The sequence below is a fragment of the Mercenaria mercenaria genome, chromosome 9, assembly GCF_021730395.1.
Source record: "Mercenaria mercenaria strain notata chromosome 9, MADL_Memer_1, whole genome shotgun sequence".
Classification (NCBI taxonomy): domain Eukaryota; kingdom Metazoa; phylum Mollusca; class Bivalvia; order Venerida; family Veneridae; genus Mercenaria; species Mercenaria mercenaria.
The window spans coordinates 82,788,387-83,365,102 of record NC_069369.1 but is presented as its reverse complement, the minus strand read 5'-3'; the positions used below and the strand labels follow the sequence as shown (position 1 = coordinate 83,365,102).

The 576,716-nt window shown below is 34.9% G+C and overlaps 11 protein-coding genes and 1 long non-coding RNA gene across 24 annotated transcripts in view; 4 read left to right on the top strand and 8 right to left on the bottom strand.

The window, feature by feature from the left end:
- Window positions 1-616, bottom strand: part of LOC123548156 (uncharacterized) — a 6,240-nt gene extending 5,624 nt beyond the window's left edge. Inside the window, exon 1 of the long non-coding RNA XR_008372503.1 lies at window positions 465-616. This is a non-coding gene — a long non-coding RNA (uncharacterized LOC123548156). The remainder of the gene's footprint in view (window positions 1-464) is intronic.
- Window positions 617-24,095: 23,479 nt separating this feature from the next.
- LOC123547613 (uncharacterized) lies at window positions 24,096-32,315 on the bottom strand. Its single transcript, XM_045334863.2, has 8 exons — window positions 31,415-32,315; window positions 28,696-28,761; window positions 27,673-28,086; window positions 26,926-27,091; window positions 26,250-26,411; window positions 25,689-25,832; window positions 24,977-25,238; window positions 24,096-24,613 (listed from the first exon to the last, which is right to left on the bottom strand). Exons 1-8 carry the CDS (start codon window positions 31,600-31,602, stop codon window positions 24,342-24,344), a joined length of 1,674 nt encoding a protein of 557 aa, XP_045190798.2. The 5' UTR covers window positions 31,603-32,315; the 3' UTR covers window positions 24,096-24,341.
- A 14,334-nt stretch (window positions 32,316-46,649) lies between these two features.
- On the bottom strand, window positions 46,650-153,997 carry LOC123547611 (uncharacterized). 4 transcript variants are annotated; one of them, XM_053551901.1, is made up of 11 exons: window positions 153,905-153,997; window positions 111,125-111,274; window positions 71,264-72,391; window positions 56,145-56,355; window positions 51,419-51,484; window positions 50,452-50,865; window positions 49,970-50,138; window positions 49,193-49,354; window positions 48,499-48,642; window positions 47,613-47,874; window positions 46,650-47,346 (listed from the first exon to the last, which is right to left on the bottom strand). In XM_053551901.1, the coding sequence occupies exons 3-11, from the start codon at window positions 71,325-71,327 to the stop codon at window positions 47,081-47,083; spliced, it is 1,758 nt and encodes a 585-aa protein (XP_053407876.1). In that variant the 5' UTR covers window positions 71,328-72,391; window positions 111,125-111,274; window positions 153,905-153,997; the 3' UTR covers window positions 46,650-47,080. The 4 variants fall into 4 exon arrangements, with proteins under 4 accessions (XP_053407876.1, XP_053407875.1, XP_045190796.2 ...); XM_053551900.1 differs by lacking the exon at window positions 153,905-153,997 and adding an exon at window positions 119,894-120,008; XM_045334861.2 differs by lacking the exon at window positions 153,905-153,997 and adding an exon at window positions 119,728-119,994.
- LOC123547608 (uncharacterized) lies at window positions 74,053-80,499 on the top strand. Its single transcript, XM_045334858.2, has 8 exons — window positions 74,053-75,064; window positions 75,814-75,879; window positions 76,800-77,213; window positions 77,563-77,731; window positions 78,300-78,461; window positions 78,974-79,117; window positions 79,312-79,573; window positions 80,099-80,499. Exons 1-8 carry the CDS (start codon window positions 74,877-74,879, stop codon window positions 80,368-80,370), a joined length of 1,677 nt encoding a protein of 558 aa, XP_045190793.2. The 5' UTR covers window positions 74,053-74,876; the 3' UTR covers window positions 80,371-80,499.
- LOC123547609 (solute carrier family 46 member 3-like) lies at window positions 84,451-96,994 on the top strand. Of its 2 annotated transcripts, none has more exons than XM_045334860.2 (3): window positions 84,451-84,867; window positions 88,066-93,337; window positions 93,663-96,994. In XM_045334860.2, the coding sequence occupies exon 2, from the start codon at window positions 88,090-88,092 to the stop codon at window positions 89,626-89,628; it is 1,539 nt and encodes a 512-aa protein (XP_045190795.2). In that variant the 5' UTR covers window positions 84,451-84,867; window positions 88,066-88,089; the 3' UTR covers window positions 89,629-93,337; window positions 93,663-96,994. The 2 variants fall into 2 exon arrangements, with proteins under 2 accessions (XP_045190795.2, XP_045190794.2); XM_045334859.2 differs by having other exon boundaries at window positions 84,452-84,867; window positions 88,063-93,337.
- On the top strand, window positions 102,388-107,728 carry LOC123547612 (solute carrier family 46 member 3-like). Its single transcript, XM_045334862.2, has 2 exons — window positions 102,388-102,755; window positions 105,881-107,728. The coding sequence occupies exon 2, from the start codon at window positions 105,966-105,968 to the stop codon at window positions 107,409-107,411; it is 1,446 nt and encodes a 481-aa protein (XP_045190797.2). The 5' UTR covers window positions 102,388-102,755; window positions 105,881-105,965; the 3' UTR covers window positions 107,412-107,728.
- LOC123546335 (solute carrier family 46 member 3-like) lies at window positions 131,673-137,309 on the bottom strand. The gene is made up of 2 exons (XM_053551904.1): window positions 136,993-137,309; window positions 131,673-133,718 (listed from the first exon to the last, which is right to left on the bottom strand). The coding sequence occupies exon 2, from the start codon at window positions 132,826-132,828 to the stop codon at window positions 132,187-132,189; it is 642 nt and encodes a 213-aa protein (XP_053407879.1). The 5' UTR covers window positions 132,829-133,718; window positions 136,993-137,309; the 3' UTR covers window positions 131,673-132,186.
- LOC123547607 (cytochrome P450 2U1-like) lies at window positions 147,032-149,174 on the top strand. The gene has a single exon (XM_045334857.2). The coding sequence runs from the start codon at window positions 147,460-147,462 to the stop codon at window positions 148,954-148,956; it is 1,497 nt and encodes a 498-aa protein (XP_045190792.1). The 5' UTR covers window positions 147,032-147,459; the 3' UTR covers window positions 148,957-149,174.
- A 6,144-nt stretch (window positions 153,998-160,141) lies between the features above and the next one.
- On the bottom strand, window positions 160,142-224,449 carry LOC123547606 (protein FAM193A-like). Of its 4 annotated transcripts, none has more exons than XM_045334853.2 (23): window positions 224,171-224,449; window positions 193,023-193,185; window positions 190,324-190,367; window positions 188,959-189,039; window positions 188,001-188,113; window positions 182,508-182,675; window positions 181,313-181,523; window positions 180,558-180,679; window positions 179,876-180,023; window positions 179,255-179,370; window positions 178,600-178,695; window positions 177,125-177,379; window positions 175,882-176,056; window positions 174,965-175,090; window positions 173,884-174,676; window positions 173,010-173,458; window positions 170,329-170,406; window positions 169,523-169,765; window positions 167,286-167,546; window positions 165,773-166,837; window positions 165,472-165,544; window positions 164,953-165,037; window positions 160,142-164,166 (listed from the first exon to the last, which is right to left on the bottom strand). In XM_045334853.2, the coding sequence occupies exons 1-23, from the start codon at window positions 224,303-224,305 to the stop codon at window positions 164,064-164,066; spliced, it is 5,103 nt and encodes a 1,700-aa protein (XP_045190788.2). In that variant the 5' UTR covers window positions 224,306-224,449; the 3' UTR covers window positions 160,142-164,063. The 4 variants fall into 4 exon arrangements, with proteins under 4 accessions (XP_045190788.2, XP_045190790.2, XP_045190789.2 ...); XM_045334855.2 differs by having other exon boundaries at window positions 170,335-170,406; XM_045334854.2 differs by having other exon boundaries at window positions 188,007-188,113.
- An 11,993-nt stretch (window positions 224,450-236,442) lies between these two features.
- LOC123548155 (uncharacterized) lies at window positions 236,443-259,562 on the bottom strand. Its single transcript, XM_053550678.1, has 5 exons — window positions 259,343-259,562; window positions 258,089-258,359; window positions 243,118-243,311; window positions 241,850-242,031; window positions 236,443-237,953 (listed from the first exon to the last, which is right to left on the bottom strand). The coding sequence occupies exons 1-5, from the start codon at window positions 259,560-259,562 to the stop codon at window positions 237,654-237,656; spliced, it is 1,167 nt and encodes a 388-aa protein (XP_053406653.1). The 3' UTR covers window positions 236,443-237,653.
- LOC128559352 (isatin hydrolase-like) lies at window positions 258,778-264,471 on the bottom strand. The gene is made up of 4 exons (XM_053550677.1): window positions 264,284-264,471; window positions 262,587-262,780; window positions 261,049-261,230; window positions 258,778-259,628 (listed from the first exon to the last, which is right to left on the bottom strand). The coding sequence occupies exons 1-4, from the start codon at window positions 264,469-264,471 to the stop codon at window positions 259,566-259,568; spliced, it is 627 nt and encodes a 208-aa protein (XP_053406652.1). The 3' UTR covers window positions 258,778-259,565.
- An 11,170-nt stretch (window positions 264,472-275,641) lies between these two features.
- LOC123546334 (1-phosphatidylinositol 4,5-bisphosphate phosphodiesterase epsilon-1-like) lies at window positions 275,642-525,992 on the bottom strand. Of its 6 annotated transcripts, none has more exons than XM_053551894.1 (45): window positions 525,943-525,992; window positions 488,750-488,811; window positions 455,493-457,188; window positions 454,033-454,139; window positions 376,371-376,545; window positions 354,429-354,619; window positions 350,588-351,289; window positions 347,967-348,213; window positions 345,929-346,086; window positions 339,936-341,519; window positions 333,552-333,617; window positions 306,527-306,657; window positions 305,873-306,131; window positions 304,945-305,094; window positions 303,567-303,852; window positions 302,837-303,093; window positions 302,066-302,211; window positions 301,430-301,682; window positions 300,503-300,687; window positions 297,492-298,236; window positions 296,947-297,096; window positions 295,745-296,204; window positions 294,428-294,654; window positions 294,060-294,182; window positions 293,240-293,344; window positions 292,631-292,738; window positions 292,009-292,125; window positions 291,288-291,443; window positions 290,722-290,830; window positions 290,031-290,157; window positions 289,056-289,231; window positions 288,499-288,603; window positions 287,935-288,076; window positions 287,292-287,416; window positions 286,537-286,700; window positions 285,721-285,876; window positions 285,061-285,163; window positions 284,488-284,693; window positions 283,411-283,542; window positions 281,949-282,143; window positions 281,351-281,401; window positions 280,310-280,459; window positions 279,640-279,879; window positions 278,953-279,214; window positions 275,642-278,019 (listed from the first exon to the last, which is right to left on the bottom strand). In XM_053551894.1, the coding sequence occupies exons 3-45, from the start codon at window positions 456,880-456,882 to the stop codon at window positions 277,862-277,864; spliced, it is 11,079 nt and encodes a 3,692-aa protein (XP_053407869.1). In that variant the 5' UTR covers window positions 456,883-457,188; window positions 488,750-488,811; window positions 525,943-525,992; the 3' UTR covers window positions 275,642-277,861. The 6 variants fall into 6 exon arrangements, with proteins under 6 accessions (XP_053407869.1, XP_053407870.1, XP_053407873.1 ...); XM_053551895.1 differs by having other exon boundaries at window positions 275,642-278,016; XM_053551898.1 differs by having other exon boundaries at window positions 275,642-278,016; window positions 279,046-279,214.
- Window positions 525,993-576,716: the final 50,724 nt, after the last annotated feature.

Here is a 576,716-nt window from a genome sequence, read left to right as displayed (position 1 = left end):
TTGCTATCCTATTATCCTATCATCAATTTCCTCTTTTTCTTCCGGTGTTATATTTGGTGGCCATTGTCCTAATACATACAGTAAGCTTGGGAGCATATTGAACAACCCTCAAGACACTCTTGTCAGGAAACACTTATTGTACATTGACTGAAAAATGATTTTACTTTCTTTCAAATGTCACTAAGTATTATAAAAGCAGGAAGGAAAAGATGAAAAGCAATGATAGGGAGATAGGAGGTGGAATGGTTGGAAGCTGGGAAAATAGAGTAGTAGGTAGGAGAGTACAATAGCAATGGTAGGGCATTTGTGTATCAGCCTACCATCACCATCCTACTATCCTACCATCATTGCCACCCTACCATCTCGCTCCGATATTTAGGCGATGGTTATTGGTAGGGTATGAACAAAACAGTATTCTGTATAATGTTGTAATGTTTAAATAGTCCCATTCAGCAATTTCTTACCTGTGTTGGTCTACGTTACTACGGCAACTTTCTCACTAAGATCAGCAGAGCTGGTACACCTTCTTTTAATGATTTCAGTATACTTTCAGGATCACTATTGCAGTCACTATCACAACAAACAATGCTATCAATGTCTGCCATACCGAGTCCAAGGTGAAGCTAAAAAGGCAAAATATATTTATAAGAAAAGTTTTTCGGAAGCACAGAATGCAACCACACAAAATAATAGCAGTCTCAATTTGACTGTGTCTGGATCTGCAAAAACTGGTCATGACTTCTTCCCTGAATTCTAAAAATAATTTTTCATACAGGTGTACCGGTACTTTACAACAGCGGTCGTTTAGAAAAGGAAGAATATCTGACAAGATATGTGTCACAGGTGCCCCCACTTCCATCATTGTACAGTCATATGTTTCTTGTTGACAATGTAAAACTAATTCAGCTTTAAATTTACCATCACAAGAGCTGTCTTAACGTCAGCGTGCTCTACTACTGTATTTCAAACTCATTTATATATTAATAGCTTACGTTTACCAAATTTTTTAAGTTGAAAAAGGGGCATAATTTTACATACGAACTATATGTCGAAGATATGGAACCTCACTTACAGTGGTCATTTTAATTATTAAAAACTGCCATCTATTTATGAAGATCTCAAACTGCTCAAGTTTGCTAGAGATGACAAGCGAATTCGATGAATTGGTATCCCCTTACGGAAGGGTTTGTGGTGAGGAATGGCAAAAAAATATATCCGGCAAAAAGTTATGTTAATAAGAAGCAAATAATTTCATAAGTCAAAATCAATTTAACAGAAAACAAATGTTTAATTAAAGAGTACATAATAAATGTATGATACTTTGATCCTGACTAAAGAATTTATTTTGAATGGGATATGCTTACTGTAATAAGCTTAGCTTTTAAAAATAAATGCAGTTAATTGAAATGTGAGCTTGAAGTTTAACTGGAACGAAATATTGTCTTTGAGTGGTTTGGCACCAAGTGTTGCTCTTTAACATGTACATTTGAACTTAAAAGAACAGATGTCCTTAAGAGAACACAGGTAAGATATCTTGAACATGGCTGAGGGCAAGGTTTGTGCAGTCACAACTTAACATTTTGAAGGTTTGAACATTTTAAAACAAGAGCTGTCTGATGACAGCGCGCTCGACTATTCGAAGAATTGATTGAAGAATGGGGTCAAAATATTTCCACGGATATTCAGACAAAAGAAATAAATAGATTAGACAAACAATGTTCCTGTATTACATTGATTTCGATAAGTCTTGCACTAAATGGCAATATATGAGCCAATTTCAAAGTCCAACAAGAGCACCGCCTTGCGGGTGCTGACGCTCATCTGATTTTTTTTGTATAATAGAAATATTGTCCTACCCATGATTTTCTAAGTCTAAAAAGGGCCATCATTCTTGCAAAAAGCAGGATAGAGTTATGTTTCTTGATGTACAGTGTCCACTTATGATGGTGAAAAACTGTTGCAAGTTTTAAAGCAATAGCTTTGATAGTTTATGAGAAAAGTTGACTTAAACATAATATTCAACCAAGAAAATGATTTTTCTAAGTCCAAAAGGGGCAATAATTATTGCAAAAAGCAGGATGGAGTTATGTTGCTTGCTGTACAGGGTCAGCTTATGATGGTGAACAAGTGTTACAAGTTTCAAAGCAATAGCTTTGATAGTTTAAGAGAAAAAGTTTACCTAAACATAAAACTTAACCAAGAAATCTGATATTTTCTAAGTCCAAAAGGGGCCATAAATCTTGCAAAAAGCAGGATGGAGTTATGTTTCTTGCTGTACAGGGTCAGCCTATGATGGTGACCAAGTGTTGCAAGTTTTAAAGCAATAGCTTTGATAGTTTAGGATTAAAGCTGACCTAAACATAAAACTTAACCAAGAAAACTGATTTTCTAAGTCCAAAAGGGGCAATAATTCTTGCAAAAAGCAAGATGGAGTTATGTTTCTTGATGTACAGGGTCTGCTTATGATGGTGAACAAGTATTCCAAGTTTCAAAGCAATAGCTTTGATAGTTTAGGAGAAAAATTGACCTAAACATAAAACTTAACCAAGAAAACTGATATTTTCTAAGTACAAAAGGGGCCATAAATCTTGCAAAAAGCAAGATGGAGTTATGTTTCTTGCTATACAGGGTCAGCTTATGATGGTGAACAAGTATTCCAAGTTTCAAAGCAATAGCTTTGATAGTTTAGGAGAAAAGCTGACCTAAACATAAAACTTAACCAGGCAACGCCGACGCCGACGCCGACGCCGACAACCGCTCAAGTGATGACAATAACTCATCATTTTTTTTCAAAAAATCAGATGAGCTAAAAAGGGCCATAATTCAGTCAAAATAGTTATGTACTCTTGCCTACAGATGTAAATCATAATGATAAGCAAGTGTTCAAAGTTTAAAAGCCATATGTCAAATAGTTTTGACAAAACATGGACTTGTATGAAAACAGAACCAATTTCAAAGTCCAAAAAGGGCCATAATTCAGCCAAAATAGATGACAGAGTTAATATTTTCTCTTTCCTACAGACAGAGACTATTATACTAAACAAGTGATAAAAGTTTCAAAGCCATATGTCAAACACTTTACAAAAAATATGAACTGGTACGAAAAACTTAACCAAGATTTCTAAGTCAAAAGGGGCCATAATTATGCCAAAATCCTTGATGGAGTTATGTACTCTTGCCTATAACTGGACATGGTGATGGTAAACAGGTGCTGAAAGTTTCAAAGCTTTATCTCAAAAGACTTTGTCAAAATATGAACTGGTACGAAATATTAACCCAGATTTCTAAGTCAAAAAGGGCAATAATTCAGCCAAAATCCTTGATGGAGTTATGTGCTCTTGCCTATAACTGGACATGGTGATGGTAAACAAGTGCTGAAAGTTTCAAAGCTTTATCTCAAAAGACTTTGTCTAAATATGAACTGGTACAAAAAACTTAACCAAGATTTCAAAGTCGAAAGGGGCCATAATTCAGCCAAAATCCTTGATGGAGTTATGTACTCTTGCCTATAACTGGCCATGGTGATGGTAAACAAGTGTTGAAAGTTTCAAAGCTTCATCTTAAAAGACTTTGTCAAAATATGAACTGGTACGAAAAACTTAACCATGATTTCTAAGTCAAAAGGGGCCATAATTCAGCCAAAATCCTTGATGGAGTTATGTGCTCTTGCCTATAACTGGCCATGATGATGGTAAACAAGTGTTGAAAGTTTCAAAGCTTTATCTCAAAAGACTTTGTCAAAATGTGGACTGGTACGAAAAACTTAACCAAGGTGTGACGCCGACGCCGTGGTGAGTAGGATAGCCGTACTTATTCTTCGAATAGTCGAGCTAAAAAGGAATGGAAATATATGTATGTATATATATATTTTTAGGGGGCAGAGGATGCAAGATCAGCGGTGGGCATGACTGGGTGGAGGAGAGAGGTTGTGGAATGGTACAACTTGCATGTTGATAAATAATCTAAAAAATCTAAAATAAGAAATGAAAAAAAAATTATTTTTTCTTTTTTAGGTGGGGGAGGGGGAGGGGGTGTAACCAAGGCAAGTGGGTGACCAGGTGTGGGTGCACAACTTCACATGTTTATAATAAATGTTCACAGAAAAGAATGAAAGAAATTTAATGAAATTCTGCCAAATGGTAAGTTTGTTATGTACAAATGTGCGGATTTTTAGAAAATTAAAGGGCAATAACTCTGAAGTTACAAAAGAAATCCGTAATTAAAATTGTGTGTGCACAACCACATTATAGTGCTCTAAATTCTGTTAAAGTTTCATAGTTCAAGGTCAAATATATCAAAAGTTATGATGCAGAAATTGCCATATCTATAGTACCCTATATAGTTAACTTAACACTAGAAACTTCAAAGGGCCAAAACTCTGGTGTTACTTGGGCAATCTATCTGAAACTTGATGGGCCCCATAACCTCATAGTGGTGAACATGTATATGAAGTTTGTTTGAAAAAAATCTAAAATAAGGAATTATTTTTTTTTTTTGGGGGGGGGGGGGGGGGGGGGGGGGGGGGGGGGGGGGGGTGTGATCAAGGTAAGGGGGTGACCAGGTGAGGGTACACAACTTCACATGTTTACAATAAATGTTCATGGAAAAGAATGAAAGAAATTTAATGAAATTCTACCAAATGGTAAGTTTGCTATGTACAAATATGTGGATTTTTATACAATTAAAGGGCAATAACTCTTAATTTACGAACAAATCCAAACAAAATTGTGTGTACACAACCACATTATGGTGATCTAAATTCTGTTAAGTTTCATAGTTCTAGGTCAAATATATCAAAAGTTATGATGCAGAAATTGTCATATTTATAGTACCCTATACAGTTGACACTAGAAACTTCTTAGGGCCATAACTCTGTTGTTACTTGGGCAGTCTGACTTGACAGGCCGCAAGAACTCATAGTGGTGAATATGTATATGAAGTTTTAAATAAATATTCCCAACCATTTCTTAGATATGGCTTCGGACGGACGGACAGAAGTTCCTACATCTGGATACTTATGTGGCTACTCTTCTGTTCTTTTAGCCACGTTAAGAGAAAAATAGCCACATAAAAGCTTACGGAATGAATGACATCAAAGAAAAAGTACAGTTACCTATTGTTCCTATTGCCATCTAAGTATGCAAATGTGAGCTCGGACAGACGGAAGGATGGACGGACAACGCCAAAACTATATCCCCGTGACGAAAAACATTATATTGTTGGTGAGTTATTAAGCCATGCCAGCCAAGGGACCTAACCTTTTGATCTATTTTAAAGTCCTGGAACCTGTGTGGATAGCTTCATAATGTTACATTCTATCAATATATATTCTGTTCTTTAGAGCATTTCAACGATACGAAAACCATATAATTATGATCATTTGGTATGACATGTCTTCTTATCAAGAATAGAAAAATACAGGTTATGTTACATATAAGAACAAGAGAGCTAGAATGTCACAATATACGCCCGTCACAGCAAATTTCTTACTCTAGCACCTGTATTTGCAAATGGAATTTTAATTTTGTGGTTGTTTAGTAATCATTGTAAGTCTTTTGTTTTTCTAAGTCCAAAAAAAAACTCCTTACCAGGTAGAGATACCTTAAAATACACCTAAAATTGGAAAATAACATCTGTGTTGTACCACAGAAAAGTGGTCTTGTTTATATATATATATATATATATATAATATAAGTTATTTATAGTAACAACTAAGAGAAGTTAATCTTAAAAAAAAAAACAAGAGGGCCATGATGGCCCTATATCGCTCACCTGTTATCATTGCACTTGAGGACAAGAAGGTCCTCAGAAAAAATATTTAAGTCCAAAGGACAGGAACAACAAAGGAAAGAAATTTAACCAAAAAGAAAAAAAAAATTCTTACAAGGTACAGATATGTCAAAATACACCTAAAAATTGGAGGTACCATCCATGTTGTACCACAGAAAAGTGGTCTCAGTTTTTCCCTAAGGCCAATAATAAAAAAGTTACTAAAAATAAGCTATTCATATTAACATAAAAGGGAAGTAATTAAAAATAAAATTATTGTAAGTGAACAAAAGAAGGATCTGCCAAATAAATCTGTTGACATAAATGAAATTTCAGATCAGTATCTTCATTAGCTACGGAGATATACCCATTTTAATTTGAAATAAAGGGAGGTAATTTGACATAAAATCAGTCCATAGTTATCTACCCTGATTGGCTCAGTCCAACTAATGATAATAATGAAATTTCAAATAAGTCCTATAAGTACTTACTGATATAAATCCATTTTGACTACAATCAGGGGAGGTAATCAGATATAAAATAACTCTGGAACCTACGATTGGATCTGATTTGTCATGGAATCCAAGATTTATTGTTGTTGAAGATATTTTGGAAGTTTGTATCAAATAAAAGCATAAATGAAGTCTCTATATGGCTGCAAAAGCCAAAATAGCCAATTTTGGACCTTTAAGGGGCCATAACTCTGGAACCCATGATGGAATCTGGCCAGTTGAAGAAAGGAACCAAGATCTTATGGTGATACAAGTTGTGTGCAAGTTTGGTTAAAATCAAATCATAAATGAAGCTGCTATTGTGCAGACAAGGTCAAAATAGCTAATTTTAGCCCTTTCAGGGGCCATAACTCTGGAACCCATTATGGGATCTGGCCGGTTCAACAAAGGAACTGAGATCTTATGGCAACACAAGTTTTGTGCAAGTTTGATTAAATTCAAATCATAAATGAAGCTGCTATTGTGCAGGCAAGGTCAAAATAGCTAATTCTGGCCCTTTCAGGGGCCATAACTCTGGAACCCATAATGGAATCTAGCCAGTTCAAAAAAGGAACCAAGATCTTATAGTGATACAAGTTGTGTGCAAGTTTGGTTAAAATCAAATCATAAATGAAGCTGCTATTGTGCAGACAAGGTCAAAAAAGCTAATTCTGGCCCTTTCAGGGGCCATAACTCTGGAACCCATAATGGGATCCGGCCAGTTCAAGAAAGGAACCAAGATCTTATGGTGATACAAGTTGTGTGCCAGTTTGGTAAAAATCAAATCATAAATAAAACTGCTATTGTGCAGACAAGGTCAAAATAGCTGATTTTGGCCCTTTCAGGGGCCATAACTCTGGAACCCATACTGGGATCTGGCCAGTTCAAGAAAGGAACCGAGATCTTATGATGATAAAAGTTGTGTGCAAGTTTGGTTAAAATAAAATCATAAATGAAACCATTATCGTGCAGACAAGAAATTGTTGACGGACGGACGGACGGACGCACGGACGGACTGACGACGGACGACGGACGAAGGGTGATCACAAAAGCTCACCTTGTCACTATGTGACAGGTGAGCTAAAAAAAAAATTGTAAGTCCACATAAAAATCTTTACCAGGGAGAGATTGGTCAAAATACACCTCAAAATTGGATGTAGCATGCATGTTGTACTATAGAAAAGTGGTCTCGATTTTTCCCTACGACTAGTAAGGAAAAAGTTACAATATAACCTATTTATAGTAACAACCAAGGGAAGTAATTCTAAAGAAGGGAACTGCGTATGAGACTTCGTCTCATGATGGTGTATAATTGTGCCAAGTAACATCAAAATCCCTCCATGCATGAAGAAGAAATGCTCCGGACAAAGTCATTCTTGTATCTGACCTTTGGCCTCTAAGTGTGACCTTGACCTTAGACCTAGGGACCTGGTTCTTGCGCACGACACTCCGTCTCGTGGTGGTGAACATTTGTGCCAAGTTATATCAAAATCCCTCTATGCATGAAGAAGAAATGCTCCAGACAAGGTTTTCATTCTTGAATCCTTTGGCCCCTAAGTGTGACCTTGACCTTAACCCTAGGGACCTGGTTCTTGCGCATGACACTCCGCCTCGTGGTGGTGAACATTTGTGCTGAGTTATATCAAAATCCCTCTATGCATGAAGAAGATATGCTCCGGACAATTTTCTTTCTTGTATCCTTTGACCTCTAAGTGTGACCTTGACCTTAGACCTAGGGACCTGGTTCTTGCGCACGACACTCCGTCTCGTGGTGGTGAACATTTGTGCCAAGTTATATCAAAATCCCTCCACGCATGAAGAAGATATGCTCCGGACAAAGTTTTATTTCTTGTATCCTTTGACCTCTAAGTGTGACCTTGACCTTAGACATAGAGACCTGATTCTTGCGCATGACACTCCGTCTCATGATGATGAACAATTGTGCCAACTTTCATCAAAATCCCTCCATGCATGAGAAGATATGCTCCGGACAAAGTCATTCTTGAATTTGACCTTTGACCTCCAAGTGTGACCTTGACCTTAGACCTAGGGACCTGGTTCTTGCGCACGACACTCCGTCTCATGATGGTGAACAACTGTGCCAAGTTTCATCAAAATCTCTCCATGCATGTAGAAGATATGCTCCGGACAAAGTCTTTGGACGCCGCCCGCCCGGGGCGTTCCCATAGTACGTCCCGTTTTTCAAACGGGCGTATAAAAATTATCTGTTCTGAGGAACATCACCCTCCAAAAATGCTCCCATGAAATTAGCCCTTAAGCAATTATGCGTAATTATGTAGACATTTTCTTAAAGAATAAAACACTCACAGTGAAAACTGTCTAGATCCTTTCTCTAAACAATAAGCCATAAAACTAAGCCAAAACTGTAACTGTACTCATATACAAGATTTCATCAACTGCTGGAGTACTTCAAATGAGTAGTCACTTCCTGTTTGGTGTAATCAGTACCAGAGTTCTGCCGTGGATTTCAGCATGATGGGCCCATGGGCCATCTACCTTGAAAACACGGGGCCATTCTGAAACTTTTTGGGTCATTCAAAAAGAATCAAATTTTACATTTAAAAAGCTTTACCTTTCTTATAGTGGGCTTATAGAAGAAATGCTACGGACAAAGTCATTCTTAAATTTAACCTTTGACCTCTAGTATGACCTTGACCTTAGACCTAGGGACCTTGTGCATGACAATCCATCTCATGGTGGTGAACATTTGTGCCAAGTTACATCAAAATCCCTCCAGGTATGAAGAAGAAATGCTCCAGACAGTCATTTTTGTATCTGACATTTGGCCTCCATGTATGAAGAAGAAATGCTCCAGACAGTCATTTCTGTATCTGACCTTTGGCCTCTAAGTGTGACCTTGACCTTAGACCTAGGGCCCGGGTTTTGCGCATGACATGTTGTCTCATCCAGGAAAATATTTGTGCCAACTGATATTTAAATTCTGTCTTGCATGACAAAGTTATAGACCGGACAGGAAAAAAATCCTATTGAACATTGATCTCAGTGTGACCTTGACCTTTAAGCCATGGTTCCGGGTGTTGCGCATGACACGTCAACTCATCATGGGAAACATTTATGCCAATTAATATTGTAATCTCTTGATGGATGACAGAGTTCTGGACCGGACAGGAAAAAAAACAAAACCTATTGACGTTTGACCTCCAATTGTTACCTTGACCTTTGAGCTAGGGGTCTGGGTTTTGTGCATGACATATTGTCTCATCATGGGGAACATTTGTGCCAAGTAATATTAAAATCCCTTCATGGATGGCAGAGTTATAGACTGGACAGGAAAAAAGCCCTGTTGATCTTTGACCCCTAATTGTGACCTTGACCTTTGAGCCAGGGATCCGGGTTTTGCACATGACATGTCATCTCATCATGGGGAACATTTGTGTCAAGTGATATTAAAATCCCTTCATGAATGACAGAGTTGTGGACCGGACACGAAACAGACCATGTTCATGCCATGTTAACATTTGACTGCTAAGTGTGACCTTGACCTTTGAGCTAGGGGTCTGAAAGTTGTGCATGACACATCGTCTTATTATGAGGTACATTTGTGCCAAATAATATTTAAATCCCTACATGGATGGCAGAGTTATGGACCGGACAGGAAAAAAGCCCTGTTGACCTTTGACCTCCAATTGTGACCTTGACCTTTGAGCTAGGGGTCCTGGTTTTGTGCATGACATGTCATCTGATCATGGGGAACATTTGTGCCAAGTAATATTAAAATCCCTTCATGGATGACAGAGTTATGGCCCGGACATGAAATTGCGGACGGACAGATGGACGGAAGGACGGATGGAATGACAGAATGACGGAAAAGCGCATTTTGGACTACTTCACATGTAAAACTGAGTCGTCAGGGCCTCCTCTGGGTTTTTCATACTTGTTGCCACCCTTTTTGCCAAATGAAAAAAGTTGGAGCCAATTTAGAGCCACTTTTGAGCCAAAGTTCTGAGCCACTTATTTCTCTCAGTTGGCTGTCATAGTGTGCATAGGGAAATTAATAATTGTTAATAATTACATTTAATAGGAATTATAACAATGTGTATTGAATAATTGTAGATCTAAAAGTAAATACAAAATGAAAAGTTCAGTTTCTAAATTTAAAATTTAAAGTAGAATATAACTTAAACTGTCATGAGATTTCTATAATCCATACTGTCTTTTATTTACATTATTTTCCAAAGTTTATGAACATTTTAAAGAAATTAACCAGGATACCAACTGAGTCCATTGACAATTTGTGGTTTTGTTTTCACACCCATTGATAAAATCTTGACAATTTTTAACTTATTCAATTAATCTTGATTTAACTAACGAATTAGAAAATTATCTAAAATATCAGCAAAAAGTAACAAACTTAATTGTCATTAATGTTGATGAATCCTCAGCATACTTCAAATATACAAGTTGGCAGATGTTTTTAAAACTGATTGATTATTAATTCACACATATTTACGCGATTATCTTCTCAAAGTGTCACCCAACATAGCCGAAAACATCAATAGCCGAATCGACTAATACACGGACTAGACTGTTTATCGATTTTATTTACAACCAGCGCCTAGGTAAACACGTGTATCGAGAACCAATTCTTGATCGCTTATATCATTACGGAAAAAAACATGAACGACCCCAAAAAATAATGTGCGCCACTCATTTTCGCCAATTTGCAAAATTTAGCGCCAAATGCTTAGAATTATCGAAAATGGCGACTGACAGCGGAGGCCCTGGTAGTCACTTCCTGTTTGGTGTAATCACTCAATCAAGGAACCTGTCTTGTTGACACATCCTAAGTTTCTTAGAGTTTTTGGGAAAGAGTGGCAATTTACAAAGTATGAATATAAGAAAAGTATAAATCAATATTTTCATGTGATCTAATTCTACAAAACAAGATATAATCTGTTACGGTCATATGTCAGTCTGCCCTTTAATACCTGCTCATTGGTAACTGGGATCTCTAACTTTTCAGACTTTCTTTTATATAAACAAAGAAGGATTTTACTGTGTATTGCCTTGTCAGTTTTGCAAAACCTACTTTTGGCTATTCTGGTTTACTCCTTCGTATTTAAAACCACATTTTACAATCAGTTTTCATAACTTATATGAATTCAATGAAAGTGCAATTCACTTTATGTTTGGTTGAGCACCCTTAAAGTATTTAAGATTCACTATTTTGCAAAGACGCTGAATACAAGAAAACACTTGCAAGCAGTAGAATTTAGTCAGTGTCTACCAGTAATCTAACAAGAGCTGTCTCCATAGGATGACACATGCCCCCGATGGCACTTTGAATGAATAGTTATGGCCGATGTTAGAGTTATGGACCTTTGACCTACGGAGCTGGGTCTTGCGCACGACACGTCGTCTTACTGTGTCACACATTCATGCATAGTTATTTTAAAATCCATGCATGAATGACAAAGATATGGACCGGACATGCGCATCAATGCACTATCATGAAAAATGACCTTTAACGTCTAAGTGTGACCTTGACCTTTGAGCTACCGACCTGGGTCTTGCATGAGACACGTCGTCTTACTGTGGTACACATTCATGCCAAGTTATTTGAAAATCCATCCATCGATGACAAAGATATTGACCGGACACGCCCATCAATGCACTATCCTTTAACGTCTAAGTGTTAACTTGACCTTTGAGCTACGAACCTGGGTCTTGCGCAAGACACGTCGGCTTACTGTGGTACACATTCATGCCAAGTTATTTGAAATTCCATCCATCGATGACAAAGACATGGGCCTGACACGCCCATCAATTCACTATCCTTTAACGTCTGTGTGACCTTGACCTTTGAGCTACGGACCTGGGTCTTGCGTGTGACACGTCGTCTTACTGTGGTTCACATTCATGCCAAGTTATTTGAAAATCTATCGATCAATGACAAAGACATGGACCGGACACGCCCATTAAAGCACTATCCTTTAATGTCTAAATGTGACCTTGACCTTTGAGCTATGGATCTGGGTCTTGCGCGCGACACTTCGTCTTACTGTGGTACACATTCATGCCAAGTTATTTGAAAATCCATCAATCAATGACAAAGATATGGACCGGACACGCCTATCAATGCACTATCCTTTAATGTGTAAGTGTGACCTTGACCTTTGAGCTACGGACCTGGGTCTTGCGCGCGGCACGTCGTCTTACTGTGGTACACATTCATGCCAAGTTATTTGAAAATCCATCCATCGATGACAAAGATATGGACCGGACACGAAAATTGCGGACAGACCGACAGACAGACAGACGGTTCAAAAACTATATGCCTCCCTTTGGGGGCATAATAACAAGAGGACCATAATGGTCCTGAATTGCTCACCTATCTCCACATGACCCAGTGTTCAACTGAGTATGACATCGTTATTTCTATTATTTGACATAGTGACCTAGTTTTTGAGCACATGTGACCTAGATATCATCAAGATAAAAAATTCTGACCAATTTTCATGAAGATCCATTGAAAAATATGGCCTCTAGAGAGGTCACAAGGTTTTTCTATTATTTGACCTAATGACCTAGTTTTTGAAGGCACGTGACCCACTTTTAAACTTGACCTAGATATCATCAAGGTGAACATTCTCACCAATTTTCATGAAGATCTCGTGAAAAATATGGCCTCTAGAGAGGTCACAAGGTTTTTCTATTTTCGACCTACTGACCTAGTTTTTGACCGCACATGACCCAGTTATGAACCTGACCTAGATATCATCAAGCTGAACATTCTCACCAATTTTCATGAAGATCCATTGAGAAATATGGCCTCTAGAGAGGTCATAAGGTTTTTTTCTATTTTTAGACCTACTGACCTAGTTTTTGACCCCATGTGACCAAGTTTCGAATCTGATTTAGATATCATCAAGATGAACATTCTGACCAATATTCATGAAGATCTCATGAAAAATATGGCCTCTAGAGAGGTTACAAGGTTTTTCTATTTTTAGATCTACTGACCTAGTTTTTAACCCCACGTGACCCAGTTTCGAACTTGACCTAGATATCTTCAAGGTAAATATTCTGACCAATTTTCATGAAGATCCATTGAAAAATATCGCCTCTAGAGAGGTCACAAGGTTTTTCTATTTTTAGACCTACTGACCTAGTTTTTGACAGCACAGGACCCAGTTTCGAACTTGACCTAGATATCATCAAGGTGAACATTCTGACCAATTTTCATGAAGATCCATTGAGAAATATGGCCACTAGAGAGGTCACAAGGTTTTTCTATTTTTAGATCTACTGACCTAGTTTTTGACCCCACATAACCCAGTTTCGAACTTGACCTAGATATCATCAAGGTGAACATTCTGACCAATATTCATGAAGATCTCATGAAAAATATGGCCTCTAGAGAGGTCACAAGGTTTTTCTATTTTTAGATCTACTGACCTAGTTTTTAACCCCACGTGACCCAGTTTCGAACTTGACCTAGATATCATCAAGATGAACATTCTGACCAATTTTCATGAAGATGCATTGAGAAATATGGCCTCTAGAGAGGTCACAAGGTTTTTCTATTTTTAGACCTAATGACCTAGTTTTTGACCCTACGTGACCCAGTTTCGAACTTGACCTAGATATCATCAAGATAAACATTCTGACCAATATTCATGAAGATCTCATGAAAAATATGGCCTCTAGAGAGGTCACAAGGTTTTTCTATTTTTAGACCTACTGACCTAGTTTTTGACCCCATGTGACCCAGTTTCGAACTTGACCTAGATATCATCAAGGTGAACATTCTGACCAATTTTCATGAAGATCTTGTGAAATATATGGCCTCTAGAGAGGTCACAAGGTTTTTCTATTTTTAGACCTACTGACCTAGTTTTTGATGGCACGTGACCCAGTTTCGAACTTGACCTAGATATCATCAAGATGAACATTCTGACCAACTTTCATAAAGATCCCATGAAAAATGTGACCTCTAGAGTGGTCACAAGCAAAAGTTTACGGACGCACGGACGGACGACGGACACCGCGCGATCACAAAAGCTCACCTTGTCACTTTGTGACAGGTGAGCTAAAAATGCAGAGAACGCAAGTGCTGTGATGTCACTTATTCATGCCTAAATATACGAAAGCCAGTATTTAGGACGTTCGTTTCGGATTTGTGAAATTCTTTTTGTAATTATTGTGTAGGGATATAATTTCGGAAAAATGCACTTGTCCATTCGGGCAACTGCCTGGAAACTTTGGCTTGCCCAAAATGGGATTTACATGTCCTGGGTTTCGGGCAACCCAGTTACGACGAAGACTGGATACATGTAAGTAATCAGCATTTAAACCTGTAGCATGTAAAGCATTGGCAGTGATGAAAATTTCATCAGAAATTTCCTCCATTATTTTGGTCTTTTGAGTGTTTCACGCGAGTGGAGTTATTGCCCATAAGAACAAGAGATGTCTGTTGACAGCGCGCTCGACTATTCGAAGCACTGATAAAAGTAAAGGGTCAAAATAAAAGAAAAGAACTAACAGGCACACAGCCATTACAGGAGACAGGAGACATGCAAAGTTCCTGCTTCAAGCAGAGAAGTTCAAGTCTTTTCAAGACCATCCCATGAAAGCCAAGTTGGATGGCTACACCAAAAATCGGCTCAAACGTAACAGCTTCGTTCACAAGGCAAAGAAACTCAATCGAGAGTTCAAAACTGAGCTGAACATACCAACGACTCCCCTAAGTAGTGAAGACATTATAAACCAACTAGCGAATGATCTGTCCTCCGTGACTTTGAGACTTGGCTGTTCCTCGTCTCGACCGTGGGAAGCAAGAGGATGAAGGTATTCGGAAGAGCCTCACACCTGCTATGATCAACGAAGACTATCCTCGGGAAAACCCGGGACTCATGTCTAACAGATGGATCAACCACATGCGCCATCAAAGATTGGAGCAGGAGTTTTCATTCAATACCATCTGGCAAGAAAAAACACTACATGCACCACGGAAAACACGCAGCAATTACAAGGCAGAGCTGAAGCACTCATGAAGGCCGTTTAAAGTTTCAAAGCCATATGCCTACAGATAGAGACTGTTATGATAAACAAGTGATAAAAGTTTCAAAGCATCAACAGAAATTATATGCTCACTGTAAACAAAACAGAAATTTACTGTTCTGGTTCAATGTGCCATGACCTTCGACCCATTACCCCAAAACATCTGCTGGTCAGATCAACCTCCCTATTAAGTTTGTGAACTAGCCCAAGTGTTCTCAAGGGATCGTCAGAAAGGGTTAAACTTTCCGGTCTATGTGACATTGACCTTTCTACTGACCTTAAATCTATAGGGTTATCTACTGGACATGACCAACCTCCTTATTAAGTTTCATGATCCTAAGCCCAAGCGCCTCAAGTAATTGTCTGGAAACGTTTAATGTTCCGGTCAATTTACCTTGACTTTGACCTCTGACTCACAAAATCGATAGGGTCATCTGCTGTCATGATGAACCTCTCTACCACTTTTCATGACCCTTGGCCCAAGCATTCTCAAGTTATTGTCCAGAAACCGTTTAACTGTTCCTGGCCAATGCGACCTTGAATTTTGACCTAATGACCTCAAAATCAATAGGGGTCATCTGCTGGGCATGACCAATCTTCCTATCAATTTTCATGATCCTACACCCAAGCATTCTTGAGTTATCGCCCGGAAACCGTTTTACTGTTCCTGGTCACTGTGACCTTGACCTTTGACCTACTGATCTCAAATTCAATAGGGGTCATCTGGTGGTGATGACCAACCTCCCTATCAACTTTCACGATCCTAGGCCCAAGCAATCTTGAGTTATCATCTGAAAACCATTTAATAGTTCTGGGTCACTGTGACCTTGATCTTTGACATACTGACCTCCAGATCAATAGGGGTCATCTGCTGGTCATGACCAACCTCCCTATCAACTTTCATGATCCTAGGCAAAAGCGTTCTTGAGTTATCATCCGGAAACCGTTTAACTGTTCAGGGTCACTGTGACCTTGACCTTTGACATACTGACCTCAAAATAAATAGGGGTCATCTGCTGGTGGTGACCAACCTCCCTATCAACTTTCATGATCCTAAGCCCAAGTGTTCTTGATTTATCATAAGAAACCGTTTAACTGTTCAGGGTCACTGTGACCTTGACCTTTGACATACAGATCTCAAAATCAATAGGGGTCATCTGCTAGTGATGACCAACCTCCCTATCAACTTTCATGATCCTAGGCCCAAGCGTCCTTGATTTATCATCCAGAAATGAATTGGTCTTCTTACCGACCGACAGACATCTGCAAAACAATATACCACTCCTTCTACGAAGGGGGGCATAATAAAAATATTCAAGATGAACGGTATTATTTTATTTACAACTATGTTAAAACAGCAAATATCCAAACAGTCATAACACATGGTTTTATACTGACGAGAAGGCTCTAATTTTTCAAATGTTATAATTCAAGCTGTAAAAAGTCAAACAAAAACACAAAATGCCTTGAATGCTTTTCTTCAAAGTCATCATGAATTCTTATTGCATGTCAAAACTTAATGATTGGTTCCAGGTATATACATGTGCACGCTGATTAATTGTACAGGACTGGTGCTTTTAAATGTGCAACTCAATGACGTAATTAGCGACATCAGCTCAGCATTATACTTTTTATACAACTGTCGAATTTACCCGAAGTTACTCTATCTACTTTTTTGAAATTTTGCTCATTCTTAAACTGTTAAAATGTAGCGAGTGTTTACGTCTAATTTTATTGATTTTCATTTAAGAATGATTAAAAATTTAAGAAAAAATTAAAATATCTGCTCAGGGCCCTCAATCGACTGTTTTTACCGCCGAATTTCGGCTGCTTCCCCCACTGAAATAGTATTACTTTTTCCCCCTTACAAGGTTAAAAATTCCCCCCTGAATGTCCTGGCCATGCTGAAAAAAAACTGATCAAAATCGGACAAGAAATAGCCAATTTATAGATAATTATCTGTATGTATATCACCAAATATTGCTTTAAAACTGTTTTTACTATAAGCTTAATATAAATATTAATGAAAATTTCTTAAGATATAGGTTGTCTGATAATTCCTCCGTTGGCAAGATCAAAGCGAAATTCCCCCGCCTGAGGGCTGCAGACCCCTTCCCCCAAAGTTGAGTGAGGGCCCTGCTGCTGGGGGCCAGGGCAAAGCCCTGCCTAGGGGTCCAAGCTCCCACAAACATGTGAATTACCAGGCCTGAAAAATGCATTTCCCAGACACAACAACTACATTTTAAGATAACAGAAATATCCATCTGTTGTGGTCCATAACTGACTATCAATGATGAGTTTTCGGTAGACAAAAGCAGTGCAGATGAAAAGTTAGCCTGGCTCCCTGGCTGCATGGTTATTTTCTATATAAATACAGGAAACATTTTATTAGAAAATTTTAAGCCTCTAAAATAGCACAATTTTATCTGATGGCTGAACCATACATGTAAATAAGAACAAACATAGGGACGGGAGCCAGTCTAATGAAAAGTATACAATTAACATTTTAATAATTTATCTCTTGTTTTCTTTTTTCCAAAAATAACACTTCGTGTCAAAAGAAAACAACTGGTAAAATAATAAATTTATAATTGTTTTTCAGGTGATTCGAATCATTTGCATGTTGTTTTTTTAAACGTCTCTTTCCACTCACTTGATCCGCAAAATTCACAAAATATTGGTTTTCTTTAGCCAGTTTCCCCATTTGTCACCTTTTTCATTGCATTCATTTAGCCATTCCCATCTCCATTCGTTTTTCTCGGTCTCTTCTAGATCTTTTGTGTTGTACCCTACCGGTAAAAACTTCATTTTCAGCAACATCTTTATCTTCAATTTTTTGTCAGAGCATCCATCTTGGGGAGCAAGCCAAATTTAGTTTGAAACACGCTATTTCATTGGACAGTAATATTTAGCGGACCAATCAAAATTCTCATTCTATCTTTCACCAACCAAATGGGGATTCCAGGGAAATATCAAGGTTTAATTACCTTATTTAGTTAATTTCACCAAAAGCCGATCTGGGTCATCCCAACTTAGACAGATTCTGGTCAACCGCGTAAAAAGCTGATCCATCACAGTCTGATGCAAAAGTAAAACGTGTATTATCGGCTATCTCCAACAATGCTAAAATTAGACTATGGAATCCCAAAGCGGTATTATTAGTATGGAGGTCTGTCTACCCAACCTCACTCCCCCCCTCAAAAATCTGAACGGATTTACACAGCTGAAAAAACGAACCCTGAGGACTCCATAAAACCAGAATTTCCGTCATATGCCAGAAAACTCGCCCAAATTCTAATGCTTATCCGAGTCATTGTTCTCTTCCGAACAACACACCATGTTTAAATCGAGAGAAGGTCTTACAATTCAAGTGTACATGTGAAATTCCGACCCGATATGTTACTCATAATTTACTGACGCTGGAGGTGAAATTTTAAGGTGGAGAATTAGGCCTTGAGAAACAAAACTCAAACACCACCAAATCATAGAAAGAAAGAGTTGTTTGACATGAAAATTGAACAGTATGTAAAACATGTATATAACTTTATGAAACAAGTGTCAGTATACTGATATAAACATTGAATTCCAGAAAAGGACTGCCTAAAGGGGCTCCACTTCCGTACAGTTAAACGCCTTTAAAAACTCACCAGTTTTAAAGAACAGTTACACATGTTCGCTTTGATGCATTTGCAATAGTGTGCGAGTGGTGAAATTTCGCATAACAAGGTTGAACACAGTTTTTAGCAATTGTTTATCTTTATTTCTTTACAAATGGTATTCTTTTGAATGGGAGACAACTTTTTTCAGAATAATTTAAGTACAAATCGCATTCATTTTGAAAGGGAGACAACTTTTTCCGATTATTTTAAGTACAAATGGCATTCATTTTCAAAGGGAAACAAGTTTTTCAGATTATTTTAAGTAATCGTCGCGAAAAAGTTGTTTCCCTTTGAAAATGAATGCCATTTGTAAAGAAATAAAGATAAACAATTGCTGAAAACTGTGTTCCACCTTGTTATGTGAAATTTCACCACACGCACGCTATTGCAAATGCATCGAAACGAACATGTGTAACAGTTCTTTGAAAATGGTGAATTTTTAAAGGCGTTGACTGTCCGGAAGTGGGGCCCCTATAGGCAGTTCAATTTTCATGTCAAACAAATCTTTCTTTCTATGATTTGGCGTTGTTTGATTTTTGTTTCTCAAGGCCTACTTCGTAACCTTAATAGGATGTCGCACCACGTAATTTTACACACACCTATTTCGAGGTCATTTTTGTTTTGACCTCGTTCTCGATAACTTGGGGTTTCCGATGACGTAGTTACTCGATGTAATGACAGAAAACATCATGGTTAATTTTACCGATAAAAAAGATGGAAAGTTCGGGATTTGAAGATATTTATCAACTTACATTTACCCTATACATGATTTTTAATGATTCTATTAATGCAAATTTTTATCCATTCTAAAAACGTCCCTGTGGAAGCTTAGATTAAAAAAGTTACTGGAAATTTTGTTGTACGTCTGCAGCTAACTTTGGTGCTATCAAGGTCACATCACTGCCAGGTGACATATGTAGTCGCACTTTTTATGCACTGTTTTGGAAGGTGTACGCATTATATATCAATGCAATCATTACTACACACTTCATTTTTTTCTCTCTTGTCAAGTAGGCTGCGAACTCTGGGTTCATCTAAAGTTTTGTATAAAACAAAATGTGCCAAATTCCTCTGTAAACACTGCTGTCCAGAAAAATGGAAGAAAAAACATCAGACAGTGTGTATTAAAAAAGCAGAATGATTATTTATGTTCTTAGCCACTTATGTTCATGAATGTTTAAATGTTTTCAGATTTATTTATATCATTTGGCCTTAATATTGATTATCTACTTGCATCTGCTTTTGTGTCAAGTTTTATTGCAGCATCCCTGACTGTTATGGTGTAGCACATTACTTACAGTGATAGCACAAATATTTAAGCCAATCAAAAGCTTCGTAACAAGTATCATGTAAGATGCGTCGAAATAGGTGTGTAAGAAAAAAGTACGGCCGACCACACTAGTTGTTGTTTACCTTTTGATTTCTGGCAGTTAGTTGTTAAGAATAAGATGTTATTGGTATGATTCAATGCATAAAAGGTTAGTGCACATGCAACATCTAATAGAGTCACGTATGTTCCTGAATGAAAAAGCGCGGCCATGTTGCTTGTTATGTGCGTCGAAACTGGTGAGTCGGGGATATAATAATTGCTACTGTATGCACAGACTATAAATTTGCAACATGTAACACATGTCAGCGTTTGAAACATGCTTTTAAACAAAAAAAAAGATGAATAAAAGTTACTAGAACCAATAAAGTGTTACTAGAACCAATAAAGTTATGAACTAAGGTGTTTACCATGGTTCATCTGGAGAAAAAATAAATTAAAGAGAGAAGCACATCTGCCCTCGCTTTCCGCGTTGCAAATGGCGTTAGAAGAAGGAAGGGAAATAACTAAGCCTAAACGGAAGCTGGCCACAAGGTGTGATACATTAAATCATTATCTATATTATTCTATAAATTGAAAAATGTTCACAGAGCTGTCATTTATGGCTAGTCTTATTTCAGGTTACAAATCCTTGTATCGTTATAAAGATAATTTAATCTTCCTTTACCCTGCAAAATTTCTTTGGATGGACTGGTCCATCATTCAATTTGGGCTGTACCATTTATTATTCAAAGGGGTGTTCGCTGGCTGAATAGCGGACAGTGCAGACCATGATCAGCTTGCATGCACAGGGGTTTGGCTCATGCCTAGGTCCAGGCCCTACCCTATAAGAAAAAACGTGTGTTTTTCTTATAGGGTAGGGCCTGGACCTAGGCATGAGCCAAACCCCTGTGGTCAAAATTAGCTATTTATGCTTTGGTGAAACTGATTAGTCAGTACCCAGTAAGGTTTTTTGAGCTTAGACATTCTTTCTGATTATCAGGAAGTTAGTTTGTCAGAAAAAACAAGGCATTTAGGTTAATTGATACTTGTGTTTGAGGGTTTTTTTTTATCTATGACCTAAGGTTCATAACTATTGATATAATTTTGATCCAATTATCTCCCTTTTTATAGTATACTAAAATATTTTCTTAGACAAATCAGATTCCAAGCTCCTGTTTCTTTTGTCTGTCTTGAATATATTTTGTTATTCCCTGCTGTGAAGCATATAGGAAAAATATAGAAGTGCTGTTCATACCACTGTGTCTGTATATCTACCCAACTAGGTAAGAGCGTTGGTCTACGGATAGCGGGACCGTGAGTTCGATCCTCGGGCAGGGCGTATGTTCTCCGTGAGTATTTGATAAATGACATCGTGTCTGAAATCATTAGTCCTCCACCTCTGATTCATGTGGGGAAGTTGGCAGTTACTTGCGGAGAACAGGTTTGTACTGGTACAGAATCCAGGAACACTGGTTAGGTTAACTGCCCGCCGTTACATGACTGAAATACTGTTGAAAAACGGCCAAACAAATAAACATATCTACCCAACACTACTATCACACCCCAACCCATTAAAATGCATTCTTTTTCATTTTATTACATGTTGATCTTGTGTCATGGTAGCCTGGGCTCTGTTCAGATTCCTTAAATGTTTTTTTTAAAATTGTGACAGTATTTTCAGTTGCACAATGCCAATCTCTGTGTAGCAAAGAGACATCTGCCACCAACATTGTTTCATCAGAAATTTAATATTTCAAACTTCCGCACTAGACTTTAAATGTCACAAGATTTACATTTAGTAGCTGCTAGGGTGTGTAATTCTTGTGGGAGTTTGAAACGACACTAATGAAGTATGTTCTAAGTTCCAAAAATAAATTTTCAAGCTGTTATGATAAAAATGCTACCAAGTTATCAAGCATATACTTCAACATGGTTGCAGAAAGTAATGGTAATGAAATAAAAGGAAAAGGCTCTACAGTAGAAAACTATAAAGATCTGTTTGAACCCTGCAAACGTACATTTGACCCAGAGTTGTGACCTTGAGTTGACATGGCTGACCCATGGGTTCTGCACATCGTCTTGAGGAGGTGATCATTTGTCCCAAGTTTACTGATTATCCGTCAACGGGTTTAGGAGATACAGAGCTGGCATAAAATGAAAGGCTCAAACCTTTGACCTTGAGTTGTGACTTTGACCTTAATTAGACATTGCCAACTCTGCACATTGTCTTGATGAGGTGATCATTTGACCTAAGTTTCATGAAAATCATTCAAGGGGTTTATGAGATATAGAGCTGACACAAAATTTAAGGCTCAAACCTTTGACCTTGTGACCTTGACCTTGAGCCAACATGGCTGACTCATGGCTTCTGCACATCATCTTGATGAGGTGATCATTTGGCCCTTGTTTCAGGAAAATCCTTCGAGAGGTTTAGGAGAGCAGACTTGAAATGTTACGGATGGACAGACAGAGATCATTCCTATAACCCCCGCCAAGAGTGGCGAGGGAATAAAAAATATGTGTGGGTGTGGCAATATTTGATGCAAGGAAAATATATTCAGTCACACATTTTAAAATAACCTCAAAATGCTACTGCAGAATTTTAGTGGTGTTGTTGAACCAAAGTTTCCATGATGAATTCTGACATCAATGCACATATTGCATGATGGAAATGCTGCAAAAATGTCAAGCATAGACTTGCTATGTGACTATAGCATGATTATTCTAAGGATATAATGGAAAATAACTCTTCAGGACGTAACAACTGAGAACCATTTTCAAGAATCTGTTGGTTTGGGACTACAATTTTGGCTTGATTAGGCTATAATTTATGTCCTGTATAACATACTAGAATAGCACCAGCACTGTTGAACTTGTTACTATATGTGCCTCTGACATGAAGTGGGCACTGCTGTGACCTGTGTGGAGAATATCATTTGGAATTTTCTTACTGAAAAAGACCTTGCAGTGTCCTTTCTGGAGATCATACTTATTACAAACAAATCTAGTCCATATTAATCAGATAAAATGTGCAATATTGAAAATGAAAATAGGAAACCTTTCTGGCCCACAAAAAAGCTAAACCAGTGTTTTCTTTCACATTTTATTCATTGAAGAAGTACAAACATACAGTATTTACAAAACACAACAGAAGTATTACAGAAGGAAAGAATAAAAAAAAGTAAGAAAGGAGATACAACAGCAGTAGGCAAAACACATAATACAGAAATACATGAAAATAATGAGAAGAGAACTGAAAAGGAGTCATCCATTTCTTGAGGTTACTTGTTTCCACTGATTTTTTTTGAAAATCTTTGATAAAAAATGAAACCATTATGATACCGAAAACTTAACAAAAGTGAAAGTCATTATTAGATTTAAAATAAAAAATGTTGAAAAAGAATAAGAAGAGAACAGAAAAAGAATCATACATTTCTTGAGGTTACTTGTTAAAATTTGTACTGAAATTTATTTTTGAAAATCTTATGATACAAGAAATTTAACAAAAGTGAAAATCACTATTAGATTTTTTAAATAGAAATCTTTAATAATGTTTAAAACAAAAATTAACATTTTTTTTTCAAATTATCAAAATGCATATGCCAGTAAGGTCACCAATGCACAAATGCTAACATTTTCACAAAAAAGGACATTTTTTTTTTTTTTTTCAATTTAACATGCACATAGTGTGGACGTTTTATTTTTGGACCGGTTTTGCATTTAAGTTAACAAATTTAGATAAAAATAAGAATTTTTAGACTTAGAAAGCAGGACAGAAATATAACAATGATGATTTTTTACATATATATTAATATTTATAGCACTTGTTATGCAATTAATATGTACAGTCAATTCTAACAATTAACATTTAATATAATCTAACAATAATAACAAAAACATTAACAAAACACTTTAGTAATAACACAGTCCAAATCTCTAGTACAATTCATCTAGCAGTGACATTTGACATTCAAACACTTATTTACACAAGTGTGTTCATTTCATTACAGCACTGATATTTACACAAGTGTGTTCATTTCATCAAAGCACTGATATTCCAACACTATTTCACACAAGTGTACTAAGTAACATAGTATGATCACAGAACACGCTCTCTGTCTCGGACGTACATGAAGGAATGTCAGACTGCTGGGAAGATCCACTTCCAAACCCACTGGATGACGACCTCTCAGAAGATGAACGTTGCAGGACCAAGGATCCCATCAGTGGTACACGACGCTGAGAGGGGAAGGAGGGCTGACAGACTTCTAAAGCTCTGACTGGAAAAGTACTTGTAACAGTGGCCGTTCGTGAAATCTGATCAACAACTGAGTGAAGACCTGCAATGATAAAATTCAAATTCGGAACTTGTAAAAAATATGAATAAACAGCACATAAATAGTTCAAGTTCGATTTTAGAAAACTGCTGTTAACTTGACTTAAACTTCTACTAATTCTTACAAAATCCCGAATCCTAGATGTATAATTTGTGATAAATTTAATATGGATAAAAGTCTGGCTGATTCTGCTTTGATTTGCTGACATTTAGTTCCCCTTTTTTTTCTTCTTTATATTAGCTTGGGCACGGAATCAAGTATGTCACGGCTTTAGAATTGACACAGCAACAACATTAGCTTATTAAATGCAGACATGAATTTCTTTGCATCACATCAATGACTGACTTTCAGACTAACTAAACTCACCTAAGAGAATATCGGAGAACATGGCCCGTTCCTCGGAGTGAGGCATGGTAGTGTCGCAGACAATCTGGAGTAGACCACACAGATCCTGCATGTGAGCCAGTGGACGGTTGATGAAGTCACACAGATTGAGTTCCTTCCCTTCTCTCGACACGTTGAGCAGGAAACCACAGAACTGGTCATTCTTCTCCAGGGAACCAAGCAGGGAAGCGGTACGAGACAGACCCTGGGTGTACGTCATGTAGGCACCACAGATCACTGGCAGCTGAAAAGACATTTAATACTTCATTTAACATCACCAATTGAAATGTATCTTATCTTATGTTAAAAATCATCATGGGTTATCAACAGAAGCAATTAAATTAAAACAAACATCTCATTGGACAGATTAGCCAGATTTCCCAGTTGGTAATGTATAATGCAGCCACATTCAAGATCTGACCATGAAAGCAAGCAATAAGGTGCTGGATAAGAAAATTGTAAATGGAACGAAAACTTAGGCAGCAATAGGAGTGTATAGGACCGTCAAGGACAATGTCTCTGCATGTAACCTGTTGACAGTTATTATGTTTATTACATTTAAAACAAAATTAACAAATTATGTTCTCTGCGTGACTATCATACACAGCTACATTTTCTGGTGGTTGACATCTTCTGTCACTTTAGACTTTTTATTTCCATCTTACACCGAAAAATTCAATATTTTTCCTCTTACCTTAGAGAGGTAGATCATGGCAACAGCAGACGTAAGGTCACTCTCACCAACATAGGAGGTGTCTGTATCGTCGTCGTCAGAGGGAGTGTAGGATGGGAGGTTCTCGAGAATCTGGCGTACCTGGTACTGGCTCATACACACAATCTGTACACAACAAAACATATAAAATTAGCAAAACAGAATTCACAGTTATTTTCAAATATATCATGATCATAATTATAACAGTCCTTAATAACTCTTACTATACATCAGCATATTTCACACACCTGCCATCAGTAAATGCACTAAACTGTCAATATTCATGGGCGGATTACTTTCAGGAATAAAGTAATCAAAAGTCATTATCTATCTGATGCGGTCAATGTTCTTTTTTGCACAGCCTGTTTCTATTGAAATTTTATTCATGATTACCCATGTTATTGAAACATTGAGATGACACTTTTTAGGCTTCATTCATTGCTAGCTATGTGCAGTTACCATGTCAATCCAAGTTCAAATCCTGGCTTCAGCTTTAATAATCTCTACAGTATAGAATAAGATGTAAAATAATTTATAACTTACCTTTTCGATGTTCTGGAAGAGTGTTGCATGCTGGGTACTGGTGAGGACGCAGTGACGAAGTGGGCGAGAAAACTTCTGGATTCCAGTGTTCATAAGGTCAACAAAGTTCTCTTCAAGGCACAACAAACGGTGAAGAGCGGCCTGCCTGCGTGTGTCTACACTCTGCAATTATAAATAGTTTTTACTTATTAAAGTCAATAGAAAAACTGAATGATTTGCAGACAGACACATGCAGACAGACCTTGAACTTTGCTGACCTTTTGTGAGTCCAAAGGCAACAAGATTTTTTTTAAATAATTTATTATAAATAAATTTTGCACATAACTTTAACAATTTCTGAAGGAACATGTATAACAAAATACAAACATATCCTTTTCAAGCCTGTCTGCATAAGTCTGTTACAAACATATTTTTCAGAATCAAATATCACAAACCTTACACTTTACACCTGCTGGTATTTTACATACTTTCACAACTTTCAATGTTTGATAAACCTTTCAAGTACATTTAAGTCCAACAATTTTGGGATAGTTTATACATTTTACACATTTTAGAAAAAACACTATTAAGCACATTTTTTCCAACTTAATTAAATTCTCACAGGTCTTGTTGTAGAAAGACTGAAGCAAGATTTCGATCTAAGTTTGTGAAGCATACGGAATGGTTTAAAGCTTACAATGGCAGAGTTCAGAAGTGCTGTTCTGTCATCACAAATCGTGAATTCCTGTACGGAGGTGTTACCAGACTCGTCACTTCTCGTCTTCACTGAGGTTTGGAGAGGTGTGGGAGTGGCGTAGTGACCCGGGCGCTGAACCTCAAGTTGAACCATACCACCTGATTTCCTATAAAAGTAGAAAAGACATTTAATTGCAGCATTTTCCAAATATCAAAGTGAGAAATCAACTTTTAGTTGAAAAACATGTGACATTGAAAGATAACAAAAAGTTCAGTATCATCATCATCAGCCATCAGTGTCATTATCTTCATCATCATCAAAAAAACTGAGTGAAGATTATTACCTGAAAATCAATGCTCGACAGCCTTATCAATTGAATGAATATAGACATAAATTTGTTAAAAGCAAAATAGAGTTATGGGACCTGAGCAATGTAAATCAGTTTATCACAGTGAATAAGTGTGTGAAGTCTCAATCCAATCCCACAAGCTGTTACTGAGATACAAGCTAACATAAAAAGAACTTTACCAAATTGGGACGCCAACATGTATCATCATCATCACAGTAGCATTAGCAACAATGTCCTTAACAACTGGTAAAACACATATATATATATATTTTCTGTTTAAACAAATTTTTATTATGGGTTCAAATTTATGGACCCTGGCTTTTTCAAACACTTGCAAAATCTTTATAACTGTTGAATTCTGCAATTATTTTTGAAAAAAAAATTCTCTTATCACTTACTTAATGCATCTCGCCACACTGACCGACGTTGATCTGGACACATTCTGACCATTGACACGGATAACAAGATCACCCTTCTGAAGACCAGCTTCCTGAGCGTTAGATGACCCATCAACTCGACCAATCTTCACTGGACAGGAGTCAACAACTGTGAAACCAAAACCACCATACTGGGACCGGTAGATAGTAAGCTCAAGACGGTCAAGATCTGGTACATCTCGGTTGACGGCTGGTATCTGGCGTGGTTCTCGGCTCTGCATCACTGGAACTGAAGGCCTGTCCTTGACGGTGACACGGAGATGCTTCTTGCGACCAACACTGTCTGTGAGAAGGTGGTACCAACCACTGACCTCACGGTTCCCCTGCTGAAGGTGACGGATACCAAACGACGTACAGCCAAGTGACTCATGGTTCCTGTAACATAAACAAAATTGTTTTACTCATTTTTAACATCTTGAATCCCTGAATGTTAAAGTTCATATACACTGTGTCACAGGGTGAGAAAAAAATGCAGCCAGACCTGGGCTTGAACCTGGGGCCTTGGAATACTGTTCTCTATTAGCTCAGCAACTCCACCATCTACATTTCTCCCCATTTTAATATCCAAGTTTTGTACATACTCCCCTGCTACATGAAATTTGTCCTTTTTTGTTTATAGTCCGATTTTGATACCTTTCCCATCAGTGTTCACACAGTTCTTTCTAGTAAGTTATGTTACATATTCCCCTTGTGCTATCAGTCTCAAAATATCTTAACAGAAAAAGTTCTACAGCTATTAGTGTAGTGTACAATACACCATACACTAAGTAGGGGTAAGAAATTACATGTTCTAAATTATGATATCATTATATTATGCTTGCCATGTTAATACACTTCCTTTTTTATAGCTATTGTGGCCAGTGTGAAAAATATGCTTAGTGTGTAAATTAATAAGGTGCTCCTTTATTTAAGCAGAGACGGACAGACAACTGAAGCAAGATGTATCTTCTCAAGCCTGTAAGTATAAATAAAGTTGTTTCTTACCCAGAACAGTCTCTGTGGTAGACTGTCAACAAGAGGCGTCTGTGAACATCATCATCACCCACCTCACTGTAAGAAAAGAAAATCACCACTGTAATTTTCATTACAACCAGATGATTTATGACACTGTGCATTACAGGTGTATTACAGATGATTTATGACATCATGCATTACAGATGATTTATGACATTGTGTCATCTTTTCTTATCTTCAGTTAATCACTATATACAGAATAGCATAGTATTTCTTGCGGAAGTGGTGTTAAAATGTGTAACTACAAATCTAGAATAATTACACATTTTTCAGGGACATTTTGCTAAAAAGAATCTTAATATGTATTGTACAAAAATAAGAATTCCTGGAAATACAACAATCTATGGCGGACAAATACATGCAAAGATAGTTATGGTCCTCAAGTGATACATAAAAGCCTGATACATTTGGAGCATGTTTTGTACAAAAAAAAAAGATATTGAGCTCATATTTTCAAAATAATATCAAATTAATTTTCCAATAACTGAAAATAAAAATAATCATGGTAGAGACTTGCCCCAAAACTGTCATTTTAGATTACCGTATAACAATGAAATCCTCGAGTTACTCAAGAAAGCCTTCAGGTGATACTTTATGATTCTTGCTAAAATTCAAACAATTGTACCTCAGTCTTTATTTTAATCAAAAAGTAAATATACAAATCACAGAATCTTCCTCTGAGTAAGAGTAACTCCTGACAACTATTTTAAATCTGAAAGAGGTACAGTGTTATGCATACTAAATTTTGTTAAAATAGCCAGTGTGAGGGACAGAAGGATAGAATTTATACTTTTATCATGCCTGAAACATGGCGAAATTGTACTTGATTTATTGGTATATTTTACTCGACTTCTTACAGACTTACAAATTCCTTGCTTATAATCTTTTTAATATCTAAGTATTACATGACATATTAATTATCTGGAACTTAGAAATTTGAACTTTGCAGCATTTTCTAGGACAAAACATGTGATTAAAAAAAAATAATTTGATTTCTTAGTTTAATATGATATTAACTTCATTCATCAAGTACTTCGTATAACAGTAGTTGAAAGGAAATGAACGGTACTCTACATGCAGCTCTGTGATTGTTAAGTTACATATTATTATGAATTATATTTGAATAAATTAACCGTTATCCTTCTATAATGAACTTGTCCGTCTTTCAATTTGAACAGAACCTACTGACTGAATGGTGCACAGATGTGCAGGCTGATCATGATCTACACTGGTCGCAAAGGCAGAATCATTCATGGCCAGCATGATAAGGGTTTAACAACTAAAGTTATTTTTATAATTTGACACAATGTAATGCAGAAAAGGAAGGTAAGTAAAATAACATGTTTTGTTGGGTTTTTTTAAATTTTGTATATAGCTCCCATTTCAGATTTGAATAAAATCCAAAATTCTGAACTTGAAATGTATATTTTTTCGTAACTTCAGGAAATGATGACATATGTTCAGTTTGACAGAATGCTAGAAGTCAATATACAAGTTGTTTAAGATGCAAAATTTTACTTTTACATGATATCAATATATCACATGTATATCAAGTAGCTACTGTGTGACAATACACAAGGTCAGAAAAAATCAGTGGCATTTTAGCAATATATCACATAGTAGCTTCTGTGTGACAGTGACAATACACAGGTATCTTGTACAGTATATCACAAGCTCTGTAAATATCAGTGGCAATACATCACATAGTAGCTTCTGTGTGACAGAAATATCAGTGGCATTTTAGCACCTTCCTAAATATACAAAAGGAAATGTCAGCTTTAACAGAAAATGCTTTACAATTAAATTGAATATTAAACCTTAGCCTGCTGGCGGCAAGTGATCATTCTGCCTTTGCGACCAGTGCAGACCAAGATCAGCCTGCACATCCGTGCAGTCTGATCATGGTCTGCACTGTTCACCATTCAGTCAGTATCTTTTTGGTAAACACCCCTTTTAACAGTTAATAGTATTGTCCAAAATGAAAGATGGACCAGTCCATTATAGAAATTCAGGAGGCTAAGGGTTAAAGCATTGATTAAGTAAAGAAATAATTAAAAGTACTGCACAATTCATAATTTCTGTAACAGGGATTTAAAAAAAAATCTTCTTAATATAAGGTTATAAATTTCTTAGTGCAATCTTCGTGTTTTGTTAGATGTAAAAAATCAGCATCTTTAGAAAGTATTTAAAAAGAAATTGACAAAAAACTGATCAGTGCAGTTCCCGTTTCCTAGCCAAACACTAATCGTATTTCATTAAATATAATATAGTACATTTTTTAGTCAAGAAACTGTTGGATAGTAACTGCAGAAACTGAAGTCACACTTCTTGCTCAAACACAACTTCCTTATATGAATCCCAGAGGCAGACGACATACAAGAGTTATCACAGAATCCAAAATTTATGCTTTGCTAAGAACCTATAACCAGACGTTTTAGATGAAATATGCTAACATAAGTATTTGCTAAATTAACCCTTACCATGCTGGACACCAATTCTACCTTTGCGACCAGTGCAGGTCATGATCAGCCTGCACATCCATTCGGTCAGTATATTTTTGGTAAGCACCCTTAATGGTACTGTCCAATTTGAAAGATAGACAAGTTCATTATAGAAATTTAGCAGGTTCAGGGTTAATGGTGAAAACACCTCCCGTATGCAAAATATTTTAGATATCAATACAACTTACAAAGAGAACTTCTCGTTGTATGACGGACGTGTGCTGTCGGTGACGATAGCAGTCCTACAGCGTGTGGGGGTCACGTCGGTGTCTTCAGGGATCAGAGAGATCATGACAAACGTGTTCGGCTGTTGTTTCCATGGCGAGCTGAGGTGACGAGCCTGGATCACGTGAACAGTAAGGAGACCATAGTTCATGTACGCTGACAACTTCACCTGACCTGAAATAAAGAATAATAAGAATTAAGTAAATTATTAAGGTCAAAGTGGTGTGGTACCCCAAAGCAGTTTGCTATGGAAGGCTGGAATGCCATATGCTAATTGCCAAATAGTTTGAGCTAAATGCTAATTACTTAATGCTAAATGTAAAATACTAAATGCTAAATGATATACACCAAATGCAATATTCTATGGAAGGCCAATGCTCCATATTAATTGCCAAATGCTAAATGCCAAATAGTGAATGCAAAATGATACTTGCCAAATGTTTACTGACAAATGGTAATTGTCAAATATAAATGCTAAATGTTAATTGAAAAATATTAAACAATAACTGCCTGTAAAGTGTTTGATCAAATAAAGAAACTAAAAGAGCTGACAGAATATCAGTGGGTGAATGCAGTATCTCTTAAAAAGTCATTGGCCTTTATTACATGATTCTGTTAAAAACGTTTTTTCAACATTTTAGAGTAATCAGTGTTGGTCCTATGACCGGCAGAACATGTTATGGCTGGAAAAACTTCATGTTTCTAAATAAGTAAAACTTACATTAGTAAGTAAGATACTGATCATTAAAGCAGCATGCCTCCAGATTTGGCTAAAAAGTAATATTTCTTTCAAATTGAAGTTTGGTCATATTATGAACATTAGAACATGATTTTTTGTTTCTAAAATATTTTAAAAATTCAAAATCAAGATGACCGCGTTGGGAATCGAACCACGGACCGTCGCGGCAATAAAGACATTTTCCCGTCGTCGTAACCAATAACGCTATAGCTGAAGTAGTGAATAATGACTTCAAAATAAAGATATTTATAATTGAGACAGTTTACCTCGAATAAAAGCGTGACAAACGCTTTTTGATTTTCATCGTAAAAAGGAGTAAAAACAGCAAATTCTCGTGTGTTTCCGTAACATAAAGTTTGTCAGTAATTAAGTTTTAAAGCCTTTCTAGGAAATATAGTATTTATTTCAAGATATCTAAAAAAAGAATTATTTTTGTCATCGAACGATCTGGAGGCATGCCGCTTTAATAATAAATAAATTAAAAATGATTAGAAGCATTTATCAATTGGCAATAAGCATTTAGCTATTTAACATGTAGCATAAGATACATGTATATGGCATTTAGCATTAGGTATATGTCATAGAGCCTTCGATAGCATTTAGCATTAGGCATTTGGAATTGAGCATTAAGTAACTGGAATACGGCATTAAATATTTGAAAGTTAACTTAGCAGACTAGCCTTCCATAATATGCCATATGAACAATTCTCATTTAACTATTACGTTTAACTTTTGGAATTTAAAATTTTACAATTAGCATGGCATACCAGTGTTCCATGCATTAGCATAAGGTTTACACACATCCGCTTCACAGTACCATTTATTTTTCATCAATATCTCTGTATGAATTTACTTTATTATACATATTATGCTTGTTTTATCAGGAATAATGTATACATATATATCTATGTCCCTGGTTTTACTTAAGAAATAATATATAACAGTGATTTGTCCTGCTCAGATGAAGTCACATTAAATGCATTCAGTCCATGAGTTACTGACAGGCTTAGATAAATAAATCTCACATTATAAAATAGGGTCATACTACTGAGATTTAGTTAGGGCACATACACATTACCATTTATCAATACTCATAGATTTTTTAAATTTTCATCAAAACTATTGCAAACATTAGAAAAATTATACTTCAAAAGGGAGGTAATCCAAAAAATATTCTTGTTCTTGCTTTTTTCCAATCAGAATGACTTTGGTTATAATATGACTGCCATATTCTTTGGTTATGAACACAAAATACCAATTTCTTGTTATTTCCTATTCCAGTAATTGTAAACTTATTATATTTTAGTAGGTTAAATTGAACATTTGATTAACATAGTAGAAAGTATTACAACATGTAGCTAGTAAAGTATTATTCTGATACAGAGGCTTTATGTATAGTAAGGACAACATTTAGCATTTTGATTTCATGTAAAGTCATAAATATATTATACTGACATGATAAATATATATTATATTGATTTCATGTAGCAAGTAAAGCCTTTATGTTAACAATATTTAGCAAGTAATGGCATATATTATATACTGATTTCATGTAGCTTAAAGTAAAGGTTTTATAAATGTTAACAACATTTAGCTAGTAAAGACGTTTCATATTGCAAGTAAAGGTAAAAAAGGGTAAAAACATTTAGAAAGTAAAAATTGTTTTCATGAAGTAAAGGCTTTATGTTAAAAACATTTAACAAGTAAAGGCATACATTTATTATATTGATTTCATGTAGCAAGTAAAGCCTTTATGTTAACAACATTTAGCAAGTAAAGGCGTATATTATATTGATTTCATGTAGCAAGTAAAGGTTTTATGTTAACAACATTAATATGCAAGTACAGACATACAGCAAGTGCTGGTTTAATGTGCATAAATGTATTGATTTCATGTAGTAAGTAAAGGCTTTACAGGTAAGCAATGTTTGACAAGTAAAGACTTACATATGCTCAGTACATCTAGAAACGCAATGTTTTTACCCTCGATTTTTTCATACATTCCTTGTACATGTATATTTGAATTTTGTGTAGTAGTATTGTAAAATCATGCAGAAACCTTGCGATCATCCAAAACCAAAACTAAAAAAAAAATTAAAGTAACTGTAGTTTTTGTGTCAATTATCAGATTAAAAAATATTGAATGTAGACCAAGTGTTGCGTTTCTAGATGTATAATGATTTCATGAAGAAAGTAAAGGCTTTTTCTGACAGCAAATTCAAATAGGTTCTTGAGAATGGGAAAGAAAAGATTATAATATCTATTGAGTATTTCTACAAATTGAGATAAAACAAAATGGTTCAAAACTGTTCAACTTAGAGAGCGGACAAGGCTAAATTCAGTTTTTTGAGTAATTCAAGGGCCATAATACAGGAGTGCCTGGGGAGATTTGGCTGGTTATCGAACTTGGCCAAGATATTATGCCCATAAACATTGTCAGCAAGTTCGGTGAAGATCGGATAAAAACTGTAGATTTAGAGAGCGGACATGCTTTTGTGGACGCTGACCGCCCACCACCACAGGTGTTCACATAATATGCCCGGGCGCTATTTATACAGCATCATTCCAGCCTCTTTAACACTAATGTCCTAGTGGATGCTACAAAACTTAATAGTTTCATTTAAATTTCATATGGATGTAATATTTCGGTATCAATTTAAAGTTTGAGATTTGAAACTGGGAGTCTATGATAAAGTCCGAGTAGAATTAACAATTTCCCAAGAGAAATTAGAACCATTTGACAATGCTTTTGAGCATGTTACAGATAAGAATTCTGATGCAACAAAATTGTTTAACTTACCTTTCATGAAGGTGCCCTTCTTCCGTGAATGCCTAGACACTGCTGCCATTTTTCACAGTATATCACTTATTAATGTTAGACACACTATTTCACTCTATTAACTAATCACTTAATTGGTACAAGTTAAAGAACACTAAATCGAGAAGAAATAATAAAATCCAGCAGTGAAGTGAAACTGAAACAGACTGTAACAATAGCACAAGATTATGACTTTGTGATTGAATGATTGACTACTTTAATTTTTTCATTATTTATAGGTGTTAAAAATTAAGTATTTGTATGTAAAGTAATTAAAATTGTACATAATAATTGAGTATTATTTATTGATTGGTCAATACATTTTAAGTGGCAGTATGCAAATTAGGAGATTATATCTGATTGGTTATAATCCACTGTGGGCTGTATTATGTAAATTCAGACAAAGAATATGCTTTCATGGTTGGCTGAAGAAACAGTGAGTATGTGAAATATGAATATACCTGCTAATTAATATTCATAATACACAGTAGTTGGAGGGAGCTGTCAACAGGTGTGATAGGTGTTGACAATATACAAATGACTTCTGTGCAATTTGCAATATTTTAAAGGTGTCCAGATAATAAAATTATTAACCACTTATTATTTAATGAAATGTATAACCATATTAGCAAAAATTCGAAAACAAAATTACCAACACTTTCTTTGTCAACCAATGATATTAACAATGTCTTAGTTGAACCTTACTTGACTTCTAGACTGTTATTTTTTTCACCAGTCCTATATGATGCATTTTCTTATTGTTTTATACATCATTTTCCAAAGAAAATAAGACCTGCACACACACATTTGACCTGCTCACTTCAACAGGCAAGCAGGCAAAGTTTTCATTTACTTCAAGTACAACATTGCCAGAAATTACAAGTGAGCTATACTGTATCAGATTAAAGAGAGTTTTACCTGAAATGCATTCTACTGCCCAAAAATTGCTGAAAACAGTATTGTGAAAATTTAAGCATTGAGATATTACTGCAAATGCATAAAAAATGCAGCCATGCAGCAATTCTTTGAAAATGGTGAGATTTTAAAGGCATTAAACTGTCCGTAAGCAGTCCTTTTGTAGAATTGTATGCATATATCAGTAAATTGATAATTATTTTTGTATGAAAATATACATATTTCATATGCTGTTTAATTCCATTTTATCTATGATCTGGTATGTTTGAAGTGTTTGTTTTTTTAATATGGACCTAATAATTAAAAGGCACTGACCTCCAGAATTTTGTCCTTTAAAACTGAACTTTGGTCATATTATGAACGTTAGAATATGAGTTTTCCTTTCTACACTATCTTAAAAATGTAAAATCAAGAAAAAAAAGATGCCCACATAAGGAATCGAACACAGGCTGCCACGGAAATAAAAGCTCTTCCACTGTCTTTACAAATACCGCCATGGAAAATATGTATTTATCAAGCATTAAATATAGATATTTATAATTAAGGCAGTTTACCTCGAATAAAGCATTGCAAATGCTTTCAATTTTCAGTGTAAAAACAACTAATTCTCATATGTTTCCATAACATAAATTATAGTCTGTCAAAGGTCCCTTACCCTGCTTTTCTATAATGAATTTGCTCATCTTTTTGGAAAGTACCATTAACTGTTAAAAGGGCTGCTTACCAAAAGATACTGACTGAATGGGGAACAGTGCAGATCATGATCAGACTGCATGGATGTGCAGGCTGATCATGATCTGCACTGGTCGCAAAGGCTGAATCAATTGTGTTCAGCGTGATAAGGGTTAAGAAATATAGCATTAATTTCCTGATACATAACTTTTTTTACCTTTGCTGCATCAAAGGAGAAATAAACTGATAGCATTATATTATTTTATAATACCACATTTTAAATAGCACCTTTTTCATGTAAAACACATTCAAAGGCACATTTACATAATACGTACAATATATATTCTAGTTGTACAGGCATATGTGATCTTTATTGATTTTGCTATATGAACTTTGTTTTATTTTTTTTTATTTCAATCTAACTTTGATATTTTCTTCTTTAAATCTTTTCTTCAGAACCTCAGTTTAAAAAATTAACATCAAAAGCCTTTTGATTCTTTCATTAAATTCACACTTTCTTAATTAAAGGTACAAATTTGAAAAGATTTTTCAAACAAATCTCAATGTATGATGTCTTTATTTGTTAATGGGATTAAAATTTTTAATTAATATGCAAACAAGTAATTCATCACTGATTAACAACTTCTACTGACTAGTTAATTATGATTAACTAATTAGGGTAATTAATAACTATCAAAATATAAAACTGTTAATATTTAGGTGAAAACTTCTTTCAAGTATTTTAAATGTGCTGATGTTTTTTCTTTTTAAAATACAAATAAAGGATGGTATTAAATAACAATAAAAGTGTGTCAAACAATTAGCACCAATTAACACTAAATTGTTTAACTGAATAAAGCCACAGGACAAACAAAAAATTATTTTCATTTTTTTAAGAAAATCTGCTTGAAAAAACATTCACACTATCTTTCCAAAAGATCAAACTTTGTTAAATTCAATTCATTTTCAGTAAGATGTGTACTTTTTTAGGTACACAAAAACATTTAAAAAAAATACAATTTCAGACAACTAGAACTAATGAAATTGAATATTTAAAACAACTTCTCAAAGAACAGTTTACTTCAGTGACAGAATGCTCCATTTTTGTGACCATTTCTATACTTGTAAAGTTTATGATTCCATTTTCCTGTATCAGACCAGGGTAACCACTAGAGAGCCAATAATAAAACCTTAGAGGCCACAAAGCCACATCACCCAGCACCCCTGGAGTCCGAAACCAGAGGCAATCATAAAACCCCAGTAGCCACAATACCACATCATCCAGCACCCTAGGGTCCCCTACCAGCTGCCTAGTGTGAGACAATTAAGCTGTAAAACATAATAGAGCACATTGCTATTGTTTAACAAATAAGGTGATGGTGAAGTGGGACAGGGGAGTGGGGTGAGGGTTTTCTAAAACAAGATGCCCAGTCTAAGGCTTTTAGATATGGTTAATCAGATTTTGGTCAGACCATGGATTTCTTTACCAATTGATCAGCTTACCAACTTATTTGTGTTCACCGAGTTCTTAATATACACTGGAGGTATTTTTAGAATTTAATTTTCTAATCTTGCCAGGTTGCCCAGCAAGATAACAGTATTTTAAAATAAGACCAATTTTTGCTTAAGCAATGATATGGATATTAGAAATATCATATTTATGAACGATTTGCATTTCCAAGTATATGGATTCTGCTGAAATTCACTAGAAATGCAAGTTTGTAAAATTATCATTACCTCCCTTTCTTGGTTGGTTGTGCAACCAAGACAGATTTAAAACAGATAAGTCCCAAAGCTACATTGATTTTATAGCTTATGATTGTTAAAAAATCCTAATATCTATCAAATGCAAAATGTAAAACTAGAAATTATACTGAAATCAAAAGAAATAAGTCTGCTTTTTAATTACTTTTACATCAAGGGAGATTATTTATAAAATTTCATTAAAAATAATAAAACGTAAATTTATAAGAAGGACCAAACTCTATGTAATGAGTCCATTTTAATTCCAAAAAATCAATCTGTAACTGAAATAAGATAACTGAAAATATTTTGATGAAAAAGCACATAACAGTTGGTGATATTTCAACATATTTTTTGAAAGCATGCTCCTTTAAAGGTGGTCTTTCAGATGTAAGCAATTTTAATAACAATTTATGACATTTTTGGGACATTTACATACACAATATATATTCTAGTTGGACAGGCATATGTGATCTTTATTGTTTTTGCTTTCTGAACTTTGTTTCATTTTCTTCATTTCAATTTAAATTTGATATTTCTTTAAAATCTTTTCTTCAAAACTTCAGTTTAAAAAGTTAACACCAAAAGCCTTTTGATTCTTTCATTAAATCCACACTTTCTTAATTAAAGGTACAAATTTGAAAAGAGTTACCAAACAAATCTCAATGTGTGATGTCTTTATTTGTTAATGGGATAAAAATCTTCAATTAATATGCAAACAAGTAATTTATCACTGATTAGCAACTTTTATTGATTGATTAATTATGATTAACTAATTAGAGTAATTAATAACTATCAAAATATAAAACTGTTAATATTTAGGTAAAAAGTTCTTTGAAGTATTTTAAATGTACTGATGATTAAATGTTTTAATTTAATTACAAATTAAGGATGGTATTAAATAACAATTAAAGTGTGCCAAACAACACTAAATTGTTTATCTGAATAAAGTCACAGGACAAAAAATAATCTTTTGTTTATTTTCTTTTTGTTGAAAAGAAAATCTGAATGAAAAAACATTCACCTCATTTTTCCATAAGATCAAATAATTTTGTTAAATTCAGTTTATTTTCAGTTAGATGTGTACTATTTTAAGGTACACACAAAAAATATGAAAAATGCAATTTCAGACAACTAGAACTAATGAAATTGAATATTTAAAACAACTTCTCAAAGAACAATATTATTTATTCAGTGACAGATGCTTGGTTTTCTTGACCATTTCTACACTTTTGTAAAGTTTATGATTCCATTTTCCTGTACCAGACCTGGGTATCCACTAGAGAGGTAATAATAAAACCCTAGAAGTCACAATACCACATCACCCAGCACCCCTGGAGTCCATAACCAGAGGTAATCATAAAACCCCAGCAGCCACATTACCATACATTATCCAGCACCCCAGGCTCCCCTACCCAGCTGCCCAGTGTGAGACAACTAAGCTGTAAAATTAATAAAGCACATTGCTATTGTTTATGCAGCACCCCATCAATAAATATAAACAGTAATAGGGTAATGGTGATTATGGGTTGGAGAGGGCCGTGGGGTGGGGTGGGGTGGGGTGGGGGTGCTCTCAAGCAAGCTGCCCAGTCAAAGTTTTTTAAAAAGTGGTTTATCAGATTTTGATCAGCTAATGGATTTCTTTTTATCACCTGGTCAGTTACACTTATTTGTGTTCACTAAATTCTTAATACATCTTTGATTTTCACTGGAGGTATTTTTGAAATTTCATTTTCTGCTCCTGGTAGCAATACTTTAGCATAAGCATAAATTTAATGAAGATATTTTACCCGCAATGATATGGATATCAAAAGTATTAAATTTATATAAGACTTGCATTGACAAGTACATATTTTGCTGAAATTCACTAGAAATGCAAGATTGTAAAATTATCATTACCTCCCTTCTCTAACAAAGATGGATTTTAAAACAAACGAGTTCCAAACCTATATGCTGTTTCAGAACTTGTCTTATTTTCATATAGCTAAAATTTTCCAATATCTATCAAATACAAAATATAAAACTAGAAATCATATTAAAATCAAAAGAAAGTCTTCAATTCATTCACTTTTATATTAAAGGAGGTTAACTACAAATTCCTTGAAAAATAATGAAAATATATATTTCTAATAAAGAGCTAACTCTAATGCAATGGGTCTTTTTATTTTTTAAATAAACATAATAATATCAAAACTGAACATTGTCAGAAAATATTGCTTAAGTATGAAAGACCACCTTTAAAGGAGCATGCCTTTAACTGTATGTTGAAATATCATCAACTATTTCATGCTTTTTGATCAAAATATAAACTGTGCCATGATTTGACTTGTTCATACAAAAAAACTGTAGACAGTCCAAAGAAATGATAAAGGGCATTTAGAAGGACCAATGGTCTTGAACAAGCAAATGAAACATTTTATGTTAAACTTTTTATGTACAAACCAAAAAGATTTGTGTCTGTTTCTACAGATATACATTGAGAGAGAATGATTTAAGTTTTGATCACACAATATCATGCATTCATACAGATGTTCAATGGTATAAAAATTTTACTGTGCTTATGACAAAAAATCATTACAACTTTGATTTTCAGGGGAATCTTCTAAAAAACTGTCCATGTTTCTACATTAAATATGGTGTGCCAATCTTAATATATTAACACAATTTGGATTAAACTCTAATATATATGATACAGTTACCATGAGTAACAGATAACATCATCTTTAGAATATCATAAATAAACATTATTTGGGACATAAGAAGAAGACAGGTCGAATAAAACGCACGATAGTTTTTAGTTTTCGATAACAATGGTAGTAGTAATCCAACTTTAACACCTTTTTTTATCAGGTATTTTAGGTTACTAGATCTGTATCGAGAAATATGCACGAGTTCTGCAGCGCAATATCATTCCACAAAAGAACGAGTCATATTTCTTAATACAAATCTAATAATATTTTTATTATATATGCATACTACACTTATAATTATTATATAAATGATATAATTTGTTCTTCAGCCTGACTAAAACTGAAAATATTGTTGTCCAAGAACTTTTAAACGCAACAGAATGCATGAAACTGATGTCACAAATGACGTCACACACACAATATAAAATCTGAACGCCAATATTCTGTTAAGTTTCAATGGAACATGAAACATCAATATTTTTCCATATTGACGTTCAAATTTCATATCGGGTGTGTGATGTCAGTTTCATACATGTCGTCACATTTAAAAGTTCTTTAACGACGATATTTTCAATTTCACCCAGGCTTGATAACAAATTTGTATCATTTATATAATAATTTTAGGTGTAGATGCATATGTAACAAGAGCACCGCCTTGCGGGTGCTGACGCTCATCTGATTTTTTTTGTATAATAGAAATATTGTCCTACCCATGATTTACTAAGTCTAAAAAGGGCCATCATTCTTGCAAAAAGCAGGATAGAGTTATGTTTCTTGATGTACAGTGTCCACTTATGATGGTGAGAAACTGTTGCAAGTTTTAAAGCAATAGCTTTGATAGTTTAGGAGAAAAGTTGACTTAAACATAAAACTTAACCAAGAAATCTGATATTTTCTAAGTACAAAAGGGGCCATAAATCTTGCAAAATGCAAGATGGAGTTATGTTTCTTGCTATACAGGGTCAGCTTATGATGGTGAACAAGTATTCCAAGTTTCAAAGCAATAGCTTTGATAGTTTAGGAGAAAAGCTGACCTAAACATAAAACTTAACCAAGCAATGCCAACGCCGACGCCGACAACCGCTCAAGTGATGACAATAACTCATCATTTTTTTTCAAAAAATCAGATGAGCTAATAAAAAGATTATTAGATTTGCATCAAGAAATATGCACTCGTTCTTTCGCGGAATAATACTGCGCACCTAAAGTCGCGCAACATTTCCGCTGCAGAACTCATGCATATTTCTCGATACAAATCTAATCACCTATAAATATTGATGCTTCTGGTTCCACTGTAACTTAACGGAGTTTACAAATGAGTATGTAATAAATGTCATATATTACTGCATGCTGTATAAAGAAGGCATCCAAGGAGTTTTGCCTAAAGAACAAGCAACTGAAATTTATAACTAATTTCACTGAAGTATAGTGAAATGTCAGTGAAATGGCCAAATGTCAATGGGATTTTGGTGAAACATCAAACTTCATTGATGTTCCACTGAACCGATGAACGACAATTCATCGAAAGACATTTGGTCGAATACAACAGTTTGCCGATTATGTCATTAGGTCTACTGCGACAGTTCGTCGAAGCCTTTAACGAGACAAATGGTCGAAACGAATATTTATCACTGCGACACTTGACCGAAAGGTGATAATAGCAGAAATTCGCAGATACAATTAACCACTTACATTCAGTTCTTTGTGTACATGTGTATTTTGGGGTCTAATTGATTGTTTGATCCGATTCTCGTCAAATACGCCTTCGGCTTACGGTAAACATGAACACTTTTTACAGAACATTTTACTTAGCTGGTGTTAGAATGTTGAATGTGATCGTACCCTTGCCAATGAACCTAGAAGGAACAACCATTTAGAAGGCTGGCATCATCGCTTCAAAACGATCCTGGACAAACACCACCCTTATATCTTTGAGATTGTTGACAAGCTTAGAGGTGAACAGGTTAGGACAGAAACTAGTGTGGAGCAACTTGCTGCATGTGCCAATCCAGAAGATAAGCGCCTATATCGATTTCACCAGAAAATCTTATTTTCAGCTCACCTGGCATGCGTTGTCCGTTCTTGTTTTTGTACAGGTTTACTTTTTTGTTGTTTTAATAATTTTCTGCCAATTTTCGACCAATCTGGTCGAAAAATACAGTAGACGAACTGTTGTATTTGGCAAAATATCAAGTTCGAATGTATATCATATTCGGCTAAGTGTCTTTCGAAGAATTGTCGTGAAAGCCCACTGAACTTGATTGAAATTTCATCTGATTATGTATCTCTACAATATTTCATTGGCTGATTAATCTAAAGGAGATTTCTGTAAACCATTTTTCTTTTGCACTGATGTCATCATGAATGATGTTACAGCAATTTTCTTCTAATTTCAGAGACAAAATTATAAAAATTAGAAGGTACTATATGTCTCCACTACTATTTTCTATGTAAAAGCAACAAAGTACAATGTATAACATGTTTTTATCAGCATTTCCAGCCTTTGTCTTGAAGATCTGTCTTTTGAGATAATGAAAAAGTATAAAAAGTCATGATGACCCTGGATCGCTCACCTGAGTAATATGAGCTACATAGACAAGCGTAAGAGATCAGGTAAGAAAGTCAAATTTAAGTAAGCATTGAAATCTTTTCTACAGTTGTGTGAACATGTTTAAAATGTGAAACTGATGCTAAAATATTAAGAAAGTAGGCCAGTAGGTCACATTCATGGTCAATGAGTCAGTTTTACGATAGGTGTGCAAAACTGTATATGTCATCCCAAATTTCAAGGCTGTATCTTAAAAAAGAAGAAAGTAGGTCAGTAAGTCAAGGTCACAGTCAAGTGAATCCTAACTTGGGTCATCAGGTTATTATAATTAAACAGTCTAGGAAATATGATCAGATAATTTTTGAAGTATTTTTTCCTAAATAACTCATATAAAAATAAGTGACCCTGGGGTGGGGCTTTAACTTGACCTTGGGTCATGATTTGAACAATCTTAGTAAAGGACCACTAGACAATGCCACATGTAAAATATCTAAGCCCTGTGCCTCTCTGTTTCAGTGTAGAACACTTTTTTATGTTTTTCCTATAGAACTCTATGTAAATTCAAGGGACCACAGGGCGGGACCAATATTGGCCCTGGGATCATAACTTGAACAATCTTGGTAAAAGTCCACTAGACAATGCCACATACCAAATTTCTAAGCTCTAGGTCTTCAGGTTTCAGAAGAAGATTTTTGAAATTTAGAGTCAGGGAAAAATATCCCGCCCCCTGGCGGCCATGTTTTTTAATGAAATAGAATGGCTTGAGCAATTTTGGTAGAAAGTCACCTAGAGATCAAATCCTTTACATATTTTTGAAATCCGGCTAACAGTTTCTGAGAAGATTTTTAAAGATTTTTCCTTCCGGTTGCCATGGCAACCACAGTTCTGAATGGATTTAAATTCTTTGGGCTATTTTGAAAGGGGGCCACCAAAGGATCATTTCTGTGAAGTTTGATGTAAATCTGCCCAGTGGTTTAGAAGATTTTTGAAATTTACAATATAGCCATTGAGGGAAAATAAAGGACTGCCCCCTGGCGGTCATATTTTTTAACGAAACAGAACAGCTTAAGCAATTTTGGTAGAGGGTCACCTAGAGATCATTTCTACAAAATATTTTTGAAATCTGGCTAACAGTTTCTGAGAAGATTTTTAATGATTTTCCTTTCGGTTGCCATGGCAACCACAGTTCTGCATGGATTTTAATTCTTTGGGCAATTTTGAAAGGGGGGCCACCGAAGGATCATTTCTGTGAAGTTTGGTGTAAATCTGCCCAGTGGTTAGGAAGATTTTTTTTAATAAATTGTTGACGGACAGACAACGGACATCAAGCAGTCACAAAAGCTCACTTTTGAAAACGCTAATGTTGCATAGGTAGACATCAGGAAATTACCTATTTTCACTTTTATTTTAAATTCTTTGGGCTATTTTGAAAGGGGGCCACCAAAGGATCATTTCTGTGAAGTTTGATGTAAATCTGCCCAGTGGTTTAGAAGAAGATTTTTGAAATTTACAATATAGCCATTGAGGGAAAATAAAGGCCTGCCCCCTGGCAGCCATATTTTTTTACGAAATAGAACAGCTTAAGCAATTTTGGTAGAGGGTCACCTAGAGATCATTTCTACAAATATTTTTGAAATCTGGCTAACAGTTTCTGAGAAGATTTTTAATGATTTTCCTTTTGGTTGCCATGGCAACCACAGTTCTGCATGAATTTTAATTCTTTGGGCAATTTTGAAAGGGGGCCACCGAAGGATCATTCCTGTGAAGTTTGGTGTAAATCTGTCCAGTGGTTAGGAAGATTTTTTTTATAAATTGTTGACGGACAGACAACGGACATCAAGCAGTCTCAAAAGCTCACCTTTGAAAACACTAATGTTGCATAGGTAGACATCAGGAAATTACCTATTTTCACTTTTATTTTATCCAGCAGCTTCAACACAAACTTGGAAGCATATTACATTAACATCATCTGCAAACATTCCTCTTTACAATCAATAAAGCTTGTATCTGGCATGAAAATGGCTTTTAATGGGTGGCAAAATGACACAACATACTGATATGGGCATCATTTGGGTGGACCACAGAGGCACATCTGGACAATTACTACCTACGTACCTAAAGAATAACCTTTTTGTCAAACTACAGCTGAGAAAAGTTTAAAGAGTATAGTACAAATGGGATTAAGTTGTTAATTAACGTAGTTGCAGTTATTGCAGAATCTGGAACTTTCTGCACAAAATGTAACATACTTTCATTGGCCTCAGTTTTTTAACAATGAAATACCAGTGAAATAATCATGTCAAAGTTTTATGCGATTTTTTGTTCACATTGCTGACATCATAAAATTATACACTTCAGCTTTTTTTCAGTTTTGGAAACAAAATCTTAGTCATCAAACTACAACAGAGAAAATTTTGAAACGGTATACAGTCAAACTACATTTGACTAAACGAGACCAGCAAAATTTCTAATTTGAGCCATTGCAAAGTATGCATTATATAGATATTTTGCCGAGACCCGATGCTGGTTGCGAGTGAAGGGTGGGTGGTGTACGAATTATCCAAGTTCAAAAATACAAAGTTTAACTATAATACATAGGGATTATATTATCAATTATCATTAGATTTATCATATCCATGTCATTATTCGATGGTAAAAAATCTGACTTAAATATATCCAATGGCTATCTTTAATTACAATAGTTTATATTTAGATATTTACTTCCAATGTTGAAATCCCTCACTGAATATATTTAACTCTACTAAATATATAAACTGTATATGAAGAGCTACAGTCATTGTAATTTATATTCTGTGTGCAACCCCAGGTGCACAGCTTCACATGATGGATAATATTCCTGTCTGGTTTATTGACTCTACTTTTTGAGATACATGCGGCACAACCTTTCAGGCCCTTTATGCATATTTTTGACAGTCAAGGGCCATAACTTGTCTTACTGAGTTAAATCAAAAAATAAAACCCCAGGTGCAGAAGCTGCGGAGGGGAGAGAGAGAACATAACAATTCGGTCTAAAAAGTAAATAAGAGGTCATTAATATTTTAAATATATTTTATTCAGGAATGGCAAAGTCAGAATATAAACATACAGTATTTACAAAACACACAGATAGGTAGGTAATGAAAGAAAAAAGACAACGATATGTTGAAAGAAACACACATATACAGAAAGAAAAAACATGGAATAACATTTTCAGAGATAGCATTACAGATTTGTAGTGAAACAAAAGTTTTATAGAATACAGCCCAGAAAAAGAAATAGAAAAGATACAACAAATAATTTACATATTTATAGCACTTGATTTGCAGTTATTTACAATAAATTAAAACAATTAACAATATCAACAAAAGGCATAACAAATCACATAAAGTACATATAACACTATTAAAACATCTTCATTGTAACAGATCTCCAAGAACTAGCATCTTCAGAATTCACTGTCATACAGCACTACACATAGAACAATCTTATATTCCAGACACTAATTCACACAAGTCTACTTAATAACATAGTATGATCACAGAACACACTCTCGGACATACACGAAGGAATGTCAGACTGCTGGGAAGATCCACTTCCAAACCCGCTGGATGACGACCTCTCGGAAGACGAACGTTGCAAGACTAAGGATCCCATAAGTGGTACACGCCGCTGAGAGTGGATGGTAGGCTGAAATACGTCTAGGGCCCTGGCACGAAAACAGCTGGCAACAGTGGCTGTGCATGAAATCTGGTCAACAACAGACTGCAGGCCTGAAATTACATAACAGAAAGACATGAATTTGCGGACTAACGAAAGTATGAAATGTTAAAATTCAATGCATTCACGAGACTTCAATTCTGTTTTTTGATAACTATTTAATTGGCAATACAATTATACACCAATGCATATCATAATATATTATGCAGGAAGAGTTAATAATTTTTTTCTGTCATTCAACAATTGCAGGTTACATGATTAAAACTAGATTAATTTTCTCATGATTTTAATCTTGATATAAAATTATTTTCAAACTCACCTAAGAGAATATCGGAGAACATGGCCCGTTCCTCGGAGTGAGGCATGGTAGTGTCACAGACAATCTGGAGTAGACCACACAGATCCTGCATGTGAGCCAGTGGACGGTTGATGAAGTCACACAAACTGAGTTCCTTCCCTTCTCTCGAGACGTTGAGCAGGAAACCACAGAATTGGTCATTCTTCTCCAGGGAACCAAGCAGGGAAGTGGTATTAGACAGACCCTGGGTGTACGTCATGTAGGCACCACAGATCACTGGCAGCTGGAAAGACAAATAAAAGACACATAAATTTTTAATTTCACAAGTTGAATAGATTCTACTGCTATCTCAATTTTCCTTATAGATACTGAGTCAAACTGTTCTCTAACCACGAAACTTTCAGCAGAAAAAGCTGTAATTAGTATGAATGTATAAGATAAGGTAAATTTATTATTTCCAGTTTTAAATTTTTTAGGTAACCAAGTTGGCCTTACTTTCTCAAGCAAAATCTTTTTAAAACGATACATTACAGTCACAGTACAGATTCCTCAAATTGCAATAAACTGAAGTTGTTTGTTTTGGGTTTAACACAAATTTCAGCAGTATTTCAGTTTTGTAATGGCGGCAGTTAACCTAATCAGTGCCCTGGATTCTGTACCAGTACAAACCTATTCTCTGCAAGTAACTGTCAACTTCCCTACATGAATATCGATTCCTGACACAATTTATCTAATTGTCACAGAGAACATACCCCTCGCCCGGGGATCGAACTCACAGATCCGTGATCTATCTTGAGAATCTATTGTAAAGCAGCATGTTCAAGTCTCTTCAAGCCACTTTTCCCACAATTCAACTTGCATTTGCAACTTAATGTAAGCAGTACAATAACGAAAATAATTTTCTTACCTTAGAGAGGTAGATCATGGCGACAGCAGATGTAAGGTCACTCTCACCAACAAAGGAGTTGTCTGTATCATCATCGTCAGAGGGAGTGTAGGACGGGAGGTTGTCGAGAATCTGACGTACTTGGTACTGGCTCATACACACAATCTGTAGACAAAAATAAATTAAATTATTACTTTTATACAGCAAAAAAAGTTATTTTTACATATTCAGAACAATTTCAGAAATGGTTGACAGTGTGTCAAGAGGATCAATATGATTTACTATTTTGTAATAAAGGAGAGGAACTACAGTGTAATGATTATGTCTGACTTAACTGCAAAGTGCCGAGTCTGGACTGTTGGGTTTAACATCACCCAGTGACTGACAGGCTACTCTTCAAATATTAGCAGTTACCTGGGTAGAACAACTGATCTTCCATTAGTAAGCTGCATGACTTTCTCATGAATTTGAATTGCATCAAGAATGAACTTTGTCATAGTCATGGATATTTATCAAGAGTCATTGGAAGTTTCTTTTATATTTCAACACTAAATTCTACACTGCCTGTTTCTAAAGACGACAATTTCAATGTTCAGTTTAAACCTTTTATTTCTTGTTGCTAGCTACAGCCACCATGTTGATACAAGTTCAAATCCTGGCTTCAGATTAATTCTAAGTACAGTAATATAAACCTAGGTAAAAATTTAAAACTTACCTTTTCAATGTTCTGGAAGAGTGTTGCATGCTGGGTACTGGTGATAACACAGTGACGAAGTGGGCGAGAAAACTTCTGGATTCCAGTGTTCATTAGGTCAACAAAGTTCTCTTCAAGGCACAACAAACGGTGAAGAGCGGCCTGCCTGCGTGTGTCTACACTCTGCAATTATATATAAATTTCCACTATTATTAACAGAATAAATGAATAGTTTGCAGACAGACACTTGCAGACAGGCCTTGACCTTTTGTTGACCTTTTGAGTTTAATGACAACAAGGAATAGTATTTCAAATAATTTATTTAAAATAAACTTTACACAGTAATTTAACAATTTCTGTAGAAACAACAACTTTTTAAAGCACCAAATAATCCTTTTTCAGGCCTGTCTGCATAAATCTGTTACAAACATGGAATGAAATAAGCACATTTTTCAATATTTGACATCACAATGCAAATCAAATGTTCCACAGCTCTCTGTTGGTATGAAGTCACAGCACGTCAAATACCTAGATGGTAATTTTTCCTAATAATCTGATTTCTCACATTTAATTAAAATCTTCCCTAATCATATTTCTTATTCTAAATGTTCAAATTACACTATCTGGAATACACATTTTACTCGATGTAGTTCTCACATTTTATATATACACTATAATTACACTATTATCACATTTTTCTATATTAAAGTTCTAAATTCTCACAGGTCTAGTTGTAGAGAGGCTGAAACAAGATTTCGATCTAAGTTTGTGAAGCATACGGAATGGTTTAAAGCTTACAATGGCAGAGTTCAGTAGCGCTGTTCTATCGTCGCAAAGCGTGAATTCCTGGACTGAGTTGTTACCAGACTCGTCGCTACATGACTTCACTGGGGAGGTTTGGAGATGTGTGGGAGTGGCGTAGTGACCTGGGCGCTGAACCTCTAGCTGTACACGACTACCTGACTTCCTGCAGCAGAAAATGCATAAAAGAAAATAGCACAAAAAAGACTGATTCAACATAAAAAAGATATGTAGAAAAGGATAATGTAATTCATTATCGACATGGTAACAAGGTCCTTGTCAACTGGTAACGAACTACCCGTATAATCAAAATCATTTCTGGTTCAAATTATTGACAAAGAGTTTTTCAAACACATCTTGAAATTTAGGCTTATAATGCCTTAGTTTATAGTGTGGCTACCACAGTTTATAGCCTTAGGGATCAGTTCTGCAAATTTTACAATTTTTGAATATTATACTGAAATAACATTATCACTTACTTTATGCACCTTGCCACACTGACCGACGTTGACCTTGACACATTCTGACCATTGACACGGATAACAAGATCACCCTTCTGAAGACCCGCTTCCTGAGCGTAAGACGACCCATCAACTCGACCAATCTTCACTGGACAGGAGTCAACGACTGTGAAACCAAAACCACCATACTGGGACCGGTAGATAGTAAGCTCAAGACGGTCAAGATCTGGTACATCTCGGTTGACGGCTGGTATTTGGCGTGGTTCTCGGCTCTGCATCACAGGAACTGAAGGCCTGTCCTTGACGGTGACACGTAGATGCTTCTTGTGACCAACACTGTCTGTGAGAAGGTGGTACCAACCATTGACTTCACGGTTCCCCTGCTGAAGGTGACGGATACCAAAAGATGTACAACCAAGAGACTCGTGGTTCCTGTAATATAAACAAAATAATCTAAACTGCTATAATTGATATGTATATTTTCATAATAATGAAAAATCCTACCTATTTTTAGCATTCTTGTGAGCTTGTACTACTCCTCCGCAATCATGATGTTTTTTATCAAGTCACTGTTGGCATAATAACTATAAATTGTGTAAGCCCTAGACTAGCCACTAGACTAATAATAAAAAATTGTCACAAAATTTCAACTTTTATTTTTCTCTTATTTCATGTGATAGTGACAAATGCAAGTCTATTTTAGAGATTTTCACAGAAGTGATTGAAATATTATCATATGATATTGGACATAGGATAAAGACTACATTCACAATTTTAAGAATGAAAATAAAAAAATATCATAGTCTAGGAGCTTGTCTATGTAGGCCCTGATCAGGCAACAAATCTGAGACAAGTTAACTTTTTTCTCAGTTCACCGGCAACAGTGTTCTACGAATGTCATTTAAAACAAAGTTTGTTATGACAGCTCAACACTGAAAAGCAGTGACATGGTCCAATATAAATCTGAAATCACAGTGTTTCTTACCCAGAATAGTCTCTGTGATAGACAGTCAACAAGAGGCGTCTGTGAACATCGTCATCACCTACCTCACTGTAAGAAAAGAAAATAATCACTGTAATTTAATTATAATTATCATCTAGAAAAAAGCAATTTACACGTTTTAAAGCTACATTCACAATTAAATGTTGTGTTGAACAGTTATTTGTTTAAAAAACGTTTTTTTGTGAAGTACACATTTATTACTATGCAGCATCTAAAGTAAAAGATATGCAATAGATATTTAAAACATATAGTCACAACATCCTTTTGTCAAAGCTTGCGAGAAAAGCTTGCAACTGCATAACTCAAATTGAACTGAATTTTTTGTGCATATTTTTGGAAAAGTAAGTATATACGTCTGTCCATGTAATAAAGGTCTACTCATTTAAAAGTACTTGCATTGCATACACTATTACAAAAATCTTCATACATTAAAATGTCCGGAAATTAACAAAAGTGAAATCTGGTAATAAATACTTTTTCATATAAATGTTCATTTTATTCATCCTTTCAAAACTATCCTGAGATGAATTACCCCGCTTTTGAAAATATTTTGACTGTAACATGGTCGATTTGCATACTCTAAAAATGTAGTTTGGAACAAGTGTTTTAGATAACTGCTGTCAAGTGTGAGTGACATATCCACTGCCCATCTTTCACTAAAAATATTTTTTTACTTCAAATGTGAAAAATCCTTATTACATGTATTTTACTAAGTAATTGCTTATATAGAGGTATATTCACCAGTAACAGATGATTATTAAAGACTTCCAGTTTATAGTGGTAGTATTTATACTGTGTTTAGATATGCATGTATTAAGTGAGTACAATTTTGAATTCATAATACTGTTGATGCACATATAGTCTGTGTTCAGACCGTATGTTTTGTTCAAAGGAGATAACTCCTGAGGCTATTCAAAATTCGTATATTTATGTCCCTTTTCTTCTCAAAACATAGATCAGAGCCAAAACTGATGAAGTCAGAATTTTTTACGGAATTATTTTTTTCTAAAATAAAAAAGATTATCTAGTCGGTAGCCAGACTAATGCACATATAAAGATGTTAATTTTATGCACACTTTATGTAGTAATTGTTCGTGTTTTCAAATATGAAATTTGGTCTAGTATACCTTTTAAATAAATGCATTTTATTTATTTATTAGTATCTGGCAACTTGGTTTGATGTATAAAAACATAATTATGAAATTTAATGCAACTGCATAACACAACTTGACTGAATAATTGATAAGTCATTAACAACAGATTTGGTGCATTTTTTACTTTTTAAGGTACTATATATTCATAGAACTGCACACAAGTTTTCAGCTCTTATTCTTGTTAAGTAAGGTCTTTTTATTTTTGTTTAAAAATTTACTAGCAATATCTGGAGACTAAAGTAAACAGCTCCTTTGATAAATACAGCAAGGCTACCAAAATATCAGTTAAGTTACTACTGTGACAGGACAATACACCAATTTCTTGTGCTAACATAATATACAAGGAAATTCATTGATGCAAGCATCAAAGACGCCGCCAAGTGTTGTGTCTGAAGTACATCTTTTGCAATATGAGAAATCACCTAATCATTACTTTATTAGTCTGACTGGCTACAAGTTATCAACATTAGCACATAAAACAATATATGTTATAAACTGTTTAAAACATGAAGAATAAACATGATAGAAAAGTTTTACCATGCAATACAAATCCTCTACCTGCAATGACATTAACATTGCGAGTGGGTGGTCCCTTTACATACAAAATTAAAGTAATTATTTCACTAACTAAGGTCACCTCCTGTGAAAAGTTCTTATATGCAGGAGCCTGTGTATGAAGTTTCACAGAAATGCAGTTTGTTGGGAAATGAGGAAATGTTGAAATTATTTCAAAGATGTGGTTCACAGAAACCATTATTTTTATTATCATGTAATGTAATGAGTGTTTTCTATTTACTGATGAAGTTTAATGGACCTTAGTCACCTACATTATAGATTTCAGAATGCAGATTATACACAGCAATTTACTGTTTCCCTTGCCAAAAACAACCAAAAATTTTGTCCAAGAAAAGAATGATATAACATAAATAATCTCTATATTGCCCCTATTCACAAAACATGAATCTTTCTTATATACTTTTGAATATCATAGAATTCATTTTTTTCGGACGAACGATAAACTTGAAGTCCTCGTTTAACTGTAAGGTTACTAGGAGTATGTCAGTGTCTAGATTCAAATCTAATATTACAAGAAATTTAGCAAGCATAATAACCCGCTGCCAAAGTGTAGAAAATATTTCAATGAAAATGTTTTTATTTTTCTATTTTTTATTTTGTTGTTGTTGTCAGGAATGGACAAATATAAAAACTATCTATTAAATTAAAAAAAAAAGAAAAAAGAAGCAGGTAACAAGATATAATAAAACCAGAGCAACTGACTAGTCATGTAAGATCAATGAACATATAAATGCAACAAGGAATTCTATTTTAAAGTCACTGATGCTTTGATAAGTTATGGTCCCATGGCTTTTGATATTTCGATCTAACCACAATTAATGAAGTATTAACTTGTCACTAACAAATTCCGCCAAATGCTCTTTAGCCTATTGCACACCTTAGTTGACAGTGTATATCTGTAAACAATGAGTAGATCTATATGACACATAAGCAAAAAAAAACAAAAAAAAAGAAAGAAACAAGAAAAAAACAAACAAATAGAAATAGGAATTTGCTAAAGTGTGCGCATTCTGAACCTATCAACAAAGAAAATAAGACAAAAGGTTAAAAACAAGTTAACAGCGGCACTTCCCTCGTTCATTTCAACATATCTATGCTTATTGATTCCTTTATTTACTTTGTAAATACGTTTTTTTCCAAGGAATTTAGGCAAATTGTAATTTTTTTTTAATATTCTCTTCGAAGTTTACTGCAAGATTATTGTAAAATACACGCTCCCTTGTCCAGGCGATTCATGCGTTGCAGTATATGGTATATCAGCTCTGTGGTGTGTTCTATTTATAGAAAATGAGATAGGTAAGTAGGTCATGCTAAGAATAGAAATAGAAAACTTGACTTACAGAGTAACCTCCCTTATCAATAAATCGTTTTTGACGAAATTGTAAATAAAAAAATATGTTCTGCTCTACAAATAAGGAGAGGAAAGACAGATAGCATTGTTTTAAATCACATAATAAGTTGCATTACATACATTTTTTATGTTTTCTTTTTGCCATTTTTTTGTTTATTCACTAAAATGTATTGTGCAATATCGTTGATCCTTTTACAAACTATTCACTGTGTTCAGTTTATCACTCCGAAACTATTCATTACCATCTTTACAGGGTCCAAAATAAAAGTGTATCCCATATACTCGACACCGCCTTCAGGGCGGCGTCGAATCACAGTCAATGTCAGGTATTATCAGTATATCACAGTGGCACTTTTCTATATACTGTATGTAAATTATGGAATACAACATACAGAGAAAGGACCAGTGTCATACATGACAATACACTATAGTTTCTTGTATTAATATATACAGCATTCAACATCAGGTAATACCAGTATGTCACAGTGGCACTTTTCTATATACTGTATAAGTAATTTACAACATACAAGTGACAGATTAGGAACCAGTGACATACATTACAATACACACGTTTCCAATATATCACTTCCAGTCAATGCCAATGCCCTTCTATAACAAACAATTTATGATCCAGCTACAAATGTCAGTTTCACAAAGGACAATTTCCAAAATAAAATGCTAAATTTATCAATATACCAAAAAATAAAGTTGTTTATTTCTTCAAAATGAGTAACTTTTCTTTCATTCTTGCAATGATAGTGCCAAAAAAAAATCAGGTAGCCAGAACTTCCTGTATTACCTATAGTTAAGGATAACATGGTGTAATAGCCATATTTCATATCTTGTAACTGGATGGTAATATTTAAATGAAATTTGGTCACTTTAAAGACATTCAAATTTAAAACTTTTTACCAAGAGATTTTTCAATTTTTATCATTTTTTGGGTTAACATTGATGCCTATTGGAAATATATAATTTCTTTGATTATGAGAATCTGAACTTCAGTTTCGAGAAAATTTTGTGGTAGAAAGCTGCATTATATGATTCTGATACAAATATAAATAGAAATCTAAAATTCCCTGTAGGGAAAAGAGGAAAATCATTTTTTTCTAGTTTTCAGGGGAGATAACTCATGAAAAACCAAAATTATCAGGGGAGGTAATTTTTGAGAACTTCTGCACCTTATTTCTATCGTTTGACATTTTTAAAGCTTACATTATCAAGTTGTATGTATGCTTTTGGTGAAATTGAGGCCTATTACACCATGTTATCCTTAAGATGTTCTAATTTATGTTAAAGAGGAATATGCAACATATGGAAAGAAAGCCTTGACAGCTGCCATCGAATTACCTGGATAGTAATTAAATGCTACATTTTGTTTGTAGTACATTTTTTAAACTTTTACTCCAGTTTTAATACTTACAGGCACTTTTTAAAAAGAAAATTTGATGTTTTCAAATGTTGCATATTCCCCTTTAAAGACATCAATGCCTTTATGACATTCTTTGCACTTTCAGCACTCAAAGAAATTCATTTCATTGCTTTATAAGGGATTGCTTTAAAAACTGACAGTGATATTGCAAACATCAAAAATTTCAACTTCTAAAAACTAATAATCACAACTTACAAAGAGAACTTCTCGTTGTACGACGGATGTGTGCTGTTAGTGACAATGGCAGTCCTACAGCGTGTGGGGGTCACTTCTGTGTCCTCAGGGATCAGAGAGATCATGACGAACGTGTTTGGTTGTTGTTTCCATGCCGAGCTGAGATGACGAGCCTGGATCACGTGAACAGTGAGGAGACCATGGTTCATGTATGCTGACAACTTCACCTGACCTGAAATGTAGATAATGAAAAATTTACTAGTAGCTCACTGTTGCTAGAACAACAATAACAAATTAGTATGTATAGTCCGATTTCGAGGTCAGCGATGTTTTTGTACTTTTAATGATGTACAAAAACAGTTATTTAGGTAGTGTTATTCAGTGCGATAGTGGTTCTTACCTAAATAAAGGCAAGATAAATCATGCTGATTTCCCTAATCGGCAGACAAGTCTTTAAGTTGAGCTCTCTAAGGTGTACATAAATTTGTAGAATTTAGTAACTATTACACTTTATAAAAACTTCCAGCAAATAGCAATGAATGTTCAAATAACATATGGCATGATGTATGCAAATGTTCCTGTATGCTTATTATATATGTATGTACCATAGAAACAAAAAACACAGGATGGGTTACCCAAAAGAGGCCTTAAAATCGCATTTCAAAGTTGTACTTTTTTCAAAATTTTTCTCTGTGAAATTTCCAGGATTATTTCACTATATTTTAATTCATGCAAACGATTAGGATAAACAATATGAAATGAAATATTGAGAAATAGATTAAATTGTAATTACAGAATTTCTAGAATATCATTTTTACACTCATTTCTTATAAGCACTAAAAACAAGAGCTGTCCGTAAGACAGTGCGCTCCACTATTCGAGGATTTTGACAGTAAAATGAATATATGTCTGAATAAGAGACCTCTACTTTAAAAGGAAGATACACCAAGGGGCATAATTCCATCAAATACACAAATTTGATTTTTGAGTTATTAGGATTGTTAAATCACATGCAGATGATGATGATAAAGACTGATATATTTTGAGTTTCAAGTCATTATCTTATATAGTACCAAAGTTATGTCCAGAAAACGAAGTTTGTAAAAAAATTAAGTAAAAAAGAGGCATAATTCGGTCAAAAATACAAGTTGTGTCGATTTTTACCACACATGCAGATAATGATGATAAAGATACAAGTCTTTACCTTGCATTAAAGTAGTATCCAGAAAGCAACGATTGCAAAAAAGTTTAAGTACTAAAGGGGCATAATTCTGTCAAAAACACAATTAGAGTTATGGGGTATGTAGCCACACATGCAGATGATAATAAACAAATACTTTTCATTTCAAGTCATTATCTTTTAAAGTACCAAAGATATGTCTATAAACAAAGCTTTCGATAAAATTCAACATGAAGATAATTCAAATTAGAACTCCTTGGTGACCTTGACCTTGGGTATAATGGGCCCAGCCCCTATACATACTTTGTTTGTATGCTGGACAATGTTTATGTCAAGTTACAGTAAGATATCAGCAGTAGTAACAAAGATATGACAGAAAAACAAAGGTTGCCGAAAAACTTTAACCTTAAAAATAACCTAAGTATAACAGCTCGGTGACCTTGACCTTGGGTATAATGGGCTCAGCCCAAACAAATAAATTGTTTGTATACTGGACAATGTTTATGTGAAGTTACAGTAAGATATAAGCAATAGTAACAAAGATATGACAGAAAAACAAAGGTTGCCGAAAAACTTTAACCAAGAAGGGTCACGCCGACGCCAGCGCGAGTAGTATAGCCCCCCTATTCTCCGAATAGTGGAGCTAAAAATAGATTGTTGTCATATTAAATTGAAGCTCCTACATTTGTACTTACAAATTTCCTTTCAAATATAAATATAATTATACATATTATAGCTACTTTTAAGAGGCAATATATAGCTACATTGTAATTTGTTTGTTTGTTGGAAAACAGATCATGTACTTATATTTATAATATGAATTTCTTATGCTAAGACCATTTTAAATACTGATAGGTCATTTAATTCAACAAAAATGTCAATATTACATGTGTAAAAAATAATAATTCCTTACTTGGCATATTCACAAAATCTTAACTTAAAAGTTTAGGACAAATTTATTATTCAGTGTAAATTGTGAATGGAATAATTTACATTGACAGTGTTTGTCACTAACATTTTGATATACGAATACCATTATTAATTATACATATCGGCAGTAATATGTATAGAAAAAATTCCAGTCCTCTAGCCTATAGGTGTATATAGGCTGGAGGACCGATTCCGGTCGAATAAGTTCTTTGTCTAGGGAAACCGGTTCTGGTTCTCTAGCCACTGCCTAATAAATAAAGCACAAAAATCAATACCAGAAAAGATCAGTCTCCTATTTCAAAGATGGTCAAACACATTTGAGCTGCGCCATGAGAAAACCAACATAGTGGGTATGCGACCAGCAAGGATCCAGACCAGCCTGCGCAGGCTGGTCTGGATCCTTGCTGGTCGCATACCCACTATGTTGGTTTTCTCATGGCACGGCTCATTTAAGCAACATTTTGTGATATTTTTCATTTTTAGTGCTTTCTGTAAGAGATTTGTTTAATGAAAACAAAATTGATTCATTACATAGGGTAAGATCCCTATTAGAAATATATGTTTTATTTTTTTTATGGAATTTTGTAATTACTCCCCTTTAATATATGAGTATTGAAAATGTTGACTATTTCATTTTATTTCAATATATATTAATGTTTCCATTTGATAAATTTTGAGATATCTGAATAATCTTAATCAAAAGGAAACTTGTAAAATAGTGTGTAGCTTCCTAATTCATTGAATTCAAATCTATCCTTAGGTAAAGGGAGGTAATATTAAATTTGCAAACTTGCATTTCTTATGAATTTGGCTAAATATATATATATGTTAATGTTAATCTTTGACAATTTTAATACAATGGTTCCCATTTTCATATCATTTCTTAGGCAAAGTAATTTAAACATATGCTAAAAAATAACTCTTTGTTGTGCAACCAGGATAGGGAATTCTTTCCAGATATTTCCAGCAAAAATGTATAAAATTCAGGGAACACAAATAAGCATAAATGATCATATATCAAACTTTCAATCATATCCATTACTTGATCAAAATCTGATTAACCACCTGTAACCCCCACAGGAAAAGTCAGACCACTTTCAAGCAAACAGAAATACTAGTCTATTAATTATGATATTAAATAATTTTAAGTTGTTTTTTTTTTCATTTTGAAAATAATAAATCTTATTTGTATAATTATTTCAAGTACCTTGCCAAGACAACCCTATAGGAGAGATCGTGTTTGTATACAAATCCGTTGTATTTTCTATTCCTAGAACTGATAAGACAAAGGTCGGGTGGGCAGATGCCGAGCGTCCATGTTTTTTGTAAACAGTGATATTTTTCTAACGGCTTAAACTTTCTTAAAACACAAATGATATCAATAACTTTTTGATCAATGGAAAGAATATAAAACAAGCAATTTATTGATTACTTTTAATTATTATTTCGATATACTATGGATTAATTATGAATGCTTAACTTACAGTGTTTTTTCTAAAAGTTTGGAGCATCGTTACGCCGTTATTAAAATCATATGTCATTTAAAATGGTTCGGTTACTCCTTTTAAAAATATATTTAAATAAGAAAATATGAAAATCGTAAGCATTTCAAAACATTTTGAATTATTGAAATCCATAAATTAACGAAAAAGTTATTAATAATTAAAAATTCCGATCCCATACACAAAAGATGTAAAAACATTTGTTTTGCCCACCACCAGATAAACAGGTGTTAATGCGCAACGTCACGGCGATCTCTCCTATAGGATGGGTGTCGGTCTGATTACCAAGACAACCCGTACAGGGTCCAATTAACGGACTGTTAGAATATGCCAACAAAAACGCATTATCATTTTTATTTTCATTTTGATAAAAAAAACCTGATGAATTACATACCTTTCATGAAGGTGCCCTTCTTCCGAGACTGCCTAGACACTGTTGCCATTCTTAGATACAACACTTATCAATGTTAATATACACTATACCACTAATATAACACAGCTCAATTAATTATTATAGTTCAAGAACTTTAAAATCCAACAGTGAAATGTCAATGCCAAGCAGAATATAGAATGTAACAATGCCCAAGATAACTCGACTGATTGATTACCAACTTTAATTTTTTCTTTTATTTATAGGTGTTGAAAATTGAGTGTTTGCATGCAAAACAATTAAAACTGTACAATAAAACTGAGCAATTTTTACTGATTGGTTAATTCATGCTAAATGACAATATGCTAATTAAAATATTATCACTGACTGGTTCTAATCCAAAGTGGGTTGTGTTATGCAAATTGAGAAAAAGCCTCTACTTATCTGATTGGCTGAGGACAATGATATCTTGGGAAATACTTTAATTCATGCTAATTAATATGCAAAAACTTGCTGATCCAAATCTACAGTAGCAAGGGAAGGTTGTCAACAGGTGTAAAATTAAGGTGTTGACAATAAACAAATGGCTTCTGTGTAATTTGCAATTATTTAAAGGTGTTCAATATATATATTATTAAAACAAGTATTAATAAATATAATAATAAAAAAAAACAAAAAAACACTTCAAGTACAAGAAATATTCATGTCCCTATTTTGATTATAGCTATTGTGTTATATGGTGATGTTCAGTCTACAAATATTTTTTTTTTTAATGTACATATATAACGTAAGGCAAAATACGTTTTTGGAAACCTTGGGTACTATAAGAAGCCTAATGGAAGTAACAGTTTACTGCTTATCTATAACAATGGCTGTTATCATTAAATCTCCACTAAATCCGTGCCGTTTCTTTATTATTCCTGCTAAGAGTGGGTGTTAACGTTTATTTAAGACAAATACCATTCATTAAAAATAACCTGCTGCATGAACTTGAAATATTCCTTTCTGAGACATAAATTTCTTACGCCACCATTTTTACCTAGCATGCTGATTTCAAAAGAATGCTACACGTACATACTGGAATGCAATAGAGTAAAAGAAAACACGATGCTATTGAGTTGCACAAGGAAAAGGAAGAAAGATTAGCATTATTTATATTTTGGACTACTTGTAACTAGACCTGCAGAGGCTTACATCTGATTTGGTAGTGATCAGCCTATAGTATCACAATGGGTAAAAATCTGTCTAAGAAACCTACCTGTTCAACATATTGTCTTGTGTGTAAAATGCTAAAGAAAATAGCATGACAAGTGAGTGTGGATGAGTGTTAGGCTATAAACATTGTAATGAATGTTTTATGCTTGAATAAATTATTCATATTTGTATTCGTTATCACAAAAATATATTTTAGTATACTGTGAATTGTATTGTGATATACATGTATCATGATGTAGCTAAAACAAGAGCTGTCACTAGTGGTGACAAATGCCCCCGCAGCACCTTGACCTTTGACCTGGTCACCTTGAGGCTTGACCTTTGACCTGGTGACAAAGTTAGTCGGGGTCGTGTACTCAATAAGTACTATCATGTGAAGACTAAAGGTCCTGGGTGCAGTGGTTCGCAAGTAAAGTGCCTTCATGCAAACAGTTAACGTTGTGACAAACGAACGGATGGACAGTTGAAAACTAATATGCCTCCCTTCGGGGGCATAAAAATCTTGCAGACAACACAATGATTATTACATACATGGCCATAAATACATCAAGGTCTTTAAAAGTACTGCTACTAATTCACAGTTACAGTGGCAGTATTGGTAATCTATATTTTCACAACTGCTCATGGGTTCATGCAAATTGTTCAAAGTAGCCATTGCGTAAAGCAGATTTTATGAAGTTCATTTTACATCTGTTGTGTATGTGAATGAAAATACTGTCGTACCACTGCATATTGGTTTGAAAATTTTGGACCACAATAAATATCTTTTTACAGTTAAATCATAATATACTTGCTCGTGTCTACTAGTAGAGGATGCAATATTCCTGTGTGTATTAAAGAAGCACAACGGAAATGATAGAAAAGGCTTTATTGGAAATAATAAATAAAGGGTCCTCCCACATCAACTGCCTATCACTTTGTAGTATATGAGCGTGTATCCTTGCGTGTATCAGTTCTATACACTGGGCACGTTAAAGAACCAGGCTGTCTATTCGCAACGAGCTAGGCTAAGTTAGCCGGACAAGCCTGTATCTGATTTCTGATCTCTCTGTCGTGGGGGCTTTGTCTCACTCTGTCCCTCTGGTCAGATTGCTCTGTGTCTGTACTAGCAGAGGATGAATTATGTGCCCTGTGTGGCTGCATTTGAACTATGTAAAGTGCCTTTGAACGTGAAATTGATCATGAAAAGGGCACTATATAAATCTGGTATAATAATAATAATAATAATATATGAGTCAACTATGCACCAAGACATCAACTGCCTTATCAGACTTTGTGTGCTTTGATTATCAAAAACAAATTTCAAGGGCCATAATTCCGAAGTGCCTGGGCCAATTTGGCTACTTATCGAACAGGAGTAAATCGTTATATCTCCCGCAACATTGTATGGTGGGAGACCTAATAAACGACTGAGTTAAGTCTGCAAACTAATCCTTGTCTATAATAGTTTTTGTGTAAAATATAAGACAATATAATATCCAAATGGAAGCACCAAAATAAAATTGTCATTAAGTGCTGAAATCCACTATAACATCATTGAAGTATTTGCTATTAATTCATTATTGAAATTTTAAATGTGTTTGGGGTTGATTCAATTTTCTACATATTAAAATTATTATCTTTGACATACAAATGTGCTTCTTATAATCTGACTGTTTTGGACAAACCATTTGACAAAATTCCAGGTAATATTAACCAGACTATTTTGGACAATTTTTGTTGTATTTGACAAAATGTCATATTTGACTGAATGTTGATTATCAACAATTTGTCATATTCCAGAATGCTGGCCAATTTGGACTATGAAGAGTATCTTATCTTCGAACATTGATAGACCTTAGAACGACATTTCCATATTCTTTCTTAATAGATTTTGGTGTCAAGTAAAGCATATTATCAAATGGTAGCACCAATCAAGTCATTGTCGAATCACTAAATCATTGAAAATTTGCTAGTATTCAGCTCCCCTTTACAAGCAATTTTACGATGGTCTTGGCGGCTATCATTGTCATACATATAAAATTTATATCTTGACAACAATGTGCTCATTGATGTTTTGGCAACCATTTGTAATTAGGTTATTACTAACCAGACTATTGGCAATTATTGTCGTTTCAATGTCTATTGTACGTAATGGTTGATCACTTTGTCATATTGGAAATGCTGTATCTGCAAAATGATACAAATTTAAGTTTTCCCAGTGTGTCATACAATATGTATCAGATAGTAATGTCCCAACAATATATAAAACTGACATTTTTCAATCATTACAAGAACATTTTCAGCTAATTTCCGACATAATTCCTAAAGATCATCTATCTAATCATTCAATTCCTTTCTTGTCTTCTTCCTTTTTATTTTTTGATATTCGTTGGGGGGGGGGGGGGGGGGGGGAGGCATTCATTCTCTTTTTCCTTTTAAAAGATGAAGCTGGATTAATTCAATTACTGTACAGACCAAATATCAAATATTAGTATAAAACGTTGAATTATAAATAACAGCATTCGAGTCTTCAATACCTATGTTTAATTATGCAATATTAAATTTTTTAAAAACTTAACTGAAAATATGTGATTATGTTTTCAATTTAGTGTTCATGTTTTTTTGTTCTTCAAGAGTCTCTAAAGAAAGCCAAACTTGTCAATTAACCTTTAGCCTGCTAAATTTCTACAATGGACTGTCATTAAATTTGGGCAATACCATTTATTATTTGAGGGGTGTTCACTGAAAATTTACTGACTCAAAAGCGAGCAGTGCAGACCATGATCATACTGCACGGATGTGCAGGCTGATCTTGGTCTGCGCAGATCACAAAGACAGAATCACTTGCCGCCAGCAGGCTATTAGGGTTAAGGTACAAATGCATTACATTACAGTACAGACCATTGAAATATTATTTCGATTTGATACCTTTATTTTAGTTAAAACTTCGAGATTTTATACAGGGAGTCTATGATAAAGTCCGAGTAAAATGTAATCAATACCCAAGTGAAATAAGTATCATTCCACAATGTTTTGGACATGTTAAAGTTATGAATATCAAATATTAGTATAAAATGTTGAATTATAAATAACAGCATTCTAGTCTTCAATACCTATGTTTAATCATGCAATATTAAATTTTTTAAAAAAACTTAGCTGAAAATATGTGATTATATTTTCAATTTAGTGTTCATGTTTTTTCAATTATGTTACAAGGATATAAATTTCAATAAGAACTACAAACAACCAATCCTATTACTAGATTGGTACTGATTAAATTGTAAATAAATAATTATCTCATCCTTTATGTAAATTAAAACTGTAATATATGTAGCTGATCCATTCTTTCATCTATTCACTAATTATATGCAATTAAAAGACATTTATGAATTACCGGATTGGATAACAATTAAAGTGTGTCCAACAAATTCCATCAATTAATGCTTAATTGCTTAACTGGATAAAAGGCACACAGTAGTAAATTATCATTTTTCTGTTTAAATTTCAATTCAGTTCAAGATATTTTTATTTTCAATTGAATGTTGGTTGCTAATTAAAATACAAAAAAAACTCAAAGAATTAGATCCAAATCTAAATACAGAATACAAAAGACCCAAGCCCCTCTTCACTTTGATATAGACTGACAAAACTGAAAATTCAAGTTATGGAATAAGGAACAGTAGAGCTATGAATCTTCATATTCTAGTTTTCAAGACAAAAGAAGTCCTGTTTTCAACTGACAAATAATACTTTTGGAGTAAAATAATTAAATAGTTCCATCTTATTATTATATTCTGTACCAATATTTGCTTTATGATTCCTTTCCTGCCCCAACCAGGGTGCCAACATAAGAGGTTACCTGGTAATCATAAAACCCCAGTAGCCACAATACCAACATCATCCAGCACCACAGGTCCCACTACCAGCTGCCCAGTGTGGGGCAATCAAGTCCAAAATTAATAAAGCACATTGCTTTTGTTTTCTAAAATCATCAAAAGTAATTCAGAGGATAGTACTTTATACTCAAACCAGCTGCCCTTTGCAAGGTAATTAAGCTGTAAAATTAATAAAGCACATTGCTGTTGTTTCATCTATTTGTAATCCACTGAAACAATCAAACTGGATCATGATAAGTTTTATTACTCTTAATTCACTTTGCTTTAATCTTTACTTCTATCTTCTTTTCCAAAAAGTACCTTATATTTAGACTAAGTACAGTGTTAAAAATATTGCATTTCTGAAAAACATGGCCAAATTTTAATTTTATTAGAACCCAAGTTGTCAGCATAAACATTTATATATTTGTTCATTTAAATTTAGTTTTCATTTCATTTTCAGTAATATATTAAGTAACAAGAGAATCTGATGCTCAAAGTAAATGAATATCCCCTTTGTGGCCAGTCGGTAATGGCAGTGACAGTTACGAAGTTTTAATACCCGCCAATACAAAAAGTGATTAATACAAAAGTTTGTGTGTTTGTCTTTGAAATTTCATTATTTCGCCTTCAATGTTTCGTTATTTCGTGTATTCGCCTCGAAAGTCAAAAGGCGAACACACCCAAATTAAGCATTATTTCGACCTTTCCTGTTTTCGTTACTTCGACATTTCGCCTTGCCGACACTAACACACGAAATGGCAGAAATCGCCTTGCATACACTAACACACGAAATGTCAGAAATCAGCTACCATAAATATCAAATGTGATATGTAACTTATATTTAGAGGAGTTACTTCCCTTACACTCTCAGTAACTTTTACAGAAACACATAAGTACCCCTTCGAAATGCAGTTCTTGTAATCATGAACACTTCAAACCATTAAAGAACTGTTCATGAACTAACATTCAACAGTTCTTGATTTGTGTTCATGAATTTTTGGACATGAACTGTCCTTAAAAAGTGTTCATGAACAGTTCATGTACTACTAAAGAATCACACAGAGTTCTTGAATTGCCCATGATAAAAGGTTAAAGGAACAATCATGATGTTATTTTCTTGAATCTTTCATGCACTACTCATGACAGGTAGTTCATGAACTAATGAAGAATCATGTTCATGAACGATTCACTGCTAGTTCGTGAAGATAAAATGGCACAATAAAAACATATAGCAAGGAGTTCAGGAACTATTCATGTTCAACAAAATATCAAGAACTATTCATGAAGTGAATAGTTCATGAACTGTTCATGTACATTAGTTCTTGAAGTCATCTTTCACTTTTCATGCACTGTTCGTGAACAAAGTATTTAAGAATGTTTCAAGAATTTGTGCCATTTTATCTTCACGAACAATTCATGAAGTGTTCATGAACTCTGTTCATGAAATATGCATGAACTATTCATTTCGCAGGGTATGTATGTCGATATTCTTTTGATGTTTTTTTCTATCTTTGGTTGTGTCGTTGTTCTGTTGTGTCACTTAAGTGTCAGGCTGATGTTCCATTGTGTTGATGTTTTGTCATAAACCCAGTCATAAGCCCTAACATGCTACCAAGTTTGTATGTTCTTGATAAATTTACTGAAAGGAAACTGTTCAACAAACAGACTGGGACAGACAAACGTGACTTGCACGTGCCTCGAATTGTGGTGGTGGTGTGGTGTGTGGGCGGTGGGGTGGGGGAAGCGGAGGGAGGGGCCTGAATTGTTCCTGCAAGAAACAGAGCGCATTTATGGCTCTGCATACAGAAAGATGTAAAACTACTTCTGTCATTCTTATATGACTATATATTATGTATAATTATGTTGTTTACTATTGTTTGGCACTGAAATATTCCATACAAAATTCTAAATCATGGAAGAATCTCTAGGCAACTGTAACAGCAAAAGGGGTTAAAATGTAACAGCCTAGAATATATTTTTTAGAAGTTATACCAAATATTGTACAGAAGTTCGATATTTTATGTTACATTCGTTATATATTTTGATGTTTATAATAATGTTAAAAGTACTTGGAAAAGTCTCTGATCTTTAAAATAATGTGAAAGTTTTTGGGTTTTTTATAACCAAAGTAAAGCAATTAGGAATTTATTTACAATCAAGTATTAATTACTGCTAATTTATCAGCACACTGTAATTGTAATTTAGTCTTATCAATTTCAGTTGTATTGTTATGTGAATTATAATAAACATAAAGAAACTAACCTAGTGATTAAACTTTTATAATTTTAATAATCTTTAATTGCACTAATTATTCAATCATAATTAATCAAATGATATAAATTGCAAATCATTGATTACTTGTTTGCATTTTAACTTCTTCTTTAATCCCTTTAACACATAAGAAAATCACACATTGAGATTTGTTTGACAAATCTTTTCAAATTTGTACCTTAAAATAAAAAAAAGTGTGGATTTAATCAAAGAATCAAAAGGCTTTTGATGTTTACCCTTTGATCTAAGGTTCTAGACAAGACTTTAATGTATACATTAAAAATATTAAAAGCTAGTAATACAGGAGAACATTAAAAATTAATAGAAGTTTATCCAACATGAATGCCAATAAAGTTTTTTTGTTGTTTTTTTCATTCATCATTCAAAAATATTTGTAACTGAAATTGCAGTCCTTCTAAGTATTCTGACTTTCAGCTGGAGGAGAAGTAATGTAGGGGTCAGTGTAGTACTTCACCTAAGTACAAATAATTGTTCTGTAGGGGTCAGTGTAGTACTTCACCTAAGTACAAATAATTGTTCTGTAAGGGTCAGTGTAGTACTTCACCTAAGTACAAATAATTGTTCTGTAGGGGTCAGTGTAGTACTTCACCTAAGTACAAATAATTGTTACGTAGGAGTCAGTGTAGTACTTTACCTAAGTACAAATACCCATAATGTAAAGTATCAATACCCATTTGCAAATACATATACAACACGGAAAGCAAAGTTAAAAATATTGACTTTCCTACAAACATGAGTATTATGTAATTCCAATATACTTCCTAAAGATCATTTTTACCTTAGATTTTTTCAGCTTATGATGATAATATTGAGGAGGGATTCAGGATTTTGTGCTACATTGAGTTTTAGCTATAAAAAAATTCTATATAACCTTTTTTATTTAGTTAAATTTCATATGTCACATTAATAATGTAAATAGTGGGCACCTTTAGTTGCAAATTACACAGAAGTTGTTTATTGTCAACACCTTTCACACCTGCTGACAGCATTCTTTACCTAGTGTAAAGTTTGAGGAGCATGTTTTGCATACCAGTTAGTATGCATATTCATACTTTACAAGGCATTATGGTTCTCAGCCAATCAGATAAGCACTTTCCTTTTCTCAATTTACATAATACACCCCACAACAGATTATAACCAATCAAGGATAATCTCCTAATTTGCATATTGCCACATGAATACATTGGCCAATCAATAAAAATTACTCAATTTTAATTGTTTTTAATACAAGCACTCAATTTCCAACACCTATAAATAAAAGAAAAATGGAAGTATAAATCAATTAATCAAGTGCGTTTGAACTATTGTCACATTCTGTGTTCTGTATTATTACTACTGCCGGATTTTATAATATTCTTGGACTCTGTTCTTGAACTTGTAACACTTTAGTGAACAGTTTATTAAATGAAATAGTGTACCTAACATTTATAAGTGATATATATTATATACTATGAGAATGGCAGCAGTGTCTAGGCAGTCTCGGAAGAAGGGCACCTTCATGAAAGGTATGTTAAATAGTTAGTTAACAACTCCATTTTTCTGACAAAAAAATCTAACATTACCAAATCATAAAAAGAAAGGGTTGTTTTACATGAAAATTGATCGATCAGCTTATAAAACATGTATATAACAATTTACTGTCAATTTATTTATTATCAATTTACTGATATACCCACTGAATTCCAGAAATGGACTGCATAATGGAGTCGCACTTTTGGACACCTTTGAAAAAGTGGTTGAACATTTTTCTGCATTTTAATGCAGTTGCAATAATCGGTTTCCTAGACAGCGAACTTAGTTCTCTATAACCAAAATACCATGCACAGGCTAGGGAACTGGAATTTTATTTCTGTGCATAATGCTGCCGAAATCCACTTTGTTTCTTGGTAAGTGTCATGCATAATATTATCTTAATTAATTTTACCATGCCCTAGCTTGCATTTATCTGCTTTTACTGTCTCCAAAAGTGTACTTGCCGCATACTGTGTCTGCCATATTGGAATGATATAAACTAGTACGAATGAATGCGTGAAAACTATACTTTGCCGATTTTAAATGTTATTTGATTTAAACATGTATGTTTAAATATAAAATAATATCGATTTGTATTTGCGTCATTACATGTTTATAGATGTACAAACTGATTTAAATGCCATTAAAACATCAAGCAGGTTCTTTGATCAAACAGCGTTACGTGCGAACATGTGACCCTTTACTTCCGTTTTTTCAAAAGTTATCAGATCTATATATTTCTTCGGCGGATCCACACCGCTTAATTGTTATCAATTATCCCGAGCTCGCTTCATCTATCACAACTCTCTGATCTAAATCATTTTCAATGATAGGGATATCATGAACATTTGTTATCATATTTGTTAAAATCTGCATTGACAGCCAAAATTACAGTTACCTCCCTTTGTCCATCTTGTTTTGAAATAAATGAATTTTTTAAGTTACAGGCACTTTAATTGATTTAGTAATGAATAGGATAATAGGAAAATTTGAAACTGAATTTAAACAGTATTTTTCCAATAACTGTTTCTGTCAGCTGTAGTGTACGTGATTCTAGTGAGAATTGAAATCTGTGATAACCACTCATTATCATGCTTTTTATTAAGGTAGGCCCTGCGATCCCACAAAATCTGCTGACTCTTTAAAAACTATTGCTGTTAAACCCAGCTCTGATACAACAAAGGAATTAGAACTGGACATGTCATGTTTGTGTTTGGTGTCATACTCTTAACAAATTTAAACGTTTTACACTGATAATGAAGACGGTCCTGAACATGTCTTGCAGTTTTTGGGTGCCTTCAGACTATGGTTTGGTGCTTATTTGTTAACAACATTGGAAACTGACTTCTGACCTACTCTTGCAATGGCTGCTCTTATGATATTTGGGTCTGTTTGCGTTTACTCTTCACCTGGCAATGAATTACCACGAGCAGGTTTCCTATTATTTCGTACACTACCTAGATATTCTATAACAAATTTTCAGTTCTAGACAACCTTCCACTTCCATGATAATGCAAACCAGACACTGGTAACTGGATACATGTAACATTCTTATTTACATTTGAAATTGCCCGTGCACCTATAATCTGACTTAATTACCAGGTAAAGTTCTAATTGGTTCAATTAAAGACAATCCTTCAAAACCTTGACCCTTTATCTTTACCTTGGCAACACTCACCGATTGTGGTGGTATGCTTGCTCTGTTTACAAGTCTGGTCAAACTGGATTTTTGTGGGGAAGAAAACATTTTTGCAACAACTAAGCCACCCTGAATTTCTAAAACATCATTCCCAAAGTCAACCCATGCCTTTTGATCTTTTAAGAAATCGAGTCCCAATATAACTGACTGGTTTAATTTCTTTAATACATAAAATGTCTGAGTCAATGTAAGCCTGCAAACTGTCATGGAAATTGCAATTTTACCAATTATAGGCATAGGTGTCCCATCTACCGATTCAGGATTTTTAATATCAGAGCTTCTCTCACTTTTTTGATACATATCATATGTCAAACAAGAAATTGAAGCTCCACTATCAACCATAGCTGCTACCGAAAATTTTCCGAATCTTCCATCAATAAGAGTTTTTTCATCCCTGATTTTGTAAGTTTTAACAATTTTGACATTTTTGTGTTCTTGCTATGCCCATCTCCCAATTTTTGTGAGACAGGTGCGAATCCCTATTTATTCTTACATTTTCTAGCAACATGACCCTGCCAATCACAATTAAAACACTTGGCATTCTTAAATCTACATTTAAAAGGCATATGAAAGAACCTACCACTGTTCACATGGGGGTCTTCTTTCGGTAATTTCCAGTCTTGAATTGGCCATCTTGTGTGCATTTGCCTTGCCACGATTTTTTCAAAGGTCTTCTTTTTTGGTGATCGGGTGGTTTTGTCGATACAGAAGCTATGGATTCCTTCTCCATGATGTCGTCCACCATTTTAGCATATTTTTAATACCAATGTAAATTCCAATTTTTTGTTCACAATTTTCTTCATGCATATGACATTGTTTTTCTTGAACACATCTTTTCATATTATTGTCACAGTGAAGTACTGATTCAATGTTGTGCCTTGTTCTGTCACTAAATTGTATATGGTCTTTCTAGATGGGTAAAACCGTCGATTTGCTTGACTTATTTCACTGGCACTAGCTATAGAAAAAGATATACTTTTTAATTCTCTTATCAATTTCATTAACATTCTTTTACCCTGATTCTTCACCATCATCTTGTTTACAGCAAACACTGTTTTAGTATTTATCTTGAGCTTTGGGTACACACATTTCATACTGGAAATATTCCTGAGGTTGAATTTTCTTTTTTCTGGGTATACTTACTTGTGTTGCTGTCATCCCTTTCTTGAGATGTGAGATCATCAAGAACTGATTCATCATGTGGCTCGTCAACCTCTTGGTTAGTACATTTGGTTGACTCATTATGTAGCCTGTCAACATCTTTGTCATGTGGACAGTCAGACGAAGGTCTAAAATAAACATTAGCATTTGGATGCCTATAAAACCAAGTTAAACATAACATCTTTAATTTAAATTGATCATCTTTGATGTACCTTAATAAGTTTATAGTGTTGTAAACTATGTTGTATATGGTCTTTCTGGATGGGTAAAACCGTCAATTTGTTTGACTTATTTCACTGGCACTGGCTATAGAAGTGACATACTCCTTAATACACTTATTAATTTCATCAATATTCAAATCACCCACTTTTTAGAGTAATCACTTGTTCGTTTGACAAAAAAATTTTCTGTTACTTTTACCAGAAGTGACAAATTTGAAGAAAGTCTCCTTCTCTTTGGAATGCTCCATGATGGTGATGCTTCTAGTGTTACATGAGGTGTTGAGGTTGGTTTCTGGTGTTTTCTTAGATGCCAAGTTGGATGATTTCTGCAATAAAGTATGCAGTTGTCATTATCATCGAATAAGAAACGAAAGAAGGAAATGTGCATCAGAAAAATAAATGCAAGAAATAAATACAAAAAATATAATGGATAACATACCATGATAACAGTGATAAAATCAAATCTATATACAAAATAAAAAATCATCTTCAAATTTATTGTTCACAATTTTCTTAATGCACATGACACATTTTTTCTTGAACATATTTTTCATGTTACCATTGTCATTCGCAAGTACTGATTCACTGTTGTGTCGTGTTCCCAAACTCCACAGTCATCGCTAAATTCCACACACAAACTTGTACTTGCACTGTAATGTGCAATCACATAGACTTTTACTCGCATGGAATTGTATAACAAGATATTTCTATTTCACAAATAGTGGCTATCACCTACGTTTGACAAAAATCACCATTTTTTTCTTATGAATGTCAATTGATTCCTTAGCACTGTTTACAGTGTGAGACTTCTCACTTTCATAATTATTGCTGGTATCAGTTTCTAAAGCTAGAACATGATCATCATCAATATCTTTTTCAAATTCTTTGACACAGTCTGTTTCATTCAAACATTTAAAATGGTTTGACATTTGCATTTCTGTTTCTTCTGCCACAAGTGACAAATTGAAAGAAAGTCTTCTCTATGGTACACTCCCATGATGGTGATGCAATAAACTCTTCATGAAAACAGCATTCACTTGAGAATAGCTATGATATAATTAATATAATATAATTATGTAAACTATAGTTTAATTATACAAGTGATAATAATTCATTTTCAACGTTTATAGGTGATTTATTCATTTCTGTCCTAAACTGTTTTCAAGGAGGGTTATTACTTTTTCCTTTAGTTTAGTAATCACTTTCAGCGATTTCAGTTTTCTTTTAATTTCTCCATCAGTCATTTTATTCTGCAATTATTCTGTTTCCTATTCATATTTTTTGTTTGTCTCAGTAATTTCAGTGACTGTTTTCCTAAATAGTTTGGTTCCAATACAAATTGTTCTTTTAAACATAATCATTCTTTGTTCTTTCGTATCGATTGTCTATTGACAATTCTATTCTATAGATGGTTCTCAATTCATCAAAAATCTGGTCTTTGTTGTTGATTCGTTTTTGGTGAATCTGCTCGCCTTTCAATTTTTCAACTCCCTGACCTGTGAACTTATGATTACCACCATATTTTTGTACTAACTCAGAAATCTGGTATGGTGAACAGTGCATAAATGGTGTTATCCTTCCATATCTAAGTTGTCTTGTTTCAAGACTTTGAAAACGTACCATCCATAACTGATGTTTTTTTTTAACAATTCCTGTTTTGTTAAAATGTCTGCCCTTTCTGCTATATTTCTGAATTTCTTCAATTTCTTTTATCAGATTTACAGTATCATCATGTGTATCAATATTAACAATAAACATTAACTTAACTAAAGTATTGTCGGTAGTGTTTTGAATAGCTTTTTGTAGTCACCTCAATGTAAAGTGCTGAGAGTCATTTTTGTCTGTCCACATTTGTCTGTTAACACCAAAGTCTGATTAATAAGCCTCAACAGGTAGTCTACAGCCAAAGCCTTGCTGTCCAATAGATTACAATCAATTTTTTGCACATCATTTTATAACAAGTGCAATTTGTCAGGTATTATTTCTTATGGTTCGATTTAAACCAAAGACATTTCCTTGCTGCCAGTATCAGTTTTCATTTTAAAGTGTCATTGATAAAAAATGGCTGACAACAGATATGTCTTTCCTGTTTCTACAAAACACCACAGGCATGCATAATCAGATGTTGAACCAGTGAGTCTCATACAGATTAGAATAAATTTCATGTCTCCATTGAAAAATATATAATGTATGTTTATAAGTCTTTCAACTGCAATCGATTATTTATTGAATTCTAAGACTGAGGTATGCTTATAGCTACATAACTTTCATTAAATTTAACAACTCAGTCGTCCTCATATTTGCTGTAGACGTACAGCCCACTTGGCCTGGAAATAACTTAGTAAAACTATGAACAACAACTCTCTTAGTTTCTGCTTTTTGTAATTATTTAAGGATGCATATGCTATGGTATTATCTACAGGTAATGTACAGTTTTTCCTGTGTCTAATGAATACTTGACAGAGTTAGTCCGAATGAATCTGAAAACCAAACAGCCTTTTCAGCATGTAGTTGCTGTGCTTTATTCTTAACTGAAACACTGTCATCGTTTCCTGGCTGGCGGCATTCTTTTTTTTCCGTAGTGTTTTGAAGTTTTTTCATATATTGTGGCAACTGCTCGTTTACTGTCTATTATTCAGTATGATCAGCCATTTTGTATCCTGGATTGATTCTGTGCGAAATAAATGATATGGGTGTGTTTGGTCTATGTTGGGTATGTGTTGGCTGTGTGTTGGGTTTGTGTTTGGTGTGTATTGAGTGTGTGTTGACTTATTATCTTTTATTTCAGGTCAGGTGAAGTTGTCAGCATACATGAACTATGGTCTCCTCACAGTTCACATGATCCAGGCTCGTCATCTCAGCTCGGCACGGAACCAACAACTAAACACTTTCGTCATGATCTCTCTGATCCCTGAAGACACCGACGTGACCCCCACACGTTGTAGAACAGCTACTTTCACTGACAGCACATGTCCATCATACAACGAGAAGTTTTCTTTGTAAGTTGTCTTCATTTTCAGTTTGCAGCAAGCTTTAAGACATTGCTATTTTGACTTCATTTGTTGACAGAGCCTTCAAGAACTTCTATTTCTGTACGAAATTTGACAAGTATTTTCCTTTGTATAATACATCCTGGAAATTCTGTTGCACCTTTTTATTATTCATCTCTTTAAAACCTTTAGAATGATGTATAACTAAATGGTTCTTGAAAAAAAAGAAAGTATTTTTTGACAAACTGTAGAGTAATATAAATAATTTCTACATTATTATATTCATTTGAATTCTACTGTCCAAGCATTTTTGCTTCAGGATGGTGCTAACCCTCCATTGTGTATAACTGATTAGGGTATATGGGATATTGTCAAATCTAAGTAGAGGAAGATCCATAACTCTACCTTGAATACTTACAATAACTTTTGAATGGTACTTAAAGAAACTTTAAATATGATGATGGCTGGCTGGCAGTAGCAATAAATTGAAGTGCAGAATACAAGAACCATAGTGTTTAGTACAGAATTTATCTCCACACTGCACTGTCTTAGTAAGCATTATTATGGCTTGTCATTGGTAAATAGTATTTCATTGCATAATTCCATAGAAGGAAGCCAAAAATGAGCATATTTGTAAATACCTAGCTATATGATTTGACAAACAGATGCAACCAAAGATGGAGAATTGTAAAACTTGCTTACATGGTAAAACCTTCAGTGCCATAAATCATCTGTGATGAAAATTTTCTTTATTACAGTGAGGTGGGTGATGATGATGCTCACAGGCGTCTCTTGTTGACTGTCTACCACAGAGACTGTTTTGGGTAAGTAGTGATGTGGTTTTGGATTATGTATACCTCAAAAAGCCTGGTAGGAATTAGCCGAGGCTTTGGAATACTGGTCTGATTCTATATTGACTAAGCTAACATGCAGGCCATCTACAAATCTTCCTCTAAAAGTCTGAAACCATGATTTACTTACTCCAGACTTGGAAAAATGTTCTCTTAACATGTTGAAATGCTCAGTTGCATCAGTGTTCCTTGGCTGGTTACAGCATACTGTTTATAGTATCATGAAGTTGCTACTGTTTACAGTATCATGAAGTTGCTACTGTTTACAGTATCACGAAGTTGCTACTGTTTACAGTAACACGAAGTTGCTACTGTTTACAGTAACACGAAGTTGCTACTGTTTACAGTATCACGAAGTTGCTACTGTTTACAGTATCACGAAGTTGCTACTGTTTACAGTATCACGAAGTTGCTACAGTTCAAAGTATCATGAAGTTGCTACTGTTTATAGTAACACGAAGTTGCTACTGTTTACAGTATCACGAAGTTGCTACTGTTTACAGTAACACGAAGTTGCTACTGTTTACAGTAACACGAAGTTGCTACTGTTTACAGTATCACGAAGTTGCTACTGTTTACAGTATCACGAAGTTGCTACTGTTTACAGTATCAAGAAGTTGCTACTGTTTACAGTATCAAGAAGTTGCTATAATACAACATGGGATTGTTTCTGACTAAAAAACAAAATAAGCTTTATAAACTCTTAGAATCTGTGTTATTCAAGGAATTCCTTGAACAGGTATTGAAAACGACAAAAATCCGTCAGTGGCTTCATGTCATGTTTATTGGAAAGTTGTTTATCAAATATCAAGATATCAAAATTTAATATGCAGCAGTGATTTGATTGTTCTAACATATTATTTGGGTCTTTATTTAATTTATTTGCATTGCAGTATCCATGTGTCCCTTGGCTGTACGTCATTTGGTATTCGTAACCTCCAGGAGGGGAACCGTGAGGTCAGTGGTTGGTATCACCTTCTTACAGACAGTGTTGGTCGCAATAAGCATCTACGTGTCACCATCAAGGACAGGCCTTCAGTTCCTGTGATGCAGAGCCGAGAACCACGCCAGATACCAGCCGTCAACGGAGATGTACCAGATCTTCAGCATCTTGAGTTAACTATCTACCGGTCCCAGTACGGTGGTTTTGGTTTCACAGTCGTTGACTCCTGTCCAGTGAAGATTGGTCGAGTTGATGGGTCGTCTAACGCTCAGGAAGCTGGTCTTCAGAAGGGTGATCTTGTTATCCGTGTCAATGGTCAGAATGTGTCCAGGTCAACGTCAGTCAGTGTGGCAAGGTGCATAAAGTAAGTGAAAAGAGAAATTGTTTTTTCTTCCACTAAAATCTCTAAAGCAAAAAATAATTGCAGACTTCAACAATAATTATTGTAAAGATTTTGCCAGGTGTTTGAAAAACCGCGGGGTCCATAAATTTGAACCCATAATAAAAATCAGATTATGCAGAAACATATATGTTTTACCAACTGTTAAGGACCTTGTTGCTAATGCTGATGATGTTGATGATGAATGTGACTGTCCCTTTCCACAACTTTTTTTCGTTTATTTGAATCTGTCACTTTTAATACATTTTGTGCTATTTGCTTTTATGCATTTTTTCTCTATTTTTACTATTCACTCATGCATTTTCTGCTGCAGGAAGTCCAATAGTAGAGTGCAGCTAGAAGTTCAGCGCCCGGGTCACTACACCACTCCCACACCACTCCGAACCTCCGCAGTCAAGTCAAGTAGCGAAGAGTCTGGTAACACCTCAGTCCAGGAGTTCACGATTTGCGACGACAGAACAGCTCTACTGAACTCTGCCACTGTAAGCTTTAAACCATTCCGTATGCTTCACAAGCTTAGATCGAAATCTTGTTTCAGCCTCTCTACAAGACCAGTGAGAATTTAGAACTAAAGCTAAAATGTGTAAAATGATACAATATAAATGATAAAATATGTTACATGTGATAACTTTGTTGGACTGAAATGTGCAGGTCTAAAGTGTGAACATAACTAAAAGAACAGAAATAGTAAATGAGAATATTTTTGAAAAGACTAAATACTTTTGTCAGTCATAGTTCTTAAAACATTTGAAATATTATATGGACTATAATTAATTGTGCAATGTGATATTAAATATTTTAATATGATTATTCTATATAATGTTGCTTGTAACAGACTTATGCAGACAGGCCTTAAAAATATTATTTTGCTTTGAAAAATGATGGTATGTTGATTCTGCAAAGTTTATTTATAATAAACAACTTGAAATAGTATTCTTTGTTGTCTTTAAACTCAAAAGGTCAACAAAGGCAAGGCCTGTCTTCAAATGTCTGTCTGCAAACTATTCATTTATTCTGTCAATCATAATGGAAATTTATTTATAATTGCAGAGTGTAGACACACGCAGGCAGGCCGCTCTTCACCGTTTGTTGTGCCTTGAAGAGAACTTTGTTGACTTTATGAACACTGGAATCCAGAAGTTTTCTCGCCCACTTCGTCACTGTGTCCTCACCAGTACCCAGCATGCAACACTCTTCCAGAACATCGAAAAGGTAAGCTATAAATTACTTCACACACTTTTATTTAAAAGCATTCAGGAAAAAGACAACTTGCATTAACATAGAGACTGTACCAAGCAACAAGAAATCATTTAAAAGTATTAACTGAAAATAATTATCATTAGAAATAGTAAGAAGAGTTGAAAACTTAATGCTTCATACATTTTCGCTTTTAAGATGCAATATTAGGAGTCCAGTTCAAGGAGTTGGGAGCATCTTATAAGCATGTACTACTATACAAGGAAATTAAATGAAAAAGAAACCCCAGACTGCATGTCCGATGTTGGGGTGTGTCTTATAAGCGAGTGCGTCTTATAAGCGAAAATGTACAAAATGCATCTGAAGACTGCTAAACATCTACAACTGCTCCTTTCTCATGTAACTAACTAGACAGTATAGTTTCTGTTGACACAACATTAGTCTTTGGTGAAATTATTCAGTAAGCAAAATGATAAACTTATGGCCTTTTTTGCTGTACATAAACGTTATATTTCTGTTGTCTACAGATTGTGTGTATGAGCCAGTACCAGGTACATCAGATTCTCGACAACCTCCCATCCTACACTCCCTCTGACAACGATGATACAGACAACTCCTTTGTTGGTGAGAGTGACCTTACGTCTGCTGTTGCCATGATCTACCTCTCTAAGGTAAGAAGAATTATATTTTTACTGATTTCATCAAGGCACTTTATTCATAAATATAATTTATTTGCTGAACAATAAACTGTTATCTGTTGTAAAATTTTTTCCATTTATACAGCAGTTCTTTAATAAGCATTCAATTAAGCTTAGTAACTTGAAAGAAAACTTAGGAAATGATCAAACTGCTTTTCTTCCTTCAGCTGCCAGTGATCTGTGGTGCCTACATGACGTACAGCCAGGGTTTATCTCGTACCGCTTCTTTGCTTGGTTCCCTGGAGAAGAACGACCAGTTCTGTGGTTTCCTGCTCAACGTGTCGAGAGAAGGGAAGGAACTCAGTCTGTGTGATTTCATCAACCGTCCGTTGGCTCACATGCAGGATCTGTGTGGTCTACTCCAGATTGTCTGTGACACTACCATGCCTCACTCCGAGGAACGGGCCATGCTCTCTGATATTCTCTTAGGTAAGTCCATAAACATTAAACATCAGAATCATAGCAGATATATAACATAGTTGCATTCATGTGCAATGTCTAAATTACAATTATTACAGAAGGTTCACAATTGGAAATGATATACTCTGAATTCTCCATAATATTATATAACATTCTATTAACCATGATATATTTGACTCATTAAAGTGTATATTCAAAATCGTAATAAATTGTGTTCATAAAACATTTTCAATCTCAGCTGAGTTTGATTTTGGAACTTTATATTTGTCATTTATATCTAAAAAGTATGTTTTAATTTCTAAACTTTAAAAATTTCTAAAGTTAATAACTATTTTCAAGTGGCTATTCAATACTGATGGTCAGTCTCAGTTGGAATTCAACCTTGTAAATTGATATCAAAATTTCAAACTCAGCTGAGACATAATTAAATAATAAGTTTAAGGCAGTGTAAATTTTCTGAACACTGACTAGTAACATTTTGTTAAGCATTCTCCTTTCTTAACAAATTTTCATGTTTTTGCTTTATAATTTCAGGCCTACAGTCAGTGGTTGACCAGATATCACACACAGCCACTGTTACCAGCAGTTTTCAAACCAGAATCCAGAACGTATGCCATCTCAGCATCCCCTCTCAGCGCCGTGTACCACTGATGGGATCCTTGGTCCTGAAACGTTCGTCTTCTGAGAGGTCGTCATCCAGCGGGTTTGGAAGTGGATCTTCCCAGCAGTCCGACATTCCCTTATGTACGTCAGAGACAGAGATCGTGTTCTGTGATCATAATATCTTTCTTAGCACACTTGTATGAACTTATGTTTGGATAGTGTGTTGACGATACTATCTAATTATAGACAGTCCTAGACATTTGCTTTTAAAAATATGGATTTATAGTGCTATAGATACTAAAGTGATTTGTTATTGATTTTTGTTGATGTTGTTACAGAAACTGTTATTTGTTTTAATTTATTGAACATATCTGTATATGAAGTGCTATGAATATAAATATGTAAATTATTTCTTGTTATTTCTCCTGTCTAAGCTACATTCAAAAACTTTTCGTGCCTATGTTTTCCTTTTTATCTAACTATTTCACTTTCAAAAGATATTTTACTTTGCTACCCTGTTTCTGTCATTGTCTATCTATCTGTGCTTTGTAAATATTGTATGTTTGTTCTCTCTGACAGTGATGAATAAATTATTTCATGAATACTGATTGCCTTCTTCCATTTATTTAGCATTTTTATAGTTTTAGACAGATAACAAGAATCTGTATGACACTATAGATTTTATGTCTAAAAGGGCCATAACTCTGTTAAAAATCACTCCATCAAAAAGTCCATAATATATGCACAACAAGGCTTCAAAAAAATCAATCCTACGAATTTTCACTCCAATCCCAACAACAGAATAGGAAAAGTAGTTTGTTTTAAAACTTTATTTCTAAATATCAAAGGGCCATAAGTCTGTATCATCAAGTGTAACTTTTAATATAATATTATGAACAAGGCTTCGTACACATCAAGTTTTATTCAAATCCCACCAATGTTATAACAACAGCTGTCAAAGGAGTCAGCCAATTCTGATGCTGGATAGTGAAGGAAGCTGGAGCTATCACTGGAGTATGTAATGACTCCAATGCAAACAACAGTTTAAGTCATAGTCAAATGTATGTAGTATAACATCAGTCAACAGTCTGTAACTAAGAATAAAAATAAATATTCATTGAATATTTCTGCAAGAGTAATGGACCATTGTGTGAGTGTCATACCATGTTCCTAATATTGTGTATCAACTGTTTCAAGTTTGAATTAAATCCATTTAGTTAAGAAACAATTTATAGCAAAAGAGTGTTTAAAACTATTTATGCACGGTGGGCAGTTGTACGTTGGGCGTAATAATTTCACGAGGGCTGTGCCCTTGTGAAATTATTTGTATAAATAGTGTTAAAACACAGTTTTGGTATAAATTATTTTGATTCTAATATGCCCTTAATCTAAAACAGTAGAAAAAATATAGTAGCACTCTTTCTTGGACGCAACAAAAGCATTGACGTCACCGCACGTTAACGTGACATCATTCTAGCGTAAGAGTGTTTTAACAGAGAAAAGCATATTAGAATAATAAATAAGATACAGCATAAATTCATCACAGCTTTAGCCTGAAAGTAAACCTGACCAAAAAAGGGGGCATAAATCATAAAATATTAGTGCCTATATATATTGGTGAATTATGGACCATGTGTTATACATATGCTGTAGGTGATGATATTGAACAATTTACTTTCAAGCTGAATCAAATTCATTTCCTAAAAACAGAGTTGAAAGTGCATCAAAACTTTAACCTGATAGTTGTAAGTAAAAGGGTGTATAATTCATGAAATACTGGTGTGAGAGGTATTGAGTTTCAAGGAAATCCATCAAGTCATACCAAAGATAAAGTGAGAGTGCGTCAAAACTTAGTGTAGAAGTGGACACCGACTTGTACACAGACACATACTTGAGGGTGAGTAGGACATTTCACCATATAATCTGTACAGTTGAGCTGAAACAAATTTTATTTGAAAATTAGTACTGAAGGGCCATATGAAATTTTTATGAATATAAATATTGAAACAACAATGTTGTAACAGATGAAATGACAGATGGATGAAAAAGCAGTCATACACTTCCTTGATTTTTTTTTCAGCAGAACAATTTATGTAAAATATTTCATACAAAAAATGTCAACTAAGATGCAGTTACAATACTATTGCTCAGCAATAAAAGACCCCTACCAGATAGGGCACTTACGGTATCATAATTTTCTGTCATACAAACCACATTTTTCTATACTGAAAGTAAACTAAAGGACCTGAATGCTCCAGTCTATAAACCAAGTTCCATTGAAAAAATTAAATGTGCCCCAACTTCCTGTCACTGCACAGCTATATGTTACTTGCTGACAATGCAATATCCCAAAGAAAACCACAGGTGCACAACTTCACATGCTTAATAATATTCCTATATGCACGGCTACTAAACGCTAGCGCCACCACCAAATTGTGGTGATAAGGAAAAGAGCTGTTGACATTTCCGTGGTGCAGCTATCGCCCGTTTCTACTTGTAAACACGTGAGTAAAAGTTATATTTTATCTTATATTTTCATTGATAATTTTTTTTTCGAAAATCGGAGAATGTAGTTCCGTGTAACAACACTTTTACAACAGGTTGGCTGTGATTTCATTAAAATATTATGCAAATTGTGGTGCCAGGAGCTTTTCTCCCGAATTTGACAGTGGCATATTTTCATATCGGCCAGTATTCGAACACCATTCCGATGATAAGACACACTGTAAGAACATACCTGAGCATGCAAATGGTGTAGAATTGAATTACACGTATTCACATACACCAAAGAATCACGAAAAACACAGTAAAAAGTTAAAATACGACTGTTTTTGAAAGTGGTGGCGCTATCACTCAAGTGGTGGCGCTATACAGTAGTGGTGGCACTGTTGTATATGATTATTGGCTGATATATTCAATTTTAATATATGAAAATGTCTGACTGCAAGCCACGGAAATTTCTACAATAATCGATGTTATCAACCTATCCCATACTACACCTAAATTACGTTACTCAACAAAATACATGTAGTAACCCCTACATGATCGCGAAATAATCTACATATATATGGATTCAGACTGTACATCTAGGCTCTATTGATCAATCATATTTAATCGATTGGAATTGAAAATGTACTGTACTCACTTTTCAGAAACAATTGTGAAAGTAAGGTCTTTTGTTTACAATGACATGCAAACGACGTATAAAAACAAAGGGAAGTAACTTTCAGAATCTTAATAAAACAAATAAATTCTACACTATCTTCAGATTATTTCCTGGACACAAATCTTTGTTTGAAATAAAAGTATTGCTACTATTTTTCATGACCTGAATTTAAAGTACACTTACGTTTGTATTTAGGTAGAATATTTAAAGGTTAGAAATAATTCTACATTAACATTTTAAACAAAGGAAAATATTTACTTTGACTACAAGAATCCCAAGGGTCTGTGAGCATTTTGTTCTTTTTTTTTTTCTTGGATTGAGAATGTTCATAAAGGTAAATAAACTATGATCGTGTTTTTCTTTCTTTAATAACATAATTCCGTGCAGAAAAATTATCTGTTAGAGAATGTTGGTGTTTGTTTTGTTCCGGATGCGTCAGCAGTTCGTATTACTGAATGCCGTAACAGCGCCACCACTACTGTATAGCGCCATCACTAGAGTTATAGCGCCACCACTTTTAAAAATCCTGGTATATTTCTTCTAACCCGAGATTCTGTTATTCATGGTGTATGCATATATAGTTATTTATCATTTCTACACCATTTGCATGCGCATGTATGTTCTTACAGTGAATCCATTCATCGGAATGGAGTTCGAATACTGGCCAATATGAAAATGTGCCACTGTCAGATTCGGGAGAAAAGCTCCTGACACCAAAATTTGCATATTATTCTAATGAAATCACAGCCAACCTCTAGTAAAGTGTTGTTACACGGAACTACATTCTCTGATTTTTGAAAAAAGTTCTATCAATAAAAATATAAGATAAAATATAAATTTTACTCACGTGTTAACAAGTAGAAACGGGCGATAGCTGCACCACGGAAATGTCGATAGCTCTTTTCCTTATCACCACAATTTGGTGGTGGCGCTGGCGTTTAGTAGCCGTGTATATGGTTTAATGACACATTTTGAGGTAATGCAACATAAAGTTTTAAACAAGTTCAGAAATATTAAAAGAAATGTCAATTTGAGGAAATTTGTGGAAATAATTTTGTCAACACAAAATCAGAGCTATGGGACCTGGCATGTGAAGTGTCTTATGATCCTGAAAACATATTCAACAAGTTTCATAAAGAGTATCAGTATGGGTTCCATAAATTGAACAGGTTGGACTGGACAGGAAGGGATAGGACAAAATGATTCACAATCCTCCAGGAACATAATGATCAAACCATGACTGTTCCTTGGGTGACTAATCAAGTTCATTTGTATAAAACAAGGAAATAAAATTATAAAATAAATTTTATCTATAACATAGACATGGATTTACACATTTTGATACATGTGACACTTTAATAACAATACTGTATGGAGTAAGATAACTCACTTTCAATAAATTTACCCGATGTCTCTACAGTAAACTCTTGTTAAAGCAATCTCCTCAAAACCAGCAGAATATGTTAGTTAATACATCAGGAGCTTGTTATAAACATATAGCAAACAACAGGTTTTGAATAGGGGACTGCTTTATGTAAGTACACTGATTTTCAATTTCCTTTGTATTTTTTTGAAATTGTAATAATAGATTATTAAGACATGAAAATGTTTTCCTTGTATGCAATAATTTGCTATAACCATTATTTTTACAAAGAGCAAAGTGACATTTGAAATTGTTCCTTATACTTTGCAATACAGCAGCATTTTTACTGAGGTGTCACAACTTCTGCAAACAATCCACCGTTTTTCTCTCTTGCGATTTATGTTACGATTAAAAGCATATTACAGTACTGTAGTACCGTATTTTGGTGTGTACAGGTCGCGGTAATGTATAGTCCGCATCTAATTTTTGCTCTGGAAATGGTCAGAAAATTTAAGTTCTAGCGTATTAGTCGCAGTTAAATTTCGGATTTTTTCCCCAGCAATATTTAATATTTACTGGCAAAAAAGTTATGGCGGCAGCCATATTGATGCCGCGGACTGAATTATTATCAGAACCTGATTGGTGGAAATCGGACAGTGTTATTTTCAATCCCAACCGTTTCGTACCAACAGTAGTATCGGTAACAGACTACATCAAAGAAAAGCGGCTTTCTGACACTAATTGGCAGCAGACGGTTTGCGTTTACATTCTGTAATTATGCAACTTTAAATGTGAATTGTTTGCACAGCAATTATAACACCTTTCTGTGTCATGTAATTAACCGCGTTCTTTTGATTCTGAGTAAAAAGATTAACAAAATATCTCTTTTTGGATTTTTTTCTTTTATTTAAAAATCAAAAGTAGAAAATTATCTTTCAAGTTTTTTAATACGCTAGAATTAGTATAAACAATGTTTCGAATGGAGGACGGATCTGTCCGGATTTTATCCATCCCGGAGTACATGTCAATGGCGTCCAGTAAAACGAAAGTAGAAACAAACGTAATTCAAACTGCAAAAACATCTTTGAATTAAAGTCATTCGTAATTTAATAGTCTGCATGGGTTATTTACGATATATTTTATTGAAAGTAACCGCTACTGGTTGAAAAGCCGCCGATATTGAAATTTTTCATCCATTTTGTTCGTTCGTAACAGTTGCACGTAATTTTGCGAGAGCTACGGTCAGAAAATTGGCCCGAAAAAAACTCTGCTGGCAATGTTCTGTCGTATAGGTCGCAGGAACTTTTTCAGGCAGCAAAATGGGTAGAAAAAGTGCGACCTATACGCACCAAAATACGGTATTTTGTACATGTATCCTGCAGCATTTGTTTGGCCAGATGATAAGATGTTCAGATTGTGATCACCAATATCTGAATCCATGGATACCCTTTAAAAATTGTAGCCTGTTCAATATAAGCGAAGTTTACTGTACTATAAAATAACATATGTCTATATATGAATACATTATCAACTATCCAATAATTATGTATTATTATTACAAGTTATCGATAGGCAAGCGCTTTTATTATGAAACAAAAATTTCAGTAAATCTGTTGTTGAAATTAATATCTATGGTAGATGATATTCAAGTAAATTGGAACTCTACCAAAAGTGACTAAAAGTGAGAACTGCATGTTTATTATTGTTGCTGTATGAGGTGATAAAGAATACACAGAAAACAATTTTTTTAAAAGCACCTTGTACTAGTATAGTTAATTGGTAAGGTGCATAATTGTACTATAAAGGCATTGGCCTCCAGATCATACAACAAAATTAGGCATCAGGAAATTAATGCTATATTTCTTAAGAATGCTTTGAAACTTAATTACTGACAGACTACACATGAGAATTAGTTGTTTTTACTATTTTTTCCAATGAAAATTGAAAAGCATTTGCAATGTTTTACTCGAGGTAAGCCACATTCATTATAACTATCTATATTTATTGCTTTAAAACACAATATCCTCCGTGGCGGTATTGGTAAATACAGCAGAAAAATTTTGATTGTCGCAGTGGTCCGGGTTCGATTCCCAATGCAGGCATCTTTGTTTTTCTAGATTTGGTATTTTCAAGATTCTAAAAATTCTAATGTTCAAACTTCAGTTTTAAAGAAAGATCATTTTTAACCAAAATCTGAAGGTCAGTGCCTTTAAATGAGATGACTTGATAATATTAGAAATCAAAGCCTTGAAAGGACTGGTGGCATTATTTCATCACGAGCGGGCACCTGTGTAGAACCACTGACCTTCCGTAAACCAGCTGAATAGCTTCCTCACATGAAGAATTCAACACCCTGATTGAGGCTCAAACCCACATCGGTGAGGGGCAAGTGAATTGAAGTAGATATTTTTGATAATAGATAATTTATAACAGTAGAAGGGTCTATCTCTATGGATGTTACAGACAAAAGGTTTAAAGGTGTTTTTTTTTTAACTTCTGCTCTGGCCGCCATTTATTGCAGTCAAGCAGAACCATTTGGTAAAACTTGAGAAAAGATCCATTGGAGGATGCTTCAGGCAAAGGTTTAACATTTACCAAGTGGTTCAAGAGGAGTCATTAAAAATATTTCTATTTTTAAATCTGGGAGCGTTTAAATGTAGTCCTGCAGAAGCATTTGAACAAATTTCAGAAAGGTCTTTTAAAGGATGCTACAGACCTATGCTGGTGAAGATCCACCAAGCCTTCATACAAAGTTGTATAATGGCATTTCTGATAGCTCTATATGTGCAGTAAATCAAAATCAGCTGAAAAAAAACTTAACTGAATTTGGAAGCATAGAATGCTTCTAAGCAAAATAATAGGTTTTGATCGGACTAAGTCTGTTTATGAGAGGTAATGACATGTGGCACCAACTTCAGGAGAATTGTTCTTAAAGACAGTTTATTCAAGAATGCTACAGGCCAAGTTTGGTTAACATCCATCAATGTGCTTAATTTTCTTTTAGTTTTAGCAGCCTCTAAATGCAGTCATGTGGAACAATTTGAACAAACTGGTGAAAGATCCATTTAAAGATGATATATACAGTCATGTAATTCTGAGCTAAATGTTGAGATGAGGGGCAACAGATGCCCACTGCCAGACCATCCACCTATACTTATTGCTCACTCTACACTCTGCATTATTATTATAATACAGTGCTCTAAAACATTAAGGGAGATTTTTCTCTACCTTGAGCAAATTGGCCAGATAGGATGTTGTCTACATTCATCATTTTTCTTTATAATAAAAAAAATTGTAAACTGCACATTTATCTGACAAACAGTTGTCTTTCTCTGTGTTTTCTTCAGCTGTTCTTATTTGTTTCAGTAGGCTTCACATAAGAGTTCTACAAAGATGCACAAAATAAAATCATCACTGGTCTCCTATCAGAAGCACAAAATGCCAACTGAGACTGACCCCCTAATCCAGACAGAAGAGGGCACAGATGAAAAGAGAAGATCAATAAAATGGAAACATATTACTATTCTACCTGCAATGTTTTTCACCTTTGTTGGAGGTGGAATTTTCGGTTTTATCATTAATGAGTGGACTCAGAACAAAATTCAAAATGAAAGATTCCCAAATATGACAACAAAGAATAATTTTGAAGCTTGCAATAATACCAACCATTCTGATCCAGTGTACATTAATTATAAAGCTGTACAGCAAGATAGCTCTATATGGCTGCTGTATTATTCAATTGCACAACATATTCCTATGTTCTTAGTTAATATAGTACTGACAGGATATACGGACACATATGGGCGCAAGTTTTTATTTGTGCTTGCTACATTTGGAGCATGCGCTAAATACTGTGTAATAACTGTGGTCATACATTTCAATGCATCTTTATGGTATGCAACGGCTATGCAAGCGTTTGATGGTTTTCTGGGGAGTTCTTTCGCACTATTTGCTGTTTCTTTCTCATTTGTAGCTGACATTACCCACAAAGACAATCATCGTGTGCTTGGTGTTGTTATTATTGATGCATTACTAATATCAACAGGAATATTTTCAAGTCTACTGTCAGGATATTTCATTGAAACTTTAAAATATGGCTTTTTTAACACAGCTGTCATAAGTTCCTCAATATGCTTATTAGGATTTTTCCTTATAATCCTATTTTTACCAGAAACTTTAGACAAGAGTAAACGGCAGCCACCAAAAAGTTTATTTGGTACAATGAAGAACATGATTCAGTTTTATGTTAGTGAAGATTTTAAAGGTAAACGACTAATCTATCTGCTGCTCCTTGCCTCTTTATTTTTCGCAGTAAGCAGAACTCACATTGAGATATTGTACTTCCTTGGTCAGCCATTCTGTTGGGGACCATCCAAGATCGGAGTTTTTACGATGACCAGGTTAGCTCTACTTGGAGTAATTGGACTTGGATCATTAAGGCTGCTTCAAATATTTCTGTCAAATGAAGCTATAGCAGTGTTGAGCACAGTATCATTAGCTGCTTCATTTATGATCGAAGCGTTTGCAAAAACAAATCTGCTGATCTATATGGTTCCTGTAGCAGGGATTTTTTCCTTTCTTATGACACCTATGATAAGGGGCATGATGTCAACAATGACTGAACCAGACAAACAAGGGGCAATGTTTTCAGGCATCGCAACCATTGAAGTTCTCAGTAGCATATCTGCTTCACTCTCATTTAACAAAATTTATGCAGATACTTATTCATTCATGAATGGATTTGTATTTCTTGTAATGGCTGGATTTTATGTGATAGATTTTGCTCTTTTAATGGCTGTATATCTCTTGAAAAAGTGCAAGAAAAATAACTACACAAAATCAGAACTACAAAACTGTGAAAACTGTACAATGAATAATTGCCAATGTAGAGCTAATCTACATAGAGAATCTATAAAACTTTCTGTACTGTAGTAATAACAGGTATTCATCAGAATTATACAGGTATTCACCACAATTATACAGATATTCACCAGAATTATACAGATACTCACCAGAATTATACAGGTATTCACCAGAATTATACAGATATTATATTCATTAGAAATATACCGATATTAACCAGAATTATACAGATATTTATACAAATATTCAGCAGAATTATACAGATATTATAATCACCAAAATTATACAGATATTCACCAGCATTATACAGGTATTCACCAACATTATACAGATATTCACCAGAATTATACAGGTATTCACCAAAATTTTACAGATATTCACCAGAATTATACAGATAATCAACAGAATTATACAAGTATTCACCAGAATTATACAGATATTGTATTCATTAGAAATATACCGATATTAACCAGAATTATACAGATATTTATACAAATATTCAGCAGATTTATACAGATATTTATACAAATATTCAGCAGAATTATACAGATATTATAATCACTAAAATTATACATATATTCACCAGAATTATACAGGTATTCACCAGAATTATACAGATAATCACCAGAATTATACAGATATTCACCAGAATTATACAGATATTATATCAGTGTTCGAAATTCACGGTAGTCCGACAGCCCGTGGCTACCGAATTTCAGCTCAGGCTACTGATTTTCCACAGATACAAGCCCAACCGGGCTACCGCTTTTTTCCTAATGTGTTAAAAAGAAAATGTTAAATAAACGCGTATGGCATCGTTATTTCATAACTCTTCATTAATAAACACTTACTCATCACGCATCGTCCAGGCTGATGAACGCTTATTGAATTAATGACGCATCATCGAGATTGAGGAACGCTTATTTAATAATTGAAACTGTATGAGCGTACTCGATTGGGTGGTCAGAATCGTGAGGGTACCGAATTCAAACTATTCCTTAAGTTCTTCCAAACAGGTGATTTAGATTAGTTAGAACAAAATCATGCATAAAAAACTTTCACAAATGCAAACCAATGCCGCTCACATTACCTGTTGGAATTAAGACAGTCGGAAGACTGTTCCAATTCATTTGATTCCTGTTTTTATTCTAGGAATCCCCAATCGAGCATGCCCTAAGAAACAATGAACAATATGGCAAACTTCTTTCAACTTAAAGTATTTTGACGGTGCAAAACTGGGTATAAAACGGAAGTCAGTCAAAGACATAGATTTGTGGAGTGACAATTGTCCGATGATGGGGACTCCCATGATGATGACATAGAGTATTCTGAGTCTGCCATTGACAGACTTCTTTCTTTGTATAGCCGTCAATAAATTGTTTGAAAACATGGCAAACATGTCTTTTTTATTCCTTCAAGCATACACAGATGTTGGTAAAACAAAATATTTTATGGTGTTAAAGTCTGGGCTAGTGAAATTGGTTTCGGGCCAGTAAAAGTTCCTATCTAGTAGCCCGAATGGGCTAGTGTATTCAAATCCGAATTTCGTACACTGTTATATTCATTAGAAATATACCGATATTAACCAGAATTATACAGATATTTATACAATTATTCAGCAGAATTATACAGATATTATAATCACCAGAAATATACAGATATTCACCAGAATTATACAGGTATTCAACAGAATTATACAGATATTCACCAGAATTATACAGATATTCACTAGTCGAAAATTATACAGGTATTCACCAGAATTATACAGGTATTCAACAGAACTATACAGATATTCACCAGAACTATACAGATATCATATACACCAGATATAAAGATGTTCACCAGAAATATACAGATATTCACCAGAATATACAGATATTATGTTCACCAGATATACAGATATTCACCAGAAATATACAGATATTCACCAGAATTATACAGATATTATATTCACCAGATATATAGATATTCACCAGAACTATACAGATATTCACCAGAACTATACAGATATTATATTCGCATATATATACATATATTCACCAGAAATATACAGATATTCACCAGAATTATACAGATACTCACCAGAATTATACAGGTATTCACCAGAATTATACAGATATTATATTCATTAGAAATATACCGATATTAACCAGAATTATACATATATTTATACAAATATTAACCAGAATTACACAGATATTTATACAAATATTCAGCAGAATTATACAGTTATTATAATCACCAAAATTATACAGATATTCACCAGAATTATACAGGTATTCACCAGAATTAAACAGATAATCACCAGAATTATACAGGTATTCACCAGAATTATACAGATATTGTATTCATTAGAAATATACCGATATTAACCAGAATTTAGGGGTGTAACGATACATCGAACTATCGATGCATTGCGATACTAAGTGTCACCATTGCATGCATCGATAGAAAAGTCACGATCCAATAACAATCGCCGATAGTTCCTTCAACAATCGATAGTTTCGATAGTTTTGAAATTTTAGTAAATACAGAAGTAATTTATAATTTATAAACCAAGAAACAGAGCCAGCTTTCATTTGCGCCTCGGAAAATGTTTACGTCTCCATTACAATAATTACCCTCACGGAATTTAACTACCATAAAGGACTGAGAAGTCTGGGAGATAATTAATAAATTTAGTTTCTTAGAAACTTTGATTAAATATATTTAAATAACCTGTTAATCTTAGATGAGAAAATGTACTATGGACATGGAGAAAGAAGGATACTTTTATTATACAGCAAACTGTTCGGCAGGGCCCTTCATTTAGTGCTGGTACACCTTAAACCGATCCGTTAATTTTCGTCTTTTTCAATGCTTTGGGTTATTAAACATGTTGACACTCGCAACAAAATGGCCGATTCGTTTGAGTATACCTTGCATAGGTTTATTGTTTTACTTATTGTTCAAAAGCCAAGGAAGGCAAGAAATATTTAATGTTAGAATTATTTCTGTCCATTTCATTTATACAAACATCTCAATGTGTGTTAACAGCAATTATAAACAGTGCCGTCTCTTACACTGTGTAACAATGCCAGTTGGTAGCTTTACTGTATAAAATATGATGGCCGATAACTATTGCAATAGTATCGCAATAGTAACCTGCAATAGAATAGTATCACAATAGTTTTTAAGCAATATCAATAGTATTGCAATAGTCAAAATTGGCCTCAATAGTCATCCCTACCAGAATTATACAGATATTTATACAAATATTCAGCAGAATTATACAGATATTATAATCACCAGAAATAAACAGATATTCACCAGAATTATACAGGTATTCAACAGAATTATACAGATATTCACCAGAACTATACAGATATTATATTCATCAGAAATATACAGATATTCACCAGAATTATACAGATATTCACTAGTCGAGAATTATACAGATATTATATTCACCAGAACTATACAGATATTATATTCACCAGAAATATACAGATATTCACCAGAATTATACAGATATTATATTCATTAGAAATATACCGATATTAACCAGAATTATACAGATATTTATACAATTATTTAGCAGAATTATACAGATATTTAAATCACCAGAAATATACAGATATTCACCAGAATTATACAGGTATTCAACAGAATTATACAGATATTCACCAGAACTATACAGATATTATATTCACCAGAAATATCCAGATATTCACCAGTCGAGAATTATACAGATATTCACTAGTCGAGAATTATACAGGTATTCAACAGAATTATACAGGTATTCAACAGAATTATACAGATATTCACCAGCCCGCCCGCTTAGCTCAGTAGGTAAGAGCGTTGGTCTACGGATCTCGGGGTCGCGAGTTCGATCCTCGGGCGGGGCGTATGTTCTCCGTGACTATTTGATAAACGACATTGTGTCTGAAATCATTAGTCCTCCACCGCTGATTCATGTGGGGAAGTTGGCAGTTACTTGCGGAGAACAGGTTTGTACTGGTACAGAATCCAGGAATACTGGTTAGGTTAACTGCCCGCCGTTACATAACTGAAATACTGTTGAAAAACGGCGTTAAACCCAAAACAAACAAACAAACAAACAGATATTCACCAGAACTATACAGATATTCACCAGAATTATACAGATATTCACAAGTCGAGAATTATACAGGTATATACCAGAATTATACAGGTATTCAACAGAACTATACAGATATTCACCAGAACTATACAGATATCATATTCACCAGATATACAGATATTCAACAAAAATATACAGATATTCACCAGAATATACAGATATTATGTTCTTCAGATATACAGATATTCACCAGAATTATGCAGATATTATATTCACCAGATATATAGATATTCACCAGAACTATACAGATATTCACCAGAACTATACAGATATTATATTCACAGATATATACAGATATTCACCAGAAATATACAGGTATTCACCAGAACTATACAGATATTATATTCACCAGAATTATACAGATATTCAACAAAACTATACAGATATTCACTAGTCGAGAATTATACAGGTATTCACCAGAATTATACAGCTATTCAACAGAATTATATAGATATTCACCAGAACTATACAGATATTATATTCACCAGAATTATACAGGTATTCACCAGAAATATGGGTATTCACCAGAATTATAGGGAATCTATAAGAAATTATTCTACAATATGCATTCAGTAAAGTTCAATAATATTAACTGATAATTTTAACAGAAAGACTATCACTGTTTTAATTAACAAATGTCACATATTGTTTTACTAAAGGCTTACTGGTGGGCCATTGCAAAATAGGGCAGTGTCAGGTAGTTTCTGAGACACATTATTAAAACTTTTTTAATTTGATATTAAAGATATTTAGACACAATTTTGTATTCAAATTAAAAAATGTTAACAATATCATTGTTATGCTTTCAACAGTTACTGTAAAAATAACGATAATTAAATGTTTCAGATGTTAAAATTCCTTTCTGTGTTTTTGGAACTGCATTTATTAATGTACCAAATTCTGCAATCCAATGACTTTTAAAAAGTTTTATGTAATAATTTCTCTCAGTTTCTTTAACTTCTTCTTTAACATTAATAACATGATTCTGATCTAATCTGGAAATATTAAGCATCCTTTTTATCATGTTTAATAAATCTATTACCTATAGTATTTCTTTTCTTATTTCTAAAAATGAGTTACATCGATACTGCACTTCGTTTTTCAAATTTATCCGCAATTTATAGTATCAGTTATGTTTACAACACTATAACATTGATGATAAAACTCCTAACCTTTGTGTATCTATGAAAGTTCTATTTTTGTAAAACCGTTTTTTAAATAAAGTAGACATATGTACTTTACAGGCATATATATTCAACTGGCTATTTATGATGTTTATAGAACTAACGATTCCTGCGTACAAGTGATTATTGTGTAAAATAAATGTGTGCAAGAATCGATTTTCCTAGCTCCATGTAGACAGCCGGGTCTAAAACTTTACCTGAGGTAACGGAAGTCAGACGAATTGGAAACCGTCACCTATCCATCCAGCTTCAGGTCAAATTTGTGGAAAAAGTAAACGGTTGAGACACTTTTCTTCCCACCATTATTTTCGTCTGGCCACATGCTTTAAAAATATGCATGTGTTTTAGCTCAGTCATGAAAAAAAAAAAAAAATTGCAGATAATACGGTACAGGTCGCGCAAGGTGTGCATTTTGTCTAAAAATTTAGTGTCCTGAAACCTGCGTTATACTCGTTTTTATCACAGAAGCAACAGAATCGGCAGACTGAAAATGTCACATAATGAAGTGCTATGTCTATGCAAGACATTCGCTCAACAATTGCCTTGAATTTGTCGAAATTGGATTTTTTATGATTTTTTTCGCACTGGTATCAGCGCAGAGTTGTGGAGTTTTCAAATTTACTGTCCCTTGCCCCCTTAGTGACATTAAACTGTTTATAAATTTTACAAGCAAGGATATTGAAACTATGGCTTTTATTTACTTTCATATCTTTCACTGTTTGTCTGCATTAAATTCTTTGCAAGTCATAAGATCTTCACACAAATTAGCATCAAATTCATCTAATTTATATTCTAAAAATTCTATCAGCAAATAATATATATACATGTAATTCAAAATACTTGCTATATTTGTTCCTTCAGATTTATAAAGCATTTTATAAAGTCTCTTTCAGTAATTGTTTGACATACCTAACTTAATACTGTTTAAAAGTTTTCATGTTTGTTTAGAATTTTAAAGATTCAGAATATGTTTTGTATAATATGTATTCTACTCTTCGACCTAATTTGTGCTCCTTTGCTGTAATTTCATGTAGTTTTTGGATCTCTTTTTCTGGACTAGCAATTTCACATTCTGGCATTGATTTTTTTTTTCATCTACTCTTTACAATATCTATTTTCACAGTTCTTTGTTGCATGAATTATGATTTTATCTTATTTTCAAATTTACAAAGTCCCTATGATATTTGTCAGGCACGTTACTGACATCTATTTATATTTTGTCTATATATATAGTTTCATACATTCTTCATCACTTAAATTTGTGTTTTTAAATTTCTATCTATTGCCTTTTTTCAGGTTGTATAATCATTATCTATATTGCTAAGGTGTCTGTAAATTTTTATGTACCTGGTGCAATATATTTATCTTACAATAGCATGGAGTTAATTTTTTTACAACTTACCAAAAATCTATTGCAAATTTTTCATCTACCATATTGACATTGTATATTAGCATTTTTCTATCTAATTTACGCCATTCTCCACTCAACTTACTTGTTTTTATATGTGATAAAAGACTTTAAAACTGCTGTTTTATTTGATAAATTACTTATACATTAAAGAAAATCAAAAATAACGTTTTTCAAGGCAAATACTTCCGTTTTGTAACTTGTATGCAGATTTCTTGATATACTTTGATCATTAATAATTAAATATGATCTAAAATAGCGGATTCATTTGTGATATTGGAAGTATAACCATTGTCACATGAGCAAGAGCAGATTGTGCCGCAATTCATGTTGTTCAATATCAATCAAATGTTAATAAATTTTAAAGACTTGACCCATAATTTTTGAAAGTCCCGTAATAATATGTGAGACCACATACAAACTATATCATCATGATATAGACACGTGTGTGTACTGTAACTTGTTCATGTGCTTTGGAACTCATTAGACATTATATGGATGATTAAAAAATATCCGTTTAAATGGACTAAACAAGCAGCTTAAGTGCCATTTGTACATGAACACACAGATATAGTTATTCGTACGTTAAAAATGAAGCTGAATTCTTCATGACAGAAAATGTTATGGCACAGAAAAGAATAAAATACGCACAATTTTTTGACATAATAATGGTTCATGCATGCAATTAAACCTTGACAAGAAGCCTGGTTTTGTCCTTTGAGAGAAATATTCAACAAAGACTTCATCATTATATTTTATATTGGTATACATAGAAATTAACTAAGAATCTGTCCTACCTCAAAGAGGAGCCAGTAAGCATGAACCCCAAAAATGTTATGTATAAAAATTTGTACAGTTTCTGTGATGCAAAATTCTTCAACTGTCACTGGCAGGAAACCCCTACAGAGTCTAGTTTTTGTTGTACTTCAATATGCTGACAGGTGACAACCAAATATTCTGAGAACTAAATACAGAGAATGTGTTGTGTCTTGAGTGAAATGTCTACGCTATTGATATCAGACAAAAACTCTCCATCTTAAATTTGACCTAGTGACCTATTTTAGACCAAAAGTTTGGAACTTAACCAGATTTTATACAGACAGTCTGACCAGATTTCACACTGGTCATGTAAAAAATATCGCCTCTTTAAGTGGTGAAAAGATTTTTCTGTGATTATTACTAGTAACTTAGTTTGGTAACCTGGACAACCAACTTTGAACTTAGCCTTGTTTTTTAAAAGATGAACATTCTGATAAGGTTTCATACAGAAAAGGTAGAAAATATGGCTTCAAAAGTGTTTACAAGGCTTTCTTTGACCTAGTTTATGTTGCCAGATGACCCAGTTACAAACATGGCATAGACTACATAATAATAAACACTCTTGACTCCCTTTCATGTCAATCAAATATAAACTATGCCTGCCTCCGGAATGTTAACAAGATTTTTCTATTATTTAGCCAAAAGACCTAGTTTTTGACCCCAGACCACCCAGATTTAAATCTGGCCTAGCCTTCATCAAGACAATCATTCAAATCAAGACAATGATCAGGGAGAAAACAATTATGGCCTCTGGAGTGACAACAAGGTTTTTCTCTGATCTGACCATGTGACCTAGTTTTTGACCCAAGACCACCGAGTTTGAAAGTTTTTGACCCAAGACCACCGAGTTTGAAACCAGACCTAGCATTTATCAATACAAACATTCAAATCAAGTTTCACATTCAATCTGACTAAAGTACATCTCCTATTACGCTACGCATAGGATCTGAGAACGGCCTATTCATAGCCTCGTTCTGACGACCCTTTCGCTAGCCAATCAGAGCTTAACTTACAACATTTTGCAAATCTACCTGTAGCCTTGACTTTTGATATCTACAATTCTTATGTCGAACTGAGTCAGACAGCTGGTTAGCTCAGTTGGTAGGCCACTTGCTTTGTAAGCGAGGGGTCCCGGGTTCGAGCCCTGGAATGATTGAACATTTTTCTTACTCTTTGACATTCGAACAAGTCGTCTGATTGGTTAAGATAAAAATAGCAATACTGGAAATCCAAAATATGTGAATGGGTCGTTCTCAGATCTTCGTTTAGAAGATCAAGTACTTAAGTCATATTGGTTTCACATTCAGATCAAGTTTCATGGATGACACAGCCAAATTTTTTACTTCTAGACTGCAAGCAGTGACTGTGGTCAGAGGGCTACAACAACAGCTAACCTTGAGCACTTCCTGTGTTTCTTTGTTCAACCATGCATTTAAATGCACTCGACGGCTTTTCTTTTGCAGTGATATTTGAAAACAACAAAATATTGGCAAACTGGTGGATGCTCCTTGAAGTACGATTGTTAAAAGAATAAAAGTGGAATTCATCGACTGGGCACATACCTCATTTTAGTGGTGAAGCTTCTTACAGCTCCAGCAAGTAGTTGTTGAGAGCATGCACAAGAAATATACAACACTTTCCCACAAAATCAGTCAGGGGCTGCTGAGAAATACTCCAGACTGAGATGGTACCATAGTTTACTATAATAGATAATTAAAGGGCATTAACACAGTGGAAATAATCAGACCAGAACTAAAGATAATGTGCGCATCTCCTTTTGAAATCGAAGCTTCAAGTTCCTATGAATTTTTGTTGAATTCCAGCCAGAAGTTACTAAGAAATCTCAGGATATGGCGCTATAGTTTACTAATGTTGAATTGACAATAAATCAGTGAAAAATCATCCGACTAGAGCATGCACATCTCCTATTTGCCATGAAGCTTCCTATAAAGTTTTGCTGAATTCCAGCAAATGGCTGCTAATGAATACTCCGGAGAAGAAATGGTGTTATGGAATACCGATGTTAAAAAAATACAAGAGGACCATGATGGTCCTGAATCGCTCACCTGTTCCAACATGACCCAGTTTTGAGTATGACGTCGTTTTTTTCTATTATTTGACATAGTGACTTTTGAGCTCATGTGACCCAGTTTTGAACTTGACCTAGATATCATCAAGATAAAAATTCTGACAAATTTTCATGAAGATCCATTGAAAAAATATGGCCTCTAGAGAGGTCACAAGGTTTTTCTATTATCTGACCCATTGACCTAGTTTTCGAAGGTACATGACCCTGTTTTGAACTTGATCTAGATATCATCAAGGTGAACATTCTCACTAATTTTCATGAAGATCTCATAAAAAATATGGCCTCTAGAAGGTCACAAGGTTTTTCTATTTTTATAACTACTGGCCTAGTTTTTGACCACATGTGACCCAGTTTCGAAACTGACCTAGATATCATCAAGGTGAATGTTCTGACCAATTTTCATGAAGATCCATTGAAAAATATGGCCTCTAGAGAGGTCAAAAGATTTTTCTAATTTTAGACCTACTGACCTAGTTTTTGACCACAGATGACCTAGTTTCGAACTCGACCTAGATATCATCAAGATGAACATCCAGACCAGCTTTCATACAGATCCCATGAAAAGTATGGCCTCTAGAGAGGTCACAAGGTTTTTTTATTATTTGACCTACTGACCTAGTTTTTGAAGGCACGTGACCCAGTTTCAAACTTGATCTAGATATCATCAAGGTGAACATTCTGACCAATATTCATGAAGATCCATTCAAGGGTATGGCCTCTAGAGAGGTCACAAGGTTTTTCTATTTTAAGACCTACTGACCTAGTTTTTGATGGCAGTTGACCCAGTTTCAAACTTGACCTATATATCATCAAGATAAACATTCAGATCAACTTTCATACAGATCCCATGAAAAATATGGCCTCTAGAGAGGTCACAAGGTTTTTTCATTATTTGACCTACTGACCTACTTTTTGAAGGCATGTGACCCACTTTCGAATTTGATCTAGATATCATCAAGGTGAACATTCTGACCACTTTTTATGAAGATCCGTTCATAAGTATGACCTCTAGAGAGGTCACAAGGTTTTTCTATATTTAGACCTACTGACCTAGTTTTTGACCACACGTGACCCAGTTTTGAAGATGACCTAGATATCACCAAGATGAATATTCAGATTAAATTTCATATAGATCCAATGAAAAATATGGCCTTTAGAGAGGTCACAAGGTTTTTCTATTATTTGACCTACTGACCTTAGGCTAGTTTTTGGTGGCACGTGACCTAGTTTCAAACTTGACCTAGATATTATCAAGGTGAACATTCTGACCAATTTTCATGAAGATCTTGTGAAATATATGGTCTCTAGAGAGGTCACAAGGTTTTTCTATTTTTAGACCTACTGACCAAGTTTTTGACCGCACATGACCCAGTTTCGAACTTGACCTAGCTATCATCAAAGTGAACATTCTGACCAATTTTCATAAAGATCCAATGAAAAATGTGACCTCTAGAGTGGTCACAAGCAAAAGTTTACGCACGCACGCATGGACGAGGGACACTGCGCGATCACAAAAGCTCACCTTGTCACTTTGTGACAGGTGAGCTAATAATCTGTGAAAAATCATCGGATCAGAACATGAAGGCATAATGCCCATCTCCTCTTGAAAATGAATCTTTCTATGAACTTTCACTGAATTCCAGCCAATGGTTGCTGAGAAGTACTCTGAACAAGAATTGTGGGATGAACAGACACACAGGCGGACATTCTGACAGACTGACAAAGCGGCCACTACATGCTTCCCCTTCAGGAAGTATACACATAAGAACAGCATGCTAACCCTTGTCAATGTTTCATACTAGATCCATCATAACTTGGAACCACAACAGAACCATTTTCATACAAAGATAGGTCATGATTCTGGAAATTATGGTACCTGGCATGGCTTTGATAAAGCAAAATGAGGAAAATACAACTGAGGCTTGTGTTATGAAAACCTTTCCAGTGGTTTAACCCTTACCCTGCTAAATTTCTATTATGAAATTGTCCATCTTTCAATTTGGACAGTACCATTCACTGTTAAAAGGGGTGCTTACCAAATAGATACTGACTGAATGGCGAACAGTGCAGATCTTGATCAGAGTGTGCGGATGTGCACTGGTCGCAAAGGCAGAATCAATCGTGTCCAGCGTGATAATGATTAAAACATATTGAGAACCACAAGATAAAACAAGCTGACTTCAAAATGTGATCTGACCTTGGACCTGGTGGAATGGATTATGAATGTACATGTATCTTGTAATAATATTATGAAAAACATTTATACATAGCTATTTGACAGCATCTGTGACTCAAACAAAGATTTTTTGGGGGTTATTAAACCAATCTGATGTTCCAAATTTCAAAATCTTTTAAACAAATCTGAAAATTACATTAAGCTTTAAACCCCACATATATGTACTGCAGTTTATTATATAAAACATACTTCAAAGCTTAATCAATTATGATAGTTTGGTTGGATGATCAATTTCGCTGTGCAGTATTTACACCTGATAAAACAAGGAAATACCATGTTTATCTACAATATGAAGGTCACAATCTTAAAACATGTGAGCAGTTTGATAACTTACTTTCAAAAAGATACAGTCAAACATCAGTTATAGCAACCCCATTATCAATCTGAATTTTTTAATTTAGTATTGTATCATAATGTTAATGAGTGTTTCAACAAAGACTGGATTTTATTTGCTTTATTTACTACAAACATGCCGCAATAGGATAACTTATCATTTTAACCCTTAGCCTGCTGGCGGCGATTAGTTTTGCCTTTGCGACCAGTGCAGACCAAGATTAACCTGCACATCCGTGCAGTCTGATCATGGTCTGCACTGTTCGCTATTCAGTCAGTAAATTTTCAGTAAACACCCCTTCGAATAATAAATGGTATTGCCCAAATTGAATGATGGACCAGTCCATTTTAGAAATTTAGCATGGTAAGGGTTAAATACAATTATATACAGTTTGGTGCAGCATATCACTGATATCAATTTCGTGCAATTACAAACATATCACTGACATCTAAAATTAACATAATTATGCAAGACAAAATGCACCTTCAGTATTACATATCTCAGCAAACTTTCCAATCTAAAGCTTCAAGGTGTGAAGCATAAATAACATGAACACATTCTACTGGTCCCAAAGAGTTCACTATAACCGAAGTTTTACTGTATATACAGGTGTGTATGTATATACAAATATCTAATTGTTAGTAAATTATGTTAGGTTACTGTACAAGGGACTTTATAACTTTGTAAGTAATCAAAAATTTCAGTGAATCTGTTGTCAAATATTTCACACATTATGAAAATGATGCATGATTAAAGGGCCTGGAAGTGAAACCAAACTTGACCAGTGGTGACATAATAGAGTGACTGAAGTATTATTAACAGTACAACAGTGTGAGTTTAATAGTTTGACCAGAGCAACTGGGTATCAATGGCTGCTGCAAGAGATGATGAAGATTATCCTGACAAGTGGATCAAAGCTGAAACTGCTGGATTTATAGTCACTTTTTCTGGGGTTAAGCCATTCCTTTTCAAACATACAGAGCAGGTAAAGATTTTCATTTAGAATTAATGGCAGGGGGATTCTTAAAGGGAAGTGTCTTCTTTTTTATTTGTTTGTTTGTTTGTTTCAGGTTCAACGCCGTTTTTTAACAGTATTTCAGTCTCTTCTTTTTTAAGAAATATACAAAATTACAACAAAAGCACATCCTTCAATTCCTACTTCAACAGTATAACTTACCAAACACTAAAGGTGCATATAATGTACTTTAAATGTTATAGAATGTCATATAATATTATTTTTGATGACTTTAAAGTGCATGCAAAAATAAAACAGGACATTACATTATACCTAAAAGTACATATTTCACTTAAATGTAGCACAATTTCAAAGTCGATTAAAGATTGATAGGGTATCATTAAAGGCAATATAGAGAAAATTCAAAATTGGAACTACATTATCATCAAGTATCATATGTCAACATCAAGAAGTTTGTTGTTTTTTTTTTTTTGAAAGATCTGTAAGGTACATATAAGTTAATACTGACTATTACTTACATGCAGAACTTTGTTTTTACATTTTGAATTACTGATAGTAACAAATGATATTACTTTACTAATTTCCAAAAACTTTGTAACTACCTGGAGGCACAGCGCTTTAAACAAAACTAGGCACTTCTGTCACGCAAATATGTGTCAAATTATGAGATGCAATTCAGACTCAAGCACTAAACTAGAAATGTGTCCATGGGATACAGATGCCCCCACTACATGACAGAGGACACCTGCACATGCTGACCAACATTCCTGTAAACTTTGGTGACTCTAGGTCAAATACTTTTGGAGCTACGCGTGACACAACATTAAAATGACCATTTTTTACTAAGTCAGGGGCCATAACTCCTACAAGACTGAATGAATCTCGAAGCGAAAGCCCAGGTGCACAACTACACATGCTGACCAACATTCCTGTAAAGTTTTGTGACTCTACGTCAAATACTTTTGGAGCTAGGCGCGACACAACACTTAAATGACCAATTTTTACAAAGTCAGGGGCCATAACTCCTACATGACTGAATGAATACGGACGCGAAACCCCAGGTGCACAACTACACATGCTGATCAACATTCCTGTAAAGTTTTGTGACTCTACGTCAAATACTTTTGGAGCTAGGCGCGACACAACATTCTCAGAAGGACAGACAGACAGACGGACGTAAGGGTGGACGGACAAGGGCAAATCTATCTGCCACCCCCCTCAAAGTGGGGGCATTAAAAAACAAGGAAGCAGATTCATGAATCAGATAAATTTATATATACACAAAATTATGCCCCATTTTTAGGTAGACTTTGAAAGACAGTAAACATCAAATGCAGAACAAACTTCCACTGCTCAACAAGGAAGACAAAGTCTCAAATTTAATTTTGTTTTATTAAAATTAATATTAGAATTACAAAGTTATCACCATCAATGGAAACAAGAGGGGCACTCTGGCCCTGTATAGCTCATCTTACCCAGACAACTTAGTATCCAATTTGACCTAGATTACATTCAAATGAATATTCTGACCATGTTTTATGTAAATCAGATAGAATGTATTAACCAAATGTTTCTAAGAATTTGACTAAGTGACCTAGATATTTAACACATAGGACCAAGCTTTGTCCTTGGCCTAATATGTATTTTATAAAGGAAAACATTTTGACAAGATTTCATAAGATCTTTTAATATACAAACAAGGTAGTTTTATTATCTGATTTTGTGGCTTAGTTTTTAACCACATGTCCAAGTTTTGTACTTAACCTGGAATTTATAATAACAAATACTAGGACAGAGTTTTACAATACAGTACAAATTTTATTTAAAGTCGGTGCATATATGTAAACAGGAAAACATTAGCTATGTATAGCTATTTACCGACATAAGAAGATGAAGGAGAAAATGTGGCTTCTGGAGTGTTAACAAGGCTTTTCTATCATCTGACCTAGTGACTTAGTTTTTGAAACTAGAGTGCCAAGTTTCAAACTTAACCTAGATTTCATTAAGACAAAAGTTCTTTCCAGGTTTCATTAATATAAGTTAGAAAATGAAACTGCTGGAGTGTTAACAAGGTTGGTCTATGGTTTGATCTGCTGACCTTGTTTCTGACCTGACAGATAATCCAATATTTTATCTAGATTTCATTGAAAAAACATTCCCACAAAGTTATATGAAGATCAGGTAGAAAATGTGGCTAATAAAAGGTTAACAGGGATTTGGTATAATTTGAATGAGTGACCTAGTTTTTACCCAAGATATTATAGTTTTAAACTTGACCTAGATTTTTTGGTCTTGATAGACTTCATCTTCAAAAAATAAAACAGAAAGATTTTTTTTCTTCTTTTTGGAACAACATTGTTGACTTATACCAATGAGTCTAAATGTTAAAAATAAGCCTAAAATTAAGAAAATGGCAATTAATAAGCAATGTGATAAGTACACCATGCTCAGTTTTACCTTTCTGAAAAAAAATCTTCAAGGTGATATCAATCAACAAGTTATCTGTAACAGAATTTGTTTTTTAAACAAAACCAAAACAAAAATTATCAGTTTTCCTATCATTTCACCTTGTGGCCTAGTTTTTGAAACCAAATGACCTACTTTCAAACAAAGCCTAGATTACATAAAAACAAATGTTCCACCCAAGTATCAATAAGATTTTGCCAAAACTGATATCTCTAATAGTCAAGTTGTGGGCGACAGATGATGGATACATCAACCTCACCCTGAACCTTTGCTTTCGGTCAGCTACAAAAAAAGGAAGGGGTAGGCTTTATATGCCTTGGTCAAACTGACGAGAGGATTCTTTATTCAGTCTACATCAGCATCCTTCTTTTTTTATTATGAAACAGCTTCTGTACTGGGTATTAACCTTAAGCTTGCTGGTGCTGAGAGATTTTGTCATTGCAACCAGTGCAGGCATGTCCATGCTGATCATGGTCTGCACTGTTTGCTATTCTTTCAATAAATTTTCATTGAACACCCCTTTGAATAATGTAAGGTACTGCCCAAATTGAATGATGGACCAGTCCATATTAGAAATTTAATAGGGTGAATGTAAATTTCATGACAGTTGTCTTTGTCTTTGAATTACCTGTCCTTGTGTATTGTTGAGCTCTCTTTATTTGTTTCAGTGAGCTTCACCCCAGCAAGGACACAAAGTGACATCTTTTTCAACTTAAGAAACATACATGGTCAGTCTCCAACCAGAGACACAAAATGTCAGCTGAGGCAGATCCCTTAATACAGACAGAGCAGGGAAAAGAAGACAGGAGTATTTCAATAAAATGGAAATATATAACTATTCTACCTGCTATGTTCTTCACCTTTGTTGGAGGTGGAATTTTCAATTTTATCATTAATGAGTGGACTCAGAACAAAATTCAAAATGAGAAATTCCCAAATACGACAATAAAGAATAATTTTGAAGCTTGCAATAATACCAACCATTCTGATCCAGTGTACATCAATTATAAAGCTGTGCAGCAGGATACCTCTATATGGCTGCTGTATTATTCAATTGCACAACATATTCCTATGTTCTGTGTTAACACACAACTAACAGGATATACTGACACATATGGGCGCAAGTTTCTATTTGTGCTTGCTACATTTGGAGCATGCGCTAAATACTGTGTAATAACTGCGGTCATACATTTCAATGCATCTTTATTGTATGTTGTGGCTATGTATGCATTTGACGGTCTACTGGGTAGTTCATATGCACTTTATGCTGTGTCGTTCTCATATGTAGCTGACATTACACACAAAGATAATCATCGTGTTCTTGGTGTGGTAATTATCGAAGCAACTCTCCTGGCTTCAGCAATAGTTTCCAGTCTGCTGTCAGGATATTTCATTGAAACTTTAGGATACGGGTTTTTTAACACAGCTGTTATAAGTTCCTCCATATGTTTGATAGGATTTTTCATTACAATTTTACTTTTACCAGAAAGTTTGGACAAGATCAAACGGCGGCCACCAAACAGTTTATTAGGTACCCTGAAGAACATGGTTCAGTTCTATGTCAGTAAAGACGTCAAAGGGAAACGACTCATCTATCTACTACTTCTCAGTTCTTTTTTCTTTGCTGAAATCGCAGGCCTTAACAGAAGTAGCATTGAGACGTTGTACTTCCTTGGTCAGCCATTTTGTTGGGGACCATCCAAGATCGGAGTTTTTACAACCACAAGGTATGCTTTACTAGGAGTAGTCGGACTTGGATCCTTAAGACTGCTTCAAATATTCCTGTCAAATGAAGCTATAGCAGTGCTTAGCACAGTGTCGTATGCAGCATCATTTATGATAGAAGCTTTTGCAAAAACAAATCTGCTGATCTATATGGTTCCTGTAGTGGGCATGTTCTGCTTTCTTATGGTACCTATGATCAGGGGTATGATGTCAACGATGACTGACCCAGACAAACAAGGGGCAATGTTTTCAGGCATCGCAACCATTGAGGTTCTCAGTAGCATATCTGCTTCACTCTCATTAAATGAAATTTATGCCGTTACTTATTCATTCATGAATGGATTTGTATTTCTTGTGATGGCTGGATTTTGTGTGATAGATTTTGCTCTTTTATTGAATGTGTACATCCTGAGAAAGTGCAAGAATAATAATAATGAAAAGCAAAACTATGAAACTGTGAAAATTGTACAGTGATTGTCTATTAGGAGTTTGTCCTGTTTATAGACAAGAGGGCTGTCATAGCCAGAAAACGCTCACCTGACATTGATCTCGATATATGTCATAACACACTGTCTTTAAATCCGACAATTCTGTTTAGTATAGGAAACATTCATCCTGATTAGAACGCTAACAAGAAAGAGGAAGTCAAGCAGAATCATTTAAGCACTTCTGATCAAGTTTGGCTAAAATTCATAAAGCAGTTCATGAAAAAAAGCTGTTTTGAAACTCCAACAGCCACAAAGTGTAGTGAAACAAAACCACTTGAAAAAACTTGAGGGTTGGTACAAACCAAGTCATCTGATGTTTATACCAGGTCAGATCCAGATGTTGGATCAACACTAACAAATGTTTTTCTGACTAGTTTCCACAACATATCATTTCAATTTTCATTAATAATTTTAATATAACAATAAAATTATTCCTACTCATCTTTTGTCATATTATACAGGCTTTAGATTCATAGTAGGCAGTCGAGAACAGAAGAAATTCATCACCAGATTATGTTTTTCTGCTCTGTTGTATCTCTTAAGTTCTTCACACAGATTTTTCTGAATATGTGCTAATTAAGTTCCAATGAACTTAGGAACTCTGACTGTCCGGTCTGACAATTAAACAGCCATTATATAAAACATTAAATAAAGCATTCATTTCTGTGATTACTCAATTATTAAATATATTTATGTTGTTCATGTTATTTATCCTGGTATTAGTAATTATATAAAAAAAAAAAATTTTTTTAAAAGATCGAAAATATTTTACCTTCCTGTTCATGTGCAATAATCAGGAAAGTACTACAGTCATACTTTCCACAATTGTGTTGACAAATAATCTAAACAGTTACATGTACTCTCTATTTGTATCTCATTAATGTATTAGATAAAATACTATGAGAAAGCACAAGCACACAGCTTATCTCTGCAGATTCTAACAAGAAAAAGTTTCCACTATAACTCAATCAGGCAAACTGTTGTAGAGTGAAAAATTTTCTAACATTTTCTTTTACCCATTATAGAAAAACTAACCCCAAACATTAGAGGACATTTTTTAGACTTTAGCCTGCTGGTGGCAAGTGATTCTGCCTTTGCGACCAGTGCAGACCAAGATCAGCCTGCACATCCGTTCAGTCTGATCATGGTCTACACTGTTCGCTATTCAGTCAGTAAATTTTCAGTGAACTCCCCTTCAAATAATAAATGGTATTGCCCAAATTGAATGATGGACCAGTCCATTTTAAACATTTAGCGGGCTAAAGGTTAAACAAATAACAAGAGCTGTCAGTTGACAGCGCGCTCGACTATTCTCAGTGCTTGATAGTATAATATAAGCTATGAGTAAAACTTTAACATTAAGTCGGAAAGGGGCCATAATTCAGTCAAAATGCTTGATAGAGTTGCCTCTTCCTTTTTACAGACTGGGGTCATGATGGTAAACAAGTATGCAAAATATGAAAGCAATATCTCAATGGACTTTGAAAATATTTGGGGTGGTACGCAAACTTTAACATTACAATAAGCATATTCTAAGTCGAAAAGGGGCCATAATTCAGTCAAAATGCTTGATAGAGTTGCCTCCTCCTTTTTACAGACTGGGGTCATGATGGTAAACAAGTATGCAAAATATGAAAGCAATATCTCAATGGACTTTGAAAATATTTGGGGTGGTACGCAAACTTTAACATTTGTGTGATGCTAACACTCACGCCGACGCTGGGACGAGTAGGATAGCTCCCCTATTCTTCAAATAGTCGAGCTAAAAAGGCCAGAAAGAATTTTGTAGAGGGTCACCCAAGGAACACTTGTGTGAAATTATTTTAAAAATTAGGCCAGCAATTTCAAAGAAGATTTTTAAAGCCATATAGAGCAAACTAGCCCTGACCCTGGCGGTCCTGGCAGCCATTTTTCTAAAAATTAACATGGGTCGAAGCAACTTTATTGAGGGCCATCCAAGGAACATTACTGTGAAATTATTTTGAAATCCCCAATGAAGCCCAATGTGGACAACTTCACATACATACTTAAAATATTCCAACAAAGTTCATGCAAATGTTTGACTAATTTTTGACTAACTCAAAGGCCATAACTCTGGTCTTGCTCAGTGAAACCCCAAACAAAACCACATGCCCAAAACTTCAAATGCTGAATAACGCTCCTACAAATGTCCATAACTCTAGGTCAAATACTTTTTGAGATATTTGTGACACAAACATTTTGGCTATTTATACACATTTGTTTACTCAGGGCCACAACTCTAGTCTTAATGTGTGAAATCACAAACAAAATCCCTAGTGCACAAATTCACAGACTGAATAATAATCCTATAATGTTTGAGACCTCTAGGTCTAACACTTTTTGAGATATGCTTGACACTAATGTATAAGGATATCTGGACAGACAACAGATCTAAGTACACCTCCTACCCCCAATGCACAATATTTTGGGGCATTTGAGCCAGGTCCATATAAGAATGCTACACATAAAGTTTGGTAACAGTATATATATCAAGCAGTTCATGGGAAGTGGTTTAAAAATGTTTTTTTTCTATTTCAAGCTCTTGCTGCACCTAAAATAAGTCAAGTTTGAAGAAACTCAAGACAGGTCAATACAAAGATGCTACAGACCAAGTCTGGTGAATATTCATCAAGCAGTTCATTAGAAAAAGTTGACTTGTTTACATGTTGTTTTTTTTTTATTTTAAGCTCAAGTAGCCCATAAATAGATCAATAATACTGAACAAGCCTGGCTGGTGAAGATCCACCATTTAGTTCTAAGTTTTGTGTATGTATTATTGCTGTTATATATGAATGTAAATTATATGTTATTAATAATTTATCTTGTTCATCTTTTCTTCATTTGTCATAATTTTAAGTTTTCAGAGGAACAGTATTTATACATTTCTTGCTGTTGCTGTTGTTGGGTATATTACATATCTACACAATTATAAGTCGTATTGTAACTTTCCAGCTTTTTATGGTGGAGGATGACCCCACATGCCCCTTCATTCATTATTTCCTCAAGGGCAGGCACCTGGGTAGAACCAACAACCTTCTGTAAGCCAGTTGGATTGCTTCCTCATATTAAAAGTTCACAGTACCAAGTAAAGTCTGAACCAATATCTGTCAGATGCAAGTGGCTCAAAGTCGGCAACCTTAACCACTCAACTACAGAGGCCCCTTCATACATTTCTGTAATGTGTAATGAGCAAAATTTTCAAATACTCACTGCTGTCATAAGAAATAAAATATGATTAAACAAAAACAAGTGGCTGAATCACTTCATATTCCAACTTGTGCAAAAGCTATATTTCTAAAATAATTAGAAAAGATCTCCAAACTAATACTACATAAATGAGCCACACCATGAGAAAACCACCATAGTGAATTTACGACCAGCATGGATCCAGACCAGCCTGGTCATGATCCATGCTTTTCGCTTTCAAAGCCTATTGCAATTAGAGAAACTGTTAGCGAACAGCATGGATCCTGATTCGCGCAGGCTGGTCTGGATTCATGCTGGTCGCAAATGCACTATGTTGGTTTTCTCATGGTGCGGCTCAATTATCTTTCATCAACATTTAAACCAACAAGAAGACAATATTTAAAGCAATTATTTCCAGACTGGCCCTTAGCTGAAAGTCTCCCAATATTCTCTCTCAAGATTCTGTTTCATACTCATGAAGAGATCACTTACCTTATATATCCAGGAATAAACGTCACATAGAACTCGTGTAACTTTCTCTAATCAATAAGATGGAACATGGCTGAATGTTATGCAGTACAAAGCTTTCTGGCGGTCCATATATACATATAGATGTCTGTTGGATGTCTGCCCAGTCAGAACCTGAATTGTAAACAACAAGCAAAATAAAGGAATGTATGAAAGACTGAATTTATAACCATATCTAATTAAACAAGCAAATTCAATTAATTGGTATCCCCCGCCAAATGGGTCTGTGTTGAGGAATGGCAAAGAAATATATCTGGCAAAAAGTTAAGAAGCAAATAATTTCATTACATTTGGACTTAAAAGAACTAAGTCCTTAAGAGAGCACAATCAAGTAAGAAATCTGGAACGTGGGTAGTGATGGTGGAGGGGCAGGGGGTTCAACTTCACATGTTGATAAATATTCATGGAAGGTTTGAAAAATTAAGACAAGAGGGCCAAGATGGCCCTAGGTTGCTCACCTGAGAAACACACTATAACACACCATAACAGTGTAAACATGTTTGACCAAATGATTTCATGGAAAAAAATATTCTGACCAATTATTAAAACTGGAGCAAAAAATCTTGAGTATAAATAAGTATTTTCTTTGATTTGACCTAGTGACCTAGTTTTTGACCCCAGACTACCCATATTCGAACTTGACCTATATTTCATCAAGCCAACCATTCTGACCAAATTTTATGAAATCCAGTGTAAAATGCACTCCCTACTGCATACACACGGTTTTTCCTTGATTTGACTTAGTGACCTAGTTTGTAAACCCAGATGACCCATATTCGAACTTGACCTAGATTTCATCAAGGCTATCATTCTGACAAAATTTCATGAAGATCAGTTGAAAAATACAGCCTCTATCGCATACACAAGATTTTTCTTTGATTTAACCTAGTGACCTACTTTTTGACCCAGATGATCCTTAATTAAACTTGACCTAGATTACATCAAGGCAATCATTCTGACCAAATTTCATGAAGATTAATTGAAAAATACAGCCTCTATCGCATACAGAAGGGTTTTCTTTGATTTGACCTAGTGACCTACTTTTTGAGTCCAATGACCCATAATCAAATTCAACGTAGATTTTATCAAGGCAATCATTCTGAGGAAATTTCATGATATCAATTGAAAAATACAGCCTCTATCGCATACATAAGATTTTTCTTTAATTTGACCTAGTGACCTTGTTTATGACCTCAGATGACCCATATTCAAACTAGACCTAGATTTCATCAAGGCAATCATTCTGACTTAATTTCTGGAAGATCAATTGAAAAATATAGCCTCTATCGCATACACAAGGTTTTTCTTGGATTTGACCTAGTGACCTACTTTTTGACCCTAGATGACCCATATTCAAACTTGATCTATATTTCATCAATGCAATCGTTCTGACCAAATGTCATGAAGATCAATTGAAAAAAACAGCCTCTATAGCATACACAAGGTTTTTCTTTGATTTGACCTAGTGACCTAGTTTTTGACCCGAGATGACCCATTTTCAAACTCGGCCTAGATTTCATCAAGGCAATCATTCTGACCAATATTCATGAAGATCAATTGAAAAATACAGCCTCTATCGAATACACAAGGTTTTTCTTTGATTTGATCTAGTGACCTAGTTTTTGACCCGAGATGACCCATTTTTGAACTCAACCTAGATTTCATCAAGGCAATCATTCTGACCAATATTCATGAAGATTAATTGAAAAATACAGCCTCTATTGCATACACAAGGTTTTTCTTGGATTTGACCTAGTGACCTAGTTTTTGACCAGAGATGACCCATTTTCGAACTCGGCCTACATTTTATCAAGGTTATCATTCTGACCAATATTCATGAAGATCAATTGAAAAATACAGCCTCTATCGCATACACAAGGTTTTTCTTTGATCTGACCTAGTGACCTAGTTTTTGACCCCAGATGACCAATTTTCGAACTCGGCCTAGATTTTATCAAGGTAATCATTCTGACTAAATTTCAAGAAGATCAGTTGAAAAATACAGCCTCTATCGCATACACAAGCTAAATGTTGACAGACGACAGACAGACAGACAGACAACAGACGCCGGACATCGAGCGATCAGAAAAACTCACCTGAGCATTTCTCAGGTGAGCTAACAAGAGCTGTTGGAGGACAGCAACGCTCGATTATTCAACAGCCTTGGCGATTGAATGAATACGAAAGTCAAAAAAGGGGCATAATTTAGTAAACAAGAGGGCCAAGATGGCCCTAGGTCGCTCACCTAAGAAACACACCATAACAGTGTAAAACATGTTTGACCTAGTGATTTCATGGAATCAAATATTCTGACCAATTTTCATTAAGATTGGACCAAAAAATTGGTCTCTTGCAATAAAACAAGCATTTTCTTAGATATGACCTAGTTTTTGATCCTAGATGACCCATGTTCAAACTCGACCTAGATTTTATCAAGGCAATCATTCTGACCAAAATTCATGAAGATCAATAGAAAAATACAGCCTCTATCACATACACAAGGTTTTTCTTTGATTTGACCTAGTGACCTAGTTTTTGACCCGAGATGACCAATTTTCGAACTTGGCCTAGATTTTATCAAGGTTATCATTCTGACCAATATTCATGAAGAATAATTGAAAAATACAGCCTCTATCGCATACACAAGGTTTTTCTTTGATTTGACCTAGTGACCTAGTTTTTGACCCGAGATGACCCATTTTCGAACTAGACCTAGATTTCATCAAGGCAATCATTCTGACCAATATTCATGAAGATCAATTGAAAAATGCAGCCTTTATCGCATAGACAAGGTTTTTCTTTGATTTGACCTAGTGACCTAGTTTTTGACCCGAGATGACCCATTTTCGAACTCGGCCTAGATTTCATCAAGGTTATCATTCTGACCAACATTCATGAAGATTAATTGAAAAATACAGCCTCTATCACATACACAAGGTTTTTCTTTGATTTGACCTAGTGACCTAGTTTTTGACCCGAGATGACCCATTTTCGAACTCAGCCTAGATTTCATCAAGGTTATCATTCTGAACAAAATTCATGAAGATTAATTGAAAAATACCGCCTCCATCGCATACACAAGCTAAATGTTGACAGACGACAGACGCCGGACATTGAGCGATCAGAAAAACTCACCTGAGCATTGCTCAGGTGAGCTAAAAAGCAAAACAGGGTTATGGAACCTACACAGTGCTTATCAGCTCATGACAGTGGACAAGTGTGTGAAGTTTCAATCCATTCCCATTAGTGGGTACTGAGATACCAGCTTACATATAAGAATTTAACCCAAAACTCCTAAGCTGAAAAAGGGGCATAATTTTGTAAAATGCGATGTTGAGTTATTGACCCTTTGCACTGCATGTCATATGTGAAGTTGAGTTATTGACACTTTGCACTGCATGTCATATCATGACAGTGAACAAGTGTGTGAAGTTTCAATCCTTTCCCATTAGTGGATACTGAGATACCAGCTTACATACAAAAACTTAACCAAAAATTTCTATGTTGGAAAAGGGGCATAATTTTGTAAAAAAGCAAAATAAACGAATGGGACCTGCTTTGTGCACGTCAGATCATGACAGTGAACAAGTGTGTGAAGTTTCAATCCATTCCAATTAGTGAGTACTGAGATACCAGCTAACATACAAAAACCTTAACCAAAAAATTCTAAGTCGAAAAAGGGGCATAATTTTGTAAAAAAGCAAAATAGAATTATGGAACCTGTGCAATGTAAGTCAGTTTATCACAGTGAATAAGTGTGTGACGTTTCAATCCATTCCCACAACTGGTTGCTGAGATACCAGCTTACATACAAAAACTTAACCAAATCAGGACGCGGACGCGGATGCGGACGCCGACACATGGGCGAGTCCAATAGCTCTACTATTCTATGAATAGTCGAACTAATGAAGAAAAGAAATTGTTGTGGGGAGGTAGGGGTGTGTGATCAGGGTGACTGGGTGGAGAAGCGAGGTGGGGGGGAGGGTACAACTTTGCATGTTGCTATATATTCATGAAAGGTTTAAGATTTAAAAGAAGAAAAAAATTGTTTTTAAATTGTTTGGATGGTGGGGGAGGGGGAGGGTGTGCGACCAGGGCGGTGGGGTGACCGGGTGTGGGAACACAATTTCACATGTCGATAATAAAATGTCCATGGAAAAAAATGAAGAAGTTTATGGTGATCTAAATTCAATTTAATTTTCACAGTTCTAGGTCAAATATGTCACAAGTTATGAAGCAGAAATTGCCATATTTAAAGTACCCTATATACATGTAGTAAACACCAGAAACTTCTAAGGGCCATAACTCTGGTGTTACTTGGGCAATCTGACTGAAACTTGACGGGCCCTTTTCCCTATACTGGTGAACATGTATATGACAGACAAACAGAAATTATTATGATGACGACAAAACTATAGCCCTCCGCTTCTGGCGGGGTATAATAACCACAGTGCACTCCAGTCCTCAGGTACGTGGACATTGTGATAAGGTACATATACTCAAAAACTTTCTAACTCCACACCTGGTTTTTAGCTCATCTGATTTTTGGAAAAAGAAAAACGATGAGTTATTGTCATCACTTGACCGGCGTCGGAGTCTTCATCGGCGTCGGCCTTGCCTGGTTAAGTTTTATGTTTAGGTCAGCTTTTCTCATAAACTATCAAAGCTACTGCTTTAAAACTTGCAACACTTGTTCACCATCATAAGCTGACTCTGTACAGCAAAAAACATAACTCCATTCTGCTTTTTGCAAGAATTATGGCCCCTTTTGGACTTAGAAAATATCAGATTTCTTGGTTAAGTTTTACGTTTAGGTCTGCTTTTCTCCTAAACTATTAAAGCTATTGCTTTGAAACTTGCAACACTTGTTCATCATCATTAGCTGACTCTGTAAAGCAAGAACCATAACTCCATCCTGCTTTTTGCAAGAATTATGGCCCCTTTTGGACTTAGAAAATATCAGATTTCTTGGTTAAGTTTTACATTTAGGTCAGCTTTTCTCCTAAACTATTAAAGCTATTGCTTTGAAACTTGCAACACTTGTTCATCATCATTAGCTGACTCTGTAAAGCAAGAACCATAACTCCATCCTGCTTTTTGCAAGAATTATGGCCCCATTTGGAGTTAGAATATATCAGATTTCTTGGTTACGTTTTGTGTTTAGGTCAGCTTTTCTCATAAACTATCAAAGCTATTGCTTTAAACTTGCAACACTTGTTCACCATCAATACCTGACTCTGTACCCATACTGCTTTTTGCATGGATTATGGCCCCTTTTGGACTTAGAAAATATCAGATTTCTTAGTTAAGTGTTATGTTTAGGTCAATTTTTCTCCTAAACTATTAAAGCTATTGCTTTGAAACTTGCAAACACTTGTTCACCATCATTAGCTGACTCTGTACTGCAATAAACATAACTCCATCCTGCTTTTTGCAAGAATTATGGCCCCTTTTGGACTTAGAAAATATCAAAATATCAGATTTCTTGGTTAAGTTTTGAGTTTAGGTCAACTTTTCTCTTTTATGGTCTAAGCTATTGCTTTAAAACTTGAAGCAGTTATTTGCCCTTAAAAGCTGATTCTGCGCAGCAAGTACCGTAACTCTACATTGCTTTTTGCAAGAATTATGGCCCCTTTTGGACTTAGATAATCATGGGTTACAGGGTAGGACAATATTTCCATTATACAGAAACAAAAAAATCAGATGAGCGTCTGCACCCGCAAGGCGGTGCTCTTGTTTGTTTTTATCTCTGCCAAAAATGAAAACTGGACACATTGTTTAATGACCAGTTCAGTTGTAAGTACCAGTAAAACATAAAAGTGATATCATCTGTATATATGACAGTTGCAATAAGGTAACCCAAAACTAACAAGAGTGCAAGAATGTCACAATATACGCCCGTCACAGCAAATTTCTTTACTCTAGCACCTGTATTTGCAAATGGAATTTTAATTTTGTGGTTGTTTAGTAATAACTAAGTGTTTTGTTTTCGAAGTCCACAAAAAAACTCCTTACCAGGTAGAGATACCTTAAAATACACCTAAAATTGGAAAGTAACATCTATGTTGTACCACAGAAAAGTGGTCTTGGTTTTTCCCTACGGTCAATTATAAAAAAGTTACAATATAAGTTATTTATAGTAACAACTAAGGGAAGTTAATCTTAAAAAAAAAAAAAAAAAAAAAAAAAAAAAAATTGTAAGTCCTCACAAAAATCTTTACCAGGTAGAGACTGGTCAAAATACACCTCAAAATTGGATGTAGCATGCATGTTGTACTACAGAAAAGTGGTCTCGATTTGTCCCTACGACTAGTAATGAAAAAGTTACAATATAAGCTATTTATAGTAACAACAAAGGGAAATAATTCTAAAGAAGGGAACTGCGCATGACACTTCGTCTCATGATGGTGTATAATTGTATCAAGTTACATCAAAATCCCTCCATGCATGAAGAAGAAATGCTTCGGACAAAGTCATTCTTGTATCTGACCTTTGGCCTCTAAGTGTGGCTTGACCTTAGACCTAGGGACCTGGTTCTTGCGCATGACACTACGTCTCGTGGTGGTATACATTTGTGCCAAGTTATATCAAAATCCCTCTATGCATGAAGAAGAAATGCTCCGGACAAGGTTTTCATTCTTGTATCCTTTGACCTCTAAGTGTGACCTTGACCTTAGACCTAGAGACCTGGTTCTTGCGCATGACACTCCGCCTCATGGTGGTGAACATTTGTGCCAAGTTATATCAAAATCCCTCTATGCATGAAGAAGAAATGCTCCGGACAAAGTTTTCATTCTTGTATCCTTTGACCTCTAAGTGTGACCTTGACCTTAGACCTAGGGACCTGGTTCTTGCGCATGACACTCCTTCTCATGATGATGAACAATTGTGCCAACTTTCATCAAAATCCCTCTATGCATGAAGAAGATATGCTCCGGACAAAGTCATTCTTGAATTTGACCTTTGACCTCTAAGTGTGACCTTGACCTTAGACCTAGGGACCTGGTTCTTGCGCATGACACTCCGTCTCATGATGGTGAACAACTGTGCCAAGTTTCATCAAAATCCCTTCATGCATGTAGAAGATATGCTCCGGACAAGGTCTGTGGACGCCGCCCGCCCGCCCGCCCGCCAGGGGCGTTCCCATAATACGTCCCGTTTTTCAAACGGGCGTATAAAAAGTCACAAAATGAATGCTTTGATATATGAATGGATGTTTTAATGTCTTGTTTTAAATATTGTCATGTATCCCAATTTTGGCCAAAATGACGTAGAAATTCCCTATTCCATGGTTACCAGTGTGCGTCAAATTCCCAAAATGATGAAAAAACCTGGTATGTTCTTTTTTAGCTAAAAAATTTCAGCCTCAGAGATGTTTATATGCTGTTACGGATCGAAACCTAACCAGAAATCGTGCCAGAAGTCTGTCACGCTATAATTTTATCAAATGAAATGCAATGGACTCGCATTTTACTTTAAACTATTTCTAACGCCATGACATTTATTAACTCCTTATAGTTAGCGCAGGGTTTTCCCTCGGGTTTTTTATTTGGGAGTCCATGGACTCCCATGGTTGCTAATTTAAGGGTCCCTAATAATTTTTGGGGGTGCACAAATTATTGATCTTGAAAATGGACATTATTACCAAAAAAAATTTATCCTAAAACCGAATGAACTTGTATCTTTTTAATTTAGATAGCAGCTGATTCAGTATTTCGGAATGGTATCTTTCAAAATGGCATGAGCTTCTCAATTCAGACTGATAACAAAAGGTGTGACAGTCCTTTTGTTATGATCAAATAGCCAGTAATTACTGGCAATTAAGTGTCAACTCGTGTCAGTTATGTTGTTCACAGTTTGATCTTAGTTAAAGATAATACTCGATCCTTAATTAGTATCATAATTTTTGTGATTTAGTAATATTTTTTCATCAAAATACTTTAAATTTATATGAAATTAATTTTGTTTAATAGAAAAATAAACCATTCGATCTTTTACGGAACGTAACGGCAATCTTAGATTTTAGCGGTGTCAGTTAGCGCGGAGAGTAGTTTCCCTTTACCAAACTGGCGAACATCGGTAACAAAACTTGTTTTGAAGTTGGAAAATCGTCTATACCTGTGTATAATGAGCACCCACGATTCGGGGATGGTCCCGGTGGTAAAAAACTGCGCATTTTACATGGGTATCTGCGCAAAGGAAGCTTCAGTGCAAAGGAGTTTCGTGACCGATTTTGCGGGTCCAGTGGACGCAGAGGCACAACAAAATGCGAGTCCAAAGCAGTCAAAGCGCGTCAGCGACGCAGAAAACCTGCGTCCGGGAAAACCCTGTTAGCGGAAGTTATGGCAATGAATTTATGACATCCGAGTGGGCAGCAAAATACGGCAGATAAAGTTTATTATATCTCGAACAGAAATCGTGATGAGAATACGGTACTGGTTTAAATCGATAGATAAATATGTACTCTTTCGACTGCAATAGGTGTCAAGTTGCATATTACGTGCACCGTAATAAGAAGTCGCCGAGAACACCGCACATTAAAATTTCGTACAAGCAGACTTTCGTACCTTTAGTTGATCTGGAGGCTACGGGGGTGTAATATTGCATTGTATGCGTTTTGTTGACCGATACAAGTGCCTGTGGGGGGCAGGTGTTCCACATCCAGAGTGTCCGTGAACACAATAACTACCGATACTTTAAGACTGATTGGGGAATTGGGTTTTATACACATACGGCAACATCTGACTTTTGGTAATCTTCGGGTGACATGAAAAATGGCAACTGTCAGGCAAAAAAGAAATTGCAGACAGCCTTTCGTCCACCAAACGCTTTAAAAATGCGCCTCCTGTATCCTACAATATATTCCGTCAACCCGTACATCAAAATACGTCCGGTATTTTTAGGTTTAGCGCCACTAACTCTAACTGTTCCTTATTTCCAAAGAAGTATAAAATACATTTATCTTTATAGCTCTTTGTTATTTCATATGAATGTTATTTCAACATTTTTTTTCTAGAATATCACATTTTCAGAGACTTATATTCCCATAAGGAAATACATTGCCACTAGAGAAAAAGAACAAGAAAAAGGGTTGATAACTTTTATATAAGAACGTTACTGGCTTCATTAAACACAACCCTGTTCGCTTCTTTCAACGGCTCTATTCAATACATAAATTCTTACACCACCATTTGTATCTAGCATGCGATAGGGGTATGCAGATTTTGACAGAATGCTACAAATATATACTGAACCGCAGTAGAATAAAAGAAGGAAGTGTCTAGCCGTCCGGTAACCGGACGCCTAGCCTGCAGTCTAGTCCTCCGGTTACCGGACGGCTAGCAAATCCTCGGGGGATTTTCTAGTCGTCCGGTAATTGATTTCTTAATGAATAATAATGATTTTATATAGTTTTCTTCTTTTATTCTACTGCGGTTCAGTATATATTTGTAGCATTCTGTCAAAATCTGCATACTCCTATCGCATGCTAGATACAAATGGTGGTGTAAGAATTTATGTCTTGAATAGAGCCGTTGAAAGAAGCGAACAGAGTTGTGTTTAATGAAGCCAGTAACTTTCTTATATAAAAGTTATCAACCCTTTTTCTTGTTCTTTTTCTCTAGTGGCAATGTATTTCCTTATGAGAATATAAGTCTCTGAAAATGTGATATTCTAGAAAATGTTGAAATAACATTCATATGAAATAACAAAGAGCTATAAAAATAAATGTATTTTATACTTCTTTGGAAATAAGGAACAGTTAGAGTTAGTGGCACTAAACCTAAAAATACCGGACGTATTTTGATGTACGGGTTGACGGAATATTGTGTAGGATACAGGAGGCGCATTTTTAAAGCGTATGGTGGACGAAAGGCTGTCTGCAATTTCTTTTTTGCCTGACAGTTGCCATTTTTTATGTCACCCGAAGATTACCAAAAGTCAGATGTTGCCGTATGTGTATAAAACCCAATTCCCCAATAAGTCTTAAAGTATCGGTAGTTATTGTGTTCACAGACACTCTGGATGTGGAACACCTGCCCCCCACAGGCACTTGTTTCGGTCAACAAAACGCATACAATGCAATATTACACCCCGTAGCCTCCAAATCAACTAAAGGTACGAAAGTCTGCTTGTACGAAATTTTAATGTGCGGTGTTCTCGGCGACTTCTTATTACGGTGCACGTAATATGCAACTTGACACCTATTGCAGTCGAAAGAGTATGCTGCTTTCTCCTTGATTCCAGGGTTTTTTCTAGCTAATTTGGGAACATAGCCTGTACCCCCAAAATTGGGAGTTTTGACGCGTAAATGTTCCAAATTAGGAAATATTTAGTCCCGTAGGATATAGTAAGGATGTGTTTAAGCACTTTCTTATACACTTGTTTCACATTGTACAACCTCTTTAACATACTTCCATTACATAATTGTCCATGATTTGTTCAATATTTGTGCAATTTTGATGATTTTTTTTCCAGAATTTAGTTTGGGAATTTTTGCACCCTTTTGGGAAAAATACATACTTTTTGGCAATGGGAATATAGCAGAATAACGGCTATAGAAACAGCCGAAAAAAAACCCTGGATTCGAGCCTCTTAAATCTTTTAGGGGTGTGCATATTTTTGTAAACCTGTTCAGTTAAACAATTTTTGTTTGTTGTTACAAAAATATTTTCATTTAACAATGGACACTAAGAATTACAATGTTATCATCTTTTATATGTACTTTTTTGCACGAGACTGAAGGAGGTCAAACTCCACATCATTTAAACACTTTCTCATAGACTCGAGCCCTTTGTTTTGTAGGTCAATAAGTGTTAATGTTTGCACAGTCTTTTCCATGAAGCAAATTTCTATCAAGATTGAATTCTTGTTCACTTGTTACAACAGTAGAATTATGCTCAGGATGCTTTTCATTTGAAATTCAGGCTCACAATATTACCCACTGTGTAATTTCCTTTTGAAATAAGCAACTTTTGATGCAAAATATTAAAACAGATATTTACTCAATTTTTCATGGCGTTAGAAATAGTTTAAAGTAAAATGCGAGTCCATTGCATTTCATTTGATAAAATTATAGCGTGACAGACTTCTGGCACGATTTCTGGTTAGGTTTCGATCCGTAACAGCATATAAACATCTCTGAGGCTGAAATTTTTTAGCTAAAAAAGAACATACCAGGTTTTTTCATCATTTTGGGAATTTGACGCACACTGGTAACCATGGAATAGGGAATTTCTACGTCATTTTGGCCAAAATTGGGATACATGACAATATTTAAAACAAGACATTAAAACATCCATTCATATATCAAAGCATTCATTTTGTGACTTTTTAGTTTTGGGTTACCTTATTGCAACTGTCATATATACAGATGATATCACTTTTATGTTTTACTGGTACTTACAACTGAACTGGTCATTAAACAATGTGTCCAGTTTTCATTTTTGGCAGAGATAAAAACAAACAAGAGCACCGCCTTGCGGGTGCAGACGCTCATCTGATTTTTTTGTTTCTGTATAATGGAAATATTATTATGATTATCTAAGTCCAAAAGGGGCCATAATTCTTGCAAAAAGCAATGTAGAGTTACGGTACTTGCTGCGCAGAATCAGCTTTTAAGGGCAAATAACTGCTTCAAGTTTTAAAGCAATAGCTTAGACCATAAAAGAGAAAAGTTGACCTAAACTCAAAACTTAACCAAGAAATCTGATATTTTGATATTTTCTAAGTCCAAAAGGGGCCATAATTCTTGCAAAAAGCAGGATGGAGTTATGGTTCTTGCTTTACAGAGTCAGCTAATGATGATGAACAAGTGTTGCAAGTTTCAAAGCAATAACTTTAATAGTTTAGGAGAAAAGCACACCTAAACGTAAAATTTAACCAAGAAATCTGATATTTTCTAAGTCCAAAAGGGGCCATAATTCTTGCAAAAAGCAGAATGGAGTTATGTTTTTTGCTGTACAGAGTCAGCTTATGATGGTGAACAAGTGTTGCAAGTTTTAAAGCAATAGCTTTGATAGTTTAGGAGAAAAGCTGACCTAAACATAAAACTTAACCAGGCAAGGCCGACGCCGATGAAGACTCCGACGCCGATCAAGTGATAACAATAACTCATTGTTTTTTCTTTTTCAAAAAATCAGATGAGCTAAAAACCAGGTGTGGAGTTAGAAAGTTTTTGAGTATATGTACCTTATCACAATGTCCACGTACCTGAGGACTGGAGTGCACTGTGGTTATTATACCCCGCCAGAGGCGGAGGGCTATAGTTTTGTCGTCATCATAATAATTTCTGTTTGTCTGTCATATACATGTTCACCAGTATAGGGAAAAGGGCCCGTCAAGTTTCAGTCAGATTGCCCAAGTAACACCAGAGTTATGGCCCTTAGAAGTTTCTGGTGTTTACTATATAGGGTACTTTAAATATGGCAATTTCTGCTTCATAACTTGTGACATATTTGACCTAGAACTATGAAAATTAAATTGAATTTAGATCACCATAAACTTCTTCATCTTTTTCCATGGACATTTTATTATCAACATGTGAAATTGTGTTCCCACACCCGGTCACCCCACCGCCCTGGTCGCACACCCTCCCCCTCCATCCAAACAATTTAAAAGCAATTTTTTTCTTCGTTTAAATCTTAAACCTTTCATGAATATATAGCAACATGCAAAGTTGTACCCTCCCCCCTTCACCTCGCTTCTCCACCCAGTCACCCTGATCACACACCCCTACCTCCCCACAACAATTTCTTTTCTTCATTAGCTCGACTATTTATAGAATAGTAGAGCTATTTGACTCGCCCATGTGTCGGCGTCCGCATCCGCGTCCGCGTCCTGATTTGGTTAAGTTTTTGTATGTAAGCTGGTATCTCAGCAACCACTTGTGGGAATGGATTGAAACGTCACACACTTATTCACTGTGATAAACTGACTTACATTGCACAGGTTCCATAACTCTATTTTGCTTTTTTACAAAATTATGCCCCTTTTTCGACTTAGAATTTTTTGGTTAAGGTTTTTGTATGTAAGCTGGTATCTCAGTAACCAGTTGTGGGAATGGATTGAAACGTCACACACTTATTCACTGTGATAAACTGACTTACATTGCACAGGTTCCATAACTCTATTTTGCTTTTTTACAAAATTATGCCCCTTTTTCGACTTAGAATTTTTTGGTTAAAGTTTTTGTATGTAAGCTGGTATCTCAGTACTCACTAACTGGAATGGATTGAAACTTCACACACTTGTTCACTGTCAGGATCTGACGTGCACAAAGCAGGTCCCATTCGTTTATTTTGCTTTTTTTACAAAATTATGCCCCTTTTTCAGCTTAGGAGTTTTGGGTTAAATTCTTATATGTAAGCTGGTATCTCAGTACCCACTAATGGGAATGGATTGAAACTTCACACACTTGTCCACTGTCATGAGCTGATAAGCACTGTGTAGGTTCCATAACCCTGTTTTGCTTTTTAGCTCACGTGAGTTTTTCTGATCGCTCAATGTCCGGCGTCTGTCGTCTGTCAACATTTAGCTTGTGTATGCGATGGAGGCTGTATTTTTCAATTAATCTTCATGAATTTTGGTCAGAATGATAACCTTGATGAAATCTAGGATGAGTTCGAAAATGGGTCATCTCGGGTCAAAAACTAGGTCACTAGGTCAAATCAAAGAAAAACCTTGTGTATGCGATAGAGGCTGTATTTTTCAATTTATCTTCATGAATTTTGGTCAGAATGATTACCTTGATAAAATCTAGGCCGAGTTTGAAAATGGGTCATCTCGGGTCAAAAACTAGGTCACTAGGACAAATAAAATAAAAGCGTTGTGTTTGCGATAGAGGCGGTATTTTTCAATTGATCTTCATGAATTTTAGTCAGAATGATTACCTTGGTAAAATCTAGGACGAGTTTGAAAATGGGTCATCTCGGGTCAAAAACTAGGTCACTAGGTCAAATCAAAGAAAAACCTTGTGTATGCAATAGAGGCTGTATTATTCAATTGATCTTCATGAATATTGGTCAGAATGATTACCTTGATGAAATTTAGACAAAGTTTGAAAATAGATCATCTGGGATCAAAAACTAGGTCACTAGGTCAAATCAAAGAAAAACCTTGTGTATGCAATAGAGGCTGTATTTTTCAACTGATCTTCATGAAATTTAGCCAGAATGATTACCTTGATAAAATCTAGGCCGACTTTGAAAATGGGTCATCTGGGATCAAAAACTAGGTCACATCGAAGAAAAAACTTGTGTATGCAATAGAGGATGTATTTTTCAATTGATCTTCATGACATTTGGTCAGAGTGATTGCCTTGATGAAATCTAGGTCGAGTTTGAATATGGGTTATCTGAGGTCAAAAACTAGGTCACTAGGTCCAATTAAAGAAAAATCAGGTGTATGCAATAGAGACTGTTTTTTTTCAATTGATTTTTATGAAATTTGGTCAGGATGATAGCCTTAATGAAATCTAGGTCGAATTTGAATATGGGTCGTCTGAGGTCAAAAACTAGGTCACTTGGTCAAATCAAACAAAAAACTTGTGTATGTGATAGAGGCTGTATTTTTCAATTGATCTTCATGAATTTTGGTCAGAATGATTGCCTTGATAAAATCTAGGTCGAGTTTGAACATGGGTCATCTAGGATCAAAAACTAGGTCATATCTAAGAAAATACTTGTTTTATTGCAAGAGACCAATTTTTTGGTCCAATCTTAATGACAATTGGTCAGAATATTTGATTCCATGAAATCACTAGGTCAAACATGTTTTACACTGTTATGGTGTGTTTCTTAGGTGAGCGACCTAGGGCCATCTTGGCCCTCTTGTTTACTAAATTATGCCCCTTTTCGACTTTCGTATTCATTCAATCGCCAAGGCTGTTGAATAGTCCAGCGTTGCTGTCCTCCAACAGCTCTTGTTAGCTCACCTGAGAAATGCTCAGGTGAGTTTTTCTGATCGCTCGATGTCCGGCGTCTGTTGTCTGTCTGTCTGTCTGTCGTCTGTCAACATTTAGCTTGTGTATGCGATAGAGGCTGTATTTTTCAACTGATCTTCATGAAATTTAGTCAGAATGATTACCTTGATAAAATCTAGGCCGAGTTCGAAAATGGATGATCTCAGGTCAAAAACTAGGTCACTAGGTCAGATCAAAGGAAAACCTTGTGTATGCGATAGAGGCTGTATTTTTCAATTGATCTTCATGAATATTGGTCAGAATGATAACCTTGATAAAATGTAGGCCGAGTTCGAAAATGGGTCATCTCTAGTCAAAAACGAGGTCACTAGGTCAAATCGAAGAAAAACCTTGTGTATGCAATAGAGGCTGTATTTTTCAATTAATCTTCATGAATGTTGGTCAGAATGATAACCTTGATGAAATCTAGGCCGAGTTCGAAAATGGGTCATCTCGGGTCAAAAACTAGGTCACTAGATCAAATCAAAGAAAAACCTTGTGTATGCGATAGAGGCTGTATTTTTCAATTGATCTTCATGAATATTGGTCAGAATGATTGCCTTGATGAAATCTAGGCCGAGTTCGAAAATGGGTCATCTCGGGACAAAAACTAGGTCACTAGGTCAAATCAAAGAAAAACCTTGTGTATGCTATAGAGGCTGTATTTTTCAATTGATCTTCATGACATTTGGTCAGAACGATTGCATTGATGAAATATAGGTCAAGTTTGAATATGGGTCATCTAGGGTCAAAAAGTAGGTCACTAGGTCAAATCCAAGAAAAACCTTGTGTATGCGATAGAGGCTATATTTTTCAATTGATCTTCCAGAAATTAAGTCAGAATGATTACCTTGATGAAGTCAAATCAAAGAAAACCCTTCTGTATGCGATAGAGGCTGTATTTTTCAATTAATCTTCATGAAATTTGGTCAGAATGATTGCCTTGATGTAATCTAGGTCAAGTTCAATTATGGATCATCTGGGTCAAAAAGTAGGTCACTAGGTTAAATCAAAGAAAAATCTTGTGTATGCGATAGAGGCTGTATTTTTCAACTGATCTTCGTGAAATTTTGTCAGAATGATAGCCTTGATGAAATCTAGGTCAAGTTCGAATATGGGTCATCTGGGTTTACAAACTAGGTCACTAAGTCAAATCAAGGAAAAACCGTGTGTATGCAGTAGGGAGTGCATTTTACACTGGATTTCATAAAATTTGGTCAGAATGGTTGGCTTGATGAAATCTAGGTCAAGTTCGAATATGGGTAGTCTGGGGTCAAAAACTAGGTCACTAGGTCAGATCAAAGAAAAACCTTGTGTATGCGATAGAGGCTGTATTTTTCAATTGATCTTCATGAATATTGGTCAGAATGATAACCTTGATAAAATGTAGGCCGAGTTCGAAAATGGGTCATCTCTGGTCAAAAACTAGGTCACTAGGTCAAATCGAAGAAAAACCTTGTGTATGCAACAGAGGCTGTATTTTTCAATTAATCTTCATGAATGTTGGTCAGAATGATAACCTTGATGAAATCTAGGCCGAGTTCGAAAATGGGTCATCTCGGGTCAAAAACTAGGTCACTAGATCAAATCAAAGAAAAACCTTGTGTATGCGATAGAGGCTGTATTTTTCAATTGATCTTCATGAATATTGGTCAGAATGATTGCCTTGATGAAATCTAGGCCGAGTTCGAAAATGGGTCATCTCGGGACAAAAACTAGGTCACTAGGTCAAATCAAAGAAAAACCTTGTGTATGCTATAGAGGCTGTATTTTTCAATTGATCTTCATGACATTTGGTCAGAACGATTGCATTGATGAAATATAGGTCAAGTTTGAATATGGGTCATCTAGGGTCAAAAAGTAGGTCACTAGGTCAAATCCAAGAAAAACCTTGTGTATGCGATAGAGGCTATATTTTTCAATTGATCTTCCAGAAATTAAGTCAGAATGATTACCTTGATGAAGTCAAATCAAAGAAAACCCTTCTGTATGCGATAGAGGCTGTATTTTTCAATTAATCTTCATGAAATTTGGTCAGAATGATTGCCTTGATGTAATCTAGGTCAAGTTCAATTATGGATCATCTGGGTCAAAAAGTAGGTCACTAGGTTAAATCAAAGAAAAATCTTGTGTATGCGATAGAGGCTGTATTTTTCAACTGATCTTCGTGAAATTTTGTCAGAATGATAGCCTTGATGAAATCTAGGTCAAGTTCGAATATGGGTCATCTGGGTTTACAAACTAGGTCACTAAGTCAAATCAAGGAAAAACCGTGTGTATGCAGTAGGGACTGCATTTTACACTGGATTTCATAAAATTTGGTCAGAATGGTTGGCTTGATGAAATCTAGGTCAAGTTCGAATATGGGTAGTCTGGGGTCAAAAACTAGGTCACTAGGTCAAATAAAAAAAAATACTCATTTATACTCAAGATTTTTTGCTCCAATTTTAATAATTGGTCAGAATATTTTTTTCCATGAAATCATTTGGTCAAACATGTTTACACTGTTATGTGTGGTGTGTTATAGTGTGTTTCTCAGGTGAGCAACCTAGGGTCATCTTGGCCCTCTTGTCTTAATTTTTCAAACCTTCCATGAATATTTATCAACATGTGAAGTTGAACCCCCTGCCCCTCCACCATCACTACCCACGTTCCAGATTTCTTACTTGATTGTGCTCTCTTAAGGACTTAGTTCTTTTAAGTTCAAATGTAATGAAATTATTTGCTTCTTAACTTTTTGCCAGATATATTTCTTTGCCATTCCTCAACACAAACCCATTTGGCGGGGGATACCAATTAATTGAATTTGCTTGTTTAATTAGATATGGTTTTAAATTCAGTCTTTCATACATTCCTTTATTTTGCTTGTTGTTTACAATTCAGGTTCTGACTGGGCAGACATCCAACAGACATCTATATGTATATATGGACCGCCAGAAAGCTTTGTACTGCATAACATTCAGCCATGTTCCATCTTATTGATTAGAGAAAGTTACACGAGTTCTATGTGACGTTTATACCTGGATATATAAGGTAAGTGATCTCTTCATGAGTATGAAACAGAATCTTGAGAGAGAATATTGGGAGACTTTCAGCTAAGGGCCAGTCTGGAAACAATTGCTTTAAATATTGTCTTCTTGTTGGTTTAAATGTTGATGAAAGATAATTGAGCCGCACCATGAGAAAACCAACATAGTGCATTTGCGACCAGCATGAATCCAGACCAGCCTGCGCTAATCAGGATCCATGCTGTTCGCTAACGGTTTCTCTAATTGCAATAGGCTTTGAAAGCGAACAGCATGGATCCTGACCAGGCTGGTCTGGATCCATGCTGGTCGTAAATTCACTATGGTGGTTTTCTCATGGTGTGGCTCATTTATGTAGTATTAGTTTGGAGATCTTTTCTAATTATTTTAGAAATATAGCTTTTGCACAAGTTGGAATATGAAGTGATTCAGCCACTTGTTTTTGTTTAATCATATTTTATTTCTTATGACAGCAGTGAGTATTTGAAAATTTTGCTCATTACACATTACAGAAATGTATGAAGGGGCCTCTGTAGTTGAGTGGTTAAGGTTGCCGACTTTGAGCCACTTGCATCTGACAGATATTGGTTCAGCCTTTACTTGGTACTATGAACTTTTAATATGAGGAAGCAATCCAACTGGCTTACAGAAGGTTGTTGGTTCTACCCAGGTGCCTGCCCTTGAGGAAATAATGAACGAAGGGGCATGTGGGGTCATCCTCCGCCATAAAAAGCTGGAAAGTCACAATACGACTTATAATTGTGTAGATATGTCATATACCCAACAACAGCAACAGCAAAAAATGTATAAATACTGTTCCTCTGAAAACTTAAAATTATGACAAATGAAGAAAAGATGAACAAGAGAATCAAATTATTAATAACATAATTTACATTCATATATAACAGCAATAATACATACACAAAACTTAGAATTAATAGTGGATCTTCACCAGCCAGGCTTGTTCAGTATAATTGATCTATTTATGGGCTACTTGAGCTTAAAATAGAAAAAAGAACACGTAAACAAGTCAACTTTTTATAATGAACTGCTTGATGAATATTCACCAGGCTTGGTCTGTAGCATCTTTGTATTGACCTGTCTTGAGTTTCTTCAAACTTGACTTATTTTAGGTGCAGCAAGAGCTTGAAATAGATTTTTTTTAAACCACTTCCCATGAACTGCTTGATATACTGTTACCAAACTTTATATGTAGCATTCTTATATGGACCTGGCTCAAATTTTATGCCCCAAAATATTGTGCATTGGGGGTAGGAGGTGTACTTAGATCTGTTGTCTGTCCAGATATCCTTATACATTAGTGTCAAGCATATCTCAAAAAGTGTTAGACCTAGAGACCTCAAACATTATAGGATTATTATTCAGTCTGTGAATTTGTGCACTAGGGATTTTGTTTGTGATTTCACACATTAAGACTAGAGTTGTGGCCCTGAGTAAACAAATGTGTATAAATAGCCAAAATGTTTGTGTCACAAATATCTCAAAAAGTATTTGACCTAGAGTTATGGACATTTGTAGGAGCGTTATTCAGCATTTGAAGTTTTGGGCCTGTGGTTTTGTTTGGGGTTTCACTGAGCAAGACCAGAGTTATGGCCTTTGACTTGGTCAAAAATTAGTCAAAAATTTGCATAAAGGGTTTTAAGGTTTTACTTTGAATCATGAACTTTGTAGGAATATTTTAAGTATGTGAAGTTGTCCACATGGGGCTTCGTTGGGGATTTCAAAATAATTTCACAGTAATGTTCCTTGGATGGCCCTCAACAAAGATGCTTCGAACCATGTTAAATTTTAGAAAAATGGCTGCCAGGACTGCCAGGGTCAGGGCTAATTTGCTCTATATGTCTTTAAAAATCTTCTCTGAAATTGCTGGCCTAATTTTTAAAATAATTTCTCACAAGTGTTCCTTGGGTGACCCTCTACAAAATTCTTTCTGGCCTTTTTATTTGTTTAAAAAAGTCATCTAATGTATGGGGCTAGTTTTCTATATATGGGTAAAAGAAAATGTTAGAAAATCTTTCACTCTACAACAGTTTGCCTGATTGAGTTATAGTGGAAACTTTTTCTTGTTAGAATCTGCAGAGATAAGCTGTGTGCTTATGCTTTCTCATAGTAAATTTTGATCTAATACATTAATGAGATACAAATAGAGGGTAACTGTTTTGATTATTTGTCAACACAATTTGTGGAAAGTATGACTGTTGTACTTTCCTGATTATTGCACATGAACAGGAAGGTAAAATATTTTCGATCTTTTAAAAATTATTTTTTTTATACAGTTACTAATACCAGGATAAATAACTTGAATAACATAAATATACTTAATAATTGAGTAATCGCAGAAATGAATGCTTTATTTAATATTTTATATAATGGCTGTTTGATTGTCAGACAGGACAGTCAGATTTCCTAAGTTCATGTGAGCTTAGCACAGCACATTCAAAAAAAAATTATATGAAGAACTTAGGAGATACAACAGAGCAGAAAAACATAATCTGGTGATGAATTTCTTCTGTTCTCGACTGTCTACTATGAATCTAAAACCTGTATAATATGACAAAAGATGAGTTTAAATAATTTTATTGTTATATTAAAATTATTAATGAAAATTGAAATGATATGTTGTGGAAACTAAAGTCAGAAAAACATTTGTTAGTGTTGATCCAACATCAGGATCTGACGTGGTATAGACATCAGATGTTTGTTGGGTTGATTGGCCTTCACCAGACTTGGTCTGTACCAAACCTCAAGTTTTTTCAAGTGGTTTTGTTTCACTACACTTTATGGCTGTTGGAGTTTCAAAACGGCTTTTTTTCATGATCTGCTTTATGAATTTTAGCCAAACTTGATCAGAAGTGCTTAAATGATTCTGCTTGATTTCCTCTTTCTTTTTAGCGTTCTAATCAGGATGAATGTTTCCTATACTAAACAGAATTGCCAGATTTAAAGACAGTGTCAGGTGAGCATCTTTTGGGCCATAACCTCCCTCTTGTCTATAAACAGGACAAGCTCCTAATTGACAATCACTGTACAATTTTCACAGTTTCATAGTTTGGCTTTTCATTATTATTATTCTTGCACTTTCTCAAGATGTACACATTCAATAAAAGAGCAAAATCTATCACACAAAATCCGGCCATCACAAGAAATACAAATCCATTCATGAATGAATAAGTATCGGCATAAATTTCATTTAATGAGAGTGAAGCAGATATACTACTGAGAACCTCAATTGTTGCAATGCCTGAAAACATTGCCCCTTGTTTGTCTGGTCCAGTCATTGTTGACATCATGCCCCTTATCATGGGTGTCATTAGAAAGCAGAACATCCCTACTACAGGAACCATATAGATCAGAAGATTTGTTTTTGCAAAAGCTTCTATCATAAATGATGCTGCATACGACACTGTGCTAAGCACTGCTATAGCTTCATTTGACAGGAATATTTGAAGCAGTCTTAAGGATCCAAGTCCGACTACTCCTAGTAAAGCATACCTTGTGGTTGTAAAAACTCCAATCTTGGATGGTCCCCAACAAAATGGCTGACCAAGGAAGTACAACGTCTCAATGCTACTTCTGTTAAGGCCTGCGATTTCAGCAAAGAAAAAAAGAACTGAGAAGTAGTAGATAGATGAGTCGTTTCCCTTTGACATCTTCACTGACATAGAACTGAACCATGTTCTTCAAGGTACCTAATAATCCCACTGGCGGTCGCCGTCTGCTCTTTTCCAAACTTTCTGGTAAAAGTAAAATTGTTATGAAAAATCCTAACGAACATATTGAAGAACTTATAACAGCTGTGTTAAAAAACCCGTATCCTAAAGTTTCAATGAAATATCCTGACAGCAGACTGGAAAATATTGCTGAAGCCATGAGAGTTGCTTCGATAATTACCACACCAAGAACACGATGATTGTCTTGGTGTGTTATGTCAGCTACATATGAGAACGACACAGCAAAAAGTGCATATGAACTACCCAGTAGACCGTCAAATGCATACATAGCCACAACGTACAATAAAGATGCATTGAAATGTATGACCACTGTTATTACACAGTATTTAGCACATGCTCCAAATGTAGAAAGTATGAATAGAAACTTGCGCCCATATGTGTCAGTATATCCTGTCAATTGTGTGTTTACACAGAACATAGGAATATGTTGTGCAATTGAATAATACAGCAGCCATATAGAAGTATCCTGTTGTACAGCTTTATAGTTGATGTACACTGGATCAGAATGGTTGGTATTATTGCAAGCTTCAAAATTATTCTTAATTGTCGTATTTGGGAATTTCTCATTTTGAATTTTATTCTGAGTCCACTCATTAATGATAAAATTGAAAATTCCTCCTCCAATAAAGGTGCAGAACATTGCAGGAAGAATAGTTATATATTTCCATTTTATTGAAACACTCCTGTCTTCTTTTGTCTGCTCTGTCTGTATTAAGGGATCTGTCTCAGCTGACATTTTGTGTCTCTGGTTGAAGACTGACCATGTATGTTTCTCTGGTTGAAAAAGATGTCACTTTGTGTCCTTGCTGAGATGAAGCCCACTGAAACAAATAAAGAGAGCTCAACAATACACAAGGACAGGTAATTCAAAAAAACAAAGAAAAATATCAAACAGGGAATGCCACGCACCAAAAACGTAGCCTCCTCAAAACGAAACCCCCAGCACGCAGACGCGTGCACCAAACACACACACACACACACACACACACACACACACACACACACAAAGCCAACACATAAGGACAAAACGAACAACACACACGCACACAAAGCCAACACATAAGACGATACGAACAAACAAAGGAACACAGTGGGGCACCGCCTTGGAACGGTCAGTGACCCTCAAAGACAACTGTCATGAAATATACATTTACCCTATTAAATTTCCAAACTGGACTGGTCCATCATCCATTTTGGGAAGTACCGTATATTATTCAAAGGGGTGTTCAATGAAAATTTTATTGAATGAATAGCAAACAGTGTAGACCATGATCAGCATGGACATGCCTGCACTGGTTGCAATGACAGAATCTCTCGGTGTCAGCAAGCTTAAGGTTAATACCCAGTACAAAAGCTGTTTCATAATAAAAAAAATTGGGTACTGATGTAGACTGAATATAGATTCCTCTCGTCAGTTTGACCAAGGCATATAAAGCCTACCCCTTCCTTTTTTTGTAGCTGACCGGAAGCAAAGGTTCAGGGTGAGGTTGATGTATCCATCCTCTGTCCCCCACAACTTGACTATTAGAGATATCAGTTTTTGGCAAAATCCTATTGATACTTGGGTGGAACATTTGTCTTTATGTAATCTAGGCCTTGATTAAAAGTAGGTCATTTGGTGTCAAAAACTAGGCCAAAAGGTGAAATGATAGGAAAACTGATAAATTTTGTTTTGGTTTTGTTTAAAAAACAAATTCTGTTACAGATAACTTGTTGATTGATATCACCTTGAAGATTTTTTTTCAGAAAGGTAAAACTGAGCATGGTGTACTTATCACATTGCTTATTAATTGCCATTTTCTTAATTTTAATAGGCTTATTTTTAACATTTAGACTCATTGGTATAAGTCAAAAATGTTGTTCCAAAAAGAAGAAAAAAAATCTTTCTGTTTTATTTTTTGAAGATGAAGTCTATCAAGACCAAAAAAGTTTAAAACTATAATATCTTGGGTAAAAACTAGGTCACTCATTCAAATTATAGCAAATCTCTGTTAACCTTTTCTACCTGATCTTCATATAACTTTGTGGGAATGTTGTTTTTTTTCAGTGAAATCTAGATAAAATACTGGATTATCTGAGGTCAGAAACAAGGTAAGACCATAGACCAACCTTGTTAACACTCCAGCAGTTTCATTTTCTTCCTAACAAATGAAACCTGGAAAGAACTTTTGTCTTAATGAAATTTGAAACTTGGTACTCTAGTTTCAAAAACTAGGTTACTAGGTCAGATTATAGAAAAGCCTGGTTAACTGTTTACCAGAAGCCACATTTTCCCCTTGATTTTCATTAAACTCTGTCCTAGTATTTGTTGCTATAAATTCCAGGTTAAATACAAAACTAGGACATGAGGTTAAAAACTAAGCCACTAGATCAGTTAATTGAACAGCCTTGTTTGTATATTAAAAGATCTTCATGAAATCATGTCAAAATGTTTGTCGTTATGAAATATAGGCCAAGGACAAAGCTTGGTCATATGTGATAAATATCTAGGTCACTTGGTCAAGTTCTTAGAAACATTTTGTTAATATGTTCTATCTGATTTACATAAAACATGGTCAGAATATTCTTTTGAATGTAATCTGGGTCAAATTGGATACTAAGTTGTGGGGGTAAAAGGAGCAATACAGGGCCTGAGTGCCTCTCTTGTTTCCATTGATGTTGATAACTTTGTGATCTTAATATTAAACCCTTAGGCTGCTAGCGGCAAGTGATTCTGCCTTGGTGACCAGTGCAGACCAAGATCAGCCTGCACATCGATGCAGTCTGATCATGGTCTGCACTGTTCGCCATTTTGGCAAACTACCCTTTTAACAGTTAATGGTACTGTCCAAATTGAAAGATGGACAAGTTCATTATAGAAATTTAGCAGGGTAAGGGTTAATGAAACAGAATTAAATCTGAGACTTTGTCTGCCATGTTGAGCAATGGAATAAAAAAGTGGAAAACCACAGGTCGCCCAACACGACATAATAGAAAATGTTGCAGGCTCGGTTTGATTGAGCCTGTTGGTGGACGGTAGTGGAAATGCAAGCTACTGTCCACGCCCTCTAGCCCTGGGTTGAGCAGAACTCAACATTTACACATGTTATAAGTACCAGAATATAATTTAGAAACATCCGCAGATGTGTTCATACAGCGGTGCACATGGAACCTTCAATGATGCACAATGTGCAATTCCATGAAAAGCGGCGTATGGTACCCAGACAAACAAATGGGTTTGCCCTAAACGAGAAAACAATGGGCAGAACTAAACAGACTGGAATTTAGAGAGGGGATCTGTGGTTATGGAAGTTTGTTCTGCATTTGATGTTGACTACTGTGTTTAAAGTCTACCTAAAAAAGGGTATAATTTTGTGTATATATTTATCTGATTCATGAATCTGTTTCCTTGTTTTTTTAGTGCTTGAGTCTGAATTGCATCTCATAATTTGACACATATTTGCGTGGAAGAAGTGCTTAGTTTTGTTTAAAGCGCTGTGCCTCCAGATATTTGCAAAGTTTTTGGAAATTAGTAAAATAATATCTTTTGTTACTATCAGTAATTCAAATGTAAAAACAAAGTTCTGTAAGTTATAGTCAGTATTAACTTATATGTACCTTACAGATCTTTCAAAAAAAAAAAAAAAAAAAAAAAAAAAAAAAACCTTTTGATGTTGACATAATTTATGATCCTTGATGATAATGTAGTACCAATTTTGAATTTTCTCTGTATCTTTATATTGCCTTTAATGATATCATTCTTTAATCGACTTTGAAATTGTGCTACATTTAAGTGAAATATGTACTTTTAGGAATAGTGTAATGTCCTGTTTTATTTTTGCATGTACTTTAAAAGTCAACAAAAATAATATTATATGACATTCTATAATATTTAAAGTACATTATATGCACCTTTAGTGTTTGGTAAGTTATACTGTTGAAGGATGAAGGATGTTCTTTTGTTGTAAGAATTTTTTATTTCATGATATTAGATTTTAAAAAAGAAGAGACTGAAATACTATTGAAAAAGGCGTTAAACCCAAAACAAACAAACAAATAAAAAAGAAGAAACTTCCCTTTAAGAATCCCCCTGCCATTCTAAATGAAAATCTTTACCTGCTCTGTATGTTTGAAAAGGAATGGCTTAACACTATAAATCCAGCAGTTGCAGCGTTGATCCTCTTATCAGGATAATCTTCATCATCTCTTGCAGCAACCATTGATACCCAGTTGCTCTGGTTAATTTGACTATTAAACTCACACAGTGTTGTACTGTAAATAATACTTCAATCACTGTATTATGTCACCACTGGTCAAGTTTGGTTTCACTAACAGGCTCTTCAATCATCATTTTCATAATGTGTGAAATATTTGACAACAGATTCACTGAAATTTTTGATTACTTACAAAGTTATAAAGTCCCTTGTATGTAACCTAACATAATTTACTAACAATTAGATATTTGTATATACATACACACCTATATATACAGTAAAACTTAGGTTATAGTGAACTCTTTGGGACCAGTAGAATGTGTTCATGTTATTTATACTTCACACCTTGCAGCTGGAAAGTTTGCTGAGATATGTAATACTGAAGGTGCATTTAGACTTGCATAATTATTTTAATTTTAGACGTCAGTGATATGTTTTGTAATTGCGCGCAATTGATATCAGTGATAAGCTGCACCAAACTGTATATACTTGTATTTAAAATGATATGTTATCCTATTGCCGCATGTTTGTAGTAAATATAGCAAATAAAATCCAATCTTTGTTGAAACACTCATTAACATTATGATACGATACTAAATTAAAAAATTCAGACAGATAATGGGGTTGCTATAACTGATGTTTGCCTGTATCTTTTTGAAAGTAAGTTATCAAACTGCTCACATGTTTTAAGATTGTGACCTTCATATTGTAGATAAACATGGTATTTCCTTGTTTTATCAGGTGTAAATACTGCACAGCGAAATTGATCATCCAACCAAACTATCATAATTGATTAAGCTTTGAAGTATGTTTTATATAATAAACTGCAGTACATATATGTAGGGTTTAAATCTTAATGTAATTTTCAGATTTATTTCAAAGATTTTGAAATTTAGAACATCAGATTGGTTTAATAACCCCCCCACCCCCAAATCTTTGTTTGAGTCACAGATGCTGTCAAATAGCTATGTATAAATGTTAATCATAATATTATTAAAAGATACATGTACATTCATATTCCAGGTCACCAGGTCCAAGGTCAGATCACATTTTGAAGTCAGCTTGTTTTATCTTGTTCTCAATATGTTTTAACCATTATCATGCTCGACACGATTGATTCTGCCTTTGCGACCAGTGTAGATCATGATCAACCTGCACATCCATGCAGTCGGATCAAGATCTGCACTGTTCGCTATTCAATCAGTATCTTTTTGGTAAGCACGCCTTTTAACAGTGGTACCGTCCAAATTGAAAGATGGACAATTTCATAATAGAAATTTAGCAGGGTAAGGGTTAAATCACTGGAAAGGTTTTCATAACACAAGCCTCAGTTGCATTTTCCTCATTTTTGCTTTATCAAAGCCATGCCAGGTAATTTCCAGAATCATGAGCTATCTATGTATGAAAATGGTACTGTTGTGGTTCCAAGTTGAAACATTGACACGGGTTAGCAGATCTTATGTGTATACTTTCTTAAGGGGAAGCTTGTAGTTGCCGCTTTGTCAGTCTGTCAGAATACCCGCCTGTGTGTCTGTTCATCCCACAATTTTTGTTCAGAGTACTTCTCAGCAACCATTGGCTGGAATTCAGTGAAAGTTCATAGGAAGATTCATTTTCAAGAGGAGATGGGCATTATGCCTTCATGTTCTGATCCGATGATTTTTCACAGATTATATTTTTATGCCCCCAGCATCTACTGATTCGGGAGGCATGTAGTGATTGTCCTGTCCGTCCGTTCGTTCGTTCGTTCGTCCGTCCGTCCGTACGAGGTTAACCAAATGGGACCGTTTCGTCTAGCATCAATACCCCTTACTAGAATGACTTGATACTAATGCAGATGTAACCTGTGACCATTCCTTATCTTCAGACATCACCTGACCTCAGTTTGACCTTGACCTTGACCTCATTTTGGACTTAGGGTGCTTTATATGGGCCATCTCTTGTTTAACCAAATGGGACCGTTTCGTCTAGCATCAGTACCCCTTACTAGAATGACTTAATACTAATGCAGATGTAACATGTGACCATTCCTCATCTTCAAACATCACCTGACCTCAGTTTGACCTTGACCTCGTTTTGGACTTAGGTGCAAAATCTATCGACAAGGCTGCCACTGAGGGCATCAAGCGTTTATTGAACGCAGCTTCTTGTTTTAACATGGGTATTCTATAGCACCATTTCTTCTCCCTAGTGTTCATTAGCAGCCATTTGCTGGAATTCAGCAAAACTTTATAGGAAGCTTCATGGCAAATAGGAGATGTGCAAATTGTCTTCATGCTCCAGTCGGATGAATTGTCACTGATTTATTGTCCTTTGAGTATTCAACATTAGTAAACTATAACGCCATATCCTGAGATTTCTATGTAACTTCTGGCTGGAATTCAACAAAACTTCATAGGAAGCTTCGATTTCAAAAGGAGATGCGCACATTATCTTTAGTTCTGGTCTGATTATTTCCACTGTGTTAATGCCCTTTGATTATCTATTATAGTAAACTATGGTACCATCTCAGGAGTATTCCTCAGCAGCCCCTGACTGATTTTGTGGGAAAGAGTTGTAAATTTCTTGTGCATGCATTTTCTCAACAACTACTTGCTGGAGCTGTAAGAAGCTTCACTACTAAAATGAGGTATGTGCCCAGTCGATGAATTCCGCTTTTATTCTTAATATAATTCTTTTAACAATCATACTTCAGGGAGCATCCACCAGTTTGCCAATATTTTGTTGTTTTCAAATATCACTGCAAATGAAAAGCCATAGAGTGCATTTAAATGCATGGTTGAACAAAGTGCTCAAGGCTAGCTGTTGTTGTAGCCCTCTGTCCACAGTCACTGCTAGCAGTCTAGAAGTAAAAAGTTTGACTCTGTCATCCATGAAACTTGATCTGAATGTGAAACTTGATTTGAATGTCTGTATTGATAAATGCTAGGTCTGGTTTCAAACTCGGTGGTCTTGGGTCAAAAACTAGTTCACTTGGTCAAATCAGAGAAAAACCTTGTTAACACTCTAGAGGCCATGTTTTCTCCCTGATCATTGTCTTGATTTGAATGTTTGTCTTGATGAAGGCTAGGCCAGATTTAAAGCCCTGCGCCCGTCCCACCTTTTAACCTTGAATTGTCACTGAAAAAGCATGACAATCCTGAATATGAACAGTGGCGCCTGTCAAAATACAGTCTATTTTATATAAAATTCTATATGAAATATCTGTGGTTTTGCGTGCTAAAGTGTGGCACGTGGCCGTTAACTGTTACCTATTGTAATAATGGGTTGCATACACACAAAAGAATTTGAATAGCTGCGGAGCAGGGCTTTAAATCTGGGTGGTCTGGGGTCAAAAAATAGGTCTTTTGGCCAAATAATAGAAAAACCTTGTTAACATTCTGGAGGCAGGCATAGTTTATATTTGGTTGACATGAAAGGGAGTCAAGAGTGTTTATTTTATGTAGTCTGTGAGTACGCCATGTTTGTAACTATGTCATCTGGCGTCCTAAACTAGGTCAAAGAAAGCCTTGTAAACACTTTTGAAGCCATATTTTCTACCTTTTCTATATGAAACCTTATCAGAATGTTCATGTTATAAAACAAGGCCAAGTTCAAAGTTGGTTGTCCAGGTTACCAAACTAAGTTACTAGTAATAATCATAGAAAAATCTTTTTACAACTTAAAGAGGCAACATTTTTTACTTGATCAATGTGAAATCTGGTCAGACTGTCTGTATAAAATCTAAGTGAAGTTCCAAACTGTATCATTTTTGGTCTAAAATAGGTCACTAGGTCAAATTTAAGATGGAGAGTTTTTGTCTGATGTCAGTAGCATAGACAATTTTCTTCTTAAGACATTTCACTCAAGACACAACACATTCTCTGTATTTAGTTCTCAGAATATTTGGTTGTGGTATTCATGTTGAAAGTACAATAAAAACTTGACTCTGTCGGCGTTTCCTGGCAGTGACAGTTGAAGAATTTTGCATCACAGAAACTGTACAAACTTTTATCCTTAACATTTTTGGGGGTCATGCTTACTGGCTCCTCTTTGAGGTAGGACAGATTCTGAGTTACTTTCTATGTATACCAATATAAAATATAATGATGAAGTTTTTGTTGAATATTTCTCTCAAAGGACAAAATGGCCTCTTGTCAAGGTTTAATTGCATGCATGAACCATTATTATGTCAGAAATTTGTGTGTATTTGATTCTTTTCTGTGCTATAACAGTTTCTGTCATGAAGAATTCAGCTTCATTTTGAACAAATGAATAACTATATCTGTGTGTTCATGTACAAATGGCACTTGAGCTGCTTGTTTAGTCCTTGCTGAATCTTCCATTTAAATGGATATTTTTAATCTGAATGCTAAAACATCCATATAATGTCTAATGAGTTCTAAAGCACATGATCAATTTACAGTACACACACTTCTATATCATGATGATATAGTTTGTATGTGGCCTCATATTTTGTTACAGAACTGGCTTTTAAAAATCATATGGGTCAGAAGAAATGGTGGTTCACAAATCTTTGAAATTTACTAACATTTGATTGATTTTGAACAACATGAATTGCAGCACAAGCTGCTCTTGCACAATGTGACAGTGGTTATACTTCAAATATCACAAACGAATCCACTATTTTAGATCATATTTAATTATTAATGATCAAAGTACATCAAGAAATCTGCATACAATATTACAAGTAACATAGGATAAGATAATATTTTTTTTTTAGTCCGGACAATATATATAACATGGCTTGTATACTTTAGAAAAGACAATCAAGTGTCAGTAGTGAATATTTATAGTAGATTCATACTGCTGGCCGTCTTGGAATATAATGGCCATAATAGTTTATGTCTTGATTACATAAGGGTATATATTTTATATAACTGTTCCAAATAACATCCTTTATCGTGATGTAATCAATTATTTCGCCATTTCCAAATAAAAGAGTTTTGGCGGCCATCATTGATTTTGGCAGCCATATTGATTTTTCGATATAAATCGCAAATTTATTCGAAGCGTAGTATATATTCTACTATTATTCCAAAGCTTTTTTACAGGATACACACTCTTGTTTTGCCATTTTCTTAGTATACTGAATTATGGTGACCATCTTGGATTTTGGTGGCCATCTTGGATTTCCACAAACCGCTTCCCTGTCTTGAATGAAGCGTATAATATTTATCTACTACTATGCCAAGTTTCATGCTTTTCAAAGAAGGTGCACAATTTGCCCCTTTTTATGCACGGATTTCTTGGACTACAAGTTACAAAACTGAAATATTTGCCTTGAAAAACGTTATTTTTGTTTTTCTTGAGTGTAGTAACATATCAAATAAAACAACAGTTTAAAGTTTTTTATCACATATAAAAACAAATAAGTTAAGTGGAGAATGGCCTAAATTAGATAGAAAAATGCCAATATACAATGTCAATATGGTAGATGAAAAATTTGCAATAGATTTTTGGTAAATTGTAAAAAAAAATAACTCCATGCTTATATTACACCAGTTACATCAAATTTACAGACACCTTAGCAATATAGATAATGATTATCCAACCTGAAAAAAAGGTAATAGATAGAAATTTAAAAACACATATTTAAATGATGAAGAATGTATTAATTTAAAACTATACATATAGACAAAATATTTAATAGATCTATGTCAGTAAAATATGCCTGATAAATATCATAGGGACTTTGTAAATTTGAAAATAAGATAAAACCATAATTCATGCAACAAAGAAATGTGAAAATAGATATTCTAAAGAGTAGATGAAAAAAAATTCAATGCCAGAATGTAAAATTGCTAGTCCAGAAAAAGAGATCCAAAAATTATATGAAATTAAAGCAAAGGAGCACAAATTAGGTCGAAGAGTAGAATACATATAATACAAAACATATTCTAAATCTTAAAAAATTCTAAATAATTAAACATGAAAACTTTTAAACTGTATTAAGTTAGATAACAAAAATATTGCAGGTATGTCAAACAATTACTGAAAGAGACTTTATAAAACGCCTTATAAATCTGAAGGAGCAAATATAGCAAGTATTTTGAATTATATATATTATTTGCTGATACAATTTTTAGAATATAAATTAAATGAAGTTGATGCTAATTTGTGTGAAGATCTTATGACTTGCAAAGAATGCAGACAAACAGTGAAAGATATGAAAGTAAACAAGAGATCACAGAGTGATCTTGGCACCCACCATTGAGCCATTTATGAATGTTCCAAATTTCAAGACTAGCTCAAGGTCAAAACCAAGATCAAAGTTCATTTTGGTACACAAAACTATGCATGTGGTCCAAATTTGAAGGCTGTAGCTTGAGAAATGTGAAAGTAGGTCCCTAGGTCAAAATCAAGGTCAAATTTCATTTCGGAACACAAAACTATGGTGCCGTCTGATAGGAATATGTATTTAAGAGTTAAGTCTATGTTTCGGAGAAAAAAGTTTGAACATCACCAAATCGTAGAAAGAAAGCATTGTTTTAAATGAAAATTTAACAGCATATAAAACATTTATATTATTCTACAAAACCATTGTCAATTTACTCATATATGTATTAAATTCCGGAAAGGGACTACATGAATTAGCTACACTTCTGGACAGTTCAGCGTCCTTAAACCATTACATGTCTTCGTTTTGATGCATTTGCAACAATGTAACCGGTGTTTAAACTTAACAAAAGGTAAAACATCGTTTTTGACAATTGTTTACATTTATTTCTTTACAAATGGCAATCCTGCAGATTATTTTAAGTATCCAGTTCATGGGGACAGAAGAGTAAAACGTGTAATGGACAGATAAATTGTTTGTCAAAATGTTGATTTCTATTGTTTTGTGATATACTGCTAAACCTTAAGCTAGTATTATTACAGAAATTCTAATACCATAAAGTTTTCACAATTGGTGAACAGTGATATAAATACTTTGTTAAAGCTAGCAATATGCTGCAAAAAAAATCATGTCACTTTGTACTTAAACAGAAAATCTTTTTTACTTCTGAGTCTCCATCATATGAGAATTTTGCTCATTTGTTAATACATTTGCCATATTTTACTGCCGAGCGCTTTGCGTTTGCTAGGGTTCTGTTTGCTCTGGTGGTCGTGTGCCTCTCTGGATGGTTGTACGAAGGAATTTAGCTTGTGTCATAAGGGGCACATGGGTATCTGTGGGAACGGGACCCTCGCGGATGCTCAGGATTTTAATTGCAGTATGCTTGCACATCATTTTGTACTTTGTTTTCTTATAATGCATTGTCTTATTTGTAACTGTAAATGTCTTATGCCCTTAAAGGACCATGACTTGAAATAAAAACTTGAAAACTTGTAAAAACTTGTCTTATTTTGAGTGCAAGTGTTATGTGTAGGTACGTCAATGCAAGAACGCATAAAAGAAAAAAGTGTACAAAGGTTTAACGGAATCAATTTATTTGCACAAGTGTGGAAATTAGTGACGAAAGTGTTAGATAAACAAGGGAGTATACAGTTTAGATAGTTAAGGAATCATTTTGACGTTAGACACACAGAGAGATCCATAAAAAAGTAGGGTCCTGCATGTAATAAAGCGGTGCAGATGTCTAGTGAAATTTGAAGGGAATTCGATAAGAGGACTTGCTAATGCAACCAGTCCATGTACTGTATAATACATAAGAAGTCCGGCATTAGATCTACTGTTTTCAAGAGAATGTGACTTTACCAGTTAGTGCCACTGCTTTAGAATATTCACGGTGACCCATATGGACTATTTCAATATGAAGGAAGTCGTGTGCCCATTAGGCTTGGGGGATAACCAGTCCAGATACTGGAAATTTTTGAGATGCTCTTGAGTGTCTCCCACCTAACTAAGAGGCCTGTACTGGTTCTTCCCAGGAAAGACGGCTTCGCGTGTTATACACCGGGCACGTTAAAAAACCAGACTATTCGCAAAGAGCTATGCTAAGTTAGCCGGACAGGCTTGTATCTAAAAAGGATTTCTCTCTATCTGTTCTGGGGGCTTTATCTCACTCTGTTTCTGTGTCTGTACTAGTAGAGGATGAATTTCGCGCCCTGTGTGGCTGCGTTTGCTATATGTAAAGCGCCTTTGAGAACGTGTTTATCATGAAAAGGGCGCTATATAAATCTGGTATAATAATAAATACCAATAATAACCTGATTAACCTGATTAACCTGATTAACAGGGTTACTCGAGTTAAGGGCTGACGAAAATTTTACTTTGCATCACTATCTGTTTTCATGTTAATGCAATTTTCGACTTTGTGTGATTTTGTGGGCTTAGATGCAACCTGCTCAGATCTTTTCTTGAGAAGAATTATTGACCATGGTTGTCGTACAGGACAGGCGGAACTAATGCAGAGTTTTAATAAGTATATGAAAAGTAAATTGTCTATAGTAAAGTACACGCGTTCTAATTTAAATCAAGGTTGTATTTTTTTTCTTTTATAGTACACACGTGTAGTTTACTTGCTAAAGTAACTATATACCTCAGGTGTACTTTTATTAAACTTCATGAACTGCTATGACTGGCATTCTATATAGTACCCGTGAACTTCTAAGACACGTCAGATCTTAGTTTACTTTAAAATCTTTTGTTCAAATAACCTTCGACCTGTATTCGACACACTAAAAAAATATCAAAGGAAATATTTCGGTGCTTACGCTAACTTCGCATGTTTGTGCAGAGAGTACAAAATTTTGAAATAAAGTTTTTGTTTACAATATCTTCCTTTTTTGTAATGATATGTACTCCAGTGCATTATGATGTGCTTCAGAACACAGCGTGGAATTTTAGTTGTAATTAATTTAGGCATTTAAACCTACTTCCTCCATACCACAATCGGCCCAGTGGCCGTTACTAAAATTATATGTAAGGTCAGCTTTATTATGCGAAGAATAGGTAAAGCTATTACTGTATACACCATTTCGCCGGCGTCGGCATCCCGATTTGTTAAGCGTATTTTTTGTAACTATAGGGTAGTTCTGTGGATAAAGACTTGGAAGCCAAATGACACGGGTCCGATTCCCAGCCTGGGCACTGGAATTTCTGAAATGCTTTTAATAGTATTTCCCACTTATACAACACTGGTTACAATCCTTCGGGATATTCTCACGCACATCCCCACCCACCCCCAACATATACCCATCCGCTCCTACAACCTTAACAGGTTCAATAACTTTATTACCCGTTTTAAAAATACATTATGCCAACTTTATACACTAGGACTTTTATTTTATACACTAGGACTTTTATAGACTCCACACACCACTTCAGTGTAAAATTGTGACATGGGTTACATAAGTTCCATAACTCTGTTTTACTTTTTCAAAAAGTTTTGCCCCTTTTTGGGCTAAGCATTTTTTGTTAAGTGTTTGCATGTAAGCTGCTTTCTCAATAACCACTAAAACAACGCAGTATTGTTCACTTTACTAGCAATGATCAGGTTCTATGACTAAGGTGTCTCTTTTCCAACTTCAATTTTTGTACGTCAGCTGGTGCCTCGAAGGGGAAAGTCCAATGATTCTTACTTACATTTAAGCAAGATTGATTTTTGTATTTGTTTTTGTTATTTGTTCACCCATTTTATTTAAATGTGTGTCAGAGATTTTGTGTAGTCGAGCGTTGCTATCCTCCGACATTGTTACTTGAAGAGCTGTGCAAATTTGTATAACAGTTCGCTCATTTATTTATTGCTATTGCTGCTTTGCAATACAAAAAAAAAAAAACAATGCGTAAAGAAATTGTTCTAATATTTCTAGGCGTCAAGGCCTCGTCAGTTGAACAAGGTGTTTTCGGTCCTACCAGTGCCTCTCGCTGTAAGCCTGTGATACGCTAATGCAAATATTAGTTTTTGCACAAGGGCGGATCGATTCCGCCTTCTATTGCCTAATACGCGTATCTTTTGTAATAATGCACTATATTTATCTATATAATATCTACTGTGTTCATATAGCTAGTTTGTCTCAAACTAGTCCGCCACGCGAGCAAATAAATGACAGAAAGAAAATATAAGCGCACAATATCAGTTGAACTATATATGAGACAAAAAGTACTATGTACAAATAATAGTCAGTAGACATTTACAGTAACTTGTGAAATATTTGTTAAGAAAAGAGCAAATTAAATAGATATCGGACATTTTGTATGGATTTTATTTATCTGAATAAATATTTTTGTTAACAAAGTAAATAAACGAGGTGATTCACACCAAAGGAGAGGAAACCGCAACCCAAAAATATCACCACGCACTTTTATATTGTTTCACTATCATTCATTACCGCTAAAGGATTATCAGTTTTCTATTTAACTGATCGTGTAGCTTGAAAATCATTCATTTTCATATAAAAAATTTGGAATAATTTCGCGGGAATGATAGAAGAAATTTTTCAGAGTTATAACTTTGCTACAACTTTTGTGATATTATTGTTACTTTTACTCTGGAGTTTCGCCGCTAAACGACCGGAAGACGCACCCCCGGGACCGCACGTGTTCCCAATTTTAGGGAATATTCCTTCATTGATTAGCAAGGACCCTATTCGTAGATTTACCGAGCTACGGAACACATACGGGGACATCTACGGACTCTATATAGGTAAAGACTTTACCGTGATCCTTAATGGCTACGATGTCATTCACGATGCCCTTGTCAAAAAGGGAGATGTGTTTTCTAAAAGACCTCGGTCAGAATTTCATCAGCTGATGTTTAAAGAGCCTGGTATCGTTTTCGCAAACGGGAAAGAGTGGAAAGAAAACAGAAAATTCGCACAACTGGCGCTAAACGAGTTCGGTTATGGATGGACCGAAAAATCTATGGAAGAAAGAATTAACGAAGAGATAGGACACTTCGTGGACAGGATTGAAACGTTTAAACAACCATTTGATATCAGTGAAACTGTAAATCTTAGCGTAGCAAACGTTATCGCCGGGATATTGTTTGGGCAACGTTGTGAATACGACGATTCTAAGTTTATTTCATGTCTTCACAGTGTCGGTGAAGCCGCAAAACTGTTCGCAAGGACTGGTTTGATGATGAGTTGTTTCCCCTTCTTGAAGAGTTTACCGGGTGATCTGCTGAGTCTGGAGAAAATAGAACAAGTAAGGCAGAAACCAAAAATATTTTTGAACAGTATTTGTAAGCGTCATTCTGAGACTTATGACCAAGACAAGAAAAGAAATGTCTTAGATCTGTATATGAAACAGATTGGGCGTGAGCAGAAAAATGGCAGTTGTACGTTGTTTACAGATGTGAACATGCGGGTACTAATGGGTGAACTTTTGAGCGCTGGATCTGAAACAACTGCCACCTGCATCGTCTGGATAATTTTATATCTTATAAAGAACCCTGACATACAGAGAAGATTACAGGAGGAACTTGATGTCGTCGTTGGAAGTGAAAGACAGCCGAAACTCGAAGATAAATTCAAACTTCCATTCTTGGAAGCCACAATTCTTGAAGGGTTACGAATTGCCCCTGTAGCTCCACTATCTGTCCCTCATGCTGTCCATGACGATGTGACCTTTAGGGGTTATACCATACCCAAGGAAACAACGATATTAGTGAATCTTCACTCTGTGCTGAAGGACCCGACTATATGGAAGGATCCAAACTGTTTTCGACCGGATAGATTTTTGAATGAAAACGGCAAAGTAACGGTGCCTGCAGAGTTTATACCGTTCAGTATTGGAAGGCGCGCTTGTTTGGGAGAATCTCTAGCGAGAATGGAATTGTTTCTATACACGGCCACGTTGCTTCAGCGATTCAAGCTTTGTTCAGCCGAGGACGGACGATTGCCAAGTGATCATGGTCATTTGGGAATGACGTACAGCCCATATCCGTTCAAAATCCGCTTAATAAGGAGAAACTAATACTCGAAAATAATCTGTAAGGTAACTAATCTCATGGCGACTAACTAAGCAAAGCCAGCTCCAGAGGTGTTTCACAGGACTGATTTTTAATATTTTTATTTGAATTGGACAATGTGTGTGAAGAAATTTTTTCTTTTTTTCTTTATATTTATAATATATATGTTCATGTTCAATTTATGAAATTTGTAAATGCAGTATAAAATTTATGTTGAAAATGATGTCATTCTCTTTTTAAATGATTAGACTCAAGTATTCATCACCGAGCGTGTAGGCGTATACTTATAAAGGTACAAAATAGTATCTCCTCCGTCATCGTTGCTTTACAAAAAAAAAAAGAAAGAAGAAAAACGTGATATCAGACACGTTGACATAAGATTTCCTAGAATGTACTAATCATTTAGGATGACCTTAAGTTAAACATATCAATATTAACGTGTTTATTTGATGAATCCTTTAGCTTGAATTATATCACCGTTTTATTACTGTTTTTTTACATCTATTTTATTACTGTTCAGGTTTACATACCATGTAGGTATTATAACGCCAGAAAATTGGATCATCCATATCAAGTAAATACATTTTTTATTGATCTGCTCAACTGATGACTAGTATATATACATTTATCATCAAACTCTAAAAAGGGAAAAGGTTAAGATTAAATATTACATGTGTGTTGTGAAGAGATCAATTTTAAGAAAAAACTCAGTCATTTTTTGAAGCCACCTTTCAGTTATGAATTAACGGCGCTTCAAGTTGCAAGTCATCTAAAAGACTTTAAAACATTTCAATCCGTCATATGTCCGACATAGTTGCCAAAAGACGAGGCGACCAAGGTCGACTTCTGGCATGCGGAATGGCTTCCTTTGTGCATTTTCTTAAATGTCGCTTGCAAATTATATTTTCTGGTCAATCTATATAATCTGTGACAGGATTTCTTTATTGTGCAAAATCTAAATATTCTGTATAAATCATTTTAAATGTGTCCGAGGATGGTAGTATTATTTTTTTCAAAGTATCTTTAATAATATCAATTTAATGGCCAAAATATGTATTTCCCCATTGTAAAGATCTGACAAAATTACAATTTCGAAAAGCATTTGTTTAGAAATTTAAAAGTTTTAGCATGGAAATGTTGCATTCATAATAATAGATATATACTGCAAGTTTTAAAACAATCTGTTCGAATAAAGTAAAAACTGATTATTTACAAAAAATGGTATCAAACTGCAATGGAAACTTACAATGGAAAATATCCCATCAAAATCTCTTTTTTACGATAAATTCAGAATCAATTTTTTAGATTTTAGAAATTTAAAGTTTCCTGTAACCAGTCTCGAAGATCTTTAAAAAGATATACCAATGGTATTGTTTAATATTTAAAGAAAATCAAGAAAAACAATGTTACGTAAAAATGGCTCCTCCACTCTGAATATGATGGACAGTTTTCAGTTATTGAAATAACTCTTGGATTTCACTCTACCATCATGTTTACCTGTTTTAGCTGTGAATCGCAAGTGAGCGATCCAGGGCCATCATGACTCTCTTGTCTGTCAGATTTATTTGTTCCTTCCTTCAGTATTATATTGAAAAGTAACGTAGTGACATTTATTGCATATACATTATTTAAGAAGGCATTGTATTGTCTAGAACCCGCTGATCCAATACCTACAACAGACTAAATAATATATCGTAAACTAGACGTTTCACACTCACAAGCTGTTGGCGTTCCGAATATAAACGCTAATCCTTGGCCTAAAATGCACTCATCTTATTTTATGAATGAATGCAGACGTATTTCCGGAGAGAAGTAAATAAGTACGTACTTGATCGTTGAGCATTTATGTAACATCGTATGGGAGGGAGTCGACCAATCCTAATTAGTAATTAACAAGTATATAGTCATTGTTTTGCCCTTTCTAAGTATTGTATCTTATTTGATTCTTTTCCGAATACACACGTTGTTCAAGTCACGAAACGTGTGTTTACTCCCTAAATTGTAAGGCAAATACGTGCGCTTGACAGGAAGTAAAACAACTCGAAACTTGTCTTTTTCCCCCATGGGTTCAGTGTTGTTTTATGTTCTGGTCCTTTGGGATCATAGTCCATTCAATTATGTCTAATAGAGTTCTGCTTCCAAAGGGTATTTTTACAGATTTTATTAGTCTTTTATTAAGATCTTTACATACAGCATCCGTCGGCATATAAGACTGGCTTCTTGGCCATAGTGGTCACAGATCGAATGCAAAAAATATATTAATATATCTAGCAGGACAGAAAACAGCGATTTAGCTTCTCTGAAAGACAAGTCTATCACTTAAACTGACCCTTCTGATAATGCAGATGTTCTGAACAAGCAATTTGAAACCTCAACTGCTCTTTGATCAAAACAATAATGTAAGAATATTGCTTGTCCCACACCAACCCCTAAGATAGTTATATCAATCGATTGTGTTGACTAAATAATCGTAGTGCTATTAATCAGCATTTCATTGGTCCTGATGAAATTTCATCAAAACTACTTAAAGAGCAACTGCTTGTGGTATCGTGTATTTCGCTTCTAGGGGTATAATAACTTCACTTTCATCACAGTTATTTATTTTTTTGAAGATACAACTGAAACAAAATGTTATGAAGATGGAAACTGGACTAAAATTTCATTTAGATTTTAATACAAGGAAATCCGCAGTTTTAATGACATGTACACTACAAGTATATAGAAGAAGTATAGCAAACTATACCATTTAAGATAGCAGTTGAAAAAGTATAGACAGATAAAATGCATTTAATGAGTCCGCTTACATACGAATACGAGAAGAATCATGGTGGATTGAAAACAGATGGTAAGTATTAAGCGATGATTGAGAATGTAAGAAATACAATATGCATGAACAACATTCATACAGTGACTCTTTAAACATGAACTTACACAAGTACATTGAGAAATTAAAGTAATAAAATGTAATATTTACAGATGCGAACAGTTACAAATAAAATGACATGATAGCTTATTAAAGAGTATGAACTGGACAAGTTACTTGACAACGTATGTGCTTTTAATTTGAGATTTTAGACAAAGTCTTAAATGTAGATTTTTTAATCTACAATACTTGCCATGAGAAACTGATATCTTTCATGTGTGATTAAATACTTAAATATGAAAAAGGACAATGTTTTGTTGTATTATGAAAAGAAAAGCCATTCAGTCATTAATTAGAAATGTAAGCATAGTGTTGATATATGTCGTGCACTGACGAACACCAGGATAGAACCGATGACCTTCCCCAAGCCGGATGAATGGTTTAAGTAAAAGATCATTCAACACTGACATGGTGCTCAAACAGACATAATGACGGTTACTCGTATTACTAAATATTCCATCTGCATAAAAGACTAAATTTTAAGTATCAAACTTGAACATTCTTCTTTTTCGTCTATTTTCTCTTCATATGAGCCCTAGAATGCATTATTGGTTCGTTGTCTAGGAACTCGTCCATAAATGATGCTTCAAAGCGTTGAAATTCTCCATCAGTAAATAGTTAGCTATCGACATACAACCAAGACATGAAAATCATAATCGTCTACTTAACTTAAACAATATAACAAAATTCACAGAGACCGATATTTGCTATAGGATATATATAGACTTTTTGTTCATGTGCACAGATGCAATGATTAAAGTACCTAATTATGTCATGTATCATCATATAGAAACGTATAAAGGAAGACAATTAGTTTGAGTTATGTACAGACGTGAATTTCTTGCATACCAGACGGGGATTTCCGGTATTTTTACCGGTGCTGGAAAACTCCATCTTACACCCCGGGGTGTAAGATGACTCTCGTGCTGTAAATGACGTATTACGAACTACATATATGTAGAAGATTTATGTAGTAATTTATATTTTATTTAAAAAACGGAATAAAAATTCAATACCTTGACTGTTCCTATTAGTTCCTGATAGTATATTTCTCGATTCAAATCACGTTATTTTATCAAAAATACATAACGTTACGCTGCAGCTGATAAAACAAAACCGGAACTAAACATTGTTATTTGTTTTGAAACGTCATGACGTCTTTCCTGTTTACGGACGTTGGTTTCCCGCGCTTTGTTTAAATACACTGCTATAAGAAATAGTTCTAAAAGGAAAGCCGTTCGATTGATTTTATTTTTATTATTATTTCTTGAAATCGGTATGCAAGAAAAAGAATCAATCACTGGTCGCGGGTAAAGATGGGAATATCCGGCACTCGGGTAACTGTTTAGGCGGTAACTCGGCTGGAAGCCTCGTTACCGCCTAAGCAGTTACCCTCGTGCCGGATATTCCCATCTTTACCCGCGACCAGTGAAAGATTCTTATAATCTGAAATCAGACGGCTGTATGTTGTAATGTTGAGATCTAGCTGAAGCACCTCTTTTTTGCCTTCCACACAATATGTAGGACAAACTGCCGGACCAATTTCTGTCGTCGCAACTGTTACAAAACTTGATTGCGACTGGCTTTGATAGTAATGACCGGCTAAGTCGGTATCAGGATACTTCGATCTAATACGAGTGGCCAGATGGTCTAGGGTTGACATGCTTGACTAACAATACAGAGGTCCAGGGTTCGAATCGCGGTCCACGGCACTGGAAATTTCTGATACGCTCCTGAGTGTATCCTATCCGAGACCAGTACAGTTATTCCCACGAGAGGCTGCGTGTATCGGTGTTCTACACAGGGAAGTCTATTCACAAAGTTATTAGGTCGTACTTTTTTTCTTGCAAACCAGATGGGGATTTCCGGTATATTTACCAGTGCTGGAAAAATCCATCTTACACCCCGGGGTGTAAGATGACTCTCGTGCTTTCATGACGTATAACGAACTACATATATGAAGAAGATTTAGATCTACGTAGTTATTTATATTTTATTTAAAAAAGAAAAAAGAAATAAAAATCCAATACCTTGACAGTTTCTCTTTGTTCCTGATAGTATATTTCTCGATTCAAAACACAACGTTACGCTGCAACTGATAAAACAAAACCGGAACTAAACACTGTTATTTGTCTTTGAAACGTCATGACGTCTTTCCTGTTTACAGACGTTGCTTTCCCGCGCTTTGTTTAAATACGCTGCTATAAGAAATAGTTCCAAAAAGAAAGCCGTTCGATTAATTTTATTTTTATTTCTTGATATCGGTATGCAAGAAAAAGATTCTGTCACTGGTTATAGGTGCAGATGGGAATATCCGGTGTAATGAAGTATTTCGACCCCCATAGAATAATGACCCCCCGGTCATTATTCTATAGAAAAAGTGACCCCCGGTCATAGTATTATGACCTCCAGATCATAGTACTATGACTCCCCCACGTGAAGTAAACTGAACCTCACGAAGAATATTGACTCCCATAAAAAAACGACCCCCGGTCATTTGGTCAAATTTAGTGAGAACTCATGTATCTAAGGCCTAATTGCTGCATTTTATGCCCCCACTCGGGGGAGGTGGGGCATATAGATTTGCCCTTGTCCGTCCGTCCTTCCGTTTGACCATTAGCCCCAGATACCATCACTTGACACAGAAATCAGAGCATTCCACAACGTGAAAAGGGATTCTATTGCTAGACGCTGTATCATGGTGTATACATTTTTTTCAGGAAAATAACAATTCACAATACATTCTCAAAACACACCAGTGTCAATAATCCCTGCAAACTTCGGTATGAAGTAATTCTTCAGAAAAAAACTGCACAAGAAACTGCTAGCATAGAACTTAGTATTAATAGAAGTTGCAATACTTAGCAGTGGCAGTAAAGTACGGTAGCGGCAACAATAGGAAGTAGTAGTAGTAGTAGTAGTAGTAGTAGTAGTAGTAGTAGTGGCAGTGGTAGTGGCAGTTGCAGTTGCAGTAGCAGCAGCAGCAGCAGCAGCAGCAGCAGAGGAATAAGTGACAGCAACTAGCAGCAGGAGAAGAAGAGGTAGATGTACAAGACGTATTAGTGGAAGCAGGTATAGTAGTATCAGTAGTAGCAGTTGTAGTAGTAGTAGTAGAAGTAGTAGTAGTAGAAGAAGAAGTACTTGTAGTAATAGCAATAGAAGTAGCGGCACCAGTAGTAGTAGTACAATCAAAATGTTAACTATTGGCAATGGAGGGTATTAGAGTTGTAGATCTAGTAAAATTGTCCGTCAGGTTTGTTGGGGATCACTTTTTAATAGATATTATCGTCGAAAGTATTTTTAGGAGCCGGTGTTTTACACGGAAAGAGTAACTTTTTTAAATAGAATAATGTCCGGGAATCGATATTGTATGAGAATTTGAATGTAGTAATTTCGGCAGTGAGTATTTTACACGGAAGGCGTCACTTTTTCTATAGAAAAATAACCAGGGTCGTTAGTCATCTTTAGGCAGTCAGTATTTTACTTGGAGGGGTCAGTTTTTCTATAGAATAATGACCGGGGGGTCGTTATTCTATAGAGCTTTCAAAGGGAGTCAGTTTTTTATAAGGGGAGTCAATATTTTACAGGAAGGAGTCACATTTTCTATAGAATAATGACCGGGGGTCGTTATTCTATGGGGGTCGAAATACTTCATTACACCGGCTCTCGGGTAACTGTTTACACAAATTTTCACCTACAAAATGATTTCCGCGATTCCCATTTACTTTCATGGTACTGGACGGGAAACAGATATCCCTATGTATCTTGGGATTTAACTAAAAGATTTTAAAGTGGTCACCCCATATAATTACTAATTATCACACTACATACACAAATATAGCTTAGGTCCAAAAATAATTCAACATCTATTCACCGAACATAAATTGCTAATGTAAGCTCTATATATTACAAGATCGCAGTTGCCGTCGTCAACAGTTTAGTTTTAAAAATCTAAAGAACAAATAGGAATGTTTGTCTCAATAAATCTCGGACGAGTTCGGTACTGGGTCGTCAGGGGTAAAGACTAAGGTCATAACGTCTGATCATAGGAAAAGCTTGTTAAGACACTAGAGGCCAAATTTTCTGTGACAAGACTTGTTCTACATGTGACAAGACTTGATCAGAATATTTTCCCTATAAAATCATTTTCAATATTGGTTTTTATGGAATCATAAAGCCAAGTTTGAAACTGGGTCTCTCTAAAGTAAAAATAAATTTATCACTGAACCAAATCACAGAAAAAGACCCTTTTAACACTAATAGGCCACAATTATCATTTACGTTCGAGACTGCTTCATCTACCTGGCAGTAAAAACTATTTCAAATCATGCGGGAAAAAACAACTTCCTTAACACTACCTGATACATACACGACAGATCTGCTCATGTTTTCTCGAAGTTTGAAAGCCAGAAACCTTTTTATATCTCAGAAAACTGTTTAGACAAGTGGCCTAATATTCTATATGGTCTATGTTTGTCTTTACTAGATGAAGGTAAAAACTGAGTCATCTAGATGGTAAAGAATGGATCGCTGGGTAAATCATAGAAAGAACTTACAAACGAGTCCTATATTCATGAACCCTGGCCTAAATATTTTCTTTTATGAAATCTAAGCGAAGTTTGAAGGTGGGTCATTGGAATTAAACATTATGTTAAATCATAGAAAATCTTATAAACACTAGATTACATATTTTACCGGATCTACATGAAACCTGGTAATAACGTGTATCTTTGGAAATCTAAGTAAAGTTCGAATCTTGGTCATACAGATTAGTACGTGTCCAGAATATTTCCTATATAGATTCTATCTTAAATTTGACCTGAATTGGTTAGTAGGTCGATTCGTATAAAATCTTGTTCAGAGTTCGTATTTTCCATCTGACGTTCATGAAAACTGGTCAGGTCTTTTTTCTTTCGATCTATCAACTTAGAAACCTGGTGTAGGTAAAGCTTCTAACCGAAGTACATGAAACTTTAATGTGATTTTCTGGTGTCAAAAGCTGGGTCAGGCGAGCGTTCATATGAATGCCTTCTTGTCAGTTAACGGACTTTACTTAGCAAGTAAAGTTCTCAGAACAATGGTCTTGACCAAAGCAACCTAAAACAAGAGCTGTCGGATGACAGCGCGCTCGACTATTCGAAGAATTGATTGAAGAATGGGGTCAAAATATTTCCATAGATTTTCAGACTAAACAAAAAATGTTCCTGTATTTGTGGATTTCGATTAGTCTTGCACTAAATGGCAATGTGTGACCATGATGGCAAATATGTTAAGTTATATGTTAGGCAAAACATGGACTTATATGAAAAATTTAACTAATTTCTAAGTCCAAAAAGGGCCATAATTCAGTCAAAATAGTTGACAGAGTTATGTACTCTTGCCTACAGATGGAAATCATGTTGATAAACTAGTGTTAAAAGTTTCAAAGCCACAGTTCAAACAGTTTTGACAAAACGCTGACTTGTAAGAAAAACTGAACAAATTTCAAAGTCCAAAAAGGGCCATAATTCAGTCAAAGTAATTGTCAGAGTTATGTACTCTTGCCTACAGATGGAAATCATAATGATAAACAAGTGTTTAAAGTTTAAAAGCCATATGTCAAATAGTCTTGACAAAACATGGACATTTACAAAACAGAACCAATTTCCAAATTCAAAAAGGGCCATAATTCAGCCAAAAAAGAAGAAAGAGTTACGTACTCTTGCCTATTGATAGAGACTATTATACTGAACAAGATATAAAAGTTTCAAAGCCATATGTCAAACACTTTACACAAAATATAAACTGGTACGAAAAACTTAACCATGATTTCTAAGTCAAAAGGGGCCATAATTCAGTCAAAATGCTTGATGGAGTTATGTACTCTTGCCTACAACTGGACATTGTGATGGTAAACAAGTGTTGAAAGTTTCAAAGCTTTATCTCAAAAGACTTTGTCAAAATGTGGACTGGTACGAAAAACTTAACCATGATTTCTAAGTCAAAAGGGGCCATAATTCAGTCAAAATGCTTGATGGAGTTATGTACTCTTGCCTACAACTGAACATGGTGATGGTAAACAAGTGTTGAAAGTTTCAAAGCTTTATCTCAAAAGACTTTGTCAAAATAAGAACTGGTACGAAAAACTTAACCAAGATTTCTAAGTCAAAAGGGGCCATAATTCAGTCAAAATGCTTGACAGAGCTATGTACTCTTGCCTATAACTAGACATGGTGATGGTAAACAAGTGTTGAAAGTTTCAAAGCTTTATCTCAAAAGACTTTGTCAAAATGTGGACTGGTACGAAAAACTTAACCAGGGTGTGACGCCGACGCCGACGCCGTGGTGAGTAGGATAGCTCTACTTATTCTTCGAATAGTCGAGCTAATAAAACGTATTCTTCGTGTCTATGCGTGCCATCAAATGTAACAAGAGATCACAGAGTGATCTTGGCGCCCACCAATGTGCCATTTTTGAGTGTTCCAAATTTCAAGACTTACTGACTAGCTCAAGGTCAAATTTTCACTTCCGTACACAACACTGTGCATGTGGTCCAAAGTCGAAAGCTGTAGCTTGAGAAATGTGAAAGTAGGTCACTAGATCAATTTCAAGGACAAAGTTCTTTGTACACAAAACTATGCATGTGCATGAAGTTTGAAGGCTGTAGTTGAGAAATTTGAAAGTAGGTCACTAGGTCAATCTTAAGGTCAACGTTTATTTCGGTACACAAAACTAGGCAAGTGTTCCAAATTTGAAGGCTGTAGCTTGAGAAATGTGAAAGTAGGTCACTAGGTCAAAATCAAGGTCAAATTTCACTTCAAAACACAAATCTATGCATGTGGTCCAAATTTGAAGCCTGCACCTTCAAAAATGTGAAAGTAGGTCACTAGGTCAAAGTTTGTTTCGGTACACAATCCTATGCATGTGGTCTAAATTTGAAGCCTGTAGCTACAGAAATGTGGAAGTCGGTCAATAGGTCAAAGTTCATTTCGATATACAAAACTATGCATGTGGTCCAAATTTGAAGGCTGTAGCTTGAGAAATGTGAAAGTAGGTCACTAGGTCAAATTTCATTTTGGAACACGAAACTATGCATGTGGTCCAAATTTGAAGCCTGTACCTTCAAAAATGTGGAAGTAGGTCACTAGGTCAATGTCAAGGTCAAAGTTTTTATCAGTGCACAAAACTATGCATGCAGTCCAAATTTGTAAGCTGTAGCTACAGAAATGTGAAAGTAGGTCACTAGGTCAAAATCAAGGTCAACTCATGTCAAGGTTCGTCTTGCCACTCAAAACCATACATGTGGTCCAAATTTGAATGTTGTAGATTGTTGACGAGAAGATTGTAAAAGCTTTTCCCTATATAAGTCTATATGAACCGTGTGACCCCCAGGTCGGGGCCATATTTGACCCCAGGGGGATAATTTGAACAATTTTAGTAGAAGACCTCTAGATGATGTCACATGCAAAATATCAAAGACCTAGGCCCTGTGGTTTTGGACAAGAGGTTTTCCCTATATGTCTATATAAACCATGTGACCCCGGGGCGGGGCCATATTTGACCCCAGGGCTATAATTTGAATCATCTTGGTAGAGGACCACTAGATGATGCTTCATACCAAATATCAAAGCCCTAGGCCCTGTGGTTTTGGACAAGAAGATTTTCAAAGTTTTTCCCTATATAAATCTATGTACATGTAAATTATAAAAATAAACAAAGGGCCATAACTCACTCAAAAATTGTTGAACCAGTCTAATTTTCAGAGGGACACAACTAGGGTACTAATACATCATTCTGACAAAGTTTGGTCAAAATCCCCCAGTAGTTTCTGAGGAGATGCGATAACGAGTAATTGTTAACGGACGGACGGAATGACGGACCACGGACGCAGTGTGATTTGAATAGCCCACCATCTGATGATGGTGGGCTAAAAATGCCAATCCCCAAACTCAAGTTAAAGGGCGAACACTTTTTTGGCGATATAAACCTTGATCCAAGCAACACCAAAACTGTTGCGGTAACCTGTTCTTTTTGCCAACTACCCATATACCAAGTTCGGTAACGAGAAATTCTTGACGCCGCGCATCCGACACTGCCAATCTAATAACCTGGTTTTTAACTTTGAAAAAGCTGGATTACATTACGGGCCATAACTAGTGTTCCTCCTGCAAACTGAAACACTTGAAGGGCCACATTCTCAATACTAGTACTCCAAAACGTATCATGCTTTAGACAGACGGACTGAAGGACAAAAACAGTCCTGTGGAAAACAATAAACAATGTACACATAAAATTTTGGTAGTGTTTTAATTTCGTATCAATTGTCAACAATTTCTTCTCTGAATTTGTACCTCTTCAGAGATACAAATAAAAATATAAAGGCTACACACAGAAAATCGTCGACCACAATATCTTTAGACAGGAGCACACGTCTTCCCCATGTGACGCATGTCCTTCACATTAAAAACAGTACACATCCGTGGTAATAAGACATACAGAAATATTATCAGTGACGAAAATTCTTCTCTCAAAATAATAAAAACAGAGCGAATGAGAAACTTCTCTGTAGCCCAGCGTTATTGCTTGCATATCGTGCAATATAAGGGCATTAAATCAAACCAAACCACGTCTACAGATCAGACATAAACATCAGGCATTATCAAATGCAGGAGCGCCACCTAGCTTCATGCTATTAAAAATCATTACATACTGTAACATAATCAAGAAAATTTCTATAAATTACGCCTTCTTCACCTTAATTGAAAACAACATAGTACACGCAGTCTAGTCCTTTATCCTATCATAGATCTTCACATGATCTCCACCCTTTAGCAGAACTTCATCAGTCATTAATAATAAAGTGCATGAAAGGCATTTCAATTGTTTACTTACAATTAACAACTAATCGCATGTTGATATTACGACCATTAAACTAACATGCTTTAAATGACAATAAAATATTCATGCTCTTGCTGCAAGTATTTGCCCAATCACTTCTCATATTAAGTTACTTTGCTCATAACTATGGTAATTAACTGTAGTTTTTACAGATATCTCCATGTCCCTGTGAATTCATTATTTAACATTTCTTCAAAGAATATAATGCCAATCACAAAAACACATGCAATACAGAGCAAGTCAGCAAAACTTTAAAAAAATTGCAATATTTTCTACAAGAAGAGCACTGATCAAGTACACTGTTGTAAAACATTCTTTACAAAGTGTTCTTGTTTACAACAATGGTATATCACTTTCTTAATAATTGGTCACAAACATGCAGCAAATCTCATTTCAGTGAGGTCACTACTGGACTAAAGAAAACGGAGTTTTCGAGTAACAAATGTCAAATTTTTCTTACAAATAAAATCAAGAAACTTGCATAAATTTCTTCCAGCATCTCTTCCTAGAAATACAAAGGTATACTGCAACACAATATCATCAAACAGCAAAACATTTCTTGTCATACAGTACTCCTCGACTTCTGCAACATCAATATTTGTTTTGAAGCATCTCCATAGCTACATTAGCATACAGCAAAAATGTAATCATATTTTCACACAAACCATCAATACTGTGAAAATAATTGATCAACATGGATGATTACTATCAGCATGATTTCAACAGCAAGTGAAAAACACATGATGTTTCAATGGATGGTGAACTACTGGTGCCAATCATAATTTGTCACCTTTATGTCAAATATTAATCATTTTGCCAACATACCTTCATTTTATAATGAAGTATATGTATGACAAATTAACTGACTACAAAACAAATTTTCCAATGACTACCTGTATTTCACAACATGAAAAGGACAAGAAGTACAATTCGGTACAGTATTACCAGGGAAAATAATTAACTGGACTAACGTTTTCCAGATTTAGTGATGAAAGTCACAACAAGAACTGTCTGAGGACAGCAACGCTCGACTATCCAAGAGCCTTGTCTTTAAAAAAAGTTAAAAGAAGGAAAACATAGTCATAAACAAGTATAATAGGGGCAACAATTTTAAGTCCTTAACTTTCCTATATCATGATGCTCAATAAGATATTAGGTCACACTAAAAACATTGCCAAATTGAAAAGCGGACACAACCGTGAATGCAAAACTGCATGTCGTATCATCACAGTGAATTTGAGTGTTAAGTTTCATTCCTACAACTGGTTGCAGCAATACCAGGTTACATACAAAAAACAATTGTAGTTGAAAATTGGGCATAAAACAGAGTTATGAAACCTATGCATTGCATGTCAGTTCATCACATGAACAAGTGTAAAATTCGTTCCATTCAAATTAATAGATACTGATATACCAGCTTACACACAATACTTGACCAAATAGGGATGCTAATGCTGATGCATGAGTGAGTGCAATAGCTCCATCTCTTTTTTAATTAGTCACACTAAGAAAGTCACTATTAATTTTGCTATCTGCATTTCTCTATAACGGTTCTGCAAGACACGAGGTTAAAACAAATTTTGATTAACTTTGATTCAGGTTTTACGGTGCACAAAATTACATGGCACCAAGCATGTCAAAATTTTTGTTTCATTGAAATAATAATATGGCATATTAAATAAAAAATACTACAAATTTTGTAGAAACCTGTCAAGAGATATGCTAAGAAAATAAACACCTTTAATTCAAAATGTCGCAACAGACTTAATGTGCGTGTTCTGCTATAGTGAAGTATCGTGAGAATCAAAATCTTCACTTCAGTACAAATTTTCCTGTTTGTCCTTTAAAGTATCATTGAAAACAACAATTTATCCTGGCAACCTTTTTTTCACAACACCCTATTCAGATTAATTCAGCTAATCTTGACAGTTCTGACAATGGAGCTGGCAAGAGCAACACAGTAATTTGCAAATGTCAAATAAAGTGTTTACAATAACACTGTCTCTCTCAGAAATGTGACAAAGCAAACGATTCTATTTTTTTTAAGTATTAAGAGATAAATGCCCATATGTTATATGAATTTACAAGACATTTTTCTTCTTATCAATTAAATAACAGGTGGCACATAAACCCGTTATCCGACTATGGCCATAGAATTTCCCAGAATACAACCTTTACAAAGCACAGAATAAATCAGAACTGAATTAACATGAACAGGCTGTTTTGAAAGACATATGCTTAAAACGACAGCTATGACAAAATGAGCAAAAAGGAGAAACATATCTAATACTGAAACCTCAAAACTGTAAACATAATTAAATCTTTGAATATGGTTTTTGCCAGACCTTGATAAAGATTATACTTAAACGTCATATAATTAAATCCTTGAATATAGTTTTTGTTGAGACCTTATAAGATTATATTAAAACGTCCTTGATGGTCAGATTCACAAATGCCAGACGAAAAACTACAACTGGAGTGCCTGTGAACATGTTTTATTTCAACTGTGAAACACTAACTGGTATACATGAATTTGTAATTACCAGTTAGATGGTGAAGGAACATTCTGGACCCTGTTGTTGAAAGTATAAATGCTGGTTAAACTTTGATTAAAAAAGGTGGGAAACAATAGAATCATGTTTTGATTAAACTGTAAAGACTTTTTAGTGTTCATAATCCGTCAGTCATACGCTTCTTTTATCAAGTCTTCTAAAATATCCAAACATAACCCTAAAAGTTAGACCATTAGCTTTATCTCTTGTTAAAATTTCGAACAATTGGGCCCAGAACTAATCATTCATGACCAATTGTCTCGATTCCTCCAACTGAAATTCTTAATAGTGAATAAAGGATAAATGAATGAGAGAAAATTTTGTTTTTTTTTATCTATTTTGCTTAAGGAGAACCAACGTTTTTCTGAACTATAAATACAGCGATTTACATAAGTTTACAGTATGGGCTTCAGCATGATCTCTTCTACTAAAAGTCAGATTTTCAATTTGTATGTTGTGTGCTGTTACATTTCCTGTTATATATTTTTTTTCAACACTAGAAAAACAAACATTTTAGAACTGATTATGTTGATTTTTTGCTCAGAATTCCTTGCTCAAACAATAATTTTGGACTTAGTGAAAAAATTATCCTGAACTTGTTAATATTTCTATAACCTAACTCAGTCATTATTAGCAAAGTCTGAAACTGTACAAAATATTTTCTGAGTTAAGTGAAGTCAGTAAGATGGAAAGGGAAGTACTATGGAAAGCATAAATACAAGCAGATGAACTATGGGATGTAAATGATGAAATTAGACAATTAGTTGCAGAGTCCCGTCTTCTTCTTGGCAAATATGTCCTTGATGTTTACATTCACTTGCAGTTTCTCACGTTTAGCTGGTGTCGATGAATCCGCACAAAACCTGGAAAAAAACAGTAAAAGTAAAGTAATCATGAACGAACAAATGGTTTACTAATACATCTATATTATGGAATGCGGGTAGGGACATTACAGTTATTAGTTGCTACTTGACAGTTGCTAGTTGCCACTTGGTACATGCCAGTTCACAGGACCTTTGTATTACGATTCCGCAATTGAAGCAGAACTTATCCGAGGCCGCAATAAGAGTCCCGCAATTTTTACACGGTCGCCTCATCCTTGACAGTGATTTAAAATAACCACGTGTTGTGACAAATGCAAACAGATGGTGTACATATAAACTTTACCCAATTCGCAAGTAGCAACTAGCATGTCCCTACCCACATTCCATACTATATATATCTATTCAAAATATTTTTTTTTTTTTTTTTTACTAGTGATCATTTCTGAAGCTGAACTTCTTTGCAAAGGTTTCATAGTCTGGAAGAAAAGCCTCTTCTCTATTCAGTGTGAACTAGTTTGACATTGACACTATAACTATGGTAACTTCCTTCAATATGGACAACTTATTTTTGAATACAGGCAATGTTATTTTTGGATATAGACAATCTTTTGGGGGTATTTTATCCTGTACATAAAACTAAAAACTATTATATAAATCATCTTTATCCTCATCTAAGTCTCCAGTAATGTTCCAATACTCTAAGATATGAGCATGTTCAGTACTCTGCAATTAACTAAAAGCTTCAAACATCTGAGAGTTGTCTCCCTTTACATAAATAGTACAAACAGTACAATTGGTGGACAACTGTTTATAATAAAGCCTTACCTTTTAAATTCTTCAATTTCTCTCTCAAATTCATCCATATCTCCACCTTCAATATCACTTTCAGATTTTGGCATAAATACCTCATCTGTAAAATATACAATATAAGTTTTGGTAAATATATGTCACAAAGACAAACCACCGTTTCCAATTGTAATTTCAATAAATGAAATTACACAGAAATGCCATATCCTCACAAAGTACCTCTTGAGAAGATAAACAACCAAATATCGCTATAGCAACTAAACATATCTATAATGCCTAATCAATGTACAAGATGAGAATGACACATGACGTCAAAATGCTGTTATGACGTCAACAAGACTACAGTACAGTCTGTTTTGTCTATTGACTACTATTCACAGAATAACAATGTTTAATAATTGTTATCTGTGTACTGAGCAACTGTTACGAGATGTGAAAAAAAATTCATAGACATGAAATAGATCATTCTACAGTTAGTAAGTTTAAATAAGCAAGCCTGGTCAAGAGTTAACGTTAGATTATACCAGTAAGTCTTACCTATGAAGTTTATATCACCAGCACCTTTGTTTTTTCTTTTCACTTTCTTAGTCTTCCCACCAGGGCTTTTACCCTAGAAAATAAAATATACAAACTTTGTTTTTATACTATACAGATTTCTACTGTGTCACTGGCAAGTATCGTTTAGAACAATTTTTAACAAGGTCATTTTACTTCTTTGCTATGTAATTAAAATATATGTTATTAAAATAAATGTAACTCCAGATATCTAAAAATTTTCTTCTTTTTTTTGTTGTACAATCTGGAGGTCAGTGCCTTTAAGATAAAAGCTATGGATTACCTGATCAGAGGGTGGAGAATCCTCTTGCTTCTTCCCTTGTTCTTGTCTTCTTTCTACGTTTGGAGTTCTGGTGTCACCATTTTGTGCTTGACCAGCTGGTGGCTGTCTAACTTGACCCTTGGCTGGATTACTGTTTGTACCATTGTGTTGCAGTGTATGATTGGCCGTTCCGGTAACCTGGCGAGCGGAGACCAGACCTTGCACATGATACTGATGTTGAAGTTGTTGCTGACATTTCTGATCTTGTTCCGGTTGAACCGAATCTGCAAGTTTCTTATTTCTGCGGTTCTGTGCCGACTGTTGTTGATTTAAATTACTAGTCACATTTTCTTCATTTATCTGCTGTACTGTTTTACCATTGCTAGTCGTGCGTCTTTGAACATTGTTATTCTGTTCGATCAATCTGGGTGAATTTGTAGGTGTGGAGTTGGTAGAAGTTTTCACAGTAATTTTAACATTGTTCTGGACTGGCTGGGCTTGTGTTTTATCAGTAGCGCTCTTGTTTACTGTTGGTGGAGTTACTTGACCCTGGGATTGTTTCTCATTCTGCATGATCTTTATATTCACTTTCTTGCTTTTGTCACCTGAAACAGACTGCTGCTGCTGTTGTTGTTGAGTCTGCTGCTGCTGCTGGGCAGCTAGTTGTAATTGCTTCTTAGCTTCTTGCTGCAGCTTCAGTTGTATAAGCTGCTGAGTTTGCTTCTTGAGTAACTCTTGCTGCTGGCGAGTGATCTGTGCGATATGCTCTGAATTGATTGTAACGCTATTAGAAGAATCGCCGTTGGCCAAGTGAGGTGCTTTAATTGGCTCTTTATTCTTGTTCTGTTTTGAGATTAGGAAGTTTCGATTGTCAATTGAGGGCGGAGTACTTATCACATGACCTCCCTGTGTGCTCGGGCGGCTAGATGTGGCAGTGATCTTTGGTGGATTCTGACTGACTATGTTGTTACTTAATGACTTCTGACTTGATGAAGAAACTGACTGGGAACCATGTTCTATCTCACACGTTATGTTCACTTGTAATGTTGGTAAATCTTCTTTGTGTTTGCCTTTCTTTTTTGAGTTCTGTAATACAAGTGAGAATAAAATTGTTATTACTGTGCAAGTCGATATAATCGCCTGTCGAAAAGTTTGTAAACTGCCAATTCCAGACAATTGGCTAGCGGAAATATTTGCGAATCACCGAAAGCTGAAGTACAAAGGCTAAATCTGTTTGACTCCATACCTTAGACATAGCAAATGAAAAACAGCTTAAAAGCTCATAATGTCTTTGTTTATAATGTGACTACTACATTTCTTTTTATGAACATAAAATATATTAGTATCTTGTTAAGTCCTTCAGTTTTATTGATGATCTCCCTTTACTGTTCTAACTGTAGTATTCAAAGTAGTGCTTTTCTAACCATGTTATTATGCATAACATCTCTAATCTGTTTTTACAAGAAAATTAAAAGCTTCATGGAACTTTAATGAGGCCTAGATTATTTCTGACATGAAGTAATAACCGTCGTACCTTACTGAGCTGATCAGCATTATTGTTAGTGCTTTTATCAGCTGGGTTTCCCTTACTGTTGGCAGGTGGTGGTGTCGGACTATTACTGGAAGACTTTGCCCGTTTTGCCGCCTGTTTCCGTTGTTTCTTTGTCATCGCCTCATTCTTCCGCCTCTCAGCTTCCTCTGCTTGTCTACGCTGCTCCTCCTCTATCTTTAACTTTCTCTCTCGCTCCTGTTCCTTTCTAAGTTGCTCCGCCTCCTGTCTTGCCTTCTCCTCGGCCTGAAATAATGTTTTGACTAGAATATCAATGACTAAAGTTTAGGCTTTGGAAGGTTTATAAGTGAACCCTAGACTTTACAATGTACATAAATTTACGCTCAGACTTCAGAAAGATCCTAAATAAAGCTTACTTGTTTCGACTTCAAGATGTTCATAGATAAAGTTTAGACGTTATCATTCAATCAGTAATAGGTATATATCTGCAACTGCTCATCAGTGCAAGTGCTCCTAGCCACAATCAAGCCTTTCTGTGTCTAAATAAGCTTCTAAAATGAGGCCATCAAGATAAACCTGTTATTTAGCAATATTATATAACAGTTTTATTAAATTTAGTACATTTCAATTATTCTGCTAAAAAGATCTACAGCGTTTTTTTTCACCAAAATATTCGGCGAAATTCGGCCCCATTCCCCCCTCGAAATAGTATGTTTTTTTCCCCTTTCCGATGCCTAAAATTCCCCTCCGAAAATAAAAAATAAAATGCCAATTAATTAAATCATAATTCACTAGTTTATTTTATTTATTTTCATATAGAAAACAGTTCACCGCGGTATCTCGCGTTTTGTTTACATCGACACCGTTTGGAGTAACTTCCCTTGATAAATCAGTATCATCGAAGCGCTTTATTATTCTGCACAACAACGCTGTTGAATGATAGTCTGTAAATGATTTGCATGCTATTTGTTTGGCCGGGTAGTGTTGAGTTTTCCATCTTCTAGTCAGTCAGGATTTGATTTTATGCTTTGGGAAGGGACTAGTCCAACGCAATTTTTTTTACAGTTTGTTTTTTATTGTGACAGGTCAAATGTAACAGTGACTGCAAATGTCAGAATTTGACAGAAATAAAAAAAAAAAAACGGCCACTCACCGACTTGTTTAGGAAGGGACCAGATGTCTGCTGTAAATTTTGGTAGTCTAATGGATGTCTTATCCTCTACATTTGAAAAATTTATTCAGATATTTGGTATTGATATGCTACATTGTGTTATATGCATGATATGTCATGTCACAATGTTCTTATGGGCCCTGAATTTATCAATAAACTTGAAACTATAGTTTATTTACATACAAATGAAAATTCCCCTTTTCTTAGTTTTACGTCGTATTTTTCCCCCTCCAAAGGGCACCGACCCCCTTCCCCCAAAACTGAAAAAAATCACTGATCTAGTATAACTTTTTCGTTCCACACAAAAAATATTTGACTAGTAACTTTAGGGGCTGAATACATCCACTCTCCAAATTTACTTCTTTTTCTTGGATTTAGAGTCACACCGACACAATGCAGGTAATATAGAAACTTGGTGCAAGAAGTCCCCAGGTGCCATGCCTGGCACTGTTACATACCAGAGCTGGCACCCTGGTAAAACCACAGGCCTTTCATAAGCCACCTGGACTTCTTCCCCATATGAAGAATTTTGCATTCAAAGCGTGTAAGCAAGAGACCATAACTACTTGGCCACAAATCCTCCCCCAAATATAGAATCAACTTTTGATTTGTTTGTTTGTTTGTTTGTTTTGGGTTTAACGCCGTTTTTTAACAGTATTTCAGTCATGTAACAGCGGGCAGTTAACCTAACCAGTGTTCCTGGATTCTGTACCAGTACAAACCTGTTCTCCGCAAGTAACTACCAACTTCCCCACATGAATTATCAGAGGTGGAGGACTAATGATTTCAGACACAATGTCGTTAACTTTTGAAGCTGAATATCTGGTACATCACCTCCCAAACCACAGAATCAACCTTTAGGGACTAAATGTCTGTTACACACCCTCCCAAAAACAATCAACTTTAGGGGCTGAACATGTGGTACATCACCTCCCTGAAATATATAATTAACCTTAGCGGATGAATGCCTGTTACATGACCTCCCAACATTTTTTTTTTTACTTGTTAATCCACTCCCTAAAACACAGAATCAACTTTCAGGGCAGAATATCTGCTACATCCACTCCCTAACACAGAACAATTAGTTTACCTTTCTCTGTTTCTGTCTAGCACGTTTTGCTGCCTTAGCACTCAAAGGCTTTTTATCCTCTTCCTCAGTACCATTGATAAACTTGATCAACTCATCCAGACCCTTAGTTTCTAGTGGATCCTCAGACTGACTAGGAGGTGGGGTGGAGGTGGGAGGCAAGAGAACAGGTGCCGGCTTCCCTTGCGAGAAATGTCCAGTGCACTTTAAACTGACAGGAGGCTGCTCATCCGTCTTTGTTTCAGTCTGTTGAAATATGAATGTGCAGTACAACAAATCCACGACACTTCATACTCATGCTCTTCACATATATAACAATTAAGTATTTCAGTAAAGACCAGACTTAAACTTGCATAAATTTTCTATTTCTATTACTGAAGTCACTTTGGTTGAGATCTACGAACTAAGTGTAAGAAATTGAAATAAAACTACAGTTGAAACATGGTATCTCGAACTCATCTCAAAAGATATTTTCAAGTCCCGCCCTGTAATCACGTTCACAAAATACCATTTTTAAGTTGAATTTTGGTTATCTCAAAGTAAAACTCTCCATCCCATGGAGTTTGAGATACCGAGTTTCAACTGTATTTCATTTAATAAACTGTTGTACACCAAATCCATGAACATAAACTATCATCTCTGTCATTTACTTGTTTCCAAGATGTCCAATGGTAGAACCACATCGAATAAATGTCCTGCTAGTAGCCGACTTGTCAAACTTGTACAAGTATCAAACATCTTAACCTATCACCTTCACATTAAGAAATCTTTGAATGTGCCTTTCAAAGTAAATATAGAAATGAACGTACTTCTACCTTTTTCTTGAGCCGTAATCGTAGCTTGTCCCTCATTTCTGCATAGTTCTTACTTGTTGGGGCCATTGGAGGCTAAATAAACACAATATTTATAACATTTATTACATCTATAAACCATTGTTTATATGGTCCTACTGGTCACCCTTCACATTTCAAACAGTACTACTTGGAAATCAAAACTTAACACCTGACTCTCCTACAGGTTTGTTAATTTGTTTTTACAATTTTAAAGGAATGTTAATACCTATATATAGCTCAGATTTAAATCTTTTCCTATTCTTATATCTTTCACAGACTTAATTAAGTTCCTTTTACAAGTTCTATGAAAGTGAAAGCCGCCTTCTCCAAATAACTCTCCAATTACCACATCAAGAACATTGTGACAAAAGGTAGGTAAATCATCAAATGGGTGGTTTTCAAAATAATGAAGCTTTTTCTTCTCTCTCACCTTACTTTAATTCAGTTCAGTTTTATAATGTGTTTTTGGGCAAATTATATCCAAATCAGTGTAGTCAATAAATGTGTGCAATTTCAGCTTAATGGCTCAAGCAGTTTTAAAGTTATATTAAATTATATAGCTAATTTTGTCCCCTGTGCACCCAAAAAAGTGTGACATTTTACATGAAGGATAGTTTTCAACTGTGTTTTACTTTTTCAAACCAAGCTTTATTGTTACAGCTTTGGCTTTTTTATGTAACTTAAACTCTGCACATTTAAAGCAAAATACTTTTTTTCATTAACTACATCTTATTCTTACCAATATTTCACATCTTGTGATGGAACCCCCTTCACAAAAAATAGTGAAAAAACACTTAATTTAAATGTTGAACACTACAATTTCATAACCCCATTACTTTTCTTAAGTCCTAATGTTTTTCTAAGATCTTTATCCTTTCAGCTGTGAAGACACCATATGAATTTTTTGTTTAATAAATCAATTTTCTCAGAATCTTGATGAATGTCTATACACCCAAAAATGTCCCCTGTGCACCTTTTCAGTTGTTAAGTGTCAGATTTCTTTTATTCTTTAAATAAAATGGGTTTTCACTTTATTATCCTTGAAAGGGAGTTACAATGGATACAAAAGCAGCTTTCAACTTCACATATTAAGGACTGTTAAACATTCACAAAGCCAAAAGTGATGTCCCCTGTGCACCCTTTTTTGACATTCATCAATTATCATAGCATTACTGTAATATGTGGTGGCAGTTCTATATTCTTAGCAGTGTGTACACAAAATTTAGGCATTACTTGATAATTTAGCATTTATATAAGAAATCCTGGACAAATTAAAATTCATTGTTTGCATTTTTTCTGAAGTTGCCAGTTTTCAAGTTAAAAAGTGGAAAAATCAATTTTATTGCTTCTTAAGCTCTTAAGTTTACCTACATATGTAAATGTTCACTAGTGAATATTGTGTAGTTCAAAGAATTTTACTTACTATGAACAATATCTATAAAAATATATTTTGCTGCAATTTGTCCCCTGTGCACCTTCTTAGTAACATTATAAAGTATGTATGAATTTTTCTATTCCATTTTACCATGCATGGCATTTTGTAATTTTTCTACTCTGAATAAGCAGTCCATGTAAACTAAATGATTTCAATGTGTTAGTTATGTTTAAAGTCACTTATTTTTCATTTAAAGCATTACATGCTGTTGAATTTTCATGTTTTTGTAGTGAAAATTTTCAGTTTTGTAGTTATTTTGTGGAATAAACTTAATTGTTTGATAGGATTTGTCTTAAGTTGATCACCATTAGTCTTTTTATGAACAGAAAACTAATAATGAATGAATATTACACTTATTTTCAGTATGTGTCCCCTGTGCATCTGTAAAACAACTCAATTTTGAGTTGACAATTTTAGAAATTAAAATTACTGGACATTCTTGAAATTTGGCATGTGATTTATAAACATGCAAAATGCGAGAAAAAAATAGGTTTTATAATAATATATTAATTATTTTTCATTCAGCAACAACAATCTAGGTAAAATTTTATTTTCATGTCAGATTTGTGCAGAAAGGGTGATTTTAAAAACCAATGTCCACAAACATTTGATTAAATAAGTTTCAAACCATGCACATACACCTATTACTTATTGTATATGTTGAAAAAATTACTGTTATACATATTTCCTTGTCATAAAACACTGCAGCATTTATCACCCATCTTACTGGAAATTCGCTGAACTTTCGAATTAAAGGCTGAAATATTTTCTTATTGGTATTTCTCAACACTTTCCCAAAGTTATTTTCTTGAAATTTGAAGTATTTGCTATCATAAAAAATAGGTGACCACCATAAGAAATAGGTTTGAATTTTCAACCCCTATGTCACACTTTTGCTTCATTATTTTGAAAACCACCCAAATCTATATTTTATTGGTTTTATATTTCTTCAACCAAGGGTCTGAACATTTCATAAATACTTTCTCCGCACAAACTGAAAGCTTCCCTGCAATACTACTTATTGTTCAATGAAATTTCTTCACAGATTTTAAATGGGGAAAAATTGTCCCCCATATTGTTTCAAACACTCTACCCCACTAGGCTCAATAATGCATCTTATAATTTGTTATAATACTGGTTAATTCAAGAAGCTGACTGAAAAAAGACCTACACTTAAATCACCTTTAATCTTTCTTTATTATGATCGGCTGTTTAAACTTACATTTCCATGACCGAAGAATTCACAGTAGCAACAATCACAGTATTTGCCCTCTTTCTGACTTGTTGAATTGGAAGTTGATGAACTCTTCTCTGAACAATTATCATCGAAGCTGTCATTGTCATGGTTACCATCACAGTCTGGTTCCGTACATACAGTTGACGTGCCAACGCTTACGTTGTTCACCGAGGTCGGCAGCTGCATGGAATTAGGACAAGGGCCTGTACTGCTGTTACCCTGGTGAGGTTCACGCAAGGTGCCAAGGTGGTTAGCAACTTTACTAGTGTTGTTGTTGTTGTTATTATTAGCATGGGTACATGGATGGTTGTTCTGGTTTGACTGTTGTTTGAGAGAGTTGGCATACTGCTGAAACATCTGACGTCCCTCCTTCGTCTGTAACATCTCTGGCATCTTCATCTGATTATTGTTATGGTTGTGGGAAGGTGCTGAACCTAAAATATGTAGAGTATTTTTGTAAATACACTGAAATTATTTGGTTTTTTTTTTCAAGCAATTTCTTGATTCCTTCCAAAATGGCAATTTTTTAACATAATGGATTTCAAAATACTGCCAAATCCACAAAACAGATGATAGTTTTTATGTTATGGATTAGAAACAACATTGGCCGGTACGTCGTACAAACTTATACATTCACTTGAAAGATTGAAACAGAAATGGCAACACGTGTTTAGAAAACACAGTAATTTCTGCTAGGCATAAAGTGACACAGACCTGGTCATATTTTAATGTACCTTCTTTGTAGATATTACGAAGTTTTATATCAATTTTTCCCTTTGGGAATAGAAAAATATAGGATTTAACTAAAAATACCAATGCTAAAACTATATTCTGTAATAGAAATTAATAATTTGCTTACCAGATTTTGCATTCCCCCGAGTGTTGTTGTGCTTCTTACAATGCTGACTATGCCCCTTCTCTGGAACCTTGGGTGCATTATTGCCCCCTAAAGTTGCAGGTCTGGAGCAGGGAGGATTGTGGTTGGGGGCAGGAGTGGTCTGGTTTGAGCACTGGTTATGTTTGTTTGCCAACTGCTCTCCAAGCGACTCCTTAGTGGTCAGTACAGAGAGGTTATCAGTTATTTTAGTTGCCGCCTGAGTGGCAGCCGCTGACGAGGTATGGTTGGCAAACGTCGACACAAAAGCACTTGATGTTGCTGACGTTGGCAGTGATGACGATGTACTAAACATCCCAGGCAGGTTGAGAGGTTCCGTCAGCAAGGTGGACGTGTACGGACTGGAGAACGGAGGAGGCGGTAATAGTTCGCTGTCAAACTTCCCCGAACCTAGGAGCAAACGTGGATCGTATGTAGTGTTGTCCCAGTCACCGTAGGCATGGTAAATATGGTCGTTTATACCCTCAGGAGAATCAAAGTCCAATTTAATAGGCACCTTCGTCTGTTGTATAATTGACTTGTGGCGCTGATTTGGAAGGTGAAGATCGTACAAGTTGGGTTGTAAGATAGGTCTGACGTGTCCTCCTCCCCTACCCAGAGTGTGCAGCCCCGTGGAGCCATGAATATGGGGATAAAGATGTAGCTCCCCGGGGCGGGGCACAATGGGCGGGATATGCTGGGGTAGAGTTGTTGAGATTGCCTTTCCCTGTTGTTGAAGACAAACATGACACTGGCACTGGTTGTCCTCCGGCTTCATCTGAAATGAAAAACAAACATTCACCTTAAGATTTTAGGAAGATTTTGTGCAATGAAAAAAATGTCAGCTGCTAGAACAGGTGGTCACAAGTTTATCAGTGGTTACAGTCTTGCTATTTACATTGAACAGATCATCAGTAACTGTGTTTTCTTCTCAACCTCAACATATCACGGACAATTTCTTTGCATGAAAGAGAAGTGCTGTCAATCTATAATTTCCATTACTGGCCTTATCTTCAAACATTTTTTAAATTTATTTCACAGCAGAATGTGCAATAAAAGTTCTCACCACTTGTTCGAGTTTGGCCTGAGAGACACAATGATCACAGTTACAGCTTTCAACCTTGCCGAAGTCCTGTCTCCTCATTTCTTCCTCGAGAGATAGTTGTGGTATACCAGTAATCTCTACCATACCCTGAAACATATACATTTTACATCATGTTACATTTCTCCCCAAAGGTATACTTAGTCTAATAATTTCTATCATACCCTGAAACACAAGTGTACCAGCAACCTCTATCACACCATGAAAAACATGCATTTTATTATGTTACTTGTCTCTCCAAAGGCATACAAGTAATTTCTAACAAAGCTTCCTTTTTAAAATACATTCTTTCCACTGGACAAGTTTATTACAGATTGTTTTCAAGATATTTTGGGTAAAATTCAAGCAGAATTTTTCAAAATTCAAGTCCTTTTTTATTCTTTTAGTGTTTAAGTCCTTTTCAAGGACTATCATCTAGTTCAAGGACTTCAAGGTATGTGCATTTTAGCTGGGTTTTACATTGTTTCACATTTACTATAGATTAATAATATTCATGATGGTTTTATTTTCATTAATATAATATATGTAACTGCAAAATAAACCAGATACAACAATGATCCTATCTTCAGTACATTCAGAGGTCAATTGACATAACCAGTGTTGTTGGTTTCCCTGCTAGTACTTAGATCTTCTCTGCAACTATCTCACAACTTTCCCACATAAATCTGAGACTGACGCCACCAGAATTATTCACAAAGGCTATGCCCTCGTGAAATTATTTGGGGGACGTAAAACCTCTTTTTTGTGTATTAATAAAATTTAAACACAATTTTTCCATATATTATCCTAAATTATATATTCTGAACTACAAGACAGCTGAAAAATGTTTGGTGAGGGCCCAGAGGAAATTCTTTTAAAATTTCTTTCATAAACAAACATACCGTCAGAGGCAGATCATTGATGTTTGACTCGTCCTTGTCTGTTGCATCTGCCTCTTCCTCATTGTCAGCATCATCAGCATCATCATCATCGTCATCATCATCAACCCCCTCATCATCTTCATCATCATTATCCGATGACTGATTGTCTATCTCTTCTTGGATCTCATCCTCATTTCTATAAACAGAAGAGAACAAAATTGTTAACAAAACATTTACAAGATGATGATAAAATAGCAAAATGAAAATCAAGTCAAATACAGCCAGTACAATTTACATGTACAGGTAAGACATGCAGTCAAGTTACCTGCACTGTAGTAGAGTTTATTTGTTCAAAGTCTGCATTTCTTAACTGTCATAATTCAGTATTGACACAGTCTGTTAAAAGTTCCAAAAAAAAAAACGAGTTTTCAAACTACAGGTCACAAGTATTCTACTACTGACCCTACAGTCATTCTTTCATGAATGGTTAGGCCTCACATCAAGACAATTATTAGAGTACTTCACTCTAACAGGTTTATCATATCAGAAAGTTTACAATGTCAAAGATTAATCACATTATGGGTTTATCACACCCCAGGTTTCTCTTTCTGGATTTAATGCTTTGGCTGCCCCTCGATTTTATACTAGTATTTACCTGTAAGTGACAACTTCCCTACATGAAACAGATTAGAAGGACTAACAAGAGAATTTATTTCTTGCCTCCTTAGTGGGAAAAGTAAACAATACTAAATATCATTCACTTCAGTGACATCAGTAGTATAAATCGTATCATGCAACCAAAAACTATATACATATATATATAATATATTTGCCAGGAAATACTTGAGTTTACTGACGTCATAATTTAAAACACCTTGTACCATGACAGGCAAATAAAACGATCTTGTATGTCTGCCTGCCGATGCTGTCAATTTTCCCAATCCTCCCAACAGCATAGACTGGCACTAGCACTTGGTTCCACATTCCCTGCAGTCCCTCTGGCAGGTGAAATGTCCGGCAGTCATATCAGATCCTTATAGTCTAGCCCGGTGTAACAGTAAATATCCCCCTCCCTGAAAATCTCCCTACCCTGGAAATTTACACTCGAGCATCCCTTCTGGTAAATATGGGAATATTTCCTACGAAATCTGCCCCCAGGGGAGATAACTCCTAGCCAATTTAGATACTGGGAGGACTTACTGCATTTCACCTACTGAGAAAACAGGGTGAAATAAACTTAAGATATAATTCTCCATCTACAAACCTATTACTATCATCTTGGAAAGGCAGATTGAGACGCTCTGGATCCACCATGATGGGACTAGATGAACCACTGCTTGACGTCGTGCTTGACATGGATGGAGGACTGACGTCAATCCGATAACGATTTGGATCGTGCATAAAGTTTGCATTGTGGTGCGATGTAAGAGGATTTGGAGCTGTTGAACTGTCAAGCACGTCAGGGTTGATTATTCCACAGGTGATCATGTGTGTTATAGTACATTCATCACAAGGGCACCTGAAAAACATCATACCAGTAGATAAAACTATTGAGAAATTGACATGTCGAAACATACCTTCATAAACAGACATTACTCAAGAAGGAAAATCTGATGTAAATAATAGACAAGCTTTTTTTTACATATATTACCTTGTCAGAACTGTTAAAATTCAATGTTTGTATCTAGAAATAATATTTATCATGTCTGATCTTGTGGGAGTGTAATAAAGCCATTACTTAACAGGAGCTGTCAGTGGATAGCGCGCTCGACTATTCTCAGTGATTGATGGTATAATATAAGCAATGAGTAAAACTTTAACATTACAATAATCATATTCTAAGTTGAAAAGGGGCCTTAATTCAGTCAAAATGCTTGATAGAGTTGCCTCCTCCTTTTTACAGACTGGGTTCATGATTTAAAGGAGGAGCTACGATGAAATTTACATCACACGTTCCACATAGGAAGCTGTCATTGGTTTATCAGTTATCTTAACTGACATCGCTTTACCTAAACTATCGGGTAAGCATGTGGAAGCTTTTCGAATACACTATCGGATTAATCGGGGTGTTTATTGGGATGATTTTATGACATGTCGCTTCGGTAATTAAGGGATGACGGGGGAAATAAGGGATGTCGAATATACAACTCAAAGTCTGAGGACATGTCGCACGCGACAAGCGATAATAGCCTGGCGAGAACCCTGGGGTCATGATGGTAAACAAGTATGCAAAATATGAAAGCAGTATCTCAATGGACTTTGAAAATATTTGGGGTGGTACGCAAACTTTAACATTTGTGTGATGCTCAAGCCGATGCCGGGGCGAATAGGATAGCTCCCCTATTCTTTGAATAGTCGAGCTAAAAATGATAATACACTAGTGTAATAAAGCTTTGACGTCGACATCGTTTATAGTTGGTCAAATTGACTTGTTTATATAGTAAAAGAAAGAATTTTTGATGTTTACACAGGAAAAGCTAGCATGTGATAAAAAGAATATTACATTTATCACTTTCCACATTGAATTTATTAAATTTGTTGAATAAAATGATAAAATGCTCAGCATTTTATCATTTTATTCAATTCGTTTAATAAATTCAATATGAAAAGACACTCATGTAATATCCTCTATATAAAATCATTTAAACAGATTTCGATAGACCTGAAGCATTATTCTACAATATCGGTTTTTCTCTCATGATCAGTCAACAGATTACAATAGTCTGGTTTAACACATACCTTTTTCTATTGCACCTTGGACAAGTGAGTTCATCTTGTGATGGTTTGTTACCTTGAAGCATCAACCTCATTGTCTCTGTAAACTGAGCTTCAAGGCTGAAAATACAATATATACTGTAAAATCACAACATTTCACTAGGGATTTATTTCCTATTATTCTCTAACTGCCCATCTTTGTGAAATAACTGCTAATGGAAGTATTCTGATTGCTATAAATAGTCCTACATGTTTCCCAAGCTAGCCATATATTGTGGATATTCTATGACACACAACTATTTCAATTACATAATACGTATATTGAAATATTAGTTTGTTACATAAACGATTTATGTTGGTAACCCATTAGTTTTATGAATATCTTCCCAGTGGTTAAGAAGATATGGAGCCGACATAGAGGACAGACGAGCCAAACCATCAGACTGACATCCAATACTCCAGTATAGCCCTCTTTTTATCTTGGGGTATAATGGTTATGATTTCACAGTATGCGCTGTGCAACTTTTGTTCAAAACATGTCATACAACTTCCAAACATTCAGAAATTAACCTCTTCAAATTCAGGTACCACAGTAACTTTTCACAGGTACTGAATCATCTTTTTTATATTTAAACCTGCAACAATAATCACTACTTAAAGTAAATAATAATGTTCATACTTATGAGAAAGTGAGGCTTTTGGGTTCTTGGACACTTGTTGTTCGAGCAGCTTACGTTGAGTTTTGAAAAATTCCCAGTCCTCTCGTAACATCTTCTGCTTTAACTTTAATGCAGACTGAAAGTAAGAGTACATCACACTTACTTTATACAGTCATACTCATTCTAAATTAATGTCTACATGATGCCACAAAAAATTTATTTTACAAGAAGACTTTCCTGTTTCATTTCTTTTTGATATGTCTTTTTCTTTTCAAAAATGTTCTGGACACAGTATTTCATTATCATCTTTCACTAGCCTTTGAATTTTCTAACCATTATAAGTCAGTACTAACAGATAAATGTTAAAGCACAAGAACTGACACAAACCTCATTCATATCAAGAAATATATACACTGTTTAAAAACATATTTTTACACCAAAGGCTGATCATAGTGCTTGGTACTCAAAATCATTAACCTGTAAAATTTTCAATGAAATCTGCACTTTCTTTCAGGGATAACTTCAAGGTCGGGTAATAAAAGAAATCTGAAACAGCCAAAGACTTCTTAAATAAACGTTTTGTTTTTTATTAACATAAAGACGTGTTGTATCAGCACAAAGTAAGTTTTTAGGATTAGTACCTGTTCTTCATTATAAGATTCTATAAGTTGATGACAGTCTCGCCACACAACGTTGATTACCGACATCTCGTCCTCGAACTTGAGATATCGATGCAGCAGGTTAGGATATGTATCTTCAGTATACGACTCCTTTGATGCAGCACCGAGTCTGTAACCATAGAGATATCAATGGGATGCATGATTACACAATTAACTTCAAGAAATTTACTGCATACTGAACTTTTTTTTTGTTATTGACATTCACAAACAGTTAAATACAAAATTTCGATCTATTATAGTTGGAATCTGAAAATGGCGTTTTGGCCAAAACTGTCTGATTTTAAACCTAAGAAAAGTAAAATATTCCACGGTATCTCTATTCTCAACTGAAGTTTTAAACTTACACCTATAAAACAGTATTTCAGTTATGAAACTGCGGGCAGTTAACCTAACCAGTGTTCCAGGATTCTGTACCAGTATAAACCTGTTCTCCGCAAGTAACTGCCACCTGCCCCACATGAATCAGAGGTGGAGGACGAATGATTTCAGACACAACGTCTTCTGTCAAATTGTCACAGAGAACATATGTGTCGCCCGGGGATCTAACTCACGACCCCGCAATCCCTAGATCTGGGCTCTCCCTACAGAGCTAAGCTGGCAGCCTTCTGTCTAGAAAGTAAACATATAGGCAAGTTAACCGTACCTCAGTTGTGAGATGAGCAGGTTTAGGCTGTTTTTGATGGAAGGTTCTGAGAAGACAATGGACTGAAATAAATGCTTGTTATGAAGGTCCCACGTAACCTTGAATCGTTTCAAGTGATTTTGCTGAAAAAAAAACAACAACAAGAAATTAAGATAATACAAAAAGATTTACACATAACTTTAACTATTAATGTAGGAATAATAACTCAGGGAAAAGGAAATTTTAAACTAGAATTTCTACAATTCCAGATGATAAAGCTTTAAAACAGCTCTCACACATCGTTACTGAACGACCCCACTCACCCCAACGCCTTATACCAGAAGTGGTTCTGCGTCGTATACCCTACAGATACAGATAAATTTTTTTTTGCTATGGTGACTGGCTGACAGTTTATGTCTAGTTTAACTAAATGCCTTTCTCTTTTTTACAATTACTGTAAAATTATTAATATTCATTGGAATGAAATTTCATGGTATTTGGGGGAGCAAGAATTTGTCAATTCAACACATAATGATTTTGTAGGAATTAAATTTTGTAGACCAATTCAGCCACAATGTACACAAAAATTAGTCCCCCAAAGTATTCATGATTTCATAATATACACTGCCAATCTTTTAACCTGCAGATTTTCTGATTATACCTTTAACAGATATGCACTGTGTTAGATTGAAACTATGTTTTGAAATTCATCACAAGTAAAAATCATTCTAAATCATCTCTTTTTCTACAGCCTTCATCCTCTTCTTTATACTTACCAATTCTTTCAAAAGACCAGCCATTTTGCGAGCAACTTTGCATAAATGAGCATATTCCTCTAACATAAGAGATATAAACTTCTTGGCTTGTGGAGGAGTCTTGAAGCCTGTACTTAATTGTTTCAGCAGTTTCACTTTCATTTCTATCACAAATTCCCGAACCTGCGACTCGAGGCGAAGAAATAATTGATGAGGATCCCGACTGCACAATCTGTCAAAAATTAAAGCATTAATGTTTTTTGTTCAGTTTAGCATCACACTGACAAAACTACAGGCCACTTCCCAGCTTGTGGTGGAGGTGGAAGACCACAGTCACCACTTTGGGTATCATTTCAGGCATGGGTAGATACCTAGGTAAAACCATCGACCATCCTTAAGTCAAATGTGGATGGCTTTCTCACATGAAAGACTTTGAATGTTTCGGACCAAATGAGACGCAACTTTTTCATTGTCATGAACCGTAACGACTTAATCATGGAGGCTACTATAATATCGTCACAGGCTGAACAAAACAAAATCTTCCGATGCATGCAATTAAACTTCCTGATTACTCCTAGAAAGAGCCATTCTTTGACTGTACTAACCATACTGAACCTCTTAACTGCAGTAAAAATATGTGTACATGTATACATGCTACTGCTTTAAAGGATTTTCTGATGACAAAACTGGCCAAACAAGAGCATCGACTTGTGGGTGCAGATGCTCATCTGATTTTTTTGTTTTTGTATAATAGACATATTGTCCTACTCTTGATTTTCTAAGTCCAAAAGGGGCCATAATTCTTGCAAAAAGCAATGCAGAGTTATGGTACTCGCTGTGCAGAGTCAGTTTTCAATGGCGAATAACTGCTCCAAGTTTTAAAGCAATAGCTTTGACCGTTCAGGAGAAAAGTTTACCTAAACGCAAAACTTAACCAAGAAATCTGATATTTTCCAAGTCCAAAAGGGGCCATTATTCTTGCAAAAGCAGGTTGAAGTTATGTTTCTTGCTGTACAGAGTCAGCCTTTGATGGTGAACAAGTGTTGCTAGTTTTAAAGCAATAGCTTTAACAGTTTAAGAGAAAAGCTGACCTAAACATAAAACTTAACCAGGCAACGTCAACGCCGATCAAGTGATGACAATAACTCATCATTTTTCTCTCTCAAAAAATCAGATGTGCTAAAAATGTAGGTTAAGTTACATGTTCATAACATACTTGTGTACAAGGTCTGTGACATGATCATCAGCTGGCAATCTGTTAGTGTTGAGCTCTTCTGTGTTGTTCTCATCACGATTTCCATATAGACAGCGTACAACCTTCCGCAACTCCGTCCAATATTGTTGTAAAGCGGCAGTCTCCAGCTCGTGCTCCGATTCAATCATTCTGTAAAACAAACAGAAGTATTTACATTTACACTAAAACAAACATCAGTTTTTCTATTTACATTAAAACAAACAGAACACTGAAACAAATATTACATTTATACTAATACAGACAGAAGTTTTGTACATTTACACTAAAACCTTCCATGTTGTCGCAACTTGCATTAAAGCCCCAATAATGGTGTCTTGTTAGCATTTACACCATAAAATGGTGTTTTATATGCATGAACACCTTATTTGCACTTACATCTTCAGTATCATCTGTGCTGGGGATACGTTATGAAACTGAATTTTGGGCTACCACCACTAGACTTTGGATATGGCTGCCACCGCTCTCGACTTTGGATATGATATAGGTGTGAAAGTTTGCATGTATGTAGTTTAAATTGGCCAAGAATCAAGCCTATATCCCTAACAACAATCACATTTGAATTTACACCAATGAATGGTGTGGCAGTTGTTTTTATATCTTAAATTGGGGTCACACTTAAATGCACCAATTTGAAAGATTACACTAGTCATCTTTTATGTAATCTGGCACAGTGCAACTCACTTTCTTCAGTTCAAACCATAAATGATGTCACTGACCAAGCATCAAGTGATCTGATATTGATTAGATTATAAATTTATAACATAAACTGTTAACCTTTTACAGTGTCTCTCAAAGCAATTTACTCTGGACATCAGTCCAAGATACACTGTATGTTTCCTCTAAATGTCCAGCAAAACAACGAAAACAAGTGAATGAAGTATTGCCATGCAATACAAAGTCCCCTACTGGAAGGCACCTAATTTTCTCTACTGCAGTATAACATAATGAACTGATATCTGTCAATGATGCATAAACAATATTGTACTATATATACAATATGTTATAACAAAACACTTGGATTAAAATCTATATATATAAAAACCTATAGTTGTTTTCATATTGAATTTTTTTGGCTGATTATAAAAATGTTATCATGTAAGTTATTTATAGTAACAACAAAGGGAAATTAATCTTTAAAAAAAAAAAAAAAAAAAAAAAAAAAAAAAAAAAAAAAAAAAAAATCTATATAAGTCCACAAGAAACTCTTTACCAGGTAGAGATAGGTCAAAATACACCTAAAAATTAGATGTAACATGCATGCTGTACCACAGAAAAGTGGTCTCGATTTTTCTCTACCACCAGTAATAAAAAAGTTACAATAAAATCTATTTATAGTAACAACAAAGGGACGTAATTCTAAAAACAAGGGTGCCTCATGGTGGTGAACATTTGGTCCAAGTTACATCAAAATCCCTCCATGCATGAAGAAGAAATGTTCCGTACAAAGTCATTCTTGAATTTGACCTTTGACCTCTAAATATGACCTTGACCTTAGACCTAGGGACCTGGTTCTTGCGCATGACATGTTGTCTCATCCAGGGGAATATTTGTGCCAACTGATATCTAAATCCTGCTTTGCATGACAAAGTTATAGACCGGACAGGAAAAAAATCCTCTTGACTTTGATCTCAAAGTGTGACCTTGACCTTTAAGCTAAGGTACTGGGTGTTGCGCATGACACGTCGTCTCATCATGGGAAACATTTATGCCAAGTAATATTGTAATCCCTTGATGGATGACAGAGTTCTGGATCGGACAGGGAAAAAACCTTATTGACCTTTGACCCCCAATTGTGACCTTGACCTTTGAGCTAGGGGTCTGGGATTTGCGCACGACACGTCGTCTCATCATGGGGAACACTTGTGCTAAGTGATATTAAAATTCCTTAATGAATGTCAGAGTTATGGACCGGACACGAAACAGACCCTGTTCATGCTATGTTAACATTTGACTGCTAAGTGTGACCTTGACCTTTGAGCTAGGGGTTTGAAAGTTGTGCATGACACATCGTCTTATTATGAGGTACATTTGTGCAAGTAATATTAAAATCCTTCATAGATGGGAGAGTTATGGACCGGACAGGAAAAAAGCCTTGTTGACCTTTGACCCAATTGTGACCTTGACCTTTAAGCTAGGTGTCTAGGTTTGCGCATGACACGTCGTCTTCTCATGGGAACATTTGTGCCAAGTAATATTAAAATCTCTTCATGGATGGGAGAGTTATGGACCGGACAGGAAAAAAGCCCTGTTGACCTTTGACCTCCAACTGTGACCTTGACCTTTGAGCTAGGGTCCGGGTTTTGCGCATGACACGTCGTCTCATCATGGGGAACATTTATGCCAAGTAATATTAAAATCCCTTCATGGATGGGAGAGTTATGGACCGGACAGGAAAAAAGCCCTGTTGACCTTTGACCTCCAATTGTGACCTTGACCTTTGAGCTAGGGGTCCGGGTTTTGCGCATGACACGTCGTCTCATCATGGGGAACATTTGTGCCAAGTAATATTAAAATCCCTTCATGGATGACAGAGTTATGGACCGGACACGAAATTGCGGACGGACGGACGGACAGACGGACGGACGGACGGAATGACGGAAAAGCGCATTCCTATAGTCCCCAAAACTGGTTTTCAACCAGTAGGGGACTAACAAGGAGATTTCTATTATAGCCGAGCTGATTTCTGTACATATACAATCCTATGGTGGTGGTGTTGATGTTTCTATTTTTAGCACTGTGGACTCCTACCATTTGTACAAATTTGTTATGAGATCCATGTCAACATACTACAGACCAAGTTTGGTGTAATTCTGACCATTAGTTTCAGAGTAAAAATGTTGACATAGGATGTTGGACAACTGACCATCCACCTATATTAACAGCTCACTTTGAGCAATGTTCAGTAATTTGTTTTGGGTTTAACATAGTTTTTCAACAGCTGCTTAGAACTACTCATCAGTTTTAAAATCTGACATTATAATAATAATTACAATATCTCAACTGACAGTTGTGTTCTTTCAAAATATATTCTAAGAAACTCCCCACCACCTCCACCCTCCCTGCCAAAAAAAACTAGGGCTATCACTAAAGGTGATGAATGTACCCCTCGCATGCACTGACACAGTATATTGCAATTTGACGCACACAAGATTGCATAATTATGTGGACTTTATGTATATTGACTGTATGTATACAGTAGAGTAACAAAAAACGAAGTGCCATAACTATGCAGAATATTTATCTAAAAGAACGTAACATGCACCATGCACAACTAGGATTGGCACTGATCACTTGTGTGAAGTTTCATTAAGTTATGTGCAAGGGTTTGAAAGATTAGGCGCGCACAAGATTGCATATGCATATGTATGTACATAGTATGTTAACAAGAAACAAAGTCCCAAAACTCTGCAATTTTTGTTGTTGAAAGAACGTGACATGCCCTATGCACAACTAATGTTGTTACTAATCACTTGTGTGAAGTTTCATTAAATTGTGTCAAGGGGATCAGGAGAGATGGTGCGCACAAAATTGTGTCTATGTATATAGTACAGTAACAAAAAAACAAAGTCCCATAACTCTGCAAAAAAAAATTCTGAAAGAACCAAACATGTCCCATGCACAACTACTGTTGTTACTGATCACTTGTGTGAAGTTTCATTAAACTGTGTCAAGGGGATCAGGAGAGATGGTGCGCACAAGATTGTGTCTATGTATATAGTATAGTAACAAAAAACAAAGTCCCGTAACTCTGCAATAAAAAATTCTGAAAGAAACTAACATGCCCCATGCACAACTACTATTGTTACTAATCACTTGTGTGAAGTTTCATTAAACTGTGTCAAGGGGATCAGGAGAGATGGTGCGCACAAAATTGTGTCTATGTATATAGTATAGTAAAACAAAAAAAGTCCCGTAACTCTGCAATAAAAAATTCTGAAAGAACCAAACATGCCCCATGCACAACTACTATTGTTACTGATCACTTGTGTGAAGTTTCATTAAATTATGTCAAGGGGATCAGGAGAGATGGTGTGCACAACATTGTGTCTATGTATATAGTATAGTAACAAAAAACAAAGTCCCATAACTCTGCAATTATTTTTTCGGAAAGAACCTAACATGCCCCATGCACAACTACTGTTGTTACTGATCACTTGTGTGAAGTTTTATTAAATTGTGTTAAGGGGATGAGGAGAGATGGTGCGCACAAAAATGTGTCTACGGACAGACAGACAGACAACCTGAAACCAGTATACCCACCCTTACAACTTTGTTGTCGGGGGGTACAACTACAAGAGGGTCCCCTACTTGACCCTAGATTGCTCACCTGAGTAATATAGCCAACATGTCATTGTGGCCTCTAGAGTGTTAACATACTTTTCCTTTGATTTGATCAGGTGACCTAGTTTTTGACCTAACATGATCAAGATATGAACTTGACCTAAAGGTCATCAAGACAAACATTCTGACCAAGTCTCATGAAGATAGGGTCATTAATGTGGCCTCTAGAGTGTTAACAAGCTTTACCTTTGATTTGATCGAATGACCTAGTGTTTGATCCCACATGACCCAGATTCTATCATCAAGACAAACCTTCCGACCAATTCTCATGAGTTTCAAACTTAAAATGTGGTCTCTTAGTGTTAACAAGATTTTCCTCGATCTGGCCTACTGACCTAGTTTTTGATCCCACATGACCCAGTTTCAAACTTGACCTAGAGATCATCAAGACAAACATTCTGACCAAGTTTCATAAAAATTGGGTCATAACTGTGGCCTCTATAGTGTGTTAACAAGGCAAATGTTGACGGATGCCGGACGACAACCGACAATGATTGGTCACAATAGCTCACCTTCGTGCTCAGGCAAGCTAAAAACCCTTGGTGTAGATTGTTAGTCTGTCATGTTACAAAATACACAGTGAGGATATGGTCTAGAACATTTATTACAGACTCGGGTACAACCATTTCACACCAACTCCTCAATATTTTGGTTAAGCCAGTTGGCAGACACAACCACACATAATTTATAATGCTCACACACCCAGAAAATATCAAGTTAGTACAAGGATTATTGCCCCTTCAAAGTTCCTAACACATATAAACATATCACAGATGTTCTTCATTAACTGTAGGTTGATTAAATTTTGCCTTATAATGAGATGACAAATCTGACACAAAATCTTTTTCAAGTTTACTTAACCTTTAGCCTGCTGGCAGCAAGTGACCCTGCCTTTGCGACCAGTGCAGACCAGGATCAGCCAGCACATCCATGCAGGCTGATCATGGTCTAAAAAGTTGGCTATTCAGTCAGTAAATTTTCAGTGAAAACCCCTACGAATAATAAATGGTACTGCCCAAATTGAGTAACAGACCAGTCCATTTTAGAAATTTAGCAGGGTAAAGGTTAATATGGTCAGATGGATTAGGACTGTGAAGGAAAAGAAGTTATTACATATACCGTCTCTCCGTGCACGCATCACAGGTACATATACTGCCATTGGGAGTTGTCGGCTCGGAGCCTGATTTTATACTGATGTCTGGGAGAAATGACTCTCCATCTGTGTCCTGTACATAAAGTGAAATATGTAAGTACTGTTAAAGTATAACATAGTTCAAATGAGTCACAAAACGAGAGACTGAAATACTGGTGGAATTCTATTCAAGTAAGGGCGGAATTTTTGTCATGTATTTCCTGTAACAGCCTGTAGTGTTACAACTTCTGAGCAAGAATTTATAAATGAACTAGATGCCGACTGGCAACATGTCGAGCCTGCCAATGTCAAAAGGACTAACATTTATAATACTATTTGCCGTATTTGGCGGCGACAGAACTGATTGCGGCAAACAGTTTTGCCAAGTTATTTAAGAACATCTCCATCCACGGCTAAGTTACAACCCAGACAAGAGAAACTGCATCAACTTTTGACCTTTGACCTCTAAGTGTGACCTTGACCTTTCAACTACTTACGCCTGACAGACGGTCTCACTGAGGCAAACAATTGGGCCAAGTTATAAGAAACCCTCAATCGATGGCCGAGTACAGCCTGGACAAGTGTTGACCTTTGACCTCTTAGTATGACCTTGACCATTAAGCTACCAATCTGGTTGTTGCATATGACACATCATCTTACTGAGGCAACGTTTGTGCCAAAGTATTGAAGAATCTCTCAATCTATGGCTGAGTTACAGCCCGGACAAGCAAAACAGGTCTTTTGACCTTTGACCTCAAAGTATGACCTTGACCTTTAAGCTACGAATCTGCTTCTTGCACGTGACATATAGTGTCATTGAGGCAGACATGTGACAAGTTATTTAAGAACCCTTGATCCATGGGTTGTAATCAAAGCTGTGAAATGCAAACAACTAGAATATATTGCTATAAATGCCTATCTTCTCATAAGTAACATTACCAAGAACTGTTCCAGGGAAGGTTTCTTCTCCATCTCTTGGTCAGCTGCTTTCCTACATGACGGACACACCCACAGGGGTAACTGAAAAATATAATAACTTTTGTGTAACCACAGTGGTAAAAGAAACAACAGCTGTCCGTAAGCTCCACTATTCGGCGATTTGACAGTAAAATGAATATATGTCTCAATAAGAGACCTCTACTTTAAAAGGAAGATACACCAAGGGGTATAATTCTGTCAAGAACACAAACTAGAGTTATTGGGACTGTTACCACATATGCAGATGATGATGGTAAAAATATATTTTGAGTTCAAGTCAAGTCGTCCAGAAAACGAAGTTTGTCAAAAATTTAAGTATGAAAGGGGCATAATTTGGTCAAAAATACAAATCAGAGTTATGGGGATTGTTACCACACATGCAGATGATGATGATAAAGATACATTTTAAGTTTCAAGTCTTTATCTTATACTGTACTACAGTTACATCCAGAAAGTGAAGACTGCCAAAAAACTTTAAGTATGAAAGGGGCATAATTCTGTCAAAAATACAGTTAGAGTTATGGGGATTGTAACCACACATGCAGATGATGATTATAAAGAAATATTTTTAATTTCAAGTCATCATCTTTTAATGTACCAAAGATATGTCTATAAACAAAGCTTTCGAAAAAATTTAACATGAAAATAATTCCAAGTATAACAACTTTGTGACCTTGACCTTGGGTATAATGGGCCCAGCCACTGCACATACTTTGTTTGTATGCTGGAAAATGTTTATGTGAACTTACAGTAAGATATAAGCAATAGTAACAAAGATATGACAGAAAAACAAAGGTTGCCAAAAAACTTTAATAAGTATAACACCTTGGTGACCTTGACCTTGGGTATAATGGGCCCAGCCACTGCATATACTTTGTTTGTATGCTGGACAATGTTTATGTGAAGTTACAGTAAGATATAAGCAATAGTAACAAAGATATGACAGAAAAACAAAGGTTGCCAAAAAACTTTAACCAAGAAAGCTCACGCAGACGCTGGGGCAAGTAGAATAGCCTCCTATTCTCCAAATAGTGGAGCTAAAAAGAGATATTTGTACAACACATATGCCCTTTCGTGATGACCTGTCCAATTTTCAGTCCCCAAAATCGTTATGACCTTGACCTTTGACCTACTGACTTCCAAATAAAAATGAGCAATGCAATGTATATATGCATAATATAAGACAAGACATAATTGTTAATTTCAGGTTTTGTAATGAAATAAGCTGTATTTATTACCAAAATACACAGCACCACTTCATTGTAATATTGGCACCTGCAACTACTGTACAGCTACACACCTAAGAAAACAATGCAGAATGTTTACCTGTGCTAGAGGATTGTTCTCCAATGACTGGTTATCTTGAGACTCTGAAAATACATACAAATACTTGTTATTATATATTTCTGTGCATATCTCCTCTTTCATAATTAAATGTTTTAATTTTGAGTTAAGTATGCTTGCATAAGGGTAGGCAAAGCAAAGATGTCGACTTTCTGGTGACATGGCCAAGTGGAAAAAATGGTCACAAGGAAGGTACTTTTTTATCTTTAAATCGAAACACTCTTGGGTAGAAACCCCTTTTAGAGAGTACCTTCTACGCATTTACTGTAACCTCCCTAATGACCAATCTCAAACAAAAGTCCGAAAAATCAAAACTGTGTTTTCTCTCTGCTCCTAATGGCCGTTAAGCATCCAGACACTTTAAACTGTTGAATGACATTACTTCTCACACCATTTTGCTTGAATAATATTAAAATTGTGTCAGTAAGACAACCAAACTGACTTGTATCTGGAAAACCTGACAGTTTTTGCAACAGACATGTTTCAAGTGAATACTTTTTGCATGGTAAGAATGCATGTAAATACTGTTGGCAGACATTTCTGATATACACAAGACTGCAATTGATTTTCCATATCTAAAAGTGAAAATTCTGTACAATCGTATTATTTGTAGTACTTTACTTCTCACGCATTTACCCAAATCCATTAAGTTTAGGCCTACAAATATATTATTTTCTCTACTTATTCCCTCTACATGACTGTGTACTTCAAAAGCACTGATTTCTGTAATGATTTCTCTGTGTTTTTCTTGCAACAAATTGCCACAAATGCATTTACATTCAACTCCTACAAATATTATGTTTGTGTCTGAAATGAAACTGGGGAGTATTTCTGACAAGCCAGACTTTCTGTTTGCCAATATATTTTTGCACACTAACCCAAGAGCACCGCAATGCGGAGCAATATAAGCCCGAAAGTATGACCTTTGACCCCTAAGTGTGACCTTGACCTTGTAGCTAGCCATCCGGAATATGCGCTCTGCATGTCGTCTCGATGTGGCGAACATTAATTTTTGTATCGTTTCTTTGAAATCCTTCAAGGGATTCAGAGTTACAGAGAGGACATGAAATTGCTAACGGACGTACACCAGGGGTATAACATAATACAGGGGCGGCGAAATCTGATTTTGACTTGCTTGTCCGTTTTAGTCAATTGCAATTTTGTACTTGTTCGTAGGATAGTTATATAGTAAATTCTGGTAATATTACAAGCTTTGGGACAACCTGGGCAATACGTACAATTGAATTTGCCGCCCCTGCATAATATGTCCCTTCAGGCGTATAACAATGAAGCATGTAAGAAGGGAAATCAGTATTTTTTTTTCAGTTCTAAGGGAATGGTGGCAGGGCCCGTCAGGAAGGGAAAATTATTCTGTAAAAATTAAAATAAAAAAAATTAAAGAAATAAAAAGCCCCACAAAAAACATTGAACTTTAATGACAATACTGAATGTTGTTATGTACAATATACTTATATCTTGACTTAGACATAGAGAAATCTTAAAAACTTTTTACTATGAAATAAATTGCTCACATGACCTATTCTAGTTCACAACCAGCCCACCTATATATACCTGAATTTTAATGTTATAATGGAAAGGAACAGGCAGAAGACTTGGGTGTGCATTGACCCAAAATGCGGATCTTCAGAATTTAAATGGCACTATGGGTAAAATTTTAGAGAAGATTTTTTCATCTTAAAAGATCAATCAAGCATAAATAAATACAATCTATTAATTAGTATCACCAGGAAATGAGTGAACAAGGATTCTGCTTCATAACTGCATGATGCACTAACTAATGCCTGTGCTGGGCACAATGTGAGAAAGTAAATACAAACTCTTCACTTGGCCCCAACAGCATTCTTCCAGATTAAACAAGCGATAATCTTTACAGTGCATCTGAACTTTGCCATCTGTATATGTAGGTAATCTGGCAATGTATATTACTGTTTACCAATCACTGTTCCAGCAGCGCCTCTATCACTGGTCAATGTGTAAATACCATTGGGAAGGCTGAGATCTTATCAACTACAGAAATGTCTATGACTGTCACAACATGATAGCAATGTACTATCATAATATATGCATACAGTATGCAGAGCTAGATTTTCTATTTTGGACAAAACACTAAGACTTGTTTTCCCATCCTGAATTTCACTGATCAATGATGTTTACTACTGCTTTCAATTGTATTTTTTCTATATTATGGTGGATGGTTAATCTATAAGGCATTCCTGGATTCTGCAATAGTGTGACTTGCTCTCTATAACCAACAACTTTCCCACATGAATCTAAGCTGGAGAACATATGACTTCAGACATACCGTCTTCTCTATAAGGAAACAAACATGCAACTTCTCTATCCATAGTCTATCGCTGTCAAAACTAGGGCGACCTTTTTTTGGCTTGGGACTTCACAGCAATGTAAGCCATTTCTCAAACTTTCTGAACTTGGCTCTTACATCAGGTTATCATTAAAAAGCATTTGTTTGCGGTAACATGACCTACTTGTGAAAATCGCTATGACCCAACTTTTTTCTAGCCAGTGAGGTGAAATTTTTTTTGCCCTTTATGATATATGCAAACAAAAAATCCCTACGTACCTACCTACACAAAGAGCTTTGGGTCACGTTAATGCGAACAAGCAATTTTTTAGTTAAGGCATTAATGATAATTATTTACCAGCTTTGAGTGACTCGGCTTCTGGTGGATCCTGCCTTTCACAGTTACAGAGCAGACATCGCTCCCGGTCCAGGAACGGATTTGTTCCCCGTGGAAATGACAACATCTTCAGAGCGCTCTCGTCATCATGGGCATCCATCAGCTTTTCAAGGTTCTTAAAAGCCTGGAAAACGTCAAATACATAATTTTTAGAAACTTTTGCCATATGGAAACTTTTCAATTCTAGAGGAAGGAAACATAAAATGCATACAATATCAAGCCTTCACAATTCAACAAGAAGCGCTATTCTCCTAACATTAAAATAATAACAGTGTTAAGAAAACAATATGTATACCACCCCTGCAAAAAATCAAAGGCACTAATTTATAGTTCTAAAGAGAAAATAAAACAGCTGTACAACAAACCTACACAAGGCTGTTCAGTTCTACAAAACAGATGGTTTACTCCACAAATTCTATTCACAGATGGCTTTAATCCGAGTAATATTATATATACTTTTCTTTTTTTCATTCATTTCAAACTGTGAGGCTGCTGTGAGTTTAAGAGGATAGAAATGATGTAGTTGATCTGACTAATAACAATTGTTACTGTTTTACTAGGCCCTTATGCAATAATGCAATGGAGAAACAGGTTGCAAAATTTCTACACAAATCACAAAGAACTATGAAAATGCAATGAATATCAACAAGGACTGGTAGTAAAACTGGTAAATGACATATCTAAGATGAAACAGGTGATTACAACACAAACTGCAGTGTTTGTTTACTCTTATAACCTACAGCACATGCCAAGCACAATGTAGTGGCATCATGTTGCACAAGACCTAGACTGGTTGATAATTATGCTTTATTTGCAATGTTGTAAGAACATGAACCAGTATAAATCAACCCCAGATATATCTTTAATTTCCACTGTACATTAAACAATTACTATCAACAAATTTTAACAGGATCTTTTAAAATCAAACATAGATTTTGGAGCCATCCAATGGCCATCTTTCAGTAAATATTTTATCTGTAGATATTTACTTCAAATGTAGAAAATCCTAATCAAATGCATTTTTTAACTTTACTAAATATACAAAGTAATTGTTTATGTAGGGTACATTCATAATTAAGTCATGAAGTTACTATAATTATGAAGTAATCGTTCATGTTTTCAAATATGAAATTTGGATCTTATATACATGTACCTTTAACATTTCGGTATTATGTATTATTCATGTTCGAATACTGTGCACCAGCATCAATTAGACACAGTATGGCAGGCAGAAACTTTTATCTAGGTTTTATATATATGCCAAGGCTTTTTCCACAGGTTGTTGGTTTTCCCACTTTATGACTTTCCTGTTTAAATGAACACATTCTGACAATAACATTTTTAACTACATACATGTAACACTGGAGTACATGATGTATTAATTGAACATGTAAACAGTGATACAAACATTACATGTAAATCAACATTAGTGACCCCAGTCCAAAGTTGTTGTATTGTGGTAATCACAAAGTGCACTATACATATTTCACTCTCAAGTATCAAATCCTGTTCATGTGCTATACACCCCCACACTGACACAATTAATGCTTTCCTCTCTTGTTTTTTATCATTTTTGTTGGGTGCTGAGTCTCACTAACATAGATTAAGTAATACGGCAACTTTCCAGCTGTAATGGTGGAGAAAGACCCCATGTACCCCTCTGGACATTATTTCAGGCCTCTATGGGCCCTGTAATAGAACCATTGACGTTCCTTAAACCAGCTGGACAACTTCTCACAACCTGAGCGGCGCTAAAAAGCTGCGGGGGCAAGTGATTCAAGGCCAGTCACCTTAACCACTTGACTAGTAAATGTAGAAGTTTTCCCTTAGTTCAAAGCTCTTTGTAGTTTTACAAACACATCAAAAATTTATGAACAGAAACACAATACTCCATGGATAAAAGGTTTTTTTTGTCAGATGAAGCAGATGAGAGAGGTTGTTGGAATCATAACTATGTGCCCAAGTAGGTTAAATATCTGTCTATAGATAGGGAAGACACCAAACATGAATGAATTTAAAAATCAAACAAGTAAAGCTACTGATTCAATGCAAAACTAGTTCATGCACCAAATCATATTAATAATCATTACACTTCATAACCTGGCATTTATTTGCTGGCTGTATGTAAACACAATGTTCTTTTGCTTCAACTTCAAATGTTTATGTTTATCAACTAAAGGTCACTTACCACGTAAAGTGACGTGTAACAATTTCGGTACCTCTGCACAAATCTAATTTTATCAAATTATGCTCAAAACAAAGGAAAGAATGTATCTATCAATTTTTCACAAATCAGTACTTTGAAAATCTAAGAAAAGTTTAGTACCTCTAGATGCATACAAAAGAGTTCCATCATTATTTATCCTCTCAGTAATCCAGCAGAAAATCATTTAACAAGGCACAAACACAAGGGTAAAATACAGACAAGAATGTACCTCCAGTAATTGGCAACAGATATACTGCACCGCAAAAACAATCAGTCATCAAAATATCTAGGCAATCTGACTCTGGTACAAGCCCATAAGAGCTTGTAATGCTTGGCTAACAAAAACATGCCTATAGTATCTTTATACTTTATATATATCTTTAAAGTTTATGGTTCAGTACACGAAACAGCATGGATGAACTAAGTTAAACGAACAAGAGACAAATTCTGAAATTTTTCCAATTTGTATCAGTTTCCTGATATCTTATGTGGAAATTTCAGTTTTCAGCTTGAAAGAATTGTACATTAAAGAATATGTTCAATCTAAGCTAAGTCAACTGTGAAATATATTTCAGGTCAGAGCATTTTCTTAATACATGTACAAGGCCAAAATATAATGCAAAAGCTCCGATGATAATAATAAAAAATTATGTCCATAACACACAAATTTGCTTAATCCTTATCATGCTGGACACAACTGATTCTGCCTTTGCGACCAGTGTAAATCTTGATCAGCCTGCACATCAGTGCAGTCTGATCATGATCTGCACTATTTGCCAGTCAGTCAAACACCCCTTTTAAACAGTTAATGGTACTGTCCAAATTGAAAGATGGACAAGTTCATTATAGAAATTTAGCAGGGTAAGGGTTATTCATTTGTGTATCACATTCCACAGATTTTCTGTGGAAAAGGCAGAAAGAGCCTTCTACTAATACCAAATGGAATTTGAATGAGAATTTTGAATACAGGGAAAGGTATTAACAATAATCTGTAGAATTTTGTGCTACTTTTGTAGAGAAGTATACCAGAAAGCAATCTGCTACTGTACAGCAATACTTGATCTATTATTTGTGTTATACAGTCTACATGAGTTACAACATATGTATATATGCATACTTATCTCACTGGCTCCCGGCCAATATATTACAGAGAAAGTGGAACTATTAATATTTTACATATCATGGGGATTATAGGTGAGAGAGAGGACTAATAAAAATTATCAACCACTTCTGTTTTACTATAATCCGTATGTTTAAGCTGGTATTCTGTAATACATTAAGTAACTTAAAGTATTTTTTTAGGTCACACAGACTGCAAATTCAAAAAGATTTTATTTGGCTAAAGATTATTTATTAGTAGTTCTTTGAAGAACTTTAACAATAATCCAAAACATCCTAGAAGTTGTAAAAGTTTTGCTTATTACAGGAATTTAAAACAAGAAACGCGGCAATGCCACGAAACCAGGTTTTCAACACTTTTCATAAGAATAAACAAGAGTGCCAGAATGTCACAATATACGCCCGTCACAGCAAATTTCTTTACTCTAGCACCTGTATTTGCAGATGTAATTTTAATTTTGTGGTTGTTTAGTAATCATTGTAATTCTTTTGTTTTTCTAAGTCCTCAAAAAAACTCCTTACCAGGTAGAGATACCTTAAAAAACACCTAAAATTAGAAAGTAACAACTATGTTGTACCACAGAAAAGTGGTCCTGGTTTTTCCCTACGGTCAATTATAACAAGAGGACCATGATGGTCCTGAATCGCTCACCTGTTTCCACATGACCCAGTGTTGAGTATGACGTCGTTTTTTCTATTATTTGACATAGTCACCTAGTTTTTGAGCTCATGTGACCCAGTTTTGAATTTGATCTAGATATCATCAAGATAAAAATTCTGACCAATTTTCATGAAGATCCATTGAAAAATATGGCCTCTAGAGAGGTCACAAGGTTTTTCTATTATTCGACCTATTGACCTAGTTTTCAAAGGTACGTGACCCTGTTTTGAACCTGACCTAGATATCATCAAGATGAACATTCTCACTAATTTTCATGAAGATCTCATGAAAAATATGGCCTCTAGAGAGGTCACAAGGTTTTTCTATTTTTATACCTACTGGCCAAGTTTTTGACCACACATCATATGACGTGACCCAGTTTCGAAACTAACCTAGATACCATCAAGATGAATATTCAGACCAATTTTCATGAAGATCTATTGAAAAATATGGCCTCTAGAGAGGTCAAAAGATTTTTCTAATTTTAGACCTACTGACCTAGTTTTTGATCGCAGTTGACCCAGTTTCAAACTTGACCTATATATCATCAAGATGAACAGTCAGACCAACTTTCATACACATCCCATGAAAAATATGGCCTCTAGAGAGGTCACAAGGTTTTTTCATTATTTGACCTACTGACCTACTTTTTGACGGCACATGACCCAGTTTCGAAATTGACCTAGATATCATCATGATGAACATTCTGACCAATTTTTATGAAGATCCATTCAAAAGTATGGCCTCTAAAAAGGTCACAAGGTTTTTCTATTTTTAGACCTACTGCCTTGCTTTTGACCGCACGTCACCCAGTTTCGAACTTGACCTAGATATCATCAAGATGAACATTCAGACCAACTTTCATACAGATCCCATGAAAAATATGGCCTTTAGAGAGGTCACAATGTTTTTCTATTATTTGACCTACTGACCTAGTTTTTGACCGCACATGACCCAGTTTCGAACTTGACCTAGATATCATCAAGGTAAACATTCTGACCAATTTTCATAAAGACCCCATGAAAAATATGACCTCTAAAGTGGTCACAAGGTTTTTCTATTATTTGACCTACTGACCTAGCTTTTGATGGCACGTAAACCAGTTTCGAACTTGACCTAGATATCATCAAAGTGAACATTCTGACCAATTTTCATGAAGATCTTGTGAAATATATGGCCTCTAGAGAGGTCACAAGGTTTTTCTATTTTTAGACATACTGACCTAGTTTTTGACCGCACATGATGCAGTTTCGAACTTGACCTAGACATCATCAAGGTGAACATTCTGACCAATTTTCATAACGACTCCATGAAAAATGTGACTTCTAGAGTGGTCACAAGGTTTTTCTATTATTTGACCTACTGACCTAGTTTTTGAAGGCACGTAACCGAGTTTCGAACTTGACCTAGATATCATCAAGGTGAACATTCTGACAAATTTGCATGAAGATCTTGTGAAATATATGGCCTCTAGATAGGTCACAAGGTTTTTCTATTTTTAGACCTACTGACCTAGTTTTTGACCGCATGTAACCCAGTTTCGAACTTGACCTAGGTATCATCAAGATGAACAGTCTGACCAATTTTCATAAAGACCCCATGAAAAATGTGACCTCTAGAGTGGTCACAAGGTTTTTCTATTAATTGACCTACTGACCTAGTTTTTGAAGGCACGTAACCGAGTTTCGAACTTGACCTAGATATCATCAAGGTGAACATTCTGACCAATTTTCATGAAGATCTTGTGAAATATATGGCCTCTAGAGAGGTCACAAGGTTTTTCTATTTTTAGACCTACTGACCTAGTTTTTCACCGAACATGACCTAGTTTCGAACTTGACCTAGATATCCTCAAGGTGAACATTCTGACCAATTTTCATAAACACTCCATGAAAAATGTGACCTCTAGAGTGGTCACAAGCAAAAGTTTACGCACGGACGGACGGACGACGGACGCTGCGCGATCACAAAAGCTCACCTTGTCACTTTGTGACAGGTGAGCTAAAAAAGTTACAATATAAGTTATTTATAGTAACAACTAAGGGAAGTTAATCTTTACAAAAAAATTTTTTAAGTCCACACAGAAATCCTTACCAGGTAGAGATTGGTCAAAATACACCTCAAAATTGGATGTAACATGCATGTTGTACTACAGAAAAGTGGTCTCGATTTTTCCCTACGTCTAGTAATGAAAAAGTTACAATATAAGCTATATATAGTAACAACAAAGGGGAGTAATTCTAAAGAAGGGAACTGCGCAAGACACTTTGTCTCATGACGGTGTATAATTGTGCCAAGTTACATAAAAATCCCTCTATGCATGAAGAAGATATGCTCCATACATGGTTCTTGCGCATGACACTCCGTCCCATGATGGTGAACAATTGTGCCAACTTTCATCAAAATCCCTCCATGCATGTAGAAGATATGCTAACCCTAACCCTAACCTAACCCTATTTTTAGTAACAATGACCTTGACCTTGATCCCAGAAACCCCAAAATCAATCCCAAGCTACAACTTTATGTAAGTTTTCTATACACCAAGTTTCATCATGATAGCTCATTCCTAAGTTAAGTTATTGACCGGAAACCCTTTTTCTATTTTAAGTAACAGTGACCTTGACCTTGACCCCAGAAACCCCAAAATCAATCCCAGCCTTTGTCTTGATATAACCTACATACATACCAAGTTTTATTCAAATATCTTTACCGAAACAAAAGTTATTGACCGGAAACACCAGTTTGACGCCGCCATCCGCCCGCCCGACCAACGACATACCCCAATCTAATAACTCTGTAAATAAACAGACATGACAAACATGGCTTGGAAAAAAATCAAAAGGAAGCTTTGTTTAAAATCCTGCAAATTGCACTTTGACGATATTCATTCAAAACAGAGTGTTTTCAAAGCCAATGCTTACAGCACTGGAAGTTTTTTTGTTGCTATTTTGTTTAGACACACCCACACAATTTAGGTCACTGTGGCATATACCGATGACTGAAGAAAGTCTGATGTGCCGCCAGGCATTGGCAAGGACCTACCACAAACCTTCCGTAAGTGAGCTGGATTGCTTCCTGACCTGAACAATTCTATTCTACACTGAAGGGCAAGTGATTCAAGGTCAGTGACCTCAACCACTTACTGAGGCTCTAGGAAACTAAGTTAGAAATAAAACAAGTGATCCAAATGGGCCCAAGTTGCTCACTAGAGTACCTTGACCCGTTGACACTGCTTCTGACCAAGTTTGGTATACACCCATTCAGCAATGTCATTAACAGTTATTTAAAGCTTTTTCTTGTTTTCCTCTGCAATGGCCCCAGAATCTGTAATCATCTGAGCAAACTTGAGAGAGGTTCAATTTTCTGGCATGTTATCCTGCAACTATTTCTAAAATTGACATTTCTTCATTTAACAAATAAGTGATTAGTCTTTTTCTTGTCCAAATAAAATATCAATATTCAGCTTATGTAATAGGAGTCTCTTTTCTCTGTGCGGTCGGACATACATGACATTTAAGAGTGCATTTTTAAACCTAAAAAAATTCTAATAGTTACAAAATATGGCAGACCATTTACTGCAGAAAGTATTTCCCATAATAGCGAACCGAACACTCCTGAACTGGATGAAACCTTTCAAAACCCCTTTATTTTGACATCAAAGAAAGAGAAAACAACCTTACATGTAATGATTAATTCACTCAATATCATGTTGAAAGGATTCTAAAATAACTAGTTATTTAACTGTGTTGGAGTTAATTATCTTCCTAATCAATGGAAACTAATCATACCTTGCATAACTACAGAGCACCCAGTACAAGAAAGAAAGTCAGAGAATATCAATATTCACACTCACTGCTATTCATTTCTGAGCACATGGGGTTTTTCTATTGCATTTTGCAACTTGAGTAAAACTATGCATCCAGTAATCTGCCAAGGATAACAATTGGTGGGGACATATGTCCCACTGGTAAGAAAATAGTGAGGACATTTTAAAAATCTTCAGGACAACAACTTTTGGTGCATATATCATTGAAATAAATCACTTATATAACAATAATTGATGTCTTTTCTGTAATCCAACCATTGATAATCCTTCAACCAACAGTGCTGAAATTTGCAACCACTTTCCTTTTTTGCTTTATCCGAGTTTTCTGAACTATCTATGCTTTGTCAAATTCACACTGATAGGGAAAGTTTCTGACTAAGACTTACAATGAAAAGTTGACGGTTCGGGTCAAAGACTGACAGAGACAGCTTCCAGTATTCAAGATCAAAGTTGAAGGACTAGCTCCTGAGAATTAGCGACTTGATAAAGTGCAAGAGTTTCCTGTACTTGTTTCAGTGTCTAGACCGACAGTGCAGTTACAGTGCCATGAATTAGTTTCTCTGGTCATACATGTATGTTTTCCCTAAAGACATCAAGTTACCTTGTGTACCCTTTATGAACTGTGAAACATATTGTTTATTGTAGTGAGTAACTTCCCTTTATAAAGAGCTAACGGCAGTAAACAAATGTTCGGAATGAGCTCCTGAACACGCTAAAATCCAGCGCCCATAATACCCGGTACTTGTCAACTGCCTTTTTCGTGACAGCGATTACAGCTCTTGACTCAGAATATTTCTTAAAATTGGGGAAAATAACTATATGTTGTGCTGGGAAAGGGTATGAATGTCAAACCTGTAAGATAGGCAGAAAATACTCTATGTATTGACAGACAGAAGACACATTGGATCAAGAACAATGTCTCTCTCAAAGAATATGGGGAGACATGATTCTCAAGGTCTTTACAGTTTCGACTGACTGACACCCCAACATATATACAAGTTATCTAATGAAGTTAAATGACTGACTAACTCGAGTACACTGAACCCTTAACCATAAATTTACTGACCCAAAAACAACAGAAGTCATTTATAAGCAATAATCCCCAACACTTACAATCCCAAGCATCATAAACGAAGAGGGGAATTATCTAAGTGTGTTTATACAAAGTTTAAATTGGTCTCAAAACTTTTTAGGAACTTCCAATTAGGACTATAATTTATGCAAGGAAAAATTCCTAAATAAAAAGCAACATGATACAAGAGTGACAAACTGCCACAAGTTACATGTATATCAGTCATAATAAATTACTTTCGACTTTTGACATACTCTATTCAGCTGTCATTTCCAATTCAAACTATTTCAAAGGCCCACAATTCCACAGCAACAAAGGTTATGCAGCTAGTTATATGAAACTTCGCCAAGTTAAAATGCCCATAAACATTTTAAATCATATATGGACATTACATAATAAGTTCTTTATTTGTTAAAAGGATACTGCCATTTTTGTAAGAGAAAAGTGAGATAACTCTGGTCTGGCTGAGTGAAATCCCAAACAGAACACCAGGTGCATAACTTCATATGCTATGTAATACTCCCCTAATGTTCTATGGCTCTAAGTCAAATATTTTTTGAGATACATGCAACACAAACTTGCATAACCTCTATGAATATTTGACTTAATCAAGGGCCGTGAAACTGGTCTGACCAAAAAAATCCCAAACAAATCACCAGGTGCACAACTTCACATACTGAAAAATATTGCTATTATGTTTAATGACCCTAGGTTAAATCTGTTTTAAGATACACGTGACACAAACTTTAATACTCTTTTATGCATATTTTTACCAAGTCAAGGGCCACAATTCTGGTCTGGTTGTGTGACATCCCAATTAGAACACCTGTGCACAACATGCATGCTGGATTACAATCCTATGTGGTTTGATGACTCTGGGTAAAACACTTTCTGAGAAATGCACAACACAAATTTGGATGACAAGCAACTCTTAATTGCTCTCACGTTTATACTTGTCTGTGTTGTGTTTGACTGGTAAGTGTTCACAAAATTTCTACCCGGTTAACGTAATGATCACCCTCCAACCTTCAAAGACTTTCTCTGCTCATAAAACTGAACGAAACAAGTGTTTTCTGCCTGTTAACGATATCAAATGTCTCTTCAGTAAACAGTTAGCCGCTACTTTTGTGCACTTGTTAATAGTAGTGTTTAATTCCATCTTGGGATGGAACTATTCCATGTAAGAATGCTGTATACAGTGCAAGGTTTGATTTGATTTCAGTTATGTAACTGCAGGCAGTTAACCTAACTAGTGTTCCTGGATTATGCCAACTTCCAATGTAGGACGGTGATTTCAAACACAATGTTATTTATCAAAGATTCAAATCATCATGGTGAATAGGGGTGTAACGATACATCGAAATATCGATGCATTGCGATACTGGGTGTCCCGGTAGTATGCATCGATAGAAAAGTCACGTTCCAATAACAATCGCCGATAGTTCCTTCTACAATCCATAGTTTCGATAGTTTTGAAATTTTAGTAAATACAGAAATAATTTATAATTTATAAACCAAGAAACAGAGCCAGCTTTCATTTGCGCCTCGGAAAATGTTAACATCTCCATTACAATAATTAAACTACCATAAAGGACTGGGAAGTCTGGGAGAAAATTAATAAATTTAGTTTCTTAGAAACTTTGATTAAATGTATTTAAACAAGCAAATTAGATGAATTGGAATCCCCCGCCGAAAGGGTCAGAGTTGAGGAACGGCAAAAAAATATATCCTGCAACAAGAGTGCCAGAATGTCACAATATACGCCCGTCACAGAAAATTTCTTTACTCTAGCACCTGTATTTGCAAATGGAATTTTAATTTTGTGGTTGTTTAGTAATCATTTTAAGTCATTTGTTTTTCTAAGTCCAAAAAAAACTCCTTACCAGGTAGAGATACCTTAAAATACACCTAAAATTTGAAAGTAACATCTATGTTGTACCACAGAAAAGTGTCTTGGTTTTTCCCTACGGTCAATTATAAAAAAGTTACAATATAAGTTATTTATAGTAACAACTAAGGGAAGTTAATCTTTAAAAAAAAAAAAAAAAAAAAAAAAAAAAAAAAAAAAAAAAAATTGTAAGTCCACACAAAAATCCTTACCAGGTAGAGATTGGTCAAAATTGGATGTAACATGCATGTTGTACTACAGAAAAGTGGTCTCGATTTTTCTCTACGTCTAGTAATGAAAAAATTACAATATAAGCTATTTATAGTAACAACAAAGGGAAGTAATTCTAAAGAAGGGAACTGCGCATGACACTTCGTCTCATGATGGTGTATAATTGTGCCAAGTTACATCAAAATCCCTCTATGCATAAAGAAGAAATGCTTCGGACAGTCATTCTTGTATCTGACCTTTGGCCTCTAAGTGTGACCTTGACCTTAGACCTAGGGACCTGGTTCTTGCGCATGACACTCCGTCTTGTGGTGGTGAACATTTGTGCCAAGTTATATCAAAATCCCTCCATGCATGAAGAAGAAATGCTCCGGACAAAGTTTTCATTCTTGTATCCTTTGACCTCTAAGTGTGACCTTGACCTTAGACCTAGGGACCTGGTTCTTGCGCATGACACTCCTTCTCATGATGATGAACAATTGTGCCAACTTTCATCAAAATCCCTCTATGCATGAAGAAGATATGCTCCGGACAAAGTTTTCATTCTTGTACCCTTTGACCTCTAAGTGTGACCTTGACCTTAGACCTAGGGACCTGGTTCTTGCGCATGACACTCCGTCTCATGATGATAAACAATTGTGCCAACTTTCATCAAAATCCCTCTATGCATGAAGAAGATATGCTCCGGACAAAGTCATACTTGAATTTGACCTTTGACCTCCAAGTGTGACCTTGACCTTAGACCTAGGGACCTGGTTCTTGCGCATGACACTCCGTCTCATGATGGTGAACAACTGTGCCAAGTTTCATCAAAATCCCTCCATGCATGTAGAAGATATGCTCCGGACAAGGTCTGTGGACGCCGCCCGCCCGCCCATCCGCCCGCCAGGGGCGTTCCCATAATACGTCCCGTTTTTCAAACGGGCGTATAAAAAGTTAAGAATGTTACCAAGAAGCAGTGCTCCAGCTAGCTATTTACAGCAGGGCGCATCGCCCGTTCCGAAATTCGTTCCGCCCTGTTGCCCTGCCAGGCACCCTGCCCGTTTTACAACCATTTATTTCTTATTTTAGCCAAACTTCCCTTTTTTGCCTCAGTGATTATAATACACTGCTTTTTTGCCCCCTTTTTATCGAGTGATACACGCCGGGGGGCGCATTGACATAATTAGCAAACAATTAAACAATTACCTGCTGCAATCGTGCCCGAGGCAGACCATGATATTTTAGACTGCTCCACTAGCATTAAAATCACTGAACCTTAGTGTTAAAACAGTTTGCAAACCAGTCTGAAATCATTATCATTTTCGCGCCACCTGTCAAAGTGTACTTTCGTTTTCGGTAATATAGTCGTAAATATCCCTTTATACACAACTGAAACTTAAGTCCAGACAGCAGACATTTAAATCTAATTAATAAAAATCGATCACAATCAAATTTAAATCGGAAAATATTTTGATTTTATCGTTTTACAAGTTTTTGAAATCGAAAGTAGGTTGTCGTCTGCTTTATGAAATTACCAATTTTTCATGAAGATTTCTTTGAAATTAGTTTACTAAGATGTAATGACAGGGTACACTTTAATGTCAGATACTGTAAAATGCTGTTAAACTGTCCTTGCATCATAATAATTTTTCAAAAATATTGTTTAAACTGGACAATAGACGACTTTTAGAAACAAGAGCTGTCGGAGGACAGCAACGCTCGACTATTCAACAGCCTTGTCAATTGAATGAATACAAAAGTTGAAAAAGGGGCATAATTTTGTAAAATGCAAAGTAGAGGTATTGAACCTCTGTACTGCATGTCATATCATGACAGTGAACAAGTGTGTGAAGTTTCAATCCTTTCCAATTTGTGGATACTGAGATACCAGCTTACATACAAAAACTTCACAAAAAACTGCTAAGTCAAAGGGGCATAATTTTGTAAAAATGCCAAGTAGAGTTATGGGACCTTCACAGTGCATGTTAGATCATGACAGTGAACAAGTGTGTGAAGTTTCAATCCATTCTAATTAGTGGATACTGAGATATCAGATTACATACAAAAATTTAACCAAAAACTGCTAAGTCGAAAAAGGGGCATAATTTTGAAAAAAAAGAGTGTAGAGTTATGGGACTTGCTTAGTGCATGTCAGATCATGATAGTGAACAAGTATGTGAAGTTTCAATCCATTCCCATTAGTAAGTACTGAGATACCAGCTTACATACAAAACCTTAACCAAAAATTTCTAAGTCGAAAAAGGGGCATAATTTTGTAAAAAAGCAAAATAGAGTTATGGAACCAGTGCAATGTAGATCAGTTCATCACAGTGAATAAGTGTGTGAAGTTTCAATCCATTCCCACAAGTGGTTACTGAGTTACCAGCTTACATACAAAACCTTAACCAAAAATTTCTAAGTCGAAAAAGGGGCATAATTTTGTAAAAAAGCAAAATAGAGTTATGGAACCTGTGCAATGTAAGTCAGTTTGTCACAGTGAATAAGTGTGTGAAGTTTCAATCCATTCCCACAAGTGGTTACTGAGATACCAGCTTACATACAAAACCTTAACCAAAATCGGGACGCGGACGCGGACGCGGACGCGGACGCCGACGCATGGGCGAGTGCAATAGCTCACTATTCTATGAATAGTCGAGCTAAAAAGCGTAACCATACCCGGATATAAAATTTTGGATACCCGGAATACGTTCTATTACAAGTGCTAAACTTGCTTTTAAACTGTTGTAAGTTAAAAACATTGCCTGATTTCATTTATTTAAGTGGCAGTTTAAACTTTATTTTCTGTATATATGTTGCACATATAAATTTATAAATATCAAGTACATGGAGAAGATGTGTACTGAAATTGTAACAAGTAAAATAGGCCTAAACACATAGATATTGTTATTCAGTATGCAATTACAAAGAAATGTTACAAGTTGATAGATATGCCAAGTAAAATACAAACAGCAGAATTTTTAGTTAATAAATAGGTGTATTAATTAGAGATGACAGACATAGCCTATTAAAAGACAAAGTATGCCTTATACCATGCCTAAAGTGTGCCAAAAAACATGTCTAAATTATGCCAAATTCCATGCCTAAAGTATGTTAAAATGCACTGAATGCATGGATCAGTTATATTTTTTTCCCGGGGGAGCACGGTCCCTGACCAAACACCACCCCAGAAGTGCCCTTTTCAGTGCCAGCACCCTGCCCTTTTTTAATCCTAGCTGGAGCACTGAAGAAGCAAATAATTTCATTAGTCAAATCAAATTAAAAGAAAATGAATGGTTTGTTTGGGTGGGGGAGGAGGGGTGAGGATACAACAGTTTACATGTTGATTATAAATATTGGTAGAAAACGAAAAATGAAAAAAAAAATGAAAAAAAAAAAAAAAAAAAAAAGGGGGGGGGGGGGGGGGGGGGGTGACCAGGTGTAGGTACACAACATCACATGTTTGTAATAAATGTGCATGGAAAAGAATGGAAGAAGTTTAATGAAATTCTTCCAATTGGTTGGTTTGTTATGTACAGATCTGTTTTTAAACAATTAAAGGGCAATAACTAAATGGAAAATTGACCAATCCAAAAAAAAACTTGAAGGGCATCGTCGCAGTATCTTGGTTCATGTCTATTTCAAGTCTGATGAAATTCTACCTGCTAGTTACTGAGAAATGGCTGCAGACGGACATTTTTCATTAAATCAAGGGCAATAACTCTGAGGGAAGTTGACCTATCAACAAAAAAAAAACTTGACGGGCAGCAGCGCAGTAACTTGGTTCATGTCTATTTCAAATTTGATGAAATTCTACCTGTTAGTTACTGAGAAATGGCTGCAGACAGACATTTTTTATTAAATCAAGGGCAATAACTCTGAGGGAAATTGACCAATCAAAAAAAAAAACTTGACGGGCATCATCGCAGTATGTTGGTTCATGTTTATTTCAAGTTTCATGAAATTCTACCAAGTAGTTACTGAGAAATGGCAGCGGACGGACGGACTGACTGACGGACAACGCCATTTCAATACCCCCCTCCCGATTTCATCGGCGGGGGATAATAACCTGTTAATCTTAAATGAGAAAATGTACTATGGACATGGAGAAAGTAGGCTACTTGTATTATACAGCAAACTGTTAGGTAGGGCCCTTCATTTAGTGCTGGTACACCTTAGTCCCATCCGTCAGTTTTCGTCTTTTTCGATGCTTTGGTTATTAAACATGCTGACATTCGCAACAAAATGGCCGATTCGTATAAGTATACCTTGCATAGGTTTATTGTTTTACTTATTGTTTCAAAGCCAAGGAAGGCAAGAAATATTTAATGTTAGAACTATTTCTGTCCATTTCAGTTATACAAACATCTCTAACAGCAATTATAAAGAGTGCCGTGTCTTACACTGTGTAACAATGCCAGTTGGTAGCTTTACTGTATAAAATATGGTGGCCGATAACTATTGCAATAGTATCGCAATAGTAACCTGCAACAGAATAGTATTGCAATAGTTTTTCAGCAATATCAATAGTATTGCAATAGTCAAAATTGGCCTCAATAGTCACCCCTAATGGAGAACATATGCCTTGCCAGGGGATCAAACTCACGACACCAAGATCTGTATTGCTGCACTCAGCCTATTGTGCTAAGTGGGCATTCTGACAGTGAGCAAGAATGTTGAAGCCCACAAGACTTAATTAAAGCCTTTGCATCTGTATTCATTTCACAAAACTGAACATGTTTCCCCACAACTTTCCAAACAAGAGGACCATGATGGTCCTGAATCGCTCACCTATCCCCACATGACCCAGTGTTGAACTGAGTATGACGTCATTATTTCTATTATTTGACATAGTGACCTAGTTTTTGAGCACATGTGACCTAGATATCATCAAGATAAAAAATTCTGACCAATTTTCATGAAGATCCATTGAAAAATATGGCCTCTAGAGAGGTAACAAGGTTTTTCTATTATTTGACCTAATGGCCAGGTTTTTGAAGGCACGTAACCCACTTTTAAACTTGACCTAGATATCATCAAGGTGAACACTCTGTCCAATTTTCATGAAGATCCATTGAAAAATATGGCCTCTAGAGAGGTAACAAGGTTTTTCTATTTTTAGATCTACTGACCTAGTTTTTAACCCCAAGTGACCCAGTTTCGAACTTGACCTAGATATTTTCAAGGTAAACACTCTGTCCAATTTTCATGAAGATCCATTGAAAAATATGGCTTCTAGAGAGGTCACAAGGTTTTCCTATTTTTAGACCTACTGACCTAGTTTTTGACTGCACGTGACCCAGTTTCGAACTTGACCTAGATATTATCAAGATGAACATTCTGACCAATTTTCATGAAGATCCATTGAGAAATATGGCCTCTAGAGAGGTCACAAGGTTTTTCTATTTTTAGATCTACTGACCTAGTTTTTCACCCCACATGACCCAGTTTCGAACTTGACCTAGATATCATCAAGGTGAACATTCTGACCAATTTTCATGAAGATCTCATGAAAAATATGGCCTATAGAGAGGTCACAAGGTTTTTCTATTTTTAGATCTACTGACCTAGCTTTTAACCCCACGTGACCCAGTTTCGAACTTGACCTAGATATCATCAAGGTGAACATTCTGACCAATTTTCATGAAGATCCATTGAGAAATATGGCCTCTAGAGAGGTCACAAGGTTTTTCTATTTTTAGAACTAATGACCTAGTTTTTGACCCTACATGACCCAGTTTCGCACTTGACCTAGATATCATCAAGGTAAACTTTCTGACCAATATTCATGAAGATCTCATGAAAAATATGGCCTCTAGAGAGGTCACAAGGTTTTTCTATTTTTAGACCTACTGACCTAGTTTTTGAACCCACGTGACCCAGTTTCGAACTTGACCTAGATATCATCAAGGTGAACATTCTGACCAGTTTTCATGAAGATCTTATGAAATATATGGCCTCTAGAGAGGTCACAAGGTTTTTCTATTTTTAGACCTACTGACCTAGTTTTTGATGGCACGTGACCCAGTTTCGAACTTGACCTAGATATCATCAAGATGAACATTCTGACCAACTTTCATAAAGATCCCATGAAAAATGTGACCTCTAGAGTGGTCACAAGCAAAAGTTTACGGACGCACGATGGACGACGGACACTGCGCGATCACAAAAGCTCACCTTGTCACTTTGTGACAGGTGAGCTAAAAACACTATTTTTTCGTTCAGACCCTTTTGCAATTTTGGAAGAAAAAGATCTGGGTTTAGAGATCATCACATGCCTCGAAGTGGCATTTTAATCTATGTGTAGGAGACGTTATACAAACAATGCAGTCACATGTGCTGGCTAGTCTCTGGTTAACCAATTGATAACACCTGTTCTTTGTTAGTGCCAGTTCTTAGCTGGATAGTAGTCCAAATAATTCAGGGATTTTTTTACCGTTTCAAACCTGAGGCCAGGGGCCCATTCAATTGGGAAAAATTGTGGGTAAAACCTGAAAATTTCAAAATAAGTTTTATAATCATACGAAATTTATTTCAAAATTGTTATTGTTGTATGTCACATTACCAATACCAGTACAAGACTTTAACGCTAGACAACAGACTGGCTGTACGTTACGTCAGAACAGGTTGCTATTCATCGGAAAAATCACAGGACCATTCAGGCTTTTCGGTATTATTTGGACGCTTTGTAAACAATTAATACACCGAAAAATGGCCTTTTCTAGTACTAGAAGGGGTCTCAGAAAAAACATTGTTGCAGCACAAACAAACAAAATAGAAGGATATTTTGCTGTTCAACAAAGACCGTTATCTGATTGTCATGATATTGTGGCAGTGGCTGACATCTTGCGGGAGAGCATATATTGCGGAGAACACATCGTTGGGGATATTGCCATGATTGCAGATGAATTATCTCCGACTGCATTAAAAGTGCAAAAAACACGATGGAACGAAAGTATCCCAGAAAATGTTAAATGACTGGAGAAAAAAAATATCCTTGGTGAGATTGGTGAAATACCCAAATGGTTTTAGCAAATACCCAATTACATTTTTGAAAAGGCTGGGTACTAATATTATTTTTACCCAATTCAGATTTCCAATACCCAATTCAGACAAAAAGTGATGGGTAAATACCCAATTGCACCAAAAGCTTAACTGGACCTCGGAGGTCCAAAGTCACAGAAGAAAATAATTCTAGTAACCAAAGGTATATAGTGGGTTACAAATGCTCACACTTGTGCAAGGGTGCACAATTTGGGCCATATATGTTTTATCAAAGGCTTGATCTGAGGATGTGTTTAATTCGGGTGTTCGCTGATCTTACTGTTTCTCTGCACTTGTTTTATTGACAAAGCCAAAGCTAGACAGCTTTTTGTTGTCAGCAGCATACTTTTTTGCGACTTTCTTTGTATAATATATACTATTTATTGCTCGGCATATTTTCATTTCCGGTAAAAATTGGTGAGCTTGATTAAATGCAATCGCGGTCATGTATATGGAACATAGAACAGTTCCCAAGATTTAACTGAATCGGTACTGGAGCATTTCAATTAACACAGGAACAGCGCTAACTCAATTAAATATAAGCAGCAAGAGCCAAAACGAAAACTAATCAAGCTAGTATCAGAAACCTGAAAATTGTTTTTTTGTTTGTTTTGGGCTTAATGCAGTTTTTCAACAGTATTTCAGTCATGTAACGGCGGGCAGTTAACCTAACCAGTGTTCCTGGATTCTGTACCAGTACAAATCCTGTTCTCCGCAAGTAACTGCCAACTTCCCCACATGAATTATCAGAGGTGGAGGACGAATGATTTCAGACACAATGTCTTTTATCAAATCGTCACGGAGAACATACGCCCTGCCCGGGGATCGAACTCGCGACCCCGCGATCTGTAGACAAACGCTCTCCCTACTGAGCTAAGCGGGCGGTTCTGAAAATTGAGATTACCGCAAAATTGGTATTTTTTGGCAGATTTTTGGGAAATTTAAACCTCAGAAAATAAGCAAATTTCTGCAATTGGGAGGGGGCCGAAATTCGGCCCTAAAAAATCACTGTAATTTGACGTCAGAACTGATTAAGATATTTTTGTGATAGCCTGATAGGGCAGAATCCCCCTCTTTACGTCAAAACCAGTAAAGACCTTTTCTGTAGTGAAAATAACTTTAGGTAAAAGCACGATCAGGCAATATACTTAAACATATATCGTAACACAAAATAAAACTGAATAATTTTATGGTTTAAGCATAACAGCAATCCTGTTAATAAAGAGTAAACACTATATGTTTCATTTGGCTACTCGCTGTATTTACCTGTCCGCCATTACACTCAGTACAGCTGACAGTGCTGTGGTCGTTATCAATCACCTGACATAAAGCAGAGCCATGTAAAATGTGTGTGAACATGTATAGGAACAAGAGCTGTCAGTGGACAGCGCGCTTGACTATTCTCAGTGCTTGGTAGTATAATATAAGCAATGAGTAAAACTTTAACATTACAATAAGCATATTCTAAGTCAAAAAGGGGCCATAATTCAGTCAAAATGCTTGATAGAGTTGCCTCCTCCTTTTTACAGACTGGGGTTATTATGGTAAACAAGTATGCAAAATATGAAAGCAATATCTCAATGGACTTTAAAAATATTTGGGGTGGTACGCAAACTTTAACATTTATTCTAAGTCAAAAAGGGGCCATAATTCAGTCAAAATGCTTGATAGAGTTGCTTCCTCTTCTTTACACACTGGGGTCATGATGGGAAACAAGTATGCAAAATATTAAAGCAATATCTCAATGGACTTTGAAAATATTTGGGGTGGTACACAAACTTTAACATTTATTCTAAGCCGAAAAGGGGCCATAATTCAGTCAAAATGCTTGATAGAGTTGTCTCCTCCTTTTTACAGACTTGGGTCATGATGGTAAACAAGTATGCAAAATATGAAAGCAATATCTCAATGGACTTTGAAAATATTTTGGGTGGTACGCAAACTTTAACATTTATTCTAAGTCGAAAAGGGGCCGTAATTCAGTCAAAATGCTTGATAGAGTTGCCTCCTCCTTTTAACAGACTGGGTTCATAATGGTAAACAAGTATGCAAAATATGAAAGCAATATCTCAATGGACTTTGAAAATATTTGGGGTGGTATGCAAAACTCTAACATTTGTGTGACGCTCATGCTAACGCCGGGACGAGTAGGATAGTTCCCCTAAAAATGTATAGCCTTTTCAGGAATGTACAGGGATCGAATTTAACGGTCGCTAACTCGCGAAATTCGAGTAAGAATCAAAAAATGCGAGCAGGAAATAATGGCACTCGAATATTTTTGCGACCGCGTCCGAAAATCAACGCATTCGCTCAAACTGTCCTTTGTGCTTTTTAAAACTACTTTAGGGTAATTTTACCGATAACCATGTGACCGATTGTAGACGCTTGTCGTTTTATACAAATGTAATTATCGCATATTTAAGTAAGCGTCCATACGATATTTGTTTACGATTTGCTGCCGTGGTTCGCAACATGGATGGAAAATGAATAAAATAACTAGTTTCTTCAGGAGAAAAAGGCCCGAGGAGGCTGACAATGACAGTGAAAGCAAGGGGAGTGACCCCAAAGAACCTAAAGCAACATCGGCCGTTTCGACAACGAGTACTTTGGTTCGTACCGCTCAAACCACAAAGTCCCGGTCTAACCCCACGGCATCTGTCAAAACTGTAAAACAAGAGGACCATGATGGTCCTGAATCGCTCACCTCTTCCCACATGACCCAGTTTTGAGTATGACGTCGTTTTTTCTATTATTTGACATAGTGACCTAGTTTTTGAGCTCATGTGACCCAGTTTTGAACTTGACCTAGATATTATCAAGATAAAAATTCTGACCAATTTTCATGAAGATCCATTGAAAAATATGGTCTCTAGAGAGGTCACAAGGTTTTTCTATTATTTGACCTATTGACCTAGTTTTCGAAGGTACGTGACCCTGTTTTGAACTCTACATAGATATCATCAAGGTGAACATTCTCACTAATTTTCATGAAGATCTCATGAAAAATATGGCCTCTAGAGAGGTCACAAGGTTTTTCTACTTTTATACCTACTGGCCTAGTTTTTTTGACCGCACGTGACCCAGTTTCGAAACTGACCTAGATATCATCAAGGTGAATATTCAGATCAATTTTCATGAAGATCCATTGAAAAATATGGCCTCTAGAGAGGTCAAAAGATTTTAATAATTTTAGACCTACTGACCTAGTTTTTGACAGCAGTTGACCCAGTTTCAAACTTGACCTAGATATCATCAAGATGAACATTCAGACCAACTTTCATACAGATCCCATGAAAAGTATGGCCTCTAGAGAGGTCACAAGGTTTTTTTTATTATTTGACCTACTGACCTAGTTTTTTAAGGCACATGACCCAGTTTCAAACTTGACCTAGATATCATCAAGGTGAACATTCTGACCAATTTTTATGGAGATCCATTCACAAGTATGGCCTCTAGAGAGGTCACAAGGTTTTTCTATTTTTAGACCTACTGACCTAGTTTTTCACCCCACATGACCCAGTTTCGAACTTGACCTAGATATCATCAAGATGAACATTCAGACCAATTTTCATACAGATCCCATGAAAAATATGGCCTTTAGAGAGGTCACAAGGTTTTTCTATTATTTGACCTACTGACCTAGTTTTTGATGGCACGTGACCCACTTTCAAACTTGACCTAGATATCATCAAGATGAACATTCTGACCAACTTTCATACAGATCCCATGAAAAATATGGCCTCTAGAGAGATCACAAGGTTTTTCTATTATTTGACCTACTGACCTAGTTTTTGATGGCACGTGACCCACTTTCGAACTTGACCTAGATATCATCAAGATGAACATTCTGACCAATTTTCATGAAGATCTCATGAAATATATGGCCTCTAGAGAGGTCACAAGGTTTTTCTATTTTTAGCCCTACTGACCTAGTTTTTGACCGCACGTGACCCAGTTTCGAACTTGACCTAGATATCATCAAGATGAACATTCAGACCAACTTTCATACAGATCCCATGAAAAATATGGCCTTTAGAGAGGTCACAAGGCTTTTCTATTATTTGACCTACAGACCTAGTTTTTGATGGCACGTGACCCAGTTTCGAACTTGACCTAGATATTATCTAGGTGAACATTCTGACCAATTTTCATGAAGATCTTGTGAAATATATGGCCTCTAGAGAGGTCACAAGGTTTTTCTATTTTTAGACCTACTGACCTAGTTTTTGATGGAACGTGACCCAGTTTCGAACTTGACCTAGATATCATCAAGGTGAACATTCTGACCAATTTTCATGAAGATCTTGTGAAATATATGGCCTCTAGAGAGGTCACAAGGTTTTTCTATTTTTAGACCTACTGACCTAGTTTTTGACGGCACGTGACCCAGTTTCGAACTTGACCTAGATATCATCAAGATGAACATTCTGACCAACTTTCATAAAGATCCCATGAAAAATGTGACCTCTAGAGTGGTCACAAGCAAAAGTTTACGGACGGACGGACGAGGGACACCGCACGATCACAAAAGCTCACCTTGTCACTTTGTGACAGGTGAGCTAAAAAAATGGGAATCCGAGCTAAATATAAAACTTTTGTATGATACAAAAGAAAATGATGATAATATAAGTAAAAACGTTACACTGGTACCTTGTGGCTTTATTGTTAGAAATTTTCATGTAATAGTCAGACAGTGGATAAGTTTTTATGAATAAATAACAAAAACATTAGAGGTTTTTATCGTTTACTTTCAAGTCAGTCAGTAAACACAACAGCAGAGCTGTACATAAAACAACAAATCAAAGGCCTGAATGGCCTGAGTCGGCTAATGATTGATGTACTGACAGTATAGTCTACCAGTTTCAGTTTGTTTTTAGTTTTTTTTCTTAAAATTTCATAACACAGCTCGATATTTACCCAAAATATTATATCCGGATACGATTACACTTTTCTCCAGTTTGAACAATATATTTTACAAATTGTGATGATACGAAGACATTTAGCAGCAATTGGCAGTATCTGACATTGAAGTTTACGGTTAAATTACCTCTTATTTAAATCTTTTCATAAAAAAGTTATTTCGTTTCGTGAAAGCAGCCAAACATAGACGATCTACTTTCGATTTCAAAAACTACAAGAAAATACAATTTAATGTTTCGCCGATTTGTTTATTTCTCGAAAAATAAGAATTAAAATCATTTTTAATATCAGTAGTAACTAAACAAACCAGTAAGAGCTTCTTCTTCCGATAATTTATCCGTTTACTGACTGCAAAATTCAACCCACGCAAAGTTTATAGAAATCATACGATGCGTGTTTACGTTCAATGTGGGAGAATTAAGGCTGATCGGCTATGTTACCTAACGCATCCAGACGATTCAGATTTTGTTTTTAAAACAAGAGCTGTCCATAAGACAGCCAAGCTCGACTATTCGAAATATTGTCACAGAAGCTGGAAATTATTACCCAAAATGTTAAATATCAAAAGAGTTTTAAGTTCAAAAGGGGACATATCAGAGTTATGGGACTTGATGCTATCAACTAGTTTTATAACCCCGAAGAAACATGTTAAGTTTCAATTCAATATCTGCATAGTTTTGGGGATAGTAACTTGCATGTAAAACTTTAACCAGAATTTTCTAAGTCCAAAAGGGGGCATAATTTGCTCAAAATACATGTTAAGAGTTATGGAACTTGACCCAGTGAGGTAGGTAATTGATCTAGAAAAAGAATAAATAAGTTCCAAATCTATATGCCTTTTAGTAATAGCTGTATGTACTTGCACGCAAAACTTTAACCAGAATTTTCTAAGTCCAAAAGGGGGCATAATTTGGCCAAAATACATGCCAGAGTTATGGGACTTGACCCAGTGAGATAGGTAATTGATCTAGAAAAAGAAAAAATAAGTTTCAAATCTATATGCCTTTTAGTAATAGCTGTATGTACTTGCACGCAAAACTTTAACCAGAATTTTCTAAGTCCAAAAGGGGGCATAATTTGGCCAAAATACATGCCAGAGTTATGGACTTGACCCAGTGAGGTAGGTAATTGATCTAGAAAAAGAAAAAATAAGTTTCAAATCTATATGCCTTTTAGTAATAGCTGTATGTACTTGCACGCAAAACTTTAACCAGAATTTTCTAAGTCCAAAAGGGGGCATAATTTGGCCAAAATGAAGGTCAGAGTTATGGGACTTGGTGCTATCAACTAGTTTTATAACCCCGAAGACACATGTGAAGTTTCAATTCAATATCTGCATTAGTTTTGGAGATAGTAACTTGCATGTAAAACTTTAACCAGAATTTTCTAAGTCCAAAAGGGGGCATAATTTGCTCAAAATACATGTTAGAGTTATGGAACTTGACCCAGTGAGGTTGGTAATTGACCTAGAAAAAGAATAAATAAGTTTCAAAGCTATATGCCTTTAAATGATAGCTGTATGTACTTGCATGCAAAAACTTAACCAAGGTGTGACGCCGACGCCGACGCCAGGGTGAGTAGAATAGCTAGACTATTCTTCGAATAGTCGAGCTAAAAAGCATTGTGTGCGTTTCTGTAATTTTATATACGTTTTTATACGCTTAGAAATTATTAGACATGCGTATTTGCATTATTTCTATCCGTAATTTACGCTAATACGCATCTTATCTGCAGCCCTGTCCAGGAACTATTTTTTGTCTTTCGCTGGATGTTACCCAAGCTTTGTAAGCTTGCGCAATTCTTAAAATGCACATTTTTGCTTAATGAGTTACATTCGAGAATTGCACAATTACAAGTCATAAATATGACAGATTACATCGTATATTGGTCATAGCAAAGGGAATTGACACAACTTAACTTCATTCATGCAGTGAACTGTTTTAAGTTTGAGAAATCTAATGGAACTACATCCCTTCACTGTGTTACTTGGTCCATTTAGAGAATCGTTGGATAGCAAGGACTCGTCAAAAGGCTTTCAGCCTTTAGCCGACTCAAAAATATCACTTTAGCTTATACAATTTAGTGAGCGAACAACCTTTAATAATTGCTAGTGGAACTAACCATTTTGCTAGTGGAAAAAAATGGCACTAGCAAAAATTTGCTAGTGGAAAAAAAAGTTAAATTCGATCCCTGATGTATCAACTGGGCAATCTTTTACTTTTATTTCCTTGCTTTTACTATATTACACTTCGATGGGTCAGTGCAACACGGTCGTAACTCATTTTTTGAAAACTTTACAGGAGAAGCAAAAAACATTTTTGTATTCAAATGATGTAATGAAAAACAATACAATCTATATTATTTTTATCAAATAACAATAATAACTACAATACTATGGGAAAAAATGTCAAAAAAATGTTCACTGAGGAGTTATTTGAAAGTTTTTCAGTTACGACCATGTTGCGCTGAAATGTGTGGAAATTTTGTCAAAAACTTAGTGCAACAAGGTCGTAACTAAATGATAACAAATAATTTATTGGAGATAATTCATAACAGAGATGTTTATTCAAAAGTCTATTAATTCAATATTTTTAAGCATATCCATTTATCTTTTTCTGTACTTTCATTGACTTGTTTTACTCGCAAAAATGTCAAAAAAAATCATATAATATGTAGAAATAAAAATTTACTACTACAAAAACACATTTTAAATTATTAAAAGTATTTTACAGTAAAAAGACAATAAGAGCTTGACTTGGTCCAAGATATTTGCATATTTTACTGAATGTAGGCTCTGAGAGTTTTAATATTCAAAGTTATTTCAGTATTTTACAGTAAATGGACATAATATAAGAGCTTGACTGATCAAAGGTACTTGAATATTTTACTGAATATAGGCACTGGGAGCCTTTATGGTCAAACTTATTTCATTATTTTACAGTAAATGGACAATAGAAGCTTGACTGGTCCAAAATATTTACATATTTTAATGAATATAGGCTCTGAGAGCTTTTATGGTCAAAGTTATGTCAGTATTTTACAGTAAATGGACAAAAAGTGCTTGACTGGTCCAAGGTACTTGAATATTTTACAGTATGTAGACACTGAGTGTCTTTAAAGTACAAGATATTTGCATATTTTACAGAATATAGGCATTATGAGCCTTTAAGGTCTAAGGTATTTGAATATGTCTGTGTTTAGTTATTAGATTTTCAACAAGAAATATGCACCGGTTCTGCAGCATGAATAACGCATGCCCCAGGAGCAAAATACTATTCTGCAAATAAACATGTGCATGCTTCTTGATACAAGTCTAAATGTCTTTTTATTACATAAAAATCTACACTTAAACAATTATCAATGGTATAAATTTGTTCTTTAGCTTGAGTAAAACTGAAAATGTTATAATTAAAGAACATGATAAACACAACAACACAGTCACATGAAACTAACATCAAAATGATGCCATACACCTGATGTAAAATTTGAAAGTCAGTATGGTCTGTTCCTGGAAAATTTTGTAATATATGTATGAAGTGGCAGCCTCTGATGCATATTTTTTGTCTAAATTTTCAGGTATTAAGAGGGTCCCCTCTTCCTATTAGGTTGGTCAGCGGGGTCTCCCTCTGGAATATAGGTATAAAATAGAAGCCTCTAGTGCCTTTTTGGGTCACAACTTTGAGGTACATGATGGGATACCTCCCTCCTGTTAAGGGGGTCAGGTGGTTCTCTCCCTGGATTTTCTTTTTTAACATAGGTATGAAATGGTGGCCTCAGGTGCAATTGGGTTTAAATGTAAAGGTATAGAAGGGGTTCAGAGGGTTTCCCCCCTAGAAATATTTTAAACATAGTTATGAAATACTGGCTTCTTGTGCATTTTTGGGTCTGAATTTTGAGGTACAAGAGGTTAGCCCTCCCTACTGTTAGTAAGACTAAAGTGAGGAGAGAGGGGAAGGGCTCTCCCCTGGAAATTTCTGTAATTTAGGTATGAAATGGTTGCCTCTTGTGCATTTCTGGGCCTAAATTTCGAAGTACAGGAGGGGATAACGCCTTCCTGTTTGGTATAATACCTCCTTCCTATTTGGGGAGGGGGAATGTGTCTCCTCTGGAAGTTTTTGAAAATTAGGTATGAAACTAGAGCTGCTTTTGAGAAAAGCACATGTCTCCCACAGCTGCCAAGTCATCAGAATAGTAGTATGAGATCGGACGAGAAATGTTCAAGCGTAAACCTTTCTCCCTATATATTCTTAATTCCCAATCAGACTTCCAGTTCTTTGATTATCAAAAACAACCCAATCAGACTTTCAGAGCTTTGATACAACCTAATCAGACTTCCAGAACTTTGATTATCAAATACAATGCAGTCAGACTTTCAGTGCTTTGTTTATCAAAAACCAATGTTTCAAGGGCCATACTTCCAAAGTGCCTGGGTTGATTTGGCTAGTTATCAAACTTGGATGAGGACTTATTGGCAAACACATTTTTTCAAGTTTGGGGAAAATTGGATGAGAACTGTTCGACTTAAAGAGTGTGGACAAGATCTGTGATAGACGGATGGATGGACAGACAGGAGTTAATCAATATGTCTCCCACCACACAGTGGTGTGGGAGACATAATAATGGCCTCTAGTGCATTTGCATCGGTCTATATGTTTAGGTATAGAGGGGATACTTCCCTCCTGTTATGGGCTCGGGAGCATCTCCCCTCCTGGAAATTTTGAAATGCAGGCATGAAATGGTGGCCTCTGGTGCAGTTTTGGGTCTATATATTGAAAAAATATTATTTTGTTTGCATGCAACTTCGATGAGTTTAAGTCAGTGTGGGGTGGGGGATATAGGGGAGCATGGGCTCTCTTGGCCATGGCCCTTGATCAGCCAGGCCTTTATGTTGGTGTTTTGCAACATAAAAATCAAGTAAATCATTCATTAAATTTAAATGTAAAATTATTAATGCTGATCATTTATGTTTTAGTGGTTTAACAACTTATACAAATATTCGATATACCTAACAAAATCTTCTGTATATCCAAATAAAACTTATCGGAATACGAGCTTTACAAGCAGAAGTCATGCTTCACTTATAGCACAGAAAAATTTCCACCTTTAATAATACCATTTTGTATTTTGCACAATTCATGGAAATATGCATACAAAAGGAAAAATGTTCATTGTTATCCTTTCACAGTTTTACATGAAACTTGCATAAAGGAAAGTTTATTTAAAAATTACAAGTATAAAAAGCATAGCTGTCAAGGCTCCACAAAGGCCACGAGTGTGATCGGGGTTCAAAGGGAAGGTTTTCCCTCATGGGGGTCTAGAGGGCGATAATCCCTAAAAGCCGGAAACGCCCTCACACGGAAAATATAGATTTTTAACAAAAAATATATCTAGTTTTGAATAGTCTCCCTCCGTGTTTACTTTTTGTGACGTTTATTCGTGAGGTAGAAATAACACGTTGCACTGGTGAATGTAAAAGCTGTATTATACGGTATGGAAACAACGTGTCAATGTCTCCTCGCATGTTTGATTCAGTATTATTATAAATTTTCTACAAAAAAAAAAAAAACAATTGATTTCTTTATTTCTTTAAAATGCGTGTGACCTTGAATAGAAGGCATGTGAGCGTGATCTAGGGCCGAAATGCGTGTGTCTTGACAGGTTTGAAAAAGGTGCATTTTTTCCTCTTAAAATTAAGTCAAGACATTATGAATAGGGCTTCTGATGCTAAAAACTACTGAATTTGGAAGAGGTTTTGCTGAGAAATAGTTAACAGAGTATTTTTTTAACAGAGCAAGACTTTTTAATGTTTTGGTAAAATCCTAAACATGTTGGTCAATAAATTCTTAACACCACTTTGCATTGATAAAATATGAAATATGGTAATAATATTAATTTTGTAGTATAAATACCATTTCTAAGTTGTTTAAAAACTAAAATCATCCTTATTTATCATTTAACTATTGTAATATGTTACTCTTCGTGAGTTACAACCATGTTGCACAGAAATTTCGAAGTGAAATAGCATACTAACTCTGTGCAACAAAGACGTATGTTGAGTTACGACCATGTTGCACTGACTGAAAGTGTCTTCCTGAGATACAACCTTTTGACAATTTTACTTTTTTCACTTTAATTTTAAAGATGTGATTTAGATATTTTAACAAGTGATGTATTTCTGTTAAATAAGGCAAATTATGTAAAAAAGTGTATTTGGTAAAAAAATCAAGTTACGACCATGTTGCACTGACCCATCGACTTGTCCGAGTCTCTTCCATATTTTACTTTCCATTTCTCTTTGATCTTTTATTCTTGTGCACCGTGATATAATGGTCAAGTTTGACAGCATCACGTACAGATGTAGATGAACTTTAGGGTGTGTTGTTTAAAATAGTGAAAAACTCGTGCTTTGCGATTTATTCACATAAACATCAATCGAATGGAAGGAAAAATGGATATTCTTTCCAAGCATCTTAAAATTTCACTAATATTTTTGTTTTTTAAGTCTGTAGTTAAAATGTGATTTAAAAATTGTCGCGTAGAATCGTCGTGGAAAATTGGTTCACCACAGAAAAGGTCCTTCCTATGTTGTAAGTGGAGGAGAGATATTGACCTGTGCAAAAATTATCACAATTATTGTGACTCACTTACAATTACAATTGTAGCTGGACAAAGCTTGATAGGGGCAGAAAATTTGTCATCAGTACTCAACATGCTTAAAGATGTACTGTCTTTCAGCTCAATTTGTAACAATTATGATAGATTTTATATAATGTAAAATGTGTAATTTAACATTTTGATTTCTAATAATGAATATGTCGGTCAAAAGCTATACATAGCTTATGTTTATAGTGTTACCCTCGAGTAACCAGTTTCTGTTATGGTAAGGAAACAACGCACAATTTCATGAAAAATAATTGTATAAACTCAATCTATTTTACGTTTATATAAAGTGAAAATCTTTCCTTGTTTTATCCCCCCAGTTTCAAAACGTATTTTATGTTGTTAACTGATGGATGCTGCCATTCTTAAACATCAACCGGAACTGACTTCCATTTAGACTGGTAGAACAGTTTTCATTACCTTTGTGCAATGATTGAATTAAACGGAATGAAAGTTACTACAATAACAGAGACCCTGTAACATTCGAAATTTTATTCGTTTTCTATCACTTTTGACACAAATATACTGTTATGATTTAATTTGCATTCACAAATTACCTTTCTCGTTGGCTTTGCCAAAGATAGTTTGGAGAATACTGCCTGTATTATCGTTTTGCTAGAGGTAGGCTTCTATAAACGAACAGCAATTTTACAAGGAAGTTTACAATGAACAATCTATCTATTAATGAATATCACCGTTACCCGTGTATTGATAAAATGCTATGATTGAGACAAATCAGCATGACCTTCTTAGTAACCAACAACAATACTTCAGAATTTTTTACACTGTACAAAAGTCTTTTTGAGTCTTTAATTATATAAGGTAGTACCTTTTTCTCTCCATTTCGTTAAATCAATTAAAGCGTTTGAAACCAGTCTTCGAGGCTGTGACCTACTTGTACAAAATGTAAACAATCAGCTGCAACAGGCTATCTTAAGGAAACATCAATGTATTATATATAATTTAATGGAAGCAGTAAGGTGCATAATTGCATTAATCTGTTTATACTATTTCACGTTAGTACGGGAAGTAAAACTGTTTTCTTCCACTTTCACATACTACATGGAGCTTTTTTTGGGTGCAGAAGACGACTTAACGTTTCTGAAGTTGACTTCCAGGTTATAACATCACAAAACAAAAAAGTGTGCGAGCTACATGTAAATTGTCCGGTATCACGAAATTAAGGGTATCATGATTTGAGGTTACTTGAGGGTATTTTATATACCAACAACAAATAAATATTGACTCGACTTGAATAAAATGTGTAGGCTGCCAACAGTCATAAAGGAAGCTGAACTGTGCTGCATAAATCATAGCTGCACCATGCCGTAGTAATCTACATCAATCATACACTGGCAGCCCAGAATTTGCACATCCACCATTCTCCAGTCAACCAGCGTCTGCTCTGGCCAATCCTGCATACGACTTTCAGTATTTTTCAAATTAACAAATAATTCATTACACATACATAGAGCAATACTATATACATACAAAACAGATTATTACCTCGCCGTTTAACTCAGCTCTAGTCAATGGGACCTCTGAATTTGTGAGAGATTTAGTCGGGGTTGCGGCCTTGGTGACAGCTCCCTTTTTCACCTTTCTTCGCTTTGCTTTTTTATTATCAATGCCACTCATCATTCTAGGTTAAGGGTGAACTATTTATAATTAAGTTTCTTGTTGCATTTATTAATCTAGGGACTTTACAATTCTCCCTATTTTGACATTCAAATGTTCTGTCGGAAGATCAACAAATCCAAGATGGCTGTCAATGCAGCAACGTACCCACAATCCTCCTGGCGGGTGAACGGTAACTCTAGCAGGTGCTCGTTCACTTCAAACCGGGTTTTTTCCCTTGTCACTCCGTTACAAGAGGAAATGGGTTGGACCACAAGTTTTTCCAACATTAATGAAAAAAAGTAATGCCATTGATTGTAGTATGTAAGTTCAAAAGGAAACATTGGTAATTTCAAATGTATAAACAACAATAATGATAATAATAATAATAATAATACATTTCAACAATTATGCAAATAAATCAAAGACCATGTCAATTGTTCCCGGCCAGCCCTGAAGCCACACTAACTTTCAGACAGGAGACCGCATTCAAAGTGCATGATTAGCCGATTAGCATGACTCTGGCAAGGATTTTACCTGCAATGGATAGCAGGGAAATACCTCTGTGGTTGTCGCATCACCGTCTATTCCCCTTGCGTTATGGATGCGTCCTTGAAGTCTTGAGGGAGGGTACCATTCATTGTTCTTCCAGCATGAATTAAACAATTCAGTGAACCTCTTACTTCCTGACTGGAAGATCTCAGCTGGAATGGCATCAGTTCCAGTGTCTTTACCACAGGAGAGTTGTTTGATGTCCTTGCACACCTCAGTATTGGCTGGGGGATGTTCGACCTCTGTGTTGATTGGTACCTGAGGAGGACGGGTTATGGCTGCTTCGTTAATGGATATAGCCCGGGATGGTTGAGAACGCTATCAAAGTGTTCTGCCCATCTCTCTCTAAGATATCATTTCTGCCAGTTAAGAGAGTTGTTTCATATGATGACGAAAGTGGTGCTGTACCAGAAAATGGAGGATTATAAATCGCCCAGAGGGAGTTGTAAAACGCTTGCTATCGTTCTAGTCAGCATATGATTGAATTTCAATAGCTTTATCGCTGAGTACTTGTTCTGTACGGTACTTAGTGATTCCTGTACTTTCCTGCGGCTGTCAACAAAAGCTGCTCCCTATGAAGAGGAATAGGGATTTTTTTAAAAAGGCAAGACAATGTCGGTGTTTCCTATCTAGAAACTCCTTAATTGCCTCATCATTCTCATCAAGCCTGCCCTGTTGTGTTCTTGTCATAGGCCCTAGACGTTCAAAGGACACAGCATACACTTGGTCCCGTAGAGATGCCCAATCTGCTGTCAGAGATGAGATGGAATTCATGTAGTTAGCTGCTGATCTTGCGGGTGGCTAGGTCTTCTGCTGTATTTCCCACCTTCATCTTAGCAGTGTTCATTCTCTTGGGCGGTGTCCTTCTTTGTGGTTTGCGGTTTGGTCAGCTTCGACTGATGACTAGACGATGATAAGTCTTGGGTGCATCCAAGTTGTCATCTGGCGGTTGGTGAGACGACACAAGGTGTCTGTGATTATGAGTCCATAGTAACTGCGCGAGAGGAGAAGGCCATTGCTGTTGCATTTTCCAATACCATTTCTGCCGATGACTCCCTCCCATGCCTGGTGATCCGAGTCTACTCTAGCATTGAAGTCTCCTAGGATAATGAGTTTGTCTGCTTTGGGCTTTTCTGTTACTGCCAAGATGAAGACGCATGGTCATAAGCCGGTCATGTATTCTTTTTTATTGCAAAGATAGGGAGAAGTTGAATGGCATAGATATTCAAACAAATACAAAACCTCGTCTTCTATACAAAGTATGTACATATATTTACATTGCTTATTCGCCACTTTAGTATCCATTATACCTAAACAAGTGTAAGAGATACGAACGAACACCTTCGCAGCTATTACATAAAAGCATCGCTATGTACATAACAAGCTCTTCGTGATTTAATGCTTTTATCAACTAGTTTACTGAACTAGCCTTTTATAAATCATAATCACAAATCTGTTATGCAATAATTTTAATGTATTTGCCCTATTACTTTCATTGGGTCAATCATCATTTAGCCTCGTCAGTTGGAATAACAGTGTTCTAATTTCATCTAATCCAATTTCGATAAAACTGGACACCATGCGTCTGCAGGAGAAAATTCCATAGTTTATACCTATCACCATTTTTCTCTGGACATCAACATACAACAAATTGTCATTAACGTTTGTATTACATTCAGCACATACCGAAAAGAACATCTCCATTGTTCTTATAACTGATATACAGCATTGGGCTAATGATTGGGTATTTTTGCCAAAGTTTTCATACGGCCCAAAACCGCCCATTAAAACATTAATGTCGGCACATTTCTCTCTTAGACACTACTCTATTTGACGTGTTGGCATTTCCGTAACAGCCGGCTTTTCATCTATACTTACTTGGGAACCTGCCACACATGCAACATGTAATAGCAGCTGTAACATCAGACTTTTGCATGACTCGCTATAAATTCTTGCATCTGCTTGTCGTAATTGATCTTGATCTTGATTGATTACGGTGAAACATAAGAAACATTTACTCACCGCGCCTGCGTCAAGTTGCTAAGATTTTAGAATTCACACCCCCGCCCCCCTCGACTGCTGATATAAATGTGGAGACTGGATTGGTTGCTGTCATGTATTTACTGATTAAATCCGGAGGTAGAGAGTCCCAGTCACTGACTGTATTTGGAATGAAGCTATATATTTTAATGTATTAGTTCTTGCATAAATTCTGTTGAAATGATCACCATGCATATTCTTTGTAAAACGAGATGGTCGTTGCAGGTTATCAAGTGGAAGATTTGCCAAAGAATTGAGTCCTTTGCAAAATAGGATTAGTCTGTTTTGCTTTCTTCTTTCTATCAACGGAGTAAGTTCCAATTCACTTAAAATTTTCGACATAGAACCAGGTTCGTAACTGTAGTTGGAAGAAATAAATCTAGCTGACCTTTTTTTGGACGTTTTCTAACTTGTCTTGTAAATACATCTGATGTGGATCCCATGCTAAACTAGCATATTCCAAAACTGGACGAATTAATCCTTTGTAGGCTTGAAGTTCAACTTCACGAGGACACATAGATAAATTCCTTTTTAGTAATCCTAAGGTTCTATATGCTTTGTTGCAGATTTCGTTGGTATGTTTATTCCAATTCAAATCATTTGTGATGTGTACTCCTAGATATTTAATTGATGTCAGAAATTCAAGACTTATCCCACCTAGAGTATAGTTATATTTAATTTCTTTCTAGTAAGAGTCATCATATTACATTTGGCGGGTTGGAATCTCATACCCCAAGATTTGGCCCAATTACCAAGTTTGTTAATATCTGATTGTAGGTCCAAACAGTCCTGCTGGTTTTTAATTTCCCTATAACAAACACAGTCGTCGGCGAACAGCCTTATATTTGAAGATATGTCATTTGATATATCGTTAATATGGACTAAAAATAAAATTGGTCCTAACACCGTTCCTTGAGGTACTCCTGAGTGTACGGTTGAAGATTCTGAGCTGGGACCGTTGACTATAACTTGTTGGTTTCTGTTAACTAAGAATGCATCTATCCAATGTAAAATGTTCGTTGGGATTCCCTATTTATATAATTTTAATTTTAACAGTTCGTGGGGTACAGTCGAAAGCTTTTTCGAAATTAAGTATAAATATATCGACTTGTTTAGATTTGTCTATTGAAGTAGCCCAGTCATTTATCACCGTGGCAAGTTGGGTTTCACAACAGTGGTGTTTACGAAAAGCATATTGATGTTTATTTAAAACAGAATGTTTATCAAAATGATCATTAGGTTCGAGCAAATTATATATGTTCCAGAATCTTGCAACATATACACGTAAGAGATACCAGTCTATAATTACTTGGTAGAGACCTATTTTTTTTCTTATAAAGAGGACATTTATTAGCATATACATATATTAAATATATATGCAGATTTCCAGTCACTTGGGATTGTACCACTGTCAATTGATTTTTGAAATAAATGTGCTAGAATGCCTGCAATACTAGGTGAAAATTCCTTTAATACTCTTGGAGGAAGGCTGTCTGGACCCATGGCTTTGGAAACATTAAGACCTGCCAGTATTTTTTCAACACCTTTATTTGTAATAATGATATGATTCATTTTGTCTACTGAAGGTTTCTCGTAAGGCAAAGAAGAATATTCTGTTCTAGTAAAAACACTAGTAAACTGATTGTTCAAGGTTTCTGCCTTAGCTTGGTCAGATTCTGCAGTTTCACCGTTTTTAGTTTTCAAAGGGGGTATGCCTTGTTGGTCACTTTTTTGGCTGTTTATGCATTTCCAAAATGGTTTAGTGTCCTGTTTAATTTCACCTATTAAGTTATTTACATAGCTATCGTGAGCAGATTTAACTGATTCCCTTTTTTGGCGCCTTAATAGTTGCCACTTATTTTTTAATCTAATGTTACCAGTTTTTTTTTTAATTTGCATGGGTTTATTTCTACGTTTCACCATACATCTTATTTCATGAGTAATCCACGGAAGCGATTTAGATATTTAGAAACTTTACTGGGTACGTGGGATTTCACTATTTTCAATATAAAGTTTTTAATTAATTGCCAATTTTCTTCACCAGTTCTGTTGTTATGATATCCGTTAAAATAGACGAAACACATTTTCTTGTTGTCTGCCCTTTCTATTGTAGAATTAGAGAAGAATGTTTTAACGATAGCTACTCTGATCAATATAATGCGATGTCTTCAGAATGTAAACTAAGGCATTTAATGAGTAATAGCCCAAGAAAAGTGGCAAAGTACCTTGTAAAAGCATATTTAAAAAGGAAAACATTATTGTACAGGTAGTTATTTTGCATCTAATGGAGTGAACAACTTTCACTATCTCCAATTTTCTGTATCATTTGGTATCTAATCACCAATGCACTTCGAATGCGTAAAGTTGTTGATTATTTTGGTATTATTTTGTCTTTGGATATATATGTGCTCAAGTTTCAGATGTACCTCAGGCTACATCTTATGGGGTATATATTTCTCAGTTAATTCGGTTTACCAAAGCGTGTAGTCATGTCAAGCATTTCAATGAACGTAATCAATATATTACAAGTAAACTTCTTCAGCAAGGCTACCGTTATTACAAATTGCGTAAATAATTTACTAAATTTTATTATCGTAATTCTGATTTAGTTTTAAAATTCAATAGTAATTTAAAGACACTTCTGCGAGAAGGTATTTCTAAACCCGTTTTTTATAGGGATGTGGTTTACAAACTTCGTAAGATCTTGGGTCATGGTAATTTTCCAAATTTATTTGAAAAGATTATCAAACGTTTTATTAAAAGAGGTTACGACCCAACTCTTTTGAGACATACCGCATGTTTAGTGTTCAACCCGTTTACAGTTGGACACTACGCTTCCCTCTTTGATTGCGTTTGACGGAAGAGGGGGAGGACTCTATGATGAGCAGTTTTTAAATCCTACCAGGACTGAACTGTTTTGATATTTGTCTTCTGGCCTGTTTCGTCGGGCCCTTAAGGGTGTTTCTCTTGTTGCTCTGTCTTCTGAAAAGGCATTGAGTACATACGTTTTTTGTTCTTAAGGTTTGCTTTTTATATATTTATACACGAGCATTTTTTGTGTTTTACATGCCATGCCTTTTTGTTTCTATTACGTGTGTTAGAGATTCACCTGGAGGGGATTACTTTTATTTACACTGTCCCATGTCTTTGGAACATGGTGGGGGTAAGAGTGAGGTTGGGTGCGCACCATAAACCGGTTTAAGCTCCCCAGTGGTGTTTTTGCCACTGACCGTTCCAAGGCGGTGCCCCACTGTGTTCCTTTGTTTGTTCGTTTTGTCCTTGTGTGTTGACTTTGTGTGCGCGCGTGTGTGTATGCTTATTGTTCGTCTTGTCCTTATGTGTTGGCTTTGAGTGTGTGTGTGTGTGTGTTGTTCGTTTTGTCCTGATGTGTAAGCTTTGAGTGTGTGTGTGTGTGGTGCACGCGTTTGCGTGCTGGGGGGTTCGTTTTGAGGAGGCTGCGCTTTTGGTGCGTGGCACTCCCTGTTTGAATTTTTTCTTTGTTTTTTTTTGTCAGATATATAATGATGTCTTTATTCTATACTTTTATCATGTGAAATTATGATAATATTTATGTTTGAAAGTGACTTATAGGCCCATGGGGCCGGGTGTAATTATTGTATAGTATAGTTTTGTATTGTCATGTAACATTATGCACAGGTCACTATAATAAAAGAATTACTTACTTACTTACTTACTTACTTACTTACTGTTCCTGAGCAAACTTTCGGGTTTCCTCCCTCATGGATTCGTAATCACCTTTAGAGTATTGGAAATAAGTCCATTTTGGTTGTTTTTTTTTCTGTAAAATATTACATTTCAACGTTCCCGTAATAATATCATGATCACTTAGTTTGTTAAGAGATTTGACATTTTCAAATTGACCAGGTAAAGTAGTAATTAATAAATCCAAAGTGTTGCTTTCTCTAGTAGGAAATTCAATAAGTTGTTCTGCACTATGATCGTGTAGTATATCAGCTAATGTTTGACCATCACTATCGGCAAGACAAGAAGTGGTTAATCTATTGAGTTTACATTTCCAGTAAATTTTTCTAAAGTTAAAATCACCAAGCACATTTATGCCGGGAGTAACATTTGATTTGACCAATGTCTTAATTTTGTCCATTTGTTGTTTAAAAAGGTCCATATGATCTACTGGCGCGTCAGGCTCTCTATACCAACTACCAAAAAATTGGTATTAACCGTTTAGGGTTAATTTAGCCAACACGGATTCTAAACCGTTTTCGACCAACTTCAATGGCGCTGAACTAAGGTGTGACTTAACGAGGAGCATAGTGCCGCCCCCATTTAAGGTCCTATCGTTTCTGTAGATGTCGTATCCCAAACTATCTGGTATTACCTCATTTGAATTAATACTACTATCTATTTTTGTCTCTTGTATTGCTACGATATCTGGGTTCTCAGTGTCTAAGAAAGTTTGAAATTCAAGCTTTTTCCCCCTTGATCCGTTAATATTTACTGATACTAATACAAGTTTATCTCTATTTATTCACGGTTTCTGTTTCAAAACAGGTTTCCATGACTCAGATAATACTTCAAAAGAATTTCGAGATTCAAAATTTGACAATGTACTAGATAAAGAAGTTGACAGATTATTTGTTTCACAGTCTGCACACGCCCAAGCACAATTAGTGGCTTGTATAATCATGTAATCCTCAAGGCTAGCGCATGCATATTTACAATGAATCCACTTTTTACATGAATCACATTCAATGGCGGGGTCATCCCCAGAGACATGTCTGTTGCAGATACCACAAGGCGATACACATTTAGGGCAAAACCATTTTTCATCTGAATTCTGCAGTAATAAGTAAGATGCATTATCTATGTCTGTACAACGAGTATGAATCCATTTGTTACAGCCATCGCACTGTACTGCTTTGTCGGACCCTTTTACAAGTTTATTTCAGATGCCACAACCCGCTCTGGGTCTAGGATTGAACTCAGTGTCACCAGCTATTAATGATAAGAGACTTACATTATAGTTTCTGCATTTACGCACACGTAGAGATAGGTTAACATAAAAGTTCCAGTTTTAATCCAGTGCTCGTACACTGACGCAAATACCGACCTCTGACCGAGTTCCCCACTTAAAAATCCACTAAAAAGACTCCTGTCTACATCCTCCTTTTTAAAACACTTTCCTATACCTTCACTTTTTACTAAAAACAACAGTAAAACGCTAAGATAAGTCCTCCTATACATTTCGGAATAGAAAAATCCAATATGGCGTCGTGCCTAAAATCAATGGCGGGAAACTGTCACCGGTAAAAAAACACTAAAAACACTTAAAATAACGAGTTTTTACAAAATTCACTTTAGTAAAAATGTTAAGACAACGTTTATACAGCTTTCAAATCCAGTTTCACTAAAAATTATACTTTAAAACTAATTTAAAACATAAAAATCTAGAAATCACATCCCTACGTAAAAATTTTCATGTGCTCCTTGACGCATGCGCACTTCGTGAAGGGCATAAAACTTAGAGAGGACCTTAAAATGATGCTACAGAGCAAGTTTGATGAAGATCCATCAAGCGGTTTAAGAGAAAAAGGAGTTTAAATGTAATTCTATTTTTAGCTCTAGCGGCCCCTAAAATGGGGCAAGTGCCACCATTTGAATTACTTTAGCAGAAGACCTTATAATGATGCTTCAAACCAAGTTTGATGAAGATCCATCAGGGTGATTTTTGATAAGCAGTCGTTTAAAAGTTATCTGTTTTTAGCTCAGTCGGTATGTACAAGGGGCCGAGCTCCAAAATTTGTACAAATTTCAAAAACAATATTATAATGTTGCTACAGAACAGATTTGATGAAGATCAATGAAGAGGTTCATGTGAAGAAGTTTTATAAAGGTTTTCCTATTTTTAGCTGTAACTGACCCCAAAAGTGATAAATATCAAAAGTCAAAAATCAAAATATCAAAAGTGATAAATACTCTTGAAAAAGGAACTTGCAAGAATGCTCAGTAGACCAAGTTTAGTGTTATTCTGACCTAGTTTCAAAGAAGATGTTTATGAAACTTCTGAACGATAGACTACAGGCGCGATGATCCACCTATACTAATAACTCCACCTGACCCTTCGGTTCGGATGAGCTGAGAAATGATTTTAAAGGCTCTGACCCCCAAATCATACGACAACAACAATAACAAAAAGAGTTTTTTTTAGATATCAGGAAATTATTGCTATTTCTGTCTTAAGAAGGCCTTGAAACTTAATTATTGACAGATCATAAATTCTGGAAACACATAAAGAATTAGTTGCTTTTGCTGAGTTTTCCATTCAAAATTGAAAAGTTTGAAATGGGATATCGGAGATAAACTGCCTTAATTATAAAACTTTATATTTAACGACCGTTAAGTATTTATTCCAGTCCATGATGTTTTGGTTAAGGCTGCAAGAAAATGTTTATTGCCCGGGTTCGACTCCCCACTCGGGCTTGTCTTTTTTTCTTTTCTTGATTTGGCATTTTTAAGTTAGTGTAGAAACAAAAAACGCACGTTCTAATGTTCATAATATCACCAATCTTTAATTTTAAAGATTAATCATTTTTAGCTAAAATCTAAAGGTCAATGCCTTTAATACTTTTTTAAATAAATCATTAGATTGGCTTTCTCAAAGGGACTTTACTCCAGATTTTGGCTAAAATGTTTTTCTTTTAAAACTGAAGGTTTTGTAACATGAATGTTTATTTCTGTTCTAAAAAATTCCACATGATGCTCTGCATTTGATCTTGGTCATGCAGTTAAATTAGAAAATAGAATATGGAAATTCATGTAAATAGTTAGATACATAATCATTTTACTTGAAGTTTTCATTTGCCACAGTTTTGAACCATGAATGACCAATTCTTTTTGTAATAAATTTGCACAATGTTGAAATATTTATAAACATTTTTTTTTGTAATAGATTCAAGCTGTAACAATACATGTACAGACCAAAATGATCCAGATACAAATACAAATGTACATCACAATATATCACCATCTTCAGGGGCCAGGAATTTTACTGCTATGGTGATGAGGTTAATTGCTTCACTAGTAAGCAGGAGCCAGGAGCCAGGTAGCAGTTTCTACTAGGAATACGGGGCAAAAAGAATATACTGAAAAGCCCTTTACCAAGATGGTTCAAATAATGCCAATTGGGTTAAAACTGGCTCCGCCCTCGTGTTCACTTCTTTTTCATAGCATCACCTCAATTCCACAATGTTCTTACTATCATCTTGCCAAAAAAATGGGAGTTATACATATAATATATAACCATAATATCAATTACAATTTATCAATGTTCCAATAGTTAAAGAGATACAACAAAAGTACTTTGAAGTCGATTCTCTCGAAATGAATTTTCGACCTGTTAGGGCATTTTGGAATTGAAGTGACGATAGACTTATATACGAAACACTTAAAAAATCTTTTTGTCTAAAACCATAATGCATTGAACGTAGATATTAGGTATGTATCATTGTGTAGTTGTCCTCTACCAAGTTTGTTCAAATCATGCCCCTGGGGTCAAAATTGACTCCAACCTGGGGTTCACTTGCTTTACTTAGACTTCTATGTTGATCTGCTACTAGACACTTCATATTTTTAGGCATTCTTGTAGAATTGCCGTTACGAGCTATTGCCATCAGGTCACCAACATCAATAAACGATTCAAGGGAAGCAACCCTAGCTGTTTCTACTAGGAATATTGGGCAAAAAGAACGTACTGAAAAGTCCTTTACCAAGATGGTTCAAATAATGCCAACTGGGTTAAAATTTGCTCCGCCCCCGTGTTCACTTCTTTTTCATAGCATCACCTCAATTCCACAACCATCTTGCCAAAAAGAAAATCTTAGGAGTCACTGGAACTGTAGACATGGGCGTTGCAGCTGCTAATCATATCCTTCAGTGAAGTGTAATCATCGCTGTACAGAATTCAATGTATATATGTCGTCACCTGCCAATGTCGTATTAGACTCTAGTACAAATGAAGGAAACATTTCTCTGTTCACTCACTATGAACGTTATACAGTTTTTTTTTGCTGCTGAATGTTTCATTAAATAACATAAAGGGTTCCTAAGTCCTTTATGCCATTTCTTTCTTGATAAAAACAATGTACGGAGGGGCACCTGGGGTCTTCCTCCACCCTCAAAATGGAAAGCTTCCATATGACCAAGCTGCTGATTTCAAAGTTGGATGCTGTCTTGGAAGAAAGAGGAACGGTAAACATCAGTTCTACAGATAGAAACTATATAGCGGAAAGTGTGGTAGAGAGGACAGAAGGATGCAGATAAGTTGCAGCTGGAATTTGAATGATGCCGTTCATCATAATTGTTCGGGTATCGGACCTCCTCTGTTGGAAGGATTGCTATCCAAGCTCTGCAATCACTTTGCTAGCGCTGCTAGTGGTCTTGTAGTGCCCCATGACAAACCGTGTTGCCCGGCGTTGAACTGCTTTATACTGCTGAGTATTTCTACTTGTATAGAGATCCCCTGCTGCTGATCCATACTCTAGGACGAGTCACACTAGGCTAGTGTAACACTCAGCTTTGATGGACTTTCGGCATCTTACCCGGTTACGTCCTAGAAAGAGAGATGGCTCAATCGGACTAGAGCAGTATGAGATATTCCAAGACTTAAGTTTTAGTCACAATCTCAGTCTTCTGACTGTGCAACATTTTCACTTTTTACATGCACTCATTCTGATGTCTTAGGCTTAATGTGTATTGCTGCTTTGGTTTACATATGTAATGTTTATAACAATGTTATGGTTTATTGTATTTATTTGGTCTGTCTTGTCTGCTTATCTTGAAGTCAGTAACAATTACTGTTTTTCTTTCATTCTTTCATTCTTTCTTTTGCAGATTTCTTCGTCCGAGCAAGGGGTTCGATTCACTGTTTGCCACTGTTTCAAAAAATAGAATAAGAATAGAAGAAATTCTGCACAGACTGGCCAGTGCAAGAAAGACACCAGAAGATGGAAAAGACACAGAAATCTTTTATGCCCAGTGCCTATATATTTTTTAATAACACTGACGATAGCTTCATTTATCAGAGCAAGGGTTTCAAAGTTGTTCCAGCAGCAAAAATAGTTGATTAACATGGATAAAACATCAAATGTTAGGTTTTGTTATTATAATTTAAAGAAATTTCTACCATTTATATTTCCAATTAAGTGAAAACGATAGGTGGAATTGAAGAGAAAATGTGTCTGTTAGTTAGCCCACGTGTTAATGTAGCCCAGAGTTTTGCTATTTGTGCAAACAGTTTTGTGCAGTCTGATGGGAAGGATATTTTTGTCAGCTCATTTTTTAATTATTTGAATACTCCAGTGTCCGTCGTAATATCAGCAACAGTTTTGCTGTTAACACTCGTGGGGACACATTCTTTTCCAATCTTCGTGCAACTTGGTCAGAATATTTACCTAGAAGAAAACTCGGACGACGTAGAAATCGGATCATCTGGAGTCAAAAACAAGGCCAGAAAGTCTTACCGGAGAAGAATGTTGTTAACAGTTTCTAACTGATCTATATGAAACCTGGTCAGACTACTTGTCTTTATTAAATCCAGGTAATGTTCGGAACTAGGTTATTTTGGTCAAAAACAAGTTCACCAGGTCAAATCACAGTTCAGCCTTGTTGACATTATGAAGGTCACATTTTCTACTTTATCTTTATGAAACTTGGTCAAAGTGTTTGTCTTCATGAAGTCTAATATATTGCATCATTTCTTCCTGGTGTGTATGTAAACTAAAGTCGGAGATTTTGTTTGTATGAGGTCAAGGTCAAGCTCGAAATAAGGTCATTTGTTTTCAAAAATTAGGTCACTAGGTCACATTGTCTACCTGATCTTCATGAATCTTTGTCAAACAGGTTGTCTTTACGAAACCTAGGTCATCTTTGAAACTGAGTCATCTTAGGTCAAAAACTAGGTCACTAGATTAAACTAAATTAAAACCTTGTCAATACTCTGTTGGCCATATTTTCTACTGATCCTTATGAAACTTGGTCATAATGTTTTTCTTCATGAAATTGGGTCATCTTGGGTGAGAAACTAGGTCAATAGGACAAATAATAGAAAAACGGAAAAACGTTAGGTATATTTTCCACTTGATCTAAACAAATACTGATCAGAATGTTTGTCTCTGAAAACTTTGAAAAGTTTGAAACTGAGTCATGTTGGGTAAAAATCTAGGTCATTAAGTTTGATCAAAGAAATACCTTGTCAACAATGTATCACATGTATATGTTCATATTTTTATACAAAATTATATAGGTGACCAAAAGAAAAACAACAACAACAACAACAACAACATTTTCCAAGGGTTCACAGTATCTGCTAAAACAATCAAATGCTTCTGATATTTATTACACAGAAAGATAGATGACTAATAGATGAAGATAAAAGTAATAAGTACTGCAAACAAATACTACTAACCATAGTATAATTTAGCTATAAATACATTGTTACAGAAGAAAATCATTAAATAACAATAACTTTACCAATAACACGATTTTAAAATTAGACGTAACTAAATAATTACATATTTTGTTACGGATAAATTGTAAAATCATCTTTGAATATGTGAATTATTTCGTATCTCGTGAAATAAAATATAGCAAGAATAAGAAATAATCAGAAATATAGACGTGATTTGCCAAACAATTATATGGTAACTTTACTACAGTTTGAAAGATATCTTCTTAAAAACGTATTTATTAATTAAAAGATCTGATATACAAAATAATTTGTATACATACGCTCTTACTGTTTCAACTATATTAAGTGACGAATGAAAAGCAAAGCTAGAATAAAAGCAACAGTTGGTGAAAGTCTCCCTGCAGAATCAGTTACATCGTCTTCGTCAATCATAGCAAAGATCCTGGTCGGGACGCCGGTACCATCTCGAACTTTCATCGCACCCAGCACGATGGTTGTGTTACGTACCGGTATGCTGTCCAGATTAGCTACATATTCCAGTAGCGGAACATTGTTGGGTTGAAGGTACATATGGCACGGGTATACAGGAGGCTGTGCAGGGTCAGTTGAAGGTGTGTCAACTCCGACAACGTTTACCTAAGTAAAGAAATTTGAACATTTAATCTACAAGGTTTGCTTTTCGTCAAAGCTAGTCAGCGACCCGTTTATTATGAAAACGTTCAACATAACTCAAACTGGAAGATTTGTAATATATGTTTGGTTTTAGAGTCACACCGACACAGTTTAAGTCATATGGTGACTTTTCCAACTTTTGATGGTGGCGGCGGAAAACACCACGTGCCCCTCCGGGCATTATTTCATAGCGCATGAGCGGCCGGGTAGAACCACAGACCTTCCGTAAGCCAGCTTGATGGCCTCCTTTCAAGAAGACTTCAACAACCTAAGCGAGGTTTCGAACCTACATTGGTGAGAGGCAAGTGATCGAAGTCGACGTTCTTAACCACTCGGCAACAGAGGCCCCCAAATTTGAAAGTAAATATACTGCTATACCACGGACCAGTTACGCAAAAAGGAAACAACTTTTATTTAGAAATAGTCACTTTGGAATTATATATGTTACTGCAGCTCGTTCTCAGCTTGACAATGAATTTGCAGTTACTCGCACTGAAAACAAAGTAAAAAGCTTCCATAGACATTGAAACCTAGTTGAGTAGTGACATCAGCTCATCAGAATTTTTCAATCCCTCATTGGAGTACAACGTAAACAGGAATGACCGGAAATCAGTTGTATACGGTGGCGTACTGATAGCTGTGAAGAACAACCTAGAGTTCACGACCGTTACCTCTAGTAGTAACATCGAATTTATCTCCGGCTCCCTTCAGCTACCTAAGAAGAAGCAGATGGCAATCGGAGCATATTACAGGCCTCCACATAGGTTTGACAACCAGTATCTTCTCAACAAATATGAGGAGATATCTGCACTGAGGTCTACACACAAGAACGCTGTGTTCATTGTATCTGGTGATTTCAACGTCCCAGACATCCAGTGGGCAGACAACATCATCACTGGCAGCAATTACATACACAGTCAGTCAGTGCTTCCTGGATTTGTCATATGACCTTTCCATCGAACAGATGGTAGACTTCCCCACGCGGAATGAGAATACCCTTGATCTGGTCTTAACTTTCCATCCAGCTTTCATGACACACTGTAAACCCTTACCTCCAATCGGCGTTAAAAGTGATGACGACATAGTTCATTTCGATACAACGCATGAACTTACCCGTTCAAGATCTCCTAGACGAACGATACCCCTCTGGAAAAAGACAGACCAAGACAATATCAAACGAGCCTGTTCGGAACTATGTAAATCATTCTTGGACCGCCATTTTACAAATTTGAATGACATGTGGTCCACCTTCAAGACTGGATTGCTCAGCATCATTGAGACGCATGTCCCAACAAAGACTAGTTCTTCACGATTTACGCTTCCTTGGGCATCCACACAGACTCGCCACCTAAGTCGACGCAAGGCAAGAGCCTATAAGAAGGCCAAATCAACCAGTAGCAAGAAAGATTGGGATAAATACAAGTCCTTGAAAGCTGAGACCCAGAGGGAGATGCGCAGAGCCCACAGTTACTACATCAAAACCACAGTCGATCAGGATTTGACCAATAACTCTCAGCGGTTCTATTCATATATAAAGAATAGAAAGCAAGAAGCAACCGACATCTCACCTCTTCTTAACCAAGACGTTAGTAACAACAAAGCCGAGATCCTCAATCGTCAATTTCATTCCGTTTACACCAGAGAGGACCTCTCCAGTATTCCTGATCTTGGCTCTAGTAACATACAAACCATGAAACCTATTAGTATAACAACTCCTAGCGTCAAGAAACTACTGAAAAACCTCAAGCCTAACAAAGCCTCAGGACCCGACGGCATCCCAAACAGGCTACTCATTCTTGCAGCTGACGAATTGGCACCAATACTGACATGTATATCCCAAATATCTTTAGACACTGGATCGGTACCTGCTGATTGGAAAGAAGCCCTGATTACTCCCGTCTACATGAGCCTCGCCTCTAACTATAGACCAGTTTCCCTCACTACTGTTGTCAGCAAACTTCTAGAACACTTCTAGAATCATCTTTAGCTCCACCATTAAACATCTAACCTCCAATAACATACTTACTCCTAGCCAACACGGATTCCACACAAAACGGTCTTGGGAGACTCAGCTTATCTCTACCATCCAGGGTATAGCCAAGAACCTCAAACCCGGAAAAGATCAGGTGGACGTCATACTTTTGGACTTTGCTAAAGCTTTTGACAAGGTCCCATTTCAACGTCTCTTAATTACACTAAAGTTCTACGGCATCCGTAATACCACGCTTCAGTGGATATCGTCTTTCCTAAACAACAGAACACAACAAGTCCTTGTAGAGGGGAGTTCACCAGAGAGATTTGAAGTTCTTTCAGGGGTACCTCAGGGAAAAGTGTTGGGACCTCCCTTATTCCTGGTATACACCAACGATCTTCCCGCTGTTTGTCAGTCGTCTCAAGCCAACCTTTTTGCTGATGAAGATGCCACCAAGCTTCAAGAAGATCTCTCAGCTCTGGAGGCCTGGGAGACCAAGTGGCAGATGAGCTTCCATCCTGATAAATGGACCGTGCTGAGGATTACAACAAACAAACGTCACTGTCGGGAGACCACTTACTATCTCCATGGTCAGCATCTCCAAGTTACCGGCAGGGCCAAGTACCTTGGCGTAACCCTCTGCGACGACCTTCAATGGGAGAAGCACACTCGAGCAACAGCAGCCAAGGCATCACGTACACTTGAGAGACTGCAGCAAAGCGGTCCGCGACACCACCTACAAATCAATGGTGCGACCCACAATGAAATATGCTGCAGCTTCCTGGGACCCTTACAAAACTGATGTCAACCGTCTTGACAAAGTCCAGCGTCGCGCGCCTAGATACACGTGTAACAGCTAGACTGACAGGACTCCGGGATGGTTAATGGACCCGGCTGGGAATCTCTTCAAGAGCGCCGAAGAATCTTGCGATTGACCATGCTCTTCAAGATCTCCCACAACTTAGTGGACATCCCAGAGGCAGCACAGATTGCCGAGGCAGCGACAGCAGAACCAGGGGTTCCAGGAGGCTATTTCTGTACACGAACATCACTGTGTATAAGCAGTCCTTCTTTCCCAGAACGATACAGGACTGGAACCGCTTGCACACCACGGTCACGCACATCGATGCCTTTGAGGCTGCTCTCCATGCCTCGGTAGCAGCCCCGCCTCTGTACTCAGTGTAAACAGCTCACGTGTGTACCATAGTTTTAATTGTATATAGTCAACTTTTAACTGTACAGCCTTTAGAGATGTGACTGTCTTGCCCCAACCCAACCGTAGACAAAGTACAATCCAGTTCTTGGAGTTCTGTCCTGTACACGGAAGAAGGTTTTGAAAACGTCGGTCTTTTTCGTTGTTATTAACAAAAAACCCATCGTAATACTAATTCGCCGAGACGAGCCGGAATGATAATAGAATAATACTACGTCTGCCCTTCTGGTATAGCTTGAAATAGGCGCCATTATGTTAGGCAGTTTGGCAGTTTTAAAGCGTTGAAGAATAACTGATTTTATTTTTATTTAAAAGACCAGCTTTTTCTTGTGTTCCGTGAATTGCACGTGACCTGTACGTAGGTTATATGTCAAACTTATCTAGGAACTTGGCTATACTGACCAGATACCAATGTATTCAGTGAATCTATGCATGTCTGTTTTTTTCAATATCGCTGCTTTAATTTCATAAAATTTAAAATTAAAACATCCACGTGAATTCATATTTAAGATAGGAACTCTTGAAAGCTAAGCTGAAAAGATCTTGACCTTTAATTACAAATATACCAAACGATGTTGACAAGTGCTATATTTGTATAAAATCATACGCACCAATGAAAAAAGTACAAAAATTTGTATATGAATACCAATGAATTAGATAAAATATGATACATACCTGGCGGTCCTGTAACAGCATCTCACACGCCTCGGGACTCCATCCAGGAAAGTGAAATGTACTAGGATCTGTGATATTATCGGTACCAAACACCAATCGAGCATCCGGGTATTTGTTTGCCCAACCAGAATTCATATTCACGATGGCTCTTGGCGGGATTTTGCCGTGCTCCCTTTCGTGCTCTGTTTAAAATGAAAGACTTATATATATGCAGTCGTTTATTACTAGAAGCTATGGTAACGTGTAAGACTGAAATATCTTTCACGAGTGCATATCAGATGCAATATTTTCACGAGTGGCATAGTCATGAGTGGAAATGTAAGATATGGTGTTCATGAGTGAAAGATATTATGAGCTTACATGCAAAACAAACAAATTTTCTCTTTATTTCATGTTTTGACTATTTATTTTTCATTTTGTAGTTTCTTACCTGTGAAAAATATATTTGATATTTTTTACTGTGAAAATACCAGGTATATTGTGTATATTTCACTCTAATATTTCGATAATCCCCTGAAAAATAAAACATGTCATAAAAATCTTTCTCTTTCTATTCTACTCTGATCAATCTTCTCTTTCCAAAATATTAGTCTTTAAGTTATCTTATCTTATCGTATCTTGGAAGTCGTCGAATGCTACAATTATTTTTACCTGTAATATTTCAAAACTGGTTAAAAAGTACATGCGCACGTATGAAGTAATCTACTAAGTAAACAGAAACTATCCTATTATATCCTAACCAGATCTTTATAGTTATCGAGTTTATTAAAGCATGCGCGCCATATGACACGAGGATTAAATAATGTAAAATTTGTTTTAAAGTTGCAATGGTATTTTCCTTACGAAATGAGGGGTAAACATACAAAAATTATGCAAACAGTCAAATCTGCATAAAGTTAAAAGACAAAAGCATAGCATAATACTGTTGCAGGTGACGCATATAAAGTTGAAAGCACCACATGAAACGACCAGATATAAAGTTAAATATACTGCACAATCCAACGAAAGCATCGCATATATATTCTGAAAGGACCGCATACAAAGTTAAACTAAACACCACATATTTTGGTGAAAGCACCCCATATACAGTGTTAAGAACATCGAATGCATGTATGGGCACGGCACATATAAGTAGACGCACTTATTATAACGATATAAGAACAGCATATCGTGCTATATCAACATCAGAAGACAGCTATGGTTTTCCATAGTAAAGAAGCGAGCTGTTAAGTTTGACATGTGAGCTGTACCGTCGAATCAACACTTACGTAAAATGTCATCAACTGTAACAGCATAATCAGGATTGCCCTTGACCTTGTCTCTGACGTCAATCACTACACCAGGACCAATTAACCTCTCCGGCGGGATCTGTTCCAAAGATTGGCGGCCGTTACCGAAATGCGATGGAGCATCGATATGGGTACCTTGGTGTTCGTAAAACTCTATCTTTCGGAGTTCTAACCTGTTAGTTATATGCAGGAGGCAATATTTTCAAGTGGTTGAAGCTAAAATGCACTCTTTTTTAAAAAAGATCAGGATCTAAGTACTTGAATCTAAGATACAAAGACTTAAGGTAAACTGAGCCTAATTTGAATCTATAGGGTTCAAGTCCTTATTTAATTTTAAATAAATTTTGATATTTCTATAACTTTTGTCACTGCAAGCCGTCAACACGCCTATTGATGTCCTACATTTTTTATGAGCCGTGGTTTCACGTCCATTAGGCTGTTTTCGTAAACCGTTCTTTTCAGTTAACGTAAATATGACGAGTAGGCTGGTTCCTTATTTCTTATTCCTTTTTCAAATAAGGACTTATTCCCTTTTCGTAGAAAAATGCTAAAAGCAGTGAGAAAATTATCCTTACTCGTGATTGAAAACGTTCCACAGCAATAAAATGAACACGTTAAATCATAGCACGTACGAGTAAGTAAGATCGAAAAACTGAGTAAGGAATAAGGAACTGGTTCTCTATTCCTTTTTCAAAAGTCAAATAAGGAATAAAACACAGAAAATGAAAATACTTAAATCGCAATAAAATCTTTTCAAAAAGTATATATACATTGTCGTCATAAAATGTTTTTAGGATATAAATGGTATTTTCCACAGTTGATCAAAAATGGACGTCTATAGGCGTGTTTGAAGGCTTGTAGAGAAAAAAAATGTTATAGAAATATAGAAAATAAAGTACGCATTAAAAGAGGAATATGCTGAATTTCTTATTAAACAAAATGTCGAAAAAGAACCCTATATTTTCAACTTAGGTTCATCCCACCTTAAATTCTGTCCTGTTTGCACATTTTAAACTTTTCATTTGCGTGTTCGTTGAGTATTTGTCTCTTTATTTCTTCTACATTTTAGATAAAACTTCCATCAAAATTTCGAGTATCTAAGGTTCTCTTTATTGATGTAAAAACGCATTTTTTCACAAAATATGTAGCAGAACAAAGAAAAAAGCTTACCACATGTCGTCAAAATATTGTTTAATCAATGGCGTCGAGTTGAAATATACAAAATTAGTTGCTCCTGTGCCCAAGAAGCCGAGAGGGTATTTCGGTGCATCATGGTCGAACGTGTGTGTTAAGTCCACTATTCTACGTGCATCTGCTAAACCGAAAAAAACACAGACACCAAATATAATGGAAGACATCATCAGTAAACTCCGCTCTTATACTGTCAACTGACCGAATGTAGGTATTTAAGTAGAATGTTGTCAGTAGGTTTTTATTTGCACAGTTTTTTTTTTGAATATATATATATTGACTGCTTGAATACACATCAAACTAGTTTAGAAACAAAAAACTTATATTCTAATGTTCATAACTTGATCAAACTTCAATCTTAAAGAAATATCATTTTAGCCAAACCCTGGAGGTCAGTGACAGTGCCTTTAAAAAGCTAACATTCTATATCACCGAGTCTCAACGTAAGCGTTGACCGGTGGTATAATTACGTGCGAGCAGGGCGCTTTTTGCGGTAGTTTTCACCAGTCAAGGTAATGTTTTCCTTCGCAGTTTTTTCATTATTAAAGCTTTGTTATTGGGAACTGGCCGAGGATGACCTACAATGAACACGCTTTCATGGGGATGTTTCGAAATTTTCTTATCATTTGTAGTTTTTTCTAACATTCAGGAAATATTCACTGAAAACACGTATTTGCCAACCGCCCCTTAATTTTCTCGTTGTAAATGGATAAATTAGTGTTAAAATGTCTCGTATTTTCGTCATACAGGTAGGATATACTCACTTTAACAGATCGGTCACCATTGTATGCAGATTCAAAGATATTAGCCCGGCAAAACCCGGCTGTCGGCGAAGGTTTTGTCTTACGTCCGAGTCGGTGGTTCACAAAAATAAAAATGCGTAAGTACGAGCAGGTGGAATTTATGAAAAACGGTATTTTCACGACTTTTAATGATCCGACAGTGGACTAAAGTCATTTTTTATCAATATGTAGACCAACATTTCATGTATCTTCATTGTGCACAGTCATTTTAAAATATTTAGGTTTCATAATTGAAGCCTATTCTATGAATTACAATAGGGGCGCAGTAGCTGTACTATGAATTAATTGTATGCTTTTATGTACACATTATGGTATATATTTACCTTGAATCTGCATACAATGGTGACCGATCTGTTAAAGTGAGTATATCCTACCTGTATAACGAAAATACGAGACATTTTAACACTAATTTATCCATTTACAACGAGAAAAGTAAGGGGCGGTAGGCAAATACGTGTTTTTTTAGTGAATATTTCCTGAATGTTAGAAAAAACTACAAATGATAAGAAAATTTCGATACATCCCCATAAAAGCGTGTTCATTGTAGGTCATCCCGGCTCGGCCAACTCCCAATAACAAAGCTTTAATAATGAAAAAACTGCGAAGGAAAACATTACCTTGACTGGTGAAAACTACCGCAAAAAGCGCCCAGCTCGCACGTAATTATACCACCGGTCAACGCTTACGTTGAGACTCGGTGTATATACACTTATTGCAATTGAGGTCACGCAATTTCTTTATGCAAAGTCTTAGCCTCCGGTATTCGATTTACATATATTTACTCTACAATTAAAAACAAACAGACTGGAAATTTTATACGAAATCTTCAGGGTTTATACAGTTAAATGTGACATTTTTGTACTAAAGTATTTTGTATAACATTCGCTTACCACATCAGTGACCTTTTGACAATGACAGTATTGCCCGGGGAAATAGAAATAAACCACCCATGTCTTAAATACTTATACAATTTCAGAAACATAAATGAAATGAGCATATAGATACTGAATAGAAATGTGTTAACAGGTACAGCGAGAGCTATGATGATCATACAGCGACATGGCGGAAGAAGGCCCAAATTTTCCCAGGTATCTTTCTATACATTTTTCTCACGAGCGTGCGTGCACAGGGGTAGAATATGTACAATGCATACTAAACGATGAAGTGTAGTAGGGAATATTGTCAGAATATGAATTAACTTGCTCTCTGAAATTTTATTTTTATTGCGCAGTATTAATATAAGCCATGTCAGGATAATTTCTCTGACATTTTTCTGGACATCTTGCCAAAGCCCACAGAAAATATCACTTTACAAAATGCTGCATTTTGCTACACACAACTCAATCGACATAACCCTAACAAATAGACGTGTATAAATATGAAGTATTGTCAGGATATACATGTGCCATGTGAAGTTAATAAGTTACTGCATTGCCCTTCAATTTATTATCACACCTAAATGAATTGCTCGGTCAAAGCGTATACATTTTACGATTAGGGTGCCTCCGTGGCCAAATGATTAAGGTAGCTGACTTCAAATCACTTGACCCTTACACGGGGCGTTGAATTCTTCATGTGAGTAATTGCGTTGGTATGCCGTTAAACCCAACAAAAATAAAACATTATACAGTTGGATGAGTGAATCCTAGAATATATTGCATACTAAGCCTAAAAGAACGGCGAGTTTCTTTTGAATCGTTATTGATATATATACCCTTTGTGTATTAATGTTTACATTTTTCTTAAACACGTTTCTTTGCAACTACAGAATTGAATTTCAAGGTTGCGGGAATCTGTACCAATCTTACAACTTGATAACCACTGAATAGAATTTTATTAATCTGAATATACAAGTATTCAATAGTTTTCAATTTATCTCCCCCTTTTGCACTGCTGTTTTCATAACTGTGGTCACATACAGTGTGATGCTGGCCACTGAATAAAGTTTGATATAATGATCGATGTTAAAATATCTTGTCTGCACTATTTACAAAATGACTACTTTTTGATGTTTTTTGTTTATTCATTCATGTCCCATATGCAAATATGTGCCTGGGCTATTCTAGGAGCGTAAAACCAATCAGTTTACTGATAGCGCTTGCTATTTCTTGCATAGTCCATAAACCATTTTGTATAATAGGTAGCGCGTTGACGGTAGACAGAAAGCAGAAACGTTACGTTCTATTTATAGAATGGTCGATACTCGATATTTCAGTTCGCATGCAAGCAAAAATGTTCATTTAAAACTTTGCAAAAGAAATGGGCCAGTAAGCCAAATGAATCGAAGAGACAGAGTTAGATTTATTTTATTTTTTCATTTTTCATAGGTCTATGTCATGAATATAACATACACCAAAAATAACACAACAACAGTGAGACTTGTAACAACAGAAACAACAAAATCTTAATAATTATTTTACATAAAACATGAGCGAATTTCTATTCCATCACGATCTTGAAATGAACTATTGTCTGGAAATGAAAAATGAACAAATGTATTATAAAATTAAAAACATTCTTTATCTGTATCCAGTATAAAAATTTTTTTGAGATCAGTGTTCTCAAATATTACACAATTAAACAAGAATATACACAAAAACAGCACTTAGTGTTGTGCACTTACAGAACATGTGAAGCTGCAATTTCTTAAGTCATAGTCCCACTCCGACTTACTTAACAGTTGTTTGAGAACCTTTTCCTAAAGCGTAAAAATCAAAGCACTAATGACTTGGCGTATCATGTCAGAGTCCAGAAAAAAAGCTCCAAAATTATGGAATTGTCATGTTTTTGATCTGAAGAATAACATGTACAATGTACATGTACATGTTTATCTCAAACTTAGTATGAGCACATAGTAAAACATAACTACTGACTCAAATGATTTATCTTTCAAACAAAGGTTCTAAACTTAAAACAATACCTGGACAAACAAGCCAGATATGTAATCTATCTCTCTTTGTTTAATAAAAATACAAAAAAATGCATTGCACTTAAGAATCTTTGAAAACACAACGATAACGTTTTAACAAAGCGGTCTAGCATTCAGATGTTTAAGTGACAACAAACTAAGTGACAACAAACATGTCAGTGTTGTCATTTCATCATTCATTCCATATTAAAACTACTGTCCGTTCTTTTCGTTGTGTTTTGCATGTATATCTGTTCCGGTAACCAGATGTTCAGAGCCTAATGTAAGCTAGGTTATTGCAATAATATGTCAGGTAACCAGCTGTCTAGAACCTATCATAAAATAAATTATTGCAACATTACGCCAAGTAACCAGTCGTTCAGATCCCTAATTTAAACTCCAGTATAGATTATTATAATATTATATCAAATAATCAGTAGTCTAGGACCTAATTAAAATTAAATTATTGCAAAATTACGTTCAAATAAACATTTCTGTGATTTTTTGTAAACAAGAACAGTGCAACAAAATTGTCTGTTTAAATAAGAAAACGCTATTTGCCAACAATCACTCGTCATTACACAGATGTATGCATTATGTGTATTGCACTCACTTTGTATTATACAAATATCAAGTATTTGAACATAAAAGAAAAATCCTCCGGTTCCCTTGCTGTACTCGCCGACTTTATTTCACAAAAAAGGTAACTTCAATAGTTGGGTATCACTAATCTTCCGTATATTCTACACTCCAATGAATGACGAGGGGATTTCGTTTTATGCGGTTGTTAAAAGCACAACATAAATTACAAATTTACGTCATTAGCACTATTTTGAACAGACATTTTGGCAGCTCGTGAATAATTTCCATTCAAGTATAAAATTACTGATTATATTCTACTTTAAAATCTCAATTAGACAGTCATATAATTTACTAAAAAAGAAACAATACAATTTGTGTTCATCCATTTATGAATAAAATATAGGCCAAATTTCTTGTTTTCTTGTCTCTGTGGAAACAAGAGTGAGAATGGACTACTATGATCAAAGACATAGCTTTATAATCAGTAGAACAAATCCTTCAATCTGTTACGAGTCAGTATTTTCTGTACATTTTGAAGAAACTGAATTGTAGTAACCCACTTTGCTTATCTTCACTTCTTATTGACATTCGCCATAAACGATATAGTCAAAAATAATAAACAAATAATATGTAAAAAGGATCTGAACATTTATGTCACGCATATAACTTCTTCTTTTTCTTCTTAATAATTTGCAAGGCCCACTTGAGGTCAACGTCGCAAATAAGTTTATTTACAAAGACGTTGTGAGGTGCACGAAACAGAGCAGTGCAAAAGGCCAAAACCCTCATCATATGCATTAAGTTTAGGTTCACCAGACCTGATATGAAAGGGTGCAGTGTGTGAGCAGTGGCTACACTACAGAAGGGTAAAGTGGAGGGAAAGTATGGTCTCGAGTAGAGAGGAAGGTGCAGATATGTTGCTGCCAGTGAATTTCTGAGGTTGTTGATGCAGTACATCATTACTGCTCAGATATCGGACCTCCTCTGTTGGAGGAAGTGTCATCCAAGGTCTGCAATCATTAAGCTAGGAATGCTGGTAGTCTTGTAGTGCCCCATGACAAACCGCGTTGCCCGGCGTTGAACTGCTTCATTCTGCTGAGTATTCTACTTGTATTGACCCTGCTGCTGATCCATTCACTAGGAAGAGTCATACTAGGCTAGAATAACACTAAGCTATGATGGACCTTGTGTGTATCAGTTATAATTTATGTTTTTGACCTGTGCTATAATAATTTGATGCTATATACTAACTCTATAGCAGTTATGTGACATTCAGATTGTTTTGGCCACAATAATGTTGATCTCCTAGTATGTGAACATTTTGAGATGATGTATACTTTACACTAAAACAAATGTAGAGTAAAATGTGTTTTATAAATCGCAAGTTCATTAGTTTTGAGTAATACGTTGATCTTGTGTTTCGACAAGATCAATGTATGATTACAATGCATGATTACGTTGCTAATAAAGACAATAATATATGGTAATCATTTTATTACACACATTACCATGTTATATTTTGCCATATATGTTTATGAAAATATAGACTTCATACAAAACTCGTCTGAAAAATTATCATAACATTGTGTGGTTTGTGTCAGAATAATTTGTATATTTAATATATTGATAACGTAACACATAAGCACAGTTGAATTGCTGTAATTAATAGAATTTGGGTCATTTGTGGCTGATTTGGGTTCATTATGTGAATGGCTGGGTCCCAGCTTCGCACATTATGTCATATACAAAAGTTAAAGGGAACCAGATATTTGATAGAGCAAGTACTCGTTGTAAAACGTTATGTTTAAATTTGGACCAATCAGAAACAAGTTCTAAAAATAGCACGTCTGCTGGGGTATAAATTGGTAGATGGATGACAGAGAGCTCATTCGGTATCCAGCGGTTGAAGAAGACACATCGACGATTCAACTAATAATTTATTCCAGTACCTTAAGAAGGAGACTATTGCAGTTACCCTGTCAGGGCGGATAAATTATTACAAAGAAGACTTTGGAAGTTCTTAGACTAAAGAAGAGTAGCAGAATTTCGATAAGGTTTCGAGCTATAGGGCCAGCGCATAGGAGTTTAACCTTAAAGGTAACTGAATGCTATAGACGATAGCATATATAGGCTGAGCATCGGAAAGCTGAGACAGAGACCCAGAGCTTGGTAATCTACTAAGATAGTAGGAGAGTTCCAGCTTATAGACGGTTCAGCATTATTGGCGAAGTACAGCCAAGGCATCGGGGATAACACCTACATGGTAGTTGAATGCTACATGTGATAGCATATAGGCGCTGAGCATCCAGGAGTCAGGGCAATCATATAGAGTTTAAGAGGACAGAGGCCGAGCATCTATGCGATAGGACTCGTATGTTGTTGATTCAAAGACATTGTCTGACGGGAACTACAACAAAAAAGCCAGTCAATTATAGAGTCTCCAGCCTATAGGAGTTTGAGTTGATTGAAAATTGTTAGTTTGAAACATTTAGTGATTTGCCTGATCCCTGAAATTGTCGAGCTTATAATTAAAATCATTTACGAATCATTGGTACACGAATCATTTAGGCAAGGTAGCCAGAGGAAAATTCTATATACAAGATATTTGGTTTCACCAGCTCTACGTTTTAACAAAGGACATTCTACATCGTTTGTCAGCTAGTCTAAGACATAGTCACCTTAGCGATTGGACCCAAACCATTGTTCAAGATATTAAAGGCGTAGGCACTTCCCTGGGTCATATAACCAGTATCCTGACAGTTTGTAAAACGCATGGTTTTGTAATTTCCGATAATATTTATTTCATTAGTCATTGATATTATCACGCATTAAGGATATTATTAAGCGAGGTATACTATAAACCTTCTCCGCACATCAACTTCAATTGGATGTAGATCTATATGTTGTGCACTGTCTTGCCATATATCATGTTCTGTATGTCCTCATGGGCCATTCGGCCCAATGGAATATTGAAAATAAACTATCAAACATCTTACTTGGTTACGTCGTGGAAAGAGAGATAGCTCAATCGGACTAGAGCAGTATGAATGATATTCCAAGACCTAAGTTTGAGTCACAATCTCAGTCTTCTGTCTGTGCAACATTTACACTTTTTTACATGCACTCATTCTGATATCTTAGTCTTAATATGTATTGCTGCTTCGGTTTACATGTGTAATGTTTATAACAATGTTATGGTTTATTGTATTTATTTGGTCTGTCTTGTCTTGAAGTCAGTAACAATTACTGTTTTTCTTTCATTCTTCTTTTTGCAGAAATCTTTATCTGAGCACGAGGTCCGATTCACTGTTTGCCACTGTTTCAAAGAAAAGGATAAGAATTGAAGAAATTCTGCACTGACTGACCAGTGCAAGAAAGACACCAGTGGCGCAGAAATCTTTTATGTCCAGTATCTATATAATTTTTAAAAAACACTGACCATAACTTAATTTATCAGAGCAAGGGTTTCAAAGTTGTTCCAGCAAAAGAGTTGATTAACACGGATAAAACATAATTTTAAGTTTTGTTAGTATGATTTAAATAAATTTCTAACATTTATATTTCGAATTAAATGAAAACGATAGGTGGAATTGGAGAGCAAAGGTGTCTGTTAGTTAGCACATGTAATAATTTAGCCCAGAGTTTGGCTATATGTGCAAATCACTTTTGTGCAGTCCGATGGGAAACAGATTTTTGTCAGCTGTTGAGTATAATTCACGAAATACAGTGCTAATCTGTAAAATGTTATTGAAACACTACATAAACGGCTAATTCTTTTAAAGACAAATCTTCAATGTTTTCGTAAAATTATTCGAGCTTCCTTTTAGCTTACCTGTTAGAGCATAAAGTGCTCAGTTTTTAGTTATTATAATGCTCCAGTGTATGTCGTAATATCGGCAACAGTTTGCCTGTTAACACTCGTGGGAACACATTCTTTACCAATTTTCATGCAACTTGGTCAGAATGTTTACCTCAAAACAACCTCGGACGACATAGAAACCGGATCATCTGGAGTCAAAAACTAGGCCAGAAAGTCATATCGTAGAAGAATGTTGTTAACAGTTTCTTCCTGATCTATATGAAACCTGGTCAGAATGTTTGTCTTTATAAAATCTTGGTAATGTTTGGATCTAGGTCATTTTGGTCAAAAACAAGTTCACCAGGGTAAAACACAGATATGCCTTGTTGACACTATAAAGGTCACATTTTCTACCTTATCTATATGAAACTTAGTCAAAGTGTTTGTCTTCATGACATCTAGGTCTGTCCAGTTCTGCACTGGTTCATCTTGGGTAAAAAAAAACTTTCTCACTAGGTCAAATCGCAGAAAAAAAATCGTTTCATGTCGTGGCCATATTTTCACATTAATCTGTATGAAAAAAACTGAAACTGAAACTGGTTTATTTGCTTAAACGCCTATTTCTACATTTAAAACATATTCAATGGCGTTTTACAATACAAGTTGAAATAAAATATTAAATATAAAATATTTTAAATAAGATTAATTAAAACGAATCAAAATAGCAATTATTAATTTAAAGTCAATGATAATACTATATTTTAAAATATTACTAACATACAATTATCACAGACAAACATTAAATTTCTATCACTGTCACCAGCATCATTGTTTAAAACTCAGTCAAAACTTAGAATAATGCAAAGTAGTCTCTGAAGAAATGCGTTTTCAACCTTTTCCTAAAGCAGTCAATTGAAGAACTTTGTCTGATGTTCAACGGCAAATTGTTCCACAACTTTGGCCCTATAGTACTAAAGCTTCTATCACTAAAAGTTTTTCGCTTGTTGAAAGGGACGATGTAACAGTCAACTGATGACTCCGAGGATCTGAGGGAGCGCTGGGGGATTTTCGGTGTTAAGAGTTCAATCAAATATGCAGGCGCATTTCCAACATGGCAATTGAACATGTACGTCAAGATCTTAAAGTTTATTCTGGCTTTGATCGGCAGCCAGTGCAAATCGTAGAGTGCCTGCTTAGAACTGTCTCTTCTTCTACGATTCAGAACTAACTTCGCACACATATTTTGAATGCGTTGCAGTTTTGCGATGTCACAATCAGAAATACCGTATAAAATAACATTACAGTAGTCTAAATGCGAAATAACCAGCGATAGCACTAAGGTTTCAGTTGCATCCTGAGTCAAATATTTGCGAATGTTTTTGATTCGGAAAAAATTCAACATTGCCGTTCTACACTTTATTTTTATATGCTCTTTGAAAGTTAAAGTTTCGTCCAAATAGGCCCCCAAATATCTGATGTTACTCTGTCTCTTGATTTTATCACCACAAATATCTATCTCGTGAATGTTTAACTTATTCAACTGAGGGGCACTTCCAAAGGCAATATGTTTAGTTTTTGAGGAATTCATTTTTAGTTTGTTACTGTTCATCCACTCATTTGAATCTGTAGCAAACTCCTCTAGTTCACCAATGGATTTAGCCTCGATGGATGATTCGGGCTTAAAACGTGTGCTTGCGGTGTGGTCGTCGGCAAAGCCAAAGACGGAAATGGACGGGGGAACAATGTCAAAAATCGTTCCTGCGTACGTGAGATAGAGCCACGGCCCTAAACAGCTTCCCTGGGGGACACTACACGTAAGCTCACGTGCTGATGACACTGTTTGATTCACACTCACGCGGCAGCTCCGTGGCCTCAGATATGAGTTCAACCAGTCCAGTGCAACACCAGAGACACCATACTGACATTTCAAAACGTCCAAAAGAATATCGTGATCTACCGTATCAAAAGCTGCACTAAGGTCTAATGCTATCAATGCAGTCACTTCTTGATGTTCCATAGCGTCCAAGATGTCATTGATAAGTCTCAATAAAGACGATTCGCACGAATGATGTTGCCTGTATGCGGACTGATTTTTTGGAAGGAGATTATGTTCATTTACATGTTTATTAAGTAAATACAGTGCTGCTTTCTCTATCAATTTGGACAAGAATGATAAGTTGCTCACTGGCCTATAGTTTGAGAATATAAGTTCGAGACCAGCTTTCTTTAACAGAGTCTAACTATTGCCTGTTTCCACTGCACTGGGAAGACTCCTTGAGTCAATGAAAGATTCACTAGTCTAGTTATAATTGGGAGGAGCTCGTTTAAATATGACTTCAACACTTTTGTTGGAATAACATCAATTTCACACGACTTTGTTTGTAACTGGTTAATGAGTTTTCTAACTTCATCCTCACTAAGTTCATCAAATTTTCCAAATTCCGGCACATTTCTCATTGATGGTTTATAGTTTTCAAAATCTTTTAAGCTGTCCCGTATTTTCTGAATCTTTTCCATGAAAAAGTCAGCAAATTTGTCAGCTAGCGTATTTTCATTTTCAACAACAGGCATTGGATTCTCCGACTTGCCGCCGGTGAGATCTGTCACAAATTTGTAAAGTTTTTTGGAATCACCTTTGTATTCGAGCACTTTTTGGCTAAGAGTTCTCTGTTTTTCTAGTGTCAGTTCATGGTGATATTTATTAAGAGCAGTCTTGAAAATTTCATAGTCCTGTGGATTTTGGTACCTCCTCCACAAACGTTCGGATTTGCGCAGAATTTGTTTTAAGTGGCGGATATCCTCATTAAACCACGGTTTCGGATTTCGACAAATAATAGTTTTCTCTTTTAAAGGAGCGTGCTTGTCAATGATATTTTTCATTTCATCTTGGAAAATGTCAACATATGTCTCAATTGAATCACTTTCAATTTTCAAATCAGCAAGGTCACTAGCAAAATCTGAGTCATTTATGTCATTAAAGTTCCGGTAAGTAATAGACTTGCTGATGATGTTTTCTTTTTTCACTTTTGTAATGACTTTTACTACACGATGGTCGGATAAGAAAGGACCGGGTTCACATGAGATAAGTTCAACACCATTTGCGACCTCTGTGATCACAAGATCAAGACTCTGACCGAACACTTGTGTTGGGAAATGTACATGTTGTTGCAACCCCATAGCACATAAACAACTGTTGAATTCAGAAATAGTGTTGGTGTCGTCATGTATATGTAGATTGAAATCTCCCATGATCATGAGATTGGGGTACTTGGAAATAACGTCTTCAAGAAATTCGAAAAAGTCTTTCACAAATTATGAATCCTGGTCAGAATGTTTAACTCTATGAAATAAAGGCTAAGTTGGAAATTAGGTCATTTTTTATAACAAAATAGGTCACTAGGTTTAATAAAAGAAAACCCTGTTAATACTCTATATTGCATCTTTTCTTCCTGGTGTATATATATAAACTAAAGTCAGAGGTTTTGTCTGTATGAGGTCAAGCTCAAGCTCGAAATAAGGTCATCTGGTTTTAAAAATTAGGTCACTAGGTCACATTGTCTACCTGATCTTCGTGAATCTTTGTCAAACAGGTTGTCTTTAGGAAATCTAGGTCAACTTTAAAACTGAGTCATCTAGGTCACCAGATTAAACCAAATTAAAACCTTGTCAATACTCTGTTGGCCATATTTTCTACCTGATCTTGAAACTTGGTCAGAATGTTTTTCTCCATGAAACTGGGTATTCTTGGGTGAGAAACTAGGTCAATAGGACAAATAATAGAAAAACGGATAAGCGTTAGGTATATTTTCCACTTGATCTAAAAGAATACTGATCAAAATGTTTATCTCTTTCAAAACTTGGCCAAGATTGAAACTGAGTCATATTAGGTAAAAATCTAGGTCATTAAGCTTGATCAAAGAAAAACCTTGTCAACAAATATATACAAATTATATAGATGACCCCCCCCCCCCCCCCCCCCCCAACCATTTTCCAAGGGTTAATGAAGATAAAAGATATAAAGCAAAGTAATTATTGAAAAAACGTATCTATCTATTTCTAGACATAAGAGTTATTTTTGGGAGTGTTACATAATGATATTACATGGTACATGGGAAACGTTTTTTTTAAAAATATTCTGAAACACTCCCTATGAATAACACTCTAAAAGTTCACGAAAATACTAAAGTAATTGCTTAGCTATGTGTGTTTTTTCAAATGCTTGTTTTTGCCCTTTAATGTCTTCAATGTTGACTTTTTTTATCTATATCAGAACCGTATATGAGTATTTCATATATCAAAACACAACACTTCTGAATTTAAAAGAAAACGAAGTATCGAAATAAGAAATATACTTAAGCATATATTTAAGTTTGTTATATCGTGCTTAAATAGAAAATCATGTTTGAATGATTGAAATAAGTACTGCAAACAAATACTACTAACCATCGTATAATTTAGCTATAAAAACATTGCTATAGCAAGAAAAAAATCAACATTAAATAATATTAACTTATTCTAAAATAACAGACTTAACTAAGTAATACTTATTTTTTCCCGTAAAATTGGGGCCTGATATCAACTTTTAGAGTGTTTTTATAGGGAGTGCATCATGATGTTCATGGATACCACTAAGAAATTTTCACCGCTGAGGTATTTTATCTAAAGAAATGCAAGTGCGGTTTGTCGTTGAACTTGACCTCAATTTCGCATGGTCAAGAGTTTAATTTTACGCGCGAACAGTAACTCAAACCTATGCCTGTTCTTTTCTAAATATAGATTACTTCGCTTTTTCTAGCTTTGTAGTATATTTAGAAAATAAATCCCAATCTAAAAGATTTAAAAAAAAAGATAATAAAAGGGACAGAGAATGTAAGATCCATTAGTCTTTTCAGTTCTTTTGGAAACTCGGTACACTCTTCAGGACATTGAAGTTAAATCATGTTGCTGATTTTCAATAGTTGTGTAAATGTAGAAATTAAGACAGAAAAAATCCATAGTTTTCCTTACTCTTTGTTCAATAAAGATGGCAGTGATTAATGAAGGAAATGTTAAGACTTTTAGTTATATTACACATACATGTATAATAAAACACTAATTGTTCAAGGTCGCAAAAGGGGTTAGCAAATTGCTCGAATAAATCAGGGCTTAGAGTCACACAAACACAACAACTATAAGGACAATGGTCGGGGTCCGCAAGATTTACTCGAGCAAGACTAGGTGCTCGAGTCATTAATGTTCAAGTGTGTGGTGAGCCGACGCTAGTAATCCAGACGAGCCGGTACTTGAAATCCAGGCGAGCCGGTAACTGCAACACAGGCGAGCCGGTGCTTGTAATCCAGGCGAGCCAGCGCTTGCAATTCAAGCGAGCCAGTACATGTAATCCAGGCAACACAGCGCTTGTGATCTAGGCGAACAGACACATGCAATCCAGGCACTTTCTACCCAGGCCAGTCGGCACTTGTAATCCAGGAGAACCGGCACTTATAATCCAGGCGAGTTGGCACACGCAATCCAGGCGAGCCGGCACTTGTAACTCCGGCAAGACGGGGCTTGCAATCTAGGCGAGCCAGCACTTGTAACCGGGGCGAACTAGTACTGCAAATCAGGCGAGCTGGTGCTGCAATCAAGGTGAACCAGCGCTTGCAATCCAGGCGAGCCGGCACTTACAATCCAGGCAAACCGGCATCTGTAATCCAGGCGAACCGGCACTTGCAATCTAGCCGAGCAAGCGCTTCAAATCCAGGCGAGCCCGTACTTGCAATACAAGTGACCCTGTGCTTTGAATCCAGACAAGCGAGCGCTTGCAATCCAGGTGAGTCGGAACTTGCAATTCCGCCGAGCCGGTGCTTGTAATCCAGGCGAGCCAGCGCTTGTAATCCAGACGATCCAGCACTTGTAATACAAGTGAGCTGGTGCTTGCTATCCAGGCGAGCCAGCACTTGTAATCATGGCAAACCAGCACTTGCAAATCAGGCGAGCTGGCGCTTATAATCAAAACGAGTCAGCGCTTGCAATGCAGGCGAACCTGGACTTCCAACCTAGGCGAGCTGGCGCTTATAATCAAGGGGATTCGGCGCTTGTAATCCAGGCGAGCTGGCGTTTGTAATCTAGGCAAACAAGCACTTGTAATTCAGACTAGCCGGTGCTTGTAATCAAGGCAAGCCACCGCTTGTAATCCAGGCGATCAAGTGCTTGTAATCCAGGCGAGCCGGTGCTTGTAATTAAGGCGCGCCGGTGCTTGTACTCCAGAAAACACTAGTTTATTATGCAAGTGACTGAAATGCTGTAGAAATGAAGTGAATCTAAACAAAATATAAGATAAGTCTTTACGTACATTTATTTTAATGGTTTAAAAACATTATCTAAACAGGAAAATTGTTAAATGACGTCAGGATTATTATATGGCATTATGGTCCCAATTAATAATATATACATTCTTTTCGGAAAACTTGTAAAAACATCATTCATACTCCAAATTTGAATATGTGAATTATTTAGTAGCTCGTGAAACAAGGCATAGCAAGAATAAGTAATAATTAGAAAGATAGACGTGATTTGCCAAACAACTACGTATATAGTGACTTTACTATAGTTTGAAAGATATCTTCTTAAAACATGCATACTGTGAAATCATTTAAATTCGCTGGTATGAAATTTCGCGCAAACGTGAAATAGGACTGTTTCGTACGGGCTTTAATTCGCGCATTTTCAATTTTAGAAATGAAAAATTAAAATTAAGAAATATTATTAGCGCGGTCTTAAACTCGCGCATCGGTCCTAGCGCGAAATACGCGAAAATTCGTCCTACGCGAATAAAAATGATTTCACAGTATTTATTAAAGCATAATTATACATAAAAAGATGTGACTATATAATTTGTACATATAAAACTATGCTCCTATTCTTTCATTTATAAGTAACAAATGAACAGCAAAGGTAGAATAAAAGCAACAATTGGTGAAAGTCTCCCTGCAGAATCAGTTACATCGTCTTCGTTAATCATAGCAAAGATCCTGGTCGGGCCGCCGGTACCATCTCGAACTTTCATCGACCCCAGCACGATGGTCGTGTTACGTACCGGTATGCTGTCTAGGTTAGCCACATATTCCAGCAGCGGAACATTGTTGGGTTGAAGGTACATATGTCACGGGTATACAGGAGGCTGTGCAGGGTCAGTTGAAGGTGTGTCAACTCCGACAACGTTTACCTAAGTAAAGAAATTTGAATTCATAATCTACAAGCATTGCTTTTTGTCAAAGCTAGTCAGCGACCCGTTTATTATGCAATGTTCAAAATAACTGAAACATAAAGATTTGTAGGTTTAAGAGTCACAACGACATAATTTAAGTCATATTGTGAATTTTTAAGCTTTTGGTTGTGGAGGAAAACCCCACGTGCCCCTCCAGCCATTATTTCATCACGCGCGAGCACTTGGGTAGAAGCACCGACCGATCGTAATCCAGCTGGATGGTTTCCTCACAAGAAGACTTCTTCAACCTAAGCGTGGTTTCAAACCCATATCAGTAAGAGGCAAGTGATTCGAAGTCGACGATCTTAACCACTCGGCCACGGAGGCCCCCACCCGATTTGGAAAGTAAATATACTGATGTACCACGGACCAGTTACGCAAAAAGGAAACCACTTTCATTTAGAAAGTGTCTGTTTGGAATTATACATAGCTTGACAATGAATTTACTCGCACTGAAAGCAAAATATTTATACTTTTATTCAATACTGATACAGATATATGAAACAAACTGAAAGGTAGTTTGTGCTGCATAGATGGGCTTTTCATTCTGTCTAAAAAAGGGAGACCAGCTTTTTTGTGTTTCGTTACTTGCACGTGACCTGCAAGTAGGTTAAATGGCAAGCTCAATAAGGAACTTGACTATACTGGCCAGATACCAATGTATTTAGCAAATCTAATTATATTATATACAAAATCACGAGTCTAAATGCATTACGCATGTCTGTATATTCAATATCGCTTAATCAAATACAGAAATTAAAACATCCACATGAATTCATATAAAAGATAAAAGTATTTTTACTCTGTAGGACTCTCATGCAAAATGTAGGCAAAAATAATTTCAAAGTCAATGTAAATTTTTTCTAAAATCATGTACATCTCTATACACCGCGTTACTGTCAATTTGTTTCACTGAAATAGTAACGTTTATAAAAGATATATTATTATGAATAAATGTATACAGCGCGGAACTCTTGAAAGTTAAGTTGAAAAGACCTTGACTAAAAATATTAGAAGGACCTTTAATTATAAATATACCAAAATGATGTTGACCTGTGCGATATCTGTATAAAAATCATTCACACCAATGAAATAATATACTTAAGTGCAAAAACTTGAATATAAATACTCATAATTTAGACAAAATATACGGTAAAAGCACATATATTCGTTAGGTCAAAATTTCGCGAATTTGAAATTTTGAATATGTTCGCGATATTTAATATTCGCGAAATCAAAAAATGGTATCCTACTTGAATTTGAGTTATACTAATGGTGAATATTTACGCGAGGATTAATTTTCGCGAGATGTAGGGCCTCGCAAATATAGCGAAAATTAAACCCTCACGAAAATTTCTGCTTTTACAGTAACATATACCTGGCGGTCCTGTAGCAGCATTTCACACGCCTCGGGACTCCATCCAGGAAAGTGAAATGTACTAGGATCTGTGATATTATCGGTACCAAACACCAGTCGAGCACCCGGGTATTTGTTTGCCCAACCAGAATTCATATTCACGATGGTATTTGGCGGGATTTTCCCGTGCTCCCTTTCGTGCTCTGTTTAAAATGAAAGACTTGAATATATGCAGTCGTATCTTACTACAAACTATGGTAACTTTACAGTTATTAGTAGAGGATATTTGTTTGTTTCAGTGTAAGACTGAAATATCTTTCACGAGTGAACACCAGACGCAATATTTTTACGAGTGGCGTAGCCATGAGTGAAAACGTAGGATATGGTGTTCATACTCATGAAAGATATTTTGATCGTACATGTAAAACAAACAAATTTTCTTTTTATTTCATGTTTTGACTAATTCCATTTTATAATTTCTACCTGTGAAAAATGTATTTGATATTTTTCACTCTGAAAATACAAGATACATTGTGTATATTTCACTCTAATATTTCGATAATTCACTGAAAAAAAAAACAACATGTAATAAAAATCCTTCTCTTGTATTCTATTCTGATCAAACTTCTCTTTTCAAAATATTAGACTGAAAACTGTCTCTTATCATATCTTGGATGTCGTTGAATGCTACATTTATTTTTACCAGTATGTAATATTTCAAAACTGGTTAAAAAGCACATGTGCACATATGAAGTAACCTATCTGTTAATCTGCTAAGTAAACAGAAACGATCCTATTGTATCCTAACCAAGTTTATTAAATAATGTAAATTTTGTCTTACAGTTGCAATATTATTTAAAAAAGAAACAATTTTCCTCACAAAATGAGGAAAAAATTATGCGTACAGTTAGATCCGCATAAAGTTACATGCACAGTATGCAATGTTGCAAACACAGCATATACTGTTAAAGGCGGTGCATATAAAGTTGAAAGCACCACATTAACAGTTGAAACGACCGAATATAAAGTTTATTTACTGCACAATCATCGCATATACTTCTGAAAGGACCGCATATAAAGTTAAAAACACCCCACATACTGATTATACAGTGCTAAGAGTATCAAACAATGTATGAGCACTGCACATATAAAACACACTTCATATAATTATATAGGAAAAGCATATCGTGCTGTATCAACATCAGAGAACCGCTATGGCTTTCCATAGTAAAGAAGCGACAGTTTCTTCGCAGATGTAAAGTTTGACATGCGAGCTGTACGGTCAAATCAGCACTTACCTAATATGTCACCAACAATCAGCACTTACCTAAAATGTCATCAACAATCAGCACTTACCTAAAACGTCACCAACAACCAGCACTTACCTAATATGTCATCAACAATCAGCACTTACCTAAAATGTCATCAATTATCAGCACTTATCTATAATGTCACCAACAATCAGCACTTACCTAATATGTCATCAACAATCAGCACTTATCTAATATGTCATCAACAATCAGCACTTACCTAAAATGTCATCAACAATCAGCACTTACCTAAAATGTCATTAACTGTAACAGCATAATCAGGATTGTCCTTGACCTTGTCTCTGACATCAATCACTACGCCAGGACCAATTAACCTCTCCGGCGGAATCTGTTCCAAAGACTGGCGGCCGTTACCGACGTGCGACGGAGCATCGATATGAGTTCCGTGGTGTTCGTAAAACTCTATCTTTCGGACTTCTACCCTGTTAAATAAATATAAGTCGCAACATTTTCAAGTGTTTGAAGCTACAATGCGCTCTTTTAAAAAAAGACCAGAATTTAAACATTTTTGATATTTCTATAACTTTTGTCACTGCAAGCCGTCAACACGCCTATTGGCGTACATTTTTGATGAACCGTGGTTTCACGTCCATTAGTTTTCGTAGATTGTTCTTTCCAGCTAAAAAAATTAAGTAAACCGATACTTGTTGAGTGAAAAGAATGAAATTTTCGCGCGTTTCGGCAGTATAGCGCGAAAATATTGTCTTTACGTTGCGTTTATTTTTGTGAGAAGTATAGTTTCAGTGTGTAATTTTTCTTTCGGGTTGTTTATTGAAATGTGAATCGGTCTACCGGACACACTCAAGTAGTAGGTCATATAAAATTAAATTTTCTTTTTAGTTTTCTGTTTTAAAGACATCTTAATATTGGGCTTGACAGTAAATAAAAAAAAATTGATTAAAAAACGATCTAATGTTAGTTTAAAGATTATATTTTTATAGTAGCATACGTCCAAGCTGAATAAAATGAGGTACGTCATTAAACGATCTTTCATGGCAACGGACACAGGTTTTCAGAGCCAAAGAGATCTCTGTTTTTTCCTGGCCGGCTTGTTCGCGCGCAGCACGACTTAGTTTTCAATTCTAGTCAATGAAATTTATATATGTATTTTTCAAAATGCTAATTAGTCAAAGTACGTATGGTATTATAATATTGAATTTAACAAAAGACCACATTAGTTTCCGATTTCTTAACACTCGTTCTTAAGTGTAAATCGGTATGAATAGTGATTACGAATAGTGAAAAACATTTGTGTGTATTTGAATGTTGATTGTGCAACGTCATTCTATTATTACCTACCTCGGTCATGTTACGTTATCATTGCTACGTGGTCAAACAATTCATGCTTGTCCAGGAGTTTATTGTTATTTTTTCAGTTTTTTAAGATGGTAGCCTGATTTTTTTTGGGTTGTTTTGGTTATACACAGTATAGTTAAGACCGATTTACGAAAACAGTCTGATGGACGTGAAATCATGGCTCATCAAAATGGACGTCAATAGGGGTGGTTAACGGCTTGCAGAGAAAAAAAAGTTATAGCATATAAAAAAGTAAAGTACGCATTAAATGAAGGCTATGCAAAATTTCATATTAAACAAAATGTCGAAACAGAACCCAATAACTTCAACTTTAGTTCAATCCACTTTAAATTCTACCCTATTTGCACATTTTAAACTTTTCATTTGTTTTTATTCTGTTGAGTGTTTGTCTATTTATTTCTGATATTTTTTTGATGGACGGAACACCAACCTGAAAGGAAGATACAAGTCATTTTTACTTTATATCAGACTTTCTGTCCCGATTCGATCCAATATAAACATTTTTCCGTCAATTAAAACGACCAAAATTTCGTGTCTGTTTCTGCTTTAGCAAATGTAAAATCGCATTTTTTTTCATAACTTATGTAGCAGAACAAAGAAAAACTTACCACATGTCGTCAAAATATTGTTTAATCAATGGCATCGAGTTGAAATATACAAAGTTAGTTGCTCCTGTCCCCGAGAAGCCAAGAGGGTATTTCGGTGCATCATGGTCGAACGTGTGTGTTAAGTCCACTATTCTACGTGCATCTGCTATGCCGAAAACAACACAGACACCAAATATAATGGAAAACATCATCAGTAAACTGACCGAATGTAAGTATTTACATAGAATGTTTTCAGTAGGCTTTTATTTGCGCAGTTTTTAGGTTGAAACCACGAAGTGGTTGAGACCTATAATTACCATATTCCAGAGCTTGCAAAAATATCAGACTAACCATTTTCACTGAATGACAGATGAATCCGCTGTAAGGTTTTTACCCGTTTTTTCGGGCTAATCGACAGATATTCTTATTGATATAAACTGTTTTCTGAACATTGTTCTACAGTCGGTTGATATTTTCATACATATGTAAATACAATAAGGTTAAAGAATGCGTCATTTCGTATCAAAATTATGTTTTTAAGTCTGTTGATCCGTCGAGCATGGCTAAGTTGAAAAGCGAAGGTGTATTCCTTTAAAACACTTCAGAAAAAACCCAGACATGACCGAAGCGCACGAAAATATGCCGTGAAAAAATAGTTCAAAACGTATAATAAAGATTTCTCTAGTTTAGCCTTAATACATAATGCACTCGTCAGTAATAAAACAGCATATGATCTGAATCAATTTTTTTAGTTGTATAGGACATAGATCTGCATGCGATTCTTTCTACCTGTCCTGATTCGAATGACAAGGGAGATCACTGTGAAAGAATAAGCTAAATGATAAACTGCTTTATTTCATTTAAAGATAGATTTGCTTTCTGAATTACTTCCCTTTATTCTTATTTATCCTTATTTTTGTACAGCTTTCATAATGACCGAATCATATTATTTAACATTTTATTTTATCGTTTTAATATCTTTGTAAGAATTATTTTATCGTTTTAATATCTTTATAAGAATTATGTAAAACTGAGTCAAAATATTTGTTTAAGATTTCCTTTTTATAAATAATTATAACTGTAGTATATAAATTGCTATAATAGTCCACTGTAGCACGGCTTCTCCTTCCCTCCGGAGCGTGCACGCCGCGGAGAAGGCACAGGGCATCGACAGAAGTGGAGCCAAGACAGCTGTCGGTGTCCTGACTAATCCGGAGGGAGTGGCCCTGCAAAGGTTGGGACGACGAGGATGGGCCATGCAGACTTCCAACGACTCTACCCGGGGGAGCCAACCTACTCAACTTCGGTTGTTTTAATAACAAAAGGCTTCGGCCACCCGGCTCCATTCAACTCGGGTGGTAATGATGGAACTCCTGCATGGCGATAGATGGCAAGACAACATCAGAACGCTGCGACAGATCTTCGCGGGACACTTCTGAGTGGCACAGATGTGTGGACCAGAGAGAAGACCTGCCAGTACTTAGACGGAATGCAGAAAAGACCCCGAGCCACTCAAACTTCACGCTCAACGTGAGGGGCGAGTGGGGAGGGGCACCAACACCACGGGAGACACCTTGCACCAGCGGCCCCAACCGCCCTTTTAAGGGCGTTGCTTGCCATACCGTCTCATATTGTCTACTGGCTACCATAGGGGAGCTGTCATTTAGGTCTCATTGGCCGCGACAGTGACCCACTTTTGGCTTCAAAATTATTTGGATTTTTGGCTTATACTCTACGGAAATTGCGTAGAGGTAAATTTACTTCACCATTTGGCTTCAAAAAAACTTCTTTAACAGCATGCCTGGTGACATGCTTTGGGTCCGTACTCTTAATTAGCGAAAGCTATGTTGTGCCTTTACGGGCGGATGGACCCTTATTAAACTTAAATAACTGAACTGAACTGAACTGAACTGACCACTGTAGCACGGAAAGCTACACGTTAAAAGTTAAGTAAATGGTCGTGCTGCATGTGCACGTCAGGTTAACTTACATATTTGTCTCAATATTTAATGTAACAACAAATGTCAGTACTTACAAGATAAATATTTGACATTCATTGCAAATCCTGAATATATTTAGATATTAGCGGTACTTTACTATGTCTTTTAACAACATTACATCAGTTCCGGATTTTGTATTTTAATTGTTGAATTGAAAAATTCACATGAAAGTTGTCATTTTGATAAACGTTAATAAAACAGAATGTCACAAATTGACATACGGGCCTTATTTTATCTGTAGTGTAAATGCAGGTATTGCATCATCTTTTTGTAAATTTTTGAGTTATTGAGGTAAATGTCAGATTTCATGCATAAAATACCTCTAATGTTTTTCTGTATTTCATAACTTAAATTTCCATGTAAATTTCATTAAATTCTGTTCAGTAATAAGAAAGTTGATATTTTATAAACTTCAGTAATTTATGTTTTTATCCCCAAAACCACTATAATGGGCCTCAAATTGTCAATTTAAATCCGCGCCAAAGTAGTTAGATTTCCCGGCTATATCGTGAATCCCGTGAAAATGACAATAGTCGGAGCTCACGGCTTAACCGTGAATCCCATGAAATTTAGTATTTGGCGGGACATTACCCTTTAAATAGATTGGACTAGATATGCCTTGCACACCACCTTCCGACATTATAGACGAATCTATGTCTGAATTATTTTCTTGCTAGAAATTTATGCTCGATCGAGGTAAGAAATTTATTTGTTAGATTTTTTTATGATTTTGCATTTCGATTTTTATTTGGTAAATTTTTGTTCATTCTACAGAATTCTGTAACATTTACTTTTCGGCACATGATTTTGGCTAGTTTCGGTATGTCAGGATAATTTATTAAATTTTTCAGACTTTTGTAAATTATTTAGAAAGAGGAGTCTAAACGTTTCGTTTATATAAGATGTTAGATTTATACTGAAATTTGTAACATGATAATTGTAAAGCACTGTTTCAAAAACTTATGTCAAACATTTTGTTAATTATGGAACGCCATTACTGCATTGTATGGTTATGTATAAATCTATATGGCAAGTCTAGTGCCATGTTTGTAATATATTATTGTAATATGAAAGTGTGTGCCAGTCTATTGCATGCACATACAAGTCCGTTTTAGTGTATGGCATTAGATATTATATGGATGCCAACTATCATATAACGTTTGATTTACATTGAATTTTATTAATTTGTAGTTGTAAATAATAGCTGCAGTTTATCATTTCCGTATCTATAATGTTTCATCATAAACTTTTCATATCTTTTTCATACTTCAATGTCAGACTTTTTTAAGTAATTAATTTTGGTAATAATGGAAGTAATTAGTGACGTATTTTAATCACGTGACGTATGAACTTAGTAGCACATATGTTTTGTATCAGTAGCACGTATTATTTATGGGAGCCTACGGAGGTATGGTGTACCCAAAGGAGCAGTTTTATGCCCTGACTTATTTGTTTTGCTATGGTGCTTACCATATGTTATATATTTTAGCTTCTTCCGCCAGACGATTTTCCTGGTGATGTCATAACCCGGAAGTACAATGCCCGAGGTTCACTTGTCTTCACTCGCCTGGATATGATATTCCCAGCGCAGTTCTTCGTCCCATGGTTGTGCCGTAAACCGCAAAGACGATGATTTTTGTTATCCTCTGAAGTAAGCTCAGGGATGCAATCACCTACCACCATAGGGAGCCAATACGAATCAACGTATTCACGGTTTAAAGGGACTGGATTAGAAGATATGTTGTCATATATTGTTTGTGCTACTTAAGGTTCACAATTAAATTAAAGAACTGTGTCACGTCAGATTAGAATGGAACTATAAGAACTTTTGTATCTAGAGATACTGAACTTTCTTTTTTTTTCTTTCTTATAATCAGTTTTTTTTCTTTTCATATCTATTCATTGTTAGTAATCATCTTTTGTAAATAAATTTGTAAATATTGTAAAGGGTGTTGATTTGTTCTGATGGTTACTGTCGCCGGTACGGCCTTTCCTGTCACACAGAGTAAAAGCTACAGAGATTTTAAAACAGATTATTAAGCAAAATACAACAATGTAGGATCAAAGCAGTACATAACGAGAATTTATAGTCGGTTAGAATCTCATCAGATCTTATGTTACTTGTAATTGTCTTTCCGACTCAATAAATAAATCTTATCTTAGAATATCAAATGTGGGTGTTTACCTGATGTGAAGTTTCTCGATGTTGGCCTACATATGTGTCCCCGAAAAATGAAACTGATTTCTTTTAAGCAAAACTGAATCAAAGCATAGCAAGGGGGCATTTGCGTCTTCTCCCGACGATTTGCATGTGTATAGTTCTTTTTCTTATCTCAAAACTGCATGGAAGTCGAAACAGCAGGATCTTGGGGTAAATGCACCCATGAAATAAAGAAGTAGGGTTGCAACATTTTTAATGTTTTGGTGTCACGATTACCTAAGTCGTGACATCAGTACATTTTATTTCTAGAGTCTGCTAAACAAGAAGTTGATTTCGCAGAAATGTGTAGAATTATACAACCCTTGCTCCAAGGATTGTGAAAGTTGGTGTATTATGTGATATCGTGTTAAATTTTGAAAAATAATTAGATTTTTCTATTCTACTCGAAATACTTTTTTAAAGTATGTCTTCTAGCTTATAGACTAAGTTAAGAATAAGATTCTTATTTGTCAAAGCATTATTCTATATATCTGAAAATTGAGTTTTTGATTTGTGTAAGTCGACAAAATGGCTCTTCTTAATAAGTAGCCTTATTTTTAATACATAACGATTTGTCAAGAAAACATTCACTCAAACATTATATGTACAATAGACTGGTAAACATACAAAGTAATATTGATTAGGTAAAGAATGTGTATTATTTGTTGTTGCCTGCTGCCAACTGTAGATTTGTTCTTTAGTTTTCGAAACGCTATAACATACTGTAATTCAAAGACCGACACGCAGTGGTACATCCAAGATGGTATACATGTGTAGCTTTTGAATTCTGAACCTTTCTAGAACAATTCTCACTTATATGCCAATCCTGCTAGAACAAATTATAATTCTCGTTTAATTTATCTGTTAAGCCTCACAATTTGGCAACTGTAAAAAAAAAAATACTTGAAACCTAGCAAACAGTCATGGGAGGTGAGCAAATTTAAAATCTTGGCGATCTGATTACTTGGAGAATGATCGTGGAGTTTAACTTCTGAGGTGTTGAATGTTTGGAGTTGAACTTTTCTGTGTGTTGTGCCTGCAGTAAGTGCATTCCGATACTGTACGATGTGCATTGCCTGTAGTCTTCTGATTTTACAATATTATTTTCACATCCTTCTAATTTACACTTGATAATTATGATTTACTAATTTATCACCGCAATTTAGCAATTCTTGGAAATATGCTTCAACTTACAATTATAGAAAAAAAACTTGACACATAGCAATATTGGAGTTGAACTATTATAGGTCTGATTACTTAGAGAATAGCGTTTGATACCATGGTGAGCAGTAGGACAACAATGGCACTTTTGTTTGTTTTATCTTTCTTGAATGATAAGCGCAGTTTGGAAACAAGGGAAGCGCATTTATGTACACAATGAGTTTGTAGTTTCTGTTGAATAAATATTATTTGGAAACGCAAATATGGTATAGGTAGACAGCAGGAAATACAAACTTTACTTTAACTTTACCAAACAGCTTCTACTAACTTTTTGAAGCATATAACGTAGCTTAAAACATCAGCAGACATTCTTCTTACAAACAAGCATAAATAAAGCTGATATTTGACATGAAAATAGGTTTTAGTCGGGAAAAATCTATTTATATGGACGAAATGCGAGTATAGACCATGGTGGCATATCCGGCGAATAACTACCTGCATGCCTTAGATACCAGCCCCTGTGAAAGTGAAGGTTACATACACACTTCTTACTAGTTCGATAAGTAAACGTCGAACTTCAATATTTTACGATTTTGACATTTCATATAGTCCGACGTTTTATCGAAGTTTTTATAAATTTCCGCAAAATATCTTGCGGAAGGTTTTACAAATTCACGGTGGAAGTGACTAAAATGTGATAGGTAAATACCAACAACGGACAAAGAAACCCTATTTTACACATCCATTGAACGTCTTACTGAAAACAGCGAAGACCTGTCCTCACTTTGAAAGTGAAATTTACATGCATTCGCTTTTGCATCACAACACGAAACTGTCCAATTTTCTTTATTATAAAAAATGATTTAGACCCAAAGTATTCTCATGGTCGGATTTTATAAAAAATATGCAGCCCATTACTAAGGTATTGTCTGCGTAGCGTGCAAATGATTATAATTGATGGGTGTAACCAGCATTTATTGGTTGTGTTAAATTAAAATTTATTTCATTAAGTTATGAGTTCATATAAAAGCGGTTTAAAAATCTAGTCTACATGCATTCGGCGGTTCAAGTGCGTTAAATAATGGCCGCGGGTTTTTTTTTTTACTTGTGCGTTGTATTGTTCATGATATTTAATTAAATTACGCTTGAATAGTCTGTGCGATGTGTAGGGGAAGTAATTTCTGGCGCAGTTTAAATCACGGTAAACCAATATATCACGTGTTTGAGAGTTGTCCTACATTACACTTCAATAAAATAAGGTTGAAATTTTTGCTATGTAAATGGCTGTCATTCAATTAAACTTGACAAAGGGACATGTTGAACGTCCAAATATTAAAAGGCGCCCTGTGCAAATTAAATTAATAATGTTATTGAACTTACTTACCAGAACCACATGTTTTTCGAAAGGTACCTTTCTGTGCTTTCAGCGCTTTGATTCGAAGATGTAGTATATTGACTGCTCGAGTGCACAGCAAACTATTTAAAATACTGTTAGAACTAATACGTATGACAGTAAATAAAAAGGGGTTTTCGAGAATTTCGGCAAACACTGTTTTTCTAAGGTAAAATTCTGATCATAAACTTTTAAAAATTGCTAGTCTTTTGGGTTTAAAACAAGCTTTGTGCAGTCATGTAAATGATTGTAATTTTCCCATACCAAGCGTCTATTATAGCAGTATTTTTGACTGAAAGTTGGACACAATCATTCTTCCTTTCAGAAAGAACCAAAATTTGACAATAATGACATTTAAAAGAATTACAGTAGTCATTTCCAGGATTACGTAAATTCTAATTTCTATTAACTTTGGAACTGCAACATTAACTTTTTACATTAAGTCCTCATTGCCAAACATTCACATACAATGAGACAGAATCCCTTTGGCTATTAGCCTAATGAGATTCTGGTAGGTTTGAAATTTTCAAGGTTCAAGCTTTTCAATTTGAAGGAGTTATCATTTGTGACTGGTTTCCAGTATGATAATAATTTATGTTGATGCAGTACGTTTTAATAAGAATAACAGAAATTATTCAAATACGTTTTTTTTCTTTATCTTGGTGCAGATGTTAATCTATATCGAACTTTCTTTTGATTATATACAGAATATCTTTCGAGTTTTCACATGTCAAGGATTCAAATTTATTATGGAAGAAACAAGACGAAGATACCAGATGTCAATTTGCGCAGTAATACATATACGTCCCTGGGAAAGCATTTCAAAAATAAAACTCATGTATTAACAGCACGTGAATTGCCTTTTTCTCCCATTAATACATGGGCGGATCCAGTGAAAAAAGTAGTTTTTATGCAAGGAGTTGCTCTATTTCTTCCCCCACCTGACAGGTCCAGTACTGGCTAGGGGGAAAGAACTGACCGGTCAATTTCTTCCCCTACCTGAAAGTTCAAATAATGGCTAGGGGGGAAAAGAACTGACCGGTCAATTTCTTCTCCCACTTAACAGGTCAGAAAAAAAGGTCAAGCACATGCTAGTGGGGAAAGTACAGACCGGTAAATTTCTTCCTGCACCTGACAGATATAATATTATTAAATAGTAATGGCAATCAATTTAAAAAATAATAACAGAAGTTAAAGAATTTGATTTGATTAAAAAACATTGATTAAATGTACAAAAAAGAAACATATAGGTTTATTTAAATGAAAATCAATACTATTCATCTGAAATTTAAATGGAAAATGAATAGACACTTGTATCCTTAATAAGAACACCGAAAGAAACCAGTACTTGAAGGGAAAACTTGACTAGGGGGAAAGAACTGACTAGTCAGTTTTTCCCCTATCAGAAAAACTAATTCCAAGGGGGGAAAACTGACTGGGGCGGGGGAAGAAACTGACTAGTCAGTTTTTCCCCGGGAAAGAACTGACTGGGGAAAACGGGGCTGTTACACCGGAATCCAAACTTCCAGCCGTGCACTTGGTATTATCGACCCCTTTTCCCCAACCCAACTCCCTGAAACGAAAACGCAGCGGATTTACATCGATCTCAAAGCTTTAAATCCGGATATCCAGATTAATCCGGAATTTTGTCGTCACTGCATGTTGCTAATGCTACCTAAATGTCCAGCAAAGACTTGTAATGTGATTTCAGTAAGGGGAAAGCAAAAACTCATGGGAACTATTTGAACCTGCCATTATGCGAGTTTCCTTTTTTTCCGCGTCATGTCCACATTTAGTGTTTTTATACCTTTATTGCAAATGCCAACATATTAAATTGCAGATTTTCTGCTATTGTGCGTTTTAATCGACCTGGTGGGGAGGGGTTTCTCGACGGACCACTGCATCATTGTGCAGGATATGTAGTATATTCGGAAACCTGATTTTGTAACCAATGTAGCGTTGAATTTTAGTCTTTGAATATGGAATTAAACACAATTATATTGCTCTACCTACTTTGCTCGTGTTTTGAAATTACCATTGATTGCAGAAGTCAGAGATTTACTCCGCCCTGCCAGGTCGAATAAAACGCACAATAATAATAAACAAATACATATGTACACTCATTAAGTCTTGGTGAGACGCTTTAATGAAAAAAATGTGTATGAAACTAAGAGCTTCCCTATGGTGGCATATTTCTGCATACGATAACCAGATAAGTTTCGCGAAAATTTATCGAGTTTTCACGAAAAACATAAAAGCTTTTCGCGAAAACATAAAAACCTTGCACGAAAAGAATTGCAAATATTATGTGGAAAAAATGTTATTTTCGCGAAAACATTTTATTTTCAAGAAAACTTTACCATTTTTCATGAAAGTTTGGTCCATTTTCGCGAAATTTATCTGGTTTTCTTATGCAGAAGTAGGCACTAACGCAATTTTTTCCGCTTAATATTTGCAGTTCTTTTCGTGAAAAGCTTTTATGTTTTCGCGAAAACTTTTCTGTTTTTCATGAAAACTCGATACGTTTTTGCGAAACTTATCTGGTTATCGTATGCAGAAATATGCCACCATACCTCCCCTCCCACAACTCTGACAGTAATCTATCGATTATTACGAGATTAATAGTATAATATTGTTTTGTAATTGTCTTTCTGTTGTTTCTACAAATATGAGTTTTTATATATAGATCTCAAACTATCTAGGGGACGTTTTAAAAGGTTACGATACTTGAAAATATAGCTGAGTTTTAATGAGACATTGCAATACATTTTGGCAAAATTTTGCATTTTTATTGAAAATACTGGACGTCATTTCCGTCATCTTTAAATTTCATTAACAAATGTATATAAATGCCCTGATAACTTTTTCGTCGATTACAATGGTATGGTAATGATTGCTTCAGTGGTATGGTAATGACTGCAGCCGATTAACAATTGCATATCGTAATTTACCCAACAACTTTAAGCGGCTCAATTAGCATATTATGATTAATAATTATCATTAATTTCGTTACGTTATTACTTGCTTAGCTATTGAAACTGGGAGGTATAGTGGTATAGCTAGGGATCAAAGAATATGTCAAAATTGTAATTTAAATGTTATAGAATCTGAGTATCATGTGTTATTGACTTGTCCTAAATATAAAAACTTACGTTCAAAATATTTGCCAAAAACATCGTGGCCAAATCTGAAAATGTTTGACAATTTGTTGTCATCTGCTAAGATAAAAGTCCAATGGAATATCTGTAAATATTTGAAGGCAATTTATTTGTTAAGGGTTTGAAATCTTGATTACAAATTTTTTATACGCATGTTTTGAAAGAATTGTATACTGTTCATTAGCCAAAGGCATATATATGCGGCGGTCCTGTCCTTTGTGTAAATAAAATAGTCACATGGTATAATAATACCTCCGCCCTGTTCTTTAACATCTGGCCATGGGTAAAAATAACATAATTAATATTTTGGACGCATTGAATCGACATTTTTTCTGCAATCTTTAAACAACGTGCAGCAAAACAGAACTGAAAATGTTATTCGGAATGCGCACAATGTATGCCATCTATATTTCCTCTTTAGACATCTTTACGGTCAGGTTGTTTTGAATGTGGGATACATGACTGGAAAGAGCGTAAAATTTCCTTCTTTTTAATCTCCCTTTCACTTTATTTCGTTAAAAAGCTGGAACGCAAGCGCCTCTTTAATTTGACTTCTTTGTTTACATTAGTCAGATTTCCGCATACGAAAAAATATGGCATTTGTACATGTTGCAAATATGGATTAAGTAAGAATAACTTGAACATTTACCAGCAGTGAGTTATTAGTTTAATGCATTAGATATAAAACTAAAATTCTTTTTGACGTATGCGCGACGGCTGTTTAAAAGCTTGGAAATGACCCCGATTTATAGACTGGTTCGGAATAGGCGAGTTCACTGTATTTTATCCGAGTCAAAACCACCCTGTTTGTTTTGTACACGAATGCCCTGTAGCACCGATGATTTATAATACACGAAACTTCCGAAGGCAAAGCATGAGGTATGAAATAATGTTTAATTGTAAGGAATCGTGTGTAACTGGATCAAGCAGACAAGGGCGTAGGAATTTACAAGTGAGTGAAAATCTGGATTATTTTTGTATAAAAAACATTTTAAAGGGAAATACATGTTATACACAGATTTTATTGACTGCAGGATAAATAGAATATTAGGTTACTGTCTTTCTTAACTTAAGTTTATCCACCTTGTCTCCGAAAGATTTATCCCCCTCGGCAAACCTCGGATGGATAAACCTTTCTCCAACTTGGTGGATAAACTTAAGAAAGACAGTAACCTAATATTTTCTGTGTCTGCACTATTTACCAATGGCATAATTTTTCAATGTTTTTGTTTATGCACTCATGTCCCATACCCGTGATATTCTGGGGGTCATAAAATCAATTAGCTCTTGGTGTTCCATACACCATTGTCTACAATAGATAGCGCGTTCATACTGACGCACTGACGTTAGACGGAAAGCAGTGAACGTTACGCTCTATTTATAGAATGGTACACAACCGAGATCTCAGTTCGCATGCAAGGAAAACTTTGCAAAAGAAATGGACCAGTAAGGCAAATGAATCAAAGGAACAGAGTTAGATTTATTTTATTTTTTCATTTTTCATAGGTCTATGTCATGAATATAACATACACCAAAAATAACACAACAACAGTGAGACTTGTAACAACAAAAACAACAACAATCTTAATAATTATTTTACATAAAACATGAGCGAACTTCTGTTTCATCACGATCATGAAATGAACTTTTGTCTGGAAATGAAAAAATGAACAAATGTTTTATAAAATTAAAAACATTCTTTATCTGTATCCAGTATAAAATGTTTTTGTTTTCGAGATCAGTGTTCTCAAATATTACACAATTAAACAGGAATATACACAAAAACAGCACAGAATATGTGAAGTTGCAATTTATCAAGTCGAAGTCCCACTCCGACTTACTTAACAGTTGTTAAAGAACCTTTTCATAAAATTTAAAAATCAAAGCACTAATGACCTGGTGGTAGGCTATAATGTATCATATCAGAGTCCAGAAAAAAGGCTATAATATGGAATATAGTCAATTCTTTTGATTTGAAGAACATATACAATGTACATGGTTATCTTAAACTCAGTATGAGTACATAGTAAACCATTAACTACTGACCCGGTGTTTCGTTTCAAATGATTTATCTTTTAAACAAAGGTTCTAAACTTAACAAGATACCTGGACAAACAAGCCAGATGTGTAATCTATCTCTCTTAGCTTAATAAAAGTACAAAAGTACATTGCACATAAGAATATTTTAAAACACAATTAGAATGTTTAAACAACCCGTTCTAGCATACAGGTGTTTAACAGAAAACAAAACATGTCAATGTTACCATATTTCATCATTCAATCCATATTACAACTACTGTCATATTATCTTTCTTTTCGTTGATTTCTGTATGAATGTCGTATATATCTGTTTCGGTAAACCAGATGTTCAGAGCCTAGTGTAAGCTAGGTTATTGCAATAATATGTCAGGTAACCAGCTGTCTAAAACCTAACATAAGATTAATTATTGCAACATTACGCCAAGTAACCAGTCGTTCAGACCCTAATTTAAACTCCAGTATAGAGATAATCATAATATTACATCAGGTAATCAGTAGTCTAGGACCTAACTGAAATTAAATTATTGCAAAATTACGTTCATATAAACATTTCTGTGATTTTTGTAAACAAGAACAGTACAACAAAATTTGTCTGTTTAAATAAGAAAGCGCTATTTGCCAACAATCACTCGTCATTACACAGATGTCTGCATTATGTGTATTGCACTTACTTTGTATTATACAAATAACAAATATTTGAACATCAAAGAAAAATCCTCAGGTTCCGCTAGAAATATGTCGACCTCATTTCTTTCTTGCAGTACTCACGACTTTATTTTTCAATGAAAAGGTAACCTGAATAGGGCGTATCACTAATCTTCCGTACATTCTACACTCCAATCTATAACGAACGGATTTCGTTTTATGTGGTACTTAAAAAGCACAACATAAGTTACAAAATTACGTCATTAGCACTATTTCTGAACAGACATTTTGGCAGCTCGTGAATAATTTCCATTCTAGTATAAAATTACTGATTATATTTTACATAAAAATCGCAATAAGACAGTCGTATAGTTTACTAAAAAAGAAACACTACAATTGTCCATCCATTTATGAATGAAATATAGGCCAGATTTCTTATTTTCTTGTCTCTTTGGAAACAAGAGTGAGAAAATGGACTACTATGATCAAAAGACATAGTTTTATAATCAGTCGAACAAATTCCGTCAATCTGTTACGAGTCAATATTTTCTGTACATTTTGAAGAAATAAAAACTAAATGGAAGTAACCCACTTTGCTAATCTTCTCTTCTTATTGACATTCGTTATAAACGATGTTTTTGTTGAAATTCGTCAAAAACGATGTTTTTGTTGACATTCGTCATAAACGATGCTTTTTGACATTCGTCATAAACTATGTTTTTGTTGAAATTCGTCATAAACGATGTTTTGTTGAAATTCGTCATAAACGATGTTTTTGCTGAAATTTTCGTCATAAGCGATGTTTTTGTTAGATACTATCTTCAAGAACACATACTTGCACTTTATTTTCATTCATTTTAATTGTATTTTGTATCAGATTTAGTATTCTTCCGCAGCACAAAAAGTTCACTAATCTCAATATTTAAGATTTCATCTTGCTTTATAATCCATCTGTATATGTAAACGTTCTGGACGCACAAGTTTCACAAATTTATTAACATTTCAGTTTTTCCCAAGTTTTAAGATACGTTTCCATTTAGATGTTCCGGAATGACTGCTGCTTGAACTGGGACTGGCTGGTTGATGGCCGTTACTGTACGGGGAATAGCTTGGCAGTAATGAAAGGTTTATAGGGGCTGGCGGACTTTCGGGTGCAGCTGCTGAAAAAGTAGTTAAACAGAAAATTAGACGGCGAATGAGATAAATAAGTAATATTCTGCATGAATATGTTATCTAACTCAATAGACATGAACAATGATCAGTATTTTTTTAAGCTCGACTTTTCGAAAAAAAAAAGTAGAGCTATTTCACTCGCCCCAGCGTCGGTGTCGCCGTTGGTTAACGTTTTTGATAAAGTCAATATCTCTGTTATTGTCGGAGCTTTTGACTTAATACTTAAAATAGGTATTTACTGTCAAAGTCTACACCAGGAGAAATAATCCCCATAACTCTGGTTTGAATTTTGACAGAGATATGGCCGTTTTTAATTAGAAGTTTTTGGTTAAAGTTTTTGATAAAGTCAAATATCTCTGTTACTATCAAGGCTTTTGACTTGAAACTTAAAATAGTTATTTACTATCACAGTCTACATCTGGAGAAACAATCCCCATAACTCTGATTTGAATGTTGACAGCGTTATGCCCCTTTTTAACTTCGAATTTTTTGGTTAAAGTTTTATAAAGTTTATAAATTTAAAGTTTACTACAAATTGTCAAAGATGAGGTGACTCCGTAACAACAAACTGAGTGTGGAATCCTTTATTTAAAGCTTGCTTAATCGTTTTACAAACATATGAATAAAACGGAACAAATAGCACGTGTAACCATTAATCGGAAATGTGATACTGTTACAATCAATGGTTGCATAACATGGCAGGGCACTGAATCAGGCGCCCGGTTCATTAATTCCATTGGCTTGAGAAAAACTTCCTTTTGGTAAGAAATGAGATAACTCCACCTGCCATGAACTTTTATTTTAGGTAGAAATTTACATAGAACATTGTCAATATTATGCATTCATTATAAAAGCGCTCAATCTTGAGAAGTTTGTAAAGGCAAAACCAGAATATAAGAAGAAATAATAATCGGGCGCACCTGACCCATAATGCCTTTCGTCAAGATGGCGCCATTTATTTGGTCGTCTGTTTGAATATACGCATGGTATCAGTCTAAAACAAAGAGCCAAACCTGTTGGTGACCTTGCTAAGAGCGGCGATTCTTCGGGGGCTGGGGAACTATCAGTTTGGTCAGATTTACTTGACAATTTTGAGCAAAATTTTCTTGCAAGCGTTGAGGACACGTTACCCTGTTGATAAACAGGTCCCTTCACCCGGACGCTTTTTCTCTTCTTGTCACTCTGTAACATGCAAGAAAACGTTACCAGAGGTTTCGACCAATTGTACGTAACATGTTAAAAGTAGCGGAAGTTCAAATGAATAGAAACAAAAATACATTGCCACGTAAATCACGTTTTTAAGTGGTAACAACAACAACATACAATGATAATAACAGTAATGATAACAATACAGTACACATGTTTAACTTTTGAAAAGCAAACTAGATTTCCTAATATTCATTGTAATTAATAACAAGATATTTACGTACATGTAACACTTTTCCACAGACTATATCTACAATATACTGCCTGTAAAGGTAACTTTTGTACTACGTAATGTTGATTTTACAAAAGAAATTAATAAAAAAAATAATTAACACAAGTCTTCAACGTTTGCACAATTATGTTCTAAACTATAATTCTTTGAGTCCATTAAATTGACATACTGGTAAATCCTGGTCGAATTCCACCATATCACGGTCCACAAGTACGAATCTCCCATTCGTCTTCCATTCATTCTGAGCTTGGTAAACGCTCTCATCCGCTGACAAAATCCGCCGGAATACCCTCTCGCCGCTTTCTCTTTTCTTGCCGGAACTGACAGAGTCCGTCTGGACATCTAACTCTTCTAGAAGGAAGAAGTTCCTCGGGTCCTCCTCGCCCGAGCGATGTGCTTTACGCATGGCCTACAAAATTATTATACGAAGATCAATCCTGAGCTGAGGATCACCTCTGAATAAAGGTCACTACTATAATAAAATCTGTGAAAAGATCCTTTGGAAGCATAAAACGCAACCAAGCGACATAAAAGCAAACTCGATTTGACTGATTTTGATCAAGGGCGGTTATGAAATACGCTACACCCCATGCTATAACATGTACAGGTTGCTTTTTCTTTCTGGTCTGGTGCCAGTGTGTCGGAAAAATCGCGTTACAATGACTTCAAAACAATAAAGTTTTTAAGTTTGTTTGTTTTGGGTTTAACACCGTTTTTCAACAGTATTTGAGTTATGTAACGGCGGGGAGTTAACCTAACCAGTGTTCTTGGATTCTGTACCAGTACAAACTTGTTCTCCGCAAGTAACTGCCAACTTCCCCACATGAATGGATACATACCTGAGTAATTATATCTTGAGATGTACTCGATATTGGCGCCTTGAATATGGTGTAAGGTTGGTCAGGTGACACATTGTAAACACACACGAGAAACATGTGCTCGTCTTTGTCCCAATCCCCAGACGGGCTGTTACCGCTGTCACACTTCCTCTACAATACGAAGGAGAAAATTTAATAAATACTGGCGTAGGAGCAAACTCAAAGTTGAGGGTGGGGGCAATGGGGGAGGGGTCCTCCAGTTAACCTATTTTAAATTTTCCGACAATTTTCCGACAACCAGAAAAAGGGAAAACATTCTTCCCCTTATTGACAATACACATCACATCAGATCCTTATAAGTACATCTAAATGCTCTCTAAAATTTTCGTTTTTTATTTATTTACTGTTAATTCAGGGGGTGGGGGCAAACCATATGCTGCCCCCACGCTCAAAATTGGGGAGGGCTCCTCCTGTCCACCCCGGCTCCTACGCCTATGATAAAGCTTCCCGTTTTAAAAATAAAAGTTATCTTCATGTAGGCCGAGTCTGATATAGAAAATAATTATATCTGACATCAACAATGAAATCAAGTATTTAGCTGACATCAATGGCTACCTTCACAAAAAAGAACATGAGCAGATTTAAAGAGAATGTCAAGTTTGAAACTCATTTTAATGATTAACGAATAATGTTTTCCAGTCACAAATGAACATGACTAACTTTAATCATGTCACAAGCTTGTCTAAGTCAACACACTGAATCAAAATTATATCATATACATATTTAGAAAAAATGAGGTGATGCCACACAAAAAAGAACTACTTTCACTTTTGTGATTTTGTGTATTCACTATGGCATGTTAATATGGTGCATATGAAGCTCTGTTGATTTAGTAAGATTTTAAAGTCATAATATACCAACTTACAAAACCTACATAGATCAGTAACACACAGCGGTTGCTAAAGAATCATTCAACGTAGTTGCTAAACGAAAATACTAGGACAGAAGGGAATTTCTTAATTGTTAGATATATAATAAATAGACAAGAGAATTCTACCATACCCGCTGTTCTTTGGCAAGCATTGATGTAACCCATGCCCTGCTGCTAGGATCCTGTAAAATACATGTTATATTGTTTGAATTTCATTTTTTACTGAGTATAGAAAAGAGCACGTCAATCACTTCGATCATAATGTACATGTAACAGACAACTACATGTATATAAAAGACCAAAGTGTAATGTAGCCACACGACCAAAACAGGTTTAGTTTGACAATTTTTATTAAAGAACAACGTTTCCGCTTCTACAGAGCCTTCTTCAGCAAAATACTATATACAATCTTTATAAAGCAAATAAAATCTGGTGTTTTAGTCACGTGACCGTGACCTAAAATAGAATCCGGTAACAAAGTAAATAATTTGTTTCAATTTTCAAACACGTATCAAAACGTGCGCTTATTAATGTTGAATGTAAATGAAAAGTAAACGTTTTAAATTACAGTTCAGAGGTGTCTAGCAACAATTATATAAAGCTACCGGTCCGAAATTCGCGTTTATATGGTCATAAACAGTATGCAAGAATACTCGATTGTCATCGCTTTTTCATAGTTTCAATATGGTGCTAATACTGTCATTTATATCACCAAAGTCACAGACGTACAGTGCTGACTTTTCGCAGTACGAATTTTCCAGCTCCTTTCCATTTATTCTGAGCCTGAAGAAGTTTCTCGGACATGCTCAGTATACGTTGACAGCTTGACCGTTCTTGTTCTTTCTTCTCCCAGCTGTTCTGGACATCTTCAACGAGCACGTGATCTGCTACCTTCTCATCAGTTCTACCTGCTTTAGCCAGGGCCTGCAATATTTCAAAACCTTTCAATCACACGTTCAAATAAACACGCGTATGAACAATAAAATTCTCCTTCCTTATACATGTAATTATGTCTTTCAAGGCGCATTTTGTAACTGAAAAAAAAAAAATGCTGGAAAACTGAACCGTTGCTGAAAACTTTTGAATTTGTTCAGTTTAAATCTATGTCACTGAAAGAACCACGGGAACAGTATATCAATTTTGCGTTCGTGAGGGGGTGATATGAAAAATGTTCACCTCGAGATAAATGAATATCGAAAGAGGTGTTGCAGCCTTTTGATCAATCAGAATGTATCCTGTCCCCAAAACATATTACATGCGCAGAAAATCAAAAACGCGCTGTTGCGTATGTGATATATCTATTAAATCACGGTATTTATCGCATGCGCAGAAAAGAAAGTAATGATTTTGCGCACGAGATATCAATTCACTGGGGAATATGATATATTATTCAAGTTAAGCTAATTTACATGAGAAATGATAATAAATGATTATCACAATTCAAAACAAAGAATATAGATCTAAACGTATTAAGAACAGACTAAGCCGAGCAATTATTAACCGAGTTATAGTTATGCGTATGTCAGAATTGACCGACGCTAGTGCGCAATAGTTACATATTATAACATAATCATTTATAACACTATTTAATAACAATGGATTCTAAAACGATTTTCATATTAGGTGTACGGTGCCTTCTTTGACGTCATCCATAAAGCGACTAACCCGCACATTATAGGCGAAAAATAATATCTCTTAAAAATCAATAAAAAGTGACCAGTGGCACAAAACTTATTAACAGGTTTTTGCAAGATATTCTAATAAATAACCAAAAAAATAGTGTGCAGAAGGTAGAAAACTGTTGCAATACTTTTGAAAGAATGCAGAAAATTTACATTCTTCTTACATTTTTACCAATTTTTAATATTTATTTTCACCTACTTTATCATTTTCAGTGTCATATATACATTCTATGCCAAACTTGGTAGAAATGAATTTCACCCAAACTGTTGGCGAGTAGCTTTAATTTGTGTCTCTACGCTTTATAAAATTCATAAACACTGATATTCTCATGCTTAATAACAAAAATAATACACATTATATAAGAAAAAGCAATATTAAATTCGAATCAAGAAATACGCACTCTTTTTTCGAGGTATATGACCACCAAAATACATACGTAAATTGATCTATTATTATTTTATCTTACGGATTAGCATAATAAGGTATTCAACATTCAGGAGTCTAGTACCTGAGCGATTGCGTCATAGACTGATGTGTCTTGCGTGACTTTAAGGATCACATATTCATCTGGCGCTGTCACACCAAATACACTGATAAAGAACATACGCCGTTTGAGCTTGGTACCAATGGGATTTGCCAACTGAAAACGATAAGTATAAATATATTATTTTTCATCTCAAATTGCAAAACAATACAGACAAACTCATTTTCAAACTGCTACAGACAGACTGTACAATCCCAGACTACTATCAATGTCTCATAAGAAATGAATCAAAGATGTAAAACAAATATGACATGTCTACAAATCTGACATATTATATCAAAGTTATTTATACTATGCCGTCATATTTATGAATAATAAAGATATTTGAAACGAGGAAAAATATATGGAATTTCAATAAAAACAATTCAAGATTAACTGCTTTGTATCATATCAAATTGTAAATGAAACCACAGAAAGCCAATTATTCTATACCAGCGTCTGACTCACCGTAAAAACATGTTACCATCGTTACAAATTATTCAATGAAATACAACTGTCACAGTAAACAAATATATGGCAGGCAAACTGCCCTGCTCTATCTTACCATGGCGGACAAAGTCCCTACCTCCTCTTTATATTTGTTTTCACTATTATTTATATTGCGTTTATTTACAACTCAACGGTGCACTGAATCGTGCCTCATAGACATTATAGAATTATATTTATAGGTTATTAGCTTTGTATCGGGAAATATGCACGAGTTCCCAGCGGAAATATTGCGCGACTTTAGGAGCGCAATATTCTTCTGCTGAAGAACGAGTGCATATTTCCCGATGCAAAGATAATAACCCTTTTATTACATACACATCTACAGGTATAAATATAATGTAAATATCATAAATCTGTTCAATAGCCTGAATCGGATTGACACTACTGAACTAAATAGAAAAAAACTGTGCAAGAACAAACACTGAATTACGTCACGCACCCGATATGAAAATCAGGCGTCAGTGTATGGAAAATATTGACGTTTCCGGTACCAGCGTAATTTAACGGGAAATAGAAACGTGTATGTAATAAAAGTCATTATTGGTATCTTACGTGAAGATCTTTTCCATCCTTCCCAGTTTCTGACATGTCCTTGACCCGCGTGAATACAGACTTTAGAATAGCAGACGTGGAGTCCTGCGAGTACTCTAGCCGGCTGCACGGCTCTATGAGCTCCTCCTCATGTTTGGAATAGATGAAAATTGTAGCTAGTTCTAACGGCTGATTGGTTGCTGTCCGTAACCGAACATGCCTGTAGCCTGGAATAAGATCAAACATTTCCAAGTTTATAGTCGGAAACACAAGATTACAGGTCTTAAGTATTTTAAATGAATGGCTGCCCAAAAGGAAACGTGAACTGTGAAAGCTTGCATGACGAAAATTATAAAGATTGCATTCAACTACTATTTGAATATATAAAGAAAAATATTGACATTTCTGGTTCCATGGTAACCTAATGTAAATTAAAAACGAGCATGTAATACACGGATATATCTAACTATAATACTATATTGCTTCCAGATGATACCTTCTTAACACAAGCGTAAATATACGAAAAATAAAGCTAGATGAGTTTCCATAGAAAGATGTTGTTAAATTCAGCAAAATATGTATTTGAACATTTACCAGGTCTCAAACATTTGAGGGGGATAACACGCTGAGATACTATATGGCTGGTGATTGTGTCGGTCACAACAAAGCGGATAAATGCAAGCTCTGAGTACATCACCTGTAATATACAGTGTAATGTTACCAAATAAAGAATACATTTATTAGTTCTATCAACATATTACTCTCAGGCTTGGCTATTGTAAGCTGAATATTTACATAAAGCGAATTACGGACCATTTTAGCCCTTACTGTAATGTCTACACCTTGGAATCCCTACAGCCTTGAACATATACGGTAATAGCTGTCAGGTAATTCATCAAAACTATTCTCTGAAATATTTGATCATCTAAATTGCAAAACAATTAAATGTAACAATAGAAGCAAAAGATACGGTAAAAGGATTTGCACAATAGACAACACTTTTATCCTGAAATAACATTTCTGTCCCTTTTTATTATATGAAAAGCACCATCAATATCTCTTATATCTATTTTAAACCTGATATCACGTACTCGCTTATCCCAAAATTCTGGCCATCTCGAATACATTTTAAAGTCCCGTCCAGAAAAACACACGAATTTCGGTTATCTCGAACTAAACCGCTGGATTTGATGGAATTCGAGATATCGACTGTCAACCGTATTTTGAACAAATAAAAGCAAGAACTGCATTCACCTGAAAGGTAAAGACATCGTTCCATATTGGATTGAGAGCGTTTCTTGGAATGACTTTAGTTTTATGTTTTGCACAATCAACTGGAATGCCAATTATTTCTACCTCTACCTGTGTGCTCGCTGTATAGTTTGAACACACATACTGCCCGGATATCACCTGAAAATAATTAATACAAACGGTACAGCAAAATCCTTTTAACTTTAATTCATCACAACAGAAACATACCCATCACTGAAATTTTAGTCTCAAAAAAAAAATAGGTAAAGAATTAAATAGGTACTGCGGATTGGCTTGACTGTCTGAGTGAACTCTTTAGTTTAAGATTTGTAGGAAACCTAGAAAGTTGATCATTAATCTCACATTTCGGTGTTAAATCTTCACCATAGGCTGCGGGTGTCTGGGTCTGTGTGTGTGAAGGGGGAGGGGTGGGATACAGTGGGGGTCAAAGTTCAAATAGCAAGCGTAGCATCCTATCAATTGCCGAGTGTGTAAGTCATCTCCATAATCCTTCCCAATGCACAGGTACTACTTATAGAGCGATTAATATACGGCTGATGTGTTCCTTCTGACCATAATGAGTGTGAAATTATGCCATTGTGACCACGACGCACACCGCAGTCATTTAATGACCAGTTTATTACATATATTGCAATATGAATTCAAAGTCAGAACTGCGGTCTTTCAGGACAGGAAGTGCGCAATTAAACATCAGCTCTTCAACTGCTATTTGCGAATTGTTCATAATTTACAGTAAAGTGTGTGTAAAACAGAAGTTAATCGCAGCAAAACTAAAGTTGTATATCACCACTAACATACATGTAATGTCAAAACTGTTGTATGAAGACCATCGAACTCCTTGTCTAGGGGGTTGAAGTGATTGTACATGACATGGCTCTTGTCCCAAGTCACTGCCGGCTTCAACACATACCCACTCTGTCCATTTTGTTCAAACATAGCTGTATTTATTGCAATCGCAGTATCTGCAAGAGATGAAACAGAATTATTTACACTAATTTCGTAAAAAATGTTTTTAATATAACATTGTGTTCTGAGATCGCATATTCTAAGTAATATTACACTGACCTTAACAACGATAAGCCTCCAATCAATCTTGGAATGCCAAACAGAATTTATACAGTTTTGGGTTTGAGTTTCTTTATGCTGTCAGCTAATTCGCGGGTATCAATAGTGATAGATGATACTGATGTTGTTGCTATACAGAAGACATGTCTTTGAAGTAACTGCTTTTTCAAACAATGAATGCAACTGAAAGTACATTTGTACTCTTTTATGTAGTTCTTATGCTAAACTATCATCTTTATCTGAGTAAAATACATTTTGAACTCGCTATCTCGAACTCGCTTATCACAACATTTCGGCTACGTCGAAGACATTTTCAAGTCCCGCTCTAAAAACACGTATACAAAATAGTATTTAAGGTCAAATTTCGGTTATCTCGAAGTAAAACGCTTGGTCCTTTGGAATTTGAGATACCGAGTTTTAACTGACCTATACAGAAACCATTTAACATAATCCTACATCACATCTAAGGAAACAAAAAATGATTTTACCTTCAGTTTGGTAATTGAGAGCAATCATCTGTATCCCGAACGCCCAGAACAAGACTGGATTAAAGTTGGAGGAGTCAATCCTCATTGCAGCGGGATAACTCCGCATCAGTTGCTTCTCGGTATGGGTATGAAAGTTAAGGAATATTTTGTCTGTTTGGATACATATATCCATGATCAAAAAACAATTATTTTTAAGGAATAAAACATTACAATTTCGTATGTAAGACCAACAGAAAGGTCGAAGACACGACAACAATGTTATATAATCACTTGTAATCAATAACACTTTGTAGTTTATACAAACTTTGAACAACAATAGATTCAATTTCTTTCAGTCTCGCAAGAAAAAGGGTCACAGTGGTGAAGCACCGGCAATTATTTGTTTGCAAAATATGACACACACTATTTTTCAAAATGGCATCAGATTTATATCAAATAAATACTGTATTTATTAATCAAATAACACATTCTCGACCAATAAAAAATCAAAGATAAAGTCCAACAGGAAAAACTACAATCAGTGAACGCAGCCAATACAGATCACTCCGCATAGAAAAGAAGTACGTCTAAATGTTCAAAAGTTCACATCGACTGCATACAAGGCAATATATACATAAAACAAATAAATGTAATGAAAGGATATTTAATAACCAGGTTTGGATTTCGTCGGCACAGTTGTTTCGCTTTGTTTTCATTCAGTGAGGAGACGAGGTAGCAAGATGGTGTACTGTCTGGACGTTTCTGGCGTAGTGATATACCCATGTTCATATTGTGATCTGCCCGATCTGCAATAAGAATATGACCATTAGCATAAAAATATATAACATGTATCACGAGAACCTCACAAGCATGTTTGCTATGTTGTTCTAGTGTCATGTCGACTCAAAATAGATCTTAAGACTGATTTAAGCTAATATTCGCTCACTGTAACCATAATCCGTAATACTGTAAAAATGATTTAAAGATACAGAAGTGGAAGTTAAAGCCGTAAATTCTTTTTCAATATATGTAATAAGCGATATATGCACCAAGTGCTTTATGCACAAAGAGATATATGCCCTAACTGATATATGCACAAAATGATATATACACCAAGTGATAAATAAAGAAAGTGAAATACTAGTATGCACAAAATGCATATAAAATATGGCATATAAACTCTTTTGTCAAGAATGCCTATCAATGGCTATCAAGTCTGTGTACAGACCTAGAGATGCTGGTGGCGTCCCTGACACTCCACTGTGCAATTTCTTGGCCGCTCCTGGCTTGGAATACCGCTGTTTCATCGAGGAGTTAGGGCTGACATTTAAACCTAATTAAAAAAAGATGGAGCGAAGTGAAGAAAGAATACGGGGAATTAACAATTTGTACATTTAATATGTAGATCAGACACCATTTTTTGTGTCGGCACATGCATTTAGATACTTTCTTCAAAGACTCTTCTTGTTTCGCTCCAACAACAATTGTGTCCGTCTGTTCTCAGTTGTCAAGGAAAGAAGTTTTACAAAAATGAACAACTAACAGGCGGCACATATATTGCAACAATCGGCTGGGCGTTTAAGACATTTAACATAGTCAGGAAAGTAATCATGTTTTTGATTTGTATCCAACATCTTGTACTAAAATATTTAATATAAGCATCTCCATTGCTTTGCTCTGACACTCGGAGTTCAGACATAAACATATCTCCAAAGGTAACAACAAGATGCACAACACATCTTGGAGGTAGGTCCAGGTGGTTATAAAACATTCTGATAAATATACCTCTAAATTTTACAGCCTGGAGGTAAACAACCAAATCTGACAGTTCCTTCGCAATCTGACTGGCTTTCTTCGGCTTTTTCTGTATTTTCGGGTCCTGAATATCATCATCAAACTGCCAATCTAGTTCCGGATGACTTTTGGGTCGACTCCTTTCACTGAACAAAGATGACGCTCGCCTTCATTAGTTAAAATTAGTGGAAAAAGAAGAACAGACGAGTGAAAGCGGGGCATCAAACGTGAGACATTGACAACATTATAAATTTCACAACAATTACAGAAGTGGCTTATATACAACATAATTCAGTCTGAAAGCATTCCACACACTGCTCTGTGTATTTTCATATAAAAAAGTGACAATATCCAAGCAAAATGTAACATTACGCTGAAAGTGAAAACATGGAAATTTTCAGAAATGTGTTCATTTAAAGTAAGTAGTTTTATTAAAATTTTGATAGATCAACCAGATACTATACAAGAGATACATGCCATACCCGTACATGCACACAACATAATACTGGTGACGATGCGAAGGCCAGAGGGTCGAGAATATATTGACGCAAGGTTCAGCATATAAAACATATACAGATTTTAAGGAAAAAAAAGGTATTTAAGGTATTTGTATTTACAGGATGAGCTCAGAGTATGTATAAAATATCTATGGATAAAAAGTTTATAAAAATATATATGCTTCAATGAAACTGACTTTGTCACACATCTTCCTACATTAACATCAGTGTGTTTCTGAATTTTGTTTTCTCAGAACTGCACTGTTCTCGCAGTAATACTCATAAGGAACAAGAACTAATGTCTTTGTTTAAATCATCCATGACGAATATGTTTCTATCAGGTTCCTCGGCACACTGCTTTCCATACTTTGTCAGCAACTCGTGACAATGCGTTATGTGGCAATATATAATCGTGTAATTACTCATTTCAGTAGTTACGGGCAACAACCTAGACCTATACAGAACTCACCTTGCAAGGTCACCGCAAGAACCGGAAGGATGCATGGAACTGTCTTTATCATCGCCATCGGGGCTCGCTCGGCTCTCCTGGCTGTCCATAGATCGGCGGGATTCTTTCACATTAGTGACCGACGTTACTGCAAAAATCGTTACACTCCGAAATCACCTGTTCTTTGGTAAGTGTTACATCAATAAATTCGAAATTGAAAATCAAAGTGAATATTCTACACTTAAGAACTAGTTAAAATCGTGTATAATACAACATGTTTAATACATGTAGCAATAAACCATACACCAATGTCTGGGACATAAAAATATTAATGCTTAGTTATTTGAAACATTATTCTTTTTAACTTTGTTGATACATTCATTAATTCATAATAAACATTTGAACAAAATTGAAATACTTGTACCTAAATGGTTTGTTGCCCCATTTCATCTTACATGCATTTGACAAATCCATATTTTATAATAAATGTTTTAAATATCAGAGAGGTCACAATTTAATAGGTGTAAAACAGCTTCTGCTAAAGTTGTCCACGTTTAAAAGATGCAAGTCTGCCTTTACAGGTATAGGTGCCTTTTCAGGTACATTTGAACACGTAATACTAGCTTTCAAGGTTCATAATTTTGACACCTCAGACGCCGCTTACCCTTGCACAACCTTTCTATTTACATGAAATAAGAGATATTTTTAAAACCTATAGTAACATCATCTTCCTCATCGTCGTCATCGTCTTCAAAATCAAAATCCTGAGATGTACCACTTTCTGTGAGCACCATGCTGTAATTCCGACTGAATGCCGACGCCTAAAGTGGTCGGAATAAAACAAAACAGTTCATACTGCTGCTTTCATTGTTGTGACAGTGATAAGAAATATTATATGATGACATTTAAGAGGAAAAAGAGAAGAAAAATAAGAAGAAAAAAACTTGAAGAAAATAACAGAAGTAGAAAACGGAACAGGGAAACAGTTTAAGAAAAAGGAGCTTTTATGTAAGACTGTTAATGTTTGAAAATTTACTTGTAATAACATGCGTTCATTTCAGTTGTATTTATGATCCATTAATGGGTTTTGAAAAAGTCATCAAATAGTACTAAACTTTGTCTCCATGTAATAATCGAAGGACCAAGAAGGTCCTGAAAGTAGCCATCATAGTTCTGACACAACTTGAGACCTACTGGAGGAATATGCATTGCAACAGAAACAAAGAATTGACAGGAATGGGGCTAATTTCAGTTATGAAAGAAATTTAGTTGATTTACCCGTTTTGCTGTGGCGTGCTGGTCGCCCTCCTCCCATATCTTCTTGTTCTTAATCAAAATTTTATATCTGAGTTGGTTCGGAGATGGTAGGACGGGATCATCGGTGAAATCAGAGTCGAAAAGAAACTGGGTCACCAACTTGTCTCCAAATACCGTCTGTGAATGATAACAAACTTTGCAATGTATCTCAATAACGAAAAAAGTCATACAGTATGTCATGTCAAGGAATATGGCAATGAACGAAGGTACTACTTTAAATGTATGAAACTTATTTCATTATCATTTCATTTTTCTAATTAATTGATATATATAGTTGGAACTCGATGTCTCGAACTCGCTTATCTAAAAAAAATACGGATATCTCGAAGATGTTTTCAAGTCCCGTCCCGAAAACACGTGCACAAAATATCATTTTAGGACGAATTTTTGGTATCTCGAAGTAAAACGTTCGATCCCTAAGAGTTCGAGATAACGAGTTTTTTTTTTTCAGATTATATATGTATGTAAACAAATGCTCTTTCTCTATCAAGTAACTTGCTCAAATTTAGTCTGTTGAATAGAATATTATAAGATCTTTTTCTATGGGAAGGGCTGTATGCTGATGTTGAAATAACTCGTAGCCCAACCCTTTTGTTTTTTGTTGTATGTTAAAAAAATGTATGTAATATTGTGTGTAATATTGAAACAGAGAGCAATAAAATATGATTAAACTAATGCTTACCCGAAAGATATGAGCCATCTTTTGCTGTTGTGCAATAGAACAATGGTTTTCTAAAGACAGGATCACGGGATACGGTGACGTCACAAATGCGCTTCTGTTTATGGCTTCCACAACCAACTAAAAATAAATATGTCAGGTTTAAAAGCAACTCTCCAATCAGACAGAACTATGAAGACTTTGAATATGCTTATTGTAACGTTAAAGTTTTACTCAAAGCTTATATTATACTACCAAGCCCTGAGAATAGTCGAGCGCGCTGTCAACTGACAGCTCTTGTTTCATGTGCGACTTAAGTGTGACCACTGGATATGACTGGCTGTCGCGTTTTAAGGTAAATGTGAGCAAGTAAATTCCTTCTTTGTTTCATATAAGAGGTCCACTTCAGGTCTGATTCATATATTTTAGGAAGCATCAATATTTCGTACACCTCTTTCCCAAGAAGTGTCGAAAAGACTTACTGGTGGAATGCCAGTCAATGGTAAAGAATAATTTTGTGTGAATTTCTTATAAAAATGTTTGGCACTAAGACCGACAACTTGAATCATAATCATTTCTATTAATAAGGCTTATTTATAAAATGCATATACATATATACGTGAAATATAAAAGGAAAACGACATACCTTAAATGATATCTTTGTGGTGAGTGTATGTCCATGATATATAATAGGCAAACCATCGTCACCGTCCCAGCAGTCGAGTTCTACACACCGGCATCCTGACAGCAATATCTGTAAAGGATAGTTACAAGATATTTATATATAATACAATTTTTATACAGAAGGCTAAACAGTAACTTTAATATGCAAAATAATTAATCATACCAATGCAAAAAAGTGGTTAACTGCTACTCTTTGCCAATGTTGCCAGTGTTGCATATTTCTGATTCATTACCTCGTGAAAAGACCCAATCAAACCGACTCTGCAATTATTCTGATTGGTTGAAATCTGTACTTCGAATTTATATATGCGCGGTTAATGGCAAAACGTAAGCGTATAACGGCTCTATAACGCATACCAAAAACAAATGTGAAAAGAAACTAAAGGCTTATCGTCATAAAATTAATTGCGTTTAGCTTTTAGAAGTTTTACGCTAGAATAGCTACTTAATGTGTACATTCTGCATATGTAATAACACGAAAAATATGCAACAAGTGTTACCACTACAGTGAAATGTATCGCGACTGACCACTTATCACATGCCGGTCTCAAGAGACAAAAGTACTGCTTACCTGACTATATAACTCTACTGAGGAGTCTCCTTTCAGCTGATGGGATGTAAGGTAGGTATTATGACTAGATGCTATGTAGTAATGAGCCAGAGGGTGGTCCATGTCCTAAAATACATACAAAAATTTCAAGCATAATCTTAATTGTCTTTTACTGTTTGAAATATTGTTTTTCTGAAACAAAATTGAGCAGGTTCTTGAAAATATTTAAATTTAGACTGTTTACATTTTGATCCCTATAGATATTCATTTTTCTTCATTTTTTCCCGTTTAGATAAATGATTTTTTTTTTCAAAAGTGCATGTAATATTTTTTGTAACTTCTGGCTTGTGTATCGATTTCAAACTTGCAAGTGACCTTATATCGGCATTCACTTGCAGTTAGTTTCTGTAGCGCATGCGTGCATGCGACTTTTTTCTAACAGCCGGGGAATGCCAAAATTGCAAATATGGCCACGGAAACAGCCGATTGTCATTACGTAATCGATCTTCATTACTTTTTCACTACCTGACATCTCCTTGTTATCGTTGCTTGCAAAAACGAAGGAAAGTAGTGTTTTGTATTTACATTTTTTGATCCTGCGCAATTAAAACACGGACACCAGTGTTGCAAAGATGCCGCAACTGGCACAAAGATGTCGTAACTAGCACAAAGATGTCGCAAGGCACAAAGTGCTGCAACTAGCACAAAGATGTCGCAAGACACAAAGTGCTGCAACTAGCACAAAGATGTTGCAACTGACACAAAGTGCCGCAACCGGCACAAAGTCCATCATGTAACTACTATCATATGTACATGCTTCATAGTAATAAAAAGTAAGTACCTCGTCATTGTGTTTTGTTTTCTCGAACAAGTAAGCGTAGTTTTCCTTGTCCATCAAGTATTTAGCGAACCCCTCGAATGATAGATACCCATTATCTCTGAGGACTGTGTCCGGCTCATGTTTCTGAGAAATGAAATACAAGCACAATTATCAACCGGTACTTGAACTTGGAAAATGGTAATTTAGACAAAATTCATTAAAACAAACGTTAAGACATGTTTAGACAATGTTTCACCTGTAATATTCGGGGCAAAGTGTTGTAAAATCACTATTTTGCCATGTAACACGCTACAGTCTTAAATGAAATATAAATGGAAATTATGAAAACTAGAAACTGTGCACCTTTACAGTAGACAAATGACATATACCCTGATAAGAGCAAGAATGTCTGCATCGTCCAAATGTTCTTCCTGATAGTCTTCGAGGAACTCACGGAATTCCTTGAGGCTCAAACATCGATTCTGTGACGTATCCACGCCAGCACAGTTCTCAAATATACTTGCTACGGCAATGGCGTCACATATCTTACGTCGCTGGACGTAGGAGGGGTCCGTGGAATGGCTGAGATCATATGTTGTATTTCTGGTGAGAATGTCTGGAAAATGAATCGTAATGACGATAAAATAATACAACCTATAAAACCACTCTTGGAAGTATAGAACGAAACCAAGCATACAACCTATAAAACCACTCTTGGAAGTATAGAACGAAACCAAGCGAAATAAAAGCCGACTTGGTTTGTTCGAGTCTGCTCTTGCGAAGTAATGAGATGTGCAGAACCCTTCGCACCATCTAGCATTTTGCGTTGCCCAACAATACAATGATAACCAATCAAATTATATCAGAAAAATTGCTACATAAATTGATTTAATTAAAGCATCAGCGTATAACAAGTACCCACGTGGCACCAGGGAATCTCTAAACAAAAGCAAAAGAAATATGGTTCATGCCTGAATTTGTACTGCACTGGCATAATGACACAGCTTTTGAACGTGCCTGTAACTAGCCTCAGTATATCTTAGGTTTCTCAAAGTTCTTACCCAAACATTCTCATCTCTGACGGTATGTACGCATGGACTCTTCTTAAACTTATGGAAAATAAAGTACTTTTCAGTGTTTAGGCGATCATATCAAAACACAAACCCCAGAAGAGCGTCTGTATATAAAGTTATCTTGGAACAAAAAGATCTGATTAGTTTTTCTTTAATGAAATAATCACCGCTGGGGATTCGTTATCAGACAAGTCGTCTGCGGCAAAAACGTCACATTTTATCAGTACTTTATTGTGGAAGATCAGACGACAATCTTTGTGAAGATTCATTAACAAATTTAGCATAAAGCTTGAATGCACAATGAAAGAATACTTTAACACTAGAAGAAACACTGTGCATAGGACAATATAACTTTTGGGAAACCAACTTTATTCAAATGTATACCACAACGTTTAGCACATACATGGATCTAAGAATACCAGTAGCTTCAAGGTTAACGTTAAGCACATGGGCTAATTCTACTGAATTCAAGTTAACTATATTCTATGTACAACTGATTTGTTTGTCTAACTGTTGATAAACTGACTGAGACCTGTGCAAATGAATATAATTGTAACAACACGTCAAATAACTTGCTTAACACAACAAACAACAAGGAATTCCGACAAACAATAAATAAAAGATAACACTTACTAGCGTCGCTTGTAACGGAATGTGTGTATTGTCTACCCTGTTTCAGACCACTTGGTTTCGCTATTGCAAACTGTTCAAACAAATCTCGCAAATCCTTTCTACTTCGAAGCGCAAAGGATCTAAATAGATCCAGAAAGTCAAAGAAAGACAACCTTGTTGAATGTGTAATGGAATTGTTCTTGTTCTCCCCTACAAGATGTTTGCCTAGAACACTGGTGCGTCGTCGTGTCCTGTATCGTGTTATATAACTTGACGTACAGGGATGGCTCTGTGAGCGAGCAGCGCCATCTTTCGGAGAAGAAACGTTTACGTTTGTATCACTTCCGGTGTCACAGGTTAACACGTTACTTCCGATACTGGCGCGAGTGCTTCGGGACTGTGGACTCGGAGATCTTTTACTTCTCCTACTAAGACTTGTACTAGAGTTATCTCTTGTTTGAGAAGGCCTGGGGCTTGTTTCCTGAAAGACATCAATTTGTTTTAGAATGCTGTAAGAATAAACTAAAATAAAGATGCTTGAGTAAAACAAGGGTATGTATAATAACTGACAGAGAATATTTGTTTGTTCAGTGTAAGATCAAAATATCTGTCACTTGGTGGACACCAGATCTATTAGACGAAAGCACCAATGAAAATATAAGATCTGGTTTTTGCCACTGAAAGACATTTACATTCTTTTACTTCATTTTTTTCCAATGCTTCCACCAACTTTTGTATTTTTTTTTGTAATTTTGACATTTTTCACTCAAAATATATTTGATATATTTCAATACGAACGTAGCAGATAAATTTCATTCTAATATTTCAATAACTTAATAAAAACACGCAAACAATGAAGTAATACAGTTCAGTTACTAATTAAAACAATTGTTAGGCAGTCGTTCTACCATCCCAAGAGGGTAAAATTACAGTGACTTATGTCTGCCTGATATAGTTACGAAAACTGTCTTAAAGAGGTTCAGATACCCTGTTTAAATCACGTGGCGTAATACTATACATTTAACATAGCAGTCAATCTTTAACATGTGGATTAGAGTACAAGTATTAATTTAGAATTTTAGATTACTGATGGAGTTTGTTTAAAAATAAAGTTTACCTAAGGTGAGGTAAAAGTACCTTTAAGTCTTTTTTTTGTTGTTTTTTTTTTTATTTATACAAGTCTTACTTCTGGTGACTGAAATATATTGTTTAATCACACTTACTTTGGGTGTTTGGAATGAACTGGAAGGTTTTTTCTTAAAAATGTTTGAGCCCATTACAAAGCTGGATGTACGCTTAAACGATGAGGTATTTTCTGTGAGGGTATTGCTGACCTGAGGCCCGCCAGGAGTCCATCGTCGCCCACCAAATACCTAAAATGTATATAAAACCCTGCAAAATATGATGTGTGTATAACCTGTATTTAGCTGCACATTTAAACGGCCATTTTAAATAAAAATCTTGTTTTATGAGAATTCTTCAAACATTTATAAGCAGCTCGTAACTGCAGTACATTAGTACAACAATAGTCAATTTATCACGCTATTTCTCGACGAAATTTTGTTTTGCAGAACATTTCAACGCAATGTCTGGCAAACGCGCTGATGTGCAAGGAAACTTCAGTACAATTTGACATGATTTCGGCGAAATACCAGCAGTTTTAGTACGATAGTTATTTTTTCGCACAATTTCTACTGAACCTACATGAGAATCAAATGATCTATCACCCTATAATATACTATCACCCTATAATATACAAATCTGTTACCCGTATAGCCTCTGCGGGCGTCGGTCCCTGACATTTTTCACTATCATAGAACAGTTGCAAATACTGCATCTTTAGCCACTGTATCCGTTTGTCCGTCTGTTTGTGTAACTTTTTAACTGCCTGACAAATTGTCTGCAGTCCCTGATACCACGTTTTAACAACGTTTGTTGGTCCCACGAAATGTAGATGTTTGTTCTCCGCTAATGAACCACCGTACGTTAAACAAACACAGTTCTTTTCTGGAGCTATGTCTTCAAGCCCATAGCGTTTTGATGTTGTTGAAAGGTCTATATCGTCCTCATGGGCCCAACTAACATCCTTCAGCACTGTTAAATCTAGATATCCTTCTTCCATTGAATCAAACACATTTTCACCACTACAGTATCGTGTATACATGGCCTGTATAGAGCTGTAATCGAAATCACCGCGAAGAACATAGTCCGGAAGGCTTGAGATGTTGCCACGTAACGCACTCCAGTTTGGTTTCTTCCACGTTAACGTGGCATTGTCGGCCTCGAGCCTTAAGAAACACATGCACGTGCGACCGCTTTCCTCCTCCAAGTGAACAAGAGTGCTCCCTTGGTTAATGAACTGCAAACACTGATGACTTAGTCGTGCAAAAGTGGGCGTGATTATCATGACGTCATGGCCACTACAAAGCTGTTTGATTGGCTGGTAAGATTCAAAATCAAGCTCAGTGTCACTTTCGTGTGAGTCTCCAGCTTCGTAGAACACTTCATCCACCCTGTAAAACAATTTATTTGTGAATAACTATATATTTTGCTGTATAGTTTTGTTTCCTTCACAAAAGCTGACGGGGCTTTCATAAAAAACTTTAAAGTTTTACAACCCTATCGAAAGGTACCGTCAGAAAACGAGATGCCGTGTGTTTTAACGGCATATGCCGTTGGTCAAAATTAACTATACAGACTGAAAAGCCCATTAACACATTTCAGCGATTATAATAGACCAGGAAATCTTGGAAAAATGTTCCGACATGCTGATTTATGGTAAAGAAACATTTTGAAGTATTTTAGCAGCCAAGACATTCAAAGGGATCTAAAACGCAAGATATATGACTTAATCTTTAAAATGATTTAAGAGTTAAAGCAGGAGGTTTTAAAAACAACCATCTGTCTTATATAAAGCTTATTCAAATATGTATTTTTGTTGGCACTTGGTTTGGCGCACTACAACCCGGACACTAGACATCAGCGTTAAAAAAAATTAGTGCTTACTTATACGCCACTTGTTATAAAGGCTATAGTTTCCAAGTTCGTGTTTGATAATTTTTTTGTATGATTTATAAGTTTAGCACTTCCTGCTTCTCTGCAAAAATAAAGGTCAGATTCTAGATCAAAGATAAAAGTAATATAACCGAGTTTGTTATAAGGACCATAGTTCGCGAATTATATCGAAACCAAAATTAAATTCCTATGAATGTTTTGATTATGTGTCTATGATACAAAAACAGCAGTACTCGTACCACCATGATCTGGACGTTCGATATAGTATTTCAGGAATGCTGCTGTAGCGTGCATGCGTTGAAAATATGTTTCTCAAGTGTATGATAACAGCTCGCAAAGAAACAAAATCACCCCATGTGTTTACTTGGCCAAGTTCTAGTTATATTCAAACTAACTATAATGTAATAAATTTACTTATTAAGTCCGAAATCTGTTTAAGTTTTTAGTGAGTTACTCTTTTAGTTTAGGACCCTTTCTTAGTCATTTTTTCAACTCTGTTGCGCATTTTGTACGCAACTGAGTATTTTGTATCTAACTTCATTCTGGAATGACCCAATTTCAGACTTTCCGAAACTATTTACTGAAACTTAGATAAAGGAACTCATATGAACGTCATTCAGTAGCTAATTTCATCCTTACTTCTCTCCTAAATTTAATTTTTGTACCATAACATGGTTATAACATTTATTGTTTCCAAAAGAAAGACAGAACTATTACATTTTGTCTTACAAAGGATTGCCAACCTCTGAAAAGATGAAGTATATCTATTTTAACATATATTCATCTTTCACTTATTACACTCTTCGAAACTTCTAACGTCCCGCTCAATGTTTTCAATAATGCTAAAAGCAGACATTTCACAGACATTTAGACAAATATATTGTTAAGAACATAATTGAGCCGTGCCATGGGAAAACCAACATAGTGGGTTTGCGACCAGCATGGATCCAGACCAGCCTGCGCATCCGCGCAGTCTGGTCAGGCTCCATGCTGTTCGCTTTTAAAGCCTATTGGAATTGGTGAAACTGTTAGCGAACAGCATGGATCCTGACCAGACTGCGCGGATGCGCAGGCTGGTCTGGATCCATGCTGGTCGCATACCCACTATGTTGGTTTTCTCATGGCACGGCTCATATGAAAACTACAGCAAAATCAAATTGTGCAAGACATCACTTTATTTATTTAACGACTTCTACTTATTTTTAGAAACTCTTAAAAATACAGATGAATATTTTGTTTTAATTCTGGCAGCAAATATCATTTATAAAGTTACAGAAGTCTAGATATTGAGTTTTTTCTGATAAATGATCAAATATTGATTCAGATTTTAAATTTGTTTCCAAAATATAGCAAGGCAAAGAAGTTAGATTTTTATCACGATTTGTCTGTCTTATAACGACATTCTGCTCGTTTGTGATCAATTCTAGACAGGCGTACTTTAGTAACTTTCTAAAACTGTGGCTGAGGTCGCAAGATACATAAAGTAATATCCTGACATTCATTTTGCTGAATTATTATTTGTTATGTCTTAAACAAGATATTTTTTTTCCAAAGATTCAAGAAATACATGTCCTTTTGATATTATGAAAGATATTGAAAAAATATCGAGGGGCGGATAGGCTGTCGGGGCGGCGTTAAAAGTTTCGATTAGTTTGCTACGGTCGATATTCATCAAGACTTCAAGTTTCAATTTTCAGTTCGCTCTATTTTTCATTAAATGACACATTTACATAAACGTTGGAGAAATACAATAAAACATCTTACAATTCTGAAGATAATGCTCGCAGATATGAATGCTCGTCTTGTTCCATGACCAGGTTGTTATGGTACTGGAACAGTTGTATATCACTCAATATTGCATGGGCCTTTTTTAGCTTCTCTATGTTGATTAACCCTCCTACCCCTATCCGCGTCATAAATCGATCCTCTCCGTGATAATCTGATATAAACTGAAAAAAATAGTGAGTGAGTGAGTTGGGTTTTACGGCGAATTGGCACAAAATGGTAATCCATAACATGGAATGAAACAATATACCTAGACTCTATGTCTCTAAAAACTAATATAGGCCAACACTTCAATATTTTTGAAAATATGTTACAGTACACAATTATTGTTATATGGCTTAAAGAATTATCTTGGAGGAGAAATAGCGCCACAATGACAATCGGGAAGTTCCGTCCGATTACGAATTCTCTGCATGCCAGTTCGGCTCATTCCGGAATAAATCGTACGAGCTACATTATCGTGCGAAAATTGCCGAATTTATCCAATACAAGAACGTGGCTGAACGGAAACTTTCACCATCGGCCCGATACCTTAATTTTTACAAGCCTTTGCATCTTATATAAATGACTTAAACTGTTTGACCCGGCTGTGTCTTTTGAATAATGGACCTATTTTGTTTCACTTTAATCACATTGTTTAATTAAGTCTGTATAATATTATTTCCTATTTAATAAAAATAGTTTGCATTATGTATTCTTAAAATGTCTCGAGATAACATTTTAGACTGAAACGCCGAGGCGAAATGCAGTTTAATCAAATCAATATAACATCATTTGGTAAACTTCCAATCCTTCAATAATTAATGAATTGCAGTCGGAAAATATCTGATCCTAACTGGTCATCAATACTGTAAATAAACCTTCATTTTAGCTATAAATAAAGCAGTATTACAATGTATAACTCACCTCTAACGAGTGGTCTTCGTCCGTCGGTGGTAGAACAACTATGCTTGGTGACGACATTACGACTGACCGGATATCGCGTAGGAATCCGCCAAAGTATGGAACTACATTGCACTCGCGGATGTCTAACGCTGCACTGACAGCGTCCTTGTATTCCACTGAAGGCTCACGGGAAAACATGACGGCAGACAGTGTATGAAGGGTAGATAAATCTTCCTCTGACAACAGTAACCAAAATGGCTTCAGCTTGTCCGACCTATTTGAAACAAATTTCAGGTACAACTCCAACAAAAACACAGAAAGTAAACAAAAAAAAACTTAATTGTACAATTGCAAAACATACATTTTTGCAGCCAAACACAGAATTTCCGTACTTTGGACAGCATTCAGTGGCGTAGCAGGAAGGTACAGTATGCAAAACAAATTTATTAAAATATAGAAACCGTTTCAATCAAATTTCATTTCATGATATTACATGACAAAAAGGTTGACAACACATGCAATGTAATAAACAATATTACTTTTTCATTCAACTTTTTCAATAACTGCTTTTTGATTGGCACAAAAATATGAACATTTCATCTCTCCAATAATATATTTTAAATGAAAGATCAATTTGCGTCCATATGAAGTACTTACTTGAGACCAGAGAGGATTTCCATTGCGGAATTGAAATTTCCTAAGCACCAGCAATAATGTAGCAGACGAAGTATACAAGACAAGACAGCCTTTCTGTTGTCGTGTGTAGGCTGGGTTATAATTAGTTGAGTTATCCACGTGCTCACCTAAATACACAAAATTCATACTTTGTCTTGGTGTGTACAAATGTGACAAGTCTTTTCATGCTTTTAATTCTTACATTATGCTTAATCTAAGCCGCCCTTAAAAACTGGTCCGGACATACGGACGGCAATACATACGCCATTTGTTCCTTTAATCAGTAGAACTATGGACATTGAGTGAAAGGAGAGAATTTTTAAAAAGCTTATAGCTTTCTTCTCAAGCCTGTGACGTGTAAGTATGAAATAAAAAAAACAGTGTTTAAACTAACTGCTGGTAAAAAAAGTTAGTATTTATATTATGAGAATATATTGCAGCCTTTTAGTCACTCAGGGTAACATTGAAAGAAGAACGCTCTGTAAAGTATAAAGTGTATAAATCAAGTAAGGTAAACTTTGTAAAAAGATATTTAAAGAACGAAATGTTTGAGTTGATGGTAGACCGGTTTATATTACATAACACACATTAATTATTTGAAAGAAAACTCTAAAGAAGTGTTTTGTCATGTAACAATGTCCGACAATGGCATATCTGTAATATTATCTTGAAAGGTAAAGGGCATGGAGACAGGACACGAAAAAAGTAGTGCCAAACCGTATTCGAACATAGGATTATTAAGCATAGAACTACCTCATTGAACCTATGTATGAGATCTTCGACCTTTGACACTTTCACGGTAGTACTTGACCCCCGACTGAGGTCAAGGGTCACCTGACGTATGTAGTCTGCTGGGGGTACACTAAGAAACAGACGAGATTCAACTTCCGTCAGTAAAACAGCGACCTCTTCCGGAAAATGCAGTATTTTCTGAAGACCCTCTAGCTCCTTTGTATACTTTGAGCACCCTTCGTCATCCGGTGCGAGAGTCAATTGCTTTCGCTGGAAATCTACAAACGTACAGGTGAGTCATGAATATTGTTCTAAATTTTGACTGGTTTACGCATGTAAATGATACGTATTTGAACAATGTAATGAGAGTATATGATAGTATGATCAGAGAGGACGCAGTGGTCCAGTAGTATCAATGTCTACTGGTGTCAGTTCTGGACACTCTTTGGTCTATTATTTGTATAAAGAGATTTCTCTTCCTGGAAAAAATTCGCAAACCAGACAATTTTCTCGATATTTGTCTAGTTAACGCGAATCTTTCGTGAACCTTTACATGTTAATTTACGGCTTAAAATATGCCGCCATAAATAAACGTTTCAACTGTCTCATTATCAAAATAAATCAGAATCTGAACTAAAGTTCACTCTCTGACATTTTCTTTGAAAAAAATAACACCTTCAACCGGTATAAAGTACATCCCAAGAGGCAGACCATAATCCTTATTTTGGGAAATAAGTAAAATAACACTAACCGAATTCAAAGCTTTCTCTTCGTAGCGTTGTGCTATTTAAGAACCGCCCATGCATGTCTAAGGCATCCCATAATACAGCTGTCACAGATTTCAGACTGTCTGGAGATAGCATTGATAACGTCCATATTTTTGTACCACGGAACTCGAGAACCAATCCGTCATGTGCCTTTCCGCTTCCGGTCCGCCATTCGTCTAAGTCGGATATGTTTTGTGATTTTGCTAGAATTTTGGTTTTGTTGTCTAGCAATATGACTCTTTCACTAGATATCCCAAGAAGTCTGCTGACCTGAAATTAAACATCAATACAGGCTTCGGTATACATTTGCACTTTTCTGTGTAAATCCTTGGTACCAGAAATCGTTGCTAACAATAAAAGGTAAGTGATTAGACGAAAAGACCAGAAAGAGTAAAACAATTCACTTTTCAAGCCATTTTAAGTACAGTTTTCCAAGACAATTATTAAAATGATATGAAATAAAAGTTAACCTGTGGATTAAAAGGGCTCGAAATTAGGACACGAAATTAAGAAATAATGCAGAACATTCAGAACAGTCTACTCCTTTGTTTTAAAATTTTAAATCGGTCATGACATATAAAAAGTTTTGTTTCACTTAATTTTAAAATATGAACCCCCACGCTTCTTGTTTGCTCATATCAGAGCTAATGTTTTAAGATATACTTTTTTGACAAGTCTGTTGTAGTAAGTTTTATGTAGATCTGCGAAATAATAGTACAGTGATAATAGTACGAAACAATCTAGTTAACACGAAAACGGATATTGTTAGGCGTACAACTGTCAAAAAACCACAGTGAATAATCAGAAATACCCTTTGATTATAACATGATAATTGAACTCTATGAAACAGGATATTGGTATCCTGCCTGTCAGTGAAACTACTTAAAACTTACTTCTGGTTTCGCCCAGTTTTTCAACTGTGCCTCTGTTTAATAACCTCGAGCAATTAATCTAATACTTATTTTTAACTAGTACTAACTGGTTCTCCGCAAGTAAATGCCAATTTCTTCATATGGTGGAGGACGAATGATCTCAAAAACTATGCTCTTGATCAAATCGTCACGGAGAACACATGGCTCGCCCCGTGTATCGAACTCACGACTAAGTGCTCCGTAGTTCTGCGCTCTCCCTTCGTCTTCGGGCAGACTACAAGTCTGCTACATATTTGTATATAAAACTAATTTACCTAAGCATAACTGAAGTATGCTTTCTATATGAACCAGCACGGGTGCTTGAGGAGGAGATCAGGTCGAGGCCCCTAGCGGGCTTCGAAACTGCGGCCTCTTGGTTTATTGGCCGACGCCCTTAATACTTGGGCACTGTACCCTTTTAGGCCAATGATAAAATAATTTGTTTACTGACCTTTTTCTGGGTATTTCCCTTCAGTATTTCTTTGACGTGGTACAGTTTACATGTATAACCCGGTAAATTTTTACAGATCTTGATGTATAACCTCTTCAACTGAACTTCGCTGTCATAAAATGGGGTATGCCAAAGTTTCTTCTGCTTTTCCTGTGTATAGAACAAAGTTATTAACAGTCCAGGTTTACATTAGATATCGTAAGACATAATGTTATAAATACAATGCTTACATTTGAAAGTATTTTGACAGTACAGTACGTTTTTAATTATGCGAAGACAATTACAAGTTTTCTGCTATGATATTCCAACTAAGAAAAAGTTCACTTTATGGTTTAGCTCAAATGTTCTCCAAGCTTAATTATAAAACATTAAACATTTAGCCTGCTAAATTTCAAATATGGACTGGTACATCATTCAATTTGGGCAATTCATGACCATTTATTACTCGAAGGGGTGTTCACTGAAATTTACTGACTGAAATGCGAACAGTGCAGACCATGATCTTGGTATACACAAGTCGCAAAGGCAGAATCACTTGTCGCCAGCAGGCTAAAGGTTAAAGGGCATTTTATAAACGAAAAGTCTAATTGTTATATCAAATATTCTCACAAGTATTTATCATTCAGGATAAGATGTCGGTTTAGCAAATCGATGTACACACGTTCTGTATTTGATGGCTATCGTCCTCACCATGGAATATTTGTTAATAAAATGGGGTTTTTTCCTGAGAAGTTATTAATCCACTCAAATCAATAATAATCGTAATAATAACGACCTGCTCAACTGATATGCTATCCTAGATAATCAGTAAAAGTGTATGTATTTAAGAAAAAACACCGAGTTAGTGTTCAGAAAGGAAACTGTACGCTTTTGTTGGTTGCAACTGAGAGAGGATAAACGTTGAAAGGAATTTAAAAAGATTTCTTACTTCAATCATGTGTTTCACTTTTTTCGAGGTGGTGTAGTGCGGTGGCAAATACTTGGTAAGATCAATCTCCACCTGACTCTCGGGCTCATTATCGCTCATACATGACAACTGACGGACTAATCTCCCTTTACGTCTGCTTAGAGTGATCCCCCTTGCTTTGTTGTTTCGGATCAACTCTTTCTTTTTCCGCAAATTTTCTTGTTTTTCTTCATTACTAGAAGCTTTTCTTGATTGGTCTGTCATCTTTTTGTCGACGATTCTGTTAAAAATAATCAAAGACTGTCTTTAAAATTAAATTCAACTTAAATTACTCCGCTTGATCAGTCATACATGCATACATGAACGAAACCGCTAGATATCGATCCTAGATAAATTTATACGTCTATCATATTAATTAGAATAGAATGTCATTTAACAAACAAGCGTGAGAGTTTATGAGATGTTGTATGATGATTGATTGTGATTTTGTGTAAAAATTTCATGCGCTAATACACGACTATGCAGAGAAGTATAGTGTTGAGTATAAATTTAAAGAAAACAACACGACAACAGATCAAACTGCATGAATCTTAGTCACTAAGCATGTCTTATTTTGCAAAGTCTGTCACAACGATTTCTTGGGGGAAAATATATGAATTATTTTCAAAAAAATACCTATATGGTCCATTATGATTGGTCATTTCATTTTCCGGCCACGCCTCCTCTAGGTGAAGCTGGATGCCCGCCAGTGTTGCGGCTTCTTCTTTTGAACATGGCAATTCGCCAGACAAAATTAATTCTTGAAGCTGAAATTTTAATCAAATTAAAATCTTACCTTAATATGTTTTACACGAAATATGAACTTATGAATTAACACAAGCGGTTCTCAGATATATAAAGTTGTTCCTTACTCGGTCTTGTACATCAAATAGAGCACTCCAGTTATTATACTTTAAGTAAAATTATTATTGTTAAAAGTAATTTCATGTAAAGCTTATCAGTCATATTTTATCGTATCCGTGTAAGATTCAAATCTAATATAAAAACACAAATAATTCATATACAAAGAGCCTTCAAAACGTCTTGATAAAGTTTTGCCTATCGACGAAATAGCTAATGAAATATTTCAAGGGCTAACATTCACTGATAATGTAACCAGGAACTCTTTAATTTAGATGTACTTTATCATCTTTTATCTTATTAACTGTATTTTTCCGCGATCGGACCAATTGCAGGAAGTTCCGAGTCTAATGAAAAAGTTCAATCCAATCCAATATTATCATCCGGACACATACAAATTCCAACACTCATCAACAGCGGTAAACACAGTGTGTAAATAAACACACAACTGTTGTCAAATATTCAGATTTTCGAACACGCATCAATATTTTATGGTGTACACAGTGCATTCGTCACTGTGTAACTACACCATAAAACAGGGCACTCGATACTAATATCATTTAAAGCAATAAAAATACACAAAAGACTTAATTGGAAAAATATGATTTTAAAAGCGTTTTAAAATAAGTGAAGCATTAAGTGATTCATATCGCTAGCAAACGTTCACAATTAACCACATTTAGTAAATATTTTTTAACAATTCTCACTATTTTAATAATTGCACTATATATGAGCAAGAAGACTTTTTTCATTCTTTAATCAATCTGTGATTTCTAAGGCAAATCAAGTGCTACCATTGCCTATCTAGGAAGAGTACAAAACTGGAACTCGTATGCAAGTGTCGACAAATTAAACTAAGCCTGGAGAATGAGTAATAAAATCTGTGAAAAAGAAACTGAAATTTAACTATGATGGAAGATCATTTTCGTATAAAGATGGAAAATGCTAATTCAATTGTCACTGTATTTATTCCCGCGATCAAGGTTCTTTTATATGCATATAAGGGGTACGTCAACAACGAGCGTTAATTTTGCAGTATATAACAATCCAATATTTATGTTACTGATCATTTTTGAATTTTAATAAGCTTCATATATCAACGTTGTGTATCTATGTTTATTTTTAGTTACCCCTGGTTAACCGTATTATTGGGACACAAGGTGTTAAAGCATAGCTCTAGATAAGAAGCAGAGAATCCAGGAGCTCAGCAACAATATAATGCTTATTCAATTCTATGTGACACATAGCCTCCCTCCGACCCCCCTCCCCCACCCCCAGTACAAGAGGGTCATGATGACCCTGGATCGCTCACCAGAGTAATATGAGCTACATGTTTCAAATGTCAAACTGATGATTTTTAGAATTTTTTTGGAAGATTTTCTGATGTACAATCAAGTAACCCCTGGGGCGGGGCCAAGTTTACCCCGGGGGTCATGAATGGAACAAAGTTTGTAGAAGTCTACTAGGCAATGTAACATATCAAATATCTAAGATCTAGGCCTTCTGGTTTATTTTTAGCAAATTTATGAAGATTTCCCTATATACAAGTAACCCCTGGGGCTGGGTAAATTTGACCCTGGGGGTCCAGATTTGACTTTTTCTGTAGAAGTCTACTAGGCAATGCTACACCTCAAATATCCAAGATCTAGGCCTTCTGGTTTATTTTTAGAAAATTTTTGAAGACTTTCCTATGTAAAATCAAGTGACCCCATGGGGCGGGGTCAATTTGACCCCGGGGGTCATGATTTGAATTTTTTTTGTAGAAGTCTACTAGGCAATGCTACACGTCAAATATCTAAGATCTAGGCCTTTTGGTTTATTTTTAGAAAAATTTTGAAGATTTTCCTATGTAAAATCAAGTGACCCCTGGGACGGGGTCAATTTTGACCCCGGGGGTAATGATTTGAACAAAGTTTGTAGAGGTCCATTAGGCAATGCTACTTGTCAAATATCTAAGCTGTAGGCCTTCTTGTTTATTTTTAGAAAAATTTTGAAGATTTTCCTATGTAAAATCAAGTGACCCCTGGGCCGGGGTCAATTTTGACCCCGGGGGTCATGATTTGAACAAATTTTGTAGAGGTCCATTAGGCAATGCTACACGTGAAATTTGTAAGCTGTAGGCCTTCTGGTTTATTTTTAGAATTTTTTTGAAGATTTTCCTATGTAAAATCAAGTGACCCCTGGGCCGGGGTCAATTTTGACCCCGGGGGTAATGATCTGAACAAATTTTGTAGACGTCCATTAGGCAATGCTACATGTCAAAGATTTTTCTATGTACAATCAAGTAACCCCATTGGGCGGGGTCAATTTGATCCCGGAGGTCATGATTTGAACAAATTTTGTAGAAGTCTACTAGGCAATGCTACACGTTAAATATCTAAGATCTAGGCCTTCTGGTTTATTTTTAGAAAATTTTTGAAGATTTTCCTATGTAAAATCAAGTGACCCCGGGGTCATGATTTAAACAACTTTAGTAGAGGTCCTCTAGGCAATGCTACATGTCAAATATCTAAGCTCTAGGGCTTCTGGTTTTTGAAAAGAAGATTTTTTAAGATTTTCCTATGTAAAATCAAGTGACCCCTAGGGCGGGGTCAATTTTGACCCCGGGGTCATGATTTGAACAAATTTGGTAGAGGTCCACTAGGCAATGCTTCACACCAAATATCTAAGCTCTAGGGCTTCTGGTTTTTGAGAAGAAGATTTTTAAAGTTTTTCCTTTCTGTTGCCATGGCAACCAGAGTTCTGCATGGAATTCAATTCTTTGAACAATTTTTAAAGAAGACCATCCAAGGAACATCCCTGTGAAGTTTCATCAAAATTGGCTTGTTGGTTTAGGAGGAGATGTTGTTTAAAGGAAAGTGTGGACGGACGGACGGACGGACGATGGACGGACGGACGCCGGACGGTGAGCGATCACAATAGAAAAAAAGACTTCAAGAATTGTCAACTAATGATTTAGAAAAAGAGGGTAATGCATAAATGATAGAGCAATCAAACACTACAGCCGACCGAAAGACAAAACACACTATTCCCTCCGATTCAGTTACAACACCACCGTCACCAACATAAAACATTAACAATATTATTGAACATTTTAGTGACTACTATTTAATTATCCAAAAAGTCCCCAACAATCTCTTTGGTTGTTTCTACATCACAAAAGATCAAAACATTGAACATAATTATTATGATAACGTATACGGCGGATGGCTCTCTAATCCCTATTCTAATCCCTTTTATACCAGTCATGGGGATTAAAAAAGGGGTTACCCAATGGGTTTAAAATCAATCAAAATCCCCATATCTCGAACACTGAAATAGTTTTAGGACAAGCGTTAGGGGACATGTCAGGGTTATAACAGTTGATATCCCCATGGTTGGACAGAGATCCTTAAATAAATTGAATGAATGAATGATACTGTAATTTAGTTGTAAAGCACCAACGCGTTTGTCTCACCTCGGAGGAATGTAGGTAATCTTAGTTCAGTTAGGTACGAGAAGACTCGAACTCAAAACCTCAGAAATAGTAGCTTCATGTTTTCATGCCTATCTAGATCACTTCAGCTGGTAACTGGTATTATGTTATACTCTTGTTTAGACTATTTTCAAACAGTTTTATAAAACCAACACAAACACAGGATGTGAGTATGGCAATCTATAATTTTATAGTTATTATTATTATTATTATTATTATTATTATTTGCCAGATTTTTATAGCGCTCTTTTCATCTATAAAAGAAACGTTCAAAAGCGCTGTACAAACTACATATCACAGAATGATATGGACATACAATACAACACAAAACATATATCAACAATAAAAGGTATTTAGCCTGAATTAGGTTTTACTCTACATTTTAATTGTACTAGATATTTTAAAGAACAATAAACAATAGGAAATAATAAATCTATTGCAAAGTGAGTTTCAATAGATGTTGAAGAAAAAGTGTGTTATGTACATCAAACGAGACTAGTTTAATCAATTCAACAATTCTTTCTATTTGGTCTTTATATTACCCAATATTGTAACATAGTTATTATACTCAATACAGTAACACACATTGTTTTATTCCTCATAAAGTTGCTACTGCTGTGGTCAAATTATCATTGTATACCTATACCATTTTGTTTGAGTCACGCGACTTATATTTGTTAAACACTTCCACGTTTATTTGATGAACATAAAATATGATGTTAATAACATTGATTTCGCCTTAAATTTTCTCTTTAATCAGCCAGTGTAAATGCTAACATGAGTTTACAATTCATACTACAAGATGTGTTTATCAGTGCACTAAAGGCGAATATATGTTATCGCAACATTTAGTCCTTTAATCGCAGTAATTAATTTATTGCTTGGTTTGAAGTCCGCATTTTCCAAATTCATAAGATTTTTCCGCAATTTAGTCAGAATGTTAAAAATATAATGCTTATGATAACGTTTAAACAGCGGGATATAGAAAAGTTTTGTTGTCTCTAACACGTGATGCTCTAGCCTGCTATAGTCTATATTCGAGCCAAGAAGACAGTTGTAAGACTCATAGAATTTAATTAAGAGCGTCAACCTCTCCTCCTAGAGGTCCCATTTTTTGCTTTAGAGGTTCAAGAAAGGGTCGACAAAATTTCCTCGTTATCGATGTAAAATTGATACAAAAAATGAAATCACAATTTATTTTCTATATGTTACGTTTAAAGAAGTCTCACAAGCCACTCTCAGGAATGTCGTGACTTAATTTTCTATACGAATTATAGAGAATTCTAGAGAATCGTGGCAATAACCAGCGGTCTCAGGACTGAAACGACAATCGCACAGCCATACCATTCCAAAATCAAAAATAAATGATTGTTCTTAAATATGTCACATTATTGAGAATGTGTGTACCACACATGTACAATTGCCTCTATTTTGGTACTTTTGGCATCCTGACACTTCCATATTTGCCTTAAGAAAAAATACAACATTTGTAATCCGAAGACACACTTGACTTTATAATCCGCATGTTTCATTCATTCAAGTAGCGCGCGTGGTACCTCTTATATGTATCATTTTTGCAGAATCACACACGACTGGATAAATACAGATATTTGTTTGATTCAGTGCGAGACACTCACACCATTTGCACAGAAATGGGGCTTAATCAGCGAATAGGGTTGGATATCATTAAGGACGAAGCGGTCCGATACCGATACCGATACCAACGAAACGATACGGTATTTTTAACGATACCGATACCGATACAAAGCTTTGAAGTACATCACATAAGCAATGATTTGGTTAGTATTAAATACACCGTTTTAAGTAGTTATACAGGAAAATTTGCTTTGATATATAAACATTTTAAGTCTGTTAATTTGATGTTGTACTAAATTATGAAAGAGTAGATAAAATAAACATATTTTACAAACTAGAGTTTTCCAAAATAAAAAAAAAAGAGTAGATACGTCGCTCACTGTGCAATTTAAATCTAGGACTCACTGACTGTGTTAATGCTTGCTCTGCACTGACGAGAACTGTGAAATTCAACACTTACTAGCTTTCAAATTAACCCATTTAACAAGTCAGACTCGTTGTCACTCATGATAAATCTTCAACCAGGTTAACTAGTAATGTATTTAAATTGCAACATTTTTTCCAACACAATTTTCATTGAAAAATAACCCTCAAAACGCTTGAAACAACCAGCAATAACGTATTTCTATTAGTTCGCGAAAACCGATGACTTGTTTACGTAGGTTACAGCTTAGTTTCGTAACTTTTTATTAAAATATTTTTTTTTCATTTGTTTTGATAGAATATGACAAAGAGCAAAAAAATGTCGTATATTTTGCAATTAAGTATGATTCACGTAGTTTAAAACGAGGGGAAAAGAAGTTTTTTATAATAATATTTAGCATACGAAATTATTCGCAAGGCCAGCTCTCCATGTTACTCGGAGCGGTGTCACAGTAAACAATGTCGATCGCATTATAACTGTGTTTCAAATACTATTTGCTTATTTTCTGCTTTCTTTTGCCGCGGATTTGGTAATTATTTTGTTTATTTACTTTTATGGAAATACCGGAATCGGAACCGGTTCTTTACGAAACGGTATATACCGGTACTTTACGAAGTGATTATTCGGTACGGTACCGATACCGGGAATCGGTATCCAACCCTATCAGCGAATGTATTTTCATCTTACAAGTAGAGCAAACATAACCGCCTTTACAGTGTTAAATAACTGGTCCACGCAACAAATGAAAACCTTTTTTTCACAGTGAAATTACAAAATGTATTTCGCATTAGCAATTCAGAAACTCACAGAAAACATGATGTAATACAAAAGCGATGAACCAGTGTTGTTAAACATAATGCAAATTCATATTTTTCTATTTTAGAAATCATTAGTAAATGAAATTTCGTAGTTGTAAATTCGTAAAAATATTTCTGTTTGTATTAGTGATTTTTTTCTCACACACTTCTTATATTTCAGCCGCACCATGAGAAAACCAACATAGTGCATTTGCGACCAGCATCCATACTGTTCGCTTTCAAACCCTATTGCAATTAGAGAAACCGTTAGCGAACATTATGGATCCTGACCAGACTGCGCGGATGCGCTGACTGATCTGGATACATGCTGGTCGCAAATGCACTACGTTGGTTTTCTCATGGTGCGGCATTATTGTTTTAAGCGAGACAACTGTATGTCAAATGAAAAACACGCATCTTGCTACATCTTATCAATAATAAAACAGATTATTTTATTACTTTCATTAGATAAATACCATTAACGCTAAATAAAAAAAGAAACTACAAACATGTAAAGTATGTACATTGATCATACATATAAAACACCGACTTTGCATTCATGACACGAAACATGTTTTTTCTATGGTATTCTACTTTACAGAAGCGTGCCTTTTAAGAAATATGAAAATCGTTTACTTACAAATTCATAAATTTCCTCCACGGAAATGAACGTACCAATCCTAACTGAACACTCTCCACTGATAAAAAGGTATTACAAACACAGATTTTGCTGGACATATGGTTTTCTATTTAATGGTAAACACTTAAAAGCTTGTAAATTACTTCCAAAACAAACATACTCCACGGCTTGTTATTCGACCTGATAGCATACTCAACTGCGGTAATACGACCCTAGATTATGTAAAATATGCACACTTGACCCCCTCATTGCATGAACTTAAAGTAACAATTAATGCATAAATCATATAGATAAAGTTTGGAAGTACTCTATTCTATACGTTTGATAGCATCTTTTGTATTATTCCAATAAAATACCCGCTTTTCATGTTGTTGTTGTTTCTTTAGGTACGTTAAAGCCAATAACGGTTTAAGGATAATCCGTGGACCAATCAAGTCTAATTCCTCAAAATACCTCATTAAGACATTTATAAGTGTATTAACCTCATAGAACTTAGCAAGCACCTTTAACCAATTCCTGTCGGATATCAATTTTAATTCCTTGTTACCGAGCTAGCTTTTTACGTGGAAAATATACACGATAATTAAAAAAAAATATATATCAAGCTAATTTAAGTTTTATCCATATATGCCGAAATATTGTTGTTCCGTTAGAAACTAGTTGCTTGGGACAAACGAACAAGAGAGAGGAAACCATCAATCAAATTACACGTATAAAATACGTAACAGCTACAAACCTCAGCGGCATGGTGTATTGAGAGATTTAACAATCTCTCACCTTCATCTAATTATATTCGTAATATTTAAATCTAAAATGATTAAGTGAAAAACTAAAATCAACTTAACTTATAATCTATCATATACACCGCCTAAGAGCAAAAATAATGAAGGTATTAATCTGAGATACCAAGGTCAGTTACAAGTGACAGTTATTGTAGTACATCACAAATAGGATTCGTCGTTTATGTACGATTACATAACAGATATAACGACTAAATTACAAAGTACTGACATGCATTTTTTCTTCTTGATTCAACTTAGTCTAAATATTCCGTTCTGGAATGTCTGAAGTTTTCTTGACCCACTGCAATTAGGGTCTAAGGATTAGGGATCTAGAATTCGGTGTTATATAGCCAAGACTTAACTTTTCGTACAGTTTAGTATGCAGCTATCACTAAAGCTGTCAATAAAGGCAATTAATACCTCCGGACGCTTTGATACTTAGAAAGTAAACTGTTGTGATAATTGCCTTTGACCTTCAAGTTTGACTTTGACCTTAGGTCTTGTGGCCAGTATAATCGTGCGCTGGTATGATGAGACAAAGTTGTGCTTTGTTCATTTGTAATACAGTTATATAAAGTTATTCTCGTATTGGAATATGTTTGTGAAATAGGTTGCAAATCAAGGCTCTGTGCATGCTACAAAAGTATCTGCAGGAAACGGAAAAGATATGATACATTTGCAAACTGGCAAAGTTGGTAAGGACGTTCCTTAAAAGCAAAATTACAGTACAAAATCATCGAAAATCGCAACCCATAAAATACATATTTGATGATATGTCGATATTGCGAAACGGTATCATTAACCGCACAAAAATTTAATATAAATGAAAATGAAATAATAATAGGAACATGTTCACAACTAAATGAACCGTTCCCTCATTTAACAGAAAATTCACAATATAACGATTGGAAACATTGCTTTCGATATAAAAATCAGACATTGATCTCTCTGTTTGTAATTATTCTAGTCAAAACTATCTGATAACTGAAGGCATTCCAGATTGAAAAGGAAACATTAAAGGATATTACATCAAACTTTTGCATGCAAATTTATCATGTCGACGTTTGCAAAACAGACTTGGATCAAACTTACAGGCAATGTACGAGCATTAAACAAAATAAATCGCTAAGGCTTGTATAAGAAATAAGATTAATACAATCTTTATTCTAAGAAGCATTTATCTACTTAGTTCAGGAATAACATATGCTACACACAGAACAGGAATCTTATTTCGTTATAAGACCGTCATATTTCTGTCATCACTTATCCATCTTCCACATGTACTGTAAGTTCGGAAAGATACATGAACCAGCTTCATCATCGATCATGCCTCTCACACTGTCAGTGAGTTATTTCATATAATGATTTTCATACGAAGCAGTAATTACTTGGGGAGCTCTTTGGAAACATTCAATGATCAATTGCATTTACAAGTATTAGTAAAACGTTTCTCTTACATACAATAATATTAATTATGTTCATTCTACTTTAGGGAATGAAAATGTCTATGTATGATATATAAATCAATTGGCAAATCATCGGAGACGTATTCTGTGTCTGAGTTATAACAAAATGCATTGCCATACATTTTTAGCAGTTTTCGTTGAAACCAATTCCAATTTACTAACTTTTTTATTGTTCTCGTATGTACTTTCGACACATCTAGCATTCGTATTCTGTTAATTGTCCATTTTTTTCGGCGCAGTCGTATTTACATGGTTTTATTGTTTATTGTCCGCGTTTTGCAAAACTGAACAATGTATGTAAACGGGATCCTAATTGTTTAAATGTGTTTTTAAGCCATATTTCTATGATTAAACTGGCTGGAGGAAATACTTCAAGTCCTTAAAGAATAAACCTATTGTTCTTCCTATGTTTGTTTTGGTGTAGGCAATACTCTTCAGACAAGCACTTTTAATCTATAGCTGCCATCATTCAATGTGTTTTGTTGACATCGAACGTGCTTTTGACATAATTGTATATATATAGATTAGAGGTCAGTTTACGTACCAATATATAAGTTTTTCAACTCATGCGATTTACACTGTGTTTCATCTATACTTTTTGTAAGAATGTTTAAACGAATATATTTATGCATACTACACCAAGCCCGACAATCTAAGATATACATGGTAAGTAGTTTTGTAAAAGCTGAAGATAGAATCCCTTGGAATTGGCTGTTTCCAAGTATATGAAGTATCCGAAAATATGAAAGTATAATCTAATTGAATGTACTGCGACTTTAACAAAACATCTGAACTGAAATGAATTTTAGATTCTCTTTTATTTTGTAAGAAAACACATGCTTTTTCGGGTTGAAACATCTGCAGAATGCATCAGGATATGTCGGTACGCTTACCCAACAGGATTCGGACACAAACCAATCCTGTGGGATTTTGCAGCTGTTATAACGCGAAAAAGCATGCATTTTTCCTACAGAATAACTTTTAACAGGTGTAAACGAAATCTAAATTCTCGTCAATGAAAAATTCAAAAGCCTTTTACCAGGGAAAATGTTATATTTCTCGCTTGAAGTTTCGATAAAGCTTTTTTACTAGCTGCATTATTAAACCTTATACAATGTGGACTTGTGACGAAGTTATTAAAGCTCTTTCCCCTTTACGTCAGGTTTGGGACAAGTAATTGGTATTACTATGGGAACAAATTGTGCACCCCTTGTCGCAGATTTGTTTTAATATTGTTATGAAAGAGACTTTATGTTGAGCCTTTCTCTGGATACTTGTTTTGTATTTCTAAACAATATATGCACATGAAGCGTATTTAAACTGTGTATTGAAAAATTAAAGAAACAAACAAAAGCAATTTAATAAAGTCTCAGTAAGAATGTTATTCCGTACATTACTTTTTGTTTTTGTCAACTGAAAATATATATTCTGTATTTTCAGATCACAATGTTGGCGTTTTCTTTTAGGATGGAACACAAATTCAGAAACTACTAGGTGCGTTACTGGCTTGTAGCTTTCTACTCGTGTTCGCGTGTGTGATGTTTATATATATACGTGTTTATAAACTGAGTATCTTTGTCATTTATCCGAGAAGGCCGAGCAGAGTGATATTGTTTGAATAACCCTATTAATAAACTCGTTTTATATCTCACATTTCAAAAACAATTTTATAATTATTCTCCTAATAACTGAAATGATTCGACCAGTGTTTGTTTCAAATGTCATTTCCCTTATGGTGTAACAATTCTTGTTAATTTCTGAAGAAAAAAGAAAATCAGTTTACTTTGTAATTTGGGTTTTCTATGAACATCAGCTGTATATTTGGTTTAGTTTTTTCCAGAATGGTGGGACTTAAATAAATACATGTATATTGAATATTTTTATACCTCCATTAATATGGTCTAAGCGTTTTTACGAAACAAAAATGCCGTAAACACCGTCTACGTGTAGAATCGCCTTAAAGGTCCATAATGCTTTAATTTTTCATCTTAAAAACAGATGAAACAGCTTTCCAAATAGATGTTATGCGTAACTACATTGTTAGAAAAGCACTACTTTTAATATTGCACACGTACTGTTAGAGCCATTAAGGGAGGTAATAAAACAATGGAATCAATGAAACATTCTAGTATATTCAGCAATTTTCAAACTTTTGACAAATGTTAAAGAAAGCATTTATCGGAAACAGGATTTAATAAGACATTAATGTATTTTATGTTCATAATGTAAAATGTGGCAGCCACATTTTATACAAAGGCATTATGTGCTTTTAACGTTTTGGAAAATGAGAACATTTATATGAAACTGACCTAATAGTTATTTGTCTAGACTTTCTATCCAAAGTGCCTCTATCCTTTTAACATGTAAATATTTATATCTTGATTCATTCTGTTATTAGTGTGTTACATATTTTATCTCTTAGACAATAGGCATGCAAACTTACATCCTCAGATAAGTGTCGACATTTCTGGCAATAATTCATACAGGAATGACTGTTGTTTTCTAGTTGACACGCAGAATTCTCCACAAAAACGTCATCGTTGTTTTCTTCGTCACTATGTTGTGAATGTTTAGACAACTTTCTTATCAGCTTGTATTTACAGGCCTTCGCGTCTTGATATATTTCTTCTTTGGAATTTGGTGATAAATGCCTCTTACAATAAAACGACTTTTGTACTGCATCTTGTGTAGAACATGACGATGTGTTTAGCTTATTACAAACAGCTTTAGGTGTCTTTTCTATGGAAACTGTCCTTTGTATGCGAGCAGGCTCACTGGAATGTCGGTGTGTATCTTGATGTCTACACGCTGTAGCCCCTTGAGAACTGTTTTCTGTAGTAGACTTATCTCCTTGAAAATTATGCTGATTAAATTCCTTTAAAGTATCACTATTAGAATTATAAGTAGAATCGCTAACACACTCCCTTTGTCGTCGATGATTAGGTTCACTATTTATCTTTGTTTGTCTGTAATTGACAGGCTGAATGTTGGAACTATCGTGTTTATTTCCCACATTCTCCTCTTGTGTAGGAATCTCAAATTTCCTAAGATTGATAGGGTGGTGGACATTTAATCGAAACATCATTATTGCGGACAAACAACCCACGTGACTTGTCACACTATCACGTGGTGCACCGCTGGAAATAATGGCGTCCACCAATGCCACCGGCCTCTCAAAATGACCAACGTACAGATAGGAATTGTATGAAAATGCGGAACCGCCGAAAGAATCCGCCATTATTGCATCACGTTTTGAAGCATAAAATCCAGTTATTATATTCCATTTTAAACGTTGTATTTATTCTAAAGCACATTTGATTTTTCATCGTTTCTGATTCTGTATCTGCTAGCTTCACAATAGAAATAATACGAAAAAAATACAACGAAATATATTTCTTTTCGTTGGTCGAGTACTTCTTGTGAATACTCTCGAAAGAATGAAGCCAAAATTAATCAGTGTAAAGTATTATGTTAACGATAACTACCTCGATCTGAGGAAATATAATAGATGTACAACCTTAAACCTTACGAGCTTAATTTAATAACTTTTCAGAAGTCCGAGCCAATGAGTCGAAAATTTCTTTGAAATTTTAATGCGGTAATATAACTAAAGCATCAAAGCAAACAATTCTTTTAACGAAAACCGACGAGATTCTTTACGTTGTGGTAAACCACCTTGCACGAGCTAAGAACATTATCTTTCTGCTAAATTACTATTATTTCTTGCAGGTAGTAGTTTGTAACTAGTACCGTAGAATACGTTAACGCCGTCTGATAAACCAATTAGAAACAGCGCCGCAGAACTTTTTATCCTTAAATCCAATTTCCAGACCACAAGAATTAACATATACTTTCCTTTATGTTCCATTAACCCATTGATGAAAATCAAAAAAAAAAAAAAAAAAAAATAAAAAAGAATTCCTGTGGTTACAGCAGTTGCAAAACTTCAAAATGTAAGAAAAACTGAAGATGAAACAATACAAAAAAAATCCACTAGAATGACCTGTGCAGTAAGTATTCAAAGATTCCAATTTTTAAATAAAACCAAGTAAGCACGGGGTATGTTACATCTGCTAATTTTCGCATCCTATCGCCTGATAATCAAAGCGTGAAAAAAGATAAAATCGCTTGGAAGTATCCAATGTATATGATATAAACCAACTAATTATCTTGGAATCTGATTTCTTACATGTATATAATTTTTCTCTAACACCAGCACACTATATTACATCATTTTCATAAACAAAACAATCATATCTAGAAAACGTTTTAATAGTGTTCGCATACCGGTGCATATAGCGCCATCGATTCTAACAAATGAAGCAGATCAAATGCAATTATTTGGGAACAATAGTCGAACTCTGCAAATGCTGTTTAGATGTATATAATTTATAAAATGTTCTAATTTGTGCTTACTTTTAATCTCATCTCATTTACATCTCAAATTTTGAGAGAGAAAAATTCTTTAATCCTTAACAGCTTATTCAGATGATGGCAAGAATTTTAATTAATAAACCAACGTAAACCATTCTAAGAGCCTTGAATATAAAGCACCGGTAAACCATCACTGTTTATATTAGAGGTCTGCAAATTACTTGGGATTTTATAACATATATACCGATTTTTTTATTAAATGTTTACAAATTCCTATAAAAAGCGCTTTATTTCAAAATATGACACGTTTTTTTTTTCAGGCTAAAGCCGACCGAGACGTATTTGTCATTTTTTGTATCAAAGGCATTTTGCCGTACCTTTCTCTAGTTAGCATTTGAGAAATTGTACATGATAATATCTCCAAATAAAAACAAACATAGATGAAATTAATCCAAACTTAACCTTTGTACGCTTTATTAAAATCATTGTTTTCATTTGTTTTCCAAGTACCTGTATTTGAGGAGCAAACAAACAGGTTATAGCTATAAAATGCACCTGCTTTTCCTGGAAAACAAGACAGCCGGCTTGAAGGTTTTTATAGCGAAGATGATATCTACGTATTTATTTAACAGAACACTGATAAACAGCTAATTGGATATCCAAAGTGTACATATGTTGTTTTGATTTATTATTTATTCCCTCATATTGATGACCAGTCTTATCTTTTTTGGCTGGCATCATATTCTTTAGGTGATGTATTGCATTTTTATATAAGGGGAATACGTGCAATACCTCTTTTTCAAGTTTAAACAACAATTACTTCGAAGACGGTAATTATTCAAGATCAATATGTAGCCAATCAATTTTAATAGGCAACACAATATGACAGTTATACACACGTCTAAGGATGTCAGTCACACGAAGAAATGTTTTTTGACGAGCCTGGGAAACGAATTCACTGATTTCAGGATAAATAGTCATCGAAAACGAAAACAGCCTGTCATTTTAAAGAGCTGATATATTTGTTCAATATTTAACCTATTTTCATCATATGGGATAGTTTTGCTTCAAACTGGTGATTTTCTTGAACGGATTATGTAAAACAGCAAAGAAAAAAAATACGCCATTTTGTTTCTGAAATGCCACAGATTTAATGACGAGTCATTTTTCTATGTCACAGATTTCTGTCTACAGTATGACAGCTTTATGACTTAGGAATATGGATAATTTGGATACTTCCTTTATTGAAAATTCTTCTGTGAGTTCATGAGACAGACATTTCATGTATCGTTAAATGAGAGCATTTCGGTTACTGTCAGGTGGTTCATACCCAATTCTCTCCCTGATATTTTATTCCCCGTGTACTACTGTTTTTGGCACTGGAATATATTGTATCTAATGGAACAGAACCGAACAGAGACAGAGTTCCTTACGTAAAAATCTTAGGGGTCAAATGTAGCACCAAAATACATTTTATCCTATAAGCATACATAACTTGCTGTAAGGTTTTAAATCAATTCCTGCAAATCGTGAATTTCTTTCAAACGTAAAACTAACGCTTAATAATATGCGTTTGCCGTTTTTTCCAAAGGTACATTAACCGTCTGAAAGTCTAGAAATTATATTCTCTTGATTCTATTAGTAACATCAAGTAAGCAAAAACTTGAAACAATGTTTAACTTTATAAAATATATTATGGAAAAAGGTAAACTCCCTTCTTTCATCTGGTAACATTAGAAAACATTTTCATCGTAATTTAGATTCTCGCCTTTAACATGACTTTTAACTACCAATTTGCTATAAACTTACATAATTACAACACTGATTACCGCATGTTTGTGTTATGCAGAAACTCTGCAAGGCATATTATATAATATTTATGCCAAAAACATTCTTATCGGAAAGTAACCTGCAATTTCCGTTACCCAGTGGAACCCGAATACACTGGAAACTCCCTTCAAGTTGGGACAACTGGCGCGGTCAAGAATAATTATTCTTGACCGCGCCAGTTGTCCCAACTTGAAAACAGTTAATTGTTAAAACCACTTTTCTTTTAGTGCAAAATAGATTACATCGGCATATGTTCTAAATGACCATTTTGTTACAGTTTTAATCTACCTGATCTTACAATCTACGAACAGCAGTTGGGTGTTATTTTTTCTCTCTGGTTAATTTAGTTGTTTATTGATTGATACATAGCTTACTGACTGGCAAACTGGCCTCGTTCTTGTCTCGTAGCAAAATGTAATGTTCAAGCAGAAGCACAATTTCAGTTATTTTATCAACTATTAATAACGCACCAAGATTATTTTCCATAAAATATCCTGCATTGCATCGTATGAAATGTATGTTTAGATTTAATTGCAAATAATAAATCTTTCGACCATGCAACTTTGCACCTTACAATTTTATGAAACGAATACACGGTCTATCAATTTACAATATATAAAAAGAAAAATGCTTAGACAAAAGAAACCACCCTTCGGACCGGTGCAAAGTGGTCTCTGAACTGGTCTAGTTTGCGAGGCCATTTTACTAATATTAGTAAATTAATCTATTTATTAATTAGCTTTAATATCGAGGCAGTCTTAACATTGGGACAAATAAAGATTCTAAATTATACTAAATGCCGAAATAAAGGTAGGTAACGATTATAAGCGGCTGCTTCAACGATGTTAAGAAGTCTATTTTGTCAAAAAACATTGTCATTCAGACCAAAAAATGATTATGCTAACTGAATAGTCCAATGTTAGTTTTAAAAATTATAGTAGGGCTATAACCCCAGTTTTTGTGGCAATCATACAGTGCAATAATATAAATTCTGGCGGTGAAAAGGCTTCTCCATCTAAACAGATTCCAGTCACGTAAATAGTAAGTTTGGATAAACTCGCAATGTGAACAAAAATCTGACGGTATGATGAAAATCAAAGGAGCTGAGAAATTCTGGCACGGTAAGTGAATAAAGACACTTCGTGATGACAGTTTCATCGTTGGAAGTGATGGATGAATAAATAACGATCGTAGATCTATGTTTACAAGTTGTAATCTTTACCAGGTCATATAGTTGGCAAGAAAACAGAGAAAGAACTCGTTTAATTACAGTATCATATTTTTTTCTCTTTGAGAAGAAAAGAATGCCTGATAAAATAATTTAGGATGTATCGCAACTATTGAATTATTACATCGAGATGATATGGACAATAGATTACTTCTTGGTCCAAATACATTTATATTCATTTGGTGGATCTTATACCCATGTTCATAAGAGATGATGTCCAGATATCTTTATGTATGCAAAATGAAACTGCAGCAAAGGTGCCTGCAAAATGAAACTGCAGCAAACGTGCCTGCAAAATGAAACTGCAGCAAAGGTGCCTGAAGAAAAAGGCATAGACTTTTAGCAAAAAATGCAGCCTGTGTCCTAGAACGATCAAAGGTTTTTAGCATCACATATTGGGCAAATAGCGATGAAAAAAGACATCTACAAGATAAAACGGTACACAAAATCCGTGAAATTTGAAATAGTTTGATGGATATAAGGTGAAAGAACCAGTTACCGTACAGTATAGGATAGTGTAATGGATCTAAGATGAATGGAACAGTATTCGTATGGTTTAGGCTGATTTTGATGGGTCTAAGGAAGCTATCGGATAACATGTAAACAGAAGAAAAGATTAAAATCCAAGCCAATATGAATACACTTTTAAATCTATAACATTTTTAACTTCAAGGAAAGTTCATTTTTTTTCAAATTCGTGAATTTTTAAAAAATAGTGCGAAAATGCTTTAATGAAAGCAAAGAGAAAACAGAAATGGATGCAATGTTCCTCTAGATATTTATGTTTGACATGACAGTCAATGACTTACTCACACTTTCTCGACACCTTTTGTGGAAAATTACATATTACTTAGCCAACGTATGGTAATAAAACGCTGTTATTGCTGGTACTGACATGAATGTATTGATCGTAATCATCTCTAAGTGTAACAATCAGTAAGTTTATGCGCCACACGAGAATCTTCCTGCCAATGCAATAAATGACCTTCCAGCCAGACTGTGAACAAAGCAATTTCCAACTCATTCCATACACTGATCTCTCACTAAGTATCAACGAGAAATGTGACCAATTATATGTTAATGATAGCATTCTGGCTTTTGTCGGGTTCAATATATACAAGAGAAGGAATGACACTTGTAGTGGAACCCGTGAATTGCATGTTTAGCTTTACAAAACAGAAAAAAGTAAACGTGTGAATTGCTGGCAGTGTGGAGAACTGATGAATAGAACCAGATTTATGGATTTAAAAATAATTTATCTTTAAATATATACTACTTCAAATGTAGAAAATCTGCATCAAATATATTTAATATAATTGAATACATAAATTAATTGTGTATGTAGAGCCACGTCGTTTGTTAAAAAATGCAGGTTTTTAGTGGTGGTAGACATTTATACTGTGTTTAGCTACACTTGTATTAAGTGTACCCTTTTCAAACCAATGTTTGTTACTGTAAATACACAAAAACATGTTAATTTTATGTCTATATAAACTTTTGATCTTATTTGTTAATATTTTCGAATATATATTTTGTGTTAAGTATACCTTTAACTTAGGGAGATACACGTATAGGAAATATATTTCATGAGACACCAGGTCACATTTGTGTTTCTTTTCAGACTGATTTCTTTGTAAATGTTTCTTCTGAGTTACTATCTAGACAAAGAAGGAATACATGTTATTTCACTTGTTATGACTATTGACAATATAAATGTACCTTAGTCTCAGAAATACATCATTCCTTGTGCTGTAAAAATACGAACTTTAAAAAAAGATATAGAACATTTTAACTGAACGATTTTACGTTTTACGGAAAAAGCAAAGCCTTCTTCTCTGACTTTTTCCAAAATATTCAAATATAAGAACACAATTTCTTTTTAAATTTTCATGAACATATTTAAGACAGTTTTAAAAACCATGCCTTCTGTCCCATTACGCGTGTAAGGGATTCTTTTATTTATACTGTCCTGTATTTCTCGAAATTGTTGGCATTCTTGCCGCTGACCGATGCTAGGTGGTGAACCACTGTTTTCACTTATATGTTTGTATTGTCTTTGTTGTCTATATGTTTCATCTTTTCAGTCCTTCCGTGCTTATTTTCAAGATGAACACATGAACACACACGCGGCTATAGATTGTTAGTATATGGGTGCAGTGTTCTTTGAATTAGGCTTCTTCTATTGAATATCAAGGTGACGTAAAGTATGTTGCCAAGATTACGTAAAATGTGTTGCATTTTTACGAATAGATTTAAACAAACAAACTGCGCCTGCAATTTTCACTTGTTTGCGTTCTTATTGATTCAACATGTTATTCAAAGGGCGCATAAAGCAGAATTTTAGCAAAACTGCAGGCCATATTTTACGTTTAAAGTAAGACATAATGAATTATTTAAAACTAATTTCTTTATTCTTGAAATATTAGAAACATTTTCATCTCTTATTGGGTTATATATTTTGTAAGATCCTATCAGTTAGTATGTCTTAATCAAGTTACAATTCTACAATGTAACTTTTACACTTTTATGCCAGAAGAAATCCGGTATATCCAACATAAATGGGAAAACTGGAATCCTTTGAAAGTGAAACCCCTTCAAACGGAATACATTTTATAGTATTTTATTGAAAACAACCTCACTGAACGGGAAATTATATGTATATATTTAAAATTCAGCTGACAACCTTGATGCATGTTTGAATAATTTATGAAATGTTGTTTAACCAGTATGCCAAGTTCGCGCTGATACCAACTAGAAAATACGTTATTCAGGTTCTTAAGATTGAAAATTTTCTTTTCCAAACAACATTTTCATTGTTATTCGAGGTATGTTGTTAAGAGCTACAAACAGCAGGGTTTAATGTTTTTCCTCTCTAGTTTATTTATTTGTTTATTGATTGACCTGTAGCATACAGACCATGTTCCTGCATCGTAGCTAAACCTACTGTTGGAGCAACAGCATCTACATTAGTTATCAAATATTTTAACTAGCAGTTATTCTGCCTCAAACATCAAGCTAAAAACTGCCCTGAAAAAAATCATTTTATTTCGACACCATTCAAGAAAATCATACCATTTGCTATATGTATCCGTTTAAACTAACCAAAATGTTCTATATAGCATTGTGTCTGTAACCATTTATATTATCCTGCGTCTGTTTTTATTATATAGAAAGAAAAAAACCCGTCTTTTTAGTACATAGTACAAACAACATTGTAGCAATAATACCAGGGGTGTCTCTTTTCACGAGATTATGCGTTTGATCGTCATTCACAAAGATAGGGTCGTTCAAAAAATGTTTCACAACTGGACACCAACATTTTAAAAAGAATATTAATGATTTTTCTCTGGATAAAAAAAAACAAAAACAATTTCAATAAAACTAGGGCACAATTTCATCGTATTTAACGTGGGTTGGTTTCTCTGACTGTTCTATTAAAATGCTCAAAAGATCGATTCCATGGCATTTATTTTGATTTTCTGATACTCATGGAAGGTTAACCACTTATTTTTGTAGCAAACTACTGTAAAAGTGGAATATAACGCTGGTTGCTTTTTTGTGCGTTTAGCCGGGAATCAATCACATTTAATTTTCTTGCAAATCATCCTAGAAGCGCTAGCGCGATTCGTGGATTTTCAAGAAGATCCAATATGGTTTATAGTGGTCTTAACGCACAAAAATAAATCTTAATTCTTAAATATGAATAAGGAGAGCTGGTAACCTGGTGAATCCTTACCTATCATATACATACAGAAAAAATCGCTTATATTATAAGTTGACATCTTCTTTACAAGATTACCAACAATAAATTCTGAAGTAAAAACATTTCATGATTAAAAAATACTGTCCTAGTATAAGTGGTATAGGGGCAACTTCACAACGCTTTTTGCATAGAAACATCATCAACAGATGTAAAGAAGTTTGAAAAAAAAAATACCTTAATGAATTTTCAACAATGTTGTACAGCTTTAACCTTATTTTAGTGGCGATTAGTTTCTTCATTTGAGCCGTGCCATGGGAAAACCAACATAGTGGGTATGCGACCAGCATGGATCCAGACCAGCCTGCGCATCCGCGCAGTCTGGTCAGGCTCCATGCTGTTCGCTTTTAAAGCCTATTGGAATTGGAGAAACTGTTAGCGAACAGCATGGATCCTGACCAGACTGCGCGGATGCGCAGGCTGGTCTGGATCCATGCTGGTCGCATACCCACTATGTTGGTTTTCCCATGGCACGGCTCATTTAATTTTTAATTTTTAGCACACATGTATTTCCATCTAAACAGACCTTTATTACGTTAATGTAATAAAAAATAAGTTCGGATAATGTGGCAATATGGCTAGATACAAACTTCTGCTTATATTCAAAACTACAATAAATACTGAAAGGCTTCAAGAATTCTGGCATGGTAAGTGAATAAAGACACGTCATGATGACAGTTTCATCATTGGGAGTGACGGATGAACATATAACGACCGCAGATTTATGTTTACAAGTTGAAACTTCTACCTGGTAATACTGTTGGCAGTAGAACAGAGAAAGAAACAGACTTTGATTGCTATATCACAATTGTTTTCACTGAGAAGAAAAGAACTGCTGATAAACTCATTTAGGATGTTTTACACTATCTATTATGATTGACTTATTATGAAATAATGATATCATAAACACTTCTTAGCTCACAATGAAAAGAAAAAAAAAGCTGTCAACCGATAAGATACCGAGAGCCTCTCATTTTAGCAGTGTGTACTTTAAACCTTATTAACTATTGTTAATAATACACATTAACAAGTTAATTTTATGTTTACATAAGCTATGTGTAGAAATCATCTATATTTTAGAAACTGATTTTTTTGGGATTTAAGATAATGCTAAATCATTAATCACACCCAATATACTTAAAAAATGAAGTTCAGATCTACCTTATCCTCTCTCCAGAAATATAAGTAAGCTGCGAGAAAATATGAGAAATGGAACTTCTGTAACGTATCTGCAAAAACCATATATATAGGCAAATTGTAGCAAAATGAAAAACACTAAATTTGGGACTTGAATATCTTGATTACTACAGAATACAGTAATGGCACTGTGTCCCAGAATGGTGTTCCAAAATATTCCCTGATCCTTGAATTGGTGAAAATGGAAATTAGCAAGAAAAATACCCGATGCAAAGCAAATGTTCCTTATGTGAAAACACTGAAACTTCTAAATGAGCCGTGCCATGAGAAAACCAACATAGTGGGTTTGCGACCAGCATGGATCCAGACCAGTTTGCGCATCCGCGCAGTCTGGTCAGGATCCATGCTGTTCGCTAACAGTTTCTCCGATTCCAATAGGCTTTAAAAGCGAACAGCATGGATCCTGACCAGACTGCGCGGATGCGGATGCGCAGGCTGGTCTGGATCCATGCTGGTCGCAAACCCACTATGTTGGTTTTCACATGGCACGGCTCAAATGATTACAGCACAGAGACATATGTTTCGGAATTATCTGCTCTGCATCTTATGTTTACAAGAAAAAAAAAAGAAACTGAATCGTGTCGCAAATTTAGGCAGGGACGGTGCTGATACTACCCACAGACATCATTATAACACAAGTACACTTTTTGTTGATAGCATAAAATGAAGAAAGGTTACACTCAAAGCATATGAGTGGCATTTTGATAATTGTATCTTTCCCCTAAATCTAAAACATTTTAGACTGCAATTTAAGTTGATTAGGGATTATGCATATTTTAGATTGTGAGAACCCTTATGAGTAATGTAAGCCTGAAGAAGAAAAAAAAATGGCTGCATAGTTCGTCTGTTAAATATAACGATAGTTCTTTCACAAAGATAGCTATGGACGTTCTTGTACATTCTAGACATTTTCGTACGAGAGGATAAACTCCATAGAGGTTAATAAAATATCATTATTGCTGGTACTGACATGAACTTGTTAGTGTAACAGTAAGTAAATTCATGCGCTGCACGAGAATCTTCCCGCCAAGAACCTTCCTAAATGATGCTACAGCTTCCCTGTAGACTGACCATAAACGCTTCTAGTCTATAAATACGAACGGGAAATATTACCATTTTTATTTGGAGTTTTCTAACATATTCGGAGTAAATGTTGACACTAAGGAAGAGTAATAAAATAAATACTCCAAATTGGTTGTCAGCGTGTGGAACAGCTTCATAAATATGATTTGAGCCGTGCCATGAGAAAACCAACATAGTGGGTTTGCGACCAGCAAGGATCCAGACCAGCCTGCGCATCCGCGCAGTCTGGTCAGGCTCCATGCTGTTCGCTAACAGTTTCTCCAATTCCAGTAGGCTTTAAAAGCGAACAGCATGGAGCCTGACCAGACTGCGAGGATGCGCAGGCTGGTCTGGATCCATGCTGGTCGCAAACCCACTATGTTGGTTTTCCCATGGCACGGCTCATTTATTGATTTTAAAACATATATACTTTTTTCCTGGGTTTAACGTTGCACCGACACAATTATAGGTTACATGGCGACTTTACAGCTTTTGATTGTGGAGAAAGACCCCAGGTACCCCTCTATGCATAATTTCATCGCATAGCAAGATAGAGTAATACACGCAGCGATGAAAAATCTACTAGTTGCCATACCACTTTAAGTGACAGCTTACTGAGATTTGACTTTTTCATCTCAATGTCAAGTTTTGAGCAAAACTGTTATCTTTTTTGATCACTTGAAGGTGTCAATTTAAATCTATTAAATGTATGTACATTATCACATTATCATGAATTAGAGCATTGTGGTTGATTTTGTGTTAAAGATAAAAGTAAAAGAATTTTTTTTTTAAAAGATCGACAAAAAAATCACAATTTTATACGACTAATTAATATTTGTAATTTGTGTAAACTTTGTAAATTTATGTATTGGATTGTATGTATAAAACTACAAAACAAAACTATCCAGTTTCTGTATTTTCATTCTGACCAAAAGATTAAGTGGGCTCTTACCAGGTTTTTACAAATGATACAATATAGGAATAAAATTTTATTTTGTGCAATAACAAATTGCCCAGATCAGCCACTAGACTGATAATAAAGAATCTGTCACTAAATCATTTTTTCTCTTTTATTACATGTAACACGACGAATGCCAGTCTATTTTAGAGTTTTTCTCAGAGAAACTGATTGCAATATTATCTATATTGTAAACGTGATACACACTGGCTATATTTACATGTTTAGAAATAAAAAATAAAAAATTGATATATCATAGTCAAGGAGCTGGTCTATAAATCTGTTTATTGAAAGAGTAACATATGTCGCCGGAATCTCACTAAATCAAACGGTGAACAAGAATATTTTCTGGGCTACATGCTCACACTTGTGCTTCTTCTCGGTTTGATTACCTTATAAATGTTTCGCTTAATGACTTATTACCTAGATAATTACAGAACATATGTTATTTCACCTGTTATGACCGTTTATAATGCACATGTACCTATGCTCAGTAATAGCCTATATCGTTCATTAATATAATTAACTTGAAACACGATGAATAACATGATTATTTTTATGTATTTACAATTTCATCTTTCTTACGGTTTAGATAAAAAAACTTAATTTTTGCATGTACATAAAGCACCTGCTGAAGATCCCTGCATCAATAAAAATTTACAGCGATTATGAATTTCAAGAGATTTTAAACATTTCCGAAACCGCGCAAGAGTGGATGTACTCAGATACAAGTCTATTTCTACTGATACTGTTACATCATTTTTAAAGCATGCCCTACTTTCATATTTCCACTGATGTAAAACTTAGTTTGTTTAAAACATTTTAGACTATACTAGTTAGAGAAGGCGGGAAATAAGTGTTTTAACTTAGGCTTGCTTCGAACGGAATAATTAGCTATTCACTAGACGAACGCATAAAACATATTATTATATACTCATTTAATAACTCCGTTAAGTTTCAATGGAACCTGAAACGTCAATATTTTTCCATATTGACGTTCAAATTTCATATCGGGTGTGTGAATTAATTTGTGACGTCAGTTTCATGTATGTCGTCGCGTTTAAAAGTTCTTTAACGACGATATTTTCAATTTTACTCAGGCTAAGTAACAAATCTTTATCACTTATATAATAACTTCAAGCGTAGATGCATATGTAATAAAAAGATTATTAGATTTGTATCAAGAAATATGCACTCGTTCTTTCGCGGAATAATATTGCGCTCCTAAAGTCACGCAATATTTTCATTGCAGAACTCGTGCATAATTCTCGATACAAATCAAATAACCTATAAATGAAAGCAAAAAACTCCAAACAATGTTCAATATTGTAAAGAAATTATGGAAAACGGGAAACCTGATAATATCAGAAACATTTTCATAAATTTCTATAATGAACTTGTCCATCTTATGAACTTGTCCATCTTCCAATTAGGAAAGTACCATTAACTGTTAAAAGGGGTGCTTACCAAAAAGATACTGGCTGAATGGCGAACAGTGCAGTTCATGATAAGACTGCACGGACGTGCAGAATAAGACTGCACGGATGTGCAGGCTGATCATGATCTACACTGGTCGCAAAGGCAGAATCAGATAATTAAAGTGGATAAAGACACGTGGGGAGGACAGTTTCGTCGTGGGATAATGACTGCGTGAATAACGATTTCTCAGTCTCTACTAGTGTCGTTTTTGCCAGCATTCAATATATTACAAACTGTTGCAATTTGTCTACAAAAAAAACCATACAATTGGAGCTATGGTTAAATTTGCGTCTTGTTATTAACAGGGTACACGGTGATCGAAATGCACCATAACTAGAATGATGTTGGATCCTAGACATGGCACTTTGGAAAAGAAAACTAGATTATAACGGCATACTGTATTTGTGAAATGATCATGGAATAGTAAAATTGAACTTTAAAATGAATTTACAGAACAGAAAACAAACTATTTTCAGACTGATTGCCTTATAAATGTTTCATCTAGTGAGTGGTAATGAGGAAACACATGTTACGTTATTTCACCTGTTTACGTCATAGATAATATACATGTACCTATCCTTAGTAATATACAGTTCACTAATACAGTGAAGAATATTAACTTGAAACGCTGTAGAACATAAAAACTTGAGGGTTTTTAGATTTTTATCTAATTTTTAAAGCCTGTCCTCTCACAAAACACATGTTAAGTTATATATTAATTAGTTATTGACTGTGTTGTTTAAGGATATACTGCACCATTTTATTAAATTCGAGAACCAGTTTTGTGTAGGGAATTTACGGTAAAGTCGATCATGGTGAAATGTAAAATGCAAGCCCCTGCATAAATAAATACATAAAATCCAGATATGGTCCTAGAAAAATTTAAATATTTTTTTTCAAGAAAGTACGACTGGCTCCCTGCTATTTTAGGGTGGGCTTCTTCGAATGGAAATTACGGGATGAAAGTAATGGTTTTTATCACGAAAAAAGTTTTTTTTTTGTGCATTTAAGTTAGAAGATGAAGCGAACAATTTGCACAAAGAACATTCTGATGAGCTGGACACATTTATTTTATAACGTAGGTCTGGAGCTGTATTTTGAAATTGAACAGAACTTTCTGACGTCATTTTTCCTCGATCTTCCATTGATAAAGCATTTTTTTTAGTTTGAAAGCAGTGTACAGTACATTTTTAAGACCACGAAAAGTACAGGTATTTCATTTCGTAAAATAACAAAACTTAGTAATATTCATTTACGGTAGGTAAACTCAAAATTAAATAAAACTGTGACGACAATGAATACAAAATGGGGTTTTTGTATCACAATGTACGTCTTGTTACACAAGTGATGCAGTTTTAGATCGACTTTTACAAAAAAAACGTGTCTCTTTTCTATCTGCACACATCACTTTCACTCTTAAAATAAATAGTGCATTGATGTACTAAAAAGGGCAATTACTCCACAGAGTACACGCCCCTGTTTATAGTTGCTAGATTAGTTATTAATCATCAGAAATATGCGAGATGCAATTGTTATCCTACTGAAAGCTATAGTCGTATTTTTTTTTCTGCAGAGAGAAAAAAAAAACAAAACGGTAAAACATCCGCCGAGATTATTATTCCGTACATCAGACGGAATTTATTGCTGCAAGCGTTTATTCTCATTAACGTCATGATGTTATAATGCAAAGTTGTCTTTGTGAAGTTTTTTTTGTCAGAATTAATTTACTAACCTGTTTGTATTGCGCATGTAAACCATCATCCGGTGATTCGCTGTTTTCATCCGCTGCTAATTTCTCCTGCAAATAAACAATAGCATTCCCACAAATAAGCTGTAAGTATATGTACAAGAATTTTAATGAAAAAGCAAAGCTGTTGATACTGCTGTCAGACTTTTAAAACAAACTCTTATATTCTGTTTATTTACTTTAGCACCTCTCCAGCTCTTGTTCTCTTTGAGCAGAAAAATATATGTAGAAGAAAAATTGGTTGTATATAATCATTATGTGTTTCTCTCTCTCTCTCTCTTAAACTATGGACAACAGATAACAAGTCTACACATTTAAAATTAATATATCTCGAAGTATCTGTTTGATTATCCTACAAAAACATGCATGCGGAATTCTCAATAATTTTGTCAAAATTGCACCTGTCGCTAAAAAAGAACGATTTTCATTAAAGGGATAAAATGTTTATATTCAACTGAAAAAATGCAATGTGATATTATCAACCAACTTGGCTAAAAGACAAACCATTATTTCTATTTGTATTCTTTTTCATAAAATATTTCAAATGAAATTTAGAACGTTTAGTTGCACATGTTTGTATAAAAGCTCAAATTAGTACAGTTGCTGTTTGTTATAGCTGGGTTGAATCAATGGCACCAGACCAAAAAGAAAATATCTCTGTACATGTTATACCCTACCCCTAGGTATTCTAGAAGAACCATGGTCATGAACGGAAAGTGCACTAACCCATTTCAATCGTACATTTCTCACCTAAAATGCGCAGTTCGGTGAATGGCATTCTCATCCATCAGAGGTTCGTCAAAATCCCGAGACGAACCCCATGGTAGTCATCTGGTATGCGAGAATGGGTGAATGGGTACCTAGCATATTGAACAAGCGGTAATTTATCTTCCATCGTGCACCAGTCACATTGTCTCAATATTTCATATCGCAGAGATACTCCATTTATTTTATGCTTTCGTCAACGTTACATAGTCTAACAGAAAAAACTTGCGTGAACTTCCCTAATGAACATCCCGTCTAGAGGTCACAGCAGTGTGCTCATGTTTGGCGAAATGTAAACAAACAATAACAGAATGCAAAATATTCATAGTTTTACAATAAAACTCGAAATGATGAATGAAATTTATCTTAGTTATGATTTTGAATAAGAAGTCATTCTTCGATATACATCTGTACTGTTTATTTAATTCACATTGCACATCTATGCTCTGTAGTACCACATTCGTAACAGATCGCATTTGTAACAGGTGTTACAAATGAGATCGCATATGTAACAGGTGTTACAAATGAGATCGCATATGTAACAGAAATCAAGCACATTTGTAACAATTTGTGAGACAAATGTGATCGATGCCAATTTTTGATGTGACATCTGATCACATTTGTCACATGTCATTTTCAATCGAAAAAAATGAACAAAAAAGTGCATTTTTACATCAGAAACACATTTGTAACATGTTTTAGCTCACTTATACGAAGTGACAAAGTAAGCTTTTGTGATCATTCTTTGTACGTCGTTCGTCGTCCGGCCGTCCGTCCGTTCACATTTTTCTTGTGAATACGATAGAGCCAACATTCATAATTTGATTTTGACAAAACTTGCACAGAAAGTGAATATATCTATGATATCTCGGTTCCTTTCCAATACCAGCCATATCACCTTATTCGTCTTGGAGTTATGGCCCCAGAGATGGCAATAATTACTGATTTTAGCCTTGTGAACGCGATAGAAACCACACTTTTTGTTTATTTTGACTAAACTTGCACACAACTTAAATACCTATAAGATTTCGGTTCCTTTCAAAAACAACCGTATTGCACCAATTGACTTGGAGTTACGGCCCCTGAATTGGCAAAAACTGCTGACTTTAGCATTGTGAACATGACATAGATCACATTTATTATTTGACTTTGACCAAACTTGCATTGAAATTATATATCATGAAGATTTTGTTTTTTTTCCTCGAAGAGTAGCCACATCATGCTATTTGTCTTACAGTTATAGCCTCTTAAATGGCAAAAATCGCATATTTAATAACATGTATAGTGTAGTATTATTCATGGGAGCGATAGCGGGCCATGACGACCCTCTTGTTGACTACAGGGATATTACAGGTCAGGTAAACATGGTAATCTTGATATAAATTGCAATGGTCAAACTATTGAATCCAAATCTTCAGTTAAATATCTTGGTGCAACCATTGATCAAAGTTTGTCATTTGAGTCAGTGGCTAGGTCTGTTATTAAGAAATCCAATGCTCGGTTAAAATTCCTCTACCGTAAAAGTGAATTCCTCACTTTGCACACAAAAAAGCTCTTAGTTACATCACTTGTACAATGTCATTTCGACTATGCCTCTTCTACTTGGTTTAATAGTTTAACACAGGAATTAAAACACAAGTTACAGGTCACACAAAATAAACTTATACGTTTTGTGTTGAATTTAAATCCCATGTCACACATTGGAATTGAGCATTTTTCACGTCTTAACTGGTTACCAGTTTCAAGTAGAGTTAATCAAATAACTCTCTGTCATGTTTATAAAATAAATTCTAATATTGCTCCTTCATATTTAAGTGAACACTTTACCCCTATCAATACTGTTCATGATTACCCCACAAGGTTCAGAGCAAAGGCAAATGCCTCCCTTGATGGTACAGGTTTTTCAATGTCAGATAGTAAGAGATATGCTCTCCCAGTGGTCAAAGGTTTTGGGAAAAAAACATTTGCTTATAATGGTTGTTGTTTATGGAACAGTCTGCCACAAAATGTTAGGGATGCCACAACCATGTATTCATTTAAACGTAAGGTTAAGGAACATTTTTTAAGCTTAATATGACTTTTAGTTAGATTGCATTATAGATAGATTTTTGCATTGTGTTTTTTTACTAGTCAATCATTTTTTATACTAGTCAATCATTTTTAAGTATAGGATTTTTATACAAACTTATCTTCGGGTATTTTTCTGTGATTATTTTTTTACTGTGATAAATTATTCTTCCTATGTCATACAATACTATATCTTAAGGACCACAATGGAAATAAGAGTTTATTTTAACTCTTTTTTGTGTAATCCTTAACATATAATGTTGATTGGCATGGCTATATTAATTCATACATGTTTGTTTATTGTTTGATTGTATGTTTTAATTATAAGTCGCCATGTAAATTGTACATTTTATGTTGAAATAAATCTATCTATCTATCTAGGTTAATATCTTGGTACTGGTTTGTTATCTGGCAATTAAACTTGGCAAGAAAACCGTTTTCATGACATGTCTATTCATAGTAGCATGGTACTACATGTACATGTCATTTATAAATTTCCCATATCGGTTTGTAAGATTTCATTTTACTAAATGCATGAATATATGAATATGTATGATTAAAGGGGAAGATGCACACCACATGCAATTCCTGTTCAACTTTTATATTCGGCAATTCTCTGGTTGCATCGCTTCAACAACAAATAAAATGCACTGAATCAATATCAAGGTAGTCTCAGCTAACATAGAAAGTCTTGTAAAAGCTTGTTTCCGCAGAATACCGGTTATATATATATCTATGTATACTTTGTATACTTTTAAATAGTGACTAGCTTGACTATTCGAAGACTGCTCATGGCTATTGTTCCTATCCTGATGTCGTCGGGGTACGCGAGTTCGCTGCAAGGTTTTTCGTTTTCCTTTTGTTTATCTTTGTCCATTCGCATTGCTTTAAACATAAAAAAACTTACTGACGACAATGGATACATCAAATGAAAAATGTCCCATTTAAAACCCTGACGTGAACTTTATTGGATTATATTTGGTAAGAGAGTTTTCTTATGGGGCCTGGTGTCTGCATTCGTATGGAAACACTCTTATTTTGTATCTCTACAGGAGTGGCACGAGTAACTCCATCGGTGAAGGTGGTGCGGTGGATAGTTTTGCAGATTACGAAACCGGCGGAGCGGGTTGAATTCCCAGTCAGGGCCGGAATTTCCAGATAAATTCACGCAGTTAAGACTTTACGCGTATCGGTGCGTTTTACCAGACCCGTAAACGAACGTATGAGTGTAAACTCGTATATCAGCCAGGGTATAATTTCAGTTGAAATTAATGGGAAGAACTAACCATCGACTAGAGTGTCGAGGGACACACGTTCGGGACCGAGTGAAAACTACTCGCATCTGTTGCCATTTTCGCCTATCGGTGCGGTTTCAAGCTGGGAAGTTGTCTGTTACTAACATAAAGATACTGTCAAACTGATTTTAATATTATTGACATTTTTATCATCGTTATCATCATCATCATCATATTCATCATTATCATCTTGGACTGGTCCGTTGTAGGATCAATGGTACGATTAACTGCTTTAAACTGAATTACCTAAATCCTGTTGAAAACAGGCGCTCTGAATCCAACAAATAAACATAATTTCATCAAAACCATTCCACAGGGTGCCAAAATTTTAGACATTTGCAGTAACAGGTGCAATATGACCACTACAGATTGTCAATAAATGGTGGTTATTGGTACCAAAGTATTTGGAAATCTGACTAAAGCGAGTTATGATCCGAACACAAACGTATTCATTACAACAAAATAACAAAACAAATCTAAGTTCAAAGCTGTGACTTTGATCATAGATACAGCAACATGGATCATGATCGCAACAAACCTTCTATCCATGCAGATCATTTGTACCAAATAATTTGAAAATCTGACTAAGCATGGGCAAGTTATACCAAAGACAAGAGCCTATATATAACTGCACGAACGCAAAAACACCGCTATTTCACGGCGGGATTATAATAAAAGAAGGCCAATTACCTTACAAGCGGGCTCAGTGGGGTGAGGTTAATTAAAAACTAAGGTGTATTTTCTTAAAATCTCATAGACATTAGTTTGCAGCATGCGCAAGGTTGGGCCCTCTTAAGGCTAACGACTCCGTCCGTGACATATTGTATATAATTTTCCCCAGGACATAGAAACTTCCTGTTTGTCACCCATCTTGAAACAGCACTGGATAACGAAATATAGCTACAAATGTATGTCGCCACCGGGTTCGAACCAGTGACCTGAGTATGTGGGTCTCCATTTCAGCTAGTCGAGGTAACAGTAGAAGTAGCTGAAGTTGTAATCATATTATAGTGGTAGTGGCAGTGGATGCAGAAAGGCCCATTTTCTCATGATGCGGCTCAAATAATTTTATGACATTATTGACGTCTACGACGACGATGATGGTGCTTATGGCAGTCATTTAATAATGTTGCGATGACAACCAACTTATTGAACATTTGCAGTATAAAACATAACATGATACATATGTGCTTCTCATGTCAACCTCCCTGTTGGACAAACACATTCGTAACACATTTTACCTGTTACGAATGCGATCGCATACGTACGAAATCTGTTACAAATGCGATCTGTTACGAATGTGGTCCTACAATGCTCTCTATAAAGCATACTGACCCTACATATTTCCATAGAGGGTCAGTAACAAACCCAATAATTGATTTGTTTTATCAACCACTTAATTACTTCTCCCGGGCAAGAAGGAGAGCTCCCTCATTCATTGAATAGTCAACCTAAAAAATGAAACGTTAAATCATACTTAAAGAAGAAATATTTTCCTTTAATTCAACAAATTTCCGCCATTTTGAATTGCAATTCTCATGTAGGGTCACCCACTGACCCTCTATAGAAATACAGAGGGCAACCATGTGACACTACTCAACCAATGAAAGGGCTAGAATCTGGTGGGAGGTAAAACAATGGAAGATAAATTACCACTTGTTCAATATCCATAGTACACATTTACCGACCTGGGCGTTTTAGGTATGAAATGCGCGACTGAAATAGGTTAGTACATTTTCCCTTTCATGACCATGGTTCTTATAGAATACCTAGGGGTAGGGTATAACATGTACAGAGATATTTTCTTCCTGGTCTGGTGCCAGTGGGTTGAATAAAAGGCATGATTGCATTTAGATTATTTATACTTTGAAGAGTTAAATTTATGAATGAAATTACGACTGCTCAAATTACATAAATCAACGTAAAACGCGTTCTCATCCACCTGAGGTTCGTCAAAATCCGTAATTAGGGAATTACACTACCGACCTAAACTTCTGTGTTAGGGCAGGAGTAAAGTTACAAATGAAACATAAAATAAAGTATTATTTAATTATAAAATCGTGTTCATCACATTAAGTCAGCTTCGTTTTTTTATATTATGTAGCAAAATATTTTGTAACATGTTTTATCAGTTTTTTAAATCAGAACACGATGGATGATACTCTAATCAAACAGTTTAATAGTATTGTGCAATAGGGTCCATTTTAACGCGAGAACGTACACCATTTTTCACAAGACTTACCTCAAGATGAAGAGCTCCTAGGATCTTTTGACACCACACTTTATACTCCGGCCCAAGAACTGATAACTTTTTCAAAAAATCTCTCATTTCATGCACCACGAGTTGTGTCCCTTCGAGATCAGATTTACACACACTAATCCAAGTTTCAATCACTCTAAGCACACCCTGATGAGCTATGGGCATCTCATTTATTGGGCTTGTTATAGGGCTTATTCGTAATATATCAGGCCTGATTAGAGAGTTTTTAGAATCCGATACGTCGGCGTTCCTTTCGGCTAGTGTCGCCAAAACGTTATGGTGATCTTCGCTCATACTAGCAGGCGCCTTTGTAGTTATATTGTTGTTCAAGATGGAAGAATTGTTCGTATTATTGAGCGGTTGTAATAAATTGTTCCCGAAAGCCGGTGGCGGAAAGTCAAATGTATGCGGGCTTCCGCTAGCGCTAGAAAGCATGGGTGACTGAGGTGGGTCAAAATGAACTATAATGTTAGCTACACTGTCGTCGGGAGTGTCCGTCGTAGATTCCTCCGACGGCAAATAGAACACAGAATCGTGATGATTGACGTCAGTCATTGTGATAGCAACAGCTGACCCGGAATGTACAAGAGAGGATACTGCCTGCTCGGACCCACAACCCGATTTACTTAGTCTTTTACGTGAGCTATGCGCTGACAGCTGGCATAAGGAGCCGGTTGTGGCGTTCAGCCGGCCAGCGAGGTTTTCAGGTACTGAGCTTGAGCGCGAGAACACGGGGGAAATATCTAATGGCGTGTCCATCACAAACGTTGGCAAGTTGATCAGTTCTCTTTGGAATGCTATAATATCAACGTCATGCGTTGACGCTTGCTCTGTGTCTTTCTTTAGTAACAACGAGTCGTCTTGTGAACGTATGCTGGTTTGAGATTTTGACAGCAGCTTCTTGCTCTGCCATCGGAACAGTCTTGGCTTTGAATCTTTGAAAGACTCTGACTGAGTAGCACAAACTTGCCTATGTTCTGTAACGGGGCTTGGTCCCGGATGAATATTCATTTCTAACGGAGTCACTAGACTCTCTCCTATTGCACGTAAAGCTAAATTGGTCCCGTTCGCGTCATTACTACACGCATTTACGTGTTTCGTATACACGACAATAGTTTTACTCCTGTCCCTTTGTTCACTTGCGGCAGATGCTGACAATTTTTGTTGTTGCTTTGCATTTAGTCTTTGTTCAAAACACTTGGCACCTTCTGAATTACTCCGCGGTGGGCATTTCACCTCCGCGTTTATGTTTTCCTCCGTCGGTGGTTTCAATTTAGCGTCTTGTGAGCGCACATTTTTTCTCCGAATCATGTTTCCAAACATTTTATGAGCTAACAATCTCAGAGTTATTACTGGATGGACAATCAGAGGCAAGGTCATCAACAAAAACTCCCGAAACGACTTGTATCCAACATTATTTAAAGTCTGTACAGAACATGTTGGCGACACTGCCGGGGTTGTAAAATCGTGATGACCTTTAAATGTCCAACAAAAACTCTGAACTGAGCTGGATACGGACATTCTAGGTGAGACATTTCTGTCCTCAAGATCTTCACAAATGACCTCCTGAAAAAAGTAAAAGAGAGATATTAAAGGGAACAATCAAGGTTAAAGTCATCGGTCTATATTTCCTGTACTGACGTAGGTGATTAGGTTACCATAATCTCATTGCAGTTTTATTAAATGTAACGGAACTTGAAGAGAAAGGAATTACAGCTGAAACCTGCTATCTGGAATTTCAAGGGATCAAACGTTTTACTTCGAGATAACCAAAATTCGACTTAAAATGATATTTTATGCACGTGTTTTCGGGACGGGACTTGAAAATGTTTTGAGATAACCGGAATTTGAGAAAAGCGAGTTCGAGTTCAAGAAAACGTAAGACACACCACCATGTAATCAGGGTACTGCTGTGAAACGGATCGACCTATTTATCAAATGAAGTTTTCTGCTGTCACCAATACGGCTCTGCCGCTTATCAGAAAAAGAAACATATCTGTTAATGAGATTTCATGCACTTTCATTTTAAAGGTTAATGTAATGGTATCTTAAATTAACCAAGATATCTGGAATAAACAAGACATAAAAGTATGTTTAACCCTTATCATGCTGGAAACGACTGATTCTACCTTTGCGACCAGCGTAGCTCATGATCAGCCTGTACACCCGTGCAGTCTGATCATAATCTACACTGTTCGCCATTCAGTCAGTATTTTGGAATGCACACCAAATTGTCCAAATTGAAAGATGGACAAGTTCATCACAGAAATTTAGCAGGGCAGTGGTTAAGTGTAGGAAGAGTACAGCTGCCTCTTGGAACATCTGATACTACAAATCACCATTAATCCAGCCTGAAAACTGCTTTTTGTATCTTTCTACAGAAATTAAAATGAAACGGTTTTACTACCTGTAGAGTACCGCCAATATTTCCTGTTTGAGCGATAAACAATGATACCTAAACGTTAATTAAACAAGCAAAATGCCTTTTACAGCAGCATGGAGCACGTGCATTTGTGATGGCATAACACAGAATTACACGTGACGCCCAGTTTAAACCAATTATCAATTACCAAATGAATTTAATAACTTATCTGAGAGCTCGGGAATCATTGCGTTAAACATAACATATTTTACACAGAACCTAATCATGAAAAGATTATAGTGCAAAACAACGGAGGCTAAACTAAACTCCAAACGAACATGCTACGTGTCGGTTTAAGCTTGTTTGAAACTGCCTCAGACACTGTTTTCTTGTAACAATAAAAGGAAGGTTTATATTGTAACACAATTAGGAATACCCCTTCTGGAATACTCTTCAATCGTCTTGTTACTCGCTTGTCTGGAAGATTCCGGAGACAGTATTATCACGACTTTCCCATGATTGTAAGCTCGAAATATGTAATTTATTTACTGGCAATACACTGGGGAATTTCCATACAGACAAATCACCACACAATGTTGCCATTTTATCTCCGTAACTCAATAATACAAGACGTGTATCACATTTTCTGACCATTTTTTCCCCCAGAACTTCAATAATTCATTTGTTCGAATTCATCATTGTATGTATTTATGTATATATGTGCCCACCCTGTGCATACTAGTATAAAGAACGTGTATATATTTACACGTTACCCTATTTCTATGTGGAGTGCGTTCTTCGAATGTGGCTTTTCCTATTAAGACTTTTTCCCGCTTTTTTCCCACATCATCACTACCGGAAGTTGTGACAAAACCTCTTCCTTAGCGAGTTCGCAGAAAATGAGACAACATTATTTTTGAGCAATTACTCATGAAAAAAATTAGGGTAAGGTAATATACGCTAATGTAATTACTCCTTCCTATAAAGCTAACTGACCAATCACTGAAGTGACCCTGGTAATAAGTGTAGCTGGTTTTTCCCTTCGCATTTTGCTAGGCTATCACAACCCAGGGACCAGTCAACCCCTGATTGCAGAGTGCAGCTCTTCTACAAGGGTGAGATTAGTAGTCACGATAGTAGCCTTTATCGCTCATTAATGTTTTTTTTTATTGTGTAGCCGTCTATTATACAGAGATATTTTTGTATTTTTCGTTTAATTGGTGAAATGTGTTATTTTGTCCGCATCGATTTATTACATGGTGAAATATTAGAGAGAAAGAATTCTCACATGTCGTGTATCACCCTGGCTAGATCACAAACTAAGCTCATTAAACGTTCTCAGCAGTATGTCAAACAATACAGGAATAGATTATAGTTGAACCTTAAAGTTGGGCTTGAAATGTTTATGTCACGTGTCTGTCTCTGCGTGAAAAGAAAGCGCATATCAATGAATCACATATAACATACTAATAACCTCAGCATTAAAGTCTCCTTTCAGTAAAGAAATATTTATAACCATAGCATGGAAGCCACCTCATTTCAGTACAGACCTTTATTAACCTCGACATGAATGGCTCCTTTCTGTTCATAACCTCAAGAAGGAAGCCTCCTTTCAGTGTAATAACCTCAGCATGAAAGCCACCTGTCAGTATAGACTCATTTATAACCTCAACATGAAAGAATCCTTTCAGTACAGACTTACTTAAAACCTCATCATGTATGCCTCCTTTCAGCACAGACTTATTCAAAACATTCATAACTAGAACATGCTATATATTTATTCATAACCTCAACCTGAAAGCTTCATCCAAGTATAGATTTATTCATAACCTCAACATGAAAGCCTCCTTCCAGTATAGATTTATTCACAACCTCAACATGAAAGCCTCCTTCCAGTATAGATTTATTCATAACCTCAACATTAAAGCCTTCTCACAGTATGGATTTATTCATAACCTCAACATGAAAGCCTCCTTCCAGTACGGATTTATTCCGTCATAACCTCAATATGAAAGCCTCTTCCCAGTATAGATTTATTCATAACCTCAACACAAAAGCCTCCTCCCAGTATGGATTTATTTATAACCACAACACGAAAGCCTCCTCCCAGTATTGATTTATTCATAACCTCAACACGAAAGCCTCCTCCCAGTATAGATTTATTCATAATCTCAACACGAAAGTCTCCTCCCAGTATAGATTTATTCATAACCTCAACACGATAGTCTCCGACCAGTATGGATTTATTCATAACCTCAACACGAAAGCCTCCTTCCAGTATAGATTTATTAATAACCTCAACATGAAAGCCTCCTTTTAGTACGGAGACAAATGCACCGAGCCAACTCTATCCTGTCATATCACGAGTCCATCTCCATTATGCACATGTATATTATCGATCTTGAATGAAGATCGATTAAATTCATAGATAAAGTTTATTTCAAGGTAATGCACGGGAATGACAATCGGCAATTTCCGTTTGATTACGTAAACTCAGTGTATGATTTCGGGATTTTTCGGTCATAACAGAAAATTATCTTTCATAACAACCGGAGAATGCCGAGATCCTTTACGGAGAATACGTAAACGAACGGAAACTGGCGATTGTCACTACATGTCTAATACCTTAAACTGACCCGCTTCAAGGGAATACAGGATAGAGGCTGTAGTTCCGAGAACTTAATTTCCGACTTATGTTATATAGAGCTGTTTACGATCATATTGAGTGGTTGTACATGCTCGTTTAAAAGTTTGACTGGCAAAAAAAAAAATTCCCACTAAATACTATGAGTATTTGTATTCAGACGACGTTACCATTACTGCCTATATAGTAAGTAAGACCGGCCAGTCCGATAATCAAATTTCGTGCACAAAATCATGTTGTTCTATTTCTTTGGACGTAAATAGAATGTTGCCAGACATGAATGAGAAGTTGACAGATATGTATCGTACATCTGTTACTTGCTTTATAAAGCATTAAAAGGGAAAATATACAGTATTATCATTTGGTAATTAATGGCAATGTCACTTGTGTAGAACGTCTGAAACATGGTTAATTAGGTTACTTAACAACAGGACAATATGCTGTCTGGCCAGCTATTACTGGCTATTACTGGCTTATACCTAGGCCGATCCAATCGGTTATGCCTTTCCCTATGTATTTACCTCTTTAACACGAGTTACAAGTCCCTTAAACATAAAGCAGTTTCAATATGCTGATTCCGGTTCCACTTTTATATCAATCAGCTTTATAAATAACTTACGTCTATAACAGGAGTTATAAATCCCTGAGGCAGCTTCAGTACGCTGTTAATTCCACATTGCATATTATTATACGACCCATTGCCAGCAACTATGACGTACTCCCGTCTATAACATGTTATAAAATCCTGTAATGATGCAGCTTTATTGCGATGTTAATCATTCAACATTACACGAGTTCTATGTGCTATTTCTCGCTCCACATGAATACACGACCCAGTGCCGGCGACTTTATAATGAGCTTACCTCTATAACATATGTTATAAGTCCCTCAAGTGAGGCGGCTACTATGTGCAATACTCGTTCCCCATGACTATACGACCTAGTGCCAGCAACTTTATAACGAACTTACCTCTATAACATGTGTTATAAGTCCCTCAAGTGAGGCGGCTTCTATGTGCTGGTTCTCGTTCCACATGACTATACGGCCCAATGCCATGAGCTCAATAAAACTGTCTTCTGGACTGTTCACTTGCAGTATAGGGTTGTTTGACACGGCGTCTTGAAAAACTGGAAAAGATTAAAACATAACTGTTCTATCAATTTATTTTTAATAATGCTACCTTCTCCTCTTGCGTTTGAACACCGCTTCGCTTTTTATAAAGGCGACCAACGTTTTGCTGCAATTAGCGCCTAAGCAACTATTAAGTTAAGAAAAGCAGCACGTGTCACAATGGTCATTCGCGTTAAACTGGTTCCCGGCAAATTCTGGTAAAAACAAATAATAAAACCTTGTTTTTTTCATCATGCAATATTTTCAAACTTTGTTCTTGACAAATGAAACAAAAATACCGGTACATGAAATGTAATGAGGGGAAAGGCTATAGCTCCGTGTCATCAATATTCTATTTTAAGTCTTACAGTGTACTTTTGTAGTATAAGCATTCATTTTTTCCCCGATATATATGAGGAGAAACAAAAGGGTTAATAACTGAGACCAGTCCTGGTTTAGAAATGATGCTAAAATAGAAAAAATGGAAAATCACAGGTCGATCAACAGGACTAAAATGAAAGTGTTGCAGGCTGGGTTTGATTGAACCTGTTCCTGACAATAACATTGCAAGTACAGAGTAACTTCTCCTCACATTACCTGCATCATATTTTTAGAAAAACAGTTATCTAGTAACAACAAACAGTCAGGAATCTTTGCAGTGGGAACGCTTTAGAGACACTGGTTAAAACAACTTTTATATATAAAACTTATTATTAAATATAACTGTGTTTTAACGCTGGATCTTCAGTAAATGATTATCACATTAAACTATACTACTAATAACAAACAGCCATAAGAATAAACAATTTCAAAAAGTCAATTTCAAAAGACAGTCGGTATAAAATCACATTAGAATTAAAGCTTTCAACAATAGATATTTCTGAAGCTAGCTGTATGCTCGCTGTCTTCTTTTTTCACGTCATATTCAGTAGATTTTCACATCTCCATTAAAGATTGACGGAAGTCATGTGGAGCGTTCTGACGTTCAAGGAAAACTTTTTAACCATAATTCACTTTGAACCATTTGTACCATTAGTTTTTAACGCAAATATTTTTATATCTCGGCGGAAATAACGGACTCTTTGTCCGCTCGCAGTAAGAAACATTTTACAAAGTACAATAACAACCCAGCATTACAAAAGCAATCTACTGAGAGATGAAAATAGTCCAATAAGTCTTAAAACATATTTGCGCGAGAATTACTTCTAATCTAAAGGAAACCAGAGCAATTAATTGATCAACAATACATCAAAAACTCTCTGCAGAGCTGTCGTCTGGCACGATATACGTACTGGTAACTGCGTAGCAGCGCAAAGTAAATATGGTACGCTAAGAACTAATATTTGCTTTCAATGTGATCAATACCATTGACCAGTAATTGGATTTTCTATGCATTCGTCTGCTAAATGGTTAACGTTCAGCAAATTTTCTTTTTGCTATTAACAAGAGGTAGACAACAGGCGCCGCATTATTCGCTGTATTGGTAAAAATTAGTCAAAATTATATTAATGTAACGATTTCTGGCTCATCTTTTAAAATGTATTTTCTGCTGAAATAAGCAGTAAAATGAGCAGAAGAATTATTAGCAATATAAAAGTAATGCATAAAATTTACGCTTTAATAGGCAAAATCCCTCGTGGTTTGCTCAGGAAGAAATGCATAAACATACCAATATGGAGATCATAGGTTCGATCTCCCTTCAAGGAGAAAACTTGACGCAAGACAACGCGTATGGAATTATTCGTTCATATGGAGAACAAATTTATTGAAATTAGAAACACGTGTATAGCAAGTGTTGAAATAAGAAATGATAAACAAGTGTTTACATTTCCATGTCGGATCAGGCAAAAGAAATTTACAACACAGTTTGTTCTGATCAATGCAGATTTAGTAATACCTTTTGTATCAAAGAGATCGACCCGCCCGCCTAGCCTGTGGAGTTGTCCGAGGTACACCAATATCCTAGCTGCGTGATACTTCACGTACTTTGCGTATTTGGTACTATGATTCGTGTAGTACCACTCATCTGACGGAAGTAGAAGCTGCATCAGCATGTCGGCAATGTCGGCGTCGGTTAATACTTGATGATAGGATGGGTTGAGAGCAATAGATGATAGGCTTTGTAGAAGAAGGCACAATAGATGCTGCAAAATCAAATAATATACAAATAGTAGTTGCCTATTATATAAAGAGAAAACCTAAAAGCAAAGACAATGGTCTCACGCAAAGAAAAGCCATAACTTATTCACAAAACGGTGTACGTAACTCATGTTAGTCAATATTTTGCATCATTCAATACATCTACTTGGGTGTCCACATAGAAGAGGCCGTTTCAGATAGTATGTGCTTGTGCTCAGGATTTGCCATTTTACCATAGGAGAGCGGAAGTTGAAAACGTTTTCAAGGTTGACGGAGCACAAAGTCAGCCTAATATAGCATAGTTACGATTGCGATGTAACTATATTTACCATAATTTAAAGGTATACTAGACCCAAATTTCATATCTGAAAACATGAACAAATAGTGCATATAGTGTATGTAGACATAAAGTTAACAAGTTTATGTGTATTAACAGTTTGAAATAGTACAGCTGTATACATGAATACATGAAGACAGTATAAATGTGTATTGCCACTAAAAAACTGGAAGTTTTTTTTAAACAATCGTCTGTTACTGCAAGGCATTTAAGTTATGAATGTAGCTCTATATATTCAAACAATTAATTAATATATTTAGTAAAGTTAAATATATTTGAAGAGGACTTTCTGCATTTGAAGTAAATACCTAAATATAAAATATTTTAGTTAAAGACAGCCATGGAATATCTTTAATGAAAAAGTCAAAAGGATCTTGAAGGTGTTTAAATAACCCCTGAAATATACATGTCGCAGTCGTCAAAGCAGAAGAACTACTTGTATGAATGGAAACTCTGCAAAAGTGAATATAAACAATTTACTTGTTAAATATAAATGTCAGATCTAAACATTATATAAATACTGCTTGTAACCACGACAGAAAAAAAAATATATTGCTTAATCATCGGAACTATTCTGTTCGATCTTTGGAAACTGCTGACAACATTTGGCAAACTTTCAGTATACTGAATATTTGAATACAGAATTAACTTCTTTACATTTTCATTAATCATAACCAAATATTGCTTTCCTTAAATGATAGAAAGAACTGAATTCAGACCCTAGAGAATATATTCCACATTTTCATCCTGATTAAATCAGAAGTAATCAATCATGACATGATATTCAGGCATTTGTCATTATGCAAGATAAGTGCTATATAATAAGTTATTACTATAAATAGTAACAAACAGTACATAACAGAATTACACGGGCAAAATAACTGCAAGCGGACACAACAACCAGAACAAGCAAAAACCGGTTATTTGATCGCCTATGATGTGTGACGTCATTTTTGACGTCATTTTACAACACGAAAATAGTTTGTATGAAGGAACTAAAACACAATTAATAAGAAAATTGTACGTAGGACACGAATGGGCCAACCTGTGTGAGGTTGGGGAACAGAAATGTGTGTTCTGTGGGTAAAGGCTCTTTGATTATGAAACAAGTATACTGAAGTTATGGACTGGAAAAGACATATGACCTATATATTGAGCTTTAAATCATTACAATTACATAGTCTCATTATGGTGAAAGCTTGTACTAAGTTATTAGAATGTCCTATGAATATAAAAGTAATAGACCAGGCAAGAAAACTGACATAAAGTCTTTGTCCTTTAACTGAGATCTTGACCTTTTACATCTTCATATTTTGAGAATCCATCCACGTGTACAAAACATAAAATTTATAGACGAAGTAAACATTTTTACCTCTAAGTGTGACATTCACTTTTGTGTAGAGGTCTAGATATTACACTCCACATATCGTCTAGTAATAGTAATTTAAATGTTTGTGCAAATTCTTTGACTTCTAGTGTAAAATTTACCTTTCAGCGAGCGGTATTGGTCTTAAACGTATCATATCTTCATGTTTTGGAAGACATTTGAATATCCTTGTTTTCGGACAAGCGGACAAGAAAAATGACTAAACGCCTTTGACCTTAAAGTTTGACATTAACCTAGTCTATAAGATACGGTTGTCTTAAGTAAACGTGGCACCTCGTCTTGTTACGGTGAAATGTTTTTTCAAGTTATCTGAATATCCATGTATTCATAAAAAGGTAGTACAGTGGACGAAAAAATAACCTTAAGTCTGCGAACTTGACTTCTGAGCTAGATGTCTAAATGTCACGCCCTGCACGTCATCATGGACAGTAATTTGTTATTTTAGAATCCTACGATGCGTAACAGAGTTGGACATGATTTTTTGCACACAAATCTTACACACGCACAAACGGACATGGGTAACACTTATGCTCGACCGGGCATTAAGTTTTATCATATTATACAAAGAATACAGCATCCTTTTTCCAAATACAGCTTAAACTTGTATAAGTATCCTGGCATTTGAATATACTTAACCAGGAAGTAAATTACTTACCGGGTCGTGATTCGGGTCCAGTGCTTCAACTAATGTCTTGGCATGGCCGTCGTTCACTAACTTATGTTGGACATTTTGTCCGTGACACATAACTGTTAATATCCGGGCACTAAATATTTGTAAACAATGATGAGTACACTGCCGCCATCTTGTACTGGGTGTGCACTTTTGACGAGTTCCAATAATTCGTTTATGCATGGTGATATTATTATGTAAAATACTGAGAATCTGACTGGGGTCACAGGAAGTGAGAATTTCAAGAGGTGTTCTATGCACCTGCGTGCAGTTTGATGTATTGCTCGATTTTGAATCTTCCCTGTCGTCTGTATGCCGTTCATGTAAGTCCCCCTTTGAGTGCACATCGTGACTCATCCGCCGTTCACGTTTAGTTAATGAAAAATGGCGATTGAGCGCAGTATTTTCATCTGTAGTATTATGGCTTCCCTTCCGCTTTGGACTGGATCCTCGATACAAATCGCTCGTAGAAACTTGTTCTGCGCTTTTAGTCAATGCACTAACCTCGTAATTTTTATAAACAACACAAATATCGATGATTCTATTTATAGTACATAGCGCTGTGAAATGGAGGCTCTGCTTGCCTTTCAGCAGCTCGAAGCCGATGATCAAAAGTTTGGAGAGGTCGTAAAAGCTGTTTAATCTGTCTTCCGGTTGTTTTGTTTCTTTGAGCAGTTCATATATAGTCTGTAAATAGATATATTTTCTTTATAGTTTATATCAACAGAACGTTTTTCTTACTTACATTGGTAACATTATATGGCGTGGCATAAATTTCGGTGCAAACTGTAGGTCAAAGTCGTTTTTATTTATATTTATCAGGTAATTCAGGTTATTTAAGCCTGTTATTTCGATTTCTTGGGTAAAGCATAATGAAGTCGTAAAAATTTGTCTGCTTTACAATACTTTACTGTCTGTTACAGAAATTTGACAAAATCTTAGTAGTAACGTTAAACTGATCCTCATGTTTGAATCATTCGAATTATATAAATAATTTTTTGTCTGCTAAAGTAAATATACACATTTTAATGTATTTTTGTTATGTTCTACTTGTATAAAAATGTATGAAATTAACGTATGACATGCTTTTTGTGTTAATCTATGTATGGTACTAAAGTAAACGCATTTAAACGCAGTTTTCTTCAACTAAATGTATGACTGTCTTTTTTATCCAGGTTAACAGAAAGGAAAGGACAGATGTAAACAAAATATACTAAAATATGCTTTTAACTCAACTCGTATCGCGGCTACAACAAGGCGGCCACTGAATGTAAACAAATGAAATGCATATTACACATATCTGACATGTTTCCTTTACTACTGGGTGTAATATTTTGAACTGCAAATGCAAAAAAAAACAACAAAAATACATGCTTCCTCCAAGAGATCGAATTAAAGACCGCTTTACTTGTCATACGGAGGTTTCTGATTTCTCTGTTTGGCTTGCGCGATGTGACAGAACCCCGAAATTGTATCAATTATTTTGCAATATATTTTAAGCATGAAGACTATTGATTTAAACTTTCTACAATAACAATGCGTAATTAGGTCTTTCGTGGTACAAAACCAGACAAATCTGACAGATATTGAGTTGCACTTGAATCCAAAACAGATATTTCAGTATTTCGTTCAACAGCCTGCCTGTATGACTTTTCACAGTAAATGATATACGAGGAAGAAAAACGACTTTGACTTACGGTTTGCACTAAAATCAAATCGCATAAAATAAATCAATTTCGTATCATATTCCTCTGGAATAGATATTAAATATTTATAGTTTATAAATGAGATCAATTCTGCCTGTTTGTATGTTGTCCCAGGAGAACGGAGAAGTTGAATTTTGCACGATTTTCAAAGGCATTAAATTCTGCGCAGTTATCAACCTGTGGCATATGAGATTCGTATCATGTTAGCAATTACATAACTTAAAATGAGTTTAGAGAGAAGATGAGGTTGAATTGGGTTTTACGGTGCGACAACAGAGTACTCGCGCCAAACAGGAATAAACTATTTGGTGTTTTTTTCACATTTACATCAAAATATGGCATGGAATAAAAACGTTTAAACCTGCTGAAATCACAGAAATACAGCAAAAAAACAACAACAACAAAAAAACAACAACAAACAACAAACAAACAAAAAACAAAAACAAGTATTCAGACCCAACAAGTAGCCACTTACGACATGCGAAGGTATGTCAGAAGTTCATATTCATTTTACACACTGGTTGTCCCCGAATCACACGAAACGTTTAAAATTAAGGTAATGTAACAACCCATAACCTACTTAACCCTTTATACTGATAGTAAACTGAACTGTATGTTATAAGCTTCAAAAACGTCCACAGGTAGGCAAATACTATGATCTTGTACTACATCTAATACTTTCGAGAACAAGTGACCGAGTATTGCAGTGGCAATACAGAATTCCCCTACCAGTGAAAAAACAATTTTACTTGACCTTCAATAGTGACCTTGACCTTTGACCGACAATCATGAGTCATGTGCGCGACATATAGTCTAATCATGGGAAACATTTCTGTATAGTACTAAAATCCTTCCACGCAATTAAAAGTAACGAAGCAGAAACAAATTTTTACTTGACCTTGACCTTTAACCGACAATCATAGATCATGTGTCGGCACATTGTCTCATCATGGGGAACGTTTGTGTGTAGCACTAAGATAATCCATCAATGCATATAAAAGTTATGGAGCAGAAACAATTTTACTTGACCTTTAAAAGTGCCCTTGACCTTTGACATACAAGCGTCAGTCATACACAAGCATAATCTACATATTGCCCTCTATACACATACCAAGTTTTATTAACCTAGCTTGAATACATTTTGTGTTATTGCAGGATCCAGATTTCCGGATGGGCAAACGGACGGACGTTCCTACATATGGATATTTATGTGGCTACTCTTTTGTTCTCTCTTTTGTTCTTTTAGCCACGTAAAAGAAAAAAAAAACACATAAAAGCTTACGGAATGACTGACATGATCAAAGAAAAAGTACAGTTACCTATTGTTCCTATAACCATCTATGTATGCAAATATAAGCTCGGACAGACGGAGGGCATTCCTATAGTCCCCTCAGGCATTTCACCGGCAGGAGACTAAAAAGCAGGTTGTTTTGACAGCGTTACCAGCTGCATTCAGTAAAATTATTTTTAACCGAAGAGCTATATAAACATTATTACTGAAAATGAAACATAAGTATACAGAACATCTGTTTACAGGACTACATGTGGTGAAACATATTTCCAGTTTGAATAGAAAAAAACCTTTGTTTTACATAATATGTTTAATACATAGAAATGGAAATGAAACATATACCTGAATGATGGTATTAAACAACTGGCCGATGGTATTTTACCTGAATTACAGTATTAAACGACTGACTGATGGCATTTTACCTGAATGATGGTATTAAACAACTGGTTGATATCATTATTACATACCTGAATGGTGGTATTAAACATCTGGCCGGTGGTATTTTACCCGAATAATGGTATTAAACAACTTGCCGAAGGCATTTTACCTGAATGATGGTATTAAACAACTGGCTGATGGCATTTTACCTGAATGATGGTATGAAAGAACTGGCTGATCGTATTTTATCCGAATAATAGTATTGAACAACTGGCTTTGAAAGTTGTAACATATCTGAGATGGTATTAAACAACTGGCTGATGGCATTTTTCTGAATGATGGTATTAAACAACTAGCTGATGACAATTTACCTGAATGATAGTATTAAACAACTAGCTGATGACAATGTAGATGAATAATGGTATTAAACAACTAGCTGATGATATTTTACCTGAATAATGGTATTAAACAACTGGCTGATGGCATTTTCTACAGCTGTTGACTCTGCGTGCTCCGTGAGTGCCAACACCGATTTCATGAAGTTACCAAGACCTTCAACCAGGGACGACACACATTCCGGGTTCCCTGCTAGCTTGATCAAAGCCTTCAGGGACTTCTCGGTGTCGTCAATTGAGGACCGGTCTGTATAAAATAAAATAAAAGAAATACGATGTTGACATAAACAGTTACAATCACCCTTACACTAATGGCCGAAGTTAACGTTTCGTAAAAGTGATGAAACGTATATTTCTGACGAATATATGCTCAAAGAACGGTTCAGATTGCATTATCAACAAAATTTGATGAATTCATTAAAATACTAAAGTACTGGTCTTTGAAGCTTAAGCCCAAAAAGTAAATTTCAGAAAGAAATATAAAAATGAGAGTTAAAAGGAAATATTTAGCAGAATGTCTTAGCAGTGACCCCTTACCCCGATATGTAACCCTGAGCTGCACATTGCAAATGAAGCCAGTTGAGTTATGCAACAGACAGGACTTTAAGTGACCCCAACAGCGCTACAGACAAAGTTTGATGAAGATCAGTCCAGCAGTTCATGGGAAGTAGTCGTGTAAACACTGTTCCATTTTTACCTCTAGCAGATCTTAAAAGGCACTGAGTGCCTTAATTTGAATAAATTTGAGAGAAAACCTTAAAATGATGCAAAGGTCCGTCAAGCGGTTCATAAGAAGGACATAGGGAGAGGACCTTATAATGATGATATTGACCAAATATGATGAAGATCCATCTCATGGTTCATGAGAAAAAATCGTTTTAATTTTTTTTCTTTCTAGTTTTAGGTAGCGGTCTTTAAAAGGAGCCAAGCGGAACATCTGAATAAACTAAAGGAAGGACATTGCCACATTGCCAGGAAGCTACAGACTGAGATCAGTTAATTCTGACCAGAGTTTCAGAGGATTGTGGACGACGGACGATGGACGCCAGAGTATCCATCTGCACCGATAGCTATCGTAAATCTTCCAGGTGAGCATGCGAGGGTATAAACACGTTGGTTTCCTGTATCCACTCGCGTACACGCAAGCATGTCGCTATAAGTCTTATGCATATGTTGGTCTACAGGATGTATAGATATAAATCACTTTGAATGCTGTAATTATTTGCACTACTATATGCTGTCATATGTTATAATACGATGCGTTTTATATAACATATATACTGCTTTATCATAGGGAAAATACTTATAGCTTCACATTGTCTGTACTTAATGATTAAATACTCCCAAATGGGATTTTAGCCATATAGTTACCGTTTATTTTTGTGCATTATACTCATACCTATAATATCATGTGATGTGCATTACTGTCTAATATAATGGAGTATAATAGGGCTTGCTATCCTTTTTGTATTCTTCGTTTCGTTTCGGAAGGATGCATGTCGGGATATCTCACCTCTTGTATTTTAATAGTTAAACTGCAAATATACCTTAATCAATGATTGAGTGAATTTGTGTATATATGCTGATTATTTCACAGTATCGTTAACGTACTGATGCTTTGTGCTGTCTGTACATAAGATTGTATGTTATAAATGTTGTTCTATTTTGATGTGATTATGTTTGTATGTATATCTGTAATTATTGATAGCTCTCCTTGTTGGAGGTAATAAAAATCTATCTATATATCTACAGACCGAGATCAGTTAATTCTGACCAGAGTTTCAGAGGATTGTGGACGACGGACGATGGACGCCAGAGTATCCATCTGCACCGATAGCTATCGTAAATCTTCCAGGTGAGCATGCGAGGGTATAAACACGTTGGTTACTAGCCACCCCACGCTTACATTGAACTTGAAGAGGGCGATAATGATCCCTGTTCATTGCTATATTCCTAATACATTTGTTGCACCAGACAAATGTTCAAGGTTAAGAATGCAGTTCAGAATGTTCGCAGTCATATGCAATGACTGGTGAACAACATATGTAGATTCTCTCAGTAAAATGCTTAGACGAGTTTTTCTTTGAGACATAAAAGATCATCAACACACCATCTGATGATATAAAAACCATCTAAACTACTTTAGACGATTGACCTTACTGTCAGTAAACATAAGGCGCAAGATAATATTACTATGGCATTCATAGGTATGATATCAAATGAGCCGTGCCATGGGAAAACCAACATAATGGGTGTGCGACCAGCATGGATCCAGACCAGCCTGCGCATCCGCGCAGTCTGGCCAGGATCCATGCTGTTCGCTAACAGTTTCTCCAATTCCAATAGGCTTTAAAAGCGAACAGCATGGAGCCTGACCAGACTGCGCGGATGCGCAGGCTGGTCTGGATCCATGCTGGTCGCACACCCACTATGTTGGTTTTCCGATGGCACGGCTCAAATATATCTTTTAATGTCACTAACCGACGGGAGACTTTCTCAAACATAAAATGCTGCCGCCATATGTACTTCTCCGTCTATTTTTCTATCTATGGAAAGAAACTTGATCAGTTCATGTAGGCTTGTAATTCTTTGCCATAATATATTGGAAAAAAAGAATGACTTTCATGAAACAATGTTTGCTCTAAGTCGGCTGATTTGTTTATACTTATTAAGTTCACTGTCAGTTGAAGGTTACCGTCTTTATGTCAGAAAGTCACATTATGTGGTAATCCCACTTTTCGTAACTGTTTCTTGCTGAAATAATGAGAACTACTGCTCTTGTTTGACATGAAGAAAATGATATCCAAGAAAAATAGTAAGGTACAAGTATCTTCATATTCTGTAGAAAAAGGAAGCACTGAAATATTATTGCTAATGCAAAAAGACCCCAAAGATATGTAATATTTCTTTTGAAAATCGCTACTCTGTCCAGAACTGTGGCTCCTCCATGCTGTTTCTTTCTCGACATTCAAGGCATATTTCAATAAATTGACAATCGTTTTACAGAAAAAAAAAATATGTTTTATAAGCATCTTGGAATGCTGTTGCAGTAGGAGTGACGATAAATAAAAGTTGACGAACGAATTTAAGGTTCAGGTGACATTGATCCGTCACAAATAAACCTAGATATAGTTATTGTGGCTGAATAAACAGAAAAAAAATCAGAAAAAAACCTTTACAGTTAGATAATGTTAAGACGTTATTGTGCGTTACAATTACAAAACTGAGACATCAGAAGTCGAATAAAAATTAACATAACTTTGACTAGAGAGAATCTACATTTCAAAGAAAAACAACGTCTTAACAACATTAGGTGATTGACATTACTGTCAAACAGAAGATGAAAATAACCATCCCATTCATAAACAAGATATCAAATATCTAAAGTGCGACTGACCGACCGGTGATTTCTTTATACAGGAAAAGCTATCGCCATTATGAACTTTTTCGTGCAATTTTTTTCTGATAATGGACATGTGAACATGAACGTAAACGCTTGTTTTTATCTTGCTTCTGTCTAAAAACCATATTTGTTGAAATGCAATTTTGCAATTGTTACATGCCATGGAAAGTAGCAATTGTTACATGCCATGGAAAGTATGTATGCTTATGTAACATCAAACACCAATTGTGTATTTTGTATTCCAATACGCCAATCAATCTAAAAACGGAACTGTTGTTATGAAATGCATAAAGACAATGATGATTGTTTCTCTTTTTAAGTTATAGAAAACTATCAAAAATAGCACATTGCTATATTTGTCCAATGTTCTAGTTATAAGATCAAAGATAATTATTTATTCCATTTGTAGACAAAACCAACAACAACAACAACGTTTTAAGTCAAACGATGTAGAGGACACTTCGTGCTTATAAGAAATTCTAAATATATTTTACCAACAGGAGTGACATAACATGCAGTTAACCTTTAGCCTGCTGGCGGCAAGTGATTCTGCCTTTGCGACCAGTGCAGACCAAAATCAGACAGCACATCCGTGCAGGCTGATCATGGTCTGCACTGTTCGCTATTCAGTCAGTAAATTTTCAATGAACTCCCCTTTGAATGAGAAGTGGTACTGCCCAAATTGAATGATGGACTAGTCCATTAAAGAAATTTAGCAAGCTAAGGGTTTAATGTAGTTCACCGCATGCATGACTTCCGGTAAAAGCCGGCTCAAGTAAGATTAACAACACATCCCGCAAACCATGTTTGAAGCATTTAGTTTAAACAGTATTTATTTACTGCAAACCATGTTTGAAGCATTTAGTTTAAACAGTATTTATTTACTGCAAACCATGTTTGAACCATTTAGTTTAAACAGTATTTATTTACTGCAAACCATGTTTGAAGCATTTAGTTTAAACAGTATTTATTTACTGCAAACCATGTTTGAAGCATTTAGTTTAGTATCTATCTACTTCAAACCATGTTTGAAGCATTTAGTTTAAACAGTATCTATCTACTTCAAACCATGTTTGAAGCATTTAGTTTAAACAGTATCTATTTACTGCAAACCATGTTTGAAGCATTTAGTTTAAACAGTATCTATCTACTTCAAACCATGTTTGAAGCATTTAGTTTAAACAGTTTTTATTTACTGCAAACCATGTTTGAACCATTTAGTTTAAACAGTATTTATTTCATATTCATTTTATGTGCATTACATACTCAATACAGGAGACAAGCATTATGACGGATCTGAAAACAGGCAATTTATTCCCTGGCAGTACTTTGAGTGCCTTTGCAAAAGACTTGTAAATGCGTTAGAGATGACGTATTCGGTTAATCCTTTGGACTAGAGTGAATGGACTAGAGTGAACTTTGTGTGAGATATTACCAGCATCGTCCTGCGTAAATGATGCTTATAATATGCCGTGGATGATAAACACGCTAACCATTGAATTACTGATAAACAACAATGTGCCTGAAGTCAGATGTTAACAATATGTCATTTTGGTGTTTCAGTGTAAAGATATTATTTGTACAGAATGTGTTCACGTCATTTGATTTTCAAATTTGTAAAGATATGTCACACTGTAGTCCACTGCGTCATGAAACAAACTACGTCAAATAAGCATGTCCAACAGAAGCTGAAGTCAACTGGATACTGGTTATATCCGGACTAACTTCAACTAACGTAGGCAGTGTTGCATTTTCCATTACTGCTCATGAACAGACTCAATCAAACCGAGTCTGCAATTTTCACTGTTTGCCTTGTTCTCGATGCTTCCGAGGGATCTACTTTCCAGATTTTATTTACTTCACAACAGCGGGTGTTAAGTGCTGTGTGGCGGCCGTAAAAAGTCGCCCCGACCTCATCTCAGTGTTGTTATATTTTCTGGTCCTTCAGGATCATTGATTTCAACTCATTTAGATTTGAAGATTGAATACTGCTTAAGCCGGTGCTAGGGGGCGTGGGCAGTGTTGCATTTTTCATTACTGCTCATGAACAGACTCAATCAAACCGAGTCTGCAATTTTCAGTGTTTGCCTTGTTCTCGATGCTTCCGAGGGATCTACTTTCCAGATTTTATTCAAAGTGACCGTTCGCACCGGGTAGTATAAAAGGTTCAAGATTAAAGGTAAAGGTAATTTTATTTACCGTCGCTTAATGAAACAATGAACATAAGCTGTGCAGAGCTTTTGAGCGACCCTATGCAGATGCGGACTGAAATATCCTGTATGTTTGGATATGTAACTTAATGAAAATTACCGTAAAGGAAAACGCATACTAATAAAGGAACACAGCAGGGCACCGCCTCGACCGGCCAGTAGCAGAGTTTAAACCGGCTAATGGTGCGCACGTTTTACCTCTACAATTCAGAATGCTCGCTGTGATATCAAGTAGAATAGATTGTAATGGAACTTAGCACGAATGTTCAATCTGCTTGTCAAAATTCATCTAGATTTATACAAACTTGCAAATTACAAAGTATATAAATGGCAAACTGAGGGCGTGGACGGTAGCTTGCATTTCCACTACCGTCCAAGAACAGGCCCAGTCAAACCAAGCCTGCAACATTTCGTTTATGTCGAGTTGGGCGACCTGTCGTTTTCCACTTTCGACTTTAAACCTTGATTAATAAGGGCCAAGACCTTTCATTCGAGTTAAGCATGTAACTTCTAAAGACACGATTGATTCTGTGTTTGCGACCAGTGTAGATCATGATCAACCTTCACATCCGTGCAGTCTGATCATGATCTGCACTGTTCGCTATTCAGTCAGTATCTTTTTGGTAAGCATCCCTTCTAACAATTATTGGTACTGTCCAAACTGAAAGATGGACAAGTTCATTATAGAAATTTAGCAGGGTAAGTTTTAAAGCAGAAACAAAAAATACTAGGCTTTACTGAGCTATAAAAAACAAGGAAAAATATCAAACAGGGAAAGCCATGTTCCAAAATTGCAGCCTCCCCAAACAAAACTCACAGCACGCAGATCTAACAAACGCGCACTCGCATACAAAGCAAATACACGAGGACAAAACGAACAAATAAAGGAATACTGTGGGGTGCCGCCTTGGAACCGTCAGTGGCGAAAACACCACTGGGAGCTTAAACCGGTATATGGTGCGCACCCAACCTCACTCTTACCCCCACCATGTTCCAAAGATACGGGACAGTATAAATAAAAGTAATTCCCGCCAGGTGAACAAATGTAACAGATTTATGGTTAATGTTGCAATCGAGGTTGTAAGAAGTCATAATACAGTTATCACAACACTGATTATAACATTTGCTATAAGGCTCTGTCAGTTGTCAGTCGATAATACTATTACAACCAAACTGTGTATCATAAACTGCTGTTGTAAAATAATAGTGGCAATGTTGCGGGTGATATTCTCTGTGCCCCAAACGGCTTTGATTGACTAAACATCCGTCCTTTTGGCAGCATGTCCTTTATCACGTTATAGGTTCGAAGTAAGTAATTCGCCGGATATTCCTCAGTGACCCGCTCGGATGTAGTCGATGTCATTTTCCAGCCTAGTGAAAGCCATTTTTATGTATAGAAGTTTTATTGATGCTTGACTTTGTGCAGAGGAATGGCTGCGGATGGTTTATGTTGAAGCTGACGGTATAAAACGAAAGTGAAAGTAGGTTTTCCCAGATGTCTACCTACGCAACATCAGTTTTCATCACGTGTCTTGGTCACGTGACTGTGGTTTCAATGTATTATAGTCAATTACATGTTTGGTGATTTCATTCTCTAAAGACAGACCTTCACAAAGATAGCCACACAAGAGGCGAAAGGCTGGAAAATGCTGATAAAAATCAAGGATGAATACTAGTATCCAACAGGGAAAGCGCAGCCTCCCCAAACGTAAACCCAGCACGCGGATTCGCACACGACCAACACACACACTCACTCACACAAAGCAAACACAAAAGGACAAAACGAACAAATAAAGAAACACAGTGGGGCACCGCCTAGGAACGGCCAATGGCAAAACCACCATTTGGGAGCTTAAACTGGTTTATGGTGCACCTAACCTGACACTTAGTAACCCCCACCATGTTCCAAAGTCACAGGACAGTGTAAATAAAAGTTATCCCCGCCAGATTAAACCCTAACATACGTAAAGACACAGAATGCATGTAATGTAAAACACAAAAATGCTCTTGTATATTTATATAAATGCAATCCTTAAGAACCTAAAACAAATGTACTCAACACCTTTGCAGAAGACAGAGCAACAAGGGAAACACCCTTAAGGGCCCAACGAAACAGGCCAGAAGACATGTATTACATTGTTATTTTTACATAGAAAATAGTAGAGAAGGCATTTAGTACCTTCAAACCAAAACGACTGACAGAAGTCAGTACACTCGATCCTACTTTGACCTATTTGTTTGATCGGTCAAATGTCTCAAAATTCATCCTTGCATTATCACCTTAACGTCAGCCGTTCCTTGTCTGGCGCTTGTAAAGCTTCAGAGCGAGAACTCAATAAACTTGAGTCTTGTGGGGTTTTGATAGTGTATGCATGTCAATATTTTATATCTCGATGCCGCTCATCTCCAAATCAAATGTATGCCTACGCAGGTCTAGTCACAAGTAGTCCAGAGACCTAACCAATTTCCCTTTCTTCGTGCCCGTCCTCATCAAATGGTGTTTCCTTTTCTTTTACTAAATGCTATTGCGTTTTTATCTGTAACTGTAGCATTCTGTTGAAATCTGTTTGATCCTATCAAATGTCACATTTGTAAATAAAATAACTAATAAATGTAGAATTTTAAGTCCCGGAAAGTGTCACTGGAAGAAGCAAAAATTGCGCAGATTTAGGACATTGCAATTTTCTCACATAAATTATTTTTTTAAAGTAGAAATATAATTCGTTTTTTCGGAATCTAAATATTTGATATTCTAGACCACGTCGACATTGTCCTATTTCAGTTTAGTAGTGAATGTCTTAACGTTATTGAAATTTCCTTGTTTTTGATTAAAAAGAACATACTTCTATTTAAATTGCAAGAATAATGTAATTAATTGTAAGGAAATGCTTGCACAGGGTTATAATTCGCATATTTGTTTTTCAAATGGTGTCTGACCTGTATTAAATGTTCACCTTTCCAGATTTTCTCACTATTTTGTAACGAAACAATGTAAATCATAAGGAAATACAGCAGACATTTTTGAGAATCGATACAAAATCCGAACAGAATTCAGTCCAGAATATTTCTTATAAAACAAGATAGAACTGTAGCATGCAGTTTTGTCAGGGTTTAACTGTATTTCTCTACAAGCAAATACAAGGGTCACCCGGATTTCACGATTGTGTCTTTTTCACATTCCCATACTGAGTACTGGTTTTTGTCCAGAAGTCAAACCTTACACACGGGTGGTAAGCGCGTAATCCAATGCCCGCTGGGAATACGCTTAAAATGGGTTGCGCGACGTTCGGTGCTGGTGTTGCACGTAAAAACAGACAAAACTGAGGTGTGTGAAGTTAGGATTTTGCTCAGTATGAGACAATAATAAATTTTCGCGAAAAAAAGCAAACTGCTATTCATCATTTATGTAAAATATCGGGTTTGTAATTTATGATTCTGCTCGATTATCACAGAAACTCTGGCGACACGAAGCGTGCAATCAACAAAAATGGCAGTTTCTGGCCTCATATGCCTAATCTGAGGACATCTGACGCTTCTAATGATAAACTTACTGTAATAAAGTAGCGAATATCACATTTATTTGCTTCGAATCCTGCTTACGGGGACATAAATGACAAAAAATCATCGGGAATAGGGTTGCGCCACGGGAATGGAGTTGCTCGTATACACCATAATGTCAAACTTTACTGTCACCAATTTGACTGCACAACAAGTTTGCGCCGTACATATGTCTTATAACTGTATCGTTTCAATGGAAATAACTGCCTGAATTATTTTAAGAAAAATGGGACCATGATTTGGATTCCATCGGAGATAAAGAAACACACGCATTGTATCATTGTACATACCGATGGTACAGTGGACCTTAGAAATTTTAGTGTAATTATAATGGAAATATAGTCATAAGAAAAACATGCATAAGTACTATATTCAAACCGCGCTATTATCATTGCCTATATCATTTGCATAATTACATGGCAATTAGCAGACAAACAAATATGCAACGTTTGCAATTCTGGACTAACATTGACCAAATGCCGTTGACTGCATTTACACAAATCTAATAGTCCATGGTTAAGGAATGCTGCTAGTGAAGCTAGTGAAGTTTCTCTGCATTCTGGCAAGAATTAAGATATCTTCCTGCTGGAGTGTTGCTGAAATGTTGCTGAAATGTTGCTACACACAGGTCATGCGTATACAAAACAGCAATAATCAGGGACAGAGCAGATCTACGTATCAAAGGGTTATGAGTTCGATCCTCGGGTGAGGCGTGTGGTCTCCGCTATGATAAAAGACTTTGAGTTAATTTGTCCTCCAACTGTGATTCATGAAGAGAAGTTGGCACATACGGAAACAAGGTTACTACGGGTATCGAATCTCTGGCTAGGTTAACTGCCCACCAAACTCAACTGAAACACATTTAAAAACGGCAATAAACCCAAAAAGCCAACATCAGGTTTTCTGCTCCAATGTCGATTAAGACCATTTAAAGTCAAATTCCTTGAAGCAAATGTTACATTTGTTTTCACCTCAATATGAACAGCACATTCGAATGGATGATCTTTATGTGTACTTTCAGCCTAGCGTTGACCGTAAACTTCTATTATAAGTATTCTGATTACAAAAGAGTTTTTATGCCAAAAACTAAATCAACAAAAATAATATAAGAAGGAAACAATGACATTCTAAAAACAATTAGGATGTAAAAATGATTATTTGATTATATAATGTATACGAGCAACTCCATTCCCGGGGCGCAACCCCATTCCCGATTATTTTTTTTGCCAGTATGTTCCCCAAAAATAACATTTTATTAATGTACATGTAATATTCATGACTATTTTACACCTGTTTGACCATTAGTAGTGTCACATTTCTAGAAAGAAGGCACAGGAGTTTAAAAATCTGCCTTTTTCATGATTCCATACTTTTTTGACAGTTCGAGCCAGCAGAGTTTTCATTATAACAGGGCTGATTCTTAAATTAATAATCTGGTAATTCACACATATGATCTTTATACATTTTTGTATCGAATAGCATTTTGCATTTTGTGAAAACACTCTTAAATGTGTCATTATTTACAAAACCAAAAAAAACCAACTACCTCGATATTGTATATTTTGATGCGCAACACCAGCACCGGACATCGCGCAACCCATTTTAAGCGTATTCCAAGCAGGAAATGGATTGCGCGTTTTCCATCCGTGTTACAGTGACTTAAGATACTACATTTTTAAGATTTTGAGTATGCGCATACATACGTATATTAAAACATGGTCCATTATTTGAAAAGTTAACATGATCCTCTTGCGAATTTTAGTATGCATATTTACGATAATGTATATTGTGTTTGTGTTTTGTTACCTAGTTCTCATGTCTATTCATATTTTGTACTGTGTTTCAGTATATTGCACCTATTTGGGCGGAAATAAAGATATTGAATAGAATCAGGTTGAACTACTATTTAAAATAACTTGCACACGCACGTGTTGAAGCTAATAACATTTTAGTATTTAATATAGTATTCTGTTTAGGGTTTTAATTAATTCGGGTAATATACATCGTATTTGCCATTTTTATACGATCGAAGGGGGCGTATTGTGTTATGACGTCGGTGTCCGTCTGTCTGTCCGTCCGTTATCAATTTCGTGTCCGCTCTGTTACTCTTGAACCCCTTAAAGAATTTCAATGAAACTTGACACAAATGTTCACCATATCGAGACGACATAATAGCATATAGGTTGCAGGCTTCTAATTCAGTTCCTTCTTTATGTTATGTGAACGATTACATACAAAGACATCATTTTCAATATCTCCATAAACTCATTATTTGATTTTAAAGCATCAACAGTCATGTCTATTCATTGTCTGTCATTTTATGCAGCGTTCCCTTTGGAAATAATGTAACAAATTAATCCAGGTTTTACATTTAATCAAGTAAAAGAGTTTAATGTTTTCCTGTAGCTGTAAGCCATTTCACTTAATCTTTGCAGTGCGTTTCCTTAAACAAATTACATCACTTTCAGGTCTTTATCGATTAATCAAAAGTAAACGCATCTCTAGCAATTTTAGTGTCATTCGAGATGAGCTTTATTTTGTTTTCAATTTTCATGAATTGGTTTCACCATACACGGCTTGGCATAATGTTATCTAAAAATATAATTATTTCTAATTTTTTATATTATGGAATTCTGGTTACGACATGTCACTTGCTCATTGTTGTTTGTTTATTGCTTTTTGTCAATTGTTGTTAGCCAATTACTAACTCTTAAATTATTATTTGCTAATTCTTATATGCAAACTCTGACTTGTTTTTTTTTCCAGTTACTCATTTTCTATTAGCCAGTTTCTAAGTTTGAATTCACGTTTTCATATACAACAATGGATCTTGACTTTCTAACAAATTTTTGAAAAAAAAATCCAGAGTTCTAAGTTCTAACTTTGTGATGTTTGGGCACAGTTAACTGATTTAAACATCCCAAACAATTCTAAGGCGGTGCTAAGGAAGCGACCTGGTGCCAAAACATAATTTTCTAAATATATCTACTTATCTAACTAGCACGCATCCGTAAATACGCTTGAATGGGATATTGTTTCCAGGGGTCTGATTTCATGGAACATGGCCGACTTTCACTATCTGAAACCTGTGTACATGAACGGTTTAAACCAGAGAACACTGGTCGCCACTACCAAAAGTAGCGATTGGCATTATTAGCAAATAACAATTAGCAAACAGCAACTTACAAATAATTAATTGACTCTGTAAATGTTGATTTGCGCTTGTCCACTGTGAAACCACTGCACGCTAAATGGCTTGTTAAAACCATGCAGAAAAATGAGAATCACACTGATATGGTACAGCGTGGCTGGATTCAGGCTGGAGTTCACGTCACAGCTTAATTTAGAATTACTGGTACTTAGTACATGTACTATAGTATTGTAACGGAAGATAACTTTGTTTGAGCGGTCATGTACAGTAACACCGTTAGTTTCTTCCCTTGTGCTGATCGATACGTCATGAATTGAATAAATGGTTACTATTAAATGATAAAGATTATACTTTGCTGTATACGTGTATATTTTGTGTATAATATAATCATTTAACCGTTCTTGTTGAACCATGGTGGAATCACGCAAAATCACAATAACTGAATTTCGTAAGTGCAAACATTTATCGTTCAAACACTATTTCGGACATCAGCGAATTTCGGATAAACACGAACAGGTAAAGCTATTTTTCGCGGTCAATTTGAATTCGCGAGTACCTAACCTCGCGAATATTAGCGAAAATTAAATTCTCGCGAATAAAAGGAGTTTTACAGTAGTTACTGGCAATTAGCAAATGAAAGTAAACAAATAGCAATACGAAAATACTTTAATAGTCCTAAAGTTACTTTTAAGTAGCTTTTGGAACTAGCGATAGAAATAAGCAAATTAAAGTAAACAAATAGCAATACGAAAATATTTCAATAGTCTTAGTTACTTTTAAGTAGCAATTGGAACTAGCGATAGAAATTAGCAAATGAAAGTAAACAAATAGCAATACGAAAATATTTTAATAGTCTTAAAGTTACTTTTAAGTAGCTATTGGAACTAGCGATAGGCAAATGCTAATAAGCAAACACCAATTATCAAATGGCATGTCATAACCAATGTTCCTCATTCTTTCTATTCAGACTGGCACATTGGGATTGACAGAATAATATTACAGAATTCTGAATGAAAATATCTTCACAACACCTTAAACACGCACACAGCTGTATAAATTGGTTTACTTTAAAATTGTTATGCCTGACCACTGGCACCAGACCAGAAAGAAAATGCCTCTGTACATGTTATACCCTACCCCTAATTATACTATAAGAACCATGGTCATGGACGGGAAAATATACTAACTAATTTCAATCGCGCATTTGATACCTACAACGCACAGTTCGGTAAATGTGTACTATGGATATTGAACAAGTGGTAATTTATCTTCCATTGTGTTCCGGTCATGTTTCTTCAATATTTCTTATCTTAGAGAAACAACGCACGTTGTATAGATTTTTTCAAGGTTGCAGAAAAATCTTGGTTGAACTTCCCTGGTCAAGTTCCGGTCTAGATTACAAAACTATTCTGATTGGCTGATGTGAAAATGTATGTCAGTCGTCGTTTACATACACGTGTATGCTAAAATGTGTATATGCAGCATAAATGTGCAACAAGAATTAAATAACCAGTAGAGATGTATACCACTGTATGACCTCAAATTCAAAATCAGTTCTAAAATGAATTTCATTCATCATTTCGAATTTTATTGTTAAATTGTTAATATTTTGCATTCTGTTTTTGTTTGTTTACATTTCGCCTAACATGTGCATGCTGCTGTGACCTCTAGACCGGATGTTCATTAGGGAAGTTCACGCAAGTGTTTTTCTGTAACGTTGACGAAAGCATAAAATACGTGGAGTATCTCAGCAAAATGAAATATTGAGACAATGTGATTGAAGATAAATTACCGCTTGTTCAATATGCTTAGTACCCATTCACCGAACTGCGCGTTTCAGGTGAGAAATGTACGATTGAAATGGGTTAGTGTACTTTCCCGTTCATGACCATGGTTCTTATAGTATACCTAGGGGTAGGACCGTAGGGTATAACATACAGAGGCATTTTCTTTCTGGTCTGGTGCCAGTGTGCCTGACAATATTTATGTGGTCTATTTCACACGACTTCGAGTTGCTATGGATAGTCGAAAGGAGGAAGGTGAAGAAGTGTTTGATCGGTGAAATGCCTCAAAATTTATCCTTGCATTGTAACCTTCACGTCAGCCGTTCCTTGTCTGGCGCTTGTAAAGCTTCAGAGAGAGAATTCAATAAACTTGCAATGACAAGTCTTGTAGGCTTCTGATAGTGCATGCATGTCATTTTTTATATATCGATGCCGATCATTTCCAAATCAAATGTACGCCTACGCAGGTCTAGTCACAAGTAGTCCAAATAAAAGGAATCCCAAACTATCTCCCTTTCTTAGTGTCCGTCCTCATTAAATGGTATTTCCTTTTATTTTACAAAATGCTACTGCGTTTTTGTCTGTATTTGCAGCAGAGTATGTATGCGATTGTGGCTTCATCAAGAAATTAACAAATTCTCCATAATATCACATAGGTTGCAGGCTACTAATTCAGTTCCTTCTTTATTTCATATAAACGAATACATACAAAGACACCATTTTCAATATCTCCATAAACTCATTATATGGCTGTGTTATGGATGCTCTCTGCTTCCGGGAAATCTACCCTTACCTTTTATCTTTTAAAGTATCAACAGTCATGTCTATTCATTGTCTGTCATTTTATGCAGCATTCCCATTTGAAACAATGTAAACTAGAGCTATCACTAAAGGTGATGAATGTTCCCCCTGCATGCACGTTCACAGTACATTGCAATTTGACGCACACAAGACTGCATAATTATGTGTACTGTATGTATTTAGACTGTATGTATACAGTAGAGTAACAAAAAATAAAGTCCCATAACTATGCAGAATATTTATCTAAAAGAACGTAACATGCACCATGCACAACTAGGGTTGGTACTGATCACTTGTGTGAAGTTTCATTAAATTGTGTGCAAGGGTTCGGAAGATTAGGCGCGCACAAGATTGCATATGCAGATTGTATGAACATACTATGTGAACAAGAAACAAAGTCCTATAACTCTGCAATTTTTGTTTTTGAAAGAGCCTAATGTGCCCCATGCACAACTACTGTTATTACTAATCACTTGTGTGAAGTTTCATTAAATTGTGTCAAGAGGCTGGGGAGAGATGGTGCGCACAAGATCGTGTCTATGTATATAGTATAGTAACAAAAAACAAAGTCCCTTAACTCTGCAATTTTTTTTTCTGAAAGAACCTCACATGTCCCATGCACAACTACTGTTGTTACTGATCACTTGTGTGAAGTTACATTAAATTGTGTCAAGGGGATGAGGAGAGATGGTGCGCACAAGATTGTGTCTGTGTATATAGTATAGTAACAAAAAAAAAGTCCCGTAACTCTGCAAATTTTTTTTTCTGAAAGGACCTAACATGCCCCATGCACAACTACTGTTGTTACTGATCACTTGTGTGAAGTTTCATTAAATTGTGTCAAGGGGATGAGGAGAGATGGTGCGCACAAGATTGTGTCTACGGATAGACGGACAGACAGACAGACGGACGGACGGACGGACAGACAGACAACCTGAAACCAGTATACCCGCCCCCCTTACAACTTTGTTGTCGGGGGGGGGGGGGTACAAAAACTAATCCAGGTTCAATAATTAATCAAGTAAATAACTTTAATGTTTGCCTGTAGCTATGTTGCACGACACATTTAGTGATCAAGTAAGCCATTTCACTTGATCTTTGCAGCGCGTTTCCTTAGACAAATTACATCACTTTCAGGTCTTTATCGATTTACCAAAAGTAAACGCATCTCTAGCAATTTTAGTTTAATTCGAGAAGAGCTTTATTTTGTTTTCAGTTTTCATGAACTGGTTTCACCATACACAGGTTGGCATAATGTTTTCTAAATATATAATTATCTCTAATTTTTTATATTATGGAATTCCGGTTACGACATGTCACTTGCTTATGTTGTTTGTTTATTGCTTTTTGTCAATTGTTGTTAGCCATTTACTATCTCTTTATTATTATTTGCTAATTTCTATATGCAAACTCTGACTTGTTTTTTGCCAAATGCTCATTTTCTGTTAGCCACTTCTTAGGTATAAATTCAAGTTGTCACATACAAGAATGGGACTTGACCTTCTAACTAATTTTTGAAAAAAAATCTCGAGTTCTAAATTCTAACTTTGTGATGTTTTGTGCACAGTTTCCTGATTTAAACATCCCAAACAGATCTGAGGCTGTCTGGTGCCAAAACATAATTTTCTAAATATATCTACTGATCAGGAAGTATTAGGTCCTAATTAGGAAAGAAAAGCCTAATAAGGACTTTAGTAAGTCCTAATTAGGACATATCATCTCCTAATCAGGACTTAGTAACTCCTAATTAGGACATATCATCTCCCAATTTGGACTTAGTTATTTCTAATAAGCACCCATGGTATCCATTTCTCAACGGCAAAATGATGTTCTCTTGAAATGGAAAGCAACTCAAACATCCAAAACATTACGACTTCAAACTGGTAATTTGGACTAGAACTTGAAAGCTAGTAATTACAAGTTACTAAGTACTAATAAGACTTTTCAAACTTATAATTACGACTTTCTAGTCCCTAATAGGAACTTGATAACTTCGTTTATTTTATTGAACATTATGATTTGGCACCTGTCCTTTAACAAACGGTGCCCCAACACGTCCCTTTATTTCCCTGCGTTGTCTTCATGTTTTATTTTGTGTCTCTAAGCAAATATCTAACTATCACACATCCGTACATACGCTAGTATGGGAACACGTTTCCAGGGGTCTAATTTCATGGAACATGACCGACTTTCAACACTTGAAACCTGTGTACATGAACAGGTTTAGTTTCAAAACTGAAAACCTGAGAATACTGGTGACCACTACCAAAAGTAGCGGTTGGCAATTAGCAAATAACAGTTGGCAAACAGCAACTGACAAATAATTAATAGTTACTGGCAATTAGCAAATGAAAGTAAGTAAATAGAAATACGAAAATATTCTAATAGTCTTAAAGTTACTTTTAAGTAGCTATTGGAGCTAGCGATAGACAAATGCTTATAAGCAAACAGCAATTATTAAACAATGTTCCCTGTTTAAATATCTACTTCAACTGATAATTTTGTTGTCAAGTTTAAAAGCTGTCTTCAAATATTTTGCGATCTAATTCAGCGGGTACTTAAAAGAAATGGCATGCCTTTCCTTAATTTGATTTTGTCTGTTAATTGTAACTCTGGTCATATTACCTTACTGAACTATATTGTAATGTATTAAGTAAAGCTGTTTTTTTTTTAAATCGCCAATGACTTTATGCTGATAATAGACAAACATCTGATATAGATGAAAAGACTTTATTTGCTCGTTAAGCTCCAAACAGAAATTAAGAGGTTGGTCACACAGGTGGTAGGAGAAGGGTTTGTTTAACCTTGAGCCTGCTGATCATGATCATTCGCTATTCATCTAGTAAATTTTCAGTGAACACCCCTTTGAATAATAAATGGTATTGACCAAAGTGAATGATAGACCAATCTATTTTAGAAACTGGGCAGGATAAAGGATAATACAGAGACAGAGCAAACTGTAATTACATTAGGTATTACAAGGAAATTCATTGATGCAAGCATCAAAGACGCCGCCAAGTGTTGTGTCTGAAGTACATTTATTGCAATATGAGAAATCACCTAATCATTACTTTATTAGTCTGACTGGCTACAAGTTATCAACATTAGCACATAAAACAATATATGTTATAAACTGTTTAAAACATGAAGAATAAACATGATAGAAAAGTTTTACCATGCAATACAAATCCTCTACCAGCAATGACATTAACATTGCGAGTAGGTGGTCCCTTTACATACAAAATTAAAGTAATTATTTCACTAACTAAGGTCATCTCCTGTGAAAAGTTCTTATATGCAGGAGCGTGTGTATGAAGTTTCACAGAAATGCAGTTTGTTGGGAAATGAGGAAATGTTGAAATTATTTCAAAGTTGTGGTTCACAGAAACCATTATTTTTATTATCATGTAATGTAATGAGTGTTTTCTATTTACTGGTGAAATTTTATAGACCTTAGTCACCTACATTATAGATTTCAGAATGCAGATTATACACAGCAATTTACTGTTTCCCTTGACAAAAACAATCAAAAATTTTGTCCAAGAAAAGAATGATATAACATAAATAATCTCTATATTGCCCCTACTCACAAAGCATGAATCTTTCTTATATACTTTTGAATATCATAGAATTCATTTATTTTTCGGACGAACGATAAACTTGAATTCATCGTTGAACTGTAAGGTTACTAGGAGTATGTCAGTGTCTAGTTCAAATCTAATATTACAAGAAATTTAGAAAGCATAATAACCCACTGCCAAAGTGTAGAAAATATTTCAATGAAATTTTTATTTTTTTTTATTATTTTTTTTTGTCAGGAATGGACAAATACAAAAACTATCTATTAAATTAAAAAAAAAAAAAAAAAAAAAAAAGAAGCAAGTAACAAGATATAATAAAACCAGAGCAACTGACTAGTAATATAAGATCAATGAACATATAAATTCAACAAGGAATTCTATTTTAAAGTCACTGATGCTTTGATAAGTTATAGTCCCATGGCTTTTGATATTTCGATCTAACCACATTTAAAGAAGTATTAACTTGTCACTGACAAATTCAGCCAAGTGCTCTTTAGCCTATTGCACACCTTAGTTGACAGTGTATATCTGTAAACAATGAGTAGATCTATATGACACATAAGCAAAAAGAAAAGAAAGAAAAAAAAACAAAGAAACAAAAAAAAAACCAAATAGAAATAGGAATTTGCAAAAGTGTGCGCATTCTGAAATTACATCACTGTACCTATCAACAAAGAAAGTAAGACAAAAAGGTTAAAAATAAGTTAACAGCGGCACTTCCTTCGTTTTTTTTCAACATATCTATGCTTATTGATTCCTTTATTTACTTTGTAAATACGTTTTTTTTCCAAGGAATTTTTATGCAGGCAAATTGTAATTTTCCATATTTTTTTTAATATTCTCTTCGAAGTTGTAAAATACACGAACGCTCCCTTGTCCATCTGCGGTGTGTTCTATTTATAGAAAATGAGATAGGTAAGTAGGTCATGCTAAGAATAGAAATAGAAGGCTGATCACTACCAAATAGAATGTAAGCCTCCGCAGGTCTATCACAAGTAGTCCAAATATAAATAGTACTAATCTTTTTTCCTTTTCTAGTGCATTTTCTCGGCAGCAACGTGCTTACTTTTACCCTACCGCGTTTCAGTATGTATCACTTTGCATTCTATTGAAATCGGCATGTTCCTATCGCATGCTAGACAAAAATGGCGGCGTAAGAATTTAATGTCACGAAAAGAGAAATTGAAAGAAGCGATAAGTAGTAAATTCAGCGGGTTGTGTTTAACGAACTGTAGTTTTCTTATATAAAAGCTAACACCCCATTTTCTTTTTGTTTTTCTAAAGTAGCGATCTAGTTCTTTATGGGAATATAAGTCTCTGAAAATCTGATATGCTAGAAAATGTCGAAAAACCGTTATGAAGTGAATGAATTTTATATGAAATAAAGAACAGCTGGATTTAGTGGTGTTCAGCCTAGAAAACTTGACTTACAGAGTAACCTCCCTTATCAATAAATCGGATCAACATTTTTGACGAAATTGTAAATAAAAAAAATATGTTCTGCTCTACAAATAAGGAGAGGAAAGACAGATAGCATTGTTTTATATCACATAATAAGTTGCAATACATACATTTTTTATGTTTTCTTTTTGCCATTTTTTGTTTATTCACTAAAATGTATTGTGCAATATCGTTGATCCTTTTACAAACTATTCACTGTGTTCAGTTTATCACTCCGAAACTATTCATTACCATCTTTACAGGGTCCGAAATAAAAGTGTATCCCATATACTCGACACCGCCTTCAGGGCGGCGTCGAATAAGGTTGTAGTTCAAGAAGTTAAACCAAAGCTGTACTGGATTCAACATGAAAGTCATCGTAACTGACAGAAGGAACATTTGTCAAATATTCAAATGTCAATATAGAATTTGGGTAGCGGCAAATTTAGTGGGCATCACAAAGAACCATTTTTAAAGACAATATTATATGTAACGTGCGCACAATTAAGGCAATACACACTGTTGCTCAATGAAAACATCATTAACATGATTGTAACAAATCATTGACAACTGATGGAATTAAACTGTAATGAACAACAATTTCGGTGCCTTTATCTTGTTTATGACCTCGTCACAAATTGTTTAACGTTATTATAAGATATTTTCGTGCGATGTTTCCATGGCAACACTTCTCAACAAACAAGACTACGTCTTAAAAGTCATTGGAATTGTGCTTTGTGGCTGATCCGCTGGGCACAATTTAATTTTCCCCATTCTTTCGATTCAGTCTGACACATGGGGATAGACAGAATAACATTACAGAATTCTGAATGAAAATATCTCAACAACATCTTAAACACGCACACAGCTGTATAAATTGGTTTACTTTAAAATTTTTATGCCTGACAATATTTATGTCGTCTATTTGACACGGCTTTGAGTTGCTATGGAAAGTCGGAATGAAGATGGTGAAGAATATATCACCAATGTAGAAAGTACGTTGGGACTTTTTTTATCTAATATATCGCGGAAAAAAACACGAAAACCTGGGTACATATTTCAAGCTACTGGTGTGCCATTAGGTATACGTAGTATACAAAAGGAATGATAACAACAAAAAACAACAATAATAATTGCAATACGATAATAATACTATTAACAATTATTAATCAATGGTAATAATAGTGTTAGTAAAAATAATAATCATAATAATAAATTGATAATAATAATAATAACAATAATAATAACAAGAGCTGTCTGTTGACAGCGCGCTCGACTACTCGAAGAGTTGATGGAAGTATGGGGTCAAGTTATTACCAGAGATTTTCAGACAAAAAAGAAAAATGGATCAGATAAACAAAGTACCTGTATTTGTGGATTTGGATAAGTCTTGCAGTATGTAGCGATGTGTAACCATGATGGTAAGAAAGTGTTCAAAGTTTCAAAGCCATATATCAAACAGTTTAGACAAAATATGAAACGCTTAAAGATGGAGATCATGATGATAAACAAGTGTTTAAAATTTCAAAGTCACATGTCAAATAGTTTTGACAAAACATGGACTTGTACGAAAACTGAACCAATTTCCAAGTCCAAGTCCAAAAAGGGCCATAATTCAGCCAAAATATTTCACGGAGTTATGTACTCTTGCCTACAGATAGATACTGTTATAATACACAAGTGATAAATGTTTCAAAGCCATATGTCAAATAGTTTACACAAAATATGAACTGGTACGAAAAATTTAACCAAGATTTTAAGTTAAAAGGGGCCATAATTCAGCTAAACTCCTTGATAGAGTTATGTACTCTTGCCTAAAACTGGACATGTTGAAAGTTTCAAAGCTTTATCTCAAAAGACTTTGTCAAAATGTGGACTGTTAAGAAAAATTAACCAAGGTGTGACGCCGACGCCAACGCCGACGCCGTGATGAGTAGGTTAGCTCTAATTATTCTTCGAATAGTCCAGCTAAAATGATATAAATGATAATAAAATGAATTTTATAATAAAGGCTACACAAAAAATAGAGTATATCAAAATAATGCGGGAGTTAAGGATAAAAACACTCACCCGCACCGTCGGGGGCGCAGCTATTCCGGTGCTTGGTTTTCTCCCCACGTCGAAGAGACATGCCGCTTCCAGCGCTCTTGCCGCTGCTTATACTTTTGTCATAGCTGCCAACCACACTCCTGCCGATACTAACTTCACTGCAGCTACTTCGTTCATTATATAAGACAGGAACTTGCTGAAAAAATATGTGAGGGTCATTCATAAGATAGTCACGAAAATGACATCTAGGCAAGCTGTATTAGATAAAATGTTTAAACTCCCGGCATTTAAAAATTAATGTGTGTAAAAGTTTCTTTGTCTGATGCACCATATCTACTACTTGTTTATTAGTGTAATGTACATTATGTCTGTATAAACTATTTGTTTCTTAGTGTAATGTACCAAAGGTCTGTATAAACTACTGCTTTCTTAGTCTAATATATCTAATGTCTGTATAAAGTACTTGTTTCGTAGTGTAATGTACCAAAGATCTGTATAAACTACTTGTTTCTTAGTGTAATGTACCAAAGGTCTGTATAAACTACTGATTTCTAAGTCTAATATATCTAATGTCTATATAAACTGCTATTTTTTGTCCAATGTACCATATTTCTGTCTAAACTAATTGTTTCTAGTCTTATGCATCATATGTTTGTACAAACTATTGGTTTCTTAATCTGATGCACCTTATGTCTAAAATAAGTACTGGTTTCAAATTCTAATGCACCATGTGTCTGTATAAACTACTGGTTTCTTATAAGTCTGTAATATAAGTCTGAAGTAAGTAATGGTTTCTAAGACATTTATGCATTTGAACTCTGTAAAACACGTTTATCCACAAAGACACGAGCCCTTTCGGACCATAGCACGACTGTACATATACATTGTACAACAAGAAATATTTGATAAATATGACTGTCATATCACAACTGTGTGTAGCAAAGTATAGTCTCTATGGAACTATACACTTTGATGGTATTTATTTCAGTTCCTATGGTTACCTTGAATTTTAAACAAGTTATTTAGTCGAGGCATTCGCTTGTTGTTCTAAAACATTTATATGTTTTCTTTTTAGAAGTGTACATAAAACACATACAACTTATTTCAAATATTGCCTTCTTTATAGGATTGATCTTCTAAAGAAATTTTAAAAGTTCTTCAGGCAAGGAGTGCAAGGACGTCATTCATAAGCAGGTCAAGACGTATTCTATTAGCTATTTACAGTTTTACAGGTAAAATTGTAGGAAACCATTAGCAACTGCCGTACTTGCCCATTAAAAGATCTAATTATGGATTCACTTAAAAGGTATACCTGGTATAATAAGCATCTACTACTAATTAAGTCAAAAGGTTTGTGTACCACGATTTGTACTCGTTTCAGTCGGGCTAGTTCCGCGCCCATCAATTCTGTACACCGCGGAACATGCTGAATAGCCCAATTGAAATAACATGGTGCATTTCGGTGTACCGATAGCGTGATCGGGACAACCCGCTGTTGTATGAATCGAGCCCATCCAAAAAAATTGAAAATCTCTGGTTGCTGATTGGATGTTAAAGCTAGTTTAACTACAAATAATCGGTTCGGTTTAGAAAGGTTTTCAGATAAGAGAGGTTTGGATTAGCGAGGTTCCACTGCATAATACTTTATGAGTGATGGTTAACGGACGTATTTCTAGTATGCAAAAGCCACAAAGAGAATCGTGATTTAAGCGCTACCAATGTCACACGCTTCAATATGGCAGACATTTAATTTACATAAAATTATTTTTACAAATGACATTTTTCCTGCTAGACAAGCAAATTTTTGAATTTTGGTAAAGATATTTTCCACGAAAAACAAAACCCAACACACTAAATAGTCATCTTATATCTCTTTAACGAAGATATAAATTTATATATATATATATATATATATATATATATACACACAATTGTAAGATCTGCCAAAAGGTAAAATTTATCAGAAATCAGTGTAGTTTATGCAATATATATATCGACCTCATTTATAATCTAATATCGACTTTTTTCACCGATTTTTAGAGATGTTTATAAATGTAATGTGCCTTGACGAACGTTCATTTCAACCCAGGTTTCTACAACGAAGTTATAATATATATATTTTTATCAAACATTGACTACTTGCATTTTCCAAAGATATAAGTAAAGTAATCCAGAAAAAAAAACACCGATGTTTCATGTAAGTGTACTTTATAGATCACATAATTATGTGAAAGGTCATTCTTGGTTAACAAATACTGAAAAGTTAGACATTTACTCTAGAAATTTCCATATTTAACTGGCAGCAGAAACAAAGCACGTGCGCACATATATAAAACAGAATCGGTAGAATAACTGAAATATTCATAAACGATTTGGAACGATGAACTTGGCATACTGCCAGCACGTACTGATATTTATAGAAGAGTTACATCATTTTGGATAAATTTTAATAAACTTTAATAAAAATACTGAAAACGTTTCTGGTGAAGTTTGATGACATATCTTTAAATGACAAAATTGGTAATAAATGAACTATTATAGTATATTTGTTGGGAACTTTCCACGCTAACATATTTGTCATTGGAAAATTGGTAGAATACACCTTACAATAGATCTACATTATTATACCTTTTTTCACATATATATTGTTGTATTACAGGTATATACATGCTCCAGAACTACTTTATATATTGTTTCGTTAGTCATTCTCAATTTACACGCTACTTGTTAAAGACATGCCGCTATTATTCACTGTATTATGATAACAGCTTTATTGTAACAAACAGTCATGACCGCTCCCCTCCCCTTGAGGTCATTTTACCCCTACTGCGAATACCAGTGCTTAAAACATCACATGGTACGCCCAGACGAGCTGCATATAGAGGTTCAAACCCCCCCGGTTAATGGTGCCATCATATATTATTTAAGAAAGAAATACTACACACTTCCCTACCCATAGAGCCTTACCAACAAGTGCGTTTAATTAAACAAACCTTGGAAATATAAATGTTGAAAAACAGATTGTATCTCAAGGTTATATCGGGGAAATTAAACTACGTCATTTCAAAAAAGCTCTATTCATTGTTTTATGTTGCGTAGAAAAGAAAAAACATCGTTTCCTTCAATCAGTCCAAGAACAGATTTGTATGTCAAGGTTAGTCTCGGAAAATTAAATAATGCGCTATTCACTGAGAATATTACATGAGTGTCATTTTATATTGAATTTATTAAACGACTTTAATAAATTCAATGTGGAAAGACAAAAATGCAATATTCTTTTTATCACATGTAAGCTTTTCCAGCTGAAACATAAAAAAATTCTTCTTTCTTTACCTATTACAGACCAGGTCAATTCGACCAATGTCTCCTATACTAATAACGACCTCAATCTGTACAAGAATAGTTTATATGTCAAGGTTAGAGGAGGGAAATTAAACTTCGTCAATTCAAAGTGCACTAATTATTATTTCATGTTCTTATAGAACAACAAGAAATATCTTTAAAAATGATGGTCGGCGAATTGTAATAAGGAAAGAAGTTTATGAACTTTTCATCTAACATTCATCTTTCATCTAACATTTTTCAAATTGCATAACTAAACACCGCACTTTAACAATTTAAATGGTTCTCTTTTCATTTTTCGCAAAGGTTTCTAAGGTTGCAATTTTGTTTCGTTTATCCTTAGACGAATAATTACAGCAGTAGTTTGATGAAGATTCATGAAGCGGTTCATGAGCAGAGGTCATTAAACAAGTTTATATTTTTAGCTAAATTGGTCCCTATCCCCATTTGTAACAAAATAGCAGGAGACCTTACTATATTGTTACACATCGAGTTTGATAAAAATCTATTATATTTTAGTAGTTAATGCGAAGAAAGGCATATCTACTTTTAGCTATAGTGGTCCCTAATAGGGCCCAAGTTCCTATATAAATAAATTTGGAAGAGGACCTTATAATGATGCTCCAGACCAAGTATGACAAAGATCCACCAAGCTGTTCATGAGACGCTGTATAAAGGCATTTCTAGTTTTAGCTCTAGCAGCCCCTAAAAGGGGTCAAATGTCCCAGCTGAACAAAGTTGGCTGCGGGCCTAATAAAGATGCTACAAATCAAGTTTGATTAGAATACATGAGAAAAAAATCAATTAAAGGATTTTTTTTATTTATTGTTTTTTTTTTTTTTATTTCTAAAATAGGCCAACTGATCCCGCTTTAACAAATGCATATTCGCTATTCATGAATCTTTGGACAATGACGTCACACCTATAAAAAAGTGAAGGTCAAGCAAAACATACAATTGTAATTATTTCAATATTTCTGTTTCATAAGCAAAGTTTGACCGTAGCCGTATCACATAGATAAACTGTATGCAGCGTACTTTCATTTCGGTGTAATGAGATTCAGTCATTATATAGCATATATATAATGAAACAGATTTCAACTGAGTTCAATATTTGCATACCATACTAAAGAAAAATATTCATATATAATAAATCAGTTAAATAATTTATATCAAAGCAAACAAGTACCCATTTTAATACGCAATCTGAATAAGTCACAAAAGCAAGAAACCTTTTCATATACAGAGGACAATTGTAACAAGGAAAATCTTTTAAAATGCACTTCTCTACATAAAAGACTCTTATCACAACCTTATTCATGTGATACGCAGACCGTATTCAGTTATTTCTTTAATTTGATATATGTTGGTATTTGAACAGGTTTTTATCTTAATTATTAAACTTACTTATCATTTTGAGATATATCAATATTCTTGCTAAATATACTGAGCCAAAGTTAGCTTTAAAACTGTGAACAGCGTCGTTTAGGATAAACGCTTTGTCTACATATCAATCAGCGTAGCACAATCAACAGAGTGAAAGAAATTGAAACAACTCTCGTCCAATCAGACAGAGTGTTGCACAAATCTTCCATTTTGATAAATTATCTATAATGCGTTATCAAGTAGTTTGATTTGCAAACTGAAGTCACGTGGCATAAGTAACGAAAACGAATTTAGACGGCGTCGCCGAAAAACGTTGTTTTCTCGAATCATACTTTTTATACAGTACGAGAACAATTTGTACATCAAGATTAGTTTGTCAATTAAATCAGTAGGTCGCGTTTTCAAACCATCATCAGGGTACGGCCATGTTTCTCCGGCGGGTTTTCATTTCTTAATAATTTTCCTCTGCGAAGCGCCACCATGAAGATTTAGCACAAAACTGAATAAACTTTTGTTCACAAGTTTAATTACTTCGAATACTTGGTGATGTTACCTAACTACCCGAGAAATACAATATTTGCAATTGCTATCACATATAAAAGATATTCGTATACGTTCTGCAACAAACGATTCAAGAATAATTAAATCATACAATACAGCACATCTCGCAAACCTGCAAAAATCATCACCCCCCCCCCTCCCCCCACCCCCCCCACACACACAAATCTACGCAATATCCGTAAAAAGGACTGATAATTCCACATATATTTAAAGTGAAGTGATATAACACAAAATAATTAACAACGCGTCATCTAAAATATGGTTTGCACGACATTATTATAAAAAGATATTTGATTTATGAAAATGCCGAACGTCTTTTTATAGGTTTTTTATGGTTGATGTTGTTTTTTAGTAATCAGAATATTGGCTTCACTACAGCTGACGGAAATACTGACAATATCTTAGAACATATATATCTGCTACACATATCTACTTTTATTTTATGATGTTTTAAGGTGATATATACACTGGTTGAACACTAAAACATTGCAGGATGTTCACCACAATTTATGCGCACCTTATTGCACATTGCCAAAATATAAATGTCGAGACAGTATTTCCTAACAAATCGTAAGAGTAAGCACAGAAAATATGCACACATGATATAAAAGACATCAAAACAATGCTTTCTACATTGGAAATGATTGGTTTTATAATCACAAAGGCAAAGATTTTGCGCATTACTGTTTGACATGACATAGCATTTTCTTTGGAAACTGATTACAGTTTCCTTACATCAACGCGATGTAAATTCCTGTTAAACAACTTATGGTGATTCACACGTGTGATAAGACACTGAGCATGTCCCGATACATCAATTAAATAATTCATGGCTCCACAATCACAAAATCATATGATATCTTTTCGAAGTGTATAAACTCCGACGTATTTTTATTCGAAAAAGTCTAAACTTTATTTAGTATTTTATTCAAGTAAATTCACTGGTATAATATCACCATTTTAGTAAGAATGTATCCTTATACACAAGTGACTGCCTAGTTGGACACTATATCAGTAAAGAAGAAGCATATTTAAAAAAGGTACATGGCCGCATTTTAGTCAATGCACACTTTAAGCTACGAAACGTGCATGCACTCTGCACTTTTACATACGATCGGGTATTTATAAAGCAAAAAAAAAAATAAATAAAATTGTCATGTTTTTTTGTAGAACATATTTTACAGAACATATATTTCATATCATAATTATATCAATCATAATCTTGGATACTTTGACAAAAAATAAGACCTTTTATAAAGGGGTGGAGGGGGGCAGAAAAGTGTGTGTGTGGTGGTGGGGGGGGGGGGGGCTTTGGCGAAATGACCATGTTTGAAATAGGCAAGGGATACGAAATGACCAAAATGGGGACGAGTTGACTGGCGGACGAGTTGACTAGAGGACGAGTTGACCATAAATCGTTTAGGATCGAGACATTATATATAATGATATCTAAGACGTTTACGGAAGATCAATCCGTATATCAGAGTGGCAGAGCAGGGGATTCAGCTTTAGCTATTTCCACAGGAGCCTTGCGACGGATTATACTGTCTAACAATACAGCTCAGAGCACATGCACTACCCTTAAGAAAATATTATCTATTCCATTCGGAAACCTGTGGGATTTTTCATCCACAAATCAAAATGTACAGTTTTAATCAGCTATTAAATGACCTTCACCCGAGATATAAACAGGAAGTAAGGATGAAATCAATACCGGCCTTCGGCCGGAATTAAAATAATTTAGTGAAGAAATTTGACATCTAAGACAAATTAAATGCCATTCTAAATTGACATCGACTAAATGATGGCCGGTTGCTAGGAAACGGTAGACAATTTTTGAAAATTACATAGTTACAGGACAAGGTCACAGTGAACATGACACATTTTAAAACCAATACACTGCTATATGTATGAACAAACAATATAGGTATATTTTCAAACTATAAGCTCTAGTGTAACAGGGTTATAAAGTTTCAAACAAACGCAACATCCGCACTCAGTCTTGATTCTTGGTTAAAAGAAAAAACTTTACGCCTAAATCTAAATCTGTTACGGAGAAAATCAGTAAAACTAGCAGTTTTAGGACCCTGAGAATAAATTAGGTGGTGTGCGCAAGTGGTTTTCGTATTTTGAGGCTTAAACTAACAAGAGGCCCAAATGGGCCCAAGTCGCTCACTTGAAGAGGCTCTGTCCATGTTTCTGACAAAGATACGTGAACATCCTTTAACAAGTTCATTCAAATAAAAGTTTAAAATTATTTTGCTGTGATGGCCGAAAATGCGTTACTATTAGACCAAACTTCAAGTACTTTTTCTTATTCTTAGCTCTGGTGTCCCCTAAAGGGACCAATCAAATCTATTTGAACAAATTTTGAAGCGGACCTTGCAATGATGCTACAGATCAAGTTGATGAATATCCATCAAGCGGTCCATAAGAGGTGTTTCTATCTTTAGCTCTGGTGGCACCTTAACGGGGGCATGTGCTCACATTTGAACATGTTTGGGAGAGGACCTTGCAATCATGCTACGGAAACAAGTTTGATGAACATCTATCAAGCGGTTCATGAGAAGAAGTCGTTTAAAGACATGCCTATGTTCAGTAATAGTGGTCCCTACACTGGACCTAGCCTTCCCATTGATCAAAATTGGCAGAAGTACTATGCTACACACCAAGTTTGACGCAGATCCAGCCAGTGGTTCATGAGAAGAAGTGGATTATGGGTATTTCTAATTTTAGCTCTAATGGCCCATTTAAGCTGCATATTGCCCCATTTTCACAAATTACCGAGAGGAACTTATAATACTGACACAGCCTAAGTTTGATGAAGATCCATCATGAGAAAAAATCGTTTGATATTAACAAATGTATTTTAAGCCCTAGTGGCGTCTTAAAGAGGCCAACTGCACTCATTTGGACAAATTATGGAGAGGATATTACAATGATGTGGTAGGCAAGATTGAGGAAGATGCACTCAGCGCTTCATGACAAGAAGTCGTTTAAAACATTTCTATATTTCGCTCTAACGGCCCCTTCAAAGGGCCAAGTGCCTCAACTGAAAGTGATGTATGTGATATTTTTTCAGCATACATGGTCCACTTCTTAAAATTGCGGTACACCAGAGGAAATATGTATTAAAGTGGAAAAATTTTACATGGATGACGTGCAAAAAAAACCCATTAAAATATTGCAGAGCAAAGCGCTGTCCTGGTCAAGCAATAAATTCTTGTTTCTGTTGCTTGCCAGCGCCCATTCCCATACGTCAGCCGCTGTTATTGCTTTTCTAAAGGTGGAAATGACCGTGTTGTTCCACGTGAACCTTATTCACCAGATTTGGTGCCAATTTCTTTCCCCCAGACTAAACTATCACACGTCTTGCAGACAGTTTGGCTACCGACAAGACGCAGGTCTTTACCAGTGTATGTTCGGTATGACTAACTGTGACTGTATAAATGCATTCAAAATATAAAGGGGAATACTTCAAAGGCAAGGAATGAAAATTGATATTACGTATTCATTCTTGGGATCCGAAAACATTACATATGTAAATCCTCTCGTACTCGCATACGGGTTAGGACTTAAATTGCAAATATTAGCGGGTAGTTAACAAAACACAGTTAATCAATCTAATTTATTGAAATCTACCTTTGCCTTTTATCTTTTAAAATCCAGAATACTTTAACTACTGAAAATAAAAAATCATTCAATGCTCTTATGTGGTGCTTTTGGGTTTGTTGCCAAATTAACGCAGTTTTATGCCATATATGGAGACTTCCCACGTTTTATGATTACGGAAGGTTATAACTACGTCAGTCAGGAAGGGTCACGTTAGCAGATCAATCCTTCATTAATACCACTGGGTAGCGTCCAATGATTAAACATTTCTATACTTCAAGCGGTATTTCGAGCCCACGTGCGAAAGGTAAACTGGATGAAGTCAACGGTCGTATACAATTAGACACCGCGTGTACCTTATACTTAATAGTACATATAGTACATATAATACATAAAAAACAAGGATATATATCCAACAGGAAAGCCACGGATCAAAGTCTGACATTTTCTATAACTGGAAGTGATATACATATTGTACCAAGCTACTGGACTATGAAAGAGACGCCCGGAATTAAGTTCGTGAGTGATACACACAGAGAATATATATCACAATTTCAAGATGAAAGACAGGAATCATTTCCATTCCCTTAAGGTACAGAACGTGTAAAAGAGATAATGAGTTTTTTCTTTCCTATCACTTATCATTGTGAATGTTGTCAGCTAGATATATAGTCAGTGGTATCAATACGTGAACTTCAGCACTCGTCGTTAAAAAAAGAATATAATAATAAATAAGTCTTTCTTTTGCAATAATACCCGACTTTGCAGTTAAAAGGTATTCGAACACAGCCCCACACAGCTTTTTCACAATAGAATAAAATTATTGATACGTGCGCATGCGCAAAGTTGTGTTACTGGACTGGCTGAGTGTCTGTCATTCAGTAATCACCAAATATTTAAAATTTGTATGTGAATTATATGTGAAGATAGCACAATATCATTAATTGTTTTATTAGGCCTTTACGGCCAATTGTAAAGATATAATGTGACACTGGGATAGTTTTATTAAATGAAACGTTTTATTTGGAAAAGTAGAATGTCTGGTGGTCTAGCAGTTTCGTTCTCTCATCCGTATGAATGAAACAGACTGCTCATTATCTGGATAACATATACATATACACATATTAAACGGCAATAGCGGGCCTCAGTAAGCGGTTATAACTACCACGACTGAACCTATATTGCACGAGGGCGTAGTGCTAATAACAACGTAAGGAGAGTCATTGCAGTTTAAGATTTGCTTATTATATACCTAAAAACAATAACGATTTCTCAAGTGCCGACGCAATACCATAATGGACGCCGGTAAAATACGTCAAAGGCATTAAAATCGGTCGGAAAATTCGAAATGCATTCTGAGTTTCTTAGTCTATTTTTATATATAATGTCTCAATACTTTATTTGGATTTCAGGCAAATCGTCGCACCATTCAGGCTATAAAATTAAGCTCCATCCACCCTACTGATGTGACTTTTTGGGACTCATTCAGTAAAGTATGCACAGTTTTCTCATACTCGCCTTTTTCTGTATACATTTTGCATATAATTAATGTACTTGTTGTTAGATTTTTGAAGAAACCCGTCTACAATATTTTTCTGTTTACAGCTTCTTTTTGTTGCGGGCCTACTTCACGACGCATGACTCTGTGGCTGTGTTTGGGGTGCTCTGTGCTTCCGGGAAATCTACCCTTAACTTTTATTATATATATTATGTTATAGTAAAAGAAGTAAAGTGTTTGTTTATTATTATTACTATTGTTTATTATTATTGTGTCCCCCTACTGAAAGAGCCAAGTTGGCTTAGGAGACACGTACATACATTGAACAGCATTACTTCCCGATTCCTATTTTTAATGCCAGTCACCAGGCAGGTAGGCAATCGGTAACCATTATTTAACTAGCTGGCGGCTCACCAACCGGTCTCTCTTCAGTAACAAGTACCGCCTCTGACAGGGCTCGAACCTTCGACCTCCCGATTGCGGGGCGGATGCCTTATCTATTAGGCCATCGCAGCTCGGTTATTATATATGATAAAAGTTTTATTGAGGCACGCTTACATCAGTGAACATTTCAAGGCTAATTTAGAATGTTCACAAAATGGATAGAAATTAGTCGTATCAATTCTATCGCGTCATTGCTGAACTTTCAATATAATTTTTTATTGACAAAATACTATACATGGACAAATTACATATTATCCTGACTTTCGCGCTGAAAGTTAATACTGAAATATTTTAGTGAAAGTTGAGGATATTACGTCTTTAAAGGATGCCTGTTACCTCTATTTTAGTGAAAGTTGAGGATATTACATCTTTAAAGGATGCTTGTTACCTCCATTGTAGTGAAAGTTGAGGATATTACATCTTTGAATGATGCGTGTTACCTCCATTGTAGTGAAAGTTGAGGATATTACATCTTTGAAGGATGCTTGTTACCTCCATTGTAGTGAAAGTTGAGGATATTACATCTTTGAAGGATGCTTGTTACCTCTATTTTAGTGAAAGTTGAGGATATTACATCTTTGAAGGATGCTTGTTACCTCTATTTTAGTGGAAGTTGAGGATATTACATCTTTAAAGGATGCTTATTACCTCATCAGCTCAGAAAACAATATGTTTTGTAAGACACCGAAATATGCTTAAGAAATCACAAGACACTATTAATTTCCAGACAGACTACTGACGTAAAATGTTCATCGTATCGTAGATGTTTTTTATATACCATACTTACTTGCATGACAACTTGCATGACAACTAAAACAACTAACAGTTTATAACCATTGTAATATTCTCTGTGTCTCGCTCATCAAACAGCGGAGAAACATGAAAAACGACAGTACGTTCCATCACTTCATGATCAAAGAATATTACAGTTTTGTATCATATTTCTCCTACAATGAGTTCAATGTCGGCGCCTTTCTCTCTGTAGTCATATATTCTCTATATACTCCATCAATATAACGCGTGTGTCCATATTCAATTAATTATATTCAATTGTTTATTGAACTGAATGATCAATTACTGTGTTAGATTGTTTTGGAAAGCTACGCAAAAACAAATTCTAGAAATCAATGCAAAGTTTTGGGGAAAAATGGGAACTCTTGCTCCACAGTTGCTGCACAGTTAACAAATCATACCTTACTTATAAACAACAAGTCGTTCATTTTATATAAGATTCAGTGGTTCTCAGTCACTGACCATTCCGAGGCGGGCGCCAATGTTTTGTTTTCCCTTGCTTTGTCCTATTTTACATAATCGTATTTTTGTATAGAAAGCTATCGTTTTAAAACATTGAAAATGAATCATATTTTATTCATTGAACTTTAAATAATGTCAAAACTATTTTTCAGTAATACAATTCTTAATTCTATAAAAAGAACAGAGAAGCCGAATTCAAACAAGGCAGTCTGAAAGACAGCTAAATCCCCTGCCACTGCTATGGATAGTGAAAGGGTAAACCTTTGATTTTAGCTGTGACCTTGACCTTGAACTGACATGGCTGACTCATGATTTCTGCACAACGTCTTGATGAGGTGATCAATTGACCAAAGTCTCATGAAAATCCTTCAAGGGGTTTAGGAGATACAGAGCTGAAACCTTTGACCTTCAGTTGTGACCTTGACCTTGAGTTGACATGGCTGACTCATGCGTTCTTGATGAGGTGATCATTTTACCCAAGTTTGATGAAAATCCTTCAAGGGGTTAAGGAGATACAGAGTGGACATCAAATGGAAGGCTCAAACTTTCGACCCTTAGTTGTGACCTTGACCTTGAGCTGGCATGGTTGACTCATAATTTCTGCACATCGTTCTGATGAGGTAATCATTTGACCCAAGGTTTTATAAAATTCCTTCAAGGGGTTTAGGAGATATAGAGCGGACCGAAATGGAAGGCTCAAACCTTTGACCTTCAGTTGTGACCTTGACCTTGAGCTGACATGGCTGATTCTAAGTTCTGCACATCCCTTGATGAGGTGATCGTTTGACCCAAGTTTGATGAAAATCCTTCAAGGGTTTTAAGGAGATATAGAGCGGACACAAAATGGAAGGCTCAAACCTTTGACCCTAAGTTGTGACCTTGACCTTAAGCCGGCATGACTGACTCATGGGTTCTGCACATCGTCTTGATGAGGTGATCATTTTACCCAAGTTTTATAAAATTCCTTCAAGGGGTTTAAGAGATATAGAGCGGACACAAAATGGAAGGCTCAAACCTTTGACCCTAAGTTGTGACCTTGACCTTAACCGCAATGACTGACTCATGGGTTCTGCACATCGTCTTGATGAGGGATCATTTACCCAAGTTTTCATAAAATTCCTTCAAGGGGTTTAGGAGATATAGAGGCGGACACAAAGGAAGGCTCAAACTTTGACCGTTGAGGTTGTGACCTTGACCTTGAGCCGGCATGGCTGACTCATGGGCTCTGCACATTGTCTTGATGAGGTGATCATTTGACCCACGTTTTATAAAATTCCTTCAAGGGGTTTAAGAGATATAGAGCGGACACAAAATGGAAGGCTCAAACCTTTGACCTTGAGTTGCGACCTTGACCTTGAACCGACAAGGCTGACTCATGGGTTCTGCACATCGTCTTGATGAGGCGATCATTTGACCCAAGTTTCATGAAAATCCTTCAAGGGGTTTAGGAGATATGGACCGGACACGATTTTGTTACGGACGGAAGAACGGACGGACGGACGGACGGAAGGACGGACGTAGACCATTCCTATAATCCCTCCGCCACGGCGGGGGATTAAAAACGCTTTTCAGGAACATGCAACTTTTAGTTGGCCTCTTATAATCTGAGTCTGAGAATCGTTCTTTTAATTAGCTATTAGCAACAATTATAGTTACTAATATATCGGAAGTGCTAAAATCGACGTTTAGACATTATTGGTAAATATGTATGTATTGTCTAAAGTAAACGTACAATTTTAACGATTTGTGCTGTATGGATGGGGTTTTCGTCTATTTTAAAGGATTTGGATCTCAGACATTTAATATAAAAGGCAATAAAGCAAACAACTGGGAAAGAACTTAAAGAGAAGAAACTGACTTTCTTTAATTATTTAAGTAGTTTTGAACGTGTGTCGATACACCGGAAATCATGGTTAAATGTCTTTTGATAGCCGAGTATAAAACCGGAGTACGGTATACGGAAACATAAAATTTGCACTAGCAGCGTAACTGACCTTTTTAAAGATGAAATATAAAAGACTGAACGTCAAGTCAATAAAGAAAAAAAATGTTTTCATGCTGGAGAGTCTTTCAAAGGAAAAAAAATGTATTATACTTTACTCAAAGTCTTTGCACTGTTCCATTATTACAGGGCACGCTAATTGTTGTCACTCTGTTATCGATTTTTCACTTCCGGTGTTATCCACAGTCTTTTAATGAATATTATTCCGAGTCACTTTGACAGACATAAAAGAAGTAGCTTGGAAAGGCTTTGAAGGAATTTGACTTACTACTTAAAGAAATAACTGGCAGGCATTTACCTTAAATGCTAGCGAGTATTACGCTATCAGATTACGTTTGTATTCTTTATTATAGTCTCTTCACTGTACATCAATATACAACCATTAATACAGTGTACAATGTCATTCATATATGAATTATAAGAGACTGCAACAGATAAAATTTCTGCTACTAATACGGGTAATAGCTGTTTTCAATAAAAGGTATCATTCCAAAAAAAAAAAAAAAAAAAAATATCTACACACTTCTTCTCTTAGAAAAACCCCCATAGAACCAGTGAAGTTTTGGTGCAAGTCCATGTACTAATAGCAACATTCCCATGACGATGTCACCCTTAAAAGGTTTTCGATCAGTAAAATAGTAAAATATGGTCCCCCGCCGATGTTCCATGTAAGACCATATATTTGTAACCCTTACCATGCTTGACACGACTGATTCTGCCTTTGCGACCAGTGCAGACCAAGATCAGCCTGCACATCCGTGCAGTCTGATCATGGTCTGCACTGTTCACTATTCAGTCAGTAAGTTTTCAGTAAACATTCCTCCGAATGATAAATGGTATTGCCCAAATTGAATGATGGACCAGTCCATTTTAGAAATTTAGCAGGGTGAAGGTTAAATATAAACCTGTGTCATCATACTAAATATCAGGTCTTAGAATTTGTACATGTTTAAAACTGATCTTATATTTCTGTATAGAAAGGTATACGTATTTTATAATGCCTTAATAATATAGTGTGCGTATGAAAAGACATAATTATTTGACTTGACTTGAGTTGACTTGACTTGTGTCAGACAGGGAACGTGTTACCGTGACTGTATATTTATTTGTTAAACCTACTATCCACTTTTCCATTAATAGAAACTCATTTCTGGAGATTCCCAAGGTATTGAACGCAGTCAATATTTTGACATGAGTAGAAAATGTAATTAGATGTTTTTCTAAGGCCTCTAATGCTGCTGTTAATCAAACAATGTATAAAATTATGATCTTGGCACAGTGGTCCTCTATTCCGTTTTTAGTTTTCATGATTTACCGGCTTTAACCGAATTCGTTATCTATTCATACTTCTGTTATTAATAACAACTGAATTATCTGATTTAGGGTTTTGTTGCTAAGCTTTTCACTGTCTCATAGGAGAAAGCCGTCTTCTGATCTTGTAATATCTTGTGTTACGATCTCGATGTTGTTTATAATTATTGTTTAATATGTGTATTTGTATACAACAGAGAAGTAACAAAAAATATAATGAACAGAACAGAACATTTTATTGACTTAAACTGTACACAGTTTCTCGTCATGATGCAAAGGTACATAATTTGGCCTACCACGCGTCTTGATTTGTTTTCAATTTCGATTTTCGGCTGACATATGAGCGATGCAATAGGATGTGCCTCAGTGATCAAGACCTTAGAAGCATCGAATCCGTAATAAAGAACGTCACACCAACAATTCACTACTTAAATTATCTATAATGCGTTATCAAGTAGTTTGATTTGCAAACTGAAGTCACGTGGCATAGGTAACGAAAACGAATTTAGATGGCGTCGCCGAAAAAAAGCTGTGTTCTATATTTTAATAACTGGGGGTCAAAAATATACCGTCTAGATAATATACAACGTATGTCAAATTCATTATTTTGTTTTATTTAGATACAAACATTTCCTGATATGCTTTGCTTACTCTTGAAATAAAATTACAAACTTTGTTCTTCAAAATCAAATCATTCATCATTTTCAGCTACATACTATACTACAAGGTGAAATTCACCAGTTTTTATTTCGTTATATAGTAATAAAATTGTATTAAATCTATGATGGGTGACTAAATTCTACAAGACGAACATGTAACGCTTGGCGGAAAGTCTTTATCTGATTTCCCCAGACGCTTGCAAATCAGGCTGAGTGTTTATACTGTGATCAATAAAACATAGGACTCGCAATTTGAAAAGATGAGCTCCAAATATTGAAAAACGCTAGCAAACTATGAAGAGAAACCAGGATCAAGGGTAGTTAAATCAAAGAAATTAATACGGACAACACATATTGTACAATAATATGATTTGATTCTGTCGTTACGGACAACACGTCCTTGAACTTCATGATTTAATCATATCGTTACGGAAAATTTTTCCTAGTACAACAACACTTCCTCGTACTATAATATGATTTTATTCTTAGAAGGACCTCGAATAAGTTATAATAACACTTAAACAGAATATTTCTAATTAGTACATTATCAAATATAAAGATTTGAAACGACCTTAATAAGCTGACAGTGTACCTGATGAACTTCATTTATAGAAATTCAGGTCTTGTAATACATTTCTGGAACATTTAACACTTCTCAACACTGTTTGTAAGTCAAAAAATACATAGCTGCATTTCTAAGAAAGGAATTATTTCTGCATTTCAAGAGCTCAAATAATCTACATTTTAAAACAAAAACTGTTGACCAATTTTGATTCATATTTTATTACTCATAATATAAATATTAATCCTAGGTTCAATGTTAGACTGTAAACATTCAATTTAAGTTCCACACTTAACTGAAATTAACATAATATTGCATGGAAACGCTTACACTTTGTTTATAAGGAAAGAACGATAACGTCACACACCAAAATGACAGCCGTTTCATTACATTTTTTTCTTATTTCTGTGGCTCGATTTTCATTTTTTCACAAGCACTGTCTAAATATTCATTAAATCAAATGTCGCAAAATCTAAATAACAGATTAACCTGTGGAAATTTGGCTGTCATCTGATGATAAGCCCGGCACTGATAAACACAATATTTATCAAAATGCAAATTACAGTGTCTATTAAATGCTTTAGAGAAACTAGCTACAGCTTCCCTTATCTCCACGGAAAAATTCCATCTACCTTGACAACAAGATGCCTTTGCCTTAAAAGCCCCCCCCCCCCCCCCCCCCCCCCTCTACTATTTAAGTAATATGTGCTAATTAAAAGTTGAGCAAATACGAACATAAACTGGAATGTTTCATTTTACGAACAAGTAAGAGTACTTAGAGTGCAGCTAACAGTAGATACAATGTATAATGTAGCAATATTTGTAACCGTGAATGTATTAGCAATGTTGTAAAAGTTACAACTCTCTTTCTGTACTTTTTGTACTTGCGGTGTCACATTAAACTAAAACCGCCCACCCAGAATAAGAATATAACAACAATCGTTGTTAATACTGACAATACGTTTTCATCAGTAAACTGTTTCATCAGTAACACGGTTGGAGTGCAACATTGCAATCAAAAGTTCGAAGTCAGGACAACACATTACACTGACCTTACAAGGCATTGACTCATTACGTAATATTGGTAACGGTTGCCAAGTTTCAATATCAGCATAATTTAAGTGAAAACATATGAAAATAAAAACATGTTGGAATCGCCTAGGACTAAGAATTTCACGTGTTTGCATACCTGAGTACTCCAAGTGAAACATACATTTTTCCGTCGTCGACGATAGAAGGCCCGACCGGAAGCATTAATGTTGTTTCTATTGTTATTGTAGCGGGAAAAACGGGACGATATGTTTATCCTAAATGGAATTAACACGTGTATCAACAGTCGATACGACCCGTTCGTCCTGCGACGAAAATAATTGCGTACGACTATTCAGCTTTTCACATCTTTGATTCCTAAGTCTTTCACTAAGGCGCCTTTAAAATAGATGTGAACATCCAGTATTATAATCATTTCTTGAAAAAATAGAAAATTATCTCGATTCAAGTGAAGAGTTCGACGATGATAAGTCGACAGGACATAAAATTATCAAGAAAGAATTGCCTTAGAGGAATAATCAAAGACGTCATAAGCTGGATGGTCATTCGCTATATCACCACCTATTAAAATGCAAATCAATGACGACCGTTAAAAGCCTGTCTATGTACCACAAATATCAACATGTTGCTGATTGTTTGAATTTTTCATGCCCTTAGTTTGAAATGAAAGAATAGCTATTTAGAGCATCGCATCAATATTAGTCAAGCGGGGATGGCTACATTGGAAACCCGTGCATAATTCACGCGGCCTATTGTAGGTTCACTTTATATTTAGTAATTGTGATGGGAAGGACCCTCTTATATTCTAGTAAGTAATGATGGTTCTTTTTACTTCTAGCCACATAATAAATTTCAACTAATAGCCAGACCAGACAAGAGATGCAGTTATTGGAAAGTGTAAGTTTTCAATGCACCTTCTAGATTTTAGTGATTTATTATTGTAATTGCAATAGCGCGCGCGGTCTAGTATCAAAATCATTAAAACTCCGCCACAGGCTACCGTTATTGGATAACGATTATGCAAATAACAACATTTATATATGCATACAGAACACACCAATATTATTGCCATTTGAACTTAATCTACAGATAGCGAGTGATAACTTGACGATAAATCATACCCAGGAAAATCTAAAAGCGAAAATGTAAACGTTTCTGCTTCATGCGAATCGTATCGTTCAAAACGTTGTGTTAAAAAAGAGAGTCTCCGAATTTATTCAAACTTGTATTTTAGATTGTGACAGTTAATACAGTTGATTAAGGAAATTTCGCAGAGGCAACCAGTGAAAAAAGGAATCAATGCCGCAATAAGTGTAATCATCGAAAACAATTTTAGAACAAGTCGGAAGATTTCCTGCGGCCAGAAGTTATTCAAACCAGAAATTGATATGGATGTATGTGTGACCACTCAGCCTAAAAAGTAACTTATGGGTGAATAGTCTGCTTGTTTTTTTTATCATACCATTACGCTTTAATGTAGGAAATATTACTCCATTCTACATGTTTTACATGTAGATCAATGAAATATGTATTTCTTAATTCTGAAAGTTATTGTTTTTAGCAAAAATAACTATATTTCCCTTTCATGTATAACATAACTTTTATCTCAACTGGTCACTTTCCTTGACTATTGAAATACTTTACTAGAGCTGTCACAAATGTGATTCATGCCTTCACCTGGACTTCGTTGACATATAGGGCAAAACAACACAAGACCTTAATCCAGGAAATTAAAAAGCAAATAAAAAAATCCCTTATGCATCACTAGGTATTAATATTGATTATTGCTGAAAGTTTGAATAAATTATATGAAATATAATGAATGAGGAATTCAGGTCACATTTCTCTATATATCACATAGAGTGCCAGCTATACTGCAATAACGGCGTTCCATAAATGCGATAAGGCAGTTGCATACCGGTAAAAATTCACGTGAAATCATCCAGTCTCCATGTGCTACACTACTTGACTTGTTGCATTCCAATATACTGGCCGCAGGTAATCAAAGCGCGTTATCTGAATTAAAAATATTTTCGCTTTTGAAAGTTCTCAATGCTAGATAGTTATACATTTTATGAAAAAGGAAGGTAAAGAGAAGTTTGTATAAGCTTCGAAAGAATGGCTTTAATCAATATTTAAGTGTTCATCAAGTGAGATGGAATTGATTCTGTCACACGCTTATTCTGCTTATGTATTTCATCTTTTTATTACATGAGTACCTATAAATAGTAACAAATTTGTGTTGAAAATTCTCCCATTATCGCATTGCGTCATGCATTATCACATTATCATAATAAGCCCCGGGGCCATTATCGATAATGGCCCTGGCGTTAGCGCGGGAAATTAACGTCTGTAAACAGAAATGACGTCATGGCGTTTCGTGGAGGTAAAACAGCGAATATTTCCGTTTTATTTTATCATCTTGAGCGTAACATCGTGTATTCTTCGTGAAATATCGTATTTTATCCCTAAATTATGCAATAAGCAAGAAAGTACAACTATCCAGGTATTTGATTTTATACAGTAAATAGACTCTAATACAAATAATATAGAAACTGAAAAGCTGAAATTTATTGTGCCAGAAGATGCAAGTACCCATAAAAATGACACAAAAAAAACAACATTTCTTACTATATTATAGGTAAACATGTAATAAACAGGTAAATACATGGGAGAGCGGTGCCTTTGAGTGATAATGGCCCTGGAAGAAGATAATAGCCCTCGGGCTAAAGCCCTCGGGCTATTATCACCTTGCCAGGGCCATTATCACTCAAAGGCACCGCTCTCCCATTTATTAACCTATACATAATACTCACAGTCGTCAATTTATCATCAGTGATCTATAGATCCTTGCGTCCGATTGATCAACGAAAGTATAAAACTGCTTAAGTTATACAAAATAATAAATTTGTTTACCGTTCAAATACAACGTACATAACAATAGCGGGATTTTAAACTACCCAGAAAATGTCTATAAAATATCTACAAGCAAATTCAGTGACTTTATATTCCTTGCCGAATAGACTGTTTTGTGAAAGAAGGGACTATATTTAGAAAGATGTAGCAATTAAGTTTCAAGAACATCCGCCAGTGTGTTAATTTTGTTTTGTGGAATTTATGGAATAAAAAACAAACAAAGGGCAATAAATCTGCAATTATTGAAGAAATGCTGACGAAAAATACACGTGCACCGCCGGCATAAAGTGATCTTCATTTGTTTAAAGTTTCATGAGGATCCATCAATAGGCTTCTTCGATACAGTCAAAAATACCCATTATTTTACTAAATCGAGAAGAAAAAAAGCTTTTACTAGATCAAGGAGGATTATACTATATGTAAGGTCATGTTCTAATTAATAATTATCCGAGGTATCGTGATTCTAGCTAAAAAAACGTTTTGAATTATAAGCATTTTCAATTTTGGATGGACGGACGGACGGACGCACGAGGAAACGAGAGAACATTTGTTCGGTAGGTAACGGTAAATTATATTCATTCCGTACTGCTTGCTGGGTACTTTCTGTTGTTTGATGGGTACTTTTCGTAAGAATGTTCGGACAAATTGCCGAATCTATATTCCTACACCTTCACCGGTAATTTCTTAGTTTATGACGTCGATAATTTAAAGGCACTCGCTACAGTTTTTCCGGACGGGTCGATATTTACCCCAACACCGTGCCATAGCTCACTGCAGACTTGGTGCGGTCTTCTGCGCATGCCCGGAAGTAATTATCTAATGTCGCGTACGGCAAATATCCGCAAATTATTGTATGTTCGCATGCATTTAATGTACAAAATGTATAATATACTGACTAAAGGTTAGGGTAAGTATCGCCATGGTTACAAAATATACATTTAAAGTACTTTTAGTTCAAATTGCTTCAATCCGACATATACTGGAGTCGTTTATACCATCGCTCAAACTCTGCATTGAGTCACAGCTGTTTCTAATCCCGTACCGTACCCGTACCGTACATTCGTAAACTATAGATTTTGTTAAAAAAAAGGCGGAAACTTTCATTGTTCTATACCATCAAAATGCTTCAGGAACACCCTAAATCCGCATATTAAGAAATCTGCTGTTTGAAAATTTTATATATATATTTCTAAGGCATTTGCTCAAACACTGAAAGAGTATTTCGTACCAACCTGCGTTGTATAAATGCCCGCCACACCCCACCTCGTTGTAATTTGATTTAAGCGAAATCTAATATGGTGACCTAACAATTTTCTTTTAGATTAGGTAGATATAACCAAAGGTATGTGCAGAGTTTGATTAAATTCTATTATGTGAAACTCGATAAAATAGCAGAAGTACCAACTTAAAACTGACAAAAATATGCAAAAATAGCCCCAGTAGGCTTTAAAAGCGAACAGCATGGATCCTGACCAGACTGCTGGTCGCACGCCCACTATGTTGGTTTTCTCATGGCACGGCTCATTTATTGACGTTTCTATTGTTGCATTTTACGTTGTTTTCGTATTAGATCAGAGTTCACTCAATTTAGATCATGGGCAGCTGAATGAATCTGAATGTACAAACAACTATACTTTTCACTCGGTAACAGCATGTTTAAAACAGCATTGACTTGTTGTTGCATTCCTACAGACCAACATTATTTTAAATCAAGTGTTATCATCCGACACATGTCTTTGAACTGTTTTTAGAATGTGATCTACTTACATTAAAATAACTATTGTGATGAAAAGCAGTGCAATGAAAGGGTTTGAAACGAAATATTTGTTACGGCACCAGTCTGGAATTAAAGAAACGTCAATGTTTCAAATTTATCTTACAATTTTACATTTATTTTCCATTCAAGGTAACGGTGCAACTAGACAAGGGGCACGTGAATGCACATGTTGAATACCTGAATCAAATTGCACGTATCACATCAATACTAAATTACTCATTTTAAAGCATGAATCATGTGTCGTTTCAGCTAGCGTACATAATATAGTAAAGCCACTGGAGTTGAAACAATTCAGAAACGAAGAAAGCAAAATGTAAATTGTGTACATACCAGCAGACGAGCAGCAGACGATATAGAAAACCTAATATTCCTTGCTGTGAGACATTTTGTTATGGCAGTAAGCACTCGCGTATAGACTGGTGATACCGTGTATGCTGGTTGTTCAATTGTTTAAAGCAAAACTACGACAGCGGCAATCGATATTGCCACGGATATTGGAGCTAGCCGCATAGTCTTCTCCTAGAGCCTTGTGTAGTATCGCGATCTGTTAGCAGACTATTAAAACCAAACAAGTATCAAAAGCCGCGTAGTCTTTGTAATAAACTACTGCAGCTTCCCTCTTTAATCATTCTGTATTTTATACGAACGTTTTGTCGCGCCATGTCAACATGTACACCTTCAGAAGTTTTGTTACTAATATAGTCTGATTAAAAGCTGTCCGGAACATTATTGATATGATTAACAAAAACAACAAAAACCTGCCATTTGTAAACATAATAACGTTATCTACTGCATAAGAATATTTTCATATTGCTCCCACGTGAAAATATTCATAAAAAAAAAATATATACCCATTGTTCCGCTATTACGTATCTGAGAACGCGTGAAAAAAGTGGGGTGGCCAATCCATTAAATCTTCTTATGAAAATATTGACCAAACACTCAAAGAACTTTGAACCAATAGTTGTAGTAGGCAAAAAATGTGTATACTTACATCATAAGCCACATCGACAACGTCAGCTGTATACGTAACCATTGCAACAGTTCATATGTTCATTCTCCTAACAAACCCTTATCCGTTATTTTCATACTGTTTATAGATTTTAACATTTTCTCTTTACGAACTGTGTACAGTAATTATAATCAGGGTATTTATGATTTTCGCGTCACCGTCTAAGTAATTACGTAAACGTCTCTATTTACGTTCTCAGCTTCATCTGAAATATGTTCCTTAATTGTTAGTAGATGACTTCAGGAATATCAGACCAAGGGTGAAAAAAAAACTGCATAAAACAGATACTTTTCAACCGTTTTCCAACCAAATGAATCAAATATGAAAATGTATGGCTCAACAGATCATTTCACTTTTGATATAAGGCGGCTGTAAAATAAAAGTACCCCAAAAGTATCAAAATACTGAAACATCCGTATAATCTAAGTTTCGACTGCATTTACTTATACATAAAAATGACGAAGCGTGTTCATATTGTGGACATGCTCTTAGTTATACCTTTGAGAATATCCTTCAACTAAGATATATGTAAATATCTTGACATGAATTTATTTCTAAATGCAGAGGCAGTCTGTTTTTCCATTCTTGGAATTTTCATTTAACAGTTATTCTTGTAAAAGTTTTTGTTTTAAATTAAAAAATGCACAAACATTACTTTTGGGGAAATTTGTTGCGGATATTCGCATAAGAATTCGTCAAATATTCATATTCTAAAAAGTGTAAAATACCATCTGCATCATACATATAAATATTTCGCAACTACGTATTTGTTAAAAGTTACTGACTTTAGACACCGCAAACATTTATTAGCAATCAAATCTATCAAAATATCAACGGCATATTTCATTATAGCACGGGTGTTTGTTTTCTTGTAGAGTTTATTCGGTACATCAATTATTTACAGACGAACGACGATCATTTGAATATCTTTCGAGCCGTGCTGTCTTAACTGTCTTGCTGTTCGTATGTAACAGTGACAGCGACCAGCAAGCATAGTTCCGTGTATATTTTAGTTGCCTTTAGACAATAACACCACCAGAGTACACTCCCACTGTTGTTTTTTTAAATTTTCTTGTTTTCATGTGATGGGTGAAGTGTCCGTTTAATAATATAAGAAACTGTTTATTATAGTGACATGTGCATTAATAATACAGTTATAACAATAATTAAAATACAAAAGAGCACCCAGCCCAATGGGCCTATAGGTCACCTTAATCCATTAAGCATGTAAAATGTAATTGAAATGTAATTCAATATATAGACTTGTGGTGGCTTATAGATAGAATTGCAGGTTCTTGTGCTCTATACCTATGAAACAGATATCACAATTTTATTCTTCAAGTGTCAAGAGAAAATATCACTTTAAGAAAACATGTTAATTATTCATGAGAAAATTACTACAGCATGCTATCATATTCCATATTCATACAATATAGTAATGCGTCAAAATAATTATTTTTCTTTCCTTCTTTATACTTTTCGTGCTTTGCAATAAGAATGCAAATATCTATCTCGGAATAAAAAAGTAATAAAGCATGTCAAGTTGACAACTTGTAAATTTTCAATGATTATTATTAACAATGCAGTTATAACAAAAAGTAGAACGTCTATAAGTAATGCGTTTTAGCATTATTTACTTGGAGGCTGCTATGAACACTTCATTATTCGATGTGGAAACTTTTATTCCAAGAACATTCTATCTATGACTTATAAAATCTGAAATGATTCGTACACTGACCAAGATGATGTCCTTTAAAACAAATTGATAAAAGATTAAAGGAAATGTACTGAAAACGTCACCCTGAACATGAAAAATGGCCGAGAAAAAATAAAGTTACATTGATGTTTCTCTGTAAATATTTGCAACAAAAATCGAACCTGTCCAATTCTCCAGTGCGTTATGAATGTCTATTGAAATTTCAGAGGATATTGACCGTACAATAGTGTCGGTAGAGTTCAATTAATAACGTGTAAATGTTGTACTAGTAGATCTTTGACTATCTGGTTATTCACCAATGTATATCCCCGAGCGTACAATAGATTTAAACTAAAACGTAGCAGGGAAAATTCTTGACATTTTAATATTTCCAGGCTGCCCAGCATCTTCTGACAACAAAAATTTAGGGCAAATTTTAAGGCGATTTTAAACAAAAATTAGGACTAAATTTAGGAATTTGTTACAATTTCTTAGACATTTTCAGGCTAAAATTAAGATATTTTTACTTGGATATTATAAAGTTTTGTTGCAAGAATTTCAATGGTTCATTTATAATCAAAACGACTGTTTCCCGGCCATAGGTAGGGGAACCACGAACGGAAATGAATGTTTTATATTTAAGATTGAAATACTGCTGTCTTATTTGAGCTCTCTTCCTTAGCACCGTTATTACGTCAACAGAAATACTTGCTATTAATTAACCAATATTCGTAATCGATTAGACGGAAATAGTTTCAACGAGCTTTATTTAACAGTAATCGCTGAATAATTGACGTTATTTTATCAAATCAATTTCAAGCAAGACTGTTGGACCAAGCGCTTGACTGCGCTCAAGATTCTCTGGTAACATTAACCTATATTTTTGATGAGGGAATAAATCTGTCATGATAGCTTCATCAATATCTCTGTAACATGCTAACTATAAACCAGATGGTGATTATAAACGTCTTTTATTAAGACACTGTTATAAGACGTGTAGAGGTTCCAGATTTAGTGCAAGAAAAAGTAATATAAACAAATTTCTGATATGTTTTACATATTTTACATACGCCGAACAGTATCTTTATGAACAACAAATGTTTGTGTCGGTGCGACGTTAACCCCCCCCCCCCCCCCCAAAAAAAAAAAAAAAAAAAATGAACAACAAATTCATACACGAAAGAAATGTCCATGTCAGCAGAAAATTTGCTTCGTTTTCTGCTAATCACTCCCTTTTCGTTCGCCTCGAAGTGATAACCAGGCGAAAAATCAAATGTTTAAAGAGATCGCTGTCAATTTGAAATACGTGACATTGAACATGTAGACAATAAGGTAACTATGGGTACCAATACTTAAGTGTTTACCAGCTTTTTCAACCAATCGCATGCCAGAAATTTTCAATTTTTTCCAATATTATTACATAATCAGAGTACAAATTGTACAATATTTGTGAAGAAAGTTATAATGATCCAGGGTTACTCGCTATGCTCCCTCCCTGTTGATTTCTCTACATTTCCTTTACCCTATACGTAGCAATCGAAGAGTTCGGCCTTCTTACTGGATGATCTTATAAAAAACAAGACCTCTCTAATATGTTTTCAGTCAATATAACAACACACACAGCCAGATGGATGTATTTTCATTGAAGGTTTATTCCAAACCATGTATTCCAGAGCTGAGTAGGATGCTTCGAAGTTAAAAACCTGCTATCAATTTTCATAAAATGTGCAATTATAACTGAAGCAGTTATCATTACATTGTATCGATCTTCAATAACATCTGACCTTTTTCTCGATAAAATTTAACATATTCTGACAGAACAGGTGATGAAGTTTTAATGATACTTGTCAATAGTGACACAGAGACATAATAACTCCTTCATAGATATTGCAAGATACCACGATCTTCCTAGGTAGAACAAGTTATACATTACTGTTGACACAAAAAGATATACTTCTGGAGATGTTACGATAAAATCCAGGTCAAGAATTAAATAAAAGTTTATTTATTCCTCATATGCAAGACTTCCTATCTTCAGGATATTTTTCCTTTTCAAGGGCTACACGTCTGGTATGATTCAGAATCTATTTAAAATCACTACCAAGATTAAGTAATCAAATACTTAAGGGTTGCTTTCGGTTCAGGTAAACATTTTATAGTAATATTCTACGCTGCTACTCTACTGTAAAAGTAATGTCCTAATGCTGAACACCTATTGTGACAGCTTGGATTAAAATATTTGTTATTTATTTCAGAATTACAGTTATTGACGTTAAATTAATTGTGCTGATTAAAGTCATAATTAAATTCGTGGTAAAGTATAATCAATCCTAGCCATAGTAGTTATGTTGTTAACTTATTTTTCTGAAGCCAGTACGCATATGATTTAATGGTTTCTTGCTTTTCTTTGTCACCAAACAACATGATCAATAATAATGATTTTCCTGTTTCAATAACTGAAACTGAATATGACACAATTCAAATACTTAGGAGTAACGTTATTTAAGAACACATCTCACGCAAAAACACCTCGCACAACATTCGCTTCATACTCTTCATAATGTTTTTATTGTATTTAATCAGTTAGAATTAAAAGCTGAAGATAAATGTAAACTATTTGATAGTCTTGTTGGCTCGATACTGAACTATGGTGCAGAAGTTTTTTGATATGACGAAGCAAAAAATTAATTAATTAGTCCATTGCAAATTTTCACGGAAAGTACTCAATGTTAGACTCTACAAATCTGAATGTTTTGTACTGAGAGCTTGGTAGACATCCAATAAAAAACCAAAGGACTCCATAAGTATTGACTGAAAATAATCAATCTTGACGAAAATTGCTTACTACGAAAAATGTACACTCCTTAAAAATGACGCTAACAATGGAAATTCATACAGAGGAACAAATTTTGCTTATCACATCGAATCCATTCTAAACGAAACAGGGGTGTTAAACTTATGGTTAACTCATAATGCTAATAAAAGTAATTTTATCGTCATTAAAACCAGAATCCTAGACATCTATAAACAACATTGGTATGCAAATATTAACAACTCGAGCAGATTATCTTCCTACAGCATTTATAAACACGAGTTTAATCAAGAACAGTATCTAAATGTCATAAATACAAACAAGTTCAGAATTTCTTTGACAAAATTTAGACTCTCGTGACATAACCTCGCAATTGAAAAAGGCAGGCACCACGGAATGTCTAAGGAAGAAAGAAAATGTCAAAAATGCACCATGAATGTAATAGAAAATGAATTTCATTTCCTCCTAGTATGCCCAAAATATTATGATTTACGATAACAATATCTAAAGCTATACTTCTGCGGATGGCCAACACTTAAACAATATAATACACTGCTGTTAAGCAAAAACTCAAAAGAATTAAACAATTTATCGAAGTATCTATACTTCGCATTTAAAATTAGGGAACAATTAGATATCTCAGACTTGTAAGGAACTTATCATATTGTATTTTAAGGAGATTCACTACATTATTGTTTAACAGCTTTCTCAGTAAAATGTTAAGTTTTCACTTTTTTTCACATGATTTGTAATTGCATCTGTATATGGCTATGAATGTGCTATGCAATTTTATGCCAAATAAAGATTATGTTATGTTATGTTATGTTATGTTATGTAATGTTATGTTAAATCTGAAAAGATCAATTGGAAGCATAGAAAACAACCAAACTATATAACAGCAGATTCGGGTTGACTGAGCCTGTTCATGACAGATACCAAAAGTAGCAACACCACTCGTGCCACAACCCCACCCCTCACACTATCTTCAGCTAAATGATATTACAGTTAAACTGAATATTATCTATGATCCTAAAGGACCAGAAAATATAGTTCTATTAAAGCATGTATCAACACGAGAGAATTAATGTCTTGGTGACAACAACACCAGAAGTTTAGTAGGGAAATAGAAGCAAATTAACTGGGGTAACCAAAATGATATCTTCTCTAACTATATATATGTTATGCGCAATATGAGAAAACGGACCGTTCCAGAATTGCATACTGTCCTTTTTATGCATTCCTACCGTATATGTCTTGCAAAGCGTCTCACTGAATTTTTCAGTACGGCTATCATACTAGAAATAATGTAAATTGAACTAATGTAAAAACTTGCATGTTGCTATTTGTCACTTAAGGCAGAGAACCCATAATGCAATTCGGCAATTTCCGTGCGATTTCGCACTCTCGTCAGCTATGTCGGCATTCTCCGGTCGTTAATTTAGCTCATATAAGCAATTGTTGCGGTGATAACCGGAAAATGCCGAAGTCACATAAGGAGAAAATCGAACGGAAGTTACCGACTAACATTAATAACTAAAACGATACAGTAAAAGAAAATACAATCCCATTCCTTGCAATATATTTTCATTTTCATTTGTTCAAATTTTATTGTTTTTTGACGATGTTTTTACAGTTAAATTACATTAACACAAAGCGACAGTCAATGGTGCGTATCTGCTAAATCCCCCTAGTGTACTATCTGTTGAAATAATTATGTCTCGTTGATAGTTATTCATATCTCATAATAAAACATTAATTTTAATCGTGATGAGGTTAACAGGTGATGTCAGTTTTACGAAAACCTTTCCAGTGGTGAAAAAGATATGGAGCGTACACGATGGACGGACAGACAGCCGGACCAATGGACATAAGCGACTCCAATATAGCATCCAAACAGCATATTTCTTAGGGTATAATAAACTTGCACCTTTCCCTTGAGAAAGACAGACAGCATACTTGTATGACAATGCTACACGTCTGAATATAATGCCGGTTATATCTAGGACGCACATTCTATTAACTATTAACATAGCACATGGACGGTCGTAAAATGGAATGCACACCCGGACGAAATATGCTAGCATACTGACTTGATCTTGATCCTGTTCAATATCCTTCGTAACAGTTTATATATTTTTGCGGACATTATCTGACTGATCAGTTGATGAAATTTTAATGATATTTTATTGTGTGACACTGGAAAATAATGATTCGTTCAATAATATTACGAGATACGCATCTCCTTTCAGTGGACCTAGTCTGATATTATATTGCTTGATTGAATTTTATGTTTCATATATTCTTTTGTAATATATCTACAGTAATGGTTTCATTAAAAGTCTTCTTAAATAATACGGTTCCATCCCGTACTAAATAAAAAAAAAACATATCCGAACCTCTCTGTGTGTGAATGTTTTCCTACATTAAATATTCATCTTCCTCCTTGTTTTTAAAATGAATGATTTTGAACTGATTCAGAGTATATCATTTTCTTGTTTATAATGTATATTTATTTTATTCAGTTCATGCGGCGACATTTCAACATTTAATGTTTGAGGTGCTCTCATGCACAGTCACAGGCATCTAGATAGAACAACGACTTTCTACAAGACAGAATTTCATATAATTCTACATCTCACCAATAACGCTTCGAAATTAGCAATATCAATTTCAAGGCTGTAGTGTTTCCTATAGTGAATCAATCTGCTGAAGTGCGCTCTTTGAAGTCTGTTTATTTGGTTTCAGTTTAAAAACAGCTTGAGTGTTTAGAGGTGAACTATTGTATGTTAATCTCTGGCTCAACCGTCACCAGTTTAAAGTCGGCATATTTGTTATAGAACAGCTGTTGCTGCAACCGGGCTGAATTGCACAAAAACAATTATCGACCTTACATTAAAGATTGCTAAAAAACACAAAGACAACCACAGTAAACCGCTGACTTTCTCTTTTTCTATACATATTTCTGATATTGAACTCGAGCCAGACATTTTATAGTCACTTGCCCTCATTTATCAATTACCTAACAGATCGATATTTTTCATATAAGGCCGATATGACCATAATCAAGCACAAGAATTAAGTAGAAAGTTACAAACATAGGTAGTGTTGTAAGTCATTACCATCAAGTGGTAATTTATGTCTGTAACAGCTCTACATCGAGTTAATTTAATGAATCATTACTGAACCTTGTCACAAACAGGGCAGTGTTGTAAGTCATTACCATCAAGTGGTAATTTATGTCTGTAACAGCTCTACATCGAGCTAATTTAATGAATCATTACTGAACCTTGTCACAAACAGGGCAGTGTTGTAAGTCATTACCATCAAGTGGTAATTTATGTCTGTAACAGCTCTACATCGAGCTAATTTAATGAATCATTACTGAACCTTGTCACAAACAGGGCAGTGTTGTAAGTCATTACCATCAAGTGGTAATTTATGTCTGTAACAGCTCTACATCGAGCTAATTTAATGAATCATTACTGAACCTTGTCACAAACAGGGCAGTGTTGTAAGTCATTACCATCAAGTGGTAATTTATGTCTGTAACAGCTCTACATCGAGCTAATTTAATGAATCATTACTGAACCTTGTCACAAACAGGGCAGTGTTGTAAACCATTATCATTATGCACACTGTGTTTCTTGTTAACCTTTCTAATAGATAGCACTACATTGTATGTTTGCTGTTTGAAAGGAATCGGTAATCTCAAAATTATTGAATTCTGGTCATAAAGTCTATTCCCTTTTCATCGATTATGAAAAATGTTTTGACAGGATAAATAGGTCATTTCTTTGGCAAAAATTAACAACAGAAAGAGTAAGCTCTAGAATGGTCAAAGCAATTAAATCTATGTATAATATTGTGCGTTCATGTATTAAATACAAAAATCAAATATCTGAACCTATTGTTTCAAATTTCGGCGTAAAACAGGGGGACCCTAGCTCTTCTTTGATGTTTATGATGTTCGTGAATGATATTGTTGATAATATAAACTCTGATTTAGATGGAATATTTTCATACGAAGACTTAATATTATTTCTCATCTTGTATGCAGACGACCAAGTGCTCTTTGCTACTTCACCAGAAACTTTACAATCGATGTTACATGACGTTGAAATATATTGTAATACATGGGGATTAAAGATCAATACTACGAAGACTAAGGTTATGATTTTTGAAAAAAGTACTAGACACACTCATTATGACTTTTCTTTATATAATACAAAATTAGAGATTGTAACATCATTTAAATATTTGGGGGTAAACTTCTTTAAAAATGGAAGTTGGCATAGAACACAAAAATGCATAGCAGAGAATGCATAAATTGTTTACAATTTTTAATAGTTACGAATTTTCAATGAGCGAAAAATGTATATTGTTTGATTCATTAGTTGCTACTGTTCTTAACTACTGCTCTGAAATTTGGGGTATGAATGATGGGAAAGACATTGAAATTATTCACACCAAGTTTTGTCGTAAACTTTTGTGCGTTAATAAATCAACCAACTTGATTGGTCTGTATGGAGAACTAGGAAGAGTTCCCATGATAATATATAGAAAGATAAATATGGTACGCTACTGGTTTCGTTTACTGAATTCGAATGAAAACTCATTACAAAAAAGAATTTATCATATGCTGCGTAACGATGCGAATAATAATATTACATATAATAATTCAAACTGGGCGTTTCAAATAAAGATATTGTTAGAAAACCTGGGATTGTCGGATATATGGATAAGTCAAGATAGTAACAGTATTTCTTTTTCTACTATAAAACAGAGAATATTAGACAATTATTATCAAACTTGGTATGCTAGCATTAACAATTCTCAACGATTACTCTCTTACAGTAGATTTAAACATTCATTTAATCCTGAAAAGTACTTAAATATAATTGAAGATAAAAAGTTTCGAATTGCTCTTAGTAGATTTAGGTTATCGTCACATAATTTGGAAATAGAAAGAGGTAGATATAACAACACGGATCGAAATGATAGAAAATGTAAATTTTGTAATCTTAATTCTTTAGAAAATGAATATCACTTTCTTCTTGTATGTCCGTTATATATAGAATTACGAAGAAAATATTTAAAACCATATTATTGTAGATGGCCCACTCTAAATAAATTTGATAATTTGATGTCTACGGAAAATAGAAAGGAATTACTAAATCTCTCAAAATTTATTTATTTTGCGAATAAACTAAGACAAGATATTGAAAGTTAGTTTCATTTTAGAAGCAACACCATTTTTCCATCTAACATAGTTATTGTATGTTAGAATGTTCTGGATGTAATAATAATAATCTTGCAAAGCTTCTCTCAGTATCTGTATTATTATGTTAAATGTTAAATATGTCTCGCTACATGTCAACTCTGTTAAGGCTAGAAGCATTTATAAAAATGCTTAATTGCTGAATAAATGTTGTTGTTGTTGTTGTTTTAAGAAAACACGTTTATTATTCGTGAAAAATTGCTATGGTATGCTATCACAAAACATTAATGCGTCAACATAACTATATTGTTTTTTCTTTTATTTTTGCTTTACAGTTATAATGTATAGTTAGTCTATCTTCGAACAAAATAGTGATGAAGCATGTCCAGTTATAAAATTGGTTAATTTCAGCGCTTAGTAATAACGTAAAAATATATTGATAAAATATCTAAGGACAAGGTTCACTTAAGCTTTATATACCAAAACTGTACAGGGAGGTAAGTCATTGGTAGATGCCCATCATTATAGATAAGTGAGGTACAGACTACGATCACAGTGACACTTACTTTTACAACCCTAGACGGCGGACAAAATTAGTAGACAGATCTATGGCCGTCGTTGGTCCTAAATGGCGAAACGATCTACCTAGCTATCTGAAAGACATTCAATCTGAAGCCAGCTTTAGATCAAAACTGAAAACACATTTGTTTAGTCAGTTTCATGAACAATGAGTGTACTCTTGTTAAATACAAAATATCGGTACTGGTATAAAATAGTATTTATATATGTCTAAATCTAAGTTCTAGAAGCCTGTTCATATTTTGAATGTATATGTTTTAAATGTTCGTTATGTAATTGTAAAGCGCAACAGAATATTTTATAAATGCCATGTATTTGTATTTAGTGCTTAAATGCCTGGGAGTCCTAAGCATTGATCCTACTTTCGGGTACCAACCATATTACTTACGATTTCATTTATCGGTAGTAGCCATATTCTAGTTCGAAAGTAGCCTGTGCAGCCGGCGGTTGAAAAATGTGAATTATTGATATATTCTAGGTATTAGTTTTTGTATATTGTTTCTTTCAAAACGTATTCAAAATCATTTGATTTTCGAACCTTTCGAAATGTGTTTCATCATAGGTAGTATTATTTGTTACACTGCTTGTTGGTGACAGGATACGGGATATACGCTGTCTCGAAAATCCATATCAGGGTCGACTACCCTTTACTTACTTGCTATAATCTAACATTTTGTAAATTAACAAAGCGACAGCCATTTGTTTTAATCAAAATTCATATCTGAAATGTACTAGCTGGATATGGAATATATCCTGTCTCCGCGTGACGTCTATTGACCAACAGAAATGCAAGAAACTTGTAGGAGGCAAGATAAAAGGTGATATTAGCACATATATTGTACTATTGCTTCTCATTAGGGACGAATTTCGTCCCTATGTCTAACGTTGCTATATCATTAATTATGTTTATAAAATAATTAAAATTCCATGATTTGTTTTTTTTTTCTATTCGATAAATATTTGATTACCAAAAAATAATCCTTTTTTTAAAGAAAAAAATATTCGTTCAGAACTTTGTTTCATAAAGCCTAATTTACTTAGCAATATAAACATGCTTTTGTTAGATGGGTAAATATTTTTGTTATGTTAAACTCAACATAATGAGGCGTTATTTCAAGCTGTTACTGGAAATTTAACTGGTTCATTTAAAATCAATATGGCTGCATCTCGGCCGAAGCTAAGGAAACAATGCACGGAAATTATTTGAGTTTTTTTTTTCTTGGGACCGTTATCAACATAAATACTTTAAGGACACGGTCAATAATATTGTGAGATACACGTCCTCTTTCAATAGTTTTTGTAATATATCTGACATAATGGTTTCATTGCTGATGTACTTTCAGACATTTTACGTTTCAATCCCGCTAAACTATAGTGTAGAAATAGCATTAACATCTCTTTTTGTATGTATTCGTACAAGAAAATATTCGTCTACTTCCCTTTTTACTTGATGTATATTTTGAACTGACTCGGAATATATGAATTTAATACTTCTTGTAGTGCTCAGTTGCTCACACATTCACATAATACCAAGATTATAAAAAAATAAATATGGGACTATTTTTTTACACGTCAAGAATATTTGTGTGATGCGGTCACATAGGAATAGAAGGAAAACTCAAACGACGCGAGGTTGAAACTTGGTAGTTTATTTCGAGCTATAACCAGTTGTTAAAGTACTGGAGAATAAAAACGAACATAAGCTTTCTGACATTATCTTGTGATAAAGGAAAAATGACAAGTTGGTCCATCTAAAGTCAATACTCTACTATCGACAAAAAACAATAGCAACAACAAAAACAAAAAATCACAAAAAAAAAAAAAAAAAAAAAAAAAAAAGAATAAAATAAAGCAAGAGCAGATGGGTCAATACCTAAACCTATGAAATACTCAGCACAGTAATGTATTTCAGCTGTTTGACAAGAATATGAATTTCAGTTAACACCTTACGAATCAATGAAAAAATGGTTTGCGCCGCTTTTCATGGAAATGCACGCTAGTGTATCATTGAAGTTCCATGTGCACCCCGTATGAACACATCTGCGGATGTCTCTTGTTTTTTGTATGTTGAGTTCTGCTCAACCCTTGGCTAGAGGGTGTGGACGGTAGTATGCATTTCCACTACCGTCCATGAACAGGCTCAATAAAACCGAGCCTGCAACATTTTCGTTTTTGTCTTGTTGAGCGACCTGTCGAGTTTCCACTTTTTCTATTATATTGCTATAATATCACGTTCCATATTCATACACTATGTTCAGGCGTCCATATATAATCATTTACTTAGTTATTTATGTATTTGTTATTGCTTTACGACATCAGTATACAGATGATTCTCTGAATGAAATAACAGTAAAGCACGACTGTTGTAAATATTGTTCGGGTCCATTCGGGTGTTTAGATATAATTACAAAATGTTGAACGCCAGTATGCAATAACGTTTCGAAGTTGCTTTAATCTCTTTAATTTAATGTCTAAAGTTTAGTTACAAAGCACTCTGTTTATTCCCGTTAACGTGTGACATGGCTCGTAAAATAACCTGTCCATCCCGTTATTTGAATTACAGAGAAAATATTAATAAAAAAGTAAAGGACATGTCAACATGAACTTGAATCAAATACATTGATTCGGCTTTGTAAATAATTGCAATAAAATATGAATCTGTCCAATTCCCGAGGTAGCTCTGAATGTCTGTCGAAACTGTGATTTCCGCTAAATATCAAATAATTGCATTTTACAGGATATTATCTGTACAACTGTGTGTAAGTTGCGTTCAATAAATAGCATGTAAATGCTGTAACGGGTAAATGCTATACTGAAATTAGACAGACTCGTTAATTCATGTTGTCATTCTCCTATGTACACTCGCGAACGTACATGAACTACCTAGCTTAATAAAAACATAACAGTGTCTTGTAATTTACAGAAATAAATAATTGCAACACTGTAACATTTATCATGTTTTACTTAATCAAAATGCTTTATGTGATAGAATACATCTATAGGAAACAAACTATATAGAGGGGTAAATAATTGGTGGATGCTAATCTTTACACAATGCAGCCTCAAAAGTAGGCATAGGTGTTTCGAAAGTCTTTTAATGCCCATTTTCAAATGTACCTGTTAGCATCCCAAAACTACTTTGATTACATATAGCCGGCTTTTGAAACACTGAAGTCGTATCATATTGACTTCACTCAAGGTACAGATTGTGTTTTTAATGTACATAATTTATTATTGCTTCATGCAGGGATACATTTGTACCAAATTATTCAGTTTTCTAAATGTGTTTTATCGTAAGACATAGTGAGGATGCAGAATGAAAATCGGAAAAAAAACATTAATTTTAAAGGACGATTTGACAGAAGAACCAAAATAAAACAGGCACAAAGAATTGCCCGTAAAAATAAAATTCAAAAGAAGAAATGAAGCACATTAACAGAGATAAACTAAAGGTCAAACGTTAATTTACTTTTATTTTCTTAAGCAAGTGGTCAGCAGGAAAGTAAAATATACTGTGGTTTTGCAAAGGCATCACGTTAATAATACGAAAGAACAATACCAGGTACGCGCCGGCCAAAGTCAAAGAACAATACCGAGTACGCAACGGCTAAAATGCAAGAACAATACCGGGAACGCGCCGGCAAAAAATCAAGAACAATACCGGGTACGCGCTGGCCAAAATGCACCGCCACCGTGTTTAGTAACTGTGACAATACTGGGTACGCCCCGGCCTAAATACACCACCACCGTGTTTAGTAACTGTGACACGTCAGACGTTGCGTATAATCAGTATATTTAAACGATCTTATATACTTAACTTATTCAAAAATGAAGTACTGGTTCTATAAGTTGGCAATATTTGATTTTCTATTCGATAAATATCTGATAAGCAAAAATTTCAATGTTAAATGTCGTTAAAATATTCTTTCCAAATTGTTACTTATAAACATGCACTGTTTAGTTATAAAAAGTACGTTCATAAGTTTGAGCAATATTGTAGTTCTAAAGATGAAAATATAATGTAATTAGAATCATGAGCTACTTATTTAGTTTCAGAGAATTTAATTGGTTCATGCATAATCAGGTAAGGAAACCACGAACGGAAATTAATTTTTAAGACTAAAATATTGCCGTCTTATTTGAGCTTTCTTTCCTTATAACCATAATTACGTCAACAGAAATACTTGCTATTAATTAACCAATATTCGTAATCGATTAGACGGAAATAGTTTCAACGAGCTTTAATTAACAGTAATCGCTGAATAATTGACGTTATTTTATCAAATCAATTTGAAGCAAGACTGTTGGACCAAGCGCTTGACTGCGCTCAAGATTCTCTGGTAACATTAACCTATATTTTTGATGAGGGAATAAATCTGTCATGATAGCTTCATCAATATCTCTGTAACATGCAAACTATAAACCAGATGGTGATTATAAACGTCTTTTATTATGACACTGTTATAAGATGAACAGAGGTTTCAGTTTTAGTACAAGAAAAATACGTCTGACAGAATTCCTGGAAATGTATTACATAAGCCGAACAACAAAACATATACGAGAGAAATGTCCTTGTCTGCAGAAAATGATGCTTCGCTCTTCTTAAGAGAATTAGAAAATAAAAACAATACGGGTAAAGATTTCCACATAGCATTGCAAGGTATTTGTCAAAGTTACTCTATCATATTTTGCATTCCAGTGCAGCGTTGAAGATACCATAAGATCTTGGTTCTCGTAAGTAGACAGGTGCCAGCGTACTTGATACAGTTATTGTACAGTACCGATCTCGCGACCTATTTTTCTAGATACATTCTTACATTATCTGACAGGATAGTTGATGTAGGGTTACAATATTTTAAAACGTGACACAGAGTGACGTAATTATTCCTTAATTAATATTGCGAGATACCAGACTCATTAGTAGCAGGCGATGTTATATCGCTGACATTAATGTCGTCATTGAAAGAAATACTTCAGAGATATTACGATAATACCCTGATCAAGTACTTTGTATCAACTCCTCATATGTGGGCGCTTCTTGCCGTAGCAATATTGTTCTTTCATTTCTGATTGAAAATGCATTTAGAATTTCCGTTATGTCATCGCTTACAAAATAAGATATAACTTGTATTTCGTTAAAAGGTTTATGACGAACCATTGTACGTAACGTCCTTGCGATATGACGAACCATTGTATGTATCCTCCATGCGATATGACAAACCATTGTACGTAACGTCCATGCGACATGACGATCCATTTTACGTAAAGTTCATGTGATATGACGAATCGATGTAGGTAACGTCCATGCGACATGACGATCCAGTTTACGTAACGTCCATGCGACATGACGAACCATTGTACGTAACGTTCATGTGATAACAATCGGAATTATAATTAATATAAAATGTCGAACATTTGCTGTAACTGTTTTCTAAACTCGTACAGAGAAATAATGAAATAATAAATTAATCTTTGAGCCTCTTATTATGTTTCTACTTATTTCTGAAGCAAGAACACAAATAAGCTTATGGTCCCTCACTTCATTTATCACAAAACAAACCGATAACTTAGGAAGACATTGTTTTCATTACTGAAAATGCATATAAAGTTCCTCTGCAACTATTGTGTAATACCAGTAATCAAATTGTTTCGACACGAAAGAAGAGGCCACTGATGGAATTAAACCGGAACGAAAAGAACAAACATAGCATTTTAAAAGAATATTGGATAGCCTCGTTCTATACTTTCATCGCCTTGCAATGTTTATCAATATGACAATCATTCTAGAAATAAATTAATGTGAATGGAGCTAAGAAAAACCAAGCCTGTCTAGAATAAGCAAGTCCTTAAACGGCGCCGTTATCGCAAATATAATAAATGAAAACACAAAAGCAACTCTTGCAAAATATTTACATTTGTTAATTTGAAATAATGAACAGACGACATATAGAAAATGTAAATTATTTTGTTAATGAGTGCCCTGAAACAGTGTTTCACTGATATATTCCACTATTCCACTGAAAGGCATGAAATAAAAGCATTTACTACTTTTAGCAAATATGTTGTCGATGCTTTTTTATAGATTAATTACATTAAAACAAAGCCATTGAAACTGTGTCACAGACCGTAATGGCGAAATGATATCTGACTCCCCAGAGTTCTATCTGTTAAAAAAATTATATCCCATTGATAGCAATTGATATCTCTTAACAGAACATTAATTGTAAAGCAATGTAAACAAGATGTCGTCGAGAAATGTTTGAACAGCAGTATCTGTGATTTATAAACTGTAGTCTTGCTTTCTCTGAGTCCATATTTACACTTCCGGGGTTCATTATATGGAGCAGTTTGTACGTTTGATATTGGAAGAAGTATTTACTATTTATTTAAAATAAGCATAAATTATCTCGAAAAAAATGGTGTGTTACATCTATAAAACAAATACATGAAGTAACGTGAAGTGAGAAGAACGTGTGATGAACTGTTATGCAAATGAATTATCAGTGCTACTACTTTTGCATAAAATAAGAACGGAATTACTCTATGAAAAAAGAATGACATCATTAAATGTAATAAGGATGAAATTACTCTAATGAAAAGAACAACATTACTAAATAAGAATGAAATTACTCAGACATTACTAAATAAGAAAAAATTACTCCACCAAATGAGAATAATAAATACTCTGTCAAATAAGAATGAAATTACTCTACCAAATTAGAATGATATTACTAATTTTAAAAATAATAATGCAATCACTCTATTTAAAAGAATGGCATTACTAAATAAGAATGAAATAACTCTATCAAACAAGAATGAAATTACAAAATAAGAATTAAATCACTACATTAAAAAGAACAACTTTACTAAATAAGAATGAAATTACTCTATCAAACAAGAATGAAATTACAAAATAAGAATGAAAGTACTCCATTAAAAAGAATGACATTACTAAATAGAATGAAATTACTCTATTTAATTACATAAGACGGGGTCGTAAATGTAATATACAGTTGCATATGCTACATTTCAGTGCAACTCTGCAACTTCTATAACATCTTATCTTTTTTCTAGATAAAATCTTCAATACATTATCTGATAGACCAGTTGATGCAATTTTAATGATACTTTACAATGTGACACGGAAAAATAATGACACGTTCAATAATATGGCGAGATACCTATCTCCTTTCAGAGGACTGTGTAATATAACTGCCATTAATAGTGTCATCTACAAATGTTTCTATTCAATTTCAAACATCTAACTACCTTTCAGTATTTCTTCCTACATTAAAATACTTTTATAAGTTAATAATATGGTTAAAGAAAGAAGACAACTCAATTATAAGGTTAACGAAATCGAGGAATGTAGTCTATTTGTATATAGTATTTTATTATTAAGTTCGTATAATGACAATTCAGCATATGATGTCAAAGGTGTCCACTTCAGATATTTATTCACGTAGACAACTGGTGTGTTCTTTGAAGTATGCTGATAGGGTTTCAGTTTAAAACAGTTTAAACTTAAAGGTTTGAGAGTTGGACTGTTGTATATTAATCTTTGGCACAAACGTCACCGGTTGATACTTATTAATTATACAACATCTGTTGCTGCAACCTGCATGAATATCATAAAAATTTCCACAATAAGTGTGACACGAAAAATAATAGTAAATAAATCAAAGTCCGCCACAACAGATTGTTGGTTTTCCGCTTTCGTTTTAAATTAAATCTGTTAAAAAATGCAACCAAGCAAAACAATAGCAAAGCAAGTTTGATTAGTAGTAGAGAGGTAGCCATTCATATATTTATCAAGGGAACCAAATATATCGATATTTTCGAAATTAATGCTGAAATGAGCATACCCCAGTACATGAATTAAATATGTCGTGACATTAATAGGTTGTCTTGTATCAAGTATCAAGGCATAATTATTAATATCAACAACATATACGTGGACTAAGTTGAATGTTTCCTTCTTCAATTCCTTGCTTAATTCAGTACTGCTTCATGTCAAAACCTGATTATTAATATGGATGACAGCCTATTTAACTGACATTCTTTGACAAAGGTCACAGAGTTTAATCGTCTAAAACTAAGTTTTGTAACAAACAATTTAAATGTAACGTTAGAAAGGACATGCATTAAACCTATGAGGCTGTCACGTACTGATAACATGTTTTTTCTAGTGTTTACAACGTCTAATACCTTCCTGAAAATGCCACTATAAGCCCATTACAACTGCCAATGACCGAAAGTTCTAAATATTATTGAGTGCAGATATAAAGGAAAATGCGCTTTTTTACGGGAAAAAGCGCGCTGTTTGACATGCATTAGCATTGTTTGTCGGGTATTAAATGGTCATTGATAGCTTTTAGCAAATGTAGTGTCGGTGCATTTTGTGCATATCAATTACATTAAAACAATGCAACAAAACAGGTTGCTCCACAGTGTCCTCCCTGTTGAAATAATACCGTCCCATTATGAATACTTGATTCTATTTAATAGAACATTAATTGTAAAGCAATGTAAACAAACTGTCCTCGGGATATGTTTACATAACAGTGTCAGTGATTTATGAACTGTTGTTTCTTTGAATTGGCTTCTGACTCATACATTTCTCTTCCGGAATTCTTTACACGGAACAAAATGTGTGTTTTCAAATATTTCAGTCTTCCTTTTATGTTATAATATTGGTATTTATTGGCATGTATCTCTATCCCCCTTTGAGTTGCAACATAGAAATATGATTCTCTTCTGACTTTATCACGTCGGCGCCGGTGCATTTTCAGTATTGGTACAGTATAATATATCCACGATCGGTAACGGAATAAGAGCTGTCTAACAACATCGCTGTCGACTACTATACGGAGTGACCCCTGCGCGTGACTCCTGACTATAGATCAATGCAAATGCGACTTCCGTTTTCACATAATACAATAATATAAACAAAAGCTTTAGAAAAAATATTAGTTAAAAAAATGGGCATCTTTTTGCCGAAATGTAATCAAGTGTAATGATATTATGGAATAAACCAAAGGAGATGTAAAAAGGGGGTTTTTACACAGAAAGCTTCAAGACGGGCTACACGAACTTGAAAAGTTGTTCATTTTACTTGTTTATAAATATATGAGGCGGCGATCGAATTTTCTTAGGTATTTGTTTTTGATTTTGAGGAAAGTAGGAACGCTCAAAAAGAGACGACAAATGGTAAATCGCCATTTTTGACTTGTTTCCTTCAATAGACTCGGTGCATAAGAATATATAGTATATATTGTATATAATAATAATAATAATAAAGCCTTTATTTAACGAGGAAAACTCATTTGACGAAAAACATCAATCTTCCATGAGGCCCTCAAAACAATACATAACATATACATCTAAAATATTTACATGGTACATTGTAACATATAGAAGACAGACAAGTGCATTTGATACCAGTATATATATATCTTTATTTACGTCTCATTCTTGCATACATACATTTCATATAATTACATTATAATAAAAAACATAAAATCATATGCAAGACCATTCTATTATAGAATTATAAGAGACTAAATTAAATACTACACATGTCACAAAATTCTATCATATTACTATTACTGTATTAAGAAAGATTAAAAAAAAAAAACAAAAAAAAAACAAGCCACATTATGTGTAAAAACCGAGAAGCTGGCATTAATCTGGGCTTTTAATGGCCTAAAAACTGCCATAAAACTGGACAATTACATTAAAAAACTGAAAGGTCAAAACACCACTAAGTGTTTCTAATAAAAATGGTTTAAAAGAACAAATATTATAACAGATCAGATCTGTTATAAACTGATTAATACCACCCTCTCTTTAAAACATAATTGTCTACTACAGTCTTTCAATATTTTACATACAGTACCATGCATAAATACAACCGTTCTTTACACAAGCTGTCCTTAAGGCAGTGTGCTCCACTCTTCGGCTATTTGACAGTAACATGGAAATAATTCCATGCATAACAACTCAGTGACCTTGACCTTGGGTATAATAGGCCCAGCCCCTTTGACAAACTTTAACCAAGAAAGCTCACGCCGACGCCAGATAATAACAAAGATATTTGACTTTATCAAAAATGTAACCCAAAATTCTAAGTTAAAAAGGGGCATAACTGTCAAATTCATATCAGAGCTACAGATATTGTTTCTCCTGGTGTAGACTCTGATAGTAAATAACTAGTTTAAGTTTCAAGTTAATAGCTTTTATAGTTTCAGAGACATTTAACTTTATCAAAAAACTTTTAACCAAAAATTCTAAGTCAAAAAGGGGCATGAGTCCATCAAAATTCAAATCAGAGTTATGGGGATTGTTTCTCCTGGTGTAGGCTTTGATACTAAATAAATATTTTAAGTCCCAGGTCAATAGCTTTGACAGCAACAGAGATATTTGACTTTATCAAAAACTTTTACCAAACATTCTAAGTCATAAAGGGGCATATCTCCATCAAAATTCAAATCAGAGTTATGGGGATTGTTTCTCCTGGTGTTGACCCTGATAGTAAATACCTATATTAAGTTTCAAGTCAATAGCTTTTATGGTTACAGAGATATTTGACTTTATAAAAAACGGCGACAGCGACGCTGACAACGGGACGAGTGCGCTAGCTCTACTTTTTCTTCGAAAAGTTGAGCTAAAAAGCATGGCTGCTCCCATAAGTTACTAAAGACTGTGAAATCTTAACTGTACAGCTACTACATGTATAATTATTTAAAAAATGTACACATGCTAAACTTGTATCATTAAGTCCTGAAATAATACGAGCGGCAAAAAACCTTTTAAACTGTCGACGCATCTACGGGTATCCTGGTTGAGAATAACGATAAGAATCAGCAGGTCATTTTTATACTATATCCTACTTTTACTATTTTCTGTTTCATAAACAGAGAAAAACAAATGTACTTCGAGTATTTTTCAGATATGTTTTCAAAATGAACATACATAAAATGTAAGCATAACCACACAAACATAAAACGCAATCAAAAACCCCAACATATCTTGGGGTAATTATAAAACGCAGGTAGATGTTTACGACCGCAGAAAAAAATACTGTTGTTTTTTTTATCGAGTATTAAGCTTGGGAATGTTTGAGTCGTTAATGAAAAACTGTCTCCATTAATTCATAGCAAAATAGTTTCAATTAAAATGAATTGAGCTTCGTACGCGACATGTTAATGGCAAGAAAGCATGTGGACAGAAGAGAATAACCCGTGTCGCATCCAGGACCACGTTCTACTTATAAATCACAAGTATTGTATCTTCTGTGACAATGAAAAAACAAAAACAAAGAAGAAGATTTTAAGTTATAACATAATATTTTCAATACCTTTTTGAAGTTAGAACTAGTCTTTTAAACAATTGTATAATGTCTTCTTTGAAAGTTAAATTCTTATTCTAAAACAGACAAAAGAGGAACAAGTTTAAACTGTACACTATCAGAGTTATAGTAAATTGTAGGCCCCAAATACACATAAAAAATAGAAAGGAACAGCAGAAAATTACCAAAGTTTTACCTATTTTAGTTGGAGTACACCTTACCAGACAGAAATGATTAAGTACTTAATTCAAAATTACTCCACGATCCTTATTGACTTTCGTCAGGCTTTACCTATTTCAGTTAGAGTACACCTTACCAGACAGAAATTATTAAGTACTGAGTTCACAATTACTCCACGATCTTTATTGATTTCGTAAGGTATTTTATTGTTTCATTTGTTTGACAGAACACAAATTTGTTACCAATAAGACATCCTAATTCTAGTAGCACTTTTTTGTCTTTGTTTCCTTTTTTTTTTTAGTTTCAGATCCTTTAACTACTCGTATTACCTCGAATAAAGTGTACGCACGTCAGTGTTTTTTCCCAATTCCTACTATTTCTTTCTGGTTGGAACCAAGGTAAAATCAGATCAGATAATATTTCTTATTGTGGAATAAATACCGACAGATTTTTCTTTTCAGAAGTTGCCGTAAATCCCTACTCTTTCTGTACACAGAGAGCCAGATCAAATAGGAACAACATATGTTTTCATTTTCAATATGAAAAGAATGTGTTACGAACACCTTAAGTTTATTAAAGTATTATTCCCTTTAATTCATTCTCAATTGGCAAGTAAAGTAGTTATAAAATTTGTACTTTTCATTTTATACAAACATTACCATATAAACAAATTCCATCACAAACAGATTTTCGCCATTGACTGAACTCAAGGACAATAACAACATTCTCATTGTCTTCGTATAGCATTCTGTCATTGACCAACTATCCTGTCCATTAGCCATTGCTAAATTTTGCTTTTGCAAACACATTTATGTCGTTTTATGACAAGATATTTAGGGATTTAGTTCAAGAGCGCTTAATACAGGTTAAAACCGTTCTCGGAGTCAGGCAATGAGAAAATTGTCCGTGGAAGCGAAACAAGTTTTGTCATTCGTATGATTTACATATATTCACTGCATGGGTACTTTTTGTTCTTGAGTCCACTGGTTCACACATTACAACTTAAGAGTGTTTAATAGTGACTATTAGCATATTTTGAATATTCTGAGCCCGCCCGCTTAGCTCAATAGGGAGAGCGCAGGTCTACGGATCTAGGGGTCGCGAGTTCGATCCCCGGGCGATGGGTATGTTCTCCATGACTATTTGATAAAAGACATTGTGTTTGACATCATTCGTCCTCCACCTCTGATTCATGTTGGGAAATTGGCAGTTACTTGCGGAGAACAGGTTTGTACTGGTACAGAATCCAGGAACACCGGTTAGGTTAACTGTCCGCCGTTACATAACTGAACTACTTAGAATATTCTGACTTGAAAACGCAATGATACTATGCTGGAATCATTTCTACAATGGTTATTGACATTTTTCGCTATGTAATTATTTGAATAGGATATAGGAATCAATCAAGCATGAAATTTTGCTATCCCATTTGTAGCTATACAATGGACATTCATGTAAAGTTCCAATACAATTTATGCAAAATTAAACAACGACAGTCGAAAAGATTAATCCTTTCAATGTTTCAGACTTAAAACATTAATGAATAGGAGCACTGGAAATTCATGGCAAAATTACATGAATTAGTACATTCTTGTTTATGTGTCAAAAATACCCTAGTTCTACGAATTTTGTAGACAAACATGACCGTAAACAAAACTCATCCGTAATAGCATTAACACACTGATTTGAAGACAAGACCAGAATAACATTTTACAGTTATCAGAGGACACAAGTCTCTCCGTGACTTAATTACATTCGTTTGCAGGTCGTAAAACTGTCCATTCTTTTATGAACAGTATGTTGTATAATTTAATGTCCTTTTATACAACTATATTTAGGTATTCGTAGAATTATGTCAAGACGTATTTAGTTTTTAAATCGAACGAGAAAGCGGTCTGTCTAAGCAAAACATGTTGTGGTATTTAAAAACATAATTTAAATATTCATATTTCTTGTACGCATAACATTACTGTATAAAAGATGCTTCATGTACTCGTAACAGTATTGTAGAAACGTAAATTTCATGTGCTCGGGACGTTACTCTGTAAATATTTATTACATGATGAAATTTATAATTTATATACTCGTGAAATTCCCTATATACATATTCTATGTACTTGTAATATTACTCTTTAAACATTTATATTATGTATTTGTGACAATACTTTTTAAACATTCTTTTTTACTCGTGACTATTCTCTACAAACATATATTTCATGTATTCGTGACATTACTCTATGAATATATACTTTTGTACTCGTGACATTAATGTATAAACGTATATTCTATGTACTCGTGAAATTACTCTATAAAAGATATTTCGTGTACTCGTGTAGTTACTCTTTAAATATTTATCTTATGTACTCGTGACATTACTTACGATTTATAGCTTACATACTCGAAAAAGTATCCATTAACATATACTCGTGGCACTAGTCTTTAAACGTATATTTCATGTACTCTTGACATTACTCTTATACTCGTGACATTACTGTATAAACACAACGTTGAGCACCCCACAACAAGGAAAAAGAACACGGCTTAGAAGAATAGTAATCAATTACCAAAGAAGAATAAAAAATTCGGTAACTATAACAAGAACATTAAAATAACATTACATCAGGGCAATTCAAATGCGAAATAATTACAAGAGTAGTTTACGCCATTTGTTAGAAACCGACAGCAACACCTATGATGTTCCTATAGGTTTTACTGAGTCGAATTGTACGGTCTTCAAGGGCTTGCTTCCATATAGACAATATAGTATCATTTTTGAAAAACAAAACATCTAAAACTGCATCAACTATAAAATTTGAAAAATCAAAAAACCATAAATTTGCTTATATGAATAGCATTGATCTTTTAACAAACAAATAGGACACTTTGGGCCACTATCATTATACCATTTATTGCAAAATATGTTGCTAAGTGTGTTCAACAATGTTCTCCGTGACGATCTGATAAACGACATTGTGTCTGAAATCATTCGTCCTCCACCTCTGATTCATGTGGGGAAGTTGGCAGTTACTTGCGGAGAACAGGTTTGTACTGGTACAGAATCCAGGAACACTGGTTAGGTTAACTGTCCGCCGTTACATGACTGAAATACTGTTAAAAAACGGCGTTAAACCCAATACAAACAAACAAAATTAATTAGTTACGATTATTGCTGGAACGGGTATGGCTTCGAAATTCAGAGATTTATATGGTAATTGAGAGAACATTCCCCAGTTTGTTGATGAATAAAGATGAGGACATGAATTGCTGAACTGCTCAGGTCTTGATAACCAATACGCAGTTCACATTGTGATGATAACTGCTCTGCTGCATGTAATAATATACATTCACTTGTATTTTAGACGGACAGCTCAGTGTATATTCTGCATTGAACTGTATATACATTATGTATATACACATCTACCCATTTTAGACTGTACACAAACGTCATAAAATCATACCCAGACAAGAACTACTACAGTAACATATTTTTTTATCATAAATAAATTATGGACAAACGTAGATTATTATTATTAGCTTGATACATTGTCATAATACAAACTATATCACTGGTTAAGATAGAGGACTCGTAATGGCACTCGGCAAGTTCCGTGTTCTCCGTTTGTGATTTCGCCATTTTCCGGTTGTTTTCGGAAAGTTGTGTGCGCGTTGAGCTGCTGTGTCCAAGAAATGTGAAAACGTCATCACACGGAAATTGCTGTGTGTCATTACGGGTCCAATAGCATAAATTGTTATGACGTCTTGGCGGCCTGAAGTTTGCGGGTCTAGCGCCCTGAATTTAGTGACCCGGCAGCCCGGAAGCCTAGCGGCCCGGCAGACTCGTATATTTAGTTTTATGTATTTCAGTGAACATAAATAACCCGCAAACATGAATGTTTTTTTTATTTATTTATTTCTTTTTATCAAATCTACTACATCGTCAACGTTGAAACTTTTCAAAGTTAAGCAACATTCCCTTTTATGCATTATCGAAAGTTAACGTTTGTATTTGCAGTTTTCTTTAAAATCATCGTATATTCTAATTCATTTTTTACAATAAATACACTGTCTGCGGCCATCAGGCCGCTATGCCGCCAACTTCATCAATATATCGACATCTACATGCATGCCTTTTACAGCTTTGGGCATTCAAGAATTTTATCACTGATGTATGAATACTGAAAATATTATTCTACACTTCAAACCCACTTAATATATATTGTTTCAGATATTAGATGATTTATAAATAATAACTGTTTGTTTGAATTCCCCTGGAGTAAACAGACTTCAATAGGCACGATAGGCACGATACATATTACGATCATTTCCGCAGACTATTCACTCGCTTAATGTAATTAGAAGTATGATTATACCCAGGATTTGTATTTAGCAAATGCGTTTGGTACACATAAAATAATTCATCATACCCTAAACCACTTTGGAACGACAATAATGGAACATATACAATGAGGGGTACTTTTGATGCTTTTATGATTGCTGGCTGGCCACGAACGTTTGTACTTACCAGTTATGTGATAAAGTTTGATGCGTTTTATTAGACATTACATATATTACACGTATCCTGATAGCAGCTGCATTCAAAACTATACACACAGATTTTATGGTAGCATTTAAAGTCGTTAACCCGTAATGCCATTCGGCAAATTTCGTACACTTCGTATGCGATTTCGGTATTTCCCGGATTTTACGGAAAGTTATCTGTGTATTGAGCTTCTTATACGTCCGAAAAATGCCGAACTGCCTAACGAGAATACAAAATATCACGGAAATTGCCGAGCGTCAGTACGGATTCATTACCTTAAATGTTAAGGCTTTCAAAGTCAGTGTTAACTGATATCCTTGCTTAATTCATAAAATTGTCTATATAAAGAATGATTGATTTGTTTTGATGCCTGAATGAATAAGATTACACAGTTTTTTTCCCCCAGATGTTATCTCTTGGGATACAACTTCGTTTGAAATAGCAATAAAATGATATTTTACTATCAAACTCTTTATAATCATCCAAGACAGACCAAATTAGCTTGTAATTATGATCACGCACGCAAGTATGACATAACAGATCCGGTAAAACAGCAACAGCCACGTAACACTAGAACAAGGCTTCTTTGAAAGTAAAATGGTTCCCTTTTATGTAAAGCATTCAAATCTTTAAATGAACGTATTGATTTGTGTTCCATCTTGAATTGTTGATATGAACGGCAAGACGATGATATGGCATTACTAAGAAACTAAATAGGGTAAAATACGCTTTCGAAGAAGCGATTATCTGTAAATATCATTTTGTGTGTCGCATTTCGCCTTTAAATCCCTATACATTTCTGATAATGTCACTATAAGCATTTTTCCTGCATACCCAATAGTAGCACAGATGAGGTAAACTAGATGCCCACGGGCAACATGTCGAGCCCGTCAGCTGTCAAAGGGACTGGGAGTTGCACACGACACTCTGTCTCATTGAGGCAAACATTTATGCCAATTAAAAAAAAGATTGCAAAAAGTTACAATATAAGTTATTTGTAGTAACAACAAAGGGAAGTAAATCTTAAAAAGAAATCCACACAAAAATCCTTACCAGTAGAGTCAGGTCAAAATACACCTCAAAATTGGATGTAACTACAGAAGAGTGGTCTTGATTTTTTCCCTTCGACCAGTAATAAAAAAGTTACAATATAAGCTATTTATAGTAACAACAAAGGGAAGTAATTCTAGGTTCTTGCGCATGACACTCTGTCTCATGATGGTGAACAATTGTGCCAAGTTACATCAAAATCCCTCTATGCATGAAAAAGAAATGCTCCGGACATGTCATTCTTGTATCTGACCTTTGACCTCTAAGAGTGACCTTGACCTTAGACCTAAGGACGTGGTTCTTGCGCATGACACTCCGTCTCATAGTGGTGAACATTTGTGCCAAGTTACATCAAAATCCCTCCATGCATGAAGAAGAAATGCTCCGGACAAAGTTGTCATTCTTGTATACTTTGACCTCTATGTGTGACCTTGACCTTAGACCTAGGGACCTGATTCTTGCGCATGACACTCCGTCTCATGATGGTGAACAATTGTGCCAAGTTACATCAAAATTCCTCCATGCATGAAGAAGGAATGCTCCTGACAAAGTCATTCTTGAATTTGACCTTTGACCTCTTAGTGTGACCTTGACCTTTGAGATAGGAACCTGGGGTTTGCACATGACACTCCGTCTCACTGAGGTTAACATTCATGCCAAATATAAACAAGATTGCTCCATGCATGTCAAAGTTATGGTCCGGACAAACAAATCCGGACGGACGGACGCACGGACGGACGCACTCACGCACATACACCGAACAGCCATTTGGACAACTATGTCTTCGCTTCCGCAAGCGGGCTCGACAAAAGCAATGGCCTATGCCTTTCTTCATTGGTCGTTGCCCCATTTTTTTTATTCGTGTACTGTCACTAGACATTAGAATTTATTTATCAAATGAAAGCATTGGTTAGACCTCTGAAAGCAGAAACCACTCAATGAAGTATTTCTTTTTATTTCCATATGTGGCTAATGTTCAAATTCATAATGCAGACATACGTTTGTAACGGTAAATAACAAACCCGATACTATTTTTTTTACAGATGCAAACATCGTATCCGGTACTTATTTGTATACTAAACTGCTAACCCGCCATTAGTTCTTTTGCCAGTTATTTAAAAATTACTAAACGTACAATTTTGAAATTTAGTCCTAAACGATTAGTACAATCTCCACTTTCAGCCAAACTGAATAATCAATCGAAGTTCTATACTGTATATATATGTTCTTGCAAAATTAGAAATAAGAAATAAAATTTGTATGACAGCAAACATGCGACACTATGATAAAGCTGTACGATTTCAATATAATTAGACGTTTGGAACAACCGAATCATTTATAATCTTATTTTACTTTTTACATTTAGATTTTTGAGGCACTTAACGAAGATCAATTTATATAAAAAAGAATACAACTCAACAGTCTGGTAGTAGTAAGAGTTCTAGTATACTCCTTTGTCCTATCTGTTGGACATCGGGTTTAGATTCTTTTAATAGAGCAATGTAAACAAAATGTCCTTGGAAAATGTTTACGCAGCAGAATTTATAACTATTTTCCTACTTCAAGTGATTCTCGTGATATTCATTTATATCATTCACATAGATCATGCAAACTAAAGTACATTGCCATGGCAACTTTTTTCTTCCTATCTTCATTCAATTGTCAAGACAGCTTTATTCCTATTAAGGTGCAGATTCTACATAGCACTTATTCCTTCATCACTTTATAATTATTTATCAAGCTTTATTGATATCAAACGCCATTCAGGAAATACATTGTAACCATTTGTAAATCAAATTAATTTGTAACACATCACGTAAATATCTTCGTTTGCCATGAAATGGATACTATACAGAAATTCTGCTTTGGGCATGATTGGTGTAAAGACGAGAAATGCATTAGAACGTCATTATTATGCCATATTTCAAGGTTTATATTTATCAACAGTAAGTGGGAAATAGTTAACGTTCGTGAGAGTTATCTGTTTGTTTGCGACTGGAGACATAACACACTCCTTCATTTCTGCTTTTAGGAAATTAATGATTATATAATCTTGTTTTTGAATTAAAAATCCAAGACAGCCATGAAGGTCCTGTATCGTTCACCTGACATCGTTCTTACCCCAGATAACTTAATATCTCATTTAACCTAGATTTCATTAAAACAATCATTCTGAGCATGTTTTATGTAAATCAGGTAAATCATTAACGAAGATTTTGTCAATGACTTGAAATTCAGTTACAAATATATCCTAGACTGAAAATAGACAACCATCATATAAATGACGATCAGGTAGAAAATGTGGTCTCTTTAGTGTTAAGACGGGTTTTCTATCATCTGAACTAGTGACCTAGTTGAAGATATCAGGTAACCTAATTTTAAACTTGACCTAGATTTCATATATCGGGCAAAAGTTGTAACCTCTAGACAGTTAACAGCAACACTGTCGACGACGGAAGACGGACGACGCAGGATAGATGCCGACGGACGACGGGCACAGAAGCATGTAACAGCTCACCTTGAGCACTTATGCTTAGGTAAGCTGAACATGAACATTTCGGGTGGTTAGTGCCAGACAGGACGGGCGCTTCTACTGATTAAGCTTAACGGATACCTGACACATATTCTCCCCTTACTTGACCAAGTCCTTACCGTGACTTAAAGGTGAAAATGACAGAACGCACAAGAAAAGTTTTGTATCAGAAGACACCCCCAGAGATAGTCCTGCATTTGAAAATAGCAGAATTGAAAAGCTCTATATAAAATCTCATTACAATTATCCAACAAGGTAAATCTTAGTTTACAAGCGACTATGACAAAATAGCTAACTGAAGGAGGCTGCTTCGAAAATTATGACGATTTATACAATAACATCTGTAATATTTCATAAACTGTCTCGATCAATTCGAGTCTGCAAATATTCTGCTTTTGTACATTCTTTGCTTCCAAAAGATATTTTACATGTTATATCAATGGAATAAGCAACATTGGCTCTTTAATACCAGTCAATAAAATGCTTTATAAAATTGATAAAACGTATATGATAAGATATAGAATCAAAAATGTTTCACTTTCGTCATGTGTATCTAAATTAAACATTCTGAATCGACCACAGCAAGACGGTTTTTTTGGCTGTAAAATATCCATAATAATTTAAACGCACGTGAATCCAATAATACATACTAGGGACACATGCAGCTACTTTTCAAATAAAGAATACTATTTAAATACAATGTGGATAGTTTCCGGGATACTTTAGTGTGCATATATATATGCACAGATTGAAAATTGATTCGGCAAAGCCAAAAAAGACTTACCAATCAGAGTAAGGATAATTCAGAACGTTTAACCTCAATTTGACTTTCAAAAACGGAGGTAATTCATAGTTTATGCACAACTTGGCAGTCTCAAATTAAAACTATATCCTAGTCTAACAAGTAACGACGACACACCCTTAGCTGATATGGCAACGAACGATCACTGAAATGTCTCTCGTTTTTCTTCTATACTACAATAATTCCAGACACACAGCTGGTAATTGTCTCAAAACTGCGACAATCAAGCTTGAATGTGACAACGTTACTGTATTCACGTATGCACTTTATCCTTTATAGTATCGAAATTAAGTAAATTATAAATTTTGCATTGACAGAAGCGATAGAACATATCTTGCTCTTAGTCAATATAAATTTCAAGCAATTCATTAAAGAAATTGTTAATTTAGTACTACTGGCTTTTAGATAAAATGTCTCCTTAAAACGTTTATTTATACTGTCCCGAAGAGTGTAATTTAGTAACGTTACTGAGTGAGTATAATATATGAATGGTAACAGTTGGTGTAGAGCCACTCATAATTTACTGTTTTCATTAAATAATAGAAATTATAAACATTCTTTGAGCGAACATAATTAACTGTTTTCATTAAATAATAGAAATTATAAACATTCTTTGAGCGAACAGTAGTTAATACATTTACTCGGTAGTTACCCTATAAAATATTGTAGTAGGAACAAAAAAATGTTTCAGATGGAAAACCGTGTTTACAACGTTTACATCATTATTTAATTACACCATAGTTAGGTAACTTTTGATCTTTACGTTACATTGCTCTTTAACATATCCTGAGCTCAGATATACCTCAGTCAAAGTTTGTTCAAGTACTTCGTTACTTATTTACCGGACGGACCATGAATGTAATTAACCTCTATCAGAACTCAGTATGGCTATACTCATTGTTTTCTGATGTGTGCTTTTGGGTCACTGTTATCGAGAAGCGATATTTTCGGCCGCCACTTATATAAACTTGTATACTAAATAGACTATCCATTGGTTATACTTTTATAAATCGCCACTTCTATTTTTGACCAATCACCTGACATTTTGTTCTCAAGGCAACAATCTTTTTTTTTGAAAATTTTGAAATTTTTTTTTTAAAGAAACGAGCTTTAAGATACAGTTACTCCTATTTTCTACTGCTCTCTTTTGTTAATTGTTTGTGGTAAGCTTACTTAGCAATGTATAAGAAATTGCATATATTTCATCTGTTTTGTTACTAAATCTCAAACACATGTGAAACTGCTAGCTGTTGAAAATTTTAATTTTTGTAGAATTCTTATTAATCGTTTTCATCAGGAATGTCTGATGCACAGTGTCTACTTTAAAGCTCATTTATGTATTTGAACAATCCAGTGTATATCTATTTTATTACCATAATACTTTATAGACTTATGTAGCTGATGAATTGTGTAAACTGCTAATGTAATTTGATCATTAATATATTTTTCGTCTCTTTTATGTTTTTAAATTGATAATTTTGCTGTTTTACTAGTAGTCGGCTGTGAAAGCCCACAAGAACTAAATGTTGTTGTAATCTAGCAGACTCAAAATGAATCTTGTTTTATCTTAAACCATTCATCAAGTTTACCATTTCAAAAGCATCATTGAGCGAGCGCTATTCGTAGTTAAAAATTAATAAGTGCGGTCCACAAGCTATTTGCACTTGATAATTATGTCACTGAAGTAAGACAATCACTACTTGTATGCAAAATTTAAATCATATTAAATATTATGAGTTGTATCAAATTATTGTTTCTGAGTTGCGATTTCCCGAGAGTACGCCGACTTCTCTGGGAATAATAGCAATAACATTAAATTCCAGACACTTTTGCTCTAGACATTCCATTCAAGTTAAAAGCAACATCAATAATGATCATTATATTTTCTGTATTTCTTTAAGGTGATTGCGCTTATATCTATGCGTTTAATATGCAAACATGTTGACACATCAAAAATAATCCATCATGTCTAATTCAATTTTCGAATAGTTATGATTCAAAAGTAAAACAAAACAAATGGTACTCCCAAAATTGTAATAACGATTAATTGACAGCCTACTATATGGATATCATTCAAATACATTTAATAAGGTAAGATCCTTATATCAGACATAATATTTATCATAGTAGTACATTTTGTAATTGGATCTTAACACATATACTATAAGATTCTTTCACTGGTTGTGGATGCAGATGGGAATTTCCGGTCTCGATGGTAACTGTTTAGGCGGCTACGAGGCTGCAGCCGAGTTACCGCCTAAACAGTTACCCGAGAGCCGGATATTTCCATCTGCACCTATAACCAGTGATAGAATCTTTTTCTTGCATACCGATATCAAAAAAATAATAATAAAAATAAAATCAATCGAAGGTTTTTCTTTTTAGAACTATTTCTTATAGCAGCGTATTTAAACAAAGCACGGGAAAGCAACGTCCGTAAACAGGAAAGACGTCATGACGTATCAAAGACAAACAACAATGTTTAATCCCGGTTTTGTTTTATCAGTTGCAGCGTAACGTTATGCATTTTTGCTAAAATAACGTGTTTTGAATCGAGAAATATACTATCAGGAACAAAGAGGAACTGTGAAGGTATTGGATTTTTATTTCGTTTTTTGAAATAAAATATAAATAACTACATAAATCTTCTACATATATGTAGTTCGTAATACGTCATTTAAAGCACAAGAGTCATCTTACACCCCGAGGTGTAAGATGGATTTTTTCAGCACTGGTAAAAATGCCGGAAATCCCCGTCTGGTGTGCAAGAAATAACTTTTAGGATAGAAATTATAGTACGTTTAATTTGAATCGTTATATCATAGCCTGTAAGCAAGGAAAGAAGATATCTACCAGATGTTCTCGGATCTACTTAGACATTCCTGTATTGAATCAACAAAACATAACTTGACGATCAAACTCTTAAAGACTAGTGAAGAAAGACCAGATTTGATTGCCAGTTAAACAAAGAAGAAGTTAAGTTGACGCGCGGGCCGGTAAGAAAGCATGCACGTAAAACTAGAAAACGCCTTGAAAGTTAGAGTAATGCTCATATCTATAAATGAACTATTCAGTTTGAAATGAACTTTTCTGTTGTACTTTTATTGGTGGAAGTTCATATTATCTGATTATTATCTGATAATCAGATAATTACATAGTCATACGCAATATCTGTAAATTTGACCAAATACGAGAATCACGTCAGAGGAAGTGCTTTTTCTGTATGACGCATTTTGCCTTAAAGGAAAAATGTCATTATACCAAGGTACATTTCTAACACAGCCAAATCTAAGTCCAGCGTAATACGACAAACTGAATACTAACTTTTCACTACAAACTGATATAAAAACAAAATATGTTAGGGCACAAAAGCAATGGCCTATGATTTTGTATATAGGCTATTACAATCTTTTAACAGTCGTGTAGATCTCTTCATGCAAATTATCTAACTAAAACGACAGTTGTGGCGATCTGACGCTGTACACCTCTCCAGGATTGTGAATACGTCATATAATAGAAATAGTAATTGTAAAGAAATGTTACAAAACGTTATCGTATAATAATATTGTCAATAAATCATCTTGATGCGGAGTGAAGCAACAACATTAAATTGCCACTGGGGGCACTTCCAGAATCATAATGATCAAAAGTATAAGCATCAAATAAAAGTATGTTGTCACTGCAAAGTCTATTCCCGTATCTTCAAATATTTCGTCACTGCTCATTTATTTCTGTAAGTGTGTGTCTCTATTTTGTGTCTATTCTTTCATCATTTTATAATTACTTCTCAAGCTTTGCTGGGACTTTGTTATTATCATAGGTCATTCGAGAAACAAACATGAACATGACAATATGAAAATTAATTTGCAAACATTACTTAAATAAACCTGTTCACTCTAACAGGAAACTTCGTGACAGTTCTTACTGCTTTTGTCATGATTTGTTTGCAGACGAGAAAAAAACCCATTATGACGTCATTTTCATGTCGCGTTTTATAGGTACTATATAATAGTGCATGCTATGAATTTGTAGAGACAAAGAGGCTCTCCTCAGTTTTTATTACTGTTACCAATTGTCTTCATGTATTCCCAGTCGGATTCCCCGATATTCATAAAAAGGAAGTCATTCACAGATTCTGAACTGGTTTAATTTGAACAACTCTGCTGATTCTATTTCACTTTTCATTTATGACATTAAAATGTCCAACCGTTTCTGCGACTTAAAGAGTTGTGCAAAAACTGAAAATACATCTATGTTGGAGAAGATACCCACAACTTTCTCACACGGTTTAAAATAAAGTTTTTTTACAGACTTCCTTTTTGATCAATAAAACTGCGTGCATTTGAATTCACTGAACAGAAAATTGGTATTTTATGAAGTAAAACTTCTCTAGGTATCTTAATAACATAACATGAACTGTTATATGAGGAACCATACTTCTTTATAGAGCCTGATTTTGCACTTGAACTGACCATGTTGAGATAAAGTTCAAACAGTACAATATGACTGTTTTCCCTATCATGCTAAGCATCTTAACGGAAGTTAATGATAGCTAAAAAATCTATTATCATCAGTTCCGCTGACATTTTGGTAACAGTAAAAGTGTCAGTACTTTGTACTCTGATCACGATATTTGATACAAAAATGTCTTCATTAACAACTTTCCATTTAGATCATACGTTTCTATATAAAAAAAACATTATTTTATTCATTTTCAGGTCTTTTTACGTACATATTATATCAGTCATAGTTATTTATCAATTATTACAACTTTTACTAAGTTTGACGTTTTTCAACTTTTTTTAACAGCTGGTATAACCAAATCATGATTGATAATTTATTTCAAGACAGTGTTATATTTATTTGAAAGATTACTGCTTATATTTCGAATAGACATACGTGTTCCTTCTGAACAGAGTCATTCAGAATTGTACTGTTAACTATTTTGCATGTATTATATTTACGGTGGCGCAATCGTAAATTAACTCCATAAGAAACTGTTTAAGTTCAACTCCATTGCCTCTTATAGTTCTGCTTTTAAAGGATTTATGTTTATATGATACATATATTTGACAGTTCCAACAGCTTTACACTTAATATTAATAGAAAGAAGCTATGAGATTTAATTGTTTAGGACACCGACTGTTAAGCTACTGTTCACTTAATTGTCTCGGAAAGGTTAACATACATACTAATTAAAGTCAGACAATTTGAAAGTATTTGAAATAATGGCAAAACGGACAAGATAATACATTACATTTTTTGTTAATATTCAGCTATCTTGTCTGATATTAATGAAAGTTTAACCTCTTGATTTATTATATGAAGTATATATGTATTTGATTTCTCAAGAGATTAAATATTTAATTAAGTATCAGAATAGCAGTCGTTAAGTTCAATTGCCGGCTATAAAAAGTCTCCCGGTGGTTGGATTCAGTGTTGTTATATCTCAGATCATAGAGTACAATTATATATATATTGACAGAGTTTTGTTAAAGCTTGTGCTAGAGGGCGTGAGGAGTGTTACACATTTCATTACTTCCGCTGTTACGTTACATGGTTACTATGCTTTCAAATTATTTTTACAGATTTTATTGAAAACAGTTATTGGGCACCAGACTAATTAAGATTATTTTCATTGACATTTCACTCATTCAGTTGTGATAGAAATGGGATTTACAAATTGACGAGATGATGTAAAAGGAAAAGATATGGAATTATTCCCACACAAAGAAAGGTTCTGCCAAGAATGCCAGTTAGAAACAAACGAAGATAAACCGATCGTTTTAGAATAGTTAAAGGTTTGCAAATGTACCTTCTAGCTGGTCGAAAGGCAATGACTGGAGGTCATTGAAACAATGTAGTGATTTTAAGTAGTTTAGAGTGCATGACACCTTATTATTAATAAAATAGTCCATCGTCCTTTATTTTTCAGCAATCTCTTTATCAAGCATTTGGTCATGTTTCAACAGGCAAGCGAATACTAAAAGAGATTCGTAGACATCAAAAGAAGTATTTAAAACGTGAATTTCTTTGCTGCCGATCAACAATAAGGAACGGTTAGTTATATTCTACACGGTGTTTTGTATACTATAATTAAAAAAAAACTCTTCACTTGATTTTCAAGGTACTCTTTTATCTGAAAGTGAAACTGGAGGAGATAATAATTTGAGAGTTTAGTTTTTAAGGTAGTTCTGCACGTTTGGATCGAAACTTTTTCTACAATGTAGAATTTGATTAAACTCTGATTTTTCAAAACTTCAGAATATACCTAGAAAATTCACCAAATAAAAAAGATAGGGTCGTGTTCTTGATTTTTTGCTAGACTGATTTGAAAAATTCGGACCTCACGCACTATTTTATAATGGGAGTCTATGGGAAAATCATAACTTTCATAACATTTTCGCGAATAGAAATATTTCTACAATGTAGATTTTGATGAAACTTCTCACAGTCGTAGATAAACACATGGCCTATAATTTGGTGAAATAAAATGTATAGGTCCGTGTGCTTATTTTTGAGATATTTACACATGATTAAAGTGAACCGGACATTTCACGCTAATTTTAAAACATTATTTTGATTTTTTTTTAACGTGTCATATGTTTTTATATCATATTTTGGCTTCAGAAATATAGCAACAGTGTCATTGTAATACATTTACTAACAGGTTTCGATTAAATCATAAAATTATTTTCATTTCCGTACGCCGAATCCAGGCTTTATTCTACGTTTTCCGGATAAATGACGTTACGCCATCACTTCCGGTTTATCAAACGTGCAGAACTACCTTAAACAAATGTCATATTCTAATACAATACCAGTAGTATTCTTTTGTTCTAGCAAAATTATTGATTAAGAAAGAAGTTGTATCAAAAGCCTTTTCGATGAATAGTCCTGTATTAAAAAAAGCAGTAATATAATATCTTTTAAAAGACTCTTCACAATCATGACAATATACGCGATGACATAACAATATTGGGAAAGTAACTACATTCATGCGACCCTTTAGGCGGCCATTTGAATGTTTAGATAATAGCTTCATTTCTTAAATGAGCTGATATGTTTTATTAATATTGATGAAAGTGTGTCTTCAGTTATCCATGTAAAACAGAAAAAGTGGAAACTCCACAGGTCGCTCAACACGACAAAAGACATCTAATACAAAAATGTAAATGCGACATATAAAGTAGAACAACTGGAGCGACTATAAAACAAGTGTGTATTTTGCCATCCCGATAGCATCTAGATTTAGGCCGAGACAATCAAATTTGTTACAAATATATATTGCATACATATGGAAAATCAAGTACAAACATCTGTAAGAAGATCCTTTGGAAGCATAGAATGCAACCAAACAGAATGATAGTAGACTCGGTTTGATTGAGTCTGTTTTGTGGATGGTAATGGAATGTGCAACACCGCTCACGCCCCTAGCACCGGCTTAAGCGGAACTCTATTACACATTTATTGAACATACTCCAGGATCTCAAAGGACCAGAATATATAACAACACTGAATCCAAGTACGGGGAGACTTTTTACAGCCGCAACATGCTGTTGTGATATTTAATAAAATATAAAGAAGATCATTTGGAAGAATAGAATGCAAACAAGCTAACCCTAACCCTAGAAGTAGCATCTGCAGCGATGTGCAAAATACAAATGCAGAATGATATACATGTTGTATACATAACACAATGCAAGTGGTTCCAGGATCAACGATATTTACATAATATAGGTCAACACTGTATTAGTATAGTCCTAAAAACACTCAACAATCTCGGTGATAGTTGAAGATTATTCGGAAAACGAACTCATTTAGATTTGAAGATTGAATACTGCTTAAGCCGGTGCTAGGGGGCGTGAGCAGTGTTGCATATTCCTTTACTGCTCATGAACAGACTCAATAAAAACGAGTCTGCAATTTTCACTGTTTGCTTTGTTCTCGGTGCTTCCGAGGGATCTACTTTCCAGATTTTATTGAACACATGGAAACTTTAACCCGTTATTTAATCTTAAATCCGGACGCTAAAAACCCTACCACGCTGTCTATTGTATGTCTGTTAAGAAAGGAATGGTAGAGGTTTGGTCTATATTTTCCTAAGTTATCGATCATATCCTAGATCTAATAAAGTACAAGACACCAACGATACAACAGGAACTGATTGTGTAACAAGGCGGCAAGATATCTGTCCTTTTTCTTCTAAATTTCATGAATGCCAGACATAAAGTTTGTAATTGTTTCGAAGTGTGAGAAAGTCAGGCTATAAATGTTGAAATGATGTTACATTGTACTGTTCTTTATCACTTAATGTCTACTTTTCATCAAAGAGAGAGAGAGAGAGAGAGAGAGAGAGAGGTGAAAAAAAACGGCAATACAATTAAAAGTAACTCTTACGCAAACTTACGAACTCCACGGATATATTAGTGCAATTGAGCACCCTTAGATAATATTACTTTAATAAACTATAGTTGTTATTTTGTTTGATTTCCCAAGAGTACATTAAAACATAGTACATTGGATTAAATACGATCATTCTCACAGACAATTTACTCAGATGATATGCAATGTCACTAAACAGTTAATTCAATTCAACAACAAGGACACCCTTATTTGATTTCGTAGTTTCCAAGGATTGTCTGAGCAAATATATTGACTCATCTTAATATAAATCTTTCTATCTAAATTTTGCTTTCAAATAATGATACTTATAATAATGTAACAGAAAAATCCAACAGTAATAATTATTGACTGACAACCTACTTAGACGATAAGATATATTATATTTATTCTTTTATTTACGTCTCATCTGTATACATCATATACATAGAACATAGACAATTATTTAACAAATAAAAAGTACACAGCCGCTCTATACAGAGCTACAAGAGACAATGCATAATTAAAACCTATCAGTCAATTTAAAACTATTAACACAATGTTAATAAAATACCTGGAATTAAAATACACATAAAATACGAATAGTCGAGCTAAAAAGAGACATTAAGCTATATGTCTTATTCCAAAACCTTAAGTTTGAAAGCCGAGCTGAATGTCTATGGTCTCCGGCTTATGCCAAAATGTGACATATCAATAACCCCACAAAATGTTGAATTGTATACCTAAACAGTAACGCTCGATTTTTCTCAATGTTAGACTATGAATAGAACTGAGCCAAGAGATGTGGCTCAACACAATAAAATAAATATTAAATTTTATCAGAAATTATAACGAAAGGGAATTTCAAAATGGGTATGGGGCACAACTGCCACAAATCAACACATACATTTAATTATGTGAATTGATTCATTTGATATAAACTAAGATATAAAATAACTAATTTAAGTTACAGGTCAAAAAAAAAGCTCAAGAAAACAAAGATATTAGACCTGATACTGAGTTAAAAAGGGGCATCACTCTGACAAAATAAAAATCACAGTTAAAAGGGATGATTCCCCTTGGGAAAACCAGATATAAAGTAACTATTACAGGTATGTGAGAACCGCCTAGGTAGCCTAGTGGTAGAGCGCCCACCGCAGTGCGGGAGGTCGTAGGCTCGATTCCTGGCAGCGTTGCACCAAAGTCGTGAAAAAATGGTACTAGCAGCTTCTTCGCTTGGCAATCAGCATTTAGAGGATAGTACTATGACTGGTGGTGTTAGTATAATGTGACTGGGTGGGGTATCATGTCATGTGTCTGTGGCCTGATGTCAGTGAGACACCACTATAAAGTTGGGCATTGCGCTCAAAGCTACAAGTAGACGCCATCGTTTCTATATATATATATAGACAGAGTTTTGTTAAAGCTTGTGCTAGAGGGCGTGAGGAGTGTTACACATTTCATTACTTCCGCTGTTACGTTACATGGTTACTATGCTTTCAAATTATTTTTACAGATTTTATTGAAAACAGTTATTGGGCACCAGACTAATTAAGATTATTTTCATTGACATTTCACTCATTCAGTTGTGATAGAAATGGGATTTACAAATTGACGGGATGATGTAAAAGGAAAAGATATGGAATTATTCCCACACAAAGAAAGGTTCTGCCAAGAATGCCAGTTAGAAACAAACGAAGATAAACCGATCGTTTTAGAATAGTTAAGGGTTTGCAAATGTACCTTCTAGCTGGTCGAAAGGCAATGACTGGAGGTCATTGAAACAATGTAGTGTTTTTAAGTAGTTTAGAGTGCATGACACCTTATTATTAATAAAATAGTCCATCGTCCTTTATTTTTCAGCAATCTCTTTATCAAGCATTTGGTCATGATATAAAATAACTAATTTAAGTTACAGGTCAAAAAAAAAAAGCTCAAGAAAACAAAGATATTAGACCTGATACTGAGTTAAAAAGGGGCATAACTCTGACAAAATAAAAATCACAGTTAAAAGGGATGATTCCCCTTGGGAAAACCAGATATAAAGTAACTATTACAGGTATGTGAGAACCGCCTAGGTAGCCTAGTGGTAGAGCGCCCACCGCAGTGCGGGAGGTCGTAGGCTCGATTCCTGGCAGCGTTGCACCAAAGTCGTGAAAAAATGGTACTAGCAGCTTCTTCGCTTGGCAATCAGCATTAAGAGGATAGTACTATGACTGGTGGTGTTAGTATAATGTGACTGGGTGGGGTATCATGTCATGTGTCTGTGGCCTGATGTCAGTGAGACACCACTATAAAGTTGGGCATTGCGCTCAAAGCTACAAGTAGACGCCATCGTTTCTATGACAACAATTGTTGAAAAAGACGCTAAACCCGAGCACGGATACACACAAAATCTGTGAGAAGATATTTTGGAAGCATAGAACGCAACCCAGCAAAAGAATAGCAGACTACGTTTGTTAATGAGAGGTAATGAAATGTGTATGTATATACATAAACGAAAAACAAACGAGATTTAGCTGAAAAACGTTAGAATACGGGCTTATATGAAAACATGATTGTGTGTGTCACATTTCGTCATTAAATGGAATGGCCTTGTACATTCCTGATAACGCATGAATGTTAATTTTTAGTATTCTTTTAATTCTAAGTTTCAAAATAATACAGGTAAGAACTGGTGCCCCACAACTTACTGTCATTGTGCGGTCATATGTAAATTGTTGACAATGTAAGACTAAGTAAACCTTTATATATAACTGTGTTCGGGGTATGAGTGATCAGAGAGCAGGATGAGGGTGGGTTATGAACACTACAAAATATCACCAAGAAACACAAGATAAAAGAAGCTGAAAATGTAGTGGTTTTTAGTGGAGGGTGTATGACGGACTAAATCCAAAATAAAGCCTTAGGTGCATCAAGTCATAGTTAAAAAATATTTTTATAAAATTTTTGACTCCCTGAGAAATACTTTGTGATAAGTGCGTCACAAGGTTTTAGACCCTTAATGCATAATTTTGACTAAGTCAATGACCAAATCTCTGTTCTTATGGAGTGAAATCATAAACAAAACCATAGATACACACGCTCAGATGCTGAATAATATTCCTGTAAGGTTTATTCATTTTATGTCAAAGATTTCTTGAGAAACATGCGAAAGTCAGTGGTCTCAACTCTTGCCTGACCGTGTAAAATCCTAGACAATTTCCTAGGTGCACAGTAAAACTCCACATGCTAAATAAACATTCTGTAAGGTGTAATGATTCTAGATCAAATACATTTGTAATACGTGCGACACAAACTTTTTAATTTATCACATTCTTACATCATTATTTTATATAAAATGCTTGTGGTTATATAATATATGTTTATATGGTAATAAATTTTGTTTCTGTGTAAATATCTTGCTTTTTGAAAAATGAAAATGATACATTCAGTGACCATCATCTGTCAACAAGTTATTATAATGCAACAAAACTGATGAAAAGTTATGCAGTTACTTTTCACAAGTTCATGGAATAGCAAAATATACATAACACTGTATAGATTTCCTAACTTGTATTGGAGGCCATCATAAATTACTTGCTAGAATAAATTTTCTTCACAAGGGGAAGGAATTTTTTTTTATTTTTTTTTTATTTCACATCAGATATTTTATTTTTGCTTTAATGAGGAGTTAAAGAGAAAAAATGTCACATATAATAGTTTTTTTTGTCAAATGGATTTGATTATAAGCAATAATAACTGAAAGTTAATAATTTATAACATTCTTTATAGAAATATTCCATAGATGATCTTGGAAACTAAAACTAGTAAGGGAAGGCATAAAGATAATGGGAGTGGATGATAATCTAACAATTAATATAGTATGGCCTTATATATATAAATCAATAAATACTTACTGGCAATAATATTGATTAGGTATGCAGCTATATGACAAATATATATATTTTTAAATGGTGCTTTGTTATGAGAAAAAAAGCTGATATATACAGTCTAGGGTCTTCTAGTAAGTTGCATAATTATGATTGGAACTAGCTCCATATTTCCTTTCTTTAACTTCATATAAAATAGCAATTCATTGTAGTTTAGTAGATGATCTCTTTCTTTAAGGGGCTGGTAGGTGAAATGTCAATATAACAGTGACCCTAAAACTGAAATATTTTATTATGGAAAGCTGAATGATAATTTTGCCCATGGTCATCAGGCTTTAAATCGTAACAGATGAATAATTTGGGGTCAGTAGATCAAAGTTAAAGGTCACTGACAATTAGATAAACAGTGATTCAGGTTATATAAGCTTGAGAACACTTTGACATATTATGATCATCCAGCATTATAGCATGAATGCCTATGTTCAGTAGAAGACCACTATAGTGTTTTGGCAAATAGGTCAAAGTTCAAATTCAAACCATACTGAAAATGAATGTAAGTTACATGCCCAGTCACCACTGACAGGCCATCATGGGAGACATATAATTTTGTCTTTTTTTCTGTTGCCATTGCTATAAGACCAGCTCTTAAATTGGCCCTCTTCGAAATTGTGCAGTCTCTACTTATTTTTCTCCAGTAAAAGTACTCTAACCTTTGAAACATACATTTTCACTTTTGTTGCCATGGCAATGAAATACTTTCATACTTTTTTTCGCATGCAAAACAAAGTGAGTTAATTAAATCCATTTCATTACTGCTAGCAGTTTTATGTTTATAATTAAGTTGTGACTACAAATGATGAAAACTTACTTATCCAGTCCATGGAATATGCCCAGGGAAAGCAAAAATACTACAAAATTTCTTTCCTTTTCACACCAAGGTGTTAATTAGGTTCTTACTGAAGGCATATGATTGCTACCAATTAGCTCGATTATAAAGTCAGCACCACTGCAACTATACTTACAAGCAAATTCGATGAATTTGAATCCCCCGCCGAAAGGGTCAGAGTTGAGGAACGGCAAAATATATATCCAGCAAAAAGTTAAGAATGTTACCAAGAAGCAAATAATTCCATTAGTCAAAATCAAATTAAAAGAAAATGAATGGTTTGTTTGGGTGGGGGGTGGGGTGAGGATACAACAGTTTACATGTTGATTATAAATATTGATAGAAAACGAAAAATGAAAAAAGAAACAAATGGGGGGGGGGCGGGTGAGGGTGAGGGGGGTGGGGGGGGGGGGGTGACCAAGGTAAGGTGGTGACCAGGTGTAGGTACACAACATCACATGTTTATAATAAATGTTCATGGAAAAGAATGAAAGAAGTTTAATGAAATTCTTCCAATTGGTTGGTTTGTTATGTACAGATCTGTGGATTTTTAAACAATTAAAGGGCAATAACTATATGGAAAATTGACCAATCGAAAAAAAACTTGAAGGGCATCGTCGCAGTATCTTGGTTCATGTCTATTTCAAGTTTGATGAAATTCTACCTGCTAGTTACTGAGAAATGGCTGCAGACGGACATTTTTCTTTAAATCAAGGGCAATTACTCTGAGGGAAATTGACCTATCAAAAAAAAAAACTTGACGGGCATCATCGCAGTATGTTGGTTCATGTTTATTTCAAGTTTCATGAAATTCTACCTGTTAGTTACTGAGAAATGGCTGCGGACGGACGGACGGACGGACTGACGGACGGACAACGCCATTTCAATAACCCCCTCCCGATTTCATCGGCGGGGGATAATTAATCTTATCTTATGTTATGGCATTATTTGTACAGGCTGCCTTTCATTCTGTGTATGTATCAATAACCACAATCAGCGAAATGAAAAAGATTAGATTTTATATATAAAAAAAACACGGCCAAAACTTTTTTATATTCAAATGATTTTGAGATTGGAAGATTATTTTAAAATTATTGCAAAGTGACAAGATATTTTTTTATCATAGTCATCATAATTTTTCATCCCACATAATTATCATTTTAATTTATTATCTAGAATATATAGATAATAAAATAAACTTGTGTATTTTGATATGGTGTCATAGCAGTAAAGTACAATTAACAGAGTATCAAGAGATTAATCAAACATGTTCCAGGAGGATACCCCTAATCCCTGAAGGAGTGTAATATCCTGGCACTAATTATCAGGTTTCACTAAGTTTTGAAAAACTTTGCTGAATAAAATAGCTCAGAAATAGAACTGCACCCTTGTCAGACAGAAAAAAGATTGTGATGTGATTTCATGATTCAAGGATTACCGAAAAATGAAAAGGTAAGCTCTCTCTCTCTCATATTCACAAACAAAATTATAGAAAAATTTCTAAGTGTTAGTAACTGTAAACAATATTCAGAATTAAAGGACACAGGTATGCATGAACTACACTGGTCGCAAAGGCAGAAACCAATCGCGTACAGCATCATAAGGGTTGAACACCTCCATAGTACTATTGTTAGCGACAGCGGAAAAATTTTCTGTTGCCACGGCGGTCTGGCTTCGATTCCCGACACGGTCATTTTTTTTTGCTTGATTTGGCATTTTAAAAATAGTTTAGAAACATATCTCATATTCTAATGTTCATAATAATACCAAACTTCAGTTTGAAAGAAAGAGCAATTTTACTTAAAATCTGCAGGTCAGTGCCTTTAATACTTAAGACAATATTTGCAGGCTTCTTATTTACGCAGTATAAACAAAAGTAAAATATTTTTCAGTGAGTGTGGCAATGGCCTTATCATAAGCAATCTACAGATCATTATCTAATCATGCTTACTGCATGTAATTATAATTATCTATGATGCATGCCATTGAGGTCACCTGGCTCAAAAAGAGCGTTATTTCGGGCAAATTCCGAGCAGTGTGTCCTAAGGAAACATTATTAAACAGGTTACCAAATGACCTGTTACCATGGCAACTGAAAGGCTCTTTTCTGCTTTCTTTACAGGAGCATTATGAATTGTCAATTGTAACAGTGATAAGTCTGTTAAATATCCAAACATCAAAATATTGAAGCCATAACATGCAAAAAGTTAAAAAATGCTAAATGTTAGCTCCGTTGCCATGGCAACTGAAAGGCTGTTTTCTGCTTTCTTTACAAGAGCATTATGAATTGTCAATTGTAACAGTGATAAGTCCATTAAATGTCCAAACATTAAATTATTGAAGCCATAACATGCAAAAAGTCAAACAAGAGGGCCAAGATGGCCCTAGGTCGCTCACCTGAGAAATACACCATAACACACCATAACAATGTAAACATGTTTGACCTAGTGATTTCATGCAAAAAAATATTCTGACCAATTATCATTAAAATTGGAGTATAAACAAGTATTTTTTTAATTTGACCTAGTGACCTAGTTTTTGACCGAAGATGAACCAAATACGAACTTGACCTAGACTTCATCAAGGCTATCATTTTGACTAAATTTCATGAAGATCAATTGAAAAATACAGCCTCTATCGCATACACAAGGTTTTTCTTTGATTTGACCTAGTGACCTAGTTTTAACCCCAGACTACCCATATTCGCACTTGACCTAGACTTCATCAAGGCTATCATTATGACCAAATTTTATGAAAATCCAGTGTAAAATGCAGCACCAATAGCATACACAAGGTTTTTCCTTGATTTGACCTAGTGACATAGTTTTTGAACCCAGATGACCCATATTCAAACCGACCTAGATTTAATCAAGGCTATCATTCTAAAAACATTTCATGAAGATCACTTGAAAAATACAGCCTCTATCGCATATAAAAGGTTTTTCTTTGATTTAACCTTGTGACCTACTTTTTGACCCCAGCTGACCCATATTCAAACTCTATCTAGATTTTACCAAGGCAATCATTCTGACTTAATTTCAGGAAGATCAATTGAAAAATAAAGCCTCTATCGCATACACAAGGTTTTCCTTTGATTTGACATAGTGACCTACTTTTTGACCCCAAATGACCCATATCTGCGCTTTACTTAGATTTCATCAACGCAATCATTCTGACCAAATTTCAGGAAAATCAATTGAAAAATACAACCTGTATCGCAAACACAAGGTTTTTCTTTGATTTGACCTAGTGACCTACTTTCTGACCCCAGATGACCCACTTTCACACTCAGCCTACATTTTATTTAGGTTAACATTCTGACTTAATTTCAGGAAGATCAACTGAAACATACAGCCTCTATAGCATACACAAGGTTTTCCTTTGATTTGACCTAGTGACCTAGTTTTTGACCCAAGATGACCCATTTTCAATCTCGGCCTAGATTTTATCAAAGTAATCATTCTGACCACAATTCATGAAGATCAATTGAAAAATACAGCCTCTATCGCATACAAAAGGTTTTTCTTTGATTTGACCTAGTGACCTACTTTCTGATTACAGATAACCCATTTTCAATCTCGGCCTACATTTCCTTTGATTTGACCAAGTGACCTAGTTTTTGACCCATTTTCAAACTCGGCCTAGATTTCATCAAGGTAATTATTCTGACCAAATTTCATAAAGATCAGTTGAAAAATACAGCCTCTATTGCATACACAAGCTAAATGTTGACAGACGACAGACAGACGACATACGACAGATAGACAGACAGACGCCGGATGCCGGACATCGAGCGATCACAAACACTCACCTAAAAATACTAAAGTTTAGCCCTGTTGCCATGGCAACCAACAGTAAAAGTACAGGTTTTATACTCATAAATATACCAGGCCAAGAATTCTGCCTCTGTACATGATTTTAAATCATACTTTGAAACGTTAACAAAATTAAAACAATAAAATATTGATTTTTTAAGAAATGTTTAGTTTCAGGATTCCAAAGAGTTATTTCCCGTAGTTAAGACCGTTTCTATGACAATTCTCTAACCGGCTTATGCATGTTTGAAGAGCCTGATGTGTTTACATTGATATTTAATCAAACATTTGTAACAGTAATCATTTATTATTTTGCTTTTTTTTCCAGTTTATTTTAGTATACTCCCAAGATACGCTAAATGCTTTCTTTCACTACAGCACATAAGGTGAACATTAGATTTTCCATAAACAATTGTCCTTGCAGATTTTAATGTTTATATTTGGAAAATACATGCATTTTGGTAAAAAACGGCACATATTTTATCATCATTTTGGTGGGGGCCAAAATTGGCCCAAATCCTACGTAGCCCTTTTCAGCATATTTTTGACTAAAATTAAGGGCTATGACTCTGGTCTTACAGAGTGAAAGCCCTAGCAAAACCCCAGGTGCACAATTTCACGTGCTGAAAAATATCCTCATTAGGTTTAATGACTATAGTTTAAATACGCATTGAGATTCAACTTTCAGGTTCTTTCAGCATATTCTGACTACAATCAAGGGCCATAACTCTGGTGCGACTGAGTGAAATCCCGCAACCTCACATGCTGATCAACATGGTTGCGAGGTTTGATGACTACGCCAGGTCAAATACTTTATGAGATAGGCACAACACAAGTTCGGGCAGACGGATATCCGAACGGACGGACGGACAGACTTACAGTTGTTCAACACTTTAACCGGCGTTTAAATTTTTATTCAAAATATAAGTATTGGTGGAAAACATTAGTTTAATGTTATAATTTTACCGTAAAGACATTTTAATGTTCATAATCATAAACTCGTACATTTGTTTTACCATGTCTTATAAAATGTTGAAATATAACCTTGAAAGTTAATCGACTGATAGCTTAATCACCTGTTAAAATGTCGAACAACTGGACCTAGGGCTAATCTAAGAACCCTTGAGACAATTCTTGCACAAAACTACCAATGATCATGCATTTGTTCGTTATTTGATACAGAGTTGTTAACAGTCTTAAGAAAATTTAGCACTGATTCACTTCATGGACGAAAATTAACCAAAACGGTCCGACATTTCTTGTGCTTCGGTGATGCACTCCTCTGTGTTCTATCATTTTATACAAAAAACATTAACTGTGAAACAAAAACTGTGAAATAAAAAAAATGTCATCGGATAATAATACAGTTGCCTGCGATTCAATTTCCTTATTTGGGAATCGAACAGAGGAAACAAAATACTTCATTTCTGTTGAACATTCATTAAGGGTATACTATAATTACCGATATTGCAGACGCATTTCTCTTTATTATGTAAGCCTAAGAGCAGTCTCTACTTAAGGAAGTAGTATATCATCAAATATGAATGTGCGCATGGTAAACCGGAAGTTAAATGTGAGAATCTACGACAACATCTATCACAAGCTAAATCTGTTCGTAGATTAGTTCTTCTGGACAATTACATAATTCTGTCTCCGAATTGATGATGAATGGTTTATTAATGCCTGAAATGGTTGAACTCATATCTGAGGCCACGGAGCTGCCGCGTGAGTGTGAATCAAACAGTGTCATCAGCACGTGAGCTTACGTGTAGTGTCCCCCAGGGAAGCTGTTTAGGGCCGTGGCTCTATCTCACGTACGCAGGAACGATTTTTGACATTGTTCCCCCGTCCATTTCCGTCTTTGGCTTTGCCGACGACCACACCGCAAGCACACGTTTTAAGCCCGAACCATCCATCGAGGCTAAATCCATTGGTGAACTAGAGGAGTTTGCTACAGATTCAAATGAGTGGATGAACAGTAACAAACTAAAAATGAATTCCTCAAAAACTGAACATACTGCCTTTGGAAGTGCCCCTCAGTTGAATAAGTTAAACATTCACGAGATAGATATTTGTGGTGATAAAATCAAGAGACAGAGTAACATCAGATATTTGGGGGCCTATTTGGACGAAACTTTAACTTTCAAAGAGCATATAAAAATAAAGTGTAGAACGGCAATGTTGAATTTTTTCCGAATCAAAACATTCGCAAATATTTGACTCAGGATGCAACTGAAACCTTAGTGCTATCGCTGGTTATTTCGCATTTAGACTACTGTAATGTTATTTTATACGGTATTTCTGATTGTGACATCGCAAAACTGCAACGCATTCAAAATATGTGTGCGAAGTTAGTTCTGAATCGTAGAAGAAGAGACAGTTCTAAGCAGGCACTCTACGATTTGCACTGGCTGCCGATCAAAGCCAGAATAAACTTTAAGATCTTGACGTACATGTTCAATTGCCATGTTGGAAATGCGCCTGCATATTTGATTGAACTCTTAACACCGAAAATCCCCCAGCGCTCCCTCAGATCCTCGGAGTCATCAGTTGACTGTTACATCGTCCCTTTCAACAAGCGAAAAACTTTTAGTGATAGAAGCTTTAGTACTATAGGGCCAAAGTTGTGGAACAATTTGCCGTTGAACATCAGACAAAGTTCTTCAATTGACTGCTTTAGGAAAAGGTTGAAAACGCATTTCTTCAGAGACTCCTTTGCATTATTCTAAGTTTTGACTGAGTTTTAAACAATGATGCTGGTGACAGTGATAGAAATTTAATGTTTGTCTGTGATAATTGTATGTTAGTAATATTTTAAAATATAGTATTACCATTGACTTTAAATTAATAATTGCTATTTTGATTCGTTTTAATTAATCTTATTTAAAATATTTTATATTTAATATTTAATTCAACTTGTATTGTAAAACGCCATTGAATATGTTTTAAATGTAGAAATAGGCGTTTAAGCAAATAAACCAGTTTCAGTTTCAGTAATGCCGAAAAAATTTACAACAGAAACGCTGCAAAACGCTGTTGCGTTAAAATGACATCATAGATGCCGTGACGCTATGCGTCAGTTACCACGAAAAGATAGCTTTTTATCTTGAAAGTATTTTATTTTTAAATATTTTTTGTCCACGCTAACTGTAAACAGTCACTATTTGTCGAAATAGTTTTATATTTTGATAAATGCACAATATTTTCGACATGAATGTACCTGCATTGAAATGTCATGCGGAATGTAAGAAAATAAAGTTTTGTAACTGATCTTATTAGGAAAAATAGGCGGGTGCACGGTTAATTATCACGATTATTTCAATTAAAACTTTGTCAATCTGATTTGTTATACCATTTTTTTTTTCGATGAATAATTGATATTTATATACAGTCTTGCCTACTTATGCGGTAACCTGTATGTAGCGTGAGTCTGCTTTGAACGGTCATGTTTATGTCCGATCGTTGGGATTCCCTATAAAATGAACCTTATTTAACGTGACTCCACATGTCTAACGCTGGCAGCAGCCAGCCAGCCAAAAATTTATCAAAATGTGCTTTAACGGTCACGAAACACGTTATGCTGTCACAGTGACACTCGTCATACTTTCACTACTGTACCGATGTTTACAATTTTTCAGATAATAAGTCAGTCTAAATCACCGAAAGATGTGTGAAGTAATGATTTTTGTTTGTTTGAGCAAATTTATTGCTATCGACAGGCTTAGTTTGCTCAAAACGGCAAAAATCTAAATATTCTGTTAACTGCAGACGGTATTTTAGAGCCATTGCCAAAACATTTAAAAGAAACAGTAGTCTTTAAAGACTGTTTGACCATTTTTAAATTTACGTACCCACCTGTAAACAGTCTTCTTTTGATACTGCAGACTTCCCATATAAAGTACGCAGTTCTTACATGTATTTCTAAAGAATAGCGTACTTTAATGTACGCTCTAAATTCAGATTTTTGTTAGCTTTTCATGTATTTTGCTAAGTGTATATGACTACACCTTATAAAAAACTAAATAACTCCGAAACGGTACATAACTTTGTGTCATTCATGTATCATCCATGTAAAACACGATTTTCTTAAGCGCGATTGTCATTATTTTTAGAATGACCCTTGTAAGATGTTTTAAACTTTTAGACACAACTTTCGTCGTCGTGGTTATAACTTTAAGATGCGATATGGTACAATGCAGTGTAATATATCAATCTAATATTTTCTTTAGATCATAAAAATAGCACTGAAGCCGTCGGAAACTCGTTATTATAAATAGTTGATTAAACATTAAATGAAATGCGTTTCTAAGGAAATACGAAACTATCGAGATATACATCAGACGCTTATGTTAGAAAGTTAATATATATATATATATTGTACTAATAAAATTATCGGCTACGCAGACTTTTACAAATGAGAGTAAAACCGAAATAAAGAACAAGTGTTAAATAGTCATATTTTCTTTCTTTCTTTCAATATGAAATACGTTTAGATGATTATGTACTTTTTCTACCATATACAGGGCAGGAATCAAATTATGCATGTAGGGGCTTTGTGCACGACTAACCTGTATAAAAAAACTTGACGGGAAAGAGACAAAAACATGGTATTTTAGCTGCTGTTGCATTAAATCACGCCCCAGTTCAATAAATTTGGATCTGCCCTGGTAGCAAGGTATTCTTCAGATGTAAATCGAATAATCAGCATGAACATTATTATACCTCTCGCAAAATTAGAAAATTTATTTTCGAAAAGATTAAGTACATAAAACTGAAAAATATGTCTTTCAGTGCGGCACTAGGATACGGTTTTACGTTTGAGTAATATTGGGCGCAGTCAAATTGTACTTTTTACCAAATGAAGCCTTTTCATGCCTTTAATGCAGAGAGGGCCATGATGGCCCAATATAGATAACCAGAGTGAACCCCCTTGGGTAGAGCAGGTGCAAGAACTTGGTAGAAGACCGCTAGACGATGCTCCATACCAAATGGTTAAGCGATTCTCATGTAAATTCTTCACTTAAGTGAAATACCCTAGTATCATTTCTGCTAATACTTAATGTGAAATAAAACAAGAGCTGTCGGAGGACAGCAACGCTCGACTATTCAACAGCCTTGTCAATTGAATGAATACAAAAGTCGAAAAAGGGGCATAATTTTGTAAAATGCAAAGTAGAGGCATTGAACCTCTGTACTGCATGTCATATCATGACAGTGAACAAGTGTGTGAAGTTTCAATCCTTTCCAATTTGTGGATACTGAGATACCAGCTTACATACAAAAACTTAACCAAAAACTGCTAAGTCAAAGGGGCATAATTTTGTAAAAATGCAGAGTAGAGTTATGGGACCTTCACAGTGCATGTTAGATCATGACAGTGAACAAGTGTGTGAAGTTTCAATCCAATCCAATTAGTGGATACTTAGATATCAGATTACATACAAAAATTTAACCAAAAACTGCTAAGTCGAAAAAGGGGCATAATTTTGAAAAAAAGAGTAGAGTTACGGGACTTGTTTAGTGCATGTCAGATCATGACAGTGAACAAGTATGTGAAGTTTCAATCCATTCCCATTAGTAAGTACTGAGATACCAGCTTACATACAAAACCTTAACCAAAAATTTCTAAGTCGAAAAAGGGGCATAATTTTGTAAAAAAAGCAAAATAGAGTTATGGAACCTGTGCAATGTAGGTCAGTTCATCACAGTGAATAAGTGTGTGAAGTTTCAATCCATTCCCACAAGTGGTTACTGAGTTACCAGCTTACATACAAAACCTTAACCAAAAATGTCTAAGCCGAAAAAGGGGCATACTTTTGTAAAAAAGCAAAAAAGAGTTATGGAACCTGTGCAATGTAAGTCAGTTTGTCACAGTGAATAAGTGTGTGAAGTTTCAATCCATTCCCACAAGTGATTACTGAGATACCAGCTTACATACAAAACCTTAACCAAAATCGGGACGCGGACGCCGACGCGGACGCGGACGCCGACGCATGGGCGAGTCCAATAGCTCTACTATTCTATGAATAGTCGAGCTAAAAAGGATGTTTAGCAAAGTAAGATACTCTGCAAAACGAATTATGGTCAAGGTTTCAAGAATTATCAAAATGATGTTCTGCAGTCACCCGATAGTGTATAAATATAGGACCATTAAGACATTAATTATACCAGACACGCCGTAGGTAATTTCCTTTACTGAAAATACGTCAGATGTCTATTTTCCTCTTTTTTATGATTGAATCTTTGACGATCAAGGATATCTAATCTGAATCCAAGATATATGCCAATCTCTATTTTTTACCACAAACAATATCTTTCAAATAGTGTTCATTTTACTACCTCTAATAAATTTTTAAATGACGAATGTTTTGCTTTTTATTCAAGAGCACAAATTTTTTATAACGATACAAAGGCATAGATGTTGAAATTTCAGTCACACATGGTCAAATAGCAAACCAAACTTACTTTTCTGTCCAAAAGTAGATATGATAAGAAGATCTTTTTTTTTTTTAAATTTCCTGCCTTATAACAAAATTTGCTCTGTCATAGATTGTAATCTGCTTGACAATATACAGGTACTTACCAAGTGAACTTCCATGTCAATGTCCTCTGTAACGGCCATGGACTGTATCCTACTTCTGCTACAGGTACTTCTGTACGAGCTGGCATTGGAGTGGTCGGAAAACATATCTGTTAGAAAAAAAAATTAGGTGACCTCATATATAACAAAGTTAGGTGACCTCATATATATCAGTCAGAACTTGTAGATTCAGTTCAAGAATGTAAACAGTTCTGCATTATAAATTTCGATTATCTGCCCAGTACGTATACATTTATATTGTAGAAATGTTTTCATCTTCACTTGAACCTTTTGTAGAATACTTAAAACAAACAGGAAGTAGTGCAAATTGGAGCCTAATTAATACTTTTCGCAGTTAGTGTTTACCGTCTCATTCTTTATTTTCTGCTGTTCACTTTGGCATAAATTTGAAAAGCTATTCTTCTAGTAAAATTAGTACTTCCAGAAGAAGAATGGACTACTACGTGTTTAACAAAATCTGACAGAAAACTCGGCTAAATTAGGTCTGCACATTTGGGATATTTGAAGTTGTAAAGTTAAAACTCGAGGTCTCGAACTTGCTTATCTCAAAATTTCGGCTATCTCGGAGAAAACCCGTGCACAAACATTATTTTAAGTCGAATTTCGGTTATCGCGAAGCAAAACGCTCGATCCCTTGGAATTCGAGATAAGGAAATTTTTTATATATCATATTAAGTAAAACTAAATATTTTACATATAATGGTATTCAACGAATGGATTAGCCGCCAGTGTCACTTGATCTTTGTACGAGACATTCTTGATAGTGCTGTGTACAAACGCATGGGCCAGCACAATTGGCTTCTGGACACAAAACAATATTGGCATTAATTCCTCTACAGAAGATTCACCGTAAAGTAAATATAATGAGGACTATTTTGGAAACAAAGGTAATATACATTAATGGATTACCGGTGAGCTATGAACTGATTTTCATTCTGTGTTTGCCTGTGTTATGTTTTCACTTTGTTAATTATGGTAAGAGTCATTTAAAATATATCCGAATGCGATGCATTCTGTATTCTATACCCAAATGTGCAGAACCTTTCATTACCATGCGTATGATGTATATCACCTTATGCAAGACGTATACTGATGACTTAACAATATATCTGAGGTCATCTTGTACTGTTCAGAGATTTGAAAATATTTTTGTGCTATACAAAGTAAACAGGGCACATGAAAGTAAATTATTGAATGTCGTATATATACCTACGTTTGTCTAAAGAACTAAAGTACTGCTCACCCCAAGTTATTCAAAAACAGTTTTACGTACTTTAGCAGTCACAATTGTACTTTGAACATTTATGTTTTAAAGAAAATGCGAAAAATGTAAAATTCTTCAAGGAAGTAATCACACAGTATAAAAATGACCAACCCGACCTTTCAATTATGGAATTGTGCTGCAATTTCTGGAATCATCTAGTTATACATTGAAAACCTACCTGTTCCTGTAGACGTGCTTTCCAATCTGCGTCGTTCACGTGCCACTTTCTCTTTCTCTCGCATATCACTTCGTTTGAAAAAGCGTTTCTTGATACTTCCAGATCGGCTCGTGTTTCTCGATCCAGAATCTGCAGAACTGGATAGCGATATTCTCTTCCCTTGTTTATTTGCTTCCAGACATTTATCAAGACTGATGGTACTACTTTTTCCTGACAACATCTCTTTAATGACACCGATTTGCATATCGTACAAACCCTGGCGGAAATCCAGCGGTGCCTGTCCATGTTTATTACTTTGCCTCGTTCTAGCACCATGGCGTAGTAATACTTTGCAAATATTAGGATCATAACATGAATCTGTTGCTGCTACATGCAACGGGGTGTTTCCTGCTCTGTCCTGAACATTTGGATCAGCACCATATTGTAATAGGAATATCACCGCAATGTCTCGTTTTTCTTGTATAGCTATAAACAATGGCGGAAGGTTAAATAGTTCTTCCGTTGTGTAACATATTTCATTGTCAAGTGATATTGCAAAGGATGCCCTTGGCTTTACAGTATCATGTGATGCAGTACTCTGTTTCCTGGTTGTTTCAATAGGAGGGACAGGAGGGACAATAGGTACAGGTGGGACTGGTAGGGTAATCTGGACGGGTACAGTAAGGGTGAAGTTATCAGAAGATGTTTTGTTCACTAAGTTGTCTTCAGAATTACACTGTTCGAATGATTCTTCAATAACACAGTCAGGTCTAAATTTGTTACCATCGGACAAAAAAGATGAAAGACGTCTCTCTGAGTTAATCAAACTAGAACGAGGCTCATTTGGATCAATGCCGTGTTTCAGTAATACTTCAATAACTTCTAGTGAATTGTGTAAAATAGCGACATGGAGAGATGTCCTAAATATATCTGGTATATCACATTCCGGAGTAACACTTTCACGTCTGTCAAAACCGTCCCCCAAAAATGACGGCTGCTGTCTCCGGATGAACACATCTTGATCTTGCGATCTTGAACTCGGTCGTCTGCCTCTTGTATCAACACTGTGTCTGTCCCAAGGACTTTGATTCCGGAAATTAATTGGGAACTTCCCATAATGCACTTGTAAAATCTTTGACACAGCGAATGCATCGTTTGCTCTAAGAGAGCGGTCAAGTTGCTCACTTTCAAACGACAAATCAAATATGGATGACACGGTACTGTTTGACCTCGTGTAAACTGACGAGTTACAGTCAGGAGAAAGGTATCCGCCATAGGACGGGGATAGATGACCCTGTACACCAGAGGAATTCGGGGGCGAGGTAGAGTAGTCCTGAATAACAAAAACATCTGGGATTTTTGTACGATGTGGCGATACATACAAATCCTTTGAGCACTTTCTAGACGCCATGCCATCCTAAACAACTTTTAAATTTTTGTGTCTGTTTGCAATGAAAAATACCACTTAATGTCAATTTTGTTTCACAATATCTCGATTGTTAATAAGTGCGCGACAATAGATTTATAAACTACTATCCCCGCAGTAAACACTATCTGCTGTTTAAATATGTCTGTCTTCTATAAATTGTTTTGTTTATCAGCATCCTGTAATTATTCAGAACGTTTGCTTAGTACGAAACATATGAGTGCCTCCGAATAGAGTGCCATATCCAAACAAGGGTATTCGCAGTCACTTTTGTTGAGTACCAAGGCTGATCTGAAAATAGAAAGAATTACCTTTTGAATTGTAAACGATAATAAATTTCCAAAATGTCAAAGTGTACGTTTACTTTATGATACATGAACGTGTCTCCTTGGATTATCTCTGCGGATTCGAGCAACACTCGAGTCGTCCTGTAAAACTAAGCCATCAGCTTGTGGGAGGTCGGCAAATCTTCCATGCATAGTGTCTAGAGGATCATCTAGCTGCGAATTTTCTGTCAATAAAAATCTAAAGAGTGCCGTTTAAATTGAACTGTTTGACATGACTTTAATCCAACAAATCCGAATCGAACTACAAGTATGTCAGGGAATGTGGCATTTAAAAGACAGCGTGTACTTTTATATGCTTTTGGCATAACGGAAAAGCAAACGTTTCAATGTATCTAATAAATAAGCACTGTTAGAAAGAAAACTGTGAACACCAGTTTATTACTGGGTAAAGTGCATTTTGTTGTTATTTCCGTTTTGTTTTATATATCAAGATATGATAGAGAAAAATACTGTTTATCTAAACTGCTGTACCTGCAAGTACATAAAAACATTGATCTTGTTTTATTTTCCCAGACTTCGAAACAAAAGCAAAAACAAAACCAAATTAACAAAAAAAAAAAAAAAAAAAAAAAGAAACAACTTTGTTATCCTTCTGGATTTTTTTTTTTAAAGAATCCGTTGTTTTAACATTATTTCTTCAACGATTTTAAGAAACAGGATGTAAATCCTTGCATCCTTGATAAAACATAGAAATTTTCCTTGTACTTAGTTTGTTTTCGTGAAAGAAACTATAATTTTGTAATTATTAGATGAAAATGTAACTTGCATACTACGTACCGAATAGCATTGAATGTACCTAGATTTTTTTATTTTTTTCATCTGACACAAACACGTGAAGAAAGCGATTCCGTCTAGGAACTGTTATCAATAAAAAACAAAAAGTGACTGTTGTGTATAATATAAATGTTCAACAGTCTTGAATGCTTAAACGCAATGCGAAATGCAAAATCTAATGCAAAAACAAAATCTTCTAATACGAAGGGGAAAACTTAGGTCAACAAAGGAATTTATGTTCTCTTGAGAAATAAATCTATGTTATTTTTCAGTAGGTACACAAGAGCTATAATTTCTGCTTCTGTTACTCTAATCCAGTCCATATAATATAACGTGCCTCGATTAATCAATTTCACGCACGAGCAGTTAACGGGTGTGGTCATTTTGATCATTTTTAGCTCGACTATTCGTAGAATAGCAGAGCTATTGGACTCGCCCATGCGTCCGCGTCGGCGTCCGCGTCCGCGTCCCGATTTGGTTAAGTTTTTGTATGTAAGCTGGTATATCAGCAACCACTTGTGGGAATGGATTGAAACTTCACACACTTATTCACTGTGATAAACTGACTTACACTGCACAGGTTCCATAACTCTGTTTTGCTTTTTTACACAATTATGCCCCTTTTTTGACTTAAAAATTTTTGGTTAAGGTTTTGTATGTAAGCTGGTATCTTAGTAACCACTTGTGGGAATGGATTGAAACTTCACACACTTATTTACTGTGATAAACTGACTTACATTGCACAGGTTCCATAACTCTATTTTGCTTTTTTTACAAAATTATGCCCCTTTTTCGACTTAGAATTTTTTGGTTAAGGTTTTGTATGTAAGCTGGTATCTCAGTACTCACTAATGGGAATGGATTGAAACTTCACACACTTGTTCACTGTCATGATCTGACATGCACAAAGCAGGTCCCATAACTTTATTTTGCTTTTTTACAAAATTATGCCCCTTTTTCAGCATAGAAATTTTTGGTTAAGTTTTTGTATGTAGGCTGGTATCTCAGTATCCACTAATGGGAAAGGATTGAAACTTCACACACTAGTTCACTGTCATGATATGACATGCAGTGCAAAGGGTCAATAACTTTATTTTGCTTTTTTACAAAATTATGCCCCTTTTTCAGCATAGAAATTTTTGGTTAAGTTTTTGTATGTAGGCTGGTATCTCAGTATCCACTAATGGGAAAGGATTGAAACTTCACACACTAGTTCACTGTCATGATATGACATGCAGTGCAAAGGGTCAATAACTTTATTTTGCTTTTTTACAAAATTATGCCCCTTTTTCAGCATAGAAATTTTTGGTTAAGTTTTTGTATGTAGGCTGGTATCTCAGTATCCACTAATGGGAATGGATTGAAACTTCACACACTAGTTCACTGTCATGATATGACATGCAGTGCAAAGGGTCAATAACTCAACTTTGCATTTTACAAAATTATGCCCCTTTTTGAACTTAGGAGTTTTTGGGTTAAATTCTTATATGTAAGCTGGTATCTCAGTACCCACTAATGGGAATGGATTGAAACTTCATACACTTGTCCACTGTCATGAGCTGATAAGCACTATGCAGGTTCCATAACCCTATTTTACTTTTTTACTAAATTATGCCCCTTTTTCGACTTTCTTATTTATTCAAGCGACAAGGCTGTTAAATAGTCGAGCGTTGCTGTCCTCCGACAGCTCTTGTTATATTTCAAATCGGTTCATTCCTTCACAAATAACTAAGCAGGCAAGTCGACACTTCGTGTATAAAAATACCCACCCTCCTCACCCTAACATTTTTTGAAAAAAATTCTGCTGCCGTGTTATATATTTTCAGCGCCAGTACACCAGGTCATGCCACATACTGCCACGCCGGTATACAGTGCCTTTTATGGATATAGACAATTATTCCTTCCAAGAAGTCAAAAGTTCGCCAAGTATATGAAAGCTTCATTATGGATTGTTTTAGATATTGCTCATGCATATGACAGTGTTTCATCTACGAAATTCAGCGGTTTTTCAGTTTATTTAAGTATTTATCTGAATATTTAATTTGTCTAAATGTTACGACCTGTGTCATGTCCAATTTTCATTTAATACCAGAAAAACGAATGTTATACATCAAGGAAGTCGGGGGTGGAGACACCTTTCTGTTTGTAGCATTTGGATATCACTACCTCCCCCCTTCCCCTCCAAATTAAAATAAATAACTAAAAGATGAGGGTACAAGAGTGCCAGAATGTCACAATATACGCCCGTCACAGCAAATTTCTTTACTCTAGCACCTGTATTTGCAGATGTAATTTTAATTTTATGGTTGTTTAGTAATCATTGTAATTCTTTTGTTTTTCTAAGTCCACAAAACTCCTTACCAGGTAGAGATACCTTAAAATACACCTAAAATTAGAAAGTAACAACTATGTTGTACCACAGAAAAGTGGTCTTGGTTTTTGCCTACGGTCAATTATAAAAAAGTTACAATATAAGTTATTTATAGTAACAACAAAGGGAAATTAATCTTTATAAAAAAAAAAAATTGCAAGTCCACACAAAAATCCTTACCAGGTACAGACTGGTCAAAATACACCTCAAAATTGGATGTAACATGCATGTTGTACTACAGAAAAGTGGTCTCGATTTTTCTCTACGTCTAGTAATGAAAAAGTTAAAATATAAGCTATTTATAGTAACAACAAAGGGAAGTAATTCTAAAGAAGGGAACTGCGCATGACACTTCGTCTCATGATAGTGTATAATTGTGCCAAGTTACATCAAAATCCCTCTATGCATGAAGAAGAAATGCTTCGGACAGTCATTCTTGTATCTGACCTTTGGCCTCTAAGTGTGACCTTGACCTTAGACCTAGGGACCTGGTTCTTGCGCATGACACTCCGTCTTGTGGTGGTGAACATTTGTGCCAAGTTATATCAAAATCCCTCCATGCATGAAGAAGAAATGCTCCGGACAAAGTTTTCATTCTTGTATCCTTTGACCTCTAAGTGTGACCTTGACCTTAGACCTAGGGGCCTGGTTCTTGCGCAAGACACTCCGTCTCATGATGATGAACAATTGTGCCAACTTTCATCAAAATCCCTCTATGCATGAAGAAGATATGCTCCGGACAATGTTTTCATTCTTGTATCCTTTGACCTCTAAGTGTGACCTTGACCTTAGACCTAGGGACCTGGTTCTTGCGCATGACACTCCGTCTCATGATGATAAACAATTGTGCCAACTTTCATCAAAATCCCTCCATGCATGAAGAAGATATGCTCCGGACAAAGTCATACTTGAATTTGACCTTTGACCTCTAAGTGTGACCTTGACCTTAGACCTAGGGACCTGGTTCTTGCACATGACACTCCGTCTCATGATGGTGAACAACTGTGCCAAGTTTCATCAAAATCCCTCCATGCATGTAGAAGATATGCTCCGGACAAGGTCTGTGGACGCCGCCCGCCCGCCACGGGCGTTCCCATAATACGTCCCGTTTTTCAAACGGGCGTATAAAAAAAGATATATAAATGGGGGTCAGGCAGCCGGCTCGCAGTTTCCCGACTTCCCTTTGAAATAGTCCTGTTATCAAAATGAAATAGATTCAGCGAAAATTTTAAGATTGTGTAACAAAAGAAACTGTTTTTATTCAGTAAAGAAACTATTTTATTTTGTAGAATATGATCACGCCATGTACCCGGATAATCTTAACTCTGTTCAGCGACCCTAACTCAGTGCCAACATGGCTGACAGAAAGAAGATGTATGTAGTTAATTTCCTTGTCTTTTTTCATGTTTTTATGTGAGTATGCAATGTTAGCGTAAAACTTTTGATAGTCATAATATCCTGTATTGATAACATGTTTTGTGTATTAAATATTTCAATCGAAATGTCACATTATGTGGCTGGAATTCATTAAAATGTACTCAAAAAAATCTTCAAAATGAACATGTTTTATGTTTCTAACTGTTTTAAAGTATCAGAAATTGCAGTAAGACCTTAGTTATTAAATGTATTAGTTCCATAAATATCTCTTTGACAATGTTTAACAGTATCAAAGTTTGAAATTGATTTTTATAGCTTAAAAATTTCATTGATTATGAGGTGGGTTTAAATTTGCAGATAATTCCTAACTGGATTAGGAAACAGTGCTGGATAAATACGAACTTAGAATGGATAAACACCTAACCAAACGAAAACGGCTGTTCGTCTGTGCTTTTTTATGGACTGTTGATGCTCGAAGTTCTTTGATCTACCCACCCCTGCAGGGATGTGGGATTCCTATGTCCAACTTATCCGACTCGTGATTTTTTTGCCGGCGGACAAGTGCATTTTTCATTCTGTGTGTCCGCGGACAAGCATACTTTTTCAGGTATAAAATGAGAAAACATAAAATATCATTTAGATTGTGTGTTGCTTCAAGTGTATGGAGGTGATACAGATAATGGGTTCTTTGACTAGGTCTCGCGCACACTGTAACTCGGTGACTATGATAAATATCAGAGAAGATTCAGATACAAGAAGATTTATCTAACGTCGGATAAGTATAAATATATAACACTAGCTTAAAGCTATTTTCCGGCAAACACATGTAAATAAGCTCAACATAAGTAAATCAGCTGTAATAAAATGCAAATATGTTAAAGCACATTAAAGCAAATAAAGCACCTGGCGCTAGGTAGATAAGAAACAAATCACAAATTATCGATCACACACATGTTACAGCGCATTAAAACAAAATAGAACTTAGGTACTAGCAAATAAAAGGAAAAAGTAATTTACCACATACAGATTTAGCACATTTAAAGCAACATAAAAAAAGATTAGCTGACACTACACAAAAATAAGAAGAGTCACATTTTACAACATGCATTTAAAAAAAAACATAAAAGAAGAAATCATATACGTGCTAAAGGGAACATAAGAACTACTTAAAGTAGCTGAAGAAAAATATTTGCATCATCAGCATATAGCATTCTGTAACTAAAATTAAAAAAGGAAAACAAGGGTTACACACAGAGAACTAAAAGGACATTTAAAGACATCAGAAACGTAAACAACTTTAAAAAAGTATTATGACAAGTTTGCAAGTAGAATTCCAACTGCTGAGACAATAAGTCACTGTCAAAGGAAATATTTGAGACAGTAGTCAGCCAAATTAGAATCAAAAGCACACAGAGATCGCAAGTATGACTAAAACAAGTCGGAACGTTTTAAGAGTCTTTCTCTGAATTCATCTGGCTTTGCACCATTGCGTGGGCAGGCAGTGTTTCGGGCAAGACCTCAAAAGATCCCGAACACTACTTACGCGATTTCAGACTTTTATAAACGTTAAAATGCAAATATTTCAACAGCTTATTTTTTACCACAGTTACTGTGATATGCTTTTCTTTTCATTGTCCTAAATAAAGAACTCGATCTCCAGTCTATTTGCGCTTTCATGAAGGTTTAATATTACAAATCAGAGCAAGTGAAATTTGACTATGAACAAGTAGATTTTTAAGTTCCGTGGACAAGTGAAAAATGTAAGGATACCCACACCCCTGTCCCGTCAGTCCATGCATCACTCCCCCACCCCACCCCACCACACTCCCCCCCACCCACACACACTTTTCTTCCCTATTTACCGTCTGAAAAAATATCATATTTAATAATTAATCATAAATCTAATCCCATTTAAACAATTTCAAAAATATTCCATTAGCACCTCTATAAAAATCTCTTACACTATACGATATACAAGATTTGAAACAAACACAATTCTTCTGTGTGTGTGTGTGTGTGTGTGTGTGTGTGTGTGTGTGTGTGTGTGTGTGTGTGTGTGTGTGTGAAGGAGAGAGGGTTGGGGACTACAGAACTTCGAACATCGGTGGTATTCAATAATTTCTTATATAAATATAATAATTTTGACTTTTATACTGAGTTATTTTTTCAGATTTTTCCAAACATTGCTATTTGCATAAAATTAAAATTATGAAAAAATATTTGACTGTAGTGGGCATACATATAACATCTTGTAAAATTAATGACAAAGTTTGAAGACAATACCGCTTATAAAGTAATGTTTACAATAATCACACATGTACATGTCAACTCATTCATTTCTATAGAATACTAGTCAGTTAGGTGTTTATCCGTCACGCAATTTCGTGTAAGTTAGGTTTTTATCCATTCCTCGTGTAAACTGAGTTCGGTTTTTATCAACTCAAAGTTAGGTTTTTATCCCTTTTCTCGCTGTCAGTACATTTGAACATGTATTGTGTCAACATGTAGTGGGTTAACAACACAGTGTAAACGGGCCTATAAAGCAGCATATCTTTGCTTTCAAACAACAAAATAGTCGCGGCATCAAAAGCATAGAAGTATTTTTAAAGATTTTTTGTAAAAGTTTTTTTATTGAAAAAGTTGCCTTGTTTGTCGTTTTTCCACCTGAAAACACAAGGGTTGATATATTTAACATGATGCATTTTGAAATAAGCATACACTTGATCAATGGAGATAGATATAACAACAGAAACATTCCTTTATACATCGTAATTACACAGAAAACAAAGTTGTATCGGCTTTACATCCGCCATGTTGGCACTGAGTTAGGGTCGCTGAACAGAGTTAAGATTATCCGAGCAAATGGCGTGATGATAATTATGTTGTATCAAGTAAACACGCGGGCAGCAGCGGACTTGTTTATTTTGCTGCAAAACATCATCTTCTTAAGAGCTAAAAACATCATTTTAAAGACTTATGTTTTAATTGTTAGTCATGACTTTTGTTCCCATCGTGGCTGACATATTGCCGCATAAACATGGCAAAAATATGGTATCTATTTGGCAGTTTTATTCTAATTATATATTCTCTTGCACTTGCACTGGATTCATATTTTTGTTTCCTTTAAAATTAACTCCATTATCATGATGTTGAGAATTCGTTGAGCATTTTGGCCTCGGATTTTCGGCAGCTGGATTTGCTAGCACAATTTGCAATTTTGCATTCTCCTTCCATTGTCTAGTACATGTGTTCTTATCATAGATTTAGAGCTTCAGCATCATAGCGTTGCCTATTTTGTTTCTATGCAATTTGGCTAGAAATCTATCATTTCATGCTTCATTTCATGATACTTCTATCTCATACAATATGCCATGATATTTCATTAACTTTCTGTAATGATATTATAACAATAAAAGTCACGGCCTTATCTCATTCAATCAGCATTTGTTATTTATTGTCAATAGTCAAAAGCGACAGGCCGCTCTTACTCATATATGGTTTAAATCTAGGTCAGTTCTCGCCATGGTTAAAACAACATGTCTCTCAGAGTGTTGGCGAGTCTGTCGCTTCTTATATTCATGTCCTACTGATACAATAATCACTAGATGTTCGAAGGGAAACAACTCTGCTATATTTTGAATCAAGCTAGCTTTCCCAGTTGTCGCGTCTTTCTCATATAGTACCATATTCTTTTAACAAATTTGCATTTTTAGGCTGGCGATATTCGCCAGACTATTATAACCATATATCGAGTTTCTGTAAAGTTCAACAGGTGCTGAGACTGACAACACAAAATATAATTTCATGCGCATTTCAAATAGTCCGCCACGTTAATCAGTTTTGCCAGAGTTGTATAAAGATTGTTAAACTTACCTATTTTAATAGATCTACTTGCGCAAACATGTTATTATAATGTTTTATTTTTCTAACGGTAAACACTTGAAAGATAACATTAGAAAACATTACATAACGATGGTAAATTAATTCGCCTCCATGAATGAAATTTCCGTATGAATGGAACTAACTCAACGTTGACCGCTTCGTTATAGATTATGACCTCCGTCTATAAGGAGCTAAGTAAACACACGCTGGTTCCGAGAAACAATCGTCGATATGAATTATACTGCGCATTATTCGACGACCTGACATAACGTGGAAAATAAGAAATATGAAATATCAATTAAAATGAACTTATAGTGATATGAGTTATGTCAGGTCTTATATTTAGGGCTTAAGTTTTAAGAAACTATTCTTTCAGATCATTTGCTGTAGGTACTAAGGGACGTAATCGCTGCGTGATTGCCCCAGTAACGTGATAAGAAACAAAGACCACATTATACCTGTTTTAGGCTATTTTATACTAAATTCGTTTTAAACATTCTGACGAATACTGAAAGATATAATGTAAAAAGCGCTTTGTCACCAATTTACTTTAAGGGTGGGGGTGTAGATGTAGCGAATTTTGTTTAAACACACGTTTTCAACTTTTTTCAGGTTATATTACCCGTATTGGTAATGTTTAACAATTGCACTAACTTGATACAGTTCTGAAGTTAACATATTTCGCGCTGTGATTCATTTTTAAATGACTTTTACCGTGTCGTTGTTGTTTGTTTGTTCGTTTTTTATTTGATCAGTTATGTCTTTTTTCCTCCAGCTGAAACAAAGACAAATTTCAAAGTGATAGCCATTGTGCAAAACGATCACAGAGAATTCATTTTACCAAATATTTTTCTAAATGAAACCTCAAAATATTGCGTAACAATTATAAAACACAAAATAAAATTGGCGATAACAATTTTTCTGGGGAGCCTCGAATAAAAGGATTTAATCGGAAAGAAATTAAGCTCCAACTTTTGAAAATTATGACCTTGCTCTATGCATAAAGAACCATAGGGCAGAAGTAAAACCTACCTATATACGTTTATTCAAAACTTTGTAAAAATAAATGCAAAATCAAGAACTTTTACAAATGTAATTAAGTAATTTTCAAAGATGTCTAAACATTCACCTTTCAGGTCAAATTCATGTGAAACAGCAAGAAATGACTAATCGAATAAAACATTTCCGCTTTGGTACGACAGATCAATGATAATATGTCTTAAAAAAACAACAGTTCATCTTACTGGAAAAAAAGTTTGGTCCTAGTAGGATTTGAACCTACGCCCTCCTGAAAAATAGTTAAAGTAATCTCATGGTAGGAATTGAATACTCTTTAAAAAAAATACATTATTACAGGTACGTCAATTTTCCTAACCATCGTATTAAGGAAGCAACATGACTAGACAATAATCATTAACAGTCCGGTTTATAGCAGGGTTCGAGCCCAAAATTTCCCTCATACCGACAAGAAAACCGCCCCATTTGATCAATGTCCATACATTCACACATAATGTGTGTGTTGGGTGGGGGATTGCATATCGAAATATAGATGTTGTGTTTGTTACCTTTATATTTTATCTGATATTATGTCCCTCAATGTTGATTATCGCTTCGTAAGAAACATATATAAACGGTTATGGCACGCCAATTGTCCAATAATAACATTAACCCAGGTTTACGGTAAAAAAAAAAAGTAGAATTAACAATTACAGATAAACAAGGGTTTTCGAACGTAAAACCAGGTTTTTCTAATACTTACCCATATTTTCGGGCGAAAACACGCTCGTGAACCCAGGTTTCAACTAGGTTTTTCAATTGAACTTTGAATTTCGGCCGTTATTTTAAGTTCACGAGCGTGAACCTATGTTTATGGGAGTAAACCAGGGTTCTCGGGTGTAAACCATAGCTTACGAACGTGAACATATGTTAACGATCAAGAACTCAGGTTTACGACCGTGAACATGGGTTTACAATCGTAAACATAGGTTAACGCTGGTGAACATAGGATAATGACCAAAAATCATAGTTTTGTTCGAGAAACTAAGTTTTTCGAACTTAAACCTACGTTTACGTTCATAAACTATGGTTCACGCTCGTAAACCCAAGTTCATGGTCGTAAACATAGGTTCACGTCCGTATACAATGGTTCTCGGCAATCAAATTATCCAACAATTACATTCTTTGTCGAAAAATTATGATTATCGAATACTAACATAAATTTTCGAGCGAACACACAGTATAACGGGCTTAAACTATAGTTTACTCTCTTGGACCCATATTTACGTCCGATAAACAAGGTTTCTCGATTGAACTTTAACTTGGATGCACAAGTTAATCAAGATCACAACAATACCCTATGCTCGCCTTAGTTTAATATGGAAAACCCATAATATCTAAGATTTTGCAAACATCTTTCCCGCACAGTTTCCATTCAGTGTTTTGTGGTAGCCAGCCTTTCTGTACTTTCAGTACTTTGATTTTCCATATGTAGTTACATTGGGCATAAAGTTGAATTAAATGACAATAGATACAAATCAGGACAACCAAATATAATCAAGTTCAAAGAGAACGTTCCCCTCAAACAAAAATCATCTCTGAGCACGCATGAAAGATGTACATCATGAAAATACGCAGAAAAATACATGGAAATTTAATGGTATACTAAACTCAAATATCAACAATTCCTACATACAGTTTAAGCAAATATAACGTATCACTTCATATCAAAAGAGAACATTATTAGATGTTGTAAAGTATATCAATGAATCTATTAAAGCAAGATCTATGATTGTGAATGCTAACAATTAATATTACCATTTGCGTCTTCTGTTAGCAATCTGTTAACGATACATTTGAGCGTTATTGTTGGTAGAATTATTATAAATATCTATGTATATTATATTGTAACCGTTCATCCTCCATCATTAAACAATACTATTGTTTGTTAAATACTCATGTTAATTCGTTCACACCTCAAACATGTATAATAGTCGCAACTTGACCGCGATGGTTGACCTTAGGCTGATTATTCATATCGATTATTTCATTATAGAAATCAAGGGTGCTTAGGGTAGCCGTATATATTTATATGGAATTAGTTTGTATATAATGCAGTTTCAATGTATATACACTTACATTTGATCAGTTCAAACTTTCCAATACAGTAATTCATATTTACACAAACTTTTATTTCCTTTTTCTCGTGCAGATCGTGTGTTACGTACACTCCTTTTCAATAATAGGCTGTGCCTCATTATGTATTATAATACAAAGGTCAACCATCGGGGTCAAGATGCGTCCACTAAATAGCTAGCTAAACACGGTATAAATGTGTAATACATCTAAAATATTGGAAGTTTCTTAAACAATCGACTGTTACTGCATGGCTATGATAAATATAGTTCTATATACACAATATTGCTGAACAATACGGGAAAAAAGATTGAAGTAAACTATGTAATACCTAAAAGGCATTTTCTTCAATCTTTTTTCCCCGATATAAATATATACCGATGAGGATTTTCTATATACTTTGCTATTGTTGATTTTTTAAGTCAAAGGGAGGTCATTTAGAATACGTTTTCTAGAGAACTGATGAAAGGTTATCTCGCTTTAGAAGTGGTGTGTGTGTGATCAACAGAATTCCTTAGTTAGCGAAAAGTTAGCTCGTTTTAGACACTGTAAGTGTGTCGTAGTAAATTCATCGATAGAATTCCAAACTTAATTACCCGATCCATGTCGAATTTGTCGAAATAACTGAATACTCCTATGCAGTAAAAATGCATACAGTGCATCTGATAATGTCATTGACATGAAACTAGGGCTAAGAAATTTCACTAACTTATTTTTAACCATTTTGTGATTGCTCTTAAGTCTATACAAATCAGTTCCGGTGTCACATGAGAAGACAAAGTCTTAACCCAATGTGGGTTCGAACCCACGATCTCGGCCGACACTTTAACCACTATACCACAAATCACCAGCCTTTATTGTATCGAAAAGAATTGAAACATTTCGATATGATAAATAATCCATCTCGCAAAATAGTAAAAATATCTTGTGTGAACTAGAACTAACAGCATTTATTTCATTCTTAAACAACACAATGTCGTTATTCTGAAAAAAATGTGATTGCTAAACATATGGTTGTTCTAAAACTTAGCTTAATAGTTAAAACTGATTTAATTTCCTTCAATCTAGGGGGCCGAATGGTTTTTAATAAGATTGCTGACTTTGAATAACTTGCCCCTGACCTAAGTGGGTTCGAGCCTCACTCGGGGTGTTGAATTCTTCATATGTGGAAGCCAACCAGAAGACATACGGTAGGTCGATGGTTCTACCAAGGTACCTGCCCGTGATGAAATAATGCACGGAGGGGCACCACCATCCATCCAAGCTTGCAAGTCACCATATATCCTATAATTGAGTCGGTGCGACGTTAAACACAACAAAACAACCTTCATTCAAACATACGCCTATCAGCATTCTTTATCAAGAATGGGCAACACAATAAACCTGGAAGCAAGATAAAACTGATGCTAGATATATTTATATGATGTAAACAGATCTTCCCAATCAGGCAGATTGTAAAGAGATAAACTACAGAAAAGCAAACACATTTGTAGTTTTTACCCTGACTGAATTGAGTTGACAATCGGCATGAATGTCCTCGATTATTCAATTGTCTTCAACCTAGTTTTGTTCAACATCAAACATTATTGGAACGGTAAATGGGAAACTCATCACATAAGGGAAAATAATTGATACCCTAGGCTATATGTACTCCAGAATCAATAAAATCATTATTTACTTGATACTTCTTCAGGCCGATCGGCTCCAATATAAATTCAATTATTATAGTGCCCAAAGTTATACAAAAGTACATTTTCTTATGTCTAATTTTCCCGTTCTCAGAGCCGAGTCTTCTAGTGACTCAACACTGTCTTCTATATTCACGTAGCACAAAAAAGACCAATAAGCGAACAGGGTAAGATATTTTTAAACAAATAAAACAACTGAAGTACTACGTTCCTCGCCAAGGAAATATTTCATAAAACATACGCGGCCAATGCCTACAAACTCCTGGTACAAATACAAAATGCTCATCAAACAATCATCCAGATTGAGGTATTAATGAAATGTATGGAAATAGCTACTTGCTTTCAACTATTATTATCAACATCTCAAAGATTAAATGCGTATGGTTATGTCTAACGGCAAAGCGGCGCGCTGGAAAAGAAACCAAAAGAAAAAATGCAAATATTTGATGTGTGTGTCGTCAAGGATTTCGTAACGTGTTAAAATCGAAATGATATATCTCATTTAGTTATTTGCTGTTAAATAAAATCATTGTCATTCACTTTCGCATCTGAACTCCAAACAATGATTTTATTCCACGTCACAAACAATGAGATATATTATTTCTTAAATAACCATATTTAAAATTTTCCTGTCCTTGTACGACTGTACTTCTTTGAAAACCGTTAAACAAGAGTAACGTTTAATCGGTAGAAATTGCAGGTTGTTAAAGTAGTGTACAATTATCATTAAAAATGAATATAAGTAGTTGTTTTATTAAATATAAAACATTTTTACTAACAATTTTACAGAAACATATTGGTCAACGTGAAAACTGATCGCTGTAAAATATTAATTTTACCGGCTTAAAAGCACATCTGGAGAAGCCAGATAGGTTTAGTTCCAAGAATAATAACTATTTTTAGAATTAATTCTTTGCTCATTCTTTCATACTGACGTCACCTATCAAGTTTTATGGCTTTGTTCTTTATTTAGCCGTTTATTTGTGCCGTTGATGCTTTTAAGAGACTTTTCTGTTGGGCAAATTCACTAATTGGTTTGTACAAGATTTTCCGCGAGCCATGTCTAACATACACACACGACGTGTTTCAAGTAATGAAATACTGCCATCGCTTTTTTTCTCAAATAACGGCAATTATAGGTGTTCAATAAATAACGTCGTTATACATAATTTATAAAGTCAATCTGTACAGAAGTATTAATTCCAACTTTGAATGCAAACATCTCTAAATGCTACAATTTATAATTCATATAGAGATACTGGAATACTCAAACATTTCATTTACTCAATGTCTAGCGTCAAATAGCCTTTGCCATTTCCGTGTTATTTAACTAGGCATATACATTGTGATCGGTAAGTCCAATAAAACAAATACATACATTTTGAAATGGTATTTACAAGTTTAAAATATCTAAACTATGCATATTGTTTCCGGCAAAGCTTAAAGTCCTTGACTTAAGGCTTCAGCGAAATAATATGGAAAAGCTGTCGGTAAACACAAATGTTGCTGTATTACGTGTTCCTGTCTTCCTGTTTTAGTGAGTCATTTCCGGAACATTCTGTGCGTAAATTGCTACAAATCTGGCATAAATCCTCTCTCATTTCCGTAAAGGTATATATTGTCTAATATTATGTAAAAGAAATCAAATGGAATTGTTTTGTTATAATTGGCAATGAACATTTATATGTTATAAGAGAGAATTAAAATTATATTTATTTCAGCCCTGTAATCTTTTTTGTCATATGAATTTTGCTGTAAGTTTCGCGTGCCTCATGTCATATGCGAATTTCTTGTTACACACCTACATATTCGCACAAACTTATTACAAACCGCGAAACTTACAATACATTAGTGCATTGAAGCCTGAGACTATGTACCATTTGCAAACCGAGTAACTTACGATACATTCTGTGCATTGAAGCGTGAGATTACGTACCTTTCGCAAACCGTGTAACCTACATTATAATCTGTGCACTGAAGCGTGAGATTACGTACCTTTCGCAAACCGTGTAACCTACATTATAATCTGTGCACTGAAGCGTGAGATTACGTACCTTTCGCAAACCGTGCAACTTACATTATAATCTGTGCATTGAAGCGTGAGATCACGTACCTTTCGCAAACCGTGTAACTTACATTATAATCTGTGCATTGAAGCGTGAGATCACGTACCTTTCGCAAACCGTGCAACTTACATTATAATCTGTGCATTGAAGCGTGAGATCACGTACCTTTCGCAAACCGTGTAACTTACATTACATTCTGTGCACTGAAGCGTGAGATTACGTACCTTTCGCAAAAATCTGTGCACTGAAGCGTGAGATTACGTACCTTTCGCAACCGTGTAACTTACATTATAATCTGTGCATTGAAGCGTGAGATCACGTACCTTTCGCAAACCGTGTAACTTACATTATAATCTGTGTACTGAAGCGTGAGATTACGTACCTTTCGCAAACCGTGTAACTTACATTATAATCTGTGCACTGAAGCGTGAGACTTACATTACATACTGTGCAGTGAAGCGTGAGATCACGTACCTTTCGCAAACCGTGTAACTTACATTACATTCTGTGCATTGAAGCGTGAGATCACGTACCTTTCGCAAACCGTGTAACTTACATAATAATCTGTGCATTGAAGCGTGAGATCACGTACCTTTCGCAAACCGTGTAACTTATATTATAATCTGTGCACTGAAGCGTGAGATTACGTACCTTTCGCAAACCGTGTAACTTACATTATAATCTGTGCACTGAAGCGTGAGATCACGTACCTTTCGCAAACCGTTTAACTTACATTATATTCTGTGCACTGAAGCGTGAGATCACGTACCTTTCGCAAACCGTGTAACTTACATTACATTCTGTGTACTGAAGCGTGAGATCACGTACCTTTCGCAAACCGTGTAACTTACATTATAATCTGTGCACTGAAGCGTGAGATCACGTACCTTTCGCAAACCGTGTAACTTACATTACATTCTGTGCACTGAAGCGTGAGATCACGTACCTTTCGCAAACCGTGTAACTTACATTATAATCTGTGCACTGAAGCGTGAGATCACGTACCTTTCGCAAACCGTGTAACTTTTTATTACATACTGTGCATTTAAGCATTGAAGCGTGCTATCACGTACCTTTCGCAAACCGTGTAACTTGCATCACATTCTGTGCAATGAAGCATGCGCAAACCCCGAAATTGAAAATAAATTAAGTGCATTAATCAAAGTATGTGATTACGTACCTTACATGAAAAAGGAACTGCTGTAAATAATTCCTAATCCTACATCCGAAACACTGTCTTAAAGCATGACAACATTATTGTCATTAATGACATTCTTTCAAGTCCGTTGAATTCAATCATCTATATTCATATAATAAGACAAAGTAAATTCTCACACCTCAATCAATTATGATCATGACAATGCTTTCCCTGAAATATTAAACAGACATCTCACGACACAAATTTTCTTCAGAACTTCTTTTAACAAAGATCATCTTATTACCGGGTATACTTATTTCAAAGAGGTTAGCTTCTATTCAATAACACTCGGTATCGTGTTTCAAAGTGCCATCAATCTTTCCACCTGTAGTTCATAAATAAACATACACTAGACCAGTCATATGCTGACACAGTTCTCGGATACAGTAAAATAACTTTGTGTGATATGAAATAGGAAACATCGTACAAAGTTCCAAATACACTATAATATAGGAACGATTTTTGCTATTCTTGGTTTTGTTTATGTAAGCATTTGAAAATCGCATGCAAATGATACAAAATGATTACGTTTAATATTGAATATGTACATATCTGACCTATGTTATTTCATGTATAAAACTGAATAAACATAGAAACAGAAATTTATCAAAAAGGTTAGTTTTTTTTCAATTGCAATCCTAAATTTTAAACTCTTATACTTAAGACTGCACGTGGTTTCGCGAATGGTTTTGTGCAGAAGCAAGTATGGTATTGCCGTCTTTTTAAAAAATACTCAAGTCTTTTCCATTCCATGCAAACCATGATTTCAAGTTTTGTTTCGACTGTCAATTCCTTCTTCTACTAATGATGTACGTCAGAATTGACATGAAATACGTGTTGCAAAATTGGAGTTTTACAACATAAAGTTACATAATACATAGTTTTACTATTGTATAATATCATCTGACAGTCTGAAATTTTTAGCATATTTAAAAATGTTTGTATTTAAATAATAACATATTGTGATTATTATTTACCTTTTGGCAGAACTTGAAACTTCTATCTTTTTAAAACTTCATTAAGCTGATTTGTCATGTTTATCAGTATTTTTGGCATTTTTCTGAATCGTATTTTTAGATCATCATCATGTTGTAAAATATTAGTTTAGAAAATTAAGTAAAATTTTAGTTGATTTTCAAAATTATTCAGTATGTGTGTTATGATTTTCCCTTTCTAAGTAAAGGGTGGTGTCATCCTGACGTATCAGTAATTTTGACGTAATATTTTCCTACTAGTAAACGGCTAGTCTAGACCACCGCTTCGAAGCAAACTATAAAAGAACATAAAGAATAAACAGTTAGGCTAGATCTTTTCATCTCCACAACATTGGTGTCACGGGATTATAGTGTCTAATCACCCATATAGATTTAAAAAAGATACAAAACTTTTAAACCCCACATCATATGCATGACCTTGTAGGTGCATCCTAATGGGCTAAATGTGAACTACCACTAATCCTTAATTGAGTCAGTATGAATATTCAAAATAGGTCAGGTACAATACATGATCCCCTATCTCGATTTATGACGTAGAACAAATATTTAAACATTAAATTGTCTGCCAATTAATATAATTGCAGTACGAATAGCACAAATTTAACAATTAATCTAACAATACCTCGTCCAGTCTGGTGATATGGCTATCAATAGAAGGTGTTCTTACTATGCGACAAACCCAGTTTCCCGATACTGTTTTTTGAATATATATTCAACTTACATATTTATACATTTTATTTGTACTTTTCAGTAATATACATTTTAATACAGATGAGAATAATTATCAGCAAACAATTGTATACAAACTATATAAACTGTAATAAAAGTAGTTAAAGTTTTAACTTTAAATCAAATTAATTTGTTTATATACATACTAGTATATAGAGAAAAAAGTGTTACAGTTCTAGCAATTACGGACATGATTCATTACAGAATACATATGCATGATGCATTTACTGCATTTGTCCACTTATTAATTCAATAACTGCATAAATGAATACTCTTTGAAAGCAACACGTGCATACATAAAAGAAACAACACATCAAATGACAGTTCTTAAAATGCGCGTATGAACTTTCGAAGTAAACAAACATCACTCACACCATGAAAATCAATCAATCTCAGACTATATATTCAATTATTTGTAGAAATTCTGGCAGTGTTATTGTTTAGAGAATTAATTATACTGACTGATCCCGTCAATACAGACACCACGGTATTCAACACATTTTGTTTTATTAGTTTAACAGGAAATCAACTGTTAGAAAGGCTTCCATGGTCCAAGTCTATGACAGTAAAAAAAACAGGTTACTGGCAATCTCATTATATTATCTGTTTACAGTCTGTTGCAGGTTATTGCGATGAGCATATTAAGGTAACAAACAATTGACAAACTACACAGAGATGACCCTGCAATTACATTATTAGAAAGGATTTCACATTAACATTAACCCTTAGCCTGCTAAATTTCTAAAATAGACTGTTTCATCATTCAGTTTGGGCAAAACCATTTATTATTCGAAGGGGTGTTCACTGAAAATTTACTAACTGAATAGCGAACAGTGCAGACCATGATCAGCCTGCACGGATGTGCAGGCTGATCTTGGTCTGCACTGGTCGCAAAGGCAAAACCAATCGCCGCCAGCAGGCTAAGGGTTAAAGGACACCTGCAAGTCTGCTTTTGAATGTTGTCAAACTGTTTTTACATATTAATATCTTTGAAGAGCTCTTCCACGCAATCATATCTTTTTGTTATTGATGCTTTTTAGCTAACCTGATGCATAATTAAATGATGAAAATGTATTACATTGGATACAAGTAAAATAACGAGAATACCCGCGTATTCGTTTATACTTTCTACTAAATCACGAGCATGTTGCATTATATTTCATTGGCGACAAAACAATTCTCGCTTAAGAATAAAAACAGTACTATTTGACAGAAAGAAACAGGCCTTGATTCTCTAATTGTCTTAACAATTAAACATAGTACATTTATATCAGATGTAAATACCATGAAAGTACGTTACATTATGTACTAATGTAAAGAAAATTAAGGGAGTTGATTAAACATATTTGCAGGCGACCTAAATACAAAAAAAATGCTTTTATTGCTTATTTTTCACGCTGTTTCATCAAATGAGATTATTTCCTGGCCGTAATTTTGCATTTCTAACCATTAGAGCTATATTAGGATTGATTGAAACAAGGCATGGTCAATATCCTTTAATGTAACTACATAGGTTATGTTCAGTACTTTCCACACTAGTTGTCACTGGAATTCTACATGATTTATTAAAAAAAAGGACGTGTTCGAAAATTCAAATAAAAGAGTGTGTTTCTATCGACAAAACTGATTTATACTGCAAGAAAATCTCCGAAATAACGGGTCTAAAGCAAATTTTTACACTACATATTTCTCTTAGAAACATGATTCTTACAACAAGTGCAAAACGTTTTTATACTATTGGTCCAAATGCCGTTAGCATTACGCAATAGTAAATCACTTGATACATTCAAAACAAATCTTAATACACGACACTGTATTTTAGAGACTTCATGGCATTGCTTTAAATGTTTTGATAATTGTTTTATATGCGGTAACAGCAGGTGTTAGTTTTTAAATTTTTGTGAGTTTTTACATTTCATCATTTATATTTTAAGGTTTGTTAAATTAAATGTACAACGCCATTGAATATGTTATTGTATAGAAATAGGCGTTAAATTAATTAAATCAGTTTCAGATTTTTTCAGTTTAACATGACATGGATTTGAATCATGTACTTCTGACTTTCACTTATAATGTATAAATGCACCTTTTGCAAAATCAATTACCTCCCTTTTTATCATCTTGATGAAAATGTTACTGTTATCAAATAATTTGCTACGGAAATCGTCATGGTTAAAAATAAAGAATGATGGACTAAGATATAAGTATGTACACTTGCAATGTACGTTTTTGTAGTTATGTTTAACGTCACATCAACATAATTTTAGGTCTTATGATGACGTCCAAGCTTTTGATGGTGGAAAAAACAGGTGCCCCTCCGGGCAATATTTCATTGCGGGTAGAAGCAAATACCTTCCGTAAGGCAGTTGGATGGATTCCTCACATGAAGAATTCTACGCCCAAAGCGAGCTTCGAACCCACATCGGTGAGGGGCAAGCGATTCAGAGACAGGACCCTGCAGTGTACAAATGAATATGTATCTAGCATTACATTTTTAACAGATTAATTGTCTTAAGCTGTCGTTATTTTCAAAACTTACTAAAATCATAAAAAATCCATATATATCTGTTATCTTTATTATGCCATTTAAAAGTTACCAAAACGAATGTAAGCTATTATAACTTATTCTCCTTCAAGTTTTATAGAAGGCAACCCTGCATCCATGGCAAATTCATTTTTAATTGCAATAGAAGAGTTAAGTAAGATATAAATATATTTAGAATTGATTCCTTGTTCTTACACATTGACGTCATTTTCCATGTTTTATGGCTTTGCTCTTAATCAAGTCGTTTATTAGCGCCGGTGATGACTTTTTTTTCAAATTGGTACAAGATATATGACTGCAACATAAACACGACGTGTTTCAATCAATAAAATGCCGTCGCTTACTCTGGTTAACTGATGTCAATTATAGATGTTAGATAAAAACTGTTATCGCTTTTTCGTTTTACATAATTTATAAGTCAATCTTTGTAGTAATATTAATTCTCTCTTTAAATGCAAAATCATTGAAAACGCTAACACGTACAATTGATACAGAAATATTTTGATCAAAGGATTTCATTTATTTCATAAATATATACTGACAAATGGTAGATGCTGGCTCATTTGTGCCAACTTGACCCTTACCATGCTGGATACAATTGATTCTGCCTTTGCGACCAGTGTAGACCAAGATCAGCATGCACATCCGTGCAGTCTGTTCATGGTCTGCACTCAATAATTTTCAGTAAACATCCGAGCAGAAATTTAGCATGGTAAGGGTTAAGTAAGTCAATATATTGAGGGGTTGTCCTCTCGAACATTTCTTAACAGAAAGACAAAACGGATAAACACTCTGAAATGATTTCGGATTTTTATGATTTATAAAACTATTTAACTATTTCCATTTGTCTGTAAACTTATTGCTTTCACCGAACCGATATCACAAATTTGTTTGTTCCCTTTGTTTAACCCACCACAAATGATAAATACAAATGTTGCTGCATAATTCCTTCCTGTTTCAGCGGTTAATTTCCGGTACATGCTATAAGAGAGAACAAATTTAACAAAATATTTTCGTAGTTTCCCTGAAACAACACATGATCATCTGAGACTTTATCACGAAATCAACGATTTTATTATGCATAGGCCAATTTCCATCTTAAGATACAGGAGCATTTTATATTCTGAAACAGCCATTTTATTTTCTCTGATTTTATAGTTTTGTGCTGCTTCATACATTAAATTAATTACCTGCAACTCTTAAGACACGAAATAATGTAGCTGCACACAATATTACTGTCATTTTGAATACTGCTAAGCAACAACGGGCACTCGGTAGGTTATTAGGAAAGACAAAAGCCAGTGAAATCTTTTTTTTCTTTGATGTACCTTCTGTTCTATATGTACGTATGAGACACTAATTCACTGCAAAATACAACAACATGTTGTTGTTGCAAAATACAGTTTAAACAGAGTGACTGTTTTCACTGTTCAAATAGATTTAACGTCACGGTAATAAGCACGTTGATAATTACTTCCCTTGGGAAAACAATAATGAATCAACTGTCTGAGGACGTTGCATGCTTACATGTATATAACATAATTATTATCATTTGAAAATACACATCTAAAGAAATCGATTAATGATAAGAAAGGGTTGAACTTGAACATGTTAAAGAATATAGTACGATTAAAGTTTTAACTTGATAATTTGAGCGTTAATAAAATTTTTACAGAAAAAATGCACCAGTTTAGCTTTAATTTACTAATACCATTTTAACGAAAAAATTGTCCCAATATTTTTGTAATTTTGTGAAAAATGCTGATGTACTGCAGTAAGTTTCATATAATAAATAGTCCGTGTAATTTAATAAAACAACCGTGTTGGTTCGCCGTAAAACCCAAATAAATAAATAAATAAATAAAATTAAAAAAATAACCTGAATAAAGTTTTATATCAGGTAAAGAAAGGAAGTTGAATTCAACACTAAACTGAATATAAATTGCTCATTTCATTTCAATAATTCCTCTTACCACGGTTACAGACGATCTAGAGATAAACGTAATTAATATGAAACAGTTCATTAAAGTTAATATTTATTCTGTGATTTACCGTAAATCCCGCGAAAAACAGGTCAGGAACGAAAGGGGAAACGTAAATTAATTAGATATTCATTTTTTACACAAGTTACTATTACATGTTCGAACGTCTAAGAATAAGCATAGCTAGAGCTATCACTAAAATCGAGTAATACCCTAGACGCCGCTTTGATACAATGAAAGCATGACCATTGACCTTCAAGTGTGATCTTGACCTAGGAACTAGTGACCTAGTTGTCTTGATGAGGATTACAATTCACGCTAGTTTTATGATTTTTTTTCTAGGGGTTCAGGAGATATGAAGTGGACACAAATTTTAGCTGTTTGATCTTTGACCTTTAAGTATGGCCATGACCTTTATCCTTATTCATCTGGGAACTGCACTCTGAAAGTCTTCTTTATGAGGTTTTAACCTGATACTAGATTTATAAAAATCTATCCAGTGGTTAAGAAGATATGGAGAGGAAAGAATTTAAGCTATTTGATCTTTGACCTCTGAGTGCGACCTTGACCTTGTGCGTTTTGACCTGACTTGTGAATTTTGCATGTTGTCTGGATTAGTTTAAACAATTGGTGCTAACGAAATTCCTTCCGGTGGTTAAGAATATATGGAACGAGAACAAATCTGAACAGGGAGCGGACATTTAAGGTTATTTGATCTTTATCCTCCAAATATGATCTTGACATTGGATACAGTGACCTGTGTTCTGCGCTCCCTGCACATAAACAACTTACGTTAGTTTAACGAAAATCGTCCAAGCTGTTTAGACAATATGGAGCGGACATAAAGTTAAGCTAAATGACATCTGACTTCCTTAAACTTGGACCCAGTGACCTGGGTTGTCCATCATGCACATTGCATTGATGGGGTTGACATCTGATGATCTTCTCAGTGGTTAAGAAGATATGAAGCGAAAATGAAAATATCTATTTGACATTTAACCTCAAAGTGTGACCTTTACATTAGATCTAGTTACATGGAATTTGCGCTCTGTATATTGTCTTGGTGAAATAAACCACTGATGTTTGTTTTATTAAAATTGTTTCAGCAGTTACGAAGAAATGAAGCGGGCATGACAGACTGAGTAACAGTGTGACGGACGGACCAACTTAACAACGGACACGCGTGACAAAATAGCCCCCATATACTTTGTATCTCGGGATATAAAACAGGCTGACCGTATTTTCTTCTTCTTTTTTCTATTTGAAATAAGGAACAGATAATTATATATTTCGGTGACAATTAAACTGCCAGCGACCATGGAAAAAGTATCAAATTAGAGTTTCTCACTACTGTTTCATCGGATCACTGAAGATATGTTCCATGTTGATATGCTTTTAACGTATTAAATTTTACAATATGCAAATAAAATAACTAATATAGCAATGATATTGGCCTTTATTATTTCTGAATAAAATCAGGAACAGTTTGCATTATACTAGTACAGCAAGTCGATGAAACGATTCTCGCTGGTAATAAAATACTTGCAGTTAAAAGAACTCGAGTTAAATGAAAAAGAGGTCTAAGGGCGTATAGATAAAGAAATACTTAGACTTTGCGACCAGTGTACATCATGATCTGCACTGTTCGCCATTCAGTCTGTATTGTTTTGGTAAGCAAACTTTTTTACAGTTAATGGTACTGTTCAAACTGAAAGATGGACAAGTTCATTAATAGAAATTTTGCAGGGTAAGGGTTAACACAGAAACATATAAGCCAGTACATATAAGTGAGTTTTAAACGTTATTTCACACGTAAGGAGAAATGAGAATTGCGTAGGATGTATTCTTGGAACGTTGCTGTTCCTATCTGATACTTGTCCTTCTTTGTTTGCTTTTACCACTCACACACCTCTGTCGGTGACCTTTATTAAAATGCTTTTAACGGTTATTTTCCATACTCTTTCATCACGTCATTGCAATTTTTCTGACTTTTTCTGACAATAAATCACATTACAAACCATTAGCGTTACATTAGTCCTGATTGAAACAAGGTATGGTCAATATCCGTCAGTATAATTATATGGGTTCTGTGTTCAGAACTAGTCCTCTTTACTTACTGACGAGAACTGTTACAAAACATGCAAGAAAACGATGAACTACTTATAAATCTACTGAATCTAAAATGCATCCATTATTCATTCATATTGCAAGACAAAACATGTTTTCACACTTCCATCAATAAGGTTTTTCTAAAATAATTTAAGATGCAGTGTTATAAGCTACGTAACCAATACTTATAGGTTATTAGATTTGTATTGGGAAATATGCACGAGGTCTGCAGCGGAAATATTGGGTGACTTTAGGAGAAAGAACGAGTGGGTATTTCGCGATGAAAATCTAATAACCTTTATTACATACGCATCTACACTTAAAATTATTACATAAATGATTCAAAGTTGCCATTTAGCCCGAGTGAAATTGAAAATATTATCTTTAAAGAAATCTTTAAATGACGTCACACACTCGATATGAAATCTGAACGTCAATATGGCACTGAAACTTAACGTAGAATTTATATAAGTATTTAATAAGTCAAATTATCTGTGTAACCTTTTTGAACATAAAATACCTTGTTAAAAGGTATATATACTCTCTATGTTAATCTGCATTGTCGCGTTTCAAAGTGTCCAAGTGTCTCATTAGAACTGAGACCAAATATCTTGATCGTACTCTTGCAGTTTATAGAAAAACATTAATAAAATTAGGCTTTCAAGTCGTGATTGCAAAAGAGACATATAAAAGAGCGCCAGTGACAATAAGAATGTTAACATGCCAGGTTAGCATTTTTATATGACTGATGGAATCTCACAAATTTTAATATACTCCTTACAATCAGGTATACAAGACGCTATCTTCTTCATATAGAGTTGTTAAAGAAACATAACCTTTTAGATGTATTCTGGGCATCAGATGTACTAGCCTTTATAAAACTTGCAAATTAAATTGGCTTTAGAAGTCAAAAGAACAACAATTTTATATGTTTGTCAGTTACTCGGTTTATGACATTAAACAAATTCCACTTCAACAGTAAGCAAGTTTTGTTATACTGCAAACATCAATCAAGTTTTTCAAAAATATCAACGAAGATACATCTTATATCTATAGTAGGAAAAAAAGGTATAAATGAGATTTCTTTCTAAAAAACATGGATAAAATACCAAAAAGGAAAAGCCACGCTCCAAAAGCACAACCTGCTCCAACGCCAACGCGCGCACGACCAACACACGCACTCTCACACAAAGCAAACACAGCAGGACAATACGGAAAAAAAAATAAGAGCACAGTGGGACACCGCCTATATGTTCCAAAGTCACAGGACAGTGTAAATAAAAGTTATCCCCGCCAGGTGAAACACTTTCATACGCAAGGGCAACAGAAGGCATGTTATGTAAAACACAAACATGCTCTTGTATATTTATATAAAAAGCAATTCTTAAGAACCTTAAACGCATGGCAGAAGACAGAGCACTTAAGGGCCTGAAGAAACAGGCCAGAAGACAAGAATCAAAATAGCTCAGTCCCGGTCGGATTTAAGAACTACCTATTATAGAGTCCTCCATCAGTTCCATCAGACACAATCATATGGGAAAGCGTAGCGTCCAACTGCAAAAGGACTGAACACCAAACATGCGGTGTGTCTCAAAACAGCTTTTAATAAAACGTTAAATAACTTTACTAAATACAAAATTACTATTTACTAATTAAGACATGCAGTTGGTACCACGACTCTTTTCACGTAAAATTATAACAGTTGACAACAGTATTAAGCCTGGCGAAATAATGCAAATACAAACTTTTGAAAGACGCTAAAGGGAGAATAAAACGTTGCAAAACAATGAAAGGAAATGTTGTCAAACAGCTGTTACACAATGTAGTCAATTTAGAACAACATTTAGTTAACTTTAGAAAATAAACACACCTTTCTTTATTAATCAGTAACGACAGTTACGATATATGACATGTATATTAACAACCCCGCAAAAAACTTATATGTTCTAAATCCATTGCAAAACATTTGTGTTGTTAAGCTTGACCCATTGAAAGGAATTCACTGAAATATGACAATTTAAATGAAGTTGTAAAAAAGGGAATGCTATAATAACCTGTAACATTATCAAAGAAAATATCATCGGTGAATGTTAGGGATCTTTATAACGTTTTCCATATCACTAAAATAAATATAGCTAACCGTAAAAACATTTCTTTGCATCCTTTAATTAGTCAGTTAAAATTGAAAGTTGCAATATTAAAAGAAAAAGATTATTAAGCATACAAACATAACGATAATGCAAACATCAGACTCACCTAGTAGTATTGGGCATACATATATCTGTCCATAGATGGTGTTCTAACAATGCGATAAAACTCGTTTTTGCAATTTCAATTTCAAAAAAATATACATTATTTAATTTACATAACTTTCCATTCAAATGTAATTTCCATATAACAGAAAACAGAAAACGCAATCCAGTCTAAAGCTATGAAACTACTGCATACCCTGACACTTGTAGAAATAACGACAGCAGTCAAAACGCTATTATCTAGAGAATTAATATACTGACTGATCTCGCTAATATTGACACCTAGCTATACAAATTAGTCTGCTTTATTAGGTTAACTAGAAAGGCAATATTGATGCAGGGGATGCAAATATACAACGACAATGTCCCTTTTATGCATTTGTTTTCAGCAGAATTGTTTTACTCTGAAACCAAAAAAAAGTACAGTTAATGCACAAATGCTTTTGCAATTTTCTAATATTGCTCTTTGAGGATAAAAATGACTGAAACTCATTATAAACGTGTTCTTTCAACTGCAAAAATACTAACACGATTTAACATATTTGTTTTTAGTTTCAATGAGAGAGAACAAAAATCACGAAACGAACTTGCGACAAAAATAAGATTGAAGCCCGTCGCCGTTGTACAGAAATGCAATTGCACTTCTTCTGTATCTAAATATAGGCATCGCATGTTATTTTATTCATGCTGTAACCTTACATGAATTTCTCCATTTTCATGTCTTCACTTTAAATCAAGGCACCTTTTCAATACTAAACCATAAACCATTTCGAGTGTATTAATAACAACAGACTTGCCAAAGGTAAATAATATCTTGGACAAGTAACGCAAACCCATAAATATACATGCAACTATTGAGTTACCTTAAAAACACAGTGACTAATCTTGAAAAAAAAAACATAAAGGATAAACTTTAGTACTTTTTCGTGTTTTCGAGACTGAACAGCCGAGCGGGAAACAAACTGCGGGCGAAGTAAATCACACAGACTCTTAAACCTACTTTGATGTGTTTCAGATCAACGTAATTAATAGTTAAAACAATAAAACAATTGCCCAGCAAGTAGGATTTTGTTACCCAGCAGCTCCCAGGTGAAGGAATCTGTCGTTAGACAAACCATACAATTTATATGCAGAAACATACAAGAATATGAAGGAAATTAAAGTTAATTACTTATCCTAATTAATCAGAAAAACCAAGTTAGACTGTTTTCATCATAGCACAAATACTTAAGAAATTCAAGATTGTATATCCCGATATTAATAGAAATACAAACATCCATAATATTATTGCTTATAAAATTAATAATACTGTCACATCACGTCAATGTTGACATCATGGTCTGTAAAGTACTTTCTTTTATTAATTTTGCTTACCAGGAATAAATTGAATTCCTGAGTCAAGGACATCTGCCTAAAATATGTTGCAAATAGCAGGAAAAAACTGACATAGTCTTAAGCAAAAATGTTTTTTATGAGACAAAAACATTTAAAGTTAATTAAATCTGAGAATTGCCGACATAAAATACAAGATTTTGTGGCCGTGAGGTTATTATATCCATTTTCTGTAAATTTTAAAGGAACAGTAACGTACATGTGCATTTTCATGAGTTCACCTTATGTTGATTTTGTGTGGAACATTTAATTAAATAGTTGTTTGAAAAGTATTACAATTATTTAAAACAATGCCTTTAAGTTTTCCTTTGTACAACAGTATCAATGGAAAAATAATTATTTACTAGGACTTTATGAGGACTAAATCTGCCTATAAGCCATTTCAAATATATATATATATATATACATATATGAACATGTATTTCTTGTTCCAAGGAATATATAACAGCCATGAACTGCTTTAAGTGTGCGAAGACTACCTTAAAGAATTTGTACTTGCTTCGACAGGTTCATTGCTTGTAAAGTACAAATGCACTACTTTCTAGAGATGGCATTGCGTGTAAAATCATTGATGTATAAACTTTAATGGATGTCTCTATTACTTCATGTCCTTACCTCTTTCATGGCGCTTATACAAGATTGATTTATTTCGAACACTAGAAAAAAACCTTCACAGCAAATTGTACTGTAACACTGACTTATGCTACGAACAAAGAACAAAAAGTACATGCTAGTATTCAGGTGCGTTGAAAAATTTCATTTTGACATAGTTTGACTTTTTTTGTACTCAATGTTTTCAGGAATGAATAGAGTAATCATTAATTAGAACAAATGGTAACAAGAACTACAGAACGAACTATAAAGTATACGTGCTCTTTTTCCTTCCATCCATATTTGGACCATTCTCACATTTAATAAGTATTACTTTAATATCAACATCATTATCATTCAGTAACAAAACGGGACAACTTTTTCAGCCACTGTGTATTCAACAGAATAGAGTCTCGTCAGAAAACATATAAGTAAACAAAACTTGTTTGCACAAACTCGTCACTGCCTAGTTTTCCTTAAGATCAGTACTTATTTAATTCAATGACGAGAATGGAAAAGCATTTAAAATGATTACAGTATTTTCACAATTCAAAACCTATCTTTATTACATTCATAAGGTTACCATTCTCATACGGTTTAAATAGTACAAATGTGCTCTTGTATAATATGAAACTATGTACAGCATTTTAATTTAACAACAAAAATGTGACCGCTTTCTTTAACAATTGTTTCATCAGCAGACAAGAGTCTCACCAGAACACTTGTACTAAAACAAAACGAATCTGCATAATCTCTGAACTGTCTCGTTTCTGTTACAGTAGTTGTTTTCCACAACATTATCTTTTATTTGATTAACTGAGACAAAACAGAACTATTCTGATTTCATCAAAAACATCACTACAATAAAAGGTAAGGTCAATCCGTCCCTAAAATTTACTAAAATGCCCTTGGCACTGCAAATATAACTGCCGTTTATACAGACTTTTAGCTTGCAATACACATAAATATTTCTAATGTTTAAGCAAATGGAAAGCGAGACAAAACAAGTTTTATAGCAAATCAAAAGCAGAAAATCACAGGTTCTAAAATATACTACTAACAGATTTATATTTGTTTGCAACAAGAAATCAAATGTATAGTACAAACGTTATATTATTCTATTACTACTTAGTTTTCCAATCTATAATGCGCATTTGTATCACTTAACTGTCCTAATATTTTTCAATATTGAATACAATATGTTGCATAGGAAGACGCAAAGACTGCGGTTCAAACCTCCGTGTTAAGTAAACGATAAAAGTCGTTGACCGACAAAGTTCAACTTCAATAATCACTGGACGTGATAATTCTGTATATGTTTTATACATGAGATCTTGTCTCCTTTATTGAGAAAAATAAAGCATAGAATAAAATACTGTTTAACAGTGTCCTCTATAATACGGGATACGTTTGAAATCGCACCGATCCTGGAAGCATTTTGCCTAACGGCTCGCCCAATATGAGTATTTGAATGGGTACTCGTCCAAATATATCTCCATATTGTGCAGAACAATGTTAAATTACATAGTGATAGTGAAACAATCATTCTTCAGCATTTTAAAGAAAGAAATGATCAAACAGATAAATCCCACTTGAAACCATTTTCTTAATAAACGATCCATATTAGCTCACATTTAAACAGGTTAAAACGTTTAACCTATACAAAAACCATGCACCAGTCTAGACTCCAAAAAAACCCTGATACAACAAAGCGCAACATTACGACGCAAACCAAGTCGAACACTTATGATCCTAACAAATCGTACAACCACAGTCAAAGAACTTTACTAGACCTGACAACAAAAACATAATGAGATATATAAAACGAGAACGTATTGTATTATTGTTTTATATGGTCAGATTGTGTTTAATAACTTCAGTCAAAGAAATTGTTTGTTTGTTTTGGGTTTAACGCCGTTTTTCAACAGTATTTCAGTCATGTAACGGCGGGCAGTTAACCTAACCAGTGTTCTTGGATTCTGTATCAGTACAAACCAAAGAAATTGTAGTCCACACAAGTAAGCTTTTATTTTTGATTTATTTCACTTAAGACGATTTACCTCCAGGATGTATACAAGATAGTGCAGATCAAATAATTAATCCTTTCTGTAGCTGATATGTTATGAAATAAAAAAAAACAACACACACACAACAAAACTGCTTTTTATCATCCATCCTTTGACAGTATAATTACCTCCTTTTATGTACAGAAATGACAAACGTGCTTGAAATACATAATTTGAAACGTTAAGGTTTCTATACAAAGTAAGTTTGAACGAAGTAACACACATGATATTTATGTAAATATCTAATAGGTACTGCTACCATTGCTTCACAATCTCCTTTTAATTTTCCTTCATTTCAAGTGACTTGTTACGTATGCGTGGATAGACCGATTTTAAAGAAATGTATTTTAACATACCTAACACTAGCTTTAATTATCTGTTCCTACGCAGTACAGCTTGGGTTTTCAGACCAGTCAGTCTGAAAATAAAATGAAAATTTAAACAAGAATTATCACAACCTTCAGAAATTTGGATAACAAAGATTTTTTTCTGGAATACATAAAATGTTGCTTTTCTGAAATATCAGTTTTAGACTAATGATACTATAAAATCAGTTCAAACATAAATCATAAAAGCTATTGTTAATTCAATAAACTCCGTTCTAAAAGAATAAAAGCTCTGTCAGAACAGAATCAATAATATTACAATATGTTTGTTACATTATAATCAAGTTATACAGTCAGATAACAAAATGACACCCGAGTCAATTATTAAACAGATTGTGCTGGAAATGGCATCATTAAGGGCTTCTAAAAATGACAGAAAAGCAGAAGAAATGTCAGTTAGTGAAATTTTAGTTCAGAATGCACTTTACGAGAAGATTTTTTCTGTTGTCTTTCATATTCTGAACTACATGCACTACCTTTTGCTGCAGACGTGCCCCTGTCATGAATGTTTGTCAATGCTTTCCAGTCTATTAAAGTTTCATGTTGAAAAGGGAAAATGATCTTAAATCATGCGGAAGTTATTCAATCTAATATTATTGCTTAATTTATTGCACGTTGAAGAAATATCTCTTTGCTCAAGTTCTTCTATAAAACCTTCCCAAATAGTTTCCTTCTAAATTCCTATGATAATAAATTATATATGCCAAATGTCGCAAATATCCATGTAGACTACAGCAAATTAAAAAAGTGATGAAAACGGATTTTGTACAGTTTTGCACACCGATCTTAAAACTGACTTTCAGTGACCATGAATGTGACCTACTGTCCTACATTCTTAATATTTTAGCATCAGTTTGACATTTGAAACAAGTAGCTCGTATTACTCAGGTGAACGATCCAGTGTCATCATGATCCTCTTGTTTCTTACTTGTCTGTTTGTTTATCTGTGTATGTAAATTGTATGTGTGTGTTTGTCTTTTGTACTTACGTGTCTGCGCTGCTGAGGTTTACGGTTTAGAGAGTCTGCGTTTAAGGAACGTGGTTTTCCTTGTTGAATATTCATTCTTGCTCCACTTCCCCCTAACACCCGACCCTTTTATCTACCCCTTACCCCTCCCTACTTTTTTCTGTATTTTGCATATAGTTAAAATGTACTTTATGTTTGATTTTTGAAGGAAACCGTCTACACTATTTTTCTGTTAAAGCTTCTTTTTGTTGTGGGCCTACTTTTTGATGCATGGCTCTATGGCTGTTTGGGTGCTCTTTGCTTCCTACCTTTTAACTTTTATTATGTTCAATATGCAGACAAACTGCATTCAAATGGCAATCACTACATAAACCTAGTAATGCATTTGGGATTTATGTCAATTTAATTAAGATAGCACTAAATTTAATTTCTAGAAACCTAAATCAGAAATATGACGCTTGAAAATATCAAACTCGATTATCAATAAAAAACATATAGCAATTATTATTTTAAACGTTTTTGAATTCCTCTGTGTATTTCACAAAGCTACTGTTATAAATCAAATGCAATTGGAAAACAGTAAAATATTCCATGAACTGAAATGAAACTGGCAGCAGTTTGAAATTTTTAGCGAAAAGTTCCACATGCTGTATATTCGTTAAAAATCTTACAGTTTACAATCCAATGCGCATTAATTGTGTGTATGGTAAACATTTATTTGAAGATAAGCAAGTGTTGATGAAGCATGCAGTACATTGCAACTGATAACGCATTTTATGCTGAAAGGACACATCTCTCTGGTTCTAGCAAGACGGTAGTCGACGTATATATCCCTTAACTCTTTTATACTTGTTTGTTGAAATAGTAGACCGACTTAAAACTTGCTTATATTTTTGTAGATTCAATATTACCTAAAATTTTGTTAACATTTTGGAAAACATCAAACAGTTCCGGATAATCAATACTTCTACACAGAAATAATATTGCAAGATGCATAACGTATCTTCAGCTTCCAATTTCTATACTACAATACTGCAATAAACATGCCGCATGCCCTATATAATGACTAAACTAAACTGTGATATTCTGGATTTAGAAGTATTCATCAGCTGAATATTTTTGCATTTAAAACAGATATAATGAAAAAGAAAAGCAAAAACACTGATAACACAAGGTGGTAAAAGTTTATTTTTCAATATTATAAACATTAAGATGCATTCATGGCAACAGAGGAACTGTCTGGTTAATTAGAACACCTAAAGTTAATAACATTCTTCCTAAAGATAGTCATAAATATTTGAGACCATTTATATAGAATTGTTTGTTAGATTTAATGTCACACCGACAAAATTATAGGTCAAATAGCGACTTTCCAGCTTTTGATAGATGGTTGAAGAAGGACATAGATTCAGACATTATCGGAGACCTAGGTAAAACCATCGACGTTCTCTTAGACAGCTGGACGGGTTCTTCAGTTGAATGAAATTTTCAACCAAAGCGAGGTTTGATTTCACAGTGGTGCGATGCAAGTGCTTCGAAGTCAGCGACCTTAAACACTTGGCCACGGAGGCCCAGCTACCTTAAACACTTGGCCTCGGAGGCCCAGCTCATATCGAAATGTAATACATACAAATTAACAACACGTCTAATGCAAAATTACTTTCCATCTAGTAATTTATCTTTGACATTTATATTTGAAATAACAACTACTTTACAGCTTCAAACAGATTTTATTCATGTACATTATGTCGTTTCTATGGTTTCGTTTACCTTTGGTTTTTTCCACAAAGATAGAAAAAGCAGACCGTAGCAATATCTTTTGATATATTGATGAACAATATCTTTGTAAACTCCTTACATAGGTCGACCTACTATAAACTTTAATGAAATCATGCTAAAGCATTAAATGTTTATCAAAAACATCCTGATTTTTCGCTATTGGTAGGTAGCTTATTTTGTTGAGTTTGACGTCGCATCGACACAATTATAGATTATATGGCGACGTTCCAGCTTTGATGGTGGAGGAAGACCCCTGGTGCCCTCCGTGCATTATTTCGTCACGAGCAGGCACCTGGGCAGAACCACCAACCTTCCGTAAGCCAGCTGGGTGGCTTCCTAACATGAAGAATTCAGCGAGGCTCGACCCCACATCGATGAGGGGCAAGTGGTTTGAAGTCAGTCTATAGTCATTAACTTTGAATTAGATAGAACTTAATATATTTAATATTTTTCTCTTTTGGTTTTTTGAACTACAAATGAGAATACAGTATGCACTCAGAACATCACTAATAACTGGATCTTAGAGGTGATTTCAATCTCATCATAAGGCCCACATTGCCTTTTGATCATAATGTGGCTGCAACATTTTTGCTATAAACATAAAATATGTCATACTTTCATTACGTCCTATTTTCTTAGTTGTTTTCTCAAATATTTGCCAAAGGTTCCAATGTTACTTATCATAATAGAAAATATTATTGAATCCATTGTTTATGATTACCTCCCTTCAAGGTTGTAACTGTGCAGTTTTGAAAATAGTGCTTTTCTTACCATGTAAGTATGCATAACATCTAAATGGACAGCTGCTTTATGTATTTTAATATAAAATTAAAAGCCTTACGGAACTTTAAATGTATATCACAACTTCTTTACTTACAGGCAAAACAATGAAACCATCTTCAGGAAATAGCATTCCTTTTACCGTCAAACTGAATGTGTTTGGCACAATATTTATATTATATCAATTATCTAATGTAGACAATATCTCATAAAATGTATCATGAAGTCTGTACACACTTATAAAACGTTTTTTCAAATAACGCTTATTCGCATTGCCTTATAACTAGAATTTCTATGTATAGGCTGCATTTAGTAACACTTATTCATATGAGTTATTTCACTTTCTATTGTTTTCTGGAGCTAATAAAATCTGTAAACCATTTTTAACCTAAAAGATATGACAAATCACTATCTGCTCAACTCATTTATTCACTGGCAGCCAATTAAGAGTTCTAAAATGTTCTTGATCGATGTGTATTCTGGAACTAAAGTCGAGCACGAATCTTACTAACTTATTCTCAGTGGTCTGCAATATTCAATGAGATCCGAGTCGGGTCATTATACCATATGGAAAAGGCATAGTCATAACGACACTGAATTAAAGACATGACAAGCAGCTATTTTGCATGTTGAGTAAGATAGTCCTTTTGCGATAGAGGAACTTCAGCCTAGCATTAGCCTTTTTAATAACTGAACATGTCATAGCATCAAAAGACAAATTAAGATCCAAGTTATCGCCCATATACTTTACATAGGATGTGGGTTCAATAGAAGTGCCATTGCATGTATTTCAAGATGTGGATCTTACCTTAGCCTGTGAATGGAACCAAATAAATGATAAAGATTCAGTTTTGTCCAGTTTAGAATCAATTAACCATTGACTCACAAGATCAAGATCTTCGGTTAGTAATTTCTGGACATGAGTCTTCATTTTACCTGACATAGGTAAAATACCTGAGTCACCGGCATAAAGCAGAAGTTTATTCTGTAAAACTGCTGACATGTCATTAACGTAAATTAAAAATAAAAGAGGCCTGTGTACAGACCCCTGTGGAACTCCGCATTTAATTGAAGCATAGTTACGTAGAGTATGTTCCGGCCACATCAACAAGCTGTTGTTTGTCCGTGAGGTATGACTTAAAAACAATGATGAATATCCAACAGGGAAAGCCACGTTCTGAAAACGCAGCATTCCCAAACGTAAGCCCAGCACGCGGACGCGCACACGACGACCACATACACACACAACCATCCCAAGATGTCATTACCTAAACCTGAAGCTTGGAGTTTCATAGGTCCAGAGTATCGAATGCTTTCTGTTTTCTAAAAGAATCCTGCATATAATGTTACCCTTATCCATGTCCATCCTTATAAAATCAGTCAAATAAATTAATTAAATGTCAGTTGAGAAACCACTTCTAAAATACAAAAAGTGGAAACTCCACAGGTCGCTCAACACAACAAAAACGAAAATGTTGCAGGCTCGGTTTGATTGAGCCTGTTCATGAACGGTAGTTAAAATGCATGCTACAGTCCACGCCCTCTAGCCCCGGGTTGAGCAGAACTCAACATTTACACATGCTAAAAGTACAAAAAACAATTTAGAGACATCCGCAGATGTGTTCATACGGCGGTGCACATGGAACCTTCAATGCTACACTAGCCTGTAATTCCATGAAAAGCGGCGTATGGTCCCCGGTTAAAATAATGGGTTTGCCCTAAACGAGAAAACAATGAGCAGAACTAAACAAACTGGAATTTAGAAAGGGGATCTGAGGTTATGGAGCCTGCATATCACAGGAACTGCCAAAAAGACAAAATTAAAAAGCAGGCACCATATCCAAGGGGTGATTAAACAATACCCAAAGCTATGAAAGCGGGAGTATTGGAACCACCCAGGCCGAAATTTTCATGCTGAGAAACTAAACAGTACCAGTAACACGACATAAAAGTCGTGCTGAACGATCTGAGAAGATCGAAATATAACAGCCCTGATTGAATGTACGGGGAGACTTTTTACGGCCGCCACACGGCACAAACAACGCTGCTGTGATAATTAAATACAAAAAGTGGAAACTCGACAGGTCGCTCAACACAACAAAAACGAAAATGTTGCAGGCTCGGTTTGATTGAGCCTGTTCATAAACCTAATTGAAATTCATACTTACTGTACTGAAAATGAAATTCAACTTGGTCGTAGACAATTCTTTAAAAAATTTGACAGTATTTTGATACTAAAAATGGAAACAGAGCGATAGTTTCCAACAATAGTTTTATCATTTTTTCTTAAAACGAGGAACAACTCTAGCAAGTTTAAGATCATCTGGGACAATAACCTTTACTAATGATAAGTTAATGATTTGAGCTAATCGGCTTGTAATGATTTAGGCACCGTCTTTAACCAAACGTGATGAAATATCATCTAGCCCTGTTGTCTTATGAGCACTTAGCTTGGTTAATTATTTAAGTAATTTGTTTTCAGAAACAAATGAAAAAGAGTAACTGTGTTTTAAAATATCTTTGTTCGCACAAGATTTAGTTACAAAAAGTTTCTCAAATAGGCAGTTTTTCAACAAGATTTGAGGCAACTAATACTATTGATAATAAAAAAAAAACGTTCAGCAATTGCTTATCAAAACAAATATTCTCATCAATTTTCAGATTGACATTTACCGGTGATGAACCGTTTCTTTAGTTCTAAAATGTACATGAAATCGTCTTCATTTAAGAACTGTACTTCTGTAAGTAAGAATAAGTTACTCTGATAGTAATTACGTTTCTAAGAACAGTGCTGAAGCAACATTTGGCTAATTGAATTGACGTATTGATCCCATTGACAAAAGGTCGGCCAGGCCATTATCAACAACAATTTCCAGAAGAATTGTCTCCTGATGTAGTCACAATTACCACTTTGACTCGCTAACTCTTATTTATCAAAAAGTTTCTTCCAAACAAATGAAGATGTCTGCCTTTAAGTTCATTACAAATGTAGGAGTATGCACATTATCGTTCTGTCTGAGGAATACTGGAGATCTGTTAGCAGGTGATGGACTTCATAGGATTAGTTGTGTGCAAATTATTGAGATGTAAGCATCAAATTAAACGTCCAAGCAATGACGACATGAACTTGCATATTTTGACTGTCAGAGATCGTTTGAATAATTTCACATCATACTTCGTTACAATCAGTTACAAACCCTCTGTATTTTTTTTTGTCTGTATTCGGGTTTTACGTCTTTCTCAACAATTTTTCAGTCATATGAACGACGGACAAGCCCTCTGTAAGCCAATATCTGTTAGCATTTCAAAACGAACCAAGCACTGGCAGAGATCACAGACATTTTTTGTTACAATTTCAGCATGTTTAAAACTGCACTGTTTACCATCAAATTTCATTATATTACAAGACGGGGAACTCTGAAACTGACCCATAGTAAACTAACTTCCGCTAGATACCCGTTCTGCATTGCGCATAAAGTTAAAAAAATTGTTTCGTAGTAAACAAATCTCGTGGAGTTATTTATCATCCGGATCAATGAAGCTGAAAGCTCCGTCATCAAAAGGCACATATAAAGCAAGTAAATATGCCACATAGGAAAAGTTGACTAATTTATAAAAGTTATTTATTTTTTTCGTCGAAATCCTTATGTGTCATTTAATGGAAAGCTTACAGAACCGTCATTTGAAACCAGGAAGTTATAGGAAGGTGCTAATTTTAAAGATGAACCGAAGTGTCAGTTTAAGTCAAACCCAGACCGACAAAAAATATCCGTACAGTCGAAAATAGTATCATTTCCATTTGACAGACATTTTATCTTATCACTTATGTCTAGTTTCAAGTCGTGAAAACCTATCCCAGCATGCTCCTGTCTCTTTAATGACACGATGTTATCTAAATGACATTGAACCATTTCAGAATCGGATATTGCAGGGTTTCAAATTGGTCTTAAAATAAATCGGAGAGTCAGTTTAGATTTTCTTCAAATGGCTGTGCATAGTAACACTGAAACTTAGAAGATAATTTGCTAGTATTGCAAAATTTTAGTTCCGATTGTATAGTGCATCTGGTAGACTTGCATAGCTCTGATACAGCTAATATAATTCATTTAGTAGTATTGCATAGTTTTAGTACCTGTAATGTAATGTATCTAATAATACTGCATCGTTTAATACCATCTGTGTAATGTATCTAGTAGTACTGCATCGTTTTAATACCATCTGTGTAATGCATCGAGTAGTACTGCCTCGTTTTATTACCATCTGCGTAATGCATCGAGTAGTACTGCATCGTTTTAATACCATCTGTGTAATGCATCGAGTAGAACTGCATCGTTTTAATACCATCTGTGTAATGCATCTAGTAGTACTGCGTCGTTTTAATACCATCTGTGTAATGCATCTAATAACACTGCATCGTTTTAATGCCATCTGTGAAATGCACCGAGTAGTACTGCATCGTTTTAATACCATCTGTGTAATGCATCTAGTAGTATTGCATCGTTTTAATACCATCTGACATCTGTGTTATTCATCTAGTAGTACTGCATAGTTTTAATGCAAGTTTTAATGCCAGTTATATAATGCATCCAGTAGTACTGCATAGTTTTAATGCAAGTTTTAATACCAGTTATGTAATGCATCCAGTAGTACTGCATAGTTTTAATGCAAGTTTTAATACCAGTTATGTAATGCATCCAGTAGTACTGCATAGTTTTAATACCAATTATATAATGCATCTCCAGTTGATAAACGGCATAAAAAACCAAAACAAACAAACTTTTAGTTCTGATTGTGTAATGATTCTTGTAAAAATACATATTTTATTTATACTGGCTGTATTGTAGTATTGCAAAGTTTTAATACCGAATGTGAAATGCATACTGTAGAATAGCATCGTTTTGATACCGACTGTGCTATTGTCCATGGTCATGCAACTGTACCAGTTAAACATGTTTAAGTATAACAATAATTTTGGGCATGCCTATCTTTGCGCAAATCTAGGCTACTTTTAAGAAAGAAAATTAAAACAAATACAGGAGGGAAAATACGACGTGTACATGTAATAAAAAGCTCAACAGGAACAGTAATATTTGAACAGTTCACTTCAGTAAATGGACAAGTAACTAAAGGAAAATTGGTTTATCAAACATGTCCGTGATAAACAACACAAAAACCAAAGTATCGTCCACCTAATCTCTATGGGTACCCATCTAAAGTTAATAAAAAGCTTGCTATAGAATATTAAAGTTTAAATTGGGACTCTATCTTAATAAAACTGCATGAAAGTAACTCAGTTATTCTAGACTGCAAGATATTACAACATCACATGCGCGGGCTGTTAATCTTATTTCACCGAAAATAGTATTATATGTTCTAAAGAAAGTTGTTAAATGTCAGAATATAATTAGTTGTATTTTAAAACGGACTGGAGTTCAAATGTCTTTGTTCGCTGTTATACAGATTTCATTTCTGTCGACATCAACTTACTGTATTTGCAGAACTCCAGATTTCTGTAAAACGCTTCACGCCAAGTTTATGAAATTAGACAGATTGATGATCATGTATTGTGTGCAATTTTTATTTAAATTAAAAAGAACAAGGCCTGTCACTAATGGTGATGAATACCCCAGACAGCAGTTTATTGTCAGGGGAACAGGTGTATTGAAAATATGATACATTGCATTTTTATTTTGTACAGGGAGAAAATGAATAAAGATGCACAAAAAATGCTGTGCAAAAACTGTATAAGATCTCCTTAAAAGACGAAAGTAGGTCAGTAGGTCAAAATCAAGGTCACTGAAAGTCAGTTTTGAGACGTGTGTTCAAAACTGTACAAGTGGTCCAATTTTATGGCAATATCTTAAAAAAGAAGAAAGTAGTCAGTAAGTCAAGGTCATGGTCAAGGGACCATGTAATCACTAAGAGTCATCTACTAGTCATTTAAAATATGTTAGAAATTTATTGAATTTTTTTTCCAATGTAACTCTATTCATATTTGAAACAAATAAAAGGCAGCTCAGAATGCTAAAGTATATCAATGTAGGTTATAAATCCTCAGCTAAAAAGTCATATTGGACAAACCTGCTTTATAGTATTTTACTTAACAAGGTTAAATAACTCTTTTTATTCTATTCTCATTTTCTCAGAAAGAATAGAATAAGTTAACATGCGCAACGGAATATTTCAACGATGGCGTCATGCGGATACTTCTATCGGTCAACAGCTTTTTTGCGATTGTTTTCATTTTTTGAACCGTCCAACATGAAAATGACCACGGTACAGAAAGCATATTGGACGGCCATATGGTATAAATGGAAAACTGCTGACTGCCAATGATTTCAACAGAAATGGTAACGTAACGTAAAATGTTACCATATTGAAGCACTGCCACCTGTACATGAGTGTGAGTACTGAACTAAAAAGAAAAGAGAAGGGTACTATAATCTCGGAAGTCACAGAACGAAACAAATTTGCAAGGCCTTATTTACATTTGAACGAATCTGACAAGGAATACGTTTCTAATATTATCGTATTATTACAATGATAAACCTAAATGTTATAATATTACATTTATTAACAAAGTACTAACATGCTGACCATTTTTAAATAAAATCTTGCAATCACACCGTTGCTTCAACTGTAGCTGAAACACGCTTAGAATAAAAACACAGATGCCAAAACGCACTTAAACACGTTTAGAATAAAAACACAGACACCAAAACGCACTTTAACACGCTTAGAATAAAAACACAGATGCCAAAACGCACTTAAACACGTTTAGAATAAAAACACAGACACCAAAACGCACTTTAACACGTTTAGAAGAAAAACACAGACGCCAAAACGCACTTAAACACGTTTAGAATAAAAACCAAAACGCAGACGCCAAAGTTTAGAATAAAAAAATAAACGCCAAAACGCACTTAAATACATGAAAGATTTATTGGTATATAAGAAAATACAGAGGATTAGTTCATTGATGCAAAATTTGAATTTTGTTTCTTTAAAATGTATTTTGTCCTGTAAATTCTCGAATTTTCGACACTGTGATGATAAAATTGAGAAATTTTGGAAATACTAAAAGCTATATTAAATAAATACAGAACAATTTATCTAGAATCTCCATGACAATTATAATTCGCATTGCAATCATTTGAATACTATAATAATTGACAACACTAATTTTCTTTTGGAAGTAAAATATACCAACACTTTAACCAAAATGATTTGGACTATTCCGTTCATTTTCTTTATCTGATGCGCAGAACTCTCCGTCTCAGCTATGTTCTGCTTAACGTTTTAGTTACAGATCTCGGTTTAGCAGATAGGCTTGGTCCAGAACTCCGTAATATTAACTAAATCCAAAATAGTTACTATTTTTAGATATTAATATGTACAAGACTGATCGTTCGCTACATTATCATTGTATAACAAGTCACATAACCTTTTTGTCAACACTTCACCAAATTTGTATGTTAATAAGCAAACTATGCGCACTCAGAAATTGACATAACAGTGGCTGTTTTAGTGCCTTGTATTTCGCCCAAGTGTGTTTCAGAGGAGTTCAGAACTACATTATCTACCGGCAAAACAATGAAATAGTCTCTAGGGATATGTTTTCCTTCCCACGTCATAATAAATGTGTCTGGCACAATACAAATGTAATAACATACATCAAAGACAGAGCAACCCAAAGTGGGTTTATACGTTTTATTGACATTGAATTATTTTAGCAGGATACTACGGAGGAAAATTTATGTCCAATTTTACTATGATTTGTAACATCAGTTTTGCTTACAAGAAGGAGTATGCTTTCTTCGAGATAATGAAAATGAGTTCCGCGTGTTAAGCAATGCTTTCTTTTAGCCAATGAACTGTTATTATTTAGGTTACCTTTTTCATTTAAAAACTGACAAGATAACCTACATCTACATGAAGCTAAATATGAACGTTGAATATATGTCATATTGTGCTATTGTTCTTGGTCAGCTGTTGTTGTTTTTTTGTCTTTTGTTGTTTACCCTTAAATATCCATGCCTTGTCCCTCCCTCTTACCTAAGTATTTTATATACTGCTTGCATGAATAGATGCTGGAATGATGGTTCTTTGAAATATACCATTATCACGATTAATCTGCACAAGCTTAGGATCAAAGGAACTAATTAAAAAATGCATTATGCCAAAGAATCAGAATTAATACCAACACAGTCACATCATTCTTGCAAATAGTAATGTTATAGAAAGTTTTTTATTTAGAAGGTTACAATGAATGTGTTTAACAAACGTTAATTAATTATCTAATCATATTCCGATGGTGCCATATAAGGTATGCCATAATTCCGTAACGATTAAACGTCAAATATTTTCATTCGGTCTTACACTGAAAGAAACTTTTAATAACTCTGAGTTTGCCAGTCATGGTTAATCGTGTCTTACATTACGAGACAGCTGCTCTGGAAAGTGAAATGGATAATAGTCAACCTTTGGTCTGTTGGATCAATTCAATTAGGCAAATGTTGCTTCAGCTCTCTCAAAGAAACGTAATTACTATCAATGTAATGTCATTTTACTTAGAGTCTGTTATTCAAAAGAAGGCAAAATCAAGTAAGTTGTTGTATGAAAGCAACAGTTAATATAATTCTAATCTTGCTGTAATCTTATAACTGTGAAGAGAATTGCTTATATTGTATTGTGGTTGTATCGGAAGTTTTGTGATAAGAAAATAATATGATAAAATGATTCGATGAATTATACCAGATACCACATTAAGTCTTCAAAGTACTAATGTTTCTGTCATGTAAGAGCTATAACTGATACCTATTACAGATACATATCTACAAATAAATGAGACAATTTTCGAGAAAATGCTGGTGGATCGGCACATGCATCATGCATCATGCAAAATGCCCGAAAAGCATAAGCTATGACCATGAACTTGCGTGTTTTATTGTTTTCCGTTAGATTGTAGAGTTTGCATAACAAATAATTACGTTTTCAGTTATTTTTTTTTTTGTCATTTATACAGGTATTCTCATAGAACGGCCCATATATATATACATGAAGTGAAAAAACATGCCTTTCCAACAGTATTTAATTACAAAAAAATACAAAGATATATATATTTGTCAGTCATAAAATTATAACACCATTCTGATATGAATCGCCGGTCCATAGTTTCTTCTATAAAGTGTGGTCAATAAATCAAAACAGATTTCTGGGCTAAAGTTGAAACTTGAAGAAATAGATTATGAAAATATATTTATGATGTCATGTAATAAAACACTTACTGCATAATATGTCGGACAATACTAGTAATCAAAAGTATTTGCCCTTCGGATCTCGGACTTACGACATCGGACAATAGTTTTGACTATTGACTGGTAAGCAATACAACTTGTTTCATTACATGACGTCAGAAATTAATCATTAAAGTTCCATTTTACATACAGTCTTGTTATTATTACAGATTTCTGAGTATACAGTTTAGTTATTTATAGACCTCTTCCAAACAAAGGAGCCGGTAGTAAATGAAAATCATCGATGTATGTGCAACAAAGTAATTAACCGGCTGAAATCCAGGAAATCAAACAGATAAAGTACGTACATAAAACTTATGACAACAGTGTTGTTATATTTTCTGGTCCTTTGGGATCATGGAGTTCATTTAACATATGGTAAGCCGGTGCTAGTGGGACGTGAGAGGTGTTGCGCATTTAATTACCTCTCATGAACAGACTCATTCAAACCGAGTCTACTATTACTCTTCTTCTTGGTTGCATTCTTTGTTTTCAAAGGATCATTTTACAGATTTTATTGATAAATACCGAAGCATTCCCTGGCTTGTACAATAATACTTTCACACATTCACGGTCCCTTGAAAATCAAATATGCAAACTGCAGAAATTATATTGTGTACTTTTCTCTTGCTTGAAGCATTTTCCATGACGAATAAAATAATGAAAATAGTAGACCTTATTTTTGCCTTTATATCACTGAAAAGAATTGAATGCAACTCTCCTTATATATGTCGAGGGCAATTTTATTCGAAGTTCATCGATCGAACTTAAGCTCTAAATACCAACAGATTTGTTCTCCACTCAAAGAAGTTCTTCCCCAATAAGACAGTATGAAGCATATGTCGAATACTTACTAGGTAAAACAATTATGTCTACACTTCACAAGATACCAACTATATTCTAAAGCATCCATTGTTTTGTCCACGTTTTCTTCACCTTTATTATTTAAAAATCTATCTCAACCACAATTCAACTTTGAACATAATGTTCAATTTATTGGGTTTGATGTGCAAATAAACCGACCGTATTCAAAAGACAAATCACAATTATACCGACGTAGCAGAGCGTTCGGAACTCGTGTCAGTATTATTGTGACATGATCAGTGGATCAAACTACACTTCCCCCGAATCGAAACTAGACATGCCGCTTGAAAACACCAACATCGGCCATCAATAATAACATTTAGCAATTCTTCTGTGAAAGTTATATACAACTTTTTATCAGAAAAACGGAAAGCATTCTATGAAATACAACTGTTGCCAATATTTTAGTCACACGTAACCAAATCATGAACATGTCCACTAAAAATTAAAGTTTTGAGTTTTACAATTTCTCATGGCAGCTACTTTCAGTATGCTGTGTGTATTTAATCGTTAACTGACAAAAAGAAGCAGAACAAGTTTAATTGTATCCTTTTGTGCTCCATTTACTGTTTCGTTCTTACTACACCGAATATGATATTACCTCCGTTAAAATAACAGACCGTACATCTATAACCATACCGAAAAAACTTTGACAGTAACCACGATTCTACGAAAAGTGCTGACGTAACATTTGCGTAATTGATTTGATGGATTGTTCCAAATGACTAAAGGTTGACCAACAATAATTGACCTTTTCAAAGCAACAGAAATACAACTTTGATTTGCTTACTGGTAAATATCAAATGTTTTTTTTCAGCCGAACGTTTAGCTATTTCCAAATGTAGGACTACGTACATCACCGTTCTATACGTAGAAAATCTTGGAAGCTTTTTAGCTTTTGAAGATTTTGGAACAAGATATGAATCGAATCCCTTAGTATCGTACGGTGGCGTGTAAATGGTTTTAAATAATGATTAAATGTCATAAGGTTACAACATGAATTCTCTTTTCTTTATATCCAGTTAATAGCCACTTCATAATATGTAACAGAATTTAAGGCAGGTTAAGAGTTGTACCTGATATTTTCCCAGACATTTGTCTTCTAATGAGTAAGTTTATTTACGGTTAAAATGCAGATTCAGCCGCTTGTTCCGTTCAAAAACTACACATGGAGTGCAGAATTCATTGAACCAGCTTATGACTGAAATGATGCCTAGAGTGGCTTCTGATGTTCATCCATCAAAGTAAATAAATAAATAAACAAGGCAGTCTGAAAGACAGCTAAATCCCCCGCCACTGCTATGGATAGTGAAAGGGTAAAACCTTTGATTTTAGCTGTGACCTTGACCTTGAACTGACATGGCTGACTCATGAATTCTGCACAACGTCTTGATGAGGTGATCATTTGACCAAAGTTTCATGAAAATCCTTCAAGGGGTTTAGGAGATACAGAGCTGAAACCTTTGACCTTCAGTTGTGACCTTGACCTTCAGTTGACATGGCTGACTCATAAGTTCTTGATGAAGTGATCATTTGACCCAAGTTTGATGAAAATCCTTCAAGGGGTTAAGGAGATACAGAGTGGACACCAAATGGAAGGCTCAAACTTTCGACCCTTAGTTGTGACCTTGACCTTAAGCTGGCATGGTTGACTCATAATTTCTGCACATCGTTCTGATGAGGTGATCATTTGACCCAAGTTTTATAAAATTCCTTCAAGGGGTTTAGGAGATATAGAGCGGACATGAAATGGAAGGCTCAAACCTTTGACCTTCAGTTGTGACCTTGACCTTGAGCCGACATGGCTGACTTATAAGTTCTGCACATCGCCTTGATGAGGTTATCGTTTGACCCAAGTTTGATGAAAATCCTTCAAGGGGTTTAGGAGATATAGAGCGGACACAAATTGGAAGGTTCAACCTTTGACCCTAAGTTGTGACCTTGACCTTGAGCCGGCATGACTGACTCATGGGTTCTGCACATCGTCTTGATGAGGTGATCATTTGACCCAAGTTTTATAAAATTCCTTCAAGGGGTTTAAGAGATATAGAGCGGACACAAAATGGAAGGCTCAAACCTTTGACCTTCAGTTGTGACCTTGACCTTGAGCCGGCATGGCTGACTTATGGGTTCTGCACATTGTCTTGATGAGGTGATCATTTGACCCAATTTTTATAAAATTCCTTCAAGGGGTTTAGGAGATATAGAGCGAACACAAAATGGCAGGCTCAAACCTTTGACCTTGAGTTGTGACCTTGACCTTGAACCGACAAGGCTGTCTCATGGGTTCTGCACATCGTCTTGATGAGGTGATCATTTGACCCAAGTTTCATGAAAATCCTTCAAGGGGTTTAGGAGATATGGACCGGACACGATTTTGTTACGGACGGAAGGACGGAAAGACGGACGGAAGGACGGACGGACGCAGACCATTCCTATAATCCCTCCGCCACGGCTGGGGATTAATAAAATGCGGATTCGTAGTATATAATAGAAACTGTTTCCACCATTGGGGGTCATTCACTAGCGTGTTTATGATATAAAAAGACTACCTATTATTTTATATTTTTATCATTTCATAGCGCCGGGCATTATTTGCCCATATATTTCCATTATGTATTTGTGTCGTTTCCTGATGTAAAATGTCCATAAAATCTCAGTTTCATTAGAAAGCTAAAGATCTTAATCTAGGTAGACACTATAAAGACCAATCCCTCCTGGAGATTTTGTTTTCAACACTACTTTGATTAATAAATAACCTGATGAAATCTAAAGGATATTTAATCATTAATTTATTTTCAGCATCTGATTCCATGGGGCTTCTCACTGGTCTTAAAATAGATAGGATGTTCATTTTCGGTTCGGCGTTGGAAATATGCTAAAAGCGGTTGGTAATTATCCTGAATTCAGAATGTTGCATCAATACAGAAAATAATGACGTTTGTTGAAGTTTATTATTAGATCAGATAAAATCAAAGCCTGGAGATGTCTGATAGTTGCGGGTTTTGCTAGATTTATTTTCTGTTTAAGGTAGTTCTGCACGTTTGATAAACCGGAAGTGATGGCGTAACGCCATTTTTCCGGAAAACGTAGAATAAAGACTGGATTCGGCATACGGAACAGAAAATCATTTTATGAATTAATTGCAACCTGTGAGTAAATTTATTACAATGGCACTGTTGCTATATTGTAAAGTCAAAATATGATATTAAAACATATCACTCGTTAAATAATTCGAAATAACGTCTTAAAATTAGCGTGAAATGTCCGGTTTACTTTAATCATGGTCAAATATCTCAAAAATAAGCACACGGACCTATATATTTTATTTCATCAAATTATAGGCCATGTCTTTGTTTACAACTGTGAGAAGTTTCATCAAAATCTACATTGTAGAAAAATTTCTATTCGCGAAAATGTTATGAAAGTTATGATTTTCCCATAGACTTCCATTATGAAATATTGCGTGAGGTCCCTATTTTTCAAATCAGTCTAGCAAAAAATCAAGCACACGACCCTATCTTTTTTATTTGCTTATTTTTTTAGGTATATTCTGAAGTTTTGAAAAATCAGTGTTTAATCAAATTCTACATTGTAGAAATAATTTCGATCCAAACGTGCAGAACTACCTTAAATGCCAATATACATGTATAAGAATCAAATACAAATGTGCCTCATGTCTAAAATTAACTCTGCCTGACCCTACATGAACTTCTCTAAATTGACAGCTGGAAGTCAGTGATGTAACAATGAGCTGGAATACCTTATCTTTGATAGATCTTGTATAATCTAAATGGTCAGTGTGAATGGATAGGAGCTGAATAAGAACTGCTTGATCATTAATAATTCATCCGCATTGTCCATGAATGGGACTACTTTGTGTAGCACATAAATATCCTTTGGATGTAATTTGGAATCAAATAAAGATGCTATATGATTGTCAAAAATACACTTAACTTTGGTAACGGGATGAACCCGCAACCAAAAACGTAAGCAAATTAACGAAATATTAAGACGTTTCTTCGTCAGATCACTTTTTTTTGAGTAATAACCATGCCTTCTCAAACAAAATATGTGGGATCCTGATTTATATATATTTAGTTAGTTAGTAATTAAAACATAGTTATTATTAATTGAGATTTATGATAATCATACAAGTTTAAGTACACAGTTCCAGGACATATCCAAAAGCCCTTAGAACGTAGAACCTTAAATTGCGAATCTTAATTTACGGATATATTGTGTTTTGAACTATCAAGATATCTCCTATCATTGTTTTCCCAATTATTTTATGCCCTATCATTCTTTGTTCTATCATTATACACCATATCATTATACCACCTACCATTACGTCCCCATATTATCACATTCTCTGTGGTTATATACCCATTTATTATATGTCATTTCATTATATGCCCAATCTTTATATCACCTTTCATTATGTCCCCTTTCATTGTATGCCCTACAGATTTGGTCCTATCATTATAGCTCTATCCCTTACTATTATATAACCCTTCATTATATACCATTTTATTATATACCCTGTCATTATATATCCTATAATTGTATCCCGTACCATTAAATCACCTATCATTCTATCTTTTATCATTATATGTGCTATCACTATATGCCCTATCATAATATACGATCTTAAATAATTATATGTTAAGCAAACTTTTTACAGGTATCAATATAATTTAAGGCATGTTTCTTTGTTTAAAAATTATAGTGTTCTTAAGGGGAATTAACAAATTTAGTAGGAAAATCCGACTGGTCATTACTTTAACAATAAACAGTTTTATTAAGATAGATATTAAGTAATCTTCACAATTCTGCTATTCTCTGTATGAATATTTCTACTCACTTATTTTTTTGGAAATGTCCTTTATAGAAAATGTTATATAGAGAAACCAATATTTAAGACTGTCAATTTAAACCCAATAATATACTTCGAATAGAATATCAAAATGTTACTTTGAACTCATTCTTTATAAAACTGCCTGAGAATAATTCAGTTAGTTAAGACTGCAAGGTAATACAACATCCTTGTGCCAACAGTTAATTTCATTTCAACTTGAAATAGTACTAAATGTTATATAAAAGGCTGTAAAATGTCAGAATGTAATCTGATGTATTTAAAACGGTTTGATTTAAAACTCATTACCCGCGGTCATTTAGATTTTGTCTATGTCAACTTTCCAAATTTATCCTGGTGTATTTGAAGGCCTTCAACATATCCCGTGTGTATTTTTGTACTTGAATTAAACCGTGAATGATTTAAGGTTTAGGTGGCGTCGTTTGATTTAAACACTACCAAAAATAACACATGTTTTGTTTCTTATTAAAAAATACCAAGTACAAATGATATCAGTATAAATGAGCCGCGCCATGAGAAAATCAACATAGTGGGTTTGCGACCAGCATGGATCCAGACCAGCCTGCGCATCCGCGCAGTCTGGTCAGGATCCATGCTGTTTGCTTTTCAAGCCTACTGCAATTAGAGAAACCGTTAGCGAACAGCATGGATCCTGACCAGAGTGCGCGGATGCGCAGACTGGTCTGGATCCATGCTGGTCGCAAACCCACTATGTTGATTTTCTCATGGCGCGGCTCAAATGAAGATCCTTTGGAAGCATAGAACGCAACCAAGCAAAATAGCTGCACTCTCGGTTTGAATGAGTCTGTTCATGACAGGTAAGGTAGTGTGCAACACCCTTTATGCCCTAAAGCCGGATTAAGCAGAATTCTATTATGCCAAATAACCAGAAAATATAACACTGTGCAAAATAAAAGGAGATTTTTTACAGCCGCCACAATGCGTTTGAAAAATGTAATGGTGATAGTAATGTGAAGAATGAAAACACATTGACTACCAAAAAATGTTTCTATGTATTTCAAAAGAGCAGCAGGGAACAGAACAAAGTGTTTCCTTGCCTGAGTTAAACAAAGTTTGGGCGAATGAACCTTGTTAATTATTCACGTTTAATTTAACACACACCTGCCTTCTGATATGAAACATATATTCTATGCGGAACTAGCACATAAACAAGCTAAGGGTAGGGTAATAAATCCACGGATCATAAAATGAAACAAAAATGCATAATTATGAAGACATATTCACGAATTTCAGAAACTGTCTACTCTGTTTTCAATTATTTTGTATTATTTCAGATTTAATGTTCTATTGATCATATCAAAATACTGACAATTTTATAGTTTAGCAAGCAGATACTGAAAAGCAGATATATCCATGAAGCATCGCTGATTTAAGTCGAAGTTTCTAGTAGCTACGGATTGAAGTAAAGAAATTTTTGACGTTGTGTAAAGATAACATGAGGGAAGTTGGAAATTCTTATATATGATTTATACCTAATTACAAAATGATTCATCAACAAACTGCTTGACAATTAGGAATATCATTTGAAACGTGTCGTATTGATTACTAAAACTGTATAAAAATACCTAGGTAATTCTCTTGTTTCCTTTGAAATAAACTATACCGGCATCACAGACCTGACGAATTTCTGTTTTTATGCGCAGAAACCTCTGTCGCTTCAATATTCTGGTTGATGATACAAAACTTGGACAGGACCTAGAAACACTGACTTTAAGTAAACCAAATGCGTATCTATAATTAGATCATGTGTAGAAGTGATATGTCACTGCCAATAAATCACGTGAAAGGGACTATTACTGACATTTAAAGCTGGTACAAGTTCTTTTTAGATGTGTAAGTAGTATGTAATACATACAATTTAACATTGGCTGAAAGGACAGATCATTACTGAAAAGTTAATATGCCTATACCCTTGAATTCGATCGTAAAGAGGCACTACTAGGGTCTAAAATTAAACTACTAGTTTTCTCCTGTAACTCCTATGTCGATTTCCACAGAGGATGCAAATTTATTTCATAATGAAACATGTTTGTTATATTTCGATGGCTATAAGGAGATGTGAAACCAAAATTTGTAGTCCTGTTTGGCGCCATATAAACTATACTGTGTTGGTGCGCTGTAAAACCCAAATAAATAAATAGATAAATAACATATAATTTAAATTAAGGGCTGGAAGAAAGAGACAGGATCACACTGCTAAAGTATAATACACTATACCTGACACAAATTGTAGATGTTTCACGATTTGTATATAGACGGACAATCTACAGGTCCGTCTCAAAATTAAACTACATAACGATTTGTCTCACAGGCTTTCGCATACCCCTATGTCGGCTTAATTATGGTCACACAGAAGGGCATGTATTATATTTACAAATGAAACATGATTTTGACTTATTGATTTCTTCAGATGGCTTTAAGTGATAAATCATTTGAATATGTAAAATATATTTAACATAATTTATTGATCCTTAATTTTAACCGGAAAACATACAAGTGTTTAACAGCAGGAAACGAAATAGAAAACAATCTGTAAGAAGATCCGTTGGAAGCATAGAATGCAACCAAGCAAAATGAGAGCAGACTCGGTTTGACACATTTAGCTCATAAGTTATTTAATAAAAACAAATAGTTGGAAAGTATATCAATATTAATATTGAAACATGAAAATAACAAGCGTATTACATGCCTCTTTCTTCATATAGACTTTAATTATGTCCTATCTCTATGCTTTGGTACATTTTAGATTTTATCACTGTGTTGAATCAAAATGCCGGTAAAACGGACTTAATTTGTACTTTAATATCGTTCAACTGAATTACGTATTTTGGCCTTTCACCTTAGTATATATAAGTTGCATACCTGTGACTTTCAGCTAAAACTATTAGCATAAGTTTGGTAGACAGTTATCTAAGTAACATTTCTGCCAAATTACTTTGTAAACAGTCTGCAGAAAAGAAGACTTTCTACGATTTCATACAGCCATTTTGGGAAAACTAGCTCCGCCCCAGAAGAAACTCTTTTGTTTTGATTAATCAATTTTGTAGTGGGTCACAGTTCTGTAAAATTTTCAAATGACGTTTGAACGATTTTCTATTTTAAGTTGGGGCTACAATGTTTTGTGACTAATCGGAATAATTTGAAGTTTTTGTAGAGGGTTATCAAAGGAAACATTTTGTAAAAAAAAAAAATCAAAATTAAGTAATCCAAGGAACATTTATGTAACATAATTTCAAAACAGGACCAACGGTTAAAGAGACTCTATCCTGATTTTAGCTATGTCCGTAATTTATTTCACGAAACGAAAACATAATTATAATATTTTCTGACAAGGTTTTTCAAGTTTCTACTAACGGAACAATCTGAACAATTTGAACAATCTTGGAAGACGGTCTCTCAAGGAACTCTGGTAAGAAATCACTATAAAAGCTGACAAAAACTTTACATAAATAGCGGAATAAGTGACCACGCTCTCTTGCATCCGTGGTTTATTTCACGAATCAGAATAATTTGACTAATTTTTGTAGAAGGAACACTTGTATAAATGTACTTCAAAATTGGGCCAGCAGTTTCTAACAAGAAAAAGATATTCATAATTTTCTTCCCCGTTCTCAAAGCAATCAGACTTCCACATGGAGTACATTCGAACAGCGTTAAAAAAGACAATGGAGAAACATTACTGTGACGTTTTGTTAAAATTGATCAAGTGGTTTAGGAGGAGAGGTCATTCGAAGCATATGCTAAGACGGACGACGGATATAGGATGACCTTGAGCATTCTGTGCCCAGGCAAGCTGAACATAAATGAGAACGTGTTAAAGAATTTAAAGTGTTTGTTAACAAAATCGTGATTTCTTGCTGCAGTTTAATTGCTTGTTTATAATGAGCAATTTGAAGCGAGTAGAATTGTCTGCGTTTCTTTTGCATTTGTCTTAGGAATGAACAAAGCGATTTGCCGAAATCCAGATGTGAAAAAAAATATTTGCTCTCAGGAACGCACTTAAAATTAGGTTTAGGAGGTGTTTTTGATCTTCGCGTAAGTGCGTATGAATGGAGTTCTACTGTATTCTGAGACGAGGCAAAAAGAGAATCTCAGAACAAATATGACTCCTTTCTCCGTGAAAATAATTATGTTTGGCAAAATACAAATGTAATATCGTAAAATCAAGACATTAAGGACAAGAGGCTGTGTTAAAATGTGTTTATATAACGCACTGTAATTGAATTATATTAGAAGAAAACAGCGCCCAAGAATAACACCGACCACCGACCACTCTATCAAATATCTTTCTGTCACGGCCTCAAAATACGTGACACTGATAACGCTGATACAACTTAAAAAACTACAATATTAATATCAAGCTTCGTCAATTTAGATACACTATTCTTGAAAATTTTATGTCATATCATTAATTTTTTTATCATATAACTTAGTGAAAATTCTTACAGCTGAAACACGGTATCTTGAATTCCAAGGGATTGAGCGTTATACTTTGAGATAACCGAAATTCGACTTTAAATGATATTTGAGCCGTGCCACGAGAAAACTAACATAGTGGCTTTGCGACCAGCATGGATCCAGACCAGCCTGCGCATCCGCGCAGTCTGGCCAGGATTGATGCTGTTCACTTTCAAAGCCTATTGTAATTAGAGGACGGGACGGGACTTGAAAATATCTATGCGATAGCCGCAACTTTAAAATAAGCGAATCAGAGATGTCGATTTTCAACTGTATATCTTTTGTTACATTCTATTTTAGTTGCATTTTAGTTAAATTTAATGATGAAAGGTCATAGAAATAAAATTAGTTCAAACAGTATTTACTATTGTATCATAGCTCGGTGTTTTTTCTTAACAAATTTGGTGCAGGTAAATCGTATACACTGAGTACAGGGTGCGGTAACTAAAAGTGTGCAGGTATTTAATACCCGCACGCTAGTTACCGCACTGTTGGATAGGAAAGTATGCCAGCATGCCTGGAACAGTAGACAGCGATGTGTATCTTATTGATTTTCTGCTCTCGCATTGGTTATTTTACCTGGCTTTACACATTGTAAAGCAAGGAATTCAAGTACTCACTGAATGCTGTATATGGCAATGTGGAACGCCTACAACTACCATATATGGATGGCTATGATACAAAACAGAAAGAACATTAAAACTCTCGGTAAACGATTTATACTCGGGGGCTACGCCCCCTCGTACAAATCGTTTACCCTCGAGTTTCAATGCTCTTTCTATTACATATATCATGTACATAAATCACATACATACAACAACATTTACAGTCAAAATAGTGTAAAGGATCTGAAAACAAGCTTTAATCGAAAACGTATACTAATTCATTAAATAATTAATAACCCTTTTATAGAGAAATTTGAACTCCTACTCACAGCTGTAGATAGGGAAGGTATGATTTATAGGATAAAGTCGAGTCGTGCAACCTTATCAAACAATTGAGCGAAATACATGAAAATATGGTCTGAGTGTAAAAAGTACAGCACAATTAATCAGAATGTCAGCGTTTTAGACTTTCATCACACATGGTCTGGGAGTTAGTGTACAATAAAATGTAGCAAACTTTTAGTTAACATGTTGTCTGAGTGTAAGTGTACAAAAACATTTAGCAAAAAGTTAGTTTAGACTTTTAGTACAAATGGGTACAGAAAAATGTCAGTGTTTTAGGCTTTTATGTATTGGTGTAAAGTAAAACTTTCAGTGTTTAAGACTTTTAACTTTTTCTACATAGCTATCTGATTGATTAGTTGCCTATAACATAAGCTGTAAGCCATGAATGTAATATTTATAGTGCAGTAAACGCACGATTTAATGTTAAGATCTGCTATAATTCAACGACAATTAGTGACGCGTGAGTTATCCGCTATCCTCGACGTTTACCGCAGAATTGTTATGAGATAAAAGTCCAGACACGCCTCGATGCATAAAGTTGATCTTTACCAATATATCGTTTTGCCCTTTGAAACGTAATTTGTCGACGATTGTTATAGCCTTGGAGAATTATTAAATGTCACGTTTATGGTTATATGTGAATCTGACGATATTATACATTTATGAAATCTTGATTTCCCACTGTACAATTTAAACTAAAGTATATGCAGCGATCATTCAAAAGCTTTCCTGATAAAACAATTTGTCTATATGGTACAAAAGATAAGCTACGGAGTAAAAATGAGACAAAATAAGTTTAAGGGAGTGCAGGTGTTTCAGTAAATCTTAAATGCAATTGATGTCTTACAAGCTTTAACATAATTTCATATCTTGTGGGAACCGCAAGTCTTGCTAGCTATAACGGTTTCAGTTTACTGTCTATATCCCTCAAAAGCAGCATGAATTAAGAACAAAGAATTGTACCCTTTACAAAAATTAAGATACCGCATTAAAAGTTCCATGATAAAGACTTAAAAAAGCCGTAAAACTCCAACAAAAACATCATTTATTTAAACATTTTCGTCATTTCTAAAATTGCCATTAAAATGTAATGGTGTTTGTTTTTCAAGAGAACAATACCCGTTCAAGTTAAGTCTCTTACTACACTATTTATTTGGGTATCTTCTATACTAGTCTTGTAATACATTTTATCAACACAATATGCATCATATATGGGTTCAGGTAAAAACTATTAGGAAAGTTAAAAATTATATGATCGTTACGAGAATATGTATGTTTATAAGAAAATGTGTCTTTTTCTCAGGAACAAGTAACTTCAGTCTGAATCTTATTCGAATTCATTTGATCTTGTCGGTACACAAAACTGGTGATTCAATCAAGTTATGATGATCATGTTAAATAAAAGATACTAATACGCTGGGTGTGTTTAAAGGGTGTATTAGATCTTCACATACCAGTCTGTTACTCTGAAAGTATAGATATTTCATCCCAGCACATAACAATAGGAGTCTCATACAAACTTGAATTACTTTCCTCGCCAAAAAGAATGAACCAGACAGGACACATATTACACCCAATATTAAGAGAACGACAAAAAGTTCAACGCACTATAAACTTTTGAAACATATATTGTATTAAAGTCATCTGTACAGCGTTCAGTAAACTTTTGTACTACAAATTCAAAGCAAACAGTTACATAGAGTAGCTTAAAATGGCACTACAGTGTAAATGGTTAACACACTCACATATGAAAACAATGATTTTGGCTACACAATGTAGGTGAAATTCTAAAATATAATTAATCTTCCAATTTTCAGCATAATAGTTTCGTATTTCAGTTTATACTAACTTGTTTTAGCTCGATTGTGATGAAAGCTTGAAGCTTATTTGAACCACTCTCGACGCCGCTTCCTGGAAAAATACAGTAGTGGTGTCATATGAGAAGTCATGGTCGTGACCCCAGTGGGCTCGAATCTACGACCCCTGGATTGAGCGGCCGACACCTTATCCACTAGACCATCGCTCCCCTTTATATTATTTTAATAGCTCTTACACCAGCAGGGTTAAGGACAGTCTTGTCATAAAACATCTGTCTAAACATTTTGAAAAAAGACAATAATAGCAATGGAAATGCGTGATACAACCAGATTACTTCAATATCTCAAAGTGTGCCTTATTTGTGCAAAAACACAAAATTCAGAGAGAGCCAATATTATATTAAGAGCGATTTGTATTAATTTCAAAGCTGCCCAAGTTTTAACACTGTGACCTGTAATGGACAAGGTGTTTTCTTTCTGTTTCTAGATTCCTTATAAGTGTATAAAATCCCCCCACCCCGTTACTACAGACACCTTCCTTCATCGATAACAATGTAGACAGATCACCTTAAAAGTTTGCTTAAAGATATCCAATGGGCATCAGTCACTGAAATATTTTATCTTTAGATATTTACGTCAAATGTATAAAAACCTTATTAAATGTTTTTAAATTTACTAATTATATAAATTAAGTCTGCAAATAGAGCAACATTCATAATTAAATATAATGCAGTAACAGTCGATTGTCAATAAACAGCCAGTTACACATTTATACTGTGTGTACCTGTACACATTTATACTGTGTGTACTATTTAAACCTTATACATGTACTATTGATACACATAAAATTGTTAATTTTATGACTATTTACATACACGACATGAAGTGATTGTTCATGTTTTGAATATGAAATTTAGATCTAATATACCGTTAGATAATATTCTACAGAGAAAATACCCATCGACCGTGAATTGAATGAACGACCTCCCAATTGCGTGTCTAGTAATCCGTTTAGAGAGCATTTTCAACATTATATGACCCAATTTAAATGACAATTTGATTTTAGGTTGTGCGTCACTTTTGCTTCTAATTAGTCTGAAAATAGATTTAAAACTCAATAAAGAATTGATCTTGCAGTTATGCCAAAAGGAGCGGAAATTTAAACAAGCAACTGCTTAGTCATAACATTAAATCTGTATTATTCCTAAATTTAAACTGAAACACTGAATAATTTGATTTGATTATGTAATTTCTGTATCAGATAAATAATGTCCACGTTTCCTTCCCACATAGTCCAATAGAATGTCATCCTTCACGCAATAAAACATAAAATGTTGTCTTTGCATATTTTACTAGGACTGCAGGACAAAAAATTAATCTGAATTTACAGGAAATGGTACTCTTTCATGTTTCATATTGAAAATGAAATTTTTATATGCTTTCAAATGAGGCAATTTAAATTTAGTTTCGAGTTAAGTTTCCGACCGCTTTAATTTTCCGTGTACTTTGTACTTTAGCACCTGAAATGCTCCCTGTCTGTCTGTCTGTTACTGTAATTTAATTTAACTGTAATTTTTACTGTAATTTAATCATTTAATTTCATGGGCATGTAATTTCGTGGATTTGGTCAAAATGACAATTTCGTGGGGATATGAATTTGTGGATTTCAACTTTTGGACATAAAATGAATATAAGTTTACTTGTCCGTTTGGATTAAATTTCGTGGATTAAGTCAACCACGAAATCCACGAAAATTAATCCCCCATGAATATTAATGATTTCACAGTATCTCTCATTGTCTGCCCCCTTTCTTACTTTCCCTATTACTCTGTCTGTCTGTCGTCCGTCTGACTGCCTATCTATCTATCATGCCCGCCTGTCTCGCGAGTTACAGGCTGAAATAAATGCATATCGCTAAGAGTTAGAATAATAAAGGAACCTTGCAATGAATATTGTCAACTACAGTGAGACTTGGGTTAAGGCTGTTTGAATAATTTTCACTCTCGTTAACTTTAGTTTCTTTTAATAACTTAAAGAAAACACACTATTTTATGAAATATACATCATCATGGAATGCTTACGATGAAGAGTAAAATCAAACATTATTACCAGCAAAATACCGACTTCCAAATAAAGATTGAACGTAAAAATACAAATAATGTCATAAATTATGTCGTTTTGTATCTTGTTAATTAATATTTATGGAACTTTGCATAACTAAATACCTCGTAAGTCTTTTCGAGAGAATCTGTATTGGTCTTTTTTACGAGATGCTGACGTCAAAGCGCATACAAATGAAAACAGTGTGAAGAAAATTGATTAATCTAATACCAGTTTATTTTAGCTTCATTGTTTAAGAAATAATACATCTCATTTTGTGATTTGTTGCTGAATAAAGTCATTGTTTGGAGTTTGATGCGAAGGAATTATATCACGAGGGCGCAGTCTGAGTGATATAATAATACGTATCTGAACGACAAACAATGATTTTATTCAAGAGCAAATCACTAAATGTGATATATTATTGCGTTTCTAACACGTTACAAAGGATTGTAAAGTACATCCTTGACATTCATTAGATATTTGCCTGTTTTCCGTTGGTCTCTTCTCCAGCGCGCCGCTATGCCGATATGACGTAATAATCGTGACATCAGAAAAAATGAATTGTTGTATAATAACGCACAGTTTTCAGCCACCTTTGTTTAATATGAAAATGAGTCGGTCGTGTAAGAATAACCTTTATCATGCTGGTCTTAATTGATTCTGCTTTTGTGACCAGTGTAGATCATGATTAGCCTGCACATCCGTGCATTCTGCTCATGATCTGCACAGTTCGTCATTCAGTCAATATATTTTGGTAGTTAATAGTACTGTCTAAATTAAAAGATGGACAAGTTCAATATAGAAATTTAGCAGGGTAAGGGTTATGAAAAGTTCAAATCTATCTGAATCACTCTCGAATCCGCTTTCTAGAAAATCAGTACTGGTGCCATATGAGGTGTGGTTGTCACCCGATTGATTATCGAACCTGCGACCCACAGACTGACATGATGGCACTTGTACGTAGTGTAAGAGCAATTTTACGGACAAATCGACATATAAATAAATAATCTGTATTGTCTGCATATTGTTTTCATGTCTAAGTTTGTGAGAAATGAAGATATGACAGAATCCATTATTTGTGACTGGCAGGACAGATGGGCAAACGAGAGACAAAAATAATGTGCATATTTTTCTCATTGGCGTCTACCCATTTATCATATTTCACGAAAAATATATTATACTTTTTAAGGTATCACAGAATCAAAGTTTGTTGGAATATTTTGGACGATATTTTTGCAAAAGCAACCGCACTTTTGCCATATCAACACCAAAAAAGGTGTGTAATATTAACCCTCATTCCCTTACATATGATAAAGTAGGTCTACGATAAATTTGCCGAAAATAAACCATATTTTGTTTCGAAATTTTATTTTCAATATATTTGGACGTTTCAATAAAAGCAAACCGTTTTGACAAAGCTTATATTTGCTAAACGATAATTCACTGTAAGACTTCAGGTGTTATTATGTAAGACTTCAGACTTCAGGTGTTATTATGTAAGACTTCAGGTGTTATTATGTAGGCACAAACAGACGGTTGCAGTGATAAAAATCTCTACATCCTGTCTGGTTTTGACAGTATTAACACTTTGGCAGACAAAGCTGATTTATTTATTTATTGGGATATAAGCTTTAGTTCAGGTTTGATGGATATGTACTGAAAGTTGGAAATAATTATGCAGTAAGGTGCCCAGTAGCGTAAAGTTGTTGAGAATACCGACAGTACACTTGAAATGAGCCGTGCCATGAGAAAACCAACATAGTGCGTTTGCGACCAGCATGGATCCAGACCAGCCTGCGCATCCGCACAGTCTGGTCAGGATCCATGCAGTTCGCTAATGGTTTCTCTAATTGCAATAGGCTTTGAAAGCGAACAGCATGGATCCTGACCAGACTGCGCGGATACTGATCATGAACATTTGAGTCGAGTGATAGAAAACAAAGTACAGTTCCAATCGATACATTCCACAGGAACACTTTCTCAAGACTCTATAGTATATATATTAAAAAACATTAAAATTTCCGAGTAGACTTTATAGCATCTATAAATATTTATCAATTTCTAGGTGGACTGTGAAACAAATTTGAATATTTGCTATTTTTCGGGTGGACCTTGTAGCATACTAGTATATGAATATTTTGCAATATCCGGCTGGACCTTATAGCATATTTAAATATTTTACTATTTCCAGGTGGACCTTCTAGAATATTTAAATATTTTGCCATTTCCGGATAGACCTTGAAGCTTATTTAAATATTTTGACTTTTTGGCTGGACTTTGTAGCATTTTCAAATATTTTGCTATTTCCAGATAGACCTTGAAGCATATTTGAATATTTTGCAGTTTCCAGGCGGATATTGTAGCTTATCTTGCCTCCTACAAGTTTCTTGCATTTCTTTTGGTCAATAGACGTCACGTGGAGACAGGATGTTTTCCATATCCTGCCAGTACATTTCAGATATGAATTTTGATTTAAAAAAATGGCTGCCGCTTTGTTAATGTACAAAATATTGGATTATAGCATGTAAGTAAAGGGTAGCCGGCAAGATAAAATCGTTACACAGCTTGTTGGTGACAGGATACGGGATATACGCTGTCTCGAAAATCCATATCAGGTAACTAATAATATTTTTATATTTTGCTATTTCCATGTGGACCATACTCATACAATACATTCTGAATTGTATAAATAGCAGGTTTCTGGTTCATACTAATTACCAAAGTGCCATGCCCTTCACACTAAATAGTACAGAAAATTGATTAGCCCGAAACTTTCAATGGCACTTATTCGATCAACTGTGTATTAGACATTCTCTTTCATTGATTTATAACTGCATAGCAAATATTCCGGAGATGGTGAACAAAGTCGGAATATACGCCGACAATGTTTTAATCATTGAAATTTGAAGCTGAACTAAATTTCAAACTATACAGTCTTTATTAAATAAACTTTTGTGCAAAATCTCCACTTTGGTTTGAAAACTTTGTAAAATGAATAAATTCAAAAAGTTTGTATATTGAAAGATTTGGTAGTGCTGGCTTATGAACAACGCTTAACGTTAGCTTTAAGTAAAAATGAAGAAAACTTTACAAATGATCGTGAAAATAAAAGAAGTGGAAACCTCACAGGTCGTCCATCACGAGAAAAGTAAAATATTGCAGGCTTGGTTTAATTTAGACTGTTCCTGGACGGTAGTGGACATGCATGTTACCGTCCGCGTACAAAGATCAACATAAAATTCCAATATCCAATGACCACGAGGATCTTAGGATAAAATCATGAGTGTTTCAAACATTTTTAGACTTTAAAATAAAGATAATTAAGTTAACTGAAATTAAAGATAATCGAGTGATTCAAATGTATATAGCACTGCAGAGATGAGACACAATAATATCATATAAAACATCGATGAGATATCAAAACAGGTAAATAGTTATTTGTCTAGTAAGGGTGTAAAATAAGGACATGGAACTAAGAAAAATATAGGCGTTTTCTATCAACCATATGACGGATAACACAGCTGGCGTAAGGTTGGGCCTGCAAGCCGACTAGAGCTAGACACTGTTCTTTTCTGATTAACCTATTAAACGCCAAAAGATTCATAGAAGAGGAAATCGTTTGCAAAGCGGCTTTGCAATTACAATGTATTGACAAAAATGCCACAGGGATAATGCAGAATGACACTAAGTTTTGAAATTGTGAAATGATAGAATTGCCAGGAATAAAAGGATGTTCCAGCTGTTAGATGAAATAATGCAGAAGGCTTTTCAAAGTGTATAAATTTCATTATTCGCACATGTACAAAATCCTGGACTCTAGTAGAAAAACTAAAAAGTCCACTGTATATTTATTACCACACATATTATGTCTTCCAGTCATCAGAAATTACACCATGCGACCTAAATGTGTATGTGATACCTTGGCAATAACGATAGATATGCTACAAATGTAACTGATAATTCAACTTTAATTAACTATAACCCATGAAAAATGTAGACCATTGGTTTTACATTAATTTCTGACACTAGTTTATTCGAAAATATCACTTTACTAATTATGAAGGATTCCTAGAATACCGAGTAACTAAAAATATTGTTTGAAATATTTATCACCTTCGATTTCCTAATTTTCCGGAATAAATGAAATGGAAAATCATAATAATGGAATATAGTGCAAACAGTAAAGACAAAACCATAAACTTTATTACCGATGTAACACTTAGCTTTATTGATCAGAACTTTTTTTATATACATCCTTAAAAACATTTCAGCACTCCCAAACACCGTCTTCGAACCATACTGAGAGCGATATTAAGCTTTCGCAGAACATACTTATAAATTTGATATAAGAGGTGTTTTAGGATCATCACAGGAGTATCTTAGCAGAATTTCGTAACTGAATTATCTATAAACAAAAACAATAAAACGATCCTCTGGGAAATATGCTTCCTTTCCAAGACGAGATGAATGAGTCTGGTACAATATGTATGATATAATACATATAGAAGACGTTAAAGAACATCAAAAAGCCGATGTTATTAATTGCATCGACCTGCTAATATAGTGTACTGAAGTGAATGGTACAACATACTGAGAAGTAAACATTATTATACACTTAAGAAGCGTTTTAGCAAAATGTAAATTTGTTTGATGCTACAACAAATATTTATTTTCGATCTGGAGAATATATGCGAAGATTAAATAACATTGTCTGGTGGGAAATCGAGTGGTATTTTCATGTATGTTATCATTTTCTATGTTTAGTTTTTGCAGATGGGCCGTTATCATTTTATGCGCAATATCATTTAATAAAGTTAAGTTTGATCCTGACTGTTTTAATGAATGGCTAGATCCCTTTATCAGAAACTGATTTAAAGAGTTAACATTTATCTACTTCAGGTTTCTTTGATTAAGTCGTACTCAAAGATGATCACTTTCTTAGGTTTTACATTACTATCTATTACATGGGGAAAATATCGAAACAATATATCGGGTATGCTTATACATTTATCCTAGGTACTAAATATGTAACTGGGACAACAAATGTCAGGCAAACCAAAACTGTATTATTTGAAGAGTTCGTGTCTAAGATTTCGTACTGCAAAATTTCTGAAAACAATGAAGTGAACGGCAGGATACAATGACAATTGTCACATGGAAATATTGTCCGTCATCAATGAAAAAATATATAGAAATCTCTTGTTTAATTTTCATAATGAACGTAATAAATCATATATAAAAAAAAGCAAATATTACAAGATTCGTTATAATTAATAAACAAAAATTCCTTGTAAAGACGAATACTTATATATTGAAAATACTGAACGAGTGAATGAAACAATGAAACAAATTCTTCCGTCAATAAGAGACAGAAGGCCACGTGCTCTGTTCAGCCACTGTCTTACCAGACGACAATTAGTAAACAGAGCTGTTTGCGAAAGTTCTTTACTCCAATTTATCTATATTAGAGGGTTTCCCATTTGACAAACCTCTGTCTGATCGGTTAGCGGCAACATGTGGAGCTGGGAGACTAACTTTTGATAACATACCTTGCTATAAAATATATTCTCCTTTTGTTTAAGGTAAATGTAATTAGAAGAAAGTTTTTGTCTAGTTAATACCCTTTTTACCGAAATATAACAACTTTAAATTATATATTATCCGATTCGAAAAAGCCCTCTTCAAATATGGCGTTTTAGGCTGTTATCGTTTTGGGAGCGAAATAACAGGATTCTCTCAAACGTATTGAAATAACTTGTACGTCTACTATAACTCCATACTTCCCAACAAAGTCATAAAACCACATGCGTAAGTTCTCATGATTTTCCTGATGTCGGGATATATTATCGCTTTGGCTTTTCATGGGAAACACGTTTTAGCGGTCTTCTACTTCATATCGATTGTCATTCCAATAAATAAAGTTGATTCCGTAATACGAACACACAATGTGATATATAATGTAATAAATTACTTTCTTCAATTTTATAGCTACATATCTTTTTTTAATTGATATTAATGGAACTCAGCGTTACTACAGTGAATATTTCATAACATACGACCAATTAGTATATTTTCCCAATATTGGCTCCTAAAATACAGATGTTCTTTAAATGAATTATTGACAGAAAAAAATGAATGAAAATTGAAAAGATAAACTGAAGACATAAATATGTTTAGTCTATTTATTCACTGATGCCGTAGATGTAAGCGAATTGTTAAAAAATAATGCAGTCAACATTTACAAGGGTCTGACGTGCGCATGAAATAGAAAAAAATAATCAGGAAAGACTTCGGCGGAAACGTTCCATATGTTAATACAAGTTATAAAAATATGTATTTAAAACTCTTTAACATATTTAAAACACCGAAATAATTAAAACTACAAAAGAAGCTTTAGAACTTTACCAATATGGCATGTTACAATTGTAAAATTATAAAACAAAGAATATAACAAAGGCCATCTTTAAATCCGAGTACCACTGGAGTATAAAACTTATTTTGTGAACAAATTCAATAAATGCAGTAATTTATAAAACTCACATGCATATTTGACAAAAGTTAATGTTTGCAGAACAATCATCCCTAATATTTATAGACATGCAGACAACACGGCCTTAAATCCTGGTTGATATTACCAATATTAAACACATTGGAATACAGAATTCTGATTTATTGGTTTACTGATATAGGCCTTCAGTAAGATTGGACGGATGTAAGGTGAAATGGTAAACTACGCTGTAAGTGTCCAGAAGCTGTTAAAATATTGACAATACCCTTGACATATTAAATAAAAAACTTCCTACATATAAGGTTGACGGAAATCGGGCATTAGTTACACATGTTTCTTTTAAGTTTCACGGATTGTTCTGGTATCCCCTTCTTAAGCTTTCATGTAACAAAATTATTTACAAGTTATTAGCTTTAGAATCGTCTTAACGTTTACTGAACTCAATAAAACTGAAAGCAAGTGACATCATTCATAAAGTGACATAATTCATATTTCGTAAGTTCAGTTGTTTTGGATACAATTAATATTTTAATTAATGGTCTTGACTTGGACACATGAACACAATTCATAGTCAAAGAACTTAGACAGTCTGATAAAGAAAACACATTCTAACATTCTAAGGTCCAAGCAGCCATCCTTCATTAATGAAGTTCAAGGACAAAAAGACAAAAAGAATAGAAGTATCAAAATCCTACAAGAAAATTAATTTTGCAAAGATTCTTTTATTTAAAAAGATACTATGTTTAACAATTGTCTGACCAGCAACAAATTATCAACAAAATCTGTGCCAGTTCTTAATTGTCATTTATCCGATATGATATTTGGCTGCTCTGTATTTGATAAACGTGTATCTAATTTGTTGACGAGAAAGGCTATTCCTAGAAACAATTTGTGATTACATATCCCGACGATATACAATCTTGAAACATCACTACTCCATTTGCATAAGGATGAAACATACTCACATAACATTTGGATTTTAGCGGTTGCTCTACTATCGAAATATGTATATTACAGCTTAAAACTAAATACTTTCAGTATAGCCTACTTTAAAATGACGAATAGAACAGTTACCATGACTCGAGAGTAATAGTGAGTTTCACTTTTAATAATCTAAACACAATCTAAGTACTCTTTTAGTCCTTAAGAAACAAAATACAGACCAGCAGGGTCAGAACAATCACAAGCATAAGAACGCTGTTTCTCATTCCATTTAATATATTGTGATAACAATTCCCTTTGTTTTCTAAAGACTTACAAAGGGACCGCGGCGTAGCCCTAAATGGCGTAATCAAACAATTAAGGTAAGTTTAAATTATCGTCTGCAATTGAATCACGTTGTAAAAAAAAATAAAATTACGTATGTTCTGCTTAAAGACCGTGGCATATGCTCAATATCCGGTAATTCTTTTTGAAACATAATTTTACAATATTTATCTTATTCTGTATTCAATATATGAATCAATATTTAAAAAATAGGATTTCTTAGAGGTAACATAACAATGTTAGCATTATTTCATTGAAAATGAAGAAGAACTGGATAATTAAGTTCAGATAAACATAAGTGCGAACAGACATAAATTGTGGTGGTGATTTATAGGAAATACATCTACAGTAAGGTTTACTCAATGTCAAAAAGCCACAATTATATGTTATGAAAGTATTATATAAAATGCCGTGCCAATAAAATGTAAATTTGTACTTCTGTTTCGAAGCATTAAGTGCGATCTGAGAATCAACCCGGTTGCCATGTAAATTTCTAATGGGTGATAATTAAGTTATTACTAGAATATCAGCATGTTTCTCAGGTTCCCATGGTATTAGTGCGCTGCACTTTCCCGCACTGCCTTCGATAATTATTCGGTTTTACTGTGAGATAAGGAGTAAAAGGGAAAGAAAAAAAGGACGTTTGTTTATTTGTTGTTTCATTAGTCGATTTGAAAGCATAAATTAAGGAAAAATTAGGTCATTTGATTGAATGCCCCGCCATACATAAGTTCAGGCACAGTCGGGTAGAACATTCAACCCTCTGCGAGTCGGCTGTATAATTGCTACAACCATGAAGAAGAACTGAATAATTAAGTTCAGATAAACATAAGTGCAAACAGACATAAATTGTGGTGGTGATTTATAGGAAATACATCTAGAGTAAGGTTTACTCAATGTCAAAAAAGCCACAATTATTTGATGTTGTGAAAGTATTATATAAAATGCCGTGCCAATAAAATGTCAATTTGTACTTCTGTTTCGAAGCATTAAGTGCGATCTGAGAATCGACCCGGTTGCCATGTAAATTTCTAATGGGTGATAATTAAGTTATTACTAGAATATCAGCATGTTTCTCAGGTTCCCATGGTATTAGTGCGCTGAACTTTCCCGCACTGCCTTCGATAAATATAATAAATGATTCGGTATTACTGTGAGATAAGGAGTAAAAGGGAAAGAAAAAAAGGACGTTTGTTTATTTGTTGTTTCATTAGTCGATTTGAAAGCATAAATTAAGGAAAAATTAGGTCATTTGATGACTCCCAAAATGCCCCGCCATACATAATTTCAGGCACAGTCGGGTAAAACCATCAACCCTCTGCGAGTCGGCTGTATAATTGCTACAACCAACAGCAGTGAAAGGTAAGTAATCAGTGATAAGTGACCTTGACCTCTACCAGGGACATTAATTATAAAAAATACGTTGACTGAAATAACTCATAAAATATAAATTCAAAGAAAAGTGTATTTCAACTTACCTCTGATTATGTTATTTTATCCAGTTTAAATCATAATTTAAAATTTGGTGCATTTCCTATAGCCTTCCAATTGGTCTGAAAATAGAAAGAAAATGATATAAGGTACTACTTTCTCCAGTACGTCATCATACTTTAGTATCGATAAATGCGAGCGACAACATACGTTGTGATGGTGAATAAATAATACTTCTTCAGAGGGTTTTTTAAATAATAAGGGAAATACCAAATACAGTTATAAAATCTTACTAGAAATTTTAAAGATGATATTTGAATTATCTTGAAATATTCCAGATGGTTTGGAATAATATTTATATCAGATAAGCAGACGTAAAAAACTTGCACATTGCTTTCTGTTTTATTACTTTCTTCGTCGTTGTTTTATGAACGAATCTTATTTATACGACTTTGATTACAGAAAATAATGTTTCTGTGTTATTCTTTGTATTATGTAATTATTCATGGCACTGATTTATTATTTCACATTTCCATTTCATTCTTTTCCTTTTTTGCTTTACGTTAAAGGTTTCACAGTTACTACAACAAATTTGTAAATATGATCCGTATCGAATTCACCGGCGTCGTTATACAAACTTTTTAGGTGACACACCTGTTTATAGTGTTTAATAGTAATACATAAAAAGACATCACGTGACCTTGATGCTTTGTCTCATACGTAAGCACATTGGTGAGTGTGAAACATTATTTCATATATACAAATGAGAAAGGAAATAATGTGTTATTTTCTGCACCAAATTGCTTGCTCTTAAATACAATGAAAGATTTTTACACCTTCTGAAAAACATTAAAATATTTTTCTGCAAATTTATTAAACAAAAAAAAAAAAATAATAATTTCAATGCATGTTCTATTATTATTTACCAAGAACACACATAGAAAGCAAGTGTTGGCACTAATTCCTACTTAAGGATAAAATAGGTAAACATCAGTAAAACTAAAATTAAATAAAACGATCCATTGTATAAAACTAAAAAAAATATCTTGAGATCTGCCTTCAGACTGGCACCAGTCGTTAGAGTCTTTCAAAATAAATATCTCTACCATAGAATCCTCTTTAATAGCACTTTCTTAAAACAACAATACCTCTTATCGAAATGAGCCTAGAGAGAAAATGGTTTTTTGAGAAAATATCAGTGTCAGTATGGAAAAAGAAATTAACATTATTACAGAGATTATTTCATCTCAGCAGACTTGCCTTATATTAATATCTGAACTAGAACATTTAGAAGCGTTGTGTTTTGAAATACATGACCAATACATTCCCAAGTTACGGCATAGAAATTGTCGCACAGTTTCAACCCATCTGAGATATCAATCCAAACCTTGCTTTGAAGCACGTGGAATTAACTGACATTGACGGATCAACCTAATTTGACCAAGTTCGGCTAACATTAATCTAATACAATATATTGAGCAGAAGTCATTTGATGGAGACATTTTATTCTTTTTGAATTGATGGATGCTAAACATAACAAATTTCTTAAGGATAAAAAGACGTTGTTTTTTCAAGAAAAGGACTGCCTGCAAAGAGATGATCTCAATAACTACATGATGATTTTTCTTTTTGTATGGTCCAAGTAATTAAATTTCTAATAAGTTTATTGTACGGTCCCTGTAACTCATTCTGTTATACGATACCTGTACTAAATTTCTGATTCCTCTACTGCACGACTCCTATTACTTACTTTCTCATATTTCTATGATACGATCCTTGTAAATAAGTTTCTAGTTATTCTTTTGTATGATCCCTGCCACTAAATTTCTAATCATTACTCTTATATAATCCTTCGAACTACGTGTCTCAGTATTCTATTGCACGATCTCTGTAACTAACTTTCTTATTATCACATTGTATGAACCCTCTCACTCAGTTTTGAATTATTCTTTTGTTTGATCCCTGTTACTAAGTTTCTTGATATTGCTGTGTGGTCCCTAAAACGAAGTCTTTAATGATCTGTTCTGTGACTCCTGTAAGTTTCTGATAATTCTTTTGCAAGATCTCCGTACCTAAGTTGCTATACAAATAAGGAGCAAACACCTTGAATGAAATTAACACTAAAAAATAATATATAATAACATTTAATAATCTGTCACCAAAAAAGAAACATTGACGTTGATCCTTCATGCACAGATGAGGAACCCTGTTGCTTGATCCCGTATAGGTGCTATATTCAACAAATCGATATTGGACACAATAAGATAAATTGTACATATCATATGAAATAGACCCATTCAATATCAAACACAACTGAAATAATATGAGAAGTTCTCGGCCAGTACGAGCAAACCGGGTCAATTAGGGATTCCAGCAGTATGATTTTTTTTTGAGGGGACAAATACTACCTCGAGCAAATAACAGGGCTAAAATAAAATAATTTGATGGATAACATTATATTCTAGATTACTAAAGTACATTATATTATTTAGACTTTAGATTTTCTATTACATTATATTTTCACAAATCAACATTCATTTTATGTTTTGTATAGAAATAAAAGACGTTTACGTTCGTATAAACGTAGGTACAATAATGTAAAGGGTGGCCCTTTCGCGAACTTGAACCTTGAACTTCAAACGAAACAAAATGGCGATGTCGGGAAAAATAATACAAAATCGAACAAACACATCAGAAAGAATATTAAATGATAGCTAAACTTATTTTTGAGACGGTATAGATCGAAACTGAATCGATGCACTGTGATAGTGTATTGTACTTTTATAAAAATCACGAACTGTTTGTTGCCGGAAGACTATTTAAAATTAAATGTATGCTGTTATATTTAGATGTTGAAAAGATAGATAAACTGACATCTTTTTTGTTCTGATATGCATGAAAAGAAAACAACTTATTTTTGTAGCAAGATACTATAAAATGTGAAAGTTTGGCCTTGTATTACATTTTGTGCGTTACTACAAAGGAACTAAATTAAAATCATCATAGAATCACTAGCACGATTAAGTTTATAATCATCTTAACGTCCAAAATTAATATTTGATCCTTATATCGATAAAACTGAAGACACAGTAGTTACTAGTTGTGTAAATCTAAGGTGTCTAAAACTCTTTCTAAATGTCCATACGAAGTACGATAATGACGACAACTGTGCATTAGTAAAATATATATCATATACACTTTTGAAACAGAAGAGTTGACATGAGTTTTAACATGAGAGAAAAAACAGCAGACCGTTTAAAGTAAATTATACATATAGAGTCAATCCGGGTTATCAGTACACCAAAGTACTCAATGTATTAAATAACCTTTCTGGCGTCAGGGCAGCAAACGGCAATACTTGGCATGTTGCAAGTCAAATTCCACTCTCGTCCGTTTGTATGCAGTCATCACACCATCAAATAGGAAAACGCGGTGACTAACTGCACCAAACATGTACTGTGCTTCAAAAGTTTTGCGTTTTATTTTATGTTTTCCAGTGAATTATAGAGTTTTCTCAGTGAAATAAAAGAAATAATCCACAGTTTTGAAACAGTAGATTATCATTTTTATTTTTCACTGTTTTTGCCGAACTAGTTCCGGTCCTCCGTCGCAACTGAAGTCAAATTGTATACCGAGCGTTATAAATACCGGGGACCATAATGACGATGACGTCGTTAAACTGACGTCATTTGTGATATGCTTTCTGTTGATATTTCCCGCGATTTTCGACATTTTTTAAATAACGCAACAAAAGTAGAGTTTTACACATGAAATAAAAAGAAAATTTGTTTGTGTCAGTGAAATATCAATTTTATTTCACAAGTGAGCATCAAAAACTGATATTTTCACGAGTGGCGTAGCCATGAGTGAAAATGACATTTTTGGTGCTCACGAAACAAACAAATATCCTCTATATATCCTCTTTTGATTAAATTAAAGAGATCTTACAAGTACTCTGATTTTTAATTTTCTATAGTTTTTTTAAATTACTAGTACATCCAAAAAGCGTATTGGATATGTGTAAGTATTTAATTGAAATATTAAGCAATATTGTTTATAAACTACATTCACTGGTATATTGGAGATGTAACACTAAGTTTAAGAATCCGAGTTATATTTCTTTAAAGTTCAGATGATTTGTTGTAAAGCGTGAAAACCTTCGCCGTTTGTGACAGTTGTAACCCTGTTGTACAATAACAACAACAACATTACCTTTATTAACTCAAATCGCAAAGTGACACAAGAGTATACAGTAAAACATTACATATATCTGAAAAATATATCTGAAAAATGTGACATGGTGTAGAAGCTACAAAAAAAAAGACAAAATTTACTTTGACTTGAGATATAAGATACAATATATTATAGAAAAATAGAAAAAAAAAAAACAAACTAAAAAGCGGATTTCATTCAAGGAAATGAAATGAGGGGGAATGTATACTTTGACCTATTTTTTTTTAAACATATTTGATGCACATGCGATCTAGAGAAACAGACTATAATTTTGGATTTCCAAACAATTCCATTTAAATAATCTATTTTGATTGGTCGTTATGTCACGCGCTGTGTCAATTGAAACTGTGTCAGTTGTGTATTAATCCCAGATACGGATCAGAAGCGTGCAATTTATTCATAGACAAGAAATTTTCGTTTAAGTAAATTCAAAAGGAATAAAAAAAGTGTTTTAAATCTATATGACGCGGTGTGAAAGTGTATGTTCGTATTGATTAACATTGGAATAAATTTTGCATCTCTCAACATGCTCAATATGTGGTCAAAACAGAAAAATCAAGGCATGATGTAACAGTACCATTCATGACCTGTGAGTACCCATACTTTAGAAATTTTGTTACACATTATTATTTTTCATTACAAAGCAGAGCAGAATCTAACATAGGGTTACTGTATGCTTATTATGAAAACCTACACTTATTACAAGACTTTTCATACCTTATATAAATATAAAATAAACTTTTTAATGGGGAATCAGAACAGAATTTCTTGTATAGTGTACATTCAAAGCTCATATAGATTCCATGCTTCTATGAGATATTAGATTTCATGCTTCTATGAGATAGTAACACAGTTCAAAACAAAAACAAACAAACAAACAAATAAAAATATACAAAAAAAGGGAAATTGTACAGGTAAATACAATGCGGTATGGAATGTTTTGTCATACATCTTATAGATTATTTTTATTTTAAATGTTTTCACTATTTATTCATTCGGTTGCGGCAGATTATATATAATAATTGTGTGTACAAATTTTATCGTTTAAGTGTCTGAAATAGAATTTTTATGAACTTACAGAGGTTTTTTAATTCCTTTATTGACCTGGATGTAAGCAGTTCTTTATATTTCAGTATATTTGTTCTAGTATAATAATATCTTTTAATAAACAGTTTTCTTTGTTCATGGAAAAACTGGCATTTTAGTAGATAATGAAACTCATCCGCCACATCTCTATTTAAACACAGTGGACATGTTCTTTGATTAATATCTTGGCCTGACCATCTTCCTGTTTCATTTGGAAAGAAGTGGTTACCTGTTCTAAATTTAATAAGCAGGGATGACTAATAGTTAGTCAATGTTATTAGGTACTTTTCCAATTCAATTGTTTCTTTATAAATTGAAAAGTTAAGACACTTTGTTGAATTCTGTAAAGATGCTTGCCAATTTTGTAGATTTTGGTCAAGCAAGGTACGTTTTATAATGTACTTTATATTTGTACCCCCCGACAACAAAGTTGTAAGTGGGGGTATACTGGTTTCAGGTTGTCTGTCTGTCTGTCTGTCCGTCTGTCCGTAGACGCAATCTTGTGCGCACCATCTCTCCTTATCCCCTTGACAGAATTTAATGAAACTTCACACAAGTGATCAGTACCAACAGTAGTTGTGCATGGGGCATGTTAGGTTCTTTTTGAAAAAAAAATTTGCAGAGTTATGGAACTTTGTTTTTTTGTTACTATACTATATACATAGACACAGTCTTGTGCGCACCATCTCTCCTCATCCCTTGACACAATTTAATGAAACTTCACACAAGTGATCAGTACCAACAGTAGTTGTGCATGGGGCATGTTAGGTTCTTTTAGAAAAAAAAATTGCAGAGTTATGGGACTTTGTTTTTTTGTTACTATACTATATACATAGACACAATCTTGTGCGCACCATCTCTCCTCATCCCCTTGACAAAATTTAATGAAACTTCACACAAGTGATCAGTAACAACAGTAGTTGTGCATGGGGCATGTTAGATTATTTCAGAAAAAAAAATTTGCAGAGTTATGGGACTTTGTTTTTTTTGTTACTATACTATATACATAGACACAATCTTGTGCGCACCATCTCTCCTCATCCCCTTGACACAATTTAATGAAACTTCACACAAGTGATCAGTAACAACAGTAGTTGTGCATGGGGCATGTTAGGTACTTTCAGCGACAACAATTGCAGAGTTATGGGACTTTGTTTCTTGTTAACATACTATGTACATACAGTCTGCATATGCAATCTTGTGCGTGCCTAATCTACCAAACCCTTGCACACAATTTAATGAAACTTCACAAAAGTGATCAGTACCAACCCTAGTTGTGCATGGTGCATGTTACATTCTTTTAGATAAATATTCTGCATAGTTATGGGACTTTATTTTTGTTACTATACTGTATACATACAGTCTATATACATACAGTCCACATAATTATGCAATCTTGTGTGCGTCAAATTGCAATGTACTGTGTCAGCGCATGCGGGGGGTACATTCATCACCTTTAGTGATAGCTCTAGTTTTAATTTGGAGTTCATGCTGATTTAACCAGATATCCATTCTGCCAGTTTGTCTAAAAATGTTTTTTATATAGTTTATCCATTTTGATTCAAAATTTGGAAGATTTAACATGTAATTATATATACGGTAAGATAATTTATCTTGTTTGCCTGTCATTAACCTTTTCCAAAATGCAATCATTCTGCACTTGATAGTTATTTCTAATGGATATCTTCCCAGTTCGGCATAAAGCATATACAATGGTGTGCTTTTTCTTAATTTAAAAATTTTCCTTAGGAATTCAGTATGTATTCTTTCTAATATAATAGTACTTTCATAACCCCATATTTCAGATGAGTATGTAAGTATTGGCAAAATTGTGTTATCAAAGAGCTTTAAGATTAAGTCTACTGGTAAATTCAGGTTATCGATTCTTGCATAAAGAAGATGCATTGCAATTGTAATATAAAGGCTTCAATAGTTAAAATTTTCAAGCATGCTGTTGCAAAGCGAGTATGTTCTTGTAAAAAGACACCGTATGATGTTGTTTGAGGTACAATTTCGACCAGTTTGGGCAAATGGACATTTTCACAAATAGTCTCGTTTATCATACATTTTTGACACTGGATTAAAAAATATCACAGAGTAACAATAAATCAACAAAAAAAATTAAATAACATATGTAAGAAGATCCTTTGGAAGTATAAAATGCAACACGGCACTTTATGATTGCTGTTGTAATCTTTAATAAAATAATATATGTAATACGTTACATTCTGCTTCATTTGAGAAAAATGATGTCTTTGTATGCATAACAATTTATAAAGTAGTAAAACTAGAAATACTATATACTACATCAGTGTATTTCTGTATCAAAAAGATAAGATGACGTGCGCATTGTCTGTCAAACACGTCATTAAACAAGTAAGAGCAAAGGTCTAATAGGGAAAGCCAGAAAAGGAAAAGACATATTGAGCATACTGCGAAAAAGACACCTTCCTACAAAGTAAATAAAGATATCATATATATGTCTAATAGCTTTAAAATATTAAATTATTCATTCCAAATATAACTGTCTGAGATTATTGCTATTTTACAGGACAGCAGGATAAGATAACATCACATGTGTAAGTGATTAATCTGAACTTAGAGTAATCTATAGTCTTAGGTTTAATAAAATCTCAGACACACTGAAAATAATAAGAATATAATGCCTTTTATTGAAAACCTTATTCGAAAGCACCATTCAAGCTGCGGTTTTAATTTGAATTCTGTCTATCTTCTAATTTTGTCTTGATCATATTCGAGAAAATTGGCTGAAAACTTCGTTTTATGCAAGTTATAAAACTGTTTGGAATACGGAATTTTGTGGTTTAATGTTCGTATGTGTCCGTCAGAAGAAAGCAATATTATCTATGAACTTGTTTCATTTTGTCAGCGGATTCGTTTTATAAATGATATTTTTAAATATAATGAAAATCTTAAGTATTTTGTCTATAAACAGGAAGAGATGCCTTTAATTTAGGTATATATATGTTTTCTGTGTAGGCGTGGAAATTGGCAACATCCTAATGCAATCTACCGTTCAGCTCTAATTCCAGGCAAGGTGTCACGTGTTTAAAAGCAATTGTGAAAATATGTTGACTTTGAAGTCTTATGAATAATTACTATGGTTATTGCAGATCTATTGTATCAGCACTGTTACTTGCATCAATGCAGACTTTATTTAATAGTTTGGCCGTATGTACAGACCAAAGAAGTGTTTATAAAAACAAACACCCAATTATTACAATGAGGAGTAACTGATTAAACAGAGGTACATTGTGAACATTAATAATAAGGCATTGCAAGTAATACGTCAATGCTGATTTATGACCCATAATAGCTTTAAAGATATTTTTATTTTTTATCCAGTGGTGTCTAGATAAACTTAAGCAGACGATGCTTGATCCAGATAATATTCGCCTGCTTTTTCTTATTAACACTGTGAGTAAGGTGAGTTTAGAAAAAGTATTTTCCACATAAACACAAAGACAGTGTCCTGATACTATACTTTATTACAAACGCAATCGAAAATGTTTAACTTCAAAAACTAGCGTCAAACCTTTAGATACCGAGGCATGTAAGTAATTCAGTTTTTATCGAGGACGTCAATTATTCTGTTTACATGAAAATGATAAGATTATTCCCCTTTTCTGTGTTTTACGCACATTATGCAATATGCGTGTGATTAATTAATAAGATTATTTCCCTTTTTTTGTGTTTTACGCATGTTATTCTTTATGTATGTAATTTTCAGCTTCACTATCCGGCGCTGTCTTTGCTGCTACTGGTTAAAGGCATACAAACATGCTACTGTTCATTGTCTTAGACGACTTATATTCTCGTATGTATCTAGTAGATATTTTTTCTGGAAAATATAAATAATACGGCAGAAAATTTAAACTAAACTTTCGTTTGGCTTAAATTTTGAGAAACCCTGACGGATTTAGGAAAGTTATAACTAAAGGGAACAAATCTACACACTTTTCTCTTGAAATGGCTGAGATATGGACCAGTGTCATACAGTATCATCTTATTGAGGTCAGACATCCTAAGATACATCTACTACAAACGTATTAATCAAAATATGATGCATTATATTCAATCAAAAATGAAAGAAGCAATACAATGTATTCAAACTTTTATACCTGGTAAAACATTCCGTAAGCTTTTTTTTTGTAATCAAATTGTTATTCAGTAGCCAGCTGGCGAACGTTCCGCACCCACTTTCCTGTCTTAAAGAATGAGGATAAAGAGCTCATTTATTCACAGACAAAACCATGAAAAATTGCAAGGGGAGTATTAATCATTCCTTTTTCCGCCAAGTTGTATGATATATCATACATTCAAGACGCTAAAATACACAAGGAATACAGAAATAACATTAAAGTAAGCAGAACATTTCCTTTTGAAATGAATTTATTTATTGTTTGTACATGACATTATACAGTTAATAATGTTTTGAACAACTATTCATCAACACGCACACATACCGGAATGCAAGCATTTCCTCAGTGGTATGTAACACTATTTACCATTGTTCCTAAATCATTGGTTAAACATACTTTATATAACATCACATTTAATTGACATTAAAAATAGAGAAGATAACGTTAAAGGGTTTAGTAACAAGCTATAACAACGATTAATTAATACCCTTCCTTTGTCGAAATTTTACTCAAAAATATGGCTGTAATACGTGTTTATAACGTGTTTTATCAGGAATTTTGTACACTTTAATGTACAATGCACAGAAAGGAAAGAAAAAATAAAATTGAGATATGAAAAAAATATCACTGACAATTCAGTATCACAAGTAAATAATTTTCTGTCATCAGGTCTTCAGTAGTTTTACATTTTCTGGTACTTTTGGATCATACAGTTCACTGACTGTATAATAGAAATCCTTTTAAGGCCTGGCAGGTGTTGCATATTTCATTACCTCACATGAACAGACTCATTCAATTCGAGGCGTTTGTTTTGCTTGGTTGCATTTTATGCTTCTAAAGAATCTTCTCATAGTATTTATCATATAAGTTGGAAACAGTATAACCATGTTTAGAAAGAAGGTAATTCCACAGAACCAGAGTCTGTTTATTTGCTTATTTGATACATTATGGGATGCTGGCAATACAATCAATGATTATCTAATTCACTAACGATATCAGACCTCGTTTATATACAACGCTTGGTGTGATACAACCATATACAACACAAGTAGTCAATACGGCTACATTATCATTGTATTCTATAGTTATTAAATAAACGAGGCCTTCGCCTGGTCCTCATCTGATTTACAACGGTTCAAGGTGCACTGGTAATAAACCAGAACGTTAGCCTGAATGGTAAAGTATCGAATAATCTGAACGATGAACCTTGCTAAATCTGAGAAGGGATTGTTTTGTTCATAACATGAGCCGTGTCATGAGAAAACCAACATAGTGAGTTTGCGACCAGCATGGATCCAGACCAGCCTGCGCATCCGCGCAGTCTGGTCAGGATCCATGCTGTTCGCTGACGGTTTCTCCAATTGCAATAGGCTTTGAAAGCGAACAGCATGGATCCTGACCAGACTGCACGGATGCGCAGGCTGGTCTGGATCCATGCTGGTCGCAAATCCACTATGTTAGTTTTCTCATGGCACGGTTCACATGTTCATTAAAACGGAAAGATAACACATCAAACAGGAATACATTGGCACAACACGAGCGAGTAAACAATATCCGTCATTTGCTTTAACTTTCACTATTAGCTCAAGAATGAAATACTGATAGTATTGTAAATAGCATAAAAGTTTCAGTATCAGCCGACAAATACATACAGATAATATTCTAAGACCAGGTGTGTTCAACAAATACACTGTATATTAATATGTTTGGTTTGTGCCATTTTTTCAACAGTACTTCAGTATGTAAACGCGGGCAGTTATCATCACTTGTGTTCCTGGATTCTGTACCAGAACAGTCCTGTTCTCCACAAGTAACTGCCAACTCACCTATATGAATCAGAGATTGAGGACAAATGATTTTAGACACCGTGTCTTTTATCAAATCGTCACGGAGAACATACGTTTCGCCCTGGGAACGAAATCACGACCCCGCAGTCTGTAGATCTGCGCTTTCCCTATTTAAAATCAACGACTTTGTCATGTAATGTAGTAACGGTGTGTTTAGATGAAATGTCAAAATCAAACACATAAGTATTGCTAGTCCTGATAAAAACATCACGACATATCCGACTTAATGGTATCTCTTTTCCTCTTTTGCATTCGCTACAACATTACTTCCCATGTAACTATTTTCTAAGCTACATTTTCCTTAATTGAGCAAACAATATTTAATTACAACAATGCCCAATCATATTTTGTTTGTTTGTTTTGGATTTAAACGCCGTTTTTCAACAGTATTTCAGTTATGTAACGACGGGCAGTTAACCTAACCAGTGTTCTTGGATTCTGTACTAGTACAAACCTGTGTTCCGCAAGTAACTGCCAACTTCCCCACATGTATGAGTCAGAGGTGGCGGACGAATGATTTCAGACAAAATGTCTTAAAAATTAAAGCATTCTTCACTACTACAGAAATATTATAAATGAACAGTTCTTATCTTATATCGTAGGTAGGTGTTGAAGATGCATTTAATTGCACGAAATAGCGAACTACAAGTAATCATGGGTGTTAACTAATATTGTTTAATAAGACGCGTTAACGCCGGGTCGCTTTAGAAATAAATAATGTTCATGTTCTTAAATTTGTCAGCTAAGTGTTCAACAATCATGTCCCAATCTAATATATTTAATAAATTTAATAGACTAGAATTAAAGATAACATAGCTATAGCACTTTTTCAGGTACACTGTATTCAGATGACATATACATATCTGAATTTTATTAGCAAGTTATTTTTATTACGTGTTCCGGCAACCCCAACGATATTGTCACAGAAACTCTGGAAACATTTGCTCGTAATTGACATTGATGGATAAATCCAATTGGAGTGAATTCGGCCAACATCTATTACAATTTATCATCTCATGAAGACATTACAAGTTACAAATTTACTTGCTAAATAGATGGATGTTAACAAGTACAAAGTTCTTCAGGTCAGCTTAATTGTTCATTTTGCAAGCACATCATTTTTATGCTCATGAAAGGGTAAGCATATATGTCGCCGCTCAGTCCGTCCGTCCATCCGTCAGTCAGTCCCGCATTCTTGTCCGGGAACCATTCGCTTGAATCGAGCGGAACTCATAGCAAGCTTCATTCAAAAGAGGACAGGCGTATGTCATCCACATGTTCTATTCGGATGACTTTTCACTGGGTTATTGCCCTTTGATTACTTAACATTAATTTAGCACCATTTCTTGTCCGGAGTATTTCTCAACAAACATGAGGTGCAATTCAGCAAAATTTTATAGAGAGCCCCACACTTAAGGCGGGAAGGGTATTTTGTCTTCATGTTTTGGTTGGATGATTTTTCACCGAGTTGTTGCCCTTTCATTATTCAACATAAGTAAACATCTGCGCCATCATCGTCTGGGGTATTTCTCAGCAACCCCAGATGAGCTTTACTTCCAAGACCCGTTTTATTAAAAACCCTACTGATAAGATTCTTGCACAGGTTATAAACGCCAAAACAGATACCCTTGAGCCAGACATTCCCCACCAAATCTATCGCCATTGTTAGAATCTCTTTCCTACATCCCATAATCAGCAAATAATATTAAAGATATATCATCAATGTCTTTCTAAATAGCACTCTATAGCAGCGTATTTACACAAAGCGCCCGAAAACAGGAAAGACGCCATGACGTTTCAAAGACAATTATTGTTTAGTTATGGTTTTGGCTTATCACTTGCAGCGTAACATTAAGTTTTTTTCATAAAATAATAGTTTCTTTATCGAGAAAGATTTTAATTCCATTTTATGAAATACAGTATAAATAACTGCATAAACTGTCTATTTATATGTAAATCTTAATTCGACATTTACAGCACGAGAATCATCTTCCACCACTGGTTTTCCAGGACCGGGGAAAACATCGTTCTGTGTGCAAGAATATATACGTGGCGGATATCTAGAAAGGCCTTACATGTAAATTCATCTATTGCATTCTATGCAAGATGATCAGTATAAATGCCATCCCTAATAAACCAGAACAGTTTCATATCATATCGAAATGTCGTAATTCAAAACCCATGTTTCGCATGTAGGCAGCGGGGAATACAGTAACATTACCAAAACATTCTAACGCAACATTTCTTTTATTTCCTATTTCGTAATCCCAGCACTGAAATGTGCAATTCCATTTAGTTGTTCCATAAATAATTCAAATATGGATATTGAGGATCCGCAGTATCAATACTATACTTGTATCAATGCTGCCGACATGTAGCCGCATGCTTTGGTGTCATTCATTTTAGATGAGATTTAGCTGCAAGACAGTTAAAAAATATTTTGTACAGAATAAACATCTGCTTCCATTTTCTTCCAAGGTGAACAAAAGCACTTGGCTGTATGTCTTATTTTTGAAACATTTGCAAATGTAGCAATATATTTCAAGCTTCCTACGATTTTTTGAATACTTTGTCACGTTTGTAAATATATTTTATCACTTATTCAACGTCATGGGACAGAAGTAAAGCCATTCCATAATTTTGGTATTACATACAGTCTAGTGTAATAAAGCTTTGACGTTGACGTCGTTCTAGGTATATGAGACTTTGGGCGAATTGACCTGGTCTGTAATAGCTAAAGAAAGAAGAAAATTTGACGTTTAAGCAGAAAAAGCTAATATGTGATAAAAGGAATATTATACTGTGGCCTATCAAACTTGTTGAAAAAAAAGAAGATAAAATACTTAGTAGAACCCCGCATTTTATTTTAAAAATTATTGGACTCGTTCAATAAATTCAGTGTGAAAAGATACACTGAAAAAGTAAATATTTATTTCTTCAAAAAGTTATTGCAATGAATTTAGAAACTGTACATTTCTATGTACCAATCTGTTGTATGTCAATCGCAAATGTTAAGTGTAAATGATCTTTGGATAATATATATCATAGGAACATGTGTTCAAAGGATAGTTATGAATATATTTATATTTCGTTATAATACGTGGAACTTGTTAAGATAGGTAATCTCTTCCACAGTATACTTAAACGAACTCATCGCAAGTATGTATGAAAATAAAACAGTCCGCCAGTTTCTGTGACAGACTGATCTCCATTTTTTCTAAATTTCTTTTTGATTCCTAAGCAACGACTGAAAACGAACAACCAAGAGAAGTTATCTATCAGATACAGCTGTCGCCAATTCTATGTAAGGGAAAATTGCTTTAATAATAAACTGATATATTATGCTGAAATCGTGGCTTGGTTTAAACAATGAGTGTTGTTAATGTATAAATCAAATAAGTTAGGATTCACATTTTAGGAATTTACTTCGCGTGCTTTAGAAAAACAGATCACATCACTGGAAACAATGCAAAAGTTCAACTCAATGATTTAAGCATTCGTTACATAAAACACTGATGTTTCCAAACTATCGCTTTTATAAGAATGATCTGAGCTCTGATCATCAAGTACACTTGTACAAGCCGGTACATCGAGAATAATGAAGTTTGTATCAGTAACGTTGCCTTGTGACCCCTTCCCCCCCCCCCCCCCCCCACACACACAATGTTTTTCTTACCCTTTAAGCTTTTTTACGCCATATCAAATCTTTAATATCTCTTATATAACTTGTATATGTCCTGTCCACTGAAAATTAATTTTATCTCATTTTACTGATGATTATTCGAAGCAGCCCGTCTACTAGATCTTTCCTCTGCAGTTTGTATATATAGTTGACCTACATTGCGAAGCGTGGATCTGGTTGTTTGTGATATACACAATACAATTTCTCCAGGGAGTCTACTTTTGATTTTTGATATGTAAGAATGTGCAATGAAATAAAATTAAAGGTGCGAAAGACAAAACACGCATAAAGGTTTAAGGAACTAAAGTTTGTGATACCTCTGAGAGTAATGTAGACAATACTGCCTGAAAATTTATCATTATAAATAAATCGATGTCAATAAATCAGCAGATAACAGGAACGCAAATTGCATTTCCTTCGCTGATGAGAAATGTAAAACGGATAATTGAGTACTCTGAAATTGGTCTAATTTTATTTCTATGATTCCGATCAAGGTTCAAGTGTTGGGGACATAAATATCTTAGATATTATTCTGTACATTATAGTAATTGACATTTTAGCTGTAGTTTCATGTTCTCAAATGTATGAAAACAGTTGAGAAAAATGAGAATTCAAATGTATAGCACTTAAAGAGGTCGCAATATTTGTGAAAATTCGTAAGACATGTTAATATAACGAAAACGATGACAAAATACCAGATAATAAGTCTTTTCGCAGCAGTCTGGAGAATATAACTGTTTTTATTACAAATGTAAAGCTATCCTGGACAACCCTTTTGACAGTTACGCTGTGACTCTGTTAGCTTGTCAACACCCCTACATGTCATCAGTGTAAATTTTCGGTATATAAAAGGATTGCATATATTATTGGTCAATCTTGATATCATAGGTCATTAGAATTTAAATTAATTGACTTTGTGGCTTTCTGACCTTTTTAGTATGTAAATTAGTTTTATTTCTTTTAAGAAGATGCATTACTTTATCGTCGTATTTCATCAATTTGAACCACAAAATTAAATGTGTTTCATTTACTGTACAGCTGTGATGCCAGATTTTGGTGTTTTCTTGGAAGTTTCTTTTTTGTATTGGCGGTATCAAAAATTAGATATTTCCGATATCCGCCAAAATTAAAGCCATTACTTCTGCCGTACACACCATTGTAGCAATCTTTTAACCTATTTTTCCCTACAGATTAACAATATCATATATAGTAATTTTATTTGAGAATGACTATCATTGTGTTATACCGGTACATAAATACAAATAAATATGAGAATAAATGATATCGCTGCTATCTTTGTTATAAAACAGCATATTAAAATATTTAAATAATAGGTGAGCAATATCAACACATTTCACAAACTGATTGTACAAACTGTTATTTTCATTCCGCCATTTACTTGTAAGTAATGAAAATTTCGGGTAGTTCTTGCAAATGAAAGTTTCGGGTAGTTCTTGCAAGCGCCTTCGTAAGAAAATAGTTATTTATTATGAACGCTAGCACAGTTCTTACTTTGGGAATGTTAACGGGCATATAACATGGTGGTGTACTTTAATTGCGATGCTTACATATCCTTAGGACTACTGGCACATTTTCTGCAGTCTCCCCAGGCATACGTATGTTTTTGACAAGACAGAATATGACGTCAGACGACCTTCAGCTTTTAATTTTTAGCTTTTTAGGTAAAGAAAATGAAAGTAAACAGGCTAAACTCGAAAACGAAAGTCGCATTTGCATTGATCTATATTCAGGGGTCACGCGCAGGGGTCACCCCGTCTAAATGTCTGCGCGTGGACACAAATCCCACAGGGATCCGTAACGGATCAAGGGTATATGGAGAATTTTGGAACTTTGTCCAGTCGTTCAAAAGGTCTTTTTTGATGTTGTCTGAAAGTGTCATTATATATCTCGGATGTAAGATATTTCCGTATTTGAGAGATGCAGACCTAGACATTTCGGAAATGAACTTCTTGTAATAAATGTTTATTCTACGTAAGCGTGAAAAACCCATCAGACGCTAATACGTTTTATTACGTTACGGTAGCGGAAAGGGTATGGTTGAAACGATGCTGTCAACCAATGTAGCAAAATATAATGTCCGCCATTAAATCCACCCCGCTTCGAGTGTGGGAGGTCGTGGGTTCGATCCCCGGCCGCGTAATACCAAAGACGTAGAAAATGGTATTAGTAGCTTCCTCGCTTGGCGCTCAGCATTAAGAGGATAGTGCTAGGACTGGTCAGCCCGGTGTCAGTATAATGTGACTTGGTGGGGTATCATGCCACGTGTCTACGGCGTGATATATTAGTGAGGCAGCACCATAAAGTTGGGCATTGTGCTCACTGTTACAAGTAGACACCGTCGTTTATATGACTGAAAAATTGTTGAAAAAGACGTTAAACCCGAACACACACACACACACACACACACACACACACACACAAATCCACTCCGACTGTATGAATCGACGATAAGGTAAACTATTTGTTTAAAATCAAGTACAGAGAAAGGCAAACGCCTAAAACCTTTAACACATAAACAAGTAAAATGTAAAAGAATACTTAAATTTGTAACAAGAATGTTTTTACATTTATTTGCTGATCCGTTTTCGACCCTATTAATACCGAGTGAGTTCAGCTTATACCGATTACCTTTACATGTAATTCACCGTAATCTTCTTTGCACGGCCTGAATGTATACTGTAATGTTCGAAATATAAAATATTATTAGTTTTTGTTTTGTCTACTCTCTGTTTCAATACGTTAATCCTGACTATCATATGAAGATTTATCAGTCATATTTTAATTCAGTAATTGTTGAATTGGTAAACATAATCTGAATAAACTGAAAAAGAAAGACTGATCATTTGCAACGTATCAAAAAAAGATGGCTGAGGCATTCTACATGTTTATCTTCGAGTTCTTAGTTCGTGATTTTATACTGTATCTGCTATCAAACGATTCTATGATTTTACTACAAAGTACGACGGAATGATGCAATTATTTATAACGCTGTAAATACAACAATACAGGAAATTTGTACACGTTTTTTTTAAATTCAGAACGCAATTAATTTGACAAAAAAAAACAAAACACTTTCATCTCATTGACTGAATCATTGGTTACGCACTGAAAGAGGGTCGATAACGAATTTTACATGCCGTGTTAATATCATAGCATTATCATTCTGGCAGTGCAACGTAACAAAAAAGAAGGAAAAAAACTTCAAAATTCTAATGTATGCAGAACAAAAGAGTATTGCAGACGCTTATTATCTGAAACATTATTTCATGATAAAGAAATCTTAACATCCACGTCTATACATCAACCGTTAAGAAAACAAGGACAAACGTGAAACAGGAAAAGTCACAATAAAACACCACTGGCATTTCCTCAGTTAATGAGGGAACAGAAAACGGATTATAAAGTTTTCTGAGATTCAAATCTAAGAAGGCAGCCTCCCCAAAACGAAACTCACAGCACACAGATTTGCACACTTCTTACACACACACACTCACTCACTCACATTCTAAGCAAACACACGAGGACAAAACAAACAAATAAAGGAACACGGTGGGGCACCGCCTTGGGTTAGGGTTAGCGTTGGGTTACCCTAAAAACAAAGACAAATATCAAACAGGGAATGCAACGTGCCAAAATCGCAGCCTCCCCAAAACGAAACCCACAGCACGCAGACGTGCACACCATAAACATACACGCGCACACCATAAACATACACGCGCACACACACAAAGCCAACACACGAGGACAAAACGAACAAACAAAGGAACACAGTGGGGCACCGCCTTGGAACGGTCAGTGGCAAAAACACCACTGGGGAGCTTAAACCGGTTTATGGTGCGCACCCAACCTCACTCTTACCCCCACCATGTTCCAAAGACACGGGACAGTGTAAGTAAAAGTATTCCCCAGCCATTTTTTCATCTGATATTTTAAGACAGGAGGGTTTCAGAACGTAAATTTAGTATTTTCTCAACTATTAACCTGTTTACAAAACAGCCAATATAGCTTTCTAGATTTTGCGTATTTACTTTACATAGTTCAATTTTGACCAAAAAAATTACAAAGATAAAAGATGAAAATATATATTTTGAAATTTTCACACGTAGCTTTGTCTCCAGATAAGGTATTGCATCCTGTGTTTTCTAAAAGAAACAAATGTCACTTGATCTTGCACTGATCACACAAAGAATTGAAAAGGTGTGTTATTTACCATATGAAAAACAGTATCATTTATCTAGTTGCTGTTCTCCACCCACAGCGTTAATAAGCAGTCCTGACAGTTATTCTTGTAAATGATTAATTGATTTTTTCTAGAATGTCCTTGTTAATACTTCATGTCCCGATAGCTTCCAACAGGGAAATCGGTGAGACACAGTTGTTGTTATACCGAGACATCACACGAGGACAACTGTTATACATGACCATAAAATAGAAACTAGATAGCTTGGTGGCTATATAGCGATTGTTAGAAATAGTCTTGGTAAAATGTTTTCGTGATTTTTTTGGTAGGTGAAAGTTCAATGGAAATATTATTACGATAATTTACATAATTATCCCAATACTACTAATGCTTTAATTATTCATTTCGGTATATTGTGGTGTTCTGTGCCTTCAGAATGTTTAACATGGATTAAAACTGAGTATTAACCGTTTTGAAACAATAACTACACGCCCAAAAACTTATCAAGAAGGACAGTTTTTGTGGTTCAAAGTGTACAAGCGTTTTTGAAAAATATTTATGCAATATGTTGTCTTAAATTCATTATTTGCATTTACCACAGAATTGTTTATCAAAATGAAAAGCATATCATAATAAATGTTTAAAAAAGACACATCTAGGCAACAAAGGTGTTTGAAATTCCCAGGTCACTTTAAATGGTACCATTTTTAGATAAATAAAAATACTAGAAACGGCGTCAGAGTAAACAGTCACAACTGATAGATTTTTGAGCGTATGCGTAACTGTATTGTACGCGTATATAGCGAATGTACTCCCGGACTCCAAACAGACCATGATATATAAATACCGTGTCAAGTACAGGCAGACTTTTACACATTTAAAGACTGATGGTGTAACAGATAACAAAACAAAGTCCTTTTCCATATGTTGATTTATGTTCTAACTACAGTGTACATAAGGATAAAATTACTGACACAGTTTTAAGTTAACTATATTTTATTGTGATGTAAAACTTCTGAATACCACAGTCTTAAGAGTATTTATACTTTATAGGAGAGAAGACGATTCATTTTGCCCTGGTTGATGATACAAATCACGTAAGTGCTGTAATATTACAGGATATATTATCGTTTATAGAAATTTTGATTCGACACATCCCCTTCTTGTTGTAATTTTAATTAGATTTCTGTTGAACTTTCATTTGTTTCCTGATCTTAGTATTCATGAAAGGTGTCAGCAAACTGCAGCTTATGCAAGAAATCGATACGAATATTAACTTTTTGGGTTATTTGTGCATGTGTTCTTCTACAGAAGATTTATTTCCTTTGACAATTTTATATCAGAAGACTGATTTAATATAATACTTTTACAGATAATGTATTTATTATGTATTTGTAAACAAGAATAGTTAAATATTACTAATAAACCCATTTGATACTTTTTGTGCAAAATGTTACCTGTTAATATGCTTTTTACAAATGTTATTGCATATAAACAAGAATATCTTTATACAATATCTAAATGCCTTGAATTTAGAACAGGCGAAAGAACCGGTAAGGAAACAAACTATTCTAATGCACTTTTATTGTTTTCAATCAAACCGTCATGTTCAGCAGCTACCATTGAAAAGAAGGTAAATTGATAAATAATTCATACTTGGCTGATTCAGTACAGAGAGTACGAAGGCGTACGGTCATTAAACTTTCTATGAACTAACATGCTAGAGAATTGGTCCGGTTGCAAGACTGTTCAAAATGGTATTGTTCATTGATTTGTACAAAAACAACTCTTTTGAAATTTTATCGAATGTTTACTAATAGGGAAGTAAACTCGTTATCTGTAAATGAGAATGTTTATGTTGTCAATTACGAGCGAATGGAAAATAAGAAAAAACAGCATGATACATGCGCTGATTAGCTTATATCAGATATCAAAGCAGTAAAGACGAAACATATTTTAGTTACTAATTTATGACATATGCTTCAATCTGGATTATTTACCGATGTATGAGTTAATATTTGACTTTAACCCTTACCATTCTACAATGATATATCTGTTTTCTGTATAATTGTATAATGAACTTGTCCATCTTTCAATTTGGACAGTACCACTAACTGTTAAATGGGGTGCTAACAAAAACAAAAACTTACTAAATAGCGAACAGTGTAGATCATGATGAGACTGCATGCATGTGCAGGCTGATCATGATCTACACTGGTCGCAAAGGCAGAATCAGACGTGTTCAGCATGATAAGGGTTAATAGGAATTTTGTCATGTATGAAACGTTTCGTCATGCACGTTTCAAACACTTATAAATAAACGTATTATGTAAATACTGACGAAATAAAGTAAAACATGACAGTGTGGCCATTTTCAACGTAACAAACAGATATTTTTAAGTTTTGAGGTTTAGTTATTGAATTACGGGTTGACTAAAGACTGAAGTTCTCTGAAACAACTTTAATCTTAAGTTTGTGCCTCAGAAATAGACCACATGAAGCAATTAATTCCAACGTTGTAGAAACAATACAGCGTTTGTGTAAATATTCATAAAATATTGAAAATTTATTTGTCACCTTTGTTTCGGCAAAAAAGCAAAAACATTCAACTCACTGACTAAAAGCATTGGTTACACATAACAAATGGACAAACTAGTGCTAAGTCAAAAGTATTTCTTCGAAACAACTAAGCTTAACATGAAACAATACAATTTTTGCATGTAATAAATGTATGTTTACTATGAAGACAGGGAAGAAGAAACCAATTAAAAGCTTTACAGTTATAATGTATCACTAAAACTCATTGTATATTTATTGGCTGATGAACAAATCTTATAATCAATGTCTATAAATCAGCACTTAGCAAGAAAATTACTAGCATTTCCACCGTTGATGAAGAACGTAAATCGGATTTTATGTTTTCTAAGATAGGTCTTATTAGTAACTGTTTTTTATTCATCTGATTTTGATCAGTGTCCAAGTTAATGACATCGGAAGGCCGTAGTAAATATATCTAGTATTTTACCTTTGGTTACATGTCACTAAGAAAATCGCCTTACTTACAGCAGTGGAAACGATCGCAATTAATGTTCATTTGTTTTCATAAGATCTGTATTATTACGCAAGTATATTGGAAAGCAACAAGTAGTGTAGCACATGGGTGTTTTCACGTGATTTTTTACTGATATATGATTATGGTACGCTGGTTTTGCAATATAGCTGGGATAGAGAGTTTTCAGGCAATAATTCATTAATAATAGTAAAAAAAATTAGGTTTGGATACTGTTTTAGATATTGTTTATGAACAGCAATAAACTAGGGGAGATTTAATTGTTTCGGTTGTTGGTAGGTATTGCGTATTAAAATATTCGCAATTATTTTCCGGGTTGTTTTCCGGAAAATTACGCATACTGACGAAAATGAAATTAATTTTCAAATAACAATTTCTGGTCTGTATAACTTCTGGCCGCAGGAAATGCTTCGACTTGTATTTACCTGATGTGGATCTTTTCCATACCATGGTGGTCTTTGGAATATAACTGTTTCTATGACGAATAAAATGTACATTGGGACATCCTAATTGATAGTTACGCCAAGACTCAGTTTATGTGCTCAAGGGAGGAGTGGGTATCAGTCAAACAAAGCTGTCTGCATCCCTACATTTTGTCAGAGTATAATATAGACATCCTCGGCATAACTATATTTCTTTGCCGACTTGTCAATGTTGATAACAACGTTCATTAACGAACAAAATATATTTATTTTGTGGCTTCAGTCTGTGTAATTGTATTTCATTTTTCAAGCTTTGTCATCGTTACTTACAAAACATATTAAGTTTTGTGTTACAAATTAAACGATAATAATGCTCACAGCTTGTGTAAACCAGTGAATTAAATGTAACATTTGAAAAAGGAAAAACACAAGACAAAATAAAAAAAAGTGGAAAACAACAGGTCGCCCAAAAGTCCAACAGGTAAAGACACTCAGAGAACGCAGCAAAACCAAAATTGTTTAAAATCAAGTACAAAAATACAAAAAAGTAGAGCTCTGAAATTTCTAACGCTCTTGAACTCATTAAACTTAAAAAAAGGAATGCCGGCCTGTGTATTTATTTATACGTTGATAAACAATTCCTGGAATTATGTCTGTTCTGTAAATCGGCATTTTGTTCGCAGAGAATCTTAAAGTTTTGTTAAATCGTACAAAGCATTTGCTCTATTTATTTAATTGGTGTTTTAATATTCAGTGTTGTTATTTTTCTGGTCCTTTGTGATCGATGAGTCCATTCAATATATATGTAATAGAATTCCTCTTTAGTCAGTATTAGGGAGTGTGGTAGGTTCAATTATCTCTCATAAACAGACTCAGTCAAACCGAGTCTGCTTTGATTTTGCTAGGCTGCATTCTATGCTTTTAAAGCATTTTTTTCTACAGTTTTCACTGTACAATAAAATGCTCTTGCTAGTTTATAAAGCGAAAAGAAGTGCCCCACTGTCTCCCTTTATATGTTTGTTTTGTCCTTGTGTGTTTGCTTTGTGTGAGTGTGTGTGTTGGTCGTGCGCGCGTCCGCGTGCTTGGTTTGCGTCTGTGTTTGGGAAGGCTGCGACTTCAGAACTTTCCCTGTTGGATATTCATCCTTGTTTTTTCGAGAACCAAAACGCAATGAAAATTCAATGCACTTACTGCTTTTGCAAGGACAAACATCTCGAAAGCATTCCTTTATAACATTGTTTCTGGTTGCATACTCATTATGCATTTTTGAAATTTAATCGTATACTTTCATCCAAAAATTATTTCTCACCATTACGTCGATGTGCTGGTTGTTATAATTATCATATTAGCAACAGAAATGATAAGTGTGTGCCTCGTAGGAAAGACTAAATATTGTAAATATAAGTATACGAGTACAATTACAGACAGTCAGAATGACTTGAACAACACATACTGTAAAATCAAATTCTCGAAACTTCCTGTACATGTGTCAACAACATCTAACTCAAACGCAATATCATTAAATTGATACAATAAATGACGCGGACTTATACGAATGCCCGTTTAGTTATGTTTTACTGTATTAAATTAGTGTCATATGTGAAACAGAAATTCATTTAAAATCTCACATGAATTTAACTAGCCATGCTTAGTTCGCAAACCTTGAATATGTAACATTTTATCTGCAATTATATTCATGTAACAATCAAGACAAACCTTTAACGAATATGTTATTTATTTAAGCCTTCTACGTGTTTGTACACAAAGCGTTTTGTACAGAAGCTATGCTATATTTCGAAAAATAAATGGTAAACGGATGATGTAATAATAGAAGGATATATAGTCTGTATGACGCGTTCACTTCCCACAAAGTCCATTAGCGTATTATTCGCTCCCTATCAAATGGTTTATTTTGATTAGGAAACCCTTCTTAATAAAGTCGCCTGAGAATAATTTAACTACACAGAACAGCAAGCTAACATTATACCGCCTGCGTAAGTCGTTAATCTTATTTGTACTGTAACATCTATTTTTAGATTCTACTGAAATACCAGGAACGTTGTAATGAATCAGAATATAGTGTTCTTTATTAAAATCTCAATTCAATAAGTCTCTTCCAGCTGCGATTTTAATTTGATATCTGCCGAACTCCCAATTTTGTCCCGATATCATTCAACGAAAGTGTCAGAACACTGCAGATTCATGGAAGTAACCAAATTGATTCCACTGGGTTTTGGTGTGTCCTTTCACACGAAATTTCTTACGGTAATGAATGTCTTGAGAAATTATTGGATATGTATATAATAAGGTTGATATTACATCGTGAAAGATGTGCAACATTATTGTACAAGTACACCAAATGTCACAAACTTAAGGCAGCGTGTAACGGCTACCGTGTAAAGGAAGTTGAATCTAATTAATAAGTTCCATAATAATGAATTCAAATTTTGTTAATTGCATACCTAGTGTCTCAATAGTGACTGTATTTAGGAGAAACGTTTTAATCTGTCTTTGGCCACGCCCATTACAGTAGCAATGAAGCTGTAAAACAAGTAGACAATTTAAAAAGTTTTGCTTTTGCATATTCTTATTATCAAGTAAAACTCCTCCATACTGAGATACTCGCAAGTATTACAAAAACTCTGTTACGTATTTCATGATCACTCGTTCTCACGTTCTTCACCATTAAATAATTAATTTGCCAGTAAATTGGTCCTGGGGCGTTTGGATATAGGTTATATGATTATCTCATTTCCAAATAAGTAAATTTATTGAAATTCTAAATAACGTTTAACAATTCTGACTAGTCAGCCATTTTGGAATTCCATGGAAAGTATTACACAATTCACAATGTCATCAATGTTACCATGAAATTAAATGAAATAATTCATTCAATTATCCTTCACAAAGATCGAAATTCATATATCTGGCGTAAAAATTGACCAATACATAAAGAGTTCCTGGCATATAATAAACTGTGTTAACTTTTTGTTGGGAAATCATTACGTCATGAATATCAACTTCAAAATAATAATTTGTTTCGTTTCATGAAAACGTTATGACACTTAATTCGCAATTTGTAATTTGTACATGTTTGTGAAAGTCCGTATTTGCTGTGTATCAAATTAGAATGTTGGATATCATAAAATACCATGTGTTTAAAAACACCATATGCGTTATATATTTTATTACATCAGATAATACTAGTATTACTTTCCGGTACTGTGCTTGCGTATATATTAGACGGCATAGGCCTAAAACAGTTATGTTAGTACAACATTTATGTAAGACCAACGATTTTACAAAATATATAGTTGCACTGTACTTTGGCCACCACTTTTGCTGCAAAGTTGAAGCACACACATGTTTTCTGTGACAAGTTAGTTGCCATTGTTCTATATATATTTTAATGCCTAAGCAACGTCCTTTAAAGAGTTACCAAGAGGAAATATCTATCAGACAAAGAAACCATGAAGTATACGACATAACCTGTAAGTAATGTATCATAAATGACACACAGACCATTAACTCACCAGCTATTGATATGTTTGTACCGTACTATATATTACAGAAATTGTGTGCTTAACGGTTTTGATTTTTGAATCTACTTTCATTTAGTTAGGACTAAAAGAAGTAAAGATTCACGTTTTCATAATTATCTCAGAATATACGTGCAACAATAGAACGATCTTATCACGAGATTATTGAAAATAATCTATATATTTGTAACAATTCAGGGATCATAGTCGATTTTTCACATTATAGCAGCACTCTACAAATACATGTTCAACTCAATGACGAATACATTAGTTTGGTTACACAGAATGGAGAAATATTGATGCTTGACAAGATTTTTTAATCAAAAAAGCTGAACGAAACACTGTCACATGGTAGTACCTGGCCTGGCTTAAGTTTTCTTTTCAAAAATTGCCTTAAAATATGTAAGACAGTAAAAGTTAACTTAAATTGGAAATATGAGCATTTTTCAAGTAAAAAATCAGCTGAAATAGATGTGTGTGTAAAAAGGGTGGAGGAAATTATAGCTTTTAACCCAAAAAACCAAACTCATCCTGTTACCAGTACGAAATAATAACTTTCCAAATATGACTTTTCTTATTTTGACTGGGGCAGTCTTTTTTTGAAAAGTCAAACTGCACGCAGGAGTTGCTTCCCTTCAACTATAGAAATCTCTACCTTTAGGTAAGGGAAATCACTGCGTAGAAGATTGCAGAAAAGAACTATAATTTCATTTGTCCAATAACCTTATTTCTAAAGCATCAACTTCGATTACTTATGCGGCATTATCGTTAATTTTACACATTTAAATGTAGAGTAACCGAAACTTGCTTTTATAAAACATTCTCCAAAAACACAGTATGTGCAGTAAGATGCGCATAATGCCACTTTAAGAGAAAAGTATAGACAAAATCCCTTAAAATTCGAAGGATCTTAAAAAAGTGCAAATAGTTTTTGCCTTTATACTTGTAAGTCACTGCAGAATAGATCTTTAGGACGTTTGCTCAAACTTGTATATGAGATGCACCTAACCTTACTCATAGTACAAGGCAGTCTGAAAGACAGCTAAATCCCCCGCCACTGCTATGGATAGTGAAAGGGTAAAACCTTTGATTTTAGCTGTGACCTTGACCTTGAACTGACATGGCTGACTCATGAATTCTGCATAACGTCTTGATGAAGTGATCATTTGACCAAAGTTTCATGAAAATCCTTCAAGGGGTTTAGGAGATACAGAGCTGAAACCTTTGACCTTCAGCTGTGACCTTGACCTTGAGTTGACATAGTTGACTCATGAGTTCTTGATGAGGTGATCATTTGACCCAAGTTTGATGAAAATCCTTCAAGGGGTTAAGGAGATACAGAGTGGACACCAAATGGAAGGCTCAAACCTTCGACCCTTAGTTGTGATCTTGACCTTGAGCTGGCATGGTTGACTCATAATTTCTGCACATCGTTCTGATGAAGTAATCATTTGACCCAAGTTTTATAAAATTCCTTCAAGGGGTTTAGGAGATATAGAGCGGACACAAAATGGAAGGCTCAAACCTTTGACCTTCAGTTGTGACCTTGACCTTGAGCCAACATGGCTGACTCATAATTTCTGCACATTGCCTTGATGAGGTGATCGTTTGACCCAAGTTTGATGAAAATCCTTCAAGGGGTTTAGGAGATAAAGAGCGGACACAAAATGGAAGGTTCAAACCTTTGACCCTAAGTTGTGACCTTGACCTTGAGCCGGCAAGACTGACTCATGGGTTCTGCACATCGTCTTGATGAGGTGATCATTTGACTAAAGTTTTATAAAATTCCTTCAAGGGGTTAAGGAGATATAGAGCGGACACGAAATGGCAGGCTCGAACCTTTGACCTTGAGTTGTGACCTTGACCTTGAACCGACAAGGCTGATTCATGGGTTCTGCACATCGTCTTGATGAGGTGATCATTTGACCCAAGTTTCATGAAAATCCTTCAAGAGGTTTAGGTGATATGGACCGGACACGATTTTGTTACGGACGGAAGGACGGACGGACGGACGGACGGAGGCAGACCATTCCTATAATCCCTCCGCCACGGCGGGGGATTAAAAAACGGGAGTGGGCATAAAAGTTAGGGAGAGTGTTAAGCCAAGTAACACTACAATCATATTAGAGAATATACATAATATACGAAACTGACGAAAAGCAAGTTAAAAAAGTAAAACACAGCGACAATGAGGACGAAAAGAACATTTAAAGGCACACAGTTGAGCGTCTATGGCAGAACAAACATCGGGGAGCTTAAACCCGTTAATGGTGCGCACCCAACCTCACATTTACATTGTAAAATACAACATATTCCAAAGACACAGGACAATTGAAATAAACGTTATACCCGCCAGAAAAATCCCTAACATGAACAATTGCAACAGAAGGCAAGGTAAGTAAAACACTAAAATGCTCTTGTAAATTTATACAAAGCGCAAACCGAGAAAACCGAAAGTGCATTTAAGTTCCATTTGATGAACGAAATAATAAATATTGCGTTAACTTGTCGAAGAACTGTGCCTGTCAACCAAACTTAATATTTGGCTGGAGGTATTGGAAGGTATGAAAGCAAGCTTTTAGGTTCTGGCTTATTACTTCAATAAACTTCTATTTTACTTCACACTGTTATTTTATCATCTACTAAAGAATTAGCTCTTCGTTTACTCTAACTGTCAAGAAACTGATCGTCGTTAATAATCTAAAGGAACCACTGAACATGATCAATACGAATCGATCTTAACACTTTAGGGTAGCACATTTAAATTACAATGCAGTAAGCCTTTCCATGAGCCTGTTCGTCTTAACTAGCCTAAAGAGGCTTCTTTCTGGTAATAGTTAAACTGTCGGCGTTTTCTTTCTTTAACCACAATGTAAATAGGTGCAGACCAGCCAAACATACCTACGTCCAAGAAATATTATTTAAATCTGAAAATGTTATATAAATTCGAACTACAACACACGTCTTAACATTAATACTTACGTACTTGGTTTTCTTTCAAACAAGTAAAGATAAAACAGAAACTTGAAAACTACTAAGAATCTAGAACTACATATTACGAATTTATTTCATATATATTTATAAACAACCTTAGAATCATTGCTCAATAAAATAACATCAAGGAAAACCCTCTATGGTATTTCCTCTGCTAATGAGAAACGTAAATGCGCTGCTTTTATCTTAATTAGCGAAGTTTTTATGGAAGAACTCTGTTCCAAGTCACATCTGAGAAAGAACGGGCTTGGAGATTATAATAGGTATTGAGAAGTCGAAAACCTTTAGACAAAATTATATTCGACGGGGCATGGTTCAAATGAAAATGGCTGACACATTTCTCAGAAAGGCAAGATTTAAGTTACAAGGGTATAAGAAAAAGAGTCGTTGAAACTAAAAAGCAATGCTTATTTTGTAAATAAAATCTGAAAAGAGATCCACTGGAAGAATAGAATGCAACCAAAAAAGAATAATAACAGACTCGGTTTGACTGAGTCTGCTCATGAGAGGTAATAAAATGTGCAACACCTCTCACGCCCCCTACCACCGGCTTAAGCGGAACTCTATAACACATCTATTGAATGGAATCCATGATCCCAAAGGACCAGAAAGTATAACAACACTGAATCCAAGCACGGGCCGCCATACGGCACTTAAACATTGCTGTTGTGATAGTTAAATAAATAAAATCTGTAAAAAGATCCTTTAGAAGCATAGAATAAACCATTCAAACCATGCAAGAAGTCTAGGATTTTGCATTTCATGATCACATCATTGCACTTTATCTACTTAGCACGCAATATCATTGAATCAATAGCAAATTAATGACATTGTTCATTCTTGTTCATCATAATAATTCTGAGGTCACGACAAGTTCTCCATTATCTCCAAGTACATTTTGATTTCTTACAATAAATTTTGGAAAGAGGGCAATAAGAGACATGAATCTAACGGAAGTACAATTTGTGTGATATAACTATATTTGTCCTGCTGCTATGTTCTATGCTATGAACTGGAAGAAAGTAAGCTGTAGTAAACTAGAAGCTCGTTTAGTTTGATTTACGATTTTTTAACTACTTTTATCCCGATCTAAAATTAACTGAAAATTATCAATGTACGGTATTAGAAAATTGGTCAAAATTCTGACGTGGTCTAGATTATTATGACACTTATTTTATATCCTTTATCTAAATTATAACATCAACAATAATGGAAAAGACAAAATTATAGTTTAGTTTCTATTACACTGATTTTGTTATATTTCTTTCTTGCAAACTATTTTTAATGATTGCGGAACTATTATAATGTCTATGCTGTCTTCCATCGGTGAAAGTTAGAAGCAAATGACAAACATTTCTGAAAGCGGGTGCCATTTTGAGACAATTTTACAATTACCACTGAAATATTTCTGACACTTTTTGTCATCTAGGCAACATTTTATACTTTAGAATAGTTACGTTCAGAAATAACATTGTTAGGGCATCAATTTATTGTCTTTTATGACAAATAAATCATGCCTTGAACGTACAGCTCCTACGCATCAAAGTGATATTCACTCAAAGAAAGCATCGCTATTAACGTTTAAAGAAAACTAGAGCTATCACTGAAAGATGACTCCTCCCAAAACTGCAACTAACAGCACGTGGACTTGCTCAAAAACACACACACACACACAAACACAGACAAAGCAAACACCCTTTTATATCAATGTTTCTGCTTCAATACTCGGTATACCTTTTACAAATGTAATCGAACCTTTTGATCCAACAATCGTTTCTTACCATTACGTCGTTGAACTAGTCAGAATGCCTTAAACAACACATACTGTAAAACAAATGTCGCGGACAAATACGAATGTCCGTGTCCGTTTAGTTTGACAATTAAATGGCGATACGGTTTATTATGTATTCTCTGCGTTAAATTAATGCTATGAGTGCAATGTTGTATGCACTTAAAGAAAATTTTCGAAGTCTCCTAGGTGTTTGTACACAAAGCAATTAGTAAAGAAGCCATGCATATTTTGATATATAAATGATAGTCGTATGATGTTATAATAACAGGATATATAGTCTGTACAAATACCCTTACAAGACGCGATCGTTTCTCACAGAGTCCATTAGCGTATCATTCACTCCCTATCAAATGCTTTATTTTAATTCAGAAATCCTTCTAAATAAAGCCGTCTGAGAATAATTTCACTACACAGAACTGCAAGCTAATACGATACCGCCTGCGTAAGTCGTTAATCTTATTTGTACTGTAACATCTATTTTTAGATCTACTGAAATATCAGGAACGCTGTAATGTATCAAAATATAGTGTTGATTATAGAAATTTCAATTCAATACGGCTCTTCAACCTGCGATTTTACTTTGATTTCTGCCGAATTCCCAATTTTATCCTCATATCATTCGGCGAAAGTATCAAAACAGTGCGGCTCATGCTCAAAATTGATACCAACAGGTTTTGGTGTTTAGTTATAAGTGTGTCCTTTCGGGGGTATTTTCTTGCGGTAATGTATGTCTTGAGAATTTGTTGTATATTTAATAAGAATAGTTGATATTACAAATTAATTCGTGCAAAATGTGCTACATAATTGTTATCAACAAGTATTTCAAAATGTCACAAAGTTAAGGCTGCGTGTAGCGGAAGTTGAATCTAAATAAATTGTTTCATGATATTTCATATTAAAATTTTGTTAACTGCAAATCAAAGTGTTTCAATGGTGGCTGTAATTAGGAGAAATGTTCATAATTTGTCTTTGGCCACGACCGTAAACCATAGCAATGTAGCTGCAAGTCCAGCAGTCAATTCCAAAAGTTTTGGATTTTGCTAATTTTAATTACCAAGTAAAATTCTTCCATGGAAACGCAATTTCGTCAACAGGTTTTGGAACAAAAGGGAATCAGTACCTAACATAAAAAAAGAACATCCTAAATTTTGCATATTTAGCTGTACGACTGTACTCTGAATTAATGAGGGAGTCGATTCCGGGACCACAAGCCAAAATTGTCAACACAGGATAGCTCTTAATATATGACAGGATAAGAAAATGTAATACAGTCCATAGATTAAAGGATGTTTATTTCGGTTATCCTAACATGCAAGGGAACAGTGACGTTAATTATGTGTAAAGTACCATAGTATTGCACTTGCATTGCCTACATCATGTGTTCAACATAACAGACCCTTTTACCCAAAACCACAATGAGTGACTGGCAAACAATTTAAGTAACTCTGTGACTTGTTGCATAATTAATCGTTCCCACTCGAACTTCGCCATTAATCAATTAATTTGCCAGTAAATTGGTACTAGGGCGTTTGGATACAGGCTAGGTGATTATCGCAATTCCAAAGAAGTTAAATTATTTACAACTTTATAGAAGTGGTTAACAATTTCTGACTAGGCGACAATTTTGGAATTCCATGGAAAATATGACTCAATTCACAATGTCATCAACATTACCATGACATTAAAAATACTATCCTTCAATAAAGATCAATTTTATTTCGTTTCTTGAAAACATTATTCATTTTGCATTTCATTCGCAGATTGTAACTTGTACATGTCTGTGAAATTTCGAATTTGTTGTCAATGCTGCTTATCGTATCATAGCATGTATTAATGCGTTGTATATCTTATTACGTTTTAGATAAATCCTTTCCAATATGAACTATTTTGACAATCAGTGTTATTGCGAAGTCGAAGCACACGTGTTTCTGTGACAAACTAGATTCCATTATTAATGACTAAGCAACGGCTATAAAAGGCTTACCAAGAGGAAATATCTGTCAGACACAGCTGCTACCAAGCTTGTGATATAATATGCACGTAACATATCATAAATGACAGACAGATCATTAACTGACCAGTTGTTCATATGTTTGTACTGTATTATATAATACATATATTTTGTGCTTAACGGTTTAGATTTTGAATCTACTTTCATTTAATTAGAACTAAAAGAAGTTAAGATTCACGTTCTCATAGTTATCTCGTAATACACGTGCAACAGTAAAAAGATATAGAGAATCCATCATTGGTCTTCGGTTAAGATCAGAAAATCCCAACCCGAGGGCGCACCGCTCAAGTCTTAAACGAGGCTGAGCCGAGTTTAAGACTTGAGCGGTGCGCCCGAGGGTTGGGATATCCGATCTTCACCGAACACCAATGATGGATTCTATTTCTCACTTACCACAACAGAAACAATGAAAACAAGCATAAGAATATGAAACTACTTAAAACGAGGGAAATTGGCGTCCGTAAGCAAAAGTGACGTCGTGATATTTCAGTGACGCACAATAACAAAGTTCCGCTTTAGTTTTATCGTTTGTAACGTAACGGTACGTTCTTATCATAAAGTAATGAATTTTGAATCGAGAAATACACTATAAGGAACGGAGAGAAAAGATAAAGGTACCTGATTTTTAATTATTTTACATAAATATTATGTATATTCAGCGCATGAAGGAGTCCGTCACAGGAGTGTGGGATAACCCATGTGAGATAAGATTTTCCAGCACTTCTAAAAATAGAGATTTTTCTGTCCGATAAGTGAGAAATAATCATGTGATTATTGAAAACATTGCAATAATCATTATATTTGTAACAATTCAGAGACACTAGCTGAGGGTAGCACTCCGTGTTCAAATAAAAGTTTAATGACGTAAGCATTGGTTTGGTTACACAGAAAGGATGAAGAAATATTAAAATGCTTTTGATTTAGAAGAATTGTTTTGAAAGTACCTGACCGGTTATGAGTTTTCCTTACAAACGTTGTCTTAATAATATTTTAAACAGCACAAGGTAACATAAGAGGAAAGTATAAAAAAAATCCCTTCAAATTCCAAGGATCTTACAAACATGCGAACAGTTAAAGCCTGTAAATTTATAATTCTCTGTAGAATAACTCTGTAGGACTAACAATTAAGAGAATACAGCAGGCAACGCCTTGGGAAGGTCCACGCCAAAACAACATTTGGAAGCTTAAACCGGTTTATTGTGCGCACCCAACCTCACATTTACATTGTAACATCCAACATGATCGAAAGTCCCTGGACAATTTAGATAAAAGTTATTCCTGCCAGGTAAATCCCTAAAATTAACAATAGAAGACTAAAAAATTATCTTTTTAATTTATATAAAAGTTAATCACAGGAACAAAACGCGCATGTAAGTTCTATTTCAATAACGAAATAAGAAATAATACGTTATTAATAATATCAAAGATACGTGCCTGCTTTGTCGCAAGCACTGAAATGTGATAAAACAAGCTTTTAGGTTCTAAAAGCGCTAGCTCTGCTAAATAGATCAAGGAAATTCTATTTTACTTCATTTTTATCATTTATTTAAGATTTAGCTGTTGGTAATGTTTTTTTTGTTCATTTAATCTAACTGTCGAGTAACTGACCGTATTTAATCTCAAGTAATCAATGGACTTGATAAGTAAGAATCTATTATTACACTTTGGGAAAGTATATTTAAATTACAACGAAGTAAACCTTTCAATGGGGCTGAAGTTTTTTTATAGCCTTTTATTTGGTAATTGTTAAGATGCTTGGGTTTCTCTTTCTTTTGCAATAATGTATATACAGACCTGCCAGAAATACATACTCACAAGAAATAGCCTTCAAACATTAAAATATTATAACTTCCATAGACTTCTTTATACTAATATTTACGTACTGCTATCTGATAACGTATTTTCTTTCAGACAATACAGATAATAAGAATGATATTTGAAATCTAGTAAAATCTGGAACGCATATTACGTAAATACTACATATATATTGATAAACAACTTTAGAATCATTGCTCAATAAAATAAAAATCAAGGGAAAACCTCTATGATGTTTCCCCTATTAATGAGAAACGTTTGGCCTAATTAGCGGAGTGGTTTCACTGAAAAACTCCTATCCAAGTTCAAATAACTGAGAAAGAACGGTTTAAGAGAGTATATAAAGTATTAAGAAGTCTGCATACTTGATTGATTCCAGTGAAAATGCCTGCCACATTTTTCAGACGGCGCAAATTTAAGTCACCTGAGTTTAAGAAAACAGAGTCGTAGAAACTGAGAAGCAATGCTTATTTTGTAAACCGTACAAAATTGGGAGTCTAACATCATTGCATTTTATCTACCTAGCACGCAATACCTTTGAACCAATTGCACATTAATGGTATTGTTCATTCTTGATCACCATTAGAACTCTGAGATCACGACATGCTCCCCATTATGTCCAAGGAAAGCAATTAGGAGATTTCAGACGTGAACCTAGCAAGAGTTCAATTTGTGTTTTATAACTGTATAATACATCTTGTTGCTAAGTTGGACATACGATACATTATTCAGTTTTAAAACAGTACGCGTATTAACGATACTGTCAGATTTCAGATAAAAAGCTTTTTCATTCATGCCTTAACCATGACAAGACTAGTTTCCTAAGGGAAAACAGATAGACAGAATCGTCGTCATGCGTAATGTCTTCTATGCGGAAAGGCACAATTACGTACCTCTTTTTTTCTGGCTGTCTGGTCGCGTATTACATACTGATGTTATTTTCAGTATAATCTTTATTTAATTACGAGAGGTGTCATTCTAATGATCAAAATGTACTCAGGTTAGGGTATTTTGTCTGTATAAATACGTCATCAGGTACAAATGTACGTACCAACATTCCTATGTTAAGGCTGAGCTTAGCAAGTCGCATGTTTATTAAAGGTTAAGGTAATTCTGCACGTTTGAAACGAAAGAAAAATCTACAATACAGAATTTAATGAAACATTGTTTTTTTCAAAGCAGCATTGTATCTAAAAGAAATTCAGTCGATAAAGAAGAAAGGGTCGTGAGTTAACTATTTGTTTGACCAATCTGAAAATATCTGTTCTTCGGTCAATTGTCACAATGGGCTTCTATGAGAAAATCACACTTTTGTTGACATTTTCGCGTACAGAAAAGTTCGACAAACTATACTTTATTGCAACGTTTCATACTTTACCGATTTACCGACGTTCAATCATATAGCTAAATAAAATGTATAGGTTCATGTGTTTAATCTTTAACAATTCATAAAACATTAGTTGGGTTCCATATATTGCTACTTCCTTCATTTTATTGTTTTGATAATTTTAACATCAACAAGAGTGCAAGAATGTCACAATATACGCCCGTCACAGCAAATTTCTTTACTCTAGCACCTGTATTTGCAAATGGAATTTTAATTTTGTGGTAATTTTTGTAATAACTAAGTGTTTTGTTTTTCTTAGTTCACAAAAAAACTCCTTACCAGGTAGAGATACCTTAAAATACACCTAAAATTGGAAAGTAACATCTATGTTGTACCACAGAAAAGTGGTCTTGGTTTTTCCCTACGCTCAATTATAAAAAAGTTACAATATAAGTTATTTATAGTAACAACTAAGGGAAGTTAATCTTAAAAAAAAAAAAAAAAAAAAAAAAAAAAAAAAATAAAAAAAAATGTAAGTCCTCACAAAAATCTTTACCAGGTAGAGACTGGTCAAAATACACCTCAAAATTGGATGTAGCATGCATGTTGTACTACAGAAAAGTAGTCTCGATTTTTCCCTACGACTAGTAATGAAAAACTTACAATATAAGCTATTTATAGTAACAACAAAGGGAAGTAATTCTAAAGAAGGGAACTGCACATGACACTTCGTCTCATGATGATGTATAATTGTGTCAAGTTACATCAAAATCCCTCCATGCATGAAGAAGAAATGCTTCGGACAAAGTCATTCTTGTATCTGACCTTTGGCCTCTAAGTGTGACCTTGACCTTAGACCTAGGGACCTGGTTCTTGCGCATGACACTACGTCTCGTGGTGGTGAACATTTGTGCCAAGTTATATCAAAATCCCTCTATGCATGAAGAAGAAATGCTCCGGACAAGGTTTTCATTCTTGTATCCTTTGACCTCTAAGTGTGACCTTGACCTTAGACCTAGAGACCTGGTTCTTGCGCATGACACTCCGCCTCATGCTGGTGAACATTTGTGCCAAGTTATATCAAAATCCCTCTATGCATGAAGAAGAAATGCTCCGGACAAAGTTTTCATTCTTGTATCCTTTGACCTCTAAGTGTGACCTTGACCTTAGACCTAGGGACCTGGTTCTTGCGCATGACACTCCTTCTCATGATGATGAACAATTGTGCCAACTTTCATCAAAATCCCTCTATGCATGAAGAAGATATGCTCCGGACAAAGTCATTCTTGAATTTGACCTTTGACCTCTAAGTGTGACCTTGACCTTAGACCTAGGGACCTGGTTCTTGCGCATGACACTCCGTCTCATGATGGTGAACAACTGTGCCAAGTTTCATCAAAATCCCTTCATGCATGTAGAAGATATGCCCCGGACAAGGTCTGTGGACGCCGCCCGCCCGCCCGCCCGCCAGGGGCGTTCCCATAATACGTCCCGTTTTTCAAACGGGCGTATAAAAACGATCTATAGTCAAAAGACAATAACACTAAATGTTTGATACCTAATACACGGAATACAATAGATACTCGGCAACATTTATTCTTCTCATATATAATGGCTACCAAGTCTTATTCTAGGTTTTCCGGATAAAAGACCTTACACTGTGACTTCTAGGTAATCTAACGTGCAGATCTACCTTAATGAATCAATGCCGCATTACCACGTCAATAACTGTTGACAAAATAAACCAGTTATTCCTCATTTTCATCTTAGAATATTTCACACCTTTTGGTCATGTTACACAAACATAGGAACAAAAGAGCCATGACGGCCCTTATTCGCTCACCTGATTTAGTTGTTTGCTTGTACTGTACTGTTAAAAGTTTTTACTTAATAAATACAGACAGGTAATGAGTATGTTCCTTTTTGTGGGCGTTGGAGTGGGATGAGACGTTGGAAAAATGATGTCATATGACAATATCAAACATGACGTTTCCACTCATAAATAAGGGATAAAGTGACCACATCCCCTGGTGACATTGAATTTTGATGAAACAAATTATTTTACAATCTTCGTAAAGAGTCTCCCCCAAGAAACATGTGCTATTTTAAAATTGGGCCTGCTGTTTCTGACAAGAATATTTTTTAATGTTTCAGGGAAAAAGTGGCCACACACCAATGTTTCTGACGAAACAAAATAATTTGCAAAATATTTGTAAGGGGTCATACAAGGACCATTCGTGTGGAATTAATTCAAAATCGGACCAGCATTTTCCTACAAGAACATTTTTTAAAGTTTTCACTATATACATGTAGGGAAAGAGACCACGCCTCCTGGTGACCATGCTTTTCTACAAATCTTAACAAATTAAACAATCTTGGTAGATGGTCACACAAGGACTTTTGTGTTGAGGAATTGATTGAGGAATCGGAATAATCTGACCAATTCTGGCAATTGATTACACAAGGCCCATTTATGTGAAATTATTTTAAAATAAGGACAGCAGTTTCATACACGAAGATTTTCAAAGTTTCCACTATATACATATAGGGAAAGTAGACCATGCCCTCTGGCGGGTATTATTGTGTGAATTTATTTCAAAGTCGGACCAGAAGTTTCATACAAGAAGATTTTTAAACTTTCCACTATTTACATATTGGGGAAAAGACCACGCCCCCTGGCGGCCATGTTTTTTGACGAATCGTAATAATTTGAACAACACTGTCAGAGAGTTATATAAGGACCATTTGTTTAAAATTATTTTGAAATTGGACAAGCGGTTTAAGAGGAGATGTTCTTAGAAGATTTGTCTATTTTAGCTGTGGCGGCCCCCATGCAAAACCAATCGAAACCGTTGGAACAACTTTTAAAGAGGACCACCCTTGGAACATCCAGGCCAAGTTTCTTCAACTTCCACACAATGGTTTCAGGGAGGATGTTGTTTAAAGACAAGTTCTTTTAAACCACGTGTCCCCCGGGCCGGAGCTATCTTTAACCCCAGGGGATAATTTGAACAATCTTGGTAAACGACTACTATACGTTGCAGCACACCAAATATCAAAGCCCTAGGCCATGTGAATTCGTACAAGAAGATTTTTCCCTATATAAGTCTATATAACTATGTGACCCATAGGGCGGGGTCATATTTAACCCTAGGTGGATACTTTAAACAATCTTGGTAAAGGAACATTAGATGGTGCTACATATTAGATATCAAAGCCCTAGGACCTGTTGTTTTGAACAAACATATTTTACAAGTTTTTCCCTTCGGTTGCCATGGTAACCAGAGTTCTGATCAGAATTCAATTTTTGAACAAATTTTAAAGAAGACATCCAAGGAACATCCCTGTGAAGTTTCATTAAAACTTGCCTGGTGGTTTAGAAGGAGAAGATGCTGTTTAAACGAAAATATTGACGGACGACGGCCGGAGGATAATCACTGACCACACAATAGCTCGCCCTTTAGCACTTTGTGCCCAGGTGAGCTAATGGAAAGCTTTTAATCCAAATTTTAATACAAATGTTATGTACGTCTGCTGTTAAACCTCAATTGTTACAATTAAGGGAGTTCTGAACGTTTGATAAACCAGAAGTAATGGCGTAACGTCATTTAACTGGAAAACGTAGAAGAAAGCCTGGACTCGGCATACGGAAATGAAAATTAATATGCGTAAATTTATCATAACTATCTTTCTAAAGATAAATTATGATATTAAAACGTTTGACACGGTAATTATTAAAATTGTCTTTGGTTTATCTATATGTTTTACATTCATGTTTATGTTAATATAAAATGCACTTTTTGTATTTTGTATTTTGTAAAACACTTTTGAACGTGTACAAGTGCATAAAAAGAGTGCTTTATAAATGTAGTATAATAATAATAATAATAATAATAATAAGAAAAATAATAATAAAATTGGCTGGAAATATTTGGATCTCTTTAATCGTCAGAAAATATCTCAAAAACTAGCAAACGAACTTATACAATTTATTTTAACATAATATTGACATATAGATCGAATTGTTGGCATTTGCTTCGGTTTCAATATTTCTGTCTACGTTCCAGCACAACAACAGTAAAAACAGCAAAAAAAGTTAAGTCTATATACCATTTATTCTAACAGATTAACTGATTATCAGTACGTACACCCTTCCAATCTGCCTGCAAAAATATATAAAACTACATAAAATTTATCGCTTTTTAACTAAAACTTGGTGTTTCTATCATTTTAATAATCCGAATATATTTGATGTAGCCAGCAAATAACAATCCTTACATAGACCTGCTGACACCTAACAAAATTGCATTGTCTGTTGTGATAAGGCAGAAACAAAAATATTTAGAGAGATGTACCCTACGTATTCCAAAACAAACGTGATTTATGTTGCACCGTGTTACTTTTTCAAACAGTAATGATATATGTAGACTGGTTTATTGCTATCACTAGTCTTGTGTAACATTTATTGTGAAAGAAATACAAATGTTTATTCATTTGTAATGCTTCATTGCAAAATTGTCTAAATTGTTAAGACCAAAAGAAATCAGAGGCTATACTTTTATCTATATGCAAATAAACGAATCCTTTGGTAAATGAACTTAATACAAACTTAAGCTAGTTTCTTGAAGTGGAAAAAATCAGCTGTAGCATACTAGAAGATCGCGTAGTGTAATTCACGAATTTCTTAACTGCTTTTATTCTGATCTAACAAGAACTGATGTATGATATAAGAAACGTTGTTCTTTCTTGAAAATCTTTTTTTATGTTTACGAAACTGTTATCATGTCTATGTTGTCTGTCATCGGTGAAATTTAGAAGCAAATGACGAATATTTCTACAGGCGGGTTGTCATTTTGAGACAACTTTACATTTATCACTGAAATAGATCCGTCATCTAGGCAATAATACATTCTTTAGAATAGTTTATTTTCAGACATAGCATTGTCGCAGCATCAATTTTACTGTCTTTTTATGACAAATAAATCATGGCTTTGGACGTACCGTGCCTACGTCGATATTCACTCAAAGAAAACAAAGGAAAGAAAGCATCGCCACTGACGTTTAAAGGAAACTTAAAACTTAAAAGCAAAGTTAAAAGAGCTTATACTGAACCCTCTCCGCACTCACACTAAAGGCTTATAATGGTCATAACAAAAAGTCACGTATCCTTTAAATACTACTCCTTGTACATTTTTTGTTCAATGTGAATTCTTTTCAATGGATTAAAAACTATTGTCATTAATTTTAAAATATTAAACATTTAAGGAAGGGATTAGAAAAACAAAGTAAATTTTATAAACATTCAAGATGAAATCTAAATATTTGTCCATCCGATCAATTAATAAGGAGAACTCTTTGAAGCAAAGAGCGTAACGAAGCACAATGATAAAAGAATCGGTTTCGTTGAGTTTGTTTTAATGGGAGGTAATGAAGGTTTTAACAGCCTTGACACCTGATAGTACCAACTTATGCAAAATTATATCATACAAGTATACTGAATTATCTCCATGATCCTAAATGATAGAAATAACAAGTGAATGAAGTATTGCCATGCAATACAAAGTCCCCTACTGGAAGGCACCTAATTTTCTCTACTGCAGTATAACATAATGAACTGATATCTGTCAATGATGTATAAACAATATTGTACTACATATACAATATGTTATAACAACACACTTGGATTAAAATGTGCATATATAAAAACCCACAGTTGTTTTCATATTGAATTTTTTTGGCTGATTATAAAAATGTTATCATGTAAGTTATTTATAGTAACAACAAAGGGAAATTAATCTTTAAAAAAAAAAAAAAAACAAAAAAAAAAAAATATTATAAGTCCACAAGAAACTCTTTACAAGGTAGAGATAGGTCAAAATACACCTAAAAATTGGATGTAACATGCATGCTGTACCACAGAAAAGTGGTCTCGATTTTTCTCTACCGCCAGTAATAAAAAAGTTACAATAAAATCTATTTATAGTAAAAACAAAGGGACGTAATTCTAAAAACAAGGGTGCCTCATGGTGGTGAACATTTGGTCCAAGTAACATGAAAATCCCTCCATGCATGAAGAAGAAATGTTCCGTACAAAGTCATTCTTGAATTTGACCTTTGACCTCTAAATATGACCTTGACCTTAGACCTAGGGACCTGGTTCTTGCGCATGACATGTTGTCTCATCCAGGGGAATATTTGTGTCAACTGATATCTAAATCCTGCTTTGCATGACAAAGTTATAGACCGGACAGGAAAAAAATCCTCTTGACCTTTGATCTCAAAGTGTGACCTTGACCTTTAAGCTAGGGTACTGGGTGTCGTCTCATCATGGGAAACATTTGTGCCTAGTAATATTAAAATCCCTTCATGGATGGCAGAGTTATGGACGGGACAGGAAAAAAACTCTGTTGACCTTTGACCCCCAATTGTGACCTTGACCTTTGAGCTAGGGGTCCGGGATTTGCGCATGACAAGTCGTCTCATCATGGGGAACACTTGTGCTAAGTGATATTAAAATCCCTTAATGAATGTCAGAGTTATGGACCGGACACGAAACAGACCCTGTTCATGCTATGTTAACATTTGACTGCCAAGTGTGACCTTGACCTTTGAGCTAGTGGTCTGAAAGTTGTGCATGACACATCGTCTTATTATGAGGTACATTTGTGCCAAGTAATATTAAAATCCCTTCATAGATGGGAGAGTTGTGGACCGGACAGGAAAAAAGCCCTGTTGACCTTTGACCTCCAATTGTGACCTTGACCTTTAAGCTAGGGGTCCAGGTTTTGCGCATGACATGTCGTCTCCTCATGGGGAACATTTGTGCCAAGTAATATTAAAATCTCTTCATGGATGGGAGAGTTATGGACCGGACAGGAAAAAAGCCCTGTTGACCTTTGACCTCCAATTGTGACCTTGACCTTTGAGCTAGGGGTCTGGGATTTGCGCATGACACATCACCTCATCATGGAGAACATTTGTGCCAAGAAATACTAAAATCCCTTCAACGATGGCAGAGTTGTGGACCGGACAGGAAAAAAGCCCTGTTGACCTTTGACCTCCAATTGTGCCCTTGACCTTTGAGCCAGGGGTCCAGGTTTTGCGCATGACACGTCGTCTCATCATGGGAAACATTTGTGCCAAGTAATATTAAAATCCCTTCATGGATGACAGAGTTATGGACCGGACACGAAATTGCGGACGGACGGAATGACGGAATGACAGAATGACGGAAAGACGGAATGACGGAAAAGTGCATTCCTATAGTCCCCGAAACTGGTTTTCAACCAGTAGGGGACTAATAACTGCACTAACACTAAGAGAAACGTAAATTCCACAATAAATGAGAATAGTTCATTACCTTATAGTGGACCATTGGTCATTGCGCATACATGCAAATATAAATATATATATCACACAATAAAGTAGAATCAGTTGTTAGTACATATTCCAGATATCAGTACTACACTAATATTAGAACTGTTACATCAGATTATATGCATATTCCTATTATACAGTCTTTCAAAATGAAACAGATTGTAAAGAATAACAAAAAGGTCAAGCTTAACAATGTGGTCATTGAGTTTACATGAATGGGTATTAAACGCTATTAAAGTGTGGGAGTAATTCTTTAACGCACCGATATGAGCGATAATAATGATTTTTGTTTATTTGTCACTTGTAAAGCTTTTCAATCATGCCGCTCTTCCTTTGGTTGTAAGATGACAAATACTTGCAGGTATTCGATACAGCAAGTACTACGGAGAGCGTAGAGTAGATTCATTCAGGAAACAGAGAAAAAGGATAGACTGCTATTTAAGTATAATTATTGTAAAATGTCTTTTTATGTGAGGAGCAAATCTATATTATCTGCTTATAGCCATGCAACAACCCGCTAGTACCAATTTATGCAGAATTACATCATACAAGAACTGTCTCATCGGACCAAAAGGAGCAGAAATAATAACAGCACTAACTCCAAGTGAAACAAAACTTCCACCATAAATTGACACGAGCGTCTTTCAACATGAACCAGATTATAAATAATAACAAAAACAACAAGCTTAACCGTGTGGTCAATGTGACTGCATAAATGAGCATAAAACACTATTATGGTGTGGGAGTAAAACACTAACGCACCGATATGGGCGATTGTAATGACGTTTTATTTGTCACTTGTAAAGCTATTCAATCATGCCGCTCTTCCTTTGGGAGTAGATGACAAATAATTACAGGTATTCCGTGCGGCAAATACTAGGAGAGTGAAAGAAATTTACAAGATTTTTTCAGGACACAGGGAAAAACGATTGTTTGCTATATAATTATGTTGTTGTTTTTTTTGTCTTCTTTGTGCGAGGAATAAATCTAAAATATCTGCTATAGCCATGCATACTAATATTACTACATGACTCAATGGGTCAGCAACCCTTCTATAGATATTAGAGGATTTAAATTTCAACAAGCCAAGTATACGAGAAAATTATTATGAATGGCAATATTCCTTGTGCAAATTGTCTGTCAACAACTGCATGTCTCGAGAACATTGATCAAGTGGCAGGCGCTCATATTCCACGGGCATTATGCATTGAATTTCTTACGTTTTAAGAAAATATCCTTTCTTCAACCGCAAGCAAAACCTCAGCTCATATGTGGCTTGTTATATAAAAAAAACTTTTTTTTTTCAATTAATTAATGCTGAAACACTTTAATTAATTTGATAAAAGCTTTTTTGTGACATATTTAAAAATCTTGTTCATTAGTGATTTAAGGTGCCAGCCTGTCTATTATGTGTTGATCTTCTAAGTGGAAGCATTAGTAAAGTCTATTAAATAACAGCTGCCTATTACGGTCTGCAGGTGAACTTTAACGACCACTACTGCGTTGTCTATATAGATTAATCATCACCGCTGTTGTTTCCACCCGTGTCTGCAAATTAACTCAGACATTAACTATGTATTATTGATAATCTTATTATGTACCAGACAACTAAGAATGTTAAGCACGGACATTGCGCGTATTATTTGTTTGGTTAATCTACTGTGCAGTTTGAATTTAATGCCAATTTGATATAATCTAGCGTATGAACACAAAATGATATGGAATGTTTGCTCGTATACTGAAATATATAAAGTATTGCGAATCAATAAATCATAATTACTGAATTGGCAACATGCGTTCCCAACTAATTTTGCAATTGAAAATGGTATTTAATACTGTTGGAGCATCCTTAAGTTAGTTACGATTCCCTACAAGACATCGCCTGAAGGGAAAGTCTTTTTCACACAGATTGGTCAATTGTCACAAAATAAATCTTACGTACTTGTCATTTAGTCTATACTTTACTTAAAACATAGCTCTTCATTCCAAGATCCGTGGTAGTGAACCAAATATATGACACAACAGCAATATAAATATAGTTAATTCCTTAGTTGCGTGTGTATGGTGATTAAAGCAGGAAGAACTGTATGCAGTTACAGAATGTGATTGTAGAAAGTAAAGCATCGAAACTGGACTAATTTTCAGACGTTTTTATAATTGTCTGAGTTTGGTCTTGATCATTAATGTAACTAATTATAATCTAACTTATGTACATTCCAAGTATCAATGAAAATTCATTACTGATTTTATGTTTGTATTGAAAGATGTTTGCCAGTCACGCGTCTAAGTTATGATCTCTGCTTCGAAACATTATACATTTGCTTATGCCAAAATGATCTTTAATAAACTAAAAGAAATTTCATCATTTTTAAATAATGGTAATGTAATGTAAAGAGCAGGGATGACGCAAGACATTGGATTTTAAGGATCTGAAAAATGTAAAATCTGAGAGCTACGAAGAAATGATTATTAAGTCTTGTATATTTATAATTATGTGTATAAACAAATGTAAAATAATTGCACCATAAATCAACAGTAAGCAAGAAGCTCACTGGCAATTAAACTGTTGAAGAGAAACGTAAATTGGATTAATATATACACTGGCATTTTTTTCCTATAAGCGGATTTTTTTTTATTGATGCGATTTTGATTAACGTCCAAGTTTCTGAGATAGGAAGTAAATCTATTATTTATAGCGACCTTGGTGTTAATGGTGATTGTGTGGTGTCCAAAAATAAGAACAAAACGGGAAAGTTGAGACCTTTTTCAATCAGGAGAAAGGTGAAGCACTCATATTGCAGTTTTAAGTGGTCAATTAGAATGCACACTGAGGACGTCATAAAAAGAGACGTTCCATCATTGGATTTTGTGTTGTTAGTTTTCTAGTTCATTCACTCTGTGTTATAGACATTCCCTTACACTGATGCTAGGGGCGTGAGTAGCGGTTCAATAATCTGTCATGAAAAGTTACGTATTAATACTTCAAAAGGGTCTTAGACATTACTGTTATTTGAAAAGAAAGAAATGTAGATAAGTAAGTATTAGTATTTGTGCTGGGAAACATGTATTCTTAAATTCATTTATAATCCCACCGTGTATTTGACAGCGCTTATCTGGAAATTGTTATATCATTGATTATATTTGATATATAAGGTTTTTCTACATTGATAGTAAGTTACCTTACAAGTAAGTATATATAAAACATACCTAAAACTTCAATAGCGGGGTTCGGTTGTTTTCCACTAGAGTGATATACACTCTAATTTACTGCTCAGTAAAAATAATGGCAAACAATATTGTATTGGGAGCTGAATATATATCATGTGGCAGGCCATCAAATTAAAAGAGACGTTTTGATTGACTGAAAGTTTGCTTTTATGTGACCTCATATTCAAAGTCATCAGTATGGAATAAGTTATCATTATTGACTAGGAATAATGTCTCCAACTCGGTCCAAATATAACTTGTACAACCAAACACAGCTTTGTGACCCGAAGATTATGTTACAAAGTGGAAAATGAATTACATTTTTCCATTTAACATCAGTGTTGAAGGTAGATGTAAAACAAATACATTACTTGTGTTTTCAAATAGAAATTAATCATGGCTTGCGGTTTTTAAGAATTAAGCTGATGAAAATTAAAATGGAAATACAAAAAAAAAGAAAAAAAAGGAAAGGCACTACCATATTTTAAAAACCTACAATAACATATCGTTAACATAAAACCTACAATAACATATCGTTATACATAAACCTACAATAACATATCGTTATACATAAAAGGATTGCACGCAAATTTCTATAAATGATAAATAAAATTTCAAATGTCTTTAAATAGGCAGTTAATATGACACTCGCTCGCATGATACATAATTATAATCTTCATGTTATTTGTTTATGTATTTTCTAAACTAGTATTACTGAAGAAAAATCAAACAAAATCCCATTATGAAACAAATAATACACTATGAAAACAACAGAAGTGTTACTAAATCAACTAAGCAAAGGAAACTTGGATTATGAGGTCCATAATTTCTATACAAGTAATAATGCTGTATAAAGTAGGAAAACGATAAAAACTAGTACTGTGAAATCCAGACATAATACCGTATGAAGTACCTAAACCAGTATTGAAAAGCTGGCATTTAACAAGATATGACACTAGTTGGAAACCAATACTACAGCAAATAGCATATAAGGCTTTCCAGAATAAAAAAAATCAATTTGTCCTTTTTCTGCGGGGGGGGGGGGGGTGCGGATTGAAAACATAGTGATACATGTAATAATTATTTAGTTTTATTGGCAAAATGGAGGAATATCCTTCCATGCTGCACTTGTTATGTCTTACATAAGTAATATCTGCAACTTCTATACACAGCTTTATAACATGGCGACAATGACACATTTCCTTTTAAGACGGTTCGGTTATTTGAATAAGACTTGTCACAGAAATAAAATTGATTAATTTCTGTCATTTTAATCGTAATTAACTATGTGCATATTATATTTAATGATTGTGGAAAGACAGGGCATTTATTCACTGTTCTTAAATAAATAGTCCCTCAGTCCCGCCCTTTGTTTTTCTTGCGTGTCCAAATAATTTTATCAACTAAAGTATATCAAACTCCAAAACAAGATATTTTTTAATCACTGTATGTAATTTAAATTGCTATCTCTGAACATATTTTAAGTACAACCCAAACACTAACTTTCGTTCACAATGAAAACAACACAGATAAACTACACATAATTTTCATTTCCTGCATTATTGAAAGAGAAATCTTTAAAAAATCAAAACGACATCCACTTACGATGAATGTTGAAACGTTACTGCATCGCCTAATATGGCGTTTGTAAAAAGCGCGACTATTTAAGCATCGCGAAGGTGGAAGTACCTCACCAATGAGGTAATATATGACGATCAAAAATGTTGTCTCCGGCTAATACACAAAAGTACCTGTACAACAGCAAACGAGCTGCCATTATTTTACGTCATTATCTAAGGACAAAATACGTATTTAAAGCACCAGAACACTAATAAAGTTAAACAAATATAATATCAAGTATTTAATTTGTAATATGTTATATTGTGGTAAGAACTGTATTTTGACATCGCCTTCAAAAGTAATGTTTTCAAATTTATGGCTTTTAGTTCAGTTACGCAAATATTTCTACTTAACTGTCCATTCCTACATTTCCTATATACATCCCAAATCAATTAAACTTCCATGTATATTTCAGTTTGACAGATATGTTGTAATAATTATAATTGGGGACTATCAGATTTATTCGAGAAAGTTATTCCAACAGGATAGTTAATTATTTTGTCTGTCCTATGTCCCCTAAAATTCTACAGTACTATAATTAACGCTGACTGCAAGGTACATGAAAATGAAAACTGATGAGGACAGAAGGGTAAAACACATGCTCTATGTAATTTGCATTTTCTTGACCTCATCAATGCGATAGGTATTTCAACAACAACATGTATAAAAGTTTTTATGTATAGATTTTTCTTATCTCATCAACGTTTCGGCTAATGCCTTCATCAGGATAATTCACATACAAATATAAACAACGGACGTGACGTAAAACTGATAACGTATATGTATAACTTAAAGGTACTATCCCGGATATGAAAATACCAAAAATTTCCTATAGTAAGATTATATTTTATTTTTTTATATTTTTGTAAAAAAATTTTTTTGACCTCATCAAAAATTATACAATGTACATGGAGGTCCTGGAATAGAACCGTCTGGAAATTCCGGATATATAAGGCTATAATTAGCTTTATATTTTGAGCTCTTCATGAAATGATTATTCAAGATATTGTTTGCTTCAAGGTGATGTTCAGTCGCGACAACGTACTTGACATATGTATGTATTTAAAACGTTTAGTGTATCTTCGGAAATTCTGGGTAATGGGTATTAGCTAACAACAGTGTCATTTTTTGTTCTTACTTAAAGGTATACAAGACCGAAAAAAAAAATATCTGAAACACGAACGGATACTACACACAAAAATAAAATTAACAAGATAATGTATATTCACAGTACTATAGATTAGGTTAGAAATAGTGCACGCAATATACATGTATGGCTGAACGCAGTATAAATGTGTACCACCACTAAAAATCTGGAGTTTTAACCTTTAGCTTGCTAAATTTCTATAATGGACTGGTCCGTCATTAAATTTTGGCGGTACCATTTTTCATTTGAAGGGGTGTTTACTGAAACTTTACTGACTGAAGAGCGAACAGTACAGACAATGATCAGACTGCACGGATGTGCAAGCTGATCTTAGTCTGCACTGGTCCCAAAGGCAGAATCACTTGCCTCCAGCAGGCTAAGGGTTAAACAATCGACTGTTACTGCATGAGGTTAGAATATGAATGTAGCTCTACATATACAATCAATGTATTTATTTAGTAAAGGTAAATATATTTGATGAGGTTTTCTACATTTGAAGAAAATGTCTAAATATAAGATATTTTGGTGGATGATAGTCATTGGATATCTTTAAATATTAAAGGTCCATTACTAAGGGAAAGTGAGTTGGCAATTTTTTTCATAGCCAGTGCATAGACTTCCGCAAGACACTAAATAATGAAGATTGGCAGGTCAAAATTTACAGAAGGTCTTTGGAACTCAAAGAAATGTATGTGTATTATGTTGAAATTTCAATGAATCGACAGAATGACCCCCCCCCCAGGTCTTTTTAACTTTCTTCATACTTCATAGAAAAATAATTGTACATATACTGCGATTTATTTCGAATTTCTACATACCAACTTTCATTTTCCAATAAAATGAAATAGTTTCTGTGCTTTTTAAAAGAAATTAAAATGTTCACTTTCCTTAGTATTGGACCTTTAAGATGAATCTCAAAACCCTCAGATTTAATATCAGTATATGAAGCAAACTTAACAAGCTATTTGGCTAGATAGAACTCGTTTTATCTCATAATCGTATTCGTACCTAATCAAGTCCATTATTTACCCTCCTGACATTTCTCTAGATTAGTTGTAATCGTAATCACCAAAAGAGCTTTAGGCATAAAAACTTGTTTCTTAATATCACGAAAGATCTTCATGTGGTGTTAAAAGAGTTTATGAGGAAATAAAGCTCTTTTCTAGCACTAAACGAATGAAATACATAAGAGTGGTCATCTCCATTAAACAAACATGAAACGTTCATGTTATTCTATTTAAGTTATACATATAATTTGTGCTGGCCTGTTAAAATAAGTTAATGATAA

What these genes read in the sequence shown, in the direction of transcription:
- LOC123547613 (XM_045334863.2), bottom strand. Translation starts at nt 31,602, where the DNA reads ATGAACTATGGTCTCCTTACTGTTCACGTGATCCAGGCTCGTCACCTC. An exon ending in TACCACAGAGACTGTTCTGG is followed by an intron (nt 28,087 to 28,695) that starts GTAAGAAACAAC and finishes TTTATGTTACAG; the next exon opens with GAACCATGAGTCACTTGGCT. An exon ending in CACTTCTGAACTCTGCCATT is followed by an intron (nt 26,412 to 26,925) that starts GTAAGCTTTAAA and finishes TTATAATTGCAG; the next exon opens with AGTGTAGACACACGCAGGCA.
- LOC123547611 (XM_053551901.1), bottom strand. Translation starts at nt 71,327, where the DNA reads ATGCACACAAGATGGCCAATTCAAGACTGGAAATTACCGAAAGAAGAC. An exon ending in TACAACGAGAAGTTCTCTTT is followed by an intron (nt 51,485 to 56,144) that starts GTAAGTTGTGAT and finishes CTTTTCTTACAG; the next exon opens with TGAGGTAGGTGATGACGATG. An exon ending in CCATGATCTACCTCTCTAAG is followed by an intron (nt 47,875 to 48,498) that starts GTAAGAAAATTA and finishes TTGTCTTTCCAG; the next exon opens with CTGCCAGTGATCTGTGGTGC.
- LOC123547608 (XM_045334858.2), top strand. Translation starts at nt 74,877, where the DNA reads ATGAACTATGGTCTCCTCACAGTTCACATGATCCAGGCTCGTCATCTC. An exon ending in TACCACAGAGACTGTTTTGG is followed by an intron (nt 75,880 to 76,799) that starts GTAAGTAGTGAT and finishes TTTGCATTGCAG; the next exon opens with TATCCATGTGTCCCTTGGCT. An exon ending in CTCTACTGAACTCTGCCACT is followed by an intron (nt 77,732 to 78,299) that starts GTAAGCTTTAAA and finishes TTATAATTGCAG; the next exon opens with AGTGTAGACACACGCAGGCA.
- LOC123547609 (XM_045334860.2), top strand. Translation starts at nt 88,090, where the DNA reads ATGCACAAAATAAAATCATCACTGGTCTCCTATCAGAAGCACAAAATG.
- LOC123547612 (XM_045334862.2), top strand. Translation starts at nt 105,966, where the DNA reads ATGTCAGCTGAGGCAGATCCCTTAATACAGACAGAGCAGGGAAAAGAA.
- LOC123546335 (XM_053551904.1), bottom strand. Translation starts at nt 132,828, where the DNA reads ATGTCAGTGAAGATGTCAAAGGGAAACGACTCATCTATCTACTACTTC.
- LOC123547607 (XM_045334857.2), top strand. Translation starts at nt 147,460, where the DNA reads ATGATAGAAGAAATTTTTCAGAGTTATAACTTTGCTACAACTTTTGTG.
- LOC123547606 (XM_045334853.2), bottom strand. Translation starts at nt 224,305, where the DNA reads ATGATGAGTGGCATTGATAATAAAAAAGCAAAGCGAAGAAAGGTGAAA. An exon ending in AATCTTATAATGAAGAACAG is followed by an intron (nt 179,371 to 179,875) that starts GTACTAATCCTA and finishes TCTTACTTTCAG; the next exon opens with TCTGCATTAAAGTTAAAGCA. An exon ending in TTCCAAGATGATAGTAATAG is followed by an intron (nt 176,057 to 177,124) that starts GTTTGTAGATGG and finishes TTCTGTTTATAG; the next exon opens with AAATGAGGATGAGATCCAAG.
- LOC123548155 (XM_053550678.1), bottom strand. Translation starts at nt 259,562, where the DNA reads ATGTACCTTCAACCCAACAATGTTCCGCTGCTGGAATATGTGGCTAAC. An exon ending in TACAGTTGATGACATTTTAC is followed by an intron (nt 242,032 to 243,117) that starts GTAAGTGTTGAT and finishes CATTTTAAACAG; the next exon opens with AGCACGAAAGGGAGCACGGC. An exon ending in TGCTGTTACAGGACCGCCAG is followed by an intron (nt 237,954 to 241,849) that starts GTATGTATCATA and finishes TTCTTTACTTAG; the next exon opens with GTAAACGTTGTCGGAGTTGA.
- LOC128559352 (XM_053550677.1), bottom strand. Translation starts at nt 264,471, where the DNA reads ATGTTTTCCATTATATTTGGTGTCTGTGTTGTTTTCGGCATAGCAGAT. An exon ending in CAATATTTTGACGACATGTG is followed by an intron (nt 262,781 to 264,283) that starts GTAAGTTTTTCT and finishes TTTATTTAACAG; the next exon opens with GGTAGAAGTCCGAAAGATAG. An exon ending in TGCTGCTACAGGACCGCCAG is followed by an intron (nt 259,629 to 261,048) that starts GTATATGTTACT and finishes TTCTTTACTTAG; the next exon opens with GTAAACGTTGTCGGAGTTGA.
- LOC123546334 (XM_053551894.1), bottom strand. Translation starts at nt 456,882, where the DNA reads ATGGCGTCTAGAAAGTGCTCAAAGGATTTGTATGTATCGCCACATCGT. An exon ending in TTCCGTTACAAGCGACGCTA is followed by an intron (nt 294,655 to 295,744) that starts GTAAGTGTTATC and finishes TTCATTTTCCAG; the next exon opens with ACATTCTCACCAGAAATACA. An exon ending in TGCTTGCCAAAGAACAGCGG is followed by an intron (nt 280,460 to 281,350) that starts GTATGGTAGAAT and finishes TTCGTATTGTAG; the next exon opens with AGGAAGTGTGACAGCGGTAA.